General features: G+C 32.6%; 5 protein-coding genes, 3 long non-coding RNA genes and 34 other non-coding genes across 57 annotated transcripts; 24 read left to right on the forward strand and 18 right to left on the reverse strand.

The window, feature by feature from the left end:
* Positions 1-11,988: 11,988 nt before the first annotated feature.
* LOC143192003 (uncharacterized) lies at positions 11,989-18,084 on the reverse strand. The gene is made up of 3 exons (XM_076397464.1): positions 17,926-18,084; positions 12,353-12,478; positions 11,989-12,297 (listed from the first exon to the last, which is right to left on the reverse strand). The coding sequence occupies exons 1-3, from the start codon at positions 17,999-18,001 to the stop codon at positions 12,125-12,127; spliced, it is 375 nt and encodes a 124-aa protein (XP_076253579.1). The 5' UTR covers positions 18,002-18,084; the 3' UTR covers positions 11,989-12,124.
* Positions 18,085-22,975: 4,891 nt separating this feature from the next.
* LOC143191654 (uncharacterized) lies at positions 22,976-23,475 on the reverse strand. Its single transcript, XR_013004580.1, has 3 exons — positions 23,344-23,475; positions 23,163-23,288; positions 22,976-23,102 (listed from the first exon to the last, which is right to left on the reverse strand). It is a non-coding gene; the product is annotated as an uncharacterized LOC143191654 (long non-coding RNA).
* Positions 23,476-23,895: 420 nt separating this feature from the next.
* LOC143191652 (acireductone dioxygenase) lies at positions 23,896-24,945 on the reverse strand. Of its 2 annotated transcripts, XM_076396970.1 has the most exons (4): positions 24,787-24,945; positions 24,566-24,734; positions 24,213-24,512; positions 23,896-24,149 (listed from the first exon to the last, which is right to left on the reverse strand). In XM_076396970.1, the coding sequence occupies exons 2-4, from the start codon at positions 24,686-24,688 to the stop codon at positions 24,015-24,017; spliced, it is 558 nt and encodes a 185-aa protein (XP_076253085.1). In that variant the 5' UTR covers positions 24,689-24,734; positions 24,787-24,945; the 3' UTR covers positions 23,896-24,014. The 2 variants fall into 2 exon arrangements, with proteins under 2 accessions (XP_076253085.1, XP_076253084.1); XM_076396969.1 differs by having other exon boundaries at positions 24,566-24,943.
* A 178-nt stretch (positions 24,946-25,123) lies between these two features.
* On the reverse strand, positions 25,124-26,517 carry LOC143191650 (acireductone dioxygenase). The gene is made up of 3 exons (XM_076396966.1): positions 26,150-26,517; positions 25,432-25,716; positions 25,124-25,336 (listed from the first exon to the last, which is right to left on the reverse strand). Exons 1-3 carry the CDS (start codon positions 26,435-26,437, stop codon positions 25,202-25,204), a joined length of 708 nt encoding a protein of 235 aa, XP_076253081.1. The 5' UTR covers positions 26,438-26,517; the 3' UTR covers positions 25,124-25,201.
* Positions 26,518-33,245: 6,728 nt separating this feature from the next.
* On the reverse strand, positions 33,246-381,970 carry Liprin-alpha (PTPRF interacting protein alpha). 15 transcript variants are annotated; one of them, XM_076396953.1, is made up of 22 exons: positions 381,474-381,970; positions 79,906-80,007; positions 51,157-51,321; positions 50,949-51,023; positions 49,634-49,747; positions 48,260-48,361; positions 47,395-47,682; positions 46,777-46,902; positions 44,582-44,791; positions 44,342-44,523; positions 43,939-44,202; positions 41,977-42,265; positions 41,500-41,589; positions 39,544-39,695; positions 39,373-39,414; positions 38,436-38,640; positions 37,035-37,186; positions 36,771-36,973; positions 36,425-36,695; positions 36,205-36,361; positions 36,031-36,147; positions 33,246-33,695 (listed from the first exon to the last, which is right to left on the reverse strand). In XM_076396953.1, the coding sequence occupies exons 1-22, from the start codon at positions 381,720-381,722 to the stop codon at positions 33,615-33,617; spliced, it is 3,636 nt and encodes a 1,211-aa protein (XP_076253068.1). In that variant the 5' UTR covers positions 381,723-381,970; the 3' UTR covers positions 33,246-33,614. The 15 variants fall into 15 exon arrangements, with proteins under 15 accessions (XP_076253068.1, XP_076253066.1, XP_076253065.1 ...); XM_076396951.1 differs by having other exon boundaries at positions 46,765-46,902; positions 381,474-381,859; XM_076396950.1 differs by lacking the exon at positions 381,474-381,970 and adding an exon at positions 250,272-250,655 and having other exon boundaries at positions 46,765-46,902.
* Positions 90,035-90,782, forward strand: LOC143192006 (uncharacterized). Its single transcript, XR_013004688.1, has 3 exons — positions 90,035-90,308; positions 90,461-90,613; positions 90,673-90,782. It is a non-coding gene; the product is annotated as an uncharacterized LOC143192006 (long non-coding RNA).
* TRNAA-AGC (transfer RNA alanine (anticodon AGC)) lies at positions 170,354-170,426 on the forward strand. Its single transcript has one exon. It is a non-coding gene; the product is annotated as a tRNA-Ala (tRNA).
* On the forward strand, positions 170,513-170,585 carry TRNAA-AGC (transfer RNA alanine (anticodon AGC)). The gene has a single exon. It is a non-coding gene; the product is annotated as a tRNA-Ala (tRNA).
* TRNAA-AGC (transfer RNA alanine (anticodon AGC)) lies at positions 171,320-171,392 on the forward strand. The gene has a single exon. It is a non-coding gene; the product is annotated as a tRNA-Ala (tRNA).
* On the forward strand, positions 175,609-175,681 carry TRNAA-AGC (transfer RNA alanine (anticodon AGC)). The gene has a single exon. It is a non-coding gene; the product is annotated as a tRNA-Ala (tRNA).
* On the forward strand, positions 252,860-252,932 carry TRNAA-AGC (transfer RNA alanine (anticodon AGC)). Its single transcript has one exon. It is a non-coding gene; the product is annotated as a tRNA-Ala (tRNA).
* On the reverse strand, positions 270,481-270,553 carry TRNAA-AGC (transfer RNA alanine (anticodon AGC)). The gene has a single exon. It is a non-coding gene; the product is annotated as a tRNA-Ala (tRNA).
* On the reverse strand, positions 271,992-272,064 carry TRNAA-AGC (transfer RNA alanine (anticodon AGC)). The gene has a single exon. It is a non-coding gene; the product is annotated as a tRNA-Ala (tRNA).
* Positions 272,153-272,225, reverse strand: TRNAA-AGC (transfer RNA alanine (anticodon AGC)). The gene has a single exon. It is a non-coding gene; the product is annotated as a tRNA-Ala (tRNA).
* TRNAA-AGC (transfer RNA alanine (anticodon AGC)) lies at positions 272,314-272,386 on the reverse strand. The gene has a single exon. It is a non-coding gene; the product is annotated as a tRNA-Ala (tRNA).
* TRNAA-AGC (transfer RNA alanine (anticodon AGC)) lies at positions 272,476-272,548 on the reverse strand. Its single transcript has one exon. It is a non-coding gene; the product is annotated as a tRNA-Ala (tRNA).
* On the reverse strand, positions 272,639-272,711 carry TRNAA-AGC (transfer RNA alanine (anticodon AGC)). Its single transcript has one exon. It is a non-coding gene; the product is annotated as a tRNA-Ala (tRNA).
* Positions 272,802-272,874, reverse strand: TRNAA-AGC (transfer RNA alanine (anticodon AGC)). The gene has a single exon. It is a non-coding gene; the product is annotated as a tRNA-Ala (tRNA).
* Positions 273,129-273,201, reverse strand: TRNAA-AGC (transfer RNA alanine (anticodon AGC)). The gene has a single exon. It is a non-coding gene; the product is annotated as a tRNA-Ala (tRNA).
* On the reverse strand, positions 273,455-273,527 carry TRNAA-AGC (transfer RNA alanine (anticodon AGC)). The gene has a single exon. It is a non-coding gene; the product is annotated as a tRNA-Ala (tRNA).
* LOC143191655 (uncharacterized) lies at positions 275,510-283,560 on the forward strand. Its single transcript, XR_013004581.1, has 4 exons — positions 275,510-277,099; positions 277,155-278,251; positions 278,446-278,623; positions 278,772-283,560. It is a non-coding gene; the product is annotated as an uncharacterized LOC143191655 (long non-coding RNA).
* On the forward strand, positions 294,019-294,091 carry TRNAA-AGC (transfer RNA alanine (anticodon AGC)). Its single transcript has one exon. It is a non-coding gene; the product is annotated as a tRNA-Ala (tRNA).
* TRNAA-AGC (transfer RNA alanine (anticodon AGC)) lies at positions 294,177-294,249 on the forward strand. The gene has a single exon. It is a non-coding gene; the product is annotated as a tRNA-Ala (tRNA).
* Positions 294,336-294,408, forward strand: TRNAA-AGC (transfer RNA alanine (anticodon AGC)). The gene has a single exon. It is a non-coding gene; the product is annotated as a tRNA-Ala (tRNA).
* Positions 294,495-294,567, forward strand: TRNAA-AGC (transfer RNA alanine (anticodon AGC)). Its single transcript has one exon. It is a non-coding gene; the product is annotated as a tRNA-Ala (tRNA).
* TRNAA-AGC (transfer RNA alanine (anticodon AGC)) lies at positions 294,654-294,726 on the forward strand. The gene has a single exon. It is a non-coding gene; the product is annotated as a tRNA-Ala (tRNA).
* TRNAA-AGC (transfer RNA alanine (anticodon AGC)) lies at positions 294,815-294,887 on the forward strand. Its single transcript has one exon. It is a non-coding gene; the product is annotated as a tRNA-Ala (tRNA).
* On the forward strand, positions 295,133-295,205 carry TRNAA-AGC (transfer RNA alanine (anticodon AGC)). The gene has a single exon. It is a non-coding gene; the product is annotated as a tRNA-Ala (tRNA).
* On the forward strand, positions 295,292-295,364 carry TRNAA-AGC (transfer RNA alanine (anticodon AGC)). The gene has a single exon. It is a non-coding gene; the product is annotated as a tRNA-Ala (tRNA).
* On the forward strand, positions 295,451-295,523 carry TRNAA-AGC (transfer RNA alanine (anticodon AGC)). Its single transcript has one exon. It is a non-coding gene; the product is annotated as a tRNA-Ala (tRNA).
* TRNAA-AGC (transfer RNA alanine (anticodon AGC)) lies at positions 295,611-295,683 on the forward strand. The gene has a single exon. It is a non-coding gene; the product is annotated as a tRNA-Ala (tRNA).
* On the forward strand, positions 295,771-295,843 carry TRNAA-AGC (transfer RNA alanine (anticodon AGC)). Its single transcript has one exon. It is a non-coding gene; the product is annotated as a tRNA-Ala (tRNA).
* TRNAA-AGC (transfer RNA alanine (anticodon AGC)) lies at positions 296,092-296,164 on the forward strand. Its single transcript has one exon. It is a non-coding gene; the product is annotated as a tRNA-Ala (tRNA).
* On the forward strand, positions 296,251-296,323 carry TRNAA-AGC (transfer RNA alanine (anticodon AGC)). The gene has a single exon. It is a non-coding gene; the product is annotated as a tRNA-Ala (tRNA).
* On the forward strand, positions 296,407-296,479 carry TRNAA-AGC (transfer RNA alanine (anticodon AGC)). Its single transcript has one exon. It is a non-coding gene; the product is annotated as a tRNA-Ala (tRNA).
* TRNAA-AGC (transfer RNA alanine (anticodon AGC)) lies at positions 296,568-296,640 on the forward strand. The gene has a single exon. It is a non-coding gene; the product is annotated as a tRNA-Ala (tRNA).
* Positions 296,886-296,958, forward strand: TRNAA-AGC (transfer RNA alanine (anticodon AGC)). Its single transcript has one exon. It is a non-coding gene; the product is annotated as a tRNA-Ala (tRNA).
* TRNAA-AGC (transfer RNA alanine (anticodon AGC)) lies at positions 306,899-306,971 on the reverse strand. The gene has a single exon. It is a non-coding gene; the product is annotated as a tRNA-Ala (tRNA).
* TRNAA-AGC (transfer RNA alanine (anticodon AGC)) lies at positions 307,059-307,131 on the reverse strand. Its single transcript has one exon. It is a non-coding gene; the product is annotated as a tRNA-Ala (tRNA).
* Positions 307,220-307,292, reverse strand: TRNAA-AGC (transfer RNA alanine (anticodon AGC)). The gene has a single exon. It is a non-coding gene; the product is annotated as a tRNA-Ala (tRNA).
* Positions 307,382-307,454, reverse strand: TRNAA-AGC (transfer RNA alanine (anticodon AGC)). The gene has a single exon. It is a non-coding gene; the product is annotated as a tRNA-Ala (tRNA).
* Positions 381,971-382,305: 335 nt separating the features above from the next.
* Positions 382,306-383,812, forward strand: fsd (transmembrane protein fates-shifted). The gene is made up of 3 exons (XM_076395547.1): positions 382,306-382,500; positions 382,589-383,371; positions 383,486-383,812. Exons 1-3 carry the CDS (start codon positions 382,449-382,451, stop codon positions 383,737-383,739), a joined length of 1,089 nt encoding a protein of 362 aa, XP_076251662.1. The 5' UTR covers positions 382,306-382,448; the 3' UTR covers positions 383,740-383,812.
* The last annotated feature ends 31,014 nt before the right edge of the window (positions 383,813-414,826 follow it).

Genomic DNA, 414,826 nt, shown 5'->3' on the forward strand with positions numbered 1-414,826 from the left:
AAAAAACATAACGCATAATCTGAAACAATACAAATATATTAAATTAGAAACTCAACAAACAAACCATCACAGGAAATCACAATAAATTGAAATTAATGCATTGAAATCGACCATTGGCCGAAAAACAATCATTAGAATATATACAGAAATGCAATAAAATGATTTTGCACGATGAAAATATTCTGCAGGATATTGTAAACTCCATAAAAACCTTCAGTAGAAACTACTTAACACTACTGAGGTTGCTATATATTGGTTTCATAGTGGCACACTATCTAATACATCAGAAAATGACCAATTTCTCTCAAAGTGTTTCGACGCTGCCTTATATGTATATCAACATTGCGTATAATTAAAAAATGTATTTACCCGTACTTAATTTTTGTAAATGTTTATCTATATATTTATACTTTTTAATATATGCTACTTATTAATATTGATTCTGTCATTAATGTAATGTTTTAATTTTGATTCAGGATACCATTAGGAAACTTCCCATACAAAGTGGCATTCATATCACATTAAATTATGTTCAATATGTTTCTCGATGAATCTTACGAAAATAATATACAAGTCTACATTATTTTATACAATACAATCCACATAAATAGATATAAACATATATAATATACAGAAATAAATAAATGATCTACTCCTATGTGTATTACATCACCCAAAGATTTCCATATATTTTCAATATTTCCTATTTTAAAAACACAAAGAATAATTATTCCTAAGTGGAATTTAATTAACCTTTATTAGAAGACATATTATTATGACTAATACCGTATTTCGTTGGAAATAAAATTAACTACGCCAAAACATGTAATTCGTTAATTATAAATAAATAATTAATATGCCAAAATAACCCTTAATAATAAACATACACATAATGAGTCAATAGAATTAGTTCGAATATGCTAAAATACATTAGCAGATATCTAGCGGTATCTAAAGGTATCTAACAAATATTGTTTTCGATTATTTACTAAAGTACAATTTGGTATTGGTAAATAAAATTAATAATCACAAAGATAATTGCATCATATATTAGCAAACAATATTATTAGACAATGAAATTATAAACTCGATATGAGATAAATAAAACACACAAGTAATTCGTTAAATAATCGACCATATATTGACTAATACATCAACATATTTTTACTCAAACTCCATCCATTATGTATTGTTGTTTCATCAACATAAAGATACTAGAATAAAACATTTTACCGAATAGTTAATTTTAATATTAATTACATATTTAACAGAATGAGTTTTTCAAAATATTGAAAAGGCAAAACAACGAGATTAATGTTTATATTTCCAGTCAATTAAAAAAACTTAGAGAGATTTAAAAAAATTAACTAATTATTAGTAAATATACCATATAAGTACAACTAAATATTACTTTAAAATACAATAGTTATTTTCAAAATAGTGTTACTAGTTAAGATTAAACCATAAAATACAATTGTCATAAAACCTACCAAATAAAACCAATTAATATTAAACAAAACTATCCACCAACAAATTCGTTCGAATGTACTGGAAGAATTATTAATTATACGAATTAATATATTTATTAATAAAGAGGATTTAGTTGCATTTATTACAATTAAAACCGAAAGTATCCTTTATGTTACTCCACATACAATCATATTACAGCAGGCTATAGACAAATATACGAATCATTTAATTCTCCTATAGCTAGTAATAATTAATCAGCTAGATTAATCAGCTTATTTAAGTATTCTCATTATTAGTATCTACATCATTTTCACTAGAAATAATGTATTAAATGTCTGTAAATATTAATGAGTAATAAGTTAGAATGTCATAAAGACCACAAAGAAAGTTTGAAGTTCCAAATATAAAACTAATATAAGACGAACAAAACCTTATTGCATAGTTATACAGTATAAAATAATAGAATTTTAAATAATTAATCTCTGATATGAATTATATATTTAATTGAATATATAATATTAATAATTCACCAAACTATTAAAGTAATATAAGCAACATTCATCAATAAAGACATAATATATGTACATATAAGTAATATAGGTTTCATATAAAACCAATATGACAATAACACTTATAACACTACACACTTATACACTATGTAATTTGTTTATTTTATATATTTATTATACGTTAAAAACAAATCGTCTAAATTAATAATTCTCTCAATGACACGAAACAATAAAAATTATATTTTTGAATGTTTTCTTTACTTAATCACTTGATATAACAAGTTATACAAATGTTTGTAGACAAAAATGAATAAAAAAAATAAATTAAATTATTAGCTATGTATCATACAGTACGTATCAGACATAATAATATTGCCTTAAGATGTTACGTGTGGCTGGACCTCAATTGACCTGGATTATTTCTTGTTCATTGGAAACTATAAAAGAACCTATTATAAAAGAAACGGTTGTAACTCGTTTGTCATTCTTCGCCAATTTTGATATTGAGGAATCATCTAATAAAATTGTGATCAACTCAAACTAATCACACAATCGTAAGTACACAAATTATGTGTTGTTTCTAAACAAAAATTGTTCAATGAAGAAACTGACCGTTATAAAAAACGTTTTTTAATCAACTTCGTGACAACTTTTGTCATTAACTGATACATATTTGGCAAAACAATATATTTTGAGTTTAAGGATTTTCGGTTTAGTGAAATGTAATAAACATATAAAAATAGTATACAAAATTTCATTAATGACAATTAAAAATTTAATTTATAATAATTGAAAATGATGGATAGGGAATCTTTTTAAAAAATGATGATATCTGATCAATATAAACTAACAAGTATTAGTTTTATATCAACTCAACACTCAACAGTTCAAGATTCAGCATTCAATTTAAACGTTATTTATAGAGTGATTTATAGATAAATAAGAAGTTGGTAATCAATTTCGTGGTAATTTTTATCATTAACAGAGATACATATTTGGTAAACATATACTTTTGAGTTAAAAAAATGTTTGTTTTAGTGCAATGTTACAAACAATAACAGTATACTAAATTTCCTTTATAATGGTTGATAAGCGAACAGCAAGTTAGATATCAAGGAATCATCTTATAAAATAATGATGTTTGATCAATACAAGCCAACGAGTACCAATTTTATATCAACTCAACACTCAATTGTTCAACATTCAACATTCAATTTAAAAATTATTCAACATAACACGGCAATCATACGTAGATAAATTATGTGTTGCTTCTAAAAGAATTTTATAAATAAGAACTTCTTAAACCATTTCATGGTAATTGTTCTCATTAACTAAAACATATTTGACAAAAAATATATTTTAAATTGGGACTATTTTCATTTTAGTACAATGTATTAAACATATCACGAAATACTAAATTGTCTTAATGGGATAATTAAAAATATGTATTAGTGAATTTTAGCAAGTTGTATATGTAAAATTTTGAAATATTAAAGATCCATGTTATAAGAATACTGAAGACAGTTTTAAGTTTCAATTAGCAGAGTATATTGTTGTTTTCAATGTTACAACTTATATACCGATGCAACTATTTATCAAAGTTTTCAAATAAGACATATAACATTAACTACTAAAAATATTATAAAGACACAAGAAGGAATCTATTTTCCGGAAATTTATATAGTTTTGAACATTAAATATAAAATTGATAAAAATAAATAAAAACACACGATTAACGTCATATAATAACAAGAAAACACTTATAATGGTTGATATAGTGAACAGCAAGTTTGATACTAAGGAATCATATAATAAAATAATGATATATCATCACTACAAGCCAACGAATACCAATTTTATATCAACTCAACACTCAATTGTTCAACATTCAACACTCAATTTAAAAATTATTCAACATAACACGACAATCATACGTAGATAAATTATGTGTTGCTTCTAAAAGAATTTTATAAATAAGAACTTCTTAAACAATTTCATGGTAATTGTTCTCATTAACAAAAACATATTTGACAAAAAATATATTTTAAATCGGGACTATTTTCATTTTAGTACAATGTATTAAACATATTACGAAATACTAAATTGTCTTAATGGGATAATTAAAAATATGTATTAGTGAATTTTAGCAAGTTGTATATGTAAGATTTTGGAATATTAAAAATCCATGTTATAAGAATACTGAAGACAGTTTTAAGTTTCAGTTAGCAGAGTGTATTGTTGTTTTCAATGTTACAACTTATATACCAATGCAACTATTTATCAAAGTTTTCAAATAAGACATATAATATTAACTACTAAAAATATTATAAAGACACAAGAAGGAATCTATTTTCCGGAAATTTATATAGTTTTGAACATTAAATATAAAATTGATAAAAATAAATAAAAACACACGATTAACGTCACATAATAACAAGAAAACACTTATAATGGTTGATATAGTGAACAGCAAGTTTGATACCAGGGAATCATATAATAAAATAATGATATCTCATCACTACAAGCCAACGAATACCAATTTTATATCAACTCAACACTCAATTGTTCAACATTCAACACTCAATTTAAAAATTATTCACCATAATACGACAATCATATGCAGATAAATTATGCGTTATTTCTAAAAGAATTTTATAAATAAGAGCTTCTTAAACAATTTCATGGTGTTATTTGTCATTAACAGAACATATTTGGCAAAAATTATATTTAAAATTGGGACTATTTTCATTTTAGTACAATGTATTAAACATATCACGAAATACTAAATTGTCTTAATGGGATAATTAAAAATATGTATTAGTGAATTTTAGCAAGTTGTATATGTAAAATTTTGAAATATTAAATGATCCATGTTATAAGAATACTGAAGACAGTTTTAATTTTCAATTAGAAGAGTATATTGTTGTTTCCAATGTTACAACTTATAAACCGATGCAACTATTTATCAAAGTTTTCAAATAAGACATATAATATTAAATACTAAAAATATTATAAAGACACAATAAGGAATCTATTTTCCGGAAATTTATATAGTTTTGAACATTAAATATAAAATTGATAAAAATAAATAAAAACACACGATTAACGTCACATAATAACAAGAAAACACTTATAATGGTTGATATAGTGAACAGCAAGTTTGATACTAAGGAATCATATAATAAAATAATGATATCTCATCACTACAAGCCAACGAATACCAATTTTATATCAACTCAACACTCAATTGTTCAACATTCAACACTCAATTTAAAAATTATTCAACATAACACGACAATCATACGTAGATAAATTATGCGTTGCTTCTAAAAGAATTTTATAAATAAGAACTTCTTAAACAATTTCATGGTAATATTTGTCATTAACAGAACATATTTGGCAAAAATTATATTTAAAATTGGGACTATTTTCGTTTTAGTGCAATGTTACAACCATGTAATAACAGCATACTAAATTGCCTTTTTAATGGTTGATAAGCGAACAGCAAGTTAGATATCAAGGAATTATCTTATAAAATAATGATGTTTGATCAATTCAAGCCAACGGGTACCAATTTTATATCAACTCAACACTCAATTGTTCAACATCAAGACTCAATTTAAAAATTATTTAACATAACACGGCAATCATACGTAAATAAATTATGTATTGCTTCTAAAAAAAATTATAAATAACAACTTCTTAAACAATTTCATGGTAATTGTTGTCATTAATAAAAACATATTTGACAAAAAATGTATTTTAAATTGGGACTATTTTCATTTTAGTGCAATGTAATACATATCACAGAATAACTAAATTGTCTTAATGGGATAATTAAAATATGTATTAGCGAATTTTAGCAAGTTGTATATGTAAGATTTTGGAATATTAAATAATCCATGTTATAAGAATACTGAAGACAGTTTTAAGTTTCAGTTAGCAGAGTGTATTGTTGTTTTCAATGTTACAACTTATAAACCGATGCAACTATTTATCAAAGTTTTCAAATAAGACATATAATATTAACTACTAAAAATATTATAAAGACACAAGAAGGAATCTATTTTCCGGAAATTTATATAGTTTTGAACATTAAATATAAAATTGATAAAAATAAATAAAAACACACGATTAACGTCATATAATAACAAGAAAACACTTATAATGGTTGATATAGTGAACAGCAAGTTTGATACCAAGGAATCATATAATAAAATAATGATATCTCATCACTACAAGCCAACGAATACCAATTTTATATCAACTCAACACTCAATTGTTCAACATTCAACACTCAATTTAAAAATTATTCAACATAACACGACAATCATACGTAGATAAATTATGTGTTGCTTCTAAAAGAATTTTATAAATAAGAACTTCTTAAACAATTTCATGGTAATTGTTGTCATTAACAAAAACATATTTGACAAAAAATATATTTTAAATTGGGACTATTTTCATTTTAGTGCAATGCAATAAACATATCACAGAATACTAAATTGTCTTAATAGGATAATTAAAAATATGTATTAGTGAATTTTAGCAAGTTGTATATGTAAAATTTTGGAATATTAAATGATCCATGTTATAAGAATACTGAAGACAGTTTTAAGTTTTAATTAGCAGAATATATTGTCGTTTTCAATGTTACAACTTATAAACCGATGCAACTATTTATCAAAGTTTTGAACTAAGACATATAATATTAACTACTAAAAATATTCCGACAATATCCGACACAAGAAGGAATCTATTTTCCGGAAATTTATATAGTTTTGAACATTAAATATAAAATTGATTAAAAATAAACAAAAACATACGATTAGCGTCGCATAATAACAATAAAACACTTATAGTGGTTGATATAGCTAACTGCAAGTTAGATATCAAGGAATTATCTTATTAAATAATGATACCTGATCAATACAAGCCAACGAGTACCAATTTTACATCAACTTAACACTCAATTGTTCAACATTCAACATTCAATTTAAAAATTATTCAACATAACACGTCAATCATACGTAGATAAATTATGTGTTGCTTCTAAAAGAATTTTATAAATAAGAACTTCTTAAACAAATTCATGGTAATTTTTGTCATTAACTGAAACATATGTGGCAAAAAATATATTTTAAATTGGGACTATTTTCGTTTTAGTGCAATGTAATAAACATATCACAGAATACTAAATTGTCTTAATGGGATAATTAAAAATATGTGTCAGTGAATTTGTAAATGTATATATATATATATATATATATATATATATATATATATTACAGTATATTGTTGTTTTCAATGTTACAATTTATAAACCGATGCAACTATTTATCAAAGTTTTGAAATAAGATATATAACATTAAATAATAAAAATGTTAAAAATATACAAGAAGGAATGTATTTTCAGGAAATTTATATAGTTTTGAGCACTAATTATAAAATTGATTAAAAATAAAGAAAAACGCACCATAAACGTCACATTAGAACCATAAAATCTTATAGTGGTTGACATAACGAACAGCAGGTTTGATACCAAGGAATCATCTAATAAAATAATGACATCTGATCAATACATACCAACGAATGCTAGTTAATAAAAGCCAACGTCACGATTACAACTTACCCCGGATATAAAGAAGAGTCTCTCGTTCTCTCAACACCGAAGCTGGAGCATCGTTAAAAGCATGACATACACAGGCACATCCGTAACGGTAACAAATCGAATTATCCGCGGAATGCGTCCGGAAAAAGTTTTGTGCTGCTACGGGAAATGACGACGCGCGTCCCTCCGATCGGATCCCGTCCGTTTTTCCGCCGGCTTTCCGTTCCGCGGCTTTCGGAGCGACTGCCGAGCGTCGTTTTAAACCGAACGACGATCACCTGGTCAACGGGGACGCCTGCGGACATCGCCATCGCGGGGCGCAATAAGAAAATCCGGTTTTCCAGGAAAAACTGTACGATTACTCCCCGTGGAGGTTTCTATCGCCGTATTCAACAAAATGTTTATTAGGATTTGATCACTCCTGTTCCGAAATTGGTATTGATATACCCCAAATTGTTCGATAAGTTCGCAAAATTAAAAGAGAATCATCAGATCAGATCAATTTTAAAGAATTCGGGTATATTAAATTTGTAACCAATTTGATATTGAAGCCTGACTTGTCAGTATATGTCTTTTTTGATCTGGTCTAACACCAATCGGTGGAATACATGACGCATACCCGATCACGGAGACTTTGCCTGGAGCGACAAGTTGGACCGGGTTATGTGGGGCTGCCTCTGGGTTTACCAATACACTCACAGTTGATCCCTGTAGGTCGCTGCTAATGCATTAAATTTGGGGATATGGCACCCACCAATAGCAGCCGTTATTGGGCACTAGTGAAACTATCTGTTGATTCCCGATCTTGAGTTAAAACACGACTAGGTATGGTCGGATGAGGGCAAAAGTTATGAATGCAGCAACGGATGAGGTCGTTGCAGCCTGGAAAAATAAGAGATTAGCGTTGATGAGGTGAAAAGCTCTCAGAATGTCGACCAACTCGTGAACAAGTAGGTTTTCAAAAGAACTTTAGACGAGTTGTTGTTTGGGGAATGATTGCGATATGAAGTGCCAGTTTCTCTGCGACTTTGAGTATTTCTGACAAATCATGAAGTTAGAACGGAGAAAAGTACGGACCGGATTAACATCTTGTAAAATAAGCATTTCAGTGAGATGAAAGTCGGCTAGAAGGGCAGATCAGAGGAAATAGGAAGTTTCTTATCCTCGAGACTCTCTGGATTGCTTTTTGGATTTAGCAATGCCAACATAACGGTCGGTCGAAGTAGAGGCCTATGTACGTGATGTTATCCAGCTATGGAATTGTTGCGGTATCGATCATTTACGAGACGAGCGGTGCGTAACGCTTCTTATGAAAAATGATGGCATAAGTTTTCAGGGGGTTGATTTGCACCCTCCAGAATTTCAAACATTTGACCGCATGAGCTGCTTCAGTAAACATCCTTGAATGGTATCCTCGAGCCTAGAGACCGTGAAGAAAGCAGTGTCGTCAGCGTAAAACGCGATGTTTGAAATAAAGAGGTTAAATAAGGTTGCGGCCAGTGGAGTGGCCCAGCCATTTCCATTGAAAAGAATTTTCCTAATCTTGGCTTAGAAAGATGTATGTATTTCGTAAAACTATGAATGAAGAATTGTACCAGTAAGTCAATCATATTTCCGGAAAATTTTACTTTATAGGTTCAATTTAAGGTAATCGAATACCATGTAAAGTTATTTTCATCGATTTCAACATCTACATATTGCTTTTAACATTTTAAACACAATTTTGATATCGAAGGTCTCGATTATGATGATCCGTGTTAAAAAAAATATGTAAAATTGCCAATTTCCAATTGCTTGAAGAACATGGAAATGAACGAGAATATCTGTTTGGTGGAATCTTCTTACTTGCCCAACGAAATCATCGATGACAACTCTCGACCACATATTACAAGATAAGTGAAAATATACTTTGGAAATTTTCCACTGGAACCATTAAAATGGCAAGTGCTACACTACCAGCTGTATTCTCGAGATCTTGCTCCTTCTAATTACTACTCAATCGGACGTTTGAGTCGCGACTTCTCTGCACAACGCTTCAGTTCTTATGATAATACCAAAATAATGGTCGATCCATGGATAGCTTCAAAAGATAGATTATTCAAAACTATCTATCTTTATTCCAATAAATTTTGTAAAGATTTAATATTAATATTCCTAGATTAAGAAATTTCTTTTTTGTTTTTGTTTTATATTTATGGGAAGGATCACTTCATCGACATATTTAAATATTAATAAACACCTAGTATCTAGCATATTCAGTCTTAAAAATTGGTTAGTGAAAATATTATTCGGTTTTTTATTTCACTTGAAGATTACATATATCTAAAATTAATATCTTTTGTCTAGAATAAATCGGCCTTAAATAGTTAGATATTAAAAAAAATATTCGTAAATATCAGACAGAAATCTGTAAAATATATTTCATCACGGCCGCACGTGATTTGATTATCCAAAAAAGTTCTCTTATAAATGACAAAGAAATATTTAACTGGTAGTCGTAATGAAGAAATGGAGAGTTCAAAATGTTTGTAAGTTAAGCCTGTTTTTATACAGTAAGTTGAGTTTAAATTGTTTCCTATTTTATAGTCAGCACACGCCAGCTCTCTCTACTACTCGGTAACTGTAAGCTGCTTTTATAGCCTTTTGTCGGCCATGATTGTCTTCCAACAGCGAATATCCAGCGCTGTTTAGAATACTAGTTTAGTCCAGTGAGGCTGTACATCTAGAGTTACTTACCTTACGCTGACTTGATATTAAAAAAACTAGCAACTGAAAATAGTAATTACTATTTCAGTTAAATGCATACTTCTACTATTTTTCTATTCAGCGATAACAGACGGAGATGTACAAATTCCTTCCCGTACTAATTTTAAACCCGTACTATTCGTTGAAACTCGAGTGAAAGAAGTTGTAACATTAAAAGAGCTTCAACAAACATCGAGAGACTAGACAAATCTAAAAATTTAATAAAAAAAAGACCTAATAGTTGTCAAGATGTCAAGAATGAAGTAAAAACTATTGTTGTATTGTAAAAATATTTGTTTTCGAACTTACTTTGGTAAATAAATGAAAATAAATAATTGCTGTAATGTAATACATTTAAAATAATAGTTTAACTCTGAATGATGTAAAATCATATTTGTATTTTATATATTCGGCTTGATTAATTACCCTTTTTAAATACAATGATAATTTTATTTATAGTTAATTAATAATATGTTAAGTTTATTATTTGTTAAAATTCGAGTGAAAGAAATTTTTACATTTAAAAAGTTTCAACAAACATCGAGAAAATCGAAAAATTTTATTAAAAAAAGGACTCAATAGTTGCCAAGATACCACAAATGCTGTAAAAATTGTTTTACTATTTATCAATAAAAATGTTGTTCTTTTAACTTATTACATTAATAAATAATCAATAATGAAAAACTTTGGCAAATAAATGAAAAGAAATAATTGCTGTAATGTAATACATTTAAAATAATAGTTTAACTCTGAATGATGTAAAATCATATTTGTATTTTATATATTCGACTTGATAGTAAAAAAGAATGGAGTAATGACCACTAAATATTTATATCGTACCTTTTCAATCAATCTTTATCAACTATTAAAACGTCGTACCCTTTTTAAATACAATGATAATTTTATTTATAGCTAATAAATGATATTTTAAGTTTATTATTTGTTGAAACTCGAGTGAAAGAAATTTTAATATTTAAAAAGTTTTAAGAAACATCGAGAAAATCGAAAAATTTTATAAAAAAAGGACCCAATAGTTGCCAAGATACCATAAATGTTGTAATTTTTAACTTATTAATCAATCAACAAGCGTGAACAGATGGAGATGTACAGAATTCCTTCGCGTACTAAATTTGAAATAGGAAAAGACAGAGATAATTATGTGTTTCTCTGTACTGTACAGATCAATTCATTTTAAATAATTTTAAATTGGCAAGTGACAGTGTGAAAAAAGGAATAGAATAGTGATCCCAAATATATTTAACCGTATTTTAATATTCGGAAAGTAACAATGATATAAAATAATAAAAGTTTTTGTTTATTTGGTTGACTAATCTATGTATTTGTTCTGTTGTTCCCTTTTTATTACGGAAGCCAAAATGTTTGTCTGGAATTATATTTCCCTCTTCTGTGATTATTTTGAGTCCCTTAATGTATAGTTTATCAAAAAGTTTAGAGATAACAGGTAACAGGCTTATGGGACGATAAGAGGAGACGTTTTCTGTACTAAAGTACATATGTAGATTTTTCTTCATTAATCTAAATCTGTACATGTATAGATCCCTCTTCAACCGCGATTTTATAAGCTGCTGCCGTCTATCAAAACGTAAGTCCCACGGATAACGAGGAATTACTATATAAAATATACACAATATATACTACTTAAAAAATATGTATATTACTATAACTGGATTCATATAATTATTCAATACAAATTCAAATATATTTATATTTTGATTATATTAACAATTACAATAAAATATTTAATCATTTTATAATAATATGATGTTAACTACTCATCAGGATTCTCGCATTTCTCCTCCTCATCATCCGGTAATTCGGGATGATACTGCGGGAAGTCATTTACTTTAAAGAAAATTCTTCTTATGGTGTCTCTAATATCGAAAGGTTTCACATCCGGTATGGTAATCTTTTCGGTAAAATTCTTGGATAGTAATACCTTTCCTGCGGATGAAAACTGATAAGTTAAAGTATACATCGACAAGAGTGTCATTCTTACCGTCACCATCTTCACAGAGAAGATAAACGTTAGAATGTTTCCCGTCGGTTGACTGAGACCGCTTCTGGCAGAATTGTGTGCCTTCGGGACAGTTTAGGTTCGCACAGTAGTTGTCAGAAAAGAAATCTAAAACGGAAAATCAAAAAGGTTATTTCTTTCCTTCATTATGTATTAGGCATATAAATTAGCTTTAGAGGACCTTTTAATCTGAAGCTTTATTGTGAAATAACAGTACAATGTATTTAATATTTTTTGCTATGTTCATAAGAAGTGAAGGCAAGTAACGACTCATATGTCTGAACAAGTATTAATCAAAAAGAGCAAGGTCTGTAAAATACGGCGGATGGGTAGTTAGCTATTTCCAAGTATGTTTTCATCGATTTCTCAACATGTGATCGAGCGTTGTCATGCTGAAAAATAACATAGTTGTGAATGTGCTCGTATTTTGGCTATTTCTCGCAGAGTGCCTGACTCAGACACATCAATTGTAGTCGATAACGATACCCATGATAGTTTCATTAGATTTTAACAGCTCTGCATGTTCTTCTGTTCGCGTTTTTCATGGATTATAATAGAGTAATGCCTCCAAATTCTCGTCTTCAAATTTTTGTCCAGTACGCTCTTTATCTACGCTGTCAAAATCGCCATTTTTAAAACATCGAAATCCGTATGCGCATGTTGAACCAACAACCAGCATTGTTGCCATAAGCTTCCTGCGTCATTCGATGACCTTCGGTCGGCTTTTTCTTAAAACTGAAGTAAACAAGTAAAACATTCCATGAATGCGATTTATTCCATACAAATTCAGATATTTTCAACGTACCGAAAAATAATTTTGTTCAGGTTACCACGATTTAATAGATCAATTGAAAAGTCCACGGCCTGACACATAGATGATGCTACTAGAATTAAATCCATACGTTTTTTAGTTAGCCCGAACCCCTAAAAGATGCGTGTATAAATTTGACAGTTGTCGGATCATTAGTTTGTGAATTATAGCATTTTGAGTGAAGCAACTTTTGTTATTGTGAAAAAAATGGATTAGAAGGAATTTCACGTGTTGATAAAATATTGCTTTTTGAGGGGAAAAATATAGTTGAAGCAAAAACTTCGCTTGATGCCGAGTTTCCGCTTGTCGAGAAGGATTGGTATGCTAAATTTAGACATGGTGAAATGACCACCGAAGGCGGTGGACGCAGTGGACGCAAAAGAGGTTGTTACCGACGAAAGCATTTAAAAATTCAGAAAATCATTTTTAACGACCGTAAATTGAAAATAAATGAAATAGCAGACACTCTTAATAACATCATTCACGAATATTTGGTTATGAGAATGCTCTGTGCAAAGTCACACCGCGCGACCAAGAACAACGACGAGTTGATGATTCGGAGGAGTGTTTGATGATGAAGCGTAATAAACCTGAGTTTTTGCGTCGATATGTGACAGTGGATGAAATGTATTATTTCCTTATTTTCTCTTCATTGAGTTATAGTATAAGATAACAGACAAGATAAGCAACGAACAAGGAACCTTAACACGTAAAAATTCTACATTATCAACAATATTCGCCTTTCGTATGTTTTTATGTCATCAGTCTCAATCATTAATTATGTCATCATTTCATATTATCTAAAATTGCGCCCTGAACCTGTAACCTGATTAATATAATTCAAATTATTCTTGGGTTTGACACAAAAAATCCGATAACGTTCCTATGAATTAGTTATTTTTCTAGGTTATGTTGTTGGCAGATGTATACAATCTTATGACGTGTAACATAACAAAAATGTACAAATAATTTTCAGACGGCATCTTCTTTGACTTATAATCCAATTTTTCAAGGTTATGTTATTGACAGCTGTCCATTCTTACGCATGACGTTACGTTCTTCTTATGATATTCACTCTTATGTGATTTAGAATTAGAACCAATATAATTTGGAAAATGCAAAATAGAAATATAAGTTGATTTTGAAAGTAATAATTATTATATTAAACAAATAAATTAATATATGAAATTAAATTTTCTATATATAAACATAATGATATATTGTTACAAAAGCAAACGTGTATCAACAGAGTCACTTTAATCTGATATTAAAAAATATATTAAAAGTATTCAATATTAAATTATAATTAAAAATCAAAAGTATTACAAATCTGATATTAATCACTGTATTAAAAGTAGAATAATTCCGTTGTTTATTAATATCGGTAGCACTACTCGTTCGAGATTAAATTCATAAAATGCCAAACCACGTAGCATTACATTTAAATATTTAGTTGATGAGGGTATATGCCTTAGGGAAGCCAATTTGCGGATATGGATTGCAATTAATTATTATTAATTTATATCAATCTCCATCAAAATTCCAAAAATACTTAATTCCTTATATTTAGTAGTGATATACTTGTTCTAAATGGTTATTACATTCAATTATCTATTTAATATTATTAATATATACATATATATATACATATATATATATATATATATATATATATATATATATTAATGCTATATTATTTATAAATATAGTAATGCAGCATGGTTTTCTCATGTCACAATGTTAAGTTCCTATACTCCTCCGAAACAGCTTGACCGATTCTTATGAAATCTATTTTTCTATCTATTTTTCAAACCCCTGAGTGATAAGGGGTGTCCACATCAATTTTTTTTATTATGTGGCATTAAAAATTACATTTTTTTTTACTCATTGATTACACATTACTCTTCGTGAGTCCACAATCTGCCCTATTGGCAATAAGTATATCTTCTGTCTATATTATATATACATGGCATGTAGAAAATCACTTCATTAAGCAATTTTCTGTATAAAATATTATCTTAATTAATTAGTCTTATTCTAATGCTTATTCTAAACTCTACATATGTCCAGTAATCAGATCAGGTGGTGTTGAACGTTTTAGTCTACGCACTTCACTATCACGTCGCATATTTAGCTAATTAGCGAGTACATTGGGATGCACTGACACTCTTTCGAAGTACTTCACACAAACACGTTGAATTACACTCGTTATAGGTTCTAGAGGAATATCGCGTTGTATCACATTATTTGAAATATAGTACGGAGCATCAACAATGGCACGCAACACCTTATTTTGGAACCGTCGAATGATGGATATATTAGATTTGCTAGCGGTACCCCATAGTTGGATTCCATATGTCGAAATGGGCTTGAGTATAGACTCATACAGCAATACCTTATTATCTAATGATAACTTGGATTTGCGCCCAATGAGCCAATACATTTGATATAATTTTAGTCCCAGTTGTTTCCGTTTAGAGAGTATGTGCTAGTTCCGGGTTAGGCGTCGATCTAAATGCATACCAAGATATTTAACATGCTCTGCTTGAAGGAGTTGACGATGATTGATATTTACTGGTGGACATGTTCTTCTACGCAGGGTAAACGTTATATGCGTGGATTTTGATTCATTGGCTTTAATGCGCCATGTCTTCAACCATAATTGTATTTGCTCCAGGTGGGTTTGTAGGTTTATTGATGCTGTGACTGGATCTTCATGGGATGCTAAGATTGCTGTATCGTCTGCATATGTTGCCACAGTAGTTATTTTTGTGGTGGGCAGATCAGCCATATTCAGAAGATACAGTACTGGATCCAGTACACTACCTAGCGGAACTCCTGAATATATGGGATTTAATTCGGTATGTTCATCGCCTTGATTTACAGTAAAATGTCTATCAGTGAGATACGACTTTAGTAACTGATAGTCCGGATGAGGGAGAAGTTTCTTTAGTTTAACCTGCAAGCCCGTATGCCATACTTTGTCAAAAGCCTGAGATATGTCAAGGAAAGCAGGCGAACAATATCTTTTGGTATTTAAGTCAACGTTTATTTTATTTACAAGTCTATGCACTTGTTCTATAGTCCCATGCTTATTGCGAAAGCCAAACTGATGTTCTGGAATAATTTTTCTTTTTCTTTTATATAGTTTAGCTTTTTTATGTATAATTTCTCGAAAACTTTCGAGATTATTGGTAATAAACTTATAGGTCGGTAGGAGGTCACATCTTCTGGTATTTTTCCTAGTTTAAGTATCATTAATATTTTAGCTACTTTCCAGATACTAGGGAAGTAATTAATTCGTAGCATAGCATTAAATATAAATGTTAATAGTTTTATACCCTTTTCTCATAGTTCTTTTAAAATTTTGGCAGTAATTAAGTCATAACCAGGTGCTTTTTAATATTAATCTCTCTCATTATTGTATGTTTAACTTTTTTGACCGTTAAAAAAATACATACAACCCTAAATTTTCACTTTTCTATCATCAAACCCTGCTTTTTAATAGTCATGTTAATAATTTTATCATTTTTTATCCCGATCTATAACATCAATTATTATCACTTGGTAAGTTATCCCCTCGATCTACCTACTGGTATCACTTGTCACCCAGTAAACACCACGGAGTAGAGATGACAACGAAGATGATCTCCTATTCCTTTCAAACAATAAGCCTTCTCTCACTCGCTCTACAGTTTTCGGCTATTATTAGTATTTATGCGTCGAGCGTAGTAGTTAAACGTTTTTGCTGCCTCAGTGTAACTCTCATAACAAATATATTCTCAAGTAACTTTATTATTTATTTATTAATAACAAATATTATTGAATATAATGTATTAATAATAACTGCGGTTATATGTAATAATTGAATCGCAAGATGCTCTCGTTGAACAGAAAGCAATTTTAACGGCAAAAAATGTGGACGTTTACATTTTGAATGTGAAGATACAACAGTTATTGCCAAGCTACTCGGTATCATATAAATCTATTATACAGTTATAGTATGATACAGTTTGCGATGCACTGAAGCTGTAAATTTTCCAACCGAGCTTTTGAAATCACTGGATTTGCCAGGCATGCCATCGCAAAACTTACAATTGAAGGTTGGATCTCCAATTATTTTGCTTCGTAATTTGAACCCACTACGGCTGTCCAAAGGTACACCATTATACCTATTATACCCACAGATGGGACAATTCAATTTAAGCGTATTCAATTTCCTATTAGATATGCCGCTTAACTGACTGACTCACTGACTATTAATAAATCCCAAGGCCAAACAATGTCTGTTTGTGGCTTAGATTTGAGCACACCATGTTTTTCACAAGGACAATTATACGTTGCATGCTCTCGAGTGGGTAAACCATCAAGTTTGTTTGTGTTAGCTAAAGACGGGCTAAGAAAAATATTGTTCACGCTGTATCATTAAAAGATTAATATTATGTAATGAATTAATGATATAAATAATTATTACTTAAAATAAGTTATAGTAAATTAAAAAAATTAATGTTTGGTGTTTTGTTATTTTTATATTCCCTCATCTTTCACAGCGCTCCATGCCTTTTTCACTCCTATACTACATCCTTACACACTTCCAATAAGTTAGTTTTTTTTTCTAAACTAGAAATTCTCTAGAAATTATTTACATGGTAAAACAGTGTTTGCCGGGTCAACTTGTAATTATATAGGTATCTAATTTGTTATAGAAAATCAAATGCCATAATATATAACTGCATTAACTTACCATTATAAGATTTACAGGAAATAAAGTCAATCACTAACAGAATCCCAACTGTTAGAGGTACAACGCAGTACTTCATAGTTTACTAAAACTTGGAACACAAACAATAAACAACCAGCAAAGATTTTGTACGATTATTGAATGCAGAGTTTATATATACATATAATATATATACCATTTTTAGATGTATGTTTCACACAGCAATAAAGATTATTACAATAATTTAACATACAAAATAAATTGCACTAACAGAATTTTCCGGAATCGATAATCCGCATTGCTTTTTTGTTTCAAGTTTGTGATATGGTAGTTACCAAGAATGCACAGTAATTGCTATACCTAATAATCTTAATGGACTATTCTAGACCTTTCCTATATTTTAAATATTCTAGAAACATGTTTTTAAAGTTGTTTATAAAAGCCACACCTATATTTTACTGAATATATACAACAAAATTGTGTAAAGAGTAAGAAACACTTGACCCAAACCCTCATACATAAGTCGAATACAGTGCTTACATATATTAAATTTTCAGTTCTGTTCTCTATTTTATGTAGGTACACAAGATAGTAACTATAGATACAGTAAGAAATTATGGTAATAGGTGGGGCAAAAGTCCCGCTACCATTTTGATTGCTCACCATTTTGATTATGTAACATTTAGCTCAGTTTCGCTTTAACCATTATGTTGTGTAGACGTCCAAATTTTATTATGGATAAATCTACGGCACAAAAACGAGCAGATATAGCGACAATATTTATTGAAAATAATCGTTCCATTATTGCCACTCATCAGAAATTGCGTCAAAAATATTATAATCGTCCAGTGGCTCACAAAATAACAATTTATCGTTTACATGCGAATTTTCGACAGTACTGAAAATGTGGCTCTGATGCGCTATAGTATTGCAGAATCTCCAGAAAGAACAATTCGGAGACGTGGTTCACGGAGTTATACATTTCTGCACGCAGTTTAAGGTGAATTTTGGAAACTGATTTTTGAAAAATTGCTACCAATAGATCATGATCAACGCGTTGAGTACAGTAATGCAATCCTAAAGCTACCTGGTAAAACTGAAGATTTTTCGTCTAAATTGATAATGAGCGATGAGGCTCATTTTCTTCTCGGTGGCGACGTCAATAAACAGAACAACTGGTTTTGAGGAACACAGAATCCTCAATTCTTCATGAAACATCATTGCATCCACTAAAAACAACTTTATGGTGTGGTATTCATGCTGAAAACATCATTGATCGCTATTTCTTTGAAAATGACCAGGGTTTTGCAGTTACTGTTACTGCTGAACTGTACCAAGACGTGATTCGAAAATTTCTTCTGCCTGAAATGAAAGAGCAAGGACTAGAGGACATGTAGTTTCAGCAATATGAGGCCACAGCACACACAGCTCATTCAACAGTTCCATTATTGAGAGACGTTTTGCCAAGAAGACTGATTTCACGAAGTAGCGATTTAGCATGGCCAGCCAGATCTCCGGATATAACAGCACCAAACTTTTTCTTATGGGATAGTCACGAAATTGAAAAATCATAAAAAATGCCTTAAGAAGAGCAGAAAGTCGCATAGCGAATCGCGGTCACCATTTGCCGATATAATTTTTCAATCATAGCGAAAAAAAATGTAAAGACCAAGTAAACTTTTTATGAAAACAAAAGTTACTTATCTTTTCTTTGAGCAAAGTTATAGAAAATCAAAATGGTAGCGGGTCTTTTGCCCCCCACGTTGTATCAACACTATTGCTGGCCATTTATTTCGTAGTTTCGTTTTTTGAGTTAGTTAATCCAATTTCTCGAAGATTTTTCGTTTGGTTTTTGTGATAGGTCTAAAAAACTCTGATATTTCTATTTTCAATATAATTTTCCTTCCTATTTATCTGCCTGTTATATTACGTTATATTAACATTCTAAGAAATCCGCTGACCAATATCGTCGGTCTTATGTTGATGATATTCCATCATATCACAGTTTTAATGATGCTCAAGTTATTTATGAGCTGAATCTCATAAATAACTTGAGAAAAACATAAATTAGCAATTTCCCAAATGTATGAAAGGCATGAAGAAGGTTCAAAAATAATGGTAACAACATAATCCTTGCAGGCATATCAATTCATCCTCCGTGTCTCTTTGGTCCCCAAGTTAGAAAGGACTTTCACTATGGGAAACAGAAAATGAGCGCAGAAATTTTACATACGTCTACTATTATATGCCAAACTTAACTTTATTAATTTTTTAATATCGGGCAAAATCTATTTCAAATGTATCCATAACATTTCTACAATTTACACTACTATAAAATTTAATTATATAACAATGAATGTTATTATGAGGTGAAAATAGTGACTGAATAATCAATTTAACATTGTTTTTCATACCCACATTTGGAATGTTTTAACGGCAATAGATGTTTCCTCCTATAGCTCTAACTATACCCCGTTCAGTAAATTAATTATAAAAAACAAACGTCATCAAAATTATTGACTTTAGCACATCGCAATATTGTCGCATTAAATCTGACTTTTTTTCTATGGTTTTACGTCTGCTGTTTTATAACCTCTAAGCACTCTCAGTAAGATCTTGAAGAATTTGGCAGACATTTGGCAACATGTAACACCAGTACTAACCCAAATCGAATTCTGTAAACTGATTCGTTTACATATTCCAACGGATCAGACAAAATTATCTTTTTAATCGGAATAAAATTCGGTTCCGAGTTCAAAACAAATCTTCATCGATGTCATCTATGATTTAATGATCGTGTTTCCAATAAAACAACCAACGCACGTCTTCAAAATTACATTGCCGCACCAAATGTAGTAAGTTTTCGTTTATTTTAACTATGACATCAAGATACTAATGTAAATAAAGTAATGAAACAAAAATAATATTTTAAAGTATATTTTATTATAATATTACAGTAGCTAATTATAGAGCCACAATAGTGTGTAGGTTAGAGTTATTTTATTATATTTACATTAACATATGACAACATTGTCGACCACTACCAATACAAATCTAATTTTATACACCCATTTGATTACATGTCGAACGCATCAGACTTCATTCTGTCTCTTTTTTACTAGAGTAATCCTAATTAGTAAAATGAGAAAGAATAATACACGAATTTTATGCTTTTATAAACTGAATTTGGCATTACCTTCGACGGTTTTGATGACGTGCATTGGCTGGTTTGTATTGGAAGGGCTATATATAGTATATTCAAAGTTATTTTGTAAATACATCATCTAAATTTGTGACATCGTCGCACGTCGCAATGTTGCTGCGTCAACTCTGAGTTTTAGTTCGGTTTGGCCTTGACATACAACAGAATTCTAATCTAAATAAAATAATTGAAGAAAAATGTTATCAAATATAATTTATTTAGCATTATAGTACATCTAAAAAACACAGTTAATTATACAACCGCAATAGTTCATACGTTTGAGTAATACCTCTTATAACTATTGCTTTGAAGAATTTTGCATACGTCTGACAACCGGACGGCTTTGACAGACTCTTTCATTTACGTGTTCGAACTAATCAGACAGCACTGTGTCTCTTTTTAATTTACAAATTTCGGCAGGAAATACATTGAACATCTTGATGACGTAGGTACTATAATCTTTGAATAAATTATATATCTTTCATCTGTCATAATAATGAGAGAATTTATATTGACCATTCATTATGCATGCCAATATCTAATTGTTTCAATATTCAATTACCATGCCTCCTGCATACTACTGAATTTAAGAATGTGGTTATTTTGACTTTAAGGGCATCTGTCAATTACAGTTTATTGACATAGAAATTCAGAAAACTCAAGAAAAATCTAGTGCAGCATGACAGGGTAGCATGATCTTGATGTCATTATCCATGCAGTTCGCTGTGCAACAAGTGGTGTCTCCCTGCTCGAGCTACATGCCATCCAATAGCATATTATTCAGTTTGGTATGGTATTATCAATGGCGCCATTTATCCAAAATCCACACCAAACGGTAACTCTACCTTGGCACATTACCAAGAGGTAAGACTCATTTGACATCCACATGTCAAATGTTCACTGTTCAATAACAAACTTTAACTATACATGGTGTAATGGTATCAGTGAATAAATAATAAATAATAGTTTGAACAGATAATGCTGAATCATCATGACCATCCTATGCCAACATAGTCCCCCTTCTACATTCTTTATCTTTAATAAGAGATCCCTTATAAAAATATTAAATTCTTCCTCAGCGACGATTTGTCTAAACCGAGAATTAGATGAGGCCAGTTTACTAACTAATTAGTAACTGGTGCATTGATGTGTCATGAATTAGTACTAATCTATTATATACAATAAAGCAAGCAACTCTTATCTTCCATTCATATAAACAAAGGGCATACGATTTTCACAACTAGGGCTTATCCTTGAAAAACGTATACCATTTCAAAGCTAATAGGTAGGTTCAGGCGACAATCACAACAAATATACGTCTTCATTCCGTGTTAAGTAAGAAGTCTTTGACATTTTTTATTTAAATCAACTTCCTCTGGTCTTATATCGGTTAAATGAATTAAAATTATTATGCTAATAAATGTTGTTAATAGAGACATGAATTTGCTAATTTACTTCTCTATCGGTATAGACTATATCAAAATAAAATTTCATTATTTCTTGGCAGCTCTAATAATCTACGAATTTTCTGCCCCTCATTGTATTTAAATAAAAACCTCTCTACCCAATAGTTTATTTTAATAAATTATAATATCTACACATAACTATTTATTACTACTCAACATTTGGATAAAACATATTTTAAATACAAATTCAAATAAACGACTTGATTTATATTATGATATTCCCTCAATTATAATTATGAATTCATTGCAAAAGTATAATATAAGTACACTATAAACGACTTAAAATCAGTTCACCTCTTCTTCAAATAAGCTCTTATTTATTAACAACTTTAAAATTCAAATTATTTTAAACTCTATTTAAATAACACTATAATCACGTTACCAATTATCTTGATAGTGTGTAGTGTTTACATATTAATAATAAAAACGGAATGGCCTGTTAAATATCGGCCTACTAAAATAAAATGGGTGAGGAAAGTAGTAGTTCATGCTACTTGGTTTTTTTGTTTCTTTACGGCTCTCTAAAATTTGGCCTAAAAACAAAAAGAGAGAAAATAAACCACTAAATCAACTAGAATCTATAAAACACTAACCACGTGCATCTTTACAAGTAATTATTTCAACTTCGGGTTCGTTATTAATCTGTTCGGAACGTGAATCACACATGACTGTTTTAGGAGGACAGTTATATTGAGAACAAGCTCTATACGGCAGTAAAACTAAAAATTAAAAAAAAACAATATAACAAGAAATTGTCCAGATAACTATATTTACCTCCATATGGTATACTATTGATCAATGTAAATATAGAAAAAATAAATATTACAAAGTAAAATTGCTTTAACATACTGTAAGCTGTACAATTCACCAAAACATTTAAAGAACACCTAATTATTGAAAACATTTTCGACATTTATATATACCCTATTTAATGGTAAAATTTTACGCCACAGTTCTTATTGTTATAATTAATGGTAACAACAAATTACCCTACATTTGTAAAATGAACATTTAAAAAAATCAACATACTTGTTTCTGTGCCAATATTCAAATTCACTACGCAAATGCAATTAATATTGTTCAAACAAAACGTATATCATAGCAATTTTAAAATACATCGTATATTAAAACAGCTATAAAACATTGTTAATTATGAAGAACTGTATCAAAACCAACTTAGTACAAATATAATAATATATAAAATTTTTAAAATTACCATAGAATAAATTTTGACAAAGTAAAACAAGTGGAATTACTATTCTCCGAAGCACATTATCAAATATTTATACATACATATATAAGAAAGGATATTAAAAAAACATTAAATAAACAATTAATAAAAGATATATTTGTCAATACAATTTAACATATGAATATCATTCCCAAAATATACATAAAACCATAGAACAACATGCTTTACTATTTAAAATAGTTTCATTAGTCTTCTAATTAACCTTAGTGAAAGTTCCACTATTTAATTTTTCCACATATTCTTTTCTTGCTGCCATATCATCTGCGGGGCGATTATATGGAGTCCATACCGGTTCACCAACAAAAAATCTTCGGGCAATAATATAATTCTAAAAGGTTATTGATCAATGATATAATATGCTACATGACTATAATAAATTCTATAGATATACCTTTGTATCCAAAGTAAATCTATGATAAATTCCTGCTGGAACAATCAGTAAGTCTCCTGGTATCACCAAAACTCTTATCCAACTGTCATTTTTATCTCTTACATCAAAATAACCAGAACCTTCAACACATAATCGAATTTCCTCATCCGTATGTATATGTTCACTGTAGAAAATTTTCAATTTCTCCTCATAGTTAGGAAGATGCTCAGGAGATATTGTTATTTGGTCCTCATATGTGTATCCCCTTTCTTTTTTAATATTCTCTAAAGTTTCATCTGATTTTAAGTTGTTAATATCAAGCTGAAGAAAACGAAAAAATTCTAAGAGGACGTATTACCTTGATAATATTATACCTTGTAATATTCGACGCCAGTCAATTTAAATAGATCATCTAAAGGCACAAATTCTGGAGGATTTTTATGATGTTCCTCACGTTTATCATAAGGCTCCTCATTCATGTACCAAGCTTGCACCATATTAAAATATTAAGATAAAAGCAAATTTACAAGTCAGAGGTCTAATCTTAAATGATAATAAAATAACAAATAGCTCTTTTAAAAGAACTAATATTTACATATCAAATTAATCAATTGAGGTTATGATCAGATTGATAATATTTACTAATTTAAAAGTTGTATTGACTATTATTCCTCTACTGGTCAATTGCAATAAAATATTGAACTAGATAAAAAATTGAATAACCAACCATTTCAAACGAAAAGCTATTATTGCCTAGTAAAATAGTACTTGAATATTAGGTTGCATAAAAACTAGAAGTACTTTAGATATTAAGTTTTGGAACCTTCTAGGAAAGTAATCTTTTTGAACAGTCTCAGATTATTGCTATTTATACATTTACATTTTTAATAATGAAATCATGGGTACCAATAATGTAATATAAATTATCACAGTGCTTAATGAAATGTATATTATCTACATAATGTCATTATAAAGTAAAATGTGACTACATTTTGCAGCATTCTTTTGTTCTATTCTTTTGGATCGTCATATGCCCCATTGTAAAGTCTTCTCATATAATTCTTGCGACAATCCATTTCGTCATTGGGACGTGGATAGCTCTTATATCCGTAATCTTTCAAAAATCTTAATCCTTTAAATTCCTCCTAAAAGATAAATCAATATAGGTATTAAAATTATTTCTCAAAATTATTTTATATTTACAAGGTATAAAACATATAGAGAGAAAAGTTAAACTTACCACATTGCCATCAACAACAAATCGATGGTAACAACCTCCTGGAATTACAAGTAAATCACCAGGTATAACTTCCACCCTAAGCCATTCGTCATACTTATCGCGAACGTCAAAATATCCACAGCCATGAATTATCAAACGAAATTCATCATGTTCGTGATAATGTTCTGTGTTATGTTTAATTAAATCGCTATCATCTAAATGCTCTACTTTGTTCACGAAGTGATTGTCTCGTTGCTCTATTAGATTTTTTAGTAATGGATCATCTTCATAATTATTAGTATCAATCTGAAAAGAGGATAGAATTATTATGCATTAGTCGAGCTGTGAACTTGCAATTTATTATGGTAAAATTTTGTCTATACGTTTCAATATCGCATTATACTTTTAAATGTCAAAATGAATGTCATTGTCAAAATATGTGACAGTTTCTAAACGTAAAATAAACAATATTTAGAGTTATTAGTTTTTTTTGGGACTTTATTTAAATAAGTATACATTTTCAAAACAAAATAGCAAGAAGTTCTATAAAGTGCAGTGTTTTCCTACAAACAGAATATATTTGAACGTAAGCAAGTTATATACTGTTATTTATTAATTAATTTAAAAATTAATCTTGAAGTGATATTATGGTTCAAATTATGATCATTATTACTATATGCTATATATAGTTTTGATTTTATTACAATATAGTATTACAAAACTGTTTTAATAAACTTACCTGATAATACTCTACACCGCTAGTTTTGTAAAGTTCATCCAAACTAATATATTTCGGTGTTAAAACTTTTTCCTCGGATAATAACCAAGCTCTAACCATTTTGCCTCGAAAGAAACTATTATTATATGGCAATTTCTTTTCAAAAAATATTTGGCTATAATCAGGTGATAATCGTAAAATATAATAAAGTCGTGTGTTGACACATATTAGCAATACGGAATCGTTAGCTATAGATAATAGCAGCTTAATTTTATTACGCCAACACCGGTAAATATATGTACTAAACATGAATATAAACAACGGTGTTAAAAATCGCGTTCTAAACAAATTTTCATCCAACGGGTAAAAATGTAAACACCTCTAATGTATTACATTAGCAGGTAGCTTGATTAACAGACAACAAATAAAAAAACGTGACTGTGCGTCGAAGGCAAACAACTGCAAATTGTATATCATAGAAATATTCCGAAGATTGTCGGTTTTTACGTTATATTGAACGTCAAGATTAGGATTAAATTGATTAAAATGCGATCAGTGTTCAATAAAATTAAGGTAAGCGCACACTTGTACGGATCGAATATTGAGATTGATTTAAATTTTCTCTTGTATAACCCCAGATGAAATTCTATCGATGCGATACGTTCGATATGATATTTCGGACTGTTCTATCAATTCTGATGCATGCAGATTACGTCATTCCCTCATTTGTTTAAGTAATTTTGACATTTTCGTTAAACTTTGTAACTACATATTAAATGATTGCAAATGCAATTAGCAACAGATAGCAGATTATTAATAACTTTAGCACAGAAATATAGTGAATTTTAGAATTTAATAAATAATAAAATAATTCCGCTCCTATTAACTTGAAATGTCAAGGAAAATTTATTATCTCAAGGAAGAAAACAAAAAAATGTAATTGTTTCAAATGTCCCAAGACAAAATTTCTTCTACTAAAGAAGAATAACTACCAGTAATAAGCATATAGGCCTTCCAACAAAACAGCCAACACACGTCATCACAATTTATAATGCAACGTTGCCGCACCAAATTTAAGTTTTCGTTTATTTTGACTCTCTCAACAAAATACTAATATAAATAAAGTAATGATACAAAAATAACGTTATAAAATATAATTTATTTTAATATTATTGTACATCTAATGCATATTTATTAAAGAACTTTACTAACTTAAAGGACCTACAGTTAATTAAACAGTTACACTGTGGTGACGTCAGGTCTCTTCTTCTTATCGCGAACTGACCACAGAATAAGACTGACCAAAAACGATCAAGGGCACGCAGAAAAATAGACAGCAGATTCATTCATCTTTCGACGTTCAACCTTCTTACGGTCAATCAACAATCAACCATTCAATAATCAAACATTCATACTTATTCATTAGTTAATTAGTTGTATAATAGTTAGTGTTATTAATAAAGTGTTAAGGGAAACATAGTTTCATTCAATAAATTACACGAAGACCTCCATAACAATAACTTGTAGGTTAGAGTTATTATACATATGACAACGGTGTCGATCAGTACCAACACAAATGGAATTTTATAAACCGATTTAATAATAGTTCGGACGCATCAGACTTTATTTTGTATCTATATACCTAGAGATGTGGTTTTTAGTAAAATGAGAAAGAAAAATGCTTCGAATATAAAAAGAGATTTTACGTTTTTATTAACTAAATTTGGTAATACGTTCGATGGTGTTGATGATGTGCATGGGCTGTTTTATTGAAAGGACTATATAGCCTATTCAAAATAGCAGTGAACTCACGCCATCACTATGTCGAATGTATTGCCTATTTCAATCTGTAAATTCGTTTAAAAATCAGACAATATTTTCCTTCTCATTTTATCCTAGTTAAAAACAGACTCAGTTCTGTCTGATACGTTCGAACAGTTAACTGAATTAGCTTACAAAATTCGCCTGGTTGCCAAACCTCTTCAAAAAAATTAATTAGTAATTATAAATACAGTTTATAACCGGGAAACGTTTTGGAAAATACCGAAGCCATTAAATAGTCAGTAGAGTTAGAAACAGATTGCGTCTCTAACCAATTACTTGGAACAGAAACGAGATGATATAAGAATTAAATATACTTTATTTATTCATTATACTATTTATTCTGAGTGCAACGAGAATTTTATGGATTAACAATTACAATTTACAAGAATATATTAGATTATGTAGATTAAAATTGTGTTATATATCAAATCAAATGTCAGTCATATCAATAATCAATCAATGTTATATATCAAAGTTGATATGGCAATATCGTGACATTTTGACGTCATAAATTTATATTTGAGACGTGAGTTCACTGTTTTATTGAATGGACGACATATACCTTTTTAACAGGCAACTAGATCATAGAAATAATTAGAAAAGCGAGTTATATAGCATCTTTGTTTTTGTTAATAGCTTCCTGATTTTGTCCTTGATGGCCACTAAGAAAAATAATTGTGTTAATTGCAGAATAACTTCTAAATATGACCAAGAATCTTCAATATGAATCTTCTATACTGAAAGTCTCAAATAGTTCTTCATGTAATACCATAGTGATTTCCTTAATAATTATGAATTTATATAGAGATGCATATAAAGCATACATTATTGTTATAAGTAAGTACAAACATTAATTATCTATTTTTAAACAAAATCTCAGTTAATATGTAAACCTCACATGGGACAATAGATTTGTTAGAGTCAGTGAACAGTTCATTCATTGTCACAGTATATTGTGATTTTATTCAATTAATTAAATAAGAGAGAGTTTCTAGCCTTATCCTTCCGATCACTGTTAATACAAAGATGGTGTTGAATTAAAAATATCATGCTTGTATTATGATGCATTATTTGGTAGTCGGAACAAACTAGATGGTGTCCAAAATATAATTCACCTTTCAAACTTTCATCTTGGGTTTCATTATTTTCAAAAACCATGTATATTTACAAAAAAAGTATTAAGCATAAAAATTATGTGAATTAACTTATATATTCTAAACAAACAAAAAGGATAAATTATAAACCCAGTACAGAAAAAGAAGGCCTATCAGAAAAATACTAAAGTGGTCAGACTCGCACCAAACAGAAACTTTGTATATTCATCATAACCACTGAATACTCATTTTGATGATAAAGCTGCATTGTTAGTCAAGCTTGCAGCTCAACTTGCCAAGGAAATTTTGTGCCAGTGATCGAAAAATAGACAACGTGTAAATAGACCCCTGAAAAACAACATGAACATTTTGATAAATGAATTTACAAATAGATTAAACAGAGAGTATACAAACACAAACTTTGGGAGATCATTTTTGTAATTTTTTTTCTTTTTCTTTTTTATCTATTTCAAAATATAAATACGGAAAATTATTTATTTATTTTTATTTATAGAAAAATGTGATAGGGGTAAAATAAAATAATAAAGAGAGTCTTTTTGATTTTTCGTTATATTTATGTAATATATACATAAAATAACACTATAATTATTCAGATACAGATGATGACAATCATTTCCGACTGCAGTTAAACTATTTACCAAGATTTAATATAGTCAACAACAATAGTACAAGCGTGATAGTATATTTTTTCAGAAACTAAAACAATTAACAAGTAAAATATATTACATCGTATAAAACATGCTACTAAATTTAATAAAAAACATGAAAATATATTATCATTATCTGTATAGTATATACAGAGCTTTTACGACTAATGACTGATGCTTAGTACTAATACACATTGTAAAAAATGACCAACGGAAATAACTGTCTCTTCTTTTATACATATATAGTTATGCAAGTCGAGGTGTGAAATATTTAGCCTGGAATAGTATAGTATTTTTGTAATGGTCAATTTATGCAAAGTTATGTCAATTTAAATGGCCACGCTGGTTTAAAGAAGTACACAGAAGTAATTTGATGGTACGATAACTTTGTATAATTTCACCGTCCACTTCGAAAGCCTATAAAGGTAATGTTATTTTGTACTAGCTATTTACGGCAAAATTAAACTATAACGACTTAAAGTATCTTGGGAAAATTTGTCAAAGGTATTTAGCTATAACACACATATAACGGCTTAACGTAAGGGAAAGTTTCTGATGCTTACTTTACAAGTCTTTTTAGCTCTTAATATTACATGGCACATTGCATGAAAAATAATATTTCTTTTTGGTTTGAGTAATTTTCAATATTTCCTTAAACGACTGACAGATATTAGGCGGTATATAGATGCATAGAAAATTAAGAAAACGCTTGTGTGCAGCACATTTATTCATCTCGCAATATCACGTCTTATTGCACTTAAATTCGGGGTAAATAGTCTTACATCAAGAAGATTACCATAAAAAAAGGTCACTAAAACTATTTTCATTCATGTTCTCAGATATTTCGACTTGCATAAAACTTCTTGATTCACATTATGGCATATAATTCTAAATTATAATTACAGTCATTATTACACATTTGTCGGGTACTATATAATTTATTGTAAAAATTTTATGACTAGGGAAATATAAACGAAATCATGCAATCCGAACTTTCTTCGTTAAATAAGTTAAATCAATAAAACAATTGATTAGATTGTCATCGAATCAATTATTTTTTAGGGTTTTTTGTTTTTTAAAACTTTTGTTGGTATCTTACTACTTGTCCGTATTTCCTATTTATGTTTTTGTTTATTTATGAAATAGTATGTAAAGACGGTAGAAAAAGTAGAAATTGAGTAGTCGGAAGTTTTCAGCCAATTTTTTTTTGTAAGATTCGCGTAAATCTTAGAAATACTATTTTTATACTATCAGTCTTCTAAGAACTAGAACGGTAACGACACAATCTTCCCAAGTTACGAACTTAACTGATACGACAGCACCAATATGTCAGTTTTTGACAGTAATAGAATAAAAATGCAAACACCTATTTTATAATTAATGTATACTGATTATTGAACTTGCATTCAATTAATATCTAGTTTTATGCAATTATTACATTTTTATTCTGCAAATATCCAAAACCATCATATGAAGACAGTGCAGGCACGCATGGGTTAATACTGACTTTGCTGCCACACTCAACATTATTTACATAGAAACTATTCTATATCACACTCTAAAAAACTAAAAAATAACGCGTCAACAGAGCCTTCTACGATATTTACAAAAAAATTCTTTAACAGTTTTTTGTCGGCGTAATCTGGTAACAATAAAATTTTCTATATATAGATAATAATCGGCGATAAAACCTGATAATCCTGGTAACATTATACATAACGTGACCATAGTTCCTTTCGAATCGGACTGTTTATGGATTAAACCATGGGAATTTTGAATTTCAATTAATATTTTTCATAAAATTATTTTAATTTATCTACCTTTGAAAGTGAAGAAATAAAAAGTAATGAAAATTTCACTATATTTTTGCAATATTATTACGACTGAAAGAAGAACGCTGCACACTAGTGAAAAACATTATGATGTTCAGGTGAAGATGAAGCTTCACAGGGTAATTTTAATACGAAAGTGATCCACCTTTGAAAATTAAGAAAAATAATGAAAATTTCACTATATTTTTCAATATTATTACGACTAAGGGAGGAACGCTGCACACTAGTGAAAAACATTATGCTGTATAAAGTGAAGATTAAGCTTGGCTGCGTAATTTTGTATGTGTAGCTCCATTTATATGTTATAACTTCATGTTGAAAAATGTATCGTATTTTCCTCGATAGATGACGCTAATTGCAAATAGTTCATCATGAAGCACAGACGACAGCAACACCACTAATTAGTTTGGAAAGAGATACTTAACGGTAGAACTTGGAGTGTACATACATCAAAATTGGTGTAGGGGTTGGAAAGTTGTCTACCTCTGCAATGAAGAAAAGTAATGAACATTTCATGTGCAGTAGTGAAAAACGTGTTATGTTGTATATGGTAAAGATGAAGCTTCACTGAATTTTCATACATTAAACTGAATATTATTTGTTTTAATCTTTGCAGAACTCTCATATTGGAATAAAGCTGTTTTCAACAGAAAGCTGTACAAACCACTCGATTACATTCTTCAACCATACATTTTTACAACTGTAAAAATGATAACTTCTTCCTTCATCCCGCTCCGACAGAAAAAGAACATGGTCACATTATTCGTTCATACACAAAGCATTTACAACTAATATACACTCTGAATTAATGGTTCATCCAAAGATGTAAAAGGTCCTGTTAACTACGGTTCGACAAAAGTCTTGTATAGCCATTATCAACAAATTAAAAAATCTATTAACAAATTTGCGAAAGAATTTTACATATTTATCATGTTCGAAACGAGAACGAAAATCGTGGTGAAATTTGACAAGAATAGTTAATGAATTAAACTAAAAGATGCGGTATTCGAACCACGGGTTATAGGTATCGTGCGTCGAGTTGCACACACACATATTATCCATATGTAAATTAAAACCTATATAACAATTAATGGTTAGTGTTAAATGGTAAAAAAAATTAATGCAGAATAAAATTATATCCCAAATAAAGTGATACCCGTTAGCTAATACTAAGGGTTAAAAAAAAGCCAAAGAGGAATATATTCGGTTTTGTAGGCCTCCGTTTTGGCATTGGCATTATTTAATTCGATATCGTTTTCTGTTGGATAGAGTAACCGTAATATATTTCTCCAGAGCGTTTAGAAAACAAACTTTATTAATGTACAATTATTATTTATATAATACTATAAGTTATTACAACACAAGGTTTTATTCTTGGTTTAAAGCTCATAGTCAATCTTACATTCACCTTAACATACCCAGTCAATAGTAAAACTTGCATACTTAATAATATTTCAAAGTAATCTCATGAAAAACACTGTCGAACTATTTTTACAAGTAGGCCAGGCAAGTGTTGTCTTACCGACTGACCTGTTACATCATAAAGGTTTTGTTTTAATAATAGATTTATACACATTTCACTATAATAAAACAAAAGAACAAAACATCAAAATCTGACAATTGATATATGTCACTTTAGTCATCTAAATAAATAATGACATTATTAAACTAATTTAAACCTAAATAAAATAGCTAAATATCAAAGAATAATCATATTAACAATATTTTATCCATAATAAATACAGGTATATTTATGTACAAAACATAAAACTAGTTAAGCTAATTATATTTTCATGAAACGTTAATTATCAAATATACAAGTTTACAGGTATGTCAAGTTTAATCTGTGCAGGGCTATAGTATTATCGCAAAACTATTAAAAGTAGAGTTAGAGCCCTGCTGACAACAATATGTTTCTAATAATTTCGCGATCAAATGCAATATCAACGATTAGGGAGGTAGCACACAGGCTGCTTCGCACATTCAGAGCAGCAGAACACTACATGGTCAAGAGATTTCTTCCAAATTTACTTAAATAGACTTAGGTTCGCATCTCTCCGGATCCATATCAGGACCGCATATCCTCAGGTCTTCGTTCGGTTGCCGCCCTCAACAAGTTATTGTATTCCACTTCTAGAGTCTGTCTTGCCTGAAAAAAAAACAGTTAATTGATTTTTTTTCTCAAATGAAACTTCAAGTTGTTTTTTGAATCGAATTTAAAGCTTTCATGTTCACACAAGAAAAAACAAGGAGTGCTGATCCAAAGTACGATAATAATATGATTTTTTATCAGGTAACTTTTAAATATATTATTGGAAGAACATTACTGTGTATTTTGTGTTGGGATTTGTAAGGCTAACGCCATATATACTGTTGATATCGAAACTCTCATCTAAAGTTATTAAAGCTCCATGAAACAAGAGTTGTTTCTTGTTTTTTCAAATGAAACTTAATAAAATTACTAAAATAAATGAATGTTGACGTAATTTTCAAGAATTTTTCGATGTTTTTTGAATCCAATTTAAAGCATTCATTTTCACACAAGAAAAAAACAAGGAGTGCTGATCCAAAGTACGATAATAATATGATTTTTTATCAGGTAACTTTTAAATATATTATTGGAAGAACATTACCTGCGTATTTTCTGTTGGGATTTGTAAGGCTAACGCCATATATACTGTTGATATCGAAACTCTCATCTAAAGTTATTAAAGCTCCATGAAACAAGAGTTGTTTCTTGTTTTTTCAAATGAAACTTAATAAAATTACTAAAATAAATGAATGTTGACGTAATTTCGAAGAATTTTTCGATGTCTTTTGAATCCAATTTAAAGCATTCATTTTCACACAAGAAAAAAACAAGGAGTTCTGATCCAAAGTACGATAATAATATGATTTTTTATCAGGTAACTTTTAAATATATTATTGGAAGAACATTACCTGCGTATTTTCTGTTGGGATTTGTAAGGCTAACGCCATATATACTGTTGATATCGAAACTCTAATCTAAAGTTATTAAAGCTCCATGAAACAAGAGTTGTTTCTTGTTTTTTCAAATGAAACTTAATAAAATTACTAAAATAAATGAATGTTGACGTAATTTCGAAGAATTTTTCGATGTCTTTTGAATCCAATTTAAAGCATTCATTTTCACACAAGAAAAAAACAAGGAGTGCTGATCCAAAGTACGATAATAATATGATTTTTTATCAGGTAACTTTTAAATATATTATTGGAAGAACATTACCTGCGTATTTTCTGTTGGGATTTGTAAGGCTAACGCCATATATACTGTTGATATCGAAACTCTCATCTAAAGTTATTAAAGCTCCAAGAAACAAGAGTGGTTTCTAGTTTTTTCAAATGAAACTTAATAAAATTACTAAAATAAATGAATGTTGACGTAATTTCGAAGAATTTTTCGATGTCTTTTGAATCCAATTTAAAGCATTCATTTTCACACAAGAAAAAAACAAGGAGAGCTGATCCAAAGTACGATAATAATATGATTGTTTATCAGGTAACTTTTAAATATATTATTGGAAGAAGAACATTAGCTGTGTATTTTGTGTTGGGATTTGTAAGGCCAACGCCATATATACTGTTGATATCGAGACTCTCATCTAAAGTTATTAAAGCTCCATGAAATGAGGGCTGTTTCTTGTTTTTTCAAATGAAATTTAATAAAATTCTAAAATAAATGAATGTTGACGTAATTTCGAAGAATTTGTCGATGTCTTTTGAATCCAATTTAAAGCATTCAGTTTCACACAAGAAAAAAACAAGGAGAGCTGATCCAAAGTACGATAATAATATCATTGTTTATCACGTAACTTTTAAATATATTATTGGAAGAAGAACATTAGCTGTGTATTTTGTGTTGGGATTAGTAAGGCTAACGCCATATATACTGTTGATAACGAAACTCTCATCTAAAGTTATTAAAGCTCCATGAAACAAGAGTGGTTTCTTGTTTTTTCAAATGAAACTTAATAAAATTACTAAAATAAATGAATGTTGACGTAATTTTCAAGAATTTTTCGATGTTTTTGAATCAGGTTTAAAATTTTCATGTTCACACAAGAAAAAAAAAGGAGTGTTGATCCAAAGTACGATAATAATATCATTGTTTATCAGGTAACTTTTAAATATACTATTGGAAGAAGAACATTACCTGTGTATTTCCTGTTGGGATCTGTAAAGCTAACGCCATATATACTGTTGATATCGAGACTCTCATCTAAAGTTATTAAAGCTCCATGAAACAAGAGTTGTTTCTTGTTTTTTCAAATGAAACTTAATAAAATTACTAAAATAAATGAATGCTGACGTAATTTTCAAGAATTTTTCGATGTCTTTTGAATCCAATTTAAAGTATTCATTTTCACACAAGAAAAAAACAAGGAGAGCTGATTCAAAGTACGATAATAATATCATTGTTTATCAGGTAACTTTTAAATATATTATTGGAAGAAGAACATTACCTGTGTATTTTGTGTTGGGATTTGTAAGGCTAACGCCATACTGTTGGCATCAAAACTCTCATCTAAAGCTATTAAAGCGCCATGAACACCAGACTCCAATAAATTATTACCATATTCCTGCAACAAAAAATATTTATAAAAATTTCTTTTATCTGGCGATTAATTCAAACTTGCCTTTAATCCTATCATAACAACCCATCTAATCAGACGGTCATTGCTCCAAACTAACACATCGGAATTACTATTTTCGCTATTTTTCCTTCTATCTTCCAATAAATTTCTATCGTAATTTAATCGCTTTAAACAAGATATACCGAATTGCAAACTAGTCCTGTAATTAATAAAATCGATTTTCAAAAATATCCATTAACGATCGTGTCAAACATCAACATACCTATGAAAACTATCTACCATCTTGAGCTGTCCCCTCAAATCCTTTTTGTTAAGATGATCCAGCATTCTGGCATCGACTAGGCATTCCATAAAGGTAGTACGATACTGTGGCAACCCCAAAGAAGGCAACCAACAGTTACCTACCCATTCATGGTTCATATCACCGAATGCTAAGGTGGTACGAGAGGTTTTGGGAGCGCTAGGTGATGTTAAAGATACCATTTCCTGAATTGCTAAGCGTAATTTAAGTCGATGGAGCGGGTTACTTATTCCTAAAATAAATAAAAGTAGGTAATATTTGGTTAAACAATTTTTGTTGTTTTTGGTTAGTAGGAAAATACTCTTACCTATTTCTCTTTGGATTTCTGTATCACTTAAAGCGCTCATGATCGCCCCTGATTTAACATTGGCTCTGCAAGCTGCTACGTACCAGGCTGGCATACCAACCCATAACTCCAACCAGGCAACGATGGTAGGTCCATTCCATAATGCAAACGGTGTTCCTGCTTTCATTGCTTCCGCGAGAAGTTCGTGTCTATAATCTCGTTCTCTGTGGATCCGTTAAATTACATTAAATCACCAAGTGATATTCAAGTGAGGGGTTATATTACTTTTTCTTCTGACGACGGTCAAAATCTCCGGATTTTTGGCCGATCTTTCCGGATATACTCATGCTGTCGCTCAAGTCACCATCCGGAACTCCAATACTGCTTTGGCTTAAGTTCAGATTGCTTTCTGTGCCGGGCATGTCTTTTCCCTTGACCTTTTGGAAATTCAATTAATTAATGAAATTAAAATGAATTAGGTTACGTGAAAATATAGTCCACGCTTTTTTTCAATTCTATTTTGTCAAAGTAAATATCTATCATATCTACAATTTTATAAATGACTGCATTGAGGGGGGAAATAGGTGTAGAGGTTTCAAAACATTCAAACAACTATTCAAGAATATACTCTGAAAATTTGAAAGTAAAATTCCAAATCATTTAATAGTTATAAGCGTTGTAATGCGCGTCCTGCGGTGAATGGGTGAAGATTTATCGGGAGATGTTTACGCGTGTTTAGGCAAATGACGGTTTAGCGATTGGTTCCAAAACTGGTTTAAAAATTATTGAGGTCTCGGCATATTTAGCTACGTGCTTATTTAATGAATGAACTTCCAGTATTTTAACCATTCTGAACAAGCTTAATATTATCGTTGGCAGCAGAAGCTTCAATTATTCCCAACAAGTTGACAATCGCAATTCAACAAAATCGACGCAGCTCTCTGGATAGTAAAGAAGTTCGAAAATCTCTCAAGAACATCAGCAAGCCGAAAATGACACCTATAAAGCTGATGAAGGACTGCAATATGGTGCTGGGAGAGATGATTAATTACTAAGTTGTTTAAATTAACTCCGTAAACTTATCTCTACTGTTACTCTAACTTTCAAGCGCGTTTTTCTCCAAATGTTTTTCGAATTTGTGTACATTCTAGCTCTTAGAAAGTTTACACATATCTTTATATATACAGTTTCCCTGTGAACTAGAAGGTAAAAAATTAATTAATTTTCGATCTTTTTAATGATAATTCATATAGAAGAGATACTTTTAAAAAACTTTTTTTTGAAAAATTTGTTTCAAATGAAAATTGTGACCTCCAGAGTGTAAACAAATCGCCTACATGGATGAAGATACAACGAGCAACAGCTGATATCTTCATTGTGTGATTTAAAAAAAATTGAAAATTTGTTTATAAACTCTTCAAATACATGTACAGTATGTTTATTCATAATTGGCTAAAAAAATTCATAAAAATGATCCGAAATATGCCGTCACACCTATCACTACACCTATTTCTCCCATTAAAATGTAATTCGCTAACTATAATAAAACATTTAAATATCATGATTGTAAAGAAATAAGAACAATATCTAAGAGATGAAGTCTTTTCCAAAAATTTAAACAAAAAACAATAAAAACTTGGACATAATTTCCTTTTTGTATGAATAAATCATAGAAAACAACAATACCTTCTCCTTTTTGCTGAAGAACCTGCCTAAACTGCTCTTGATGCCCTTCTTCTTTTGAGCTGCTGCTGCCGCCGCTGCTGCCGCTGCAGAATTGACTTCTCGGGATAAGGCTGCCGCAGCACCGTAGGCGTTCTTATGCAGGCTCTCTTGGCTGCTATGACGAGAGGATAGAGGTGATGGAGGCGTGTGTGTGTTCTGCCCTTGCCTAAACACATATATGCTACGCTACGATCTAAGCTATGCTAACTCTAGGCATGCAAGACACCAGAAAGACCACATAGCAGTGAAAGTATTTTACTGAACTACTTTTAACACAGTATATATTGATCATAAGGTAAAAGTAATTCAGCAATAACATTTAGACATGTATGTTCTTGGAGTAATTAATATAGTCTATTCACAGTTTTTTTTGTAATGCATTGTGGTTATTGGTGACGTCGAAACATTACAATTTTGCCGCACCAACTCTGAGTTTTAACTCTCAGAGTAATGAGTAATAATTAATGAATAGACTATAGCTTATATTGACAAAGCAAGGATTAACTACAATTAAAATTTTGTAACTGATATTATATACTTATAAAAACGTTTTCTTATGTATCTTCAATAAGTGATCATTAGTTTTTTAATATCAAATCAAATAAGACCGACACTTGTTAATTAAAAAATTTTACTCAGAGAAACTTTGACAATAATAATAATAATAATGTAATATATATGGTATATTTAAAATAAAGTTAATCCTTATATATCAAAGGCCATTGAAATTAATCAAGTAGACCAAAAATAGTTTCGTAATTTTTAATACTTTGATATAGTGTAGTCTTGGATTTCTTTTCTTGGAAACATTTCAATGACCTTAATTTTAATTTGGAAGCAGTAATATTTAAGCTTGCGATACAGATTTCCATTAAAGCAAAATTAGAAAATCGTTAACCTGTATGTCATTCCAGGGGAAATCCCACTTGCACCAGTTCGTCTTTGCAAAGGAGTGAATAACGATATGATTATTAATAAAGTGATAATTACGATATGAAAAAGATAATAAGAATATTTCAATGAAGACTGCGGAATAGTCCTAAAATAAATAATCAATAAACAAATTTACCTTCTTAATTCTTCTTGACTATGAGCCAGTGCTTGAGCGACTCTTTCCAATCTAATTGAACGCGCTGTTAACGGTGAAGCTGCACCACCATTGCCATCAGCCAGATGCATTTCTTCTCTGGACATCTCCGATGTTAATGGGGCGAGTTGTAACTGAATATTATATAATATCGGATAAAACGATTGTATATAACCCTTATTAAGTTATATATTGACTTTATCAAATATTGGTGTTTTATATCAGATTGACTTGTATAAAAGATGGTTTGGATATTTCAAACAGCAATATTGATTGAAAATATTTCATATTAGTATAAACATGTCCAATTATGTAAATATTCAATGATGTCCTTTATAATAATATTGAAATTAAATTACTTGTTTTTATGTTTATGGGTAAAGAGTATCATTGAAATCTACATGTTAAATGTAATGCTTAATTTGTTGAAGCATGTAAGCAAGTTGGGTGCCTCCATTAAAATAAAATGGTAACTCCATTCGTCAATACTTTTTGTATGTATTTTAATCAATTCCTTTCTGCTGATAATTAAATAATTCAACATGCACAGTCAATTTCATCACAGCATGCATTATTATACATAAGCCATTTATTTTTATCCATGGTAATTACAAATAAATCAAAAAAGGACTAAACTAAACGGGAATATTAAGGGGCATCACTTTACTGAAACCTATAAAAAGGGATATCACCAAAATTCCATCTTTTCGAACTAAATAAATCGAATGATACTTAAACCAAAAAAATCGATAATGTACAGCTCTATATTGTGTTGTAGTGTGCGACAATTTACAGCGAGGTGAGTAGTTTGAGGAAGCCAACAAAATAATTTTGAGAAAACTTAAACTGCTCATGGTTTTTTCTTGTGGCAAAAGCCGATTCAATATTTCCTTAACCTAACCACAACCGTATTGTATATAATAGTTATGTATTGTAATTATAAAAAATAAACCAGTTTAAAAAAATTAAGTTTGATTTATATGGTTATTATTTATAATTTACAAGATTTGTATAGATAATAATTTCATCATTATTAAAAAATTCAGTTTAAAAAAGTTCCGGTGATACTAAGTTGTTCAATAATTTCTAGATAATAAAAATTGGTTTTATAGTAATAAAAACAATTATTTCTAGAGTAACTTCAATATGCTTATTTCAATGATCATGTATTTTAGATAACCTACCACTACGCCTGCTTTGCATTCATCCTTACCATCTTGTCTTGATTCAGATTGATGGTGGTAGTTCCAAATCTCATCCAGTGATAAAATCGAGCACAATATATTTTGAATCCTTTAACTGACACTCGAATGTGTTTTGTTTTATTAATAGGGAATGCTGGCACGAATTGTGTACACAGCTTGCTGCGACTTTAATATTTTCAAATAAAGAACACCAACAATATTTGAGATTTAGGCCTTTGAATTCAATAGATCATAAAACAGCACAAAAATCCGGGAACTGATAATCCAGATATGAACGAGCGTAAGAATACCTTTAAAAAATCAATGACATTATGAACTTTGGTCTATTAAGAAAGATAAAGTGTTAAAGTGATGTCGAATATTCAGTTATACAGTGGACGATTAGACGGTGTTTGGCGAACTTATTAAACAACCTAGTATTAAAAAATAATATAGCAAGCTTGAAGTTTAATATCTACAAGCTTTTCGAAGTATAAAATGTTTTTATTGGCCAGATATAATAATATTAATGCTATAGTTAATTTAAGAAAATCTGAATAGACTTCATAATCCTCATAAGCTTTGCATTATTTTCAACTGGTTTATGTTTTTGTAATACATAATTATTTTGTTTAAATCTAACTCTACCTATTAAAACAAAACTAAACCAACTGAAAATATCCAATCTATATTTATGTTTTCTGAGCAGTAAGTGTGTAAAAATCAAGTAGGTATGTATGATATCGGCACAAACCTGACTAGATGGTAACGATTCAGACAAAGTGCCTGGACTCAAAGTCGAGTGATATTGTTGCAAATGAGCTGGAGACATACTTGCTGGGGCCTACAACATCACATCGATGACAATACCAGACAAAACAGTAACAAATTAAAAATATGATATTATTATTGAACAGTTAGCGCAAATAATAACAAAATACTGTTTTGACTGGTTCTTGAGATTTCATACTCCCTTAGTCAAACAAGAGAAAAAGTATTTATTCAATCATTGATAAAGTGCTTTAAATATAAAAAGGCATGCTAGACTAACTGACAAAATAATAATAAAATTTCGATGACCGCAATGAATTAATTTAAAAAATGAACGGTTATTTTGCCAATTAGTTAAATAATCGAAATTTAAGAATGGCATTCAAAACAACGTCCCTAGTAAGTCAAATGAAATTTAACAATAAAAAAATTGACAGGGAATAGGAGTAACCCAGCTCACCGTGTGATACTTATGTAAGTAATCCCTCTGAGGGCTATGGTGTGACTTTGGAGTAGATCTACCGCTTACAGGAGGAGATTGTCGTTCGAGGCTCCTTCCTCTGGCCAGAAGATTCATGTGTTCCATACTACCCACGCGGGATTCAAGTTCTTCGGCTCGGGCTTCCGTGTTTTGTTTCTCCTCTTGAATAAGACGAATCTCGTTGTTTATAGCGTCGAGTTGTTCTTGCAACATCATAGCCAAGGTTTGAGCATCAGTATGACCAGAAGGTGATAGAATATCAGCAGTACTAAAATTAGTAATATATATTAGTGAATAACTTTTACAATATACAAATAACAGGGCAATATAGTCCCCGGCCTGACATATAGATGGCGCCACAAGAATTAAATTTATATGTTTTTAGTTAGCCCTAACCCTCAAAAGATGCGTGTATAAATTTTGACAGCTGTCGGAAAATTAGTTAGTGAATTATAGCATTTTAAGTGAACCAACTTTTGTTATTCTGAAAAAAATGGATAAAATGGAATTTCGCGTGCTGATAAAATATTACTTTTGAAGGGAAAACATACAGTTGAAGCAAAAACTTGGCTTGATGCCGGACACTGCCCCAGGAAAATCAACCATCGAGGATTGGTATGCTAAGTTTAGACGTGGTGAAATGAGCACCGAAGACGGTGAACGCAGTGGACGCCCAAAAGAGATTGTTACCGACAAAAACATTTTAAAAATCCACAAAATGATTTTGAATGACCGTAAATTCAAATTGAATGCAATAGCAGACACTCTAAAGATATCAACTGAACGTGTACATTATATCATTCACGAATGTTTGGGTATGAGACAGCTCTGTGCAAGCGAGCTCACTTTTGACCAAAAACAACGACGAGTTGATGATTCGGAGCAGTGTTTGAAGATGATCAAGCGTAACAAACCCGAGTTTTTGCGTCGATATGTGACAATGGACGAAACATGGCTCCATCATTTCACTGTGAAGTCCAGTCGACAATAATCCGAGTGGACTGCACACGATGAACCCGCTTCAAAGCGTGGGAAAACGCAACAGTCAGCTGGTAAGGTTATGGCGTCTCTATTTTGGGATGCGCATGGATTAGTTTTCATTGACAAGAAGGACCATCAACAGCGACTATTACATAGTGTTATTGGACCGTTTAAAGGACGAAATCGCCGAAAAACGGCCTCATTTGAAGAAAAAGAAAGTGCTGCTTCACCAAGACAATACACCGTGTCACAAGTCAGTGAAAGCGATGGCAAAAATCCGTGAATTGGGCTTCGAATTGCTTCCTCATCCACCTTATTCTCCAGATCTGGCCTCCAGCGACTATTTCCTGTTTCAGATCTCAAAAGAATGCTCGCAGGGAAGAAATTATCGTCGAATGAAGAGGTGATCGTCGAAACCGAGGTCTATTTTGAAGCAAAGGACAAATCGTACTACAAAAATGGTATCAAAAAGTTGGAGGGTCGCTATAATCAGTGTATCACCCTTGAAGGGAATTATGTTGAATAAAAAAAACTAGTTTTGTCAAAAAAATGTGTTTTACTATGGTTGGCCGGGAACTTTTCAATTGACCTGTTACTAGGTGCGTGAAAAGTAATTCATAGTTTATCGAAGTATATTTCTATTATCAATTATTTTGGAGGCAGTAGGCGGTTTATTTTACTACTAGTATAATTTTTTTTCATAGTTTTATAAATTTCATCCCCTGCATATGTCAGAATAGAAAAAAGAAATCAATAGAGAAAGTACGATACATGTTGCACTTGTATCATGCATTTTGTTTTTAAACGTTAAATAAAAATATGGATTACTTTTTCAAAACTGAATTTAGAAAGGCACTGTTTAAAACTTAACTCTGATGAGATGATTTAGTGAAGTGAAGAATACGAGAAATCAAAATGAATGTCGAAATGCGAAGAGCAAGTGCGGTAAGCCAAACTAACCTAAATAAACTCTCATTATCATCCCCTTCGGCGTCACTGGACACGTCGAATGCCTGCTGCACGTTGGCCAGAACATGAGCTTGCTGTAATTTTTCCCACTCATGTTCAGCCATTGATCTAGAACCGAACGGCATTTTATTAGGGTCCTCTTCTATCGGAGTCCTACTTTTATTAGCTCTCCTTGGTAGGGAATGTGTATCGAAGCTGGAATGACTGGCGCTACGTGAGAAGTTTGTAGCATCAATAGCGTTAGGCGACAAAGATCTACAATTGGATAAATCGTGCAGAATTAGAAAATTGCTGATACAACATGATCAAACAAGCATGTTCAGATGAACAATTAAATGTTTTCGTCTATAGAGTCTACAAAAATATAATTATTAATCTCTAAAAGGTGACGTACCTTGTTAACGCATCTGTTTGTTGAATGTTGTATGCAATTTCTTGCTGAAGCATCTGCCTCTTTACATTATCTATCTCCAACCTAGACTTTGCAAGTTCCTTCATGATTTCAGATTTCTGTTGATCGACTTCTTCCATCATCTTCCTCGTTTTATCAAGCTCTTGCGTGAGATTATTCTTTTCCTGTTAAAACACTCATAAACATCACCGTCTAAATCCAAAGTCTCACCAAGTTATATACCTGTAGAGCATGCATTCTTTCTTTGAGATGGTCTTGAAGCCTATCGTTTGATTCTGATAACAACTTGTCGACGGTAGCCGATAACCTGGAATTGTGATCTTCGTTCATCTTTAATCTTTGGTTGAGACGAACAAGTTCGGCATTTTTCTCATCTAAGTTGGCCTCCAGTCGCTGAATTCTGTCTTCTGCCGAGCCATGACGTTCTTGAGCCTACAAAATATATTTCGTTATATAGGAAATTTATTATTCCTATAACATGACGGAACTATTCTATACATCTATAAAAACATTTACATCTATAGCATATTATGGGGATATCTATACAAATGAACTAGTGAAAATATTAAAATTTAAATAACTGAAATGATATGGACGTATTTAGGCTAAACATATCAATACACATTCTAAAAGTAACACTTCACTCTTTTCTACTTGATGTGTGATAGTAGTTCAGTTAGGTTATAAAAGAATTTAATTAGTAGATATTTAGCTCGAAGCTCACTTGTAAAACTGTTTGATGTTGAGAGTTTATTAATACGTGGTTTAATGATTCAGAATTTAATTTCAACATTTCAACAGTTCAAAAGGAGTATTAATAGTATTTTATGTTTAGTGACCTATAGCTTATATTTATAATTTTGATAATTTTATGTAATAATGATCTTAAATTTATCTTTACTTTTATTTTAACAGACAGACAACAAACATGTTATATGTATTATTAGGTGTGGAGTATTCAAAATTGGAAGCAGCTAAACCAGCTCTGAAATGAAGGTTTTTGGGATGTTTATATAAACCAGAAATTCTATTAATGACGCTTTACATAATAACATTGCATATTTATAAATATTTAAAGGGAAAGCAAGATCAATATGAATAATTTAAAATATAAACGCAAATATTTCAAAACAACTGAAAACTAGAATTTTGCAATGAATGAGTATGATCTGTTACTATTATGATGTATGATATTACTGGCTGTTTCCAATTTTTTTTGGATCTAAATAAGCATCTACATGGGAAATCTAATGTTTCTAATTTCTTCGTTATTAGTATCTATGGGAAGAGTAACATTATTAATTTAAACAAACACATTTATACTCCTTTTGGACAATTCTATTGGTGACTATAGGCTAGCACATAAAATTTTTGAAAGTTTATAACGTTTAATTTCTACTACTTGAATACAGGAATAATGTTAATAAGAATTAACTGTACAAATAAGAAGCTAGTTAACCAAAACGTTACTCGTACTGAAAATATTATGTATTATTCTGATTTAGGACCTTGAATAAGTTCTAGTTGTTGTTTCTTTAAGTTAGTATTTTATTTTAAAAATAATATATAACAATATATCTTTATAAGCTTTGTCTATCTATTACACTGCATGCTCACATATTGATTTTAATATATTTTAATTATTTTGAACGACAGATATTAATTATATAGTTTATTAATGATATATGGTTCCTCAATGTAATAATATTATCAATAAAAACTCCAAACAAGTTGTTTATTAAAATTCTAATGAAGAAAAAAAAAGTGAGTAATTTATTTCTATGAAGACAATTTATATGTTAATATTTACTTTACTATCTTTATAATGCTTACCGTGTTTGGTAAACATTGTAAAGGTTTTTCATTGGTATTTTAAATTGTTATCACATTACTGTCTATGTATATGAGTACAAATAACTTTATCCTTATTTCCGTTACCAAATGACAGGCAAAAATATAATCAATATTACGTGATGTGTCCACTTTCGAAGATGAGTATAAAATCAGACAAGTACATGAAGTCTGAATGTATGATGTAATGCAAATGATGCTATCTCATAAAGTTGGTAGCACAAGACTGATTTTATGGTATAACTAAAAGCGTTTATTTTATCAGCTTGTAATTGCTTTTGACGTAATATGCAGGATTGTTATGTTATATATTTTCATTCTTACTAAAGTAAATATGCAAAGCATTATGCCTATTGCGCGCACGCAGTTCTGGAAACGCCACCTATGGGAAAACAACGAGAGATTATTCAAGGTCGCAATCATTATCGAACGTTGAATAGCATTAACGTAAAACACACACTATAAACTTTCAAACTGCAAAGTAACAGTGCTCTATTAGACAATAACATTCATGAAAATAGAAGAAGAGAAAAAGTGAGCTGAGAGCCTCGTACCTGGGGTCTCACCTGCGTAAGCGCCTCCATGCGCTGCTTCAACTGCTCCTCCATTTCCGGAAGTTTCGAATATTGAGCTAGTTTTTGTTCAGCCAGTTCCAGTTTTTCTTGAATGGCCGCGATCTTTTCCTCGTGTAACTGGAAACAAAACATCAAGTTAGAAATGTGGGTAATGATATGAAGCATATTCGGATATTTTAATACGGTAATTTAAACGGTATCGATTTCTGTACTTCTGCCGCGTTCTACCATAACAAAGAATATAGGAAATATTTGAACATCTGAATGTACATTGATAACGAAACCTTATAATTCGTTAAATGTAAATTTGTTTGTATAAAATAAACAATTGATTTATATATTGATATATATTACTTTCAGTTAGTTAATGATATAAATCAGTCCAGTTTATCTTATCTAGAAGACAAATAATTTTGATATAATGATGTGTTACTAAAGTGTACAAAAACCAAACAGTTATAAAAATTGTTTTGTTTGTGTTGTTTAAGTTAATTCGACATAAATTTCGATTAATAAAGCGCTTTGTTAGTTCCGCGAAAGCTAACATCTCATTCCAACAGTGACGTAAGACATTGATAAAATTATAGCCCGAAAATGTTAAGGACTTACCTTGATTTGAGCCTCTTTATGTTGCAATTCTTGCTCCAGTTTCTCGTTCAAATCATGCAGGGACGTGCTTTCCCTTTGCGCGTTTAAGTATCTTTTCTCCAGCGTGGCGATACGCTCTTCCTGGTCTTCCTTTTGTGCTACATTTTCTCTAAGATCTCTCTGCAACTTCGAGTTGGCATCTTGCGATTTGAGCAGCTCCTTTTGCGCTTTGGACAAACTTTCTTCCAGCTCGCCAACCCGATTCTGCATCTCTCCCACCCTACGTTGCCATGTACTAATCTCATTTGTCTAAAAGGAAATCGATGTTAGAGATGTGATGGTTAAGAAATATTGACATGAAAAAGCGGATTTACTAGATATAATAATATGTTTATATAGACTCACTGTACTAATTGTATAAAGGGTGAAACGTCATATGCTTTTACTTTCGTCATTTACTTTCTGAATTTTATATTGGAATGTTAAGTGAGTTTTTATGTTTTCATAGTGATTTGGTCTAATCAATGGTCTGAACCATATTGAAGAAATAATTTTCAAAAAAAAAAAATAAATTGCAAACGTTTATGTATATTTTAATAGTGAACAATTAGCACTACTCCCCTTGTATATGGATATTACGACTAAATATAACTGAAAATTATTTAATTCTTGATTATTAAAACAATACCATTTAAATATACTTATTTTTCATAATAATTACAACATTAATCCGCATATATCAATATTACAGTCCCATTAAAACGAATATTTCAAAGTATCTGATACTCAATCTGATAATATTAGTTGCATATTGAATTTGCCATGCATTTGTTATGTACTTTTCGATTTAACTACATATATAATAAAACGCACATAAGCTACTCACTTGTTGCTCTAAAGCCTGTTGAAGATCAGCTATTCTCGCAGCGCTTTCAGCTGATTCACCATCCACACCGCCGTTTGTTAGTCGAGGTTTCGCCGGAATTGCCTATATGCCACAATAACATGCTATACACAAACATGACAACATCCAAACATCTATGTTAATAGACGTGCATTTTTAGTATGTTACAAAATATTACATGTTGTCGAATTTGTGTAATGGTAAGTTTAATTCTCATAGTAAAAAGTTTTACACACAATAAAACTTATTTATAGTATAAAAATGCATATATATCGATATTCTTTCTAAGATTTATTATAATATACTGAACCATATACAAAAATAAAATTTCCTCTTTTAAAGAATACATTTGTTAAATTTATTTGCCCTTAATTCAATCATTTATTTTACCACCTTTGTATTAGGTAAATAATTTTCTAGAAATATTATTTATGAAAAAAAAGTATAAACTATGCATTTCATAATAATAATAAAGCCTTTTTTTAATATTAATAGGAAATATTAGAAACTTTTTTTTTCTATATAAATTACTATTAAAATCGTAATGGTTTTTTTTTAATTTCTTTAAATTGAAGCATTAATTGTTGTTGTTGGATAATAACAGGACTGTTAAAAATAATAAAGAATATTATTAGTTTATGGTGAAGGCGATGGTAAATAATCACAGAAAAGTAAAAATAAAGTATTTTCATCAATATATCTATATATGATCATTTTATATAAAATATTTAAGTCTTTATTCAAAATTGGAGCTTCCAATAAAAATCGAAATCTGAAAGACATTGTGTGCTCTATTATTATTTATCAATCATAACGTATTTGGGGAAATATATTTTAGATTAAGTGGAATCATTTAAAGCAACATCATTCTTATGTTTAATGTTAAATTATAAGAAATTTGAAATAAAATGAGCTATTTGATAATAATAGTGAGCTTTAAACATAAAAAAATACTACGGTATGGCGAATGCGCTGGTAGGCAATCATGGAAAAACTAATATATTTTAATTAGTACATCTGTGAAAGTTATTATTCAAAATTATAGCTCCCAATAAAAAAATTAAAATATGAAATAACGCTGTGTACGCTATTTTCATCTATCAATCCTGCCGTGTTTGACGGAAAATCCAACAACGATATATTAGCAGTAAAGAATAAGGTAATTTGTATGGTTCACGTGTCGCACAATATATTTTCCTAGGTGGGGTGTTTAGATAGATGTAAAAAACGAAGTAAAAGAAAGCGGCTGACAGGCTCATGCCAAAGTCGAAAAAATATATAAATCACTTCCACATCACCTCCACTGGTAAAACAAAACTGAAAAGGGCTCGTTTCGTTTCGAGTGGTCGCACGTACCTTGTTGTGACTGTTGTTTAGTTGGTCCCCGGTTTCTAATTGTCCGTTTTCCTTTGGTTTATCCTCTATTGCAGGTACATTAGTTTGCGGTAATCCCTGTTTTACGTTTTGTAACTGAAATAAGGTAACACATCATCTAATTTAAGTTTCTAGCTAGTTGGAATGTTATGTTAAGTTATTTTTTACTGAAATGGAGAAAAAATTAAACATTCTAAACAAACGGAACTGTAATTAATTCGAAATACCAGTATTTATAGTTGGGTGATATTTTGATTGAGATTTAAAAATGCAACAAGTAAATATTATTTTATCTTAGTGTAAAATTGACATTGTATATTAAAAATTTAACCTTTTGATATGTTCCCTTGTTTATTGTATTAATCCTAGTAACTATGCGACAGGATAGTGGCTAGAGTACTTAATCAGGCCTTTGTATTTTTGTTTTTTAGTGAAATATTTAATGGAATTCTTAGGAAAACAAGACAATTTATTCAGGCCACTTAATTTGTCTACAAACAAGTAGAGCAAGGCAAGTTCTCAACGTGACCTTTTTACAGAATATATTTTTGAAGCAGAATGAATACATTTGGACACTTTGAATTGAAGTTCAATTCTCTATACCTATGTCTATCTTCATAGTTATGGGATATTATAATATATTATAATATATATATATATATATATATATATATATATATATATATATATATATATATATATATATATATATATATATATATATATATATATATATATATTCTTATCTATTATAAAACAGTCCTAAAAGAACATGAGGTGTTGATAATCAACATTTAATCAAAAGTAAAGAAATATAGATATAATAAAGGATTAACATCCCTTAAGATTCATTCCGAGATATATTAACAGCACGATCTTGTTTAAATCTAAAAAATAGGTTCTAGACAAAGGAGTAAGGAATCAAATTAAGATAATTCTGAGGTTGAAATGTTGAGAAAAAAGTTTAACTAGAAGCTGTAACAGCACAGAACTTTAAAGAGTGTTATGTATCATTGTAACCGTGAAGTTTTACTTATTATAAAATCACTTTAATACATCAGGAGTTTAATTTTACGGTAATGTTTTATATTTAATTTAGAAATTTAGTATTTTACTTAGTAATTTACTTAATTTAGAAAATTTAAAGTTGATACAAGTAAAATATTGAACTAGCCACAATAAATAATGCTATATGTTTGTTTGAATATTTATTTTATTTCTGTATTCTCTAGTATGAGGTTTGATTTACTAGTTTTATTTATTTGTGATTTCTAAAATAAATGCTTCAAATACTTACTTCTTCTTTGGTGGTTGCTAACTCTTCCTCTAACGCTGAATTTCTTTCTAATGCTACCCTTAGTCTCTCTCGAACCTACAAATTAAAAAAAACTATTTGTGTACTAATTAAATTTATTATACGTTGTAGGTATGATTGAGTTGATTCATCTTCAGTAAAGTTAGTAGTAACAGTTGAGATTTATTTTGGAAGGCGTTTAAATACATACCTTCTCATCCAAAGCCTTGTGGTGTTCGAATAGGCTTTTCAAGGCCTTGAGTACCTCCACTTCGCTCGAAACACCAGATTGCGCAGCTGCCTGTCGTTTTACCACGGTCATACGCAGCGACCTCTCGTGTCGGGACACCAAACATTCTAGATGCTCTAACAGTAACTGAAACAGAAAATACAATTATATTCCTGTTTTTTTCTCGTACAAAAAGACTACTTCAATAACCTTTGTATTATTATACACCCAAGAAAAAATAGAGGTAGTAAAATATGAAAGAATATTTGAGCAGTTTGTTCTATATCTCATGGGGAGGCTTTAATTTCAACAAATATAGGACATCCTATTGTCTAGAGTATAATATATCAGGAGTACACTAAATTGGACAAAAAATCTTTTAGGTAGAAAAATGATATATCCTTGTTTATAATGGGTCTTTTCCAGTAGGGACACATAAGGTAACCGTTTTATTTATTGGAATGAAGGATAAATTCAATAGCTGATGGGGTCTACATCGATATACAAATAAAAAGAGTTTAGTACAAGTTTTTCGGTATATACATAACGTTTTACATATTAGATAGTTTTTGATTTACTTTTGTACAGTGTGATCCAGACTAACTTAAACTTCGATATTCCGCGTAAGTAATTTGGATTATTGAAATAGAACATTTTTGTACTGAAAAGAAAAACATTAACATTACTCAGAAAATGTCATAAATAAATAACTTATATTTTACTTTAATATACTTTAATTCATTTTATGAACTATTTATTTGACTTATTTTTTCTAGCTTAACTTTAAGTAATGGTTTATATTGGACATTTATTGTCAGTTTTATGGTTATTACTTTCATCATCATCATCAATCACAGCTCCTTCACACTTACACATTCTTCACCATATTTTGTCAATTCTATCGATGCAAATAGTTGTATATTCCTTTTAGAAATTTGACTTCTCCACAGAACTTGGATACGTTGTCTCGAAAAACATTTTCGAACTGTTACCAGTTACTTTTTATATGTTCTTTCTCTGTGTATTAGTAGTTGTAGAGTGATTGAAAACCAATTAGCTGTAAAGTTCGTAAGGAGTACATTAATCTTCAAGCTTGTAAGTTCAGAAGCCATTTAAAAGATTAGCAAAAAATACTAGAATACTTGTGTATACTTTCTCTATTCGAATGCTACTGATATTTATGATTGCTGACGACTCGGTGTTAATATTTGGTTTGTTTCTAAATTAAGTTTGTCTCTTCTAAAGTTTCAAAGCTTTCACAGTTTTTGAATCCATGAAAAATGGGTCGATATTTTTTGGTATCTTCATAATAAGTGAAATGCTGCTCAGATAGGTCGTGACTCATATGTGTTTGCATTTTAATGTTTCCAAGTATGTTTTCATCGGTTTTGCAACATGTGGTCGTGAGTTGTCATGCTTAAGAATAACGTTGTTGTGTCTTTGCTGTCTTTCACGCAGTGATAGATGCCATTGATCAGGTATCATAGGTTTTAGCAGATCATAGTGTAAAACATTAAGCTGCTTTCACCAAATACAGAGCATTACCTTGGAGGCATGGATATTCGCCTTTGCAGTTGATGCTGATGATTGACCAGGTTGTCTAATAATTTTTTTCGCTTTAGATTTTCGTAATCTATGCACTTTTCATCATCAGTAACAATCATTACATGATTATGAATGAATGAGGTCTACCACATACTAATTATATATTATTAATGTATATGAACAAAAATAGGCCAAAAAGGTATTAGCTTCAATTTTTGGAGTGCAAGACGAATTTTGTTGGTGAAACGAGATTTTAATTAATAAAATCCAATTTTGTTTGATTAAAATTTCATAATGAGTGCCAAAGGAATACCACTGATATCATAATTGCTAATGACTAATTTATTTAAGACCCAATATCTGTATTAATGAACGCAAGAAAATTTTGATATTACTATAAAAGAGGAGGTTATATACGTTAAATATTTCTGCACTATTATGCTGAAAAGGGAGCATATCCTTGGTATCTACCAGCCAGAATGGTAAATTATTTTGAAACAGTGCTTCGTATTCCTATAGCGACTGAAGCATCGCAAGATGCTTGAAGGACTTTAATCATTCTTGCTGAAAGTTGAGACATATCTCTCAAAACAAGTGACTACTAAAATAAATATACTTTGGTAGGGAGTTTCTAGGGTCCACAAATAGGTAAAAAGGAGTTTTTTTGTTGGTGGATGGAGATTTTTTAAAACTAAATCCAATTCTCATTGATTAAAACTTAATAATTAGCTCCAAAGACACTTCCAACTATTAGAAATAACGTTAACGCCATTTCAGATATTTTCACAGAAAGGACTCATTTGAATGTACCCAGTTATATATATATGCGCTAAGCTTGCGGGTTAATTTATTTCATACGATATTATCATTTTAGTTTGACGTTGATTAATGCGCCTTTGTGATAATAATTAAAAAGTTTTGTAAGGGGAAATTCGTTTAAGTCTCACGAGTCGTATGCTTTATCACGTAGCAATTACACCGTAATCATTTTATTTTTTAATGTTTTTTTTTTCGAAAATTACAAATTGTATTTTAATCACTTTTAGCCATTGGTATATTAATGATTTTTTGTATCGTTTAAATACATTTTATAAAAATTGACAGTAATTGTTGCATTATTACCACAGAGAAAATAGATATTCAAATTTATAGGTAATTTTGGAGAAATGACATGTTTTGCGACGTACAATATCTAGATGGCACCACTTTGATCTTATTACTTGTTTGAATTGCTATTAAATTATAAGCAAAATTAGTAAGAGCCGGCTTTGTTAGCGCAGTGGTCAAGGCAACAGGACGGTCCTCCAACTGTTGCGATAGTCGCGTGTTCGAATTCTGTTGGCGCATGGATGTACTTATGTTTGTAATTGTAACTGTAAATGTTTTTATAGGCAACATTGGAAAATCCGACAAGGAATAACCATCTCACTCACGCCAGTAACCAGGATGGTCTCTAAGTTGGTCACAGGCCAGGCGGTAGGTTTAATGCCGAGGATTGTGGCTCAGAGCTCACGTTAAACTGTAGGTCCAGTCCAGATAAACCCTAGTTGGTAAAAAGGAGAGTTTAAAATATAAAGAAAAAGTAAGTTTAACCCGGTGTACAGAAAGCAAAGTTTCTGACCCTTACTTAAAATATAGATAGGTCATCATTGTTTTTATCTATATAATGTATATCGAAACTAACCGATCAAATTACTACAATGGCGATCACAGTATATTGGATGTTTTCTCCAGTAATATTTCAAAACTGATGCTATCCACACCTTAGGGCTATTTCTGAACCCCAATTCGGTTCGAAGTCTTCTTATGAACCTATTACTTAACTACATGGAAAAGTGCCAACAGTTTTTATTTCTCCTGTAAAGATAAAACACTCAAAATATATGTATTTTGAGGTCCATGATATGAAAATCAATGTTGAATGGCATTAGAATTTATGATTTCAAAGATATGTGGCAGAATATAATTTTCTAAACATATATTTTTTATTGCATTTTGTATTGAGAGCTTGTATGTATTTTGAATAACGTTATGTATTGGTGAAAAAGCGAATATTCAATGTAAACAACGTAATATAACTGTTAAAATCGATGGTTTTTACATTTATCTACACGAAGTAACACTTTAGGTTATTGAGTTATTCAGGGTATACAGACGCTAATTATGGGAAGCTCAAAATTGAATTTTTAATATTCATTACAATTTTGGTTTGATCTAAAGAAATCTGCTGCCGAAGCTAATCATATTCCAATTGTGGATTGTGGTTTCAACAATTTAAGTGGTGATTTTGATGAACTGCGAGACTTATTGGAAGAAAATACAGCTCTCTAAACTCTGAAATAATTTTCAGATAGCTTGGTAGTTGATGATTAGCTTAGTAGGTCCAAAGAAGTGTTACAACAGTGGTCATTCTTGCGGTAAGAGAATCATCTCTAAACCACAGGTGAATGTATCAGGTCTATAAATTAATTTTAAATTATTTACAACAGTTGATTGTTTACTGACTGTGTATAAATATCTTAGGGTACATTTGTAAACAACTTCATGTTGAAGCCTTACAGCCTTATTAGCTTTTCAGTAAGTTCCATTTTGTTAAAGTATGAACCAAAAAAATGTTAAGAGTAGAAAATGTCATTTGCGAGAAGTTTTAGTCTTTTACTTCATTTTGAAGAAAAATGCTGCTGTAGGCCATCGAATGCTGTATGATGTTTATGGCAACCATGCTCCATCGATTTTAATATGCGAATACTTGAAGATGAAGACGATGGCGAAGCACTGAAGGTGATGGAAGTAGAGTTAATGCTTTTGAGACGAATACTGCGTTAAAAAAAGGCCGGAATACGAGTAGAAACACAACAATGTTATTCTTCAGCATGACAACGCTCGACCACATGTTGTAAAACACGTGAAAACATACTTGGAAACTTTAAAATGGGAACTGCTAACCCACCCGCCGTATTCTCCAAACCTTACTCCTTATGATCGCTACTTGTTCCGATATATGAGTCGTTACCTCTGAATAGCGTTTCACTTCCTTACATTAACATCGTCGAAGGGATACATCGTTCTTTTGAGAGGGAATCCATAAATTGTCTGAAAGATCGTAAAAAGTAACGACTGTCAATTAAAAAAATCTTTAAAATTAATTTATAGCCCTAAAAGTTTAATGTGAAAATACATTTATGTTATATACTTTGTTTAACTTACTGTCATGATTTACTTAATTTTTAATAACATTTTTATTCATTCAAATTGCATATACTTTATTCAGTATATTTTTAGTTATATAATTCAAACAAACAAAAATGATCAATTATTAAAAGATAAGTCATCGACTTCTTGCATCCTATCACAAAATAAATCAAATTGCATTTATTTGAAAGCATTAGGTCCTTGCATCTTTCGTTAAATGAAATTTCTCGATGAATCGACTATCTACCATTATTCGAAAGTATTTTTAATTTTCTCTAGATGCGGTATGCAAACAATAGAGTATGCAGCTTCCTGACCAGACAAATAATTCATAATAATCTCCCATAAATTGTGCGATACGCTGTGGTGACGACAAGGTGCGCATTACTCTGTGGAATATTCTAAAATCGAAATAGGAGAATTTCTTTTATACATTTTTATTTTAATTAGTTATATGAAATATAAAAGTCGTGTTTATAGAAATTTAAAAATACAAAATACAGTATTTTAACTATTTTTGTTTCAAATATAAATTACTAAATACAGTCAGGCGTTTGATGGCCAACGCTGTTGTTAAATGTCCATAAAATTCTTCACAGCATTAGTGATTCTAATTAGAGATTATAAATCGGTAAACGTGCAAACGTCATAAATTTTCATGACGTGCATTGGCTGTTTTACTGGATAGACCATAATCTATTCAAAATAATAGTGAACTCACGTCATCAATATATTTAATGTGTTACTTATCGCAATTTGTAAATTTGTTTTAAGATCAAACAATATTTTTCTTCTCATTTTATTCTAGTTAAAAAAAGATACAATGCTATCTGAACATGTAACCGTATAAGTCTATAATGTCGTCCGGTTGTCAAACGTCTGCAAGATTCTCCAACATTAGTTATAATAATTACATGTTATAAACAAGCAACTGCTGTTTTAGCACTTTACTTGATTTGATAAATTTCAGATCGCTGCTTATTATTACTCTGATTGAAGGTGCCGAAATAATTAGGGAGTCAGTCATTAGATAATAAAAATAGTGTAAAGACAATAAAAGTTGATGGAAATAAGTACACGTTGGAATAGCAATTGAGTAGGTTTAATTAGTCATAACATTTATTACTAATTAAAAAAAAATATTGTTCTTCATGCTGGAAACAGGATTGTTTTTATTCCTGGCCCAAAATTAGTATATCCCTCTAAGTCCAAGGGCTTTTGCTGTGGTCTGAAAACCAGCTCTTGCTCTCAAGAACTTGGAGGTACCATTAGTTACAGTTATGGATATTGTACCAGTATATTATGGTTAGTACATTGGTGGAAAAGATACCAACAAGTTTCATTGCGTTTTATGTAATTTACATCTATAGAAACAGGCCTGAAAAAAGACACGTGGTAGATTTTAGATGCTTGAACAATATGGCCACGCAGTATAATGTCTTTGACCAAACGAAACGTAAAAGATAAATATCTGTAATAATGGCTTTAGTAAATAGCTCCTTAATGAAAGTAAAATAAATTATTTGTATATACAAATGTTAATTAGAGATATTAGGCCTGCAGGGGACACCACTACATAAAAACGCGTCTAGAACTCTACCTCATAGGTGGTGTGGAAAAGAGTTCAATGTAAATATAATGAAACACAACCCTAACCAACAAACTATTATAACTGCATAATTAATTTTAGTTTAAGTTCTCCGATAATATATGCATTCGATGTAATATAATGTTAAAATATATTATTTTTGTTTCATTACTTTAGCCAAAATGAACTGAAACGAACAACATGAACTGCGGCAACATTGTCACGTTTTGGGGTCATCAATTAAGATGAGTTCACTGTTTTATTGAAGGGGCCATATATTTGAATTTCAATTACGTATTTTAATTACAAGTAATTCAAATACCGCCCAAGCTTGATTATTAGTACAGTATTCATATTTATAAGAATTATTTTTTATTAAAAGCAACTATTTTATATAATCAGTCCAATAAATTATCTGGAAATTTATACTATTATCCAAATCTCGTGCAACTGACATGTTTATTTCGAGCTACAACATGATATCGGCTAAATGAGATACACTGAACCTTTCGAACATTCGACGCCAGTAGCCTTGTTCTGAATTATACAATATATCAAGTCATAGTTGGCACGGGTAAATAAATAAAATTGCCGGCAGAATAACTGAAACGGTATGGTGCCTGGGTAGAAAGCTTTATTTACTTCTGTTCCAAGCTTGTCTCTTAAACTCGAGCTAAAATGGGTACAAATGTTGTGCCCTGCCCTCCGTAATTTACAAGACTGTAAAGTTTGCGACATTTTTCATTCGAACTCTTCGTTTAGTCTTCGAAGATTACATTTTTTATTGTTTGATAACGTTTTATGTAGTATCAGAAAATAGAAAAAAAAGTTTTTTTACATATATTCGTTATTTTGATGAATAATGATTTTTTTCTGACAATTTTCAAGTATCAATTTTTGTAATTTTAAATGATTTTTTGTGTATTCAAGTACCATTGTGAACATTTTGTAAATTACTATGTTTTGTAGTATTGAAGAACAATAAAAAAATCTCAGATTAATGAAATTGTCGGACATTATAAAGACTTTTATTATGTCCTTGCATGTATTCGGATTATTTTATCTATTATTTTGTAAATCTACCCTTGTAATTTCTAAAATGTGTATATATCATTCTTTAGTTAAAATAACAATCAAGTCTACATACATATTACTTTAATATACTCCCATTAATGTTCCCATTCTGTCTTCATGTCTTTTATGATAAATGTATGTATGTTATTATTATAAACAATGGAGTGGTTATATAATAGCTTTATTGTTGAACTATATCAATGCCTAAATCAAAATAATATTTAAATAAAATCAGATTAAGGTCAATCAAATTCGCAGTAAACGATAAATTGTGGTTTTGTGAGGCACTGGACGATTGGGATATTTTTGACGATTATTTTCAATAAATATTGTCACTATTTCTGCTCGTTCCTGTGGCGTATATTTATCCACAATAATATTTGGACGTCTACACAACACAGTGTTTAGAGCGAAACCGAGCTAAACGTCACATAACCAAGATGGCGCGCAATCAAAATGGTAGCGGGACTTTTGCCCCGCCTGTTATAAGATACTTTCACCAACAGATATCAAAATTTGATGAAGTTACATGAAAGCTTCTAATAAAATTATTTATCTCTATTCTAAAAAAATGACTACAATGGAAAAAAATTAAAGTATTTGTATTTATGCCGATAAAAAATAAGTTTATTTTAGATTAAGTATTATGTAAACTGAATCAACGGATTAAAAAGGATTAGCAAATTTGTATTTAAGAAATCGTATCTCTGAAAATATAATGTAATACTAAGGAAGGATTTAGGGTAATCACTGAACCGTCGATAAGGAAAAGAATACTGCTTCTTATTAAGAGGGACTGAGTGCACACGAAGGAGTAGATCCTCTTATAAAGAAATTAGTCATGATTTGATTATTTTAGGGGATTTGACTGTTTCAAAAGTGTTTTTATAGCATAAAAAGATTTTTCTTTTGTAAACTGCATTCACTTCATTATGTTTGCAGAATACCGAAATTATTTAATTACTTAATATCACAAATTGTTCAATGAGTAATATTTCTAATATATTTTTTTTTAAGTTGTATTTTTTTAAAGTGCAGAAGAATCATTCTACTAAGAAGATATAAAAAATTATAACTGAATCATCATCATCATCATCATCAGCGATCCATAACCGAAGCTGTTCTGGGTTTCGACAATGTCAGTCTCCTATTTTTCATATCGTTTCTATTTTTCAGGGCTGCGTCTTCTACCCAAAATATCGATTTCGGCACTCAGCGCCTTTCTCTGAAGGGTTCGTTCACCTTTCATTCAACAGATATGTCCAAACCGTTACTGCGACCTCAAGTACTTTACTCAAGAACCACTGCACTAACTAGTTTAGATGTAGAAGTCCCGTTTAGATTTCTAATAGCAGGCAATCAGTCGTCAATACTTTGGTCTTTTTTTAATTAGTTCTCAAACCAATAGATATGATAGTGCTATTGTCCGCATACTTTAAGTACTTTGGGATGAATATTGATGCAAAAGTTCATTGGAAGGAACATAACAAAAAGAAAAGAAAATAATTTGAATTAAAATAGAAAAAAAAAAATGTTTTGCTTGTAAATCAGTTATGGTTATGAAAAGTGTTGTGGATGTACCCACAATACATAGTTAATGGAATCATCAAAAGGTGCCTAAACATGATCAACAATATGTTCAGCTTCCAAAGCTGCTCAAGTACGAGTACGAAAATCTGAATTTATGTTTGTGTGTGTGCAATTCTTTGTCGGTGTGTTGGTCCCCGGATGATTTAGGTTCACAATTCCATCTGATCCTCTGTGATGGGGTTCCAGCACTTCCTATTATAATGTTTTCAAGTATATTTCCACCGGCTTTACAACATGTGGAACAACGTTTTCATGTTGAAGATAAAATTGTTGCGTCTTTGCTGGTATTTCGGTCTTTTTTGCGCAGTGCTCGGCTCAGACGCGTCAGTTATAGTCCATAGTGATCCCCATTGATGATTTCATGAGGCCTTCATATATTCGTCTTCAAATCTTTTTGGTTTTCCAGAACGCGGTGTTTTTGTATCAAAATCACCACTTTTAAAACGTCAAAACCAATATCATAAGCTTCACACAACATTCGATGACCTTCAGCCCCTTTTTTGTTCAAATTGAAGTAATAAAAGTAAAACTTCCCACAAACGCGATTTACTCGGTACAAGTACTTGTCAGTGTACTTGCCAACACGAAATTGGTTACAAAAATACCTGATACCACACAGTAACACCATCTGTTATAAATCTTTTAAAATTAATTTATAACAGGTCAAATGAAAAGTCCCCGGCCTACCATAGTAAAACACATTTTTTTGGCAAAATTAGTTTTTTTTTATTCAACATAATTCCCTTCGAGGGTGATACACTGATTATAGCGACCATTCAACTTTTCCATACCATTTTTGTAGTACGATTTGTCCTTTGCTTTAAAATAGGCCTCAGTTTAGGCGATCACCTCTTCTTTCGACGAAAATTTCTTCCCAGCGAGTATTATTTTGGGACCTGAGAACAGGAAATAGTCTCTGGGGGCCAGATCTTGAGAATACGGTGGATGGATGGATTTTTTCCATCGTTTTCACTGACTTGTAATACGGTGCATTGTCTTGGTGAAGCAGCACTTTCTGTTCCTTCAAATGCGACCTTTTTCGGTGATTGTGTCCTTCAAACGGCCCAATAACGCTATGTAATAGTCGCTGTTGATGGTTCTTCCTTTTTTAAGGTAGTCAATGAAAATTATTCCATGCGCATCCTAAAATACCGATGCCATAACTTTGCCAGCCGACTGTTGCGTTTTCCCATGCTTTGGAGCGGGTTCAACGTGTGCTGCCCGTGTGAGTCGGATGACTGTCGATTGGACTTCGGAATGAAATTCGAAATTCAAAAACTCGGGTTTATTACGGTTGCTCATCTTCAAACACTGCTCCGAATAATCAACTCGTCGCAGTTTGTGGTCAAAAGTGAGCTCGCGCGGCACACACTTTGCACAGAGCTTTTTCATACCCATATATTCGTGAATGATATGATGTACACGTTCAGTTGATATCTTTAGAGTGTCTGCTATTTCATTCAATTTCAATTTACGGTCATTCAAAATCATTTTGTGGAATTGTTTAACATTTTTGTCGGTAACAACCTCTTTTGGGTGTCCATTGCGTTCACCGTCTTCAGTGCTCATTTCACCACGTCTAAACTTAGCATACCAATCCTTGATGGTTGAGCAAAAAGCAATATTTTATCAACACGCGAAATTCCTTTTTATCCATTTTTTTCACAATAACAAAAGTTGCTTCACTCAAAATGCTATAATTCACAAACTAATGATCCGACAGCTGTCAAATGCATACACGCATCTTTGTAGGGTTAGGGTTAACTAAAAACATATGGATTTGTAGGAATGTTCGTCGGGTCGGTCAGTCGGTCGAAATGTGTGGCTGCCGCTGCGATTATTTGTCAGAACACTCACTACTATTTTTGGAAGGAATTTGCACGAGAACTGAAAACACTGGTTGAAGAGATACTGTTTATTTTAATATTAAATTATAAATGTGGTCGACGGGAGAATTGACAGGATATTAGGTTAGGTAGAGAAAGTACGGTAGCGCTGTGGAAGTGGTACTATTACAAGGGGATGGAGAAAAGAAAAGAGAACGAGACGTCGTCCTGATGGTCTTTTATCGCCTGGAACTGCATGGTACCCATCCACCGGCGCTGCCAACCTTTGTGCTTGCTGGTGGTGAATTCGTGGTGGTCTAAAGGGTCGTGGCGGTCGCCACGTATTTAATTCTGGTAGCGCCATCTATGTGTCGGGGACTTTTTAATTGACCTGTTATACTCAACATTATTTATACAAATACACGAACTCTGAGTTGAGAAAATGTAACAGTATAAAGATTCAAAGGCCCTTATTTATTACTTCTTGTACTCCTCATCGGTTAAAATATGAGCAGAACAAACAGCATCCTCTAAATTGTACAATTTAATTTCGAGCTGGTATAATTTCAGGCGACATGTCACCGTTACCGTCGCCTAAACCGGCGACGAAATAAAAGCGAAAACTTTGCGAATACATTTGCACACCGACAAAATAAACTTTTCCGGCGTAACGGACGATCCTGCGGCACCTTCCCGAGGCCGCCGCAACGCCCTGTCTCGCACAGACAGTCGAGGCAGACGAACCGGCAGCGGGAAAAACGTCGTGCGTTGCTAATTTCGGCTTTGTCGCCTTTTGTTCGCTACACGTATGACATGAATGCCGTTCGAGGGGGGACGCCGTGGCGTTATTGTTAAACATAACGGATGATTATTACCGTGAAAACTGTTGTCTGAATTCGCGGATAGCTGGTTTGACGAGGGGTGTGGGGGGTGGTGTGAGTGTATCACGGCGTAATTACGATATGGTGATGATGGCTCTCCCAGCCCCAGAGAGCGTAGTATTTTGGAAAAATGCTCGGAAGAGAAATGAATAATTTAAACGTTCACTACATGAAAAAGTTGTTAGGCTTATAAATTAGTTTTAAAGGATTTTTTTTGTAATTTAAAGCAATATAATAGGTCAATTGAAAAGTCCCCGGCCTACCATAGTAAAACACATTTTTTTTGACAAAATTATTTTTTTTTATTCAACATAATTCCCTTCAAGGGCGATGCACTAATTATAGCGACCCTCCAAATTTTCGATACCTTTTTCGTAGTACGATTTGTCCTTTGGTTCAAAATAGGCCTCGGTTTCAGCGATCACCTCTTCATTCCACGAAAATTTCTTGCCAGCGAGCATTCTTTTGAGATCTGAGAACAGTAGAAATCGTACCTCACAGACAGACATTTTATTGTCAAACAGGGTGACGAATACACTGACCTACACCCAATCTTACTGAAGTGATCTTCTACATGTCAGGATGGTTAATATTATATAACTGAAATCATATGATAATACTTATTGCCCACGGGCAGATTGTTGGCATTCTAGGAGATTAATTAAAAAAATGTATTACATTTCGATTTTATTTAATATAATGTTACATTAACTTATTGTTTATACTCATAATCTGTTTTTGTACCGAAGTATCTTTTTATTATTATTCTTAATTACAACCTAATTAAGTTAAAAACCAATTCTATATATTCGTTTTCTTATTAAGTTTTTACCGCCCCAGAAATATCCAAAACGGCGCGGAGCCATAAAACATATTGCCCTCTTGTTATTTTTTCATCCCGCTCCCTTTCTGCGGGCGAAGCCTCCACGCTCTTAATTGTAAGAACGTTAATTTCTTTTATAGCCTCCGAGACGATATAGTGTGGTTGTAATCATTATCTAGTAAAAAAAATATTGCCTTTTTTGATGTCCGCTCTGAGCCCAGTTTTACGTGATGCGAAAGGCAATGGCGGCATTCTCGAAATCAGTGGTAAAGTTGTTTTATGGTTTTTGGCAAAGAAAACATTAATTAAATCTACGATCAGCTAAAACGAATAAGTTGGTACCCGTGTGGTGTCCCGTCTGATAGATCAGACATATTTCGCTTGGTCTTGTATTGTATTTTAAATTATAGAGTAATCTTATATATAAAATTCTCATGTCACAATGTTCGTTCCCATACTTCTCCGAAACGGATTGATGAAACATGTCATCGAAGCCACCATTTTGAATGGCAAGTTTCGAGGTGAAAACACCACAAATACATATTATACCTACAGATGTGCCAATTCAATTTCCGATTAGATTGGCATTTGCAATAACTATTAATAAATTCCAATGCCAAATAATGTTGAGCATACCATGTTTTTCACATATTTATGCGTTGCATGTTCTCGAGTGGATAAACCATCAAGTTTGTTTGTATTAGCTAAAGACGGGCTAACAAAAAATATTATTCACGCTGTAGAATTAAAAGATTAATATTACGTAATGAATTAATGATATAAATAATTATTACTTAAAATAAATTATAATAAATTAAAAAAAAATGTTTGGTGTTTTGTTATTTTTATATTCCCTCATCGTTCACAGCGCTGCTTGCCTTTTTCACTCATATACCACATCATTACATATTTCCAATAAGTTAGTTTTTTTTTCTACACCAGAAATTCTCTATAAATTATTTAGTTGGCAAAACAAGGTTTGCCGGGTCAGCTAGTTGTAATTATAATATTTGCAAATTATAGGTACTGTGAATTTTAAACGGTCATTTCTAGTCTTTTCAACTTGTTTCAATAGGGTTTCCGATATGAGTCAAATGTCAATTTTTTAGGAATACCTATACATTATTTTGGTGCTGCTGGATCCCATTAGTACTGGCTTCACATTGAATATAAAAAGAGAAAAAATCAGCAACCAATAATGAGCAGTGTAGTTAATTTTCTATAAAGTTATATTAAGATTTTCATAAGTTTCTTTCATGTGCACTGAATGAGCAATAAGATAGGCAATAGAAAGTATAAGCTTTTCCATTATGTAATAACACTCATTTAAAATATCTCAAATGATAACTCCATCATGAGGTCGCAATATTTATGGAACACAATATTCCGGTGTCTTGGAAACACGCACATATAGGGGCTATTCCCGAGAAAGGACCAAAATCATCTCCATCTGACTATAGGCACATTAGCATTCTCAGTGCCATTTCGAAGATTGCCGAGAGAGGCAATACTCTATGCTCTCAACTACTTCACAAAGGAAAAGAACATAATTCCTGACGAACAATTCGGCTTTTGCGCTCACCATTCATTCGTCCACCAGACCACCCATCTGGCCGTACACATCCATCACACTCTTAAACAACGTAAAAAGCTTGGAGCAGTCCTCCTGGACCTAAGCAAAGTTCTATCTATCGGTCAGATCTTTTCAGGTCAAGATCAGTAAAACACTTTCTAGTCGAAAACAAATCGACGCTGGAGTACTTCAAGGTTCCCCGCTGGCCCTATCCTTATTTAACCTCCTGCTAACCAAACAACCTGTTATCTCATCTGATCTGCCCTTCTAGCAGACTTCCCATCTCCATCAAATTATTATTTTACAAGATTCGGTCCGTATTCCTCAACGGATCTAATGTCACCTTCAAGTTTGTTACACCCAACCAGGTGAAACTGCTTCAAGTTTTCCAAAATAAGCTCCACAAGAGAATTTTAAACGCTCCATGGTTTTCCAGAAATAATGAAATTCACACAGAAACTGACACCCCAGAAATCAGGCATCGTGTTTTAAGTCATGTTCGCGAATCAATAGTTAGTTTTTTTTTCTGTTCTAGCCTAAAAAAACCAGGCGGTGGAATGACGCATACCTGGTCGCGGAGACTTGCCCTGGAGTGACAAATTGGACCGGGGTATGTGGGACTGCCCCTGGGCTTACCAATACACTAAACCGAAACCGCCTCACAGTTGACCCCTGTGGATCGCTACTGCTACTGAATTAAATTTGGGGATATGGCACCCGCTGATCGGGCAGCCGTTATTGGGCACGAGGGCCCGGCGATTCTATTGGTTCGCGAACTTGAGTCAGCACACAACTGGATATATATGGGGGCAACAGTTATGACTGTAGCAACGGAAGAGGTCGTTTCAGCCTGGAAAAGGGGGGAGCTTAGCGGTGACGCGGTGCTAAGCTCCCAGCATGACGACCAGCTCGCGAACAAGCGCGTTTTCAGAAGAACTTGAGCTGAGTTGTTGTTTGTGGAATAATTGAGATATGAAGTGCTTGATTTCTGGAGTGTCAGTTTCCTTATGAATTTGATTATTTCTGACAAACCATGGAGTGTTTAATATTATCCTGAAGAGCTTATTTTGGAAAACTTGAATCCGTTTGACCTGGCTGGGTGTAACAAACTTGAAGTAGACTTTAGATCAGTAGAGGATTACGGACTGAATGAACATCTTGTAAAATAAGCATTTGATGGAGATGGGAAGTCTGATAGAAGGGCAGATCAGAGAAGATAGCAGGTTTGCTATCCGCGAAACTTTTTGGATTGCTTTCTGGATTTGGGAATGCCAACCGAACCGCCGGTCGAAGTGAAGACCTAGGTACGTGACGTTATCCAGCCATGGAATTATAGCGGTGTCGATCTTAAGTTGCGAGACGCGCAGTGCGTAACGCTTCTTATGGAAAATGATGGCCTGGGTTTTCAGGGGGTTGATTTGCAACCTCCAGAATTTGAACCACTTGGCCGCATGATCGAGCCGCTTCTGTAAACGTCCATGAATTGTAACTTCGAACCTGGCGGCCGCGAAGAAAGCAGTGTCGTCACTTTTTCTTGGTCAGTGACCAAATTTCCTGTAACCGCTGACTTCAGGGGGGGGGTGACATTGTGCGTCTTCCCCATGAGGCATTAGGAGACACGCCAGAAGGAAGGAAGCAATAGTTAGTTTCACTATCTGTTCATTCGCCGGGTCGTCGAGCCCAATAACGGCTGCCCGGTTAGTGGGTGCCATATATAAGTTATGGAAAAATATATTTCATAGTTAAACTGTGTTATTAATACTAATATTATATATGCGGCAATTAAATTAAATTTATGTTCAATGAATTATTAGCATATAACATAACACGGAGTACTAAAGTTAAATTTATTGTAGGTAAGTTTCGTAATTTGCTTGAAAACCATTAAGGCCTAACGTTATGTAAAGGTTAAGGTCAGGAGAGCAAACTAAATACACATTCAATTAATTCAACCGTACTCATGAGTGCCATAAAGATAAACGAGATTGTGAAAAGTCTTTCCTTTTAGGCATTTTAAACTTTTTAATATTATTATCTCTCATGAAATAATTCATATCTTTCGGTTCATCTACATTTCTGATTATAATATTTTATATTTGCATCAAGAGCTGTTTTTTTTCTAGTTAAGATACATACCATTGTTCCAGCTAAATTGTCAAATTTTGTCACAATGAAGCACAAATGTTTAGTAAAAAATTAAGATGGTTATACTAGAAGCGGACTTCATATTACCTAGAAACTTAATCACAATTTCTTCAAATTATATCAAATTCCCATTTTCTTTGCATTAAGAGTTGCTCCAATGTTGGAGTCGAACATAAGTTTACAAAAATCAAGCTCAACAAAATTCTCATGTTTCATCAACACTAACATTATGGGTAGTGATGGTAGAAGAATCTTATTTTCTTCTTGAACGCAATGTCTCTAAGAAGAGAATACACCCAGCATAACCATCGCCATAGAAGAGCTCTCAGTGATTACTTATAGTTGTAGTCACTAGTCACCTTTTACCAGGTCTACCGGAAAGTAATTTCCGGTTTTTCTAACAGATGTCGATGGGCTTAAGTATTCAATGTTATGATTTGACACATATATTTTATTCTACTGACATCAAGTTTTGAAGCTGCACATATCATATTTTGCGAAAGTAACACCGTCATAGATTTATACTTCTTTGAAAAGTGTAGTACCTGAAAACGTACATCTGCGGTAAAAGTTGGGTGCCACATCACTCAAATGATCAAAACGGAAATCGAAAATCTGCTTCCGATCATACAGTCATTTCTGTATCGAATACTGACGGGTGATGAAAAGTGGATTGATTTTGAAAACTCTAAGAAGACTCCAAGGCCAAATCGTTTTGGTCGTACCAGGGTGGTGTAGTGTATTACGAACTATTGAAACCTGGTGAAAGGACAAACAGTTTTTTAGGGATGACATCTATAAATTGCCTGAAAGATGAGCAAGATGGATGGAATCAATAAATCTAACGAAAAATACATATTTATAAAGTTAAAAATCTATGCAGAATCAACATGGTTAAGTTGAAAGATACAAGATATCTCGGAACATTGATATACCTTGTGGTAATATCTTGTGATGGAATATTGTAAACATTTTTCAACGTTGTGGTACTTTAAAATAGCCAAAGAAATTTATATGTTGAATGCGACCTTTGGTTTACCATCATAAACCTAAATGAAAAAAAAGGGCAACGAGCAAAAAGAGCACGTGTTTAGAAAATGTAAGAGCATATTCTTTATGGTCGTAAATTTATGTTTGTGATTGTTTAAAATTTGTGATTGTCCTTAGGGTAAGAGTGTAAAATCCGACAATGAAAATGATCCCAGTCACGCCAGTAACCAGGCTGGGTAACACCGGATGTTTTCTGGAATGATTACCAAGTTGGCCACTCGCCAATCGGTAGGTTTAATGCCGAGGACCGTGGTTCGGAGCCTACGTTAAACTATAGGTTCAGTCCAAATAAACCCTCGTTGGTAAAAGTAGACTTTAATATATATATATATATATATATATATATATATATATATATTATATTATATTAAATATGTCAAAAATCGGTTACAATTTACAATTATCAATTTGTTTTTTTCATTTCAGCGTCAGTCAACTTCTTCAACAATCTAGCATAAATGTGCTTTATTTATTGTAGTTTGTTTTGCTATTGATGTTGTTCTACAGTAATTTTAGTGTGTGTAATAATGAGTCTAATAAAATAGACTCATCCAATATTATATAATGTTACTATCTAAAAAAGACTTTGTTAAACTGATAATATTTAGGAAGATATCCTGAAACTACTGCATATTATATTAAATTCTGCTAAAAATATATCATTATTTTATATATTCAAAACACTTACGCAATTTCTGAAGTTACTTAATAAGTACATATTGGATTCAAAGTCTAATACTCAAGCGTTACTACGCAATATATTAAAATATTCTCCCTTTTTTTAACCACAAGCGATATTTTATATTGAATATTCTTATATACAGACAGGTCAATATTTTACATATTGAAGATCATATTTCGAGAACTTTTTCTTGTTCAAACTTTTCAATATAGACCCCAGACCGTCAGTATTACTGTGGAATATTAAATTTATTGAGCAACATTATTGAGGGACTCCTCAATATCATGTCGTATATTCGTTGTATATTTATTAAGTCAATAGTACGAACAGAAACGATACATATATCTATGCATTTCAGTTTTAATTGAATATAAGGATCGTGATTTTCCGAAAAAAAAATTGTACACTCTTAATATTTCAACTATCAGGTTACTCAGAAAGTTTCATTTGTTATTTATATAAGGACTGTGACTTTCCGAAAAAAAATTGTACACTCTTAATATTTCAACTATTTGGTTACTCAGAAAGTTTCATTTATTATTTTCATTCACTTTTCAAAAGACATATTGCAGTAGATAGAAACTGTTTGATTGTACTGAATCAATTTATATGAAATTTGTTTTGATCGTATATCGTATCAAATTAATTCATAACAAAATTAGGATTTTTACTATTAAAAAAAAGTACAAAATGTTTCGTTTTTTTGAACAATAGTAATAGACTAGATGACTGTAATAAAGAATCATAAAAATATTGATTTACACTAATAATATACTATAGAGACATTATTAAAAATATATTTATATCAAAATTAAAAGTAAGACCACTAATATTTTACCAGAGACAAAAACACAAAATTTAAAAATAACCATGTTAAGTTAAACAGCATTCAGAAAGGCTACGAAAAATTGACGTTACTTGTCGTTTCCTAAGTATCATAACAGGTCAATTGAAAAGTCCCCGGCCTACCATAGAAAAACACATTTTTTGACAAAATTAGTGGTTTCAAAATAGGCCTCAGTTTCGGCGATCGCCTCTTCATTCGACGAAAATGTTTTCCCAGCGAGCATTCTTTTGAGATCTGAGAACAGGAAATAGTCACTGGGGGCCATATCTGGAGAATACGGTGGACGGATGGATTTTTGCCATCGTTTTCACTGACTTGTGACACGGTGCATTGTCTTGGTGAAGCAGCACTTTCTTTTTCTTCAAATTGCGGCCGTTTTTCGGCGATTTCGTCCTTCAAACGGTCCAATAACGTTATGTAATAGTTGCTGTTGATGGTCCTTCCTTTTTCAAGGCAATCAGTGAAAATTATTCCATGCGTATCCCAAAATACAGACGCCGTAACCGTGCCAGCCGGCTGTTGCGTTTTCTCACGCTTTGGAGCGGGTTCATCGTGTGCAGTCTACTCGGATGACTGTCGATTGGACTTCGGAGTGAAATGATGGAGCCATGTGTCATCCATTGTCACATATCGACGCAAAAACCCAGGTTTATTACGCGTGATCATGTTCAGACACTGTTCCGAATCATCAACTCGTCGTCGTTTTTGGTCAAAAGTGAGCTCGCGCGACACTCACTTTGTACAAAGCTTTCTCATACCCAAATATTCCTGAATGATATAATGTGCACGTTCAGTTGATATCTTTAGAGTGTCTGCTATTTCATTCAATTTCAATTTACAAAGTCATTCAAAATCATTTTGTGGATTTTTTAAATGTTTTCGTCGATAACCACCTCTTTTGGGCGTTCACTGCGTTCACCCTTTTCGGTGCTCATTTCACCACGTCTAAATTTAACATACCAATCCTTGTTGGTTGATTTTCCTATGGCAGTGTCCGGTAACTCGGTATCAAGCCAAGTTTTTGCTTCAACTGTATTTTTCCCTTCAAAGAATAATATTTTATCAACACGCGAAATTCCTTTTTATCCATATTTTTTCACAATAACAAAATTTGCTTCACTCAAAATGCTATAATTCACAAACTAATGATGCGACAACTGTCAAATTTATACGCGTATCTTTTGAGAGTTAGAGCTAACTAAAAAACATATGGATTTAATTCTAGTAGCGCCATCTATATGTCAGGCCGGGGACTTTTCAATTGGCCCGTTCCGTGAACTGCACATGCATCTATTTGCTTTCGCTAATTTGTATTTTCCAAGTCTGTGTCTCCGACAGTAAGAATCGCAGTTATTAGCAAATGTAGCCATTCTGATATATTCCATTTGGGGTATATCACATGTGTAGAGTAGGTAAAGAATTGGCTCCAATACACTTCCTTGTCGTACATCTGCTTTAGCTTGTTTTATTGTAGAGTAGGCTTCATCGTGTTTGACTCTAAAAATTCTGGCTATAATATGAGATTTCATTGATTCGGTAACATTTTCTGTGGCTTATAAACAATGCCGTCATGTCATACCTTATCAAAGGCTTGCGTCATATCTAAGAATATGAACCTTTTTACCTTTATAGGCAAAATATTGATCAGTTCTTTTTTCAATCTCAACTATTCTATCGGCAAATATATTGTTTACTTATAAGTTCTGCTAAGTAACCAATAATCCTCTCTTTGTAATATTTACATAAATGATATAACCTATTTTTAAAAAATAGATAAAATCTATTTTTACTAAGAGTTGAAATGAAAAAACTTTATAGTTTGCTAAAGTTCTGTCTCTGAGTGTATATATATTCGAATACGAATTATTGCAAATGCTAAAGGTTGATAACTAAAACGAACATCTAACAAATATATCATTATATATTATAATTTATTCATCGAATAATCAGCGATTTTGGAGGAACGATTGAAATATAGGCAGTAAACAATGCGTTACTTGACAAAGTCGAAGTCGTGGAATAATTTTCAATTCGGTCTATTCGGCTGAAGCCGTAGCAAGTGTAAATGCGACGGGGTAATACCTGGGGAATATATTGAAAGGGATAAGAGTCTCCTCCTTCTCCCGGCGAACTCATTTAATTTTCGTATTGAAAATTGAGGTTCTTTTTTCATTCAAAGATCAAGGGAACCCTTCGCAATGCCTTATCGTATTAGTATGGTTAAATACTTGGCGTTGAGATTTTCCATCGCACATTTTTACTTACAAATGTACTAATGTTACAGTTCGACTTCAATAATTTGAATTAATTAAAGAAATAATGATTCGGTTAAGTAAACATTATGTACCTACATATATTTTAAACGACTTCAAAAAAGAAGGAGGTTCTATGTTCGCCGATTTCTCCGTCAATTATGGATCGATTTTCAAAATTCTTTTTTTATTCGAAAGAGTGCACTCCTGAGGTTGTCCCATTGGAACCAAGTCTGGATCTGATGGGTAAAGGGGGGGAAAACGAGAGAAACCCTCAGATTTCAAAAACACGTACAAAGTTCTCTCATATTTTTTATCTAAAATAATCAAATATTTGAGTATAATGTTGTTGCTGAACTGATGTAACGGAAGAACGGAAGGCGTTCAGTGTAAAAGCCGTTCAGCTTGCTTTTTAAACACTGTCCATATCATATGAGAAGCCGTAGAAATATTGCAGGCAATTGTTTCTATGGTGTAGTGGTTAGAGCGTTCAGCTCATAAGCGGAGGCCACGGGTTCGATTCCCGGCGGAGCCAACAACACTTTTGTTGCTGTTCCAGTTTGGTTAGAACATTTGTTATATCCCATAGATTAGGCAGCGGACCCCGGGGCCTGAAGCGCTTCTTATTTTCAATCATTGTTTGGTTATTCCTATTTTTGCTCATACGGGCTGCACCTTTACTTGGTCTATCCATTGTAATATTTAATAAAATAACTCCGTAATTTATTGAGTAAATATCGAATCTAAAATGAGAAAAAAAAGAAAAATTGAAATTGAAAAGATTTTTGTCCTTTTCTGATTTTATTCGAGATTGGTGGTAGGATTTATTTAACAACGGAAAGAAATGTTTAGTTTACGTCGTATTAGGTGCTTATGGTAATTTTTTAATTTAAAAAGATATTTAATGAGACAAATTGGTACAACATATACTCGTAACAATCAAAATATTTTCCATCGTTTTCCATCATGTTTTACTATCGTTCGGGCAAAACATAGCGACATTGTGTTTGCTGAGTAGTCTGGTTACGGCAGAATAGCCGATACGAGCAGCAGCAATGTCTCTTTCATAACTCTTGTAATGTTTGACCAAGCGATGTCATGCGAGGGGATGACGTAGTGTCTTGTTGTTGGTCTTTTTTGCAATGAAACATCGTTCAATTGACATCAATAGCCATCTGCATTACCGGTTTTCTTCCATACCTCCCTTGTTTCTTGTTATATCTCTTCAAATTTCATTTTAACCATCCAATTTAAGTTATGAAGAAAAGTGTTAAAATTGCACAACATTTTTAGTTTTATTTTAGACGGATAGATGGTGCTCCATGAATAATAAGATAGCTCTAAAGTGATAACTATTAATTTCAATGATCTAAATTAGTACTTGGTTCAGTTTTTTTATAGATGAAAGACTGAAAGTTTCACCATAGAGTAGATAATTAACATATTACGAAATATTATTTCTACAAGAAAGCAAAGTGATAAATCTAATCGTCCAGTATCTCTGGCGAAGATATATAATGGCAACGAGGATTTCTACTAAACTAATTTGAATAATATTTCTAGAAGTAAAGCCCATGACGAAGTATTAATATAATTCCTTAAACCGCGAGTTTGGAGCGTCGTCGCATCTACGATCTCGTCTCCGAGCGATCGGAGTAAATAGATTAAAACTGTCTGAAAGTTTGTAGCGCTCAACTTTTATGAAAATTAGGTTGCATCGCGGTAAATAGAGGAAACGGTAATTTGATTTTTAACGGTATTTATTTAGTTCTTTAAAAATAGTTTTCTATGCAATTAGCATTAGGATTAGTACTTAAGAAAATTTCGAATCATGTCTTGGTACCATTCAACAGTAACAGTAACTGTAATACCTTGATCAATTTTCAAATAAAAGAGGGACCAATGATGTTTTCAGCATGAGTATCACACCATACAGTTGTTTTTAGTGGATGCAAAGATGTTTCATGAATTAATTGAAGATTCTGCGTTCCCCTACACCGATTGTTCTGTTTATTGGCGTGGCCACTGAGAAGAAAATCGGCTTCATCATTCATTATCAATTTACTCGAAAAATCCAACGATTGTTAATAAATGTTGTCACTATTTCTGCTCGTTCTTGTGGTGGTATATCCATAACGAAATGTGGAAACGTCCACACAACACGATGCTTAAAGCAAAACTGAGTTAAACGTCACATAATAAATAGTAGCGGGACTTGTGCCCCACTCTACAATATTGTTCTATTGTCACATTCATAGAAAATCTCATTTGCGTTCTATTTCAAAAGTTTCACTGTTTATCGAGCGCAGTAGTATTTAATTGTTGCAAAATGATATAGCACAGAATACGTTATAGTAGTCTTACGGCTTGACAAACCAAAATCAGTCACCAAATACTGATAACTAATTTAGTAGATAAGAAAAGGTGATTATAAGACAAGAAATGTTTTAGTTTAGTTAGTTTCAAAACCCAACTAGTACAACTTCTTTGAGTATTAGTGGAAATATTTGTCGTTATTAATTAATTTCTGCAATAGTTAATTAGCTTGCTAGAATAGATCATTAAATACATTCCTACCACATACTATATAATACTCTATATTGGACATAAAAAAGAAAAATGTGGGCCATGAATTACGTTGATAATAATTAATTAATTACAGTCGAGAGACAAATTAAATTATTTGTAGTTGCATTCCAAAGTGAACATAATGTTAGATCTCCTTATATGTAGAAATCCCAAATTGTGCAAATTTTCATTAAAAAAACAGCCCTACGTGTTTATTTTTGAGATGGTGTCTTTTATGCAATAAGTGCGAATATGCCTCATTATATTCATGATGGCGGAAAATGAATAATACATGAAGTAAAACATCAATACTAAAACCAAACAAAACAACATTGTCATAAATTAAGAATGTCTTTTCATCTCTAAACGCATTTTTTCTTGAAGATTGTCGGTAAAAGTTTTAAAAACTTGTGTGCTAAATCTATATCAAATAATACAATATAGGAGATTTGTTTTCAATATTTAACTTTTAACTTTTTAATCAAATTGATTTTCCCCAAAATATAAACATTCAATAAGAACGTTTCGAAATAAAATACTATAAAAAAAATTTTAATCGAGCTAGGGAAAAAATATGACTTAAAGACTTTATTGCCTTCAAGATTTCCCAAGGCATTTTTGGTTCTATTTATTAAAAGTTGCAATCGAAGAATGGCTACCGAATAAATATTGACGGTATCCAATAGTGCGTATCTAATACAATATCCCCTTGTATTTTCTCATTGTCTGAGATTTTATCTAAACTGTACAGCAAACACTTTTTATTGCTGTCTGTTTTTTATTCGATTTTGGTATAAGTTGGTTTAAGTTTTAAAACAAAACAGCGTCATTCATTTTAGTTAAAAATTATTGCGTATGTTTGTCGGTTTTCCTTATTATTGTGAAAAAAATGGATAAAAAGGAATTTCGCGTGTTGATAAAATATTGATTTTTGAAGGGAAAAAATACAGTTGAAGCAAAAACTTGACTTGATGCCGAGTTTCCGGACACTGCCCTAGGAAAATCAACCATCAAGGATTGGTATGCTAAGTTTAAACGTGGTGAAATGAGCACCGAAGACGGTGAACGCAGTGGACGCCCAGAAGAGGTTGTTACCGAAGAAAACATTAAAAAAATCCACACAGCGATTTTGAATGACCGTAAATTGAAACTGAATGAAATAACAGACACTCTAAGATATCAACTGAACGTGTACATCATATCATTCACGAATATTTGGGTATGAGAAAGCTCTGTGCAAAGTGGGTGCCGCGTTCACCGAGCTTTTGACCTTAATAGATAGTAAATCCTTTAAAATTAATTTATAGCTGTGATATACAAATCCGTACTTAATAATGTTTCGAATTTTTCACGCCTCTGTAGATGTATGATATACCAGTGAACATAAGACATATAATTATCTTCAAAAATTCCTATTCTGAAGTTTTGTTTTTTTTATCGCAAAAGTACGACAGAAAGTCATTCAATGGAAACTTATCGTTAAAATATTAAAATAACTCTTAGTAGTATTAGTAGCAAAGTGGTGATTTCGATATAGCTGATGAACAAGAATCTGTCAACAGCAAGAGCAACGAATATATCATGTTAACTACCTCAAAGCTTAGAAATTGCTGATCAATACAAAAAGGTTAAATTGAGAAGAAAAGGCTTCTACGGATACAAAACCAAAGATAAAAAGACAAAGTTGAAAGCGAAGGAGGTACAAATGTCTAGCTCAGTGCCAGAGATGGATATATTAGGCGTATTAGATTGTTCTTATATACTGGCCCTCATTTGGAAGCATCGACAGTAGCATATTTGTTGAGTAGAAGACACTGTCTCGAGCGCCAGCTATTGATTACCAATATGTTAAAAGACTCACTTATCTATATCTAATCAATGTATTTGATTCCATAAACCTCGTGGTTTATTTCCAAGACGGACTAAATTTAATCCAAACTCTTTATTTTCCAAGAAATCATCAAATATTCAACGAAGAACATAAATAAATATTTTAAATGTATTCAAATGTAATATCATTAGCATAGGATAATTAAAAAGGATTGGTATGCTAAGTTTATACGTGGTAAAATGTGCACCGAAGATGGTGAAAGCAGTGAACGCCCAAAAGAGGTTGTTACCGACGAAAACATTAAAAAAATCCGCACAGCGATTTTGAATGACCGTAAATTGACACTGAATGAAATAGCAGACACTCTAAGATACCACCTGAACGTTTACATCATATCATTCACGAATATTTGGGTATGAGAAAGCGCTGTGCAAAGTGGGTGCCGCGATCACCGAGCATCCTTCTATGGATACAAAACCAAAGATAAAAAGACAAAGTTAAAAGTGAAGGAGGTACAAATGTCTAGCTCAGTGCCAGAGAAGGATATATTAGACATATTAGATTGTTCTTATATACTGGCCCTCATTTCGAAGCATCGACAGTAGCGTATTTGTTGAGTAGAAGACACTGTCTCGAGCACCAGCTATTGATTGATGACGCTCATGATGATGATGAACTACTGATTACCAATATGTTAAAAGACTGAGTTATCTATATCTAATCAATGTATTTGATCTCATAAACCTCCAAGAAAGACTAAATTTAATCCAAACTCTTTATTTTCCAAGAAATCATTAAATATTCAACGAAGAACATAAATAAATATTTTAAACGTAATTATTTAGAAAGAGAACATTTATATTATTACAGTTATTATATACATTTTCGTTTACAATCATCTTCAAAGATATGAGACAGCACGAGATCAATATTTATAACGTAAAATGTCATGTTTATTTGCTAATCTTACTTGATTCAAATGTAATATCATTAGCATAGGATAATTAAAACTGAAATAACGCTACGTTCAAACAGAGAGGAGACGATGACCGAAAACATTGAGCTTTAAATAATTTCTTGAGGCAATTAGAAAATACGAACAGACAAGATCGTATTTGTAGATAATGCTGGATATAATAAGATTTCCTGTCTCGGATACAATATTACTGACTGGATAAGGAATATTGAATAAATAACTCTTTACATAAAAGTTAATTAGACGATTGCAGAAAAATTATAAAGGTTGTGAAGTTTAAAACAGTTTTTGTAACTTTAAAGCTTTGAAAATATAATTATTTTTTTATCTGTTGATTATTCTTTATGCATAATTTAAATTAAATATCTAATAAATAACCGTTTTCAATTTCCATAAATGTTGTCTAGTCGCAGTGATCTAAATTTAGGCGTTTAGATGCATTTTGATAAGCGATATCTGTTTGTAAAACTAAATTGTAAAACTTGTAAAACCTTAACTGTTAAATCCGAAGATTTTGACATTTCTCTATATAACACTTTTAGACATTTATAGTGATGTTGCTCCATCATATTCCAATTCTCAGATTATTTTGATGCTAATAACAAAAAACTACATGGTTTTCACTGACTTGTGACATGGTGCATTGTCTTGGTGAAGCAGCACTGTCCTTTTCTTCAATTGCTGCCGTTTTTCGGTGATTTCGTCCTTCAAACGGTCCAATAACGCTATGTAATAATCGCTGTTGATGGTCCTTCCTTTTTCAAGGTAGTCAATAAAAATTATATTATGCGCATTCCAAAATACAGTGGTCATAACCTTGCCAGCCGATTGTTGCGTTTTCCCACGCTTTGGAGCGGGTTCATCGTGTGCAGTCCACTCGGATGACTATTGATTGGACTTCGGAGTGAAATGATGGAGCCATGTTTCATCCATTGTCACATATCGACGCAAAAACTCTATTACGCTTGATCATCTTCAAACACTGTTCCGAATCATCAGTTCGTCGTTGTTTTTGGTCAAAAGTGCGTTCGCGTGACTCCCACTTTGCACAGAGCTTTCTCATACCCAAATATTCGTGAATGATATGTTGTACACGTTCAGTTGATATCTTTAGAGTGTCTGCTATTTCATTCAGTTTCAATTTACGGTCATTCAAAATCATTTTGTGGATTTTTGAAATATTTTCGTCGGTAACAACCTCTTTTGGGCGTCCACTGCGTTCACCGTCTTCGATGCTCATCTCATCACTAAGTCTAAACTTAGCATACCAATCCTTAATGATTGATTTTCCTGGGGCAGTATCCGGAAACTCGGCATCAAGCCAAGTTTTGGCTTCAACTATATTTTCTCCCTTCCAAAAGCAATATTTTATCAACACTCGAAATTTCTTTTTTTCTTCAATTATTACAAAATTACAATTCAAACAAAAGTTGCTTCACTCAAAATGCTGTAATTCACAAACTAGTGATCCGACAACAGTCAAATTTATACAGGCATCTTTTGAGGGTTAGGGCTGACTAAAAAATATATGGATTTAATTCTAATAGCGCCATCTATGTGTCAGGCCGGGGACTTTTTTAGTTGATCTGTTGGTGTATTATGGGCTGTTAAACCAAGAGAAACTGCTGCTGCAGATAATGATGAATTGTTGCAAAAAAGAAGTACGAAAATAGGATGATGGCCATGTTGTTGAAAATTTGTATGCAGAATTTTTATGGGAATGTTCCGCGAACAGTAATATAAATAGAAGTTTTTCGTAACAAAATTCTGAGGAATATTGTAGGTGTGCCCGGATACTACAGGGCTGATTACTTACTCCGAGACATTCAGATACCGACTGTCACTAAGAAAATCGAAAGAATTGCAAGGAGACATGAGAAGAGACAGGACAGGACACAGATTCAAATAATGCCACAACTTGAACTTAAAACCATATACGTCGTATTTGCTGGATTTGATTCATGCATAATTTCAAAAAATAAAGCATTCGAAACCGATCGAAAATGAGAGATTGACAATGTTTTGAATAAAACCCTTAATAATCACAGAATATATAATAAAAAACGGACCGAACTAATGTCTAGTCCATAATACAAACATAACTCGACCGACTGTTTTCCAAATAATATTTAAAACGACTCGAATAATCCTTGCTGTTGCACAAAACTGATTTCGTCTCGAAAATGAAGCACTCCCCGCAAATTGGATTCTCTTTAATAATGCAGCACCGCAAGGCGATAAAGAAAGTAAGACCTTAACAGTGATCATTAAGATTTCTCTATACTTACCCGAGTATTATTTCTTTCTGCCTTCAGCTCGGCTATTTCCTCTTCTCGTTCTAAGAGCTGCTCCCTCGCTGCGTTAAGTTCTTTCGTTAGAGTGGCGAATTCCTGCAACAAGAAAAAAAGTTAATAGAAAAACTAAGACCCGGAAGGCAGGGGCTGAAATAAAAATACACGAGAAAATCAGGTTTTTATTGTTACTATGCAGCTCTACGGTTGATTGGAAACGAATGTACAGCAAACGATGGTACTGTAAAGTAATTATTTCTGTATATTGTTTGTGTTCTTCGATGTTCCCAGTTGCATTTTACCATTAATATTAAACCTTTTTCAATTTGCGTCTTGCAAACTGATAATTTTAAAATATTTGTGTCACAAATGCTTCTAAACTAAATATAAATTAGTAACTATTGATGACAATTGAGTTACTAACGAATGTTTTCTTTATATATACAGACTAAGAGATAGTTGTCAAATATCGTACATTTTTCTACATTTTCAAAAAAATATTCTAAGTAATTTAACATTAACAACCATGTAGGTTTCAAAACTTGTAGTTTACTTAAATATATAATAGCCATTGATTCTGTACTGATAAGGGTGATTTTCTTGCATTTATCCAGTACATTTTCCTATGTTTTAACACCAGTTCTTTCCTTTTCTTTTTATACATGTTAGGTCCAGTGAAGGTTTGCATCAAGATTCATCCTGATATACTAGCGTTGTTGCAATAAGGAATTATAGTATTATTTATTGTTATTGGTACATGGACTGTTTTTTTTTTGTTTAAAATTGGCTTTATTCATCAACGTAATCTCCATCAAGAGCCACACAATCAATCCAGCCTCGCTCTAATATTTTAATACCACTTTTATAGAATTTGTGGGATTTTACCTTTTGCCTGACAATAGGCTTGTCGCCAGTTGCTGTCCACTCAGATGACGATTGTTTTGATTCTGTAGTGATGGGTCCATGTTTCATCCATTGTCGCATATCGGTGCAAAAATTCCTCTTTGTTAAGTTTAAACATGGCCAAACACTGCTCAGAATCATCAACGCGTTTTTGTTTTTTTTTTCTCACAGTCAAAAGATTATGCAGTATAAAAGCAACACATTATTTCTATATCTCTATGTTAGCCAACTCGCACTACTTCACTTTTCGATCATTCAAAAGAATTTTGTTACTATCGACTGTTTCAGTCGTTATTTTTGGTTCGACTGATTTTACTACTTTTTACCAATGAATGTTTCAGTCGACTGTTTTCAGTCGCTATTTTCGGTCCGACTGATTTCATTACTATTTACTATCGACTGTTTCAGTCTTGTACTTTTAGTTACTATTTTTGGTTCTACTAGTTTCATTTGACTGATTTACCTTGACAAAAATGTACCCAATTTATGCTTACATAGATTTATGTGTAATACATACAGTTTTATGATATTTTTGGTACCTTTGTAAATAACAATATATTGTATATTAATATAGCAGCATTTTGGAACGATATTTTTCAAGATTGTTAATATAAGAGGATAAAAAGATTAAAATTGTGAATGATAAATAGTAAAATACTTTTGACTGTTTTTATGGCAATAATAGGTAATATTTCGATTACTATGTTAAAAAAGCTCTAGTAGTTATTGTGCGATCATTTTTCATTATGTCATGAATTAGTTTTTTTTATGATTAGGTATATGTTTAATTTTTATTTAGTATTTATGGTTATTGTACATCTTTAGTTTTAGGTTTAGTTTATGTTCTATTTTATTGTCCATATTATAGTATATTATTTGAAAATAGCTTTCAGCATATTAAAATACGATAAAACATTTGTGGGGTATTATTCCATTACATAGAAAAATTCCATTCCTTTTTACAGATCCACAGAACATTCAAATATAAAAGTAATTCTACTTCGTTTAAGATGTAATTATTAATTGCATCTTAATAGTATTCAGTATTTTTTTTTTTTGGAATATGTATATCACCGTCTCGCTTATACTACCGTTGGAAAATTAAGAACAAATAAAATTAACTGCTCCAAGCAATTATTTCCGTGCTTTCCTCTCTCATAATTTATATAGGAAAAGGTCCGTACATCTTCGTTTGACTGAAAATAGTAATTACTATTTTCAGTCGCTAGTTTTTTGACTATCGACTATTTCGGCTGTTTTGCGACTATCGACTGTTTTCAGTCGATAGTTCCAGCGCTAGTAAATATCAATAGAGTTACGTATATTTATTATCACTGTATTTGTTCTTGAGACATCGACTAAAAACTAAGTTATATTCCCACATTTTCCCCATCATGTTGAGAATAAATACGAAAGGTTACAATACAAATCTACTTAATATTAATATCAGCCGTTTAATGTTTGTTTTAATATTTACACAAACTCGTCGATAAATAAATCAGTTCGTTGTACCTTCGTCTGTATATTTGAGTCAATCTCGGCCCCAATCAAAATTCATTCAAATTACCTTAAATTTTCAATTATTCAATATTCAGCAGGGACTGGTATGGCACCTTGCGTACGTATATATACACGCACCTAAGCTTTCCGTTAGGGTTTCTTAATTAAAGGGGTTATTATATTAGTTTAATTTGCCCGGGGCCAGGTAGGGTTGCCAGGAACCCCTTTCATGCAAACGCCAGGGGCGAAGAAATACTGAGATCAATGGCATATAAAACAAATAATATTAGATTGGTAGAGGGGGTCTTTTATATTTACTGTGTGTTCGCAATCTGGACGACAAAATTTCGTTCTTGTCTCGCCGGGAACAAAACTTTGTTGGTTATGTTGAAGTAAACAGGAAATAAGTGACTTCCGGCGACACCTTCGTTATTACTAAAGTTTCAATTACAAGGGAATTGCAAGCGTTGTATGGTAGAAACCTGGCATAGGCCGTTTCTCCAAGGCTATCTACGAGTTAGTCAAAAAGAGAGATATTTGATGAATTAGAGGGATGCGGTATGCAGGTATGCATATGCGGTCGACGGGAGAATGGGACAGGATATTAGGTTATGGTAAAGGAGTACGGTAACGCTGTGGAAGTGTACAGTTATAAGGGGGTACAGAAAAGGAAAGAAAAGAGAGGGAGACGTCGTCGTGGTGGTCTTCTATACCACGGTACCAATCCAATGAATTGCCAACCTTTGAACTTGCTGAACTAGCTGTAATGATACACATGATCATATTAGCTGCCGGATATAACATACGTAATAATACTATTATATGACCTTATTTTATTTAAGTATTATTTAAATATCAAATAGTGTCAATTTGTGTTCGCAAAAATATATTTATAACGTTTAATATAAAATATATTGCATTTTACTATTTCGAATGTTATTTTGTGGTGTTTGTTTTTGCTTCGAACCTTTGATGCCACGGCAAACTATGACAAGGTAATGTAAACAAAAATATCAATTAAATGATTAAGTTCAACGTGGACGCTTATGACGTATGTAAACGTGGCCTATTTAAAATAGGAAAAATACCATACGGCCTATATATAGCTGATTAAATTGTCCGATTTTCTGTATTAGCGCTAATGCACATATATGGCCGGGACGTCATGCAATATTCATTCGTTTTGAGATTTCTACGTCGAAAGAGGACTGGAAAAAAAATTCTCTAAAAAATACCATTGAAAGAACGCTCGCACATTTCCGTCAAATCCTCGGATGGATCTCTGGTCGGAACTGATTCAGTAGCGCGTCAATGAGATGCCATAACAGCAGATCTAAAAAATAATTTGAAACTTTTTACGCCAGGCGCAAAGTGGGACGCAGCTTGGTGAGGTGAGGTAGCGCGAGTCACGCCGAGATTTTGTGGGTTTAAAGTCGTTATTGTCGGAGCGAGAAACTTAAAGTCACGGTGGGTGCTTAAAAATAGAAGAAGAATTAATGGAAGCTGAGCGAATTCCATAAAATTTGTACGAAACAAATCATGTAGAGTACTTACTATCGAGGGTTTATCTGAACTGGACCTACTGTTTAACGTGGGCTCCGAACCGCGGTCGACGGCATTAAGCCTACCAACTGGCGAGTGACCAACTTTAAAATCATCCCAAAAGACATCCGGTCTTACCTAGCCTATTTACCGGCGTGACTGAGATCATTTTCCTTGTCGGATTTTGCATTCTTGCCTAGAACAATCACAAACATAAACTGAGGGCCACTGTTGCCTTTACCACTGCGTCAACCAAGTCGGCCATACATATATTATATATGTGTATATATATATATATATGTATATATATATATATATATATATGTATTATGATATATTTGCTGTTTGTTGATATTAATCAAATAACAATATATTGGATATTAATATAGCAGCATCTCAACTTTATTTTTCAATTATTTGTTAATGTAATAGAGTAAAAACGATAACATTTTGAATAGTAAATGTAAAATTATTTTAAAAGGATTTCTGTTATCTTGGCAATTATTACATCTTTTTTTGATTGACTTTTTTCGTGTTTCTAAGTTTCTCGATGTTTGTTCAAGCCTTTTGTATCTTAAAACATCTTTTATTGAAGTTTACACGAATAATAATCTTAAAATATTCCTGAATAACGATAAATAAAATTATTATTGTTTTTAAAAGAGGTGAGATGGTTAAATAGTTGATAAAGATTGATTGAGAAAATACAATATAAATATTTAGCTGTCATTACTTCATTCCTTTTTACAATCAAGTCAAATATATAAAATATACAAATAATTTGACATAATTCAAAATTAATTTATTCTTTTGAACGTAATAGAATCAGCAATTATCTTTTCCCTTTTCCAATGTAAGTTCGAGAAGAACATGTCCATCTTCGTCTCACTTATGGCACAGATGAAAGAAGAGACTTTTCGTAGAACAGAGTACTAAATCTTTTTATGTGCTGGCTCATTGGCTGGACTAATGGAGATATGTTCGGTGTCAGATACATGATAAAAGTTGACCTGCTTTTTTCGATGATTACCCACAAATTAAATTCATATGTATCTTTATATTATAAATCGAATATTTCCGATTACAAAATCATTGTCATATTTGAGCGGTGAATCGCTTGTAAAGCTTCTTACATCCAAGTGGTTTTTCAACAATCAACAGGGGCATTAAGGCCTTTATATGAGCTCGGATTTTTAGCTTCTCCTATTTTTAACATTATTTTGTGTGAACCCTTAGCGTTAGTACAAACTAGAAATGTTACTGGTTGTTTTTCCAGCTTTTTACCTGAAGCAGATTATTCAAATGATTCAGCATATTATTTTTCAGTAACACTTATGATATCAAGTCGTTGTATTCCAAAAATCAAATGTACCTAAACCCTCACACGACTGTACTAGTGTGTCTCGGCACTTTATTGCAGTTTGCAGAATAAGCTAGATCACTAATTTTGAAAAACTACTTTATGATAATATTACGTATCTAGGGTAAATGATGTGGCTCGGTGAATGGAGGTAAAACCAAATGAAACAGTGGTATTTACATGATGTGACCGTTATTTATTGACAACATAAAAAAAATGTGAAAAATACAAATAAATAAAACGGATGGCAGCGGAGTTACCTGGAGACGAGGCTTGGGCAGTCGATGGTGGCACGTCTAAACCAAACGAGGGCTGAGCACTGAATGATCGAAATACCCTTCAATAACATCCCAGATAAACGTCTCGGGGTTGCCGCCAGCTATTCGTTGTCAGGTTCTTGTTGGCGCTGCGGGCACCCCGCCCGTGTTCAACATCTGGGATTATATTTCTCGGTATTTTGTAGACCCTTATTCCACGATGTAAAATTCGACATGCATCAAGGTCGCTACACGTATTTATTACGTATTCAAGGAATAAAAGTTATTTCTGCAAAAATTGGATTTGAAAAAAAATAGGTTTGAAAAAGTGTAATTTTAATTAATTAGTCTTATTTTAAAGCTTGTTCTAAGGTCTATATATGTCCAATAAACATGTTCTAGTTTGAAAATCAGTAATTTATTGACAGCAATAAGTCCATCTTAATGTAAGTATAACATACATCATCAGATGTATATGACTTGAACCTTTTCTCGTATTGAAATTATTATCAGCTATGTAACAGTAATATTTTGGTAGCTCTGTCAGATAAATTTACATCTGTATCTTCAAATTGTTGTCATAACATTTTTCAGGAGGTTTCCCATTAATGCAATTTCGGTTTGTCTAACTGTCGGCCAACGATTTGCCAGAAACTGTTTACATTATCGAGTTTACAAGTTTACGTTACCGATCGTACCATTTGATCCTATCTTACGAATCTTGTGTTTACATTAATGCGAAGTTTTCATTATCGAGTGTTTACATTATCGAGCTTTCGCTGTATTAATAAATGAATCGCAAGACACAATAATAAATTACACCGATCACTCAAATCCCTGAATGAACTACCGAATTATAAACGCAGAGAGAGAGGTATCGAGAAACTGTCAGTCGGGTCTCTTAATAATATTTCTATTAATTACTTTTCGCGACGCTCGATTGTTTCTTCTGGCTGATGTTTTGCGTTCGGGAGATGTTTAATGTCGTGACAAGACCAAGCATTAGATTTATGATCGGTGCTCGTCTCGAACAAGCCGACTGCGATATAAATTGGCGGATTAGTTGTCGCGGGCTCGAAGAATAAATTTTATAAGGACGCTTGATTCCAGTTACAACAGACGTATCGGATTATAATGGATATTTCGGTAAAGCCCTAACAAATAGCTTAGGCGTCGTTAAATTACTCTTGTCGTTCTCATCCATATTTAGCGACGAATATGCCGAGTTAATGCCAAACTGAGACATCGAGATCTGGCGGTGAAAGATATTTACCCCGTCGCTATGTACATATATGATCCGCAAATTCAAAAAATAATTGTTCTCTTCATTTTCCGGTTAAATATCAAATGATTAAGTTTCTTACTTCCAACAAAAGAAGACGTAAAGAGTAAAATTGTCATATAAGTCAAGAAAATCTCCTAAAAGCATAAGATCACAAATTTTTTAAAACTACATTAACGGGTCAATTGAAATGTCCCCGGCCTACCATAGTAAAACACATTTTGTGACAAAATTAGTTTTTTTTATTCAATATAATTCTCTTCAAGGGTGATACACAGATTATAACGACCCTCCAACTTTTCGATACTACTTTTGTAGTACGATTAGTCCTTTGCTGCAAAATAGGCCTCGGATTTGTCGATCACCTCTTCGTTCGACAAAAATTTCTTCCTAGCGAGCATTTTTTTCAGATCTGAGAACAGGAAATGGTCGCTGGGGGTCAGATGTGGAGAAAACGTTGGATGACGAAGCAATTCGAAGCCCAATTCATGGATTTTTGACCCGGCGGATTGTCTTGGCGAAGCAGCACTTTCCTTTTCTTCAAATGCAGCTGTTTTTCAGTGATTTCGTTCTTCAACTGGTTCAATAACGTTACGTAATAGTCGCTGTTGATGGTCCTTCCAACAAAATTGTTCTATGCGCATCCCAAAATACAGACGCCATAACCTTCCCAGCCGACTGTCAATTGGACTTCGGAGTGAAATGAGAGAGCGATGTTTCATCCATTGTCACATATCGACGCAAAAACTCGAGTTTATTACGCTTGATCCTCTTCAAACACTGCTCCGAATCATTAATTCGTCGTTGTTTTTGGTCAAGAGTGAGCGTGGCGACCACTTTGCACAGAGCTTTCTCATACCCAAATATTCGTGAATGATATGATATACACGTTCAGTTGATATCTTAAGAGTGTCTGCTACTTCATTCAGTTTAAATTTACGGTCATTCAAAATCATTTAGTGGATTTTTTAAAATATTTTGGTCGGTAACAACCTCTTTTGGGCGTCCATTGACCGAAGACGGTGAACGGTCTTCGGTGCTCATTTCACCACGTCTAAACTTAGCATACCAATCCTTGATGGTTGATTTTCCTGGGGCAGTGTCTGGAAACTTGAAACAATGACAAATGTAAAACTACAAACTAATGATGCGACAGTAAATTTATACACGCATCTTTCGAGGGTTAGGGCTAACTAAAAAACATATGGACTTAATTCTAGTAGCGCCATCTGTGGACTTAATTCTAGTAGCGCCATCTGTGTGTCAGGCCGGGGACTTTGGCAATTGACCTGTTATGACAATTCTTTTTCGATACTTTTTCTCATCTTTTAGGTAATTTACGAATTCCATACACGGTGGGTGAGGTAGCACTTGTATATTTTCGCTAAAAGACGGAAAAAGTTAGAGAAATGTGGCTTGGCTCTTGCTCGGTTAGAACCAGCAGATATACTTTCAATATCGGTTATATTACTGTAGAGACGACTTAGATGTAAATATTTACCAGTTTTATTAACTTTATAATGTTTAAATTTTCTCATAAACGCAATATCAAAAGAACGGAATTTTTCTATGGAATGGAGTAATACTCCATAAATGTTTTATTGTATTTTAATGTTTTAATTGCTATTTTTAAATAATATACTATAATAAATATAGATAATACAATAGAACTTAAACAAAACCTAAAAATTAAAGATGTACAATAAACATAAATACTATATAAAAATTAAACATATACCATATACCATAGAAAAAAAAACTAATCCATAACATAATTAAAAATGATCTGAATGAAATGATATAAATGCTTTATTTATTACTGAACGGAAATATTTTTAACAAAATCGATACTAAACAATCGATAGTAAATTTCAGTCGATAGTTCCCAACACTACTAATTACTGTAACATGCACTAATAATGATAATATGAAATTATATATTGGTGTAGAGTAGATATATAACCGATGAATTGTTGACCATTTAGAGTAAATTTAATATTAATATAACTATGTTAAGTATTATGTATGTTTTATTATACTAAAACACACATTTTGTTTCATATATAGCCTCGTAATCATAAAGCAAACAAGGTTCTTAATGTGAATAACCGAATCGATAGCAGTACGTGTATGTGTATTTGCTATTAATTTGTAAACCCCATTATTCTATAGATTTAACGTATACCCTGTGTGGTTTAACTATGCTGATATGGTTAATAAACTACCAATATTTTCCTGCTTCCCCATATAAACCGCTAAAATTATTTAAACGATATCGGACGCATATCACTTAAGATTTTAGCTGAAGTAATTAGGTGGCGTCTATTGATTGATGTAATCCGAAACCTATTACACCTATTTGCAAGGGTGTGACATACTAAAATTTTAATCAAAACATCATACAGGCTACTACATATTATGACGTTAAGGCGTAAGATTGATGTATCGGTGCTAACATATTAATTCTATTGTTTTACGAAATTATTTCATTATTCCAGAGATTAATGAAATAATGTTATCGTTTAATATTCGTAAAACTGTCAACATCATTCATAAAATTAATTTTAGGAATATTCTTACTTGGGTATTATAACAAAACATATTATTTTGATTACTAAAACTGCGAAGTCATCATTTTAATTAAGAAGAAATATATTATATCTTCTTTATGTTAAGTATCAGTATCATTACCGCAATGTTCTTCTTATCGAAGTTATGGGTATGACACTGGAGGAGGCCCAAAAAATGTGGTGGTTGTTTGGACGACAATCTGAGTTAACACTCCACAATAAACTGTTATTATATAACCACATTTTGAAGCCAGTGTGCAATTATGGTATTGCTAATGTTCACATGAGCCGAACTTAGTAAAACAAAACGCAGCATTGTTAAAAGCTGTTAAATTTTGTGAAACAAGTGTTGGGGTCCAAATAAAGTAAAAAAATTCTACACATCAGACAGAGTTAAGGGGCTAGCGAGCTAAGCTTTACATTTATTCTTTTATATATATATATATATATATATATATATATATATATATATATATATATATATATATATATACTTTAAAGTCTCCTTTTTTCAACTATCGGTTTATCTGGACTGGATTTACAGTTTAACATGACCTCTGAACCACGGTCCTCAGCATTAAGCCTACCGACTGGCGAGTGACCGACTTTTGAAAGGAAATCATCATTGTTAGTACATAATAAATTGATATTGTATAAGCAAGGAAAAAGGTAAAAGTTACAATAGCATTCGATTAGGTTTTGCTGGTAATTAATTGCGGATATATTGCTGGTCGAGAAGGATATTCCATCAAAAACTGTTTGGATATGTGGAAGGAGGCATTGTCAACCATAACACCTTCGGTTTAGATGAACTCGATAAGACATACAGCATGATTTAGACAGATTGGAAATTAACAGTTTAGGGATTGAATTGGACAGTGAGTCGGAAAGTGAAAGTGACTGAAGCAGACTTTCAAGATATGTGATGATGCTGTACAATGCTGGAAATTCCTGAGACAGAATGATGAGAGTGGAAACAACTAAAGGTATGCACATAACTAATTAAATATAACTGTAGAAAATGGTATTGTAGGGCGTGAAAGATTTGTGTTCACAGAAATGAAGTAATTGTTCAAAATTAAACATGAGCATTAGGATAGAACGTATGAGGAGGGAATGAATACTAACTGTTTTGTAGATATGGTAAATGCATTAGATAGAATTCAGAGATTAACTTCATAGAGAATGGTAAACACAGGTAGTAGTAGAAGAAATAAAATATTACAGTGACACCAAGATGACTTGACAAGTAAACACACCATCGAAGGAAACAAGAACTAAACATAGAAAGGTAAATATGCACTCGAATGAAAGTAAAATACGTTTCGCAGATATACAATTGTTAATTAGCTGGATTAGGCCTCCAGGGTGATACCACTACATAAAAAACGCGCCTAGAAACTCCACCTCATGGATGGTGTGGAAAAAAGTTCAATGCAAACAAAACAATCTAACCTACAAACGATTATACCTGGGTTCCTAATTGTAGTTTTAAGTCCTTCGATAATATATGCATTAGATGTACTATAATGTTAAGATAAATTATATATAATAAATTATTTGATAACATTTTTGTTCAATTATTTTATTTAGATTAGAATTTTGTTGTATGTGAAAGCCAAAGTGAACTAAATCTCAGAGTTGATGCTGCAACATTGCAATGTCTCGACGTCACAAATATCCATGACGCATTACTAAAAAAACTTTCAATAGACTATATATTAATACTAGCGACCCGCCCCGGCTTCGCACGGGTGCAATGCTGATACTAAATTAAATACACTACAGAAAAAATATAAACGTTGTATATAAAAACATAGCGGCCCTCTCCGACTTTCCACGGGCATAAAATATATATGCCTATGTCACTCAATGAAAACATGATTAAAATCGATCCAGTATTTTTGGTTCATTCATTACTGCCCTTGGCCTGCACGCATTAAATTTGGAGTAAAACAATTCCTCTTCCCCTATACTTACTATGAAGATTTCCTGCTATCTTTGGAATATCTAAATTCATACAATTTTTATTACATTACACATTTTTAAACGCAAATTTTAAATTTGTAATATCTCCGAAAATATTTGTTTAATTTACATGTTGTAAGGAACCATATTGATCTATATTAATTGCACACTGTATTTAAGGTACTTAATTCGATAAGGATTAATGCCGTATTGCTTAAAATAGCTTCGTAAATAAGCTATTTTCTCACGTAAAAAGTAAACAATAAAAATGGTTAATGTGGGTTATCCCTAAAAGATAAACATATACCATCGCGGAGTTTTTTGAAGACCTTTTTATGGTGTACAATACTGTAGTACATTAATTTGATCTAACTCGTAGGGTTAGGCAGCGTTTTTGCTAATTGCTAAATAAGACTAAAAAAATAGGTTAATTTAGGACATCACGTTAGAAACCTCTAAAATTAGCAATGTTGCCTTAGTATATTATGCATGTATTATACATATAAACCTTCCTCTTGAATCATTCTATCTATTGAAAAAAACCGCATCAAAATCCTTTGCGTAGTTTTAAAGATTTAAGCGCACATAGGGATATAGGGACAGAAAAGGCGACTTTGTTTTATACTATGTAGTGATAAATTATTTGATAACATTTTTGTTCAATTATTTTATTTAGATTATAATTTTGTTATATGTCAAAGCCAAAGTGAACTAAAACTCAGAGTTGATGCTGTAACACTGCAATGTCTCGACGTCACAAATATCCATGACGCATTACTAAAAAAACTTTGATATGCTTTTTTAAAGGAAAATCGAGTCAGAACACATGCAAGCAAGCTAATATGTAAGAAACTATTGGTAGTTTTTGGATAACCATAAGCACTATTTTCGAAAAATAAGAGTTATTTATTTTTATACACTAATTAATTTATATTGACTGCACATTAATTTCAATGGGAACCCGATAGTATAAAATATATATTACATTATTTGAGAGTTTCTTCATCTATGACCGGCGTAGGAATAACCCCCGCAACCGATAATATTGTTTAAATTGTCCTTTATGAGTGACACAAATCCTAAAGAAAACAGGAACGTTTCCTCAATGGTTCGGCTCGAACCGTATCTGACCTAATAACATGAAAACCCTCTTTATGTTCCATTTCTTGGGCGATATTTTTGCGGTTTTATTAAAACGCAACTTCTGTTCGGGGCGCGCTCGGAAAATATCCGACAGGCCGATATTTTCGAATTGATCGCGGCCATGTTTTTCGATATATCGTTCACCCCTCGAGTCAACAAACTGGCGCGCTAGTTTAAAACAAGAAACAAAGACGATGATGTGACGTTGTTTATACGTTGATATTTGTTTTCGTTCTTCGGATATATGCTTTTTAAATATATCTTTGGATTCGTCGCAAATATTCTAAGGTTAACACAAAATAACAGGTTAATTGAAAAGTCCCCGACCTGGCCCATAGATGGCGCTACTAGAATTAAATCCATATGTTTATTAGTTAGCCCTAACCCTCTAAAGATGCATGTATAAATTTGACAGCTGTCGGATCATTAGTTTGTGAGTTATAGCATTTTGTGTGAAGCAACTTTTGTTATTGTGAAGAAAATGAATAACAAGCAATTTCGCGTGTTGATAAAATATTGCTTTTTGAAAAAAAAAAACAGTTGAAGCAAAAACTTCGCCAGATGGCGAGTTTCTGGACACTGTTCCAGGAATATTAACCATCAAGGTTTGGTTTGGTAAGTGATGAACGAGTTGATGATTCAGAGCAGTGTTTGAAAATGATCCGGCGTAATAAACTCGAGTTTTTGCGTCGATATGTAACAATAGATGAAACATGGCTCCATCATTTCACTCCGAAGTTCAATCGACAGTCATCCGAGTGGACTGCACCCGATGAACCTGCTCCAAAGCGTAAGAAAACAGTCGGCTGGCAAGTTTATGGCGCCTGTATTTTGAGATGCGAATGGAATAATTTTCATTGACTACCTTGGAAAAGGAATGACCATCAACAGCGACTATTACATAGCGTTATTGGACCGTTTGAAGGACGAAACCGCGTAAAACGGCCGCATTTGAAGAAAAAGAAAGTGCTGCTTAACCAAGACAATTCACCCTATCACAAGTCAGTGAAAACGATGGCCAAAATCCATGAATTGGATTTCAAATTGCTTCCTCATCCACCGTATTCCGCAGATGTGGCCCCCAGCGACTATTTCCTGTTCTCAGATTTCAAAAGAATGCTGGCTGTAATCAGTGTATCACCTTTGAAGCGAATTATGTTGAATAAAAAAAAATAGTTTTGCCAAAAAATGTGTTGGGCCAGTAACATCATTACGAAAAGGAAGAAAATACCAATAATATTGAATTCTAACTAGTTTGAAGATTATGATAAGAATATCTTAATAAAAATCTTTTGTTTATACAACTTTAGTATTCTATTTCGAATTTCTGAAGATATTTTAAGCATATACAATACTGTAATGACTACAAAATTATTCAAAAATATACATTTCACTACGAGGTAGGAGGACATAATAAAACCATACATTGAAAATATTACCTCTATTTGGTGGCATAACATTTTTAAAAGGAGTCATTAAGCAACTTATTCCTCAAGACACACCATGGTGTATGGCTATATTTTAGCAATTTGATTACTGTTTTAAAAATGAAGTTAGCTGTGCTGTTAACGAGTACAATATACTTTTTATAGAAGAGAATATATTATGCTTGTATCTTTTAAAATAATAAACTAAAAAATAAACTTGCCAACAAGCACATTGGGATATATGTTAGAAAAAATGAAGGAGTAACATCATCAAATCTTGTGCAGTGATATGATAACTGCTGTATAAAGAATAACAGAAATAAGTGACTCTTTTCTAAACCTTCATTGTATTTAATGAGTAGTTACTCTATATTTTAGGTAGAAAATATGGCAATCTCAAAGTCATTTTTATCTAAATACCTTTATAACTAGAACGGATATGAAAGAAGCTAAAAAACTAGTTGTTGAGTACAGTGAGTTTAATCGGTGGTTATTTTTACATGTTGATGTGTTTGATTGACATTTTAAAATGTTTGAATTGTTCTAGGAATCATATAACATTAGTAATATGATATTATTGTATTGTTTCAATCTTTTTTCGACCGTCATTTCTAGTAGCTGCACAATTTTGAACGAAGAAACAGAACAGTCGGTTTTTGGGGAACACAAAATCCTCAATTAATTCATGAAACATCATTGCATCCACTAAAAATAACTGTAGAGTGTGATATTCATGCTGGAAACATAATTGGTCCCTATTTTTTGAAAATGACCAAGGTGTTGCAGTTACTGTTACTGCTGAACGTTACCAAAATATGATTAGAAATTTTCTTGTGCCTGAAATGGAAGAGCAAAGACTAGAGGACATGTGGTGTCAGCAAGATGGGGCTACAGCACACACAGTTCAACAATTCAATTATTGAATGAAGTTTTTCCACGAAGACTAATTTCGCGAAGTGGCGTTTAGTTTATTTGAAGTTTATGTGATATTTTGAAGTTTTGTGTTTTGTTTTAGTTTTTGAAGTGTATGTGAATAAGCCTCAAACGATTCAACACCTTAAAGACAATATTCGTCACGAAATTGAAGAAACTCAGCCTCAAAAGTTGCAGAATGTCACGAAAAAACCCCTTAAAATGATAAAAATAACAGAAAGTTGCATAGGGAATCGCGGTCACCATTTAGCCGATATAACTTCTTAATCATAACAAAAAGAAAACGTAAAGAACAAATAAACTTTTTATGAAAACTAAATATACTTATCTTTTCTTTGAGCAAAGTTATACGAAATCAAATTGGTAGCGGGACTTTTGCCCCACGTTATATTTGACAGACGACAGGCTCCTTAATATGATCCTTTGAGTCAGTATATAGATAGAAGAAGGCAATAAAGGTTGGAATAGCCAGTTAAATAAAGCAATAAAATGATTATTCAAATAATTAATAACTTTAAAGCCCTTTTTAAAATAGTACAATTATAGTGACACGTCCGAATCAATTAAAGAAATTTTAACGAATAATCGCAGGAAGACCTTTTAGAATTTCATAATTTAGTTTTTGGACGTTCCCAGTTAAACGGTCAAATTAAAAACCGTTTTTCACTGGAAATAAAAGATGTTCAGATTTAATGCGCCACGGTTTCGACGTTCTATTTTTGTGCTGCGACGGACGGAATCTCCTTTATTACGGCATAATGCGATTACGTTCAACGAGAGAGAAATGTATGTTGCTTTTTAAAGATGTCGCCTTCAAATTTAAAATTAATAATAAGCCTTTTACCGGAGGAGGCTCCTCCGAAAGATCTCACGAAGAAAACTAATTATAGGGGTTTAGAACTTTTATAGATTCTCATTGGCTTTAAAGTTTGCCTCAATTGATTTATGGAGCATTGTTCGTGTCAGTTTCTATTAAAGTATTTCATTAATATGTCCAGTAGGGAATAACTGTCATTTATGTTCTCTATTATATTATATTCATCAACATATTCTGCTATTTTTTTTTATAAATAACACATTTGTTTTTTGTTTCTTTGGATACTCTCTTAGATAGAAAGGTTACGGGGTTATGATATATATAGATATATATATCACTACTGGAGAGTACACTCCAGTGAACGCACTCGAGGCGGGACAGCTCTAACAATAAAACAAAATATACAGCATTTCCAACAAGACGAGATATTAAAGAACAAATACAAGCTACGATAGTTAGCATGATAGAAGGCTATATACTGTCCACCAAGATACAAAATAATACAACCACAATATACAGATTTATTTTTAAAATTATGCCCAAGGTTTATTATTGGAGGGGACAGCCTGGGGTTCACCGTTAAGAACACCTGAAATATTAATAAATGTAACCATTCAGGGCGTGAACCCACTTACTGACCCACCGACAGTAATAATGTACCAGACCTACTCGACTTCTACATTTCAATCAAATCAAAAACAAATCGAGAGCTTGTGTGAGCTATTATCTGATCACACTCCATGATTGTTAACAAGAAGCGCGACAGTTTTAAAAAAACAAAGAAGCCTAATCTTACTACCAAAATTACTAATTGGGAGGTATTTAATAGACAAATAATTATAATGCAGGAATAAATCAGTTTAAATGTAATTAATAGTAATTAAACTAAAGTAAAAATAGTAATTACTATTGCCAGTCAAATGCATGATTCGACTGTTTTTTCTTGCAATTCGTGATGTCAGAGAAAGATGTACGAACCCTTTCTCGTATAAATTATAAGAGAGGAAAGGATGGAGATAACTGTTAATTTAAATGTTATTAATTTAAATGTGCTTATATATTCCAATTTTAATCTTTTTACCCTATTAGATTAATAATCTTGAAAAATACCTCCAAAATGCTGCTATATTAATATACAATATATTGTTATTTACACGCAAACTAATCATAAAACTACATATATTACATATAACTCTATGTAAGCATAAATTGGGTACATTTTTGTCAAGGTCGCGGCCAGGGCGACAGAGCCAGAACGTTAAAAAGTCGAATGAAACTAGTAGAACAAAAAATAGTAACTAAAAGTACACGACTGAAACAGTCGATAGTAAAATACTAACAAAATCAACTACACCGAAAATAGCGACTGAAACAATCGATAATAAAAAGTACTCAATTAGGATAGACTTATATTTTATATATATTATGACAAATTTTATGTTAGTCAGCACCGACCAGTAAGACAATTTTAAATAAATAGTAAAAAACTAACCTTTCTGTCTAATCATCTGGCCTTGTCGATATTTGCTAACTTAGCTTCTTTTATGGGATACAGTTATTAGTATTAGTAAAATAATGCAATAATAATGTATTAGAATAATAAAATAATATTGCCAAAAATAATATATTTTAAAATTCATTATAAAAAGCGTAAAATAAAAAATTAATTCAAACCTCATTATAATATATAGCAACGCTAACTGCGTCAGATATATGTATATATACTTTTCAAAAGACTGCAGCAAATGCAATTAACTTATTCATTACCAAAACGCAAAATTAAAATTCGCGTTAGCAGTAAAGTTAATTAATACGCTAGACGGACACGTTGCACTTAATTTACCAAACTCGAATCGCCGAGGAAGCAAAACCCGGAAAATATAGCGACAACTGTTGCTGTATTTTAGATAATTGTGCGAAACGGAAACATAAAGACAACACTTTATTTCGACGTAATTTTAATCGGACCGGTCTATTCACCGAGGCTAAAATGGTTCTATTATATCTCGTAGAAGAGTCCGCCATTGTAATTGGAATCCATTCATTTGGTTTGCATGCGCTATAATTGATAAACTGATCGTGTGGATATATCCGACTGAATTATTTCGAATTGATGTGATAGCTCTAATTATTGATAATTATAAAATAAAATGGGACGTAGTAACACATGATACTCGCCGTCATGTTTACCAAAATTGTGGTCGAGTGTTCTAAAGCAATGAATTGAACATGGGACATTATAGTTGAAGACAAAATTAGATTAGCTACACTTGTTAATTGTACTGTTATAGTTGTGTTAATTGTAGAATATATTATATAGACCCAGAAATATAAACCCAGATGTTGAACATGGGCGGGGTACCAGCAGATGGCAATTCCGAGACGTTTATCTGGAATATTATTGAAGGATACTTTCATTCATTCATTCAGTGTCTGACCATCGTTCAGTTCAGACGTGTCACCATCGGCTGTCGACAGCTTCGTCAACAAGTAACACCGCTGCTAGCCCCCGTTTTTAGCTATTTGTATTTTCTACTTATATATATATATATATATATATATATATATATATATATATATATATATATATAACTTCAATAAATAACGATCACAACATGTAAACAACTATAACTGTATGATTTCGACCTACCTCCATTCACCGAGGAGTGTCTACTAGTCTGCTGAGGAGCATCTATTTATTAAAATAGAACTCTGAGTTTCATGTATGTATTTTGACCAGCGATATGTATTCGCTATAACGACCACAGCTAAATCAATGTAAATAACTGTTAAACAATCTATACGAACTATTCAATTCTCTACATAAAATAATAGTTTTCCATTTGGTATTATTAAGTTATACAGTACACAATGTATAGACAACATTGTAACTTCGATATCAGTTACTATTATCGTGTAATATGAGGAAATCTGTCGTTAAAGTCCATCAACCAAGTTTAAAAACTTATGGTGATGCTGATCTGTCATATCACAACGTTTCAACGATTTAAAAATGGCTATTTTCATGTCAATAAAAAAGGACGGCCCAGAGAAAAAGAAATGTCCGAAGAGAATTAATTGCAAGACTAGATTATTAGATAAAAATCCAGCTCAAACTCACCAACACACATTCAGACAGCTGAGCAGTTGTTGAATCAACTGTTTCCAGATGTTTACATTTGATAGGAAAAATCCAAAAGGATGGAAACTGACTACCACACGACCATCAAAGCGTAAAAAGCTATGAACTAGCTCATAAGATCAATCTACATATCATCGAAGCATCGAAGATATCCGTAGCAAAAATGTCTATACAGCAAGAGATTTTGGTGGGATCAGTGTGGTTAAAATTGATTAAAAATGTCACTGCGGATGTCTACCAACGTAAATCAAACAAGCTGATGACGTATTGTTGCCAAAAAGACCAATAATAACGAATAACAAACGCAACGTATTACTCTTGCTTACCAAACAACAATCAAAGTCAACAATCCGCCCGTGGGCAATAAATATTATCGTATGATTTCTGTTATATAATATAAACATCCTAACATGTAGATCACTTCAGTAAGTGATCTGCTGATCAGTGTATTCGTCAACACTTTTAACAATAAAATGTCTATCTGTGAGGTACGATTTCAGCAGTTGAAAGTGCGTATAGGGCAAAAGCTTGTTCAATTTAACATGAGGTCCAGTGTGCTATATTTTTTATCGCTTTTCATGATCATCACTAGAATATCCGTCGATATATTCTAGAACTGAGTATTAAGATATAGTATTAATGCGTTTTGATATGCCCTGAACGAAGATTTTCATAGGGAGTTTCAGATAAACATAGTCAAAGAGGAGTGACGTATATAATCAAATAAGCATTTAATGAAGAATTTTATATAGTATTAATTATTGTTATAGTTAAAATTGTTGTTAATACTAGGATTACATATTAAATATAATTAATTTGTGTCATAATGTAATAATAAAATTTACGTTGTTAATATTTAATGGAATAAAATATTTCTACTAATTTATTCCAAACAGATATTACTGATTTTTGCTCTACATAAATCAAACACTAGTCAATTGAAAACTATTGTATTCTTAATGAATTATTATATTAAGAATTTTATTAAATTGGTAATACAAATTTTCCATTACAAAGGGTTTTTATGTCACTAAGTTAGACTAACAGACATCCCCGAAAAAAATTAAGGTTCGAGCTTTGCATATTGATTTTTCTGAACTTTAATTCCATTACCGGATCAAATGTAATTTAAAATGTTACCGTTAATTAATTCAACATCGGAAATTGTATTATATTCTGTTAATTCGATAACTTATTGGCTTGATATTTGATCTTTTAAATATATATTGTTTCTTTATCATATACTTATATAACCATGTATTTGTGACGTGTTAAGTTGATAATATTACAAGTTGGTAAGATTCCTTTTATGAAGAAAAATTATCTAATGAAGAAAATACTGCCATTTTAAATCTCAACGGGATTCAGTTAGATGAAGTGTAAGAATCAGGTACTTAGTAATACAAGAGAGTAAAGTGGCATTGCTGAAGTAAAAGGCTAAGATGGTGCGTATGACTTATCTTGCCAATCCTTCTGTATGGCTTCAAGACTTGGACACTGTTGCAGTGTTACATTATAGATATCTGTAAGTTTGCAGTCATATAATTTAAACAATTAAGTATATAAGGCAGCCTCTACATGTTCCTCTTCAAAGCCTTATTAGAAATGAAGTGAGTTTATGATACGATAATCAGTGCAAAGTTGAGGAACAAATTCAGGGACGCAGATTACAATGATTCGGAAATATCCGCCGAATAAAAGATGATGGAATATCTTTGATGAAATAAAACGTTAGGATGAAAGATGCGAACAGCTTCGAAAAAGATCTATATCATAGAAAACTTAATATTGCTTATCTCAGGTTATCTATTGACCTACCTGGCGAGTAGGTAACATAGAGATCGTGCTAGAATGCAGCGAGCCTCACCCTAACAGGTTACTGACTGAAAATCTACTTTATTGTAGATGTTATAATTAATATAAGATTTATTAACAATTTTAATTTTTTCTGTTTAGTTCTTTTTTCTTATATAACCGTCTAAAATACATTATTTTCCACTTGCAATATTATTTATACTTTACCCTTTTTGATGCTCTTGGTGGTATTCTTCATCAAATATTATTAATATGATCTCGGGTTTAGTTACCTGAAATAAGAATAAAGAAAATTAGTACAATAGAAATGTGTAATAAAATTAAAATAGGATGATAGAAACTGAGATATGTTATTTAACCCTTTTCTTCCGTTTAACTTCACAAAATGCAGTCAAAATGAACTTACTATACAAAAGTCATCATGCATGTGTTAAAAGGCATTCACAAGCTATTTTTCTATGTGTTTGTATTTCACAATTAGTGAAAACAAATTACAGACAACCCAAAAATTCAATAATTTATTTCAAGTATCAAAATAAATATATTTCAACTTTTATATGCATATTCCTCAATGTTATAACAGGTCAATTGAAAAGTCACTGGCCTGACATACAGATGGCGTTACTAGAATTAAATCCATATGCTTTTTAGTTGGCCCTAAGCCTAAAAAGATGCATGTATAAATTTGATAGCTGTCGGATTATTAGTTTGTGAATTATAGCATTTTCAGTGAAGCAACTTTTGTTATTGTAAAAAAATTTTCGCGTGTTGATAAAATATTCCTTTTTGAAGGGAAAAAATACAGTTGAAGCAAAAACTTGGCTTGATGCCGAGTTTCCGGACACTGCCCGAGGAAAATCAACTATCAAGGATTGGTATGCTAAGTTTAGACGTAGTCAAATGAGTACCGAAGAGGTGAAGGCAGTGTACGTCCAAAAGAGGTTGTTACCGACGAAAACGTTAAAAGAACCGACAAAATGATTTTGAATGACCGTAAATTGAAACTGAATGAAATAGCAGACACTCTAAAGATCAACTGAACGTGTACATCATATAATTCACGAATATTTGGGTATGAGAAAGCACTGTGCTAAATGGGTGCCACGCGAGCTCACCTGTTACCTTGAAAAAGGAAGGACCGTTTGAAGGCCGAATCGCCGAAAAACGGCGGCATTTGAAGCAAAAGAAAGTGCTGCTTCACCAAGACACTGCACCGTATCTTGCAAACTTGTTGAAAGTTGTTCATGAGCCTGAATATCATACCTTATTTTTTGATAACTTTTTCACAAGCCATTACTTTCTTACTTTGTTGTCTGAAATGAAATTCTTTGGAGCTGATATAGTGAGAGAAAACCGAAGGGGAACTTTAGTTATAGATTTGATTGTAACAGCAAAGTATAGTAAGGTAATAGGTGGCATAACAATTCTCTTGTTACATGACAATGCCATTCCAAATTAGATTCCGAATTAGAGGCAAAAAATGGTAGTGGCCAGTATTCGCCAATGGAATTGGCAGTGCTATTGTCAATGACTGGAAAATGTACCAATTAGCAACAGGTTCTACTATTAGTCAAATCGATTTCAGATCCCAGATTCTATTGATAACTGAAGAAGAATCTGAACTGGAGGGAAACGACCAACCACAAAAAAACCTTGGACGCCCCAGCAGAAACAGATTGCCAGAGGCAGTAAGGGAGGATACATTTGATCATATTATAATCTGCAATGAAGAAAATGCAAGGAAAAGATGCAACATTTGCAAAAGCCAGACGATCTACATATGTAAGAAATGTCAGATTCACCTTCACACAGAGTGTTTTCCAAATTTCATGAGTAATGCCATCAAATCAACAGTTTTGTACATTCTGGGCGAATAAAAGCATATGATAGAAATATCAATAATTTCTTACTTTTTTATTCACTATTTTTATTTTTGGGAAGAAAGCTGAATCGCTGATAACTTACAGTATGTCTCTTTAAGTGGCATATTTTTATTACTAAACCGTGTGCAATACATACATTTAATGATGTATATCCGTTTAAGTTTGCAAGAATTTTAAAATATACGGTTTAGCGTTGTCGTGTTTTGAAAGTTGTTTCAAATTAGTTTTGTTTAAAATATACTTTGATACGCTTCTGCTTGTAGTTTGAGCTACCTCATTTGTAATAACTATAACAACCTTCTATGATAGTTCGCTTTGGTTTATGTTTTCAATTTCTGAAATGTCATCAAATCTCGAATAAAAGCATTAATTCTTACTCCATTAACCACAAACTTCAGATACCGTTCTGATTCAATATTATTGATATACCTCAAAACATATTTGGTCATATAAACAATGAAGATATTATAACTAAAAATGCTAATTACATTGTAATACGTAGTGAGTTTTATTTGAACCAACGACACTGAATATTTTAAATGAACAAACCTATCGTAGTAATTTACTTAATTTATTTACACTATTAAAAATGTAGCGAAAGAAGGGATGCCGAAGGAAGGAGGATGCCCGACTTAAGGGGCATCAATCATATCATATGGGTGTATTGACCCCATGTTATAGAACCGTTAAGATGCCCCAAACACTTGTTTAAATAGGAACAAACACATACATTTGCCAAAAATCAATGACAAAACACTATACGTCTCTTCGAGAAAATTATATTGATGATTTGGTTAAAGAAACCTCGTATAAGTTGGAAGGGGAATTTGTCAAGACATCACCTGTTCAAAACTTAACTCATCCATCGAATACGGTGAATAGTTAAACGTGTTTTGTTAATAAGAAACAATTCAGGAAGGACCATTAGCTTTAACTGTTGGCAACTTCTGACATTTCGAAACTTTTCGAATACTCCAACTGTGCCTCAAGGTGGTTGACCCTAATTTATCATCCACAGAGAAAATAAATGGATCACGTTTCACTACAAATTAGTAGGCGTCATAATCCTATTTATTATTAGTCTCCCTATATGATTAAACTTTTAGGATATAAATAAAATCGTACAAATTGCTTAGTTTACAAACCAGCTGGTATATTGGACTTTGTATATTTATTTTTGGTATCATGAATAATAATTGAAGCCCCCTAAAAATACTAATAATAAGAGTATTTAACTTATATTGCTTTGCTTTAAAAAAAAAACAGTAGTGTCACCATTAGCACAATAACTCACTAATGATTAGAATGTCATGAAATTTTAACAGCTTTCTTTTGAAGGTTAGCACTAACTGAAAAAGTGGTTAGGGACCGGAACTTTTCAGCCTATGTGTTATATATTTGGAACTAAATTGGTTACTAATATATAGCAATTGCAAATCAATTGAAAAGTCCCCGGCCTACCATAGTAAAACACGTTTTTTTTTGGCAAAATAATTATTTTTATTCAACATAATTCCCTTCAAGGGTGATACACCGATTATAGCGACCCTCCAATTTTTCGATACCATTTTTGTAGCACGATTTGTCCTTTGCTTCAAAATAGGCCTCAGTTTCGGCGATCATCTCTTCATTCGACAAAAATTTCTTCCCAGTGAGCATTCTTTTGAGATCTGAGAACAGGAAATAGTCGGCTGGCGGCCAGACCTGGAGAATACGGTGGATGAGGAAGCAATTCGAAGTCCAATTCATGGATTTTTGTTGTCATATATCGACGCAAAAATTCGGGTGTATTAGGCTTGATCATCTTCAAACACTGATCCGAATCATCAACTCGTCGTTGTTTTTGGTCAAAAGTGAGCTCGCACGGCACCCACTTTGCACAAAGCTTTCTCATACCCAAATATTCGTGAATGATATGATGTACATGTTCAGTTGATATCTTTAGAGTGTCTCCTATTTCATTCAATTTCAATTTACGGTCATTCAAAATCATTTTGTGGATTTTCTAATGTTTTCATCGATAACAACCTCTTTTGGGCGTCCACTGCGTTCTGCATCACCGTCTTCAGTGCTCATTTAGCCACCTCTGAACTTAGCATTCCAATCCTTGATGGTTGATTTTCCTGGGACAGTGTTCGGAAACTCGCCATCAAGCCAAGTTTTTGCTTCAACTGTATTTTTTCCCTTCGAAAAGAAATATTTTATCAACACGCGAAATTTCTTTTTATAAATTTTTTTCACAATAACAAAAGTTGCTTCACTCAAAATGCTATAATTCACAAACCAATGATCCGACAGCTGTTAAATTTATACACGTATCTTTTGAGGGTTAGGGCTAATTAATCATATGGATTTAATTCTAATAGAGTAATCTATGTGTGAGACTTTTCAATTGACCTGTTATAAAAAAATCTTAAAGAGGAGAAAACTTGGCATAGTTGGTAAAAAAATCAATTATTTCTCGACGAAGCGAGCCCAATTCGTTTTGCGATACGGTAAATTTTATATCGACGTAAATCCATCGAGTTATCCTCGAGCATCCCCACAGGGGTTTAACGAAAATACGTCAAGTTGTTGAACGCCATTGCAACGACTCATCCGTCTTACACACTTTATTTATCGTAGACAATCCATCAATGCCAATATCAGATTCTGTTTTGTTAACGGTATTTTAAAAAGAGTAGACATCATTTCCCTTTAAACCCACGTAATAATCCATGGGAAACGCTTTTATTTCACGGTATTGTTGTTGAATTTTAGTTCATTTTTCAATCTATTAGCCATCCGCATAATATATGTTCTGGTTTCAAATTATTGCAAATATTTTTCGGTATAAGAACGTTGCCTTTTATATCTCAGGATTACATTAATGTATCGCCTTTTTATTTTTTGAGGCATTCACCTATCGTTGACATTTTTTCTTATTTCATATTATTAGTATATTATTATACGTGTTATAATATGTGAAAGGGTTAAAAGAACACTATTTCACGGAAATAACTTGTTGAATGGCCATAAAATGTGATACTGAGGGACCTTATCTATTCCAAAACAGACCAACCTGTCTCACTTGTTCACCATTCACGTAATTTTAAACCAGAGAAAAGGTTTGTACAGTGATGTACGTGGTCATTATTCCATCTGGACAGCCTATGGTTATTGTAAAATTATCGCCTGTATCTTCGTCTGGCAATTTATTTTTGAAGATCTTCGAATTGACACTGTTTTTACCCAAACTTCCATGGTATCTCTCTATGGAATGGTTTCTCAGCTTTGGTGACTCTAGATACCAATACCTTACGGCTAGAAAACTGAGCTACTGCAATATGCATTTGATGGCCGTAAACCGTGAACTGTAAGCTTCTGTTCAAACTCAAGTAAACTATGTTAATTCACAGGAACTTTAGACTGCCTTTGGTGCCCCTACACCTTGAATGCACATGCATTACAGATGTGTGAAAATCCAGAGAATCCAGAGGTGTTTTTCAGAACTTGAATATTTCATATTTGGAACAGTTTATGGCTAGTGGTCATTGAGCACCTTCAATTCGTCTTTTGTAACCTAATGGCTTCAACTGCGATGCTTTTGCCAGAACTACACCAGAAAACGTTTCGAGTAATTGTGGAACGATTGTCAATCCAACGTCAACCAGTCTTCTCCTGATAATTAATTCGAGTACGATTAATTAAATTAATTCAAAATAGATTACCAACTGCGCTAGTTATATATATGAAAGGGTTTTAAAAGAGTAGTAACTGGAGTGATAAGTTGCACCTGGTTATGTGGGACTACCTCTGGGCTTATCAATACACTAAACCGAAACCACCTCACAGTTGACCCCCGTAGGTCTCTACTGCTACTGCAATAAATTAAATTAAAAAACAACAGATAGTGAAACTAACTATTGATTCGCGAACTTGAGTTGACACACGACTGGATATTGTCGTATGGGGACAAAAGTTATGACTGCAGCGACGGATGAGATCGTTTCAGCCTGGAAGAGGGGGAGGTTAGCGGTGCTAAGCTCCCAACCTGTTAACCAGCTGGCGAACAAGCGTGTTTTCAGAAGAACTTCGGCTGAGTTGTTGTTTGTGGAATGACTGAAATATGAAGTGCTTGGTTTCTGGAGTGTCAGTTTCCCTATGAATTTGATTATTTCTGACAAACCATGGAGCATGTAAGATTATCCTGAGGAGTTTATTTTGGAAAACTTGAAGCCGTTTCACTTGGTTGGGTGTAACAAACTTGAAGTAAACATTAGATCCGTAGAGAAGTACGGAAAGAATTAACATCTGTTAAATAAGAATTAGATGGAGATGAGACGTCTGCTAGAAGATAGGAGAAGATAGCAGGTTTGAAACTTTTTGGATTGCTTTCTAGATTTGGAAATGTCAACCGAACCGTCGGTCGAATTGGAGACCTATCGTTTTCACTGACTTGTGATGCACCGTTGTCTTGGTGAAGCAGCACTTTCTTTTTTTTTTTAATGCGGCCGTTATTTGGCGATTTCGTCCTTCAAATGGTCCAATAACGCTATGTAATAGTCGTTGCTGATGGTCCTTCCTTTTTCAAGGTAGTCAATGAAAATTATTCCAAGCGCATCCCAAAATATAGACGCCATAACCTTGCCAACCGACTATTGTGTTTTCCCACGCTTTGGAGCAGGTTCATCGTGTGCAATCCACTCGGATGAATGTCGATTGGACTTCTGAGTGAAATAATGGAGCCATGTTTCATCCACTGTCACATATCGACGCAAAACCTCGAGTTTATTATGCTTGATCATCTTCAAACACTGCTCCGAATCATTAACTCGTCGTTGTTTTTGGTTCAAAGTGAGCTCGCGCGGCATCCACTTTGCACAAAACTTTCTCATACCCAAATATGCATGAATTATATGATGTCTGCTATTTCATTTAATTTCAATTTATGGTCATTCAAAATCATGTGGTTTGTGGATTTTGTTTTGTCGGTGTTTTTCATGTTTTGGTCGGTAACAATCTCTTTTGGGCGTCCACTGCTTTCACCGTCTTCAGCGCCCATTTCACCACGTCTAAACTTAGCATACCAATCATTGATGGTTAATTTGCCTGGGGCAGTGTCCGGAAACTCAGTATCAAGTCAAATTTTTGCTTCAACTGTATTTTTCCCTTCAAAAAGCAATATTTTATCGCAACACGCGAAATTCCTTTTTATCCATTTTTTTCACAACAACAAAAGTTGCTTCACTCAAAATGTTATAATTCATAACTTAATGATCCGACAGCTGTCAAATTTATACACGCATCTTTTGAAGGTTAGGGCGAACTAAAAAACATATGGATTTAATTCTAGCGGCGTCATCTATGACTCAGGCCGAGGACTTTATGAAGATTTGTTTTATCTTCCTACCTTTATCACTAGGATTTATTATTTTTACGTAAAATCCAATTTCAAATCTGGAAAAGAGACCGTCGTGATTCCCAAAAGGGTGAATTGATAATTATCAAAACAATATACGGAATCCGACTCCCCAAGTAGACGTAGAGGAAATCAACGTCGAACAACGTAGTGTAGATTTGCCAGAATTGGATGGCAACTGTTGCGACGTCTGTCGCTGATAATAATCAGTTAGCAGAGCCGAAAACGTGAACTCGGAAGGGAAATTCGCCATTTTGAAGATTGTTTCGGTGTAAAGCGACAGGGGAGGGGGAGAGGCTTTCTCTCTTATCTCTTTTTGCGATGGGCGAGGTTTTTGCGCGATTCGGAACAGTTGAACGGAGCTTTTAAGCCTAATAAAACTCCGGAATAATTAAGCTAATTGACGCGCGTTTGCTCTCGGATCGTTATAAATGTTTTTAAATTATCAATTTTTAGATAATATACAGTCCCCTTTTTTTTCAGCTGCGTAATAAAGTCATATTTCCATTTTTATCAAAGGGGTTATTTTTGGGATATGTTTTTCGATGTTAACGAGTCAGTTTAGTCTTTTTAAAATAACAGTGAACTAGCATCATCAAAATGTTTATGCTGTATGAATTACCTGCCGTAAATTGTACATCCTATTAGAATCAGACAATATTTTCCTTCTTACAGAAGAAGACATAAGATGAACTATTGGAATATGGAACAGAACAGACGTGAAAAACTTGGAGCGGTCTTCTTAGAGCTAACCAAAGCCTTTGACAAAGTTTGACACGAAGACTAAGTGGATAAATTCATTCGGTTAGGTCTACCCGATGACCTAATCGCTTTTATCAAATCGTTTCTGTCAGGACGATCGTTCCAGGTGAAGATATTCTCTGTAGCCGGAAAACCATCGACGCAGGAGTTCCAAAAGGTTCCCCCCTGGCACCCGCTTTATCTAATATTTTTCTTTCAGAAGTCCCTAAGAGACCACAAGTTGAGGTAGCTTCTCACGCAGACGAAACTGTTTAATTTGCTTCTTCAAGAGTAGCACCGCACGTCCAAGGTAGACTGAAAACAACTCGGTGAGCTTACATCACCGATTTTTCACAACAAAGCTTCAAAAATCCTTTAAAATTAATGTATACGACTAATATACAGAGGTGTAAATATAAATTGTACCATCAGCTCTGTTATTACTGGTTATAATATTTCAAAAACCATTTATTGTCGTGAACCCTCTTCTTTATTTGGTAACAAAATTCTAATTTAGAAAAGAACGAACGAAATACACAGGAAGTTCTTTAATCGTAAAAGCGCAGCCGTCCCACGCGACTTCACGTCAATCGGCCTTTCATCGAGAAGCGTCGCATTCATAATTTCAATATTTCGCACCGATCCTTCACTAATGCACTTAATCTGTCGAAGAGAAACTCATTTATCAAACGGTTTTTCATTCATCTCAGTCCGTCGCTGTTGGAAACGGTTTAGATAGAGACAGATGGATTGTTCTAACCTTTAAATACTTATTAGATAAGGACAAAACGTAACATGTTCTAGTTACAACGTGGACTAATTAGGGAATTAGTTAGGATTGGGAATCCAAAACAGTCGAAAGAGTCGATAGTCAAAAAACTAGCGACTGAAAATAGATAGAAAATAGTAATTACTATTTTCAGTTAAATGCAGAGTTCGGCTGTTTTTTTTATTCGTGATGTCAGCCGAAGATGTACAGATCCTCTCCTGTATACATTCTGAGAGAGGGAAAGGACGGAGATAATTGTTTGGACCAGTTAATTTTATATATGCTCATATTTTCCAAGGGTAGTACAAGCGAAGCGGAGATGTACATATAGAAAAAGAAAAGGAAAAAAATAATTACCGAATACTATTAATATGCAATTCATAACTTCATTTTAAAGAAGTAGAATTATCTTTATACTTGAATGTTCTGTAGATCTGTAAAACGGAATGAAATTTTCTATGGAATGGTATAATATCCCACAGATATTTTACCGTATTTTAATATCTTAATGCCTATTTTTAAATAATATACTATAATAAATATAGACAGTAAAATACAAGTAAAACAAAAATTTAAAAACTAAAGATGTACAATAACCATAAATACTAAATTTAAAAAAAATTTGTTGTTGCTGTTGTGATAGCCGCGGGTTCGAATCCTGCTGGGGCATGGTAGTAAATTTATGTTTGTGAGTGTCTTTGCCAAGAGTGTAAAATCCAACAAGGAAAGTGATCTCCGTCACGCCTGTAATCAGGCTGGGTAAGACCGGATGTCTTCTGGGATGATTTCTAAAGTTGGTCACTCGCCAGTCGGTAGGCTTAATTTAAGTACCGTGGTTCGGAGCTTACGTTAAATTGTGGGTCCAGTCCAGACAAACCCATAGTTGGTAAAAGGTAATTTAAAGGTAATATATATATATATATATATATATATATATATATATATATATATATATATATATATATATATATATACGGTGGAATATATATATTTACACAGTGGAATAACGGTCTACAAAATACCCAGAAATATAATCCCAGATGTTGAACACGGGCGGGGTGCCAGCAGCGCCAACTAGAACCCGATAACGAATAGCTGGCAACCCCGAGATGTTTATCTGGGATGTTGTTGAAGGGTATTTCCGATGATTCAGTAACCGACCATCGTTTAGTTTAGACGTGTCGCCTCGTCACCAGGTAACACCGCTGCCATCCGTTTTATCTGTTTTGTAATTTCTAAATTTTTTATATTGCCAATCAATAACGGTCACATAATGTAAACACCACTGTTTTATTTCGTTTTACCTCCATTCACCGAGCCATATAACAACCCTAAACTACTATAGCTTTTTAAAATAAAGTAAATGCTTTATTTGTTATTGACCGGAAATATTTTTGAACAAAAATCGAGAGAGTAATCGAAATATTGCCATAAAAACACTTAAAAGTATTTTACTATTTATATGTCACAATTTTGATTATTGACCCTATTACATTAACAACCTTCCGAAAGATATCGTTTCAAAATGCTGCTATATTAATATACAATATAATGCTATTTGCAAGCAAACTACAAAAAAATCATAAAACTATATATGTAATATATATAAATCTATGTAAGCATAAATTGGATATATTTTAGTCAAGGTTACGGTTAGGACAACATAGCCAAAATGTTAAAAATCAGTTGAATGAAACTAGTCGAACCAAAAATAGTAACTAAAAGCACACGACTGAAAATAGCGACTGAAAACAGTCGACTCAAACTAAAGTCATTAGTAAAAAGTAGTAAAATCAGTCGAACCAAAAATAGCGACTGAAACAGTCGATAGTAAAAATTAGTAAACAGTCGATAGTTAATTTCAGTCGATAGTTCCCAACGGTAGAATTAGTGTAATTTTTATATAGTATATGGAGCTTAATTAATGATAAAATATTAAATTTTCCTTAGTTTGTTCAATAATTGTTGGAAAATGTTTGGCATGGGTTTAGTTTCGTAGTTGTAGTTTTGAATACATTATCATATTTCCAGATATATTTTCTAGGTTTGAAAAAACAATTTTTTTCATAGTTTCGAAGCTTAGCCAGTTAAGAATATTGACCATAAATTGACCCACAAGTACTTACATTTTATATCTGCAACAATATTAACACAGAAAGTGAGTGAGTATATTGAGTGACAATATTAAATTATTATTTAAATGATGTATTTAATTTTAAGCAGTAATTTTTATTTATTTCTTGTGGTTATCCCCGTATAACCGGAACTATTAAACAGTTGTAGTAGTTATGATTTAATAATTAAAAAAAGCATGATAATATAAAGTTACATTTTATATTATTTGTAGAAACAACAAATTAATGTTTGTACATTATCGGAAGGTATATTCAGCTGTGTAAGAAAAACTTGACATATGTGAAAATCCCATCCTAATATAGCTTAACAAAATTCGAGAATAACAAGACTCGTCTGTGCTCTGTTCACAAAGTATTTAGATTTTTGCAAGCAGCCCTTTCAGACACATAATAATATCAATGAATCAATTCTTAATTTTAAGAATTTCAAGTAATTTGATATCTGGTGAACTCGGCACAGCTAAGAACAATTGTTTTTGCTTAAGAACTGGTAGCAATTGATAAGGTTCTGGAGATATAGCATATATATTAGAGGTAATTGTAAAATTTAATGTTAAAATAAAGTTATTTCGCTTCCAAAAACTAAAATAACGCAAACATTTGTAGATGCTGTACTATTAATGTATTAAATTTTAAGCCTGAGACAGCACTTAAGTCATGAACTGCACCTCTTTTGAAATTTAGCATTCTGTGCACCAACTGTTATCTATTGTTACAATCAAATGATTATAGCAAGATGTTGGAATTCTATTTATTGCCTCCTGAACATTATTCCATTATATTTTGAAATACACATTATTATAAAAGGTATAAAAATATATTCCAGGTATCAAAAAACCTGGGTCTGGGAAAAATTACGTCCATTTAAAAGAAAATTTTGTGGAAGAAGAAGTATATCACTCAAGAGTTAATCATAAGGCAAGAAATCGTTTAATGTTGTTTTCCTTTTCTACGCCGTATTGGTCAATACTTTCCGAGATATATAATAGATATAGCACATGTTTGTCAACGGTCAGCAAGCTCGTGGATTATGTAAACAAGACAGCATTTTTTAACCACATGTCCGGTCACGTTTCTCGTTTATTATATTGTAACAGGCCTATCCATGGAGCATTAAATTATCGTAGCGAAACCCCTCCGCAGACCCGAAACAAATTCGTTTTAAAACCAGAATAAAACTCGTCCCTCCTCTGTTTATCTGCTGTTCGAGAAATGAAGCGCAGGAAGCGATCCTTAAGCGATAAATTGCGGTCCCACTTTTTATAAAGAACTACACGGAAAACCAACATATGTATTAGAAGTGTTGTATAATTTAAACGATTAGTTCACTAATTTCTTTAATAACATCTTTATTAGATACACTTAATACAATCTTATTTATTATTATTATTATTACAATTAATTTATTACTACTTTTCCTATGTGCTTGTATTAATTAACAAGCAAGACGAGTACGAGAAAATACATCAGTATGTATTCCTCAATTATAAAATTATAATTATTTATTAATTATTAACTTATAGCTATAGCTTACACTAATAATACACACTAAATGTTCACACAAGTCGTATGGTTTTGTTCGTTTCAATCTCCTGACATCCTGTGTAATCTTCTTTCGTATTTCAAGGCAGATTAGTTCACTAAAATCTAATATTTTTGTTAAAAATAAGGTTTATTATATTAAGAATAATATAAAAGTGTTTTTTTTTAATTTTCTTCAGTCATTTTAATTGACCGTCAGATTAATTTTATCAACAAACATTCAACAGTTAACCAGGTACATAGAATTACAAATTATAATGTCCACGAAGGGAAAAAAACTGCTCATCTGCATTCTTAAACATAGCGTAAGAGTTCTATAAAATTTGGCAAATTAGACTCACGTATAAACTCCATAAAATGTTATAGAAGCAACACATTGAACTAGACGTGTTGGCCACCGAAAAACACATCGATATTTTAAAAAATATCGAATAAATGAAAAATGTCGAACAATGCGAAATATGTATTTTATTATATGCACCTCACTACACAAGATCAGACGGTTTGATTCTTTTGAGTCTGTGTTCTGCTCTGGTGGTGTCCAAAAGTTGTACTACTTCAATATTCTCATGAGAATGGAGCCTTCCCTCATGCCCCCTTGCACTTCTCTTGATTTCTTAGCTGACTGTAGGTATCTGAAGGTCTCGATGTAGGTAGTCAGTTCTGTAATATTTGGGTGCGCCCACAATACTTCTCAGGACTTTGTTCTGAAAACTTTGTATTTTGTTTATATTACTCTTTGCGGAAGATCCCCATAATTGAACTCCGTATGTCCATATAGGTTTCGGTATTTGCTTATATAATAGCAATTTATTATGTATTGATAATTGTGATTTTGTTCCAATTAGCCAATACATTTTCCTATATTTCAATTCCAGTTCTTCTCTTTTCTTCTTTATATTTAGCGTTGTTGCTATATGGAATGATAGTATTATTTAATGTTATTGGTGCTTGTACAGTCTGATTGTAGGTGAACTGCCATTTTTATTTTCCAAGCTTGTGTCCAATTACTTATATTGTCATTTGCCTACAGCTAAAATCGCAGTATCATCATAAAATGTAGCCATCGTAATATTCTCCATTTATAGTATATCACAAGTGTAGAGTAGATAAAGCATTGGCCCCAGTACACTTCTTTGTGGTACACATGCTTTAGCTTCTTTTATTGCAGATTAAGCTTCTTCTTGCTTAACTCTCTAATTCTGGCTGTAATGTACGATTTTAGTAGTTCGGTGTGTTGTTTTGGTAACATTATCTGTAATTTATGAACAACGCCTTCATGCCAAACCTTATCGAAGTCTTGTGCTGCACCTAAGAATATAGCTGAATATAATTTTTTACTTTCGTAGGCCATTTCAATAACATCTGTTATTCTGTGGACCTGGTCAATTGTTGAATGGTTGTTAATAAACCCAAACTGGTGTATTGGTATTAGGATTTTCTCTCTACGATATTATTTAATATAACTTAATTAAATCTCCACTGAAAGCACCAAAAAAATACTCCGCTAGATGTCACTAGAAAGTATTTGGTTCTAGTTACGGCCAAAATCTGAAAGATTACAAATCCCTTTGTCCTTAAAATAGAGCACATCTGAAACAGTCCAATAAAAAATTGATGTAACAGCCAAAGCCTTATTATAGGGAAACGAAATACAAAAGAGGAAAACGGAAATAAATATTTATCATAAAATTCTCGATTTGTTTCGTGCAAAAGCAGTCGAGATTATCTCCATTAACATCGGTGGGGAACAACGATTGGAAAAGTCCTTCCCAATCCCGGATCCCTAATGTTTTCTCCCTGATTGAACGACCTCTGTAAAACGCTTTGAACAGATGTGTCTTTTTATTATGACGTGTAAACGGTAGCGACAATATCACAGTTCGTTTGTCGTATATAGGAAGAAAACATTGACATGTATTTAAATTGGAATACTTTTATTTGCTATATATAGCTGATATTTCATGGATATACACACACACTCAAAAATAGTAGCGATTATGTTCAGTAATTTGCATGTTAAAAAAAAAGTAAAAATGTTTATTATATTTTAGAATCTCCTTTATAACAGGTGGGGTAAAAGTCCCGCTACCATTTTGATTGCGCGCCATCTTGTTTATGTGACTTTTAGCTCAGCTTCACTTTGACCATTGTGTTATGTGGACGTTCAAATTTTATTATGGAGACGAGTTGAGTACAGTAAGCAATCCTAAGGCTGTCTGGTGAAAATGATTTTTCGTCTACATTGATAATGGGCGACGAAGCCCATTTTCTTCTCAGTGGCCATCTCAATAAACAGAACAGTCGGTTTTGGGGAATAAAGAATACTCAATTGATTCATGAAACATCATAAAAATTAAAACACCACTAAAAACAACTGTATGGTGTGGTATTCATGCTAGAAACATCATTGGTCCCTATTTTGCTGAAAATGACCAAGGTATCACAGTTATTGTCACAGCTGAACGTTATCAAGACATGATTCGAAATTTTCTTGTGTGAAATGGAAGAACAAGGACTAGAGGAGGTGGACATGTGGTTTCCATCAAGGTGGGGCAACAGCACACACAGCTCGTTAAACAACTTTTTCTTATGGGTTTTTTTAGGTTTATGTGAATAAGCCTTAAACACCACAAAATAGTAGCGGGACTTTTGCCCCACCTGTTACCAATTTGAGTTTAGCTAGACTGGACTTGCTACTTAACGTGGGCTTCGAACCACATTCCTCATCATTACGCTTACCAACTGGTGATTGACCAAGTTGAAGATTATCCCTGAATACATCCGGTCTTACCCACCCTGGTTACTGGCGTGATTAGGATCACACTTTAAAATCTTTGAATATTACAGTTTTTTTAATATCTACGTTTAAAAATCTAAACATGGTACGTTGCTAGTATGGCCTAAATTATTGTAATCTGTGTGAGTTTAAGAGTTGAAATGTTTTACTGTCTTTATTATATATTAGTAAAATAATAGTTTAAGTTAAAATGTTAATATTAGGAGTAGTTAAAGTATATATGGAGAAGTTTTTTGTTATATCTTAGAGCCTGTTTGTCTGCACTGGGTCCACTGCTTAACTGATCTATAAACTAACATACAGTCATAAAATACCTCTAGGCATATAAAAATCCGATTTAGCTCAGCATTTGAAAAATAAAATTATTTTTCAACTAAAATTTTTATTTTATTTTGAAATGTTTTTACACATTTTCCATGTTTATACTCAGGAAAAACCGCGATTTTTAATTATTTTAAGACTTATCCTTATAACTCAGGTTGAATCAAAGATACACTGATGAAAATATTGACATTTATATAAAATGTTTCTGTTTCTTATAACCTAGGTAATTTCATTTTAGTTCCAAATTCAAGTATTCCAAAAATATGGTCAATCTATATGATTTTGCAAAATAATGTTTAAACTAAATTTTTGATCGTATCTGAAAACCTATTTAGTATATATAAAAAATGTGACGGTTTTATTACATTGCATTCGAAGACCAACACATTTCTCTTAATCTATAGTCATAAAAACGCTTTATTTTATAAGACTTAAAGACTTTGAAGAAAATGTTAAAATTTATGTAAAGTTAAATATTTAAAAAAATTTATTATTTATTTTAATATAAATATATATTTTATATTTTAATATTTTATGAACGTTAAAATTTTCTTCGTTTATGACTCATACTCTATATACGGATTTCTCACGTTTCCTTTTTCTGAAGAAATAAAACCAGAGAAATAATGTACAATTTACTAATACTTCAGAAAACGGACATTTCATTTCAGGAAACTAAATAAGGAGAAGTTCCTGAGACGGAAAAAGATGTATAGATCCGGAACTGCAGTAAATTTTAACAGCAAGGCACAAGTTAAATAATACAGAACGTTCAATTTATTTTTTAGTATTCTGTGCACCGACTGTTATCCCTTCTTATAATAAAGAATAAGAGCTAGCCAGGGGTGGAACAGTTTTTTTACAAAAAACTATCCATTTATTATTACCAGTACTGCTTTCATAACAATTATAGTTAACGGATATTTATTTGAGTGTTAGGAACTTTGATAGATTATTTTAAAAAATTCATGTACCAGGCATGTCGGCAAGTCCTTTCCGGTTCCTTCGCTTCTCATTTTTCCTTATTGGCCAATATGGCCATCACTCAGGAAATCTATATATAGCAGTTCCTCCTTTCGGCCAAATCATTCATCGAACCTGTGAAGTGGTAGTCAGATGAAGCCAGGTCTGGAGAGTATGGCAGAGGCAATAACTTCCCACCCTAGTTCAATATTTCTTTGACTGGTTTTACTGTATGATACTTGTCCTGCTGCAACATCACCTTATCATGTGTTTCAGGGCATTGTGGACGTTTTTGGACCAATACACAGTTTAAATTGATCATTTGTAGTTGATAGCGATCAGTATTACGTGCTTCTCCAAGTTTTAACAGTTCATAATAAACGACATCAACTTGCCCCTACCAGACACAACAGAGCATAGTCTTGCGATTTGGCCATGCAGGCTGTAGGTCGGATTTTCCTTTTGGACTATATACGTGGGTCACTATTTATATTTCCGGAATAGGAAAAAAACCAATAGTTAAGCTGTGAATATATTTTTGTTGGTTTTCAAAGTACTCGCCACGATGATGGATACACTTTTGCATACGATTAAACCAATTTTCAAAGCATTTATTCCATTCCGAATGAGGTATCTTTAAAACATGATTTTTGAACGATTCAATCGCTTCTTCGGGCGATGAAAATCGTTGACCACGCAGTTTATTCTACGCGGATGTGAACAAAAAGAATTGTCATTGGGTGCCAAATCAGGGCTGTACGGCTCGCATTGTCATGATAAAGAACATTCCGGCGTCTCTTGTTTGTTTTCCTTATTTCACCGAAGACTTCTGGCAAACAAATGGTTGTGTACCAGTCAGAATTTACTGTTGTACGATGCTCTAGAGGCATTGTTGCAATATGACTAGTTTTCCCGAAGAAACAGGCCACCATTTTCTTTGAAGTGCTTCGTGCGCGAACAACTTTTGTTGGATTTGGTTCATATTGGAATACCTATACAGTCGACTGCTGGTTACTTTCGGGCTCATACGAATTCTTGATTCGTCACCTGTCACGATTTTATAATCGTTTTTCGAAAAACCGCGATTGATTTTCTTAAGCATTTCTTTGTACCAATCGACATGAGCCTTTTTTGGCCGATTGTCAAATTGTGTGGGATCTAACGCAAACATAACTTTCGCACAACTAGGTGTTCATGTAAAATCGCATATATGCTAGTGGAATTAATGCTTAGGGATGCCTCAATTTCACAATAAGTGACATGAAGATCTTGTTTAATCATTTAGCACACAGCATCGATGTTTTCTGGCACAACAGCCGATTTTAGACGACCTTCACGAAACTCGTCGGACAGCGAACTACGACCACGATTTACTTCACTAAACCAACGATACACGGCGGTTTTTGATGGAACTTCATCGCCAAAAATCAAATTAAGTTGATTGATTTCCGAAATATAAATAATGACCCTCGTATTATATATTAAAACAATACATGCATCGTAAAACAATACATGCATCAAATCGTAATATTACACACTTATGGTTATTTAAATGTTTAAAAACTGGAAAGTAATTGATGACACACCTGGTATAACTGCAATATTATCATTATTCCAGAATAAATATTCATGCAATAAGCAATTCGTATAAATAAAAGACAGTTTTCGTAATAAGTCCGAGGAAAATGACACTGTCGCTGTTTTTATTATAATAAAATGCCGCCTTTATTAAGATTATTATGTCCCTTAATGTCGCTTGACAGATATAAAATACCGGACAATTAAATTAAGATTCTTAATTAAGCCAGCCAGTGATTTATTTATATATTTTATGTTCATATTTTGCCCGAAATTTATAATAATTAGTTTTTAAGTAAATATTTATTAAAAAAGTTTGGCCCGGGATATTAGATAATGAAGAAATAATCTACGGTTTTCACGTTATAAGTTAACGAAATATTAGGGTACAAGTTCGGTCGGTTGGGTTGATATATATCAACAATTGAATGGGCATTGAATAAACAATAACGAGGACAGATAAGTCAATGACTTTTTGAGTTTTTTAAATTATTTTTAGTGAGTTCCTTATTTATTTTTTGAAGTCAGTTCAATTTTTTTGTTATAAATAATTTTAAGCATTGTTTTGCATTTGTTGGCAATTTTTTTTTTGGTACCAAAGTTTAAGCATTCTTGTAATCGACCAATTAGTATTGACTTTTATTTGTATTAGACCAATTTTGGAAGATATTGGATGAGGATATCGAGTTGACACTCATTTAATTTCACTCCTGAATTAATTTTTAAACTTCCAAACCCCAAAACTCTCCAAAAAAGTACAAAAACATCAACAATAAATTAAAACAAGTAAAACGTTGATTACTTTTTACGTCCTAAATACTTACAGAAAACAAGGTTCTGTAATGATAGAAAATCGAATGCGTCTTGATGCCAAAAACTTGTATGTTAGTAATAGTGATTATCTCGTATAATAAACCGGCTGTACAGAGTCATTCAACGAAAGCCATCGGAAATTCTTTGGAGAAATTTAATTATTTCGAAACGGTTTTCGGCATTCTAAAGGTCAGATAGCTCCACTTAGCGAGGGCATCCTCTTTTTCCTATTATATTAAACGTAACGTGTAATTTAATGGTTGTCCTTACCACACACGTATTTTAAAAAATTATGCTTTGGACTCTTTTGATTCGTTTTTTTATGCGCCATCTCCACATTATGGGCACCTTTTATGGTTTCCTTTGTCTTAATTTTTCTATTTTTGAATATATTATCATTAAGCCTTATAGGCTTTACCACGGCTACCAACGTTAATTTATCAAATTTCTCAATAATCAAGTATAAGTAAAGAACCCAAAATAAGGAGAAAAGTTTGTAAATTCTACGTAAAATCTCTTCAAAATTATTTTAACAAACAACGGTCAACCGTTTAATATTTAAGTTCCTATTTTTTCTTAATATGAAATAAAGTCTAATGTGTAATGAATAAAGAAGTGTTGACGGCACTGCAAATGTTTTGCTTCAGTTCTTAAATAGATTCTGGATTGCTGATGTAAAATGTCATTTTAAAAATATTTATCAGGTTTAATGGGACTGGAAGCTAGCAAGTTAATGTTAACTATTTTAGATGTCACTTTTTGACCAAAAGTTTCACATTCAGGAATTCAAGTGTTATGTGTTGATGAACATGTTCTTCAGTTGTAGTTTGAGATTCCTGTAACGGTGATGCAAAAATATCGATATAATTATTATTCCACCTATATATAATGAAAGTTACTTAGATTTATATTAATATAAATTATTGTAAACTAATAATAAATTATCTAATAAAATTTTGTATAACAATTGTATATAACATTTAATAGTTTTTACAGTTTTATAATTATAAACATATTTTAAATATATCTATATAAACATAAATTCTGAAATTGAGAAATCGTATTTTGTGTGAGTTTCAAATAGTAAGCATCGAAAATAGTGAACAAGAATAGTTGAATTAACTATCTTATGATAGAAAAAGATGTATGAAGAATTTATCAATGTATAAAAGAAAGATTAACATTATACAAATGTTAGAAATATTTGAAAATATTAACATATTTGCACTGACTCTATTGGCTTTACTCAACTGACCTAACAACATTTGACTTCTAGGTATTTTTGGAACTTAAAAACTTAGTAATTTTTTTTATTAATATCTTAGGACAATGTGCCCGTGGGTATTATTATATGATTTCCGTTATATAATATAACTATTCTGACATGTAGAAGATCGCTTCAGTAAGTGATTTGCTGTACAAGTTATCATCGAAATCTTATTCTAGATACTATTCTAACTTATTTTAGAGATTATTAAATCTCACTCTATGTATTTAGTAATCAATTCGTATGGTAGTTTGAGTTTGAGCTTATGTATTACACTGTCGTCCTGCATATTTAACTTTTTGGCGAGTGCATTGGGATGCACTAATAGTCTTTCAGAGTACTTCGCACTAACACTTCGAATCATACTCGTTATGGGTTCTAAGGGGATATCGCGCTAAATCAGTTTGTTGGAGACCTAATATGGGGCATCGACGATGACTCGCAACACTTTATTCTGGAGCCTCTGAAGGATACCTATGTTAGATTTGCTAGTTGTACCTCATAGTTCAATACCATAGATCCAAATGGGCCTAAGTCTTAACTTATACAGCAAAACCTTGTTATCTGATGATAATTTAGATTTCCGTCCTATCAGCCAATATATTTGGTATAGTTTAAGCACAAGCTATTTGCGTATTGTCACTATTTTTTCCATATCAAACGTTGATCAAAATGCATTCACAGATATTTAACATTGTCTGCTTGCGGAGGTTCATGATTATTCAATTTTACTTAACGACAAGTTCTTCTACAAAAGGTGAATGACACATTGGTAGATTTTGTCTCATTTGATTTTATACGCTACATTTTCAACCACAATTCAACTTTGTTAAGATGAAGTTGGAGGTTTCTTGTGGCTGACGATAAAACAGCTGTATCGTCAGCATATGTTGCAACAGTAGTGTTTCTTGAGGACGGTAGGTCGGCTGTATACAATAGATATAACAACGGGCCAAGAACACTGCCGGAGCACCCGCATATATTGGATGTACGTTAGTGTATTCATCACCCTATATGACAGTAAAATGTCTGTCTATAAGGTACGATTTCAGCAGTAGAAAGTGCGTTTGGGGTAAAAGCTTTTTCAATTTAACATGCAGTCCAGTGTGCCACATCTTGTCGAAGCCTTGAGATATATCGAGAAATGCAGCGGGGCAATATTTTATATCATTTAGGTTTTTATTAATTTGGTTGACTAATATATGTATTTGTTCTGCTGTTTCGTGTTTACTACGGAAGCCAAATTGATGGTCTGGAATAATGCTTCTTTCTTCTGCGATTATTTTGTGTCTCTTAATATATAAAAAAACTTAATAATAAGCATTACTTCACACATATTTCAAATCAACGTGCACAGAAAACATAGTCCCGAAATATAAAAGGCAACCCTCATATAGACAACAAACATAACAATTCATCATATTGTTATAGCGAATTACGAAAGATAATGTCGGCTGTTTATTTATAAAAATTTATAAGATCCAGATTAATATTCCGAATTCTCACTAAGCACAACTCCATATCGGCATCGACTCAATTTAAAGTTTCCGTTTTAATGACGGACACGAGTTGTTTCGCGCCCTTCCTCCGGAGATTCGGGATTTATGGAACGAAGGGAATACTTACTTAATTACCAAAGTACTAAACGGACTTTACTGTGTACCCAAGGAATTGTTCCCTTTTTTTATTGCATTCGTTTCATCGCCAAAGTTCCGGTAATGTACAAGGCCGTAATACAGATGAATTTCGTTTCGAGTCGTAGAGAATTGTATCGTAATGGTTCTATCCTGAATAATTAAACAACAAATAAATATTCAGGGATAGTCTTAAACCGTAAATGATCGCGAATATCATTATAATGTTTATAAATGAGTGTTCATGTTTATGACTGCGGAAAAAATACAATATAGGAGATCATATTTAAAAAAAACAACATCGTCACAGTCTGACATCTCTAAACTTGAGTTATTTTAAATATAATAATTAAAGCAAATACATATCTCTCTCCGATATCATTCACTCAAGATTCAACAATCAGTGTACAATTCACTTAACATGTCAATTGAAAAGTTCCCGGCCTGTAACATATATGGCGCAACTAGAATTAAATCCATATGTTTTTCAGTTAGGCCTAACCCTCAAAAGATGCGTGTATAAATTCGACAGTTGTCGGATCATTACTTTGTGATTTATAGCATTTTGAGTGAAGCCACATTTTGTTATTGTGAGAAAAAAAATGGATAAAAAGGAATTTCGCGTGTTGATAAAATACAGTTTTTTGAAGGAAAAAAATACAGTTGAAGCAATAACTTGGCTTGATGGCGAGTTTCCGGACTCTGCCCCAGGAAAATCAACCATCAAGGATTAATATGCTAAGTTTAGACGTGGTGAAATGAGCACCGAAGACGGTCAACGCGGTGGACGCCGAGAAGAGGTTGTTACCGACGAAAATATTTAAAAAATCCACAAAATGATTTTGAATGACCGTAAATTGAAACTGAATGAAATAGAAGATACCAACTGAACGTGTACATCATATCATTCACGAATATTTGGGTATGAGAAAGCTCTGTGCAAAGTGGGTGCCGCGCGAGCTCACTTTTGACCAAAAAACAACGACGAGTTGATGATTCGGAGCAACGTTTGAAGATGATCAAGCGTAATAAACCCGATTTTTGCGTTGATATGTGACAATGAATGAAATATGGCTCCATTATTTCACTTCGAAGTCCAATCGACAGTCATTCGAAAGGACTGCATATGATGAACCAAGTGGCTTGCAAGGTTATAGCGTCTGTACTTTGGGATGCGCATGGAATAATTTTCATTGACTATATTGAAAAAGGAAGGACCATCAACAGCGACTATTACATAGCGTTATTGGACCGTTTGAGAAACGAAATCGCCGAAAAAAAGGCCGCATTAGAAGAAAAAGAATGTGCTGCTTCACCAAGACAATGCATCGCGTCACAAGTCAGTGAAAACGATGGCAAAAACACATGAATTGGGGAATTGCTTCCTCATCCACCGTATTCTCCAGATGTGGCCCCTTGAGACTATTTCCTGTTCTCAGATCTTAAAAGAATGCTCGCTACGAAGAACGAACTGAAGGGAATTATGTTGAATAAAAAAAAACTAATTTTGTCAAAAAAAGTGTTTTACTAAGGCAGGCCGGGGACTTTTCAATTGACCTGTTAAGTTCTACAGTGACGGAATTATAATTTTACCAGTGGCAAAAGCGTTTGTGAAGCAACTTTTTTGGATACATTGGGAATTCTCTTTTGAGGATTATATTCAAAATCATAAATAACTATCAAAGATTTTTTTCCTTTTCTAGGATGACCACCTACAACCAAATGGTATTTTGCTCATGTCGTTTCGGATTCAGGATAGTTATGTTTTACGGGTGAGACCCTGGGATACGATTAAGATTGTCCTATTTGGTTTAACTAGAAGGGTTTAAGGATGGGTAGGAATTTGATCAGATTGTTATCGTGTTGTAAGGCGCCTCGGGAGATCCTCACAAGTGCATGTCCGTCAAGCTTTTCACGAATGATGCCTGATTCTAGATGGGCATTCGATGGGGCAGTGAGTAACGCGCGGACTCTTTTGCATTGGAACAATTGGAGTAATGCAAGTTGTCTCTCGGAGACGTACCTGTACCACACCTGCGGTCCGTAGAGGCAGACCGGATGAACAAGCATTTACTACAGAGTCGCTTTCTGGATGAATGGGAATTTGATTTTTCAGCAGAGGAGTGGAAATAGTAGGCCATACACGCCATTGCCTTTGCAAATAGCGTGCTCAATTTGGACTGACCATTGGAATCTGCGGTCGAACTGGAGACCGAGGTATGAAACTTTGTGGTGCCAGGGGATACGGACTTTATCAATTTGGAGGCGATAGGCGGGGAACTTCATAGTCTAAGTTTCTCGGGTTAATCTGCAGCCACCAGAGTTTATACCATGCAATCGCTTGGTTGAGTTGGACCTGGAGTACGTGGCAATAAAACTATCAAAGATTACTGTAGTAAACATTGACCCAATAAGAAGCAAGAATTCCTGAACATACACTTGATGTCATGTCCTGAGCAGAATGTACCTGCTTACGAATCTAAAAATAAGACTTAAAATGAGCATATACACAAAGATTTAGTGAAAAATATGTCGCAGTATCATATGTATTAGTGAGATTAGGCTCATTTTATCTTTAGGCCTTGTTACATATTAAAAATTTCGTTAGAGAAAAGCAATATCCATCGAAGAACGCAAGTCAGAGAAAAACAAAGTAATTTTTACAACTACAAGTCCGCTTTTTCTTTAATTTCCGTTTAATTTCCGGCAACTTATTGAACATCCTAGTATTATCCAAGACATTATTTTGCCCTCCTTTCTATATTTACTTTATTTTAATATTATATAAATATACTACTTTAATACGTCATTACTCGGTAAAGTTTGCTCTCTGTAAAAAAAATGAAAATACATATGCCAAGGTAATATGATTTTTATTCGCAATTCTAGTTTAACGTATCTAAAACTTAAGGTCTTTAGACGGTATTAAAGTGTCAGCCACACACCTATAGTAGGTAGCCAACTTATTAGGGACAGTACTTGTATTTATGTAAATTACAGTTTATTATATTTTTTAAAGTACATAATTAAGGAATGACCCGCAAAACATAAAATTTGTTGAAAACTCTTTAAGTAAGATGAATGTTTTGCTTTTTTGCAAATAAGCCTTCCTAAGAATTTAGTGATATGAAGCTTTTGGGATGTGGGTTTATAATGCTGCCAAATACTAGGGAAGTGTACCGAGAAATATAATTCATATAGGATAACTGTAGAAAATTGTAGAGTGTCGAAGATTTATGTGCATAGAAATGTGTATAATTGTTTAGAATATACATGAGCATTTGGTTAGAATGTATGAAGAGAGCATAGAGACTAACTTTTGCACGTGATACGGTAAATGCACTACCAAAAATTAAACGTAACAGGTCAGTTGAAAAGTCCCCGGCCTACCATAGTAAAACACATTTTTTGGCAATATTTTTTTTGATACTGATTATAGCGACCCTCCAACTTTTCGATACCATTTTTGTAGTTTTCACAAAACTCTCTCGTCTTATACTACGTAAAATAGCTGCAAACCAACGCCAGATCAAGATCACGAAAACTCTTCTCGACAATCTGACGAGTGGGGGAAAGAACGGGAAAGACAAAAAAAAATAATCAGAACTCGGCTTGCGTACCTGACTTTGCAGTATATCATGAAAACCGTTCTGTAACTGCGCTTTATTACCCCCATTTCATTAGAAAACCTCCTCTTAATTTAACTAAAGCGGTAAACCTCCGCAGATCTCCGGAATATTTCGAGAGTTTCTCGTTACCCCGTTCACGAATATCCAGCCATGCATAATTAATCGATGAATAAATATTCAGCGGCACAGACGTGGCTTGGCAAACGACACGCTGCTCCATCGATAATATTCGTATGTCGGATAAGAGAGAAAAAACACTATCATTATTTCCCTGTGGATAAGCACAAATTGACGTAATTTAACATAAAATATATATTGATTGGATATTATAATAAATGCAAACCGGCAAATAGTTACCCTATTGTTACTAACTGAAAGGACCTTTTTTAACGCTACAAACGCGGTTTTTTTAATCGCTACCTTTTACTGGTAATAGCAAAAAATCCACTCCGTTGTAATCCGACAGTTTTTGAAGAAACGTATTCGATGTGGAAAAATATTACATGGTTTCGTTCAGACTTTGGAAGCTGTGTTCACTAAAATTATATCGTCTCCCAACTGTTTTTCTAGATAATAGTGGACGCAATCATGCGAAAACTATTTGATAGAATCACTGGTATCCTGTCTCGAAGGTCTAATCCATCTAATTAACATTTGTATACCCAAGTAATACATTTTACAATAGATCAATTGAAAACTCCCCGACCTAACACATAGATGGCGCTAAGAGAATTAAATCCATGTTTTTAGTTAGCCTTAACCCTCAAAAGATGCGTGTGTAAATTTGACAGCTGTCAGATCATTAGTTTGTGAATTATAGCATTTTGAGTGAAGCAAGTTTTGTTATTGTAAAAAAATGGATAAAAAGTAATTTCGCGTGTTGATAAAATACTGCTTTTTGAACCGAAAAAAATACAGTTGAAGCAAAAACTTGGCTTGATGCCGAGTTTGTGGACACCGCCGCAGGAAAATCAACCATCAAGGATTGGTATGCTAAGTTTAGACGTGGTGAAATGAGCATCGAAGATGAGAAAAGAGGTTGTTACCGACGAAAACATTTAAAAAATCCACAAAATTATAAATCATTATATATGAATGAAATAGCAGACACTCTAAAGATATCAACTGAATGTGTACATCATATTTTATTCACGAATATTTGGGTATGAGAGAGCAAAGTGGGTGCCGCGCGAGCTCACTTTTGCCCAGAAATAACGACGAGTTGATAATACGGAGCAGTGTTTGAAGATGATCAAGCTTAATAAACCCGAGTTGTTGCGTCGATATGTGATTGGACACTCCGAAGTCCAATCAACAGTCATCCGAGTGGACTGCACATGATGAACCCGCTCCAAAGCGTGGGAAAACGCAACAGTCGGCAGGCAAGGTTATGGCGTCCATATTTTGGGATGCGAATGGAATAATTTTCATTGACTACCTTACAAAACGGAAGGGCCACCAACAGCGACTATTACATAGCGTTATTGGACGGTTTGAAGGACGAAATGGCCGAAAAACGGCCGCATTTGAGGGAAAAGAAAGTGCTGCTTCAACAAAACAATGCACTGCATCACGTCAGTGAAAACGATGGCAAAAATCCATGAATTGGGCTTCGAGTTGCTTCTTCGTCCATCGTATTCTCCATCTGGCTCCCAGCTACTATTTCCTGTTCTCATATCTCAAAAGAATGCACGCTGGGAAGACATTTTCGTCAAATGAAGAGGTGATCGCCGAAACTGAGGCATATTTTGAAGCAAAAGACAAATCGTACTACAAAAATGATATTGAAAAGTTGGAGGGTCAGTATAATCAGTGTATCACCCTTGAAGGAAATTATGTTGAATTAAAAAAATTTATAAAAAAAATGTGTTTTACTATGGTAAGCCGGGGACTTTTCAATTGACCTGTTAGTAGATAAAAAAATTAATAATCAAATCAAAATCAATAAGCCAAATAACTTGAAGAAAATACTATTGATTGAGGGTGACTTTTTTAGATTCAGAGGAAAATACCACATTATATTGGTGTTTGTATATCAAATCTATATTGTTGGAAAATAATGATAATTAGTGAGGATAATACTATGTTATATCATTTTTTAGTAATCTATTTTTAACATATGTTAATATATAAATTATATAATAAAATCTCGACGCGAATATTAAACAGATACAAACAAAAAAAACGTAGCCGGCTTGGTGGCGCAGTGGTAAAGGCAATGGGACGGTCCTCTTATTGTTGCGATAGCCGCGGGTTCGGGTCCTGCTGGGGCATGGTCGTAAATTTATGTTTGTGATTGTTTAAAATTTGTGAATGTTCTAAGCAAGAGTGTAAAATCCGACAAGGGAAATGATCCCAGTGACGCCAGTAACCAGGCTGGGTAAGACCGGATGTCTTCTGGGATGATTTCTAAGTTGGTCACTCGCCAGTCGGTAGGCTTAATGCTGAGGACTGTGATTCGGAGCCCACGTTAAACTTTAGGCCCTGTCCAGATAAACCCATAGTTGGTAAAAGGGGACATTAAAATATATAAAAAAAACAAAACGTAAAAATTATTATAATTAGTATTTAAAATAAGAAAATTAATTTGCTAAAAACAATCAGAATATAACATTAATATTCATTATGTATTACTTAGAATTATAATTATATTTACCAAAAATATAATAGAAAAGTGTGTACTATACTACTCATGCATGCAATTCGAAAAAAAAAAGATTATCTATGGACAAAATAAATCTGGCAATATACATATTGGTATAAAACCAACCAGACTATTCAATTCGGCTACTGTTGGGCTTTAGTGCGCAGTGTGAGGATATAAAAAATATGAAAAAATTGAACTAGTGAAACTAAGAAACCCGTATCTATTTGTATCAAGGGGACACAAAAGCATTTATTATTCAACAAAGGATATCGAATAAAGTCATGCAATGAATAAGAATTTGGGATAGTGGCCTGTTTGGAAAAATACACCAATATAAAATAAAATATAAATATAAATAAAAATAAATAAAATAAAAATCAATTAAAATAATAAACTGTATTAAATGTTTGAGATATATGTTTTACAGATTTACATTACTGTTGATTGTTGTTTAAGGTTGAATTTAAAATGGGTTTGAAATATCACTTTTTTCCATGACATGGAGTCGTTTCGAAGGCCAGTCGCTTCCGTTACTACTACGCTAGACATCCCCAAGTTTCCTGGTAAATTATTCATGGGAATAACTGCCGAGCGAAATTTAAAAAATTATTTTTAAAACAATGTTTTTCATGATTTCTGACCTAGCCACTTTACATTTAAATATTTATGCGGCGTAGACTTTACGCTGTCAATTTAACAGTTTTCAACCCCTGTTGGCGCGACCCACTTTTTTTCCAATTTGTGCTTGGGTCTGGTGGAAGCATTAACATATAACGGGTATCTTAATTGACATACACACAGAATAATCTGTTTAATTATTTGGACCTGTTATATTTTTAAAACAAATTTTAACTATATATCACTCAAGGTTGTCTTTTAAATATAATTTAGAGTCTCCTCTTTATCATCTATGGTTTATCTGTCAGTTTAGGTGTCAGTGACCAACTTAAGAAGAATACGATAAAATTCAGCACATACACCCTTGTAAATTGGCGAGACATTAATAATAAAATTTAAGGAAATGAAAAATTGTACATAAAATAAGACGAAGACATCCATGAAACGTAAAAAAAAACCGATAAAACCCCACCGCCCTTAACAATTCATTAAATAAACTTCTTCATAAATGAAACAAAAGGACAAATGTTTATGGCAGAAGTGACGTCGTGACGATCTCGTAGCAATTTCGTCCTACGGCCCGTTTTTACCTTCATCCACGGATCTCTCCGATTCCCGTTCCCCGGTAAAAAACCTCATTCGGTATTTTTATTTTATACGACGCCGTCGCCTTTTATGAAACGCAGTCGCAGATTTCTCCCACGGTATCGCCCCGGAACGCCAATATCTCCAACAGAGGGGTGAAACCTCTAACCCGAATCGAAGAAACGAAAGAAACAATATTCGGTGGTGGATTTTGTTCGAATGCGTTATTTAACCGAAGCCGAAAGAGTCGTAGCTTAGTTCTCAGTGATCGTATCCGAGCAGGTATAAGTAGGAGATAAAATATACGGGGGGAGGGTCTCGTCCCCTCCGTCCGGAAAGATCACCAGATTAAACAGGGGGGGAATAACACGCATTTCTTAGGGTGCTTTTTATGGCGGGAAATAAATTTCGACGCCTAAATTATTACCCATAAAGAGCAGTTTCATTTATTAGTTTCGACTACTTCCATCCTCTCCTTTACCTATCAGGATCGAACATCTAAAGTGATTTCTTTTGTCGGAATATATCATTTTAACACGTTAAATTAACGTGTTAACTGAAACGTACAGTACAGTACCGATAAAAAATAGGAAATACCATATTTATAGTTAAACTTCAAGAAATACTGTTTAGGGTAAATGCTGTGGCTCGGTGAATGGAGGTAAAACGAAATGAAACAGTGGTGTTTACATTATGTGACCGTTATTTATTGGCTGTATAAAAAATGTGAAAAATACAATTAGATTAAACCGAGGGCAGCAGTGTTACCTGGAGACGGGGCTTGGGCAGTCGATGGTGGCAAGTCTAAACCAAACGATGGTTGAGCACTGAATGAATCGAAATACCCTTCAATCACATCCCAGATAAACGTCTCGGGGTTGCCGCCAGCTATTCGTTATCGGGTTCTAGTTGGCGCTGCTGACATCTGGGATTATATTTCTGGGTATTTTGTAGACCGTTATTCCACGATGTAAAATTCGACATGCCTCAAGGTCGCTATAATACTCCCCTGCCAGAATTTTACATACAATTACTCCAAGCAACAAAAATACAAAAGTGTATGAAAAAATATCAAATACAAAAAAAAATTATATACCAAACAAAAGGTGCTGCATGAAAAGGGCTTTGAAAAATATGATAAATCGAAACGGTTGTGGTTGGTACAGGGTCCCGTAATCGACGCTGAGGGAGGATCAATTGTTCGACGACGTGGTAGCTTATTTTCTTCGACGACGAGACGTTAGCAATTCTGGTACCTCGGCGAAGATATGACGAGTCTACAGTGACTGTAATCGGTACCTAGCTTCTGGAGCTGCTCTGTGACTAATCCGTAGTCACATACGTTACGGTAATTCAGAAAAAACAACGACGGTATCCGACCGAAGCTGCCCAAAGCCTGTCAAATCAAAATATCTGCCATTATGACGGAGACGGCGAGCGAAGGAAGACATTATAATTTAAACATAGCGCCGAAAGAAATGTTTAGCCGAGACGCTGATGATTAAGCAGTGATGTAAAAATATCTATGAGTTCAAAAGATAGTGAAAGAAAATTTCGACAAAAAAATCTTTAAAAAATTAATTGGAAATAATGAAATGAAATTTAAGCTTCATTGTTCCAGCACTAAAATAAAATGAATGTTATATTGAAGGAATTTGAAAAGGAATAGGAATAAAATGAAAAGGAATATTGAAGGTAAAATCGAAAACGAATCAAATTAAACATATTGAAAATTTTGAAACAAAAGATATAACGGCCACGTAAAATACATCATGTTGCACGTACCCTCCATTCACGAGTCCAAACCCAATTTTGCGAAAGATCAGGTCGGGGTCACCACTTTAGAGTAAATGATGTGGCTCGGTGTATGGAGGTAAAACGAAATGAAACAGTGGTGTTTACATTATCTGACCGTTATTTATTGGCTATATAAAAAATATGAAAAATACAATGAGATAAAACGGATGGCAGCGGTGTTACCTGGAGACGAGCCTTGGGCAGTCGATGGTGGCAAGTCTAAACCAAACGATGGTTGAGCACTGAATGAATCGAAATACCCTTCAATCACATCCCAGATAAACGTCTCGGGGTTGCCGCCAGCTATTCGTTATCGGGTTCTAGTTGGCGCTGCTGGCACCCCGCCCGTGTTCAACATCTGGGATTATATTTCTGGGTATTTTGTAGACTGTTATTCCACGATATAAAATTCGACATGCCTCAAGGTCGCTACAACTGCAATAATTCTTTAAATAAATATGTTGTTATTTGTTAGGTATTTCTTCAACCATGCTCATAAATATAAACAAGAAAGTTATTAATCTTCGAATTGGCGGTGTGAGTCATTGCTTTTAAATTAATTAAAACATTTTAGAGCCCATCAACACAGGCCAATAATTATTAATGAAAACTGAACCGAGAAAAGTCAATAAATGGTTGAAAACAATGTAAAAAACACAACAGTGAAATGGATCAGCAACCAAACCTACATATCAAATATCGAGACAAAACAAATATCTGGACCAACACATAAATAATAAAATTTTGTATAGATAAAAGTCATTCTAAAATATAACTATGCACAGATTAAAATTAGACTTTAAAATACGTTTTTAAGACAAGAACACATCTCTCAATGAATCAGGTAAACTATGATGTCTTCTGAAAGTTAATACATTTCTGCATTTGACCAAAATACGGGAGACATATATGGAACCAATATAATATTGGTTCCTCACAATTGGGCACAGAGGTCTCTTAGTTCAATTCTTTTGGAAGAAATGGATAAATGGCAGCGACCAATCAGTGTTTAGTTTTATATGCAAATTTCCATTCACTAAAAAAGAAGGAAAGAAGTTCTTTTTAATGGGTCAAAGGTTGTTTTCCTCATCCAGCAGGTCCCACTCAACTCTCCTCTACGATTTGTAAATGGGTAAAGATCCTTATAATATATTTTCAATTTGTTGACCACTCAGAATAACGTTTGGCGAGGTCATCAGTAAATTAATTGCCAGGTATACTCATGTGGCAAGGATCTACATGACTAGCCAGGATGTAGTTGGTCTACTATCGTCAACAGTGTGAGGCGAGTTTCGTGAGTATAAGCCAGATCTTGCCAAGTCTATTAAGAGGTATTAAAAGGTTGAGGGTTTCCCTTATTGTGAACATTTCAGTAGTAAGTATAGTAGAAATAGAAGGCAGAAGAGTTTATTTTGAGACCTATTATGTATTGCAGCGCCAACATTGAACATAATCATATCTAATCCTTTAATTGGGGGTTTCCTGTTTCAAAATCCAATAGATTGAAATTCATTGTGCTTTGTGATGTTCATATAATAGTTATTACAATTCCTCGACGCATAAACTGGCAAAAAGGAAACAGATTTCTCTTGTACCAAATGGTAGAACAGGTTAGAGTTTCATGTAAAGGTGTACATTCTATATGTTTTCTTGCAAGAGAAAAAGCAACTACTATTATAAGAGTACCAAATCTATAACAAAGCAGAAAGATAAGTTTGCAGTAATGTTATCGAAACGAAATTGATATTAACTGCTTCTCAAATTACTGCCACTTTAAATGAAACATGAGAAAAACTGATTTCAACTGTAACGGCAAAGGGAGGTTTACTATCTGTTGACCTGAGAGCTTTCGAAGCTAGTAGTCAAAGTACCAACAGATTATAACAGATGTGTTTTTATGCTTCGATCAAAAGGCGAACGAGCTTCAGAAGCGTACACTGATGGAAAACTGAATTCCTAGACCAAAAATAAAACGAAGAAATTTTGCAAATAATGAATAGGTCTTCATAATCGATGTTCATCTAGCTCAGCACATTTGTGGAAACATTTACAAAGTGAATGGAAGACACTTATCCTGAAATACTTAAATAAGTTTTTAAAAATAATGAGTAACTTTCTTAACTTCACTTAAATATTAATCTATAGTTATAATTTAATAATTTTGTTTTATAACCATTTAATTTTTAAGTGCCTTATTGTTTGTAAACTTTTTAATGGAAGTGTAAATACACTAGAATTGAGAGTACTTTAACAAATAAAATTTTTCAGCCTAACTAAGAAACACAAATATTTTTACAAATACGATTTTATCTATTAACTAGGAAAGTCTTCTTCAAAAGTGATACATATCGATTTCTTCGGGTGTAGTTACTTTCAATGTATTGTTTTTATGGTACGACAAAAACCGGTTTTATCATAGTGATATATATTATCAATATCAAGCACAAGTAATAAACAATCTGCTCGAGAAATGTCAGAAATAGTATATTTAATTCAAGCCATAGCCAGTGCTTGAGGACAGTGTTCACTTCTCAACCAATATTTGTTTTTCCATTACTATTTTCCAGATTACTCTATGAACTTTCCGAAACAGCTTTTCCATCCAGAATCCGTTTACCTTTCATTTGACAACTATACACTTTACACAGTTCCTCAACTATACACTCTTTGTTGCCTTTTAATGAAATGACTACATTTCTAAAATCATTTCAGCTTATATAGATTATATAGATAATAGAAGCAACAGTAATATATTGTATGTTATACTTTTATATATTATCGTGGATGGTGCCAAATAATCCACTGATACCAATTTATTAACTAAAGATGAAATGAATATGAAGAATACCTGAATATTTTAAAAATAAATGACGTTAAGAGACCAAAAACATGAACATATAATTAATTATTTTTAATATAATATATTGCTTTTATAAATATTTAATATTTTTCCAATAGACATTATTCGTTCATTCCAATATATGCGTTTCACGACGTCAACATGTACTTGTTATTTGCATCAGACACTATAATAAAATTAAATTTTAATTGAAATTTATCACCGTAAATACCGACATGACAGAACGAGTGAGACTGATTAAATTTATATTATCGCATTCAGTATACACCTTTATAACTCAAATAATTTATTGTACAATGTTTTTTGTGTTCTTATAAACGCCACACCACAAGCATACGCCATTTTTTTGTACCATCAGCTGTATAAGGTTATATAAATTTCATTTATTTATTAATACGGTTGGTATTATTAACCATAATAATTTGGGGCCCCCAAAACTGGTTTAGTTGAACCTGTTTCTATAGCAAAAATAAAGAAGTTTAGTTTAAATTATATAAATCGAAACGCAGATTTAGTTAAAATAACATAAAATCGATTATTAAATAATTGGGAACTTTTATATTTATTATAATCATTAGAAAAATATCGCTTAATATCATTAAATATCCATAACAGAGAGCATTGAAATGTTAAACAGCAACAAGCAACTCATTCAGAAAGGAGTAAAATACCGCAATACAGTTGTACACAAACACTTATATCAAATATTGCTTCAAAGGCAAAATATCTATTAACTAAAAAGAAAAAAGAATCTTAGGAACTGTTAAAGCTTATGATTATAGGTAACAGATAACAAACTGTGAAACAAACACGCCCGAAATATAACAGAATATATTTTAAAGGTATCCTAGATTATCCATCCTATTTATCAGATGATGGTTTTTCCGTCTACAAAACTTACGAAAAACCAGTAAATATGAGACGAAAATTTGATTCATTATGAACAGTTTTAATTTGTTTTATCGGGGTATTTATCTATTCTTTGCAAGACGACAGGAGATTTTAGACAATATAGACTACTGCATTATGCCTGGCTATGATATAATTCCTGCCAGCTTGGTGGCGCAGTAGTAAAGGCGACAGGACGGACCTCCTACTGTTGCGACAGCCGTGGGTTCGAATCTTGCTGGGGCATGGTCGTAAACTTGTATGTGATTGTCCTAGGCAAGAGTGTAAAATTCGACAAGGAAACGGATCTCAGTCACGCCAGTAACCAGGCCGGGTAAGACCGGATGTCTTCTGGGATGATTTCTAAAGTTGGTCACTCGCCACTCGGTAGGTTTAACGCTGATGACCGTGGTTTGGGGCAGACCAAAATAATTTAAATTTTGAATCATTTTTATTCTTTTTTTCTTAATTTCGTGCGCTTAATTTCTAGTGCCTCTATATCCTCTATATTATTTTATGACAATATTGTTCTATGCTATTGGTTCCCTCACATAATTTATACGATTGTTTGCATCACCGTATATCTCCTCGATAATATTAAATTTTAATTGAAACTTCTAGGTCATAAATATCGGTATGATACAGCGACTAAAACTTCCTTGATTAGATTTGTGTTCACGATATCGTACTTTCAAATAAACCGGATCATTATATATGCATCAAGTTAAGATGTAACCGTATATTATTCATACTGTAGCGATCTTGAGCATGTCGAATTTTACATCGTGGAATAACGGTCTACAAAATACCCAGAAATATAATCCCAGATGATGAACACGGGCGGGGTGCCAACTGGAACCCGACAACGAATAGCTGGCGGCAACCCCGAGACGTTTATCTGGGATATTATTGAAGGGTATTTCGGTCATTCAGTGCTCAACCCTCGTTTGGTTAAGACGTGCCACCATCGACTGTCCAAGCCTCGTCTTCAGGTAACTCCGCTGCCATCCGTTTTATTATTTGTATTTTCACATTTTTTTATATTGCCAATAAATAACGGTCACATTATGTAAACACCACTGTTTCATTTCGTTTTACCTCCATTCACCGAGCCACATCATTTTACCCTAATATACTATTCGATCTAAAATAAATTGTGTAGTACAATTGTTTATTAACGTTTACAATGGATTCAATGGATGTTGGTGTCCATGCTGATCTTATTCCATTCCTTCCTTATTTCACAAAGAACGAGGCACAACGTCGTCGGGCCCAGGAGGCCAACCACAACAAGCTCTTTGGGGATAAAGCTGATTTTGTCTCCTCTCTTTTACGCGTTACTTCCCTTCGTCACGATGTCGTAGAATCGTTTCTTGCACGGTCACTTGATGACTTCGAGCCCGCCTGCTCACTCACTACCATATATTGACCGACCGTCCATGGCTCATCCAGATTAGAACTAAGTATGGGCTACAAAATTCTAGAAATGCCTTAACAGGAAAAAATACAGACAGACTCCTCGGATTTCTAGTAGAAACCGATTCTCTCCATAGAATCTAGCCTATGCTATGTCAAGTGTTACTGACCAAATAACCATTACCCCTTCGGCATGGGTGCCGATGTGTGCTGCCTGGATATAACCTCTACTTCGTTATTGTTGTGGTTGTAGTCCAGTATTTGTGTTCATTTTTAAATTGTATATACAAAATTTATACTTTTAGCCCACCTGTTTGTGTTATTAATTTTATTTATTTATTGTTTTATATATAAATCTTATGTCTGTCCCGGTCTCCGTCCTCTTTATATCAACACACTACTATTGTATATTCGCGAAATGACGACATAGCCATCTGCTAAAGCGACAAAAAAACATGCAAAACTATTCTCTGAACATTCATTTGAATAATCTGAATAATTTGACCCCATAAATGCCCTTTTCCTTAATAAAAATCATTTTATCACATTCAAAATGCTATTTAAATAATAATCGCAAACAAAATTATGTAAAAAATAATAAGAAACATTACTATAATATAATGTAATACAGTTCAACTAATAGTAAATAAAACGAAACATAATAAAAAGAGTCAACTCTAAAACGTAATATATTATCAATAAAAACTCCCTATCCAAGCAGTTGTAGTTTTACAGTAAATTTTACTTAAGCGAGCAAATCCAACGGGTTATTTAACGTATTCAGATCGTATTGAGCTTTCTCCAGCTCTGTTTCAATCGTTCTTTATTGGCCGGCTTTAATTTAGTCCAGCTGTATTGTAAAAAATAAGCGAAAACAAAACGAGTTACTCGGTTGAGTTTTGAATTTTATATAGAACGGATATAAGGGCAAAACTGTTCTGGTTTTATTACATACGCCAAAGTTCATATTCCGTTTTTTCTACACTTAATACTCGCAACACTATTCATAAAGTATATTCAAACGCCTTTCATATATAGTTGTTCAGCACTGTTCAGGAAATATGGAAAATGGTTATGATATTTCATGCAACATATGTTTCAATTTAGGTGGTTATTCTATAAACTCTTGTTCATTACAAAGATAACATTATTTATAATATATAAGTTATTCACTTGAGTAATAATCTTATTCGTATAAGATAAAGAAATTACTTTAGGTACCTCAATATATATTTAGCCAAACCAAACGAAAGTGAATTTGAATGTAATTTACAGTGCAAATGACGCAAAATATAAGGATATAATAACCGAGAAAGTGGTTCAAAATCTCCACTTCGACTAAAGCATGTCTCAGATGTTAGGGAGATGACTATGAGGTAAAATCTTACATCTATATCATTGATTAGTTAAGGAATTTGAAAAACTCCTCTAGGAAAGGCCAAAATCAAGTATAAGAATAAAAAACATAAAACTTACAGATCAATTTTATTTGATATGGTTTTATAAATATTCGAGAATACATTTGTGAGAATCACGGACGCCATCAAAAACAAGGATAACTTTTTTACATGACCAACATTTACAATTACATTATTAACGAATTAAAAATGTAACAAACCTAGTAAAAAAGAACCAAATAAGAAGTTAAATCGGAACGAAACAAAGTAAGTAAGATTTATGCAGGAGAATGTATTTTCCTTAATGGAAAGTAAATAGAAATGGCTAAATATCACGAGACGACGTGGTTGAAAAGCGTGTTAACTCCAGTCGCGGTCGAAATCCGTGTTTTATCTCTCTGGAAACTTAGCTCGTAAAACAAAATCAAAAATCGCCGACGTGGCAGAGCTAAGAACCGGGACATTCGAGCTAATGCGGTATTTCAAATATATTCCTAACGGATTGTGGAAATTCAGGAAGAAATTTGGGCGAAACTTGCCTATAGTACTCGTAAATTTAGATGCTATTCTGCCGGTTTTCGAACAAAGAACTAAAAATGTACATGAGGGCAACTGTTAACATATCTATATGTTAGATATATCAATAAGGATTTACAACAAATGGTGTGAACAAGACATTTTTTCATTGCATTGAAAATGTCTGAAATTGTACCGAGCAAATCGTATTTTTTATTTTTACGCAATAGTTTTACTTTATTACTTCATGAAGATCATCGAATGCCGAGTGAAGCTTATGGCAAACATTTTATAAGCGGCGATTTTTACACTGAAGACAAAGACAACCATAAAATTTAAAGACAACGATTTAAAGGCATTACTCAATGATGATTTATGTAAAATGTAAGAAGTATTGTTGAGAGTAATACAAGAAACCGTTTCCGATGATCTAAAACCTTGGACGTTTGAACCGTATGAAATTGAAGTCAAGAGACATAGAAAGGAGTTTGGTCATGTGTGAAATGTTGCTTCGACGGATACATCGTTTGCATTGTTTTGTCACCTATAAGGAAAAGTGGTCCATTATGATAATTAAATGTGAAAAAAAAACATTGGGACCACCTGGTCATGTATCAATATCAATATCCATGATCCCAAACTGCTATATATGGTGGATCAGCTTGGTGTGGTATACCGTGAACTGCTAAATCCTAATGAAACCATCAATGGGGATGGCTATCGACTATCAGCACTATGCTAACAACTACCAGAATACTAGCAATGACAGAACAATATTATTTTACAGCATGACAACGATGACAGCATGAATTTGATTACTACTTATTCCAAAATATGAGTTGTGACCTTTCTGAGTAGCGCTTTATCTCTTATGATGATACCAAAAAGGGTCGATTCCTCGATAGCCTCAAAAGATATATTGTTCGTTCGAGATGAAATCCGTAAATTGCATGAAAGATAGCATGGGCAGAAATAGCATGGGCAGAAATAGAGGCTATCGATGGACATAACTTTTTCATAATAAAACTTCTCAATTGCAATAACATTGTTTGGTACCAATCGATTATAATTTCATCCACCAGTTTTTCTATGGCGATCTTCTGAATTACATTGTTTTTACGAAAAATTCTGGGCTGATATTTCTATACGGAGTGGTTTTGTAAGTTTCAACGATAGCAGTAAATATGTCCTGTCATAAATGTTTTTGATGAACTTTGGAAGCGACATATTCTTCCCAATATTTGAAATCCTGAGAGAGTCTGGACTAATGATTTCTATAGTAGAGCCATTGTAGACATGGAATCAACAAAAACTTTTTCTGAAAAAGATCTATATCCCTTAATTTAATCTCATTTTGCAAACGTATTTCGGTGGAGATGCTGTTAACTTTCAAAGAGGTCTTGATCATTTTCAGGAGAAGATATGCCCACAGCGAAAAGACGCCTTAGAAGTAACAGTTACAAAAGTGTTCGACGCAAAATATCACTTGCTAGACTATTATAAACACTTAACTGGCTTTACCAATAGATTTTACTATGATCTGTATTGCCTTGCTAGAGGTTGCTTAGAAATACCACATATATACCTACAGAAATTAATTTTTTAAATTATTTAAATTGATTGATAAAGTTTATTTGTCACTAAACATTTTTATGATTTTTAGTATATATTATTTTATAGAGATGTTCTGATAACTCTTATGTTCTGATTACTCCGTATAGCGAATCTTTAATAATAAAGATCAACTTTCAAAATCAAACTCTACTTATAATTAGTTGGTCTAGACGGTAGTTAAATATTATGGCAAGCCTTTTATGTGATGCTTGGTAACTTTCCTTTTAGCTGTTAGAAACTATTTACTAACTATATCATGTCAAGGATCCAATAAACCAGAGTGCACGTTTCATAGTGCATCTTCAACTTTATTTAGAATAACGACATACAGCATATTTAATGACATTTAATCCATTAACCCAAAGTAATGGGGTTACTGATAGAGAAAATATATTATATCGCGCTACTGTGCTAAAAAAACGGTTTTAAAGTTTTAACTAACTTACTTTTGATTATGACATATTATAATTGTCATATAAAAAGAGGGTGGAAAGAAACAAAAGTAGGAATAATACGGGAAAAAACCTGACAAAAAAAGTCTGCAGTATTTCAAACCTTTCGGTGGTTTCTTTGATCTCGTTGATTTCCCACGTGTAGACAAAGCAACATGAAAAGCTCTCGTAAGTGCTTTAATTGATTAAAATGTTTTAATTAATGGATACTCCATACGATTATGGATGCTATCAATTAGACTGAGAGCAAATTCAGAGCTTATTTCCCTTAATTCTAACGATTTCTCATTTGGCATAGTACACTCTAATATTTCGACTAAAATTTCGAAATTCTAAAAAGACAATTATCGATATAGAAATTTAAAAAATGTACAGGTTATATGGAAAAGGCAATAATGTGACTTTTCATCACCAAATTCCAGCTGTATAAGCCTGATTTTGTAATTAAAAATATATATTGTGCAGAAATGGATTAATGTTTCCAAAATTGGTTTAAAAAATATAAAAATAAAAAGACAGAAAATATAAAAAGTAACATTCATCAAATACTTGCAACCATTTTCTTCAAACAAAGTAACAGGTCAATTGAAAAGTCACCGGCCTGACACATAGATAGCGCTACTAGAATTAAATCCATATGTTTTTCTGTTAGCCTAAAGCCTCAAAAGATGCGTGTATAAATTTGACAGGTGTCGGATCATTAGTTTGTGAATTATAGCAATTTGAGTGAAACAATTTATGTTATTGTGAAAAGAATGAATTTCGCGTGTTGATAAAAATTGCTTTTTGACCGGAAAAAAATAAAGTTTAAGCAAAAACTTGTTGGTATGTTAAGTTTAGACGTGGTGAAATGAGCGCCGAAGACGGTGAACGCAGTGGACGCCCAAAAGAGGTTGTTACCGATGAAAACATGTATAAAATCCACAAAATGATTTTGAATAACCGCAAAATTGAATTTGAATAAAATAGCAGACACTCTAAAGATCAACTGAACGCGTACATCATATTTTATTCACGAATATTTGGGTATGAGAAAGCCTTGTGCAAAGTGGGTGCCGCGCGAGCTCAATTTTGCCCAAAAGTAACGACGAGTTGATAATTCGGAGCAGTGTTTGAACATGATCAAGCGTAATAAACCCGAGTTTTTGCGTCGATATGTGATGGGACAATCCGATGTCCAATCGACAGTCATCCGAATGGACTGCACATCCAGCAATATCCACCATCTGATGGACTAAATCGCCGAAAAACGGTCGCATTTGAAGAAAATGAAAGTGCTGCTTCACCAACACAATGCATCGTGTCAAAAATCCATGAATTGGATTGCTTCCTCATCCATCGTATTCTCCAGATCTGGCCCCCAGCGACTATTTCCTGTTCTCAAATCTCAAAAGAATGCTTGCTGGAAAGAAATTTTCCCCGAATGAAGAGGTGATCGACAAAACCGAGGCCTATTTTAAAGCAAATGATAAATCGTACTACAAAAATGGTATCGAAAAGTAGGAGGGTTGCTATAATCAGTGTATCATCCTTGAATGGAATTATGTTGAATAAAAAAAACTTTCTATTGACCTGTTAAAGTGAGAGATTTGATTACTGAAATATTTCTGGGCAAATTATTGAGAAACGCCTTCAACTTCAGGCAGGTAGGAAGCAAGCACTACAACATCAAAAAGACCAAGAACTAAGTGTATGTGAGGTAACAATAATTAAGTGTTTTTGTATTGGTGGATGAGAAAAGTCTCTACAAATTTAAAGGGCACTTTTATAAGTATTTTTATACTAAATTATGTGAAAATAGAATACTTGTCAATAATAAAGAATGAGAAATATATAACTTACATATATTATATTTAATGTTTTAAAGAATAAACATGTTTGTTTAATCCCTTTCAAGATTATATTATTGGCCCCATGAAATGTTTTTCATATTTGTTTATACATCATAATTGTGAGATTATATAGGGTTTTCGTGATAATTTTTGAATGAATGTTACTACAAATATTAGTTTTTACGTAGTACGGGTTCTGACTAACAGGCCATCTTCTGACGTTCAATGAGAAGTAAAAGGCAATCTAATATGAGCACTATATATATCTCATTATTCCATGATAAACGATAGAGTATTATCAGATCAGACTAAACTAAAAAATTGCTACCATAATCCGTGTTTTTTTTCTTTCCACCATACTTTACCGCACAATTTCACCCACATTGCAGTAAAAGTCGAAACAATCACGAAATGAGTTTAGAAATTTCTGAAGCAGCTACGAAAGGTGGAGGAGGCACTTGTATATATAAAAAAGAACGTGAACGGGCATTAATAAAGTTAACCTTGAACTTTACCTTAAAAAATCAACAAAAGAAGCGCACTCAATTAAACAATGGTGCATTAAGGGAGCGTTGGAGAAGTCTTCAAAGCACTCACCCCACTCAACTTTTTGTCTCGGGGTTAAAAAAAGAATTTCTTCCGAGATAAAATTACGGGATGCGAGAAAATTCTAAATCGAATACGCGGTTTTAAAAAAATTTGAAAACAATGTATTACGTAAAAATTGTACTAAAATATTGGTTTTGGTTAATATTACCGCGAGATAAATACGTTTAAAACTTTTTATTAATTATTAAGCAATTATTTATGCAATCCTCATAGTTGAAATATTTGCTGGGAAACAAAAAGATATATGCATCTCTATCAAAATCCAAATGCTCTTCAGCTACTAAATGGACACTGTTTGTAGAGCAAAGCGGGTCAAACTTTAAAAGTTTTTGTAATATTAAAAAAGGTGTGTCTATCGTTGGATAAAATACGAGTGCAGATTGGTGACAGTAACTTTTGAATGAAATATATTTTTTCGACAGAAAGTGGTTTAGTTCTTAGCATATTCTTCTCTAAGTTTCGTTCAAATAATAGATTTTCTCGAGATCCTCAAAATAGGCGTTCTCTTTATTCGACACAAATTTCTTACTCTTTATGCAGGTTTGAAAATAAGAAATAGTCGCAGGAGGTTACATCTGCAGAACATGTTGGATGGGCTAGCAGTTCTTAGATCAATTTATAGATTTGATACAGAGATTCTGTAGTATTTATCAAGTTATTCCTTGGTTTCAGTGATGGCCTTTTGAATAAAAATAGTACTTACTCAACAAACGAGAATAATTTTTATCCAATTTTATTGAAATTCGAGAGGTTGTTTGGTACTGATGGCTATCAAACACAAACCAAATGACGCAGCTTGCTCAAAATTTTGGAGTAGTCTACTAATAGATAGTTCTTGATGGTAGCAGTGATCCATTTAAAGTAAGTGCGTGGGAAATTCGAAAATTCACTGACTTATTAAACTGTTCTCGTATACCCTACGGGAACAGATTTTAATATAATTACGCTATCACCACTACTATCAGTTAAAAAATAACAAAATCAGCATTGCTTGAAACTAATAAAAATAAAACGATTATTTCCTGAGACACACTGAAAAATTCCTGCTATTCCATGTCGATCATATTAACTAAAAAATTGACACCGACACCTTTCGCATGACGTGAGTAATTTGGATAGATTCCACAGTGGAAACATCTTTCCGAATAATATTCTTCAACGTATAACCTGCCCGTTTACCACGAATTGATATTTATGACTTAAAACTTTTCACAACCAGTGGGGGTGTCGTAAATCAAGTTTGCAAAAGGAACGTGAACGTCCTAAATGGTCGGGTCGATATTTCTCAATTCATAAAAGTTGAGTGGTCTTGGCATAAAAATGCAACATTACTATTAGAGCGCGAAGTCCAAGGGCGTAAAGTAAGGCTAGTATATATCCTTATCGCACTTACAAAGTATTAAAATCTGAAGCGGGAAAGAGAATACCTTCATATATTTCCAGGAAAAGTTTTAGTTTCGATAATAACTTTTAAATCACGCGAATAAAACATTTAATGATTTATAGGATGATGAAAAAGAGCATTTTAAAAAATATTTTTAACAAAAAAATTGAACCGACTCACTAAAAGGATAAATAAAATATGTACATAATAATGGTTGTAATAACTAAATAAAAATAAATAAAAATCTTATTTAACCTATCTAATACACGTATTTTATATTCTACTATATATATATATATATATATATATATATATATATATATATATATATATATATATATATATACACTTTAGCTTAATACTCACCTAAACCTATTTAACTATTTATAATCTTATTTGAACTACCACCAACTGATTACCTTGAAGTTAGTGCCGAGGACCAGGATGTCAGTGATCAGATCAAGATGTCGCCTGTCCATCGTTTATCAACAAAGAAGTTCATACAATTTCGAAACGTTTTTTAAAACAGATGTGGTATTCAATATGATGCTACACACTCTTTCGCTGATGATAGCGCTATATTCGCTGGTACAGATGGATGCTAAGACTTTTTGCATTCTTTGCGATATAACATACTTCCTACTCCAGACCTAACAGGTCAATTGAAAAGTCCCCGGCCTGACACATAGTTGGCGCTATTAGATTTAAATCTCTATGTTTTTTAGTTAGTCCTAACCCTCAAAAGATGCGTGTATACATTTGACGGCTGTTGGATCATTAGTTTGTGACTTATGGATCAAATTGCTTTCTCATCCACCGTATTTTCCAGATCTGGCCCTCAGTGCCTATTTCCTGTTCCTATCTCAAAAGAATGCTCACTGAGAAGAAATTTTCGTAGAATGAAGAGTTTATCGCCAAAACTGAGGCCTATTTTGAAGCAAAGGACAGATCGTACTACAAAAATGGTATCGAAAAGTTGGAGGGTCGCTATAATCAGTATATCACGCTTGAAGGGAATTATGTTGAATAAAAAAAACTAATATTGCCAAAAAAATGTTTTACTATGGTAGGCCGGGGACTTTTCAATTGACCTGTTATATGTCTTGAGAATTCAAGAAGCAAATACTAAAGAATTGTTTGTTACTGCAAAATGTTAACACTATCTAGTTAGAGCAAGTGTAGGAGTTCAAGTACTAGGCATCAATGATACAGGAGAAGTAAGTGGCAACTACCACTACTACTAAGCCGAATAGGTAGGAGATTTTGCTTTGATGCATGGGGCGAGTGAATGAGAGTAAAAATTACAATCAAAACAAGAATTCGTCTCTTTCGAAAGCTTATCATTTTGTATGGCTCAGAGGCTTGGCCGTTGTTACAGTCTGTCATCTATAAGCCTAAGGTTTTTAAATTATACATCTCTATATTCCGAAATCGAATTAAAAATTAAAATATTCGTTTAAGACGTAACAATCAGTGCACCGTTCAGAAAAAAAGTTCAGATACGCAGATTATAATGGTTTGGACATCAAACTCTCCCTGAGCGCTGGCTATGAATTGACGATGATAAACTGTAGATAGTAATTTTAAATAAAAATGACAAACAATTATGTTAATATTTAATTATTTTAAATTATTATAGTAAGTTATTGGTAATATGTATTATTATTAGAGGCTTTTATGTTCCTCAGAAGCAAATGCAGTAAAAGTCACAAGTATCACCAGTTAATGAAATATTCCCTGATAGCCTTGCCGACATATCATGATGTCACCATCATATATTGTTGTCTTTTTCTTCTATTCGAGTAAAATGTTTGCTTATATTTTGAATTTCGATCCTACAAGCAATATATATCTTGTAAAAATAAAAAATTTTCTCGAAAAGTCTATTCTTGAAAGTACACCAACAGACAAAAATTGTTATTGGTTTCTCGCCACTTTATAACATATCTTGATATAAAATAAACTATTTTGTCAGCTTGTACTACATTCGAAGCTACAGCGATAAAAAATTCAATTTCCTAGATACATTCGAAAAAATATCTCCGCATAGGGAAGAGCAAATCGTTTCAATACCTTAAGAGAAATGGAAAATAATATTCAGCAGTCTATCATTTTTAAAATTACGATTTTATTATTAACATGTTGTGAAAAGTCATAAAAATATAGGGTCAATCAATGCAAACAACTTTTACATAACATTTGTGTTTAATTTGGTGAAAGCTGCTGCCGAAGCCCATCAGAAATCACTTTCAGAAACTTGTGGTGATACTGTTTTGGCATATCCCAATCATTGGTTTTGATATCCATAATTTAAAAGTAATGTTTTTCACGTTAATGATAAAAAAAGACATTTTTTGTCGATATATCGATATTTTTCACCACGGTCGACATCCCTATAACCAAGAGCTCGGTATTAAATAATGACATTCGTCCAGCTCGCAACACAATAGGAACAAGAAAATAAAAATACTGAACTTCACTACGTCCTACGATACGAATTTGAAATAATATTCGCGACTGTCTCCACGACAACAACATAACCATTTTTCCCACTGAACGGACGAAAAAGTCTCCATGACATTTACGCGACCTGGTCTTACGGTCGTTACGCCGAATTTCTATATTGAAGCTTTCAACTTGCGAATTGAGAAATATCGACTGGGGCATTAGGACACACCCATACTTTTCGCAAAATCTGATTTATGGACCTGTGGTAAAACGTTCCAGAACCATAAATAATAATTCTTACATCCGAGATGGCGGTGCCATAATAATTTAACTATTATTGCAATTGAAAAAAAAAACAACATCGAAAAGGTTTTTCGAAGTTTTCCATTAATATGATACAAGAACTACATTTTACGGATTTCATATACAGTTATCACCCAGTGGTAACGTAAACTATAAGCTAATTAATAATTACAATGCTTAGAGTTAAAACAAAACGATTCAATAAATCAACAGTCAAACCTACACAACCAATATCGAGATAAAACAAATATTTGGACAAATAAATAAATAAATAATAAAACTTTTTATGGATAAAAGTCATCCTAAATAAAATCTGAATACAAGTTAAAATTAGAATTTAAAATACAGAGCGATCTCTTTGAGGAAATCAAACCATTTGGACAGATTTTTTGCAGCAAGAACACATCCTCCAATAAACCAGATGTCACGAAATATTCTGACTTAGGAGAGAATGGGTGAATTGTCAGTGACCAATGAGCAGCCTGTCTAGTTTTATTTTACTCTATTCCTTAAAGAGGTAAAAGGGGAAAAGAAGTACTTTTTAATGGGCCAAAGCTTGTTTTCGTCTTCCTGCAGGCCCCAACCAAGTTGCACTAGGCTATATATCTTACCATCTATAAATGGGTAAAGATCCTTATAATATAAAGTATTTACAATTTGTTGACTACTCTCTATAGCGTCTTTGGCGAGGTCATCAGCCAATTCACTACCAAGTATCCCCTTGTGACTAGGGATCCAGACGAATATGATGTTGTTTCGTCGAGATATAATCAGAGCGTAGAATTCAAAAATCTTAGATAGTCCTAGATACCGGCAAGAAATTTACGAGTAATAGTGTCAAAAGCATTACTTCTTTAGTTTTATTAGTTATTATATATTTATTCCTTAATTATGTAGCGACCTTGAGGCATGTTGAATTTTACATCGTGGAATAACGGTCTACAAAATACCCAGAAATATAATCCCAGATGTTGAACACGGGCGGGGTGCCAGCAGCGCCAACTAGAACCCGATAACGAATAGCTGGCGGCAACCCCGAGACGTTTATCTGGGATGTGATTGAAGGGTATTTCGATACATTCAGTGCTCAACCCTCGTTTGGTTTAGACGTGCCACCATCGACTGTCCAAGCCTCGTCTCCAGGTAATACCGCTGCCATCCTTCTTATCATTTGTATTTTTCACATTTTTTATACAGCCAATAAATAACGGTCACATAATGTAAACACCACTGTTTCATTTCGTTGTACCTCCATTCACCGAGCCACATCATTTACTCTAGAACTACATAGAAAGCCAGTGGATATATACAAATAGCATTAGGGTAGATTAGGCACTCCAAGATGAAGAAAAAATAGTCGATTTTAGACACATCAGAAAGAAATAAAATAAAATGGCTCGGGTACTGAGTGGTTAGCCATGCAATAGGTGCTTATCTTTTTCTTTTCTAAAATAATTTTATCAGTTTCTCCGTATGGCTCCGATACATACATGAACATACTGTGACATCAAATCATTCAAAATGTAATATTTGAAATACATTTTGTGTGTTTATACTTGATTATCAGCTTCAAAAAAGACAATGATTAAAACACTAGAGAAAGGTCCGAAGAATAGAGGTGAAATTGGTTTTAGGAAGAACTGAAGCACCATATTTGATGCTGAAGCTGATGAAGTAGCATATTTGATGATAATTAGGCAATCTTCCAGATTGTTAACTAAGGATTGGTTAATATTAATGTTGAGACGCGTCAGGCAATTCATTCCTAGAAGAGATACGGTAAAGCGGAAATTAGGATGTAATAGCTAATTTGACTATTCCCAATCAATAGATGATATTCATTCAGCATTTGTTATGTGATTCTGTGATAGGTATAGTTTACCTGATATCAGATTCGAATTCTCGGACAGAAACCAACGCCAAGCTTAGCAATGTTGGGGATATCTCAGTAACACTGGAGAAGAAGTGGCATCTACCGTAGAAATATTATACCGAATCGACCAAGCTATAGAAGCTAACACCATTGTGTGAGGAAGAAAGGAAATGTTACACTCAAAACTAAAATACTTCCTTTTCGAATGCTTATCTTGCAAAATATCCGGACAACTGTAAGTTTGAGGTCTTTCAAATGCGACGCTGAAGACAAATAATGTTCCTTTTATGTTTTTCTCAAAGACCGTATTAAAATTTCAGTCATTGGCTTACGATGCGATGATCAGCCTCCAGTTAAAGAACAAATTCAGAAACGCAGATTACAGTGTTTTGGATATGTCTGTCGAATGAAGGGTGAATGAACTTCTCCGGGACTTCTATGGGGAAATCAACCTTTTGTGTGGAATACCTTTTGGAAAAATAATACAAAAAAATTAAATACAAACACAATACAAATTTTCCAGAATAATGCCCTGAGAAGTTTTGTAGGCGCACCGAGATACTACAGGACTGAATACTTACACCGAGACCTTTAGACACCGACTGTCACTCAGGAAATCAAAAGAATTGCAAGGAGACACGACGACAGGCTTCATTCTCATGTCAACATCGAGGTAATACAAATCTTGGTTAATACCTGAACAGGACACAGACACAAAAGAATCAAACAATTTGATCTTGTGTAGTATAATGTAGTAAGGTGTAAATACATAAATATTATTACACTAGAGGCTAAGACAGGAGCCGAAGAATCCTCCTAAGATATATATCTAGATCTAAGTTATTGTAAAGACAAATTGTAAGTTACTCGGCAATGACTAGTAACAATGTAATAAATAAATTTTAAAAAATGTTGATGAACAAAACTTCGTTACACAAACTGTATTATTTTATCATCATCTGCTGTTTTTTTTTTTATAATAGACGCTTCGGCATTTTCGGTACCCGTGTCACTTTTAATTTTCTTCATAAATTGTCGCCCTACGTCCTTCCCCCCTCGGCCTGACATTTGTATATCACTTGACAAAAGATAGTCTATTACAATCGTTTTTGTCCCTCTCAGTAATATTAAAACTTTACCGAAACTTCATGACACATTAATCAAGGCGGAAGTTTGAATTACCCTAAAATATTTGGAACCTTCCGACGGGGACCTTGCTGTCATTTGTTCTTTTTTCTTAATATCGTGTTTATTTAACGGAATCTGGAGCTTTAAGTTTGTCACGTTTAATAAATAAGTCTAACGTATCTTTATTTTAAGTTAAATATTAGGATTTTGAATAAGCTTACACTGCTTTTAAATCACTACTATTTTACCCCCACTTTTCTAAGAGCATTTAGAAGAACCCGCCCCCCCCCAAAAAAAAACAAACTAATAAAAGGGTCCAAGATGAATCTGTGAGTCTTCATAACAAGACACCAATTTATTAACAAAAATGTCGCTTCGTCCCCCGTTGAGGTCACTATTGTTAAATTATGCGGGATCAAATATGAACAATTCTTTTTCGCAGTAAATGTCGGAATCCAATATGCAGAAGGTAATTTTCGGATTCAAAGTTTTTTGACACAGCTGATTTTGGACTTCCATCATGACTTTCGTCCCTAGGCGAATTATAACCACCATTAAATTCGTTGTACCAACGCTTCACCGAAAATATTGCCAAAGATGGCTTCAAAAGAAAGTTGATTGGATGTATTCTAGTCTTGATAATCTATATCGAAAGTTGTAAAACATTGTCGGACGAAAATGTTCAGGAAATAACTCACATTTCTTCATTGACAATTTTTCATGTCACTGTAAATAACACAAATTGTGCTCAAATAATAAAACGGTCTGAAGAAGATTAAGATTATAAAGGTCAAACATCGAGTTGGAAACATTAGATGCAACCTAACAGTACTGCCGAGGCTCAAAATATAAATGGTAACCCTCGTATCAGTTATGTGACAGATTAAAAATGTCAATAAACTAGTTCAGCGTCTGATAAATATGGCGACTAGAAATGGGAGGATTTCCATATAGAATATTTGAAGTAAGTGAAATCAAAACAGTATATAATAAAATAAAGCTGTATAAAATGTATTTCATAACTTACATATAAATATTATATATAAGTATATATATATAATGAATTTTTTTAATATAAAATTATATAATGAACATGATATATTCTAATATATCCTATAGAAGTAACCTCATAATGCCTCTCCAGCTTCTCGACAATAACAATCTAACAAGAACTCTGAAAATGACCCATTTTTATTGATTTACTTAACTAACGGCTTTAATAATAAAGTAGAACATTGTTCAACTGAACACACTGTAATCTTTAATGTAGTAAATAATGCATTAAAAAAGATTGAAAGAAATTAAATGTAATAAGAGCAATTTCTCTTAATATATAAGCCCTAGAGAGCTAGATAAAAATGCTTACACACAGGGGGCGTAACTCAGATGGTAGAGCGCTCCCTTAGCATGCGAGAGGTACCGGGATCGATACCCGGCGCCTCCATTTTTTTTTAAATTGTAAACAATCTTTATACATGCAAGTTTTTATTAATTTATTTAACAATGCATAAATAAAATCAACAATTATTATAAAAGGTCTGAATTTATTTCCACACTAACGATATGTTTAGTTTGTGTGGTGGTATTGCTTTCTTAAGAATTGTCTTTTATCTTTCTTTAAGATCTGATTTTTATACTTCTACTAGAGCTTTTTAACATTACTCATTGCATACTTAATACATTTAATTATAAAACTCTATTTAAATAGTCATTGAATGAAAAATTATACAACAAAATCTGCCGAAATAAAATATTGCTTTTAAGACAAATAGAATAAAATGTTACCCTTAAAAAATATTTAATTTTACATAAGAAAAGTTCAAACTAATCCCAAATAATTTTAGTGAAACTCAGTTTAATTGTAAATAGAACTAATTTATACAAGAAATCTACAACATACATTAAGTAATATTATCATGATATTATTACGTAATGTGACATACATTAAACTTTTAAAAAAGGAAAATGTCCAGTTAATATGTCAATAATTAATCGTTACTAATATTGTATGACAAATTACATCAATAGGAGGGACCATTCATTGGTTTAATATTTGTTAATATAGTGGTAGACAGAATTCAATGGAAACTAACTGATTTTTAATTGATACTTAATGATTTTGATGACTTATTAGATGACCAAGACAGACCAAATTTGTTGTTTCATCATTACATAAAGTATGAAATTCTAGATACAATTGCTCTAAAGTTCAGACCTATATAATATAGGAACATTAATCGTAATTGTACTAACAAAAACAAACTAATAGATTGGTCATTCTTAAAATTAAATTAAGTAAAATGTAATATATATCTTTAAAAGTAAATAGTTAAATGACCAGTACATCAAGAACAACAGCGTGCAACACAAATAAACCTTGTAAATAAATATGAGATGGCATTTAAACTAACCACAATCTATCTAATAACTTTCACGCAAATTGCAAGGTCCAATATGCATATCGTGTTGTTGATTTCGCTTGTTTAATAAAGGATTTCATTAATCTCACCCCCTAAGTACAGCTGCTACCTAACCGAAAGATACGCTTATCAATATGCATAGCAATTCCGCCACGGCATTCCCCCCGACCTGCTATAAATTCTGTCAATAATTTAAAATTTCGATCATATGGAGTCACTAATATCGAAAATATCAACATTCTAATAAGAGGCATATTTCGCACGACAGAAATTCTATACATTACTCTATTAGAATCGTTAATTAATATTATAATATGAAGAATATTTTCATGAATTAACAATTTTGTTCCAGCCTAAATTATTTAATGATTCAATCTTCAAAGTGACTACCGCGGTATAATGTATTTTTTTACCGACTTTAAAAAAGGAGGGGGTTCTATGTTCCACTGAATATATATATATATATTCAGTGGAACTGAATATACTTCTGAATATATATATATATATATATATATATATATATATATTTAATGTATGTTCACCGATTTCTTCGTCAATTATGGACCGACTTTCAAAATTCTTTTTTTTTATTCTAAAGAGTGCACTTTCGAGGTGGTCCCACTGGAACCAAATCGGGATCTGATGGCGGAATTCGGGGAAATCGAGAGAAATCCTCAAATTTCAAAGGCATGTACAAAGTTTTCACATACTTTTTTTTATTTAAAATAATCAAATATTTGTGTATAATTTTATTGATGAACAGATGTGGTGGAAAATCGGAAGTAATTCAGTGCAAAAGCCATTCAATTTGCTTTTTAAGCACTAACTATATCATTTGAGAAGTCGTAGAAATATTTCTGGCAACTGCTTGTATAGTGTAATGGTTAAAGAGTTAACACGCGGAGGTCGCGGGCGAGGGTAACAACTTTATGTTGTTCTAGTTTGGTTAGAACATTTGTCAAATTACCTAGGTTAGGTAGCTGATCCCGAGGCCTGAATGAGGCGTTTCTTATTTTCAATCGTTGTTTCTTTATTCCTATTTTTCCTCATACGGTTTACACATTTACTTGGCCTACCCATTGTAATACTTAATAAAATAACTGTGTAATTTATTGAGTACATATCTAACTAAAAAGAGAAAAATAAAATCGTCGATATAACCAACAAATTAATTTGTTTTGTTCGTAATTTCACTTTGTGTATGTCACAAAATTATATTATTATTTTTGTATTGTTTAGGCTCGGCACGGATTCTAATCTAATTAGTCGATAGTAGTTAAAATAATATTGTAACATAAATAAGTTTAGGTAGGTATTAAGCTAAATTGTATGTATATAGTAGAATATAAAATACGTGTAGTAGATAGATTAAGTAAGGTGTTTATTTATTTTTATTTAGTTATTACAACGATTATTCGGTACATATTTTTGTTAAAAATATTTTATACCCCATTATATTCGTGCTGCTGTAGTTATTCACTATGACTCTACAGCACAGGGCTATTGATAGTTTACACAATTTTATCTCATACGATAAGTTTATGAATATCATGCGATGTCATGTTAGTTTACGAACTGTATATAAATAATACTCTCCTATAATATACTACCTACTCTCGTGTACCCATAAATCTTTTAAATTTAAAAATCATAATAAAAAAGTTTCACTATTTCGGAAATTTCATTCAATTTATTATTGGTACACTTGTTAACTGTGAAATTAGAAATAATATAACTACTTAACTGTAAATTGATGAACTCCAGACAATATGAAATAAGAACTCTATAAGCCTTAAATAAAAATCTCATAATATCGATTTTGAAAAAAAAGGTGATCAACTACTTAGCGATTTCATTAGATATGTTGTGTTGTTACAAGAAGATGATCAAAGCTATAATAATTTTATTTTCTGCAAAATTGTTGCGTTTTCCCACGCTTTGGAGCGGGTTCATCGTGTGCAGTCCACTCGGATGACTGTCAATTGGACTTCAGAGTGAAATTATGGAGCCATGTTTCATCCATTGTCACATATCGAAGCAAAAACTCAGGTTTATTGCGCTTGATCATCTTCACACACTGCTCCGAATTCTCATATCCAAATTTTCGTGAATGATATGATGTACACGTTCAGTTGATATCTTTAGTTCAGTTGAGTATCTGCTATTTAATTCAATTTCAATTTACAGTCATTCAAAATCATTTTGTGTATTTTTTAAATATTTTCGTCGGTAACAACCCCTTTTGGGCGTCCACTGCGTTCACCGTATTCGGTGCTCATTTCACCACGTCTAAACTTAGCATACCAATCCTCGTATCCGGCATCAAGCCAAGCTTTTGCTTCAACGGTATTTTTTCCGTTCAAAAAGTAATATTTTATCAACACGCGAAATTCCTTTTTATCCATTTTTTCACAATAACAAAAGTTGCTTCACTCAATATGCTACAATTCACAAACTAATGATCTGATAGCTGTCAAATTTATATACACATCTCTTGAGGGTTAGGGGTAACTAAAAAAACATATGAATTTAATTCTAGTAGTGCCATCTATGTGTCAGACCGGGGACTTTTCAATTGACCTGTTGTTATATTGAAAAAGTAGAATCAAAAATAAGCATACTAACACAAGACTAGAGTATGTTTGGCAAATTCAAGGTCATAGAGTATTAATTTTTAGACAATCATAAGGATCACTATAAACAAACAGTTATCCAAACATATTCAACAGATATGTAACGGAGGCTCATTACGTGTTACTATCACTTTCAAATGATCTGATCGTGAATTGGTGACAGTTCGTAATAATATTAAGTAGGCATTTTCTTTCATTTAAAATTGTATCTACTGAAAAAAATTGGTTCGATATGTTTTAAATTTTCTAGCAACACGACCATACTGCATCGAAAGAATAGCAATCCAATTATTTAGCATTTCAAATCTATGTGCCAGCCAATCGAGCTATGTTGCATCAATGGAAATAAGTGCTGACCAGAAGACTCTATATCTGGTGAGTATATTGATTGCGATAGAACGTCTCATTTTAGCTGGAATAGTGTATATTTTAAAACTTTTTCAAAGTGTTGCTCAAAGTTCAAAACGTCGTTCAGTTTATTTAATTGACGTTGGTAGAGATCTGTAGTAACAGTTTTATTCCGTTCTAGCAACTCGAAATACAATAAACCTTACTGACTTCACCATATGCTCAACAGGACGTTATAGCTACAAATATGACATTACTAACAATCATAATATGTCACAGAAGACTTCCTTTTTGTTCACCAGACAAAAAAACATTTATGTGAAAACAGTTCGAAGTAGCATTCAAATCGCATGGTAGCCATTTTCACTCCTTCTGGTGATTTCTCATCACTTGTATTATTTTTTAGATTTTATTATTGCAAAAGAAACTGTTTTAAATGACTTTAGGAATGTTTCTGCTTCTTTCTGTATTTATATATAAAACATTCTATTAGAATAGCTAAGTTATTGTTTCTTCGAGAGTTATATCCTTGGTTCTAAGCTTTATATCTAAACAATAATATTTTTGTTATACCTTAGAAATCTTCTAACTAATCGTTAAACCGCCATAAAAGGTCGATACTTAATTACTAACTAATTAATTAAATAATCGAAAATTCAGGTTATTGCAATTTATTTGAGGACAATATCGGTTTTAATTTTTTTCTCGATTAGAAAATATTAAAAATTAAAAAAAAATATTTGAAAAATAGTTAAAAGTATACTATTTCTTCCACGTTTAATTAAAAAAAGGCCTATGTATTTTATAATCAACTACGTCCTTCAATGAATAGACGAGCGTTTTGCAAATAACATCGACAATTTCAGTACGTTTTGTTTGACGTGGAGAATGTTTTCATTTAATCCATTTTTTAATAAAATTTCAATGGGCCCTGCTGGTTGCAGTGTTTTTAAATACAAAACCGAACATGTCTTGTACCTTTAATAAATAAATCCGTTGATGTTAAGCCTAAATAAATAAAAAATATATATTTTTAAACATTTAAAAATTATTCAGTACCATACGCTAGCTCATGCCAACACAGGGTAAAAGTAAAAATATGAGAAAAATCCTTAATTCCAAAACAATAGAAAAGATAATTTTAAAAGTATCGATCGAATGTAATATAGCTGATGCCTGTTTGGCTAGGCGTAACATAAACAACGTATTACTGTTAGATTCGAATTTGGAATCGAAAGTATTTACTACTTTAGTTCCAAGAGACTTTATTTGATGCATTATATTCATAAATTGCACATAGAAAATGTTCTGAGAGCAGATCCTGATGAACAAGGAGGTAGTTCAAAGACTCAGGGTATGGTTTAATAATGGTAGCTTTCTATCTAACAATTTTATCATTTCAACAATAACTCTTCTATGTACTTCATGGTATTTCTATAGGATATATGTTCTAGCAGCTTCTCTAGATACTTCAGCGTGACTTTGATAATATTCCGAATTAGTTTGTTTCAATTGTTTATCCCTAACTGCACTTGTAAAAGTCTTGCTTCTTCTTTTGCCCTTGACTGAATGTATTAATTTAGTTGTATACGTTCGTCACATTTTGATTAAAATTAGTTTAAAAAAAGTTAATCTGTCAATGTTTTGCCAACTGTCGTCTGTGTCAGTATCTTCATATTAAAAAAAAATATAAAAATATTTTCCGTAAGCTTTTGTAACATTTATAACATTTAATTTAGGGCAGTGTTGGTGCAAATATTTATTAGGTGAATATACTGCATTTGAAAAAGTACATGACATAATTAATAACATACTGTAAATATTTAAACAACGACACAGTTTGGCGCACTTATGATTCGAATCAATTGATAAACATAACAGAAGCTATTTTCACCGTCAGATAGAATCATTGCAGAAATCCGTGAGTGATAAGTAGGCTTATCTAGCTCCGCTTATAATACTAAATTTGGACGGCACTAAATGTAATGAAGACTACTAATCTGAGAAAGTTGATGAGGAGGACTTCGACTATGGACTTGAATGAATTGATGCAGATTTACTTAAGTTATTAAAATATATTGTAAAACTCAAGCTTTAAGATAGTCTGTTTCTGCTGCTAGAAGTTTTTCAAAATTGAAATTGATAATAAATTATTAAAGATCAACAACGAGTGCATTAAGGCTAACCAATCTGGCTATTGAGCAAGAGGTGTGTGATGCTATAGACATTGAAAGTGCAATAAAAGACTTCACTCTTCAAAAAAGTGGACGAATAAAGTTTTATAACTTACCAAATGGAACATAGTAAAACTCTACAGTGCGCAAGGTAAAGCTTACCTGAAAAAAAAGACATAAAATTTGTTGTCTAAAATAACATCGTTATTCATAATCCATACATCCTTAATAATATATTATCATATTTCAAATTCTTATCAGAGTTATATTTGTAGGAAACACAATACAAGGGTGATCTTTATATTTACTGATTGTTCAAGTGTACTTTATGTTTGTGAATGTAATTGTAAATGTCTTTATAGGCGGCAACAGTGACAACAGTTCTGGGATGGTCTCTAAATTGATCACTGGCCACTGGGTAGGGTTAATGTCGAAGGCCGTGGTTATAGATCCAGTCCAGATAAACCCTTATTGGTAAAAAGGAGAAACATAAAAAATAACTGTTCCCGTCTACTAAGTGGATAAGCAATAAGCATTGATGAACTCAATTCTAAGGATCTATTCATGGCCACAGTTCAATTAAAGAGGAATTTCATAAAGATTGTCTTAAATTGTCTATAGCCATAGGTGATTGAAGATTGGAGAACTAGAATATGTTTGGAGAGTACATGTAACGTTGTACTGATTTCTGTGAAAACACGATAATACTGATAAATAATTGCTTTTTATACCAAATCCTACAACATAAAAGGCAACCTCCAAGAATACAAACATGTTAAAATAAAAGAGGTGTATTATATTACAATATTCGTAACATTACTAATCAGTGATATTAAAGAATGAATAATTGGTTAGAACGTAATGGATAAAAATAATGGAACCATTTGATATTGCCCCATATTTCCCATTAATGCATAGTACAATGGCATTAAAATGAAATGAAGGCGGTTATAAATATATATTTACTTCATCGAGTCAATAATATGCCCATTATTACACCCTGTAACGGTGAAGGAGAGTGTTAGAATTCGGAATATTCCAAGCGCATCGACATATAATAGGGTGAAACACCCTTTATTAAATTGGATCGCATAGGTCCGAAATGACTATCGGTATTAATGACCTATCCGGTAGAAATGAAACGAGTAGGATCAATAAGATCCATATAATAAAAACCATAAGCCCTAATTTACCAACAGTTGGCATTCCAAATAGAAATACTGGTTATTGTGAACAATAATCTGCGTTCCGAAAGTTCAGAAAATGTTACAGAAACTAAAATAAATAATCATAGGGAGAAATGAGAAGTAAAGAGCTGTTTTTTTTTAAATAATTGACCATAGTTTGGTAACAATACAGGCAATATATTTTTTAACAATTCATTTTTCTTTATCTATTTATATATTAAGAAAAGCAAACAATATTCTGTAATATATCAAAATAAGTATTTTAAATAATCAGTAGCAATGAGTAGAATAATTAATGTAAAACGTATAATAGCTATATGGTGATTTTTACACCGAAGGCAAAGAGCGTTAAGGACTGCGCGAAAAAGGACCAGAACACAAGCGAAGACACAATGTGCAATTCTTTAGCATGACAAGGTTCAACCACACGTAGTTTAGTGGAAAATATACTTGGAAACATCAAGATAGGAAGTGCTATCCAACCCGCAGTATTCTCCATATCCCGCTCTGTTTGTTTACTAGTTGTTCCGACATATGAGTCGTGATCTGCCTGAGCAGCGCTTCACCATTTTTGAAGATACCAAAAAATGGGTCGCTTCGTAGATACATCGTTCTTTTGAGATAGAATCCGTAAATTGCTTGATGGAAAAAATAGCGGCTATCGATGGACAATACTTAAAATAAAGTACATTTTCCCAAATTTTTAGAATAAAGCATCAAATTAAAAGAAATCCTTTAAAGCTAATTTATATGCCCAATATACATTTTAGAAAATGAATATAATACTTTTACTATGCTTGTCGGAAGGGAAGTTGTCTTGAGGGAATCTAGATGCTTAGAACAACTCAAATTACTTTAAGTGTTTATAATCAAACAACATTGTTGTAAAAGAAATCCTTTAAAGCTAATTTATATGCCCAATATATATTTTAGAAAATTAATATAACACTTTTACTTTGCTTGTAGAAAGGGAAGTTGTCTTGAGGGCATCTAGATGCTTAGAACAACTCAAATTACTTTAAGTGTTTATAATCAAACAACATTGTTGTAAAAGAAATCCTTTAAAGCTAATTTATATGCCCAATATATATTTTAGAAAATTAATATAACACTTTTACTTTGCTTGTAGAAAGGGAAGTTGTCTTGAGGGCATCTAGATGCTTAGAACAACTCAAATTACTTTAAGTGTTTATAATCAAACAACATTGTTGTAAAAGAAATCCTTTAAAGCTAATTTATATGCCCAATATATATTTTAGAAAATTAATATAACACTTTTACTTTGCTTGTAGAAAGGGAAGTTGTCTTGAGGGCATCTAGATGCTTAAAACAACTCAAATTACTTTAAGTGTTTATAATCAAACAACATTGTTGTAAAAGAAATCCTTTAAAGCTAATTTATATGTCCAATATATATTTTAGAAAATTAATATAACACTTTTACTTTGCTTGTAGAAAGGGAAGTTGTCTTGAGGGCATCTAGATGCTTAGAACAACTCAAATTACTTTAAGTGTTTATAATCAAACAACATTGTTGTAAAAGAAATCCTTTAAAGCTAATTTATATGCCCAATATATATTTTAGAAAATTAATATAACACTTTTACTTTGCTTGTAGAAAGGGAAGTTGTCTTGAGGGCATCTAGATGCTTAGAACTACTCTAACTACTTTAAGTGTTTATAATCAAACAACATTGTTGACACTATATGTAAAAGGTGATATTGTATGATTAAGATGGAACTCTTCATTAGTTGCAAATTTTATACAGTTTATATTATCTGATTTACATATTTCAAACTTCCATTTACACATGTACAACACTTGGTTTGATTGGATATGACTCAATCAAGTACCTGTTTACATAACCTACTTCAAATGAAGGTAATAAAGTCAATATAGCTCTTTTTATTGTCTAGTTATTTACTGCAACTATTTGCTGTAACTAGTTGGGACTCTTCGCTAAATAAAACATTCATAGGGTATGTGTATTTTTGTAATCGTATCAAATTACTATGAAATTAAAGTACCAATCTGTATAAAATTAAAAATTCTAGATAAGGACTATCCCAACTAATACCACTCTATAAACACTCTATAATACACTAATGTATTTAGTATTCAAAATGTATCATTCTTACCTACATATTACTTACAATATTAGAAGCTTTTCCAATTAGCGTTAGTAATACTGACCATTTCATCTCATTTTCCAGATATTGGGTTACGGTATTGCACAAAAAATATATTCCCAGAATTCGTATTCGTACCAAGTCTATATATTTGATGTACTCGATTTCTGATGTGTGTATGGCTGCTACACATTTAGATATCGAGATAAAGCAACTAAAAGACGACTTCTGAAGTTCCGTCATAGAAGCCCCTCCTGCATATGGAATGAACTATCTTGTCTCGTTCATTATTCACTCGGATCCCTAACGTATGCATCTCTTTCATATCCCCAGTAAATTTTTTGCGAATAAACGGCGAAACAGTCTTAAGTTCGTTTTTGTTCCAGGCTGCTGTCTACTTTTTATGCGTATAATACGCGCTGAAAAATTGCCAAAGTCTTTTAGCGCAGTTTGTTGACTGTTGATCTTCGGCTTTTGGACCATTTTTCAGTATTATACTATAGATGATATATACTATACTTTTTTTCTGCCTGTACAATGACTTAAATTTGTTTTGGGTTTCATAAGGTTATTTTTAAGATACAAATAGGCCTATAAATTAGTTTTAAAGTAATTTTGTAATTAGAAGCTTTATTGTAAAAAATCGGTAGAATGTATTTTATTCAAAGTATTATCTAGATTTTCCTATCTTTCAGATATTTTTTTTATAACATCTTTATTAGATACGCTTAGTACAATCTTAATTTACAATTAATTTATTACTACTTTTCATTTGAACTTGGATTAATTCACAAGCAAGATGAATGCGAGAAAATACATCAATATGTATTCCTCAATTATAAAATTATAATAACTTATAGCTATAGTTTACACTAAAGGTTTACACTTTATATAAATTCGTATAGTTTGTTCGCTTCAATCTCCTGACATCCTGCGCGCTGTCCAGCAGTTGTATTACTTCCACGTTAGTATGATTTAGTAATCTTCGTGTTTTAATGCGAAATCTTGGATAACATCGCAAATCCATTTGATTTCCAGATCATCGTGCAGATCTTCGTTGGTTACGTAACGATAGGCATTGGTAATCAATCGAAAAACTTTGTTTTAACAGCGTTGTATGACTAGTTGATTTGAATTTTTAGTGCAATATTATATTTACACCCCATAGGTCTAAATTAGCTTTATAGTTGTATTATACATCAACCTCTTTGATTTTAGATCAAGTTGAGAATATCTTCCGACTAACCAGGATAGTTGTTTTATTTTGGTTCTAATGTGTTTTGCTTTTTGCTTAACGTGATGTTTCCAACTTAATCTATCGTAAAAATGGATTCCAAGGTATTTAGCTGATTCTGTTTGAGAAATCGGTCATCCATTGAGTGATATAATTAAGATTTTGTTATTTCGATGGAATGCAAAATTAACGTGGACACATTTGGAGCTATTAAGTTGAATTTTCCAATCTTTCGTCCAGTAGTTTTGTATAGTTATGTTATATAGATCTCGGAATGAATCTTGATACAAAACTTCGCTGGAAGGAATATATAAAAAAGAAAAGAAAAGAAAAGAACTGGAATTGAAATATAGGAAAATGTACTGGCTAATTGGAAGAAAATCACAGCTATCAGTACAAAATAAATTGTTATTATATAAGCAAATACTGAAACCTATATGGACATATGGAGTTCACTTATGCTGATGTTCTGCAAAGAGTAACATAAATTAAATACCAATTTTTCAGAACAAAGTCCTGAGGGGTATTGTGGGTGCACCGAAATACATCGAGACATTCAGATAACCTCAGTCAGTCAAGAAATCAAGAGAATTGCAAGGGGGGCATAAGGAAAGACTCCATTCTCATTAGAATATTGAAGTATTGCAAATTTTGGATACCACCAGAACAGGACACAGAATCAAAAGAATCAAACCATATGATCTTGTGTAGTGTTGTGTAGTGAGGTACATATAATAAAATAGAACACGTCAAGGACATGTATAAACATTATTTCACCAGAGACTGAGATAAGGCCGATGGGGTTTTCTAGTTATATACCTAGATTTAATGTATCATAAAAACAAATTGTAGGTTAGTCGGAAACGACTAGTAATAATGTAATAATCAAATAATAAAAAAATGTTAAATAGATTAGAATTTTGCTGTATTTCAAAGCCAAAATAAATGAACTAAAACTAAAAATTGATGCGGAAACAACGCGACGTTTTGACGTCATCGACTCAGATGACGCGAGTTCACTGTTTTATTGGACAAACTATACGTTTTTAGTACTGCTTCATTTCATTAATATTTAATAGAATGAATGTCTTACAAAATCAGTTAAATCTATCTTATCCATGGACTCAGTTAACAGCCGAATAATTGGTCAAATTCAAGAAAACGTCGAACGGGACTTCTTTTATTAAAACTTAGACCATCTTACTAAAACTTTCCGCTATATTCTAATTGTTTCGGCAGAACTTTTCCCAAACCCATTAAATTGGAATAGACGTGACCTGACAGCATTTTCCGTGGGATAAACGTGATTTTTTTTCGGGAGAGACAAGCGGTGTTGTCCCGCTGATAGCCGGCGCTACTGCAGTCACCGTCATCTAATTAAAATCTGGACGCTGCAAAGTAAAAACGAACCGCGAACTTAATTTAGCCCGTACGGTTTAGCCGGGCATTATTTTGATCGCTTTTGGACACGGCTCTTTGTCAGGCACCAGAAGCCTAATTACAATTTTGTTTGTCTATTATTCCGTGTCTGTGGTATTACGGCAAAAAGTTTGATAGCGATAACAGTTCGGGGTAATGCGCGATGGCTCTATTGTTTACCTTGTTAGTTCTGGATTTTGTGTTCCAGAAGTTATCTGGAATAGAATCATTTAAATCGGCCCAAATAGGATAATCTCCGCCATAGTCAATTTAATTCAATTATGTTCACAATTAGTATTAACAAAACTTAAAATCCAAACAATACAACTGTTGGGAATCAAAAAAGTCCGCAGCAGACTTTTGCAATTTCGAGCGTTTCATGATTTGCATCTATGATCACTGAATAACTGTATTATATTAAAAAGGAAACTGTAGTGTGATATAGAAAAATACCCCTGAAAAAAACCTTACTGATAGTGAAGTGAAAAAGAGGCTTATCCTTGAACAAGAATTAGGTGTTATTGAAATTGAAAAAATAATAAGAAATAATTTATTCACAAAAGAACATGTGGCTCAAGTTTTAGGTACTTGTAATTTACTCGAACATGCTCGATCAGAAAGTGCCGCTTCTGCAAAATTCATTTAGATGCCTCAAACATAATAATTTTAGTGTTAAAAACCAATTAGATATAACTTATTATGAGATATGTTTATCTACTGCAATTAAAATAGAACTACAACGATATGATTTTGTTACATAGCAACAATTTTCAAAATGTTACAAAAGAAATCAAAAATTGCTTTAAAATGCTCCGATGTCTTATACTATTAGTGCAAAAAATTGTAGCTCCTTAAATAACTTCAAAGAATGAAGGAAAAAAGAGATGAAAGCCGTAGACAAATTTCACTGATATATTTTAAATGGTATTTAAATATATAATATATTAAAGACATTAATTTTCAACAAAGATCCGCGATAATTTAATCTAGGTATATAGGTATATCTTTATACATTTCAAAATATCATAAAATAAGTAAAAATTTGCTTCAAAATGCTGCGATGTCTTATATTTTTAAAACAGAAAATTATAGCCTTTTAGGAAACATTAAAGAAAATAAGAAAAAGGAGGATTCATTTCACTGATATGACAGGAGGGGCAAAAGTCCCGCTATCATATTCATTGCGCGTCATCTTGGACATGTGACATTTAGCCGAGTTTCGCACAGACCATTGTGTTGTGTAGACGACCAAATTTTATTATGGATAAATATATAACATAAGAACAAGCAGAAATAGTGACAATATTTATTGAAAATAATCGTTCCATTATTTCCACTTGGCGGAAATTGCGTCGAAAACATCCTAATGGTCCAGTGCTTCACAAAACCACAATGTACCGATTACATGCGAATTTTCGGCAGTATGGTACTAGAGCAGACAGTCCTTGTTCTGGAACGGACGTCTAGTAACGCTGAAAATGTGGCTCTGGTGCGCGATAGTGTTGCAGAATCTCCAGAAACATCAATTCGGAGACGTGGTTCCCAGTTACACATTTCTGCAGGCAGTAAGGCGAATTTTGAAAACTGATTTGAAAATGTTCCCGTAAAAAATTCAATTAGTTCGAAAATTGCTACCGAGAGATCCTGATGAATGAGTTGAGTACAGTAATGCAATCCTAAGACTCTGGTGAAATTGAAGATAGTTCGTCTAAATTGATAATGAGCGATGAAGCCCATTTTCTTCTCAGTGGCCACGTCAATAACAGAACAGTTTTGGGGAATACAGAATCCTCAATTAATTTATGAAACATCATTTGCATCCACTAAAAACAATAGGTGTGTTGTTCATGCCGAAAACATCATTGGTCCCTATTTTTTGAAAATGACTAAGGTGTTGCCGTTACTGTTACTGATGAACGGTACCAAGACATGATTCGAAATTTTCTGGTGCCTGAAATGGAAGAGCAAGGACAAGAGGACATGTGGTTTCAGCAAGATGGGGCCACAGCACACACAGCTCATTCAACAATTAGACTAATTTTGTGAAGTGGCGATTTAGCACGGTCAGTCAGATCTCCGGATTTACTACACAACAGCAATAGATCTCAAACGATCAAATAAACTATTTATGACAATCAAACTGACTTATCTTTCCTTTGAGCAAAGTTGCTCACAATGTATTTTAAATGGCATTTTTAATTAAAGACATTATGTTTCAACAAAGAACTGTCACATTTTAATCTAGAATCTGCTACATACTTTAGTTAAACTAAAACAAAATGAATTCTCCATAAAATGGCTGTAAGACAAATAAGAGAACGAAATATTGATTTTTAATAAATGTTGGACCTTAATAGTGGAACTAATTGGATCTCTTCCCCCCGAATAGTTGGCAGGAGAGAAATATGTACTCCGATCTAATTCTAGACACTCATCAAGCGATCCCGAAGTAATTACTGACGGTTCGTTCATCAGATCCTTCTTCGGAATTCGCTAATATTAAATAAAGGGAAAACAAATTTGTAATTAGGCGGCCGCTGTCTGATGAATGAAGTTCCACGTCGAAAAACGAGAATAACAATTCACGTCTGCCATGCGAGCCCGTGTACGACTAATTAAACCCGTGGTTCCTTTTTAATTTGTCGTTTGTTGCTTTCTATTTTTAATTAAAGGACAGTCGTTAGATTACTTAGTGTATGTCAAGTTTCATTGACAGGTTACCGAAAAAAATATACCCTGTCTCAATTGGATTTAAATATGCAGTGATAGGAAGGAAGACGTAATACTCTGTGGACATAACCTTCAGCAATCTAATCTATCATGTATCTTTCCTCAGGCTTATTTCTAAAAAAGTAAATTACATGTACTTTAAGTAATTCCTTAATTGCAGCCTTTGTTGGGATCTTCTCCGTGAGTGTATTATGCTATGGCGCATTATATATAGCGAAAACTGATGGTTGTTCCTGTAAGTTCCTTAAAAGCTGATTTTAAAACAACTGCAAAAACAAGTTATGGTTCATTTTTCCATGGTAGTCACCCTTGAACTTAGAGGAAAACATTAATTCTGCACCAGGACTAAAGCCATTCCTGTTGCCAGCATGAAGAACTATATATCTGTAATGAATTATTAATAAATGTTACGACTAACAAAACTTAATCGATAGTTATTCCAACGTTTACCTTTTTCCATCAACTTTTGTTGTCAATAATACAATTATCTGAGAGGAAACTGTTGTCTGAAAAGTATCCATAATAAGCGTAGAGATGTGCAGCTCTTTGAGGGATGTAGAACATCCCTTCATTCACTGTTGGGTAATATAGGATGTATACGGTGTAAAGATAACCCACGAAGATGTCTAATGGAACTTCCAGACATTGCTTTTAATAGAATACAATTTCTAAAAGGTTATAATAACGGATACAGTACACCCAATGGTCACTCATGGTAAGATGATAATAAAAATAGTGTTAAGACAACAACTGTTGATGGAAAAATACGTGAATATACGTCATCTCAATTTATGACGTTAAATACACAGCATGTTGCCGCATCAACTCTGAGTTTTAGTCTATTTTGTCTCTGACCTATAGCAAAATTGTAATCTAAATAAAATAATGAAACAAAAATGTTATCAAATACAATTTATTTTAATATCATAGTACATCCAAGAACTACAGTTAATTATACAGCCATAATAATTTATAGGTTTGACAATAGGACGACTCTGACAGACTCATTCGTATACGTGTTCGAAATTATCAAACAGTATTGTGTCGTCTAACTAGAATAAAATGAGAAGGAAAATATTGTCTAATTCTAAAACGAATTTATAAATTGCGGCAGGCAATACATTAAACATTTTGATGACGTATGTTCATAGCAACTTTGGATGGACTATATATAACCTATAAGAGCGAACCTATAACCTTCGTACGAAACCGAATATTTAACATGCACACGCATTGGAAAAAGTATCTATAAAAGACGCACGCACATTTATGTCATGTCAAAATTGCGAGCTGCAGATTACCAAAACAAATTTGATCGGGGCCCAACATGCAGGAAACAGCGGTCCCTCGCAGGAAATTGGTAAGGAACAGATGACAGGCGTGCATTTATTTCGGTAAACTTCTGGAGACGGTCTTCGACAGGTCCATTTTCTCCGCATAATGGATGATAGGGGCTATTTTTTATTGTCCTTGTTTCAACTAATAAATTATATTGGGCTCTCTCTTCTTGCCGAATGGACGTAATACGAGGAGGATGATCGTTCGCATAAACGATTAAGGATGTTTATTCTAGAATTTCGCCTTAATACCGTTTAATAAAACGATCGACGTCATGTGTTTTTTGATGGTTTTAGGAAACGATCTTGGGTTAACAAATAGTGCTATTAGAATATTAGGGTATTCGTGTCAGGAAGTTCATGTTTTCTTAAATTGGATTCTATTAAAGAATATATTCATGAAGAAAAAGCAATTAGTTATTTTTTAGTTCCTAGTGAGTTCCTTATTTATTTGCTGAAGTCTGTCCAATTTTTGTGTTAACAATATTTTATTTTTCTCTTTTTAGTGTATAGATATTTACTCATTAAACTATTATTATTATTATTTATATTAAGCAGTTATTTTATTTAATATTACAATGGGTAGACCAAGTAAAGGTATGTTGAAAAATAGGAATAAAAAAACAATGTTTGAAAATAAGGAGCGCTTCAGGCTCTGGAGTCCGCTACATAACCTAGGTGCCCAGTTGCAAAAGTAAACTGAATGCCTCTTGCACTGAACGTCTTTCGATTTTCTGCCACATCAGCTCAGCAATAACATTATACGCAACTATCTTGCAAAGCTTTGTAAGTGCCTTTGAAATTTGAGCGCTTCCTTCGGTTTCCCCCCTTCCCCCAACAGATTCTGACTTGATTCCAGAGTATATTTCTGGGACCCCCTCTCAGAAATATACTCTTTCGAATAAAAAAATTATTTTGAAAAACGGTCCATAATTAACGGAGAAATCGGCGAACATACATTAAAAAATATATACGGTCGAACATAGAACCTCCTCCATTTTGAAGACGGTTAAAAACTAGACATTGTGAAGTAATTGAGGCACTAAATGTTTAAATTAAATTTTAGAAAACTGAGTAATGATGAATGCAAGATAGGGTTGGTCCTATAGCCCTTATCATCGATGAAGTTATTAGGGCGTTTATAAATATCAAAAAATCTCTCGGTGTTTCCTTTCAAAATAGTCTTTTGGAGTAGGTTCTCGACTTTAATGAATTCATTGCTAGGGCCTAAAGATGCCGAAAAAATATCGATATTTTTGGTAGCCGAGATTTTACAAAAAAAAAATAGTTTTTGAATACTCTAAATACCTTCTAATTCATTTTAATAAGCGTTTAAAAATGGCCGTAATTTTTCTTACAAAAATAGTTCTTGAACACTTTAAAAACCATCTAATGAAGAAAGAACAATTAGTAATAGTAAAATCTAAATATCTCAGATAGGGTTGGTCTTATTGCCCTTGACATTATTGATGTTATTATCCCTGATGTTATTCTCAAAATAGTCTTGTGGAGTAGCTTCTCGACTTTATTGAATTGATTGATCTGGCCTAAGGATGGCGAAAAAATATCGATATATTTTAGCTAACAGTTTTTCAAAAAAAAAATTACATATTAAACATTCTAAAAACTTTCTCATTATATTTAATAAGCCTATAAAAATGGTTGAAATTCTTCCAATGCACTAGACTGAACAGTAGAACTATATTTAATTAAAAAGTAGTATAACTGATCCATCTAGAAAGACTATATCCTTAAAATATTTATTTGACCTTAAATCCTGCCAAATTCTCACCTAATGCAGGGCATTGGCTTTTAGATAATTGTATCCTCTCTATATCTTCCTCGGACTGAATTAATATAAGAATAACACTAGCAAACATCTTCAACTTTCGCGTCTATAAGATTGTTGCTTCTTATAAGCATTGCTCATGTACAGCATTTGAATACTAAAGCGAACTAATTTTCAATTTTATAGGCCGCAATAATACTAAAATAGGACTTTATTATAAGAATAAGAAATTTTAAATTTTTAAACTAGACATTAATAAATAATTGGGTGAACAAATGACCTAGATATTACAAGTAACCTCTACAAAATATTATTTCGTTACTTTTAGATTAGTTTGTATGTTTCTTTGTTATTCTGAAGGTTAACCAAAATGAGATTCAAAGAAAGTTCTGAGGATATTAATATTCTTATCTCGTCTGTTGCAAGGCCGGGAGTGTCCTTGTCCGCGGCAGACTACAAATGAAATACACCAAATAAAAAGTAGATCAGAGTGAAAAATTATGGCTAAACAGTTGACATTAAAAAACAATCTTCGTCAGGGGGGCGTAGCTCAGATGGTAGAGCGCTCGCTTAGCATGCGAGAGGTACCGGGATCGATACCCGGCGCCTCCAACTTTTGTTTTTTAGAACTTAGTTTATTTAATGTATTTACTCCTTTCTCTTGATAGTTTGTATTGTAGTTATTTCATATGGCATCAGGGGGCGTAGCTCAGATGGTAGAGCGCTCGCTTAGCATGCGAGAGGTACCGGGATCGATACCCGGCGCCTCCAACTTTTGTTTTTTTTTAATTTAGTTTCTTTAATGTATTTACTCCTTTCTCTTTATGGTTTGTATTGTAGTTGTTTAATATGGTATCAGGGGGCGTAGCTCATATGGTAGAGCGCTCGCTTAGCATGCGAGAGGTACCGGGATCGATACCCGGCGCCTCCAACTTTTGTTCTTTTTTTTTAATTTAGTTTCTTTAATGTATTTACTCCTTTCTCTTTATGAATTATATTGTAGTTGTTTAATATGATATCAGGGGGCGTAGCTCAGATGGTAGAGCGCTCGCTTAGCATGCGAGAGGTACCGGGATCGATACCCGACGCCTCCAACTTTTATTTTTTTTAAATTTAGTTTCTTTAATGTATTTACTCCTTTCTCTTTATGGATTGTATTGTAGTTGTTTAATATGGTATCAGGGGGCGTAGCTCATATGGTAGAGCGCTCGCTTAGCATGCGAGAGGTACCGGGATCGATACCCGGCGCCTCCAACTTTTGTTCTTTTTTTTAATTTAGTTTCTTTAATGTATTTACTCCTTTCTCTTTATGGATTGTATTGTAGTTGTTTAATATGGTATCAGGGGGCGTAGCTCATATGGTAGAGCGCTCGCTTAGCATGCGAGAGGTACCGGGATCGATACCCGGCGCCTCCAACTTTTGTTCTTTTTTTTAATTTAGTTTCTTTAATGTATTTACTCCTTTCTCTTTATGAATTATATTGTAGTTGTTTAATATGGTATCAGGGGGCGTAGCTCAGATGGTAGAGCGCTCGCTTAGCATGCGAGAGGTACCGGGATCGATACCCGGCGCCTCCAAATTTTGTTTTTTAGAACTTAGATAATATCAGGTGGAGTGGCTCACTGTTTTATGGCTTGAGAAAGCAAAACGCCCATTTACAGAATGTGACATATCGATTAATAAGTCCAGTTACTGGCTTTGGCGTGAATGAATTTGTTGTTTATTGTCGAGACAATTTTGTCTACAGACAGTGAAAATGCGATTCAAAACCACGGCTATTGTACAGTGGGAGAGTAGTACTGCAGCAGTAATCATTTTTTAATTTAGTATTCTCTTAGAATTCCACAATGTGCCCAATGGTCAATAAGTATTTCAAGGCACTTATGCTGTACAATGACACGTATAAGATCGCTTGAATCAATGATCTACTATAAAAGCTTATGCACTAGTAATATACTTAATTTGTTTAATATTGTATCTTGTTAAAGAAACTATTTTATGGGTCAAATAATGAGATCGGATGGTAGTAATCGTTTCAATCTACGCACTTCACTGACATCGTGCACATTTCATTATTTGGAAAGTGTATTTCGAGTGCACTCACAATGTTTCAGAGTACTTTATTTTGACTGTTACTGGCATAATATGGGACGTCAATGATGGTACGTAGCACTTTATTTTGTAATCTCTGAATGAAAGCTATGTGGGATTTGTCAGTACCATAGTTTTATACAGTAATATTTTATTATCCAAAGATGATTCGGAGTTACGCCCTATGAGCTAATACATCTGGTTCAGTTGAATCCCAAATTGATTACACTCTATTAATACATATTCCAATTTAAGCGTCGATCCAGATGTATTCGCAGATATTTAACATTATCTTTGCGGGAGTTCATGATTGTTCAAGATTTACCGGAGGACCAGTTCTTCTACGCAGGGTCATCAGGTGAGCAGATGTCTTCAACCACAAATGAATCGTTATGTATGTCAGCTGTATACAGAATATATAACAATAGGCCAAGGACACAATACCTGAATATATTGGATGTGGGTCAGTGTATTCGCCACCCTGTTTCAGAATTAAATGTCTATCTGTGAGATATGACTTTAGTAGCTGAAAGTGCGGATGGGGCAGAAGATTTTTCAATTTAACTTGAAGTCCAGTGTGCCATACCTTATCAAAAGTTTGATATATAACCAGGAATTCAGCCGAGTAATACTTTCTTTCGTTTAAGTATTTATTTATTTGATTGATTAATCTGTGAACTTGTTTATTGCATTTGTTACGAAAACCAAATTTTTTATCTGGAATAATATTTCTTTCTAATGTGATTATTTTAAGCCTGTTGATGTATAGTTTCTTGAAAACCTTGGATGTCACATGTAATATGATTAGGGGAAACATCTAGTGACTTGGTCCCTGGACTGAGAATAGTATTAATCCTAATGACCTATAATATACGAGGATGGTTCAAATAAGATCCGAGACAAATACGTTTATTTACTATTGAAAAAATTTACAAAAATGTACAGTTTTTCTAGGTATTTCCCCTCACTAGTTACGTATTTTGTCCATCTTTATGGAAGTTTTTTGATGCCAGTATCGAAGAATTCCTTGGGAAACTCGGACAGCCATGTGTGCACGAACTCCTCAACCTCGTCGTCGGTGTTGAATCTTTGGTACAAACATGTGGTAGTCATAGGGTAATAAATCCGGACTGTAGGAGGAGGAGGGGGCGTTCCAGTACATCCCATCCTAATTCCGATATTGTATCGAGCGTGAGACGCGCGGTATGAGGGCGGGCGTCATCCTGGAGAAGAATCGCACTTCGTGCTGGAATGCTCCTCCGTATGGAGCGATAAGCCGGTTTCCGGCGATATGTGTTTTCAGAAGGTTAGAGTAGTACGTAGCATTCATGGTACGTTGGTTGGTAGGAAATCGACGTACAGCTCGCCGCACCTGTCCCAAAACACCGTACACAGAACTTTGCCAGCAGACCTGGTTGTCTTCAAGTGTAATAGTGTACCCACGTCTCATCTGTAGTGACGATTCGCGTTAAAAAATCGCCCCCCTCCGCGTTGTCAATTTTTGCTCGTTCAACAGTTCAGGAACCCATAGCGCCGTTATTTTGCGATAGTGAAGGTGTTCATGGATGATAGACTGGACACTACCAATACTGATGCCGAGTTCAGCCCAAATATCTCGAACATTCATCCTACGGTCCTCCAAAATGAGTTGTTCTACGCGGCGAATATTGTCTGGTGTTGCTGGTTCGCGGTCGACCATCATGCGGCTCATTCTCGACGATTTCGCGTCATCCTTGAATGCTTTAGACCATTTAAACACGACAGCCCTACTCAGGCACTCACTGTCGAACTGATTTCGCAAACGCAGAAAAATTTAACGCCTTCCCATACTAAAAAACGAATGCGCATGAGACATGCGCTCCCGACAAAAACTATGCCACACTGTTGGTAAGGGACCCAGCTATCACATACTCAAGCCGCGACCTTCGAAACATACATGCGCGCCATCTACAGCGTTTGTCTCCATCATATTTGAACCACCCTCCCCAGACACAGTTTTTTTGAGACTATAGTAGAGCTTTGCAAATTACTTTGAATAAGTTGTCGATAATTTTACAATGTAGTAAGCAATTGCTGAATAAATATTAATTTGTGGCGACCGCCACGACCCTTTAGGCCACCACCAATTCACCATCAACAACTACAAAGGTTGGTAACGCCGGTGGATTGGTACCATGCAAGTTCCAGGGTATAAAAGACCATCACGACGACGTCTCGCTCTCTTTTCTTATCACCGTCCCCCTGTAACAGTACCACTTCCACAGCGCTACCGTACTTCCTTCACCTTAACCTAATATCCTGTCCATTCTCCCATCGACCACATGTATCAATCGTAAGTTAGAATAAACAACTTTGATTCAATCAGTGTTTTTAGTTCCCGTGCAAATTCCTTCCAAAGATAGTAGTGAGTGTTCTGATAAATGATCGCAGCGGCAGCCACACATTTCGACCGACCGACCGACCCGACGAACATTCCTACAATTGGTGACCCCGACGTGATCAAAGTGCCTAACAGGTAAATCAACTCAACATAGGCCACTCGACAGGTGCTTGACACGTGCATGGAAGGATAGCACGAGGAACGGAACTCATCAACATCACGTGGTCGACGACATCCCACGAGACTAGCCTGATGGACGAAAACCACAGAAGCCCATCATGTATACCAGCAACACATGAGCACCCTCGCATCACGAAACGGGACACGTAACACATTTACAGGTACCCTCAGACAAAGCTAAACGCCTCAAGACGAACGACGTCCTGCTACAGCTCCGATGGCAGCTGATCCCGTAAAACTCCTCGCTCAGGTTGGGATCCCCATCTCATCAGCAGTCCCCGGGCGTTTGTTTGCGTGATTGCGGGTGCATTCCGGAACTTGCACCACATATAGGTACGTTCCACGGCTGTTCCACTAGGAGGGGAGTTATGTGGCGACCGCCACGACCCTTTAGGCCACCACCAATTCACCATCAACAACTACAAAGGTTGGCAACGCCGGTGGATTGGTACCATGCAAGTTCCAGGGTATAAAAGACCATCACGACGACGTCTCGCTCTCTTTTCTTATCACCGTCCCCCTGTAACAGTACCACTTCCACAGCGCTACCGTACTTCCTTCACCTTAACCTAATATCCTGTCCATTCTCCCATCGACCACATGTATCAATCGTAAGTTAGAATAAACAACTTTGATTCAATCAGTGTTTTTAGTTCCCGTGCAAATTCCTTCCAAAGATAGTAGTGAGTGTTCTGATAAATGATCGCAGCGGCAGCCACACATTTCGACCGACCGACCGACCCGACGAACATTCCTACAAATTTAATCGTAACTTGAACTAGTTACGGATGAACTCAGATCTAATTTATCCTGAAACAAATGCAACTAAATATTATGATATATCTAATTTTGCATTGATATATAGCAATGAATAAATCAGCGTATTAACCCAGAGATAATCGAATAAAGTGAATATTTAAAGATTTACTTTGTCTATCTGCCAACAGCGACTATAAATTTATTTAATTTCCTTAATCTGGTACAGGTAGAAAGTTTTTCGTGATATTAATATTCATGGCTCGTACGTTGAAATATTGTGAACGTACCTGCTTGCGGCGGACTACAAATTATAACAGATAAAAAGTAGAACAGTTGAGGATTATGGAAATTCGAGTTAGAATTAAAAATACTCTCTTACAGAGGGGGGCGTAGCTCAGATGGTAGAGCGCTCGCTTAGCATGCGAGAGGTACCGGGATCGATACCCGGCGCCTCCAACTTTTTTTTAATTGATCGTATGTATTTTCATTAAATCTTTTATTGTTACGTTTAGTGGGATATTAATTTAAAAATTAATTTACTACTACTTATGTTTTGTATTTGAAGTCATTCACAAGCAGTCAGTTTTGCTTCAAATTTCAAGTTATCCACTAGTTGAATAGCTTCAAAGTTACTGTGATTAACAACCTTCCTTCATATCTTATGCGAAATCTTGGGAAACTTCGTAGATCCACTTGACTTCGAGGACATAGCGCAGTTCTTTTTTAGTGTTAAAGCTATAATAACTGGTAAGTAATAGAAGAAATTTGTTTAAGCAGTGTTAGATTACTAATTGGTTTGATGGTACCATATTTGCACCCCAAAAGTTATTATTGACTGATCAATCAATCTTTTTGAAGTTAGGTCAAGGTGGGTGTATCTTGCGACTACCCAGTACACTTTTTTTAATTTTAAGTCTCTTCTACTGCTTAGATTTTTGTCAAATTTCTCTAATTTTGCTTCAAGAATTGGTCATCCATCAATTGGTATACTCAGACCTCTGCGTTTTCACCCTAACGTACAATTGGCAATTGTAGTTATTCTATAGTCATTATGTTATGACAAGCTAATAATTTAAAAATCGATTGAGAAGACAAGTTGTTGAAAGTATACTAAATTAGCAGGCAAAATTTTAGACTGTTTTCTTAGGTGTTGACTTAAATTATGTGTGAGGTGAGATTTTGATTTCAAAAAATGCTGAGATGCCTATGCATTATCCACTATGTTAAGCAACAATGACTATAAAATGAAGAAAATATTGACAAAATTACGTATTAGATGTTTCGCTTAAGAATTACATTTTTATATATTGGGTTGAGAATACATTAATTTTCAAGATTATTAATGTTTTGGTTATAAAACGCGCCATCTGCTGGGAAAATTTCGGCTGGAGTTCTCCAGTGTAGTGAGTTGAGACCACGCATGTATCTGCTCTATACTGACGATATCGCAACAACAAAAGAAACAGTTCTTGGAAGATTTTCTGACAACACAGTTATCATGGCAAAATATATCTCTGCCTAAGACTGCAGAAAAAGTACAAGTGCAGTCAACAAGATCTAGAAATGGACTAGTGACTAGAAAATAAGCTTAATAGCTCCAAATTTCTCCATGCTAATTTTGCGTTAATGGCTGCCCGATTCCTCAAGCAGAATCAGCCGAATACCTCGGAATATATCTCGATGGTAGGTAAATTTAAAACATCATGTTAGACAAAAAGCAGAGCAGATTAGATTCAAAGACAAACAACAGTACTAGTTATTCGGAAGATACTCTCAATTTGACCTAAAATCAAAGAAATTGGCTGGAAAAACAGGAAACCAACTATAAATTGACCAATGACTGTAGTGACCTAATATGGTTTTGAATAACATTGTTCCCAATAGTAAATCTAGAAGTAACACTTCAGAAAGAGAACGTTTTAGCTTGATTAAGGCTATGAAAGCAATTTCACTGAAGGAGATTATCAATTAGATTATGAAAAATATAAGGGACGTAAATAGTCATTTTGCTAATAACAATAGTCATTTTCCTCCAACATGACATCTGTTACTTGAAAAAATTTAAAAATATCCACTAGTTCCATACAAAAAATTAATATATGCTAATTTCTGTGTTTTAATCCCTATAAATTACAATTAAATCCGAAAATTTAATCCACGTTTCCGCTTACATTTAGCATCATACATAACAATTTAATCTTTTAAAAGCAAACCTTAAAATGCCCATCAATCCGGACGAGAAAAAACAACCCCCTGACTAATCTGGAATATTAAAGCTCCACCCCAGAATACAAAATGTTACCCCTATTTAAAAAGCATCTATCATACCTCTGAAGAATAATGGATTCCAATATTGATCAGCCTTGTTCGGAACCAAACAATTCCGTTCCGATGTATATAATTAATAACTGTATAAACTTATTGGCATGTCACGTCAAATTTAATTGAATAACTTCGTGTTCTTTTTTGACGATAGACCAGACAGAAATGCATATAATTTGACAACGTTCAGCTATATAAAACAAGGAAAATCTTGGAAATATAGAATAGGAAAATTCGACTCGCCTACAGTATTTACTTGCAGAAGCACACAAAATATTTAAATCTTTGAAAAATTATTGAAAAAGGAGGGTTTAGCAATTAATTATCCCAATTTATTATTTATATTGACTTATTGTCATTCATTCAAACTTAATTAACATTTTAAAGAATATTGTCGCATTATTATATCCAGTCCCTCGATGAAAAGCAATTCGGATGAAGCAATTTAAAAGGACTTATTTTCCTTAAAACAATAAGTTTTAATGAACAAAAAAAAAGCAAAGTACAATTTCCCTTTTGCCGGAGTTAAGCAATTTCTTTTTCTTACACTGTTGCGAATTTAATGAAGTTACATTTTTAAAAACAAAAGTTTGGACGTAAAATTATTTCGTATTGCCACCGTAAAATATTATGATATTAGACGTTGAAAAGGACTCGTGTTTGTTTTGTGCTTGAAAACACATTAACTCCGACGAGAATTTTATTTAACTCGCAAATAAAAGTAAATTTAAATTCAAAGACTCGATTTATTTTTTGATCTAAGTATTGAATGTGTTTTAAATCCAATTCTATTCTTGTTTATTTTTCATATTTCGATATATTAAAGAGTGATGCCTTGAACTTTATTTATATTATTATATTTTTAGATATATATTGTACAAATATAAATTTACGACCATGCTCCGACAAGATTCGAACCAGCGATTATCTCAACAGCAGGTGGACTGTCCTGCCGCCTTTTCCACTGCGCCAACCAAGTCGGCCCTTCTAAGTGTTGATATGCCTTAAATCCAATTCTATTCTTGTTTATTTTTCATATCTCGATATATTAAAAATGCCTTGAATTTTATTTATAGTAGTATATTTTTATTCATAACTCGTCTGAGATTTCAATATTACTGACAATTTAAAAGCTTTTCCAAAAATATCAGAGTTCAGATATTTATTCTTTTTAACTCGTTATATTTTACTAAATTATACATTTTTTAAAACAATGTCCAGCTATGTCTTGTAACGTAACGTACTTATACGTGGTTACTAATTAAAATACATTTTGGTTTGGTTTAGTTTATCTGAACTTATCTAACTAGAAATTCAATCAACATCTAACTAATTCAAAGAACATCTAACTAGAAATTCAATCGGTGAGTCCTGTAATGTAACGTACTTATACGTGGTTACCAATTAAAATACATTTTGGTCACGTTTTAATCAACTATAGATTATTTAAACCTTGTCCTAACTCGAAATTCAACTCGTGAATACCACCAACGATCCCTCTAGTTTTATTTGTTTCGTAAAATAAATTACAATGAAAATTGAAAGAAACAACATTTGCATACGTTCTGTTTCTTTGAATTTCTTAGAATCCATAAGTAACCAGAAAATTAATCCATAGAAACAGTTATTTCAAACATCTGTCGCATCACTAGAGATAAAAACTTTGATACCAAGATCTAAAAGGCAAAGTGAACTAGAAAACGTCGACAAAAACGAGGGTAATTCAAAATACATGCTTATAAAAACAACCTTATAGAAGGAATCGTTTGCAGAATAGTCAGGAAATTTAAATAAAAAAAAAAACAACTGCTAATCAGTAGAATTCTCTCAGCTATAAAGACAAAAATAGAACTAGAAAGCCAGCGACTTCTTTACAGAATTTCTTATCAATATGAAGCTTGAAAGGACAAGCAAATAGAAGAACAACTGGGAGAAGAAAAGTACACTCAAATGTGGAGAAGAAATATAAAAGAAATGACATGCACTTGCAATGATGACTTGCACAACTCAACTAGGAAATGTTATAGTTAGGAAAATAGGTTATAGAATAATATATATATATATATATATATATATATATATATATATATAGTCAACAATTGACCAGGTCCACCACAGAATAACAGATGTTATTGAAAAAGCCTACGAAAGTAAAAAATTATGCTATGTATTTTTAGATGTAGCACAAGCCTTCGATAAGGTTTGTCATGAAGGCCTTGTTCATAAACTACAGAAAATGCTAGACATCCCAACTATTAAAATCATACATCACAACCAGAATGTTTAGAGTTAAACAAGAAAAAGCTTACTCTACAATAAAAGAAGCTAAAGCAGGTGTACCACAAGGAAGTGTACTGACACCAATGCTTTATCTACTCTACACTTGTGGTATACGACAAATGGAAAATATTACGATGGCTACATTTGCTGATGATACTGCGATTATAGCTGTCGGAGACAATAGTGAAGAAGCCTCACGAAAATTACAACAGGCAAGTGACTATATAAATAATTGGACACAAGCTTGGAAAATAAGAATTAATGAAAGTAAATCTGTACATGTGCAGTTCACCTATAAACAGACCGTACAAGCACCAATAACATTAAATAACACTATCTTTCCATATAGCAACAACGCTAAATATCTTGGAATGAATCTCGATGCAAAATTTCGCTGGAAGGAACATATAAAAAAGAAAAGAACTGGAATTGAAACATAGGAAAATGTACTGGCTAATTGGAAGAAAATCACAATTAACAGTACATAATAAATTGCTATTATATAAGCAAATACTAAAACCTCTATGGACATACGGAGTTCAATTACGGGGATGTTCTGCAAAGAGTAACATAAATCAAATACAAATTTTTCAGAACAAAGTCCTGAGAGGTATTATGGGTGCACCGAAATACTATAGGACTGATTACCTACATCGAGACCTTCAGATACCCACAGTCAGTCAAAAAATCAAGAGAACTGCAAGGGGGCATGAGGAAACACTCCATTCTCATACGAATATTGAAATATTGCAACTATTGGATACCACCAGAACAGGACACAGACTCAAAAGAATCAAACCATCTGATCTTGTGTAGTGTTGTGTGGTGAGGTGTATATATTAAAAAAATCAGCAGTGACATGTATAAACATTATTTCACCAGGGACTGAGATAGGGCCGATGGGTCCTCCTAGTTATATACCTAGAATTAAGTTATTATAAAGACAAATTGTAGGTTAGACCGAAACGACTAGTAACAATATATTACTAGTGATAATAAAAAAAAATCGAAAATATACAACATGTTCAAAGTTTTTACCTATGTATTATTTCTACAGGGAAAACAACATACTGAGGAATGTATCAATACAACTTCTTTCACGTATCTGCCGAGTGCCACAAAACAGCTACATGACACATATTTATTTTAGTTCTAGAATGTTTCGACACAATTATTCCGGCAATGAAAATACGTAAAACTATTGCGGGGTAGATTTTCAAAATGAGTCCTCGTGCCCTTAGGGAATATCTAGTCGCTATAAACTATAGCATGTTAATTAATCACTTTTATCAGTCACACAAGCACCACTAGACACTCACTTCGCAGCGTGACGTATAACGGGTTTATTTGATAATAATATATATGACAAAGCTCCAAATTATTACCACAGATTCACATAACATGACGCTTATTTAATTATATATCCATATATTCATTTATTCAATATATTATATATCCAAGTTCTGTAGTCAGATTCTGATCATATTTCATCTTGCTAAGTGAAATCTGCTAACCAATATTATAGCAACTATTTACATTTTGAGTATTTTCTTCATCTTTAGATCAATAAACAATTAATATAACAAACTGCTTTGCTCGCAACGCATACTAATCTCAAAAGACAACAACATATCCCCAGTCTAAAAAATTATTAAAACGCAAACTATAGAAAATAATTTTTAGTAACCGACCAAACTTACAACAAGCTCACTTAGCTTACAATTTAGATTAAATAGTCAGTAGACTCTCTAACACATTAACATTTGTAGGCCCTATCCATGTTGCTCTTATTATTGTTGCTCATTAACAGAACAAATGCTAATAAAATAGAATGGGAGAAGCAGTACACATTGAGTGTGAATTTGTTTTATCGCTTTATTAAGTTCTAGTGCCTAAGTGCCTAGTTCTAATTGCCGTTCCAGTTCTAGTAGAAGATTTCGAACCGTCAGTACAAATAACATGGTCTTTGGTTATTGATTGGATTGTTAGATACGTACACAGAACCGATGTTATTACCGAAATTGACCCCTATCCAGGCGGAATAACGACCATACATATTAATTTTTTCAATATTGCAATTTTATTGTTGGTAAGGCAAAAAGAGCTTTCTGTGGTATACTGGCAATGAAATAAGGATGTACTATAATAATTTTAAGCACAAAAAGTCATAGATTAGTCTAGGTCAGTCATTCTCATCGATATATGGTGATGTCAGCAAGGTGTGTTGTATTACGACCTACCAAACCCAAATTTAATTATTGCTGCAGATGTCTGTTGATCGATGACAACTGAAAAACGTTAGTATGTAAAAAAGTTATGCATCAAATACATGGAGAAGGTTTTGAACATCTTCAGTAAACAGGTGTTGAAGAAGTTTCAGCCGCTAATAACAATAAACTCACTGAAGAAGAACTCGATGAAATTTTGGAAGGCAATACACATACTGAATGAAATGATGAAGATGATACTTCTCAAGAATTAACTGGAAAATCAACTGCGTTTTTAGTCTTAACTTTAGACAAAATAAATAAGTAAATAAGATTTTGTCATCTGCTCAACAACTGCAGGATTTGGTTTTGGATCTGGATTATTTACTTGAATAATAGTCTAGAGGGTTTACTAAAACCGTATAACGAGGCCAGTAATATTGCAGTTTTATTGTTTGTAAGGCAAAAAGGGCTTTCTGTGGCATACTGGCAATGAAATGAGGATGTATTATAAGAATTTTAAGCACAAAAAGTCATAGATTAGTCTAGATCAGCCATTCTCATCGACATAATAGTCACAAGTATTATATGGTGATGTCAGCAAGGTGTGTTGTATTACGACCTACCAAACCCAAATTTAATTATTGCTACAGATGTCTGTTGATCGATGACAACTGAAAAACGTTGGTATGTAAAAAAGTTATGCATCAGATACATGGAGAAGGTTTTGAACATCTTCAGTAACCAGGTGTTGAAGAGGTTTCAGCCGCTAATAACAATAAACTCACTGAAGAAGAAGTCGATGAAATTTTGGAAGGCAATACAAGTACTGAATGAAATGATGAAGATGATACTTCTCAAGAATTAACTGCAAAATCAACTGCGTTTTTAGTCTTAATTTTAAACAAAATAAATAAGTAAATAAGATTTTGTCATCTGCTTAACAACTGCAGGATTTGGTTTTGGATCTGGATTCTTTACTTGAATAATAGTCTAGAGGGTTTACTAAAACCGTATAACGAAGCTAGTAATATTGCAGTTTTATTGTTTGTAAGGCAAAAAGAGCTTTCTGTGGTATACTGGCAATGAAATGAGGATGTACTATAATAATTTTAAGCACAAAAATTCATAGATTAGTCTAGATCAGCCATTCTCATCGACATAATAGTCACAAGTATTATATGGTGATGTCAGCAAGGTGTGTTGTATTACGACCTACCACATCTAAATTTAATTGTTGCTGCAGATGTCTGTTGATCGATGGCAACTGAAAAACGTTAGTATGTAAAAAAGTTATGCATCAAATACATGGAGAAGGTTTTGAACATGTTCGGTCAACAGGTATTGAAGAAGTTTTAGCTGCTAATGACAATAACCTCACTGAAGAGGAACTCGATGAAATTTTGGAAAGAAATACAATTACTGAATGAAATGATGAAGATGATACTTCTCAAGAATTAGCTGGAAAAAATCAACTGCGTTTTTAGTCTTAATTTTAGACAAAATAAATAAGTAAATAAGATTTTGTCATCTGCTCAACAACTGCAGGATTTGGTTTTGGATCTGGATTCTTTACTTGAATGAAGTACTCTAGCGGGTTTACCGTATAAAGAAGCCCAGTAAGACATTAAATAAATAAAAATAAATGGATAATTAAAAAAATTAATTTATTCTACATTTGTATTTTAAGTATATATAACTTAGTGACTTGAGTAATATAGATGTTTTTTTTTAATATTTTTTTATCAGTAACTAATATATAAGCGAAAATAAATTCTATATTTACATACGTATGTACACAGATTCTTCTTTAATGAATAGACAAATAAATTCAAGCCATAATCCTAACAAAATTACATGCTCTTCTCCTTTTAGTCCGTACATGAATGGATCGTTCGTCAACCGCGGTTTCACCAACCTCTGCCATCCCCGCGGATAATTTCATGTGCTATTTTTTTGTTCGGCATTGTATTTCGACACTAGCTGTTTATAGTAGTATGTAGAGTGTCACCTGCAAATGTAGCGACAACATTTACACTGTATGTAGGCAAGTCCCGAGTGTGCAAACGATGAAGGATTGGCCCCAATACACTTCCCTGTGTCACACTTGCATGTATTTTCCTCAAGTCAGACTAGATATCTTCTTGTTTATTTTCCGCGAACTTATTATATACTCTAGTGTTGAAGTAGACCACCTTCATTTTAATGAAACCAGCCTGGTACGTACATGTTGTATATTTTTATTATGGCAGGAAAACGGTCGTTCACCGTTATGTCCTGCGGCTGTATTTTCATTGGGACGATTCATAAAATTCTCTAAACTGGCAACTCTAACTGCTCTTTATTAATCAACGCTGTCCAAAACAGAAACGTTATGGCCACGGAAACATTGAACGGCAATAACGAAATTCATTATTCTTTTCGGCTTTAGCTGCTGCGCTGTCGTGTTCTCGCACAGCACACGACGATCCGGAAAAAATCCACGTCCGACGGTGCAGCTTTAAAATCGCGATATTTAATTAAGGCCTAATTGGAATTAGTTGGCAAACTCACTTTAATATTCATTTCATGTAGGCGCATAAATTTTATTGGCTTTTTATGATAATATTTTCCCCTAATTTATTAATTAATTTGGTGTCACGGCGAATTTTACGGTGCTTGTAACGATATGGATTAATTTACTACCTATTTTGATGAGTATGCCGCTACTACGACCGTTTTTCTCTATTTAACAAGGGTGATTTAATAAGTCTCTTTATTTCGAGAATTGTTAAATGTGTGGTTCGTCGTTTTTACAATAAAAATAAATAAATACGACGGAATAAATACGTACGGTACGACAGCAGACAGGCCTCGTTCTGGACGACAACCGACGTCTCGTAACGCTGAAAATGTGGTTCTGATGCGTGATAGTATCGCAGAGTCTTCAGAAACATCAATTTGGAAACGTAGTTCCCAGTTTGGCTAATTTTCAAGACTGATTTGAAAATGTTCCCGTACAAAATTCAATTAGTCCAAAAATTGCTACCGATAGATCCTCAACGAGTTGAGTACAGTAATGCAATCCTAGGGCTGTCTGGTGAAATTGAAGATTTTTCGTCTAAATTAATAATGATCCATGAAGCCCAGTTACTTCTCAGTGGCCACGTCAATAAACAGAACAGGCGGTTTTGGGGAACACAGAATACTCCATTAATTCATGAAACATCGTTGCATCCATTAAACAACTGTACGGTGTGGTATTCATACTGGAAACATGGTGTTGCAGCAGCGGTGGCCATTTAGCCGATATAATTTTTCGGTCATAATAAAAAAAAATTATAACGAAAAAGACTAAACTTTTTATGAAAACGTTATAGGTAAAGTTATAGGCAATCAAAATGGTAGCGGGGCTTTTGCCCCACCCTGTATATGTGTTGTCTGGGCTAAAATATGAGGTAGAAATGCTCAGCGATGCAGTTCAACTTTTAATGATGAAGAACCATCAATTATTCCTTTTTATTAATAAATAAAGGACGTTTTTCGTAAATATTTCAATATTTCTTGATATGAAAACATTGATTGAAGGTAGTAAGTAAGATGTAGCTGAATGATACAGTAGGACCAACACACATTCAATACTGTATAGGCATTGTGCAGAATAATTATAATCTACTATAATTGTCGTAATATAAATGAAAAGGGCGCTCTTAAAAAGGCAGTATAACCTTTTCGATTTCTCAGAATTGGAAAATATGAGAAGATAGGCTTAGGCTGAATTATGAAGTATGATCTCTTGCTACCTGTAATTACCTACGATTATTAGGGGTAATAAATATATTCTGCTGTATTGAAAATGAATGATGAATGCTGTGTGATATGTACTTTGGATAATTCAATAAATTTGAATATGCTATGAATATAATCTAGGCGATATGAATAAATACAGATAAGGATACCTCATAAAATATGAATATTGAATTATTTTCAGTTTTCTTTAACTAGATCAAAGTACTTTGAATGCATCGAGGGAAAACTTGAAATTTCAAAGACATGAAGACAAGTTTTCACAAATTTTTTATCTAAAATAATCAGATATTTGGGCATAATTTGAGTATAATATATATTATTACAGTATGATGAACTGATGTGACGGAAAATTGGAAGTAGTTCAGTGTAAAAGCCATTCAGTTTGCTTTTTAAGCACTAGCCATGTAATATGAAAGGTAGTAGAAAATCCGCATGCAACTGCTTTTATGGTGTAATGGTTTATGGTTGAGCGCTCTACACTCAACTCAGATGCGGAGGTCGCGGGTTGATTAGAACATTTGTCAAATCACCTAGACTAGGTAGCAGACCCCGGGGCCTGAAGCGTTCGTTTTTTCAATACGGTCTGCGCCTTTAGTTAGCCTACCTATTGTAATACTTAATAAACTAACTGTGTAGTTTATTGAGTAAATATCTAATACTAAAAATAAAAAATAAAATATTTTTAACAAAAAAATTTAACCGACTTAAAAAAATAAATAAACAAAACAAGTAAAAAGTAAAAAAGGTAACTAAAAAGTAAAAAACAATCAAACTTACATTTTTGATACAAAAAAAAATGTTTTCAAATAAAATATGTAGATAATAATTGTTGTAATTACTAAATAAAAATAAACAATAACCTTATTCTACCTACCCCTAAACCTATCTACTACATGTATTTTATATTCTAATATATACACACAATTTAGCTTAATACCTACCTAAACCTATTCATGTATGTACAAATTTATTTTAACTACTATCTACTGATCAGTCTGAAGACGGTGCCAAGCCCAAACAATACAAAAATAATAATATAATATTGTGACATATACACAAAATTAAATTACGAACAAAATTAATCTAATTTGCTGATAACATTTTTGATCGATAACAACGATTATTATGTACATATTTAATTTTAAAACGTTTTATTTTGTGTTCAAAATCTAAGTTTGATTATTTTTTACTCTATAGTGAGTTCCTCATTTATTTCATGAAGTGGGTTCAATTTTTTTGCTAAAATATTTTATTACCCCTAGTCATTCGGAGGCGCAAAATATGGTTACAAGGGTGCCCATTTAAGTTCCCATTCTATATTTCTGTGTTTTGTGCATTTACCAGAGAAAAATACCCTTAGTTTACAAATACAAATAAATCGTCCAACAGGTTTTACGCAAAAAATAACCGTTAAAAAAATCACCTTCGAAAGTATTATTAATCGTATTTCGATCGATTTTGAAGCGAATAATAAATCGCGCCATTATTATTCGTTAGACGACGGTGATTAATAAACAGCGGTCTCAGTTGCCGACTTTGCGAATTTTATGAAGCCGCACAATGAAAATTACGAGGGCGGAAAACAATTCGGGTCACTTTCTTTGTTCCACGCTGGGAACAACTTTTGAAACAATATAATGTCCGGATATTTTAGTCGGGAGCCGCCGGCGAACTTTGCAGCGGGCGTAGCTTCTGGTTCTGATATTTCATTCAGGGATAACTTGCATAAAACCGAACGTTCGCGTGTTTTGTCTCGTAAAATTTACCGGATGGTGAAATAGTGCCGCTGGGAATCTGGGAGCCGAATAGTCTGTAGTTTTCCGCAACTGAGGTAGTGATTTTGTAAGATTATGGATGTATAAGAGCACGATCAGAAATTGATCATAGATAAAAGTTCAGTTACAGGGAACGGACAATATAATGAACACCTGACGTATACCTGCGATATCAAAATTACTTGAGAAACTGCTGTTGAAACGTATTAAACATTTTAGAGAAATAACAGATTTCCAGTTTGGACTTCGAAATTACCACTCGACAATCGACCAAGTGTAGAGAGTAATAGCGGTTGTTGAAATGGTATTCGAATAAAATAAATACTGCCCTGCAATATTCCTGGACATTTCACAAGCTTTGGCTGGGTATGGCATTTCGGATTCATCTACAAAATGATCAAGTTGCTACCACGGAATTACTGTCGACTACTGGAATCATATAGTTAACAGGTCAATTGAAAAGACCCAGGCCTGATACATATATGGCGCTACTAGAATTAAATCCATATGTTTTTTAGTTATCCCTAACCTTCAAAAGATGCGTGTATAAATTTGACAACTGTCGGATCAATAGTTTGTGAATTATAGCATTTTCAGTGAAGCAACTTTTATTATTGTGATAAAATGGATAAAAAGGAATTTCGCGGGTTGATAAAATATTGCTTTTTGAAGGGAAAAAATACAGTTGAACCAAAAATTTGGTTTGATGTCGAGTTTCCGGACACTGCTCCAGGAAAATAACTATCAAGGATTGGTATGCTAAGTTTAGACGTAATGAAATGGGCACCGAAGACGGTGAATGCAGTGGACGCCCAAAAGAGGTTCTTACCAACGAAAATATAAAAAAAATCCACAAAATGATTTTGAATGGTCGTAAATTGAAATTAAATGAAATAGCAGACACTGTAAAGATATCAACTACAACGTGTACATCATATCATTCACGAATATTTGGGTATGAGAAAGCTCTGTGCAAAGTGGGCGCCGCGCGAACTCACTTTTGACTAAAACAACGACGAATTGATGATTCGGAATAGTGTTTGAAGATGATCAAGCGTGATAAACCCGAGTTTTTGCGTCGATATGTGACAATGGATGAAACATGGCTCCATCATTTCACTCCGAAGTCCAATCGCCAGTCCTCCGAGTGGACTGCAGAAGATGAACTCACTCCAAAGCGTGGGAAAACGCAACAATCGGCTGGCAAGTTTATGGCGTCTGTATTTTGGGATGCGCGTGGAATAATTGTCATTGACTACCTTGAAAAAGGAAGGACCAACAACAACGTCTATTACATAGCGTTATTGGACCGTTTGAAGAACGAAATCGCTGAAAAACAGCCGCATTTGAAGAAAAAGAAATTGCTGCTTCACCAAGACAATGCACCGTGTCACAAATCAATGAAAATGATGGCAAAAATCCATGAATTGGGCTTCGAATTTCTTCCTCATCCACCGTATTCTCCAGATCTGGCCACCAACAACTATTTCCTGTTTTCAGATCTTAAAAGAATGCTCGCTGGGAAGAAATTTTCGCCGAATGAAGAGGTGATCACCGAAACTGAGGCCTATTTTGAAGCAAAGGACAAATCGTACTACAAAAATGCTATCAAAAAGTTGTAGGGTCGCTATAATCAGTGTATCACCCTTGAAGGGAATTATGTTGAATAAAAAAAATTGCCAAAAAATGTGTTTTACTATGATAGGCCGGGGACTTTTCAATTGACCTGTTATTTAGAATTTTTAACAAGCTTAAAATTTTGGTCCAAACTTCACTGTTTGTCATATACTCGAAAACCCTATATTTGAGCTCCTAAAAGCAAACCGAGCTAATTAATATATCAACTTAATTAATTATGACCCTCTGTAATAACGTGAAAATTGATTTAAGACCGATACTCAATTGAATGCCGCAAAACTCTTGAAACCGTTCAAAGCGATAACAACCTACCTCATAACATTCCGGCAGAAATGTATCGATAAAATTTTAGTATAACGGAAAATTAAAATTTTAATGATTACGCTGAAGGTAAAAACGTGATAAATTCAAAAGAATAACAACATTTAATGGCGAATAATTTCGAATATATAGAAGTTTTAAATATAATGTCTTTGCTTTTCAGTCGAATACACATAAATTAAAGTAAGTATTTCCGTTAAAATGCGTCTGGATTTCTTAACGGCCATTTCCGAGTAAAATTATGATAATAATGTTAAACACACCTGGTTCGCAATGAACGTAATATATTTTAAAAGCCCAGAAAGTACTAAGTATTTTAGTACACAAAGATACATTACAACGATGCAAATGTTTTCTTAATTATGTGAATATTATAATTGGACGAAAGTCTCTTGACATATCAAATTAAAAAAGATAAGGTATATACGTTTGTTTGCTAGTTTGCTAATTCTTTTTAATTAGTTCAGAAAAAATCAATCAATAATTACTAAAATCAATAATAACGCCAACTAAATTTATATAACGTAATTTATTAAACATATAATACGCACTAATTCGAACCAGTATACCTTAAATAATAATTGATTTATGTGTAACGTTTATTTTTAATGCCACTTTATCTGCTAAAAGGCTTTTGTTCCACCCTATATATAATAATCTGAAGATATTTCAGTAAATCATTCATCAAGTATTACGAAGGAACAGTATTAATGCGTCTTTTCTTGAACAGATATTGAAGGCCTTTGATTTTGGCATATTGAAGATATGATTTGAAATTTGAAATGATGCAGATATATATATATATATATATATATATATATATATATACTCAGAGAGAAGATCTACATATACATATAAAGGATGGAAAAATGAATAAGCACGTAAATGATGTGCAATGAAAACTTATAAAAGTTATTTGCTATTAAATCCAATCCCTTGGCTTTTAAACTCTTTAAAATATCAGGAGACTTCTACGGAATCACATTAGGAGCCTATATTTCACAAAGTGTGAATGAAAAAAGCCGTTTTTATTAAGTAATTGTAAGCCTGAATGACGGCTTGTTGATAATACCTTCTGCATTTTATCTTAGAACGGCTCTCTCCGCCCAGGCGTTTTTAGATAAGTAACTTCTGGGAGTCATCTAAAAGGATGCCTGGTGATTATGAAAGAAAATATTCTGGTATATATGTTTAACCATATTAGATATAACATACCTGCTGCCAAAAGAGTATCACAGTATGCACAAAAAGTTTAGCTCGAACATCTAATAGAATATTTGAACAGCTATTATCTTAGGAAGAAGATCAAATCACATAACCCTGAAAATACCCTGTTTATATATATATATATATATATATATATATACTCAGAGAGAAGACCTACATATACATATAAAGGATGGAAAAATGAATAAGCACGTAAATGATGTGCAGTGAAAACTGATAAAAGTTATTTGCTATTAAATCCAATCCCTTGGCTTTTAAACTCTTTAAAATATCAGGAAATTTCTACGGAATCATTTTAGGAACCTATATTTCACAAAGTGTGAATGAAAAAAGCTGTTTTTATTAAGTAATTGTAAGCCTGAATGACGGCTTGTTGATAATACCTTCTGCATTTTATCTTAGAACGGCTCTCTCCGCCCAGGCGCTTTTAGATAAGTAACTCCTGGGAGTCGTCTAAAAGGATGCCTGGTGATTATGAAAGAAAATATTCTGGTATATATGTTTAACCATATTAGATATAACATACCTGCTGCCAAAAGAGTATCACAGTATGCACAAAAAGTTTAGCTCGAACATCTAATAGAATATTTGAACAGCTATGATCTTAGGAAGAAGATCAAATCATATAACCCTGAAAATACCCTGATTTTTTTTGCGAAACGTACACAAAATAATAAAACTTAACGAAGAAAGGTAAATTTCCCCCCTCTTAATTAAAAATAACAGTATATTTAAGAAAAATATATTTAACAATAAAATTGCATAATTTTTTTCTAGACATCTAACACCTAGACGGTAGCCATAAAATATCATATTTATCTAAACCAGAAACATGAGTTGAAAGAGTACAACACCAGTTTCATATAATCCCGAAATATAAGAGGTAACCGCTGAATAGATGATTTTTACTTACCTGGCTCTCCGGAAAACTAACAACGAATTACAAGTTAAACCTGAGCATTACCTGAAACAAAATAAGAAAAATTAGATAACATATATAAAGCTCAGCTCCGATAATTTTGAAGCTTAACCGAAAACCAATAAAGATACAGAGCCGTAAACATACATTTTGCACGGTTTTGCTGGATTTATACTATAATTTCTGCTACGTAAAGTTATGTGAACCTTCGTTATATGGCCGATCCATATTTTCTTAAAGTATTCTACGTGACTTCTGCGAGAAAAAAATGTTTTTATGTACAGACCTGACAGTGAAATACTATATTTTATATATACATATCGCGCATAAACACGAACTTGTGTTCTTGCAAATTTGTTACGAAAGTTAAGCGTCGGTATTCCCATCAGGAATTCTTATACTGGATGCTTTTCAACTTTGGAAGTTCGTATATCGTTTACTTTTTTTGTTTGAGTATATCAGGTGTAGTTACGAATGGAAGATGCAATTAATGGTTATATAGCGGGAAATATACTTAAATATTTTTCAATTTAGTATTGTTGAGTAATTCAGCGTAAATAGATAACATATGGACTGAAAAGTCCCGCGTGTACCACTTTATACCACTTTTGTACAACGATTTACTTTTTGCTTCAAAATAGGCCTGTTACCAGTTTGCTGCGCATTCCGGTTTGTTACGTTTAAACATGGCCCAGAATCATCAACACGTTCTTGTATTCGGTCAACAGTGAACAACCGCAGCACCTACTTTGAACAGAGGTTTCTCATAGTCAAATTTTCGTGCAATATAAAACCAATAGGCTCTTTTGATATCTTTACGATGTTAGCTAATTTACGCATCGCTCCTATTATTACTCAAAACGATTTTGTGTTTTTTTATGTTTTCCTATGTTACCACCTCATTTGGACATCCACTACGTTCTGCATCATCGGTGTTTCTATGACCATGCTTGAAGCCAGCAAACCAACGTTTTATTGTTATTTCTGGGGAGCGGAGTCCTTTTCAAGCCATTGCTTCGGTTGAACGGTATTTTTCCCGTAAAGAAACAGAGTAAAATTAAAACACAAAAATGTTTTTGATCCATCGTTTTGAAAATAACAAAAATAGTGTCACTCTTAGCACAATAACTCACAAACTTATGTGTAGATCATGAAAATTTACCAGATTTCTTTTGAACGTTATTACTAACTACAAAAGCGGCTAATATAATAAATTTAGCGCTGTCTATGTGTTAGGCCCGGAACTTTTCAGCTATTTGTTACTAATCATGGAAGGCTTAACATTACATTTTCGGCAATCACTACCTTTAGATTCCTTTACGTTTGTAAATTTATTATGATGAGATTTCGTTATATATCAATGATCCGTTTTGGTGGAGAACGATTTATCAGTACTGATTTTGTTGTCAATGACATACTGATTTCGCAGAGCTATCGGATGAAAATCCCGCTCAAACTATCTGGACAGCTTAGCAGTTGATGAATTATCTGCTGACTGAAAATTATTAGAAATTGAATAAAAAAATATTATAAATTGACTGAAAATTAATTTCGAACAAATTCGAATGAAAAAAAGGAGAGTTGTCTGTTGTCACAAAGATTGGCGATGAAAAGAAGATTTACCATGGCAATTCTAAGCACAACAAGTCATAGATTAGCCTAAGAGAAGCATACATATCGACACCGATGCAGAATATGCAATAAAGCTATAAAATATGCTATAAAGTCTTGCTGGCAGCACAGCCAGGTGTAATGTTTTACGAACTATTAAAACCCAATTAAACTACTATTATGAATGTCTACCATTGCTCTAAGTGAATAAAACGAAGGACGTCTTGTTACGAAAAAGAATAGCAATAGGAAGTAATAGAATCTTAAAAGACGTTAAAAACACAGTAAAAACACCCGTAAAGCAACTGAAACATATGCGGACTCTGTTCTGAGCTATTCAGTTGGTATTGTATAATGGATCAAAACTGACATCTAAAGGCTACAAAGAATATTTTTAACCAGTACAAAAATACCCTATCTCAGAAGGGCAATAGAAAGAAAAAGTTTACCCAGGTGGAAGAGGATTAATATAAACCAGCAAGTAATTTCATCAACATATAGTTAATTTAAGACATTAATTCTTGAAACCAGATGAACTCCTTTATATGAACAATATTTTGAGAGATATGAAGAAGAAATAGAAACCTGAGTAGCAAACCTAGTATTGGTGGGTATCGGAAATTATGTATTACGAGACGGAATGGTTATATAACACTGGGACATTGGACAAGACATTGTAGAAGTCGATCGGAAAGAAAAACAAATTAATTGACGATGCCATTCCAAAAACCAAATAACCCACTTGTTGAAATGTGGGAGAGAAAATAAGGTTGTAAATTTATTTTTTATAATTTATTTTCTCTCATTTTTGATATATATACATATATATATATATATATATATATATATATATATATATATATATATATCGAATTCCTGTCTGTAATATCCTGTATATATATATATATATATATATATATATATATATATATATATATATATATACAGGATATTACAGACAGGAATTCTATTTGGATGCGGTTAACATTACTCCTTTCAATTCTTCTAACTATATTACTCCAATGCTGTCTTCATGCTTAATACTTCTTCTCAATTCTCATCAATACTATCTTCTTCTCATTTCAACACCTCGGTGTTGATGCAAATACTTTCTTCATTGTCGATGTAAATTCTGTCCTCTCATTGTCGATGCACAGTGTTTTATCGCTGAAGCTCGGACTCTTGAGGAATTCCAAATATTCCACGATTTCGGGTCTTCTTGATATTTGTGGTTATAGTTGCCATAAGGAGTCTTCTATCAGGTCTTCTGACACGTTTCGTCGACCCTCGGAACTTGAACACTCGTTATCCGAAAAACTCGACAACAAGCCGATGGGAATCCTCTTTGTTGAACACATATGTTCCCTTTACTTGGTACCTTCTGTGGTTGTTTAATTTCACCAGACGTTCAATACAATGCGACGTTATCTTTTGTATCAGGCCATAATTCTTTTCCCATGTCATAAATATTAGGAACATCAGTTAAAGGTCTATAAATTAGACCAGTTAACTATACAACCGAAAGAATTCTATAACTTACGTAAACTTAATTTTACACGACTGTTCCAACTATTAATAATTAAAAATGCGTCGCAACGTACGCGCCTTGGACCATTAGGTTCAAAACAATAATAATAATAATAATATTAATAAGAATTCCTGATATTAAGACTACACAATTTTCTTAAACTTATGTAAATGTATTTATGTCGCAATATACCTGCCCGCCTTGAACTACTAAGTTCAAAGAAATAAAAATACTAATAAGAATTCCCGGTAACAAAAATAAATAAATAATAATAATAATAATTCCTAAACTTAACACTAAACAATTTTCTAAAACTTATATAAAATAATAATTACGTTGCAACACTATACATTGAAAAAATATCAAAATCGCGTAGCACTTAAAGAATCAGTACCAAATAACGGATGTACACACTACCTCAATCAACGCATCGACAACAGGTTTGATTCCTAAAAAGCTTTTGTCTAATAATAGTAAACTGGGTCTACATGAATATCTATATAAAACCGTGCAAAAAATCCAATAGTCTGAACATTTTTATCGGCTACTGAATCAATAGCAGTCGAAAACCTGCAAAGAAGCTCAGCAGGACTAATTAAGTTAGAATGCCTTTTGGTTAAAACTAAAAAAAAAAAAATAATATGGAACATAAAATTATCTTAATCTTTTTGCTTCCTTTGATAACCTTGTTACTCTTAAGACTACTCAGGTATTTAACAAAAATTGTATAAGAATTATTAAACTAGTAGTTAGATTATTTATTGGATATATAGTTATTATGTTGGGTTTCCACATGCTAAAAAAATAAAATAGAGAAACAACAAGTTCCGAACAACATATTCAACCCCATTCTCAGGTTTTACACGTTCAGGGTCAGTTTGTTACTGGACACGTTCAAAGTTAAATGTGTGTCAATTACGAAACAACGGAACAGCGAAAAGTTAAAGGTAACTTAATAAAGAGTAAAAATCTCTTTCCAAATTAAATACACTCTGTTCTAATAGTATGAAACTATTCTGAGACTATAATAAAATTTTAATAAGAAACAGTTGAACAGTATGAACTTAAAAAAAAATTATTCTATCAAAAAATAACGTTGTGGAATGTTTTATTAGTTTTCCGTGATAATAAGACTAATACTAAGAAACAGAAAGCTGCTTTTGAACAATGTTGGAAATTTTAAAATATTCTTTATTATTATATATATTATAAGGGCGTACAATAAAACCAAGGCAAAGGCAGATAAATTATTTGACTTTTTATATCTTGATGAAACTTACACTATTCTTGATGATAATATACTTTTGTTATGGTTTGAAAATCAATTGTTAAAGAACCTGTAGTAACCATCAGTAATTATTATGAACAATGAACCATATCATAGCACACTGGTGGAAAAAATCACAAAAATAGCACCAACAAAGGCTGTAACGAAGGAATGGCTTTCAAAACATGAATTAAGATAATATGCTAAAAACTGAATTATTTCAAATTGTTACTAGGTAAATATAAATGAAATGTTTCATTGCGTTTTTTTGCAGTTTACTTTTTTTAGAAATAAACCCGAGAAAAGATATACAGATATACAGTAGATTAGATGGCTGAACAATATGGTCATATAGTATTACGACTTATCACTGCATATTCAATCCAATCGAGTAGATATAGGGGGTATCAAAGAAGGATATTCCATCAAGAACTATTTCGATATGTGGAAGGAAGCATTGTCGACCATAACACCTTCGGTTTGGATGAACCCGATAAGACATACAGAGAAATAAATTGATAAATGGTGTGTTATCGCGAACATGTTTCAGATATATTAGAAATTAATAGTTTAGTGATTGACTTGGACAGTGACTCGGAAAGTGTCAGTGACTAAAGGAAACCTTCAGGGCTGGAAATTCCTGAGACAGTATGATGAGAGTGGAAATAACTAAAGGTATGCACATAATTAATAGAGTATAACTATAGAAACTGGTAGAATGTATGAGAAGAGGATGAATACTAACTATTTAGCAGATATGGTTAATCCATTAGGCAGAATTCAGTGATTAATTTTATCAAGAATGGTGTACACAGGTAGTAGTAAAAGAAATAAAAAATACAGTGATATCAAGATGACTTGACAAGTAAACACAACATCGAAGGAAACAAGAAGTACAAGTAAAAGGTAAAAAATATGCTCTCGAATAAAAGTAAAATACATTACTTTGATATGTAATTGTTAATTAGGTGGTTAGGCCTCCAGGGGGATACACTACATTAAAAAACGCGCCTAGAACTCTAACTCTTGGGTGGGGTAGAAAAGAGTAAAATGTAAATATAATAAAACAACTCTAACCTACAAACTATTATACCTGTACTCTTAATTGTAGTTTTAAGTCTTTCCATAATATACGAATTAGATGCTAAAACAAACTATATATGTTTGATAACATTTTTGTTTCATTATTTTAATTAAACTAGAATTCTGTTGTATGTCAAAGCCAAACTGAACTAAAACTCAGAGTAGATACGGCAACGTTGCGACGTTTCGACGTCCTAAATTTAGATGACGTATGTACAAAATATATTTGAATAGACTATATATTTTATTGTATGTTAGAATAAGCTTTGTAAAAAGTTCAGTATTTTGATTCGGTAACTATTTTTGAAGTTTTTGGAAGACCAAACCAAACCACGCCAAACTATATCGAAGGCTTGGAGCTACGTTTAAGAATTCACCTGAGGAGACGTTCTTAGAACCTCCGGTCAAATGTTGAGTGTTTGTTTATAAAACCTATCTGACATGCAAGAAAGAGGCGTCTTTCTTTATAAATGCGTTGGAATAATTAAAAAATATTTATACCCTTTTCGTCCATAAAATAAAAATAAATTTTGCAGATTGGTATTTAGTAAACATCACGGGCCATAAATAATTCTTATTGCTACGTTAGCGTCCTTTTAATTGCACATTTAAAAACATCTTGCCTCTTTTTTACATCGATTTCTCTTCGGCCGAACACTGTCGGATCGCTTTTTCTTCTCGCAACGGAGTCCATTTGCGACCATTACATTGCAGGAGTAAGTCGGGAGCGCCTTTTCCCTAGGACCGGTCTCCTCCGTCGCGAGACGATAATTTATATGGCCTGTCTTGATATATCCGAATGGGGTTTCTTTTGTTGTGGTTGTACGTTCACTTGTTTGTCGAATCGTAGTTTTTTTATTTTCGCGAAAGCTTTCTTTTGTTTCAAGTTTTCCTAATTAAAAATAGGAGATTTAAAGAGACTAAGATATGGGGCGTATGAGTTTATTTCTGTAATATTTTTCAAGCTTAAAATTACATTTAAAATATTTTCTTTGCGCATCTTTCCAATTTAGGAAACACATCTAAGAATATTATCTGAGTTTAAAATAGTTTCCACTGTTTTCTATAAATGTTTTCCATCTTGCAGTCAGTATGGCGATACCGTGTTGATAGAGTGATATTGGTTTGCCAGCAATCAATTTTTAGCAGTTCTTCAGCATTTCCAAACCGTGTGCCAGTCAAGCTATGCTGCATTAATCTGAACAGGTAGTAATCAGAAGACTCTATGTAGGATAAAACTTTCCTTTCAAGCTCTCACAGTATATCCTTCACAGCTTTCGCAATGTGTGGTCGATAGTTGTCAACAGGATGACTCCACCCATTACTGCTGCTATTTTCGTCAACAATACATCATTTTAATTTGTTCATATGACGATCCCACCATATGCATATCGATATGTATCATTCTCCTGGATTAACCGAAGGTTTTTGCACTTTAAATTATGGTAGTAGATGGATCTTTCATCACAAGCCACATAAAACTATTCTTTTTGTCTGAAAAGAAATGAAAATCTTGTGGTAGCTATTTCCAATCCTTTTGAAGTCTGAGTTTGTGATAGGTTGCCGTCCAGCGAGTTTTCAAATTGATTGTTTTCGAACATGTTGGTCCTCTTGACCACTCTTTGCCATTGATATCAAAATCACCAATTTGGATATGACAGAGCAACGTCACTATAAGTTTCTGATAGTAATTAATGGGCTTTTGGAGCAGGATTTTTGGTAGGGACATTTTGTCTCATGAAACCCTTATTTTTTGGTACAAACATTTTGAAATGTGCTTGAAAAAGCTTCAAAAGTTTAAAGATCTGCTAAAATAAGAGACAACAGAAACGCAACAAGAGCTTCCTAACTCAAAAATGTTTGTTGAATGAATATTGCAGTGACGTCTGTAATGAGTGTGTGAGTCTAAAACATTTAACACCATCCGCTTATAGGACATATATATCCTCCTCGAAAACTATTCTAAAGTTAATTCGGAACAATAAAAGAATTACTATAGGAACGATTTTAGTAACATTAAGAAAAACTGAAGCGAAATGTAATATTTATTTTTGAAGTTCTTATGCTATTCCGAAACTATTGATGTATATTATTGTTTTGACGCAAAAATCTGCCTAGAATAGAGCGAGTTGTCGTAAAATTTGATATGTGAATAAATATTTTCACATCAACAGGTTTTCGGGTAAATCTCGTTATAAGCATATACCAAAGATGAAAACTTAAGGCTATAGATCTTATTTACTTGACGACCTGCTGAGAAAACATTAACATAAAACATTTGTATATCAGCGATATATGGAGAAAAGATGAGGTTAGCGTTGGATAGGCAATCATTCCACAGTTATTTAGGGAAGAAATACAGTTTAGAAATAAAAAAAAGTGTTTATGCACATTTTCAAAGCTTAACCCTTTCCAACTTTTCAATATATAAAGAAAATAACTGCCAAATAAACTGACAAATGAGATATTTCGGAATATATTCAATTACAGTCGACTGTTTCAGCTTTATTTTACTGTACAGTTTAATTAAACATCAGTACCCTCGTTCCAACCCCGGAAATAATAATGGAACCATTTAAAAAACCGCAGACAATAAAGTAAATTAACAGCTAGAACAGAACCGAAGCCAAAAAACAACATAAAACACGAACGAAATTGGAGAAACATCCGATAGGGCAGGACAAGCCGCATAAATTATCGCTTCAGCAGGAAAAACCTAATTTAGTTGTCCAGGCCTACTATTAAAAACCGCCACTCTCCCGAGGGAGCAACGAAGAAAAAATGTTTCGGATCAAAGAAATAATTACTGAGGCGAATTTAAATGTTCTCTTTTTTTGTTTTGGTTAATTTTAAATAGGCTTTTACTTCAAGATGTCTGTTGTCTTGGAAGCATAATGGGCATAATCGCTCCAAAATGTGAATAAGTTCTAAATAACTGTTCTGAAATATAATATTTACCTAAATAAGAAGCAAGGGGATGGATAAAATTATGAACAGTTAACATATACAGAATATATACTGAATCAATAAGAAGTTGTGCCACTATTTGCTTTTAAAATAGCTGTAAATCTTCACGGAATACAGTGTCTGAATAGTTTCCATTATTGTACTAAAACTCTACTTCTTATTCTCTACTGTAAACCTCCCATAATGACATAAATGACTTTGACCTCGGGCCATTGTACTGACTAGGAAAGATGCTAATATTGTCATGAAGCATCACCTTGAAATATGGCAGTATTTGAAAGCAATATGCTAGTCAGTAACAACTTCATTACTGACGATGTCGAGATATTCATTCGCTGTAACCTGACAAGTTATGTGAATGAGAGGACCAGCTGAATTCTGACAATATTATCGACTAAATTATAACGGAACCTCCTCCATGTTTGACTGTAGTAAGCAGGCCACGATAGAGCCACAACGTTAAAAATCAGTCCAGTGGAACTAGTAGAACGAAAAATAGTAACTAACAGTACACGATTGAAACAGTCGATAGTAAATAGTAACAAAATCAGTCGGACCGAAAATAGCGACTGAAACAGTCTATAGTAAAAAGTAGTTAATTACTAAACAGTCGATAGTCGATTTCAGTCGATAATTCCAACACCAAGTTTAACTCTTGTACAAACAAATGCAAGTTTACTTGCAATATTCGGTTAGTGCTTGGTTAAGAAATACGTATCTCTAGTATAATTATATATTAGATCTCCAGAACCATACCAATAAGTATCTACATATCAAGTGTCGTATTGGTCACTTGATTCTATATGTCCTGCCCATCTTTCAGGCAATTGATGGATGATATTCATTCGCTGTAACCTGACTAATTATGCGAAAGAGAGGACCAGCTGAATTCTGACAATATTATCGACTAAATTATAACGGAACCTCCTCCATGTTTGACTGTAGTAAACAGGCAATCTCGATCGTTTTTTTTTGGGGGATTCTTCATACATAAATCCCAAATGGCCGGGTCAGGAAACAATGTCCAAAAATTACTCTATTATTTTAACAAACTTGAAAAATATCGTTCTAAAATGCTATAATATTAATATACAATATATTGTTATTTACAAGCAAACCACCAAAAAAATCATAAAACTATATATATATATATATATATATATATATATATATATATATATATATATATATATATATATATATTACATATAAATTTATGTAAGCATAAATTGGGTACATTTTTGTCAAGGTCACGATAGGGCCACAACGTTAAAAATCAGTCCAGTGGAACTAGCAGAACGAAAAATAGTAACTAACAGCACGCGATTGAAACAGTCCATAGTAAATAGTAACAAAATCAGTCGGACCGAAAATAGCGACTGAAACAGTCAGAATAGTAAAAAGTAGTCAATTACTAAACAGTCGATAGTCGATTTCAGTCGATAGTTCCAATACTAAATTTAACTCTTGTTGTACAAACAAACGCAAATATTCCTTGTAATATTCGGTTAGTGCTTGGTTAAGAAATACATGCCTCTAGTATAATTATATACTAGATCTCCAGTACCATCCAGTACTCCAATACATCTACATATCAAGTATCAAAAATAATTATTATATCGCGAAAGTTACTTATTACTATTGAAATAATGTTTTATTTTGAGAATATTAAATTCTTGTCGTGCTCCAGGGAGGGAACAAAAGTTATCCAGCGCGAAAATGGCGCGATAAGACGAATATTAAATGAAATCTGTCTAAAATTAACCTTATAACACAACAGGAAAATAACATATTTACATACGCTAAACCAACTATTCAGATATCTCGCAGGCAATTTTAGCTCGGCATCTTGACATATTCTCCCCGAAGGTAAGTTCGCTTACTCATCCTCACTCATTTATCTCCATTAGACGGAATACTAAAATTATTTTAATAGTGCTACGTCTTTAGGATGACTATTTAATGGTCGGTAGCTAAGAGGCTTATGTTACACGTTCGCGTCTAACGATTTTTTTGAAATGTATATGCAAATTATCCACTATAGACATTGTATTTCCATATATATGTTTAGTTTTTTTTGTTTTTACGACATGATCTTTTCGTTAGTTGAATTTTGATATATTTTCACTTCTAAAAAGCATTCATTGAGAAAAATTAGTAGAATATATCAGGCCTATAAATTAGTTTTGAAGTAAAATAGTAAAACTTCTCGCAAATGAAATTTACTCGGTACAAATTCAAATATTTTCAACGCATCGAATATATTTTTGTTCACCCTTCGACGAAATGATATATACTCAGAATTGAAGCCCCGTCACTGAAGCTTTACATGAAGTTGGTTACAAATGTTCCTGATACCATTTAATACTCTGTAACAATCTGCTGATAGATGTACAAGAAAGTAATTATCGTATTTTTCTCGAAAAAAAAGCATAATTTTCAACAAATAGGAAAAAAATACTTATTCAAAGTATTGGTCACTTGATTCTATATGTCTTGCCCATCTTTCAGGCAACTGATGGATGATATCCTGAAAAAATTCTTGATCCTTTGAACAAAACCATTCATAGAGTCATTTTCTTCCTGAAGCGGACGTCCCATTGATGCGAAAAGTTGTTAATCAAAAGGGGCAATGTGTGAAGATTACGGCGAGATTTGCTTTATGAGATGCATGATTTAAATTGATCATTTGTTGTCGGACTGATCGTCAGTCTCAACTGTTTCATCAGGTTTTGACAGTTGGTAATACACTACGCCACTCTGGTTCCACCAAACATAGTTGTCTTGCGACCTTGAGAAACGTTTTGGCGTTGAAGTAGATAGGACGGCTTCGCCAGGTGATGACCGTGGTTTTTGCGCTTAGGGTTTTCAAAATAAATTCACTTTTCAATGCCCGTCACTATTCATACGTCATACCTTTGAAGCAGTATTTAATTTATCATATTTTAGATGTTCCCCACTGCTCGTCATCGGTCGCTAATCGTTTCTTGGGTCACATTTAAGGCTTCTACCAATTGTTTTTGAGTTCGGATTGGGTCTTCATCTACTAACTCTTGCAGTTTCGCATGCTTCAAACTTTTTCGGACGACGAGAACGTTTTTTGTCTTGCACATCGAATTCACGACTTTTGAATTCGAGTTTCCTCACGTGATTTTAAGATTAGAGAATGTTCACCGTTAGTTTCTACAAACACGGCTGCAAACGATGACTTTCAGGGCCTTTTTTTTTGATTAAATGAGGAAAGTAATGCACATTTTCTAGCACGAAACTTGATATCGTGAGAAAGTATAAAACGATGACAATGTTACTTTTTCAAAGTGTAACATATATCTTTGAAGCTTGATGTCAGTAGAATAAAATAATATGTGTCAAGTCATAAGATTCAATACTTAAGCCTAAAGACATGTGTTAGAAAAACCGGTAATGATTTTCCAGTATAGCTGGCATTATTCAAACTCTTTTTTAAACATTTTCCATATTTTTTCGATCATACTGTTCAAAATATGTCAAAGGAGTAATGCTAGTTTGCAACGATCCAATTGTTGATCCATATTCGCATTATTTCAGCATTTTGAATTGATCTGAATCGGTAATTCGAAAGTGTTAAGTCTAGTTGAGCGTTGCAGTGTAACATGATGGTCGGTGCTGCTATTTTGAAGGCGCATCTGGTAGGACCACTTTCCAATAATAAACTTTTAGGTTTTGGCAGAATAAACCAATTTACAGATCTCCAAACGAAATTTTTAAGAGCTGTTTAGGTTTTGTGACGTAATCATTTTGTTTATAGGTGTATTGAATCCGAAAATGACTTACTCATTGTCATAGGACGACATGTTTTTTAAAAATTTGGGTAACTATGTTAAACGAGCTATCACATATATTACATCCAGTGAGGCCCTTTACATTTTCACTTGTGGGAAGACACTATTCTTTTTGCATCCTCAATAGTAGCATATCCAAGGCAGACTTCAGAAACCACTCGATGCGACGGTCCAGTGGATATATTTTTAGAGGTTGCAAGTCAACCCACAGGAAACCCAGACCGCCATTTTTCAGAAGAAGCATTCCCAAGTTCAAAGGTCGCTCCAGAAAGGTTAAGGCATTGTCAATCCGCCGTTCCTGCTCATCAATCGGGCCAGCAGGCTTCCTCTTTCAATGACAATATCTCCTGTTAAGATGCTGGTTCAATCAGTCGCCACACAATCGGTCCAACTCGCATATTCCTGCGGGTTTCCCCGACTAGATATTCGAAACAGGGTTCCCCATCCCGGTTTCAGATACATTTTTGCTGGTACCTTTTTTGGGCCTCTTAAATATTCTGGTGAAATCGTTCACCTTGCCATCCATTAACGTCTTCCAAACTCACTTTTGACGATTTGTTTATAGTTAGGGTTTTAATAACAATTGTGATGTTTCCAGGTAAGCAAATCTATTAACAAATCAATAAAGATTATTTAATACATATTGGTAATAACATCGAATATGAAAAAACTTGATATTTCTGTGTGGTCCTGCAACAAAAAAAATTAAACCAAAACCAGACCTAAAAGTTAAATCAAATTATATAGATAAATAGTGTAGGTTACGTTAATATTCCCCATAATCTTTAAATAAATCAAAATCGGTTATAGTAAGCCTCTATATATCGTATCAACATAACTATAATTATAATAATTGAATTCAATTTTGGTAATATGTGACAATAACGATTGTATAATAGTTAGGGATCAAATAACACTAAACATGACAGTTGAATATAAACATTCAATTTGGTCAATAGTAATTCCGTGATAGTGTCAGAATAATTAATACAAGAAAAGTGCTCGTGTGTATATATAGGAAATTATAATAATTGGGATTGAATGAAGGCAATATAATCGCTCGTACAGTAATAATATATTACAGTATAGAGACGTGATACGGATATTGTGTTAAATATTTTAAATAATAAAATTAACAGACTTGAAAAAATAAATAAGGAACTCACTAAAAACTAAAAAATAATCAAACTTAGATTTTTAACACAAAAAACGTTTTAAAATAAAATATGTACAATCAATCAATATGTACAAAATCGTTAGACAACATGGGGGAAAAAGTCCCGTCACCATTTTGATTGCCTATAACTTTGCTCAAAGAAGAGATAGTCATGTTAGGTTTTCATAGAAAGTTTATTTGGTCTTTAGATTTTTATTTTCGTTATGATTGAAAAATTATGTCCACTAAATGGTGATCACGATTCGCTATGCAACTTTCGGCTCTTTTTAAGGTATTTTTCATGACATCTTACAACATTTGTGGCTGAACTTCTTCAATTCGAATGATGTCTTGATATCTTTCAGCAGTAACAGTAACTCCAATACCTTGGTCATTTTCAACAAAATAAAATAGTGACCAATAATGTTTCCAGCATGAATATCACACCATACAGTTTTTTTAGTGGATGCAATGATGTTTCATGAATTGATTGAGGATTATGTGTTCCTTAAAACCAACTGTTCTGTTTATTTGTGCAGCCACTGAGAAGAAAATGGGCTTCATCGCTTATTATCAATATAGATAAAAAATCTTCAATTTCACCAGACAGCGTTAGGATTGCATTACTGTACTCAACTCGTTCATCAGGATCTCTCGATAGCAACTGAAATATTTTCAAATCAGTTATCAAAATGCACCTTAAACTGCGTGCAGAATTAGACTGGAGACTCTGCAACACTATCGCGCACCAGAGCCACATTTTCAGCGTTACGGACGTCCGTTGTCTTCCAGAACGAGGCTTGTCTGCTCTCATGACGTACTGTCGAAAATTCGCATGTAAACGATAAATTGTGGTTTTGTGAGACACTGGACGATTAGGATATGTTTGATGCAATTTCCACTGAGTGGCAATAATGGAACGATTATTTTTAATAAATATTGTCACTATTTCTGCTCGTTCTTGTGGAGTATATTTATTCACAATAAAAGTAGGACGTCGACGCAACACAATGGTTAAAGCGAAACTAAACTGATTAGTCTGAAGGCGGTACGAGAAACAAATTAGATTTGTTCTGTTCTTAATTTAATTTTGTGTATATGTCACAAAATTATTTAGGTATTGTCTGGGACCGACCTCAAACTGATCAACCTTTTGATTATTCTATAGTAGCTTAAGTTTGAAGCTCATGCACCGTGGGATCAGCGACGATCAAACGACGTCAACGTTTATAAAGTTAAAATCCATTCATATCCAATAAACCCCTCTTAGTTATTCATCGTTTTTTAACCTAACAAAGGAACTTACAATTTCAATTCTAGAGATGAATTGTTCTTTCAACTAGTGATACTCGGAAAAATACCGAGATATTTAATTTATCGCAATAAAATCTGCACACAACTAAATAATCTTCAGTAAAGAAACCGAGGATGCCTAATACGAATTCGACGAACGTTCAAGTTCGAAAATTATCCGCAAATAAATAAATCGGGACGAAATCCAACAAGACAGAAACTAAAAGAACAACAAAATCCCGAGACCGCACAAACAGAACGTGAATCTTTCCAGGACATAACTTCGAGCCGAACTTGTGTAATATTGTTTTCAAAATGTTACAACTTTAGGACGTCTTACTCCAAGGAATAGTTCCCGGAAATCCTCCAATTTTAACTGCCCGAGATCTAAAACAATATGTACGGAGAGCCTAATAAACGATCCGAAAGTTTCCGTCCACGGCGAGAGGTGTTTATTCAACGAATCATATCATAAAACATACAATGTTTAGTTTGTTTCAGTGACATTAAATTCATTTAACATATGCCGGGCTATTTAACTACTTCGTATACAAAACAATAAAAAACAATAAATAACAATAAAATTAGATCAACGATATGTTGGTTTATCTTAAAATAAAATCTTAATTCTTCTTAATCTTAATAAAATAATAAAACTAATAAAATTGTCATCTCACAATGTTTGTTCCCATACTCCTCCGAAACGGCTGGACCGATTGTTTTTGCAGTCTTTTATACATATTCAGTATGCCTGAGAATCGGCTACTATCTCTTTTTCAAACCCCTAAGTGTAATTTTTTTTTAGATACATTTCTTTTATTATTATCACTTTTCTAACACCAACCACTGCTTTTTAATAGTCATTTTAATAATCTTATCATTGATTATCCCGCTCGATAACATCAATTATTATCACTTGGTAAGTTATCCCCTCCATGGGTCTACCGGTGTCACTTCTCACCCAGTAAACAGCACGGAGTAGAGATGACAACGAAGATGGTCTCCTAACAATAAGCCTTCTCTCACTCCCTCTAGAGTTTTCGGCTATTATTAGTGTTTATGCATCAAGCATACTATTTAAACATTTTTGCTATCTCAGTGTAAGTCTCATATCGGATATATTCTCAAGTAACTTTATTATTTATTTATTAATAAATAATATTATTGAATATTATTATTAATAACTAATAAAATCATTAATTTAATTTTGTGTAATTCGCACGATCAGTTAATTAATCCAGAAGCATTCGAAATAGAAGAGCCCAAAGAACCGAAGAACAAAACAAAGAAATGCTAACAAAAAATATTGTTCACGCTGTAGCATTAAGAGTTTAATATTATGTAATGAATTAACGATATAAATAATTCATTACTTAAAATAAATTATAATAAATTAAAAAAATTAATGTTTGGTGTTTTGTTATTTTTATATTCCCTCATCGTTCACAGTTGATTGTTTTCATCTATCTAAAAGCGATGCTGTCGAATGCGTAGAATGGTCTGGAAGACTAAACAGCCCGAATAGAATAAATTACTGCAGAACATACTGGACGAAAAACCAACACAGCCTCTCAAATATCTCTCAGACAGCCTAATGAATACACACACATATATATATATATATATATATATATATATATATATATATTTATATATATATATATATATATATATATATAATATACTAAATATATATATACTAAAAGGCTACATAACTTTGTTAAAATTATAAATTAACTATAAATTATAATAAACTGACTGAATAATTTAAATTGTCGCCAATGCTTTCATGCTCTTTTTCTGTTACTTGTCTGTAAGAGTTGTCCAATAAAATAGTGAACTTACGTCATCGAAATTTATGACGTTAAAATGTTGTCCCATCAACTGTAGAGTTTTATAGCATAGATTTTGACTTTGATATATAACAAAACTCTAACCTAATAAAACAATGAAACAAAAATAATGTTGTCAAGTGTAATTTATTTTAACATTATTGTTCATCTAACATTTAACTCATTATTGTTCGAAGTGACTGATTGAAGAACTGATGAGTGATAAAACGAAGACATTTTATTTTTCAAAATTTTCAAAACAAGCAAAGCGCCAAAACAACGCTTGCTGGTTTATAACCTGTAATTACCATTACTAGTGTTTTCAAGAATTTAGCGAACGTTTGACAACTGAATTTGTAGTTGTAGCGAATTTTGTAGGCTGATTCGATTATATGATCGAATGTATCAGACAGGGTTGTATCTTTTTTCAACTAGAGTAAAATGAGAATGAAAATATTGTCTAATATTAAAACGACTTTACAAATTGCGATAGACAATACGTTCGGCAACCACTTGAGTTCATTCTTGTGCTGTATATTAGTATAGTGGCCGAAAAAAGTTATGAAAGTTTATAGATATTTATGTATAAAATTTGAAACGGTTGTACGACAACGGAAGCTTATAATGTGGGTTTGGTGCATCTACATAAAACCTTCCTTATTTTCTTAATTACGAATTTATAGTCCCGTCAGCCTCTTACTTATTTTACAGGACGGACCTGCTATTAATAATGTATGGTATTAATTAAGTATCTGGCCCTATCCAGCATGAATACCGAAATAACCATGAAACATATACATCCATGGGCGGGATCCGAATTTCTGGCCTGTCAGCTAGGAGATACACCTAACCTCATCTAATTTAACAATAACACCGAACAATGAAAATTCGGATATAAATACCAATAATTCATGTATTTTAATCAGAGTTCAAAAAACACTATAAAAATGTCGCTTAGCTCTAGGTTCTCTAAAACTTGATGGCTATATTTGCTGTTGGTACTGCGATTCTTGTTGAGAGACAACAACAAATAAGCCACATGAAAATTGCAACAGACAATATAAAAATTTGGACCCAAACCTGGAAAATAAAAATTAACGAAAGAAAATTTGAGTATGTTCAGTTATATACACGTTCTTCAGAACAAAATCCTGAGAAGTATTGTAGGTACACCCAAAACTACAGGACTGATTACTTATATCCAGATTTTCAGATACCTACTGTCACTCGACTCATGTCAACATCGAACTGTCGCTAGGATAACACTAGAACACATACTCAAAAGAAAAACAAACCACTTGATATTGTGTTTTATAGTGCCGTGATGTGCATTTAATAGAAAAACAACAGTGTTAACACATAAACACTGTTACATCAGGGACTAAGATAGGGTACTCCTAGATATATACCCATATATAAGTTATTGTAAAGTTAATGTTACAATGTTAATAATTTAATTAATTTAGTTAATAATAAAATAAATACAAAGTACTATGATACTATTTGTTAATCGTTGAAAACTGAAATTCCAATTTTAATAGTTAACAAAACGATATTTTTAATGTTGATAAACTGACGCCATAGTTTACAACAGGAACAGTTTTTTCCCTAATGTTGGTTGTAGTTACTACACCGGAACATACACAAAAATCGTATTGTTCTCATGCATATTTCATGGAGCACACATTTTTTACAAAGGGAAAGTATGCGCCTCATTGTACCGCTATTTTGGGGCGTGTCAAACATCAACAAAACAATTCGCCAATTTGAATGAATGAATCGTAACACCAGCAAGCAAACGAACTGGCCGTGACAGTTGCTGGTTATAATTAATGATGCTCGTCCGCGTAGAAATATCCAGCATAGAAAAAATCAAAAGTAACGCAACTTAACAAAGAAAATAAATTCAAAATGATCAGTAGGTAAGATAAAGGAGAAAATGTCGTTAAAAGGAAATGTTAATTTTATTCATAGCAGTTAATATTAAAGAAGAAAACACGATATGGATAAAATATATGATAACTTATGCATATATGTTCAAAAATATAACTTTAGATGCCGTGCCAAAGTGTAAAATGCAATTAAAGACGTGTAAAGTGCGTAGCAGAGCATACTATTTGGTATCGAGCATGATAAATTGCCGATGGACAGATACTTGCACCAATTATCAAGATGTAACAAAAAACCCAAAATAAAAATTATTGAGTATTTGTTAATTGAAAGCCTACTTTTGTAAATTGAACATTCATCGACAATACTAATTGAAATGACATAAGAAACAAAAAATATTATATACCCATTAAATTCGGATAAACTTTAATCTAAATTAATATATTTAAACATACAAATTACCTATGCAACTACGAACTGGTTAATGAACTTGAAGTTTTAACTAAACGAATTCTCTTAACATTTACTTTAAGTATTTGGAGTTGAATTTTAATTAGTCTAGACTAGCAAATTAAATAGAAGCTAGGCAAGCTTTAATACGATCTTCATAGGCATATAAATTAGAAACACATTGTGTTTGTATATGTAAAAATGAACAAACCATTATTTTTTAAATTGCCTAAATTTGAATAATGCTTAATTAATCTTAGATGTTATCGAAGCTTATTCTAGTCACAAATATTCGATAGATTTATTGAGTTCTAGCAACTAGTAGTACACTGTTACTACTAGTTGTTTATGTTTATGTTTCCATTAAATATAGAGCATGGACGATGACAATAATTCCCCATTTATTTGGTTTCAATTTATTTTCCCTCTTTGCGGATTACTTTCAGGTAACGTAAGCGTTTTTCAACTTTTGGTTAATAAAATTCTTTAAATTTTGACCTTTTTCTCAATTTCAGTTGTTTCTAAAATGCGTTCTGTATAAACTGTTTTGGTTGACCAAGATTGTTTGCCAATGTCATCAAAAATATCACTTTTAAACTGTTGAAATTAGACCTAAAACCTGTGACATGACGAACTTGCATCATCTTCAGCTTCTACAAGTGTTTGATAGACTTAGGCAATTGATTTCTTTCAATTAATGTGAAAAATAATGTTTAAAAAATAGATAAATGAAATACATATATATGAAACTTAACAGTAAGGATAATGGCACTGATAAGACTAACTTTTCATTAATATCGAAATATCCAATAAAGGTTTAACGTATATGTGTTTGTTTTCATTTATATCGGTTTATAAATATTTAAAACGCATCAGCACGTATTATTATATACCTATATTTCATAACTAGAATTTCAGATACGATTGCAATAATGTCGTTCAGTGCGAAAACATTCCCAGCATTATTTTGCAATCGCACGACCTTTTTCAATGTTTTATTTTTTGTGAATAAATTGAAAATAATACGGATTTATGGGTTTCAGGGGCGACAGTGATATTTAATATGGTGCGAATATTTTTATTTTTTTGTAGTGTTTTGATATATTACTTTATTTCGCCTAATATGACATTCCAATATAAAAGTTTTTTATTATATTTTAAAGTCTCCTTTTTACCAGCTAGGGTATATTTGAGCTAGACTTACTGTTTAACGTGGACTCAGAAAGACGACTAAAGTCTTAAGATGACTAAGTCTTGTGCTGACAAAATTATATTCCTTACAAAAAAAAAATTACAAAAAAATATAACCGCAAACCTAAGGTGCAACCATGCCCTGCGGGATTCGAACCCGTGACTATAGCAGAAGTAAGAGGACCGTCCTGTCACTTTGACCACTGCTCCGTAAAAAATATTTCAAAAAGTTCCGGTAGATATTAGTGGTTATATCAAACCATTTTCAATATTAATGCAATATGCAACAATTTAGATTCCAGTTCACTAGAAATCTGTTATTGTAATTTTTTAGTTATGCTACGGTTTTTATGTTACTAAAGGTGAATAACTGTAAAAATCTGGCGAAACTTTTTTTTGTCACGGTTCCCTGGGATGCATTAACTAACATTACGATTTTATTAATAACTTCAGCAATTGACAATACAATTTGAACTAATCTTATGTGTGGTTAAATCGCAATCGTAAGTTTTCACTAGTATTTCTCAGGATTTAAAATTTTGATTTCGGGACTTGTTAATGTTTTATAGTCATGTGAGATTTGTCACTTAACTAGAACGATTTTTGTTGTTGACTTAATATTGTTTAAAATTGATTCAACATTTACATGCTGGCGTCATCATTAAATAAGCAAATTTTGAGATTATAAATGTTGTAGAAATTGATATTTCTAAAATTAATTTCGACCGAAGGACTCCAACAGACAGGCCTGCTCAATAATTTTATTTCATCTATAAATTCTAGATAATTGACTTTCCTAAAAGTCCGGGATTTACATATTTCCTTAAAACGAACTGATATTCGTCAGCTGTAAATCACTAGACTGAAGGGTATGCAAGATTTGTGTGCATCGGTATGTGCGTAATTGTCTAGAGTACACAAGGGAAGATACATTGTGTAAACATGTAAATTTATTTTGAATCTATGACGTGAGAATTTGTACTAACCCTGTTGCAGATTATGTATATAGTAATGCATTCGGTGCTGAAAAAAACAATATTAAAACACAACAACACTTTTTAACAAGTAAGCGTAAAAATGTAAAATATATTGCAATAAAATTGTAATTGATGTTTTGTAATTTTTAAAATATTTGCTGTCATTTCCTCCCAAATAGTCTCTGGTAAAACTTACTTAAACTAACTTACTAAAAAGTAAAAAATAATCAAGCTGAGATTTTTAACACAAAAAAAACGTTTTAAATTAAAATATGTACATAATAATACATAATAACAACTAAATAAAAATAAACAAAAAACGTAGTTAACCGTTAGTTGTAACAGATGTATTTTATATTCTACTATATACACGCAATCTAGCTTAATACTTATCTAAACCTATTTAGCTATTTACAATATTATTGTAACTACTACCATCTGATTACTTTGAAGCTAGTGTCAAGCAACAAATTAGATTTGTTTTGTTCGTAATTTAATTTTGTGTACATGTCACAAAATTATATTGAATTATATTATATTTGAAGTATTCTACAATGAATCGAAAGATAGTATAATAATTGTTATATAATGTTCATGATTTTTGCTTATTTCCCTCCAATATATATATATATATATATATATATATATATATATATATATATATATATATATATATATATATATATATATATATATATATATATATATTATCGGAGATAAAATTTGGCCGTTTTTCACATATAAGTAATGGAATCATTAGTAAATCATAACTAAATTAATAATTAGACCAAGTAATGACCTAGGATGAATGATGTATGATTAAGGACCAAGGATGAATCAGATTGATTGAGACTAAATCCGCCCAAGTCAATTTTACAAATAAGAGAAGTCAACATATCCCAGTTGGAATAAATAACATCCAAGTGTTATTTATTAATAGCATGACATAAAATGTAAAGAAGAATAAATAAGAACTGGGTATTAAATTTAGAAGAATGTAGACAGTAGAAGAATTCCTGTCATGTCAACAGACAAGTACTGCTGTATATCTTTAAACTCATAGTGATTTAAGATATTCGGGATATGAGATGGTGCCAAAAAGAGCAATCTGAATATAATTCAGCAGTATTAGAACTATATCAGCAAGGTTAATAATATTGTCTGATTCGACAACGAATTTACAAATTGCAACAGGTAATACGTTAATCACGTATGTACCAAAAAACTATACAAATATAGGCTATATAGTATTACTGTTTATTACATCGCATTGGGTATGTCAGTAACCAACTTCATGTTGAAGGCTTCACTTTTCAGTCAGTGTAATTTTGACAAATTGTTACAGTAAACACAATTGCAGTAAACCGCATTTATATAAAATAATGGCATATTTTGACTTCTTCACTTCAACTTGAAGAAAAATCAAATTGAACATTATTGAAATCTCTATCACTTCAAAAAAATATTATATTACCGCTCATCGAATGCTGTGTGAAGCTTATACCATGCTCCATGGATCAACATGTTGCATGAATACTGGAAACAATTTCAAACAAACAAAAATACAACAAGAAACAGTTCCGAAAATGATCTAAAAGCTTGGACATTTTGTGCCATATGAATTGCAGCCCGGAGACATTGAAAGGCGTTTGATAATGGGTGAAATGCTGCTTGAACAGGAAAGGTTTCCTGTATCGTATTATCAATGGTGATGAAAACTGGACCTATTACGATAACATAAAGAGAAAAATATCATGGAGCCCACCTGATAGAGCATAAACATCAAGTTCTGTATTACCCCGTCCGTCCTATTCTCTAGATTTTGTTCCTTCTAATTACTACTGTTTCCGACATATGATTGGTGAACCTGTCTGAGCTTCACTTGTCATGAAGATACAAAAAATGGGTCAAAACATACATTATTCTTTCGAAAGGGAGGCCATATATATCTTGAAATATGGGAAATAGCAACGACTATCGGTGGATAATACTTTCTTTCGGATTCTCCACATCAAATCTTAAAATTTAAAAAAATCCTTTAAAATTAAATTATAGGCTAATGCTATATTATTGAAAAAATCGTTCTTTTAACAGATCTGCAAAATTATCTGATTTATTACTACGGCGATTTAGTCCGTTTAAACAAAATTCATCGGCCTTTCCACGACCATTTTAATTAAGACATTTTTCTGATCCTTACTCAGCCGGATCCTAATCCCGACGGACTATCCGGCTTTACGGTTACGGAACTCCCCGTTTAATTGGTTCGATTTTAACAAGTTTTTATAGCGTGCCGGCTCGGTCTCATAAAAGTTTGCCGAATCTCCAGAGGCGAGACCGTCTTCTTTTCGATTTTGCGCTTGTGGGGAGACCAATAGATGATGCTGGGACCGTTTTTTCGTCGGTCTTGCGGTGGGACACGATACATATTGTTTCGTTATTTATGGCCATGACATATTGTGTATTTTTAGAAGTTCAGGTACGTACATTAAAAAATACTTGATTGTGGAACTTGCAATTACGACATTTCATATATTTAATACTAGCTGACCCGGCAGACTTCGTACTGCCTCAATGAACAGCCACTTTGTCAATGGTGGGTGAATTAGACCTCCTTGTGTGTTCACCGGTAGGTGTTCGATCAGCTCGAATGACAATATTATGGCTGTCAGATGGCATCCCATCCAATGCTATTTTGAACATGTTTACTAAATTGTTGTTCTGATGAAGAAACATTTCTAATTCGTGGACAATGGTTCTCTTCACTGTTGGATTATGAGCACAACGCTTATCAACTTCCGCATCTGAATAGCCTATAAAATAAATTTGTAAAAATTGATGATCTGAATCTGGTAGTGGTAACAGCGCCCCCAGTAAGTGATAAATGTGTCCTTCTATCTGCAATTTCTAAAGATTTGTCCAATAATTATTTCTGATATATATACTAATACGAACTTGAATATTATAATTTTTTTGTAATACATTATTATTTTGTAATACTTTATTGTACATCAACAAGTAACAAAGATACGAAGATACATAGTAAATAAGATAAAATGTTATTGTATATCTAGAAAGAGGGCATGAAATTGTCCTATATAATATGTGTGGCGCTAAATTATGTTATCTGGAAACAGCTGTTATATTTCTGAATATTGGCCAAAAAGTATTTAGAATCATTTCAAATCGCAGAAACTAAAGAGCGTAAAGGATCTGGTGGTGGGACCAATTGTGGCAATTTTACTTTGTCTCCAGCACAACATAATCAGCACTGTATTTTAACGCATTGCAATATTTACAAATTATTGTCATTTCCCCAATTTTTACCGATTTGTCGGCACAATAATATATTGCCGCATTATAGTGGAATGCAGCTCGTTCCAGGACCACAGGAGCAGTGTGTCTGCGGAATCGCTCAATTTCATTATGTCGTGCTCGCTGTTGCTGTGTTTGATGTGCTCGAACTCGTTGCATTCTAAGCCTACTACTTCATTGTCAGATGGCTATTCTAAGCCATCTACTTCATTGTCACTTTTTAAAGAACGCAATTCTAACATAACATATATATATATATATATATATATATATATATATATATATATATATATATATATTGTTTTTTTATCAAAATACTAGTTATAATTATTGCTCTATTCGTGATCGAATATACGAAATGTAGAAATGTATAAGAACAGTGTGTACACAAATTACTTTATCGATATAAACATAATTTAATAAACTTATTTCAGACAAAACTGTTAGTCTGGAAAGTATACATAAAATAGTTAGAGACATCTAGCTTTTTGAGGGATGTAAGACATCCCCTCATACACCCTTACAGATAAAGATAATGTAAAGATAACCCTCGAAAAGGTCTAATGGAACTTCCAGACATTGCCTTAAAAAGAATTCAATTTTCAAAGGCGTACAATAAAATGAAGGAAAATAAATTATCTGACCTTGTGTATAACGATGAAACTTGGACATTTCAAAATGGTTCATTGGGGTACCCTTGGTAAGTAACAAAAAGAGTGCAAAAACAACAAAAATTTATGGAAAAAGGAAAAAGTTACAATAGCGTTTGACTAGGTTTTGTTGGTCATAATATTTATTAATAATTAATTGTAGATTTATTGTTACTCATGTAGGGAATAAGTATGGTTCCATACCTGGTGCAGAATTAGTGTTTTCCTCCAAGTTTACCATGGAGAAATAACATGATTTTGTTATGGTTTGAAAATCAATTGTTAAAGAACCTGAAGGAACCATCAGTTATCGTTAAGAACAATGCACCATATCATAGCACACTGGTGTCATAGTTACTTAAAATGCGTGCAAAATTAAATTTTGCCCTGGAACATAACGCACTACAGAGACATCCAAATAGAGAAAATAATTTATTATAATAAAGAATTATTTTTAACGACATAAAGCCACAATATATTTTTAAATTATAAATTCGAAAAGACCTTATCGACATTTGCCACTCCAGCTTTAATTTATTAGTCTAGACTAATTAAAATTCAACCTGGAATACGTAAAATATTAACAGATTTCATTATTTATAAGATTCGCCAATTCGAGATATAATCAATATTTCGTAACGGTATGTATAATTAGTTTGTATATTTTGAGAGATATTTCCGAACTGACCGATGTAAAACAGCGTGCGGTCTCTGAGGATCGTCTGCATCAATATTGTGATCTTGTCATGAAATACTCATGTGGCCGATGTAAAGTTTCAATTGACAATGGCCAAAATTAATTGATTTAGGTACAGCGTCATATACGAAGGGATTTGTAATGTACACGTAGGACTAATCTTATTTTATTTGCTGGATAAAATGTCCGAAGAACCCATACACATTGTTCAATAATCAACAACCTCACAAAATTGTCAATTTTTCGACTTTGTTTGTCCGAATAGTCATCCGCACCTTTCAAACTTATTATTCTACAGTATTTTTAGAAAATCCCCAGCTAGGTAGCTATTGGGAACATACCCTGAATATAATCAATTCATCATCACTACATAGTATAAAACAAAGTCGCCTTTTCTGTCCCTATATCCCTATGTGCGCTTAAATCTTTAAAACTACGCAACGGATTTTGATGCGGTTTTTTTCAATAGATAGAGTGATTCAAGAGGAAGGTTTATATGTATAATACATGCATAATATACTAAGGCAACATTGCTAATTTTAGAGGTTTCTAACGTGATGTCGTAAATTAACCTATTTTTTAGGCTTATTTAGCAATTAGCAAAAACGCTGCCTAACCCTACGAGTTAGATCAAATTAATGTACTACAGTATTGTACACCATAAAAAGGTCTACAAAAAAGTCCGCGATGATATATGTTTATCTTTTAGGGATAACCCACATTAACCATTTTTATTGTTAGCTATTTTAAGCAATACGGCATTAATCCTTATCGAATTAAGTACCTTAAATACAGTGTGCAATTAATATAGATCAATATGGTTCCTTACAGCATGTAAATTAAACAAATATTTTCGGAGATATTACAAATTTAAAATTTGCGTTTAAAAATGTGTAATGTAATAAAAATTGTATGAATTTAGATATTCCAAAGATAGCAGGAAATCTTCATAGTAAGTATAGCGGAAGAGGAGTTGTTTTACTCCAAATTTAATGCGTGCAGGTCAAGGGCAGTAATGAATGAACCAAAAATACTGGATCGATTTTAATCATGTTTTCATTGAGTGACACAGGCATATATATTTTATGCCCGTGCAAAGTCGGAGCGGGCCGCTATGTTTTTATATATAACGTTCATATTTTTTCTGTAGTGTATTTAATTTAGTATCAGCATTGCACCCGTGCGAAGCCGGGGCGGGTCGCTAGTTATTATTAAAACAGAACTCTGAAACTAAAAAAATTATTAAATGACGAATTGGTGATCGAGGAAGAAGTTTTAATGATATTCCATTTTTGGAAAAATAGGTACTAATAATGCCTCCAGTACGTGAGCCGTACCATACCAGAACATTTTTAAAGATGTGATGTGATCCATCTCAAAGAAGACTTCAAAACCACGACAACACGGAAGCGACCAGGCTTCTAAATGTGTATAATATTTTGGTTGAATAGTATTACGTTTCAAATGAAAAACAAAACCATCTGATCCAAATAATGTCTGAATGTTAAGTCATTCAGTAGAAAATATCTTAATCGTAGTTACTTGTTAGTATGTTAAGACAGAAAAAGTATTCGTTAATTGAATAATCCCGATACTATAGATATTTGTGTTACAAAAAATATTGACACCAAAAAGTGTAAAGCTGAATGTTTTTATCTATCATCTGGTCACTCACCAGTTATTATAACAGTCAACTCAAATATTATCAACAAAACAAAATCACCTTCTTTGCGTAACCAATTGGCTATAATTTAAAGAGAAACTAGACAGTTTAATATCCCTAAATTTACCTCTCAAGACTGAGAGAGACACAGAAATAGCAGCAAAAAATGTATGAAAAATATACAAGAGATATCCTAATAACGCGACATATCAAAGGTTTAATTATATATCATCTACAATTAAAAAAGAAATTGCTGAAAAAAGAAAACAGCGAAAAAACTGGCAACAAATAAGAATAGAAGAAAACAAGAGAGAATTCCACAAGGCAACAAAAGAGCTGAAAGAGTGAATAAATAACGAATAAAATCAAGGAATTCAAAAATATTTAGAAAACCAAGCGCCAACTGATAATCCAAAAAATATTAAAAAACCTCAACAATATAATCCACCCATTGAAATTGGTAAGAATACCTGGGCTAGGAATGATAAAGATAAAACTGAAGTTTTCTTTAAACACTTAAAGAACGTATTTAATACGTACCTGTCTGAAATATCCGCAATAGAAGAAAATGACAGTTAACTTTCTTAACACTCCGTTTCAAATGGATCTGACACATGATTAATTTACTGTTCGGGAAGTAAAACAATCAATACATAAAGAAATCAATGAAAAAAAAGTTTCTGATTTTGAGTTAATTACTGGAAAAATCTTAAAAGTGATCTCAGAAAAGCGCATTAAATTAATAACGTTTATATTTTATACAATGTTAAGACTTAATTAACAAAAACCTAAATGATAAAAAATATTGCTCAGCTGCATATCTCAAGCCCTCGAGAAGGTGTGGTACCCTGGATTTCATGCTAAATTGGAAAAGCTTTTGCTCCATATGCACTTTCAACTGCTAAAATCATACCTCACAGACAGACACCTACATCCAATAAATTCAGATGTTCTACAGGGCAGTGCTCTTGGTCCACTGTTATAACTATTCTATACAGCTGACCGACCGATGTCAAGAAACACTATTGTTACAACATATGCCTATGATACAGCGATTTTATCATGATACGAGAATCAAATATCAGCCACAAAAAACCTCCAAGCTCGTCTCAACAAAGTCGAATAGTGGTTGAAAACATGGCGTATCAAAGCAAATGAGACAAAATATACCCACGGGACATTCACCATTTGTAAAATATGTCCCTCAGAATTCTAAAATTGAATAATCATGAACTTCCGCAAGCAGACAACGTTAAATATCAGTAAATGCATTTTGATCGGCATTTAACATAAAAAAAACATATAGTGACAAAACGCAAACAGTTTGTAATTAAACTAAATCAAATGTATTGACTGATAGGGCGTAAATCTAAATTATTCTTGGTTAACAAGGTTTTGCTGTATAAGTCAATACTTAGGCCCATTTGGACGAATGGTATTGAACTGTGGGGTGCTACCAGCAAATTAAATATAGCTGTCCTTCAGAGGTCCCAGAATAAAGTGTTTGGAGTCATCGTCGATTTCTATTACGTCCAAATCCAGCGCGATAACAGTGAAGTGCGTAGGCTCAAACTGATTAATAGATAAATAGAGTGAGATATAATAATCTCTAGAATAAGATTTAGATTATAAGTTTGTACAGCAGATCACTTACTGAAGCGATCTTCTACATGTCAGGATAGTTATATTTTATAACGGAAATTATATAATAATAATTATTGCCCATGGGCAGAATATTGAATTCTAAGAACTTGAACAATAGTTTTAAAAAATAAATTAAATACACAAATAAAGTTGGTTGACGTGTGGTGACTTCTCAGATCGTAATTAACATTATTGAAAACTCTCCATATGATTCTAAACACATCTTATATTACCGTAGTATCAAGATTAATAAACATTCGAAAAAGGGGTTTACGACAAAGCAACTTATATAATGTTTTATTGACTTATATTTTAACGGCTTCTATTTTCGGTAAAATTTACAGTTAACAAATGACCAACAATTTATAGAGAAATATCGGAAACAATGTTATCCTCAGCACCAAAGTTGCACAAGCGAGTTTCGAAATAGTGAATACAAAACGGGAAACTACGACACGTCTCGCAACCCTAAACGGCACATCTTTGCCACCCCCTGGTTTTCGGGAACGCGGGGCCGTTCAGGAAGTCACCCTAATTTGACCTACCCGCTTCCTTCCTCTAGGACAGATAATTTCTGGATGACGCGCAGAAAAGTTGATGGCATAATAACGTTCCGCAGGATGGGAATTAAATTTGTGTGGCTAGTCACGTGTATTTACAAAAACTATTACATTGACAAAGGAGCATTGTCAGTTTGTAGACATATACAGTGCTATTGGCCAAACAGGCTGTTTTATTTCGACGAAATGTGAAGAAAAATGTTTTCAGTGCGTTGAAAATTTCTGTTGAAAACGTGAATTTGTATCGAGTTTTACATTTTTATATTACCGAGCTGAATGGATATATCGGAATTAGCGTTATTTATTGGTGAAAATACGAAGTCCTTAAATTTGATGGTTTCGGCTTATTTCATTACCTAAAAATATTTTTCCTAAAAAAACACAAAAATTGAACCGACTTTATCATAAAACCTGAAAGTTATATATTAAACAACCCTTCATAACTGAAGTTATATAACTGAAATATAGTCCGTCATATATAATATATGAAAACAGCAATTTGGATAACCATTAATCATTCACAGGCCCTAAATAAAGTCATATTTTATTAACAACTTTCTTAAAAGAAAATTTTACGTTGAAAGCTTTTTAAACGAGCCTAACATTCCCTCAGCTGATACAGACGCACACACGCATTAGACCAGAGATCAAGCAAAGCAAATATAAAGGGAATATACACTCGGTTGCATCCAGATGGAAATATTGGAAAGTCGCTTTATTCAATTTGCACCTATTTCCACTAAGGGGTTGATAGAGCAAGGTAAACACTCGTAAAAAGAAAGCCATAAAAAATGAATAAATAAAAGATGAGGCCATAAAAGGAGTCCGATTGAAAGTTACCTTCTGCAATATGTAGTTTTAGTGCGGGGTTGAATTTGGCTCCGATGGCGTTTATTCAAGCTTGAATGTGAACGCGACAAATTTGAAAATAAATAATGTACATTGTATATAAATATCTGGATCTTATAATGAATTGGTGGAAAAATATATTTCATATTAAAATTCCTGTCACTGTAGAAATTCTAAGATTTCTGGACATACAATTAATGATTTTCATGAGCTTCAAAGGAAATGTTACAAAAAGGAAATAATACGCCACAAGAACGAGCAGAAATGTGTATAATATTTTCGTTCAATAGTACTACGTTTCAAATGAAAAACAAAACCATCTGATCCGAATAATGTCTGAATGTTAAGTCATTCAGTAGAAAATATCTTAATTGTAGTTACTTGTTAGTATGTTAAGACAGAAAAAGTATTCGTTAATTGAATAATCCCGATACTATAGATATTTGTGTTACAAAAAATATTGACACCAAAAAGTGAAAAGCTGAATGTTTTTATCTATCATCTGATCACTCACCAGTTATTATAACAGTCAACTCAAATATTATCAACAAAACAAAATCACCTTCTTTGCGTAACCAATTGGCCATAATTTAGAGAGAAACTAGACAGTTTAATATCCCTAAATTTACCTCTCAAGACTGAGAGAGACACAGAAATAGCAGCAAAAAATGTATGAAAAATATATAAGAGATATCCTAATAACGCGACATATCAAAGGTTTAATTATATATCATCTACAATTAAAAAAGAAATTGCTGAAAAAAGAAAACAGCGAAAAAACTGGCAACAAATAAGAATATAAGAAAACAAGAGAGAATTCCATAAGGCAACAAAATAGCTGAAAGAGTGAATAAATAACGAATAAAATCAAGGAATTCAAAAATATTTAGAAAACTAGGCGCCAACTGATGCAACGGAATATTCTCTATGGAAAGTAACAAAACATATTAAAAAACCTCAACAATATAATCCACCCATTGAAATTGGTAACAATACCTGGGCTAGGAATGATAAAGATAAAACTGAAGTTTTCTTTATTTTCATGAGCTTCAAAGGAAATGTTACAAAAAGGAAATAATACGCCACAAGAACGAGCAGAAATAGTGACAAAATTTATTGAAACTATTATAATTTATCGTTCCATTATTGCCACTCAGCGGAAATCAGGGAATCGCAAAACCACAATTTATCGTTTACATCAAGGCTTCAGCAAGATGGGGCCACAGCACACACAGCTCGTTCAACAATTCAATTATTGAAATCTTCGGATTTAACAGCACCGGACTTTTTCTTATGGGGTTTTTTAAAATCGAAAGTTTATGATACTAAGCCCCAACCGATTCAACATCTTAAAGATAATATTCGTCATGAAATTGAAGAAATTCAGCTTCAGATATTGCAGGATATCATGAAAAATACATTAAAAGGAGAATCACGTTCACCACGTAGCCGATATCATTTTTCAATCATAACAAAAAAAAATGCAAAGACCAAATAAACTTTTTATGAAAACCAAACTTACTTGGCTTTTCTTTGAGCAAAGTTATAGGCAATTAAAATGATAGCGGGACTTTTGCTCCACGTTGTAAATATACGTATATGGATTAATCTATTAATTTAGTGAACCATTTATTATTTAAATCACTTAATTGACGCTCGTTAACGCAAAAATATCGATAATGTGAATTATACTTGGTTTGAATTAATTATATATGAAAAATATATTAGAAGTTAATTTATAACCAATAACACTAAAAGCTGGTAAACATACAGGAAAGTATAAAAAAGTAATATGGCTTGTCAATATTATAACTCTATAGGCAAATAAAATTTTATTAAAATATTCAAACCACCCAAATATTTATAGGCAGTAGTGCAACACCATTAAAATGCTTTCAATGTTCCATAACGAAGTAGGGCTATTACGCTAACCGAAACAACTATACGAAATAAAATTCGATTAAAATTGTTCGCGAACTCCATAAACAGAAATATAGCTAATTCGGTTTAAACAACATGAACGACCGCCGACGCAAAAACCTTACCCTAGTAGTTTGATGAATTCGTTATTCCGTATTGCTAAAGGCTTACCTGAAACAAAAATAACCTATTAAATATTTAAAATATTTGTGTAAAGTATGTAAATGGAAATTATTATAGTGATTACAATATTAAATTATTTGAGCTCAATACAATACCATATAACAATAATCAATTGAAAAAGTCCCCGGCCTGACACACAGATGGCGCTACTAGAATCTAATGTTTTTTAGTTAGCCCTAACCCTCAAAAGATGCGTGTATAAATTTGACTGCTGTCGGATCTTTAGCTTGTGAATTATAGCATTTAGACTGAAGCAACTTTTATTATTGTGAAAAAAATGGATAAAAAGGAATTTTGCGTGTTGATGAAATATTGCTCTTTGAAGGGACAAAATACAGTTGAAGTAAATATTTGGATTGACGCTGAGATTCCGGACACTGTCCCAGGAAAATCCACCATTAAGGATTGGTATGCTAAGTTTAGAGGTGGTGAAATGAGCACCGAAGACGGTGAACGCAGTGGACGCCCAAAAGAGGTTGTTACTGACGAAAACATTAAAAAATCCATAAAATCATTTTTAATGACCGTAAATTTAAATTGAATGAAATAGCAAACACTCTAAAGATACCAAGTGAACGTGTACATTATATCATTCACGAATATTCGGGTATGAGAAAGCTCTGTGCAAAGTGGGTGCCGCGCGAGCTCACTTTTCACCAAAAACTACGACGAACTGACGATTCGGAGCAGTGTTTGAGGATGATCAAGCGTAATAAACCCTGCAGCTGATCTAAACCGTTACGACACATCATCATGGACATCTATACTGACTAAAGCTCTTGTATAGTATGCTAAGTATAGTATTAATAAAGGTGACCCATATGTCTCCAGATGATTTTGGTTTGAAATAACGATTTAAGAAATAAGAACATATATAATACGTAACTATGACAATTAAATCGCAGATGTCAGCAACACAAGGAAGAGAAGAGAATCGGAGAAACTTCGGAGGTGTTGAAAAAAGTGTCAGGTGAACAAAAATAATATTCTAAACATATACAGCTCTGCCAAAAAACTAATAATAAAAATCACTTTTATTTGAACATCTGATATCACTTTCCATCACTTGAGGTGTTGAACATTCTAGTCATATTATACATTTTTAGTTTTTTCTTTACACAAGTAATAACTAAATATTCAGATGTGTAATATATAGTTCATACAAATAATACAAACAGAATATTTTAAGTTCATTGAAAAACTCAATAATTAGGTTACTTTACTAATTAAATATTTGTTTGTTTTGTGTTACAGATTATCTAACTGTATAACAACTAAATGTTTACACAGCTCGATTCAGATGCATCAATTGTAACAGATAAAAATTCCTTATGATTCGATAATAAAAAAATATTATAAATAATAATAATTAAAAAAATAACAATAACCAGCTAGTCTATTTCTCATTACATATATATATATATATATATATATATATATATATATATATATATATATATCCCATTAAATGTGCTTACGTATTTTCTAATATATTTACCTTTATCAAAATCTTTAGACAAAACCAAAACGGCATACCTTAGCTGATATATTACCTTTTCCCTATATTACTTAAACCTTCATCATTCTACAGTGACAGCTTGATGTCTGAAAGCCCGAACCGAAAATAAAGTCGCCTATAATACGACGTTAATACGCTAACATGTACAATTTTACAATAGAAGGTAAATTTAGGCAATAAAAGATAATAATGGAGATATTCAAAAGCATCTACTGGTTGTCGAGTAATATTTTAAACTCGCAACATAAAATATAAAAACCGTATACAAACAAATAACTTTAGAGTATAGTATAAAATGATACTTATACTATAACACTGACAAGAGAAAATTGATACATGTTTCATTTTATTATAACCTCACTAAAATATTTCCCACCGTGTAGCTTTTTTCCAAAACGACAAACGAGTGTATTTTCTATGGCGCAATATAAAACTGAAATAAAAAATATATATCCATTTGGCATTTGTCCAGGGATAAATAAACTGATTAGTATTGTTCGGTCCTACAGGTATAAAAAAGTTTTATGGTATATTACAATAGACGAAGCAACATAAAGCATATTGCTTTTATCTTATTTTTATTATACAAGTTTTAATATATTTAATTATTATTTCTAATACTAGTTACTGACGATGTTGTATGTTATTAATTCTTCAATTACTTCCAAGTGGCCAATCGAAATAATTAGCAATATATTCTGAAAGAAAATTACGAATATTAATGTTTCCTCTGGTGAAGAGTAGAATTATCTCTCTTTCATTATAAACCAGCAGTAATGTGCTAACATTTTAGCATTCCATTTTCATTGATAACGCTCTTCTACCTGTTTTATGTCCTAGTGAAAGCGTTCACCTTGTTCGACACCATTCACCATTCCAAAATTAAGGACGAGGTTGTTACCGACGAAAACATTAAAAAATCCACAAAATATGGCTCCATCATTTTACTCCGAAGTCCAATCGACAGTCATCCGAGTGGATTGCACACGGTGAACCCGCTCCAGAGGGTGGGGAAACGCAACAGTCGGCTGGCAAGGTTATGGGGTCTGCATTTTAGGGTGCGCATAGAATAACTTTCAATGACTACCTTGAAAAAGGAAGGACCACCAACAGCTACTTCTACGTAGCATTATTGGACCTTGAAGGACTAAATCGCCGAAAAACAGCCGCATTTGAAGAAAAAGAAAGTGCTGTTTCACCAAGACAATGCACCGTATCACAAGTCTGTGAAAACGATGGCAAAAATCCTCGAATTGGGCTTCGAATTGCTTCCTCATCCACCCTTATCTCCAGATCTCATCCACAGCGACTATTCCCTGTTCTCAGATCTACAAAAAAATGCTCGCTGGGAAGATCTCGGTCGCTTAATTTTCGTCGAATGAAGAGGTAATCGCCGAAACTGAGCCCTATTTTGAAGCAAAGACAAATCGTAATATAAAAATGGTATCGAAAAGTTTGGAGGGTCGTTAAAAAAAAAACGAATTTTCTAATTCTAAATTAGTCTCATGTGTTCATAAGTTACATTTAAAATTACTGGATATGTAATAGGTGTGGAAGGATATCGGGTGCCATTGTGGAGTAATACAGCTTTTAAGTGTAAATATTAAGTGTTTATACACATTATAATTTTGCATTAAGGCGAAATAATAAAAACTTAATTATATCACTCAATGGATGCCCGATTCCTCAAGCAGAATCAGCAAAATACCTTGGAATCCATTTTGACGGTAGATTAAATTGGAAGCATCACGTTAGACAAAGAGACATTAGAACCAAAATAAAACAACTATACTGGTTAGTCGGAGATACTCTCAACTTGATCTAAAATCAAAGAGGTTGATCTATATACAATTATAAAGCCAATTTGGACCTATGGGGTGTAAATATGGGGTTGCACTAAAAATTCAAATCAGTTAGTCATACAGCGCTGTCAAAACAAGATTCTTCGATTGATTACCAATGCCTATCGCTATGTAACCAATGAAGAACTGCACGATGACCTGGAAATCAAATGGATTTGCGAAGTTGTGCAGGATTTCGCCTTGAAACACGAAAGAAGATTACTAAATCATTCTAACGTGGAAGCAATACAACTGCTGGACAGCGCACAGGATGTCAGGAGACTGAAACGAACAAAACCATACGAACTTGTGTGAACATTTAGTGTGTATTATTAGTGTAAACTATAGCTATAAGTTAATAATTAATAAACAATTGTAATTTTATAATTGAGGAATACATACTGATGTATTTTCTCGCATTCGTCTTGCTTGTTAATTAATCCAAGCACATAGGAAAGTAGAAATAAAAATATACATTATTACTAAAGGCGTGGCGTCATATACAACCATATGGTCGTTTTCACATCTACCGGCACCGACACGACACCGTATTTTGTTTTTATCATTTTCATTAGTATTGTTCCATATAGAAGACTTTGATTCTACTAATTCAATTAGTGTTACAATATCATATTTAAAACTAGACATTTTCTTATTTTAACCTTAAAAAGATCTCTGTATACAATAAAAATCGGTGCCGACACGAGTGGACCGATCGCTGCCCGCCGACATGTTGGTGCTGGCAACGACACGATACCGACATATCGGCGAGTGTGAAAGGGTTCCATTTGTTTAGGTGAGATTACGCGTCCACCGATATCGTATCGTATAGCCGGCAGATGTGAAAACGCATATCAAACAAGGAATTCAATACACGTAATGTTATTTGAATTAGAAAAATTGTCACACAATGTACTTAAAATATACTGATGCTAATAATTAGTAAAAACAATCACATATCATGATTTGTGTTGATGCTAGGTCGCCCCAGAGCAATGTTTAAAAGCTATATTTGAAGAGAAAAAAAAGTTAAACGATCGCCATCGAACAAAAACGCAATTATTCTCATCGCTATTGTGGAGGATGTCTATCGGTCAGCCTCCGGCTACATTTCTGGCCGGATGAAAAAAGCTGGAGGTTTCTCAGAGTTTTGTTATCGTCCGAAAGGCACACAAAAGTAATTAATGATATCGAATAACTGGAATGGAATTTGGTATTCCTGTAATAGACCCCGCTTTGTCTAGATGCGAACGACGATTTATCATTGATCCGGCCCGTGATTTGATTAGTTGGCCACAGCGTGTGGTTTTGTATTTGTGTTTCGTTTGTTTCTAGGTTATCTGTTCGAATGTTGTCTATTTGAAAATATGCTTCAATGATGGCCGAAAGAAAAAAACTATTAGTTTACAATTTAGACAATTTTAGAAGTGTATGTTTATGTTGCTCCGTTATATCGCAATTGTCGGTTTGTAGTTTCAACGATTGGTGTGTTAGCGATTTTAACGTGAATGGTAAAGAACAGTCTAGATGACTTAAAACGTTTACATGTTATGGGAAATACTCAAAAGGGGGGGAAAGCTCTGAAAATGCCCTTTTGAATTGGTTCAACGCCGTAGCTTCATTGTTTATTAGGAAAAAGCAATTTCTGGGACGTATTGTCATTGGCGATAAAAAATGGATGATATACTCCATGAGAGCAATCCAACTGACACCGAAGCAGAATATTCATGGGCTTAAAAGGCCGCTGATCAAACATAGCATTTGCTGCCTACCACTAATAATCGGTACAGTATAGCAATACGATTTCGAAATATTGAAGTGCGAAAACGGATCGATGAAGAAGTTCAGAAACCAAAATCAACTAAATACCTCGACATCCATCTGGATGATAGGTTAAATTAGGAACAGCATATTACATAAAAAACAGAGCAGAAAATAGCGCGACTATACTGGTTAGTCGGAAGATACTCTCAACTTGCACTTAAACATCAAATCAAGTAGTAACCTAATGGAGCCAAAACAAATTTCTACTATTAACTACCAATGCTTATCGCTACGTAACCAACGAAGAGCTGCACAATGACCTCGAAATCAAATGGATATACGAAGTGATCCAAGATTTCGTCTTAAAACACGAAATAAGATTGCTAAATAACAGCAACGCGGAAGCAATAGAGCTAATGAACAGGCAGGAAATCAGAAGATTGAAGTATATTCTTAAGGAAGTTTTATTTTAATTTGGGAAATAAATATTATATTAATCCCGCTTCCGGTCTTCCGGTTCTATTATTCATTCACTACATTTTCTTATCAATATCTCAGAAATTGTAGATTGCTTGAACATGGTTAGCTAAAATTTGACTCAAGCTTACATAAGAAACAAATGAAGGAAGAAGAAGCTGTATATAACTGTATCCTGAGTTCCAATATATGTTTTTTTTTTGACTGTGTTCGCAGAATTTTATGTCGAACAAATGATCAATCAAATGAACAATGAATTTATACATCTTCTTCCGCTTCCGTGTACGTAAATGATGCGGTAAATCGTTGGTGCTCAACACTATAATAAACAATTAAATAAGTATACGAATTACACGTGAAAATATTACTTTCTTTAAACTTTTTAAGTAGTTTTTCAATTTTGTTTTTGATTATTTGTTACTGAAATTATATACAGACATCATTCTGATCAACTTGGTTTATAAGCAAACATTTTTTTTAGTTTGTAGCAAAGAAAAAAGCGACACAAAAAATATGTCTTCTTTATTGTAAAATATGTCCTTAGGTAATTGGAGATTGACGGGCTAATTTTTGTAGGCGCTTGTTTTCGGCGAAATATTTTAGGAATATTAGAAATATAATGGCAACGGCGTCTATTTTAATTTAAATTTATAGTCTTACTTTCTGGCAGTAATTTATTAAAGGACTTATTGTCGGCGTTTTTAGGAAATCGCTTGAACATTTTGTATATTTTGATTTAAAATATCTTGTCTGTATTAATTATAACCGAAAGCTCCCGCAGCACATAGCTTAATAAAAACCTGTTTTATGGTACTGTGTTTTTACTCTTTCTTGTTAATTGTTAGCAATACATACCTCTCTGACGCATTGCATTGCTAAAAGAGGACTTGAATATTTTTGCAGACATATGACAACAGTCCCGACCACTAACAACACAACTTTTTAACTAGAGTAAAGCTTATTACTAAAATGGGAAGGAAAAATCTGCTCCGGGTATATATATATATATATATATATATATATATATATATATATATATATATATGACCGATTTTGATGACATTTTTGGTGTGCGTTTGAATGGATCTCTGGATGGTTTAGATTGCAAGAGTCTAATTCTGGAGAATCCTGACAGGCGCACAAGCATTTGAATTTGCAAGGTTGCCAGTAGTTGAAAATTATACGTATATTCGAAGAATATGATATAAACAGAGTAATCTTGAATTCACTAGTTAACCTGATATTACTGTGGAGACCACATGTTAAAATATTTTCGAATATTTTTCGTCCCCTATAATATAAAAAATGTAATATGAAGAACTTTTTATAAACATCATTTTAAAATAATTTAGATTCACATTTGGGACTTGTAAGTGACGCTGCAATAGCAAAATATTTCAAACAACATTGCATATCCTACTCCGTTTTCCAACGCTTCTGATGCTTAATAAATATAAAAATAAAAGTGTAGATGTTGTTTCTAGTATAAATTTCCAATGTTGTCTCAATAAATTTATGAAATTTTATCACATGGTACATCGTAACGCGTTAAATAAAGCTGATGATAATAAAATGAGCTTTAACAAAGTTATATTGTTATGTGTTCACCCTCGTGTAAATGATCTAAACATCGATGATGCACACGTGCTTAAAACGGCCTGGTACTAGAGCGCGGACCAAAATCTGGGTCAAATAGTTTTAGTTTTAAGCGGCAATAATTAAGCTCGCAGTTTTTTGCGACCTCTGTGGAATTCGCGTTCGCCGTTAGATCTATGTTTAAAGTTCCGGACCGCTCATAATTTAAGTGTTCAACGTGATGGAATGAAGCTGCTTTAACGTTTAACATTTCCGCAATCGACAAATTGTTGTGGAAGGCGGATATTGAGAGTGAAATTCATCCTAATTGCTATTAATTAAAATTATTTTCTTTAGTTATTAATTTTAACATTATTTTTTCTTTGAAAAAAGAGGATTTTTATTTATTTATATAATTATTTATTTTTAAGTCAGTCGTGTAAATTAAGTTTACGTCAAATGTAATATTTTTTCTGCTGTATAGTCTAGGGTTTTAATTTATTACACCATTAACCGATTTTCGTAATATTTATGACATGGGAAAATAATTATGATGAGACTAAATATAACATCGCATTGTTTCGAATGTCTGGATAAACTATGCCAACCAAGAAAGGCACCGAGTAGACAGAACACACGTGTCCAACAAAAGGGATACCCCATCGGCTCGTTATCGAGTGTTTCGGATAATGGGGGTTCATGTACCGAGGCTGGACGAAACGTATCAGAAGTTAGACCTGGTAGAGGACTCCTTATGGCGCCTATAACCATAAATATCAAGAAGGACCGAAATCGTGGTATTTTCGAGAATTCCGAAACACACGTGTTTTATGAGAAGTTCCTAGCTGGAAGAGCATTGCCCACCGTAACTAAGAACGCGAGAGACGAACATCGGCGATAAAACACGGTGCATCGACAACGAAAAGCAGCATAAATGAAAGAATTGCTGACAGCTATATAAAGAAATGTTGGGATCTGCAGCTCTTTGAGGGATGTAAGTCATCCCCTCAAACGCTCTTAGGGAACACAAGATTTAAATGGTGTAAATATCTAATGGAATTTTAAGATACGGTTTTTAAATGCATATAACAAAATTAATGAATATTTGTTGGATATTTCAAAATGGAACATAAGGAGTGTAAAAAGTACAAAAGTTGATGGAGAGAAAGGTAAAAGTTATAATAACGTTTTGTTAGGTTTTGTTAGTCCTAATATTTTTTAATAATTCACTGCAGATATATTAAAACTCATGGCATTTGCTCACTCGCTAAATATATATTAAATGTTAGTATTTTACGTACTTTACATTTAGTTTAAGAAACAAGCCTGAAAACGATATCCTGTGGAAAGAGGCATTGTGTACAACAATACCTTCGGTTTGGATAAGCTCCATCAGACAGACAGAAGAAGACATTGACCCATAGTGGAATTGTGGAAAATGACAGTGACTCTTTTTTTGCTGCGGACCCAATGCTAACAATTAACAAGACAGAGTACCAGAAACAGAAACGCAGTGCCAGAAAACAGTTTTTATTAAACTATGTAGTGCAGGAGCTTTCGGTTTTAATTACAAGATATCCGTAATTAATACAGACAAGATACTTTAAGACAAAATATAGAAAATGTTCAAGCGATTTCCTAAAGACGCCGACAATAAGCCATTTAATAAATTACCGCGAGAAAGTAAGACTATAAATTTAAATTAAAATAACCACAAAATAGACGTTGTAGCCATAATATATCTAATATTCCTAAAAGATTTCGGCGAAAACAAGAGACAACAAAAATTAGCCCGTCAATCTCAAATTACCTAAGGACATATTTTACAATAAAAAAGACATATTTTTTGTGTTGCTTTTTTCTTCGCTACTAACTAAAAAATGTTATGCTTATAAACCAAGTTGATCAAAAAGATGTCTATATGTAATTTCAGTAACAAATAACCAAAAACAAAATTGAAAAACTACTTAAAAAGTTTAAAGAAAGAAATTTTTTCACGTGTAATTCGTAATCTTATTTAATAGTTTATTATAGTGTTGAGTACCAACGATTTGCCGTATCATTTACGTACACGGAAGCCGAAGAAAATATATATAGTATAAATTCATCATTTGTTCAACATAAAAGTCTGCAAACACTGTCTAAAAAAAACAAACATATATTGGAATCCAGGATACAGTTATATACAGTTTCTTCTTCCTTCATTTGCTTTTTATGTAAACTAGAGTCAAGTTTTAGCTAACCATGTTCAAGCAATCTACAATTCTACGTGTTCATACAATTTGAGATATTGGTAAGGAAATGTAGTGAATGAATAATAGAACCAGAAGACCAGAAGCGGAAGAATTTTGAATAAACAAGAGAGTTAAATCAAGACATATTTCTTGGGTGGCTTCTTTCTTTGCTACTAACTAAAAAACTTTATGCTTATAAACCAAGTTGATCCGAATAATGTCAATATATAATTTCGGTCACAAATAATCAAAAATAAAATTGAAAACCAATTTAAAAAGCTTAAAGAAAAAAATATTTTGACGTGTAATTCGTATTCTTATTTAGTTGTTTATTATAGTGTAGAGCCCCAACGAATTATATTATTTACGTACACAGAAGCAGAAGAAATTGTATAAATTCTTCATTTGTTCGATGTAAAAGGCTGTGCATTCAGTCTAAAAACAAACATATCCCAGGACAGAGTTACATACAGCTTCTTCTTCCCTCATTTGTAGCTTATGTAAGCTCGAGACAAATTTTACCTAACCATGTGCACGCAACCCGCAATAATCTATCAATTAAAGTAAAAAAAAGTATGTTCTGCCATATTCTATTATATGTAGGACAAGCTTTCGATAAGATATGGTATGATGGTCTTGTTCATAAGCTATAGAAAATTTTACCGAAATAACACACTGAACTATTAGACTTGAATAAAAACTATGAATTAAGATTACAGCCCAAATGTTTAGAGTCAAGCAAGAGGAAGCCTACTCTACTACAAAATAGACTAAAGCAGGTGTACCACAAGGAAGTGTATTAGGGACAATGCTTTACTTAATTTATACAGATGATATAACACAAATGGAAAATATCACGACAGCTGATGATACTGCGATTCTTGCTGTCGGAAACAACAGCAAAGAAGCCACACGAAGATACTGAATAGTAATTGAAAACACGAAACAGATATTTGATAATATAAATAATTAGACCCAAACCTGGAAAATAAAAATCAACGAAAATATATGTTCATATACTATTTTTTTTATTACTCTTCTGTCTATATTATATATACATGGCATGTAGAAAATCACTTCATTAAGCAATCTTCTGTATAAAATATTATCTTAATTAATTAGTCTTATTTTAAAGTCTACATATGTCCAGTAATCAGATCACGTGGAGTTAAACGTTTTAGTCTACGCACTTCACTATCACGTCGCATATTTAGCTGATTACCGAGTACATTGGGATGCACTAATACTCTTTCGAAGTACTTCACACAAACACGTTGAATTACACTCGTTATAGGTTCTAGAGGAATATCGCGTTGTATCACTTTATTTGAAATATAGTACGGAGCTTCAACAATGGCACGCAACACCTTCTTTTGGAACCGAAAATGATGGATATATTAGATTTGCTAGCGGTACCCCATAGTTGGATTTCATATGTCCAAATGGGCTTGAGTATAGACTAATACAGCAATACCTTGTTATCTAATGATAACTTGGACTTGTGCCCGCTGGGCCAATATATTTGATATAATTTTAGTCCTAGTTGTTTCCGTTTAGAGAGTATGTGCCTCTTCCAGGTTAGGCGTGGATTTAAGTGCATACCAAGATATTTAACATACTCTGCTTGGGGGAGTTGACGATGATTGATATTCACGGGTGGACATGTTCTTCTACGCAGGGTAAACGTTATATGCGTGGATTTTGTTTCATTGGCTTTAATGCGCCATGTCTTCAGCCATAATTGTATTTGCTCCAGGTGGGTTTGTGGATACTACAGGACTGATTACTTACAGCGAGACGTTCAGATACCGAGTGTCACTCAGGAAATCAAGAGAATCGCAAGAAGGCATGAGGAGAAACTCCATTCTCATATCAATATCGAAGTATTACAACTCTTGGAAAACACCAGAATAGGACACAGACTCAAAAGAATCAAACAATTTCATCTTGTGTAGTGTAGTGAAATGCATTTAATAAAAAACAGAAATATTTTTACATTTTAATTTTTTCATCAACATTTTCCAAAAGTAATATGAACACAAGTCCTGAGAAACGTTGCATGTGCAGATACTACAGGACTGATTACTTACAGCGAGACGTTCAGATACCGAGTGTCACTCAGGAAATCAAGAGAATCGCAAGGAGACATGAGGAGAAACTCCATTCTCATATCAATATCGAAGTATTACAACTCTTGGAAAACACCAGAATAGGACACAGACTCAAAAGAATCAAACAATTTGATCTTGTGTAGTGTAGTGAAATGCATTTAATAAAAAACAGAAATATTTTTACATTTTAATTTTTTCATCAACATTTTCCTCCAACAATCTCCGTTTAGCGTGGACCTTATTTAAAAATATCATACTAAAACTCGTATGAACGTATTTGTTATATCTTATGGTAAACACTTCGGATATAAGCTTTTCCGAAGATATAATTCATCACTCCGAAATTTACGATATACTAACCCTATAAAATATATTCGGCGGACCCAATACGTCATCATAAATTTCGGTTTTTCAGCATATCTGCGACCGAATATTTCGTCGGAATCCACGAGGAAGAGCACGTCGTGGCTTTTTTCCATCTCATAAAACACCCGAGACCAATCTAGCGGAAAACACCCGGTATTATAGCGATTACCCGGTAAACTGCCATTATTCGAAAGAAACTAGGTGCATATCGTTTGAATAGAAATTCAATTAAGCTGGTAGTCTGCGAATTTTTCTTTAAACCAGATTCGATTGAGTGGACTTACAAATATTATAGGACCGAATGGGCTAGATAAATAAAGAATCATAAAAATATTGATTTTTAATAATAATTAGCGCTGGGAACTATCGACTGAAAACAGTCGAAACAGTCGATACTCGTAAAAGAGTCGATAGTTAAAAAAACTAGCGATTGAAAATTGTAATTATTATTTTCAACACGGTTCGACTGTTTATTTCAATTCGTGATGTCAAACGATGATGTACGAATCCTTTCCTGTATAAATCGTGAGAGAGGAAAGGACGAAGATAATTGCTTGGGGCAGTATTTTTATATTTATATCTTCCAACGGTAGTATAAGCGAGACGAAGATGCATAAATTCCTTCACGTGGTAACTTTAAAAAAGAAAAGGAGAAAAATAATTACTAAATACTATAATAATAATAATAATACATAACACGTATTTTATAATTTAATTTTAAACGAAGTAGAATTACTTTTATATATGAATGTTCTGGTGGATCTGTAAAAAGGAATGGAATTTTTCTATGAAATGTAATAATACTCCACAAATTTTTTTATCGTATTTTAATGTGTTAGTTGCTATTTTTAAATAATATACTATAATAAATATAGACAATACAATAGAACCTAAACAAAATCTAAAAACTAAAGATGTACAATAACCGTAAATACTATATAAAAATTAAAAATATACCTGATCATAGAAAAACTAATCCATGACATAATTAAAAATGATCTGAATGAATTCGAGAGAGTAATCAAAATATTACCTATTATTGTCATAATACTTTTACCCTACTACATTAACAATCTTGAAAAATATCGTTCCAATATGCTGCTATATTAATATACAATATATTATTATATACAAGCAAACTACCAAAAAAAAAAAAAAAAAATATATATATATATATATATATATATATATATATATATATATATATATAAATCTATGTAAACATAAATTGGGTACATTTTTGTCAACGTTGCGACTAGGACGACAGAGCCAGAACGTTAAAAATCAGTCGAATGAAACAAGTAGAACCAAAAATAGTAAGTAAAAGTAGTAGTATAGTAAAAAGTAGTCAATTACTAAACAGTCGATAGTCAATTTCAGTCGATAGTTCCCAACACTAATAATAATATATTATAGAGATTATTATAAATATGTTTATTTTAAAATTACAACTGAAATTACTAAGATTTTACCAGAAATAAAAACACAAAATTCGACATATTAAGACAAACATTTATCAGAAGCGCTACGAAACACTGATGTCACCTGGCCGTTTTCTAATCAACATTTCTACGTTCCACAATTTGACTTTAACTTTTAAGAGTTCTTCGGTTTTATTTCATTATTTATCTTATATATCACTGTTAAAAGATTGGTTTTGTGCAACCCACAGAGAGAAAAGATAAATGGAAGAATTGAACTGGGATTTATCACGGCAAATAACGAAAATTTGCCCAGAATCGATTTGCCGATAGTCACTGTGTGACCGTAAGTAAAACAATAATATTAAAAATAATACTAGAACTATAGAATTGATGTGCTTGAGTATTCTAGACACACTAACCATGAATTTTTAGAGGGTCTGTATTGTATCAAATTACCTTATCATATTTAGGTAAATAAAATGCCTAAATTGTAATTTTGAAATTAATTTTAATAATAGCCTTACAAGGCAGATCAAGTCATTTACAGAATCTGTGTTGCTTTAGACATGCTTTAACATATTAAGTTCTATGAATTCTTAAACTAGATCCCTGCTTAGTTTCTTTTACTTTACTCGACTTCAGCGGCCACATTTGGTTCATACACTGTATGTAAGTTCGAAATGTTTAAAATTTTTGTTGCTACAACACACACACCAGGCTATAAAAACTTATATAAAACCACATATGTGTCACTTAGTTTTAACCTGGTGAAGTATAGCCCATCAAACTATTTGATGTACAAGAAATCAGATATTTGATATTAGACTTTCGTAATTTAATTATGATAGGATATTTATCTTTGTATTTTGAGGCTATATGGTCATTCTGTAGTAAACAGCAGTCTATGTTCAGTGAGTTCAGTTAGAAGCCCATTCTTCTTAATAGTTCAGTGTGATGTTTTGGTAACATTTTCTTTAGCTCATGAACAGGGCCACCATGTCATACTTTATCAAAGATTTGGGCTACATGTAAGAATATAGTTGAGCATACCTTTTTACTTAAACAAGCAAAATAAAACCGATATCACACCAAAAAAAAAACAAAAACATATTATTCAATAAAAATAGCACATGAGGCTTTTTGTATTGACCGTCGGTGAAATATATCGGTCAGCTTGATTGCTAATTTTAGCACACCCTTTGAACTTTGAAATGAATAAAGTATTAAACGGTTTCATTAAAACTGTCGCCTGATATAGAAACAATATCAAGTGCTCTTTGCATGCATATGGATTCATTAGAAATAGCGTTCTATTTTTATATTTATTAATTAACAGAAATCTAGATCTACAACAAGAAAAAACTACAACAAGAAAGAATTTTATTTTCCTTTTATTGATAACTAAATTTTTCGTATTTAGAGTTGTAATTATCCTACACTATTTTTATTTTCCTATAACCAGTAGTTTTTGTTTTTTTTTAAATTTTTTTATAATAAGCCTCAATTTGTCGTTACTTCTATATTGGATACATCTTGATCAACAAAATCACTCAACAAACTCACTCAAACGTTACTCTGTAAAATTACTTACATTTATTAGAAAAATTCCATTTTAGTTTTATTTATTCGTATTTTTAGAGCGACTTATAAGAACATTACATAAACTGCGCTATTTTGTTTTGCAAAATAAAAAACAAATTATTTAGAGTGTTATTCTTCACCTTCTTAATTTAGTTCAATGTATCAAAATATCAAACGTCCTCGCATCTTAGCATCCTTGGAAACCATTGAGGGGACTATTTCTCCTTATGATATTGAATAACTTTTTTTTTCTATAATTACTTGTAATGTAAATATCCCACAAAATTATATTTCAATAAGTTCACTCCATGTGTAACAAATATCTTATTATGTATAGGTCAATATTTAAACCCTTATATTTATAACCGAATAGAGATGCAAAGATGTGCCAAAAATAATAATATTCATGTAATCCAGCTATTCCAAAATAAAATTGCAAAGAAAATGGTCAGTGCTCCCTGGTATTCCAGAAATAGTAATCCGCACAAAGATATAGGAATGGATAAATTTAAGTGAATAGAGAAGAAATTCTAATTTCAAATTGATTTTTTTATTTAAAAAGCACATGACACGCCTATTCTATTCTATTCATTATCTGGGAACTTTTCCTTAATATTATCCTTTCTTTAATTAATCAAGTTATAATAACGAATTAAATTTAAAAAAGTCTTGGGCAAGAAAATTCTTTAATACGGCCACCCAATTCTTCAAAAATATAAAAAAATAAATTAAAATACCCTCATCATCTTGGAAATTGTTTTTGAAAGCTCTAAACCAATTGTCAAGAAAAGAAAGTTGTTACCATCTCACCAATTTGGTCTGAGGAATAATTGTTAATAAATGGTAATAATAACAATAAAATAATTGGTAATAATAATTCAATCAATAATTGGCCAAGTGAATTAAATTACCGATAAAATTACAAATTAGAGTAAATGAGATTTATCTAGAAAACATACACTTTTTATAATTTTTTTTTACATTTTTTGCAATGCTTTTCATTTTGTCATTTTCGGCGTTGCTCAGACTTTTAGCAGAGTGTAGAATAAAGGCCTACTATATAAATTATTAGTATTTCTAACTGCTCTTGATAGCTACTGTTCTGTGTTAAATATAATGGAACATAAACTGATCTCAAACTGATAATGGTGTGACGTGCCACAGGGAAGTGTGTCAGGACCAGATAGATCATCACAATATTATAAAGCACAACTGCAGCCACTACTGATGATATGGCAATATTATCAGTAGATTGCAAGAAGATTAACACCAAAAACTCCAATCTGTCCTTGTTAAAGATGACATATGGCGTAAAAATAGCAAAATTAAATGAATCAAAACTGACACTTAGATGCTACAAAAAATCAAAAGAGAATGACGCCAAAAAGACAATTTGCTAATCATATCGATTTATAAAAATGTAAAATATTATTACCCAGCTGAAAGGAAAACAATCTGATGTTAGTAATATACTTTTTATTAGTATACTGTATATTTAGTTTGTTCAAAGTTATTTTGTACATACGTCATTATAAATAAATTCGTGACACTAAAACGTCGCAATGTTGCCGCATCAACTCTGAGTTTTAGTTCAGTTTGGCTTTGACATACAACAACATTCTAATCTAAATAAAATAATTGAACAAAAAAGTTATCAAACATAATTTATTTTAACAATATAGTACATGTCAAAACTACAGTTAATCATACAGGCACAACAGTTTATAGGTTAGAGTTAGAGCCTCGTATCATTATTGCTCTCAAGAATTTTGTATACGTCTGACAACCGGACGACTTTGACAGGCTCATTCGTTTACGTGTCGAACTAATTAGACAGCATTGTGTCTCTTTTTAACTTGAATAAAATGAGAAGGAAAATTATCTTATTCATTTGAATTTACAAATCGCGGCAGGCAATACATTAAACATCTTGATGACGTATGTACAAAATACTCTGAATAGACTATAGCTACTAATGTATCAATACTAATTCAATCAGCGGAAAACATCTTGGATGCTTTTATTAGTTACCAAGATAAGACAGAAAAAATCTAAATATTAGTTATACATTAGTTTTTAAAAATAAATCAGAAAAAAATCCCATTAGGATAAGATAATAACGTTTAGTAATAAATCCATTCAGTATGGGAAACAAAATTAATATTCAGACACCAACTCAACAACTAATTCGCAATTTTACGTAAAATTAAACCGTATACGAGGCAAGTAAATAGAGGCGGACATTCAAAAACCCCGAATTTCATCGCCCCCCTTTTGAAGGTGCATTAGGCCACAATGGTCCTATTCAATTGCATGGAAGTAATTAATCTTTGCGAAGGTCCTAGCAGAAACAGAAACTCATTTGCGGGCGTGTATTAGATGTTTGGAGAACTCCTTTCAAAGGCTTATGGAGACGGGCCGGCTAATTAAATAAATAACTCGGTAAAAAGGGATATGGATTAAAACAGGCGAGTTATAAATAATCCGTAAACCTAACGGTGAAGATAGGAGCAGATATATAGTCAAAAAAATAAGTTAAAACAAAAAACGTGTAATTAGTGAAGTTTAAATATTAATAAAACTAAGTAAAATGTATAGGCCCATAAAATAATATGTACCATATATGTTAATAATATATACTACATGACGAGAAAGAAAATACCAGTAAGATTGATATGATTAGATATGAGCCCAACTTATGGTAAGAATATCGCTTACAAATCTTGCGTTTCTATAACTTTAGTATTATATTTGAAGATTTGTAAAAAGACTTCAAACATTTATAATTTTATAATGGCTATAAAAAGCCAAAAGTTACCAGAAGATTTATTCAGTCTCTGTGTGAATCAAAGTCTGTATAAGATATTAAGTTGTAAAACTGAACCAAAAAATTAAATTTCATAGAAAGTGCAATGGGATATATATCACTGCCTGCGGACTGCACTATGATATGAGGGGCCATCTGTTTTGAATAGTCTTACGAGTGAGATATCTAAAAAAAGACGTCGGGATGATTATTATCTGTTTTTACCCTCAGTGTCTCTTTGTATAGCCATTCAAACAGGGGCCTCTTCCTTCTATTTCAGTTCTATAAAATATGTTTATAGTAAGTTACTGGTTTTTCTTTTCTAAACACTTTCACATTTATAAGCTTTATTATCAGAAAGGTTGAAGAAACGATTGTTGGGTACGCTGTGCTTATTGGCTTGTTATTTTTACACGTTGGTATTGCTCTATGCCTAGATCGGACTGGCATTGTATTGTTTCAACCTTTCTTGGAATACCATTTCTAGTATTTGTTAAACTTTGATATATGTTCCGAACAATAGTATATTGAAAAATAGTATTCTATTACCATTGGTAAACTTAATTTTTTATGTTGTTAATGATTATTTTATGTGTTATTATTATGAACATCTTTTTTCTCACCAATTATGGTAAGAATATCGCATACAAATCTTGTGTTTCAATAACTTTAGTATTATATTTGAAGATTTACAAAAAGATTTCAAACATTTATAATTTTATAATGGCTATAAAAAGCCAAAAGTTTCCAGAATATATATCTAGTCTCAAGGAAATAAAACACAATAGAAACCTAAATTAAAAATATTATCTCTATTTGGGGTTACAAAATGCATGAACGGAGTCATCAAGTAATTTATTCGTCGAGGATAAAAACCAGAATAATATTAGCCAGGTGCGAATTTATATTTTCTGTATGGTTATACTTTAGCAACATGCTTACTGTTTCGAAGGTGATATGTTTGTTAACTGTGTTGTAATTATTCCAGACGTAATAGCCAAGTAGGAAAGATAGGGTGGAAAATCTGACTAAAACAAGATGATTTGGATGGAAGAATCACAGCCTGTATAAGAAGATATTAAGTTGTAAAACTGCACCAAAAAATAAAATTGCATAGAAAGTGTAATGGGATAAATACATCATTGCCTGCGGACTGCACTATGATATAAGGGGCAATCTCTTTTGAATAGTGTTACGAGTGCGATATCTAAAAATAGACGTCGGGATGATTATTATCTTTTTTACCCTCAGTGTCGCTTTGTGTTGCCAATCACCCAGTGGCCTCTTCTTTTTATTTTAGTTCCATAAAATATGTTTTCAAGTAAATTACTAGTTTTTCTTTTCTAAACACTTTCACATTTATAAGCTTTATTATCAGAAAGGTTGGAGAAACGATTGTTGGGTACGTTATGCTTATTGGCTTGTTATTTTTTTGTATTGTTTCAACCTTTCTTGAATTACCATTTCTAGTATTTGTTAAACTTTGATATATGTTCCGAACAATAGTATATTGAAAAATAGTATTCTATTACCTTTAGTAAACTTAATTTTTTATGTTGTTAATGATTATTTTATATGTTATTATTATGAACTTCTTTTCTCTCACCAGTTGTGAAATAGTTTTTCAATATTAACTGCTATACAATAATTTATTTAAACAAACATGTTTGGAAAATGTGTCATTTTGATGTTTTTAAGAGATACATATTTTATTTCCGTTTCTACTTTTATTTTAAGTAGAGTAAACTTCTAGCACTACCTCCGTTTATATGATTATAATTCAAATGAATATTTCAAACCACTTAAATCTTCCGAAATGCAGATAAAACTTTTAAGAAACAGATATTTCCGTGCTCGTACTCAATCCAGGCCAAATCCAGTTCGCATTTTTAGACTTTCTAATTGAAAACCATCAACTAAATGCACCCGAAATAAGGGAGCCACGAGAGAAAACTTGGGAATTCACCCGCTAATTCCTGTAAAGATATCTCCGACTATTGCATTAGCGTTTTCGACCACGAAATCCCGCACTGAAATGGCTCGAAATCCCTTTCCTCCTGACGGAACGTCGTACGGACAGTTTGTGTTTAAATTGTAAATTTCCACTGCTGCATAAAAAGTGTGATGGAAATGTTAACGATTTTCATGATCAGATTTATAACGATTAATAAATAGATATATAAATGGTTTTGTAGTTTATACCATATTGTCTAAAACCGAGTTTTATTTGTTTATATTTTATCGATTTTTTTTTTCCTAAAATACAGACCCAGACATGTAGCATTCAAGGAAATCATAAATCGTTGAAAAGTACCATCTCGTAGTTCGATATTTTAGAGCTTTTAATTTTTGGGTCGTTCAATGTTTTTTGTTTTTTTTTTAGATTTGAACGATAATGGAAAGGAACTAGGAGGGATAGCCGCTTCTTTTTTAATTATATGACTTGTCACCCTTGGGAATACTTATTAACAGAAATAATTTCCATGAATGGAAACAGTGTTGATCTTTCTTCGGGGGTCGTATTTGCCAGATGTGATCACGTCCTAGGGATGTTGGAACTTCATAAAAGTCAATTTCTAAAGACGCGACTACGTCCTCATCGTCCAGTTTATTTTATTGTTTTGTGCCGTCCAAGCTGAGTTTCATCAAACGGTGAGTTTGTTCACAGAGTATTCCAGTTTTCTCTTTTTATTTATCATTTATTATTTACTAAATTTCGATTTATTATGTTCTAATTATTACTTTATATTTATTAGCTTTCATTTCTCATTATGCTTTACTTATTTATTTATTTATTTATCCATCCATTGTTATATATTTTATTCTACTCTATTTTATTATTTCTGGTTGGGTTTCTGGCGAAATGGTCGTATATTCTCCATAATTATTAGATTATGACAAATCAAAGATAATAGTTTTATGGTTGCAATTGTAAATATAAATTATAACTATTTAACGATCCAGAAAGTAACGTCCAAAGTGGCTAAAGTTACTGATGCGTAGTTATGATCTATGGATAACTTGAAGCATAAATAAACGCTACCGAAAGTGGTTTCTGCAGCGTATCTAGCGTGTGCGTAGCTTAACTTAGCTTTCTCCCTTGTACGCTTTGCACGTCTATCATAGCTGGAGCTGGAGAAGTGAATGCACTAGTAACAGTACTGTTCATATATTTATTTATTTATTCTGAGAATCTAGCTTAATCCTAGCGAGACCTATTAACCATAGTGGCAGCAGATATCGCGCCTTACTTCCCTTGATCTCTTTGCACGTCCTTTATTGTTGGTGTTAGGGTATAAGTTGGTACGTTGCGCGTTACTCTCCCTTGGTACCGAGTGCACATGTCATACTTCGTCCTAGCACAGTTTATCATTGCCGTTATTGCCTGTTTTATAATGATTGTCCGTCAATTATTGACTACTATGGACTAAGATTATTGCTAACCATCCTGGTTACTCTATCATTTTATTGCCTACCATTGTCATCGTCTTTATTTGAGATTATATCGCGATTATGTCGCATACCATTGTTATCGCGTTATTGTTATCGCATTATTATACTATTATAACTGCCAGTACCGTTATATTTTATTTACCTGACCTATCTATTTTATACAGCTGACCTACCGACCTCAAGGAACACTACTGCTGCAACATATACTGACGGTAGCGCGGCTTTATCATCACACGAAGATCCAATATCAGCCACAAGAAACCTCCCACTTTCATCTTAGCAAAGTCGAATTGTGGTTGAAAACATGGCGTATCAAAGCAAATGAGGCAAAATCTACCCATGCAACATTCGCCTTTTGTAGAAGAACTTGTCCCTCGGTAAAAATAAATAATTATGAACTCTCGCAAGCAGACAACATTAAATATCTGGGAATGCATTTTGATCGACGTTTGACATGGAAAAAACATATAGTGACAAAACGCAAACAGCATGGGCTTAAACTAAACCAAATGTATTGGCTGATAGGGCGTAAATCTAAATTATCCTTATATAACAAGGTTTTGGTACCTATGGTATTGAACTGGGTTACCGCTAGCAAATCAAACATGACTAGCTTTCAAAGGTTCCAGAATAAAGTGTTGCGAGCCATCATCGATGCCCCATATTACGCCTCCAATAAACTAATGGAGCGCGATATACCCTTGGAACCCTTAACGAGTGTGATTCGAAATGCTAGTGTACAAGGTACTCGCCAAACAGTTAAAGGTGCGCCATGACAGTGAAGTGCGTAGGCTCAAACGCAAATTGACAGTGTGACATAATAATAATCTAGAATAAGTTAGTACATCCTCTAGAATAAGTTAGGATAGAGTTTAGGATACGATTTAAATTATAAGTTTGTACAGCAGATCACCTACTGAAACGATCTTTTACATGTCTGTATAGTTATATTGTATAATGGAAATCATATAGTAATACTTATTGTCCAGGGGCAGATTGTTGAAGTTCTAAGAGATTAATAAAAAAACAATTGTAATTACTAATGCAAGTTAATTATTGAGGTGAGTAAATTTTATGCAAAAGCCGAGAATCGACGTAAACAGGGCTTCTCCAAAACCGTTGAATCATTCAACAGATCGCGAGCGGAGGATACTTGTTAGCCCGCCCAGTCATTTTTTATCGAATTATTTCTATTCTGAAATGTACGTATGGTGCATTTTCGCCGGATAAAATAGCCTCCGTCGACGAAATTTGAATTAGGATCCTCGCCGTTCAGGACTCAAGTGGCAATTTACAATGCAAACGCGGGCTCTCTGCACGACCGTCACGACGACGCCGAGCGACGGCGGAGTTGCGAATCGCGCGGATTTCTCCGGTCCGCGCGCCCGTGTAGGTTCGCAGTCGAAAGCGCTAATGCAATTGTCGAGATATCTTTGCGGGAATTAGCAAACGAATTTCGAGTTTTAGCTCCTCTCGGGTCGCTGTCGTCGTTTCGTGTTACATTACCAGTTGTTGGGTATCCGATTCGACAAAAAAAAAACGACGAAGAAACTAGTTGGAAAGTTTTTATCTATGATAATGCTATTTTTCTATTCATCTGCTTTTATTTTATAAGAACCGTGAAACTATTTGGGGGTTTACCTTATTTTTCAAATAATCTTATCTCTACTCGACTTTTCCTTTTACTCTTGCAGCATTTACAATTTTATATAACATAGAGTATTATATAGAGTTAGACCAAGTTTTTGATTGGTTCGTTGGGCCTGACAAACAAAGGCAACATGGCTCATTTCTACAACGCGATTGTTTGTTCCTACGGTTTGTTAATTAATTTCTTAATTACAATCAATATTATTAATTTATATATATATATATATATATATATATATATATATATATATATATATATATATATATATATATATATATATACAAAGCCCTCGAATGTATATAGAACCAAATTATGTTGCATGAAAGGGTTTATCTACTTCAACAAATGTATATAGGTTAAGATACGTATAATTAATATTTTGGCTTAAGACTACTTAACCGAAATAGGTGGGATTTTTTTTGGGTTTACACATGGAGTCAGAAAAAAGGATGCCAAATCACAAAAACCGACAGGGAAACAGCAGAAACCATGCGAACTTATTTAGTGTATAATTATTTTAATTTGGAAGATACATACTGTTGTACTTATTCCGTACTCACTCTGTTTGTGAATGATGCAAACACAACATACCAGTGGAGATAAATTAATTGTAATAAGCATTTTAAGTGTAAGATGTAACTAATAAAAAAATTCGACACTGTGCGTTCGGTTACAAATACACATATAAAGCCCGAATATTAATATAAATATAAAGTTGGAATATTGAAAGAATATTAATTTCATTAACATTAATAAGGATTATAAAGGATAGAAACTGTTAAGTGACATCTATGTACAACATCATTAACATTTTAAATGAAAAGAATTTATGAACTACATAATAAATAACTCAAAAAGTGTACTTTATATTAAGAATGTCAATATCAAGAGCAGCTTTAAATATTACCCCAATAATTGGGTCCACCGAGATTTATTAGCTTATACCACTAAGAAGGCACAAAGAAAGTTAACAAAGAATAAGAAAATAAAATAAATTATGGAGAGTTTTTTTAACATAAAGAACAAGTATGAGGGTTGTTGTATAAGTACCTGAAAAAAATATGTACATGTTCTAAAAAATGTGCGTTGAAAAAGGCAGTACAACTTGACAAACAACTTCATAGCTTCATGGCTAGCATACTTCAATTATCGAAAATGAAGAAGTTTGAAAGGACGCTATGATGCTGTGTACGGCAACTCTTCTAATTCGATGACAACCGTCAAAAACGGATAGCACGGACGATAACATGACAAAAATCCGCAAAAAAACTGCTGGACCGCCGATTAAAGGAGCGTGAGATAGTTGAGACAGTAGGCATCTCAAAAGACCGCGTGGGTCACATCATGCATGAAATTTTGGGAGTGAGAAAACCGTCTACGACAAGAGTATCTGCATCGTTTCGTGACCGTTGACGAAACATGGATCCATTTACACACCATAGATCAGGGAATAGTCGAGACATTGTCTTATCGATTGGAAAAATCAGTGATTTATATCGACTACCTAAAGAAGGCAAAAACCATCACTGCTCTGTACTATGCCGAATTATTGGACCGATTCGACGCCGAATTGCAAAAAGACGGTCTCATTTGGCGAAGAAAGAAGTGCTCTTCCACCATGACGACGCACCGGATCACACCTCCGCACTCACCACGGTCGAATTGGGCTACGACCTGCTGCCACCTCCATAACTGGCCCCGTGCGACTTTTTGCTCCTTACTAACTGGAAAGCTTGATCGCTGGGTCAAGTGTATCAAGCTAAAGGGAGGACAAGCTGAGAAATAAATCGCCACCTCTCCAAAATTACTTATCAGACCATCCTCATATGACATCGTTGCGTGTATTTATTATATTCAATCACTTCAGGAGTAATAACATATCAAATTTTACACTTTAAACGCCCTAAAGTTAAATAACAGGTCAAATGAAAAGTGCCCGGCCTACCATAGTAAAACACTTTTTTTTGGTAGTTTTTTTTTATTCAACATAATTCAAGGATTATAGCGACCCTCCAACTTTTCGAAATCATTTTTGTAATACGATTACCTCTTCATTCCACGAAGATTTCTTCCTGGCGAGCATTCTATTAAGATCTGAGAACAGGAAATAGTCGCTGGGGGCCAGATCTGGAGAATACGGTGGAAGAGGAAGCAATTCGAAGCCCAATTCATGAATTTTTGCAATCGTTTTCACTGACTTGTGATACAGTGCATTGTCTTGGTGAAGCACCACATTCTTTTTAACGGTCCAATAACGCTATGTAATAGTCGCTATTAAGAGTCCTTCCCTTTTCAAGGTAGTCAATTAAAATTATTCCATGCGTATCCCAAAATACGGACGCCATAACCTTGCCAACCGACTGTTGAGCTTTCCTACGCTTTAGAGCGGTTTCATCGTGTGCAGTCCACTCGGATGACTCTCGATTGAACTTCGGAGTGAAATGATGGAGCCATGTTTCATCCATTGTCACATATCGACACAAAAACTTGGGTTTATTAAGCTTGATCACCTTCAAACACTGCTTCGAATCATCAACTCGTCGTTGTTTTTGGTCAAAAGTTAGGTCGCGCGGCACCCACTTTGCACAGATCTTTCTCATACCCAAATATTCGTGAATGATATGATGTACACGTTTAGTTGATATCTTTAGAGTGTTTGCTATTTCATTCAATTTCAATTTACGGTCACTCAAAATCACTTAGTGGATTTTTTAAATGTTTTCGTCGGTAACAACCTCTTTTGGGCGCCCACTGCATTCGCCGTCTTCAGTGCTCATTTCACCACGTCTAAACTTAGCATACCAATCCTTGATGGTTGATTTTCCTGGGGCAGTGGCCGGAAACTCGGTATCAAGCCAAGTTTTTGCTCCAACTGCATTTTATCCCTTGAAAAAGCAATATTTTATCAATACGCGAAATTCCTTTTTATCCATTTTTTTCACAATAACAAAAGTTGCTTCATTCAAAATGCTATAATTCACAAACTAATAACCCGACAGCTGTCAAATTTATACACGCATATTTTGAGGGTTAGTGCTAAATAAAAGAGTTATGGATTTAATTCTAGTAGCGCCATCTATGTGTCAGGCCGGGGACTTTTCAATTGATCTGTTAATGTTAAGTATTTCCACAAAGGACCACAATAATGAACTACTTTAAAAAATAAAACAACTTAGAATAAAAAAGTGGGAAGAAAAAGTTACTGATATCTTACTTTACCTTAACAAATTGTTTGATGCACTCGTTGCCATGATCTCTGAGAAACGCCTGTAGCGTCTCCATGCCTTGAGCGGAAAGCAACCGGTATCCATTGTTGCCATTGTTTCCACCGACGTGACTCGTATCTGGACTGAGCGCTGGATTATTGAAGGGATTGTTTCCGTTATTACCGTTGCCGTTACCATTACCGTTATCGTTAAAGTTAGCGTTTTTCGCGATATTCGCATTGTTTAGATTGTTGTTCAAGGAGAAGAACATGCTGACGGACTTAGTAACTTAACAGACGGATATGACGCAATGGACGTTTAGTAGTGGCACGTCATTAATACTGTTTATGTCATTGAATCATTAATTAACCCATTAAGGTGATTATTTGTTTCGTATCATATATATTTTAACCCTGAAAAAATCAATAATTTTAAAAATTATAAGACTAAATATATATTGTAATATACTTAGTTAGAATTATGGTATAAATCTGATAAAATAAGGTTGATTGATCAGAATTAATCAGGCAATATGTTTAGCATCAATCAAGTGGCAAAAAGTATGTAATTATAACAGAGACTTTACTTCAATTATAAACGAATGAAGGTTACTACATATTTCAAATACACGACCTAAAAATATTTTGTATTTCGTATTTCAAATACACGCGAGATACAATCACATTTCAAATACACATCTTCTGTACACAGCCGAGCTACCTACAACAGAAACAACAAAATCCAGCCATAGCATCAATTAACCTACAAACACATCTAAATCAAATACAAATGTGGCTGAAAAGATGGCGTATAAAAGCCAACGAAACAAAATCCGCTCATCTAACTTTTACGCTCCGTAGATGCTCCACCAGTCTATATCAACAATATCAACTTCCGTAAGCAGAGAATGCTAAATATCTTGGTGTGCAACTAGATCGACGCCTAACCTAGAAGAAGCACATACACGCCAAATGGAAACAACTTGGACTTAAACTCTACCAAATGTATTGGCTTATCGGGCGCAAATCCAAGTTATCATTAGATAACATGATATTACTGTATAAATCTATACTCAAGCCTGTTTGGTCATATGGAATCTAACTGTGGGGAACCGCTAGGAAGTCTAATATATCCATCATACAATGGTTCCAAAATACAGAGTTGCATGCCATTGTCGATACTGATGTTTCAAATGAAGTGATACAACGCGATATTCATCTGGAACCAATAACGAGTTTAATTCAACGTGTTTATGTGAAGTACTTCGAAAGAGTGTCAGTGCATCCCAATGTACTCGCTAATCACCTAAATATGAGAAGTGAGAGTGAAGTGCACAGCCCCTAAAACGTCTAACGCTATCCGATCTGATTATTGGACATATATAGTCTTTAGAATAAGACTAATTAATTAAAATAGTAGTTTATAAAGGGGATCACTTAATGAAGTGATGTAATATAAACATAACAAATACTTATTAACATCAGTACAGATTGTGGAACTACTAAGAGTAATAAAAAATATATATACCCCCATCTGTATCAGCAGTAATAACTTTGTAATGCAAACAATAAAAACACTGAAATGTATTAGTTATTGTTGATTCACATATTCCTTTTTGTACATTCACATTGAGTTTATGAGGAAAATATAACCGGTTTCCCATAAAAACTCGCATTTTCGTCATAAATAATATTATTATTACATTAAGTTTTTAGAAATCTGATAGTATGTGTTGTGTCTTATGGAGCAAATTGTAAAAATAATTAAAAGTAATACTACAAACAAATATTAATTCTCGAACTTTAGAGAACTCTACTAGTTGCAATAAAAAAAATCTGGAAGGTTTAGAAAAACAATTTATCCTAAAGAAATCCACTTTGTGGGCAAAAATAAAAGGAAACCCATCAATGCCAGATTAATTATAAGACATACGAGCAGAAATTACCTGACAAACAACTAAAAAAATGTAATTTCAACAAAAACAGGGAAGTTAAACTAATATAATTAAATTATAACCAGTGAAAGTAACTGTTGTAGTTGGATGATGATTTAAAATATGTAAAGTCGTTGGAATAAAGAATGTTTCTAAACGAGAAAGGCGATAACCTTGTAATTTATGGGTGTTACTCTCACTATGAAGCAACACGGGTTGTAAAAATTAAAAGTATTATGAAGAATTTCAGATACCTAGAAATGTTAAGAAGAATAATGGTGACTTATACCGTAAATAACGGACCATGTCAACGTCACAACGTATGCCATCTATACATCCAAAATAACAAAATTAGTTATAACACAAGAAAGCGCACATTTAAATTTAATTAGAATCTATTCTAATGATCTATCAAATAATTCAATACATTTTCATTTTCATAAATGGCTTATTTGTTCATTTATTCAATTATATTATAATATCCTCTATATAAATTATTTTTGAATATTGTACTTATCGTATGTTAATTACAACATACTGATATAGCTCTTTATTAATTTTCAAGGTAACCAGGCTATACTCGTATATTTATACATCTGCATTAGTTTCAACTCATTTAAAAAACATTCACCAGTTTCTTATCAAATATAAGAATTGATTTACTGTCAGGGGGCGTAGCTCAGATGGTAGAGCGCTCGCTTAGCATGCGAGAGGTACCGGGATCGATACCCGGCGCCTCCAACTAACTTTTTTTCTTACAAAATACTTTTAAACGACAATAGATCCGATTTTGTTATTAAAGAAAGAATAAGCTACTTATTGACTAACTAATTATTCATGCATAAAATTGAAACTGTTATAATCTAATCCCTAAAGGGTTTTGGGTATATGCGACCAAACAAAATTAAATTTTGCAGAGCTAAATTAATGGATAAAACATGTACGTAACAAATTATTACGTTGTTTAATTTGTGATACACCATATTAACATTTCAATGTGCTAATTATGATGATTAGTTGGACGGAAATATTCCCAAATGGCGTCAAAATCGAAAATGTATAATTTTAATGGACAAATTTGTCATCTGTATGCCGATAGAAATAAGTCAACATATTGAAATATAATATAAACAAAAATATAATGAGAATGTCTGTTGATTGAATATTAAAAAGATAAAAGAAGGAATGCTCATAAAATCAATCAGTGTATTTTTATTATCAAAGAATATGTTACATGTTATTCCCTTTTATTTAGTTAAATCTTATTAAGTTTCTAAATTTCCTGTTTCATAAAACATATGTGAACGAATAAAAAGAAATAATAATGGGAGGAGACTAAACTCAGAAAACCGGATATGATGTAATATCCGGTAAAATATCAAAATTTGTTATATATTTGTTGTCTCATTCTGACTAAATTACTTTTCTACATTTTGGAAAGTGGTTCTCAACAACCAAAGTGGTATAATAAGGTCCAGAGTTGCAAAAAAATAAATATAACACCATAAAGCGCTACAAAATTACTAAGGTGTATTCTTATTTATTTAGTTCTTATCCTGTTGGAAATCCTGATGGAAAAAGGGAAACGTTGGAATAACAATCGATTACGTTTTGTTAGTCATAACATTTATTAGTAATTCATTGCAGACATATAGTTCTTCATGCTGGAAACTGGAATGATTTTATTACTGGTGCAGAATTAGTGTTTTCCTCTAAGTCCAAGGCTGACTACCATGAAGAAATGAACCATAACTTGTTTTTGCAGTTGTTTGAAAATCAGCTTTTAAAGAACTTGGAGAAACAACGAGCTATTGTTATGCACAATGCACCATATCTACCATATATATAGTATACTGCTGGAGAAAATCCCAACAAGTGCATCAACAAAGGCTGCAATTAAGGAATGGCTTAAAGTACATAAAATAAGTTGCGAGGAAACCATGTTAAAGAATGAACAATTTCAAATTGTTACTCGGTAAATATATATCAAAAATTCAATTTGCAATTTACGTAATTTACTTTTTTAGAAATAAGCCTGAGAAAAGCTACATGGTAGATCAGATTACTGAACGTTATGACCACAGAATATTACGTCTTCCTCCCTATCACTGCACATTTAATGCAATTGAGTTGATATGGGGTATTGCAAAGAATTATTACAATAGACATTCAGGTTGAGCGACAGTGATTGAATAAAACTTTATGAATGTTGGTTTATGATTCAATGCTGACAATTACCAAGACAGAGGATGAAAGAGGAAACAACGGGCAGTATACAATTAATATACTTTAAAAGTAGGAAATTGCAATATAGAGTGTAAAAGCTTTATGAGAATTTGGTTAAAATGTATGAGGAGAAAAATAATACTAATTGTTATGCAGTGATTAAATGTAGTTTAATCAAAACAAATGTATACAGGTAGTAATAGGACAAACTAAAGAGAAATATAAAAATATCACAATGACTATACAAGGAAACGTTGCATCGAAGGAAACAAGAACTAAGCGTAAAACATAAATAGGCTCTGTAAAGAAAGTAAAATACATTACTCAGATATACAAATGTTACTTAGGTGGATTAGGCCTTCGGGGGATACCTGTTTATCAACCCGATGTAGATGATAAATGATGTAGATAGATGTAGATCTAAATTTAATTTCTCCACTGGAAGTTGCCACTGAAATTGATAACCTCAATCCTAAAAAGGCACCTGGTGTAGATGACATTTCACCTGGATTATTGAAAGAACTGCCACGAAAAGCAATCATCATGTTGACATATATATTTAGTGCCTGTTTAAGGCTGAAGCATGTCCCAGAATGCTTTAAAGTGGCACAAATAATTATGCTCAAAAAACCTGACAAACCTGCAGAACAAGTCGAATCTTGCAGACCTATTTCGCCACTACCTGCAATATCAAAGATATTTGAGAAACTGATATTTAAACGTGTTAAACATTTGGTAACAATATCAGATTTCCAGTTTGGTTATCGAAATCACCATTCAACAATCGATCAAGTGCACAGAGTAACTACGGCTATTGAAAGAGCGTTTGAGGAAAAGAAATACTGCCCTGCAATATTCCTGGATGTCCTATAAGCTTTTGATCGGGTTTGGCATTTGGGATAAATCTGTAAGATGAGCAAATTGTTACCGCGTAACTATTGTCAATTGCTGGAGTCATATCTATTCGGAAGAAAATTTAGAGTATCGCACGAAATGGCGTTCTCGACATTTAAAAATATCTCGTCTGGAGTTCCACAACGTAGCGTCTTAGGACCTCTCCTGTATCTGTACTACAATGCTGACATTCCAGCAACAAAAGAAACATTTCTTGGAACCTTTGCTGATGACGCAATTATTATGGCAAAAGATATATCTCTGCCTAGGGCAATAGAAAAAGTGCAAGTGGCAGTCAACAAAATCTACAAATGGACGAAAGATTGGAAAATTCAACTTAATAGCTTCAAATCTGTCCACGTTAATTTTACATTGAGGCGAAATAATAAAAACTTAATTATATCACACAATGGATGCCCGATTCCTCACGCAGAATCAGCTAAATACCTTGGAATCCATATTAACTGTAGATTAAATTGGAAGCATCACCTTAGACAAAAACAACACTGGTTAGTCGGGAGATACTCTCAACTTGATCTAAAATCAAAGAGGTTGATATATAATACAATTATAAAGCCAATTTGGACCTATGGGGTTGCACTAAAACTTTAAATCCACTGGTCATACAATGCTGTCAAAACAAGGTTCTTCGATTGATTATCAATGCCTATCACTATGTAACTGAACGATGACCTGGAAATCAAATGAATTTGCGAAGTTATCTAAGATTTCGCCTTGAAACACGAAAGAAGATTACTAAATCATACTAACGTGGAAGTAATACAACTACTGGACAGGGCGCAGGATGTCAGGAGATTGAAACGAACAAAACCATACGAACTTATATAAAGTGTATACATTTAGTGTAAAATATAGCTATAAGTTAATAATTGATAAATAATACTGATGTATTTTCTCGCACTCGTCTTGCTTGTTAATTAACCCAAGTACATAGGAAAAGTAGTAATAAATTAATTATAATTTAAGATTGTACCAAGCGTATCTAATAAAGATGTTATAAAAAAAAGAGTTGGTGCGGCAACATTGCGACGTTTTGACAGGTCACGCGTGTCACTACTGATTTGAATAGACCATATATACCAATGTTAGTGTTACTGGCTTCAACAAATACCAAACATGTATTTGCATTTTAATTTCAAGTACTGCCCAAACCTGTTAGCAGATAAGTGCAAATTCATGGTTTTTCCAATTCTGACACTATTTCTTTAATTAATTATCTCCAGGCTCAACATTGCAACACTATACAAAATACCTCAAAAATCTCACAGCTCATTAATCCAAACATATCAAAATTGTGTCCAAGAATGATCCGTACTTAAGCAACTCATCCATGAATAAAAAGACGGCAAATTCTGGGTAAAAGAATTTCATGAAAGCTAACGTTCGTCTATCCACTGTATCCTGTTACGTTTTTATTGTCCCGTTTTTCTTCCGACCCGACCGCCCCAATATATCACCCCGGATCTCCACCAAGTGTCCAACTTTCGATTTGGCCGTACCGGTTTAGTCTGCACCGAAAGATTTAGTCTAGGGGAAAAAATTGCGTCCGACAAACTTCCATTAATATATCTCCTATCCGTATTAAGTTTCGTGGCGGCAGCCGGAGGAATTAGAGCTTTTTTCCGAGGCGAGGAATCCGTCTTGGTTTTTCGCCAAAGTTTAAATGGCGGCACGAATGCGGCTTTAATTCGGAATATTCTGTTTCGATTCAGGGCCGCAACTTGAAAATACTCGGCGAGCGGATAACGTTTTCGAACTGCGATACATTCTTTGGGAGTGTGTAAACTGAGAGCGCGGTAAACTGAGAAAATGGCGAAAATATTTGGGAGGGTTTTAAAAAATAACTAGCATTAAGCAAATTGGGCACACATTTTTTAAAATTATTATTTAATTAATATATTGTTACTAGTCGCATCTGTCTAACTTACAATTTGTTTTTATGATAACTTAAATCTAGGTATATAACTAGGAGGACCCATCGGCCCTACCTCAGTCTCTGGTGAAATAATGTTTATACATGTCACTGCTGAATTTTTTAATATATGCACCTCACTACACAACACTACACAAGATCAGATGGTTTGATTCTTTTGAGTCTGTGTCCTGTTCTGGTGGTATCTAATAGTTGTAATATTTCAATATTCGTGTGAGAATAGGGTCTTTCCTCATGCCCCCTTGCAATTCTTTTGATCTCTTGACTGACTAAGAGTATCTGAAGGTCTCGATGTAGATAATCAGTCCTATAGCATTTGGGTGCATTCACAATACCTCTCAGGACTTTGTTCTGAAAAATTTGTATTTTATTTATGTTACTCTTTGAAGAACATCCCCATAATTGAACTCCGTATGTCCATATAGGTTTCAATATTTGCTTACATAATAGCAATTTATTATGTACTGATAATTGTGATTTTCTTCCAATTAGCCAGTATATTTTCCTATATTTCAATTCCAGTTATTTTCTTTTCTTCTTTATATCTTCCAGCGAAGTTTTGCATAGAGATATATTCCGAGATATATAGCGTTGTTGCTATATGGAATGATAGTATTATTTAATGTTATGGGTGCTTGTACGGTCTGTTTATGGGTGAACTGCCCATGTACAGATTTACTTTCATTAATTCTTATTTACCAAGCTTGTGTCCAATTATTTATATTGTCACTTGCCTGTTGTAATTTTCGTGAGGCTTCTTCACTATTGTTTCCGACAGCTATAATCGCAGTATCATCAGCAAATGTAGCCATCGTAATATTTTCCGTTTGTGGTATATCACAAGTGTAGAGTAGATAAAGCATTGGTCCCAGTACACTTCCTTGTGGTACACCGGCTTTAGCTTCTTTTATTGTAGAGTAAGCTTCTTCTTGTTTGACTCTAAACATTCTGGTTGTAATGTATGATATTAATAGTTCGGTGGTGTTGTTTTGGTAGCATTTTCTGTAGTTTATGAAAAAGGCCTTCATGCCAAACCTTATCGAAAGCTTGTGCTACATGTAAAAATATAGTTGAGCATACTTTTTTACTTTCGTAGGCTTTTTTAATAACATCTGTTATTCTGTGGACCTGGTCAATTGTTGAGATTGAGCACATATGAATTTTTGTGGCTTACCATCAGAATAAAATCTGTTATTTTAATACAAATTTCAAATCCTCTATATTCCATATATATATATATATATATATATATATATATATATATATATATATATATATATATATATATATATATATATATATATATATATGTATATATATTTATATATCCAAATGTGTCCACACCAAATCTTTTATTGCCGGCCTGGTGGCGCAGTGGTAAAGGCAACAGGACGGTCCTACTACTGTTGCGATAGCCGCGGTTTCGAATCCTGCTAGGGCATTGTCGTAAATTTAAGTTTGTTATTGTTTAAAATTTGTTAATATTCTAGGCAAGAGTGTAAAATCCGACAAGGAAATTTATCGCAGTCGATAAGGATGTCTTCTGAGATGATTTTTAAAGTTTAGTAGGCTTAATGCTGAGGACCGTGGTTCGGAACCCACGTTAAACTTTAGGCCCAGTCCAGATAAACCCTTAGTTGGTAAAACGAGACTTAAATATATATATATGTATATATATATATATATATATATGTAAGAATGATCTCGCTCTTTTCCAAAAATGGGTTGATCAAGTAAATTGTAGTAAATTACCTGGATAAATCACAATGCAAATATATCAACGTCATCGTGTCTGTTACGGACATTTTAGTGAAGAATTTAGAATTACCCTTTCTTCACGACCAGATATTAGGGTAAACGCATATCCAACATTGTTTTTATCAGGTACATATAAAATTATCTGTCTACTAGATGCCTGTTTATATATTGTTTGTTTACAGAAAATCAAAACCTACTGAAGATATTAGTGGTAATAAAATTCAATTAATCTACCAAGTTGTTCGTATGCTGTGAGATCTCCATATAAAGAAGTCTTGCAAGAAGGTAATAATTAAGATAACTGGATAATTAGTAGTAATAAATACTATTTTTAATTGTAAAATATTCCTAAAATATTTGTAATACTTATGTAATACTTTAATGTTTAGATCAATCAGTATTCAATAATTTTGTTGGATCTATTAGAGGTCATGGAGGTAGAAACGTACATCCTTCACTTAGTATGTTCGAGAAATCTTTTCACATCATTCTCCCGGAGAAAATTGTGAAGAAGATGAACATGTTAGATAACTCATATTCTTTTAAGAAATAACATGCAATATTTGTCTATAATATATATTAAGTAGTTCCACGGATCAAATACCATAAAATCTAAATATCCTTAAAAAAATACATAACTTTTTATTGGTTTTTACTTATTTTAGGTTTAATGAAATTAATGCAATATTAACTGATTCTGAAACGAATTTACAAATTGCGGCAGGCAATACATTAAACATCTTGATGACGTATTTACAAAAAAACTTTGAATAGACTATATTTTATGACATTTATTTTCTCTTGGTAAAAATGCTTTGATTATAATGCCTCCAAGTAAACAGCAGAAAAAGTTCAGGATTGAGATGACTATGGCAAAAAACCATTTTGAAAATTTACCTATTCTACTTGATATTGTGTCACCAGCAAGTAAAATCAAATGTTTTACATTACTCCATTAGATATCAACAATGACTTTTTATAATTGATATTAATATAATATAGTAAAAAAATAGTTTATATGTTGAACAAGCGACCCGCCCCGCCTTCGCACGGGTGCAATGCTGATACTAAATTAAATACACTACAGAAAAAATATGAACGTCGTATATAAAAACATAGCGGCCCGCTCCGACTTTGCACGGGCATAAAATATATATGCCTATGTCACTCAATGAAAACATGATTAAAATCGATCCAGTATTTTTGGTTCATTCATTACTGCCCTTGGCCTGCACGCATTAAATTTGGAGTAAAACAATTCCTCTTCCCCTATACTTACTATGAAGATTTCCTGCTATCTTTGGAATATCTAAATTCATACAATTTTTATTACATTACACATTTTTAAACGCAAATTTTAAATTTGTAATATCTCCGAAAATATTTGTTTAATTTACATGCTGTAAGGAACCATATTGATCTATATTAATTGCACACTGTATTTAAGGTACTTAATTCGATAAGGATTAATGCCGTATTGCTTAAAATAGCTTCGTAAATAAGCCATTTTTTCACGTAAAAAGTAAACAATAAAAATGGTTAATGTGGGTTATCCCTAAAAGATAAACATATACCATCGCGGACTTTTTTGTAGACCTTTTTATGGTGTACAATACTGTAGTACATTAATTTGATCTAACTCGTAGGGTTAGGCAGCGTTTTTGCTAATTGCTAAATAAGCCTAAAAAATAGGTTAATTTACGACATCACGTTAGAAACCTCTAAAATTAGCAATGTTGCCTTAGTATATTATGCATGTATTATACATATAAATCTTCCTCTTGAATCACTCTATCCATTAATAAAAACCGCATCAAAATCCGTAGCGTAGTTTTAAAGATTTAAGCGCACATAGGGATATAGGGACAGAAAAGGCGACTTTGTTTTATACTATGTAGTGATGATATATTAGTTCTTAAAATAGCATCCATAAGTGATTAGAAAATATATTAGGTTAGGGAAAAGGTATTTTCCAAATAAACGCAAACAACCATAAATATGCATATCGCTAATTAAATAATAAAACCAAAATTAACAACCAGCTGAAAGCAAAAACAAAATTAATATCATTCGGACCATATTAAATTAACTTGGCGAACACAATAATTAAGCTTTATAACTATGCCGCATAACGAAAGGATAAGTAAGCCATAAATAATTTAATACGCCATTGTAGTAAAAATGAACGGCGGCAAAAAATAATCCTCCTGCATTATTCAAGACTCAATACTGCACTCACTTTCTGATAAAATGCAAATTGGGTCTAGGTGGATTCATGTTGGGAGCCGAAATTTTTCGTTAGCCAGACTCCGGAAGATATTTAATTTAAATATTATTGGAATAGAGTGGAACGAAATCGATGTTTTATCTTTAGGTGGGTTTATAAATATACAGCCGTTTTATTATTAACTTCTGGCGGAAGCAATATCAGAACCTAATCGCTTATAAAGTAATAAAAATGTGTTCAAAGACTACAGTATAAATATTTGAGTGTAACGTAACTCAATGTTTTGTTATTTTAAAAACTATACATAATATAAAATTGATTAAATTCAACATGCCTAGTTCAATCATAAGTGATATATTATTAGTGGCGTTGGGAACTATCGACTGTTTCAGTCGCTATTTTTGGTTCGACTGGTTTTACTGCTTTTTACCAGTGACTGTTTCAGTCGTACTTTTAGTTACTATGTTTGGTTCTACTAGTTTCATTCAACTGATTTTTAACAATTTGGCTCTGTCGCCCTAGCTGCGACCTAGACAAAAATGTATCCAATTTATGCTTGCATAGAATTATATGTAACATATGTAGTTTATGATTTTTTTGGTAGTTTGCTTGTTAAAATAAGAATATATTATTTAATAGCGACCCGCCCCGGCTTCGCACGGGTGCAATGCTGATACTAAATTAAATACACTACAGAAAAAATATGAACGTTGTATATAAAAACATAGCGGCCCGCTCCGACTTTGCACGGGCATAAAATATATATGCCTATGTCACTCAATGAAAACATGATTAAAATCGATCCAGTATTTTTGTTTCATTCATTACTGCCCTTGGCCTGCACGCATTAAATTTGGAGTAAAACAATTCCTCTTCCCCTATACTTACTATGAAGATTTCCTGCTATCTTTGGAATATCTAAATTCATACAATTTTTATTACAATACACATTTTTAAACGCAAATTTTAATTTTGTAATATCTCCGAAAATATTTGTTTAATTTACATGCTGTAAGGAACCATATTGATCTATATTAATTGCACACTGTATTTAAGGTACTTAATTCGATAAGGATTAATGCCGTATTGCTTAAAATAGCTTCGTAAATAAGCCATTTTCTCACGTAAAAAGTAAACAATAAAAATGGTTAATGTGGGTTATCCCTAAAAGATAAACATATACCATCGCGGACTTTTTTGTAGACCTTTTTATGGTGTACAATACTGTAGTACATTAATTTGATCTAACTCGTAGGGTTAGGCAGCGTTTTTGCTAATTGCTAAATAAGCCTAAAAAAATAGGTTAATTTACGACATCACGTTAGAAACCTCTAAAATTAGCAATGTTGCCTTAGTATATTATGCATGTATTATACATATAAACCTTCCTCTTGAATCACTCTATCTATTGAAAAAAACCGCATCAAAATTCGTTGCGTAGTTTTAAAGATTTAAGCGCACATAGGGATATAGGGACAGAAAAGGCGACTTTGTTTTATACTATGTAGTGATTAATATTATAGCATTTTGGTACGATATTTTTCAAGATTGTTAATGTAATAGGGTAAAAAGATTAAAATTGGGAATGATAAATAGTAAAATATCTTGACTGTTTTTATGGTAACAATAGATAATATTTCGATAACTCTCTCGATTTTTGTTAAAAAATATTTTTGTTCAATAATAAATAAAGCATTTATGTCATTTTATTCAGATAATTTTATTTATGTCATGGATTAATTTTCGTTTTCTATGATTAGAAATGAAATTATGTTTAATTTTTATATAGCATTTATGATTATTGTACATTTTTAGTTTGTAGGTTTTATTTAAGTTCTATTGTATTTTACTACTTCAAATCCAGCTTTCTTGCAAAATGACGATGTGACGAAAAAACTATAATGGTGTGACAGCGATCAAATCGTCGACTCAATTTCGCTCTTTTCCAGCATTTGCAAACCGTGAGGTAACACATTGTTGCATCGAGCTGAACAAGTGATAATCTGAAGACGCTATGTCCGGCGAGTACGCTGGTTGCGCGCATAAAGTAGTCAAACTGCAACAGCGTATCCTTCACAACTCTTTTATTAGTGTCGTCATGCATCTTTCTTTTTGGCTGGCGAGCAATGAAAGCGCGATACTAAGCAGTTAGCAAAGTCAGCAAGCAGTTAAAAAATACATTCTCTGTCAATTCGTAAGATAGCATTTTCCCTCATTCTTTCAATAATATTTCAATAAGTCTTGCAAATCGTCTTTATTAAAAATCACCGCTTTATATGATCAATCAATACGTTTGCAAAAATGTGGCAACGTAGTAATCAAAAAACAAGTACCTTGCATTTAATTAGTTGACTCAATAATACTAAATGCAAAAACTGTTATTTTAAAACTAGAAAAAACTATCGAATTTAAAAGTTAGATTTGGTGTTAACTTTGTAGTTAAATAACCAAATTTAGTTGTTTAAATTGATATCAATAGATGCCGTTAATTAAACTATACGGAAGTACCTAACCTATTCAATCAAACGGTAGTGTAACAATTTTTACACAACCTTAACACCACCTAACAAAGTTACAGTTTCTAGTAAATAGTTCAACAGTTAATCGGATCTATAGATTTAAAATTATTGTTATTTCGCTGCCTTAACAACAATAGCAATTTCGTGGCCCAACTTTATTTATATTTATACTGATCAGTTGGTAGTAGTCAAAATAATATTGTAAATAGATAAATAGGTTCAGTTAGGTATTAAGCTAAATGGCGTGTATATAGTAGAATATAAAATACGCCTAATAGATATGTTAACTTTTGTATGTTTTTGTTGACTTTTATTTAGTTATTACAACAATTATTATTTACATATTTTATATTAAGACGATTTTTTACTTTTTTGTGAGTTCCTTATTTATTTATTGAACGCTTCAGGCCTCGCGGTCCGCTACCTAGCCAGGCGATTTGACAAATGTTCTAACCGAACTAGAACAATAATAAGTTGATGCCCCCGTCGGGAATCAAACCCGCGACCCCCACGTATGAGCTGAACGCTCTAACCATTACACCGTAGAAGCAGTTGCCTACTATATTTCTACGCCTTCTCATATGATATGGTTAGTACTTAAAAAGCAAACTAGGTTTTTACACTGAACTACTTCCGATATTCCGTTACTTCATCTTAGTTTAAGTTTAGCAATAACATATATATCTGATTATTTTCGATAAAAAAATATGTACATGTTTTCGAAATTTGAGGGTACCTCCTACCCCCAACCGATCCTAATATAATTCCAATGGGACCACCACGAAAGTGCCCTTTTTCGAATAAAAAAATAATTTTGAAAATCGGTTCATAACTGAGGGAGAAATCGGCTGACATACATTAAAAATATATATACAGTCGAATATAGAACCTCCTCCTTTTTCGAAGTCGGTTAAAAACCGTCGAATATAACAGATTAAGTTCTCGCTTTCGTTCTTAGGTCGACGTCGCATATTCATCAATATGTATTACTGATCCAAATACACAAATACAATAAAAAAATAAAGCCATAAAAGCTGAAATATACCCGGTAATTAGAATTTACGAAACAAGAATCACCGATTCGAATATAGAAAATAAAATTCGGTTGTCTACGATTCTATCTTTAACAACGTTCACACAACGAAGCAAATATCTTGAAAAAAAAATCATCAACCACAACGGGACGCTTTATTTTACCCGTACGCACATTTACATATAAATTAAAAAGCCCCAATCTGCGGTTGCGTGTTTTAAAATTGTCGAGTTCTGTTTTTAATTGAATCTTCGGGCGCTCTTCTGAAAAAAATACGACCATTAGAAGACAGACGTAAACATTGCGAATTTTAATAAAGTTTTTCTTTTTTCGTTCTGTCTAAACCGCCTAATAAAAGTAGCTTAATTTAAATATTAAGTAGATTATATAATACAGAATAAAATTGTTGTTTATAATATTTCAATCAATAATAATTATTATTATTATTATTTTATTTTTTCATCTATGTTAAGGTTATACTGAAAAAATCCCCACTAGATATCATGCACTTGTGCTAGCGCCTCTTCCAATCACTAAAACACATCTATAGTCTATTCAAAATAACAGTGAACTCACGTCATAACGATGTCGAATGTATTTCCTATCTCAATTCGTAAATTCACTATAAATTCAGATAATAGATTCCTTCTTATTGAATTCTAGCTAAAATAAATACAAAGCTGTCAATCTGTTTGGTTTGGCTGTAATCGAATCAGCCTACAAAAATTTGCCTGGTTGTCAGAGGTCCGCAAAATTCTTTAAAATTAGGGATAACAATTACAACTTATAAACTGGAAAACGTTGGGTTGGTTGTCAGAATCAGAAACAGATTGCATCTCTAACCACTTACTTCAAACAGTAACAAGATAATATACGCATTAGATGTATTGTAATGTTAAAATAAATTATATTAATTGAAATCGTTACTTCTGTTAGATTAGAAATGTGTTATATGCCAAAGCCAGAACGAAGTAAAACTGGAATTTGGTGTAGTAACATTGCGATGTTTTACGAGAAATTTTCAAGACGTGAGTTCACTGTTTAAATGGACGGACTATAGAAGTATTTCTTAGGAATATCCTTCCATAAATCCTTATATTAATAACAGCAATGTATTCAAATATTGGAAGGGAATACTGACATACATTATGAATATTATCAAGGCTAATAAAATTCAAAAATCCATATCAATTAATTCCAGCAGCTGATAGATATTCCAATACCTCTATTCAATCAACCAACTAAAAACAAATTTATATTTAGATTTTTATGACTAGATTTATTAGTGAAATTCAATTTTATGGATTTTTTACTAACAAGTATTAGAACACTTCTATTGTTGTATACTTTATTTTGCGAAAATTGTTGTCTTGTCGAAACAACATGTTTTTTAGTCTATATACTAATTTAAGTCACTAAAAATGGTACATTCAGCAAATCACAGTTATGGTAGCGCCATTTTAAAAGAAATAAGGGAGGACACTGGTGACTATTCTTATTCTTCATTCTATTCTTGGTACTAAATCTCACATGAACTAGTCACAGAACAGTCATACTGAACCAAAAATATTGAAAAGACGGTTGATTCTTTGAGATCAGAGAAACGTCGTTAAGTCTAATTTCGTATTTCTGGACAACTGAAAGACTTCTGGAGCTGGTATTTGTGTGAAAAATAATTAAAACTAATAATTAGATTTCGAAAACTTGTGTCACTCTTAAATGTAGCCCATATGTTCCTTAAAATTTGGCACAAGGGACAAATAAACTCCATAAAATGTTACCGAAGTAATACTGTGAACTCTTGAACTCTTACATCCCACCCTGAATATTTAGAGTTAAACAAGAAGAAGTTTACTCAACAATGAAAGGCATAAAAGCAAGGCGGTGTTTCGGGTCCCGCCTTCTTACATACTCTATACATGTGATATATATCATCAATAGAAAATGCAACCAGAAAACTGTAACGCTCAAGCAATAATATAAATCAGTAAACCCAGACAGGGATAATAAAAAATCAACGAGAGTAAATCAGTGCATATTGTGTTCACCTACACCCAAACTATTCATATACCGCCAAGTACTTTGGGAAGAATCTTGACGCAGAACATCGTTGGAAGGGGCATATCAAAATGAAAAGTAGAAGCAAATACTAAAGCCTATATGGACAAATAGAATATAGTTACGGGGATATTCTGCGGCACCCAGATACTATAGGAAAAATTATTTACGTCGATACTTTAGGATTACAAATGTTATAAAAGAAAATCAACTCTAAATCAACTAAGCAAGGGTTAATGAGTCTTCCTAGATAAATACCTGTGTAGAGACAAATTGTAGGCTAACTAATTAATGTCGGCAACTAATAGTAATAATATATCAATTTAAAAAACTCATATAGTAATAAACGTTGAAAGGTTCAATTTTTATTTTAGAAAAAAAAAATACACACAATGCGTCTCGAGTAGCAAGATATAAGTTCATCGAGCAGGACAGATCACAATGATGCAACAGTTTAAAAGCCCGTTCGGAAACTCAATAAGTGTATCGCGTATCGTACTTTCAAAACTGTATTCTAGACCATTTGCCATAAAATGAAATTTGAACTTACAACGTGAGATCGAAGAAAACGAAGACGTCGATATAATGGACGCGAAGTAGATTGGTTCCGATGAAGTTCTCTGAACTTAAATGTTGGAAATGCAATTACTATATATAAATTACCTTGAATTTGGTTTGTATAGAACAATTACGTCATTAAATCACAAAAGAACGTTTAAAATTTATGGTTGTTCTAGTTATTTTTCTTTTGCATTAGTGACTCGACTTCTTCTCTTATATTATCGATATAAAATTTACGAAAATACTATTTTTTATTTGTTTAAAAACCACAACGTGCTCGTCTACTTCACTAGTTATTCATTATATACCAATTTCTCATTAATATTATTCTTAAAGCCCAAATATAAAACTTCAGAGCCAAACTTAATTAGCATTTGGATATACTCCCACTGGTGAATTCATTAAATGCTTAAAACACGGTATAATTATCATATATAATTTAACTATTCTAGCTCAAAGGGTCTCTCTTCAACATCCTGGTAAGTCCACTGTTGTGGAGCAACGGTAGTACTTCGACATTTTTCTGTTCATGTAATCTCTCTTTTTCTTTTGTAAACCGTTTAATTTCTTCGCCGATCATTGGTACTCTTAGGTCTTTATGGATGTCAATTTCTCATATATCATGGGGCGTAAACACTGCTGCGAAGAGCTTTATTTCTCTTTTAAATTTTTTCTTCGCAATTTGTTTATGATAATTAGTTGTGAAGTGATAATTCGGTTTGTTATCCACGCAATGACCACAATATTTTGGGCCTCATACGAAGCTTGGAATCTAGTGTTATGTCCAATTATTTTGTTGTGTGCGGAATTACTCTAGAACCAATTCTCACTCGCTGGTAATCTGATTTTCTGTAGTTGAAATCCACGTGTGTAGACTTCGTAATATCTAATTTTACTCGTAGTTTTGTAGCTAGTAGTACTGTATCATTATCAAATTTGCCTATTGTAACAATTCACATTCACATGACTAGGTATTTTGTTAGCCAATTTGTATTCTATAAAACGCTGGGGCCACGTCTAGGAATATAGCTGAAAACATTCCATTCAATTAAAACAATGTACCCCATCAATTGACGAACAAAATTGAAAGGCTATGAAACAAAACTTATATTTTTTTAATATATTTTAACAAACTATGGGTTTACCAGGACTGGAACTACAGTTTAACGTGGGCTTAGAAATCATCCCAGAAAACATCCGGTCTAACCCAGCCCGCTTACTGGCGTGACTGGGACCATTTTCCTTGCACCGCATTTAAGGACTTCGGGAAATTGTTTACAGTTATATTTTACAAATGTTCGATTAAAATGTAAACAAAATACTACACATTCATTACGTCAAAATAGAGGCTCTTCCAAAATATGACTTTTAATCTTGGAAACCTAATATTCCCTAGTTAAAACATAAATATATTAATAAAATTATTTTAGATTAATACAGACAAAGAATTAATTTCAAAAACATATGTAAAATATCGATATATTTCTTCCCTAATCCCTATTTGGACATAGGTCTCTATATAGGACATAGGAACAAATGAAGTTCTACGATTAATTACCAATACTCATCGCACGTAACCAACAAAAAGCTAACGCGATGACCTCGAAGTCAAATGGGTATATGAAGTGATCCAAGATTTAGCCTTGAAATATGAAATAAGGTTGCTAAATCATAGCAACGTGGAAGCAGAGCAAAAAAAATATCTATATTCCCTAAACATTTTAAAAAGTTGTGATATTTTTAATAAACCCTTAAAATTAAATACCAATATGAAGTGCATTTCCAATAAAAATAATTAAAAGGTTTTTCAAATGTTTAAGAAATATTTTTAATTAAATATCATTAATTAAAACAAAGATATAGATATATCGGACAAAATTATCGATAATTTTTCGGCATACCTTTTTGATACATTAAATATAATTATTTTTAAAATTTCAAAATAGTATTAAATAATTCACAAAGTACTTTTTATGAACAAAAAATATTCGGGCTACCAAACTAAAGTCTTTTAACATTTGGATAACTTTACCAATTGTAAAGAATGTAAATATATTTTATATATCACTATCACTACATAGTATAAAACAAAGTCGCCTTTTCTGTCCCTATATCCCTATGTGCGCTTAAATCTTTAAAACTACGCAACGGATTTTGGTGCGGTTTTCTTTCAATAGATAGAGTGATTCAAGAGGAAGGTTTATATGTATAATACATGCATAATGTACTAAGGCAACATTGCTAATTTTAGAGGTTTCTAATGTGATGTCGTAAATTAACCTATTTTTTTAGGCTTATTTAGCAATTAGCAAAAACGCTGCCTAACCCTACGAGTTAGATCAAATTAATGTACTACAGTATTGTACACCATAAAAAGGTCTACAAAAAAGTCCGCGATGGTATATGTTTATCTTTTAGGGATAACCCACATTAACCATTTTTATTGTTTACTTTTTACGTGAGAAAATGGCTTATTTACGAAGCTATTTTAAGCAATACGGCATTAATCCTTATCGAATTAAGTACCTTAAATACAGTGTGCAATTAATATAGATCAATATGGTTCCTTACAGCATGTAAATTAAACAAATATTTTCGGAGATATTACAAATTTAAAATTTGCGTTTAAAAATGTGTAATGTAATAAAAATTGTATGAATTTAGATATTCCAAAGATAGCAGGAAATCTTCATAGTAAGTATAGGGGAAGAGGAATTGTTTTACTCCAAATTTAATGCGTGCAGGCCAAGGGCAGTAATGAATGAACCAAAAATACTGGATCGATTTTAATCATGTTTTCATTGAGTGACATAGGCATATATATTTTATGCCCGTGCAAAGTCGGAGCGGGCCGCTATGTTTTTATATATACAACGTTCATATTTTTTCTGTAGTGTATTTAATTTAGTATCAGCATTGCACCCGTGCGAAGCCGGGGCGGGTCGCTAGTAGTGGATAATTCAAACATTTTACTGTAATAATCTATAAATATGTGCTATAAGATTAAGTAACTAAATAAAAATATATAAAAATAATATGGGGGGGTGATAAAAAAAAGTTGGAGGCGCCGGGTATCGATCCCGGTACCTCTCGCATGCTAAGCGAGCGCTCTACCATCTGAGCTACGCCCCCTGTTACATTTTCAGGGGAATTACATCAATTCGTATTTATAAGTCCCCCATTTATACTAAACTATATTTCACTAAAACATCATTCTAAAAGTAGTAGAGACAAAATTCCGCGGCCTAATATAAAAGAAATTCCACCAAACTTAACTTCAAATACATATGTAAATTCTCGTCCCAAAAATGCGTAGGTGCTTTTAAGAAAACCAAAGGACGTCCTCAATAGAACATTCCTTTTCGACCAGGCAGGACTCGGTTCAATCGGAAACATCAAAATAACACATAACACACACATCCACTACTTGGACGCGCTTAAAATTGTCTCCTAGGGAAGAAAGTTTTTCGGCGAAAGAGCCAGTCCCTTTGTAATTTCGTTCCATTCTTTCAAATCCTACAAAAGCTTCAATCAAATCACGTCGTCCCTTAGACGTATTCAGCAGTGTAAAGAATAAAGAGTATCGTTTGAAGTGACTCTCACAATGTTTATTTAAAAAAAAACACAACATATAAATACTGTGAATTAATTCTGCGAATTTTTGGGTGTATAAGTTCTAAAATTTGTTGAAGAACGTAAAATATGTATAAATTATATCCATATATCGCTGTATCATTAATTACGAATTCCCTGAAGTAGAAAAATGTTAATTGAGATAATAATGGACGTTATTTAAATAAAGTACTACAAACCATCAACCATAGCGAGTAGTATTGACTTTTCATGATATTTTCATTATTCACTCAATTCGCTTGATTTGACTGATCACTTTGACTGATCACTGCAAGAGCATCGTTTCGGAAATTTAATTCAACTGTTTCCAAAATTTAAAAGACAGTATATATTTTCTAATCAGGTCTTCTTCAAAGCATCTCTCGCAAAAAAACAACGATACTCTACATCCAAAAACAGTTACTTCTAAGCTGTGTCAAACAAAGGCCAATACCTGGTAAACCAATAGACTTCTCAATTAAAGGTATCCTAAGGTTAGGTTTAATGATTGTTGGATGAAAAGACCAAAGGTTGAAACTTTTACTGAGCGTAGTATCATTTTATAACATATTTTAATAATGTGACTATTTGGAACATATTTCCATATTTCCGGCACTAAATTTGACAAACCTTCAAACAACAGAATAGTTCTCAAAAGGAAATAGATTAACACATACTAAACAAAACACGTTCAAATTCGTCCATAATTTGACATCTATCATTTCTTGAATTTAGTCTGATCAAAAGATGAGGACTGATATCGTTTGTTTGCTGATATTATTTACTTAGGATGTTTGGAAACATTCTACCATAAAATAATTAGGTAGATCCATCGAAACACCATCAATTTCAAATTTTGAAATAAATTTCCATATATCCTGTCACGATATTTTACACATGCTGATGGAGAGATTAGTTTGAAAAGTGGTTTACAAAACCTGAAAACGTAAAAAAATATTGGAGGCGCCGGGTATCGATCCCGGTACCTCTCGCATGCTAAGCGAGCGCTCTACCATCTGAGCTACGCCCCCGATACAGAAACACAGAAAATACCTGAAACCAACTAGTGAAAATACCGAAAAATTAAGAAAAATAGAATCGGGCTCAATGAAAAAAAGTTGGAGGCGCCGGGTATCGATCCCGGTACCTCTCGCATGCTAAGCGAGCGCTCTACCATCTGAGCTACGCCCCCGATACAGAAACACACAAAATACCTGAAACCAACTAGTGAAAATACCGAAAAATTAAGAAAAATAGAATCGGGCTCAATGAAAAAAAGTTGGAGGCGCCGGGTATCGATCCCGGTACCTCTCGCATGCTAAGCGAGCGCTCTACCATCTGAGCTACGCCCCCGATACAGAAACACAGAAAATACCTGAAACCAACTAGTGAAAATACCGAAAAATTAAGAAAACAAAGAATCGGGGACAATAAAAAAATATTGGAGGCGCCGGGTATCGATCCCGGTACCTCTCGCATGCTAAGCGAGCGCTCTACCATCTGAGCTACGCCCCCTGATACAGAAACACATAAAATACCTGAAACCAACTAGTGAAAGTACCAAAAAATTAAGAAAACAAAGAATCGGGGACAATAAAAAAATATTGGAGGCGCCGGGTATCGATCCCGGTACCTCTCGCATGCTAAGCGAGCGCTCTACCATCTGAGCTACGCCCCCTGATACAGAAACACATAAAATACCTGAAACCAACTAGTGAAAGTACCAAAAAATTAAGAAAACAAAGAATCGGGGACAATAAAAAAATATTGGAGGCGCCGGGTATCGATCCCGGTACCTCTCGCATGCTAAGCGAGCGCTCTACCATCTGAGCTACGCCCCCTGATACAGAAACACATAAAATACCTGAAACCAACTAGTGAAAGTACTAAAAAATTAAGAAAACAAAGAATCGGGGACAATAAAAAAATATTGGAGGTGCCGGGTATCGATCCCGGTACCTCTCGCATGCTAAGCGAGCGCTCTACCATCTGAGCTACTCCCCCTGATACAGAAACACATAAAATACCTGAAACCAACTAGTGAAAGTACCAAAAAAATTAAGAAAACAAAGAATCGGGGACAATAAAAAAATATTGGAGGCGCCGGGTATCGATCCCGGTACCTCTCGCATGCTAAGCGAGCGCTCTACCATCTGAGCTACGCCCCCTGATACAGAAACACATAAAATACCTGAAACCAACTAGTGAAAGTACTAAAAAATTAAGAAAACAAAGAATCGGGGACAATAAAAAAATATTGGAGGTGCCGGGTATCGATCCCGGTACCTCTCGCATGCTAAGCGAGCGCTCTACCATCTGAGCTACGCCCCCTGATACAGAAACACACAAAATACCTGAAACCAACTAGTGAAAGTACATAAAAATTATGATAAATGAATGTGGGGGTCAATGAAAAAAAGTTGGAGGCGCCGGGTATCGATCCCGGTACCTCTCGCATGCTAAGCGAGCGCTCTACCATCTGAGCTACGCCCCCTGTTCTACAAAAATAATTTATTAGCAATCGAACGAGTCAACTGGCATACTTTACAGACACCCAACGATTAAAATCACATTCCTTTTCACCATTACATTAAAAAAGGCGTGGCGATCAAATAATACCAACTAGTAATACATAATAAGGTAAACAAGTTCATATTACAAAATAGCCAGATCGAATCACCTTCTAAAATAAAACGAATAATAATTCTGATTCTGATTATACTAATTAATCATTTCATGGCGAATGTGCTGAATATATCGAATAACCACCCACATCTTCAGTTTAGTTTAACATTCTGTGAGAGAATAAATAAAACAATACCGTAGATGCCACAAATCACAATCGCGTCTCGATTCAAAACATAAAAAATTCAGTGGGAAATTTATTTAAAAGCCAAGATCAAGAAACGAGAAAAAAACAGAAGATACACAAACAATCCGATGAAATATTCCTTCGAAGTTGATTATATCCACTGTGCTTTAACTGTTATTAAGTGTTATTTATAAAATCGCCAAAACATGTTACCATTATGATATACGAGGGATGAATTTTATATTTCAGGATTTGAAATTGATAATATTAATAGGAACGTGAAAAAAAAAACAGGTTAAAAAAGAATATGAGAACACGACAATACTGAAGGGGTTCGCTACAACTGTCAGTACTACATATCCTCAAACAACAACATAATATTGAATTATAGAGCAAAATTGAGTTATTTACAGGAACTATTAATTTAAAGAAAATGAAAGCTTATTTGACGTACTCATTGCTTGAGAAGCATACGGTAAAGTTTATTGGCAAAGAAAATCTGCTCTGAATGAACAAAAAAGTTTAAGGAAGAAGAATTTACCCTAAAGACGTAGTAGTAAACTATAAGCGTAGAAGAGTTGGAAATCATGTTGGATGACAATTCATTTAAAACGCAAGAAAAACTTGTATTAGCGTATATAATCCATCATAGAGTCAGAAAAAACAATAAAACGTTGGTTTCTTGACTTCAAACTTGGTCGTAGAGACACCGATGATGTAGAACGTAGTCTAGGTTCGAATTAGGTGGTAACATCAAAAAACATCAAAAAAATCCACAATATCGTTTTGAATGATGAAAAATTAAATTGCTGAGTGAGTCAGCTAACCTTAGATATTACTGGCAGCAGTGATATAGGTCTACAAGATTTTATTTCGTTCGGTGACTTCCCAGGTTTTGGGATCATTATAATTTCCGCCATCTTCCAAATGCCTGGGACATGTTTTAATCTAAATGCTGTATTGATCAAGTTGGTGAGTTTTATAATTCCCTTTTTTAGTAGTTTTTGCAGTAATTCTCCTGTTAATAAATCGTAGCCTGGTGATTTCCTGGGGCTAATGTCAGTTTTAATAACTTTGGTTAACTCTTTGGGCGTGACTAATTCAATCATCGAATTTTCAGCTTCTATGTCCGGCAAATTATGTTCAATATTAGTTTCGTTCGGTTTGAAAATTTTTTCTAGATATTCAGCAAATGCTTCTGCTTTTTGATGATTGTCACGTGCCCAATTCCCACATAGGTCTCTTATGGGTGGACTGTGTAGACATGAGCGCTTTAGATATTTTGTGGCTTTCCAGAGTGAGTAATCAGTTTCTTTATCATCTGTTAAATTTCTGAGATAGTCATTTATGGTTTTGTTTTTTATTTCCAGTATTTCTCTTTTCAGTCTTTGGGTTATATTGTTTAAACTATTTTTATTTTCAGGTGTTCTGTTTTGTTGCCATTTTTTTCGTAATTTACGTTTTTATACGGATAATTAATTCCTTTAGTTGTACTCTTAATTTCTGAAGTATTATTCCAAGCACCTTGTTGAAGATCTACTACGAATGTTTCTACTTCAAGATTTAATTGTTCAGTTGTCTTGAGGGGTACATTTAGTTGAATTCGTTTGTTCAATTCTTCAGCAAATCCTTCCCAGTCTGATCTCTTGTTTGTTAATGTTGGGTTTCTTTCTTTTCTTATTATATTTTCGCTCAACCTCAGAATCACTGGCGTATGATCTGAACTTAGCTCAAAATTTTCATCGACTTTTATATAGTTGGATGTTATGTAGGCCAATAAGTTGGATTTCCAGTTGACGTGTAACTACATCTTAGTTCAGTAGCTGCTTAATGCAGTTCATTGCCTTTAGTTGTTGTCATTCTGGATCCCTATCTTGTATTTTTTGCATTAAAATCACCTCCAATTATAAATTTTTCTCCCAGGTTGCTTAGGACATTCAAATAATTTTCCTTTTTTTGATTGTATCTTGGAAGACAATAAATTGCGGCTATTGTAACCTTGTATCTGCTTGATTTAATAGTTACTGCTGTTACCTGATTTCCTGCCGTACTGAGCCCGGGTTCTTGATGGTGGGAAATGTTCTTTTTTATTATTATTGCACTTCCTCCTCTTGCGGTGTTAGCTGAATGTACGGTATGAGAGAATGTATATTCTCTAAATTTTATAAAGGATTGTTTTGGTAAATGGGTTTAGGCAAATATCTATTTTTTGCATATCTAGGAATACTTGTAGGGTATCGTGATGTTGCTGGATTCCATTAGCATTCCAAAATTGCTATTCGGATATCTTTATTTGCCATTTCGGGTTTTTGGGCCCACAGGCCGTTAATTAAAATAACACGAAAACTAACAGAACTTTCAGAAAAAAAATCAGGTAAAATCCTTATACAGCCCTCATTCATAATACAAAATAATCATCTCAATCCACTCATTTCCTCAGGAGCATCCATAAGAAAATGTTCGTATTAAATATTAACCGCCGTAAAAGCTCGTAGACCTTCTAGATATTATCCACTATTATCTCTCATCCTATAATCTACAGTACCCTCCACAAACATTTCCACCGTTAAAAGACATAAAGAAAATCATTTAACTTCAGAGAATTCATCTCGGAAACAGTCTAAGGAGAATATAGAGAAGGAGGTAGGGGAATTAACCAATTAGTGTTAAAGTATAATAATAAAAGGTCTTGAAACATAAGCTGACAGGGCCCAATACAAATTCCAAGAAGGAAAATGTCCGTTATACTTATTCTGGTTATTTCATAAATTGAAATAATGTCAGTATTCAACAGTTATGTTGAAGAAAAACTGGCATTTATTAGGCGTCGTAATTAATTCGTAGCACAACTTATTTTACGAAAGATTGCGCTCACAGTAAAATATTTTATTGTGCCCAATAATTCTCACAAAACATTCATCTAATTAATTGAATTTTACATTAGATATGTTTAATACAATATTAATTTATTACCACTGTGCTATTGTACTAATATCAATACATAAGCAAAGCGATTACGGGATAAATACATTAGTATTATTATGTATTGTCCAAATTAAAATAAGATTAAACTGCTTAAAATATATTATGTTGATTTTAGTCACGCCGACCTCTTGGATTTTTTAGTGACTGGACCTACAGATTAACGTGGGCTCTGAACCACGATACTCGGCATTAACTCTACCGATTGGTGAGTGACCAACTGTAGAAACCATCCCAGAAGACATCCGGCGTTACCCAGCCTAGTTACTGGCGTGACTGGGATCATTTTTTACTATTGCGCAGTATATTAAACAATCACGAACATAGATATTACGACCATGCCCCAGCAGGATTCGAACCGCGACTATCGCTACAGTAGGAGGACCGTACTATCGCCTTTACCACTACGCCGCCAAGCCGGCTTAAACTGCTAAAAGTAAAGAGTAACACTACAATATATAAGATCGTGTGATTTGGTTTAGTAGTTATATAGCTCCCACGTTGACGTGACTTAGTAAGTTTACTTGATATTTTAAGGCAAAATCTTGGATCACTTCGTAAATACATATTATTTCGAGATCATCGTGCGGCTCTTGGTTGGTCAGGTAGCGATAAGCATTGGTAATTAATCGTAGTACATTGTTTTGGAAGGGTTAGATTACTAGTTTGTTTCATGGTTTACGGCAAACCCATATTTACACCTCATAGGGCCAAATTGGCTTCATAGTTAAGTGATAAACTAATTTATTTGATTTTAAAACAAGTTAAGAGTGTCTTTGAGTCTGATGTGATCTGCCTTTTACCTAACGTGATGTTTCCAATTTAACCCACTATTAAGAGGGACGTTAAGGTATTTAGCTGCTTTTCTGCTTCTAGTTGAGGAATCGGACATGCGTCAAGTGATATAATTTGCTATTTGCCATTTCGCCGCAACCCAAAATCAACAGATTTGGAGCTATTAGTCTGTAGTTTCCAGTTCGTAGTCCATTTGTAGGTCTTGTTGGCTGATATTTAAGCTTTTTCTACAGCTATAGGCAGAGATATATCTTTTGCTATAATAACTGTGTCGTCGGCAAAAGTGTTGAGAATGCCACTTCACACGAGACTAAATAATCTCCTTCAAAAATATATGACTCCAGTAGTTGACAATACTACTAAATCAATAAAAATAATCAAAAAACATATACGTTGGTGCGTTTCTGTCTGTTTTATTATCCTGACAGTGTTTTCGTAGGAACTTTTACGTCACTGTTTAATATAGAGAAAGTCGTATATACAATATACGCAAGTAATCCAATAAAATAAAATATTCCTTTGAGATTCGTTATCTTCCATTGTCCTTTAACATTTACGGCTCAGAAAATTGTCCAAATATATTATCATTATGAAATACGAAAAACATCTATAAAAATTATATGTTAAAGGTAATGTATAAATTATGTATTATGTGTCTAGAATAAAAAGTATATATATATGTGTATATATATATATATATATATATATATATATATATATATATATATATATATATATATATATTGAAGAATACATATTGATGTATTTTCTCACACCAAAAACACATCATATATTAAAACAATATATTAAACAATATAAAAAGACATCTATAAAAATTATATGTTAAAGGTAATGTATAAATTATGTATTATGTGTAAGTATATATATATATATATATATATATATATATATATATATATATATATATATATATATTGAAGAATACATATTGATGTATTTTCTCACACTCGTCTTGCTTGTAAATTAAGATTGTACTAAGCGTATCTAATAAAGCTGTTATAAATATATATATATATATATATATATATATATATATATATATATATATATATATATATATATATATATATATACATATGTATATATCGTATTGTGTTGTATATATATAGAAAAAATTATATATTAAAGATATTAAAGGTTATAAGAAATAATATTAATAAACGGCATAGCCTTTATTTGAATAAATTCGTAGCTGGGACACACTGATTGCTAGTAGTTCCAGTAGTTTCAAAAGTTTTAGAAGGTCATTTAGAAGACTTTGAATTTACAGTAAAAATGACTAACGAATGAATTTTATATCGATTGAAATAAATTGAAAAGGCAGCGAAATAGATTCCGTAATATTCCACTGCTATCGACTACCGAGCTAAACTAAATATTTTATAGTTTACATTACTCGTAAAGAAAAATGTCCGGATATATTACGATAACTCGAAGAAGTTTGTTCATGTTTCAATCAAGTAGAATAATTAGTGAGAAAGAACTTGTATTTTTGTATAAGAATGAAACCATACACGATTTATTTTATTTGAACAATTTTAATCTTGGAGTAAGAATTGTGAATGTGGTGACCAATACTATATGTATATAGTATATATGTTTTTCTTACATCACAACATTGTACCAAAATTTAAAATTCTAAATAAAAAAAAATCTGCATAATTTCTATTATTAACAGCTATAGAACTATAAAATATTTATAGAAAAGCAATGTTCCCCAAGGCGTACAAATACTTGAAGATTTCTAAACTTACAACGTAGTTTTCATTGGTTCTACATCGACTAATTAATAAAAAAGTTATTATCGGATATTGGAGGTAAATTTATACCCGAAAATCACCGAATAAAACGATACCTTCCATTTAAATGTGGAGGAAAATCAATACCGCTCTAGTGGTCCACTGTATCGAAATCAATGTGCCGCCATCGTCACTTTATTGACTAAAAAAGACGTGTTAATTTCAGTGCAAAAGCTGTTGGCCGTGTGATCGGCTTGGATCACGCGAAAGCTTTGCGAGGTAATTTCTCTATGTCAAGGAAACAGTTTGGCAAACGTTCAACTCTTACCAAAACAAACACAGAATTCCGATAATAAATATATATACTTCGAACCTAATAAATATTTATCTTAATATCTAATATTATACCGAGCAACATTTTAATCAAATATTATTTTGTCAATATATTTTAATTAATTTTATACAGGGTATGAAGAAAACTATTGCCAGGTTGTTTATTTGTTTCTACGATAAGTAAAGTATACAAGATAGCACAAATGGATATATGTTGAAAATACTTTTTCCTCTATCATTTAAAACTATATTTTACTCTGAAGATGTCGAAACAAACATTTAAAAGATACTAAAAATGGAAACGCTTAAATGAAATATTTTGTCCCACTGCATTCAACTATCATTGGTTCTAATCAACGGGCAACAATATAATAAATAAAAATGAGCACAATATTTAACAATAATGCCGCAAATTTCTTTTAAAAACCTTCACAAATATATTTGCGATGTGATAATACTTATTGGCCAGTGGTCTTTAGTTTCTTACTTGTTCTTACTAAATTACAAATGCTTTACTAAACTTTAGAAAAAAACATGAGTAAAACGTCAACATATAGTCCTTATATCAAATTATTATTATTATGGATCATCAAATTCAAACTGCGATCGATATTCGTTGTCAGTTAGTTAGTTAGTTTTACTGAATAATCTCGCTTCACTTATTCAGTATTTTCTAGTAAGTCTGTTCTTTAACAAATAACTTCGATTCAGTGACATTCACACTGTATTTCTTAAAAATGGACTTTCTAATGAAACCAAGGAAGTTTCGTTCTGGGCGACCTTCTGCCTCTTCAATCAATGAATTAACCGAAACTAAAAAACAGTAACTAAGTAAAAGTAATTAAGTATTATGTAAAAATAAGTCGTAGATAGACACATGAATCACTATAAAAATTGGGTACAACCTTGTAGCAATTTCTCTTTTTGGAAGCTAAAATGCGACAATTGAAGCCATAAATACAATTGAAGGAATAAATTATATAATACATCAAATAAGTTAAGCATATACACGGCTAAACTAAAAATAACTAAGAAAGAGTTACGAAGAGAAAACTGTTTGAAAAAAATTATTCATAGTTAAATACAAACCAAATATTGGAATTATCGAATAATTCGTTATTTATACTTTTTAAAATTAATTTTAAGGATTTTCAGCACTCTGCTGCATACGAATCAGACATAAATATGTATTAGTCTCATTATTTAATTCCACTGCTAATTTTAATAAATCAACAAATAAAACATAAATATCCATCCAATTTATATCAAATAATTGTGATATATTCAGTAAATTGTGTATTTGTGGAGAATTTAGTAATCACCACTATATACAGTTGAACCAAACATATTTGTTGAGATGTATGCTCTATGGGAAACAAAAGCAAACACGTATATTCATTTAGACACTTCAAAAATAATGATACGTACAATTTTCCGCAGAATTCAAACACTACGAGAAACATGAGAAAAAATAGTGGCTAGCCGTGAAACAATATCATCAAAATGTTTTCGTGCTTCTACAACTTCTTTTTATATAAAAAAATATATACAAGATACTAAAAATAATTACTTACAAAACACTATATTATTCCTGTTGCTACAATAAAAATGGAACCTTAAAACTTCTCAAAAATAGACAGAAATAGGAAGTATATATTATTTTTTAGTTAAAGTATTATTATTTAATTTTTGTGATGATAAAAAAATACTCCAGAAAACACTGAAAATATTTAGCTAGATACTAGTTAATAATAATTGCAACTGATAAGGATTTTTAATTACATAATATATAATTTTGAAAATATAAATTAATAACATTGTTAAATATATGTTAATGAAAATATTTGATAATTATCTAAAATATGGCCAATATATTCTGCAACTGATATAAAACTCTTGTTACTAAATTACAAGTTTACCTAAAAAAGTCAATAAGCAATAATAATTCATTCAATATTCAATTAAACTGAATATAATGTACACATAAAAATTTAATTATTACAGATTTAGTAAGTAATTTTATTCAGGAAATTATTTAAAAAAAAACCTTTTTTTTATTTAGCTACTCTTAGATATTTGGAAGATATATTTTAAATTATTATAAACTTGTATTATTAAAACCTATAGTTATGATAAGCTGCATAAAAAATATTTAATAAAATTTCGTTGTGATGATTTATCTCACGACAAGAACAATGCTTTCTGTTTTCCTAGAGATTACAAGTTGTTAACAAAAATGTCTAAAAACCTACTAAACACTAAAAATCCAATAAAAATAGAACCTTCAGTTCTTTTTCCAAAATGCAGTATCTGTCTCGGATACCAATTATTAATAAAAGAACGTTTTATTTGATACGTAAATATAAATATAAAAATATATATTTCTGAAAATAAACAATAAAAATGCAATTGTTTGGCACTCAAAAATTTTCTGAAATATTTCGAATATATTTTTCTAAATCACTTAATACATTTGTTGAAAAATTAAAAAAAAATTCTCCTTATTTACGAAAATATACAAGAAACGAAAGTATATATTACTTATCAGTTATAAGTTTTATTATTCAATTGTTGAGATGATCAAAAAGTAATTGCATCAACAAATTCTGACAATATACTAGATACTAGTCAATAAGAACATTTTCATCGATACATAAATATTGAAGTTAAAATCAAACTACTAATTAACGAAAATGGAATAATGGTATAAAATATGGCTAATATATCCTGTAAACAACTAATAGTTAACGTAACTTATATTTTTGAAATAGAAGGAAAAAATAGGCGTTGAAAATAAATTTTTGTCAATGCCTAGAATAATTATCTCGGTACAATTAAACTCTATTAAAAAAATATTAGAGACTTAGTAAATGATTTTCTAAATATTATTTAAAAAACAGTAAAATTTTATTATAAATATAGTCACTAAGGTGTGCATAAACATATTTAATACAACCTTGTACCAATGACTTTGTTGATGTAAAATGTTTATAGTGATGATAAGCTATTCTAAAAATTATTTAAAAAATAGCCATATTTTACTTTTAGATATTGGCACATATTTTGAATTATTATAAACTTGTTACGTTACGAAAGTCTGCATAAAAACATTTAATGAAATCTTGTACCAATGACTTTGTTGATAGAAAATGTTTATAGTTATTATTAGTTACTCTAAATAATTAGTTATACTCTTAGCTATTGAGGTGTATTTTGAACTATTATGAACTTGTGTTATAAATATTATACAAATATTTAATAGAATCTTGTACTAATGACTTTGTTGCTATAAAAATGTCATAGTGCTCATAAATTATTCTAAAATTTATTTAAAAAACAGCCACATTTTACCTTTAAATATTAAGATGTATTTTGAATTATTATGAACTTGTATTATAAATATAGTTACGAAAGTTTACATAAAAATATTTAACAGAATCTGGTACTAATGACTTTTGGATGTAAAATTTTCATAGTCATTATAGGTAGGTAACAAAAATGACAAAAAAATATACTAACACTTAAGTGATTAATCAGATTGTATACCAATGGAATAACAACAATTCACAAATTAACTGAACCCGCATAAATATGATATGAAACAAATAACGCACATTACATTTTGATAACTTGGAGACAATGGTTAACACTAGACTTTCACAGGTCGGTCAAGGGACCTGAGCTGCGTGTCGTAAAAAACATCGGACATAACTTTAGATCAAGAGATTCGCAAAGCGTTCGCACATTATCATTTCCACTCGCGGTGTTCGCGCAATATACGTCGACTTTTCCGATAACAAAGAGACGTCATGCGTCCGCTCGCAGTCGTCGGTTTCAGTAGACTTGCCTGGTATGAGCGTCGCGACGCTACCGCGTCCGCGAACGCGTGCCGGCGCACGTGCCCTGAAGACCTTCGCAGACGTAAAGTGCAAAACGGACAACAGCAACGGAACGACGATATGTTCAATAATTACGCGAAAAGGCAAAGAAAAGACGGATTTATAGTTGTAATATCTCGGTTTGATAAAAATTGATTCCCAGAGAGAAGTTTTTGAGATATTGGAAAGTCAGAAAGGGCTAAATTCGACGAATAAGCTGGATACTGAACCAATGTGTCTATTAATTCGTCATCATTATTGAAAATTAAGTATATTTACGAATATTTCTATTCATTTCGTTCAAAAACCTACAAAGTAATCCAAGTTTATTATTATATCAGTCTGGGACAAACCTAGGAGAAGAAAATTGCTGTTTCACTGTCTTGATTTGATAGTAGATATTAAAATAATGCTGTCTTGGTCAAAGTATAGCCTATAAATCAATTAAAAAGTATTGTACTATGACGCATTGGGTATATTTTTAACCAAGTTTCATGTTGAAACCCCAATGCTTGATTGTAGCCTTTAAGTGTATGTCACTTCGTCGAAATGAACATAAAATGTTTTCAGTGCGTTGAAAACATCTGAATTTGTGCCGAGTAAATCGAGTTTGCGGGAAGTTCTACTTTTTAACTTCAATTTGTTCAAAAAGGCGGCTGAAGCTCAGGGAATTCGGTGCGAAACTTATGACAACTATGCTTTTCGATTTCAATAGGTGAATACTGGTCAGCGTTCTGGAGAGCCAACAACATTTGAAGACGAAGATTTGGAGGCATTAATCAATGGAAATAGTTATCGACTACAACTGATGCGTTTAGGCTACTGCACCAAAAAAGGGTGAAATACGAGCAAAGGCACAACAATGTTATTCTTCAGGACGACAGTCGATGAAAATATACTGGGAAACATTAAAATGGAAAGTATTACCCCACCGTATTGTCGTATGTCGTATTCTTCAGACCTGTCACCATCTGATTATTACTTGTTCCGACATATGAATCGTGACCTGTCTGAGTATTGCTCCACTTCTTATAAAGATCTAAAAACATGGGTCGATTCGTGTATAGCGTCAAAAGAAGCATCGATCTTGATCGATTCCGTCTCGAAATGTAATTGAACAATACGTACAATACGTAAGCTAAGTTTAGACGTTTAGGCTAACTAAGCGCCCAAAAAGAGGTTCTTACCGACGAAAACATTTAAAAAATCCACAAAATGATTTTTAATGACCGTAAATTGAATTTGAGTGAAATAGCAGACACTCTAAAGATATCAACTGAACGTGTACATCATATCATTCACGAATATTTGGGTATGAGAAAGCTCTATGCAAAGTGGGTGCCGCGCGAGCTCACTTTTGACCAAAAACAACGACGAGTTGATGATTCGCGGTAATGTTTGAAGATGATCAAGCGTAATAAACCCGAGATTTTGCGTTTTTGTGTCGATATGTGATAATGGATGAAACATGGCTCCATCATTTCACTCCGAAATCCAATCGACAGTCATCCGCGTGGACTGCACACGATGCGAAAGAAAACGCAACAGTCTATTAGAATATTTCGAATTTGCTACAAAAATATATTGGGGATATTTTTAAAAATTATTGATGTCATTTGGTGCCAAGCAATTGAAATTTTGTTGCGTACTTTCAAAAATATATATATTTATATTTGTATTTATATGTCAGCTGAAAACATGTTCTCATAAACAACTGGTATCTAGTCAAATGTTACAATACTATAATTCTTCAACATATATATGCATTTATGAAAATACGTTTGAAATAATAGTACGTAATTTTTTTGTATTCGATGTTTTGTATGTTATCTGTTTACGGTTAAAAATAAATACTTAAAATGCATATCACTGATATTAAGTTCAATGGCCAGTCGACACTATTTTACTATGTGTCTCACAGAATGTGAATTAGATTTAACAACAACCATACAAGTTTTTTAGATTGAGTAGTTTAAATACCTCAATATTATTTTTGATAGTCCCTATAAGTTTCAACTAAAACACAGAAATACATAGATTGTGAAAAATAACATACACTATTTATATAACGCTCTTACAGACCCATTAATAGCACAACATAAAATCATTTTTACAAATAACTTGTGGTTCTAGTAGTCGTAGAACGATATCCAAAAATACATTTACAATAAATACAAATACCTTAAACTTTTAATTTACAATATTAATATAACTTTACTAATAAGCAGTGCAATCTATGTAATTTAATAGTTATTTAGAGGAGAAATCTGATAATAAATTAAAATGCAAAGTAGATCATTTTACAAGATATAATCTATATTCAATATCTACCTGATCCAGTTTGACCAGTATGTGTGTACCTGAAACAAAATAAAAAATATTAGTGATTCAACATCAAGAACATTATTTAACAGCTGTTTACATTGTTACTGCGCTTTTTCACCAATAAATATCACTGATCAAAATACATGCAATGTAAACTATTTCAAAGAAGATTTCTCCTTAATTCAATTTTTAATCATGTCAAATCTTGTCTAATTGCTTAAACAGATTTTTAAACCCGGGAAACATTAGAAAACTTATCTCATTTATACTGTTTAGTGTAACTGTATTTTCTCCAATGTTTCCATGAACGCTTGTAACTTCTGTAACGTTAGTCATGAACTTAAATTTGTAGAAGTGCATCCTAAACAAAGTTAAAATGTGTATTCCGAGAACAACTAAAATAAATCACCACTTAATGTAATAGAAACAAGTCTGGATATTTTGCTCGATAAATACACAAGTTTTATATTTAGAATGATGGGTAACATTTATATCGATAAGAATTCTGAATTAATGAGTATTAAACTAACAAATATAAAGTAATGAACTGTTATAATACTATATCTTAAAGTAATTAATCAGCTTCAAACGAAGTAAAATATGTATTATAGATCGTGTTATTGTATTTTGTATTGCGGATACAGACCGTCTTGTAGATAATGTTTGAGGTGATAAATACTATTTATTTTTGTTGTAGATGGAGTTCACATAAAGTCCACGAGAAGGTGAACAGGAAAAAAAGGATAAGGCTACAATACACCGGAAAATGGTGAGTGAATATGCGGTTGCCTAGAGTCATCGTGGAGGTCGTAACACGTAATGTTATGATGAACATTTATTATGAAAGTTTAAATTGCTTGCTATAAGTTGCTTTAAATTACTATTACACGAATACCCGAATTTACATAGTTTACAATATATTTATACTGATTTAAGATATTTATAAATCGTTAAGAAGAGTCATGAGAGCGAATCTTAAGGGAAATAAATGGATACATTATAAATTTAAAAAAAAAACAGTTTTACATCCTATTTTGACAGACAATGAAAAATAATTTGCCTACTCTAACAATCGTAAGTCGACAACGTTACCTATTTTTAGTGGTATCAGAAAATATCTTCTAATAAAACCCGATATGCAACATTTAAATAGCCGGCTTGGTGGCACAGTGGTAAAGGCAACAGGACGGTCCTCCTACTGTTACAATAGCCGCCGGTTCGAATCCTGCTGGAGCATAGTCGTAAATTTATGTTTATGATTGATTAATATTTGTGATTGTCCTAGGCAAGAGTGTAAAAATCGACTTTTGCGTAGTAGAAGAAAGTCGGTTGTTCTTTTCTAATTTCTTCACTGCCCGGAATAATCTAATAATTAAAAGAAATCTAACTTCCTTGTTTTATGTGTATAACCGAGTGGAAACCGAGAGTCATCTAAATTTGTGAGATGATTTGTAAGATGTGAGATTTGTGATCAACTCTGAATTTTAGTTCAGTTTGGCTTTGACATACTACAAAATTCCAATCTAAATAAAATAATTAAACAAAAAGGTTAACAAATATAATTTATTTTAACATTATAGTACATCTAATAACTAGTTAATTATACAGACACAATAGTTTATAGGTTAGAGTTTAAGTTAAGACGACTTTGACAGACTCATTCGTTTACGCGTTCGAACTAATCAGACAGCTTTGTCTCTTTTTAACTAGAATAAAATGAGAAAAACATATTGTCTAATTCTGTAACGAATTTACAAATGATAGAGATATTACAAAAATGTGTATAAGGTAAAAAGCTTGGATAGGTTTTCCGAAGCGAAGAAGTGTGATAATGGAAATCAAATTCGGTTCTCAATATCAAAAGTGTTCAAACAGGAGTGAGTGAATTTGTAATGTCCTAGAATAAATCGGTTAAGGATAACCTAGTGAGATCTAGTTGGCTAGTTGAAATAGTGTTCTTGGGCCATGAGACCCATTTCCCTTAATCCTTTATAGTTGAGAATCCAGGCAAATGAAATTATCTTTCGTAGTGTGGTAAGTTCTTGAAAATGTTTTTATGATTTATGAATAGTCACCTGAATATGATTCAATGGCCCCCAATCAGCAAGAGGAACCTATACAAGATCACGCATTCACATCGATCTTCTTTCAAGAGTCAAATTCCATAGATTTCCAAATGGCAAACCAGCTCAGCAGTGAAAACTGTAGTATGTTTTGAGAGGCTGAATGCTAAGGAAGTGAAGAGACCTAGACCAGCCGTATCAACAACCGCATCACTATTTGATCCATCGTTGTGAGGGATTTGAGTAGGCGTATAAGCTGATTGGAGATCGTTGAATTTTTTATTTTACTATAGGCAAAAAGTGAACTGTTTATAGAAAATATTTTCAAAATGACGTGACAATTCCACTTTTTTCGATAACAGTATAAAGAATTTCAACTAAAGTTAACAAATAAAGCGGGAAACATACAAAAGCTCTCTCGCGATAGAAACACAAACCGAAATATCTATGCCTCTGACGTAAACGATCAGATTTATATTTACTTTTCTCTCCTTGAAAAATATGAAATGCCGTTGAAACGCTCTTAGTGATTACATTTTAAAATAAGCTCTGGCGCTGCTATTGTCAGATATCTATAGTGTTTTTGTGAAATATTTTATATTAATATAAGAAATAAACAAACCATACTTCCAAACCAAATAAACCGATGTCATACTTGATGTTATACTTAAGAAATGATGGACTTTATATAATTTCATCACTTAGCATTGATCAAAAATGCACTTTATGCTTTTCAAAGAAAAAGAATACGAACTGCAACGGTTACCTCACAGCCCTACGTGTTTCGTTTTTTATTGATATTGGTGGCCGGAGATAAGCACATGGGAAATAACGTGCTAGTAGTATACGAACGTAACGGCATATGGTGAAACTTTAAAGTTGTAACACTTGTATTTTTGATGCACAATTACGTATTTCAGTCTTTATGTACATTAACGTAGCATTCTTTAAACATTTCTTTCTACGTGTGGTAACTGATTACTTGAGGATTATCATTCGGATGGTGTAAAAGGCTATAGCACTTACACCACCCGACTATGTGCGACTTCCAATCATCTGATATTATCTTAACCAATTAGCGAAAGATGTGCTATAGTTTTGTCGCACCGTTCTAGCGGAAATTCTATTCTAGATAATCGACGAGTAAAAAAAAACTGTCTCTGTACAAATTATAGCACCAAGAACCGAAAAAATTAATGTTCTTAAATGTTAAAATGAAAAACCTACAGTATGCTAAAGTTTATCGTGGAGCATATATAGATGCACCACACTCTGGAAAGCTGAGATAGTCTGATGAAGTTTGGATAATATCATAAAAATGGTCGAACTCTGTCGTGAAATAAACAATGTTTCTATTGCGCAGCGCTAAACATTACAAAAAACCGTTTGGAGCCATATAAATAGGCTGGACACAAAAAGAACCTGGACGTACAGGCCTCAGGTGAAGCTCAGATCAGAAAAACTTCATGGGCCGAATTTCCACGTATGATTCATTGCTAAACCGCAACACTAATCGACCCATTCACGAAGTAGGTGCTCAGTGACGATGAAAAATTTTTAATAATATTTTGCTGTGCACTTAGTAGAATTAGCAAGAATTAAAATGGTACTAGTTGCTCCTCGGCGGCTATGCGGCCAACAAGGGGAGTGACATAAGCAATTAAAAGAAAAAACGATCAATTATGATCAATATGAAAAGCGTTGTTGAAAGGGACTGCATAAATTTGTTAATGCTCTAAAACTGTATATAAGGGAGACCTAAGTAAAATTCGTTTAGTTAAGATAATCACCAAGAATTTTCAGAAGGTCTACACTGAGTGTTATGTTCTACACTGCAGTTATACATTATTATGGTTTTACCAGAAACAACATGTCATATATTAAAATTGCACATGTATTATTGATTAGTGTCTGAAATATATATGAATAAATTCACCATAGAATACTTTAACTTAAACATAACGAACAGAAGAATCATTACAATACAAAAGCTAAAAAATTAATTATTAGAACCTTGAAAAATTCTTGGTTTGATTTTAAAAATGCCGGAATTTTGTCGGAAAGCCAACATATCTTCTAAAATAATCCAAAAGCGACTAGTTATTTATACAAACCAATTACAGTCAGATGGAGGAAGGTCTGGTAAATGGAGCAGGTAACTACTACGAAATCTTTGACTTTAGTAAAACTGCAGTCAAAGTTCACGTAAAATCACTCTTTTTAACATGAATCTTTGTATTCCTAATATAATAATTAAAAAATAATATAGATATTTTGTGAAAATTATAGAAACTGATTTGCAATCCTAGTTCTATAATAGTTATAGTCACTGGAATAAGAGAAAATGCTAGATATTAACTGAAATACATACAAAAATTCTCTAAAAATTACCAAATAAGTTAAACGAAATAGTACGCATGTGTCAAATCTAATATTTGGTAAAACATATTTGTTTTTGCACGATATTGAAGACTTATGGTGTATCTTATATAAACTTATAGTGTAAAATAGCAGTAAGTAAATTAATATTGTGCAAACAAAAATTGTGTTAAACAACTCTTATAATTATATTTAAGCTACAACAATTCAAGAAGACAATTTTTTTCTTATATTTTAGAATACTCGCCAAACAGTTGAATGTGTGCGATGAGAGTGAAGTGCTTAGGCTCAAACGCAAACTACCAAGCGAACTGATTAATAGACACAGAGTGATATTTAATAATCTCCAGAATAAGTTAAAATAATCTTTAGAATAAGTTAGGATAGACTTTAAAATAAGTTAGAATAGTATCTAGAATAAGATTTAGATTATAAGTTGTACAGCAGATCACTTACTGAAATGACCTTCTACATGTTAGGATGGTTATATTATATAACGGAACTCATACAATAATACTTATTGGCCACGGGCAGATTGATGACGTTCTAAGAGACTAATAAAAACATATTTTAGAATCTCCTTTATATCAACTAGGGTTTATCTGGACGGACCTACTGTTTAACATATCAACTGGCGAGTGGTTAACTTGGAGATCATCCCAGAATATATCCGGTCTTACCCAGCCTGGTTACTGGTGTGACTGGGATCGTTTTCCTTGTCGGATTTTGTACTTTTGACTTAAGGACAATAATAAACATAGATTTTAACAATGTCCTAGCACCTTGACCACCGCACCAACCCAGCAACTAACAAGTTGTTAAGGGACGTACAATATGATCAATAAATGTTTTTATTGAAATTGTTGAAATGTTTGTTAACCATTACAAAGCTATTCAATATATTTTCGCATTTAAATTGAAATGAATAATATAATTATGATTGTTTTGTATTATTTGGTTTATATCTCGTTTGGAAAGCCACCAAATATAACGTCGCATATCTTCTCAGGTGATCGAACGAATAATGGCCCACAAAAATTTTTATTATCTCCTCTACGATAAAAACTCTTGCTGGAATTTTGCCCTTTATTGTCCATAAAACATATAGATAACCGTATAGTGAATCGTATTTTTATCTAGACGTAACTCTTTTGTCTCAAAAGAATTTGAAGTATGTTTACCCTTCATTCGTAAAAAATATTCTATCAAAGTTTATATTAACCATGAATATAACTCTTTGGAGTACAGAATTGTCAATAAATAAGAAGACTAGATATGTTTTAGAGGAATATGAGTTCTTAAGAATTTCCCTAACATTTTTAATGTTTGAATATTTTTTATATATCTACAGTAGTGACACAAGTGACCCGCCAAAATGTCGCAATGTTGCCGCATCAACTCTGAGTTTTAGTACATATTGGCTCTGACAAATAACGAAATTCTAATCTAAATAACATAATCAAACAAAAATGTTATGTAACATAATTTATTTTAACACTATAGTACATCTGATGCATATATTATCTAAGAACTTAAAACTACAATTAATTTATAGGTTAGAATTGTATGAAAGTAGATGTATTGTAAAACAAATGACCACATAAATAATATAACATAATAGGGAAATCCACCATGATCAAATTTTGCAAATGAAAGAATACTTATATTACAGAAAATAACGAATAAGCAAAACACTATAAAAGATAAGAAACATGGAGTTTTGAAGTGAATGAAAATAAATCAAAGTATATTAAACTTACCTGTTACATGCATTTTGATAAGCGATATATATTGGTGAAAAGTAGGGTTGGGAACTATCCACTGCAAACAGTCGATAGTCGTAAAAAGGTCGATAGTCAAAAAACTAGCGACTGAAAATAGTAATTGCTATTTTCAGTCAAATAGACGATTCGGCAGTTTCTTTGCAATTCGTGATGTCACACGAAGATATATGAAGCCTTTCCTGTATAAATTGTGAGAGAGGAGGGGACGGACATAATTGCTTGGAGCAGTTAATTTTATATGTGATAATATTTATCATATTATTATACTGTGATAATATTATTACACAAAAATCGAGAGAGTAATCGAAATATTACCTATTATTGCCATAAAAACAGTTAACAGATTACATATAAATCTATATAAGCCTAAGTTCGGCATATTTTTGTCAAGGTCGATGCTGGAACGACAGAGCAAGAACATAAAAAATCAGTCGAATGAAACTAGTAGAACCAAAAATATAACTAAAAGTACATGACTGAAACAGTCGATAGTAAATAGTAACAAAATCAGTCGAAACAGTCATTGGTAAAAAGTAGTACAATCAGTCGGACCAAAAATAGTGACTGAAACAGTCGATAGTAAAAAGTAGTCAATTACTAAACAGTCGATTTTAGTCGATAGTCCCCAACACTAGTGAAAAATATCAAAATATTAAATAACCTAATATAAATATTAAATTCGATGGTTTCGACATTTATCCATATAAAATAACTGTTTTCAATTTAGTATTATTGAGCTATTCAGCGTATACCGCTCATGATGGAACTCTCAAAATCAAACCACCATCATTCTCTCAATACAGTATCACTATGTTGCCAGACAGATGGGAATAATTGTATAAAATCAAAGAAAATATTTTCATTAATATATAAATTTTGCTCAAAAAATGCTTCTTAAGGATAAAAACCAGAACCAAGCAACTGATACAATTAAACTGCTCATATACAAGTCCATATAAAAACGACGCTATTTTGTGATATATCTCAATGAAAAGCAATGTTCAAAAATATAAAATAAATAATGTGGTGATGGAAATATCAGTTCATAGGTAAAACTTAAACATAGGTTTGACCACTAAATAAATTATTATATATAATAATAGCTATACTAAATAAATAATATAATGCAAAAGTGGTGTCACATTATACGATAAATTATAATATATTTTTATGAGAAATCTATAATATTTGTTCAACATAATTTGTTGATAACAACAAACATAAAAATAACAATATTATTAATATAATGATAACCTATCTACCATATCACATTATAGAGTAAATGCAGAGTGCATCATACTAAACTGTTGAAGCTAATTCGCTTTATAAACGAAGTTTAGTGCGATATCGCTTATAGCCCATGTCCCGTATATTTATACCTAATTGTGTTTTATGCAAATTGGTAGAAACGTGTATGTCAAAACATGAATTTCAGAGATACTTCACGTTAGCGTTTATTATATATAATTGTACATGTACTCTACGCCTATAAATGTCTGTATACGGTTATATATAACTTCACAGTTACACACAGGCTCAAGTAACTGTATTACAATTATTAAATATTTAAAATAGGTAAATAAAACATAAAAAGATAGGTAAGTTCTATAATTGTCCAGTCTTTAATGCTTTAATAGTTAGGTACTATTACTAAGGGTAACTTTATTACTCAAATAACTTCGTATTCTTAGATACTATTATTCCGTGAATTCAAACGCACTGAAATATACAATCCAAAGGAGCTTAACACGCGAAAGGTACCAGGATCGATACCCGCCGCCTCCAACTTTTTGTTGTTACACCACATAATAATTTTGCTGGTTAATTGTTACTTTCACTTGTTCGCTTCACATATGTTGTTCGTTTCTGTATTAGGGGGCGTAGCTCAGATGGTAGAGCGCTCGCTTAGCATGCGAGAGGTACCGGGATCGATACCCGGCGCCTCCAGTTTTTTTATTGTTTCTCAGTAATTTTGCTGGTTAATTGTTACTTTTACTTGTTCGCTTCAGATATGTTGTTCGTTTCTGTATCAGGGGGCGTAGCTCAGATGGTAGAGCGCTCGCTTAGCATGCGAGAGGTACCGGGATCGATACCCGGCGCCTCCAGTTTTTTTTATTGTTTCTCAGTAATTTTGCTGGTTAATTGTTACTTTCGCTTGTTCACTTCAGATACGTTGTTCGTTTCTGTATCAGGGGGCGTAGCTCAGATGGTAGAGCGCTCGCTTAGCATGCGAGAGGTACCGGGATCGATACCCGGCGCCTCCAGTTTTTTTTATTGTTTCTCAGTAATTTTGCTGGTTAATTGTTACTTTTACTTGTTCGCTTCAGATATTTTGTTCGTTACTGTATCAGGGGGCGTAGCTCAGATGGTAGAGCGCTCGCTTAGCATGCGAGAGGTACCGGGATCGATACCCGGCGCCTCCAGTTTTTTTTATTGTTTCTCAGTAATTTTGCTGGTTAATTGTTACTTTTACTTGTTCGCTTCAGATATGTAGTTCGTTTCTGTATCAGGGGGCGTAGCTCAGATGGTAGAGCGCTCGCTTAGCATGCGAGAGGTACCGGGATCGATACCCGGCGCCTCCAGTTTTTTTTTTATTGTTTCTCAGTAATTTTGCTGGTTAATTGTTACTTTCACTTGTTCGCTTGAGATATGTTGTTCGTTTCTGTATCAGGGGGCGTAGCTCAGATGGTAGAGCGCTCGCTTAGCATGCGAGAGGTACCGGGATCGATACCCGGCGCCTCCAGTTTTTTTTATTGTTTCTCAGTAATTTTGCTGGTTAATTGTTACTTTTACTTGTTCGCTTCAGATATGTTGTTCGTTTCTGTATCAGGGGGCGTAGCTCAGATGGTAGAGCTCTCGCTTAGCATGCGAGAGGTACCGGGATCGATACCCGGCGCCTCCAGTTTTTTTTATTGTTTCTCAGTAATTTTGCTGGTTAATTGTTACTTTTACTTGTTCGCTTCAGATATTTTGTTCGTTACTGTATCAGGGGGCGTAGCTCAGATGGTAGAGCGCTCGCTTAGCATGCGAGAGGTACCGGGATCGATACCCGGCGCCTCCAGTTTTTTTTATTGTTTCTCAGTAATTTTGCTGGTTAATTGTTACTTTTACTTGTTCGCTTCAGATATTTTGTTCGTTACTGTATCAGGGGGCGTAGCTCAGATGGTAGAGCGCTCGCTTAGCATGCGAGAGGTACCGGGATCGATACCCGGCGCCTCCAGTTTTTTTTATTGTTTCTCAGTAATTTTGCTGGTTAATTGTTACTTTTACTTGTTCGCTTCAGATATGTTGTTCGTTTCTGTATCAGGGGGCGTAGCTCAGATGGTAGAGCGCTCGCTTAGCATGCGAGAGGTACCGGGATCGATACCCGGCGCCTCCAGTTTTTTTTTATTGTTTCTCAGTAATTTTGCTGGTTAATTGTTACTTTTACTTGTTCGCTTCAGATATGTTGTTCGTTTCTGTATCAGGGGGCGTAGCTCAGATGGTAGAGCGCTCGCTTAGCATGCGAGAGGTACCGGGATCGATACCCGGCGCCTCCAGTTTTTTTTTATTGTTTCTCAGTAATTTTGCTGGTTAATTGTTACTTTTACTTGTTCGCTTCAGATATGTTGTTCGTTTCTGTATCAGGGGGCGTAGCTCAGATGGTAGAGCGCTCGCTTAGCATGCGAGAGGTACCGGGATCGATACCCGGCGCCTCCAGTTTTTTTTATTGTTTCTCAGTAATTTTGCTGGTTAATTGTTACTTTTACTTGTTCGCTTCAGATATGTTGTTCGTTTCTGTATCAGGGGGCGTAGCTCAGATGGTAGAGCGCTCGCTTAGCATGCGAGAGGTACCGGAATCTATACCCGCCGCCTCCAACTTTTTGTTGTTACACCTCATAATAATTTTGCTGGTTAATTGTTACTTTCACTTGTTCGCTTCACATATGTTGTTCGTTTCTGTATTAGGGGGCGTAGCTCAGATGGTAGAGCGCTCGCTTAGCATGCGAGAGGTACCGGGATCGATACCCGGCGCCTCCAGTTTTCTTTATTGTTTCTCAGTAATTTTGCTGGTTAATTGTTACTTTTACTTGTTCGCTTCAGATATGTTGTTCGTTTCTGTATCAGGGGGCGTAGCTCAGATGGTAGAGCGCTCGCTTAGCATGCGAGAGGTACCGGGATCGATACCCGGCGCCTCCAGTTTTTTTTGTTTCTCAGTAATTTTGCTGGTTAATTGTTACTTTTACTTGTTCGCTTCAGATATGTTGTTCGTTTCTGTATCAGGGGGCGTAGCTCAGATGGTAGAGCGCTCGCTTAGCATGCGAGAGGTACCGGGATCGATACCCGGCGCCTCCAGTTTTTTCTTTATTGTTTCTCAGTAATTTTGCTGGTTAATTGTTACTTTCACTTGTTCGCTTCAGATATTTTGTTCGTTTCTGTATTAGGGGGCGTAGCTCAGATGGTAGAGCGCTCGCTTAGCATGCGAGAGGTACCGGGATCGATACCCGGCGCCTCCAGTTTTTTTATTGTTTCTCAGTAATTTTGCTGGTTAATTGTTACTTTTACTTGTTCGCTTCAGATATTTTGTTCGTTTCTATATCAGGGGGCGTAACTCAGATGGTAGAGAGCTCGCTTAGCATGCGAGAGGTACCGGGATCGATACCCGGCGCCTCCAGTTTTTTTTTATTGTTTCTCAGTAATTTTGCTGGTTAATTGTTACTTTTACTTGTTCGCTTCAGATATGTTGTTCGTTTCTGTATCAGGGGGCGTAGCTCAGATGGTAGAGCGCTCGCTTAGCATGCGAGAGGTACCGGGATCGATACCCGGCGCCTCCAGTTTTTTTTTTATTGTTTCTCAGTAATTTTGCTGGTTAATTGTTACTTTCACTTGTTCGCTTCAGATATGTTGTTCGTTTCTGTATCAGGGTGCGTAGCTCAGATGGTATAGCGCTCGCTTAGCATGCGAGAGGTACCGGGATCGATCACTTCATCTCCAACCTTTATTATTTCTTTCTGTATTGTTTCATTTATTTGTTACATTCGTTATTAACTTCAGGTGTTCGTTTGTGTGTCAGCGAACGCAGCGCTCAGTATGGTTCTCACTATGGCAATATATTTATCTTAAATGATTTCGCTATCAAATAAGTCGGTATATGTCATCCATTGCAATACTTTCTAACTAAAATTTAAAACATCCAATGTTGCCACAACTATTACACATGGGTCAGAAGGTTACCGAATAATAATTGTAAATTTACAACCGAGTGTGGATAAAACGAACCCCACAGGAATAGCACATATAACTTTTCGTTCCAATACCTAAAAAGTAGATAAAAGCAGCTATAATAATTATAGAAAAACACAAAGTACAACAAATAATAGACAAGGCGCACGAAATAATAATAACGAAATCATAATATGCACAACCTAAGTTAATATTACGTCATTTAATTTCATTTTCTAGTGACCGCTTAGACCTGAGCCCTTTTCATTGCCTATTTATACATATTACTATTTCTGTTTATAAAATTAAAAACAGGTTAATTCAAAAGTTCCCTGACAAATAGATGGTGTTACTAGAATGAAATCCATGTTTTTAGTTAGCCCTAACCCTCAAAAGATGCGTGTATAAAATTGACAGCTGTCAAAAAGTGAAGTGACAGTGAAGCAACTTTTGTTATTGAGAAAAAAATGGATAAAGGAATTTCGCGTGTTGATAAAATATTTATTTTTGAAGGGAAAAATACAGTTGGCAAAAACTTGGCTTGATGCCGAGATTCCGGACACTGCCCCAGGAAAATCAACTATCAAGGATTGGTATGCTAAGTTTGGACGTGGTGAAATAAGCACCGAAGAAGGTGAACGCAGTGGACGCCCAAAAGAGGTTGTTATCGGCGAAAACATAAAAAAATCCACAAATTGATTTTGAATGACCGTAAATTGAAACAGAATGAAATAGCAGACACTCTAAAGATATCCAATGAACGTGTACATCATATTATTCAGGAATATTTGGGTATGAGAAAGCTCTGTGCAAAGTGAGTGTCGCGCGAGGTCACTTTTGACCAAAAATAATTACGAGTTGATGATTCGCAGAAGTGTTTGAAGATGATCAAGCGTAATAAACCCGAGTTTTTCCGTCGACATGTGAAAATGGATGAAACATGGCTCCTTCATTTCACTCCGAAGTCCAATCAACAGTCATAAGAGTAGACTGCACTCGATGAATCCGCGTTGGCGTTCAAAGCATGGGAAAACGCAACATTCGGCTGGCCCCTGCCATGACGTCTGGATTTTGGGATGCGCATGGAATAATTTTCATTGACTACCTTGAAAAAGGAAGACGACTATCAACAGCGACTGTTACATAGCGTTATTGGACCGCTTCAAGGACGAAATCGCCGAAAAATGGTCGCATTTGAAGAAAAAGAAAGTGCTGCTTCACCAAGACAATATACCGTGTCACTAGTCAGTGAAACCGATCGCAAAAATCCATGAATTGGGCTTCGAATTGCTTCCTCATCCACCGTATTCTCCAGATCTGGCCCCCAGCGACTATTTCCTGTTCTCAGATCTGAAAAGAATGCTCGCTGGGAAAAAAATATCGTCGAATGAAGAGGTGATCGCCGAAACTGAGGCCTATTCTGAAGCAAAGGACAAATCGTACTACAAAAATGGTATCGAAAAGCTAGAGGGTCGCTATAATCAGTGCATCACCCACCTTTTCAATTGCCCTGTTAATTTATTAAATGTGATTTCATATTTCATATAAAATTTTAATATTTAATATTACATACTGTCTCTATTCATTTATAGTAATTTAATTTATTATAACTTTAAAATGGTACGTGTCTTAAAAAGCCCGTTTAAGTTTTTGTGTTTAGCACGTAAAATTTGACAAAAAAAAACGGTTTCATTTAATGTTATAGAAAAAAAAACACAGTGTTATATCTCTACAAATACTATATTGTATACAATAAGTTTCCAACCCCCAACTGATTTTTATTTCTTAATACTCGTTCGTGTTCTATCATTATTGTACGGCAGCATTGTTAAGTAGCTTGCCAAAACTGTGTTAACAGCTTGTGAAACCATCAAAATGCTATCTTAATCCAAGCAGCGCCCGATAAAACACAATTCACCCCAACACGAAACCAATCCTCGACGAAAATACGGCGGCGTCACCCCAAATCTCAAAGGTCAAACTTAATCATCACGATTAAAACCAATTAACGGCTTTTCGTAACCTTTCCTTTTGCTTTGAACAATATTATTCGAACGCTCCTAAAACCGTTCGGATTCTGCTAGATCGAAGGAGATTCTACGAAAACAATTGGTGTAATTTAAGTAACATCTAAAGCAGGACCATAGACAATAGATTATTGTGCTAAATAAAAATTACAGAAACTATTTTTTAGTACATGTGCTACATGTGCTTCGAAATAATATACTTATGCATATATTAAAATAGAAACCATATATATATATATGTATATATATATATATATATATATATATATATATATATATATATATATAATAAATTCTTCCCATTAATTGTATGTACTCTATTTGTTGCATGTTGCAAAATTGCTATTTGCATGCATGCTATTTGCAAAAATGGGAAATATTAATGTAAACAAATATTATAACGGCTTAATTTAACTATTAGATTTGATAGTTTTGATGTTAAATATAAAATAACAGTTCCATTTAGTAGTAATAAACTATTAGCGGTTAAGAAATCATGGGACGACATAATTGTATTTTCGACATCTGTTGCCAAAGCCCATCAAACTCTTTTAGAAACTTCTGATGATGCTTCTCAATCATCCCAATTCTCGGTTTTGGTTTCAAATGTTCTGAAGTAGTGATATTTATGTCAATGACAAAGAACGGCCTGAAAGGCCAAAGAAGTTTGAAGACGAAAACTCAGCTTAAACTCTCAAAGTTCACTAATTTTCCACAATAAATGTCATTGTGAGTGTAAAAATGATCGGAAATCATAACAAGTTCCTAATAAAATAATACTTATGAATATAGCGGCTCAAGGATAGTTCAAGGTTTATTGTGAAGCAGTATAAATATATCCCAGGTGTTGAGTTTGATCTCAACTGTTCAAAAGTGACGATTTTTCATGACGAAGGCAAAGGAAGTACCTCGAACAGCCAAAAAAATTTGAAGACAAAGAATTGCAAACATTAGTAGACATAATCAAAAAGCACCAAAAATAATTGATGAAGATACAAATTATTACATACAAATCATAAGGTTTTTAGCTTCGGATTGTCAATGGAAATCGGAAACGGGAAATGGATATTCTACAATAAATGTAGTTATGGTTGACCAAAAGCTTGTTTTAAGAGCATAGATAATATAACTATTTTGTGCATTATAACGCTATATTCGTTGGATATAGATGACTGAGGTTCACTTCTTTCCAATAATTTCAGAATTACTTCCTAATTTCGACCGGATTAAAAAACTAATAAATATAATTTGAAAAGTGACTGAAAGGTTTGAAGAAAGTGGTAGTCGTCATATAACTCACATTGCATTAAAATTAAATGCGTTTTGGACCCAAACAAACTGATCAACACATATCTACTATTAACAAATAATGAATAGAGTGTCCTTCCATTAAAACGATCTTTTAAACATTTTCATTACTGCTATGCCATGCAAAAATATCACAAAAAAGAATGAATTCCGTCCCATGAAGCCACTGCTGAAAAGAACAGCAATTTTGTAGGAAGAACATATTTTAAAATAAATACAGAAACATTTTGTTGACAAAGTATCCAACGCTAAAAATCTGTTCACTTATCAAGACCGGTTACGTTTCCTCAAATGTTGTTAAGTTGTAATAATAAAAACACTTTTAATATAATTTTAAACTGACTCACACTTTCAATTATGTTTGGTAAGTATATACGACTTATTTGTTTAGATATAAAAAATTGATTTTAACAGATTACATTTGCACAAAAATATTTTCGTGATAGACAATTAAATGTCTAAACCTCAAAAACGAAGCAATTCGTTGTTATTAGCATATACTTGTTAAAAAGATTATTTCTTTACAAATATGTTAATTCATAAAATGAAAACAATATACAACAAACGACAATACTGTTCCAAAATGTGGAATAAGAAATCAATAAAACAAAAACTTGTTATTTGTATAGAATAAAGCTTCTGTGAGATGACAAAAAACGCACCAAAAGTTTTGAATTAAGTCGAATTTATAAAAGGGAAGGAATTCGAGACATTTGAGATACAACAGTTATAACGACAATGTGTTACGTGGGTCTATTGTTGAAATGGCAGATGTATTAAAGTATACAGAATAGTGGACGGACAAGAAAAATGGATACCTGCCAAAAAGCTTAATAATGTATTGCCTACTAACAATAAGATAAATTTACAAACCCTTGGAAGTAACAGAAAAAGTAATACAGGTATACCTTTAGATAGTTCTACACAGCACATTGATAAATATACTAAATAAAATTAAAATTATATTATTAAATAAAAATGTCTTACTGTGTTAATGATAATCATTGAGCGTATCTAATAAAACGCCATTTTATCAGTTTAAATTTAAATCAAATAGTAAAATTCTTTTATGTAATTTTTGTCACAACAGGTCAATTAAAAAGTCCCCGACCTGACACATAGATGGCGCTACTAGAATTAAATCCATATGTTTATTAGTTATCGCTAATCCTCAAAAGATGCGTCTATAAATCTGACAGCTGTCGGATCATTAGCTTGTGGATTATAGCACTTTGAGTGAAGCAATTTTTGTTGTTGTGAAAAAAATGTGTTGACAAAATATGAAACTTGGTTTTATACCGAGTTTCCGGGCACTACCTCGAGAAAATCAACCATCAAGGCTAAGTTTAGACGTGGTGAAATGAGCATCGAAGACGGTGAAAGCAGTGGACACCCAAAAGAGGCTGTTACCGACGAAAACATCTCAAAAATCCACAAAATGATTTTGAATGACCGTAAATTGAAATTGAATGAAATAGCAGACATTCTAAAGATATCAACTGAACGTATATATCTTTCACAAATATTTGGGTATGAGAAAGCTCTGTGCAAAGTGGGTGCCGCGCGAGCTCACTTTTGACCAAAAACAACGACGAGTTGATGCTTCGGAGCAGTGTTTGAAGATAACCCGAGTTTTTGCGTTGATATGTGACAACGTATCATTTCACTGCGAAGTCCAATCGACAGTCATCCGAGTGAACTGCATACAATGAACCCGTTCCCAAGCGTGGGAAAACGCAACAGTCCGCTGGCAAGGTTATGGAGTCTGTATTTTGGAATGCGCATGGAATAATTTTCATTGACTACCTTGAAAAGGGAAGGACGAAATCGCTGAAAATGGCCGCATTTGAAGAAAAAGACAATACCGCTTCACAAAGACAATGCACCGTGTCACATATCACACATGAATAGGGCTTCGAATTGCTTCCCCATCCACAGTATTCTCCAGATCTGGCCCCCAGCGACTATTTCCTGTTCTCAGATCTAAAATGAATGCTCACTGGGAAGAAATTTTCGTTGAATGAAGAGGTGATCGCCGAAACTGAGACCTATTTTGAAGCAAGGGACAAAAAATACTATAAAAAAGGTATCGAAAAGTTGGAGGGTCGCTATAATCAGTGTATCACCCTTGAAGGGAATTATGTTGAATTAAAAAAAAATTGCCAAAAAAATGTGTTTTACTATGGTAGGACGGGGACTTTTCAATTGACCTGTTATTTTAATCTCCCAACTAGGGATGACACCCCTAACCATCATAAAACATGATGGTTACTAAGTCACAGCAGACAATTCGTAAAAAAATCACTTTGTTACTATTAACTCTAGTTTAAGATAGCTATGAATTTATTATGGAAGAAGATTATCAAACATGGAAAACCATACAAAAAGTTAAATTTAGATCTTTATTATTATTAAGTTAATTATGTTAGAGGAATTAGCGCAATTAAAATTATTAATTAATACCAGTTTCTGATATTGACTACTCCATCAGTAACTCAAAATTGTGGCAAACAATTGCAGAAAATGGAAATGGTTCAAAAAATTGATGTCACGCTAAAATATTCCTTTAAATAAAATTAAATTTTAAAAGTTTTTAGAAAAGTTTAAAAGTTTAAATTTTAAAAAACAGTTTCCGTAAAAAAAATAGTGGAAACCTATATTGTGAAGATGGTTATTTATCGACATAATTATGCGAAAAAAAAACATAACTGCCTATAAATTCAATCGATCTTTGCGTTATTCAACTTGTTATACGTGACACATCAAAGAAGCTTTCGAATCGTTTGAAAGCCCTTCGAGATTATCAAAAGAGGTTAGCATGAATCCAGAGAAAAATCAATAATACCTTCGCTTAAAAATAACAACGATAAGTTTACTGGATATATTTACGTAAAACGATGTTAAATTAAAATTTTTAAATATTTTATGGTTCACTAACAGTAAACTATGTTAATTAAAATAGTTCGAAAACGAAATGTACCTACATATAACCCATTCACAATCTTTCATAAAAATATAACTTAAATACATTTCATGTACCAATATTCTAGCAAATATATAATCAAACAACGAAACATTCGAGTCCAACTTATTTTTTTTATTTGAGAATAATTTCATCAGTATGGAGTGATATGAACCAAACTACTTAACTTTAAGACATGTTTGTTTTCTGAAATCAGACAATTTTTACGCCATTTTTTTTTATTTATTAATCTCCTAGAACATCAACAATCTGCCCGTGGGCAATAAGTATTATTATATGATTTCAGTTATATAATATAACTACCCTGACGTGTAGTACATCATTCAGTAAGTGATGTACTGTACAACTAATCTAAATATTATTCTAGATCCTATTCTACCTTATTTTAAAGTCTATCCTAACTTATTCTAAATACTCTAGCTTATTCTAGAGATTATTAAATCTCACTCTATGTATCTATTAATTAGTTCGTATGGTAGTTTGCATTTGAGATATTAATAATCTTTCAGAGTACTTCGCACTAACATACAGAATCACACTCGGTATGGATTCTATGGGGATATCGCTCTGAATCAGTTTATTGGACACGTAATATGGGGTATTGACGATGACTCGCTACACTTTATTCTGGAATCTCTGGAAGATACCTATATTTGATTTGATGGTAGTACCCCACATTTCAATACCATCGGACCAAATGGGCTTAAATATGGACTTATACAGCAAAACCTTATTATATAATGATAATTTAGATTTACGCCCTATCAGCCAATACATTTGGTTTAGTTTACGCCCAAGCTGTTTGCGTTTTGTCACTATATGTTTTTTCCAAGTCAGACGTCGATCAAAATGTATTCCCAGATATTTAACATTGTCTGCATGCGGAAGTTCATGATTATTCAATTTTACTGAAGGACATGTTCTTCTACAAAGGGTGAATGTCACATGGGTAGATTTTGGCTCATTTGCTTTGATACGTCACGCTTTCAACCACAATTTGACTTTGTTAAGATGAACTTGGAGGTTTCTTGTGGCTGATATTGGACCCTCGTGTGATGACAAAACCGCTGTATTGTCAGCATATGTTGCAACAGTAGTGTTTCTTGAGGTCGATAGGTCAGCTGTATACATAAGATATAACAATGGGCCAAGAACACTGCCCTGCGTAACACCAGAATATATTGGGAGTGTAGGTCAGTGTATTCGTCACCCTATTTGACAATAAAATGTCTGTCTGTGAGGTACGGTTTCAGCAATTGAACAAACAAATTTGAGTATAATTTAAAGACAAGAATGAAAGTATTTACAATCTAAGCCTTCGTTCGTATTACAAAATCGTTGAATCGATTGAATCAGAACATATATAATGTATCTAAAAATCTAAAAATCGTCTGCTTCTCTACCGTCTAGTAAAAACTTTTAACTAAACATAAAGTTAATTCTGATCCCTACATACATCAAAACTTATATAATATCAGTCATGTCTATTCAGAGTGCTCACAAAACCCTAGAAAAGTAATTTCCAAACCAGGAAAATTATTATAATCAGTAGAGTTTCCCATTTCCGTAAAAATATCCTTAAATAAAATTAAACATACCCAATGTCGTCCTCAAATCTCACAGTGTAATCCAGCGTCGTTAGTTTAAACTCCAAGAAGTTTAAATGCGAAGTTTAAAGGCATTACTATATATTAAATCGTATCGGGTACATTTGTAACCGAATTCATGGTGAAGCTTCACTTTTCAGTATGAGTCATTAAGTGGACGTGTGGACAAAAAGTTTTTTCAGAGCGTTGAAAAAGCGTTTTACATTTTTTTAAAAAGTAAAACAGTAGAACTTTTCTACCTCTGCGAAGAAAGCGAAGAAACGTCAAAAAATGCCTTGTCAAGCTCATGGATGCTCCATCGATTTCAACAATTCACTTCATTAATGGCCAATCAAAAAAACTGACGAGGACTCAATGAAACCATCAAGGGGAATCGCCATAGGCTACAATTGGTGTATTTGAACCGAATATTACCCGGAAAACGAGTGGAATATCAGCTAAGACACAACTATATAATATTTCAGCATGACAGAACCGTACAAACGGGAAGTGCTACCACTCCAGCCGCATTCTCCATATCTTGCTTCTTCTGATCACTACTTTTTCCGACTATTGCTGGTGACCTGCTTGAGCAGGATTTATTGATAGCCACAAAAGGCGCATCGTTATTTCGAGACAGATTTCGTAAATTGGCTGAAATATGCGAAATCGTTAGTGGAAATCAATGGACAATACTTTGAATAAAGCACAATGTATTTCACAATAAAGCTTCAAGTAAATAAATCTTTAAAACTAATTTATAGGCCTAATATTAAAACTAAATAATAAGAAAAGAGTTTGTTAATAAAACTAAACTAAAAGAAAAACGATGTAAATTTTATCCCAAGGAAACAACATGCTATATTACACACAGTTAATAATAATTAAAACCAATTGAGGCAGACGCTTGTAGGATCACCAAAAATCATATCTCAATCCAGCTGGTGGCCGATAAAACATAATCCAGCCTATTACAAAGGCCGTTACGGCTGGAGATAAGACGCCGTCGGCCCGACCCTCTGAGGTCAGACCTAATCATTAAGATTAAGACCAATTAAGGGCTTTTACTCTCACGGGACTATAATACGCAGCTAAAGACGGGTTCAATAAAATATATGATGGAGGGTCTAGACCTAAATAATTACGTATCTAAATCATAATTATGTATTTCTTTGGCTCCTAATAGATTTCCCTATAAAGAGCACAAAGTTAATATATTATCACGAATGTTCAATGGAAAACCTAAGAATATAGAAATTAATTTAAATAATAAAAGCTATTAAAATGTTCAGTGTGTAAAATTAGTGTTATGGAACAACTGAAGACATGGAGGCGCTCGGTATTGATCCCGGTACCTCTCGCATGCTAAACAAGCGCCCTACTATCTAAACTACGCCCCCTGGTGCAGAAACGATCAAAACACCTGAAGCAAACAAGTGAAAGTATCAATTAACCAGCAAAATTACTGAGAAACAATAAAGAAAACTGGAGGCGCCGGGTGTCGATCCCGGTACCTCTCGCATGCTAAGCGAGCGCTCTACCATCTGAGCTACGCCCCCTGATACAGAAACGAACAACATATCTCAAGCGAACAAGTGAAAGTAACAATTAACCAGCAAAATTACTGAGAAACAATTTTAAAAAAAACTGGAGGCGCCGGGTATCGATCCCGGTACCTCTCGCATGCTAAGCGAGCGCTCTACCATCTGAGCTACGCCCCCTGATACAGAAACGAGCAAAATATCTGAAGCGAACAAGTTAAAGTAACAATTAACCAGCAAAATTACTGAGAAACAATAAAAAAAAACTGGAGGCGCCGGGTATCGATCCCGGTACCTCTCGCATGCTAAGCGAGCGCTCTACCATCTGAGCTACGCCCCCTAATACAGAAACGAACAAAATATCTGAAGCGAACAAGTGAAAGTAACAATTAACCAGCAAAATTACTGAGAAACAATAAAAAAAAAACTGGAGGCGCCGGGTATCGATCCCGGTACCTCTCGCATGCTAAGCGAGCGCTCTACCATCTGAGCTACGCCCCCTGATACCATATTAAACAACTACAATATAAACAATAAAAAGAAAGGAGTAAATACATTAAAGAAACTAAATTATAAAAAAAAACAAAAGTTGGAGGCGCCGGGTATCGATCCCGGTACCTCTCGCATGCTAAGCGAGCGCTCTACCATCTGAGCTACGCCCCCTGTATATAGTCACCGCACATTCCAATTGACTAAATCAATTTAGAACACACAAATGTTAGAATTAACACTCTACACCTTGAAACTACTGGGCGTGGTAATACAGTGCATTTTAAGTATGTCATATAAACATTCGACTAGAAACCATATTTATTGCTTTCTATATACCAAGTGTACGCAAAAACTTTAATAATTATAAATTAGAAAAATAAATAATAGATATTAGGAGCGTGAGTTTTCAAAAGGCTTTATGGTGAAATATGTAAAATAATTCACTTATTTTTAGACAACTTATCTAAAGACTAAAAAATAAGTATCATTCATTTTCATCTATTCCAACTAAAACATTAGCAGTCCAAAAAGGTCGATCACAACGACTGAAATTTAAATATCCATCAAACAGTAGTTTAGGGGGTCTGGGACTGGCCCGAAGACATTTTTTCGACATAAAAACACAATTACCCAAGCCTATCTCGTTTTTAAGTCGAGCGCACGAGACTTACATAATAAAAAAAGAAGGAATTTCGTAATACCCGAAATCGAACTTGATTATGCACGTGAGTCGTGTAGTGGCCACCGAAGAGAAAGGTGAAATGATTGTTAAGTGCTAATACGATTTCTGGTAACCTTAAAAAATGTCCGAGAATTAGAGAACTGCTAGTGATGTAAATTTAAGCAGGTGTTTATGCTACAAATTTAAGGCAATATGGATAACATGAGTAAGTGTTTTTGTTATTTTATTTTATAAATTAAGGATACTCTAGGGGCTAAGTCCTAAAATATATAAATTTTAAGAAACCTACTATCATTTGACTTATAACATAAAAATAAAAATAATGCCACAGTATATTTGGAGTGTGGAGAACTTCTAAAATTGTACTCTAAATAATAATTATAATTAAAGCATATAATATTAACACCAAGATCAATGTTAATCTTTTCTTTGGCACAATAGTGTTGAATTGATTTAAACTATTGGGTACTTGCGTATATTTTGGTCACCCATATCTATAAGTGAAAACGACGAGTATCAATGTAAATAAGTGTTAAATAACATAACTTAACAATAACATATAATAGATTTCATATTTCCCTACATTCAGTAATAGTATTCCATTTAGTATCACTCAATTATTCAGTAAATATACAGGCGCTAATAAAGAAACGCTCAGAATCGTAATATCCATATTCATTACTTTTGTAATATCCGAAATATTTGAAACATTTTTGTTAAACAAGATAAAACCAAACATAGGTAGAAAAAATCTCACACCTGCATATCAGCTTGGTTTTATGAACAAACATTTAATAATTGACGAGGTACTTAGAATCACAGACATTATTGAAAATGCCTACTAATGCCAAGGATAATAAAGTTTGCTCAGTTATATACTTGGACGTCGCGTAAGCCTTAAAGCTCGACATAAACTCTGTTTATCTGGTCTAGAGTTACAGGTTAACGTAGGTTTTGAAGCATGGTCCTCGGCATTAAGCCTACCGACCGCCCAGTAAGCAACTTAGAAACCATCCCAAAAGACACCCAGTCTTACGCAGCTTGATTACTGTTGCATATAAAACCATTTACAATTACAATCATCAACATAACGTATATCAATACCCCACCAGGATTCGAACCAGCGACTATCGCAACACTAGGAGGACCGTTCTGTAGCATTAACCGCTGCGCTAAAGAAGCCGGCTACAGAAGCAATACATTGAACTCTTATCTGCTGCATCTCAACCAGAATGCTTAGAATTCAACAAGAAGCACGTTACTCAACAATGAAAGAAACGAAAGCAGGCGTACCCCAAGGCCGACTGCAACACTACACTTGTTATTGGAAGCAAAAGCGAAGAATAAACCAGAAAAAAGCAACAAATTGTTCATATAGCAATAAATACGATATATATACTATTATCTCATGCAGTAATAATGCTCATAGTACTTCAGGATGAATCATGACGCCACACTTAGATGGAAAAAAGAAAAGAAAAAACTGGAATCAAAATACAAATAATACTATGAAATGGTTATATAAAAGAAAATCTAAATTATTGGTAAATCATAAGTAACTGCTGTACTAAAACCTATATGGATCTATGGAATTCAGGCAAGAGGATGCTCTGCGACCAGTCATATCAACATAATAGAATTATTTCAGCAAAAAGTCCTCAAAAGTAACATAGATACTCCCAGATACTACAGGAACAATTAATTACACCCAAACTTTGGGATTGCGTCTGTCACACAGGACATTAAGAGATTCGTATCCAAATATGAGAACAGATACCACTCCCTTGTTAATAAGAGAACCAAATAATTTGATTTTGTGTAGATGAAAAGTGCTATTAACTTTTGCTTTATTAGAAACTAAGTAAGGGATAATGGAGTTTTCTTGATAAGTACCAAGTTTTAAGTCACTATAGAGACGAATTGTAAATTAGTCGGCAAATAATATATTAATTTTTTTTATGTTAACTTAATAATATAAAAATAATATTTTACTGATTTATTCGTTCTTCGTATTTTCCATCCTTATAATTTTGCTTATTTCGATGATATGACATTCTCAGCAATATTTTCCGCTGACACTGTTCCGCCAAATCACAACTAGACATGAAAAAATCAGTTCCTTGTATCAGAATATATCACGAATCCCCCCTTTTCGCTAAGAATAAACGTCGAAAAAATAAAGAGCTTTATTGACACACTTATTTATGGTGCCCATAAAAAGCAAATAAGGCAATATCTGCCAGAGAATTTCTTATATTTTGAGCTAAACCAATCCCTATATAAAATACATTGACGTAGAATTATTTGAAATTATGCGAGACCATATCAAAGTCATAATTTGATCCATTTTAACAGGTCAATTGAAAAGTCCCCGTCCTACCATAGTAAAGCACATTTTTCTGGCAAAATGATTTGTTTTTTAATTCAACATAATTCCCTTCAAGGGTGATACACGGATTATAGTGACCCTAAAACTATACCAGATACCATTTTTGTAGTACGATTTGTCCTTTGCTTCAAAATAGGCATCAGTTTCGGCGATCACCTCTTAATTCGACGAAAATTTCTTTCCAGCGAGCCTTATTTTGAGATCTGAAAACAGGAAATAGTTGCTGGGGGCCAAACCTGGAGAATACGGCGGATGAGGAAGCAATTCGAAGCACAATTTATGAATTTTTGCCATCGTTTTCCCTGACTTGTGACACGGTACGTTGTCTTGGTGAAGCAGCACTTTATTTCTTCAAATCAGGCCGTTTTCGGCGATTTCGTCCTTGAAACGGTCCAATAACGCTATATAATAGTCGCTGTTGATGGTCCTTCCTTTTTCAAGGTAGTCAATGAAAATTATTCCATGCGCATCCCAAAATACAGACGCCATAACCTTGCCAGCCGACTGTTGCGTTTTCCCACACTTTGGGGAGAGTTCATCGTGTGCAGTCCACTCGGATAACTGTCGATTGGACTTCGGGGTGAAATGATGGAGCCACGGTTGAAACACTGCTCCGAATCATTAATTGCTGTTGTTATTGGTCAAAAGTGAACTCGCGCGGTACCCACTTTGCACAGAGCTCTCTCTATACCAAAATATTCGTGAATTATATGATGTACACGTTCAGTTGATATCTTTAGAGTGTCTGCTATTTAACTCAATTTCAATGCTTTCGTCGGCAACAACCTCTTTTGGACGTCCACTGCGTTCACCGTTTTCGGTGCTCATTTCACCACATCTATACTTAGCAAACCAATCCTTAATGGTTTATTTTTCTAAAGTAGTGTCCGAAAACTCGGCATCAAGCCAAGTTTTTGCTTCAACTGTATTTTTCCCTTCAAAAAGCAATATTTTGTCAACACGCGAAATTCCTTTTTATCCATTTTTTTTTTCACAATAACAAAGGTTGCTCCACTCATCCACTCCACTCCACTAACGATCTGACAGCTGTCAAACTTATACACGCATCTTTTGAGCATCTTTGCGGAAAAACATATGGATTTAATTCTAGTAGCGCCATCTATGTGTCAGGCGGGGGACTTTTTAATTGATCTGTTAACTCACATACCCAGCATTTATATTAACACAATTTTTCTAATAGTTACTTTTTCAAATATCGCCTGGCTTTGTTATTTTAAATTAATATAATTAGGAAAAAATAAAGCATATTCAACAAAGAAAATATAGAATTTAATGAGATATTGCGATTTGCTTTGACGAAGAGGACTTGTGGCGTCTTTTTCTTTATTCAAATTTAAATTGGTCCGTTGTAAACCACAAACTTGTTTTTTGCCAAGCGCAATTTACATTTCGGACGGAATGTTTTAATGAAACCGTTTCAATAATTACAATATTCGCATAGTTAGCAGTTCTTACATTTTGTAATCCTCGAATTATAAGAAGACGAATTTCAAGAAACTTTCTAGCCAATTTATAGGTTTTGTTGTTTGACTTCTTTCACGATAACTGTTGAAAAGTATATCTTATTTTATAACAGTAAATTTATAAGAAAAGGCTTGATTTTTATATTTCGGGATTTCAAATTAAGCAAACCTACTAATCGTTTATTATTTGTCGTAATTTTGTTCTTGATGTGTGCTATTAAAAATAAGTAATTGGTAGCTGAACCAACAATGTGTAGTTAGTACTCGCAGCAACAAGTTTGACTCAGTTTACTAACATCAATAGTTGATAAAAATATTTTGTTATTCCATGTCTCAAAAGAGACTGACCAACCTTACTCTATTACCAATAAATTTTTAAATATGCACTGGCGGTAATCAAAAGGTGCAATATATGGTAAGTGCGTTGGAATTGCCTCGCGTCTTGCAACGTGTAGTCAGTCATGTAGTATTGTAGTATGTAGTAGTATTGTCATGCAAAACGCTGACTTTAAGCCTGTTAGCCTGTTTTTTTTGCATAAATATGTCGTTTAGTTTTTTCAACTGCAGTAGATAGACAGCTGCTTTCAAAACTTGATTGATTTACTGATGCGGAAAAATGCTGTTACAAACAAAAGTGGTCTGAAAAAAGCTAGCGAGAATCTCTGCCAGTTAAATCAACAACTACTGACTAATTTGAATTGAAATAAATCAAAAATCGTATAAGCACTGGTAATGCAAAAGCGGTAGTTATTTTCAAAAACACAAAATAGTTTGGATAAACCGTAGAGTGAAATAAATGACAATGCAACCTAATCATTGAAATGCTTTTAACATTATTATGACGATTAGTTTATAGTTATGGTTTTTATCGTAATCTACCCATGTGTTTGAGAATACGTCACCTTTGCTTATGAAAGGTTTGGAAACCTTCAAGCCAATTTTACAAATTGCTTCGTCAATATCAACATTATATGAAATTATGTGGAATCACCAATGTTTCTTGGAAAATGTTTTTCAACTTTAAGCTGCCTGGACGGTTAACTCATTTTGGTCTATCCTATAAACACAAAAAACAAGGGACAAACAGGTAGATACAGCGTATTGTCGGAGAAACATGCAGTCAGTATATGAAGGCCTCGGTGTCATAAGATACTTTAAGCGTTTAGCTACATTTTTGTCAAATAATTACAGCTGAAAGACGCTGGAAAAGCTTAACTTGACCTCAAATTCAATCTTAAATTTTACTTCCAGTTTCAGTGATTTTTCATGATTTTCAAGTGATTTAACGTGGCAATTATACTGGGTGCTTTCTGCACATTTAAATGCTCAAATACCTTTTTTATAATTAGAAAATATATCACAAAATGAATAATATCCTGTATTTATGAATCCGAAGAATACAAAGTTCGTAAAAACTGTTTGAATTAGATGACATGGTGCTAGAAGAATGCTTCGTAAACGATCTGAAAGGGGCTGTTATTGTAAAAAACGCTTCGAGTAATGACTTTTTCAATACATTCGGATATATAACTATACATTATAACTGATTTTAAAGGAATAATTACTTTAAAATACTATTTTGGCCATCGAGTAAAGGGTCGGTTTTTCTGTGGATCGCTGCCAAACCAACATCGTCCTTTAACTGACACTGTCTCGCCATGTTGTCAGATAACCACCCAATACAATAACCCTTATCAATTATTAAAGTGTATTTCTAAAATAATTACTCTTCAATTTTGCGGTTTTTTTATCAATTTCATTTTATATCACTTATGTAAATTAGTTGATAGTGTTAGTTTGTTAGTCGTTCTTATCAATGGTTCATTTTAACCTCTGGTTAGAAGTACAAAGATGCGTATTTTGCTACAATAGGTAGAGGAAATAATACGGTGCACCTGGTCAATAGTTGCCATCAACCTCAACATCAATACTAATGTCAAATATTAATGCTTGAAAAGTGTGCGTATCTAGCGAGACCAAAAATATTTTGTATATTATGAGCTGTAGCGAATTGGTGTTTGTATTATTGGCGATCGTTGTTGATGAGATTATTAAAATCCTTTTTGTAATTCAGAAATTTTAGTGGTAAACACACAGACAGATATTCCATTGGTCAATAATAGTTTTATTTCCCTTTAGCTAAGGAGATTTTGTACCATCGGCTCTGTTTTTTAAACCTTCATTTTCACATTAAATTAAAAAGGCAATGAATATGAGAAAGATCCAGCCCAGATGAACCCTTATTGGTAAAAAAAAAGACTTTTAAAAAAGATATTTAAAAATACACATTTTAAAATCGCGGCACACCTGCCAACTCTGGTGCTCATATTTTAATTTCCGAAGAACCAATTCCAAGTTATTGTAGGAAGTTCAGCTGATCCGCAGAAAGAAGGAATATCCCCTAACTGTTGTGACAATTGATCAAGAAATAAAACCCACAGGCCGAAAAAACAAGCCCGAACAATTTCGAATTTGCGGATGTTCGTTTCGGTAATGCATGCACTGCTCCAAGGAAAAAAACGCGAACTTTAAACCGTTTTATTCGCGTCGCATACAAACGACCCGATTGCGAGGCGGATAAATCTCCTGTCCGGGGAGGTTTTAAGACCATCCATTAAAATAATTTTATGGAAACCACGTTAAAAATACGATCTAAAAAATATTAAACGTCGCCTAACAAAGTGAACGACTCATAAAATTAGACGTAATATCTCGTTATAACATAAAAGATGGCGTTCGAAAGAATGATAAAAAGAATCTTTAAAAGAAAAAAAAGACATAAAATATACCAATGTTTACCCATCAATTGTTTAAGTACAATTTATAATGAGAAAATATCCTGTTAAAAAGATCAAAACAAATAGAGAGAAAAAATCCAATAGATAAACATTAGTATGATTATACCAGTTTTTTTCGGAAAAAACTACACAATTTTCAAGAAAATTGGCCATTTTACTCTATATATCTTGCTCATATTTCAGAAAATGTATGGATACCATCCCTAAAATACTTTTTGTTCTTTGAGTAAAAGCATTCAACGAGACATTTCCTATGCCATTTCTAACTTCCTTGAAATTGGCGAAGTGCTGTTCTGCAAGTGCGTGTCTCATTGATGCGAAAAGTTGATACTTGATACTTGACGGGGCAAGATTTGGAGAGTACGGCGGAGGGGATCCCATCCAAGTGCTTTCAACGTTTTCTTGACCAGTTTTGCTTTATGAGACGGCGCGTTATCGTGGTATAAAATCATCATTTGATAAATTTATGTTGTGATTGTTTAATATTTGATTGTCCTAGTAAAGAGTGTAAAATCAAACAAGGAAAATGATTCCAGTTACGTCAGTGACCAGGCTGGGTAAGACCGGATGTCTTTTGAGCTGCTCACCGTGGTTCGGAGCCCACGTTAAATAGTAGGTCCTGTCCAGATGAACCCATAGTTGGTAAAAGGAGACTTTAAAATATGTAAGAAAACAATATATCGAAATATCGATACTTTTCTCGGTTCAAACACCCCCCCAGTTCAAGCCTTATCTATAGCGATATAAATAAAGCGATTCGAGTTTGCCGTTTTTAACATTTTTAATCATTGGAATTTTATGAAAGATGATATAATAAAATGGCGTCGGATTTACTGTACAATGTAGTGTATTACAGAAAATGTAGTATAAACTGATACATACATACCTAAACATAAACCATTTCTGGTAAAGATGTCTTAAAGCATAACAATAAATGAAGTCGTACCTGAAATATAAAAAAGAACAAATTAGTAACATATCTTGCCTATATGCTTAACGTATTTAAACTCAGATTTTCTTAATTAACTCTAAAATTAGCATAGTCATTAGCGTATTAAATTCGCCTCCTTAAGTTGCCTTAATAACAAAATGGTAATAATACGGTTTAAAATAAAATTTCTGACCTTCCCGCTCAGAACGTGAGTTTGATGGGGCGTTAAAGGTTAGCCATACTTTTATGACCTTTTAACCTTTATTAATCTTTCGTGGGAGTTTTCACTTCAGACGACATAATTCTCCCTCTTTCTCTACATAAAAAAAAGGAAAATAATTAGTGTTGTTATTAGTGGCACTGAATAAAATATGAAGAAAGCTCTTTTTTTGTCGTTTAAATTTTGCAAGAAAATTCAGGGATAACAATTGTTTCACGTTAGGTTGATTTCTGCAGAGATTTTTTTCTTTTTTTTTTTTGTTATAAAAAAAATGTAGGGTCTCATCTTTTATAACTAGGGTTTCCTCTGTATTAAACTATAACTCCCACGTGACCTACTTAGACAGTATACTGAAAAACATCCGATATAACCTTCAGGAAGCAAGACCTGAAGACGGTCGATGAGATTTTGTCGAGACGTTGTGAAAGAACAGAAAAAACTATATGTTCTTATAATGCTGATGGAAGTTCATCAGAAATAAGATAATATTTTCAAAGGCTTAGAATCCAAGATAAAGAGAATTTGAACTTAAAACCAATGCTATTGTTTGAAATTGGGTTTTAACATACACGAAAACTTAGTTCGAAACCTTCAATAAATAAGTCAATGCCATCCGTATTCACCAAATACTGCCCCTTCCGATTGAAATAACAATCGGATCAATGTCATAACTGCAGAAGGACGCGGTATAGTTTTATTTCTAGTGGATTCAAATACATCTGGAAATATATAAAAGAGTAGTAACTGCAACTGGATATAAACTATACCGTGAAAAAAACACAATAAAATAAATGATATCACAAAAATAACTTAAAGTTTTAACATTTATACAATACAATGGGAAAATTAATTAGACACAGAAGTTTTCCAATAGTTCCACAACGCACAGATGTTGATACAATAGCAAAAACGCATAGAACAGCAAGTTGGATATTAAAACAAGATAGTTCTGGGTGATGTGTTTGGTAACTTTACCGTTTATAAGCACATCAAAACTTTTTCAACTAATATCATCATATTTTTATATATAATCATATTTTATGAGATATTAAAATATGCAACTACTACAATGCAAATTTAGCTCAAATAAAATACAATAAAATATAATAAAAATAATAATCACAGTTTAGTGTACAATACAGTACAAAGTTTAGTATAATAGTTACAGTTGTGTAGTTCTATAAAAAAAAACTTCCTCCCCAGATATACAGTAATACAGTATTTTTAACCTATATCTGAGCTCTTGTAAGCTACAATAACAATGCATTTAAACATATATACATTTCCAATCCAAGAATAATAACCAACAATAAACTAACCTAACCTCAAATTTTAAATCAAACTTTCAGAACATTGAAAGTGAACGATATAAATTAGTTATATTTTAAGCCTAGAGGAAAATTTATAACTATTTTAATATCTATCATAACACTGTTTCTATTTTCGAAATAGTGTAGACACATTCGATGTACATAATACGACGATTTTATTGTAGAACTCATAACTTATTTGATTTTTTTAATTACCTTTATTTTGAAATACTTTACATATCCATGAAAAACGAGTGGTAAAATACTTTATGTGTCCTTCAAAAACTGACCTCCGGACTAGTAAAAGGCTCTTAATTATTTAATTCCCCTAGTAATAAATAATTGCCAGTTCTTTGAAATTATTGTAGATTACCTTGTTAATGCACCTAGATATACAATCGCTTAAATTATTTCATTTTAATTATTTTAAATTACCACACCAATATTTATGATAAATAAATAGCACGACAAACTTTACAAAGCTAGCAGACCAGAACTAGACCGAAAATACTTGTAAAATAAACCAGAAAAATAGCGTTTTTAACTTCTGAAGTTTCCTTGTCGCGTACGTTGAAATTTCCCAAAATATGGCAACCGTATTTTAATGTATCAATTTAAAACTATACGATCGAAGCTCACAAAAATTGCTTTCTAAAACATTAAATGTTGCAAATCATTTAAGGTCATAAAACTACACATGAAAAATATTCGATCCGAAACTTTTAAGGCCGGAAACTGAAATGACGTATATCAAAATCACATTAAAAACATCGTCCGAATTCTAATAAACGAAATGGTTCATAAAACCGGTAATAATTCTCTCTAAAATATGACCTTTTTACGAATAATGCTAAAGACAGTTACCTGATCTATTCTTTACTGCACATGCTGAATTTTATATCTTTTGGCGGTATGAAGTTTGACGATACGTACAATATAGAGATGTGTTCATATATGGAATATATAAACATTCGATTGTTTTTAGTGAACGATTTTTGTTTAATTCTGCAAAATGGATTTTGTTCTTGGATATAAACGGTAAATCTGTGAAGATTATAAGTATTCATAAGATATATGATTATTTGTCATTTCATTATTTGAACGTATCAAATATTTGGATTATTTACATTATAGAATTAAGTTTAATGATTGTGAATATATTTATTTTTAATATAAGAACTAATTGTAAAAAATAAACTACATAATTGTGTTCGTTATTTTAATATACTTGCTAAAGTCAAATATCAATTACAAGTTTGTTTTGATTCATATATTTTCTGTTTTAATAGATAAACTTCATTTTTATCAATCCATATTTATAACATAAAAGCAAATAAAAGGCATGTAACAGTTAGTTTCGGCGATCACCTCTTCATTCGACGAAAATTTCTTCACAGCGAGCATTCTTTTGAGATCTGAAAACAGGAAATGGTTGCTGGGGGCCAGCTCTCGAGAATACGGTGGATGAGGAAGCAATTCGAAGCCCAATTCATGGATTTTTACCATCGTTTTCACTGACTTGTGACACGGTGCATTGTCTTGATGAAGTAGCACTTTCTTTTTCTTCAAACGGTCCAATAACGCCATATAATAGTAGCTGTTGATGGTCCTTCCTTTTTCAAGGTAGTGAATGAAAATTATTCCATGCGCATCCCAAAATACATACACCATAATCTTGCCAGCCGGCCGCCCTGTTTTCCCGCGCTTTGGAGCGGGTTGTTCGTGTGCAGTCCACTCGGATGACTGTCGATTGGACTTCGGGGTGAAATGATGGAGCCATGTTTCATACATTGTCACATATCGACGCAAACACTCGGGTTTATTACGCTTGATTATCTTCAAACACTGCTCAGAATCATCAACTCGTCGTTGTCTTTGGTTAAAAGTGAGCTGGCACCCACTTTGCACAGACCTTTCTCATACCCAAATATTCGTGAATGATATGATGTACACGATCAACTGATATATTTAAAGTGTCTGCTATTTCATTCAATTTCAATTTCAATTTACGGTCATTCAAAATAATTTTGTGGATCTTTTAAATGTTTTCGTCGGTAACAACCCCTCTTGGGCGTCTACTGCGTTCACCGTCCTCGGTGCTCATTTCACCACGTCTAAACTTAGAAAACCAATCCTTGATGGATGATTTTCCTGGGAAAGTCTCCGGAAACTCGGCATCAAACCAAGTTTTTGCTTCAACCGTATTTTTTTCCTTCAAAAAACAATATTTTATCAACACGCGAAATTTTTTTTTATCCATTTTTTTCACAATACCAATTGGCTTCACTCAAAATGCTATAATTCACAAACTAATAATCCGACAGCTGTGAAATTTATACAAGCGTCTTTTGAGTGTTAGGGATAACTAAAAAATATATGGATTTTATCCTAGTAGCGCCATCTATGTGTCAGGCCGGGGACTTTTCAATTGACCTCTTACACTTATATATTTGATGCTCTAAAGTTGTTACAGTTCTGAAAATTATTTTACTTATGATACTTTGTTATAATGTTGTATGATGGTGTAGTAATTTAAAATATTAATACTTCCATGATTATTGAAACTTGAAAATTGATAATTTGCATGTATTTTAATATAGAGACATTTCTTACTGTAATTAATATTAACATATATATCAAATGCATTCTCATCTTACATTGAAAATATTGCTAAAACAAGTTTCACATAATTACCATATTAATTTAAAGTTATTCATTTTACTCTATTATAAGAGAAACATGATGAAATTTATAGTGGTCGACTCTATTTCAACAATAGAGGATCACTGGTAAATATAGTTAACGTTATTAACTATAATAATAAAATAACTAACTTAGTAATAAATAATAATTATCATATCACTTCAAAAAATACTTAATAACCCCTAGGATAATAAAAAAATGGGACATGTATGAAGATTTATATGCCCTTTAATCATTAATAGTAACTTTATTATATTGAACTGTAAATAAAAAATGATGTTTGCTAACAAATACAGTGTGCCTTTGCATGATTGAACAGTTGCAGCACTAAAATCTACCTCGTCATTTTCTTTCTCTTACAAAACCTATGCCAAAAAAATGTTTCGACAATGTGTTCACGACTGAAACAACACAATTATTAAGGCTTATTATTATTCCCTTTCGGTTGAAAGCGCGAGAGCCGCCGTCATTATTTTAACGCGAACCATTGAACGAACATGTCAATTAAAACCCACCGAACACATGTCCCTAATTGTCTGTTTGGCCCCACGTATCTTTCGTTCGTGATTTCGCCCAGCCTTTTGCTCTTTCATAAATCTTGTTATCTACTACATTACCCCAGATACCGTCGGCACGTTGCACCCCGGCTCCCCGGCTTTTTCCCCTCCCCAAGGTTCAAAGGGCTCGTTTTTCCCGTCAAAAATTTTCCTCGGACTTTTCATTTTTCCTACGCCCTCGGCCGAATTGCGAACGCGAGAAAAAAGAATCGCCAGTCTGGAGTGACGTCGAAGAGGTGACTAACGAACTTTCTGTGTTGGAGTGTGGTGACTGGTAGCGGAGGATGGGCCAATCTTTATAAAACGATCGTTTTTTAGTTTGGGGTGTCTGAATTGGATAATCCGTACAACTCAGGGGCTAAAAAATGTGTGAATTCGAACGGGAGTCGAATTAACGTTGATTTTTTCGTTGAAATGGCAGTGCCAAATGCGTTGGCTTTTCCTAGTAAGCGCGTACTTTGATAATTCATTTTTAATTTTTAATGTCCATAACAGGTCAATTGAAAAGTCCCCGGACTACCATAGTAAAACACATTTTTTTGGCAAAATTGTTTTTTTATTCAACATAACTCCCTTCAAGGGTGATACACTGATTATAGCGACCCTCCAACTTTTCGATACCATTTTTGTAGTACGATTTCTCCTTTGCTTCAAAATAGGCCTCAGTTTCGGCGATCACCTCTCATTCGACCAAAATTTCTTCCCAGCGAGCATTCTTTGAGATCTGAGAACAGGGAATAGTCGTTAGGGGTTAGATCTGGAGAATACGCTGGATGAGGAAACAAGTCCAATTCATGGATTTTTGACACGGTGTTGGTGAAGCAGCACTTCCTTTTTCTTCAGATGCTGCCGTTTTTCGGCGATTTCGTCATTCAAACGGCCCAATAACGCTATATAGTAGTCGCTGTTTATGATCATTCCTTTTTCAAGGTAGTCAATGAAAATTATTACATGCGCATTCCAAAATACACACGCCATAACCTTGCCAGCCGACTGTTGCGTTTTCCAATGCTTTGGAGCGGGTTCATCGTGTGCAGTACACTCGCATGACTGTCGATTGGACTTCGGAATGGAATGATGGAGCCATGTTTCATCCATTGTCACATATCACTTTGTACAGATCTTTTTCATACCTAAACATTCGTGAATGATATGATGTACACGTTCAGTTGATATCATTAGCGTGTCTACTATTTCATTCAGTTTCAATTACGGTAATTCAAAATCATTTTGTGGATTTTTTAATGTTTTCGTCGGTAACAACCTCTTTTGGGCGTCCACTGCGTTCACCGTCTTCGGTGCTCATTTCGCCACGTCTAAACTTAGCATACCAATCCTTGAAGGTTGATTTTCTTGGGGCACTGTCCGGAAACTCGGCATCAAGCCAAGTTTTTGCTTCAACTGTATTTTTTCCCTTCAAAAAGCAATATTTTATCAACACGCGAAATTCCTTTTCATCCATTTTTTTCAAAATAACAAAAGTTATTTCACTCAAAATGCTATAATTCACAAACTGATGATCCGACAGCTGTCAAATTTATACACGCATCTTTTGAGGGTTAGGGCTAAGACATATGGATTTAATTCTAGTAGCGCAATCTATGTGTCAGGCCGGGGACTTTTCAATTGACCTGTTATTTGAAATATAAAATAGTTAAAATAATATAAATTGGTATTGGCCAAATTCGCCAGTTTGATTCCAATAATAGAAGCAAAATATTAGAAATAATGAGTTGTTAAATACAATTTATTTTCTCTCTTCTTTGCGCAAAATAATGCACAAAGAAGAGTTTGTTTATTTAAACGAATAACATAAAAATATATAAAATGAAACAGTCTTTCTTCTCGAATATGAAAAATACATGAAGTTCACTTTATGAATACCTTCTACTGCATTTATTGAGGTGGTTCGTATTTTGTTCATTTTACCATGTTTAAATTGTCTCATTTTTAGCAGTAAAATATGATACTAAATTTGTAAACAATTTTTCAATATATTTTTATTATTTATATGCCAAAAGCAGTAAGACAAATTACAACGCTTCAAATGTTATAATTATATCGTAATCTAATAGGTATATAAAAACATACATAAGCTATTAAAATAAATAAAGCTCGTATAAACATAAGATAGATTTCTTAACAGTTTAGAACCAGTGAACATCAACTACCGGTTAACTTCCTCGAATATCTTCAAAATTATAGAAGGACGTCAAATGCGTAACAGATAACAGAAATGTCCATTTTTTTCTAGGATAACATTTTACTACAATACTTTATTTATTTATTAATTTTTTATTAAGTAACAAATACTTTTGCTATCTTAACAAACTTTTTTGGCAATCACTTCATTAACTGCTTTAGCAATTAACCAATGCAGTCTCCCATATTTCAACTTCAGTTACTTCATTCTCTTTTTAACATGTTCTTTCCAACGAAGGTTCATTCTGACATACTTAGCGTTGTTGCTATATGGAACGTCTCATTGTAGGTCAACAACACATGTGGAGATTTGCTTTGGTTAATTTTTATTTTCCAGACCATTTTCAGTCCAATTATTTATATTATAACTACACTATCGTAATTGTTTTCTCCAATACTCCTACAGCAAGAATCGCAGTATCATCACCAAATGTAGCCATCGTGATATTTTCCATTTGTGGTATCACAGGTGTAAAATAGGTAAAGAATTGGCCCAATACACTTCTTTGTGGTATACCTGCTTTAGTCTTTTTTTTTATTGTAGAGTAAGATTCCTCTTGTTTGATTCTAAATTTTCTGGCAGTAAAATAATATTTTAATAGTTCAGTATGTTGTTTCGGTAATATTTTCTCTAGCTTATGAACGAGGTGATCAATTTCTGCCCTAACGTGTATGATTTGTATAATTCTTTTAATATTTCAACATCCCTCGTACTTTCCTTATGATAGAGTACGAAATCTGTTAGTTATTTAAAACCAAATGACGGATATCTAAATCAACAGCTGTCCCCAAGAAAAAAAACCTAATACAGTCTCTCGTTACGGGGGGTAAAAACTTCCGGCCCTACACCATTTTTTCTTCCGTTATATATTATATTCTCGTAGATCCCCGCAACGCCTAATTTTATTTTCACATCAAAGTGACAGGGCCAAATTAGTTTTCGTTTCATTGCGAAATCTGCTTAAAAAAAGTTTATCTCAAAGAAAGGGGCCTCGTCGGAGGATTTGGCGCGGAAGTTTTCGAAATAATTTAAAAACATCAACCTCCCGCCCGACTGAAACAATCAAATTTGATCGCAAACCGAATTTTATCCACGATGGGCCATAATACAGTTTATCGGGGATTGAAAATTGGTTTATTCAGAGCGCCGCGATGCCATTTGCACGATATATATACGAGGGGTGTCTTTTATATTTCGGGATTTGTGAAATGTTAGTAACTACTATTGCTAGTGATCGCACTGTGGTCGAAATTCGATCACAATGTATTAAATTAATCATGTTTCTCTATAATAGAATAAAATGACTAATTTAAAAATAACATGTTGTTTTTTAATATAGGATCAGAAATGTACTTGGTACATAACATAAATTAAAATAATAAATGTCTGTATATTAAAACATATTAAAATATATGCAAACTATCTTAAGAACTAACACCCACTAATTTTTTTTAAATTGCACTTAATTAAATATAATTTCCATTACGTTGCAATAATCAATAGTTTTAATGAGTGTAAACAACTTCAGAGCATCAAATATAAGTGTCATGATATTTATTTTTATCCTATGGGTTTCCTGTATGCAAATTATGTAATTAGCTCTAAAATCTAGCATATTTCTATTGTTTTCTTAATTTATTGACATAGACCTTAACTTTTATCCATGTTTCCCACCTAAAATATATATTACTAAAACAATAAATACACCAGGTTGATTAAAAGAATAAATAGCTCGTCTTCGATTTGTCTTATATGGCTTATATTTATTTATTTATGTATTTTTACTTTGTCTTATGTCCCACGTGGCCAAATTAAAATTCCAAATGCTTTGTTAAGAATATATTTACTAATGAAATCTGAAATTAATCACAAATCAATAGCGCAAAAATTTACACAAAAATCTCAACAACCTTCAGAATTACCTTTAGTACGATTAGTATATAATTGTACTGTCTCCAGAGCCATATCAATTAGACAGACCTTAAACAAGAACAATTTTTCTATTTTTCTTTTCCTTCACGGTACATAAAAGACATAAAATTAAACCAAGAACGAATTTCGAAAATCTAAATATTTTGTAAGCAAAGAAAACGGACGAGTCTTGTTATACTAGAATTGTGTTAATCTATGTTGGGATGAAATTTTCACATATGTCAGGTTTTTCTTTCATATAGCTATATATATATATATATATATATATATATATATATATATATATATATATATATATATATATATATATATATATATATATATATATATATATATATATATAGCTGTATATACCTTCTAATAAAGTGGGTACATTAATGTTTTCTTTATTTAATTAAATAATTTAGTTAATTAACTTTACGTGAAAAACTTGTCATAACTCTGTAATAATTCCAACAGTACGGGAATAACTGAAAGTAGTTAAAACAAAACACTGCTTAAACTTAAATAACTTCGTTTAATAATGTTTTAATCACTCACTTTCAATTTTAATATATGTCAAATATAAAAAACAATTCATTCAATTAATTTTTAACGAATAATGCGCTTTATTTTATAAACCTTCAAAAAATCTCTAGCCCCAGCAAGATTCGATGCCAGTATGTTATTGTTGGCGGTTTAAACTCTTAGCCCATCTGGCTACCCGCTGTTTTGTTTTTTTGTTTTTGTTTTTTTTGTTTATATATTTTGTGCCACCAATGTTACAGCTATTCCTGGTTGCTTGATTTGGGCGTTTTATTTGAATATATTTATTTATAGCGCATATTACTTTAAATTTCTTGCTTGCTTGTTTTTTAAAGAACATTTCAAGATCTCCAAAAATCAAGCTGTTTCTGTAAATATTGTGCTTTTATGTAAACTAACACTGCAGGACTTGTCCCTTATTGTACGAATGCAGCATCTCGCTACATTATTAAGATCAGCACACATTCCATACTGCAGGAATATTATGTGTTCTAAAAAATTAGCAACATATCAAGAATAAACTCCAAGGATAACTCAAGATTCGTGGCCTGAAAGTAAAATTATTTATTTATTTTAAGTACTGCAATATTTATTGTGCCAACATAACTGTAGCTACATTTCTTTATTATGCACTGATTAAATTCAGAGTTCAATTCAAAACATGTATAACGCTATGAAGATTGTGTAAAAAAATTAATTCGGGAAACAACATAAATTAATTTAACGTAATTAATTATTCATGCAGTTTTAACTGATAACATCATTAAGATAATTTTCGTGTATTCGCATTTCTGTTAATTGTATATTAATTACCATATCTTATTTTTCCCCTGACTGTTATAATTATGCTTCATTAAATATCCATTAATCCTGGAATGATGTTTGCATATGTCTCCTGAAGTTCAACGTTAACTAAATGTACCTTCGGATTCTCTGCATCAATTTAGCGCGCATAGACGATGATTTGGTTCGAAATCCTCAAAACCAATCCATCAATTAACACTCAAAGCTTGTCAATCGAATTCGACGTCACTACAAACCTTATTAACTTGACAACTGCGACAACAAGAGGTTTTAACACAAGATCAACTCATATTAAATATATACATTGATATAAAGTTTATTGGTACTGCTTAAAATGACTTGACAATGTGTGAGGATTGCAAATAATATCTAGATTGATATCATAAGTTCTATTGTAAATTATATCATTGTTATCCTTCCTTTGATAGACATGCTTCGATATAAAATATATTTTTCTTGTCGGAAAAAATGTTGATAGACATCAATGACCATTACTACTTCTTCAAATTGTATCTGTTCCCCATTGTCTCAATCTCGTCTGGAGTAAGTATAGAGAAGCCAGACTGTATAAAAGAATACCTGAACTTTAGTTCCAATTCTATGTAATGTTGTACTATTTAGATTAGCATCTATCACTTTTCAGTAGAATAAATTAATTCTAGTAACTATTAAATTATGTGGTTTTCACATTTCCTTACGTAAAATAACTTTTCAGTTTAGTATTATTAAGTTATTTATTATACAGACGCTAATAAGTGAAGGCCGAAACTTTTGATTGAACAAATTTAACAAAATCTACTGCCGAAGCCCATGAAACGCTTTTGGAAACTTATGTTAATGCTAAGCCTCCGTATACCCAATGACAAGTCAATGACTTACTGGACGAAACGCAGCTCAAGCTGTCAAGCTGCAAATGTTCAAATGCGATGGAAAAGATCCAAAAAGACAAATAGATATTTCTCAATAAGTACAATTTTAAAGTAAATACAAAATGGTCAATATTGGTTCTACTCCTAATTTATTTTAGGTAGAAGAATGTGCCTGGATCAAGAAACTTTGGATCATTTAAAAGGGTTGAATAAATTTAGAAGTAAATTCCGCCCATACAAACTAAAAATGTGGTATTTCAACAAGGCAGTACAGCGTATAGTAAGTCCATGAAAACAATGGTTACTAGTTAGCATACTCTCCAGATCTGACTACCCACAACTACCGACCCTTTGCAAATAACAAAGCAATAAAATTTGATAACGGACATTATATATGTCATATTTAATTTATATTTAAATATCAGATAGTTTATAAAAACATTTTAAGGACCTATATAATGTATCTAATAACATAGTATTTTTAACGAACTTACGCTTGTTTATGTTTGCTGGATGTCGACGCCATTTGAATATAAAACAACGACCAGATGGTGTCATTCAACTCGGGAGGTCAAATGCAACGAAAAACCCCAGACGTCATATTTCATTTTTGAGCACGTCTAAAATATGCAGCTTTTACGGTAAACATGGCTATGTAATGATATAAATCGCCATAAAAGAAAACCAACTTTTTAGGGAAAAAACGTAAAGATAAGATTCAATTTAAAAAATTGACAATTGACAGTTATAACAATAATATCGGTATAATTCTACGTAAGGCACATTGCATTATGTTGTTTGGTATTGTGGTAATACTATTGTTCGATTTCTTGTACTAGTGAGTCTTAAAACATCGTAATATCTTCGCCATTGCTGAGGATATAACACCACTATTTTTGGCTGTTGGTTATTGTAGAAATAATTTGCCGACAAAAGACATGTTATACAACATAAAATTAATATTGCTGGCTACCATAAGTGAAAAAAGTTCCTTTTGAAATCCATTCATACAATATATTTGACGGTTTCAACTATTTGTCCGACATAGTAAAGGAAACCTGCGATTTAACATGTTCAATGACTACGGAGGAAATAATTACAATAAACAAAAAAGATAAAATAGCTTCTTGGGCCTTTTAGGCCAAAAAATAAAGAAGCTACGGAAAAACAAACTAATTTACAACTAAACTTCATACAATAACGTGAAGATGAGAATGAAATTTCGTAAAAAAATCAATCAAACAAAAAACACCGTCAAGCGAGCAAGTTTCCTACTGAAGATATAGATAGACATACTTCAAACTAAATCTAGAATTATGTAACATATAATATTATGTTGAGTTGTAAGCAGAAGCCGAAGAAAAAAATAAGAAAACAAAAGAAAAAAAAATTATTAGGAAAAACTTTTAAAAAAACAATAACCCAAAAAAAGTCCATTATTTGTCTACAGAAGCATTATTTACGACTAAATTTTTCTGTTTAATTGAAAGTGAATTGTGATGAAAATGTGATGCAGAAAGTCAACGCATCTTGTGAGAAATTCAGGATGCACTAATCCATCAATAAAAACATCTGAGTAGATACATGAAGAACAGATGCCATATTTATTCAGCAATATGAACTTTTGCACCGAAGTATCATCCAGGCATTAGTACATTACTGCAATTACAAGTAGATTTTAAATATTACAAACCCAGATAAAGTTGTATTTTGTATTATTACATTTATATTTTGTATTTGCCCACTTGTGTATCAATTTTTAAAAGAGATGAACACTTTCACTCAAGCTTTTTACAGCTGAAAAACATCAACACAACAGCTAGTCAACCCTAGTTAGAGATAGTTATAGATTATAATTGATAAATTTCAATCCTATGAATTATCTGAAAAGTATGATGAAAATTATACAACAAAGATCTCTGAAGACACAGAACAAACCGTCAAGAGCAGAAAGGATTTGTATCGATTCGCGAATGTATATAAGATATGTGGTTTCTCCTTGGCCAGCACTGATTTCAACTCAGTAGTGAATGCAGTTATGTGAAAAGTATTTTAAAAAAGGAATAGTGTTCAATATAATGAACAAAGTTCTTGTTCGCTGATTATTGTACTATACTCGTTGATACAATTGTTGGCATTCTTCATGATTCAAATTATATTGTAGATACATAGTGTGGCCTCCTATTGACGCAACAGCAGTCATTCAATTACTTAAAATCAGTAATTCAGAAGAAGAAAGCAGTAGACACTGCTCAAATAATAAGTCGAATAGACCAAGCTGGAGAAGATCTTGTTTCCTTGAGATTGTACGTGTGAATGAGAGGAAATATCACTGGCAAGACTAAAATCCAGCTCTTTGGAACTCTCATATTACCAGTTCCTCTGTATGACATCGAAACTCGGACACCGTTATAATCTGACAGTTGTTTTAAGATGCTATAATCAGGACTCAATTGACGAACAGATACAGAGACGTAAATTGCTAAGGCTGGGAGATGTCTGTTGCATGAAGGAGGAACGAATTCCTTAGAGGCTTCTCTGGAGAAAACCACTACACGCACTTGTAACTGCAGAAATCGTACCTCAGACAAACATTTTATTGGCAAACAGGGTGACGAATACAGAGACCCACAACCAATATATTCAGGTTTGCCGCAGGGCAGTGTTCTTGGCCCATTGTTATATCTATTGCATACAGCTGACCTACCGACCTCAAGGAACACTACTGTTGCAACATACGCTGACGATACAGCGGTTTTATCATCACACGAGGATCCAATATCAGCCACAAGAAACCTCCAAATTCATCTTAACAAAGTCGAATTGTGGTTGAAAACGTGGCATATCAAAGCAAATGAGACTAAATCTACCCATGTGACATTCAGCCTTTGTAGAAAAACATGTCCCTTAGTAAAACTGAATAATCATTAACTTCCACAAGCAGACAATGTTAAATAACTCGAAATGCATTTCAATCGACGCTTGACATGGAAAAACACATAGTGACAAAACGCAAACAGCTTGGGGTTAAACTAAACCAAATGTACTGGCTGATCGGGCGTAAATCTAAATTATCATCAGATAACAAGGTTTTGTTGTATAAGTCAATACTTATAGGCCAATTTGGCCCTATGGTATTGAAATGTGGGGTACTACCATCAAATCAAATATAGGTATCTTCCAGAGGTTCCAGAATAAAGTCGTTGCGAGTCATCGTCAACGCCCCATATTACGTGTCCAACAAACCGATTCAGAGCGATATCCCCATAGAATCCATACCGAGTGTGATTCTGTATGTTAGTGCGAAGTACTCTGAAAGACTATTAGTGCATCCCAAGTCACTCGCCAAACAGTTAAATGCGTGCGATGACAGTGAAGTGCGTAGGTTCAAATGCAAACTACCATACGAACTAATTAATAGACACATAGAGTGAGATTTAATAATCTCTAGAATAAGCTAGAGTATTTAGAATATGTTAGGATAGACTTTAAAATAAGTTAGAATAGGATCTAGAATAATATTTAGATTAGTTGTACAGTAGATCACTTACTGAATGATGTACTACATGTCAGGGTAGTTATATTATATAACTGAAATCATATAATACTTATTGCCCACGGGCAGATGGTTGATGCTCTAGGAGATTAATAAATAAAAAAAAATGGCGTAAAAATGTTCTTGACTGATTTCAGAAAACAAACATGTCTTATAGTTAAGTAGTTTGGTTCATATCACTCCATACTGATGAAATTATTCTCAAATAAAAAAAAATAAGTTGGACTCGAATGTTTCGTTGTTTGATTATATATTTGCTAGAATATTGGTACACGAAATGTATTTAAGTTATATTTTTATGAAAGATTGTGAATGTGTTATATGTACGTACATTTCGTTTTCGAACTGTTTTAATTAACATAGTTTACTGTTAGTGAACCATAAAATATTTTAAAATTTTAATTTAACATCGTTTTACGTAAATATATCCAGTAAACTTATCGTTGTTATTTTTAAGCGAAGGTATTATTGATTTTTCTCTGTATTCATGCTAACCTCTTTTGATAATCTCGAAGGGCTTTCAAACGATTCGAAAGCTTCTTTGTGTCACGTATAACAAGTTGAATAACGCAAAGATCGATTGAATTTATAGGCAGTTATGTTTTTTTTTATTTCGCATAATTATGTCGATAAATAACCATCTTCACAATATAGGTTTCCACTATTTTTTTACGGAAACTGTATCTTACTAATTTATATTTGAACTTTTAAAATGTTATTTTATTTAAAGGAATATTTTAGCGTGACATCAATTTTTTGAACCATTTCCATTTTCTGCAATTGTTTGCCATAATTTTGAGTTACTGATGGAGTAGTCAATATCAGAAACTGGTATTAATTAATAATTTTAATTGCGCTAATTCCTTTAACATAATTAACTTAATAATAATAAAGATGTAAATTTAACTTTTTGTATGGTTTTCCATGTTTGATAATCTTCTTCAATAATAAATTCATAGCTATCTTAAACTAGAGTTAATAGTAACAAAGTGATTTTTTTACGAATTGTCTGCTGTGACTTAGTAACCATCATGTTTTATGATCGTGTTTTTATTTATTTATTTTGAGTTTGATCTGTTCAGCTATTTGTTTAACGTGATGTCCGAGATGGATACGGAGGTATTACACAGATTTTGTTTAATGAATAATGTAAAAAACATGACAAAAAACATCCACTTTTGGTAAGATGGTATGTTTAGGAAGTTTCTTTAAAGGGGTGTCATCCCTAGTTGGTATATTAAAATAACAGGTCAATTGAAAAGTCCCCGGCCTACCATAGTAAAACACATTTTTTGGCAATTTTTTTTTAATTCAACATAATTCCCTTCAAGGGTGATACACTGATTATAGCGACCCTCTAACTTTTCGATACCTTCTTTATAGTACTATTTGTGCCTTGCTTCAAAATAGGTCTCAGTTTCGGCGATCACCTCTTCATTCAACAAAAATTTCTTCCCAGTGAGCATTCATTTTAGATCCGAGAACAGGAAATAGCCGCTGGGGGCCAGATCTGGAGAATACGGTGGATGAGGAAGCAATTCGAAGCCCAATCCATGTGTGACATGTGACACGGTGCATTGTCTTGGTGAAGCAGTACTATCTTTTTCTTCAAATGAGGCCGTTTTCAGCGATTTCGTCCTTCAAATGGTCCAGTAGCGCTATGTAATAGTAGCTGTTGATGGTCCTTCCTTCTTCAAGGTAGTCAATGAAAATTATTCGATGGGCATCCCAAAATACAGACGCCATAACCTTGCCAGCCGACTGTTGCCTTTTCCCAGGCTTTGAAAAGGGTTCATCGTATGCAGTTCACTCGGATGACTGTCGATTGGACTTCGTAGTGAAATGATGGAGCCATGTTTCATCCACTGTCACATATCGACGCAAAAACTCGGGTTTATTACGCTTGATTATCTTCAAACACTGCTCCGAAGCATCAACTCGTTGTTGTTTTTGGTCAAAAGTGAGCTCGCGCGGCACCCACATTGCACAGAGCTTTCTCATACCCAAATATTTGTGAAAGATATGATGTATACGTTCAGTTGATATCTTTAGAATTTCTGCTATTTCATTCAGTTTCAATTTACGGTCATTCAAAATCATTTTGTCGGTTTTTTAAATGTTTTCGTCGGTAAGAACCTCTTTTGGGTCTCCACTGCGTTCACCGTCCTCTGTGCTCATTTCACCACGTCTAAACTTAGCCTTGACGATTGATTTTCCCGAGGTAGTGTCCGGAAACTCGGTTTTTTATCCATTTTTTTCACAACAACAAAAATTGCTTCACTCAAAATGCTATAATTCACAAACTAATGATCCGATAGCTGTCAAATTTTATTCGAGATTTAAGACTGCCTAGAATAAGGTAGAATACTTTTTAGAATAAGTTAGGATAGACTTTAAAATAACTTAGAAGAGTGTCCAGAATAAGATTTAGATTATAAGTTGTACAGTACAAACAGGATAGATTATATAAAGGAAATCATATAATAATATTTATTGCCCACGGGCAGATTGTTGACGTTCTAGGAGAATAATAAAAAAATCAAGATAACAGACAGAAAAATAATATAGAATACTAACATTGTCTGAGGCTAGAACAAAGTCTTGGGACACCAACACCAACGCACTAGTATGTAAGTATCAAAATTATTTCAAATTCATTCAAATAATTTTTATTCTACCCGGTATATTCTACCTCAGTATATTCACAATTTTTCACAATACAAAGCCTTAATTAGACGAAAAATGCCCCCAAAACTAATTCAGAAGTCTTATATGCTATATATAAATCCTTGGGGGAATAGTGGCTTGAAAAATTTAATTTGCTTCGGAAACATGACCTTTCCGAAATGTCAACTGAACGCAAAACAGCTTAAAACTTTAATGGCGCGTATCCCGACAGCCGAATAAATCCGTTAAAGCAAATTAAAAATTGACATGGCGGATCGAAGCTTAATCCAAAATGTAAACTGGCGGCGGCGGCACTCATTTAATCTAATTTTTCAGATTTGTTATCAACAAAAAAAAAATAAAAGAAAGTTATTATCTATTAAAAATAAAAGGCAACACGTTCTTTAATAGTCTGTAATTGTGATTAGCAAATGCCGTACTACTTTATTATTTGTTTTGTTTTATAACAACTAAAACAACCAATATTATTAGATATTTTAAAATGTTGAATTTTTTTTGGTGACAGAAAAACGAATTAAGATAGCAAGTTAAGAAATGTTAGTGTTAATTCATACCACGCTAATACAAATTATCATGCAGCACATATTCTGGAAAAAATGGTACAATGGATATTAGCTCTTTTACCCTACACGGCGATAAATGTCGAGCACAATGTTGGTTTGGCAGTGATCCACAAATTCATTTCATCAAATTCTTCGGAGTGCCTAAAGCGTATGCCACCCAAACTAAGCTGCATCGGTTTTAACAAATAGTAATCAGAAGAAAATACGGCGGATGTAGCAAAACTTCCTATTCGAGCTGCAACAGTATGTTCTTCACCTTGCTTTTGCCACCTGCAATTAACAATATGTCCTTTAGCAACGCGTAGTAGGTATAGTGTATACCTTGTTTATACCACCATATGTACAGCAAGAAGTTATGGGCTATACCATGGGGGACCCATGAATGTTTGCGCTTGAAATTATTGTAAAAGATCCTCTTTTAGCACCTGTCACAATACACTACAGAAAATTCCTCTTTTTGATTGATAATATGGCAACAATTCAAAATAGCATTTTCAGCCAATTCGTGTGGTAGTTATTTTCCATCCTTTCGGATATTTCATTCAAATAGCCGGAAAGTGTTTTGCTAGTTGGATAACTGCGTTATTACCGAATAAGTATTGCAGTTCATCGTTTTCGAGCTTCTTGGTCATCCAGGCCGTTATTTGACATTGACATCAAAAATCACCACTTTTAACGGTCAAAAAGAAAACCAACGATACTCATGGGCTTCGGCAGCTGATTTTTTCAAATTAAACAGCAACATTAATGAAAATAGAAAGTTCTACCTTGAGCATTCCATAACTGACGTCTATAGAGAGTGAATAACAGTATAATACTAAAAACTACCAAATCCAAAAAGCGTTATTTTATGTAGATAAACATAAGAATCATCGAATTTAAGAGTTAAATTAGGTAATTAGACAAAAATTATTGATCACCATAGAGAATACGTCGAAACATAAAACTATTTTCATTATTACTTTATACAATATATTCATAAAGTAATACATTACTGTCTTTTCATTATTAGACTAAAAATATATAGTCAATTCACAGTTTATTGGCATATGCTTCACCGAAATTTGTGACGTCAAACTGTGAGTTTTAGTTCAGTTTGGCTTTGACATACAATAAAATTCTAATCTAAATAAAATAATTAAACAAAAATGTTCTCAAATATAATTTATTTTAACATTACCGTACATCTAAAGTACCGTTAATTATACAGTAGTATTGCTTTCAAGAAATATAAGAAATGAGAAGGAACATATTGTCTGATTCTAAAACGAATTCACAAATTGCGTCAGGCAATACATTAAACATATTGATGACAAATAAATAGCATCCCTCTTACCGAAACATTCATGATCAATATTTAATATTCCCAAACATCACGTTTAAAACTTCTAATAAAATCGAGATTCCAAAAGATCAACAATTCATTTGAACAGTAAAAAAGATTTATCGTTAAAAAAGTTGCGCGGTTATCAACTATACATTAACTTGAACTCCACTGCACTTCTAATGGAAAATCGATTAGAAAATAGTCGTTTAATGTACATAAATGTCTGTTTACTCGAAACATCTGTAATATTAAGGAAATAAACAACCGTTATAATTCATATCCCTTCGATATTTTCCTTGTACTACAACTAGAGACACTAACTGGGACCTAATTAACAGTCAACAGAATGGTTTCAGGTACAATTTCAAATTTATCAAGCAAGCAACACAGCGCACAAAAGACGAGGCATATCTGTTTCGGAATCAGATAGATATTTACGCTTCAGGCATAGTTAGAGCTATCGAGACACATAAAGGAAATTAACAGTGTCCCGAATGTCACAAGTTACTGTAGCTGAAGGAACTAGCTATGTAATTACTGGATCTCCACATAAATCTGCTGTAAATATATGTTATATAGCAAATATGTTATATAGGGGTATGGTTGGTTGAAGATAAAATAATTTGAATTTATTAAATGTTTTTCACAGCATGGTATGTTATAAAGAACATTCAAGGTAAAACAAAAACTAAAATCTGCAACTTTGGGCACAAACCAAAGAAGAAATACAGAAAAGAAGAAAACAAATTAATGAAACACGTGAAACCTAATTTATGCAGCCAATGGATGTGTACTTTACGAGAGCAAGAACTGAAGAAGTTGAATTTTTAAATTGTTTGTACAAGTATGTGCTACTATTACTGTATGAACAATTACTTTAAGGTTATAATATTTTGGCAGGTATTACTTATAAGATGATGACAGAATAAAAATGTGGGCTCATCGCTTCCGAAGAAACGCTGGAATCAACAGTAATATGGCCAATAAGGTCTTTAAACAATTTCCTAAAAATAAATACTCTAATAAGAAATGCTAGGGTAACAGTTGCAAAATTATTAGATCCATTAGATGATCTGATTGATTTGAAAGTAGCGATGTTGGCCACCGAAAAAATGTCGATATTTCGATATTTCGATATTTTAAAAAATATATAGATATATTTTTGGTGGACCAATTTATAAGTAAGTACAATTTTTAAAAGTTTATTAAGAATTATATTTAATGTAGTTTGAAAAAATATCGATATTTTCTGAAAATAAATATTGATATTTTTATAGTTTGTATTTTTAACTGACTTCAAAAAAGGAGGAAGTTCTATGTTCGCCGATTTTTCCGTCAATTATGAACCGATTTTCAAAATTCTTTTTTTATTCGAAAGTGTGCACTTCCGAGGTAGTCTCATTAGAACCAAGTCTAGATCAGATGGGAGGAAGGAGGATATCGAGAGAAAACCTCAAATTTCAAAGGCATGTACAAAGTTTTCACATATTTTTTATCTATTTATGTATCATGTTATCACTGAACTGATGTGACGAAAAATCGGAAGTAGTTCAGTGTAAAAGCCATTCGGTTTGCTTTTTAAGTACTAACCATATCATATGAAAAGGCGTAGCAATAACACGGGCAACTGTTTCTATGGTGTAATGGGTAGAGCGTTCAGATCACATACGGAGGTCGCGGGTTCAATTCGCGATGGAGGCAACAACTTTTTGTTCTTCTAGTTTGATTAGAACATTTGTCAAATCACCTAGACTAGGTAACAGACACCGATGCCTGAAGCATTCCTTATTTTCAATCATTGTTTCTTTATCACTATTTTCGTCCTCATACGGGCTGCGTCTTTACTTGGCCTACCCATTGTAATACTTAACAAAATAACTGAGTAGTTTATTGAGTAAATATCTAAACTAAATAGAGAAAAAAAATATTTTTAACAAAAAACTGAACCATACAAAAATTAATAAGGAACTCACTAAAAGGTACAGTGTGTAATCCAATCGTAAACAATTTAGCTGCCGCTGGTGTACTTTTATACTTTTTTTGTGTATTCCTCATCTAATAGAACAAATTAACATCAAACAATGCAAAATAAGTGCATAAGGTATTAGTAAAACGTTGTGTTTTAATTAAATTGTAATCTAAGCTAGATAAAAATTCTGGGAAACAAGCCACAAAGGTACTTATATTATGCATGTTATAGGAACATTCAAGACAAAACAAAAATAAAAAATCCGGAACTTAGATCACCAATGAAAGAGGAAATACAGAAAAGAAGAAAAATATGAGAGATATGAAAAATAAAATATTTTTAACAAAAAAACTGAACTATACAAAAATTAATAAGGAACTCACAAAAATGTACAGTGTGTAATCCAATCGTAAACAATTTAGCTGCCGCTGGGGTATTTTTGTACTTTTTTTGTGTATTTCTTATCTAATAGAACAAATTAACAGGAAACAATGCAAAATAAGTGCATAGGGTATTATTAAAACGTTATGTTTTAATTAAATTGTAATCTAAGCTAGATAAAAATTCTGGGAAACAAGCCACAAAGGTACTTATATTATGCATGTTATAGGAACATTCAAGACAAAACAAAAATAAAAAATCCGGAACTTAGATCACCAATGAAAGAGGAAATACAGAAAAGAAGAAAAATATGAGAGACATGAAAAATAAAATATTTTTAACAAAAAAACTGAACTATACAAAAATTAATAAGGAACTCACAAAAATGTACAGTGTGTAATCCAATCGTAAACAACTTATCTAATAGAACAAATTAACAGGAAACAATGCAAAATAAGTGCATAGGGTATTAGGAAAACGTTATGTTTTAATTAAATTGTAATCTAAGCTAGATAAAAATTCTGGGAAACAAGCCACAAAGGTACTTATGTTATGCATGTTATAGGAACATTCAAGACAAAACAAAAATAAAAAATCCGGAACTTAGATCACCAATGAAAGAGGAAATATAGAAAAGAAGAAAAATATGAGAGACATGAAAAATAAAATATTTTCAACAAAAAAACTGAACTATACAAAAATTAATAAGGAACTCACAAAAATGTACAGTGTGTAATCCAATCGTAAACAATTTAGCTGCCGCTGGAGTATTTTTGTACTTTTTTTGTGTATTTCTTATCTAATAGAACAAATTAACAGGAAACAATGCAAATTAAGTGCATAGGGTATTATTAAAACGTTATGTTTTAATTAAATTGTAATCTAAGCTAGATAAAAATTATGGGAAACAAGCCACAAAGGTACTTATATTACGCATGTTATAGAAACATTCGAGACAAAACAAAAATAAAAAATCCTGGGCTTAGATCACCAATGAAAGAGGAAATACAGAAAAGAAGAAAAAATATGAAAGGCATGAAAAATAAAATATTTTTAACAAAAAAACTGAACTATACAAAAATTAATAAGGAACTCACAAAAATGTACAGTGTGTAATCCAATCGTAAACAATTTAGCTGCCGCTGGGGTATTTTAGTACTTTTTTTGTGTATTTCTTATCTAATAGAACAAATTAACAGCAAACAATGCAAAATAAGTGCATAAGGTATTAGTAAAACGTTGTGTTTTAATTAAATTGTAATCTAAGCTAGATAAAAATTCTGGGAAACAAGCCACAAAGGTTATATTATGCATGTTATAGAAACATTCGAGACAAAACAAAAATAAAAAATCCAGAGCTTAGATCACCAATGAAAGAGGAAATACAGAAAAGAAGAAAAAATATAAAAGAGTCATAAAAAATAAAATATTTATAACAAAAAAATTGAACCGACTTCATTCCTCCAAAAAAACTTACTAAAAAGCAAAAAATAATCAAAACATAGATTTTTAACAAAAAAAACGTTTTAAAACAAAATCTGTATGTCATAATCGTTGTGATAACTAAATAAAGATAAACAAAAACCTTATTTCACGTATCTACTACACGTATTTTATATTCTACTATATACACACAATTTAGCTTAATACCTACCTAAACCTATTTATCTATTTACAATATTATTTTAACTACTACCAACTAATCGCTTTGAAGTCAGTGTCCAGCCAAACAATAGATAAATAAATATAAATTTGTGACGTTACTACTGTTATGATATACATATTTTGTTTTCAAACGTTTATCCTTTGTGTTAAAAATCTAACTGTGATTATGAGACTGAGTTCCTTATTTATTTTGTGAAGTCGGTTCAATTTGTTGTTAAAGATATTTTATAATTGAAGCAAATCATGTATTTTGTCCAGTTCTGGTCATATGTAAGAGTACCTGAAAATACAATCCTCTCCAAAAATACTGATACTGTAAGGTATAAAAACCGTGGAGGTAGACTAAAAGTATTAAAATGACGACCGTCCAACTCCTTTTTATTATCTCGTAAAATCAAAATCCGATCGAATCGGCGCAATTTTTCACCGCGACATATTGAAACGACGAATAAATAAATTATTAATATCCGGCGATACATATTCGACGGTCATTCCGTTAGAATTTATTCAAATAACTAAAACGTTCGGAACAAGCGTCAGTCATACGGGCAAATCGAAATCTCCGCGCCACGAAAGAGTAATTTTCAACATAAATGGAATACGAAAATATTCCCGGGAGCCATTCATATCATTCGATATCAAAATTCGAACATCGCCCACAGAGAACGACAGAACGATTTATGTGTTATACAGTTGTTCCAGGTAATTTGTTACGAAACTCGTTAGAGATTGCCCGAATTTTAACTGCCAGATAGCTTATCGTCTATAAAAAAGATGTAATTCATGCATGGAAAAACAACATTTTCTTATAATGGCGACTAAAAGGATTTCGTACCCTGTTTCGTGTCTATATAACTCAGTCTACCTCTATGCTTTTGAATCTAGACGAAAAGCGAACGATTGAAGACTATTAGTCAAGGCAGCCATGTAAACATTACAAAGAGGCAGCTATTGTTTAGTTACAGGTTCAGCGTAAAATCGTGTCGCTTTTACGATAGGACAAAACTATAGCACAGTTAAATTTTAAGTTGCTGCGGTTTCTATGGAAAATATTTATTAGCGTGTTGCCGCCGCACTGAATATTACATCTATCACTGAACTATCTGAAAAAATAACAAATATAATGTTGGATTCACCGTAAAGAAACCGTCATCATAAGAAGCGGGTAAGAAATAAAGATCAACTTGATGTTAGCTCTATCACATATTAAATATATGAAATGTATAAAAACAGTGAGTGGTTTTTTTTAATATCAACATAATTTAATTCAATTCTTGTAGAGGAAACCTACAGACATTGCTTTTAAAGGAATACAATTTTTAACAGCTTATAACAAAATCAAAGAAGACTTATTTCAATTTGTGTATTTAGATGTGACATGTATATTTCAGAGTCGGACTGGTTTATTGGTCACTCGTGGCAAGATTATAATAAAAATAACATTAAGACAAAATACGAAAAGAAACAAGTTGGTGTTACGTAATAGATTTATGTGCACAGATAAGTGTACAATTGTGCAGAATATACATGTGCACTTGGTTAAAATGTGTGATAAGGGAAATAATATTAATTGTTTTGCAGATATGGTAAATGCATTAAGGATAATACAGTGATTAAATCTAGTTTTACCAAGATGTATAGAGGTAACAACGGAACAAAATAAGGAAAAATACAGAAATATCAAAATGACTTTATTAGGAAACACTGTATCCAAAGAAAGAAAGAAGGACTAAGTGTAAAACGTAAATATGCTCTCTAATGAAAGTAAAATATATTACTTGGATATACAATTGTTAATTATGTGGATTGGGGGATACCACTACATAAAAAACGCCACTAACTCATAGGTCGTATGTAAAAGAGTTCAATGTAAATATAATGAAATACAACCCTAAATATGCATTAGATCTACTATAATGCTAAAATAAATTATAGGGCAGGTGGGGCAAAAGTCCAGTGACGCAATCTCCGCTGAGTGGCAATAATGAAACGATTATTTTCAATAAATATTGTCACTATTTCCGATTGTTCTGGTGGCGTATATTTATCGTTAATAAAAATTGGACGTCTACACAACACAATGTCCCATAATAATAATAAACGGTAGCGGCATTTCTGCCCCGCCCTATATTTGATAACAGTATTTTTGCATAATTATTTTATTTAGATTAAAATTTTCTGAATGTCAAATTAAACTAAAACTCAGAGTCGATGCGGTAACATTGCGACGTTTTGACGTCATGCGATCGGATGACGTGAGTTCACTATTTTATTGAACAGACGTATACTACAGTAATGATAATTACTTCACGAAACACGATATAAGTGTTGGATAATAGTCGTTGAAGGTTGTTTAATATCGAGACCGTCAGACGTCCCGTTTAAAAGACCATCTGACAGAGAGCGCGCGTTAGAACGGCTCTATTAAAATTCGCTAAACACCATTCGAACTAACCCCGGATAGGCGGATGCATTATTCAGCGACAAAGGCGAAATTAACTTGTTTGAATGCGATGTTTGCAAATAGAAATTATTCGAACGCAACGTCGGGCACGTAAGGGGAGGTGTATTATATCTGAAATTAAAACGACCGTAAAAGTCTGTCTGCGCTGTTTTGCTATTTCTGATGCGTGAGTCATTTTGTCTGTCAGAGAACCTGAGTATCCTAAATTACTTCATGTTCTCTACGAGGGAATAAAAAAGAACCGAAATATATCTAAACAAGACGAATTAATTCAATTAAAAAGTCATTTGTTATGGACAAGAATGTTTACACTAGATGTATGATAAATTGGCAATATTTTCCATTTATTCTTATAAACTTTCTATAGTCGAACATCAAACAGCACTTTTCCACTAAGGTATACTTTTACAAGAACAAGTCGAAGGGGGTCAGGTCTGTTGAACATGTTGCATTAGCTCAATGAAATCGAGTATTATCATGCAACAGTATGATTTTCTCTTTGCTTTATTTACCAGGAAATGGCCTCGTCCTCTGGTTAAATTCGTTTCGATTGACCATTTCCGGAAGTTCATATCAAATCATACCCTTCGTGGTCCACCAAATACAGAGAAGGGCTGTTTTGGCTCTACTCTATACGTATAATCTGCTCGCAATTTATCTCCTTTGAGAATTTTAAGAATAATATAATGGTTACAATTTAACAAAAAAGTCCTTTTACCAGATAATCAATAAAAGCCATATTTTAGCTGAACGCTCTTGTAGTAATAAAATTGAGCCTTCGTGCAGCATAGCTAGCAATTACACCCTAAAAACAAAACTAACTTCACCACCTCTAAAAAGTTTATACCAACAATTGCACATTTCGTGAGGCTCAAAACTACAAACGTAACCAGTATTTTTTTGTATAATAGCAATGTTATGAGCCTTGTAAGCAGAATTTAAAAAAAACGTAATTTGACATTGAACATTGTTTTAATACGTATTTTGAAATAATCTCATTCGTAGTCTATACATATTTCCAAGTGTTACAACCTTCTTCAAAGCCTTTTGAGTCAATGAAAACAAAAGTTATCATGATTCGTTGCAATGTTTGTACTCTAAAAAATGTATAATAACAAATATAATATATGTATATATACATATGTATGTATATAAAATTAAAAAACACTAAAATATTACGATATTGCAGAATCACATTTTTCTATATGGCAGCAATTAAATTAAGATGAATGCGATACGCAGACAAATTAAGAGATTACCATTCAGCAAATAGTAAATATTAGAAGAAATAATGTCTGGTCAATATAGCATATGAGATAATAATGAAAGTAACCAGAAAAGTTACTGAAACGAAAAGTTACAAAATGTTCTTTTTCTGCAGAAAAATCAGCTGTTTAAACTAATATATTTTATAAATAAGTATTTTCTCCAGAATAGGCTTCCAGTCAGATACATTTCAATGTTATTAAAAAAATAATTGATAAATTACTGAAATTTGCCAAATGAATAACATACTTTTATTAAAATTCTATTACTTTTAAGAACAATCAAGTTTTAATGGGCCAGCGGATATAGAGAAAAAACAATATAATATCGATAGAGTCTGTTAAGAAAATGCTTTTAATCTGTCACTGCTTGACATGTGGCCTTCATGGAACCTGGGCCAATATGTCAAATCTAAAGCCCTAAGGGTTTACATGCCATCCGTCTTGTCTTGCTCGCTCACAATTATTAACGAAAACTATATAAAGGTATGTTTGCCACTATTATATATATATATATATATATATATATATATATATATATATATATATATATATATATATGTATATATAATAGTGGCTATTATATTAGAGAAGATGAAGCACATAAGTCATTGTTAAAAACTATGTTTTGGATATAGTTCAATCAGAGTGGAAGTGTTATAAAAAAGACATAGAATAAGGAAATCTAGAAGTGAAAGTTATATGGATAAATCAGGTCCCACGTTTAAGCTTTTCGGAATCCCCGTTACACGGCCAAATGTAAATGAAAAATGCTATGTAAAAACAGCTATATGTGTGTTTCTCTCTCGTTCGGCCTCGGTATTAATAATTCTAACCTAAGCAGTTAACGGCCATTTTCAGGTGATATAATTTGTATTGTTTATTTACGTCAAGTTTTTCGGTTTTTATATATATTTGACAATTACTTTAGATTATTCTGTGTATTTTAATTTATTACTGTAATAAAAAGAAAACCTTAAGGGAATCTCTTATGATCTCCTATGTAGGTCCAGGAAAGTTTGTAATAATTTTTAAGATGAAGACTATAGACCAAAATGTGGAAAGCCATGGCTGAAACAAGATGTAATTCCTACTAGTAATTTAAATATTAAGTAATTTGTTAAATAATAATGATTTATTGCATTGAAATAATTAACTAATATTTATTGAGATTCTTTACCTTTACTACAAGACAAGGAACATATGCCACCAATGGCAATATTAAATCACATAAGTTTTTTGAAGCTGACAGATATATATGAGATTATTCTACCCCAACAAGACCCAGAAGTAAGTATATAATAAAAAAATTATGTTTATTATTAGAGAATGGAGGTTCTAACTTGAAATTTATATGTTCACTTACAGATAACTCAGCCTGTCCCATCAGTTTCGTTTCAGGTTGGATTAAAAACTAATGGCTTTATCCTTATTGAAATGCAATGGCAGAGGATATAAACTGTTAACGAAGATATTCTGCTTGCCTTATAGAAGAAGGTCCCTTTTTGCTACTGGAGTAGTAACCTCTAATTTTGGTCGTTAGTTCAGAAACTTGACTGTATAGACCGAACTGCAGTTGTCATATTTGATAAAATCTACCTCAATTGAGATTAATTTAGCTGATTCTAAAAAATAATACAACAGAACCATTAATAGTTATATTATCTTATTTTAATGTTTGTTTTAAATATTAGAGAGAAGATAATATCAGTGGATTACGTGTTTTGGGTAGTGGAGATATCTCTGTGATCATATCAATGTCTTTATGGTCAAGGAAAATTAATGTAATTGTAATATCTCAATAAAATATATTTAAATATATTTATTTTTTATTTTCCCAGTAAAATTAAAAGAATTTTTTTTAATTTCCCGCTAAAATTTTTTACTATACATTTTTACATTTCCCGCCGTAACTAACTGTCATACGGCGCATGCGTAAACGCCCTCGCAGGGGCTCACTCTGAGCGTAACTTAGAACCAATTTTAACATAGGAGATGCGCTTCTAAGTTTTTTTATTCTATGTAGAAAGACTTGTTAAAGCGCCTGCAAAAGTATTGATCATCATGGAGAATTCTATGAAACTATAAAGCCATTTTCATTAATAAATTACTCATAGCTGGAAATATGACAAATAAGTTTTTCCATTTTTGTGTTAGATGCATAGATGACTTTTTCTCTCGTCCATTTTTATACTGTGCTAATTATAACGACTTGTTAAAACTTTTTCATGCTTTCTAATCTACGAATCCTTACTGGAAATCTCAAATATATCATATATGGAATTAAATATCAATCCGATTCTATTTAACTAGATTTTATTATAATCTCCGAAACTCGTACTGTTGTTATGATAATAAAGGCTCTCGTAGATTTCATTTCGGCTCTATGCACTAAAGGTATATAAAGTGAACGTCGAGTGCTGGGCCCTTCGATAGGAAAGTTTTTGAAGCTGCCGTTCTAACGCGCTGTTTTACATTTTGATTGGCAATTGTGGCAAAGTGGATATGGCTGCTATTTCGTATCTGAAAGTGCTAATTGATTCTTTGTAAAATGTTTGTAACAAATATAATCTTCTTATCTGTTCTTTTGTAACAATCTTATACAGTCAGGCGATGAAAAGTGATATAGGTGCAAGACGATGACTATGTGCTGATGATAGACGCTCGTTAATGTGAACGAATTCAAACCAACTGTTCACAAAAAAAAAACCAAAAAAACAACGACAAAAACAAGTTCGTGTGCTTTGGCTCGCTCGAATATTCTGATTCCCTGCGTGTTGTCCAGTAGCTGTATTGCTACCACCTTGCTGTGCCTTAGAAACCTTATCTCAGGTTTCAAGGCGAAATCTCGAATTAGTTCGTATATACATTTGATTTTGAGGTCCTCGTGCAGCTCTTCGTAGAACTTTCTTTTGGGAGCGTTGGATTAAGTCCAAATTGGCTTTATGATTGACTGATAAACCAATCTTCTTGATTTTAGACCAAGCTGAGAGTATCTTACGACTAACTAGTATAGTTGCTTGATTTTGAATCTAATCTGCTCTGCTTTTTATCTTACATGATGTTTCCAATTTAACCTACCATCGTGATATAATCCGATGTATTTAGCTGATTCTGCTTGAGGAATCCAGAATCCGTAAAGTGATATAATTAAGAGATCAATTGAAAAGTCCTCGGCCTAACACATAGATGGCGCTACTAGAATTAAATCCATATGCTTTTAGTTAGCCCTAACTCTCAAAAGATGCGTGTATAAATTTTGACAGCTGTCGGATCATTAGTTTGTGAATTATAGCAATTTGAGTGAAGCAACTTTTGCTATTGTGAAATAAATGGATAAAAAGGAATTTCGCGTGTTGATAAAATATTACTTTTTAAAGAGAAAAATACAGTTGAAGCAAAAACTTGGCTTGATGCCGAGTTTCCGGACACTGCCTTAGGAAAATCAACCATCAAGGATTGGTATGCTAAGTTTAGACGGGGTAAAATGAGCACCGAAGACGGTGAACGCAGTGGACGCCGAAAAGAGGTTGTTACCGACGAAAACATTTAAAACATCGACAAAATGATTTTGAATAACCGTAAATTGAAATCGAATGAAATAGCAGACACTCTAAAGATATCAACTGAACCTGTATATCATATCATTCACGAATATTTGGGTATGAGAAAGTTCTGCGCAAACTAGGTGCCGCGCGATCTTTTACATGTCATGTATTGTTGTTGCTTATGTCCACCGGTCATATACCAAACCAAACGTTATCGGGCATCTACTATATTTAAATAGTTCGTTATTTTAAATAATGAATGCTAAATATTCTATATATTTTTTAAATCTTAAACTAAGTTATAACAGAGTCAGGCGACATCTACGATCGACCAGAGCATGCTGATAACAACGCTAATGTCAGAAGTACTAATTTTAAAGGGTCATAAGGCTGTAAAGGGACTCCGAAAAGGGATAATAAAAACAATTATAAAACCACGAGAACGGGAAGTTTTACAGATTTTAATGGTTGCCTCGTTTTAACTGCTAAAGCGTTTTGCGAACAGATAACGAAGAGTAAACGGGCCTGACAATATTTTACTTTATTAGACGGCGGGATTGTGCGGTATTCACAACCATTAACAACCATTTAGGATGAATATTAATTAATATTCAATCATTAATTTTGATCATATTTCCAAAAGAGTATAGAGTTATAAAAATTATCCAATAACCAAGTTAAGGAAGTAGTGAGATGTTTTTTTATAATACAGAGAGTGTTAAATTTTTATATTCCTCATAATATTATATTAAAACTAACGTTGGAAACTATTGGCTTGAAAACAAAGTCGCAAAAAAGCGAACTAGTGACTGAAAATAGTAAGTACTCTTTCTATGTAAACAGTACTGTTGCAATATATGCCGATGATACAGCGGTTTAATTATCACACGAGAATCCAATATCAGCCACAAGAAACCTCCAAATTCATCTTAACAAAGTCGAATTGTGATTGAAAACGTGGCGTATCAAAACAAATGAGACAAAATCTACTATTGAATAGTCATAAACTTCCACAAGAAAACGTTAGATATCTGGAAATTCATTCTGATGGACGTTTGACATGGAAAAACATATAGTGACAAAACGCACACAGTTAAACTAAACCAAATGTATTGGCTGATAGGGGGTAAATCTAAATTATCATTGGATAACAAGATTTTGCTGTATGAGTCCATACTTAGACCCATTTGGACCTATGGTATTGAACTGTGGGATACTACTATCAAACATAACATAGATATCTTCCAGAGGTTCCAGAGTAAAGTGTTGCGAGTCATCGTCGATGTCTTATATTACGTGTCCAACAAACTGATTCAGCGCAATATCCCCTTAGAACCCATAACGAGTGTGATTCAAAGTGTTCAGTGAACAGTCAAATGTGCGCGATGACAGTGAAGTGCGTAGGCTCAAACGCAAACTAACATATGAACTGATTAATAGACACATAAAGTGAGATTTAAAATAATCTTTAGTTAGGACAGACTTTAAAATAAGTTAGAATAGTATCTAGAATAAGATTTCGATTATAAATTTGTACAACAGAACACTTACTCAAGCGATCTTCTACGTGTCAGTATAGTTATACTGTATAAGGGAAATCATATAATAATATTTATTGCTCACGAGCAGATTGTTGACGTTTTAAGAGATTAATAAAAAAAATATTATATAATCGATTTTATTGTAAAGAGAAATGGAGTAATGACCCTTTAATATTTGAATCGTATTTTCTCAATCAATCTTTATCAACTATTTAATTTTAACACCTATTTTAAAGAAAATAATTTTAATTATCGTTAATCAAGAATATTTGAAGATTATCAATCGTTGAATCTTCAATGAGAGAAGTTTTAACATTCAAAAAACTTGAACAAACATCGAGAGATCGAGAAAATCGAAAAAGTCAATCAAAAAAAGATACAATAGTTGCCAAGATAACATAAATACAGTCAAAATTATTTTACTATTTATCAGTCAAAATCTTGTTCTTTATACCCCATTACATTAATAAATAATATTGTAAAACAGAGTTCGTAAACGCTGCTAGATCAATGTACATGCTATTTAGAATCATGTTACAAACAAAAGATAAAACCTTTATTTACATATAAGCATAAAATGAAACACTCAAGGTAGAGGTAAAGATGTCAAAGCCAGAACGTTAAAAACAGTCAAATGAAACTAGTCGGACCAAAAATAGCTACTGAAACAGTCGGTAGTAGAAAGTAGTTAATTACTAAACGATCGATAGCCGTTTTCAGTCGATTGTTCCCGGCGCTAATTAACACCATTTTATATTTTATCAGTAATATTTTGACGAACATATTAGTCTAAGCATGATATTGATACTATTCATTATTATAAAATCAACACTAAAATCCACCTCTTTCCTCTATCCTCTTGTAGCGACCTTGAGCATGTCGAATTTTACATCGTGGAATAACGGTCTACAAAATACCCAGAAATATAATCCCAGATGTTGAACACGGGCGGGGTGCCAACTGGAACCCGACAACGAATAGCTGGCGGCAACCCCGAGACGTTTATCTGGGATATTATTGAAGGGTATTTCATTCATTCAGTGCTCAACCCTCGTTTGGTTAAGACGTGCCACCATCGACTGCCCAAGCCTCGTCTTCAGGTAACTCCGCTGCCATCCGTTTTATTATTTGTATTTTCACATTTTTTTTATATTGCCAATAAATAACGGTCACATTATGTAAACACCACTGTTTTATTTTGTTTTACCTCCATTCACCGAGCCACATCATTTACCCTAAACTCTAAAGCTTGGAGTCTTTCGAATGCAATGCTTAAGGTTTTCTTTAATCTATAAATTCTACATATTTCTCTCCGAGATAGTTTAAGAAATAAAGTCATTCGTTTAACATGTGGCAGTCACTGTACAGTAGACGAACAAATTCAAAGATGTAGTTATAAATTCATTTGGCTCTGATGTTTTGAAGAGGTGGAAGAATTCCTGACAAACTTGAGAAAAAACAAAAAATATTAAAACATCGTTACCTAGCCACTAAATATATTTCTCTCATTTTTCTAACAGTATTTGAATTCTACACCGAATGCGATATTTAAAATATCCTTCCAGAAATCCATATGTTCAGAACAGCAATCTTAGCAAAAAATTAGTTGCTGTTAACCAGAGAATAAAGCGAATGGAATATGATCTAACCCACTAAGGTCCCACTAAAAGCACAAAGCAGAATATTAAACAATGTTTCACCATCTATGTCACCGCATACTAAAACATTTGAACTATTAAACTTAACTATGAACTTATTGAAGCTATAGTTCAGCCAGCTTGATAGGAAACGATAATTGAATAATGTAGGATGAATGAGAAGGACGCATCTTAAATAAGCTTCCAAGAAGGATAAACATAGACCATAAAAACTTAAATTATATGCGAAAACATTATTTGAATTCGCATAATAAATTATTGTGATATATATTGGAGATTGGAACAGTTTTATAAATGACAAGATACTGGTCCATGGTTAAATCCAATTAAAAATAGTTCATATATCTATTGCCAACATAGTAATTGGAACAATCTATTATTTTAATGATTTAATAATACTGATAGTGTGTTATTTGATATCAGTGATAACGAATAAATTTAACTTATTGAAAGGATTTGTATGTGTAATTCAGCGTTGATGATATTTTAATGATAACACAAATACAATTGAATTCAACGGTTTTCCTTCAATATGCCCCTATAATGCGGGCTATTATAATATTATAGTACTCGATTATGCGGTTTGATTTTAGTTCTTTCACAACCAAAATGTAATATCGGCTTATCTACATATATAAAATCACACAACACTACATATATGAACTTTGTTGGGCGACTCTAATTTTAGCTACATTAGTGGATGGGTAATGAAGTTCTTTCGATTTTTGTTATGTGTGGACCTAAAGTGTAGTGAATACGTGTTTACGTGACCAGACAAAAGGACTGCATCTCATTTTTATTAGTGTTTAAAATTATTTCATCTTATTTTATAATAGTCCTTTTGAAATTCATTTATAGTATTTATAGTAAAAAACTAGTGCTAAAATAATGTAAGTGAAAAATGAAGTGCGTGAAATAAACAATGTATTTATTTTATTTTTTTTTATCATCTGGAAGTAAATTAAATAAAATATTAAAATATTAAAAAATGGCAAACCATAGCGATTCAACCAAATCACCTGCACACTTTGATATAAGATTAGAACAAACAGCAATAACGCAAACTCCACCATCAGAATGGACTACAGTCATTAACAAAAAACGATTGAGAAGTCCAGAAGAAGAAATCGCGAGGAAACAAACAAGAATCAGTGACTATTGGTTGCAGAAACCGATAGAGACAAAAAACAGTTTTAGCAACCTGTCGGAAGAAATTGAAGAGAACATACAACCAAGCCCTGAAAAAGTTGTTCCCAAACCACCACCAATAACAGTCTATAAGGTAGGAATAATAAAAAATATCCATGACTTATTGAAAACCATTACTACGAACTACACAATTAAAACAGTGAGCTATGAAACAATTAAAATCCAATTGTTCGAAGCGGATCACTTTAAAGTTCTTATAAAAGAATTAGATGAAAGAAACACCCAATACCATACATTCAGGCCAAAATCCGAGAGAACATTTAAATTCGTATTAAAAGGATTACATCACGGGACGGACTTTAACACCATCAAGGTAGCACTAGCTGAAAAAGGCCACGAGGTCGTAAATATTCACAATATACGACATCACACGACAAAAAAACCTCTGCCTATGTTTTATATAGACATAAAACCTAATGGAAATAATAAGGCGGTGTATGAAATCACCAAATTGGAAAATAATATTATTAAATGCGAACCACCACATATAAAAAGAATTATACCACAATGCACAAGGTGTCAAGCGCACGGGCACACAAAGACTTACTGTCGCAAATCATATAGATGCGTAAAATGTGCAGGAGAACATAAGACAGGAGATTGTACTCGTAAAGTTCGCGATGAAAAAGTGAAATGTGTTAACTGTAACGGAAATCATCCAGCGAACTACAAGGGTTGTGCAGTTCACAAGCAACTACAGCAGAAACTCTATCCTGCCTTAAGGGAAAAAAGGCATCAACAAAAACAATCCACTACTACCAATCTACCACTACCCACCAGAACAAGTCAACCAGACATAACTTATGCCCAAATAGTTGAAAATGGTTCAGCACAAAAACGAGAGACAATATCTCAACCTACTGAAACTAGCAACATCTCAAAATTAGAAAATATGATGGCCAAACTAATGGATCAAATGAGTACGATGCTTGGTCTACTCACAACCGTCGTAAGCAAACTTGCCTAATGCCTGAAACCAATAGCTACAAAATCGCCGTCTGGAATGCCAATGGGCTCCAACAACACGCCAGGGAACTAAAAATGTTCGTAAATGAACAAAATATTGACATTATGATGGTTTCCGAAACACACTTTACGGACAAGAATTATCTGAAAGTTCCTAAATATAAGATTTATCATACAAATCACCCTGATGATAAAGCACATGGAGGTACAGCCATAATAATTCGAGATGATATAAAGCATTTCGAAAAAGAAAAATTCCGCAAAGACTACCTGCAAGCCACCAGTATAACCATAGAGGAAGCCCATGGACCATTAACAATTTCTGCGATTTATTGCCCACCCAAACATAACAACAAGGCAGAACAATTTCAAGAATTCTTCAGTACGCTAGGTAATAGATTTATAGCAGGAGGAGATTATAATGCAAAACATTTAATGTGGGGTTCAAGAATAATAACCTCAAAAGGTAGAGAATTGCTCAAAGCCATAAGGAAAGATAACTTACAACATATCTCTACTGGTGAACCAACATATTGGCCTTCAGACAGAAATAAAAAACCAGATACAATAGATTTCTGTATTACAAAAAATATTGATCCAAAAAAGTGTCAGGCAGAATCATGTTTCGACCTGTCTTCTGATCATTCACCAATAATAGTAACAATTTCTTCAAAAATTACCATCAAAGATAAACCCCCTTCTCTGTGCAATAATAGAACTAACTGGCCCTCATTTAGAGAAAACTTAGACCAAAATATCTCTCTAAACTTACCGTTACAAACTGAAATGGATATAGAAATAGCAGCAATAAATCTTACAAAAAATATACAGGAGGCAGCATATTCCGCGACTCCCAACAGTGAAACATTTCCAAGAAAAAATACACATATATCATGTACAATACAGAAAAAGATAGCAGAAAAAAGAAAGTTACGACGAAATTGGCAACAGCAAAGGACTGAAGAGAATAAAAGAAAATTTAATAGGGCCATAAAAGAGCTGAGAGATCTAATTCAAATTGAACAAAACCAAGGCATTCAAGAATACCTAGAAAACTTGACATCAACTGAGGCTACAGACTATTCGTTGTGGAAAGCAACAAAAAAGCTTAGGAGATCCCAGCAGCATAACCCACCTATTAAAACAAGCGAAAATAATTGGGCGAGAAGCAATAAAGAGAAGGCCGACATTTTCTCAAAACACTTAAAAAATGTTTTTAAACCTTTCCAGTCTCAGCTACATAAAGATGACGAAAATAAAATTACTAGCTTTCTAGATTCGCCATTTCAAATGGATTTACCGCACGAGAAATTAACGGTCAAAAAAGTTAAACATACAATAATGAGAGAGATTAATATTAAAAAAGCTCCTGGTTATGACTTAATTACTGGCAAAATTTTAAAAGAACTATCAGAAAAGGCTATAAAACTATTAACATATATATTTAATGCTATGCTACGAATTAATTATTTCCCTAGTATCTTTAAAGTAGCTAAAATATTAATGATACTTAAACCAGGAAAAATACCAGAAGATGTGACCTCCTACCGACCTATAAGTTTATTACCAATAATCTCGAAAGTTTTCGAGAAATTATACATAAAAAGACTAAACTATATAATAGAAAAAAGAAAAATTATTCCAGAACATCAGTTTGGCTTTCGCAATAAGCATGGGACTATAGAACAAGTGCATAGACTTGTAAACCAAATAAACGCTGACCTAAATGCCAAAAGATATTGTTCGGCTGCTTTCCTAGACATATCTCAGGCTTTTGACAAAGTATGGCATACGGGCTTGCAGGTTAAACTAAAGAAACTTCTTCCTCATCCGGACTATCAGCTATTAAAATCGTATCTCACTGACAGACATTTTATTGTAAATCAAGGCGATGAACATACCGAATTAAATCCCATATATTCAGGAGTTCCGCAAGGTAGTGTACTGGGTCCAGTACTGTATCTTCTGTATACGGCTGATCTGCCCACCACAAAAATAACTACTGTGGCAACATATGCAGACGATACAGCAATCTTAGCATCCCATGAAGATCCAGTCACAGCATCAATAAACCTACAAACCCACCTGGATCAAATACAATTATGGTTGAAGACATGGCGCATTAAAGCCAATGAATCAAAATCCACGCATATAACGTTTACCCTGCGTAGAAGAACATGTCCACCAGTAAATATCAATCATCGTCAACTCCCCCAAGCAGAGCATGTTAAATATCTTGGTATGCACTTAGATCGACGCCTAACCTGGAAGAAGCACATACTCTCTAAACGGAAACAACTAGGACTAAAATTATATCAAATGTATTGGCTCATTGGGCGCAAATCCAAGTTATCATTAGATAACAAGTTATTGCTGTATGAGTCTATACTCAAGCCCATTTGGACATATGGAATTCAACTATGGGGTACCGCTAGCAAATCTAATATATCCATCATTCAACGGTTCCAAAATAAGGTGTTGCGTGCCATTGTTGATGCTCCGTACTATATTTCAAATAAAGTGATACAACGCGATATTCCTCTAGAACCTATAACGAGTGTAATCCAACGTGTTTGTGTGAAGTACTTCGAAAGAGTGTCAGTGCATCCCAATGTACTCGCTAATCAGCTAAATATGCGACGTGATAGTGAAGTGCGTAGACTAAAACGTTTAACACCACCTGATCTGATTACTGGACATATGTAGAGTTTAGAATAAGCATTAGAATAAGACTAATTAATTAAGATAATATTTTATACAGAAGATTGCTTATTGAAGTGATTTTCTACATGCCATGTATATATAATATAAACAGAAGAAATACTTATTGCCAATAGGGCAGATTGTGGACTCACGAAGAGTAATAAAAAAAAAAAAAAAAAAAAAAAAAAAAATTTTGTTATGGAAACTAACTCTATACTAACATTGTCCTTCAAAAGATTACCTGGCACGGGTTTTGATGAAGCTCGTTTCGACAAAACAAACAATGGAGAAAAGAAAAATCAGGTATTGACTCATTAATCTAAAAATCATTTTAAAATTCCTCAACATTTTTTTAATGAGCACAAATTGTGTTTGTATTAAAGCAGTTTTACTTGAAACTGATATTGTACAATATTTCCTCTGTCTCCAATTACTGCTATTAACTGAGATACAGTGATGTGGGCAATTGTGGATTAAATGTTGGCTCTACCACACTCTACAATCTGTGGTAGTTGTTTCCTATTTGTATTTCCAGTTACCTATTGAATACCTAGTTACCTTCTTGAATAATAGTCTATTTTATAATAATATATAATTTTCTACAAAGAGGCATCTAAAAACATTAACCAAAACATTAAACATTAAACCAAAAACACACAGAAATTAACAAAAACTATACTTAAAGAATTAATCCATTTTGGAAATGATGAATTATATTCTTATATATATATATATATATATATATATATATATATATATATAATTTTTATCTTAATTAGATAGATGGAACAAATACTAAGCACGTAAAACTAATTATATACTAATATAATATTTATTTTGCAGGTTCAAGACCTTCTGACTTGAAAATGTTCCATCGACTCCTCGAACGAATTTCAAATACATCGCCAGAAATCAGGACTTTAAAAGTTTCGGCCAAAGGTTTACGATCAGGTAAACATCATTACTCTGAACTATAATTTGGTTTAGGAAAAAAACATTTATAGTGAATGTATCTAAACCTAAATGAGACTAAAATAATTCATAGTCAATAAAGGTTAATCTAGTAAAGAAGAAAATAATATGCCAATCAACACACTTTTTAATTCAGTCAACGACTAATACAGTGCAGATATATTACACACTATAAAAAGACATAATAATTAAAAAGTTCTAAGAGTTTCCTATGTATCTTTAAATAATTTAATGATATAAGATAATCGGGTAGCTATATTTTGCTATTGATTTCTGTGCGCAGAGGTCTCATTCAAACTGATTATTGCTGCGTCCTAGTATCGCCCACAAAAGTATATTGTACTATGTTGCAAATCAAGAACACCACCAGTGAACCAAACGAAGAACTTCCCCCATGCATCATATATTTTACATTACATATACATTGCATAATACCTGATGAATAACTTTCATACAGTTCAGTATAAACTTTGAAATTAAATTGAAATTAATGATGTTATGCTTCATGATAACACAGCCCAACTGTTTTCAAAGGCTCATTAAAAATTACAAATATTGAATGAGAAGTTTCCACAACCATGATATACCAGGTGTACCGTAAAGTCATTACCGGTTTTTCTAACAGATGACGCTAGGTTGTATACAATGTTATGATTTCACTCATATGTCATTTTATTCTACTGACACAAGAAACGATTAGCGACCCATTGCGAGCAATGAGGAATATCCAAGAGGTGGGAAGATGGATGACACATTAATTGAATGACTGAATGAGGAAATGGAAAATCGAAAAATCCTACATGAAATGCTGTTTAAAATGTATGATCGGAAGTCATTTCTGCTTCGAATACTGACGGGTGATTAAAAGTGGATTAATTTTTGGAAACCCTAAGTGCAAAAAAAGCATGATTATCACCTGGCAAAGCTGGTCGACAAACTACAAGACCAGGCCGTTTCGCCCAAAAGACAATGCTCTATGTTTGATGGGACCAGAGTGGCATGGTGTGTTATAAACTGTTGAAATCTGAAGAAACAGTTACTGGTAATCGCTAGCGACAACAAATGATCAATTTGAACCATACAGCATTTAGATTAAAACATGTCCCAGACATTTGGAAGATGGCGGAAATTATAATGATTCCACCAACCTGGGAAGTCACCAAACGAAATAAAAGTCTATAGGCCTGTTACCAGTAATATCAAAGGTTTTTGAACAACCTCTGTTGAAAAGAATAAAACCTATCATAGAGAGAAAAACCTAATACCAACACACCAGTTTGGGTTTATTAATAAGCACTCAACAATTGACCAAGTAGAACAACAGATGTTGTTGAGAAAGCCTACGAAAGTAAAAGAGTATGTTCGGATATATTTTTAGATGTAGCACAAGCCTTCGATAAGGTTTGGCATAGAGGCTTTGTTCAAAAACTATGAAATACAGAAAATGTTACCAAAACAACACACCGAACTATTCAAATCGTACATTACAACCAGAATGTTTAGAGTCAAACAAGAAGAAGCTTACTCTACAATAAAAAAAGCTAAAGTAGGTCTATCACAAGGAGGTGTACTGGAGCCAATGATATATCTACTTTACACTTGTGATACCACAAAAGGAGAATATTACGATGGCTACATTTGCTGATGATACTGCGATTATAGCTATCGGAGACAATAGTGAAGAAGCCTCACGAAAATTACAACAGGCAAGTGACAATATAAATAATTGGACACAATCTTCAACCCCCATGAACTTTTCGCATTAATGGGACACGCGCTTGCAGAGCAGCACCTCGCCGATTTCGAAGAAGTTAGAAAAAGGTTCGATGAATAGTTTTGATCGAAGAACAAACAGTTTGAACAAATACATTTTCCATTTTATTGAAAATCATTTAGTTTTTTCCGAAAAAAAAACCGGTAATGATTTTCCGGTACAATTGGAAGTCAAGAGAATTCTCCATGTGATTATTAATTTTTATCTTATGTGAAGTATTGAAATACCTATATGTATACATAGTTAAATCTTAAAAAGGTTGAAACAGTTACAAGACTAAAAAAAGAACGACATTTTTGTTTTACCTCCCCACGTATGATCCTAATGGATAACGAAGAAAAAGAATAAGAAGGAAACCCAACCGAATACATTCGCAAAAGCCAATCTCCGCCTTTTTAGCCAGAAAGACATCAAGGAAAACACAAAACAAATCTACATCAATCTTCTTTGGGTTATTTTCTGCGGACGTATAAGACCCATTTTATCAGTATAACTTCTTACAGAATGATTAAAATTAATGGCGAATATAACATGCCTTTTTCACCCTTCCTAACAAGCTGGAATGACTCCGTGCCAGAGAAAAATTGTATTTTTGAGCCCATATTTCTAATGGCCGCTATAAAATATTTCCATTACCTCGTACAACGAGTTTCGCATGGAAAAAAAGGCGAACCTGACATATTGAAATTAATATATCGGACGGAATTATTCTCCTTCCTTCATACGAACGTAGTGTGTTTCCATCAAAATCGATATGACCTTTATTGCCATACAAATCCAAGGGACCACATTTAATGGAATGGGCATGTTAAGATTAAGAAAACAAAGAATCGTTTTATTTTTTTCAGTTGAGTTTTTTCGAAAACGAAATTTTATTTGATTATTTATATTTCAAAAAATATAATTCTGAGAAGAAATTTATTTTCCATACTTGGCTAACTGTTCGTCAATCAATTTGATATAATTTAAACTTTAATTAATGAATTTTATACATTAAACATAATTAATGAATTTTATATATAATTGTGCTTGTAAACCAAACCTATAACAGAGTAACTCCATAACAGTTCTTCCAATCAACGAGTTAAAATCATCTGATCTTTCATTAATCACCATAGAATTACTTATCTAAGTAAAGTCTATTCAAAGTTATTTTGTACATACGTCATTTAAATTTGTGACGTCAAAGCGTCGCAATATTGTCCCACCAACTCTGAGTTTTAGTTCAGTTTGGCTTTGACATACAACAAAATTTTAATCCAAATAAAATAACTGAACATTATAGTACATCAAAAAACAACTGTTAATTATCCAGCCACAATAGTTTATAGGTTAGAGTTATAACCTCTTATCACTATTGGTCTCAAGAATATTGCACACCTCTGACAACCGGACGACTTTGACAAACTCATTAGTTTACGCGTTCGTTGCCCTTTAACTAAAATAAAATTAGAAGGATTATGAATATTATATTGTCCGATTATGAAACGAATTTACATATTGCAGCGGCAATACATTAAACATCTTGATGACGTATGTACAAAAAAAAACCGTAAATAGACTAAGACGACTAAATAGACGTCCTAAGGAACATTCATTTGTGTTCTCTAAAATCCTAATAATACATTATATCCGCATTCGACATTATATACTTTATAAAAATAAGCTCTAAAGCTATATATCACCTTTAAAGCTTCCTTAATTTTGTGAGAACTTTGGGTTTGATATTATTTTCAAGGCACTGACAATGATATAAATTTAAACATATTTTTCATTTATAGTATCATCCTACTCGGCACTCCTTTTCGCATATCGCGCTTACCGAGACTTGTTCATATTACTTAATGTTTTCATATTATTTGACAAAAATAAATTTTTGCTCGTTACATATCTACCAAATTAATGTTACTAAATTACAATATTCTTCCAATAATTCATATTTTACACGCGTATTGTCTGTTGCTAAATTTCCCTGTTAACAAATAAATAATTATATAACCAAATCCAGGAATAATGTAAACATAAAATCAACAAAAAATACCACTTACTACTCTCATAAATAGCAACGCGTGGGTACTAGATACTGAAACGATAGGCAGGGATACAGTAAATTTATAGAGTCTTTTCTACTAAGCGATAAATAAAGGGATATTCCCTATTCTTGACCCTTGGACGCTTCCCCATTTGTTTATTATAGTATTTAGATCACATGTTATTCCTAGTTTATTTGACCATTCTGCTCTTCCATATATATATATATATATATATATATATATATATATATATATATATATCGAATTCCATCAGTTGAAAGTCTTTAATCTGGTTGGTACATAAAATATCTCCCTCATATTTAAATTATAAATAATAGAGTTTTCATTACTCAGCAAGAATTATATACTTATATGTATTTTGATTTAAAAATGGTATCAATGCAAACAAATATTCGGTATATTATATTCGGTGGTTTGGACATGGTTATGTAGATTTCTCTACATAAAATAACAGCTTACCATGTAGCTTACCAATTGAACAAATTGAGCAACGTATTAATGCAAAAAAGACTATCCAAAACTATCCTCCTGCATAACCATGAATGGCTGTGAAAAAAAACACTATTGCGGTTCGATGGCAACTTCTACCGTATATAGCGTATTAGCTAGTGCGGAAATGGTTCTTTCGATACAATTATTATCAATACAATCTTAATTTACAAATTAAATTATTACAACTGTTCTGTTGTACTTGCACTAAAACATAAGCAAGGAGAGTACACGATATTAATCAATGTGCAATTCCCAAATTAAAATAAAATTGAACTACTTAACCTAAGCCAAGAGTAACAATTATACAGTATGTGTCATTTGGTTCGCAGCAATATTCTGATATATTACGTGATGTCAGAAAGATGGGGAAAAAATTAAGAAAAATATTTTTGTTAATACATTATTTTTCCCAATAAATGCCAACTTAAAGTGAAAATAAAACCAGAACACGTGCAAGAACCTAATATAACATAAACTAAATATTTGTCTCCATTATCAAATAAATCTCACCGCCGAACTCGAATAAAATCAGAAAAAGGACAAAAAAGTTTTCTCATAAAATGAAGGAAAAAGTTAATTAGTCTTACTAATTACGAATAAGGGATGTCGTTATTAATTTATTGCAGGCAGACGTCAAAAATAAATTAATCACGAACTCCTTCCTGAAGAAGTTCGCACAATCTACTTAACAACTACCGTTAATCATGTCGAAATCGAAATTATTACGGCGTAATCCAGCCAGCATACATTAATTTCTCTAGATATCCAGCCAATGACATATAACCTATTCCTGTTCGTTGAATGTCGGGTAAATTCATATTTTACCTTATTCATTTCAAAGCTTTTATAATGTACATTATTACTAAATAGAGTAACTACTACTCTCAAAAATAGCCACGCATAGGTACTAGACACTGAAATAATAGAAAGGGATACAGTAAATTTGAAAATATTTGAGAATGCACAAGAGTATCCAATCGGTGAAGATTACTGTATGCTCATTACTTGATGAAGTTAAATGATTTTAATTACACCTAGTTATCTGCTTTGTTTTCTATCCATCTTATCCTATGGTAGTTTTATGGAGGATAAGAAATAAATAAGAAACTCACTAAAAGGTAAAAACTAATTAAACTTAGATTTTTAACACAAAAAAATGTTTTAAAATAAATTATGTACATAATAATCGTCGTAATAAGTAAATAAAAAATAAACAGAAAACTTATTTAACCTACCTACTACACGTATTTTATATTCTACTATATACACACAATTTAGCTTAATACCTACCTTAGGCTTAATGGCCAACCCAAACAGTTATATTAAATTAGATTTGTTTTGTTGGTAATTTAATTTTTTGTATATGTAACAAAATTATATTATTATTTTTGTATTGCTTGGACTCGGTACCGAATTCAAAATGATCAGATGGTACTAGTTAAAATAATATTGTAAATACATAAATAGGTTTAGGTAGGTATTAAGCTAAATCGTGTGTATATAGTAGAATATAAAATACGTGTAGTAGATGGGTTAAATAAGGTTTTTGATTATTTTTATTTAGTTATTAGATGTCAACGACTAGTATGTACATAATGTATTTTGAAATGTTTTTTTTTTGTGTTAAAAATTTAAGTTTGATTATTCTTTAAGTTATAGTGAGCTCCACATTTATTTTTTGAAGTCGGTTCAATTTTTTTGTTAAAAATATTTTATTTTTCTCTTCTTAATGTTAGATCTTTCCTCAATAAATTGCCCAGTTATTTTATTAAATATTGCAAAGGGTAGGCCAAGTAAAGGTGCAGCCCGTATGGGCAAAAATAGGGTTACAGAAACAGTGATTGAAAGTAAGAAACGCTTCAGGCCCCGGGGTCTAGGTGATTTGACATGACTAGTCTAGGTGATTTGACAGATGTTTTAACTAAACTATAATAACAAGAAATTGTTTTCCGCGCCGGGAATCGAACCCGCGATCTCCGATTGGCAGCTAAAGGCTTCAGCAACTACACCATAGAGGCAATTGTCTGCAATATTTCTACGAGGTTACATAGGCTTCAGTTAATGCTTAAAAATCAAACTGAATGGCTTTTGCACTAAACGACTTCCGATTTTCCGTCACATAAGCTCAGCAATGACATTGTACAGCAATAATTGATAAGATAAAAAAATGGGTGAAAACTTTGTACGTGTCTTATAAATTTGAGCGTTGTTTCCCTCTATTTCCCTCTTTCCCCCCATCAGATCCGAACTTGGTTCCAATGGGACCACCTCGGAAGTGCACTCTTGCGTATAAAAAACGAATTTTTAAAATCCGTCCATAAGTGACGGAGAAATCGGCGAACATACAAAAAAAAATTATGCACTCGATCATAGAACCTCCTCCTTTTTCGAAGTTGGTTCACAATGTAACACAAAAATACACATACCAAGAATAGAGTAACAATTTGTAGTGATTTAGCATGGTAAAACATACTTTGTAAATGTATAAACACATCTGTAATTCTCTTTGGGCCTTTCCTGGACTTCAAATACTTCAAAATCAAAATTAGCCAAATCGGTCCAGCCGTTCTCGAGTTTTAGAAAGACACAAACGGAAATTCATTTTTTATATACAGTAGGTAGCAAATTATTAGGGACAGTATACACAGTCGTATATATAGTAGGACACAAAATATATAAGGGACCCCCAACTAATAATTTGTTACAGAAATTTAATTAAACTAGACAAAATAATTAAAATTAATCAAAGATTAGACAAATTAATTAAACAATCTCGATAATGTCCCTAATAATCTGGCCACCCACTGTATATAAAACAAGATATATCCCCCCATCTTATGCCGATATAGAACTACAACCACCGATCAAAAATCGGTATCTTTACCGCCATCTAACGGAGCGTCCTAGAAACCGAACACAATGCTCGATAGTTTCCCCGACGGATAATAGATGGCCGACGACCGTCAGACGATCCGTTTCTTATTCTGCGGCTTTCGCACGCGAAATCCGAGCGGGATTCGAACGAGAAACGGTTAGACGAGCTCTTGGGGCAAATATTTCAAACTGCAATTAGCTAAAATTAGGTTATTTCGATTAAGTGGGAAGGAAAAGTAGAACGCGTCTATTTGTTTACTCAAGATTATATGAGCGCCGTTAAACTATCCACGGACGAGCAACAATTTTAATCTACACAAAAAAAAACAGCAGTTGCGGTTAAAATTGTAACATGGCATGTTTGCTTAAACCGACTCGGATAAATCAAAATTCCTGATAGAATATCGCTGTTAAATTCAAATAAAAAATGTATAAAGATTATATTTGTATTAAGGTCTTAACCTAAAGATCAGTGAATAATTATTTAACATACAGTAGGTGGCCAAATTATTAGGGGCTGTACTCCTATTTATGCAATTTATAGTCTATGTTTGCTATTATTAAGTTAAATAAGCGTTCATAATGTTTAAATAGTCGAAACGTACCATAGACACTAAATGAACCAATCAAATGCCTTTCTGGCTCTCAGCATAGCGATACAAACAAGTACTATATTCAAAGTGATGACATACAGATATTGGACGTCACGAAACATTTTTATTTACGATATGTGGCCAAATTATTAGAGATAATATTAGGGAGAGTTATTAGATACAGTAAAGTATGTTGCTTTTAAAGACTTATCTTAAATAGGTACTGATATCATAATTATTGTTTTCGTACAGTAGTAACGTGTATACAAGTGTATGTATACACTGAAAAGTCAATAATACCAAATGGAAAACTGTTTTTGAGTATATAAATGACAAAATCATGGAATTTATTCTGATTAAACTGACGTTAGTTCATACAAGACTCATTCACGAGTCGTCTCCTTTCACTCCAAAGAGCACCCTCAGACTCTTAAACTTCTCCGTTTTACCATTAAACATGTCCTTATTGAATTCCATATGTACACCCGCCAAGACTTTCTTTTAAATGAGAAAATCAAGGAGTCTTGCCTCATCAGCAAGACATCATTCATTACACTTTGTGGTTCTCTATAGGCCATTTATTAACAAGTCTATGTTTGCTATTATTAAGTTAAATAAGTGTTCATAATGTTTAAATAGTCGAAACGTACCATAGACACTAAATGAACCAATCAAATGCCTTTCTGGCTCTCAGCATAGCGATCAAGCAGAGATCAAGAACTGGTCCTTGTGCCATCTGGACAGCTTTCAGTTAATATAATTAATTTGTAACTATCGATTATACCTTCGACCATCTTGGTTCATCTTCTAAACTACACTATTTTTAGACAAATTTCCATGGTATAAGATTCTATGCTTTGCTTCGATTGGTAGTTCTTGTAGCTCCAAAATCCGATATTACACGGCTGAGCTACTACTTAACTAAGCTACTGCAATCCACTTTTGGAGGCTGTACAACCAAAACAGCAGGCTTCTGTCCTAATTCGAGGGGACAAAGTGATCTCCCAGAAATTCTACCAGCTGCTTATGAAGCTGACAACAACAAATTTGTTTCAGTTTCACAAGTTTGTATTCAGTGATGGACCACCAATTACAGACTAACAATTTTTGTCAGGATGGACAACTATATACATAGGGCTAAAGTTGCTGTATGTGTCATTATCAATTTCTTTTTTTCTTTGTCTCTACTATTATTAGGATTTGATCTACAAACGTCGATGACCGCCATTGTTGATTGTTCACCAATTAATTAGTATACATTATTGAGTTTTAAATAGCGCTTTTTTGGGATTATCCCTTTAATTTTTGACGTACATAAATTATGTGGTTATTTTATATGTGGACAAGATTAAGTACAAGATATGCTTTAGCATGATTCCTTGAGATATTTCTGCTTTGCTATCTTAAATATGTGTATAATTGAACCCGTATTTTTTCCAAGATATAAAAAAGGACTATTGGAGACCTACGATTAATATCTGATTCAAAATACAGTGTAATAAATCGAAAAATTTGAATTAATGATCAGAAACAAAATCACTATCGAATAGTTATACAACCAGAAATGCGATTAGGCGACCTTGCAACGAAACAACATAGAAACCTCAAAATGTCCTACCAAAACCAGCCAAGTATCCGGTATTATTTTAAAAAAATCTATTAGCTGGGTATTCCTGCCTAAACATAAGATAAAAATGGATCATAGACCAAAATAGAATATTTAAATGCTAGAAACTAAACAAATCGACTGCTAAAAAATACCAAAAGTATTGGTGGCTGACATTGCATAAAACCGCACAACGTTAACAACCTTAGAAAATATAAAAAAGGTCATTTTATATAACTTTTTCTAACATTCTTGGATCTCGGTTAAAAATAACTGTGCATATAAAACACTAATTTACATTTAACATTCACATCAAGTGTTTTCCTAATCCCACATGTGTATTAGAACGAATTGAAATAACAATTCTATTCTCTTATTATGTTCAGCGAACAAAACAAACTACGGAACAGTCTATTTTCGATATACAACAGAATAATATTTAAAACGGTAACAATGAAAATGTTGTTAGTCCATCATCATCAAGTCCTGATTTTATTAGCTTTGAAAATAATTAAACTAGTATTTAAATAACAATTAAAATGATTAGGGAAAACCAAATTTTTTAACTTAGTTATAGCCATAATATGAAAAATCATATTTTTGGAACAGAGGATATCTAAAAAAAAACTATATATTAAAACAAAGCTAGAATATCTGTAGTGTTATCACTTAACTTCTCATTATCGCCAAAAAAAGTACTTAAATAACAGGTCAATTGAAAAGTCCCCGGCCTATCAAAGTAAAACACATTTTTTTGGCAAAATTAGTTTTCTTTATTTGACATTATTCCAACTTTTCGATACCATTTTTGTAGTAATTCAAAATAGGCCTCAGTTTCGGCGATCACCTCTTCATTCGACGAAAATGTCTTTGCAGCGAGCATTCTTTTGAGATCTGAGAACATGAAATAGTCGCTGGGGAGCAGATCTGGAGAATACGGTGGATGAGGAAGCCATTCGAAACCCAATTCATGGAATTTTACCATCGTTTTCACTGACTTGTGACACATTGCATTGTCTTGGTAAAGCAGCCAATGGGTGTATGGCTGAAGCAAGGTGAAACGGTCCAATAACGCTATGTAATAGCCGCTGTTGATGGTCCTTCCTTTTTCAAAGTAGTCAATGAAAATTACTCCATGCACATCCCAAAATACAGACGCCATAACCTTCCCAGCCGACTGTTACGCTTTGGAGCGGGTACATCGTGTGCAGTCCACTCGGATGACTGTCGATTGGACTTCGGAGTGAAATGATGGAGCCATGTTTCATCCATTGTCACATATCGACGTAAAAACACGGATTTATTACACTTGATCATCTTCAAACACTGCTCCGAATCATCAACTCGTCGTTCTTTGTGGTCAAAAGTGAGCTCGCGCGGCACCCACTTTGCACAGAGCTTTCTCATACCCAAATATTCGTGAATGATATGATGTACACGTTCATCTTTAGAGTGTCTGCTATTTCATTCGATTTCAATGTACGGTAATTCAAAATCATTATGTGGATTTTTTTAATGTTTTCGTCGGTAACAACCTCTTTTGGGCATCCACTGCGTTCACCGTCTTCGGTGCTTATTTCACCACGTCTAAACTTAGCATACCAATCCTTGATGGTTGATTTTCCTGGGGCAGTGTCCCGAAACACGGCATCAAGCCAAGTTTTGTTCTCAACTGTATTTTTTTCTTTCAAAAAGCAATATTGTATCAACACGCAAAATTCTTTTTTATTCATTTTTTTCACAATAATAAAAGTTGCTTCACTCAAAATGCTATAATTCACAAACTAGTGGTCCGACGGCTGTCAAATTTATACACGCATCTTTTGAGGGTTAGGGTTAAGTAAAAAACATATGGATTTAACTATAGTAGCGCCATCTATTGTCGGGCTTGGTAATTTTCAATTGACCTGTCGTTACAATAACAGATTGGTATTACAGATAAACAAAAAATCCAATTATACCAAAATAAAAAATCAAGTGCATTTTATAGAAACTTATACAAACTACAATAACGCGGCAGTTTGATAAGTCCGTTACTTTTTTATCGAAAGTCTTTCTTTTTTCAACATAATAACTTTCTAACACAACAAATTTAGTTCAGTATTTTTCACTGATCTTCATTCGACCAAAATATCTTAAAATTCAGCCATTTCTTCAGATCTGAAGACAGAAAATAGAGATAGAGAGCTAAATCTGGAGAATATGCTGTAATGGGTAGCTTTTTGTTGATACTGTTAGTAATAAACAGATAAAATAGTTAATACCTTGAGTAATATATTGTATAATTCAAATTACGCCGAGAAGATAGGCTTCTTCTCTTTCTTTCGAATATAAATAAATCTCAAATTAATTATTAACTATAAATGGAATCGAGGCTTATTGATGTTATCAATCATTGCCTGGATAAAACAAAACGTGAAAAACCATGGGTATTCTTAAAAAGTGTAAAGACCCTCGTGAAAAACTGATAATATCAATAAATAATAATTGATAAATTAAAGATTAGATAATGAAGGTACTTGTTTAGTTATTTCGTAAGCTTTATTTATTACTTAATCCATATAAAAACATGATAAAATACCGCAGGAACGAATTCGCAAATATTAATGAAAGTAATTCATCCAGCTATTTTATAAGAACTCCTCGTACCGTGGCTGAAAAATGCAGATGGGTCAAGTAAAACCAATACCATTTGATGTTATCGAAATTAATGTAGTTGCTTAACCAATATAGATATTAAAACATTTGAGTTGAGTGAAAAACCGATGAAAAAAATTGTATTCTGAATATTCTATTTGATAAAAAAGATTATTCATTGATTCTAAAATACTCAGCTGATAGTTAGTCACTATGTGATTGTTCGCTTATCATTATCAAAATTCTATATATATTTCATAAGTAATAAGTATTTTAAATAAAAATTTATAGAATTACTAATCCATTAAATTGTATATAAATGACTAATTATTTGAGGAAAATATGTCTACAGCACAGAGAATTATCACTAAAGATAAGACATTCAATTAAGTACAAAGGTTCTAAACTGATATCAGCGTATTACCAACTGAAACAAGTTAATTTGCATCGACACTTTAAAAAGGCATTTATTGAGAAAAGTTGGTACAATAAATATTAATCAAAATATATTCCACCACTTTCCCAACTTTCTGACGATATGTTACAATGTTGTTACAATCATTGATCTATTTTTACTTGCACTTTTTCAGCATTTCGAAGCCATCTCCCAACCAAGCCATAATGCATTGATTTGAAGAATCAGAAGACGCTAGATTTGGTGAGTATGCTGGATTCGGCAGAAGTTTCCTCTCAATATGTCTGCTTCGATCTGTCGAGCGTAAGAGGAACTTGTAATGTAAGAAGTGTTTGTTACTGGATATTGCTGGCCTTTTTTGAAACAAGATGTTTAATTTATTAGATTGGCATCGCTAGATATATGCGGTAGCAGTTTCCTTCGATTTTAGTAGCTCGTAACACACAACACCTTACTGATCCCACCATATGCAAAGCAAATCTTAGGTATTGTTGTAGATAGCTCTCTTAAACGCAATGCGCTATAAAAGATAGAATAAAGTATTCTTTTCTTGCCTGGTAAGCAATGAAACCACGTTGTTAAAAATATTTTTAACAAAATAATTGAACCGACTTCAGAAAATAAATAAAAAGCTCACTAAATTTTAAAAAATAATCAAACTTATTACAACGATTATTATTTTATATTAAAATGTTTTTTTTTGTAAATATCTGGTAAAAAATGAATAACAATATTTTTTTATACTTTTTAAGTTTGACTGAATAGCCTCTTATATGAAAACAAAACAATACTAGAGCAACTTTAAGTAACTTACAACAAAGAACCATAAATGGTTAGTGAATTCAAGAAATCTGAACTCATAACAGAAGCAAATTCATATTTTCTGGAGCAGCCTTAGAGTCTGTATATCCAAAGTATAACCTCTCTATTTAGTAGGTCAAGGACGCTTTATTGATGGCCGGCCGCAAGATCCGGCACATCTGGTATATATTTTTAACATAACCCCTTAGGCGCACACTTTGGGATGTTTAGATTAGTATTGATTGCTTCGCGACGTTAAAAGGGGGAACATAGTTCACTTGATTTACTCACCACATTCTGGATATTTCTAGAATTATCAATCAGAGAAGAATATTTTCGATCCATACCAAAGGAAGTAAATTGCCTTGAATTATAAAGAGGAAATATTTGATATAAGGAGTCTGGTTACAACATAATGATGTTTGATATTTTTTTATTTGCATATTATACAAAAACATGATCAAATCAGACCAAAAAATTAGCTATACATACTTAATAATGCCTACTTGGACTTATATAGTCTGTTTGAAGTTTTTTTGTACCTACGTCATCAAGATGCTTAATGTCTTGCCTGAAGCTATTTGTAAATTAGTTATAGAATCAGCCAATAATTTTCCTTCTCATTTTATTCTAGTTAAAAAGAGACGCAATACTGTCTGATTAGTTCGAAGACGTACACGAATGAGCCTGTCAAAGTCGTCCGGTTGTCAGACGTATGCAAAATTCCTGAAAGCAACAGTGATAAGAGGCGATAACTCTAACCTATTAATAACAGTAGTTTTTAGATATAATATTAAAATAAATTATATTTGATAACATTTTTGTTCAATTATTTTATTTAGATTAGAATTTTCTTGTATGTCACATATCACATGAGAAGCAGTGAAAATATTTTACGCAACTGCCTCTACGGTATCATGATTAGAGCATTCAGCTCACACGCGGAGGTCGCTGGTTCGATTCCCGGCAGAGACAACAACTCTTTGTAGTTTTAGTTTGGTTAGAACAATTCTCAAATCTCTTGGGCTAGGTAACGGGCCCCGGGACCTGAAGTCCTCCACACAGGCTGCGCGTTACTTGGTCTACCCATTATAACACTTAATAAAATAACTGCGTAATTTAGTGAGTAAATATATAACACTAAGAAGAGAAAATTAACCGACTAATAGAAAAATAACAATATAATTTTGTAACATTTACAAAAAAAATAAATTACGAACAAAACAAATCTAATTAGTTGCTCGGCACCGACTTCAAAGTGATTAGCTGGTAGTAGTTACAATAATATTGTAAACACATAAATAGTTTAGGTAGGTATTAAGCTAAATTGTGTATATATAGTAGAATATATAATACGTGTAGTAGATAGGTTAAATAAGGTTTTTGTTTATTTTTATTTAGTTAATACAACGATTATAATGTACATAATTTATTTTAAAACTTTTTTTTGTCTTAAAAATCTAAGTTTGATTATTTTTTACCTTTTAGTGAGTTCCTTATTTATTTTTTGAAGTCGGTTCAATATCTTTGTTAAAAATACTTTTAGATATAGTTATTAATTTATAAAACCAATCAACTTCTATGGCATGGAGTTATCTACATAACTTTCAATACATCCTACTTCATTCTTACCTGATTTTATTCATGGCTTATAAATTATGGAACAACTCAATAAAATTGATCATTTTAAGGATGATATATTAACAAATAACCTCGAAAATATACATTTTGATACGATATTTATATGACTATAACATTTTTTATTCATGGCATAATCGCACTGTATGTATTAGCATTCGTTATTCGAAAATGTTTAAAATCACAGAAATGGAAATTAACAGGATGTTGCCGGGAACAATTTGCAGCCGAAGCTCTTGCTTTGAGGGAACGCAAAAATTAGGCAAATTTGTGCGGGACGCTTTGTGCCGAAACACAAACGCGCCAGTATTCAAAAGGAAAAAAAAAGTGCCCCGAAAATTGAATCATTATTCAAGGGCCTATAAATGACGGCACCTAACCGAACTGCTGATGGTATAATATATCTTGTGTTAGATCTAAAATTTCTTTAGTTAGCATTGATGTTATATGTACAGTGGGTGGCCAATTACATTTTACGTTAGATATGCTTAGTACAATCTTAATTTACAAATTGATTTATTACTATTGTTCTGTTGTACTTGCATTAATATAAAAGTAAGGCGAGTATGGGATTAAAACATCAGGATGGATTTTCCAAATTAAAATGAAACCAACTATTTAAGTAAAAGTGAAGAAAGCACTTATACACTAAACAAGTTCGTGTAGTTTAACGCGCTTCAATACTCTGATTTGCTACGTTTGTCCAGTAGCTGTATTGCTTCCCCATTGCTGTGATTGAGCAACCTTCCACGTTTTAGGACGAAATCATGGATCACTTCGTACATCCATTTTATTTGGAGGTCATGTCCTCCATGATATGTATAGGTAATTGTAAAACTTTGTTCCAAACAGTGTGATGAATACAATGACCTACACCCAAAATATTCGGGTGTTCCGCAGGGCAGTGTTCTTGGACCATTGTTATATCTATTGTATACAGCTGACCTTCTAACCTCAGACAACACTACTCTTGCAACATATACTGACGATACAGCGAGGGTCCTCACACGACACACGAGTCCTTTACTGTTGCATTCCTTTCCTGTATCACTTACGCATATTCTTAACCTAACCTAATATCCCGTTCACCCTCCCATCGACCACATGTAGTCTACAACACAAAAACAAACACGTTTAAAATCGATAAATGTTTTCTGTTCTCGTGCAAATTCCTTCGACGAAATAGTAGTGAATGTTCGAACAAACAAAGTCAGCAACCCACAACAAACGAACATTCCTACAATACCAAATATGCTCTATTATCTCTATTGTTATAAGAGGTTTCTTTAGAAGCTTAACTCCATTGAGAACATCTACAGAGATCAGAATAAGAGATAGTCAAAAAACAGTACGTCGAAGTTTTACGGAGCGTGTTTCAAACTTTCCCAGCGAGTTTCCTCTTGATGGACCTAATCTTGTCACGTTTTAATCGCGTTTCTGCAGCAAATTTTAAATGCTCATTCGGTATATAATGTTTTTTTTTAACTCAACTATACATCGAACATATATACCGAGCTTGTTTTTATACCAGCTATGAGTAAATGGTTCAAAACAGGTTTGTGGTTAGCCAAGGCCTAGGCTAATAATGTTCAATGTTCTTATAGTATTGAAATGCTGAAGATGGTGGTTCATCTTTCACGTTAATATTACCCGAATGAAGGTCAGTGAACAATGTGTTTACACTGGATCGGAAGAGCGAGATTTTAGTCTTGATTGTTGTATTTCCTCTCTTCCACACACGCAATCTTAAAGAAGCAGAAGCTCCTGCAGTTTGGCCGAAATTGCTCTTTACTTCAACAGTAGATTCAGCCTTCTTCTACAGCATTACAGATCCCAAGCATTTAGCTCTAACTGGATCTGATGGCGATTTACAATAGCAAGTTGTTTAATAAATTTATTATTACTAGTCGTTGCCGATTAACTTACAAGTTTCTCTACGGACGGACTTAAAATTAGATACTTATCTAAGAAGACCCATTGGCCTACTTAGTATCTAATAAAATACAATAAGAGTCAGAAGAACTGTTCAGTTTTTTACCGTTCACTATAAAACTACTCAAAGCATGCGGTTTGGTTTCCATGAATCTGAATCCTAATTCAATGTCGCAGAACAAGAACTCTTTCCTCATATATTGTTGCGAATCTCTTAATTTGCTCTATGGCAGCTGGAACCAGAAGGTTTTGGTGTAAATCCATGCTCCAATAATAGCAATAACATCAATAATATTCCCGAACTTATTTGAAGATGATAAAGCATAATAAACCCGAGTTTTTGCATCGATATGTGACAATGGATGAAACATGGCTCCATCATTTCACTCCGAGTAAGTCCAATCGACAGTCATTCGAGTCGACTGCACATGATGAACCCGCTCCAAAGCACGGAAAAACGCAACAGTCGGCTGGCAAGACAATGGCGTCTGCATTTTGGAATGCGCATGGAATAATTTCGATTGACTACATTGAAAAAGGAAGAACCATCAACAGCGTTATTGGACCGTTTGAAAGACGAAATCGCCGAAAAACGACCGCATTTGAATAAAAAGAAAGTGCTGCTTCACCAAGACAATGCACCGTGTTACAAGTTCTCACCTACCCACCGTAATCTCCAGATTTGGTCCCCAGCGACTATTTCCTGTTCTCAGATCTCAAAAGAATGCTCGCTGGGAAGAAATTTTCGTCGAATGAAGAGGTGATAGCCGAAACTGAGGCCTATTTTGAAGCAAACGGAAAATCGTACGACAAAAATGGTATCGAAAAGTTGGAGGGTATAATCAGGGTTCTATAATCAGTGTATCACCCTTGAAGGGAATTAAGTTGAATAAAAAAATAATGTTGCCAAAAAAATGTGTTTTAATATGGTGGGCCCGGGACTTTTCATTTGCCCTGGTAATTAAAAAGGCACATACATTTTACATTTGTAAATCAAACTGTTTTCTAAAAAAAAAATTGAGAAACCTTCAGACTGAATAAACTAAAAACTCTTTTTTTACACTAAAGTAGATACACATATGTCTCCCCACTCCCTACGTGTTAGATATCAGCATATTAAAAAAGACCCTCAACGTGAACAACGATTATCCGTTATTCATAAAGCCTTCCGTAAAGAACTACCTTCCTTTATACCACTCGTTATTCCGACGCCATTCTTTTTGTCCCTGAAATACTAGAGTCTTTCTCTTCTGAACCCTTTTGCAGTAATTTGCCTAATTCCCGTGGCCCATTCTCATCAAATTGTTCTTCAGCAATGTTCAGTTGTTTTTCATTAAAAATGATTCGAGGGGAAACGACAGACTATGGTAGGTGAACAATTGGGATTCGAGCAGGTTATTTTTACAAGATACGATCGATTAAAAATTCTATAATTGTTTTTTAATGGTTCTTCTAATTATAGGCGAGATGTAATTTAAGTTAATGTGTCTTTACTCGAAATATCTTCGCCAAATATAATACCGACCAAGAGCAACGTTCTGGGAAATCTAAAATAGAAACACCAATTTTAAATGTTAGTGTCTATTTTCACTTTGTCAGTTTCCTAAAATATCGATAACACATCGTAAAATCACATAATTGGTAATTGATTAAAGAAAAAACTTTAAGGTATCTATACTCTATATTTAATAATAATACATTAAAGATAATCAGTGAAAATGTAGAACCTACAAATAACTCATCAAGAAACTTAATACCGAGATAACAAAAGGGTGCTCAGCCGAATTCTTGCCAATAAATAAATCAGTCTAACTAAAAAAAATAATTTGCTTTTGGTTGCTTTGGATAGACTTGACCAGAGTATTAGATCCCCAGGGTATTTGATCCGCTACACATGCTGACATAAAGGATTCTCTTTGTTATCCAATGGTCAACGCATTGTTGTTTTTAGTCCAATATGAGCAAAGGCATTACTCATTTGAAAACCAACTTAACACCTGCTCAGTTTTTTGTATAAAAAACTACCTTTTGATAATTTTTGGATGTTAGCTACCACATGCACCTTCACGTATATCTTTTCCATACTATTTAACCAACTTCAAAAAAGGAGGAGGATCTATGTTTGGCTGTATATATTTGTTTAAATTTATATTCACAATATATATATATATTCATATATTCATATGAGAAGTCGTAGAAACGTTGCAGGCAACTGCTTCTATGGTGTAATGGTTAGAGCGTTTAGTTCACACGCGGAGGTCGCGGGTTTGATTCCCAGCGGAGGCAACAACTTTATGTTGTTCTAGTTCGATTAGAACATTTGTCAAATCACCTAGACTAGGTAGCGGACGTCGTGGCCTGAAGCATTCTTTATTTTCAATCATTGATGCTTTATTCCTATTTTTCCTCATACGGGCAGCACCTTTACTTGACCTACCTAATGTAATTCTTAATAAAATAACTGCATAATTTAATGAGTACATATCTAACACTAAAAAGAGAAAAATATAATATTTTTAACAAAAAAATTGAACCGACTTCAATGAAATAAATAAGGAACTCACTAGAAAGAAAAAAAATCAAACTTAGATTTTTAGCACACAAGAAAAACCTTTTAAAACCAAATATGTACATAATAATCGTTGTAATAACTAAATAAAAATATCTAAATAAAATAAAAATAATAGTGATATCAAAATTACTTTACAAGGAAACACTGTACTGAAGGAAACAAGAACTAAACGTAGAAGATAAATACAATTGTTAGTTCGGTAGATTAGGCCTCCAGGATAGATACAACTACATAAAAAAAGAGCCTAGAACTCTATCTCACAGTCGATGTGGAAAAGAGTTAAATGTAAATATAATAAAACACAACCCTAACCTATAAACCATTATGACTGTATAATCAATTGTAATTTAAGTCCTTTGATAATATATGCATTAGGTATACTACAATGTTAAAATAAATTATATTTGTCGTTTCATATATGTCGTTGTCATTTTGACGTCATCAATTAAGATAATTATTTGCACGGAAGAAGCCTTGCCAATATGCAAAAAGATGTACTCTATTGAATGGTGTTCATATTATTCTGTCTGTCCCCTGTAGTTCATAGTAATGCCTTCTATCGAAGAACAGTTTCGAATAACAATTTTGTTATTTTAGTAAATAAAAACTGCAATCCAAACTACGGTCACCGCTACCTGTAGCATTCTTTGTGGATGTTATTGAAATGTTATATTGGTTTGTTAACAACATGTGGCCGCCATGTTGTTTAGGCGGCGTCTGTTTAATCTGCGGTTTATTATTCATTCACAGATGCCGAATATCTAAATGATAAAATTTTATTATCAAAACCAGCATTCGTTATCTCCCAACTACTATCGGCCTCTATAGATTTATTGTCTATTTGTAGACATTTCACTCGTTTCACTACTCAGTCTTAAACACCTGGCTCTGACACGTGATCGCGATTCTTCGAATACAGCGCAGACCGTGGCCAGTGATAGCAATTGCGCGATATAGCACCTCGCTCCTAGAGAAATATCTTTGCAGCTTATAGTCCTAAAAAATAGTTTTGTTGTGTTGTAACCTGTGTGGAATAAATTCCCAAGTTTTGGTGGCTCCAAATTCCAACAGTCAACGTATGAGAAGCTGAACTACTGCAATTCGCCTTTGGTGATCGTTCACCTTGAACTACTGTTCAAATTCCACCAGACTATGTTAGTTAACAACAGCCCGCCTTTGGTAGCCTTGCACCCTAAACTGTAATGCTTATGTCGGGAATTTTTTCAAAGATTGAATGTTTCAACTACTTTAATAACAATTTAACTACTAAACTAATAAAACTAACTATTAAAACTACTTTAATAACAATTCTACGTATTTACTTTACCCCGAATAAAAATTATTTCTGCAGAAAAATGGATTTTGAAGGTTGAGAGGTTACAGCTCGTATTTATGCGTTATTTGAATAATTTTGTGTTATAATTAGACATTCTAATGTGTATCGATGGTGTGAGGATCCCTAAAGCCATTATACCTCGGTAAAAACTAAATACAAGATGTGTACTTTCGTTCCGAGGCAGAAAAATATTCATAATTTAAAACTACAACTGCTAAATTTTCTTTTAAGTTCGTTATCCTGCAGTTTATATGTGATTATTATTAATATTGGTATAAATAGCTTATTATAATAAATATAACAGGTCAATTGAAAAGTCCCTGGCCTACCATAGTAAAACACATTTTTTTTGCAAAATTAGTTTTTTTATTCAACATAATTCCCTTCAAGCGTGATTATAGCGACCCTCCAACTTTTCGATACCATTTTTATAGTACGATTCGTCCTTTTCTTCAAAATAGGCCTCGGTTTCGGCGATCACCTCTTCATTCGAACTTTCTTTCTTCCCAGCGAGCATTCTTTTGAGATCTGAGAACAGAAAATAGTCGCTGGGGGCCAGATCTGGAGAATATGGTGCATGGGGAAGCAATTCGAAGCCCAATTCATGAATTTTTACCATCGTTTTCACTGACTTCTAACACAGTGTATTGTCTTGGTGAAGCAGCACTTTCTTTTTCTTCAAATGCTATAATTCACAAACTAATGATCCGACAACTGTCAAATTTATACACGCCTCTTTTGAGGGCTAGGGCTAACTAAAAACATATGGATTTAATTCTAGTAGCGCCGTCTAGGTGGCAGGCCGGGACTTTTCAATTGACCTGTTATTTCTATATATTATAAAAATAAAAGTTTAGCAAGAAGCATTACTATTGCCTATTAGTTGAAATTACTTCTGAAAATGTAAATTGTCGTTATACTGAAATGTTAATTAATTTTACAGTGGCAAACGTTTCGAACAATACTGATGTACAGATGGTGTATGAACCCAAATGTTGTCGTTCAAGTCAAGTAAAGTAGAAGAAACTAAGCGGAGATTTAGTTTAAGAATTCATAGTAAAACTTAATATGTTAAAACATATCTAAACATGATTAAATATACTTCAAAATTACAATTTACGCATTTTATTTACCCGAATATTACAAGGTAATTTTATACAATACCGAATACCATTTTTTCGTTCCGTATAACTGCTAAAAGCTTAAAAAATCAAACTTCCATCATCAAATGTATATAACTTAAACCCTTTTTTGTGTTATAGTTGTTATCAACTTTTTATTTTATATTTTTGTATATATTTTGTATTTTTATTGAACATTCTTCAGTATTCTACCACATTTCATGGTTAGTATGCTCGGAAGACTCACCCACTTCAAGTAGAAAAGCGCCTAAGAAGTTCAAAGATTTTAATGGGAACTGATGGTTAGGATACGGTAAATGGCGTCAATGTTTCGTAGGACTTCTGATTGGTGATTAATTTAACGTAGCAAATGTGGAAAATTTATGTTCAACTCCACTTAACTACACCAAGGGCTGCTTCAAGTAGCTGCAGGACGATTGCCAATCCAACGTCTAGCTGTCTTCTCTTCTTGATAATTAATTTGATCCCGGTTAATTGAATAATTGAATAACACGCTCAAAAGGAAACAGCCTTATAACCTGGGCCAGTTTAAAACACAAAAACTATTATTTTACTTAAAAAATAACTATATTTTATATTTTGCTATTCTATGCCTGTTATACCTATTGAATGGCGATCTAATACGACCTATATCTAAGTTTCCCCAAATGAATTTGGAGGTCACCGATCTAAACGAACAAGTCACAATCGACTGATATTCTTAAAACCAACATAACCCTCCAATCCAGTCTTTGAAATACATTAAAAAAACAATTCCATTATTACCATTTCAATATCAAAATATAAAACAATACCCAGATCCATTTTATATATCAATTAACGCTGATAAAACCGCAATATAACGACAACCGCATATATTTGTAACATAACTCATATACAACTGATATTTAAATACTCTGATAATAGAATATTCCACTGTTGTTATTTATTTGCTTGTTAATTTGCATTTCCTTTTTTCTCGAATATTTAAATAGAATAATGCAATTTGTTGAAAGGAACGTGGAACGGATAGGACTCGTTAAAACCATTAAATGTGCTTTAGACATATATATGCCTATTAGTTTTAATGACGGCTACCCTGTATGTATAAATTATACATTTAATTCTATCTTTCAGGTAATAAATGAGTTAAGCATTGAAAAAATTGAATACCATTCAATTTCAATTTGTCAACTTCCTCATTTGCAATTTGGTGGGAATATTTTAAACTTTTCATCACGGTTTACAATTCGATATAAAAATTCGACTCAAAATTGCTTCGAAACATTAGTTTGTAAATTCTAAAACCCCTTACTTAATAGATCGAATGGTATCAGTTAGATTTCACAGCTTTTAAACATTTGCTTTTTTTCGTCTACCAACTAATAGTACTGAAAATTGTTCCCACATGCGACAACTGTCCACCAAATAGTCAAAGCCCGAAATATATATATTAAAACTGATAAAAATTAATTTAACAAAACTCTTTAAACCACAATAATTGTTCTTAACATAATAAAGATCATGCCATAACAAACCATACTAAACATCCCAACTGCAACCCAGACTGCAACGAAGAGATTATGTCAAAAATGTGTGCCAGATGCCCTGGATCATATAACTTGGACATCAATAATGCATCCTTGGCCTACTTAAATGAAAATTTTTATGGGCACTGTTTTCTTGCATTTAATCGACACATTACCCTACTACATATTAATCAATGAAACATTAATGAAATAACCCACATTTTCCATAATAACCAAATAGTGTACATAACATTTAAAACAAGTATTTACCTACTTTAAATAATCCTATAATAATAATATAATCAAATACATTTCGTCACAGTAATCAAAGGAGGATAAATTATCATAGTTTTTGCAACTAATGCTACTGATATAAACCGTTAGCAGCCACATTATTTATGGAGAGCGCTAATTTTCGAACCAAATTTCATTGTATTAATTAGACCGGAAACTTATAGTATAATGATGATAATAGATGAATTCGCTTTCTTTAAAAAACCTTAAATATCAATCTATTAAAAATGAACCCAATGGTTTAATAAATATGGAGCGAAATAATTTTCAATATCTCAATAACAGTATAGAAAACATAAGTAAGCTTTCAAAAACACGAAAAACAACTTTGCTTTAGTATTTTTGTACTATACTCGTTTTGGACTCGTTCGATAATTCCTTCATTCAAACGTCATACCAAAACAATGTACTAATTGTTAACATAGTTCCCATTTTTCTGTACTTTTTTTGTGGTTCCTTACATCCTTCCAATAAAATATAATGATATACTAATATAACAAAAATCAGGACTGGACCAATGATAACAAAAAACCGACGAAAGATTCTCCATATCAAAAATGTTTAGATGGAGTTCAGTTCAGTCAATATTTGATTCCATCACTGCATGAAAAAATACAACCTATAAAATTAGGTTTTTGAGAGTAGTTTGAGAAACAGAAACAGGAAATACAGAACATCATTGTACTTCCTTACATATATGAAGAAAAATACACCAATTCTCTGTGAATGAAGCTCACTGTAGCTCACATAATGCACAATACTATCAAAACAGTTACTAGTTATCTTACAGTTGGACTTGACCACATAGTAATCAAAGTGTAATGGATTCCTAGAAGTAAAGATATAAGAGTGTACATTGATTTTCAGTTGCATTATAGCTCAAAAAATAACAGATTAACTAGGACTAAGTTCCAAACAAACACGAATTTTAGAATAAATTTTAGAATATGAACTAGAAAACACATGATCAGTATTTGCAGTGTTACACATAATTTAAATATAACTTATAAATATGAAAGATAAGTTAAGGTATATATTTATTAAAAAAATAGATATATAAAAATTGTAGTGTCATAATACAAACATTTACACAGGAAATGTTGTGATAACCAATGTAAATAAAACAATCAGGAAAAAAACCACCAAGCTCCCAAAATAACGACATGACCCAATCCAAATATAATTTTGTGAAAATCGACAATGGCATCACTGATCCAATTTATCGCCCACAAATGATTAGGAAAGGCATCGTAAAAGACAGATGTTACCTCATTAAATTTATATTGTTCCAAGCGCGAGACCGCTTGACAAGAAGATAGGATTCGTGTTTTATACTCGACATCCTATCCTTCGACATACTTGGAAATATATTGGTAATTCTCTGTTAGATCACTTAGAATTCAAACACAAAATTTAAGTATACAATGACGTTCTAATTGGTTAATAGGTTAATTGAATTTAGGACTAATTAATACCAAAGCGCTAACAAAAAAAATTACAATTGATTTAAATTATGTCAAATAATGATTCGAACAAGAGGAGAATGAACTAAAGCAACCAATAGCTTAATGAGTCATTTCAATTGTTTGTGTTAACTTTTAATCAGGAAAGCGTTTTAATTATCTTTGCAGACAGTGTTTCGAATGCTACTATAATGAGAAGAATGAGTATAAAAAAGAACATAAAATTGCTCAGCCATAAACACTGTCTACAAAGAATTTTTAAATTATTCTGGTGTGATTTTTACATTAAAGTTATAACGATATGGTTTTAACGTTAAATATATAGTAGGTTTTAAAGAAAATATGCAACAATATAATCAATAGTAAAAAATCATTACTTGATTTCGATAACCTACATATCAGAAAGCTTTGACATTCATTATTTTATGTCTTAATTAATATGTTTTAACTGGTAGCACTATTATCACCAATACTCTTCTTGGAATCTCCTTTACTTAAATCCAGTAAAAATGTGTATGCTGTATAAAACACTAATGATTGTCAATACATGACCATGAGATTACAATGTGGTCTTGTAATATCATTACAAAAAGGAACTAAAATATAAACAAACCATAATTATGCCAAACTATATAACATTCTTCGAGTTTGTTAATAATCTGATTTATATAAACTATTATAATAAATAATCTAATATTGTTTTGTCTGAGTTATTAGCTCATAACCAGTCTTCCTGCAATTTCAGTGCCCTTAATTTTCTAGGTAATAATATCATCACGTCAATAATTATCAATTCGACAAAAATACCTCATAATTTGAGATTAAATAAAATGCCATTTAAATCGAAAATATATCTCAAATATCCCGCTCCCTTCTTAGGGAATAGAGAATTATGACGGTAACCTAGGAAACGCAATTTGACAACTGAAATGAATAGAAGTGACTGGACTGCAACCCAATGAAACGTCGTGAGGGCGGAGTTTTACCATGTACATTTAGTTAAAATACTTAAAAAACTTAAATAATAGACAACCATAGATACACGCCAAATAGTTCCTAAATAATTACCTGTTATAGCATGGCATAAAATGTTTTGGTAAAAGAATCAATAAAGCTCCAAGTACAAAAGTAACATCGGCCGATAGCGCCGTTGAACACGCGCCTGTCAGTGCCTTACCTGTGGTAAATTTGCAGCGATTTGCCTTTGGAGTGAATCTCGTTCCTTTTCTACTTCCGCTAATTTTAATTCCGTTTCCCCCAACCTCTCCTGGGTCTCCCGCAAACTGTCCATTAATTTATCTCTTTCGTCCAGCATTGAAACCATTAATTGTTCAAAATTCGCATCTTCACCAGAGAACTGTGAACTTCTCTGGCTGATGCTGTCCTCCGAAATTGTCGGCATCACATCACACATCATATTCCACATTTTGTTGTATTATCAATACACAATTTACCGAAAATGGTGCTAAAGTAGTCCCTAACCCCTTAGGTTAACTGTCCGACAGGTTTTCTAACTAAACCACGGCCGTAAACACTGAAACCGGGTTTCATAGTCACATAAAAACGTTGTCATTAATTGTTTATTTACAAATATAAACATTATTTTCACTTATTTACTACGACACACCTTTAAATTCCATCCCCCTATCTTCTACTTACATACACAAGATACATAAACTTGCCCAGCTTGACAGCCATATTAAAATCCATGTCAAACAAGCCCATTTAAATCGGTAAAGTCGCTTTCTGTAATAATATAACTTGATTTTAGAGAATGTCCAATAGATGGCGCTGAAATATATTTGAAAAGATTTAATTTAAAAGGTTTTTTTGATAACATATACTAACAACTTCTATATTATCATACCAATTCAGAGTAGAAATATTGCTGTAGTTCAATTAACATTGTATATATTAATACCAAACAAGAAAGCAATTAATGTTTAAAATATATTTAGCCTCCGTGTAACTAGGCAACATATATTTGGACATACACCAAACACGGAACAGCTGATTATCAGTTCACGATGACAGGTGATAGTAATAGTTATAGCTGTTCAACAGCTTTTATATATAAGTAATATTATATAGGTTTATTTATGTCGAGAACAGACTCTACAGTAAATTCAGGAACAATTGGTATATATTTGCCATGCCGCCGAAAAAATCTGGAAAAAAGAAACCCCCTAAGGGGGGCCTAGCAGGTAAACACTATTTGCATAATCTGAAACCTAATATTGCGCAATTAATATTTATGTCTATATATAATGTGTATCATTATTATTATTTTAGATGTAACTTTAAATGATTTCGCTAATTCGTCAGTACCAAATAATAGACTGAAAAAATCAACCAACAATGTTGTTGTTGTTTTAAAACAAGAAGTTGAAAAAAGTTGGGATGAGAAGGAACTTGAAGAATTTGATGGAGATTTAGAAAAAAATGTAGATGGAACTTTTTCATATGTCAGAAAAAAAATGAAGCAATTAGGAAGAAAAACCCATTTTAGTAACAGTAGCAAGAATGAAAATGGTACTGATGGTGTTAATTATCCCATTGATATGTGGTTTAAGTTGTCAGAATACATACGCCCAGAGGATGTCGGTAGATTTGCAGCTATTTGTAGAACATCTTATGAAGTTACATTAACCCCTAGATTTTGGTTTTTATTGTATCGGCGCTATTATAAATTTGTTCCTAATGTACCAACATATCTGCAGCCTGAATTTATGGTTAGAAAATATGGTCTCAGAACTAATGTTATAAGGGCATTATATTTCACATACAAACCTTTTGTGGATCGACTAAAACCAGCAGTTAGATATGAAGAACAACACCCATGCATAAAATCATTAATCAAGTGCGAATGTTGTTTATTGTTTAACATTGAAAAGCGTTATTACTTTAAAATGAGGCGAAAAGTTGTTGATAGTTTGTGTTATGATACAACGGTAAATGATTTAGAAATTCAAGATATATTAAGAATTTTAGATGACATTACTATAAATCCAGATAACAATTGTCGTGCCTTGGAGGTTACTTGTCTTCGTGGTAATGTTATCCCACCTGTTTTAGGTATGTTCTACTTTTCTTTAGTATGTTATATGACAATACAAATAAAAATTGCTGCAAGAATATTAAAAATGATTTTTGTGGTAGTTCTTTTAACTATTTGCTCATTGTTCATAGGTTTGACATTAGCCTCAGCCGCATTAGTGCCCTCTGTTGATAACCAGTATCGATATCATAAACTCCAATTAGGTTTTCGTTCTGGTATTTGTTCGTCGCAAATCTACGCAGTTTTAGAACCCGTGGTAAAAGTTAGAATCCTGGATTGGTGGCATCCAGAGTTCCCACACAACCATAACATGGAAAAATTACCTAGTCAGAATTTGCGCAGCGAGAATAAACTATCTCCTTTGAAAAATTACTATAATTTTTGAAAAAAGTTTTGTTTGTTCTTTATACATGCTTAGATTTCAAGTCATAAGTATAAAAAAATCGATTTATTTAAAAGTATATATATACATATATATATATATATATATATATATATATATATATATATATATATATATATATATATATATATATATATGTCTTTTTTTAAATTATGTACCATGGATAAGTAGCATTTATAGATATATATAATCTTTTTTTATACAGCTGTATATAAAGTTTATTGCCAATAAGCAGAAATTAGTGTAAAAAATGTATAAATATATATGTTTATAGACACCTAAACTATTTTTCTCTGAACATTTTACTTTGTAAACTGTGTAAACACTTCTATTTCGTTGTCATTAATGCTTGGCTAAATGGCAAATTTAAAAAATCAAACATAATAAATAGACTGCAATAATCTAAATAAAAATAACTTGTAATAATGCAATGCTCTGTAAAAGCTGGATGTTTATATATATAGAGCCGGTTTTACACATTTTAGGGTTGAAAAGAAATAAAGAAACTGAAAAGTTCAATTAAACAGCAAATTAATGAACTATCAACATATTTATCGTTGTTAAAATCAAGTGTAATCAATTATACTTATATGTCCTGTGACGCATTTGCTAATAGTAACCAGATTAGCAGCATGAATGAGTGAACATTTCAATTTAATGCTGCTGCACTAAGGTGAAATCCACTCTCGTTAAATTGCAGTAATTATCCGGAGTGTACAAAAGTAATACAAGAAAACATTATTACAATAATTTTATTAAATAGATAAAAATTACAGTAATGTATATTAATATTTATTTATATACCAATATCATCATATTTATTTTTTATCCTTCCCTGACTTAATTACATCTACCTGTTAAATATTCATGTCATACTCTAAATGAAGCATTAGATACATCTAGTAAGCCACGTCTACTTTATGAACTTGAAAAAAGTTTAATGATAGTCAGATTTTTGCTCCGTTAATATAAAAATGCACCGAATCCTGGAAGATATCACTTTGTTCTTTGTTTCACATCCAAATTGATATATAACAGTTTACTTTCTGATTAAATTAAGGTTCCTCAAGCACCACTTTTTAATTAAGATGGTTTCGAGTATTAATAGGTTGAACTGACTTAATCAAAACTGAGCTTTTAATGATTTACATTTTTATTATGGCCACAGAGAAATTATGGTGGAAAAAACAATGAAATGAAGTTTTTTTTTCTGTCTAATATATTTTTGTATATTAAATTTTAATTAATGGAAAATACATAGTTTTATATGACTATAGCTCTAATATATTTATAATTTTATAATGATTGATTTATATGAGGATAGGTATAAATATTTCGTGATGTTTTTAAATAAAGAAAAACTCGATTGTTAACTACAAAATTGAAAATTAATTTAATGTAGATATTTAAACATTTGTTACATATACCAAGTTTTTATGGATATTCGTTCGCTATTTCAAAGAATAACGTAAAGATTACCATATTTTAGTCATAATTATAAAATGGTGTCAACAACTTGAAATTATTTCAAATAAAAATTAGAACAGACACTGTATTTATTTAAAAAATATCTAAATTGTGTTTAAAACTCTTAAAGTTTCCTGAAATCATTTTAAGAAAATTGACGTAAGATTTCAAATAATAAAAAATATGGGAAACATTATTCATTTACTATTGAGCTTCAACTTTATTCAGTGAAATCAAAATTGGGCTCAATTATTTAATAATTTCTTGAGATGCAGTAATTATTACAGAAAATCAATTCTAAATAAGAACATAAAATGTAGATTCCTTTTTTTATTAAAAAAACCATGTTGCCATAATGGCGAACGTGCTAGGACCGCCGAAAAATAAAACCTTACAGTAACTTGTTTTTATTTAAGTGTATTTAAAACATTTATATTATATTGGAAGGGAATTTGGCTCTTATTTCATTGTTGTAAAATATATAGCTCCAGGTTTTAGAATAAACAATTTATTTATGTTCTTAAAACACGCTGGTGATGAGTAGACCCATTTAATTTTGAATTTCCTTGGGGTTCAAGGGCGCTAAATAAACATATCATTATTTACTGTAGACAAATGTATTTACAACTTAATTAGAATTTTGTTTAGACAATTATGAAGGTTCGGATGACGTCAATGGAATTTCTATAATAGTAATTTTTTAGGTTTTATTCCTTAAATAGATTGAAAATTCACAGTTACTTGTGTTTGTGACAAATGCTTTTTTGATTTTACTTTTATCTGTTAATTTTAAACTTGAGATAAACCACTGTTGTTGTATAGCATCAACTTAAACATAATAATTTTCGTTTTAAACTCGACCTTGAAATATGAATTACTATATGGAAAATGGCACAAAGGAGAATGGAACTGGAATGATAAGGCAGCTTAAATGACATTAGCATATGATATCTGTTGTTAAAAAAGATGTTATGTGATCACTTTGGTAATATAACATGTGAAACTTTACAGGGGGTAATATATTCAAGTTATAGATCAATAATTTGAAGTATTACGCCAGTTTTAAGAACTATAAATTGGGAATAAAATTAAATAAACTTAATTTTTATTAATAAATAATAAAATAATAATTAATAAAGGATAATCCCCAGTTAAATATTAGGACGGAAAAGAAATACATGAACTAAATTGTACTTTGTTGAAATATATTTATAAATATTTTTTAATTTATTTTTTTTCAGATTGAAATTGATCAGCTAGATACTGTTTGAGGAACCGGTTAGATGCTTTATAGTTTTATATTTTATTATTTTTTTATATTATTATTATATATTTTATATTTTTATATATTTTTTGACACCCTATTTTTATCTTTATGTTTTATTTTATGATATGAATGGTTGCCTAAATTAGTATATATTTTAATAAAATGTTATTTGGTGTAGTTACCAATGTCATGTAAGAATTATATTAACCCATAACTGATGTTATGTACAGCTTCTATTACTAATTTTATTATGAATTTGATGAGAAATACAGAATATCTTTTACCAAATAAATAACTTATTTTGTTTGAGTTACTGTTTTATTTTTCATCCTCTCAAGTCCAACACGCCTGACCTAGAATTATTACGCGAAAATAGCATGAAATTCTTCTATGTGGTGGTAAATTAATAATAATCTTTTTTTGCGATTGTTTATTATTTATTATTTATATACTTGAATTCTATCGGTGGCTGTTCTTTCGTTGTTATTAAAATTAAATGACAAATTAGTATAAATATTGTTATTTTACCAATGCATGTTAATGAAGAACGTACCAATTGTTGTGAAAATATATCAAAAGAGCTAAGACTCGTTGAAATGTAATTGTAATTTGTAAAAAATTACAATTAATTAAAAATTAAAAAAAAATGTATTACTTATGCAAAATACACCATAATGACAGTTCTAACATGAGGTTATATACAGTTTCTATTAGTTAATTTATAAAGTTTTTATAAAAAATAACAAGAGGTTAGTTCTAGAGAATCCCCGCGTGTTCACAATGATTTGAATTTGCAACGTTGCCAGTTCCTGAAAATTATATGTACATTTGAGGATAATATAGGTACTAAAAAATAGCTTCACTGTTTCCTCATCAAATATCTTCGATATACAAAAACAGCATTGCATTTAATAAGAGTAAGGTGCATTCCTAGTAACGAGTAAGGAGCAAGTAAGGCTATATTCCTTTAACATTTCATATTTTCCGTCATTTATTATGATTAACAAAAAATCTTTTTAATTTAAAGTAAAGTAGGTACCCAGAAACTAAGATTGTGCGTTATTCAACACACATCCTGTATTTTTGACCACATTTATCCACGCTTCAAGACTTGTAGCGTCACTTTTATGCTTTGTACCTGTGGAATTCATTTAGTTTGCTTTCTGAAGATTATATAAATATTCACGAGTCAATAAATTTAGTCTTTTCTAAAAGTCTTTACTTAAATTGGCTCGTATCTCATCCAATATAGCATCCTTTAGAATATTGCAGCTAGTTTGGTCGCAATTATATTTTTATATGTAGTGTATGAATTCCTCCTCGATTGCTCTCAAACTTAGAAATAGTAATATTTTTACCATAATAGAAGCCCCAACCTTGAAAATCCTCAAGCGAGCCACACTTCAACGTTTGCTGTTCACTTTTAATGTTGTCGATTGACTATATGATCAACGAGCTACGATTTTGATCAAGACATAATCACACAGAGGACTTCGAGTTATATTTATCTGTAGTTTTACTTTCGCAGGGGCAACTGTATCTAAACTATAATAAATATGGCGTGCAATTGAATCGAATTCACAAAATTAAAATTAAAATTGAATGGACAAGCACCTAGATGGAATGTCCACATATGTTTGTTCAGATTATAAGTGATTAAACGTCGTAAAATCAGGCGGAATCTACCGAAGTTTACCGAATATCGGATGGGATTCTCGACGATTTTACCAAATAAAAATCTCATTTTGTTTCAGTTATTGTTTCATTTTTCATCCTGTTATATCCAACACCCCCTGACCTAGAATTGTTACACGAAAATATCATAGAATTCTTCAATGTAGTGGTAAATTCAATTCTCGTTTTTAACAATTGTTTCCGATACATTTGAATTCCATCGGTGGCTATTCGTTCGTTGTGATTGAAATCGAATGACATATTACTACAAGGGGATTTATTATGTTGCCAAAATAGGATAATGAAGAATGTATTAATTGTTATGAAACTCGTTAGGCATAGCTTACTATTTGTAATATTACAGTATGAATAATATTAAATACAATATGAATATTTTGAATATATTGAATTTTTCATTCCCCTACATGTTGGTCTGATAGTACATTTAAAAATGCAGTGTTCATGAAATGACATTCTTATTTTAACGATTAAAATGCTGACTGGATTAGTTCTATACTGTTTACATAACATAACACCTGATTGTACTAGGCTGTATTTTGAATTTTAAATAATATAATATATTAACAAAAAAACTGAAGCGACTTCATAAAATAAATAAGGAACACACATAAAAAGAAAAAAATAATCAAACTTTTAACACAAAAAAAGGGTTTAAAATAAAATATGTACATTATAGTCATTGTAATAACAGGTCAATTAAAAAGTCCCCGACCTGACACATAGATGGCGCTACTATATTTAAGTCTACATGTTTTTTAGTTAGACCTAACACTCAAAAAATGCGTGTATAAATCAGTCAGCTGTCAGATCATTAGTTTGTGAATTATAGCATTTTGAGTGAAGCAACTTTTGTTATTGTGAAAAAAGTGGATAAAAAAGAATTTCGCGTGTTGAGAAAAATATCGATTTTTGAAAGGAAGAAATACAGTTGAAGAACAAACTTGATGCAAAGGCTTGATGCCGTGTTTCCGGATACTGCCCGAGGAAAATCAACCATCAAGGATTGGTATGCTAAGTTTAGACGTGGTGAAATGAGCACCGAAGATGGTGAACGCAGTGGACGCCCAGAAGAGGTTGTTACCGACGAAAACATAAAAAAATCCACAAAATGAATTTGAAAGACTGTAAATTGAAATTGTACATCATATCATTCACGAATTTTTGGGTATGAGAAAGCTCTGTGCAAAGTGGGTGCCGTGCGAGCTTACTTTTGACCAAAAACAACGACGAGTTGATAATTAGGAGCAGTATTTGAAGATGATCAAGCGTAATAAACCCGAGATTTTGCGTCGATATGTGACAATAGATAAAACATGGTTCCACATTTCACTCCAAAGTCCAATCGACAGTCATAGGAGTGGACTACACATGATGAACACGTTCCAAAGCGTGGGAAAACAGTCGGCTGGAAAGGTTATGGCGCCTGTATTTTGGGATGCGCATTCAATTATTTTCATTGACTACCTTAAAAGAGGAAGGACCATCAACAGCGACTATTACATAGTGTTATTGGATCGTTTGAAGGACAAAATCGCCGGAAAACGGCCCCATTTGAAGAAAAAGAAAGTGCTCATTCAGCAAGACAATGCACCGTATCACAAGTCAGTAAAAACGATAGCAAAAATCCATGAATTGGGATTCGAATTGCTTCCTCATCCATTGTATTCTCCAGATCTTCCCCCCAGCGACTATTTCCTGTTCTCAGATCCCTAAAGAATGCTCGCTGGGAAGAAATTTTCGTCGAATAAAGAGGCGATCGCCGAAATTGAGGCCCTTTTTGAAGGAAAGGACAAATCGTATTATAAGAATGTTATCGAAGAGTTGGAGAGTCGCTATAACCAATGTAGCACCCTTGAAGGGAATTGTGTTGATTAAAAAAACTAATTTTGCTAAACAATGTGGTATGCCGGGGACTTTTCAATTGACCTGTTAAGTAAGAAAAAAATATTAACTAATAATCACCTATACATATTTAAATTTCGATTTTGTCAACTGTTGCATAACATAAATTAAATTGTTGGTTCCATACTAAGAGGTCATTAACTTCGGAGCACTGGCTTTTGCAGCATTTAACCGTTCTCTTAATAACATTTCATACCTTTTCTTTCGAAATACCTGGGATTGTTGTCAAATAACTTTCGGCTCGCTTTAAATCAAAACTGTATGGAAGTTAAAAATAAAATGTTAAAAAAAACCCAATATAATTATAACTATTATATATAATTATGAATAATTTTTTTTTTAAAATATATTTTAATGTCACCTTTTTACCAATGAGGGTTTATCTGGACTGAACCTACAGTATAAAGTAGGCTTCTAGGCACATTTAACCTACCGACTAGTTAATGACCAACTTAGAGATCAAAAGACGTCCGGTCTTATCCTGGTATGACTGGTATAGTTATTCTATAAAGACTATTCTAGTTCTAGACTATTCTAGTATATAAAGACATTTATAATTACAATCACAAACATAAAGTACATCCATGCCCCAGCATCACAGACCGTCTTGTCGTCTTAACCTCTGCACCACCGAGCCAGCTATTTCGTATTTTATATACACGCGAGATAGAATAAAGGAAAGCGTGTATTTTGTTCAGTTCGAGATAGTCTATTAGAACATTGTTACAAATTCAGAAACTGTTTTGTATTTTGTTTCAGATAACCAAAAAGGTCAATTAAATGTCCATTAATTAATAATCCAAATCATTAATTTCATTACGTTACGAATTTAATAAGAAGCAGCTGTTTAATTAATTAAAACCAACAAGTTCTAAATAATTATAATTAACTTTTTTTTATTCGGATATAACGTTATTTCACCGGCTCTCTCCGTCACTCTCGACAAATTTAGATGACCAGAGCGGCTTTCCTATATAATCACATTGTTGAAAACTGTTCTAATTCTCCGTCCGCATTTGCTAGGGATTGAAACGATAATTTATCGAATAAATAGGTCTCTATAGATTAATTCCGATGTGTCACACAACTGAGATCCGGCTGAGTTATGAGACACGGGCGATAGCGAGTTAATTTGTTTCGAAATTAGCCTTTGGATATTCGCGATCGAATAAATTTCATACGGTAGGTTTTTAGTTCGAATCCCATATGGTCAGGTTTCGATAGATTAAAAAGTCTTAACGGCAAAATGTCCGTGTTACTCCGAGATACAGGATTCCTGTTGCTGTGACCGTTGAGGAACCGATTGTTCTTCGGGAATGGGCCAGCTTTGGAGGGAAGAAGGTCCCGATGAGTTACTGACGACTTATACTTGGTAGGGATATAGGCCGCGAAGAGAAATATCAATATATCGACGAGCAAAAAATGTCTTAACTTCATAATCACTCCCTTCAAGGGAGATACACTGATTATAGCGACCCTCCAACTTTTCGGTATCATTTTTGTAGTACGATTTGTCCTTTGCTTCAAAATAGGCCTGAGTTTCGGCGATCACCTCGACAAAAATTTCTTCCCAGCGAGTATTCTTTTGAGATTTGAGAACAGGAAATAGTCGCTGTGAGCCAGATCTGGAGAATACGGTGAATGAGTAAACAATTCGAAGCCAATTTCACGTAGTTTTGCTATCGTTTTCACTGACTTGTGACACAGTGCATTGTCTTCGTAAAGCAGCACTTTCCTTTTCTTCAAATACGGCCGTTATTCAGGGTTTTTGTCCTTCAAAGGGTCCAATAACGCTATGTAATAGTCGCTGTTGATGGTCCTTGCTTTTTCAAAGTAGTTAATGAAAATTATTCCATGCGCATCTCAAAATACAGACGCCATAAACTTGCCAGCCGACTGTTTCGTTTTCCCACGCTTTGGAACGGGGTCATCGTGTGCAGTCCACTCGGATGACTGTCGATTGAACTTTGGAGTGAAATAATGGAGCCATGTCGACAAAACTTACAATCTAAATCTTATTACAGAGACTATTTTAACTTATTCTAGAGATTATTATATCTCACTATATGTGCCTATTAAACAGATCGTATGGTAGAATGCCTTTGAGCCTACGCATTTCATTGTCATCGTGCACGATTAACTGTCAAAGTACTTTTCATTAACACTTCGAATCACATTCGTTATGGGTTCAAACAAGGTTCGAAATTCAAGGTGATATCGCGTTGAATTAGTTTGTTGGAGGCGTAATATGGAGCATCGACGATTGCATGTAATACTTCTGGAAATTCTGTAAGATAACTATGTTAGATTTGCTAATAGTACCCCACAGTTTAACATCATGTATCCAAATGGGCCTAAGTATTGACTTATACAGCAAAACCTTGTTATCTTAGGATAAATTAGATGTATACCTCATCAGCCAATACATTAGATTTAGTTTAAAACCAAGCTGTTTGCGCTTTGTCACTATATGTTTTCCATGTTAAGCGTCGATCAAAATGCATTACCAAATATTTAACATGTCTATTTGCGGGAGTTCACAATTATTCATTTATACTGTGGGTCCTTCTACAAATGGTGAATATCACATGAGTAGATTTTGTCTCAGTTGCTTTGTTATGCCATGTTTTCAATCACAATTCGACTTTGTAAAGTTGGAGGCTTCTTTTTGCTGATATTTGATCTTCGTGTGACGATACAACCGCTGTATTGTTAATATATGATGGTGTTTTTTGTGGTCGGTAGGTCAGCTGTTTACAATAGATATAATAATGGACCAAGGACACTGCCCTACAGAACACTAGAATATATTTGATGTGGATCAGATGTGGATCTTCGTGTGATGATGATTTCGTGTGACCGCTGTATTGTCAACATATGTTGAAACAGTGGTGTTTTTTTGTTATCGGTAGGTCAGCTGTATACAATAGATCTAACAATGGACTAAGGACATTGCCCTACAGAGCACTAGAATATATTGGGCGTGGATGAGTGTATTCGTCATTCTGTTTAACAATAAAATAAAGTTGAATGCTAACGAATGCAGTATGAAGCTTATGGCAATCATCTTCCATTTATTTCAACATGTAAATATTGGATCGGTATTTTAAAAGTGGTGATTTTGACACCGAAGACATACAGTGTTCTGGACAGATAAGAAAATGTGAAAACGAAGGTTTGAAGGAATTATTAGATTAAATCATAAATAGGAATCGCTATCGATTACAATTGATGCGTTTCAGTCGAGCACTCCGAGAAATATGCTCGGAATATGAGCAAAGACCCAATAATGTTATTCTTCAGCATAAAAACGCTCGATACACGTTGTTAAATCGGCGATGTTTTATTCTCCAGACCTTGCTCCTTCCCATTACTACTTTGTCCGACATATCCTGTCATACCCTGCCTCACACTTTTTAAAATAATTTGTACCGATTTCTTACAATAAATCTTCAAATAAAAAAAATAGGCTACGTTATAACCATTCACATAACAAGAAGCTTTTAAACATTCGACTGTCAGCATTTGAACTGTAAATTTAGCAAAACTACTAGTATAAAACCGACAGAAAAGTCATACCAATAAACACAAAATACAATTAATAACATTATGATTTAGTAATCACCCAATATATTTAAATTTCGATTTTCTCATCTGTTGTACTATAAATATAATTGTAGGTTCCATACTAGGTGGTCATTAACTTCCGAACGCTGGTTTTTGCAGCACTTAACCGTTCTCTTAATAACATTTCATGCCTTCTGACCTTTTCTTTCGAAATACCTGGGATTATTGTCAAATAACTTTTGGCTCGCCTTTGTTGGTGACACTTTGTTAAATATGTGGACTATCCAACATAATTAAGTCTCGTTTTAAATCAAAACAGTATGGGAGTTAAAAGTAAAATGTTAAAGGAAACAAAAAATGATTATATACGCTTTGTGATTATTTGCCATATGCTACTCGGTGTATATCTTTATATATATATATTATTGTGGCAAACGCCACAATAATAGCCGTTGCTATCTGTAGAATAAAATTAAATATTATATTATGTTATTATATTATTTATAATATTAAGGGTAGAACATGATGTGTCGTCGACAGATTCAACTTAAGGTAAATTGAATTTAAATTCTATAACACTAATGTATGTTATATTATACTACTAGTATTGCATTGGCTATTGAATGCACCGTGATCTGAGGGCTGTGATCTTTCTATCTGCTTTGAATGATGTTACGAGTGAAATATCTAAAAATAGACTTCAGGATGATTTCCACCTGTTCTTGTTACCTATTCTTTCTGTTAAATAATGTATTTTTTAAAGTAAGTTAATAGTTTTTAATTTCTAAATCTTCTTATATTTTAAACACACTTCACAACTAATATTCATTCAACCTCGCAAGGTTAATTAGAACTACAGAAGAATAAGAAAAGTTGAAAGTTATTCTATTATTAAATATGCCACCAGAACCATTTAAAATCACTATTAACTGGAGCCACATCTCAACCGAAATTGTTTTTGCGTACAACTCGTAAATATTATTCTTCCAAATGACATCACTTGTAGTAACAAAAATTGTTCAGAATGAAGATGGTTGCTATTTGGAACCAATATCACTATTCCAAATGTATCACGTCTCAACAGTTAAACCTATTTCGGCTACAGTTCCATATCTTGGACCACTGCTATATCTACTCTATACTGCTGATAGCCAAACAACAAAAGAAACAACACTTGGAACATTTGCCGACGACACAATTATCATGACAATACAAATAGCGGTCAACAAGAGCTACAAATTGACTACAGACTGGAAAATACAGATTAGTAGCTCCAAATCTGTCCATGGTAATTTTGCGTTCCGGTGAAATGACAAAGAGCTAATTATATCACTTGACGGATGTCCGATTTCTCAAGCAGAATCAGCTAAATACCTTGTAATACATCTCGTCGGTACGTTAAATTGGAAACATCATGTTAGAAAAAAAGCAGGGATTAGTCAAGCAACTATACTTGTTAGTCGGAAGATACTCTCAACTTGATCTAAAATCGAAAAGATTGGTTTGTAAAGCCAATTTGGACCTATAGCTTACAAATATGGGGTTGCACTAAAACATCAAACCAACTAGTAATTCAACACATACAAAAGGAAGTTCTGTGATTAATTAGCAATGATCAAGATCACTACGCAACCAACAAATCAAATAGATATACGAAGTGATCTAATATTTTGCCTTAAAACATAAAATAAGGCCTCTAAATCACAGCAACTTGGAAGCAATACCGCTATTTGGGGAACACACCGGAAAACAGAAGAATGAAGCGACTAAAACCACACGAACTTGTCTAGCCTACAATTGTATTCTTAGCTTCAGCTTAAGTTGTTTGGTTTTATTTTTATCTAAGGTAAGTACAACAAAACAGTAGTAATAAATTAATTTGTAAATTAAGATTGAACTAAGCATTTCTTATGTAAGATGTAATGAATTAAACAAGTTTCATCCTATATTATAAATATATTTTACTTTCCCCTTGTAGTAAATAAACACGTTTAGCACGCCCTCACTTAGAATAGAGCATTCTAAGTCTATTATATTATTCTATGTTTTATATTTTTCAATTAAGAACTATATATTATGTAAATAACTGTAAAACTATACAATTTATCATGCGCAGTGCTTATTTAAACCTTTTATTGACAATCTGGAAAATACTCTGTTGTCGGAGAGACGGAATTGGCTTGGAAAAAAGTACATGAAATTCTAACTCAATTTTATTGTAACAGCTGTCTCGTCAAAAAGGGATCGAAGTTGCTGAAATCTTAGTGTTATGCATTCACTGAAGATATCTCCGAATCTGAATGTTGAAATAATAATGGGTAAAAATCTTTGCATCTCCTGCTTATTCGTTATTTATTTTTACAGTTGTAGGGGATGTAGAACATCTGTTGTATTTGTTTCCATAATGATATTGAAATAACACTTGTAAATATCTATAAATATTAATTTAGTAATGATAATATTAGTTCTCATTATACATGGAAAAATATTTAAACGGCTGCCAATTCGTTGATTGAAGTAAATGCGTAAAAATTCTATTATTTTGTTCGTCATTAAGCCTACCGATTGGCGAGTGACCAACTCAAAATTCACCACAAAGGAATTATACCACAGCAGGATTCGAACTCGTGACTATCGCAAGAGTAGGAGAACCGACCTGTCACCTTGAACACTGCGCCAACCAACACGGCAAGAGATCATTTAATAAATATGTTGTTCTGTCGTAATTAATCAACTTATCGATTATTTGTTAAACAACTGTAATGAAGAATGTAAAAGGCTGAATATTGTCAATAAATATTTAGTAATATCATGTATTTTGATCAGCGATATATATTGCTGAATTTGTAATATATATCATATCACGTGGAAAGTATTAATGTAAACAATTATTGAATAGCCGAGTCTAACTGTTAAAACGAGTGGTTTTAACATTTCTCTACTATTTCCTGCTATTATTTTATAATATTTTTGCATTTAGTATTATTGCGGTTTGAAATCTCCTGCCAAAGCCCATCAAACACTTCCAGGAACTCATGTGGATTCTGCTTCGTCGTATTCAAATCGTGGGCTTTATATATATATATATATATATATATATATATATATATATATATATATATATATATACCATGCTTTCATTGTTACAAGATCTTCTACGACTGTATCAAGTAGAAAATGTCAAGGGTATTGTCTATTGTCTATTAAACAATTTGTATAACGTATTCTTGCAAAAAAGATTAGCTATAATAAGCAACAGGCGCATAAGCAAGTTTCGCAGTATCCAGCGTAGGGATGCCGAAAAATGTCGGTATTTTTGACCGATATTCTTTTGATATTGGTCGGATATATCGATATTTAAAAAAAATCAAATATATTTCTTAAACATTGTAAAAAATATTTAATAAGTCTTAAAAATACTTTTAATAAACCGTTAAAATTGGTACTTATTTTAAAGGTTTAGGGTCTTTTCGTACTTAATTTTAAAGATTTAGAGTATTTCGGTACTTAATTGTAAATTAAATTTTTTTCTCCGATATATCGATTTCGGTATTTCTTTATATATCGATATATTGACTTTTTCTCGACGTCGATACCCCTAATCAGCATATTCATCAGATGTAGTGCCTTCCGTGTGTCACTTGTTGTAGTCGATGCAGCATGTTTGTTTTCGCTATGTTTTCAAAAATATGGGAATTTTGATTAATATATGTTGTAGCAGCATTTCTCAATAAATGCCTCTATAAAGTGAAAAAATTATCAGAATTCATATTTATGTTCATGTCCAGCACCTCATAGAAATGTTCAATAGAAAATCTTTTTCGGAGTTTCTAATATTTGGAAAAATAAATCTTCATAATGAATGATATTTTTCAACTTTTTTTTATTAAAAACTTTTACTTATTTGAAAGGATAATCTTCATGCAGAATTAGCAAGGAAGTAATGAAATGCAATAAATTGTTTTCATGTCATGGTATAGTTCAAAAGTATTCTAAAAATCCTCTTGCTATACTACGGTTTCCTAATAGCCTTCGTTTGCATATCATCGGAGTATTAGTGGGATTGATATCAACTCAATAAATTGTCATATACGCGTTGTTTCCTTGCCAAAATCAAATTTTATGCCACCTATGTAGTGAGCCAATCCTATAAATTGCATCTACCCTAACAGTTATCGTCATCATAATAATAATCATGATTTATCGCCATAATTAAGGGGTTGCATACTGGCTGAAATTTCTTTATTCAAAATTTTTTATATACATTTAATATACTTGACGTCGTGGTGTCAAGTAATTGGAAAACATAATTTTTGGAAATTTACAAATTGGGAACCGTTGTTGCCATTATTGTGCAATCAATTGACCCTAAATTGTCCGCAATAACTTCTAATCTTAAAAAATATGTTTTAGTAATAACATAAATTGAGTCTTTGATTAGTTAGCTGTAAAAATGATTTGTGGTAATGCTTTACGCCCGATATGCGAAATTCAATTGTTGTTATCGATATAAATGTTTCAGTGTTCTGTGAAATGTTCTGAGTTTCTGGTCATAAAATCGCATAAATTAAATTATTTCTCAACTAAATATTGTTTCACAATTTTAATGAAACTATCCGTTTTTGACGAATACAAGAAAATTTAATCGGTAAATAAATTTGAAATACACAACATTATATTTTTATGGGGTTAAACATAAATGCAATCAAATAATATCACATATATATATGAAATAGAAACGAAACCATCTTTTATAGGCAAGAATATATAAACCTAGATATATAAAATATTTATAATGTGTATTGGAGGTTCATTAAGTATACCCAAAATTTTACTCAAAATTGGAGTATTATGAAATGATGGTGTACATACATATTATATTTAATTTTTATTCCAGGTAATCTCTTAGTTACAATCAAATGTGTAAATAATATAAACAGCTTATGTCTTTCAAAATACTGCAAGAGCACCCTGATCAGTAAAAATATTATATTAGAAAAAATAGGATAAAAAATTAAAATCTAGCCAACAGCACTAAATCTTGTCAAATAAAATTAAAAACGCCATTCCCATCTAAAATTTTATACAATCCTAAATGTTAAAAATCATAAACTATAATATAATCAACAATGTAAATTGAATTTATGCGGCACAATAAAAATAAATAATATAACAAGTAATAAGTGACTTTAGAAAACAAAATTCAGTCTAGTTAATTGCCAATTTACAAAGCAAATTTTAATTTTCTTCGAGAAGGTGTTGGGCAATAAAAATGAAAAACAATGGCGAAGGGGTTTTAGTAAATACGCGGCATAATTCTGAAACGCCAAGTATATTGCTAAGAATTATTAGCCGAGGCCGATAACATCGGCAAACGTTTTTCTTTAATAATAAAATTTAATTTCAAATTTCAGGTATTTCATATATATTATCATTTTTTTAAGATCTAAAATCGCCATAGGGTCTATGAACATTTAACGTAGATTTCTCTGTTTTTTTGAATATTTTACTTAATGGTGATGATCATCCGACAGACGATGAAAAATAAAATGATCATCATTTAAATTTACGAATTTAATAGATTAATTTTGAGTGAAAACGCGATTGAAGTCGGAGTAGTAATCATTAGATTTCTGTAGGTAAAAAAGTTACTTGAAATAAGTCGAAATACTACGTAAGCATCCAGCTATTAGTAGTCATAAGTTGATTATATAAGAAAAATTTAGTTATACAACGTGGGCCAAAGGTCCCGCCACGATTTTGATTGCCTTTAACTTTGCTCAAAGAAAAAAAAAACTAAGTTTGTTTTTCATAAAAAGTTTATTTGGTCATAACATTTTTTTCGTTATGAATGAAAATTTATATCGGCTGAATGGTGCTATGAAACTTTCGGCTCTGTTTAAGGCATTTCAGCCATTTAAGCAACATCTAAGGCTGAAATTCTTCAGTTTCGTCACGAATATTTTGTTTAAGATTTTGAATGGTTTGGGCCTATTCACATAAACTTTTGATTTTAAAAAACACCATAAGAATAAGTCTGGTGCTGTTAAAATCGGAGATCTGACAAGCCATGCTAAATCGCAACATCGCGAAATTAGTATTCGTGAAAAAATGTCATTCAATAATTGAATTGTTGAACGAGCTGTGTGTGCTGTGGTCCCATCTTGCTGAAACTATGTCCTCTAGTCTTTGCTCTTCCATTTCAGGTACAAGAAAATTTCGAATCATGTCTTGGTACTATTGAGCAGTATCAGTAACTGCAACACCTTGGTCATTTTCAAAAAAATAGGGACCAATGATGTTTCCAGCATGAATACCACACGATACAGTTATGTTTAGTGGATGCAATGATGTTTCATGAATTAATTGAGTATTCTGTGTTCCCCAAAATCCACTGTTCTATTTATTCAATTCATTCATTGTCAATTTAGACGAAAAATCTTCAGTTTCACCAGACAGCCTTAGGATTGCACTACTGTACTCAACTTGTTAATCAGGATCTCTTGGTAGCAATTTTTGGACTAATTGAATTTTGTACGGGAACATTTTCAGATCAGTTTCAAGAATGTTTTCAGAACCAAGATGGCGTGCAATCAAAAGGGTAGCGGGACTTTTGCCCCCTGTTAGCAATAGTAAATATTATATTATTATTATTATTATATATGATTATGTAAGAAATATTTTGTTATAGGTATGTAATCCCTCTACTAGATATTATCATAATTCAGATATTTAGAAATGTACAAATTCAATCCAATAATGAGATAACATATTAGGCTTGATATAGCCTTCGATTTCTCAATTGGTTAGAAAAGTACAGTTTTTTTAAATGAAAAAAATTTTAACATCAAATAAACGAATAAAAATCTATAAGCTAATATGTAGAGCCATCAAAAGATACCAAAATGGAAAGATGCCGCAGAAGCAAGCATAATTGAAGAACCAGCATATTCAACCATGAAAAAACGATACGAATATAAATAGATTAGAAACTTGGATCCATATAATATAGATAGAAAAATTATTTTCAAAATTTAACTGGTGCAAGCTTTAAGGGAAAAGGATCATAAGAAAAACAAGGGAATGTTAAAAGTTTCTCCTATGCGATGTTGACTAAGTAAGGTAATCTTTATTGACGAAGCCTATTTTCATTCAGAAGGGATACATAAAAGGGTCTTGTAAAGTCCAAAGGCAACTGTCATAACTTGCTCCTTATGTTTTCATATTTTTGATTAGATCAAAGCCTAAGATGGACATTTGGAATCGGTGCTCGAACATACTTCTCAACCAATATCCAGATGTCCAATATTCTTCATTAAATATTTCAACAAAGCAACAGTTTCATGATTTAGATTTTATGTTTTAGCGCAACTTCATATTTACACCCTATATATTCTAATTGGTTTTATAGTTAACTAATAAACCAATTTGTTTGATTTTAAGTCAAGTTTAAAGTATCTTCCGACTAACCAGTATAGTTGTTACTGAAAATGTTACTTTTCTAATTTTTCAAATTATTTTCTATACTTCATCTATGTCTTGGATCTGCTAACTGCGTTTCTTTGTCAAAAAGTCATTTTCACCATAGAAGTATGTGATAAAATCATTCACTTTTTAATGATATATATATATCTAAACATATTTAATGTCTAAAAAAATGTATGAGCAAACATTCAAAATTGAATTTAAATTACATTATTTAAAAGGTTTATGAAGAGAAAAAAGTTTACTCAGCTATATTCTTGGACGTAGAAGAAGCCCTTGATAAAGTTTGGCATAAAGAACTTATTTATAAACTCTATAAAATGTTGCCGAAGCAACACGTTAAACTCTTAAACTCCTACATCTCAGCCAGGATATTTAGAGTTGAATCAGAAGAAGTGAAATAAACACAAACAAGCATGGGTGCTGCAAGGCAGAGTTAGGTTATTTGGAAGATTTAAATTATCAGACTCAAGGGAACTAAACTGTGTGACCCTTGTGTAGTTGTACAATGAAGTACACTAACTAGTTACTAATGTTTGTGACTGTAATATTACAGACTAAGTAAGGACTAATGAGTCTCCCTAGATAAATACATAATCTTTACTCTACAGAAACATGGTAAGTTAGTCGGTGACGACTAGTAATAATACTTTAATAAATAAAAAAATCCAATTTCATCATTTGCATAAATAAGATCTTTTTTATAATTGGGTTTGTTTCAGTTTGTTTTAATTATTTTTATCAATGAACACACTGTACTATACAGAATGTTATATAACATTACAGGCAATCAGAAGAAATCGATATAGAAACAAATATGTCAATCACAACGTGACAATTACGTTTTATTTTGGGAAACTCGTCCGACCTAATATAACATTTCAGCTATATTTTTTTATTGATGTCGTTATTAATGGATTTATAAGGGGATTATTCGATATCATCAAATAATTGACAAAAAATGAAACGAAAATATGGAAACACAACTTTTGAAAATGCGTAAGCATAGTTTAAAGTAATAAAGTTCTTTCTGGTTAACTTATCTATTATACTATTAAACAAATTTAAGGGGTATTAATTTATATATATTAGTAGTTTTGTCATTATTACTATTTGCAAATCATTATAGTTCACTGTACAACTTAAGTTTTCTGTGACGTATTTTGACCGGCAACGAAAAGTATATCTACAACAAGAATTTCAAGTAAAAAAAATCATGAATTGTCTTGGACAGCTAACCACACTTCCACAACTAAGCGGTATATTCTTAATAACATCAAAATAACAGCAATCATCTGAAGATATTACAGTAATAACAACATGGATAGAACCCCCATGGACCAATGTAAACCACGCAAACTTACACAGTGTATATTATAGTTATTAAGTATTCTTAACATTAACTTAAATAGTAGGAAAATACATGATGAAGTATTAATCCCTTACTCGCCTTTCTTGTCTATTAATGCAAGTATAACAGAACAGTGGCCAGAAATTAAGATTGTACTAAGCATATTTAATGTAAGAGATAATTAATAAAAAAATATCGCTAAGTTTGACAAGATTTAATGAAGAATATTGAACAGTACGCTGCTGTTGGTTGAGAAGTCTGTTCGAGCAGCGATTCCAAATGTCCATCCTACGCTTTCGTCTAAACAAAAAAATGAAAACATAAAAAGCAAACTATCACAGTTGTATTTAGACTCTATAACACTCTTTTGAGTGATTTTTATTAATTTATTGATCATGCTTAATATGCTATCTCATTCGATTGAATTTATACACATGAAAATCTGAATTTCATGGAAATGTATAGTACAGGGATTACATACATATAACTAAATATTTATAACATAATCATATATAATAATAATAATAATAATAATAATAAAATACTCTTTTACTCTTATTAATAATAATATTTACTTTAGCTTAAGTAGTGGAAATTAATTTTAGTTTGAGAATTACAAACTGATCTATTTATGTATCCTACATTCACCCTGCTTATGTATTGCTACAAATACATCAGAATAATAGAAATACAGAAATACATTACGTTTATAAATTAAGAATAAACTAAATGTATTTTGTAAGATTAAAAACTCAAAACAATATATATATATATATATTATATATATATATATATATATATATATAATATAAATATATATATTATATTATATATATATATATATATATATATATATTATATATATATATATATATATATATATATATATATTTATATTATACATATATATATATATATATATATTATATATATATATATATATTTATATATATATATACTAGCTGACCCAACAGACTTCGTCCTGTCAAAAAGATTTGTAATGTGGCAGTTTTTGTACCTACGTATTTTAAAAAATTCTCCTGAACAGAACCATCACCCTGGTGATAGGGCGTTGTGAATAAAAAATAATTAAATAAAACATATATAAGGATTGAAAAGTAAGTAATCGCTTTATTGTTAATCATGTGAATCATAATTATTATTATTATCATTGTAGTGCTTTGTGGTATACGATGTTTTTTGTTTGATTACATGGCGCATAGATAAACAAATCTGATGGTTTTCCAACACGGGAACAGGCAACATACAATTGACCATGTGAGAAGCATGGGTTTTCTAGATTAATACCACAAACACTTAATGATTGCCCCTGGGACTTGTTTATAGTCATAGCAAAAGCAAGCCGCACTGGAAACTGTAGTCGTTTAAACTCAAATGGCACATCAGTCGGAATCATTGGGATGCGCGGTATGAGAACATCTTCTCCTTTATACTTTCCTTTGAGTATAGTTTCTTCTATCACATTGTTTAGTAATTTTTTTTATCGCTAACCGTGTACTGTTGCAAAGACGCGGTTGGTTGATATTTCGCAACATTATAACCACCGATCCAACCTTTAATTGAAGATATATATATATATATATATATATATATATATATATATGCAAAAATAAAATTTGAATGAATGAACTATATATTTTCTAGCTTTTAGTAGGGTTCAATAAACTTAAATCAAATATATTATACAATTATTCGAAAGAAAATGTATAAAAAATATTGCTTTTCACATGGTGACTGTTCCTTATACCCTTCTTAGAATTACCAATATTTTTGTCTCTTTCAAGCAAATCTGTTTTGATTTTTTTTGAAACCGCGATAGATAAAATAAAATCTCTTTTTATAAAGGGGAAAACAAATTCTACAAGATGGAAAAAATGGCCCTTATATCTCTACTAATATCCAATACGATGGCAAGTTGAAATACTTGGTTGTAATACTAATGCGGTAGAATTTTATTGATAGAAAGCATATTTTCGTGTATATTGAAAATCCGGAAATATCCTTAGCTGGAAATGTCGATATTTGAAATAACAAATGTTAGAAGTTTAGATTAAATATAATATTTCTTTAAAATTTTACTGTATACTCTATTTGAATAATAAAAAAACAAATATAAACAAAACATATTCTTAATTTCATAAAAATGGTAATTTTATGCGGATGAAAGTAGACAAACCAACTGTCCATATTTTCACAAGTAATACATTATTAATAACATTATTATATTAAAGCCAATTCGACAACCATCAACGCCAACTGGACCTACGACGAATAGGAATCATGTCTTGTGCTGTTCAACTAGCAGAAAATTCAAAGCAATGCAATTCAGGTCGTGTAACTAGAAGTAGAGCAAAAGGGATATCTTAGATATCCCCGGCCTGACACATAGATGGCGCTACTAGAATTAAATTCATATATTTTTTAGTTAGCACTAACCCTCAGAAGATGGGTGTATAAATTTGCAAAGCTGTCGGATCATTCGTTTGTGAATTATAGCATATTGAGTTAAGAAACTTTTGTTATTGTGAAAAAAAAAGGATAAAAAGGAATTTCGCGTGTTGATAACGTTAATGACGTTGATGTCGCGCGAGCTCATTTTTGACCAAAAACTACGACGAGTTGATGATTTGGAGCAGTGTTTGAAGATGATCAAGCGTAATAAACCCGAGTTTTTGTGTCGACAGGTGACGATGGATGAAACGTGGCTCCATCATTTCACTCCGAAGCCCAATAAACAGTGATCCGAGTGGACTGGACATGATGAATCCGCTCCAAAGCCTGGGAAAACGCAACAGTCGGCTGGCAAGGTTGTGGCGTCTGTTGTGAAGTGCTGCTTCACCAAGACAATGCACCGTGCCACAAGTCAGTGAAAACGATGGCAAGAATCCATGAATTGGGCTTCAAATTGCTTCCTCATCTACTATATTCTCCAGATCTGGCCTCCAGCGGCTATTTCCTGTTCTCAGATCTCAAAAGAATGCTCGCTGGGAAGAAATTTTCGTCGAATGAAGAGGTGATCGCCGAAACTGAGGCTTATTTTGAAGCAAAGGACAAATCGTACTACAAAAATGGCATCGAAAAGTTGGACGGTCGCTATAATCAGTGTATCATCCTTGAAAGGAAGTATGTTGAATAAAAAAAACTAATTTTGCCAACTATGGTAGGCCGGGGACTTTTCAATTGACCTGTTAATATATACATGACGGAAAAGAGAGCGATGAGTAGAATTAAATGAATTAAATAATTAAATTAAGGAAATGAAAGAGAATGCATATGCATACATAACTATTATGCTTTCGTATTGGACCATTTCAAACAGTGAACAGAAGTCTCCAAGCAACAATAAGATTAAAGAAATAGAACACTACCCTTTTAAAATAGAGCTATTCTGAGGAAAATACGTACGGGTTTGTCCGTTATTATAAACGAAAAACACGGTATAATCGGAGAAATTTATCAGAATGTTTAGCAGTTTAGTTTATTTTTATTACAAGCACTGATTGTTGATAAATGGTCACGAGTTTTATATACTGAATTTTGTGGCGTTACTAAATTAAGTTAAAATAATTTAGTGTTTTTTTTTTGTACAAAATTTTATCCAGTAGTCTTATTTGTTACATGTTTTAAAGTCTCATTTTACCAACTATGGGTTTATCTAGACTGGTCCTACTATTTAACGTAGGCTCCGAACCACGGTCCTCGGCATTGATTAGCTAGTGATCAACTTCCCAGAAGACATCCGGTCTTACGCAGCCTGGTTACTGGCGTGACTGGGATCATTTAGGGATATATTAATATCTCTTATTTGTAAAATTGATGTGAACAGATTTAATTTGATTTAAACTGAATTTTATTGCTGCTTCCAAGTGGACTTTGAAAGAGAACGAATTGCTATTTTTTATTTGATATTTTAGATTACGAATCCCTATTACTATGAATTTGGTCTATAGTTGAGTGTTTTTCTCCGAAGCCAAATAGATATTCTCTTTCAGTTTATGTCAAATTTTTTTTTGAATAATTTGATGATATTCACCTTTTTGGTACTATTTTTGCACTTTTTTCAAACAAAACCAAAACCAAATTGTTGTTCTCCAAATTTAATGTTTTATAAATAATTTAACATATAATTACCAAATATCATTTGAAGGTTGACATATTTGTATTTGTCGTGAACTTGTTGAATTATATTTAGGTTGCTCTTTTTGGTCCAATTCCATCAGTGTATATGGGCCAGTATTTTTTTAAATCGTAGACAGGACAGATTTTTTTATAAATAGCCAATACTTTATTCTAAATATGTTATTTCTTCTTCCTTACACGATATTTCAAACGTAGTTTCATAACCAATGACATTTCTTAATATTTTGATGCATATGGATATTACTTATTCAGTTAGGGATATATTAATTTCTCTTATTTGTAAAATTGATGTGAACAGCTTAAAATTTTATTTAAACTGAATTTTCTTTACTGATGTCTGGAACTTTATTGCTGCTTCCCAGTGGCCTTTGAAAGAGAACAAACTGTTCTTTTTTATATGATATTTTCGATTACTAATCCCTAATACTATGAATTTGGTCAATAGTTGAGTGTTTTCCTCTGAAACCAAATTGATATCCTCTTTCAGTTGCTTCAATCTGTTATGTCATTTTTTTAAAAATAATTTGATGATATTCAACTTTTTAGTTCTATGTATAGACTTGTTTCAACCAAAACCAAAACCAAATTATTTCTTTCCAAATTTATGTTTAATAAATAATTTAATAGATAATTACCAAATATCGTTTAAAGATTGACATATTTGTAAACCATAAATAAATAGTAATTTCTGTATGTTAATTAAGTCCGATTCTAACCGAAGTAATTAGCAACAGGTAATTTCGCGATAGTGCGGCATATATCAACGAGAGCTCGCCAACAATATTCCGGTAATTTAAAGAGGTAAAAGGAGGTATAACGACATCGAAGTGCGATGTCACAGCGAACCAGGCAATAATCAATTACGGCCTGATTATGCCTAGTTTGAGGATATAATTAATGAAATATTCGATAAATAAGATATTATCGTAGGGGGTTCGAATCTCGAGTATTTATCGTCTACTTCTAAATAATTAATAATGCATATGGCGTACAACAAATTGTGATTTGCGGTTCTGTTTTGAAATCAGAATGTGACAGTAGCGGATATCGCAAATATTTGCTCGCCGTTTGATATAGAGACAGTTTATTTTTAATAGATTATCTAATATTTGTTATAATGTAATAAACGGTCATGGATAATTTAGTATTTACTCATTTTTCTGCCTATATTAAATATTTTTTATATATAACAATTTAAATATATATTTATTATTTTAAATCAGATTATATTGTAGACAAATGAGATTGACGGAATGTTTTACTCTCATGGTATCTGTTTTTTTATAAAAACGATTCAAATTAACATAAGCATAGAACGCGTAGATGGCAACTTTCAACTGAAAACAACCTGTAAGATTGTAAAATGTTTGTGTCCCTTATTTTTTTAAATTTTGTTATGCCTTTTCTAGTAAACATAAATTTATAATTAGAACAATATAATTTTGTTATTTTTTCATTAAATTTCAAAGCAATTTCATTAATATAAATTAGGATATAAGAAATAATATATCATAATAGTTCAATTGAAAAGTCCCCGGCCTACCACAGTAATACACATTGTTTTTCAAATTTAGTTTTCTTATTCAACATAATTCCCTTCAATGATGATACACTGATTATAGCGACCTTCCAACTTTTCGATACCATTTTTGTACTACGATTTGTCCTTTGCTTCAAAATAGGCCTCAGTTTCGTCGATCACCTGTTCATTCGACAAAAATTTTTTCCCATCGAGCATTCGTTTGAGATATGAGAATATGAAATAGTCGCTGGTGGCCAGATCAGGAGAATACGGTGGATGAGGAAGCAATTCGAAGTCATATTCAGTGCGCTCGCGCAGCATCCACTTTGAACAGAGCTTTCTTATACCCAAATTTTCGTGAATGATATAATGTACACGTTCAGTTGATATCTTTAGAGTGAGTGATATTTCATTCAGTTTCATTTTACGACCATTTAAAATTATTTTGTGGATTTTTTTATGTTTTCGCCGGTAACAGCCTCTTTTGGACGTCCATTGCGTACACCATCTTCGGTGCTCATTTCATCACGTCTAAACTTAGCATACCAATCCTTGATGGTTGATTTTCCTGGGGCAGTGTCTGGAAACTCGGCACTAAGCCAAGTTTTTGCTACAACTGTATTTTTTGCATTCAAAAAGCAATATTTTATCAACACGCGAAATTCCTTTTTGTTCATTTTTATCAGAATAACAAATATTGCTTCACTCAAAATGCTTCACAATTAACAAATACAAACATAAATTTACAACAATTCTCCAGCAGAATGCAAACCCACGACTATCACAATAGGAGTTTCAAAAGTGTTTTTTTTACCGGCATAAAGTCGATATATTTTTTCAAAATCTAAGGACTGTGATAAATTACAGGAAGGTCATAGAAGACCGTCATAAAATATAAAATATATTTATTGGTTTATGTTTAAAGATCTATTATTTCCATTCTGATGTAGAATATTACACCATCTAGACAAGAATGGTAATGTTACCAAGGTCGTGTATATAAAATTAAGATATGCGTTATAATTGCTTGTAATTAGATTGATAATCTGGCTTGGTTGGTGCAGTGGTAAAGGCGGCAGGACGGTCCACCTACTGAATCCTGCTGGGACATGGTCGTTAATTTATATTTGTGACTGTTTAATATTTGTGATTGTCCAAAGTGAAGAGTGCATAATTCGACAAGGAAAAGATCCCAGTCACGCCAGCAACCAGGCTGGGTAAGACCGGATGTCTTCTAGGATGATTTCTAAGTTGGTCACTCGGCAGTCGGTGGGCTTAATGCCGAGGACCGTCGTTCGGAGCCCACGTTAAACCGTAGGTCCAGTCCAGATAAACCCCTAGATGGTAAAAAAGAGACTTTAAAATTCATATTTGGGAAAAACATACTGATATATTAATCCGGCACTCGCCTTGCTTGTTAAGTATTAGTGCAAGTACAACAGAACAGTAAGATGTAATTAATAAAAAAATATATTAAGACGTATTTTATCATGACATATTTTATTAACTTGCAATAATGACGAAAAAATAATATAATAATTATTATATAGCTGTAAATAAATTAATGTTATTTAATTTTGTGTTTATAGATTGTAAACATAAGCAAACTTATAAATAGGTTGGTCTTACGGAATCAAATATGTAGTTAAAGGGGTGAATTATGAGGGAGTAATCGATCAGGGGATATGCTAGCTTAATTTTAGTACTTGATTTAATCTTCTGGACATAATAGACTGTTTACCACGAATCCCAAACATTTTATTGCCAATGTAAATATGTTTCCAATAACGATATTTAACGAAATAATTGGCCGATTAATTGGTATTTACATTTTTATTAGCTTGATTTTTTATTTAATGAATTCTAAACTTGTTTTCGATATTAAAAAGTTTTACTGCCAAATTATTTCAAAATGTATCATCAATAAAGAAAGCTTTTTTTATATGTTGAAAATGTATTTCTAAGTTTATCATCGTTCATCATTCATTATCCCGTGTTGCTTTCCATAAGGTTTAATTTTCTACCATTAGGTCAAAATTAAGTGGAAAAAATCTAAGAGATTTTCACCTCTAGACTAGCCTTTGGCTTCTAAATCATTTCAAAAGCTTCATCAATGAATGGCTCTATTAAATATTTCTCTATGTTTTGTGTATGTCTTAAAAAACCATTATGAAACATTTGATTCAACAATTCGAAAGGTTTATCAACTGATTGTTGAGGCATGGATGAAATATGCCTCGGTTAATACATTCCAAGATTGACACCGAGGTTATAATTAAAGTTGTACTTTACTTTACACCTCTTCGAAATAGTTTAATTACCGAAAATGGGGAGAATTTCTAAATTATATTAGTATGTTACACAAGCCGTGGTGGAGGAATACTGTACCTGAATTAGTAATATAATTGGACAAAACAACATCCAAAAATAACAGAGAATGAGTGGGTTTATAATATTTTGACACTTCCTTTATTGTATTAATATTCTAAATAATATCAAAAATCCTTATTCTTTTATAATATAAGTTTATTTAAAATTGAGAAATAATATATTTGTTCTGGAGCGTCCAACATGTACAATTATGTGAGAAGATTCCTGTATATATTTTGATGCGGGATAACTATTAGTAGCAACTTCTAACAATCTAACTTCAATGGTTTTGAGACTTCTTTACGTAAAGTAACATTTTTTCATTTAGTATTATTGAGTAATTTGTCTTATACAGGTACTAATCATGGAAGCGTCAAAATTATATTCTTGACATTCATTACTTTTTATATTTAAAGAAATCGGCTGCTAAAATTTATGGTGATTCTGCTCTGCCATATTTCAATTGTCGGTTTTAGTTACAATGATTTTAAAGTGGAAGGGCCTGGATAATAAATTGAAAGAATTATTTGACGAAAATTCAGGTGAAACTCTCATAGAACTTTCAGACTATTTAACACTTGATGAAATAGCTGTTCCCAGAAAATATCCTAAACGAAAGAAAGTGGCTACTACACGAATTGATTTTAAATTTGTCTGGCATGGAAAGGGGGTTTTCTGTATCTATGTCTGGTCTCTGTATAGTGACTGATGATGTATTTGTGATTAGTACCCGTATGATAAATCCATATACAAAATGCTACAAGCTAATCTGGGACAGTTATTCACATTGACACCGGAACAGAATATTCATGGCCGTCATAAAGCATATATAGAAATAGTACCAAGATATACAGTATTACGAGCTGTCAAATTGGAATTAAACTCTTACCAATAATCAACCAGATCTTATTGCAAAAATGACCAGAAATAGCGAGTAACGTTTCACAGTTGATACACTGGTGTAACACGAATGGACAGCTTTGTCGCACCCAGCGTTCTCGCCATACATAGTGCTTTCTAAGTTGTACTTGTTCAGTAGCATGGATATGCTGCTATATGTTTGGATATACTTATGGTTTCAAAGTACCAAAGGAGTGTGAAAATGTTTTGGTGATTCGATCGCTATTAAACATTGCTCTTTAGTTACGGTATCGCCACGTTACCAGAATGATGGAACCAATTTTTATTTAATATAAAATGCCCTTTTAAAGTAATAAAATGACCAGATTATAGGCAAGAAATAATTGGTTTGATCTTTGGTTTGAGTACACTGTACATATTTTTGAGCTTTATATTCCATAGATCAAGATGTGAATTTTTAAGGAGATTATATAATTTAATGTAAATAATAACATTTATTTTCTGTCTTTTTTTCGTAAATTAATGCACAAAGACGAGTTTGTTTATTTAAATGATATATTAATATAAACAATTGAAGGTGTTAAGTGGATACGTAATGTTTTAAGAATTATGAATTAGATGGAGATGACTTACTAAATCGTCTATATGGTTTAGCTAATATTGATTCCGTCATCGGATTCAACTGATGTTTATAAACACGTCATATAAAAATTCTACTTTTCTTGATTGTTGACTTGAATTCTTGATACTAATTCCATTCTTAATATTTAACTTGTTACTAACTGTTTTGTCGCTCAAGCTTCTTCCTCCGGGTCTTGGTGGTGATTGAGAAAGTTGGTTCAAGAAACCCTTTTCCAGCTAGGAACTTCTAACGCCGATAGAATAGGTGCGTTATCGACTCTTAAGGAATGTTCGAGAAATCGACGATCTCGGTCCTTCTTGAAGTTTATGGTTATAGTCACCATAAAGGACCCTCTCCCAGGTCTAACTTCTGATATGATTCGTCTAGCCTCGGTACCTGAAACCTCATGATCCGGAACACTCGACAACGAGCCGATGAGACACCTTTTTTGCTAGACACGTGTTTTCTGTTTCCTCGGTGCCTTATGTAGGCCTAACTTCACCAGAAATTCGATACAATACTATATTTTATATTCTCTCAAGTAATCATTATTTTCCCATGTCACAAATATTACAAAAACCAGTTAAATCCTAAAAGTCCTAAACAATAAAGTAGAAAAAAGTTAAAATTTACATGGACTGTAAAGTAAAAAATTTAAGCAATATTCTCGAATATAAATTAACGTAATTATGTTGCAACAGATAGATTGGATTAGTTATATAGATGTTGATAGTAAATGTTTTTAGCAAAAAAATGAACCGACTTCAAAAAATAAATAACGAACTCACTAAAAAGTAATAAATAATCAAATTTAGATTTTTAACACAAAAAAACGGTTTGGAATAAAATATGTACATAATAATCATTGTTAAAACTAAATAAAAATAAACAAAAACATTATTTAAACTAACTCCTACACGTATATAAAATACGTATTCTATTATGTACACACAATTTAGCTTTATACCTACCTTAATTTATTTATTTACAATATTATTTTAACTACTACCAACTGATCAGTTGGAAGTCGGTGCCAAGCCCAAACTATACAAAAAGTATATAAAATTGAAACACATACACAAAATTAAATTACGAATAAAACAAATCTAATTTCTCGTACTTACCTCAAAGTTGAAGCAACATATCTACGACGTCTAATATGATATAGTGGTTAGTGCTTAAAAAGTAAGCCGAATGGCTATTACACTGAACTACTTCCGATTTTGCGTCGCTTCAGTTTTTCAGTTTCAGTCAAAAAATATGTGAAAACTTTGTACATGCTTTTGAAATTTGAAGGTTTCCTTCTATTTACCTGGATTCCACCATCAGATCCTAACTTGGTTCCAGTAGGGTCATCTCGGAAGTGTACTCTTTCGAGTAAAAGAATAATTCTGAAAATCGGTCCACACTTGAGGGAAAAAGCGGCCAACATACATAAAATATATATATCTAAACGTTAATGTTAAAGCACGTTAGATATTAAAATTCTGGTGCTTAATGTATTTTAGAGCAAAACATCACTTGCTCTATTTGGTGGTTTAGTACATTTTTTCGGTCTCAACTGTTTGCTGCTCATATCATTAATTGAATTAAATTTACCATTTAACCAAATTAAATTTTGATTTTGCACAATAAACTATGAAATTTCAATCAGTTAAAAGCGTTTACGTTAATGAAACTGTTGTTTTAACCACTTCGCGCGATATTTTCGCGAACAAGCAGAACTATTAATAATGTAAATATATTTTACGGGTTTTGTCGCTTCTGAAGAATTATGCCTGCTTTTGTTTTACCTGTTGTTGTCTTAAATTAAATAATATTAGTGCGATTTATGGATATATTTTTGATATTACTGAAATGGATGGATTTAATAAATTGAATCAGGCGCAGTGGCGGCTGCTGCTTAAGGGTTGCAGTGCTGCTGCTGCAGAGGAACCAAAAAGCAAATCCCACTTAACATTCGCGAATACTTGTTGTAATAAATGATAAAACAACAGCAATGGAAGTGAGAGCCACGGAAGTAACGTGGACCAGTGGAATAACCTACCGTCAGTTGGCTACCGACTCACGCTATCCCTATCGCTATTATTTATCTGGGCCACACGAACGAGCTCTGCGAGCTCACTCACACACCCGCGCAGCACTCCGCTTCCATCATGTTCATCCTAAACGATCTAAAGCAACGTCGATATTTAAGTGGATATTTCGCTGAATTTTTCATCTTTTCGAATTTTTTCGGCTGAACTAGATGCAACTCTAAGTAAGCAACTAACGAATGCTTCAGTATATAAAGCCACCTCCAAAGAAATAGAGAACGATCTGTTACAGTGCATGCTTGAAGTTTGCCATGAAAAAATAATTGAAGAAATTAATAATTCTTCATTTTTGGCGCTCATGGTGGACCAAACAACTGATGTTGCTGCAAATTTTCAACTGGTAGTTATTTTTGGATATATTCGCAATGATGAGCCAATTGAACGTTTTTGGAACTGCTTAATTTCTGCAAAATGTGATGTAGAAACACTTAGTAAAATAATTGTAAACAGATCAATTGGAAAGTCCCCAGCTTGACGCATAGATGGCGCTACTAGAATTAAATCCATATATTTTTTAGACAAATACGTTGTTAAATAAATTTGACAGCTGTCGAATCATTAGTTTGTGAATTATAGCATTTTGGGTGAAGCAAATGTTGTTATTGTGAAAAAAATGGATAAAACGGAATTTCGCGTGTAAAATATTGATCTTTGAAGGAAAAAATACAGTTGAAGAAAAAACCTGGCTTGATGCCGAGTTTCC

The sequence above is a fragment of the Rhynchophorus ferrugineus genome, unplaced genomic scaffold (genome assembly GCF_030347505.1).
Source record: "Rhynchophorus ferrugineus isolate W39M unplaced genomic scaffold, kcgeb_rfMv2 rfM2, whole genome shotgun sequence".
Classification (NCBI taxonomy): Eukaryota; Metazoa; Arthropoda; class Insecta; order Coleoptera; family Curculionidae; genus Rhynchophorus; species Rhynchophorus ferrugineus.

Bases quoted from the DNA above. Each gene is read 5' to 3' on its own strand.
- LOC143192003 (XM_076397464.1), bottom strand. From the start codon at position 18,001: ATGAAGTACTGCGTTGTACCTCTAACAGTTGGGATTCTGTTAGTGATT. The intron at 12,479-17,925 runs GTAAGTTAATGC...TTTCCGTTTTAG, and splicing joins TTCCTGTAAATCTTATAATG to ATTTCTTTTCTGACAACTAC. The intron at 12,298-12,352 runs GTAAGAATGACA...TTTCATCCGCAG, and splicing joins TCTCTGTGAAGATGGTGACG to GAAAGGTATTACTATCCAAG.
- LOC143191652 (XM_076396970.1), bottom strand. From the start codon at position 24,688: ATGGTGCAAGCTTGGTACATGAATGAGGAGCCTTATGATAAACGTGAG. The intron at 24,513-24,565 runs GTATAATATTAT...CGTTTTCTTCAG, and splicing joins CTGGCGTCGAATATTACAAG to CTTGATATTAACAACTTAAA. The intron at 24,150-24,212 runs GTATATCTATAG...ATAACCTTTTAG, and splicing joins GATTTACTTTGGATACAAAG to AATTATATTATTGCCCGAAG.
- LOC143191650 (XM_076396966.1), bottom strand. From the start codon at position 26,437: ATGTTTAGTACATATATTTACCGGTGTTGGCGTAATAAAATTAAGCTG. The intron at 25,717-26,149 runs GTAAGTTTATTA...TCCTCTTTTCAG, and splicing joins GCGGTGTAGAGTATTATCAG to ATTGATACTAATAATTATGA. The intron at 25,337-25,431 runs GTAAGTTTAACT...TTTATCTTTTAG, and splicing joins TTGTTGTTGATGGCAATGTG to GAGGAATTTAAAGGATTAAG.
- Liprin-alpha (XM_076396950.1), bottom strand. From the start codon at position 250,529: ATGTTCTTCTCCTTGAACAACAATCTAAACAATGCGAATATCGCGAAA. The intron at 47,683-48,259 runs GTGAGTAGCTTA...ATTTCCTTTTAG, and splicing joins AACAGGCTTTAGAGCAACAA to ACAAATGAGATTAGTACATG. The intron at 37,187-38,435 runs GTATTGTTGTTT...AATTTCCAAAAG, and splicing joins TCTTCAGCAAAAAGGAGAAG to GTCAAGGGAAAAGACATGCC.
- fsd (XM_076395547.1), top strand. From the start codon at position 382,449: ATGCCGCCGAAAAAATCTGGAAAAAAGAAACCCCCTAAGGGGGGCCTA. The intron at 382,501-382,588 runs GTAAACACTATT...TTATTATTTTAG, and splicing joins CCCTAAGGGGGGCCTAGCAG to ATGTAACTTTAAATGATTTC. The intron at 383,372-383,485 runs GTATGTTCTACT...CATTGTTCATAG, and splicing joins TGTTATCCCACCTGTTTTAG to GTTTGACATTAGCCTCAGCC.